Source organism: Jaculus jaculus, chromosome 5 (assembly GCF_020740685.1).
Source record: "Jaculus jaculus isolate mJacJac1 chromosome 5, mJacJac1.mat.Y.cur, whole genome shotgun sequence".
NCBI lineage: Eukaryota > Metazoa > Chordata > Mammalia > Rodentia > Dipodidae > Jaculus > Jaculus jaculus.
The window spans coordinates 80,690,460-81,146,671 of record NC_059106.1 but is presented as its reverse complement, the minus strand read 5'-3'; the positions used below and the strand labels follow the sequence as shown (position 1 = coordinate 81,146,671).

The 456,212-nt window shown below is 45.7% G+C and overlaps 3 protein-coding genes, 2 non-coding genes and 2 pseudogenes across 10 annotated transcripts; 2 read left to right on the top strand and 5 right to left on the bottom strand.

The window, feature by feature from the left end:
• The first annotated feature begins 72,593 nt into the window (after positions 1-72,593).
• Rnf220 (ring finger protein 220) lies at positions 72,594-358,315 on the top strand. Of its 6 annotated transcripts, none has more exons than XM_004670516.2 (15): positions 72,594-72,684; positions 79,193-79,934; positions 312,401-312,533; positions 322,261-322,306; positions 325,799-325,900; positions 335,271-335,313; positions 339,232-339,353; positions 339,706-339,838; positions 348,219-348,315; positions 348,515-348,601; positions 348,723-348,778; positions 348,912-348,990; positions 356,320-356,428; positions 356,562-356,636; positions 357,341-358,315. In XM_004670516.2, the coding sequence occupies exons 2-15, from the start codon at positions 79,310-79,312 to the stop codon at positions 357,410-357,412; spliced, it is 1,779 nt and encodes a 592-aa protein (XP_004670573.2). In that variant the 5' UTR covers positions 72,594-72,684; positions 79,193-79,309; the 3' UTR covers positions 357,413-358,315. The 6 variants fall into 6 exon arrangements, with proteins under 6 accessions (XP_004670573.2, XP_004670571.2, XP_045005902.1 ...); XM_004670514.2 differs by having other exon boundaries at positions 72,597-72,684; positions 339,232-339,275; XM_045149967.1 differs by lacking the exons at positions 72,594-72,684; positions 79,193-79,934; positions 312,401-312,533; positions 322,261-322,306; positions 325,799-325,900 and adding an exon at positions 335,031-335,123 and having other exon boundaries at positions 339,232-339,275.
• LOC123461301 lies at positions 112,613-112,682 on the bottom strand. Its single transcript, XR_006637590.1, has one exon. It is a non-coding gene; the product is annotated as a small nucleolar RNA Z40 (small nucleolar RNA).
• Positions 358,316-363,674: 5,359 nt separating the features above from the next.
• On the bottom strand, positions 363,675-386,884 carry Tmem53 (transmembrane protein 53). The gene is made up of 3 exons (XM_004670513.3): positions 386,744-386,884; positions 368,282-368,403; positions 363,675-364,372 (listed from the first exon to the last, which is right to left on the bottom strand). Exons 1-3 carry the CDS (start codon positions 386,802-386,804, stop codon positions 363,719-363,721), a joined length of 837 nt encoding a protein of 278 aa, XP_004670570.1. The 5' UTR covers positions 386,805-386,884; the 3' UTR covers positions 363,675-363,718.
• A 359-nt stretch (positions 386,885-387,243) lies between these two features.
• LOC101615508 lies at positions 387,244-414,731 on the bottom strand (annotated as a pseudogene).
• On the top strand, positions 410,886-453,464 carry Armh1 (armadillo like helical domain containing 1). The gene is made up of 12 exons (XM_012951672.2): positions 410,886-410,920; positions 415,358-415,600; positions 422,544-422,612; positions 425,317-425,483; positions 428,102-428,298; positions 433,307-433,391; positions 451,323-451,445; positions 451,522-451,594; positions 451,694-451,823; positions 451,907-451,984; positions 452,279-452,360; positions 452,445-453,464. Exons 2-12 carry the CDS (start codon positions 415,395-415,397, stop codon positions 452,546-452,548), a joined length of 1,314 nt encoding a protein of 437 aa, XP_012807126.2. The 5' UTR covers positions 410,886-410,920; positions 415,358-415,394; the 3' UTR covers positions 452,549-453,464.
• LOC123461355 lies at positions 413,032-413,165 on the bottom strand (annotated as a pseudogene).
• On the bottom strand, positions 453,257-453,372 carry LOC123461047. Its single transcript, XR_006637366.1, has one exon. It is a non-coding gene; the product is annotated as a U5 spliceosomal RNA (small nuclear RNA).
• Positions 453,465-456,212: the final 2,748 nt, after the last annotated feature.

Genomic DNA, 456,212 nt, shown 5'->3' with positions numbered 1-456,212 from the left:
AAAAGAAAATTCATTGGAGCTGGAGAGATAGCTTAGTGGTTAAGGCCTTTGCCTGCAAAGGCAAAGGATCCTGGTTCAATTCTCCAGGATCTTCGTAAGCCAGATGCACAAGGAGGTACGTGCATCTGGACTTTGTTTGCAGTGGCTGGAGGCCCTGGCATGCCCATTCTCTCTCTCCCTCTTTCTCTCAAATAAATAAAATGTATTTTTTAATTTTTTAATTTTTTATTTATTTGAGATAGACAGACACAGAGAGAAAGGCAGATAGAGGGAGAGAGAGAATGGGCGCGCCAGGGCTTCCAGCCTCTGCAAACGAACTCCAGACGCGTGCGCCCCCTTGTGCATCTGGCTAATGTGAGACCTGGGGAACCGAGCCTCGAACTGGGGTCCTTAGGCTTCACAGGCAAGCGCTTAACCGCTAAGCCATCTCTTTAGCCCAATAAAATGTATTTTTTAAAAAATAAAATTCGGGTGGGGAGGGAATTACCATGGGATATTTTTTTATAATCATGGAAAATGCTAATAAAAATTTTAAAAAAACAATAAATAAATAAAATAAAATTCATTTAATATTTTTTATATCTTATTTGAGAGAGAGAGAGAGAAAGAAGCAGTAGAGAGGGAGAGAGATAATGGGTATACCAAGTCCTCTAGCCACTGCAATGAACTCCAGACACATGTGCCACCTGTGCATCTAGCTTATGTGGGTACTGGGGAATTGAACCTGGGTCCTTAGGCTTTGTAGCAAGCATCTTAACTGCAAAGCCATCTCTCCAGCTCTAATAATTTTTTTAATGGAACTCAAGTCAGCAGCTCAAACAACAATTTTTGTTTGTTTTTCAAGGTAGTGTTTCATTCTATTCCAGCTGGCCTAGAATTCACTGTGTAGTCTTAGGCTGACCTTGAATTCACAGAGATCATCCTACCTCTGCCAACCAAGTGTTAAGATTAAAGACTTGCACCACAACAACCAGCATCAAATAGCAATTTTAAAAAAAATATTTTTAATTTAATTTATTTGAGAAAGAGAAAGAGGCAGAGAGAAAGAGAGAATGGGTGCACCAGGGCCTTCAGCCACTACAAACAAACTCCAAACTCATGCGCCACCTTATGCGTCTGGCTTATGTGGGTCCTAGAGAATTAAACCCGGGTCCTTTCATTGTGCAGGAAAGCACCTTAACTGCTAAGCCATATCTCCAGCCCCAAACAGAAATTTTTAGTTAATTAATTAATTTTTATTAATTAGTTTTGCACTCAGTGCATACAGTCAAGTTGGTACCATTGTTAGCCTTCTCCCTGCCCTCCCCCAGCCACCAAATTTTTATTATTATTAACTATATATTTTATATGAATGCATCATGTGTTGGTACCCGCTTTTCCCTCGTTCCTGCCCCCATTTCCCTAGCGACTCTTCTCAGTGGAGTTGCAGGTATTTCCCGTGGGATTGTGGGCTATGTGTTGTGGAAGCAGCAGTCAGTTTTTTGGGGGAGGGAATGCCTCTGGGCATGATGTTTCAACCTGTGTCTCTTACAGTCTTTCTGCCCCCTCTTCCCCAAAATTTCCTGAGCTGTGGTGGGTGTGTTTCAAGTCTACTGCAGTGATGAGCTCTTAGAAGCCTCTGGATCTCTGCTTTGGTGAGTGTTGCGTATCTTCAGGGTCTGTCTCCTTCACTCTGGCACTGATTGTCATGTTCACCATGCAAGTAGCACTCTTCATAGTCTCCCCAATTCCTCTGTGGTTTCAGCTGTGCCTTGGCTGAAGCGCAAGGGGTAGTTTATCTCTTCGGGTCTCACTACCTTCTGAAAATGAAAAACAGATTCTCCAATGGAGACTGAAGTCAATTTCTTTAAAAAAATTATTCATTTATTTGAGAGAGAGAGAGAGAGAGAAAGAAGCTGAGAGAGAGGGGCCAGAGAATGGGTGTTCTAGGGCCTCCAACCACTGCAGACACATTCACCACCTTATGCATCTGGCTTTACATAGGTACTGAGGAATCAACCTTTGGTCCTTAGGCTTTGTAGGCAAGTGCCTTAACTGCTGAGCCGTCTTTATGGCCTCAAACAGCAATTTTTATTTATTTATTTTTAATACTTTATTCATTTATTTATTTGAGAGTGACAGACAGAGAGTGAAAGGCAGAGAGAGAAAGAGAGAGAGAGAATGGGCATGCCAGGGCCTCCAGCCACTACAAACAAACTCCAGGTGTGTGCACCCCCTTGTGCATCTGGCTAACATGGGTCCTGGGTAATCAAGCCTCGAACCAGGGTCCTTAGGCTCCACAGGCAAGCCCTTAACTGCTAAGCCATCTCTCCAGCCCTCAAACAGCAATTTTTAAACTCATTCTAATACAATGCAACCTAAAGATATACTTATTTGATACTTACATGTTGAGGAGTGATGATAGGAAAGTAATAATAGTCTTTGTTTTCCATAATTAAACCATTATGTTTCTATAATAGAAAATTTTGTATGGTCAGTACAATGTGGTGGTTTGAATCAGATGTCCCCTATAAACTATTGTATTCTGAATGCTTAGCCTCCAGCTGGTGGCAATTTTGGGAGGTGGAGACTTGCTGGAAGAGGTGTGCTATTGGGGGCAGGCTTAGGGGTGTAATAGCCAGCACTGTCCTGCCAGAACTCAGCTCACTCTTGTGTTGCTGTTTTCCACCTGCTATGACAGAGGTGATGTCCAGCCTTTGCTCATCATGAAGCTCCCCTCTAGACTGTAAGCCCAAATAAACAACTTTCCTCTATCAGCTGCTTTTGGTCAAGAGCATGGTCTCAGCAATGAGAAGGTAACTACAACATTCAGTGAAAACACTGCAATTCACAACACGGTAGTCTTGAATCTGTGCTAAGGCGTTTGTTGGCATCACACAGTGCAACATCATACAACGTGCAAAGCAGGTATGTTATATGTTCAAGACCATTGAAGATGCACAATGCAACATGGTCAAACACTACCAGAAATACCTCAGATTCATTACATATTTGATTTTGAATTAGTTGTTTTTTGTTTTTTGAGGTAGAATCTTGCTCTAGCCCAGGCTGACTTGGGCACTCATTAGTCCCAGGATAGCCTCAAACTCTCAGTGATCCTTCAACCTCAGCATCCCAAGTGCTGGGATTAAAGGCATGTGTCACCACGCCTGGCTTGAATTAGCTTTTTTTTTAAAAAAAAAATATTTATTACTTGTGAGAGAGAAGGGGAGGGAGAGAGAGAGAGATTATGGGCACACCTGGGCCTCCTGCCACTGCAAATGAACTCCAGACACATGTGCCATGTCATGCATCTGGCCTAATGTGGGTACTGGGGAGTCAAACCCTGAGCCAACAGGTTTTACAGGCAAGCACCTTTAACTGTTGAGCTATCTCCCCAACCCTGAATCCATTATCAGTCATTCCACTTTCCAGAAACTTTTATTGTTGCCAGATTTTTGTGATTACCCACATTCAGTTGCATCACATCATGTGGGTTTGCAACCCACAGTTTAAGTACCTGAGACCCTAGAAAACAGAACCTGAGAGAAATCTTATAGGCTTAAACTTAATTGGAAGTGCAAGCCCAAGGGAGCAAGAGTAAGGAGGAAAAGTCAAGAAGTCAGGGAAGGACTAGAGAGATGGCTTAGCAGATAAGACACTTGCTGACAAAATGAAAGGACCCAGGTTCAAATCCCCAGGACCGACATAAGCCAGATAAACTAGGTGGCACATGCATCTGGAGTTTGCTTACAGTGGCTGGGAGCCGTGGCATGCCCATTCTCATTCCCCCCCCCCCGCTTTCTCTCTCTCTCTCGCAAATAAAATAAAAATAAAAAGAAGCCAGGTAAGGAGGGAATGAAAATAGCAGTATATTACCAAGTTGGTCAAAGTATCAAAGAAAGCACAGCTAGCTTCCCTGTCATACACACTGGGGCCATGTAATGAACACATCTCAGATAGGGAGAAAGGAAGAGCTGGTACCCCACCATTGCAGTATAGCTAATCAGGGCTGTCAGAGCTCACACTCTGAGGAGCAGTGGTTCATCTGAGACTAGAAATCATGGGAAGAGTTCAAGCTTCTGGTTTGATCACTTGAGCTCACTGCAGTCTTAATATGCAGTCTTAATACAATGGGCACAGTGGAGGCTGTGTCAAACCCTAACCCTCACTCTCAAGGAAGGCTAACATAGCCAAATGAAGAGTGGCAGCTGGTGGCTTGGTGGGTAAAGTGCTTGCTGCACAAGCATGAGGACCTGCCTTCAGATTCCTAGCACCTATGTATAAAATGTCAGGCATGTTGGTGCACATTTGTAATCCCACCACTGGAGAGATAGAGACAAGGAATCCCGGGTGAGCTCTAGATTCAGTGAGAGACTCTGTCTTGAAGAATAAGGTGGAGGGCTATTGAAGAAAACACCAGACATCAACCTCTGGCTTCTACATATGCTCATACACATGCACACATACCACATATATATTTAACTGAAAAGAGTAACAGGACTGGGAGATGACTCAATAGTTAAAGGTACTTGCTTACAAAGCCTGCCAGTGCCAGACTGAGTTTAATTCCCCAGTACCCATGTTGAGCCAGATGCACAAAGTGGCACATGAATCTGGAGTTCATTTCCAGTGGCAAGAGGCCCTAATGTGCCCATTCATTCACTCTGCTTGCAAATAAAACATGTGTATCTATCTATCTGTCTGTCTATCTATATATCTATCTATCTATCTGTCTATCTATCTATCTATCTATCTATCTATCTATCTATCTATCTATCTATCTATCTATATATGTACATATGTATATGACAAGGGCTGGAGAGATGGCTTAGCAGTTAAGGTGTTTTCTTGCAAAGCCAACGGACTCTGGTTCAATTCCCCAGGACCCACGTAAGCCAGATGCACAAGGGAGCACATGCACCTGAAGTTCATTTGCAGTGGCTGGAGGCCATGGAGCACCCATTCTTTCTCTCCCTCTGTCTGCCTCTTTCTCTCTCTCTCTCTCAAGTAAATAAATAAATAATTAGTAAAAGAAAGCAAGCAGCCAGGGCTCTGGGTGCAGGTATAATTGGAGCAGGTAAATTATTATTTTTTTGTTCTGTTCTGTCTTGTTTATTGAGGTAGGGTCTCACTGTAGCTCAGGCTGTCCTGGAATTCACTATGTAGTGTCATGGTGGCTTTGAACTCACAGTGATCCTCCTACCTCTGCCTCCCTAGTGCTGGGATTAAAGGTATGTGTCAAAATGCCCAGATTCTTATTTTATTTTTTTGAGAGAGAAAAGAGAGAGACTGTGGGCGCATCAGGGCCTCTTAATATTGCAAACTCCAAACACATGTGCTACTTTGTGCATTTGGATTTAGCTTTTTTATGCATCTGGCTTTGCATGGGTACTAGGGAATTAAACCTGGGTGGGTAAACTTTAGAAGCCAGCACCTTTAATGGCTGAGCCATCTTGCCAGCCCAGGGGACATTTGAATTTGAAGAGGCAGAAGAAGTAAGTCTAGTACACAGATTCATGTACACCCTGCATAGACTTCTGGCTCCTGGATTAAGTAATTTACTCAAGTGAACACTGAGAGTAGAATCCAGGGCAGGGTCACATTGACTCAACTACCCTTCAAGATGCCAGGAGAAACAGCAAGGTGGACATCAAAAGTTGGAGCTTGGGCTGGAGAGGTGGCTTAATAGTTAAGGCACTTGCCTGCAAAGCCTAAGAATGCATGTTCAAATCCCCAGGTCCCATGTAGACAGACTTATAGTGACACAAGCGTGCAAGGTCGCACATGCACACAAGGGAGCACACGCGTGTGGAGTTCATTCACAGCAGCTGAAAGGCCCTGGCTCACCCATTCTCTCTCTCTCTCAAAAATAAAATAATATTAATTTTTTTAAGTTGGAGCTTTAGCCAAGTATGGTGGCACATGCCTTTAATCCTAGCACTTGGGAGGCAGAGGTAAGAGGATCACCATGAGTTCGAGGCCAGCCTGAGACTACATAGAGAATTCCAGGTCAGCCTGGGCTAGAGCGAGACCCTACCTTGAAAAATAAAATAAGGTTGGAGTTTTGTATGGTTGTTTCCTCCAGCGTGGGCATGATTATTGCTGTCTTGAATTGGAGTAGCTGGCCACCTGCAAGAGACTCACAGGCTTGGACTTATTATTAACATTGTGGGAGGTATGAAGGCTCACCTGGCTCTGCCCCTTTCCAGGCTATATATAAGTGGTAAACAATTTCCCTGAGGAGGAGATTCTGAGATTGTAGCTTCCCTTAAGTTGCTTGTTTGGTACTGAAGTGTTGGCAGCTTTCATAAGTTGTCAGTCCTACTGAGGCAGGGTATTTTGGTGACACAGTTGCTAAAGAGTCACCCAGGTTCCTGTAAGAATCCCCAATAAACTCAGTGGTTCATCAAGTAGGTCTTGGTTGGAATTGTTTCTTTAATCTGTGGTTATCATCTCTATCTGGGGTGACTAGAAATAGATACCATAGGAAAAGTCACAGAACAAACCTTAACCAACAATTGAAGGACAGGGAATACAGAACTCAAGGACAGTACATGGTAGCCTCCAATTGGCACAGCTGGGAGAATTCAGGCTGATCTGAAATCATTTTATCCAAATACTGGAAAAGCTGTTGTTGCCATCTAGTCCTTGTAACTTCATAGAGCAACATAATGAAGTTATGAGGAACAAGGGCTCCTAGTGACCCAGGGTCTGAGTGCTCACTCTATCCATGACCGTAGACAAATCATGTATGTCTCTGAGTTTCAGTATCTTTGTCACTAGAGTGAAGCATAATGCTTGTTGTTAGACTTAAATTCAAAGTGCTTGGCACAGTTCTTGGCATAAAAAGTTTGGCAAAAGGGCTGAGAGTTTTGTTTGGTGGTAGTGTACTTGCCTAGTACACACAAGGCCCTGGGTATGATCCTTGGCTCTGCAAAATATAAGTAAATAAAAAAAAATATTTGCAGGCTGGAGAGATGACTTAGCAGTTAACACACTTGCCTGCAAAACCAAAGAGTCCAGGCTCAATTCTCCAGGACCCACGTATGCCAGATGCACAGGTGCCACATGCATCTGGCGTTCGTCTGCAGTGGTTGGAGGCTCTGGTGCATCCATTCTCTCTGTGTGTCTCTCTCTGTCTTTCTCTCAGCCTCTTTCTCTCTCTCTTTCTCAAATAAATAAAAAACAAATTAAAAAAAAAAACAATCTTTGGAGCCAGACATGGTGGCACATACCTTTAATCCCAGCACTCAAGAGGCAGAGGTAGGAGGATCACTGTGAGTTTAAGGCCACCCTGAGACTACACAGTGAATTCCAGGTCAGCCTGGGCTAGAGCGAGACCCTACCTCAAGAAACAAAACAAAAATAATTGGGGAGATGGGAAAATGGCTCAATGGTTCAAGCACTTGCTACACAAGCATGCAGACCTAAGTTTGGGTTCCCAGCACCCATGTCAATGCTAGACAGGCATGATGGCTCACCTGTAATCTCAGTTCCCCAGGAGGTGGAGATGGGATCCCCGGCAAGCTGGCTAGTTAGATTAGCCAGGTCTATGAACTCTGGATTCAAGCTAGTGACCCTGTCTCCATAAATAAGGTAGAGAGTAATTGAGGAAGACAGACACCTAACACCAGCCTCTGGCTCCACACACAGGTGCGTGCGCGCACACACACACACACACCCACGTGACCACATGCACACAGACATGCATATTGCACATGCAAGAAAAAGTGATGGATTTCACTCTTCTTTCCCTTCCCACCCCACTCCCTAATGCCTCTTCCTGCTATGACCCTTACCTTCTTTCCCTGGAAGCCTTCTGTCGCACAGAGAACAGTGGGCCTGAATCTGGCCCTGCCGTCTTCTCCCAGGGCTATTCCCCACCAGCTTGAGCCATTCATCTCCCTGGTGACCTGGATCTGAACTAAGAGACGGATGCAGGGTGGCAGAGGCCAGGGTGGTAATGTGCTCCCTTATCTCTGTGCCCCTCACTGGGGCCTAGTTAATTTTCTCTTTGATTTTAATATAGATTTATTGAAAGTTTCAGTTATCAAAACAAACTGCAGCAGCAAATTGGTGTTCTTTGCAGGCCTACAAATGCCTATAAAGCTGCCATGTTTGGGAACGAATGGCGCTCTCTGGGAGGTCAGTCATGGCAACAGGAAGTCCCTGGGGACAAACACACTGCAGTTTAATATTTTTCTTATTAGCCTTTTTTCTTCTTGGCTATCTAAGCCTCCCCCTTTAAATCGGAAATCAAATGGAACCACCTGCCCAGGGAGCCTCTGCCCCTGAGCTGCCCCACTCTCCATTCACTCTCTGGCTCGGCTTCCTTGTCTCAGACACTCTGACTTCACGCTGCCTGGCCCACACAGACTCATGATGCCCTAGATATGACTTACAAATGGCATCAATCCCACTGCCCTGTCCCACCTGTACCTGGGCTACCGGGCCACTCGTCAGAGGCAAAGATTCCCTAGAAAAGTCTGAGGCTTCCTCCAGATCTGGCATTCAGTAGGGAAGAAAAAGTCTGAAAGCAAAAATGAGTAGCTTTAAAAAGGGAATCCTTGGGCTGGAGAGATGGCTTAGCGGTTAAGCGCTTGCCTGTGAAGCCTAAGGGCCCCGGTTCGAGGCTCAGTTCCCCAGGTCCCACGTTAGCCAGATGCACAAGGGGGCGCACGCGTCTGGAGTTCGTTTGCAGAGGCTGGAAGCCCTGGCGCGCCCATTCTCTCTCTCTCCCTCTATCTGTCTTTCTCTCTGTGTCTGTCGCTCTCAAATAAATAAATAAATAATTTAAAAAAAAAAAGGGAATCCTCTATGAGATACTGGATGCCACAGAAGCAGTAAGGAGATGATAATCTGGAGAATGGCAAGTTCTCCTATAGCCCAAGATTTCATTTTCTTTTTTTTTCAAATTTTTCTTAACAACTTCCATGATTATCAAAAATATCCCATGGTAATACCCTCCCTCCCCCCACTTCCTCCTTTGAAACTCCATTCTCCATCATATCCATGATTTCATTTTCGTATCTTCATAATCATTTCCAATATAGCCTCTCCTGTTAGTCTCAGCTTAATTTTTTAAAGATATTTTATTTATTTATGTGTTTATTTATTTACTTACTTGTGAGAGTGAAAGAAAAAGGCACATAAGAGAGACACTGGGGGCACCAGAACCTCTAGCCACTGTAAACAAACTCTAGACACATGAGCCACCTCATGCATCTGTCTTTACATGGGTCCTGGGGAATCAAACCTGGGTCCTTAGGCTTTTCAGAGTAGTGTTTTAACTGCTAAGCCATCTCTCCAGCCCTCAGTTTGATATTTGAGACTTCACTCTCTTTTTTTTTTCTTTTAATTTTTTATTTATTTGAGAGCGTCAGACACAGAGAGAAAGACAGATAGAGGGAGAGAGAGACAATGGGCGCGTCAGGGCTTCCAGCCTCTGCAAACGAACTCCAGACGCGTGCGCCCCCTTGTGCATCTGGCTAACGTGGGACCTGGGGAACCGAGCCTCGAACCAGGGTTTTTAGGCTTCACAGGCAAGCGCTTAACTGCTAAGCCATCTCTCCAGCCCGAGACTTCACTCTCTTTCACAGTCTGTCTCTCTAAAGACTAGTTCTTGGCTGGAGAGCTGGCTCAGTGGTTAAAGGCACTTGCTTGCCTGACAGGCCCAGTTCAATCCCCCAGTACTGGCATAAAGCCAAATGCACTAAGTGGTGCATGCATCTGGAATTCATTTTCAGTGGTAGGCAGCCCTGGCACAACCATACTCACTTGCTCTCTTTCCCCATCTCTCTCTCTCTTAAACAAATATATAAATAAAAATATATTTTAAAAAAGACTAGTTATTTTGTAGGCCTCATAACTCAAAGCACTCACTGCTCTAGCTATACAGCATTGATTTAATACTGACAGTGATATGGTGGCACCCACCTTTAATCTGAGCACTCAAGAGGCTGCAGTAGGAGAGTTGCCGAGAGTTCAAGGCCAGCCTGAAACTACATAGTGAATTCCAGATCAGCCTGAGCTAGAGCAAGACCCTACCTCAAAAAAACAAAAAGAAAAAGAAGAAAGAAAGAAAAGAAAGCAGAGATGGCCAATAAGAGGACACTTGCCATTTTCCTCTGGTCTTTGCACATGCCCGCTGGAATGTACCTTTAAGTATGTGCACACACGTGTGCGCACACACACACGTACATACACGTACACACACCATACCTCACATGCTTCCCACAAGGAAATGGAGAAAGCAAGCTGAGTGAGTATGGTCATTCAGTTCTCTCTGCTCCTTGACTGCAGACTGAATGTGACTAGCTCCTGCCACCATGATGTGTTGTGTTCCATTGAACAGTAAGCCAGAATGAACCCCCTCCTTAAATTGCTCTTGTCAGGTACTTTGTTTCAGCAATGAGAAAGGTAACTAACACCCCGGGGCTCACCTGTCCATTTCGAGTAGTGCTGGCTTCTCTCCTCCAGGCCAGACTCCTTCATGTTTCCAAATGCATTCATGAGCCTCTGCCTCCTAGTGGCTCTGCTTCTAGTAAAAGTCCAGTTCCTTAAGGTGCCTTGTATATCATCCACAGCAATGCAGGTGTTCCCAGGCTTACCATCTATACTGGCTTGTAGTACAAATGAGTATGTTGCCAGTTACACACCAGTCTTTCTAATTTTGGCTTCCGCCTTGTCACAGGAAACTTCTCCCCTGGGGAGATGCAGACACATGTCTTCACTCCAAATAGGGTTCAGATGACAGACCAAAGTACCAATACCAGTTCGGTGAACCAATGAGTTTATTGGAGGGTCACTTACAAAACGTAAAGAAAGGTTACTTATAGGAACTTGGGTACCCCAAAGCAGCCACTTCGGTGGAGATTCCTACATCAAAATTACTCCTTGGATGTTCCTCCCTCAGCCTCAGGGCGAGGGCTTACTCACAGAGCATGGGGACCCCAGAGCAGTGGCACCACGGAGAAGTCTTATTCCACCCTGAATGACAACGTCCCCATGGCCACTTCCAGATGTTCCCTATCCCTGTCCAGGAGTATGAGACCGCCGAGCAGCACTTCAGTGGGGCTTATTATATCAGGGTTACCCCCACGGATGCTCCTTCCTCAGCCTCAGACTGAGGGCTCACTTACAGAGCATGGAGACACCAAAGAAGTCACGATGTGGAGCTCACTCTATGGGGATTACCCCTGCAGATGCCCTTCTCTCAGTCTTGGGGTGAGGACTTACTGATAGAGTGTGGAGACTCCAGAGACACCACTCAGTGGAGCATCCTGTTCCTAGATCTTTCCCTCTCTATATTACATATATATATATATACATATATATTTGCCCATTATTTATTTATTTATTTGAGAGCAACAGACACAGAAAGAAAGACAGATAGAGGGAGAGAGAGAGAGAATGGGCATGCCAGGGCTTCCAGCCACTGCAAACAAACTCCAGACGCGTGCACCCCCTTGTGCATCTGGCTAAGGTGGGACCTGGGGAACCGAGCCTCGAACAGGGGTCCTTAGGCTTCACAGGAAAGCACTTAACCGCTAAGCCATCTCTCCAGCCCCCTCTCTATATTCTTTGTCTCCCCACCCTCAGGTCATGTGATCTTGTGCATCATTATATACAGCTGGCACTGGGGGCACCTAAATCTCAGGTGGGGGGTGGTCTGATGACCCTTCCCACACCATCTCTTGAGTTGGCCTAGCTGCTTTTGATAAAGCCAGCAATAGCTGTTTACATCTCTCAAGGAGGAGGAAATTTGCCATACAACATACTTACTCCTCAAGAAATGCCAACCCCTGACTACAATGCCCCACAGTCTCAAATGTGCCCATCAGTCCAAGCTGACTTCTATCTCCAAGTGCATGAATGCTGACTGTGGCAGTCAGGTTCACATTGCTGGCAGAAATCATCCAACCAAGAGCAGCTTTTGGGAAAAATAGTTTATTTTGGTTTATAGACTCCAGGGGAAGCTCCATGATAACAGGGGAAAATGATGGCATGAGCAGAGGGTAGACATCACCTGCTCGCCAACATAAGGTGGACAACAGCAACAGGAGAATGTGCCAAACACTGGCAAAGGGGACACTGGCTATAATATCCATAAGCCCACCCCCAACAATACACTGCCTCCAGGAGGTATTAGTTCCCAAATCTCCATCAGCTGGGAACCTAGCATTCAGAACACCTAAGTTTATGGGGGACACCTGAATCCAACTGGCATACTGCCCCTGAACCTTCTTGGTGTGATCAGTTCTTATAGTACTACAAGAGCATGGCACCCTCCTGGAAAGTGCAAAGATGACTCCATCCATTTTCTATTCAGTTATGGGAACATGGTGTCCATAACAGTGTTGCTTGAGCCATTTCTACTTATTTAAACAGCACTTTTTCATCTTGTCCTGCACATCTACCACCCCCAGAATATCCAGGGTTTACCCAGGAGCCATCACGCTCATGCTGAACCAGAGGCATGCTCCCCGCAACCTTCAGGGCAATTGCAGCAGCTGCCTTACTCTGCCAGCCTCCTTCCTCCTGTATCTTCATTCTCTCTTTCGAGCTCTGCTGGCCTTTTTGGACATGGTGTCCATTGGGTCGGCAAACATCCTTACTCAGAACATGCCTGATGTAGACACTTGGTCAAAGTATGGACTTGTTGGGCTGGAGAGATGGCTTTGTGGTTGAGGTGCTTACCTGCAAAGCCGAAGGACCCAGAATCTATTCCCGGGTACCCATGTAAGCCAGATGCACAAGGTGGTGCATGCACCTAGAGTTTGTTTGCAGTTACTAGAGGTCCTGGTATGCCCATTCTCTCTCTCTCTCACTCACTCTCACTCTCTCTCTCTCAAATAAATACATTGCATTTTTAAAAGTATGCGGGGGTGGGGAGGGAGGGAATTACCATGGGATATGTTTTATAATCATGGAAAATGTTAATAAAAATTTTAAAAAAAGAAAAGATAACACGGTGCAAAACAAATGCACTAAATTCCATCTTTTGTATTAAAAAGGAGAGTAAGACTAGAGAGATGGCTTAGTACTTAAGGCACTTGCCTGCAAGGCCAAAGGATCTAGGTTCAATTCCCCGGTACCCATGTAAGGCCAGATGCCCAAGGTGGCACATTCATCTAGAGTTTGTTTGCAGTGGCTAGAGACCCTGGTGCCCCACTCTCTGCTTCTTTCCCTGCCCCCTCCCGCCCCATCTCTCTCTCTCTCTCAAATAAAAATTAATTAAATATTTTAAAAATAAAAAAGGAGAGTAACATAAAAAATGAGTTGTATAGGCCTGGAGAGATGGCTTAGCAGTTAAGGTGCTTGCCTGCAAAGCCAAAGGGCTCAAGTTTGATTACCCAGTACCCATGCAAACCCAAATGCACGAGGTGGTGCATGCATCTGGAGTTTGTTTGCAGTGGCTAGAGGTCCTGGTGTGTCCAATCTCTTTCTGTCTGCCTCTTTCTCTATCTCTTGCTCAAATAAATAAATAAAAGTAAAAATTTTTTTTTAAAAAAGTATGGGATCATTATACATCATCACATGTATTTTCACAAAGCATTCCTAAGATACAATTCAAGTTTTAGCCCTCATGTGAATCAATAGATTGAAATAGATATTTGGGTTAGGAGATGTTGCCTAATTTTCCCACCAAGATCTTCACTATACCATATTATCCCTGCACTTCCCTCCAATCACAAACCCCTTTCTCCACTAGCAGGGCTGCCTCTTTATACTGAATCTCTTGTGATCTCTTAGCTCCTTCCTAAGTGGGTTTCATGTGACGTTCAAGGGTCAGTACTCCAGCTTCAGCCTATGCTCCCAGTGCGGTGCTGGGGACCTAACCCGCAGGCGCATGTGCTGGGCAAGTGTGCTATCATTGTGCTACGTCCCTAGCTTTACTTTTTACATTTTTGAGATAGAGTCTCTCTAAGTTGTCCAGGCTGTCCTTGAACTCCTTTTGTAATCAGCCAGGCCTAGAGTTTATGATCCTCCTGCCTCAGCCTCCCAAGTAGTTGGGATCGTAGGCCTGAGCCATCGTGCCTAGCTCAGCCTTCTTTTTGTTTCTTGAGTGTATCCTCTCTTCTAGTTGAGAGACAAGTTGCTATTCACTGAGGTGCTTTGCCCTACCTCTAAGCTGCTGGTGGTCATGGTCTGTCTTTACGTGAGAGAGACCATCATCCGGGAAGCCCCCAAACCCTACCCGCCTACCCTTCCCTGTGCAGTACTCTCTGTGCCACAAGGCAAGGGTTCGCTCAGCAGTCTTGACTCTAAGCAATGCCTATTGTGAAGCTCTAGGACCTGAGCGTGCTGAGGGATTTCAGGAAGGCACCCAAAGCCTAGAGATCATCTTCTCGAAGAACTCCGGCACTCTTTTCCTTTTCCTAGGTCCTATCTGTAAATATAGACTCCAAGAGTGTACATATTCTTTTCTCGTTTTTTTAAGGTAGGCTCTCACTCTAACACAGGTTGACTCACTCTGTGGCTCCAAACTGAACTTACAGCAATCCTCTTACCTCTGCCTTCAGAGTGCAGGGATGCTCATATTCGTTTCTTTTCTGTCATTTTTGAAAAATTCTTTTAAATTTATTTGCATGATTTTCTGCATCTGCTCTATGTGGGGTCTGGGAAATTGAACCTGGACTGGCAGGCTTTGCAAGCAGGCATCTTTAACTATTGAACCATTTCCTCAATGTCTTGTTTTACTATGATTTGTTTTTCGAGGTAGGGTCTCCCTCTAGCCCAGGCTGGCCTGGAATTCACTATGTAGTCTCAGGGTGGCCATGAACTCACAGTGATCTTCCCACCTCTGCCTCCTGAGTGCTAGGATTTAAGGTGTGCATGACCAGGCCCAGCTAACAGAAATATTTTTTTTAAAATATTTATTTATTTATTTATTTGAAAGAGAGAGAATGGGCACGCCAGGGGCTCCAACCACTGCAAATGAATTCCAGATGCATGTGCCACTTTGTGCATCTGGCTTACATGAGTCCTGGGGAATTGAACCTGGATCCTTTGGTTTTGCAGGTAAGTGCCTTAACTGCTAAGCCATTCCTCCAGCCCCCCCCCCCCAGTTTTTTTAAAAAAGGCCACACATGGTGGTACACGCCTTTAGTCCCAGCACTTGGGAGACAGAAGTAGGAGGATTACCATGAGTTCAAGGCCACCCTGAAACTACATAGTGAATTCCAGAGCAGCCTGAGCTAGAGCTAGATCCTACCTTGAAAAAACAAATTTGTTTTTTGTTTATTTACTTGGAAGAGAGACAGAGGGAGAGAGAATGGGCACACCAGGGCCTCCAGCTGCTACAAACTCCAGATGCAAGCACCACTTTGTGCATCTTAATATGGGTACTGGGGAATCAAACCAGGGTTGTTAGGAACTTCTGGCAAGTGCCTTAACCACTGAGCTCTCTCTCCAGCCTCTAAAAGAAAAAAAAATTTTTTTTTTTTTTGGTTTTTTGAAGGAGAGTCTTGCTCTAGCTCAGGCTGACCTGAAATTAGTCCCAGGTTAGCTTCAAACTCCCAGTGATCCTCCTACCTCAGCCTCCCAAGTGCTGGGATTTAAAAGAGTGTGCCACCACACCCCTTAAAAGTAAATTTTAAAAAGAAAGAGAGAGAGAGAGAATAGGGCTGGGGAAATGGCTCAGAAGTAAAGGCACTTGCTTGTAATGTAACAGACTGGGTTTGATTCCCCAGTACCCATGTAAAGCCAGATGCACAAAGTAGCACATGCATCTGGGGCTTATTTGTAGTAACAAGATGCTCCATCGTGCCCATTCCTTCTCTGTGTCATTCTCTTTCTCTTTTGCTCTCTCTTTCTGCAAATGAATAAATATAGTTATTTTAAAAAAAAAGAGAGAGAGAGAGAGAGGCACCTCTCTCTCTCCCTCTCTCTGTCTGTAATATTTTTTTTAAAAAAAAAGGCTGGAGAGATAACTTAGTGGTTAAGGCGCCTATCTGTGAAGCCTAAGGAACCAGGTTCGATTCTCCAGCTCCCACGTAAGCCAGATGTACATGGTGGCACATGTGTCTGGAGTTCATTTGCAGTGGCTAGAGGCCCTGGAGCACCCATTCTCACTCTCTCTTTCTCTCTCCCTCCCTCTTTCTGTCTCAAATAAATGAATAAAAATAAAGAAGAGAGAGAGAATAACATAAGCAAAGGCACTAGACAAAGAAAAGGCCCATGTGGGAATGACAAGAAACAGCATCATTGGAGTAGAGTGTAGCGCAAGTGGTGAAAGATGAATGTAATTCTATAGGCAAGCTTTAAATAAAGCACACATAGTTTTACAAAGCCTTCTTGTTTAATATTTTTATTTATCTATTTGACAGAGAAAGATGGAAAGAGAGAGAGAGAGAATGGGCACCCCAGGGGCTCCAGCCACTGCAGACAAACTCCAAATGCGTGCGCCCCCTTGTGCATCTGGCTAACACGGGTCCTGGGGAATCACACTTAGGTCCTTTGGCTTTGCAGGCAAACACCTTAATCACTAAGCCATCCTCCAGCCCTACAAAGCCTCTTTATTTACTTTTTTAAATTTTGACTCAGGGTCTTGCTGTATTACCCAGGCTGTCTTCCAACTCCTGACTCCTGGACTCATGTGATCTTCCTACCACTCCCTTTGCTACAGCTGGGACTACAGGAGAACAGCATCTTATAAAGCCTTCTTAAAGTATTTGGATGTGATAGAAGGCCATTGAGGTTTAAAGATGGCAGTGACTAGGTCAGTTCTGTATTAGAACAATGCTCTTCAAACTTTAATGGTATTTCAATCACCTTGTAAGAATGCAATTGTTATGTATCATTTACTTGTTTGCAAGGAGAGGAGGGGAGAGAGAGAATGAGAGGAAAAATGGGTGGACCAGGACCTCTTGTCACTGTAAATAAACTCCAGATGCATGCACCACTTTTTTGTGCATCTGGCTTTATGTGTGTACTGAGGAATCAAACCCCATGCCATGTGGCTTTGCTAGCGAGTGCCTTTAACTGCTGAGCCACCTCCCCGGCCTCTAGAATGCAATTGTTAAAATGTGAAGGGCGAATCTGGAAAAAGCCTCAGATCCTGCATTTCTGACAAGGTCCCTGGAGAAGCTAGGGCCTCAGCTTCTCAGTCCACACCGGAGGAGCAAGGTTTAGCTGGTGCCATGACTGAAGCCCCTCTTCCCCAACTGTGTCCACTCACAGCAGCAGGAACCAAGCAGTTTTCTTTCTACCCAGTGTGGTCCAAGGCTGCTGTGGTTCTCTACCTTTATTTAGCATCTAGATTTAAAAGCTGTTTCTTGGATATTCCTCATGTCCTGCAAAGTGCCAGGTAAGGGGTGGGAGCTGGAGGAAGACAAAATACATTTTCCTGCCCAAGAGTGGTGTCATCTAAAATGGGACAGCTTTTCCTGAGCTGCCCTCTGCCAGACCTGTCATAAACATGCTAAATGAGGCCTGTCTCAGCCGTGTTCCCTGGGGCCCACCCGCTTCTGCAGCCCTATCCAGAGATGAGCCCCTTTATCCCTCACTGTTGTCTCTGACCTCTAAATCAATTCCCTGTCGGATTCAAAACCTCAGTCCTCCCCTACCCTCCTCTCAATTCCAAGCTAGGTCAATTTGTAAAACTAGAGGCAGTGAACTATAATAGGGTTATGAGCACAAGTTCTGAAATCAGACCGCCTGGGTTTGTAGACCAACTAATAACTTATTCATTGGTTGACCTTGAGCAAGTGGTGTAACTTCTCTAAGCTTCAGTTTTCTTATCTATAAATTGGGGATAATAATTTGGCCACTAGTCAGGCGTGGTGGCGCACACCTTTAATCCCAGCACTTGGGAAGCAGAGGTAGGAGGATTGTTGAGAGTTCGAGGCCACCCTGAGACTACATAGTGAATTCCAGGTCAGTCTGAGCTAGTGTGAGACCCTACCTCAAAAAACTAATAAATAAATAAATAATAATAATAATTTGGCCACTATCTTGGAGGTGTTGTGAGGACCAGATATGACAACACACACAATATTTTTATTTTGTTTTGAGACAGTGACTTGTTGCATAGCCAAGGCTGACCTGAAACTCATGATCCCTGCCTCAGCTTTCCAAGTGCTGGGATCACAGGTCTGTGCCACCACACCTAACTTGCATATAATATTAAACAGTCGTTGAGGGACGTGAATATCCAATAATGTCATATATTGGTTTGATAAATAAGAAAAGCTATGTGTATGAAATTCTTTAGGAAGCCTGTCGGGCTGGAGAGATGGCTCAGCAGTTAAGGTGCCCAACCTGCAAAGCCTAAGGACCCAGGTTCAATTCCCCAGGCCCCACATAAGGCAGGTGCACAAGGTGGCACTTGCTCCTGAAGTTCGTTTGCGGTGGCTGGAGGCCCTGACATGGCCATTCATTCCCCCCTCCCTCTCTTTCTCTCTCTCTCAAATAAATAAATTTAAACTTGAATTATAAAAAGTACTGTCATCACTTATACGACTATAGAATTTCTTGCTTGCATCACGCCAGGGCAGCAGACCGTTGATGCTTACTGCAGAGAAACCTGCTGCATAAGGCAGCATTCAGGGAGCTCCGGAGAGCAGCTTGCAGCCTACCAGGGCTGAGGCTCCACATTGGAGGGGGATGCTTCATGAATCCACTTCCACCCTCAACCTCATCCCCACCGTGTCCCCTCTGTCCAGGGTCACTGGGCTGCCCCTCCTTCCTGCTATAGCAAGAGGCAGCCTCAATCATTCATCTTAATGTCTCTATTAAGCAGGGTTATGACCAGGACGAGACAAGAAACAAGGTCTTTTAGTGTAAAAACACGGCTCCTAAGGCTCAGCCCCAGGGGACACCTCCTTAGCCTGACTGCTTACTCCACGACTACTGCAGCTCGAAGGGACTGAGAGTCTAGATTGGGCAAGATGGTTCTGCCCTGAGTTCTCTCTTCTCACTCCAAGCCTTCTAAGGGCTTTTATTTCCACCACGAAGAGTGACTCTGCATTTAACAGCAGCCCCAGGGGCTGAGGCTGTCTGTGTGAGGCCGGCACTGAGACTTGGTATCACTTAGGCTCTCCACAGTCTCATATCTTTTTTTTTTTATTTTATTCTATTTTATGAGCAAGCAAGGGGGGCGGGGGGGACTTGGCATGCCAGGCCCTCTAGCCATTGCAATCAAGCTCCAGATGCATGTGCCACCATGTGTGCATGTGTGACCTTGTGTATCTGGCTTATGTGGGTTCTGGGGAGTCGAACCTGGGTCCTTAGACTTCTCAGGCAAGTGCCTTAACCACTAAGCCATCTCTCCAGCCCTCCTGTCTTTTAAAATATATATATATTTGTAGCCCAGTATGGTGGCCCATGCCTTTAATCCCAACACTCAAGCAGCAGAAGTAGGAGGATCACCATGATTTCAAGGCCACCCTGAGACTACATAGTGAATTCCAGGTCAGCCTGAGGTAGAGTGAAACCCTACCTCGAGAAGAGAGAGCATGCACCAAAGAAGAATCTTAACCAGACCATACCATAAACCCCCATCCTCCAGACCACCAGCATGTGTCCAGACCCAGACCTAGTCCGTAAGGCAGCAGCCATTGACTCAGAGGCTCATGTGGGCTGATGCTCACCTGCCTCCCAGCATGGTGAGGTTTGTGGGTAGCAGCAGGGCCAGCCTCCTCACCTGGAGAGATGGAACTGTGGCTTCTGGAGGACCGGAAGCAAAAGGTAATGGCTCAGAATACATCTGGAAGACATCAAAAAGGATCCTGTGCGCTGGCTTGTCCCTCAGAGGCATGGAAATAGTGCCAGGATAACCATTTCTAAGTGTCAGGAAGGTCACCATTAGAGCCTGAACCTTCTAGCTAACTGGTATAGGAGGAGAACATTGCACAGGAGATAGAGGCACAGATAGAAGGGAGGAGCAGGTCACGCAACACAGTTTGCTGACCAGTCCTGGTCATCCTCAGGTCACTGCCTTCTACCTATTCTCCGCCGTGCTGCTGGCCCTGTTTGCTCCCTTTGTCTCAAGGGTTACCATAGTGGCAGGGCATGGTGGGCCATGCCTAGAATCTCAGCATGGAAAGCTGAGGCAGGGTTCCACGCCAGCTGGACCACATAGCAAGACTTTGTCTCAAAACAAAGCAGCATGCCTTTAATCCCAGCACTCGGGAGGCAGAGGTAGGAGGATTGCCATGAGTTCGAGGCCACCCTGAGACTATGTAGTAAATTCCAGGTCAGGCTGGGCTAGAGCAAGACCCTACCTAGAAAAATAAAAAAAAAAATAAAAAAAAAATAAAAAACTTATCTTAGTCATGTTGTCTTCCATACTGGCTTCCCTGAGGTGAGCTGGCATGAAGGAATGCCCAAGCTGTGGAGCCAGACACAACTGGGTTCACATTCTGACTATACCTCTTCTAGGCAAAATGATCCTAGGCAAGTCATGGCTGCTTCCTTAGCCCCAGTTTCATCAAGGTCTTAAGGACGGCCATGTGTCAGCTAACTACAGGACCTCAGGACACACTGGAAGGAGGAGAGAACTGGGAGTCCCAGTTCACCACAAGCATGGGAAGAAAACCTCTACACCTCGAGTGCATAAGGTATTCCCTACTGTCCCTGCAGGCTGAGCATGGAGGGCCTTGACTCAGAAGAGCTGTCAGAGAAGGGGGCCGTGGAGGGAACGCCAGAGCAGCTGAGGGCAGCACAAAGTCAGGGTGAGTCAGTACTGGTCCCAGGGGCTGCGTGAGCAAGGCAGGCTTTTACACAGATATCCAGGGAATAAGAAATAGCAGCAAGGAGGTTGCCCCATTAATAAATAAGCAGGTAGGAAATTAATGATTGTCTGAAAATGGCTGAGCTACTGAACTCCTTCTTTAAATCTGTCTTTAACAAGAAAAAGAAGAGATTTGGCCAATTAGGAGGTAATGAAAACATTGTAGAAACAGTATGTGACAAAAGCACACTTGGGGGGCTGATGAGCATCCAATGGCCTTGGTCACCCCAGAGACAGAGGGTGCCAGTCAGTGCAAGGGGCTCCTCAGACAAGCAGAGGTAGTGGAGGATCATCAAAGGCCTGAGCTGAGACAGAGAAGAAACAAGGATGGGAGATTCCAATTGATGTAAGTCAGTGGACAGAGTACATGCGTAGCATGTACAAAACTCTGGGTTGAATCCCCAGGACCACATAAACAGTGGTACACACCTGAAATCCAGCATTCAGGAGATCAGAAATTCAAGTTCATCCTCAGCTACATAGCGAATTCAAGGCTAGCCTGTGTATCATGAAACCCTTTTTTGAAGAAAAGCCTGTTATGAATGAGGCACAATACTCTACCTCTAACATTGTCTACAGGGGAGGCGGGGAATGAAGGTAAAAAATAAGGGGAGAGGTTGGGGAGATGGCTCAGGAGTTAAAGGCACTGCTTACAAAGCTTGAGGCCCAGGTTCAATGCCTCACTGCCCATGTAAAGCCACAAAGTGGCACATACATCTGGCATTCATTTGCTGTACACACATGCACATACACACACATGCAATAAATAAAAAAATATTTTTCAAAAAGAGTAAGGAGCTAGGCGTGGTGGTTCACACCTTTAATCCCAGCACTTAGAAGGCAGAAGTAGGAGGATTGCTGTGAGTTCAAGGCCACCCTGAGACAACATAGTGAATTCCAGGTCAGCCTGAACTAGAAGAGACTCTGCCTTGAGCCCCACCCCACCCCACCGTACCCCCTCTGGAAAAAAAAAAGAATAAGGAAAAAGCTAGAATGAGTGATGGTTGGGAGCGCAGAGAGAAGAGATAGCCAAGGGAAAGAAACAACAGAAGGCCCTGCTCAGAGCTACAAAAGGCTAGGCCTTTGACATATTTGAGTGGCCCCTTCTAGGGAGTTTATACCTAAGTAAAAATAAGAAGGCTGGAAAGATGACTTAGCGGTTAAGATACTTGCCTGCAAAGCCAAAGACCCAGGTTTGATTCCCCAAGACCCACGTAAGCCAGATGCACAAGGTTGTGCTTGCATCTGGAGTTCCTTTGCAGCAGCTAACGGCCCTGGCATGCCCATTCTCTCTCTGCCTCTTTCCCTCTCTCTTTCTCTCAAATATGTAAATAGAAATAAAGTATTTTCATTAATAAGAACAGGACACATGAGAGGAAAAAAAAAAAAAGGAAGAGGACCTGAGGCCTATAGGAAAGGAAGACAGGAAAGAAAGAAAGTTAGATGATGTTTAGGTGGGTCTTAGAGAAGGAACAGGACTAGAGGGTAGGAAAGAAAGGGCTAGTGTGCAAAGTTCCAGGAAAGCCACACAGTCCCCGCAACCCCTAAGGCTCCATCCACCCATGGAGCAGAAGTGTAGCCTCAGAGAGATCTTGAGGAACACCGAAGGAAACTAAAGTGCAAAGCCTATCTAACCTGCCCCCTCACCAGTTTACATACCAGTGAACCTAACTCTGGCTGGGAAGGAGCCCTGCACTCTGTTAGCTCTCCCCAGCCTGTCCCAGGCCAGGGCTTAAGATCACCTGCAGCCTCTGGATACTATCTTAAGGCCACTGTGTAAGAACCCCAAGGCTCACAGACCACCAGGCACAGAGGTGGTCTCACCCATGAAACTCACCAGCACCAGGGACTGTCCTCAAGTGTGCTTCCAGGATGCAATCCAAAGTGGCTGGACTATAATAACACTGGCGCTGTGTGTGGAGCATGGGGGTGCAGGAGAAGGAGAGGGCAGCCAGTGATGAATAGGGGCAGCCAGAGCCTTGTTAGAGGGGATGTGGAGAGGAGGGCTTCTCGCAAGGACCGGCCCTGGGCCTGATTTATCACCTTCAGAGCTGATCTGAACGAGAGGGGTTAAGTAGCGAGTTAATGAAATCCCCGGATGCTGCTAAATGGGAGAGAGCTGAGAGAGCGTCAAAGCTGAAGGAGGCACCGGGCAGGAGGCAGGTGGCGGTCCACCACGAACGAAAAAGTCATCTAGACAGGATATCCACATATTCTAGCTGAGGAAAATTCTGTCTTGGTCTCTGGAGCCCAGTTTTGAGGAGGCAGAGAGAAGAAAGGATAGACAGACAGCAAGGACACCTAGAGAGAGCCAAGGTCCCACCGCAGGGATGTCCCTCAGCCCCTACCCCAATCCCAGCGGCTTTCCACAAACACTGGCAGCTCCTGAGCCCCAGAGACAAGGAGAGAATGAGATCAAGCCCCTGTGTCTCTTCTCCCAGGCCGAGTATCCAAACAAGCCGCTGCAGCTCTGCGCGGTAAGTGCTGTTGAGCAACTCAAAGGAGGGAGCAATTAACTTTGACAGGGAGAGCAGGGAGGTCAGCATGACATTAAAATGAAGCTTGGAAAGTACAGATTTTACCAGGCAGAAAGGGGGAGTGGAGATTCTGGGTAGAAGGAACAGCATGTGCCAAGGCCACAAAAGCTCAAGAGAAAGAGGAGGGCTGCAAAGATGGCTTAGCAGTTCAGGTGCTTGCCTAGGAAGCCTAAGGACCCAGGTTCAATTTCCCAGTAGTATCCACAGAAGCCAAATGCACATGGTAGTGCATGTGTCTGGAGTTCATTTGCCATGGCTAAAGGCCCTGGTGTGCTTATTCTCTCCCTTCCTCACTCTCTCAATAACAATATTTTTTTTTTCTGGGCATGGTGGTACATGCTTTTAATCCCAGCACTCAGAAGGCAGAGGTAGGAGGATCACTGTGAGTCCAAGGCCACCTAGAGACTACATAGTGAATTCCATGTCAGCCTGGGCTAGAGCGAGACCATACCTCAAAAAAAAAAAAAAATTAATTAATTAAAAAGAGAGAAGCCAGGCATGGTGGCACACGCCTTTAATCCCAGCACAAGGGAGGCAGAGGTAGGAGGATCACTGTGAGTTCGAGGCCACCCTGAGACTACATAGTGAATTCCAAGTCAGCATGGGCAGAGTGAAACCCTACCTTGAAAAGCCAAAAACAAAGAGAGAAACAGCAAAGTGAGAAAGCCAACCTGGTGGGGATTCCTTTTCTGGGTAGGCAATGGGAAAGGAGAAACTGAATCAAGCAAAAACTAGACAGGCCAGAGTAGCAGGTGTGCATCTGAAAGAACACTAGAGGGGCAAGGCAGGAAGGGAAATGGTGAATCCTCTCCAAAGAGCTGCTTCCGCATGCCAGCTGTATCTTCTAGCTCAAGTAGTGGGCCAGGGATCTGTTTTTCTCCGTGAGGATTAAAGAAGAAACTCATCCCTGGGGCAGGGGTGATAGCTCAGTTGGTAAAGTTAAAGTACTTGCCTTGCAAACATGACAACCTGAGTTTGATCTCCAGAAACTATATTTTTTTTAAGAAAAGCCAAGAGTGGATGGCACATGCTTGTGATCCCAGTGCTAAGGAGGCAGAGATCTCTGAGGCCCACTGGCCAGCTAGCCTAATTAGGTGAGTTCCAGGCCACTCAGAGACCCTGTATCGGGCTGGGCATGGTGACGCACACCTTTAATCCCAGCACTCGGAAGGCAGAAGCAGGAGGATCGCAGTGAGTTCAAGGTCACACTAAGACTACCTAGTGAATTCCAGATCAGCCTGAGCTAGAGTGAGACCCTACCTCAAAAAAGCAAACAGAGCTGGGCATGGTGGCACACACCTTTAATCCCAGCACTTGGGAGGCAGAGGTAGGAGGATTGCTGTGAGTTTGAGGACAGCCTGAGACTTTGTAGTGAATTCCAGGTAAGCCTGGGCTAGAGTGGGAACCTACCTTGAAAAACCACACTCACACACACAAAAAAAAACTATAATTTTTTTTTTTTTTGAAAAAGAAAAGTCTCTCCCACTCCCTGTCCTATACACACTTCTTTCCTCATTCTAGTTCCTAGAAGCTGCCATGAAGAAAATGGATAATAGTGTGGCTATTTAAACAACAGGCCTCTGAGTCCCATGATTGAGATCTAAACTCCATGCTCCTCAAGATATTACCTAACCTCTTTAAGTCTTCGTTTCTCCTTCTGTATAAGGAGGGTATGATAATAATTCCTCTTTAATAGCTCATGTGGATTAAATCAATAATACATGTAAAGGGCTTAGAACGGTGCCTGGTACACAGAAAGTAATTGCTATGCAAATTGAACAGGATTCAATAACATTAAAACAGGCTGGGGAGACAGCTCAGTCAGTAAAGCACTTGCCTTACAAACACAAGAACTGAGTTTGATGCCAGGTACTCACATGAAGTGCCTGATATCGCAGCACTGGGAAGAGAGGACAGGTTCCCTAGGGCTCGCTGGGCAGCCAGTGTGGCCTAATTGGTGAGCTTCAGGCCAGTGAGAAACCCTGCTGTAAAAAGAGGTGAGTGATGCACCTGAGAACAAGAGCCAAGTTTGTCTTCTGGCCTCCACACATAGACGTACATGTGGACATATGCACACACATACACACATGCACATACACACATGTGAAAGAAAAAAGTTAAATTATTTTATTATTTATTTATTTGAGAGAATGGGTGCACCAGGGCCTCCAACCACTGCAGACTCCAGACACATGCGCCATCATGTGCATTTACGTGGGTACTGGAGGATTGAACCTGGATTCCTAGGCTTCGTAGACAAGCACCTTAATAGCTAAGCCATTCCTCTAGCACACCCCCCAAAAAAATTAAAACAGAAGACGTCTTAATTCTCTCCTTATCCCACTGTGTTCCCTTAAACCTCTATTCTGAGTTTTGGGGAAGATTCTTTATTATTTCTTTTTAGTTTTTCAAGGTAGGGTCTTGCTCTAGCTTAGCCTGACCTGGAATTCACTATGTAGTTTCAGGGCAGTCTCAAACTCACAGCGATTCTTCTACCTCTGCCTCCCAATTGCTGGCATTAAAGATGTGCACCACCATGGCTACAGAGAGAATGAGCAGACCTCTAGCTGTTACAAACAGACTCCAGGTGCATGTGCATCTGGCTTTACATGGGTACTGGGGAATTGAACCCAGTTATTAGGCTTTGTAGGCAAGCACCTTAACCATTGAGCAATCTCTCCAGCCCAGGGCAGATTCTCTAATTTTTTTTTCTTTAATTAAAGGCTGGCTGGGCATAGTGGTGCCCACCTTTAATCTCAGCACTCGGGAGGTAGAGTGGCAGGAGGACTGCCATGAGTTTTGAGGCCACCCTGAGACTACAAAGTGAATTCTAGGTCAACCTCAGCTACAGCAATACCTTGAAAAAACAAAGCAAAAAAAAAAAAAAATGCTGGATTCTTGGGACTGGAGTGGTGGTTTCATGGGTAAGGCGCTTGCCTGCAAAGCTTAAAGGCTCAGGTTCCATTCCCCCTTACCCACATAAGCCAGATGCATAAGGGGCACATGAGTCTGGAGTTTGTTTGCAGTAGCAGAAGGCCCTGATGCACCCATTCTGACTCTCTCTATTTGCTTCTCTGTCTCTCTCTCTCTCTCTGTCTCTCTATCTCTCTCAAATAAATAAGTACTTTTTTTTTTTGGTTTGTTTTGTTTTTCAAGGTAGGGTCTCACTCTAGCTCAGGCTGACCTGGAATTCACTATGTAGTGTCAGGGTGGCCTCGAACTCACAGCGTTCCTCCTACCTCTGCCTCCCGAGTTCTGGGATTAAAGGCGTGCACCACCATGCCCAGCTAATAAATACATTTTTTTAAATTTTTTGTGTTTATTATTTTTATTTATTTATTTGAGAGTGACAGACAGAGAGAGAAAGAGGTAGATATATATAGAGAGAGAATGGGCGCGCCAGGGCCTCCAGCCACTGCAGACGAACTCCAGATGCATGCGCCCCCAGGACGTGGGTCCTGGGGAATCAAGCCTCGATCCAGGGTCCTTAGGCTTCACAGGCAAGCGCTTAACCACTAAGCCATCTCTCCAGCCCATAAATACATTTTTAAGAAATTTTTAAAATATTTATTTATCTATTTGAGAGAGAGAAAATGGGTGTGTCAGACCTCCAGCCACTGCAAACAAATTCCAGACACATATGCCCCTTGTGCATTTAGCTTACGTAGGTACTGGGAAATCAAACCTGGGTCCTTATGCTTCACCTTAACCACTAAGCCATCTTTCCAACCCATAAAAAAATATTTTTTAGATATATACATTTTTTTATTTTTTTTTTTTGAGGTAGGGTCTCACTCTGGTCCAGGCTGACTTGGAATTAACTCTGTAGTCTCAGGGTGGTCTTGAACTCACAGCGATCCTCTTACCTCTGCCTTCCAAGTGCTGGGATTACAGGTGTGTGCCACCACGCCTGGCAAGATATATATTTTATTTATTTATTTGAGAGAGAGAGAAAGAGGCAGAGAGAGCAAGAATGAGCATGTTAGGGCCTCTAGCCACTGCAAATGAACTCCAGATGCCTGCACCCCCTTGTGCATCTGGCTTAAACGGGGATCCTCTGGTTTTGCAGGCATATGCCTTAACCGCTAAGCCATCTCTCCAGCCCCATTTTTAAAAAAGCTAGATTCTTGGCTCTCTCACATCATAAAGGTGGACACAAGCTCAATAACTACCCAACCTGTTCTCAGAGAGACACAGGTGACACTGGGCCTGAGGGACTAGAGGCAAAGCAAGCTGCAGGGCAGGTCTGCCTGGTCCTCGTGCCATCAGCCACTGTGGCACCAGTGTCTCTCCTCTGCTCTCACCTGGCAGCTGCACTTAAAAACAGCAGTGAGCCAGGCGTGGTGGGAGAGGTAGGAGGATCGCCGTGAGTTCAAGGCCACCCTGAGACTACAGAGTTAATTCCAGGTCAGCCTGCACCAGAGTGAGACCCTACCTCGAAAAAAAAAAAAAAAGAAAAAGAAAACCCAGCAGTGAGGAGAAATCTCACATGGTGCAGAACACTGGTCGTCGTCTTTATGTGGGATATGTTTCCAGGTTGTAAGTAAGGCACTGGTGGGCAGTGGTTGATGACGGAGCTGAATGTTGCTTTTAGAACACGACTGGAAGGCCAGGGATAAGGAGATCAGGTCAGTGACAGGTGAATGGACAAATGAATATGGGCACAGTGTGAAGGTCTTTGAATCTCATGTTAATGTCCACCAAAGAGACAGAGCCATCATTGCAAGCAAAATGACTCAGCCAGTTGACATCAACCAACTCTCTGTCAGGTACCCTGATGCTGGCATAGTGAAGGTAGCAGATGAATTAACCACCAACCCTGGATTTAAAAAAAAAATTTTATTTTTATTTATTTACTTATTTGACAGAGAAAGAGGGAGAGATTGGGGGTGAGAGAGAGGGAGAGCGAGAGAATGGGCATGCCAGGGCCTCCAGCCACTGCAAAGGAACTCCAGATGTGTGCGCCCCCTTGTGCATCTGGCTAACGTGGGACCTGGGGAATCAAACCTGGATCCTTTGGCTTTGCAGGCAAATGCCTTAATTACTAAGCCATCCCTCCAGCCCTGTTTTTTTGAAGTAGAGTCTTGCTCCAGCCTGACTGAATTCACTATGTAGTCTCAGGGTGGCCTTGAACTCACAGCGGTCCTCCTACCTCTGCCTCCCAAGTACAAAGATTAAAGGCGTGCACCACCACACCTGGCTAGAATAATTTCTTTTTATTGTCATGACTAAGAGTGGGGCAAGGTGGTGAGGGGCGAGGTAGTACTGCTGTTGTCTGGGAAGCAGCTGCTAGGGAGGTACATTCCACACAGGACACCGCCACACTGCAATAAGAACTTACCCAGCCCCAAATGGCCATAGTGCTAAAGTTAAGTTAAACCATTTTTGGAACATAATCTGCACTTTAGATCCAACACATTTTTATCTACACCTGTATCCTCAGTTGGGTCTGGGAGCCAGCAGGGGGGTGGGGCATAGGTAAAAATCAGAGGCAACTCCAGTGACTCTTAACTCCCAGTGATCCACTTGTGAAAGTTGCAGGACTCTGAGCTCTGCAAATTTGCAAATGTCTCCCAAAGGGGAAACAAGTTCTACTGGAAGTCACAGACACAGCCCCACAGATCCACGACAGGCTGCCGCCTGTTTCTTTAGGTTCTTTATGCTAAGGGACCAACAAGCAAGAAGACAAATCCCAGGCTGGGGAGATGTCTCAGTGGTTAAAGGCATTTGTGTACAAATCCTGTTGTCAGCCTGGATTTGATTCCCCTATACCCACGTAAAGCCAAATGCACAAAGTGGCACTTGCATCTGGAGTTCGTTTGCAACAGCTGGAGACCCTGGTGTGCCCATTCTCTCTATCTTTCTGATTGCAAATAAGTAAATAAAATATTTTTTAAAAATAGTGGGGGCTGGTCATGGTAGTGCATGCCTTTAATCCCAGCACTCAGGAGGCAGAGGTAGAAGGATGGCCATGAGTTCAAGGCCACCCTGAGATAGAGAGTAAATTACAGGTCAGCCTGGGCTAGAATGAGACCTTATCTCAAAAAGCAAAAACAAACAAACAAACAAAAAAGGGGGTTCTGTAGTTCATCCTGGAAGTCATTCTCTTCTAAATTCCCCCCCAGGGAGAGATCCCCTCCTCGCTGAAGAGAGACTCTCAGAGCCTATATGAAAACATGAATCTAAATGGTACCAGACACTGTTAGTCTTGCTGGAGGCTGCTAAAGCATAAGGAAATATTTTTTGGCAGGGGTCCTTTCTCCCTTTGGGGCAGTCCACATCCAGTGGCTGATCACCACTGGGATCTGAAGATCCAGCTCTTTCCCTCCTGATAGAACTGCCTGAGGTCTTTGTTGGGATCACATTGGAGCCCACTGCCACCTCCTCCAGCATTCATTCCGCTCTCCTGGCTCCCATTACAGCTGTGCTCTGGAGAAAGAGAGGTGATGAGCAAGAAGCAATAGGGCAGAGAGAAGATGGTGGACCCCAACAGCCAGGCCGAGAATAAGGAGAGTGCCACTGTATTTTGCATCGTGGACGGGAGCACAGCTTCCCTGCTAGAGGTAACATGGCAAGTTCTGAGGTAAGATGGCTGGTCCCCCCCACACCCCACTACCCCCAGCTGCTCTGCTGCTAAGGAGCCTTCTACCCTGCCTGCTCTCAGGAGTACCAGGCAGCTGCACTAGTTCCTGCTTCTGCGCACAGCACCTGGGGGCTCTGAGGCACTGGTGTCCAGGGAAACGTTTGCATCTAGGAGACCAATTTTGTCTTTGCCCCTCTTGACTCTATGAGGAGGAAATAATAGTGCCTCAGGCACCACCAGGGGGCACCAGGACCTGTAGGCACCAGGGGCCAAGGAAAAAGAAATCCCCCAGCCTGGGAAACGTTAAGTCTAGGTGGAGGTCTGAGCTCCCTCCAGCAAGGCCTGGGTATGGCAGAGCAGAGAGAGCACACTGCTGGCTTTTCTAACAAGAAATGAGAAGACTGGGCCAAAAAGCCCTATTTCTGTCCAGCTCTACACTACCTGCCATAAAATTAAATGATCACAATGAGTACATTAATTACCTGACACGAATGCTTTAACATAACAAAATTATTAGCCATTCTAGATTTACTGTTTGTACAGCACTTTATATTTGCAAGGGTGTTGCAATAACTTACCGTGTTAAGGGCGTATCTCAGGCCCTCAACGACATCCGGAAGGGTTTCTTCTGGCCAGCCAGCTGTCTGGCCCCTGCCACAGCTGTCCTCCACCCCTTCTTGCCTGCATAGACTGCTTGTCTTCTGCTGTAGCTGCCGCCTGCCGCCTCCTCCTGGAACACCTTTACCCGCTCACCGAATCCCTTTTTCTCTCTTGCCTTTCTCTCTCTGTGTCCAGGTTATCAACTGGATCCTGCAGCAGGTTGCACAGCCTCAAGGGTATTGCCCAGGGTGGGGCTGATGCTGGGGCCCAGCAAGTATCTCTCCTGTACTGTGACACCAAGTATGGACAGATGACGGGCCCTCCCTGTAGAAAGAGCTCCCAGGACAGAGCCTGATGCTCCCCAGACTCCACAGGGATTGACTGTCCGTTCTGCTGAGATGCTTACAGAACGTATTGTATACTGCACCGAAACAGGTCCCCTGGGCCCTTGGTGTGCGTGGCATTGACGGGTCTCACCACTGTGCACATTCCGTTCCAGGCTGCATAAGGTAGCATAGGAAACCTCCCTAGTAAAATTTGTTGCAGTTGGCTTGGGTGTGAAATCTGCTTCCCGGGCAGAAAGATCAAAAGCTCGGTTGATGGATGTGTGTGTACCCAGCTCTCCTTGCTTGCTTTCATCTTCCTTCCAGAAAGAGGAGTAAACATTCAGCTAGCAAGCGCTGCAGGTGTCCCCTTAAGGAGTGTGAACAAATATCATTGAAAGCAGACAAGACCACCAATGAAGGTGTCCATGGGGGACCCGAGGGCCTCAAGCAGGATCAAAATGAAGGGAGTTTAAAGTAGCGGTTTCAGAGCTTCTATGGAGGAAGGTCTTTGGGCCAGTAGCTATTTGAGTGGAAGACAGATGGGGAGAAAGTAGCTTCATTTGTATGATATGGACCAATAAAATTTCCCAACTTGCTTTTAGTCGTGCTTTATGACAATTGAGAAATCAATTTCCATATAGTTTATCAGTGTGTAATAATTAAGAGCAGAGTTCTAAAGCAAGGCTGCCTGGATTCAAATGCCAGTTTCACCAACAACCAGGTGACTTCTTTACACAAGTATCTCAGACTGTGATCTTAAAAAAATTTTTTTAAATCTTTATTTATTTGAGAAAAGGAAAACAGAGAGAATGGATGCACCAGAATGTGGCCTCTTGCTATTGCAAATGAACTCCAGGTTCATGGGTCACTTTTGAACATCTGGCTTTACATGGGTACTAGGGAAGTGAACCTGGGCCAAGCTTTGCAAACAAGCACTTTAATCACTGAGCAATCTTCTCATCACTCAGACTGTGATCTTAGATAAGGACATTAGCTTCTCATGATTCAGTTTCCGTATATTTTAGAGAGATGAGGGGGTGTTTTTGGTGCCCACCCTGGGCATTTGGGTAGTAAATTTTCAAGCTATTCAAAGTAAGGAAAATAGAGATTTAAGGTTTTTTAGGTTAGGAGTGGTATATGGTGTGCAGTTGAGGTTCCTGGCCAAATCCAGACAACTCTGCCTCCACAGGGGTCATGAAGGGGAACAGTTGACTTCCAAGTGATAAAAGGCCCTTAATCTTGGCTGGCATGGTGGTGAACATCTACAATCTCAGAACTTGTGAAGTAGAAGCAAGAGGATCAGGAGTTCAAAGCCATCCTTGGCTACATGGCATGTTTCAGTCCAGCCTACGCTACAGCAACAAAAGGCTCTCAGGCTTTTGTTGTGCATTGACTTGGGGATGGGGAGGGCCTAATATGCCTTTTTAAATATTTTATTGGGCTGGAGAGATGGCTTAGTGGTTAAGTGCTTGCCTATGAAGCCTAAGGACCCCGGTTTGAGGCTTGATACTCCAGGACCCATGTTAGCCAGATGCACAAGGGGGCGCACGCATCTGGAGTTCGTTTGCAGAGGCTGGAAGCCCTGGCCTGCCCATTCTCTCTCTCTCTCTCTTTCTCTCTGTCTCTCTTTCTCTATCTGCCTCTTTCTGCCTCTGTCACTCTCAAATAAATGAAAAATGAACAACAAAAAAATTAAATATTTTATTTATTTACTTATAAGAGAGCATGGGCATGCCAGGGCCTCTAGCCACTGCATACTAACTCCAGACACATGTGCCCCCTTGAGCATCTGGCTTATGTGGGTCCTGGGGAATCAAACCTTGGTCCTTAGGCTTCGCAGGCAAGTGCTGTAACCACTAAGCAATTTCCCCAGTCCCCCAATATGTCTTTTGTTTTTGTCTTTGTTTTGGTTTTCTGAGGTAGAGTCCCACTCTAGGTCAAACTAAACTGGAATTCACTCTGTAGTCTCAGGGTGGCCTTAAACTCATGGTTATCCTCCTACCTCCTCCTCCCAAGTGCTGGGATTAAAGGCGTGCACCACCACGCCCAGCCTAATATGTCTTTTGATGGGAGCAGACTTTATATCTAAGGATGGGGGGAGGAAGTGTGGCTATTTCTCTTGCTTTTCCAAACAGTATGGGACACCTGTGGAAGGGGGTTACTTGTGAAGGAAAGGGGCAAGCTATCAGTATGGTGGGAGTACAGCCTTGTATTCCTGTGCTCACTTGGGCCTAGGTTCCTCAGCAACATTCCTTTGAGCCAAGATGCTTTAGACAAATCTGCTGGCCCCCGGGCTTGGATCCCTTCAGTATCCTAGATGCCCCAAGCAGTGGGCACATCAGGGGAGAGAACATCCAAGTGTCGTCCCTGACCCAGAGAGGTAATAGGGCAAAGATGAGTAAGGCATGTGAGAAAACTCAGTCCCTGGTTGGATCTGGATAAGTCATGGGCCCTCAGGCTCCTAATTCAATGAAACAAGGTATCTTCTGAACTCTTGTTCCATGAATGTTAACAAGTGAGAGCTGTCTCCTCTTGAGGTGCTCACCAGGAAAACTAGTGAGCAAATCTGAGTTCCAGGCCTTAAAACTGAGAAAGACATGGGGCTGGAGAGATTGTTCAGTGGTTAAAAGCACTTGCTTGCAAAGCCTGAGTTAAGTTCCCCAGTATCCATGTAAAACCAGATGCACAAAATGGTGCCTGTGTCTGGAGTTTGCAGTGGCAGGAGGCCCTGCATGCCTATTCTCTTTCTCTTCTCTCTGTCTCTCTCTGCATGAAAATAGCTATATAAGTAAATAAATGCATATTTAAAAAAAAACAGAGATAGCCGGGTGTGGTGGCACATGCCTTTAATCTCAGAACTCGGGAGGCAGAGGTAGGAGGATTGCTGTGGGTTCGAGGCGACCCTGAGACTATATAGTGAATTCCAGGTCAGCCTGAGCTAGAGTGAGACCTCCACTCTGCTCCATATCCAGAGCAGGTTCACTCACCATACCAGTGAGCACAAAGACCCAGAAGTCATGCCCAGCCAGAGATGAGCATCCTTCTTACTTGGAGCAGCATCTCCAGGAAGATTCTTAGTTAAGGAGTATGTCAGCTAGAACCATGTATTTGAGGCAATACTCTAGTCTAGGGGTCCTCAAAGAGGATTCCTTAGATAAGAAAAAAATTCTGGCTAGAACTCCAATTTTTCAGGCTGGGGAGATGGCTCAGCAATTAAAAGTGCTTGCTTGGGGCTGGAGTGATGGCTTAGTGGCTAAGGTGCTTCTCTACAAAGCCTAAGGACCCAGGTTTGATTCCCCAGTACCCACTTAAAGCCAGATGCACAAGGTGGCACATGCATTTGGGTTTCATTTGCAATAGCCAGGGGCCCTAGCATGCCTATTCTCTTCTCCTCTCCTCTATATCTCTTCTTTTCTCTCTATCTCCTAAATAAATAAATAAACAAACAAGTGCTTGCTTGCAAAGCCTGCTGGCCCAATTTTCCATCAAGCCAAGTAAAGCCAGATGCAAAAGGGGTGCAAGTATCTGGCTGTTCCTTTACAACTGCAAAAGACCCTCTTGCACACAAGTCCACACACGCACATGCATACACACACACACACACACACACACACACACAAGCAAATAAATTTAAAAAAAATTTTTTTTTTTTTCCCAAGGTAGGGTTTCACTCTAGCTCAGGCTGACCTGGAATTCACTATGTAGTCTCAAGGTGGCCTCAAACTCATGGCAATCCTATCTCTGCCTCCAAAATGTTGGGATTAAAGCCATGCACCACCATGCCCAGCTAAAAATATTTTTTAAATTGGAAGTGGTGGTGCATTCCTTTAATCCCAGCACTTGGGAGGCAGAGGTAGGAGGCCACCCCAAGACTACATAGTGAATTCCAGATCAGCCTGGGCTACAGAAAGACTCTTCCTTGAAAAACCTATAGACAGATATAAATATAGATATAGATATTTATAGATAGATATAGATATAAATTCACTTGGCCTCATCTGCTGAGAGAATTAAGACCATTGTCAGCAATCAGGCTGTCAGCATTCCAGAAAATGTTGACATCATGCTGCAGGTATGCTCAGTTATTGTGAAGAGCCCCAGAGAAACCCTCCAACGGGACTTTAATCCTATCCATGTGGAGCTTAGTCTCCTTGGAAAGAAAAAGAAGAGGCTTGGAGTTAACAAATGGTGGATCAATAGAAAGGAAGTGGCGACTATCTGGAGTCATGTTCAGAGCATGAGCAAGGATGCTACACCAGGATTTCACTACAAGATGAGGTCCAGCTATGCTCACTTCCATGTCAACTTTCTTATTCAAGAGAATGGGTTTCTTGTTGAAATCTGAAATATCTTGGGTGAACAATACATCCACAGGTTCAGATGAGAATAGGTTTTGTCTGCTCTGTGTCTTAGTCCCTGAAGGATGAGTTGATCCTTAAAAAGGAAACAATATTGAGGGTTGAAGAGATGGCTTAGTGGTTAAGGCACTTGCCTGCAAAGCCCAAGGGCCAGAGTTCTATTCCCCAGCACCCACATAAGGCCAGATGCACAAGGTGGAGCATGAGTTTGGAGTTTGCTTGCAGTGGCTAGGGGCCTTGGCATGGCCATACTCTCTCTCTCTTTCTATTGACCCCCCCCCCTTTCAAATAAATAAATTATGTAGTCTCAGGCTGGCCTTGAACTCCCAGAGATCCTCCTCCCCCTGCCTCCCAAAAGCTGGAATTAAAGGTGTAACAGTCTTTTAAAAAGAACTACAGCCAGGCGTGTTGGCACATGCAGAAGTAGGAGGATCTCCATGAGTTCAAGGCCTTCCTGAGACTACAGAGTGAATTCCAGGTCAGGCTGGACCAGAGTGAAACCCTACCTTGAAAAGCCAGGACAAAAAAAAAAGAACTACATGTATTCCTAATGTAAAAAGGAGAAACTGGGTTTTCCTGATTAATATACACATTGAGATAAGCACTCTTACTTGGATGCCTGCCATGTGGAGACATGATACATTCTGAGGGGAGAAGGGGATGCAGGGAAATATAAAATTTCCCAATAAAAGTTTCATTAATCTGTTGAAACAATCTGACAGTAGGCAGATGAACAGGAGGGAACGCACACACATGCATAGGTTCCTGAGAGTCGTACAGAACATAAAACTCAGAGAGTTAGTAGGTTGAGGCCTAAATGTCCTCTAGAGGGGTAGTAAATGATTTTTTTAGGGTGGGAGAGTGTAAGCCCAGAGAAGAGGCAATGCCCTGGGAGAGAGTTTCTTTGGGCTTTGGATTTTCCAGGCTCTTCTCCTGTGAGAGGAGTTGTAATCTTCCTTAGTTCATGAACTTTCAGTAAGGGTATCTGAAGGTGCAACACTTGGTGAAACTGGTCATTAGGTAGATGAAGGAATTTCTGGGAAAGCCCTTTCCTGCTTTTGCTGCTCGCTGGGTACTTTTCGTTGGAGGCCTAAGGTGACACTTTTTTGTTGTTTTTGTTTTTCGAGGTAGGGTTTCACTCTACCTCAGCCTGACCCAGAATTCACTGACCTGCAATTCATTATGTAGTCTCAGGGTAACCTCGGACTCACAGTGATCCACCTACTGCTGCCTCCCAAGTGCTGGGATTAAAGGCGTGTGCCACCTCGCCTGGCTTCCCAAGAATCTTTTTAAACCGTCTGTTCTTCTGCCTATTCCATGAAGTTATTTAGCTAAAATGAATTAGTATGGTCAGCAAATCACTTCTTTGGCACCTATGACCTGCAAAACACGCTAAGCTCCATGCCAGCCCTTATATTGTTGAGGTATTACTCCAAAATGTACCACTTTAAAGCCGGGCACGGTGGAGCATGCCTTTAATCCCAGCACTTGGGAGGCAAAAGTAGGAGGATCACTGTGAGTTCGAGGCCACCCTGAGACTACATAGTGAATTCCAGGTCAACCTGAGCTACAGTGAGACCCTACTTCGGAAAAAAAAAAAAAGAGTTTTATTTATTTGCAAGTAGAGAGTGATAGGGAGAAGAGAGACAGAGAGAATGGGCACCCCAGGGTCTTCAACCACTACAAACAAACTCCAGATGTATGTACCACTTTGTGCATCTGGCTTTACATGGGTACTGGGGGAATCAAACCTGGGTTGTTAGGCTTTGCAGGCAAGCGCCTTAACTGGTGAGCCATCTCCCCAGCCCCATTTCTCTTAATTCATGTTATGTTATTTAGGGACTGGGCTTTCATTTTTTTTTAAGAGGGAGGGAGGGAGAAACAGAGAGATGAGAATGGTGCACCAGGGCCTCCAGCCACTGCAAACAAACTCCAGATGTGTGCACCCCTTTGTGCTTCTGGCTAACATGGGTCTTGGGAAATCAAATCTGGGTCCTTCGGCTTTGCAGGCAAATGCCTTAACCACTGAGCCATCCCTCCAAGCCCTCATTTTCTATCTATGAAAATGTGAATGTGTCTTAAAACTTTCTAACCTTGTTTTGCTTATGTATAGATCATCAGAATCATTATAAGGATTATGTTAAAATGTTTAGGACTGGAGAGATGACTCAGAATTTAAGGGCTTGCCTGTGAAGCCTATGAATCCAAATTTGATTCCCCAGTACCCACGTAAAGCCAGATGCACAAGAAGGCACATGCGTCTGGAGTTCATTTGCAGTGGCTAGAGGCCCCGGGATGCCCATTTTTTTCTCTCCCAAATAAAATATTAAAACTTTTAAATATCTGCCATATTGTGGGGCCTCAATCAATGGTTATATTACTACCAAGGAAAATATTGCTGAGCCAAATTAATAGGATGAATACTTCAGCAAAATAAGCAATATTTTAACACCAAAAGTTGAGCCTCTGGAAGTACCAATTCATTTGAAAATTGCTATGCTGGTTGAAATGAACCACTTAACATCCCTCCAGCACTGTTTGCCGTGTGTTAGGCTGAGCGCTGAGGATGGAAAGGGAAAATTATTATCGATGCTGCAACTGGAATCTGGAGCTCGCCTTGTCTGGATTATTGTCACCACTTCCTGCCTTCGTTGTTACTCACTGTTCCTGGGCTCCAGCTTCCACCAGCACGTGACTGACAAAGCCATCCCCCATACCTTTCGTCACTCATTTCCAGGCCTGCAAGCCTTCAGTAACTCTTTGTACTATCAATGTTTCATCTGTTCCATACTGTCTTGTCTTGTTTGATAATTTGTTTCAAGTCTGTCTTACTTGCTCAGATGAAACTGTTGTTGTTAGCACGTATAATTCACCAATATGGTTGTCCTGGAGAGCATTTCACTTAATGAACAAGTGATGAAAGGAACCCCAAGTCTCTTAGGCCTAGGGGACTGCTACTTGACTACGGATCAGAAGTAATGACACATCTAAAGAAAGAATTCTTCTGCACTGTCTGCAGGGAACCTGGAATAGGGAAAGCCAAAGAGATCGCCTTTAGCTGCGGTGGTCCTGTCCATGGGAGAAAGACATGGGAATTAGGGACTGTGAGGATTTCAATCCTGGGTCTCTAATGCTCTTTATTTCCTCTGACTGATGACGGGATATCCTATCTCATGTGAGTTATACTTCTCTAGTTAAGACAGCAGCATTCTCCTCATATTTGATCTGGATAGAATACTCTTTTTTTCTTTTGGCCGGTGTGGGTGGGGTGGTGGTGGTGGTGGTGGTTAGGGTCTCACTCTAGCCCAGGCTGACCTGGAATTCACTCTGTAGTCTCAGGTGGCCTCAAATTTATTGTAATCCTCTTATCTTTGCCTCCCGGGTCCTGGGATTAAAGGCATATGTGGCTCTTCTCTTTTTAGTACTGGTTCTGAGAACACTATCAGAGGACTGGTTTATTAATCTCAGTCTAAAAAAAAAATTTCAAAAAACCTGTTTAAAAAAATATGAGCCGGGCGTGGTGCCACACACCTTTAATCCCAGCACTCAGGAGGCAGAGGTAGGAGCATCGCTGAGAGTTCAAGGCCACCCTGAGACTACAGAGTGGATTCCAGGTCAGCCTGAGCTAGAGTGAGACCTTTCCCGAAAAACAAAAACAAACAAAAAACCCCAAAACAAACAAACTATATATATATATATAAATTTGGTCATGTTCCCATTCCTTTATTCTTTTATTTATTTATTTATCATTATTATTATTATATTTTTGGTTTTTTGAGGTAGGGTCTTGCTCTACAATTCACTCTGTAGTTTCAGGGTGGCCTTGAACTCACAGCCATCCTCCTACCTCTGTCTCCCGAGTGCTGGGATTAATGGCCACTATGCCTAGCTTCCTCTCTCCTTTTTAAAAAATATTACGTATTTATTTATTTATTTGAGACACACACTCATAGAGAATGAGCACACTAGGGCTTCTAGCCTTTGCAAATGGCCTTCAGACACATGTGCTACCACCTTGTGCATCTGTCTTATGTGGGTCCTAGGGAATTGAACCTGGGTCCTTTGGCTTTGCAGACAAGTGCCTTAACCACTAAGCTATCCCTCCAGCCCTCCTTTATCCTTTTAATTGCCCTTTCTCTCCCATCTCCCCAGGACTCTCCTCTTTCACGGTAGCCCTCGCTTTGTTTTGTCTCTTTCCTTTTGTCCTCCTCAGTCTTTCATGTTAAAGCATTGTTGAGCTCAGAATGGTGCTGGGCTTGTGGGGGTATCCATAAACACTGTGGAGTCATGAATATACCAGTCAGTTCATGTCCAGAGGACAGCACCCCAATGTATACCTCAGCACCATGTGGCTCTTTTATTCTTTCCACCCTCTTTTCTACAATATTCCCTGAGCCTGGGAGGACATGATAGGAATCTCCTTTAGTGTTTAGCTTCATTTTTTATGATTTCTTTTTTATTTTTTGGTTTTTCAAAGTAGGATCTTGCTCTAGCCCAAGCCGACCTGGAATTAGTCTCAGGGTGGCCTCAAACTCACAGCAATCCTCCTACCTCAGCCTCCCTAGTGCTGGGATTAAAGGCATGTACCACCACGCCCAAATGGATTCTTTTTCTTTTTTCTTTTTCTTTTTTTTTTTTTTTTTCGAGATAAGGTTTCATTAGCTCAGCCTGACCTGGAATTCACTATGTAGTCTCAGGGTGGCTTCCAACTCATGGCAACCCTCCTACCTCTGCCTCCCAAATTCTGGGATTAAAGGCCACCACTCCCAGCTGGTTTCCTTTTTTTTTTTTTTTTTTTTTTTTGCAAAGCACTCCTCCCCTTCTTTTTTTTTTTTTTAATTTTTTTGGTTTATTTTTATTTATTTATTTGAGAGTGACAGACAGAGAAAGAGGCAGAGAGAGAGAGAGACAGAGAGACAGAGAGAGAGAATGGGCGCACCAGGGCTTCCAGCCACTGCAGACGATTTCCAGATGCGTGTGCCCCCTTGTGCATCTGGCTAACGTGGGTCCTGGGGAATTGAGCCTCGAACTGGGGTCTTAGGCTTCACAGGCAAGCGCTTAACTGCTAAGCCATCTCTCCAGCCTGACTCTTCCCCTTCTTTTGGCTCTTAAATTCTTTCTACCACCTCTTTTTCAATGGTCCCTGAGCCTTGGAGGATGTGATAGAGATGTCTCATTTGTGCTGAACATTGCAGTCTCCTTAGCACTTCAATGTGTTTTGAGTCTCCTCAGTAGTCACCACCATCTGAAAAGAGAGCTTCTTTAGCCAAAAGTGACAGTAGCAGTAACACATGGTCATATACATAAGTATTTGCAGGGCAATTTGTGCGCAGAAGCCATAGATAGTTACAAGAAGATTTCAGCCGGGCGTGGTGGCGCACGCCTTTAATCCCAGTGCTCGGAAGGCAGAGGTACGAGGATTGCCGTGAGTTTGAGACCACCCTGAGACGCCATAGTGAATTACGGGTCAGCCTGGACCAGAGTGAGACCCTACCTCGAAAAACCAAAAAAAAGAAGCAAAATAAAATATTTAAAAAAAGAAAGAAAGAAAATTTCAGTGCCAGAGGTAAGATACCTTCCAGTGAGTTGTTGGTTAGAGAGGCCCTTAATGCCTCTAAAGCATTACAGGCTATTTTACTAAGACTTTTGGTTGCCCACCAGAACTTAGTGGCTTTGTGCATGTTAAGGATGCACTCTGCCAACTGAGTTGTATCCTCAACCTGCAAAAGGAATTAAGTTAAAATAAACTCAAGATAGTTTCAGAGATAAGAATGAGTGTCTCAGTTTATGCTGTCATAAAAGCTAGGCATGGTGACACATACCTGTAATCCTACCACTTGGGAAATTGAAGCAAGAGAATCAGGAATGTGAGGCCAGCCTGAGGTACACAGAGTTCAAGGATAAGCTGAAGACCTAGGTAACAACAAACCTGCCCCACTGCCATAACAAAGCATCATAGATTGAGATATATAAAAAATAAAAATTCATTTCTCACTGGGCGTGGTGGCGCACGCCTTTAATCCCAGCACTCGGGAGGCAGAGGTAGGAGGATCACCGAGAGTTCCAGGCCACCCTGGGACTACATAGTGAATTCCAGGTCAGCCTGGGCTAGAGTGAGATCTTACCTCGGAAAACCAAAACAAACAAAAAAATTATTTCTCACAGTTTGTTAAACTGTCTCTTTGAGGTGAGATTGTAGCCCTGTTGAGTTTGGGTTGGGGGCTTGCAGGGAACAGAATTGCTGCCAGTCAGCTCTTGCAGGCTGTAGACACCCACAAAATGTAAAAGGGGACAAGGAAGCTCTAGGATCTCTTTTGTAAGAGACTTAATTACCTCCCAGAGGCTCCACCTCCCAATACTATCTAATTGAGAGTTTGAATTGCAATATATGGTGGGCGGGGACTGGGAAGGAAAGAGCTGACAGAAATATCCAGCACAAAAGGTCTTGCCACTGCAATTTCACTGAAAAACCAACCTGTTCTTAATGTCCTTTGTTAATGGGATATACATTATCAGCACAGCTTCTTTTAGAGAATAAGTTACAAGTGTTTATTTTTTATTTTTTTTAAGTTAATTCTTTGCATTTAATCATAAATTTTATAAAATGTCCCAATTAGTAAAAGTTGGCTTATTTTAATAGCCTTAAACATTGGTCACTATTTAAACAAGACATTCTAAAAAAAATCAATCACATAATAGTTCATAGGTAATTTACAAGTGGATGGTACACATCTAGATACAGAGGTAGAAATTCACTTTTACAATGTTTCACTAATACAACAAGCGTTTATTTTTATGTCTCTTGTCAGGCGGACACCTCTAATCCCAGCACTCAGGAGGCAGAGGTAGGAGGATTGCAGTGAGTTCGAGGCCGCCCTGAGACTCCATAGTGAGTTCCAGGTCAGCCTGGGCTAGAGTAAGACCCTACCTTGAAAAACCAAAGAAAAAAAAAGAAGTCTCTTGCTCAGGTTCCTGAGTTTCATTTTCTTCCCCTCAGGGTCTCAAAGCCATTGCTCATTGTTTTTCTGAGGCTGAGTTCCTCTGCCTCCCAAGTGCTGCCACCGTGCGCTTCATCCTTGAACGCGATCTTTTATTTTATTTTATTTTATTTTTTTGATTTTTTGAGGTAGGGTCTCACTCTGACCCAGGCTGACCTGGAATTCACTGTGGAGTCTCAGGGTGGCCTTGAACTCACGGTGATCCACCTACCTCTGCCTCCCGAGTGCTGGGATTAAAGGTGTGCATCACCCAGCTTGCCCCAGTATCTTAATTTATCATTGGTTTGATTTTATCTCAAGACTCCCCTTCAGGAAGGGAACATGTTTTCTTGATTTTCTAAGTTCTTGCTTGTTTGAGAATATTTTCCTTGGCTTCTATACATAAATGACCACTTAACCAGATACCACATTCTTTCTTTAGTATGATCAGAAGACTATTTTATTTGAAATTGGGGTTAACAGCCTAAGTCTAAGCACACCCTTATACTTACCATATATCCTCAGGTTACAGATATACAAAAGACTTCCTAATCCACTCTCAAACTATAGCTTGTAGGAAAACCTAACCCCATTTTACATGGCCTCATCTAAGACAGGCTCTCTCTGGTTGCCCTATCTAAAGGTTACTGCTCTGGTTACTCACCATTTCAGAGTATACCTTTGCTTAGTTAATTTCTCTGACTCCGGGAATGTAACTCCATGAAAGAAAACTCCTTGTCTTTTGGTCTCTATGCTTTTCTTTTATTCCCAGCATTAAGAATAGGGTTGTTTTGCAACTGGTACAATTGTGACATGTCTGTTATGGGGGAACTAACTACTCTCTGATTGGACTTGAGGCTGCTCTGATTGGATTGGAGGGAATTCCTGCCTGGTACTGAACCAAAAGCCTGTGGCTCAGGAGATCATGAGTTCTTGGGGTGGAGGGAAACTCCTACTGTTCTCTGATTACATGGGTGGGTATATTATGCCCACCAAACTCCCCTCTAAGCAATTATGGTTGTGTCTGTATATTAATACTACTCTCATTTTTGATTAAAGAATCCTTTTTTTTTCAGATGGTGGTGACCACTGGGGTGATTCAGAACTTACCAAAGTGCTGAGAAGTGCTATTGGAGTGCTCAGCTCTAAGTGTGACATCTCTGTCACACCCTCCAAGGCTCAGGGACCATTGTGGAAGAGGTAGTGGAAAGGATGCAAGGGTGAAAAGAAGGAGAGGAGTGCTTTGCATACTGTCTTCTAGACAGAGTGGCTGTGGTATTTATGACCCACAGTGGCTGATTCTACCTACATGAGACCTACATAGCAGAAGGGAAAAAACGAGATGACATCAAAATGGTGCACAGACTAGGTGAAAAGAAGAAGGGATTCAGTGGACAGAGAATAGAGGAGGGGTGTCAAAAGAGTGTGGTAAGAGGAAATTATGATCATGGATTATTGTGTATATGGTATATGTATGAAGATCGTCAATAAAAAGTTTTTTTAAAAAAACAAATAAGGGGTCTGGAGAGATGGCTTAGCGGTTAAGTGCTTGCCTGAGAAGCCTAAGGACCCCAGTTCGAGGCTCGATTTCCCAGAACCCATGTTAGCCAGATGCACAAGGGGGCGCACGAGTCTGGAGTTCTTTTGCAGTGGCTGGAGGCCCTCACACGCCCATTCTCTGTCTCTCTCTATCTGCCTCTTTCTCTGTGTCCGTTGCTCTCAAATAAATAAAAATAAACAACAACAAAAAAGAATAAGGTTGTTTTGGTAAATTTTGTTTTGAAACAAAGTCTCATGTACCTCAAGAGACTTTGAATTCACTATGTAGCTGAGGGTCACCTTGAACTCTTTTTTCCTTCACCTTGAACTCTTGATCCTCTGCCTCTACCTCCCAAGTGCTGAGATTACATGTGTGAGCCACCATGCCCAGCCAGTGTTTTGGTAAATATTTATTTCTAATTTTATTATAAATTATGCAGTGAATATTCCTGGCATGTATCTATCTTGAATTATTTAAATGATTGTAGAGTAAAATTCTGGAAGTAAGATTACTATACTAAGAAGCACACACATTTTATATCATGTTATTCATTGTCAATCTGTTTCCAGAAAGACAATTCAAATTTATAGTACCACCCAAAGTTCAGGTGAGTACCATTTTCCTTACCTACCATGAGCATAGTCAATTTTCTCAATTTTTCCAAACTATATGTTAAACATACTCAATAGCTCATTGTTTTATTTATATTTTTCCTATATTATTTGTGGATGTTTCTATTAGCCACTTACAGTTTATACTTTGAGAACTGTCTATTCTGGCACTTTGAATTTTCCTATTGGTCATTACCCTTGTTGACCTATGAGAGCTAGTTACATATTGGTTATTAGCTCTTTTCAATTAAACATCATAAAGATTTTCTCTATTTGTTGTCTTTTGGAACAATTTATGGCCTTTTTACTATGCAAGATGTTTACATTTATGTATAGGTTTCCCTTTATGCTTTCTGGTTTTACGGACATGTTGTGAAAGGCCTCTAAAATTATACAATATATACACATATTTTATTCAAGACTTTTTATGATCTTATTTTTGGTCCTTTGAGTTTAAGGAGTGAGGTAGGGATAGAGCTTTATTTATTTATTTTTTATGACTGGCCGGTTATTCCAGATCAATTGCTGAATTATTCAGTGTTTCTCCATTGATTTACATTTAGTGACTATCATGTGCCTGGTTCTTTCTTTCTTCTCTTTTCCTTTCTTTTTATTTTTTGTTTGTTTGTTTTTTGGAGGTAGGGTCTCACTCTAGCCCAGGCTGACCTGGAATTCACTATGTAGTCTCAGGGTGGCCTTGAACTCACAGTGATCCTCCTACCTCTGCCTCCCAAGTGCTGGGATTAAAGATGTGTGCTACCATGCCTGGCCTTTTCTGTTTTTATTTATTTTTATTTTTATTTATTTATTTGCAAGCACAGAGAACTAGAAAGAAGAGAAACAGAGAGAACAGAGGCTTCAACTACTGCAAACAAACTCCAGATGCAGGTGCCACCTTGTGCTCTGGTTGCAGGGATATTGGTGAATCAAACCTGAGTGGTTAGGCTTTGCAAGTAAGGGTCTTAACCACTGAGCAGTCACTCCAGCCTGTGACTGGCCCTTTCCTTAATCAAGTTTAATCCTTATATGAAGTGACAACAGCATCAGATTTGCGTTTTACTTCACACAAGGCAGACAGACAGACACAGGGAAACTATCATCCATGCTGAAAATAGATTGGCAGGGTATATTGGGTTCTCCAGAGAAACATAGAACATGTATATAGATATATAAGAGGAACTTATTCTGGAGATGGGTTCACATGATTATGAAGGTCAGGAAGTTCTAGGTACACTGTCTGCAATCTGGACAATTGGGAGGGTGTAATTCAGTGTGCCTCTCAGGCCCAAGGACTAGAAGACCCAATGGTATATGTCCTAGAGTCCTAAATCCTGCAATCCTGGAATTCTGGGGTCTGAAGGCAAGAGAAGATGGAGGTCTCGTATCAAAGGGCAAAAGGGAAATTTCCCCATCCTCTACTTTTTTGTTCCACCCAGGCCCTCTGTGAGTTGTGTGCTACCCCCCTGCATTGGTGAGGATGTGCCTTCTGACTCGGTGTGTCAGTTAGCTTTCTGGTACTATGACCAATACCTGGGATAAATAAACTTAGAAGGAGGAAAGGTTTACTTTAGCTCACAGTGTCAGAAATTTCAGAAATGGTTGGTTTGCCTGCAACCAGAACCATGTCATGCTTGCAAACTGTGGTGGACAAAGCCCGCCACCTCAATGCACTGGGTGAGAGGAAGACAGGAAGTGGCTGAGGTCCCATTATCTCCCTCACAGGTACACCCGAACTTCCTTTCATTAGACCCACCTCTTAAAGAATCCTCAACCTTTTACTCATGTCAAGCTGGAGACCCAACCTTTAACACATGGACCAAGGCTTAGGGGATATCTCAAATCCAAACTGTATGTTAATGTCTTCCAGAAATATCTTCAAACTTAATGTTTTACCAGGCATCTAAGAATTTCTTAGGCCAGTCAGGCTGATATATAAAATTTTCCATCACAGTAGGAGAAAGAATGCTTATAGAGAGACCAGTTACTTGTTTCTTGGTTTTAATTTAAATTGATTTTTCTGTCTTCTAAAAAATTGTTTTTATCTATTTATTTACAAGCAGAGACAGAGCTAGAAAAGAGACAGACAGGGCTGGAGATATGGCTTAGCAGTTAAAACGTTTGGCTGCAAAGCCAAAGGACCTAGGTTTGATTCTCCAGGACCCAAGTTAGCCAGACGTACAAGGTGGCACATGAATCTGGAGTTTGTTTGCAGTGGCTGGAGGCCCTGGCATTCCCATTCTGTCTTTCTTTCTTTCTCTCTCTCTCCTTCTCCCTCTGTCTCTGTCAAATAAATAAATAAAAATGCAAAAAAAAAAAAAAAAGGAAAGAAAAGAGACAGAGACAGAGAAAATGGGCACATCAGGGCCTCCATCTACTGCAAACCAACTCCAGATGCATGCACCACTTTGTGCATTTGGCTTTACGTGGGTATATGCAACTGACTTTATGTGGGTGCTGGGGTCATTCGTCTCTGCAGGTAGGTACCTTAACCACTGAACCATGTCTCCAGCCCCTTTTCTGTCTTTTTTGGAAACATGGTCTCATGGAGTCCAGGCGAACCTATGCATGAGTACTAGGGAATCGAAGACAAACCAGCACCTGGAACTGTAAGCCGTCCCCCAGCCCTCGCTCTCCTTACTCCTGTGTCCACTGATCTTCTAGGTTCCTTTGGAACTATGCCCAGCAGGCTTCATTTCTATTTTCACACAAGCATTTTCTCTCTTCCTATGTTTGTTTTCTGAAGAACTATCACATCTAAAATGTTCCGTATTTCTTTAAGCCTATCCAGTCCCTCCCTTCGCTCTCTGCCAAAAGCTCCCTTTTCTCTTTGGAACTCCATTCTCTGTTCTCTGTGCCCCCCCCCCCCCAAACACTTCCGTGAGTGTTCCCTGCCCTCTGGCCTTATCTAAACCTGGCTCTATCTCCACCACTTTCTCTTAGCTCACTCAAGAGAAGCCCGCCCATATTCTCATACCTGTGTAGAATCAGGTTGAGTACACACCCCAAGGCTGCTTGGAGTCCACTGCCTCCCCATTCTTTTGTAAAACCCCCTGCTTCCTTCTCCCTGATAAATCACTGTGCTCTAACTACCTCTTCTTTGCTCCACCGTCCTACAAAAGACATTGGACTTTCTGTCTCCTCGGGTGCCCCAAGTCCTCCCTCTCATCACCCTAAGTGTCTTCAGAGTCAGCATGAAGGTCCTACCTTTTCTCCAATGCTCTGGATTTCCACTCAGCTACCTCCATCACAGCCACTTCCAGGATCTTGTCATTGGGAACTAACAGCTCTCTATCTCTGGGCTGGAAAGATGGCTTAGTGGTTAAGGTGCTGGCCTGCAAAGCCAAAGGACCCATGTTTAATTCCCCAGTATCCACGCAAAGCCAGATGCGTGCGTTTCGAGTTCCTCTGCAGTGGCTACGGGCCCTGGTGCACCCATTTTCTCTCTCTCTCTCCTTCTTTCTTTCTCTCTCTCGCTCTCAAATTAATAAATAAAGTATTTGAAAACAGTTTTCTACTTCTAAAATCATGAATTCAAGCATTCTATTTTCTGACCATCATCAGCTATCCTTCCAGCTTGCTTATTAAACTTGTTTGCCTACAAACTCTTCACTTGAATATCGGAGCATTGACCCTTTCACTTTCTTCTATTACTTCCTCTCTGCTTCATTTCCCTATTATGTAGCTTGGACATTGGCCATCATTTTATCTACTCTCATAGAATTACTCTGAATTCTTTCTTTTCTCTCTCTTTCTCTCCCTCTCTCTCTCTCTCTCTTTTTTCTTTCAAGGTATGGTCTTACTATAACCCAGGCTGACCTGGAATTCACTGTGTAGTTTCAGGGTGGCCTTGAACTCATAGCAACCTGCCTACCTCTGTCTCCCAAGTGCTGAGATAAAGGTATGTGCCATGATGCCTTGCTTTTTTTCACTTTTTATTATTTTTATTTTTTAAAATTTTACTTATTTGAGAGTGTGAGAGAGAGGGAGGGAGAGAAAGAGGCAGATAGAGAGACACAATGGCTATGCCAGGTCCTCTAACCACTTCAAACAAACTCCAGATATGTACATCACCCTGTGCATCTGACTTTACATGGGTACTGGGGAATTGAACCTGGATCCTTTGGCTTTGCTGGCAAGCTCCTTGACCACTAAGCAATCTCTCTAGCTTTCTCTTTATTTTAAAATAAATTTTTCTTTAAAAAAATATTTTAAGCCAGGCGTGGTGGTGCACACCTTTAATCCCAGCACTCAGGAGGCAGAGGTAGGAGAATCACCGTGAGTTTGAGGCCACCCTGAGTTAATAGTTAATTCCAGGTCAGGCTGGACCAGAGTGAGACCCTACCTTGAAAAACCAAGGATAAATAAATAACACACACACACACACACACACACACACACACACACACACACATATACATATACACACATATATATACATATGTGTGTGTGTGTATATGTATACACTGCAAATGAACTCCAGATGCATGCTCCCCCTTGTGTATCTGGCTAACGTGGGTCCTGGGGAATTGAGCCTCAAACTGGTGTTCATAGGCTTCACAGGCAAACCCTTAACTGCTAAGCCATCTCTCCAGCCCCATTATACTTTTATTTAACAAATTTCATTCAACAACCTGGTCCAAGGGACTAGGATTTTTCATTTCATCCAATACCTACTATGAGCCATGAACTGTAAAATTCTAGAATGCAGGGCTGGGGAGATGACTATAGCAGTTAAGAGCCCTTGCCACTTAAACATGAGGGTCTCTCAAGCCAGAGACCACCAAAAAGCCCACATAAAAACCTGGGCATGGCCACATACACATCTGCTATCCCAGTTGGGGCATGGAAACTAGGGAATCTCGGAGGCTCAATGATGGGCAACAGCTCTGAATTGAGGGAGCAACGCCATGTCAAGGAAATATGCAAACAAGCCAAAAAAAAAAAAAAACCACGCCCGGCTTTTTAAAAATTATTTTTGCTTATTTTTATTTATTTGAGAACCACAGACAGACAGAGAGAGAAAGAGGCAGAGAGAGAGAGAGAGAGAGAATAGGCGTGCCAGGGCCTCTAGCCACTGCAAATGAACTCCAGATGCATATGCCACCTTGTGCATATGGCTTACATGGGTCCTGGGGAATCAAGCCTCAAGCCAGGGCCCTTAGGCTTCACAGGCAAGTGCTTAACTGCTAAGCCATCTCTCCAGCCCTGGGTTCCTGACTTTTTCCTCTGGTCTCCATACACATACACCTGGGACACATACACATCTATCTTCTCTCTCTCTCACTCTCCCTCTCTCTGTCTGTCTGCCCCCACACACACACACACTATTCCAAAGGGTAATTTGTCTCAGCTGGGCATGGTGGCACATTCCTGTAATTCATCAGCTGGGAAGTATAGACAGGAGTGTCAGGATAAGCTATCCTTATCCTAACCCAAGCATGGCACATGTGTCTGGAGTTTGTTTGCACTGGCAAGAGGCGCTGACGCACCCATTCTTTCTCTGTGATAAATAAATAAATAAATAAATTCCTCAGTGGTTAAGGTGCCCATCTACAAAGACTAATGATCTGAGTTCGATCCCCCAGTACCTGCGTAAAGCCAGATGCACAAAGTGGCCCATGCATCTGGAGTACATTTATAGTGGCTAGAGGCCTGGCACATGTATTCACTGGGTCTGGGAAAATGGCTCAGTGGATAAATCTCTTGCTTCTCAACTTTGAGTATCTGCGTTTGGATTCCAAGCCCTCATCTAAAAATCAGACACCATGCTGGAGAGATGGATCAGTGGTTAAGTGATGGCTTGTGCTCAATTCCCCAGGACCCATGAAAAGTCAGATGCACAAAGTGGAACATATGTCTAGAGTTATTTACTGAACCAGAAGGCCCTGGTGTGTCCATTCTCTCCTTTCTCTTTTTCTCTCTCTCCTTCAAATAAATATATATTTTTTTAAAAAAAGGAAGCCAGAAGATGTGGTGGGGTTCTGTAATACTAGTATTCCTACAGTGAAAAGAAAGAAGATGGGAGAAATTTCTGGAAGCTCACAAATAGAGCAGTGAACAAGAGGACCCACCTCAAATGGTGTGGAAGGCTAGGACTGACTCAAAAGTTGTCCTCTCAAGCTGGGCATGGTGGCGCACGCCTTCAATCCCAGCACTCAGGAGTCAGAGGTAGGAGGATCGCCATAAATTCAAGGTCATCCAGAGATTACATAGTGAATTCCAGGTCAATCTGGGCTAGAGTGAAGCCCTGCCTCGAAAAACTGAAAAAAAAAAAAAAAATTAAACAATTGAGGCATTTCTCCCAAACTTTATTCTTTTTTTATATGCTGTATTTATTTTTTTGTTTTTGTTTTTGTTTTTGTTTTTTTTGAGGTAGGGTCCCACTCTAGCTTAGGCTGACCTGGAATTTACTCTGTATTCGGAGGGTGGCCTTGAACTCAGCCATCCTCCTACCTCTGCCTCCCAAGTGCTGGAATTAAAGGAGTGCACCACCACGCTTGGCTTTTATTTATTTTTATTTATTTATTTGAGAGATAGAAAGAAAGATCACAGAGAGAGGGAGAGAGAAAATGGGCACACCAGGGCCTCCTGCCACTGCAAATGAACTCCAGATGCATGCACCATTTTCTGCATATGGGAAATCAAACCCAGGTCATCAGGCTTTGCAAGCCAGTGCCTTTAACTGCTGAACTATCTCTCCAGCCCCATGAGCTTACTTTTTAACTTAAGTAATTAGTTTTTTTTTGAAACGCGTTCTCCCTATGTAGCCCAGGCTGGCCTCAAATTTGAAATCCTCCTTCCTTAGCCTCCTGGAGTACTGAGATTGGAGGTTTTATCACCACAATTGTCAAGGCAAGTGGTTGTTTCTATTAAGCTAAATTTCAACACACAAAATGGTTTTAGATTGTTATAAAGATGGAATTCAGAAGTCACAACAAAACTGAAAGTTGTTATACTTAGGGAGAAAGGATAAAGCTTTGTTTAATTTGTGTTTTCCTTTGAGCATCTTATAGAATCAATAGAAACTGCATTAGGAGAAGCAGACCAGTATTATATATACACAGCAGACTTCCATCATGACCCTGAACTCCCTGGAACTTCTTGCTCCACTGAATTTCTGAGAACCTTTTTGTCTCAACCACTTCTGTGTTTTTTTGTTTTTTTTGTTTTTTGTTTTGAGGTAGGTTCTCACTCTAGCCCAGGCTGACCTGGAATTCACTTGGTAGTCTCAGGGTGGCCTCGAACTCACAGCAATCCTCCTATCTCTGCTTCCCGAGTACTGGGATTAAAGGCGTGCACCACCATGCCCAGCTCATTCTTTGGTACTTCTTATGAATATATTCCACTATAGAAGCGCTTTATGTTTTTACCTACATAAAATCACTTCTAAGGAGCATTAATGTGCATACATCTTAGCAGCTGTAAGATTGAGATGTTCCTGTAATCAAAATTGTCTTTAATTTGATAAAATACTTCATTTTAGTTCTTTACACAGCCTAGCATAGTTTTTTTTGTTGTTGTTGTTTGTTTGTTTGTTTGTTTGTTTGTTTTGTTTTCTCCCTTTGGTTTTTTTGAGATAGGGTTTCACTGTAGTTCAGGCTAACCTGGAACTCACTATGTAGTCTCAGGGTGGCCTCGAACTCATGGGGATCCTCCTACCTTTGACTCCAGGAGTGCTGGGATCAAAGGCATGCACCACCACACCCAGCTTCCTAGCATAATTTTGGACAAAGTAAAAAATGAACAAATGCTCGTTTATTGATTGACTAGTTTGCAAGTTAAGAAGAGGCCCCAACTCAAATGGTTACTTAAATGCAAGCTTTTGACTTTGTTTGAGACAGGATCTCATGTAGCCTGGGCTGGCCTTACTACGTAGCTGTGTATAACCTTGAACTTCTGATCCTTCTGCTTCTATTTCACAAGGGCTGGGATTACAGGTCTATATCACCACACCCAAATTTTAACTTTTTTTTTTTTATTATTGAGGTAGGATCTTCCTCTTGCCCAGGCTGACCTGGAATTCACTATGTAGTCTCAGGGTGACCTTGAACTAACAGCGATCCTCCTACCTCTGCCTCCTGAGTGCTGGGATTAAAGGTGTGCACCACCATGCCCGACTTAAAATTTCTTTTGACCTGTAGATCTTCAAATTCTTAAGCTTCATAAATTTTTACTCAATAAAATGTTAGAGTATTATGTCAAAACAGGGAAAAGGGGCTGTGCATGGTGGCAAATGTGTTGTAAAGGAACAAAACCAGGCACGATGGCGCATGCTTTTAGTCCCAGCATTTAGGAGGCAGAAGTAGGAGGTCACTGTGAGTTCAAGGCCACCCTGAAACTATCTAATGAATTCCAGGTCAGCCTGGGCTAGAGCTAAACTCTAGCTTGAAAACCCAAAAAAGTAAAAAGGGAAAAATAAGGAAATTTATTTGCCCTCTTTTGTAATTCAAAATAGATTTAACTGAGCATGTTGGTGCACATCTTTAATCCCAGCACCTGGGAGGCTGAGGTAGGATGATGGCTGTGAGTTCGAGGCCAGCTTGAATCTAATTCCAGGATAGCCTGGGCTAGAGCAAGACCCTACCTCAAAAAAAAAAAAAAAAGTTTAAAGGTAGGGATGTAGCTCAGAAGTGTCACACTTGCCTAGCATAAACAGATCCCTGAATTCAAGCCCTAGCAAGCAAAATAATAAACAGTAACAGTCAAAAGGCATTTCTTAGTAATACCAATTTTACTTTTAAAAATTTTTTATTACTTGCATGTATGTATGTGGAGGTGTGTATGCGTGCATGCGTGTGAAGGTCAGAGGAGTTGTCAGTGGGCCACCACCTTTGAGAAAGGGTCTCCTGCTGATGTAAGTGAGTCAGCCTCGTGAATTTTGGGTTCTCCTGGCTTTGCATCCCACTGTCATAGGGACCCTGGGATCACAGAGCATGCCCCACTTTACTTCAGCTTTACGTGGTCTCTGGGAAACTGAACCCTGGGCTGGCAGACTTTGCAAGCAAAAAGCAAGCATCTTTAATTATTGAGCCACCTTCCCAGCCCCCCAATTTTACTTTTATGTAGAATTTGTCACCAAAATCTATTGTAATATAGGTGACAAAATTACTGTAAGAATAATGTAGGGTTGGAGAGATGGCTAAGTGGTTAAGGCACTTGCCTGCAAAGCCAAAGAACTCAGGGTTAATTCCCCAGGACCCACAAAAACCAGATGCACAAAGTAACACATGCATCTAGAGTTCCTTTGCAGCAGACGAAGGCCCTGGTGAGCCCATTCTTTCTCTCTCTCACTCTCTCTGCCTCTCTTTCTCTCCCCCCTCTCAAATAAATAAATAAATAATGTTAAAAAAAATTTTTTTACCCGGGCATGGTGGTGCTCGCCTTTAATCCCAGCATTCTGGAGGCAGAAGTAGAAGGATTGCTGTGAGTTCAAGATGAACCATGAGACTACATAGTGAATTCCAGGTCAGCCTGAGCTAGAGTGAGACCCTACCTTGAAAATCCAAAAAAAAAAAAAAAAAAAAAAAATGAAAGAAATAAAGAAGAGAAGAGAAGAGAAGAGAAGAGGAAAGGAAAGGAAAGGAAAGGAAAGGAAAGGAAAGGAAAGGAAAGGAAAGGAAAGGAAAGGAAAGGAAAGGAAAGGAAAGGAAAGGAAAGGAAAGGAAAGGAAAGGAAAGGAAAGGAAAGGAAAGGAAAGGAAAGGAAAAGAGAGAGAGAATGGGGTAAGCACCGGAGCCTCTTGCAAATGCACTCCAGGGACACGTGCCACTTTGTGCATCAGGCTTTACATGGGAACTGGGAATTGAACCAGGGCCATCAGGCTTTGCAAGTAAACTGTTGAGCCATCTCTCTAGCCCCTCACTTTTTTTTTTTTAAGCACTACTGGGGATTGAACCTAGGGTTTGACACAAAGTGCTCTATCACTGACCTATATGACCAGCCCTGGAGCTCTTCTTTTTTTTTTTTTTTTTTAATTTATTTATTTGAGAGCGACAGACACAGAGAGAAAGACAGATAGAGGGAGAGAGAGAGAATGCGCGCGCCAGGGCTTCCAGCCTCTGCAAACGAACTCCAGATGCGTGCGCCCCCTTGTGCATCTGGCTAACGTGGGACCTGGGGAACCGAGCCTCGAACCGGGGTCCTTAGGCTTCACAGGCAAGCGCTTAACCGCTAAGCCATCTCTCCAGCCCCTGGACCTCTTCTTACTGAGCTATCTTTTCCCACGGAAAGATAGATGTACCAAAGGTGTTCATAAATGTCCGCTTCAGCAAAGTGTTTCTTAAAAACTGATTGCTATGAAGGGAGGTTCTCAGCACACATGTACTACCACATTTATCTCATCTTCAGAAGAAAAGGAGGGAAGGATGCAGCAGAGCCGGAGTATAATTGCTTATTAGGCTGCGTTCAAGGATGGAGGCAATAATGCAGGAGACCACTATCATTGCATAGTAAAGAGACCTTATTTAGCTCTTGGGAAAGATTGGAGGATATTTACTGCAATTTTCACTCACTTTGAAGGAATCATCACAAGTCAACCCATTTTCCAACTTGCAACCTTTAAGTCACTCCCACGCCATGATTGGAGTAACTTTCACTTCCATATGTGGATGTTGGGGCTATCTTCAGGTTAGCCCTCTCCTGCCTGTTCTTTGATGGCAACAGTATTTGTCCAGCATTCATTATAACCATGATTAATTTCCTTTGGCCACTGAATATTTGATTTTCTCCATTATGAGTTTGCTTTGAAGCCAAATATCCTAATAGAGGAGGGTTTACTTTCCATTTTGCTGATGTTACTTAACTGAAGTTCCTTCTCTTTTGGGAAAGAACGATGGCTCTTAGTAAAGATTAGTACTCCAGGAAAGACAGGCACTGGTCTTATAAGTGATGGTGAAGGGTTTGATAGTGATGTCTGCCTACATTATGAGAAAGGTGCCATATTGATGCTTATCTCTTATGTCTTCTTCATACACAAGATGCTTTGCAAGTGTCAGAGATGGGATCTCTCAGTGGCTTCTAGATGTTCCCTCTCCCCAACACATCTTTCTTCAGTGATTAATTTGTACCTTGTTAGTTTTATGCTTTATATTTTATTTATTTATTTGAGAGAGAGAGTCAGATAAAGAGAAAGAATGGGCACACTAGAGCCTCTAGCCACTGCAAACGAACTCCAGATGCATGCACCACCTTGTATATTTGGCTTATGTGGGTATTGGGGAATCGAACCTGGGTTCTTAGGCTTCATAGGCAAGTGTCTTAGTTGCTGAGCCATCTCCCCAGCCCTAGTTTTACTTTATAAGCTATGTTTCCTGAGCAGGTTATTTGATCTGAGCTTCAATTATTTTATCTGTAAAATATGGATAAAATTGCATATCAGGGCTTTTTGTTTTCTTTCTTTATTTTGAAACAGGATCTCAGTGTGTAGCTCAGGCTAATCTCAAACTTGCATAAATTCTCTTGCCTCAGCCACCCAAGTAATGAGATTACAGTTGTGTGCCCCTATTTTAAAAAAATTATTTATTTATTTGCATGTGTGGGAGATAGCGGTGGGCACCCCAGGGTTTCTTGTTGCTTTACATGGGTTGCTGGGGAATTTAACTCAGGCTGGGGAGCTTTGCAAGTAAGCACTTTTAAGCACTAAGTCATCTCCCTAACCCCTCTATTTTTTATTTTTATTTATTTATTTAGTTAGTTACTTAGTTAGTTTTGAGACAAGTTCTCATTCTGTAGCCTCATAACTCACCATACAGTCCAGGCTGAACTTAAACCACCTGCCTCAGTCTCCTGAGTGCTAGGATTGCAGAAGTGAGCACCATCTGGCTTTGTATCAGGGTTTTTGTTATTTACTTATTGATAATGAATGATGTGATACCACTTACAACTGATTCTAGTTTCATTTCATAATTAGGTTAAAATATCACTCAGCATCACTTTCAACTTGGATCACTAATTCCTTGCTTTCTTCTTGTTTTAATTATTTTCTTTTTGCTCTTAAGTCATTTAACTCTTCCAAATTCGTATAATCCTTGGGTAGGCTGACCTTGCAACTTATTTAGACACTTGTGAGGGAGTAAGGAGGCAAGCCCCATCAATAATTATGTTAGGACAACAGGTGTTAACTGGCAGTGTCATGGGGTCAATTAGAATGCCTCTGTCAGTCATCCTTTCCCAGCTCCAACAGACTGGGTCATTGTACTGCTGACTTCCTCACTATGTCACCACTACCATCAATTCCTATGCTTGGAACTACTTATATTCGCATTTTTTGTGTGTGTGGGGGGGTTTCAAGGTAGGGTCACTCTAGCCCAGGCCGACCTGGAAATCAATTCACTGTGTAGTCTCAGGCTGGCCTTCTTGAACTAGTGGGAATCCTCCTACCTCTGTCTCCCAACTGCTGGGATTAAAGGGGTTTGCCACCACACTCGGCTTTATATCTGCTTTTTTTTTTTTTTTTGGTTTTTCAAGGTAGGGTCTCACTCTGGTCCAGGCTGACCTGGAATTAACTCTGTCATCTCAGGGTGACCTTGAACTCATGGCAATCCTCCTACCTCTGCCTCCCGAGTGCTGGGATTAAAGGTGTGCGCCACCACGCCCGGCTATATCTGCTTTTTAAATCACCTCTTTTATTAACTTCTCCTTATTATCAAAGGCTAGACCACACTGGGTGTGGTGCACATGCCTTTAATCCCAGTACTCAGGAGACAGAGATAGGAGGATTTCTTTGACTACAGAATGATGAGTTCCAGGTTAGCCTGGGCTAGAGTGAGACCTTACCTCAAAAAAGAAAAACAGTGAGATAAAACCTGATATACTTCTTGGGAGGCAGAGGCAGGAGGATCACTGAGAGTTTGAGGCTACCCTGAAACTACATATTGAATTGAATTCCAGGTCAGCCTGGGCTCCAGTGAAACTCTACCTTAAAAAACAAAAACAATAACAACAAACCTGATCTACAAGGTCACATTTTTAGGTGGGAATTTAACCAATTTAAATATGGGGGCAGATAATTGACATACAATGTATTAAACTCAAAAATGGTCTTTGGTATAGTGTTGTGAGCATGGAGGCTGTCAACTCTGCTTGGTTTCAGGAAGACTTTGCAGAAATAAAGATGAAGTAAACCTGCAGCTGATTGTATAAATTAATTCAAAAATATTTATTACCTGCAATTTGCCAGACACTATGCTATGCACCAGGAATGCATTGATTAGCAAGACAGGAATGGCCCCTGTCCTCTTGGAGTTTATAGACTATTAGGGAAGGCAGACAGTATACAAGCAGGGAGTGTTATGAAGGAGAAGAAAGAATGGGGCTTTATGTGAACATATAAATGGGGAATGAATCAACTCTACTTCCTATTCCAGAACACTGAAGGTGAACCCAAAAAGAATAGAAGCAGGTAGTTGGTGGGCAGCAATTTAAAGGAGAAAGAAAGAAGAAGACCTTGAGGGTAGAGAGAATCTGAGGCACGTTGAAGGGCTAAGAAGAGACCACACACTCTTCTGGAGAAGAGAGAAGAAGTAGGACATGGGACAGAGCTGGAGATGTAGGCATAGGTCAGAACATGTAAGACTTTGGTAGACCAGATTAAGGATTTGGGACTTTATCCCAAGTCCATGGACAGCCATAATGTAGCCACTGAGAGTCATGTAAACAGATCTGTAGTTTTTGAAAGAAGGACTGTTGTAAGACAAGAGATGATATTAGCAACAATGGAGAAAAAATGGTTTTAAACAATTATTTTTATTTATAGCCGGGTGGGGTGGCACATGCTTTTAATTCCAGCACTTGGGAGGCAGAGGTAGGAGGATTGCCATGAGTTCGAGGCCACTCTGAGACTACAGAGTGAATTCCAGGTCAGTCTGAGCTAGAGTGAGATCCTACCTTGGAAAACAAAACAAAACAAAATTAGTTTTATTTATCGCAAGCAGAAAGAGGTAGAGAGAAGAGAGAGAGAAAATGGGTGTACCTCCAGCCACTACAAATGAACTCCAGATGCATGTGCCACTTTGGCATTTGGCTTTACGTGAGTACTAGGGAATTGAACCCATGTTGTTAGGCTTTGCAGGCAAGCACCTTAACTGCTAAGCCATTTCCCCAGCCCAGAAAAGATGTCTTTGAAAATAGAATAGAAGTATAAGGACAAAATTAGTCATTGATTTGTAATGGGTGATAAAGATGGAATGGTCAAGGATAATCCTAAGATTTGTCTTGAGCCCATGGTGAGCTGGCGTTGTGAGTTCCTGAGTCGAGGAACACAAGAGGAAGAACTTCGGAGATAAAGAAGATGCATTGATATTTGGGCAGGCAGAGCTTGAGGACCAATGAAGCCTGCCAGTGGAGAGGTTACATGAGCAGTTGTGTCTATAAGATTGGAGGTGTAGTCTTGCGAGTCGAGTTATCAGTGCCATGGGGAGTAATTGCACTTATATTACCAAAAGCCCACATGGGAAGAGAAACAAGTATTAGGACAGACATTTATGTTTGTTTTTATAATTGATTTATTTATTTATGTGTGTGTGAGAGAGAAAAAGAGGCAGATAAAGTATGGGTGCCGGAAGCTGGTACATGGTGGTGCATGCCTTTAATCCTAGCACTTGGGAGGCAGAGGTAGGAGGATCACCATGAGTTCGAAGTGACCCTGAGACTATATAGTGCACTTCAGGTCAGCCTGGGCTACAGTGAAACCCTACCTCAAAAAAACAAAAATTGAAGCCGGGCGTGGTGGCACACGCCTTTAATCCCAGCACTCGGGAGGCAGAGGTAGGAGGATTGCCATGAGTTTGAGGCTACCCTGAGATGACAGAGTTAATTCCAGGTCAGCCTGGACTAGAGTGAGACCTTACCTCAAAAACCCAAAAAATAAATAAATAAATAAATAATAAAAGAATGGGTGCCAGGTTCTCTAGTGTGAACAAACTCCAGATGCATATGCCACCTTGTGCTTCTGGCTTTACGTGGGTATGAGAGAGTTGAACCCCGGTTATTAGGCTTTGCAGGCATGTACCTTAACCACTGAACCATCTCTTCAGCCCCGCACCAGTTGCATTTGGTCAGGCGCTTTATCCCAGCAATGTAAAGGTAACTACAACAGCCACCAGAACAATGGTTAAGGGAACAGAGGTTAAGGGAAGACAAGCACTGCAGGGAGGGACTGTCCAAGTCAAATGAGAAATAAGAATTAGTAAATTGGTGACCTTAGGAATGGAGATGTAGCTCAGGTACTTGCCTGCCATGTGCCCGCCCTGAGTTTTGTTCCTAGCACTACCTACACAGAAAAGAATCGACGACTTCAAGTCCTTGTTGACAAATGGCAGACACAAAAGAGTGTGGGTGCTAAAGGACATGGCTAGACTATGAAAAATGTTCTCTTCTCTTTATTTTATTTTTTTCTTTTTTACAGACATTTCAGAATGCTCACTAGAAAGGATAGGGTGGAATATTTGGCTTTTACTAGACCACTACTGCAGTGTTGGTTTTTTTGGTTTTTTTGTTAAGCAGAGACAGAAAAGAGATGGGGTGTGGGGAGGGAGAGAGAATGGGAGTGCCAGGGCTTCCAGCCACTACAAACAAACTCCAGATGCATGTGCCAACAATATATCTGGCTTTACATGGGAACTGGTGAACTGAACCCAGGTCATTAGGCTTTGCAGGCAAGTGCCTTAACCACTGAGAAATCTCTCGAGCCCCATTGGTTTGGTTTTAATATGCTGAGGGAGGCTTTTTTTTTTTAATTTAAAAATATTTTATTTTTATTGATTTATTTGAGAGAGAGAAAGAGGCAGATAAAGAGAGAGAGAGAATGGGTATGCCAGGGCCTCCAACTGCTGCAAAGGAACTCCAAATGCATGTGCCACCTTGTGCATCTAGTTGATGTGGGTCCTGGGGATTCAAACCTGGATCTTTTGGCTAAGCCATCTCTCTAGCCCCTGAGGGTGTTTTTTGGGGGGCGGGGTTTTCAAGGTAGCATATTACTCTAACCCAGACTGACCTGGAAATCACTTTGCAGTCTCAGGGTGGCCTCAAACTCAAGGCGATCCTCCTACCTCAGCTTCCTTCATGCTAGGATTAAAGGCATGTACCACCACACCCAGCACCTGAGTGAAGTTTTATTATGATAAAATGCTGAAGGTTTAATATGGGGTCTTGCACATCCCAGGCAGGTGCCCTGCCACTGGGCCACACCTCACTCTACTCCCCCTTTTCAGCTCATTAAGAGGAAGGCTTCTTCCTTCTCTGCAGCAAGAGAGAATAAGGTAAGAGACACAGGTGCAAGTAAAGGTGAGAGGCTGAAGCAATTTTCTCCTGATGGCTTGATTTTCCAAAATTAGGTGCTCAAAAAATATTTGTTGATTCTAGCAACAGGGAGGCTAGGGCAGGAGAATTGTGAGTTCAAGGCCAGCCTGGCTACATAGCAAGACCCTATCTTAAGAAACAAGCAGGGGTCTGGAGAGATGGCTTAGCGGTTAAGCATTTGCCTGTGAAGCCTAAGGACCCCGGTTCAAGGCTCAATTCCCCAGGACCCACGTTAGCCAGATGCACAAGGGGGCGCACATGTCTGGAGTTCGTTTGCAGTGGTTGGAAGCCCTGGTGTACTCTCTTTCTCTCTCTGTCTGTCGCTCTCAAATAAATAAATAAAAATAAACAACAACAAAAGAAACAAGCAGGTAGATATATAGTGTACATCTTTAATCCCAGTACTTGGGAGGCTGAAGTAGGAGGACACCATGTGTTCAAGGTCAGCCTGGGCTACAGAGTGAGTTCCAGGTTAGCTTAGGCTAGAGTGAGACCTTGCTTCAAAAACCAAAAATAAGCTGAGTGTGGTGGCGCATGTCTTTAATCCCAGCACTTGGGAGGCAGAGGGAGGAGGATCACCCTGAGACTACATAGTAAATTTCAGGTCAGCCTGGGCCAGAGTGAGACCCTACCTCAAAAAACAAACAAACAAACAAACAAATAAATAAAAAAAATCTACTGAATCAATGAAAGAGTGAATAAATAAATAAAAGATGCAAGTAAAATCTGAAATTTTCACAGACTTATTTCCCATTCTGTGGTCAAAAAAATTGCCTAAACTAGAGTGAGACCCTACCTTGAAAAACTTAAAAAAAAAAAAAAAAAAACCAAGGAGCCAGGAAAACTGCTCTGTGGTTAAAGGAGCTTATTTGCAAAGCCTGCTGGCCCAGGTTCAATTCCTCAGCAACCACACAAGGCTGGATGCAAAGTGACACATCTGACTCATGCTTGTTTGCAGCAGCAAGAGATCCTAGCACACACACACAAATAAATGTTTAGAAGTACAAAAACACTTGACAGTGGTAGGAAGTGAGATGCAAAGTCATTTCAGGAAGAGAAAGAGCAAGAATTCAAAATCAAGCAATAAGGGTGTCAAACTATTACTTCAGATGGAAGTCCCAGGCAGTCTCTGCTGCGAGGGATGGAATGAGAACAAAAGGGTTGGTATCTGTCTGTATAGAGGTCTGCTCAAGTCTATACTTCTTAAGTCAAAACAATTCTTTTTCAATCCCTAAATGTTTAAAGCCACAACACTGCATTTGGAGGGGGCAGCCTGGAACTACTGCCTATGGAATGTTTATGATTTTCCAAGAACCATAGCGAGCACCTTTCATTTAATCCTCCTCACCTTATGAAGCAGGTGTGTTGATATTGTCTTTGTTATGAGATTGTGGAAAATGAGCTTCAGAGAAGTTAAATGTGTGAAAGTCACTCAACCAATAAGTATCTGAGACAAGATTCAAACCCAGACCAGTAAGCTCCAGTGATTCTGCCGAACTCAGCACTGAGCTTTCAGGCATGTATGGCTACACCGGCTTCTTACATGGGCGCCGGGGAATGAGCTCAGGTCCTCATGCTTGGGCAGCAAGCCCCTTTGCCTGGAGAGCCATTTCCCAGTCCTGCCTTTGGGTGCTGTAGAGCATGTCACATTTTAACAACTCTCATTGCAAATTCGTTCTCCCCAGGATGCCAGCCTTGAGTAAGTCATTCCTTGGGCATTATACTTGTGACCCTTGCACTTTCCAATATTGAAATCTCGTCTCCTTTAACACTCTACTTAAGTCTTACCTTGCTCTAAAACAATGGTGGTCAAACCATGGTGGTCTCTGGATGGTCTCTGTGGCCTTTGGAACCTTCAACAGTTTGTATTGATCACCAGATATAGTTTATCTGTAGCATAACTAAGTTGGTTTTATTTAACTTTTCTTGTGATTATGAGTTAACACCATACACCCATAAGTTTTTTAGAGCACAGAGAGTCTAGCTTGTGTCTTTTTCAGTAGAGTGGGCATTTTCTTTTTCCTTTTCCCTTTTAGGTTTTTCAAGGTAGGGTCTCACTGTAGCCCAGGCTGACCTGGAATTCACTACGTAGTCTCAGGGTGGCCTCGAACAGTGATCCTCCTACGTCTGCCTCCTGAGTGCTGGGACTAAAGGCGTGAGCCGTACAGTGAGCATTTTCTATTGCTTCTTCCCAGTGCCTTGCTCATACAGTCAGTAAATATTTGTCGTTCAGTCTGTGGATTGTCAGTCTTGGTGTTTGTATTAGCAGGATATCTCTGAGAGCTGTCTGCAGCTATACTTGAGAAAATTTCATGTTGGTGCCAATCTGGAAAATGGAATATCTAGTATACCTGCTGTGAATTTATTTTTGCTTTTGGGGTTGTTATACTGGAAATCTCAAAAAAAAAAAAAAAGCCCCAGAAGAACTATGGTTATGTGTATAGAGGAGATTCTTTTTGAAAGACAGTGTGAAAAAGCAGACCTTTTATTTTGTTAAAGGATTTTTTTTTTGAAGCTTACAAGTTCTCATAAAAAAAGTCCAAATTGGCTGAACTTGAAGTTCCCCTCCTCCTTTTTCCTCCTTCAGAGCCTTTTTCTAAACCTACTTCCCTTAAAATGACTTTTATTGATTTTCACTCAATGAGAGTTATTCTTCAGAATGAGGATGGAGGGGTCAGAGAGAGAAATTTACCCTGTGTTACCTGTGGAATAGGTGTTCCTCCGGATCCAGTCTTGTTTTATTTGTTCTGTTTTCTGTATCCAGAAACCTGCACGCTGGGGATCATTAGGTCCTCTGTGTCTTGGTCGGAGCCTGAGTACAGTATACTAATAGATCAATGTATGTGTTCATTCATTCAGCAAACATTTATTGAGCAGGCATGTCCTAGGCATTGGAGATACTAAGATGAATAAGACGTAGCCACTGGCCTCAGTGACCTCCAGATGTACACGAACGCACCAGCCTGGAGGAGGTAAGAGAAAGGTTTTCTGAACAAGATAACTACATCACCATCATCAGGGAATCTTCAGAGAATAAAATCAGCCTTGTAAAATTAATATAAACACCTAATTGCTGGGTGTGGTAGCACATGCCTTTAATCCCAGCTCATGGGAGGCAGAGGTAGGAGGATCACCCTGAGTTTGAGGGCCACACTGAAACGACATAGTGAATTCCAGGTCAGCCTGAGCTAGATAGAGTGAGACCCTACCTCAAAAGCCAAAAACAAACAAAATTAATATAAACACCTAATCATATTGGATAAGAAAAGATAGTCTTACTCAGATGTCTCATATTGGGGAGGTAAGTTTTCCCTCTTCAGTATTATCCCTCTCTGTCTACATGTAACACTGCCCACAAAGCTATTTTTCTAAATCCTGATCTGGTCGTGTCATTCCAGTCTTGAGAATTTTTTTACTAGCAGCTCACTCATTAATGTTACAGATTTCTCATTCGCTTACTGTGGTGTTTTAGATGAGTGTTAAGGATTTGGGATGCAATGATGAGCAAGCAGTCTCTCTCTTTAGGGTACTTAGAGTTTAGACCAGATCATACTTACTGAATCTTGACCTCATATTTAAATCAGTTCATTCTAATAGATACCAGTATCTGTAATATCTGTTTTAAGCAAATTTAGACAGGTTTCTGCTGTTTTAAAAATATTTTATATATTTGATGGCTGGAGAGGTGGCTTAGCAGTTAAGAGCTTGCCTGTGAAGCCTAAGGACCTTGGTTCAAGGCTCAATTCCCCAGGACCCACATTAGCCAGATGCACAAGGGGGTGCATGCGTCTGAAGTTCATTTGCAGTGGCTCATGGCCCTGACATGCCCATTCTCTCTCTCTCTCTGCCTCTTTCTCTCTGTCTGTCGCTCTCAAATAAATTTTAAAAAATTTAAAAACTATTTTATATATTTGAGAGTGAGAGAGAGAAAGAGAGAAAGAATGGACATACCAAGGTCTCTACCCATTGCAAGTGAATTCCAGGTGCATGGGACACCTTAGTATCTGGCTTTATGTGGGTATTGGGTAATAGAACTCTGATCCTTAGGTTTTGCAGGCAGGCACCTTAACCACTGAACCATCTCTCCAGCCCAAGACAGGTTTCTGATTTTTATGTTTTTATTTACTTATTTGTTTGTTTGACAGAGAGAGAGAGAGAGAGAGAAAGAGAGAGAGAGAGAGAGAGAGAGAGAGAGAGAGAGAGAGAATGGGTGTGCCAGAGCATCCAGCCATTGCAAACGAACTCCAGACACATGTGCCCCCTTGTGCATCTGGCTAACATGGGTCCTGGGGAATTGAACTTGGGTCCTTTGGCTTTGCAGGCAAATGCCTTAACCGCTAAGCCATCCTTTCAGCCCCAGGTTTCTGTTTTTAAGCAGATCAAAGTCTAGTAAAGAACCTGCTAAGTGTAATCCACCATTCCGACACCATGTGGTTAAGTGGATAGCTATGGATGCTATGACAGTAAGGTTGAAAAGAAAGAACTGCTGGATAAGATAGCTTCCTCCTTCGCAATCCATTGACATACTTTCCTAGTCTTTATTCTATTTTTATTTTATTTTTATTTATTTTTTTAATTTTATTTATTTATTTGAGAGCAACAGAGAGAGAGAGAAAGAGGCAGAGAGAGAGAGAATGGGGGCGCCAGGGCCTCCAGCCACTGCAAACAAACTCCAGATGCATGCGCCCCCTTGTGCATCTGGCTAACATGGGTCCTGGGGAATCAAGCCTTGAACAAGGGTCCTTAGGCTTCACAGGCAAACACTTAACCGCTAAGCTACCTCTCCAGCCCCTATTTTTATTTTTAAAAATATGTTTTAAAATTTATTTGCAAGCAGAGAGATAGAAAAGAGTCAGAAAGAATGGGTACAGTAGGGCCTCCATCCACTGCAAACAAACTCTAGATGTTTGCATCACTTTGTGCATATGGCTTTATGTGGGTACTGGGAAATTGAACCTAGGTTTTTGTCTTTGAAGGCAAGTGCTTTAACTACTGAGACATCTCTCGGGCCCCTTTTCCAGTCTTTTAAATACCTTTGTTTTTCAAATTAGGAACAAGTTTCTCTATAATATGTGTGTGTGTGTGTGTGTGTGTGTGTGTGTGTGTGTGTGTGTGTGGCTATGCATATGAAAGTACTAGATAAGTGTGGTGCATTCTGGGACATCAGTTGTGCCAAATGGCTTGGTATTAAAGCCTAGTTACATATTTTTCAACATAAAAATGATACATATGAGCCAGGTGTGGTGGTGCATACCTTTAATCCCAGCACTTGGGAGGTAGAGGTAGGAGGATTGCCATGAGTTTGAGGCCACCCTGAGACTACAGAGTGATTTCCAGTTCAGCCTGAGCTAGAGATCCTACCTCAAAAAATAAAAACAAAACAAAACAAAACAAACAAACAAACAACAACAACAAAAAAAACATTTCCAAGCTAGTGGCAAGAGTGAAATGGTTAGATACCACCTTAGACACCATCACCCACCATCCCTTGGGGCAAGAAAAGTTTGAAGTGTATGGTCTGAAATGTGCCAAGAAATATATCTCTGTGACTTTGTATATGCTGTTCGTCCTCATCCTGGAGTGCTCTTCCATTTCTGCCCTTTGGTAAACTCCATTTATTTTTCCAAGCCCAACTAAAGTGTCATCCCACACAATGGTCATTTTTAACCAAGCATAAATGTTTTCCCATAGTTGTTTTTGATCACTCACATATGTTGACCGCTCCTTCCTAAGGGTTCCAGGAAGAGTTAGCAGCTCACATAATGCCATATGCACTTGTTCTCTTATCCATCTCTAGGGCAAGGGCTGTCTTTTAATTTATTTTTGTATTCTTAGTGACTGGCAGTTGGTAGACACTTAGTAAATGTTTGTTGAATGTTGAATTTATGGATGGTTCTTTACTCACTCTCACTGCTGTTATACAAAGCAACGTCTTTGCCGGGCACAGTGATGCATGCCTGTAATCCCAGCCCTCGGGAGGCAACAAACCCAACAACAAAAGTGAGATCTTTACTTCTTCCCTTCAGGGGCTGATGCTCAGGTGCTCGGTAACAGTAGATTTTCCAAACAACTGAAATTTACTTCCTAAAGTATCAAATCATCTGGATATAAGTTTCTCTTTCTAAGTGTTTAAACACTTGCTTGTCCTCATAAGTAAAATATACTAAGCATAATGTGTTCTATGGTGACTTATCCCTGAAAATATCAGGGTTAGGCTGGGTTGAAATTCATGATGCCCTCTAAATTACTGATGTCATGTCTTTAAAACAATATTTTATTTATTTATTTGCAAGTAGAAAGAGCAAGAGAGAAAGACAGAGAGAGAAAGGGAGCAAATAGGTGAGCCAAGGCCTCCACAACACTGCAAACAAACTCCAGATGCATGGGCCACTTTGTTCATCTGGCTTTAAGTAGGTACTGGGGAATTGAACCCTGCTCATTAGGCTTTGCAGGCACCTTAACTGCTGAGCCACCTCTCCAGACTGATGTCTTTTTAAAAAAATATTTTATTTATTTATGAGAGAGAAAAAAGTATGGGCATGTCAGGACCTCTTGCTGCAAATGAACTCCAGACATACGCCACATCGTGCATGCAGCTGGCTTTATGTGAGTACTGGGGAATTGAACCTGGGCTGACAGGAATAAGTCTTTTTGCTTTTACATAGAAAAACTCCACTTAAAAAAAAAAATTCTGCTTGCACATTACAGCTTGGTCACACTTTTCAGTCAGTGTACGTGTTCTAACACTACTTTTTGCTTCTTTTATGTGCCTTGTGAAGAATATTCAAATTACCAAACTAGTACATGTTCAATGGAAACAGAAATGTATGAAGTAAAAAATCAGAGTCATCTCTTCATTCCTGCCTCCTCTCCAATACACACTCACACCCACTTTCCTATTTCTAGGCACAATCATTGTTAACAGTTTCATGTATGTCTTTCCAGGACTTTGTCCACCGATGGGTGTGCATACATGTGTGAATACAGATAGAAAATCATGCTGCTCTTCTCTGGCTTGCTTTCATGCCCACTTGACGGTATATCATAGGCCTCCTTCATGTCAGTACTTTCAAGTCTATCTCATTCTTTTTAATGGCTGCCCCCTTTTAATTTGACAATCTTAATCGTCTGTAAATGGGAAAGCCAAATAATCAAGCTTATTAGAATTGTACCTAAGAAAGAGTGAATCACTCTGAGTGAAAGCTTGTGGAATTCTCCTAGGAGCAAAATGTGTTAACTTTAGTGCATGGACTTTGTAATGTTTATTTTGGCTATTCTGGGACTCTTTTTGCTTATTTCCTGCCTCATTGTGTTTTGGAGAGCTGAGGTTGCTGGACATGTGACCTGTGAATTAGTGCATTTCAGATTTTCATTAGCTGGCCCTTATAGACAGTGACTAGTCTACTTGCTATATATTTTTGCATCATTGCAGAACATTACAGATGATGGCAGTTTTTTAAAAAAAAGCCTGGTTTCATGGCTGAGGTAGGGCTTTTTTTTTTTTTTTTCCTATAGCATCTACCTGTAAGATTGTGCTCTGACTATGGGAACTCTGAAAGTTGATCTGAAGGAGCTTTTTTACTACTGATGAACACTAAAGTATAATGAAAAAAGCTGGGCCTAATCACAGAATTTGAGAGGCTGAGGCAGGAGGATACCTAGGAGTTGGATACAACCCACCTGAACTATAGTGAGAGATCTTATCTCAACAAACATGCCAGACAGGGTGGAGAGAGATGGCTTAGAGGATAAAACACAAGCATTAGGACCTGAGTTTGGATCTCTAGCACCCATGTTAGGAGTGATGCCATCACCTACAAACCCCAGCACTGGGGAGGAAGAGACAGGAGGAGCCAAGAGTTTGCTAGCTAGCTTGTGTAGCTGAATTAGTAAAGTCTGGGTTGAGTGAGAGACTTTGTCTCATGAAAATAAGGTGAGGGCTGGAGAGATGGCTTAGTGGTTAAGGCACTTGCCTGTGAAGCCTAACAACCCAGGTTCAATTCTCCAGGTCCCATGTAAGCCAGATGCACATGGTGGCAAATGCATCTGGAGTTTGTTTGCAGTGGCTAGAGGTCCTGGCACACCCATTCTCACTCTCTCTCTCTTTCCCCCTCTCTCTGTCTCTAATAAATAAATAAATAAAAATAAAATCTTTAAAGAAAATAGGGTGAAAGACCTGGGGAGATGGTTCAGTGGATAAAGCACTTGCTGTACAAGAGTGAGGACCTGAGTTTGGATTCCCAGGACCCACGTAGAACCAGACAGCATGGCCGGGCATCTGTACTCCCAGTGTTCTGATAGCAAGATGGGAGGTGGAGACAGGAGAAGCCCTAGTTCTCCAGCCAGCTAGCCTGGCTTATACAGCTGCAAACAGCCAGAGACCCTGCCTCAAATAAAGTAGAAGGCCAGGACTGACATCCAAGTTACCCCCTGACCTCCACACTCATGCCCACACTCACATACACTAACACACATGCACATCACATTCACACACAAAGATTAAAAAAATAAAGTGAAATTAATATAGGAAAGCACTCCATGCTAATTTCTGGCTTCCATATACATTTGGACACATGTGTCCCAATGCGTGCGTGTACACACACACACACACACACACACACACACACACACAGACAGACAACATATTCTGCTATAAATAATAAAATCTGGCTTAGGATTTGTGTAAGATTTTTCTTCTGCCATTATATATCACAGTAAAGTGGTTAAATCCAGTTGATTCTGCCTTTGAGATGTCCCTGTGATGTGTTCTTGTCTCTCCATTGCTTCTGCCCCAGTATCTTGATTTAGGTATTTATTTCTCAACTTTCACCTGTAACAGACTTTTTAGTTCCTGTGTCTTGCTTACCTCTATTCAGCCCACCCAGCAACTAGGGCTTAATTTAAAATAAAATGTTACATACCTAAAAGAAAAATCCGCTGGGGGTTTCTCATCATCTCCAGGATAAAGCCCTCACTCCTTATCTTAGGATATAAAGCTTACTTCGATTTGGCCCACTTCTGCCTATCTCTTCATGCTTACTGCTTCATGCTTTAATTTGTAGGGAAATCAGGTGGCCCATAGTTCCTTCAGCACATCACAGGGGAGGCCTCAATAAATTCTTGTTAAATTAATCAACAAAACACTTTGTGTTCCTAGGGTGGCCATTCAACCTTCCTGGCCCAAGATGATCCCTGCTCACACCTGTCATCCCAGCCTAATTAGTAATCGTGGCCCTTTTATGACCAAACTTTTTTCACTTAGACCAATAAATTATATGGTCACCTTCATTACTGCAGTCATGAAATTGATTTCCAACTCTTTGTCTCCTCTCCTAGATGGTGAGCTCTTCAGAGATAGGATTTTGTTTTGTTTTGTTTTGTATTTTTCGAGGTAGGGTCTCATTCTGGCCCAGGCTGACCTGGAATTCACTATGTAGTCTAAGGGTGGCCTCAAACTCATGGTGAACCTCCTACTGCTGCCTCCCGAGTGCTGGGATTAAAGACAGGCGCCACCACGCCTGGCTTCAGAGACAGGACTTTTATGTGAGGATTTGCTGTTGTTTATTTTGTTTTTGTTTTTGCATTGCTGAGCATTTAACTCAGGGCTTTGTACTTGGTAGGCATGTTTATTCATTTTTATAATTTTTTTCTTTTTCTTTATTTATTTGAGAGAGAGAGAGAGAAAGAGAAAGAGAAATAGGCAGGGAGGGAGAGAGAGAGAGAGAGAGAGAGAGAGAGAATGAATATAGATGTGCCAGGGCTTCCAGCCACTGCAAACGAACTCTAGATGCATGCATACCCTTGTACCTTTGGCTTATTTGGGTCCTGGGGAATTGAACCTAGGTCCTTTGGCTTTGCAGGCAAGCGCCTTAACCACTAAGCCATTTCTCCAGCCCATGTTTATTCATTTTTATTATTTTTGGTTTATTGAGGTAGGGCCTCACTCTGGCCCACGCTGACCTGGAATTCACTATGGAATCTCAGGGTGGCCTTGAACTCATGGCAATCCTCCTACCTGTGCCTCCTGAGTGCTGGGATTAAAGGTGTGCACCACCACACCCACCCTTGTTTATTCATTTTTAGATCCTCACTTCTTTATTGACATTTTTAAGTACCAAGGATATAATCTTGAATAAAATATAGTTCCTGCCTACATGATGTTTCCAACCTAACAGGAAAGGACAGTCTAGTAAAAAGAACAGTGCCTGATTGGAGAGATGGCTTAGTGGTTAAGGCATATGCTTATGAAGCCTAAGGACCTAGGTTCTATTCCCCAGGTCCCATGTAAGCCAGATGCACATGGTGGCACATGCATCTAGAGTTTGTTTGCAGTGGCTAGAGGCCCTGGTGTGTCCATTCTCTCTTTCTCTTTCTCCCTTTCTCTGTCTCTAATAAATAAATAAAATTAAAATAAAAAAAAAGAACAGTGCCTAATATAATAAATGCCAGTGTATGAGTGGCTACATGTCAATAAAGACTTAGAATTTCCTAAATAAGCAGCCCATTGAGTTAGAGAGACAGAAATAATCATAAACATATAGAGTTCTAGGTGCCCCAGTGGACCATTCATCTAAAGACTTGCTAATGCTAATGAAAGCCGGGCGGGTGGGGTGCTCACCTTTAATACCAACACTTAGGAGGCAGGCCAACCTGGGACTACAGAGTGAATTCCAGGTCAGCCTGGGGCTTCAGTGAGACCCTGCCTCGATGCCAAATATTTAAGACACTACTTTGCTGTGAAACATGAGCAAAGGACTGTGAAATAATAGTCAGAATGTAATGTTGGGTCTTATTCTATTTTAGAAGGTTGGAATCCTACATGGTTCTTGGCAGGAGGGATTACCTTTATGTACTCCTAAAGGAAAGAAAAGTTTTCTCCAGACCAGAAATCCGAAGGCTTAGAAACTGAGCCACCACAAAACAAAGGCATGACTTCTAAAACCCGGATTAGATTTTGGTTGGGCTTTGCTTTCTGAGCTGGGACTACCTGCTCTCCTCTGCAATGTGCTGTGTTCTTAGAGGCAAATCACAAAACCCCTCAACCTCAGTTTCTTCTTTTAGAAACTGATGAGTCTATCTCTAGAATAAATCTAAGGATTAAATGAGATTATGTAAAAGGAATTTAGTCCCATAACCTGGCTCCCAGAAGGCTCTCAACAATGTTGTTTTTGTCCATTCGCCCTACTTATCTTTCCGTAAAATTAAACAATTTGAAGAGAAAGAACTATATTATGAATATCAATGACACCTGTGAGAATTCTTATTTTGCAAGTGTGATTGTTCAACTAGGCCCTTCCACTCATTCCAAAAGTGATAGTTTTATTCATATTTAACTCCAGCACTCCAGCAGGCAGAGGTAGGAGGATTGCTGTGAGTTCGAGGGCTGAAGTGAGACCCTACCTGGGGGGCGGGGGAAGAACTAATTAGCATTAAGACTTTCTTGGGCAAGGGGAAGGTTATGGTGGAGCCAAGAGTTAGTAGTCATTTAGCAGCCCTGGTGTCAGTCTTGAACGATTTACCCATTTACTCTTGTTCATTTTTGGTTCGAGAAAGAAAGGTGTATCAGCGAGGCGAGGAGGGGAGATGTAAACAAAAGCAAAAGATCTCTGTAGTTTCCTCTAGGGCCGGAGACCTCGGACGGTTCCCGAGCCCTTTTGTGAAGGGGTGGGCAGGTCTGTTCTCCAGGAGTGCCCCGGGGTCTGGACTCCATTTCCCAGAGTCCCTTAGTGCCCTAATGTATTCAGTGCTCCCAGTGCCTGTATGTGTGTGAGTGTGAGAGAATGTGTGTGCGCGTGTGTATGTGTGTGTGCGTGTGTGTGTGTGTGCGCGCGCGCGCGTGTGTCCGCCTCCGCGTCCCTGGGAGAGTGGAGGCTCATTCACTGATTAGAGCCAGCGCTGAGAGGCAGCACTGCTCCTTCTCTCACGCCATCCGAGTGTCTTGATCTGTACATGCAATCCCAGGCAGCTCGCGAGCACAAACCCGGGGCCAGCCGCCTGCTGCCGCTGCCGCTGCCGCCGCCGCCGCCGCCGCCGCCTCCGCCGGCCCCGCGCGCCCGGGACCTTTCATGCGCCACACTCCCCGCCGTCCTCCCTCGCTGTCCTGAAAAGTGCCACCGCTTTCCCCGGGAATTTCCACGGCAAGTACGGAGCTCCAGAGAGGGGTGTGGATGTGGTGTGTGTGTGTGTGTGTGTCTGTGTGTGTGTGTGCGCGCGCGTCCACCCAGCGGGGCTGGGCTGCGAGGGCGACCGTTGCCGAGGAACCTGGCTAACTTTCCGGGTCCCGTCTCCCAGGGATTCGGGCGGCTCCCCCGCGACGGGGACGGGGACCGAGGGGCTGGGGACCTTGCACGCTTGCATCTTCCACCGAGCTTTGCGGGCGTCCGTACCGGGCGCGCTCCGTGCGCTGCCTCGCTCAAAACTTTCCGTCTGGAGTTTCCTAATGCGTTTTATTTGGGGGGTGTGAGGGGGAGGGACCAGTCGCTGGAATTGGACAAGTAGGGAGGGTGAGGGGACAGCCAAGAGAAGCCAGCAGGACTTCTTTTCTCCATCTTTTAGCCCCCCCCCCATTTCCACTTTGTTTGGGTCGATGTGAGTGTGCCCTCTTGCCTGGCTCCCCTGGGGGCATCCCGCGGTGGCTTCCCGGCTGGGTGGTACCCAGTGGGGAACCCAGAGGCGGCGGATGGGATGGGCAAAGGGGCGAGCCGCCCCCATTCTACATGTTGCCGACCCGGCGGGACCGGAGGGGAGACTCGGGAGCCTTGGGGGTCCTGGGAGGCTGGCTTGACTTCTTCCTCTTGGGGGCGGGTGCAGAGGGTGTGGAAGGAGGGCCGTGGGGGTGGGGTGGGGTGTGATGGGGAAATACTCTCCCTGCACGAGGCGGGCAGGTGCTGCCGCCACCTAGGTGAACCGTTCCGAGTGTCATGGGTCAACTCCCAGCTCCTCTGGGCTGAACCGGCCTGGCCGTGGAGCAGCCGGATACGAGCGGGTCTCCTGGGATTTGGGGGCTCGGGATCCCCTCTTCCAGGAGGTTCCAAGAATCCAGGCGGGAGGACGCTCCTGCCGAGCTGGCGCATTGGTCTTTTTGGGGTGTAAAAATTTTTTTTTAAATCTTCTATCTGCCTTCAACTGAGTAACAATTTCTCTTCTTCCGACTTGAGAACAAAACTTTTCAGCGAGCACGCCGGTCGCTGCATTCCTGCGGCCACCGCCGCCCAGCGCTTGTCAGCCCCGGGCCTAGCGACCTTCCTCTCCGCCCGTCCGCCCGCTCGGAGCCCGGCCCGGCCACCGCGCTCCGGAGCCTCCGGCCGCCCCCACCCCCCAACCCGGGGCTTTTCAGGGCTCGGCCTGGGCGTTTCGCCTTTGTGCTTTGTAAGAGAAAGCCTTTTCTTCCAGGGCACAACAAACTTGGGCGGAGAGCTTCCGTATGGCCCTCCCGGGCGAGGCCGCCCACGGTGGTGAGGCCATCCGAGGGATGTCGGGCTCGTCCAGCGCTCGAGGCCCGGGTGACCGAGGCCGGCCAGGGCGCGCGGGAGCCCCGAGGTGCCAGGAAGCAGCGGGTACACTCTGGCTTCCCATTAGAAAGCGCTGCTTTCTCGGGTTCTGGACACACCGTTCCAGGCTAAGGCCTGGGGCCTGGGTCCCCCAGCCGGACGCACCTCGGGCCTCGGGGTTGCCCGGGGCCAGGGCCATCCGGATGGGGCGCGGCCCAGTTGGACCGCCCCGAGTCCTCTAGGGTCTCCAGCCTGTTCCCTGCCCTTGCCCTCCGGGAATAGCTGAAAGGGAAAACAGGCGCTCTCTGCCCACCGTGCCCAGCAGCCAGGACTTGTCCCCCTCCCTCCCTCTCCCACGTCGCCTCCGCTCCGGACTCAGCTAGAGAGGCGACGGGGAAAGAAAGGAAAAAAATCTAGAGAAAGAAGGACTGGCAAGGAGGAGGCAGCGAGTAGGAATTGGGGCAGCAGGGCGGGCAGGGGCCCTGCCGCCTCGCCCGGCCTCCTCCACTGTGGGTCTCCCGGGCTCTTCCCGCAAAAGAGGGGGACAGGCTATGAGAGCGTTGAGGGAAAAAGCTCTGCGGGCATCTCCCGTTCGAATCCCTGGCCGGACACCCGGCCAGGGTGGCGTGAGTCGTCTCCCTGAGCTGCCGGGCGAGGTGGGGGGAGGCCAAGGACCCGCCGCTGGTGACCGACGGGGCTGAGCGCAGACAGCAAGGACACACACCTGTTCTGCACCCGCGCGAGCACACCGCCGAGCCCTGCCTCCTGCACCCCGGTGTCCCCCCAGCCACAGAACCCCAAGGGTCAGTGCAACTCCGCAGCCGCCCGCCTGTGCTACAGAGCCGAGTTGCAAGGGAAGGCCCACGGCTGGCCGCCCAAGGGCTGCGCGGCCACCGCACCCGGTGACCGGCGGGGCGGGGCGGGGCTGTTGCGGGGACTCGAGGTCCTGGGACTTTGGTGGCCGGCAGGCGGGCCGCTTGCAGCCGCTGCCCAGGGCTCTGCGCGCTCGCGGACCCGGGGCCCCTGGGGCTGGTCGGCTTTTCCCGGACTGGCACATTGGTTGCCCAAAGTTAAAGCAATTTAGGGGCCGATATTGTTAGGATCTAAAGTTCTCTTTGTGCAAAGGCGACCGAGAGCCAGACAACAGGTCAGACCGCGGAGTGGGGATGTGGGTTTCGCCTTCACCTCTTCTTTCTCCGTTTCCCCTAAAAGAGTCCCCTCTTGCTCCCCGGGTGGAGACTTCCTGGATGAATTCTGCACCCGCTCACTTAGCATCCTCCCGGCCGCGTGCTCTCGCATCCGCCCGGCAGGCGCGGATTCGCACCCGATGGCCAAGCAGGACCTGGAGTTAGCTCCTAATGTGGGACGGATACCCGGCCACGTCTGAACCACAGGCGTCGGCCCCAGCCTGGGAACCGTATTAGCTTTATGCTCCCTGAGCCTTCGCATATGGTGATAAAATTTCTGTTAGGGCGGTGTTTTCAAATACCCCCTGGGCATTTGGTGTGCGGGAATTCTCTTCAAGCGAAGTCTGTGAACTTAAAAAAAAAATTCTTTCCTCCTTTTTTCACAACCCCCTGCTATTCTGCCCTCATTTCCCATTGTTCTCTGCTTTTTAAGTTGCCTGTTAATTTTTTAAAAGTTTATTTATGCAAAGGAAAAATATCGTTTAATTTGTTCTATTATTTTAAGTCATGGCTTTTGGAAACGGTTCAGAGACCACAAAAATGTCACCTGTTGTAATAAGCCGAGGAGCGTAGTGTGTGCATTTTAATTGCCAGCAGAGTCCTAGTTTGGTGAGCGCCCTGAGCTCGGCTCGGGAAGGAGCTGGCTTTGTGGCAGGCGTTTGCTAGTGGGTTTGGCTCCCAGCGGCCCAGCACCGCTTCCTTCCACGACTGTCCTGGGCGCGGGCGAGGAGGCCCCGACCCTGACAAGAGTGGGAAGCGGGAGGTCGCCCACTCTCCAGGAGTTTTTCTCTGGCTTTTTTTTTTTTTTCTTTCTCCCTGTAGGAGAGTGACTGACTCGTTTTCACCGGAGAACGCGGAGCTCTGCACAGTATCCCAGCCTCAGATAATTCACGTTCTAAACCACCAGCCTCTTCATTTGTCTTGGTTGTGGCATGTTTAACCACGCAATTAGTAATCTCACTAATTATGCAGCTAGCTGGCGTTTTGTAATCACTTTAAACCAGGGTCGGGCGGATGATATCCGAAACGAACTCCCCCACACATACTGAACTGAGACAAACCCATCACTTCAAGGATTTGAAAATTAAAAAAAAAAAAAAAAAAAAAAAAAGCTCAATAGTCGTTGGTCCCTCTGTCCAACCTCACTCCCCGCCAGACAATTTATTTAGCCTCGTGGATTGATCCCTCCTCCTTGTTTAGTTAATTCAACAAAGACTTTTTGCAATCTGTTTGGAGTTTGTCTGATGCCGTGGAAAAGTAGCTGATGATTTATTTGGTTGCTTTTCGATTTCTGTCTTCAGCCCTTCTTTCTCCTCCTTTCAGCGGGGATGTCAGCTGTTATTACTTCCTATTGATCCCTTTGCAAAGTGAGAAGTGAACTAAAATTAATGTCAATTCCACTGCTCGGATCAATAGCTGGAGTTATTTTAATCTGGATTTGCACGAAGTGCTAAATTAAAAAAAATCAGCATAGAGGCAGAAAAGTAACAGTTACTTACTTTCCCTTGGCCCGGTTCTTTACAGTCACCCAAATGCTCCATCAAGCTGATTATCTTACAATCCATATTTTTTTAATTAAGAGGGTCAGTTAGTTTTCTTATTTTGGGTTCTGTGTTTAAACCCATGACATTTTGACATTGGGAGTGTATTAACTATAGATTTTCATAATGACTGTGGTCTGCTGAAGTCTCATTTATACAAGTTGTTAATGTGAGGAGGGGGAGAGAAAGAAAAGAGAGAAATAAAAGCACCCTTCCTCCCCCCCCCAAGAAACCAACGCCCACTCAGTGGAGTAAAAAAGATGTGGCCTGGAAAAATATTGTTGATTTATTTTCAGTATAATGAAGTTTTCAAATGAATAAGCAGGTTTGAGTGATTCACTGTGTTGTGGTGGAGTGTCCGGTGCTGCCACCAGATTACTAATTTATGAAACTCATTTAGCATAATGAGGTGATCTAGAAAGTTAAAATAGAAAGTGAATCCTAGGGGGAGTTATTTTGGGAGAAAAACATTCCCTCACCCCTAGGATATTAACGTCTGTCCTTCCCTCTAGCCAGCCTCATGTAAGGTGTAATAGACACACAGTTACTTACTTCTGTTCTGAAGATCTGCTCAGAACCCTTGGAACAGCCCTAGACCCACTTTCCGAGCATCCATGTTGTGTGACCATTAATCTGACTTGAAAACAGCCAAGAACAGGATTCCCAGACTTGTCAGGCTAACTGGCTGTCCTTGGCAGATCATTCCATGCACTGCTGTAACTTGACAGGAAAGTTATTTAAAATTTGGAAGAGAGAAAACTCCGTTAATGTGAGATACATAATCTGGTAATTTCGCAATGATGTCTATAAGGAAAGATGCCAAGTGAGGAAGCAGTCTGATGGTGTCCGCTCATCTTCCCAATTAATAACAGTCATCTACACGTCTGCCACAGGATGGAAGTAGGAACTACTCTCTCTCTTTGCACTGCATTAAGCTGGGAGAACTCATCTGTAGTTTAACTGAGGATGCTGTAGTTGAGGGAATACCAATGATACTCCATTATGGAGGTAGGCTTTTAAAGGGAGGGGGCCACTTTTATTTTTGATAAGACTCTCAATTCATAGGTTATAATATGTAGCAAATGGTGATTTGGGGTTATATTGTAAGCTTCATTCAGTTTCTTCTGAGTGCATAGATTTGAATCTAATAAGTCCTAGTATCTGTCTTATATTCTCTTAGCTATTTATTTATTTATTTTTAGGTAGGGTCTTGCTCTAGCCCAGGCTGACCTGGAATTCACTGTGTAGTCTCAGGCTGGCTTTGAACTCACAGTGATCCTCCTACCTCTGTCTCTTGAGTGCACCACCACACCCTGCTTTTTTCTCTTGGCTTTTGATATATAGCTCTCTCCCATCCCCCACTCAATTTATTTGATTCTGAATCAGTGTCTATGAAAATGTACAACCTAAATTTACAAGGGAAGCTGAAAGAAGTCTCTCTGAACTCTACTTTGTTCTGGGGCCTTTATTAGATATCAACTCTGCCTGGGCCAATAAGCAGAACAAAATAAGTCAGAAATTTTGTTAACATTTTGTTCTAAATGTTAATGGCAAATCTGAGATGGTTTACAAATCTACTTAAGAGTGAGTGCATTAGTAACTAAAATTACCGATCCGTTCTTTGCTGCTCCTGGAAGACAGACGCTTCTAGAGAGCATATGCCAAAGGCACCCATTATGTTTTTAAATATTGTCAGAGGCGCCAGGCATTTTATTGATGAAGGTTTTGTTCCTTCTCAGAAAAAGAGAAATAGGAAGCCTGGGTGATTTGAGAGGGGTGTGCATCAGAAATAATGTAGCTGCTGTTCACAGAGCACTTCTTTCTGAACACAGTCTCAGATGATACTTGACGATGTATGTTTATGTATTTGGCAATGAGTGTGATTTAGCCACATCTACAATTTGTACCAACTGATAGGCACAGATGTTTGTGGTCTAGATGAGTGTGATAGAGGGATTTTCCAGTATGGGGATGAAGAGAGGATGCAAATACAGGGAATCAAATAGGTAGAACTTGGTCCCTGAACATCAGGCCTGCCATAAGTGGTGGAAGCCCTTTAAAATATAGACCCCCACCTAATCTACTGGGTGACTTGGCCTTCCAAAGCTCATTTGCTCAGGGAATATTGTATTTGGAGGTTTTATGATTTTTTTCTTTGCTGGGCTCAGGCGCATTTCACCCGGAACGTGTAGGGACCAAAGTCAGCTACGCGTACATCACAGTAAGTTGTCTATTGATTTTCCTGAATGAAAATGGTCTGCTGCTGCTGCCCACTGGCTCCTAAAGCCTGTGGTGTCTCTTGCCCGAGCATCTGTAAGCCAGAAGGATGGTGTTTCAATCATTTAGGGTTTTCCTTTTTCTTTTTTAAAACCTCCCTCTGATTTTCCTACTCTCTCTCTTTTTTCCCCCTCTTTGCTGTTTCTGCAGGTCTTCAAAGGGCATGATTCCCCAGTAATATTCCCCACCCTGATCCAAGGTGCAGGTTGGCCTCCCATCCAGGGGAGACTGCTTCTTGTGTGACACCAGCCACTGAAAGAGACTCCGATGGACTTACACCGGGCAGCCTTCAAGATGGAGAACTCATCCTACCTTCCCAACCCACTAGCATCCCCAGCACTGATGGTCCTGGCATCCACAGCAGAAGCCAGCCGTGATGCCTCCATCCCTTGCCAGCAGCCACGACCCTTTGGCGTACCTGTCTCAGTAGACAAGGATGTGCATATTCCATTCACCAATGGCTCCTACACCTTTGCCTCTATGTACCATCGGCAAGGTGGGGTGCCAGGCACTTTTGCCAATCGTGATTTCCCCCCTTCCTTACTACACCTCCACCCTCAGTTTGCTCCCCCAAATCTAGATTGCACCCCAATTAGTATGCTGAACCATAGTGGTGTGGGTGCCTTCCGTCCCTTTGCATCCACTGAGGACCGGGAGAGCTATCAGTCGGCCTTTACACCGGCCAAGAGACTTAAGAACTGCCATGACCCGGAGTCTCCCCACCTGCGTTTCTCTGATGCAGATGGTAAGGAATATGACTTTGGGACTCAGCTACCATCTAGCTCCCCTGGTTCACTTAAGGTTGATGACACTGGAAAGAAGATCTTTGCTGTCTCTGGTCTCATCTCTGACCGGGAAGCCTCCTCGAGCCCAGAGGATCGCAATGACAGATGTAAGTACTTTGGTTGGAGCCCTCCCTAACCCCCACCCCCAAACCCTGCCTTGCTAATGTTCAACAGGTCTGGGTACTATATACACTCCTAGTGATGGGAGTGGCCAAGTACATCCCTTGTGTTAGCTGTGGGTCGCTAACACTCTTGTCTCTTATCAATGAGCACCGATATAGCTGTTGCAGGAAATGTTTTTCTGAAACAGAGGCAAGTTGTTGTCTGCCTTGGACATGGCTAGTTGCTCCTTTGGGGACTATGGAGGGAAGGGGGGGGCATATATACACTAAAGTGAGGGTCATGTCATTAAAAAGTGTAGGTTCCTAGGGAATTTGGGGAGCCTGAGGAAACTTGTCTATCCCTCCTTTCCTTACAGTATTATTGTTTTAGGTTTTCCATTGTACCACAGCCAGCAGACTCCACGTGACTTTATTTTCACAACTCTCAGCCCTTGTCCACATCAGACTATTTTTCAGAGAGGGACAAAGGTGTTGTCAGTCACCATAAAGCATTTCAAACAGCTGTGTTTTCCTTGCAATTGCAAGGCTAGAAAGCGGGCTTCTCTTGGGATTTATCAGATTTGCTGGATGCTTGTCCTGGGGCACACTTGTAGGACTAGACATGGTTGACCTGTGTGGCTGCGCCATAGCTGATGTTCACAACTGTTATTAATTTCTGCTTATGAAATGGCTTTTCTCATGCTCTCCAAGTGCCTTGTTGGGCTCCGGCTATGCTCACTCTCATTGGAACTTAACCTTTATTTGGAACTTGTAGACTAGAAGTGCTGAACCCTGCAATCTTCTGCTCTGATATAAAAAGGAAATAATTGTGTTTTGAAGTGTTTGAGCTGTGGGTAGACAGAGCAGTTTTCTTCAGGCCTGGTGAGAATTTATGAACTGGGGGTGTTTTTCCATCCAACCCTTTGTTCTAAGATTTGCTCCATATTATTTTCTTAAGAAAACTACATCTGAGGTTTGCTTTCCCCTCTTCTCTTATTTTATTTATTTATTTTTGTGCTCCCATCCTCTCTATAACCACCAACAGGAATACCATTTTTTTTTTCTCTTCTCTTTATGATGCCGAGGAGAGTAATAGAGACATTGCAGCTCTCTCCCCTGTCGGCACTGCTTCCTCAGGCTGTCTCCTTGAATTAGGCACTGTGTTAACTTTCCTGCGCTAAAAGGCATCTGCCTAAACCCAGCGTACCTTTTCAATAAAAGTCATCATAAAATCAACCTGCCTTGTAAATCCATCGCTCTTTGGTTTTGAAATATGTTGCAAGTGTGTCTTTTATGTCAGCATCTGTAAGCCAGAGACCTCCCCACTTAAGGAAGAAGGCTACAGCATGACAGCAGAACTGAGATGTGGCTCTCACACTTCAGCTCTCGCCCTTCCATCACTTTTCACCCTCTGTTGACACATATGTCATGATCCTGCAACTTGGGTATACCTGCTGCTCAGGTGTTGGCATTGTGGTGAACTGTTTTTGTTTTTTCTGTTGTTGTTTTAGTTTTCATTGAGTGAGTGATGCACACGTGATAAAGCCTCGCTGTAACTGACCTCTGAAAAGAACCTGCCCTGGGTCAGGGTGTAACTGATTCTTCCTCTTTTTCCTCCAAGCACAAGTTGAAAATGAAATCTTCACAAAACTAATGTGTCACAAAGTAACGTCTAGAGATCAAGATTCCTTTTTTCTTACCTAACACATCTAGCTTGTCTCCATTTTGCTATTATGTTAGCCCAAACTGGTATCAGACTCCCAGAGCAGGCCAAAGCTTGTTAGTCAAGTCAGAACTCATAGCTGTGGCTATCCATTCCCCTCTGAGTGCCAGAGCCATAACTCTTCTGTGTGCCTGGTTTGCATTGTGTGGTGGTGCCGTCCCCCATAGAGATGGATCCCTCACACAGGAATACGCCTGGGTGGAGAAAAATTAAATGAGTCTGTCTCCCAAAGTGAAATGGAATTCTGACCTTGAAATTAATGGGATTCTGATCAGAAGGGTGGGGAAACTTCTTTATTTCAAATTGTCATGTTACATAAATTGGAACCCTTTTCCTTTTGTTTAAAATATTCTTCCTGTCTAGAGTACTTTGTGTTCTTCTTTTTCTTGAACATGAACAACAAACCGAGAGGACAGCCTGGGAGTAGAGGATGTCTGTACACACATTATTATAGTTGTATGAAACAAAGGTGCTGAGTGAAGGGGAGACTGTCACCCTACTGTGGTAGCCCTGGATTTGTGCTTCTTTCTCCCTCCTTTGCCTCAGGTGGTGTAGCTGCCTTTTGCAGGGCTGGACTAGGCAACATCTATGCCTTGATTTTGAGTTTTTGGAAGGCAGGAGCAACATTTGCTGCAAGGAAGGGTTGAAGAAGCACTATGACAAAGTCAGTAGCAGCTTTCTTGGCTCCTGTCATATGCCGACGTGTGTCAGAATATTTATGGTCTGTTTTATGTAAATACATATTTAAGGGCTGTTAGAAGGCCTGATTATTCCCACTAGATGCCTTTGGGGTCCTCCCTACAGAACCGTTTTGAAATAAGTAATATTTCTCAGATAATCGAGTGACAGTATACAAGACTGCTTCCAAAGGGAGAGAGAGCTTAGGGGCAGATGGGGCCATGATGGGGGGTGGGGAGAGGAGAGCAAGTGTTCAGAAGAGCCAGGAGATAGGATGCAGCGCTTTTGCCCACACTGCCAAATTGAACCATGTATATTTTAGGCCTTTAAATTATTAAAATTTAGAATTAATTTCTGCTATGGTTGACTCATTTTTTCAGTTCTTTTCATACAAATATTTTTCATGAACTATAAAAGAAATTCAAGCAAATACAATAGTAAAACTCCCCAACAATTACTTAGCTTTATAACATTTACAGTTTTGTTGGTAGGTGGGGTGGAGAAGAGGAGGAAGGGGGTATACATGTCCCTTACTCAGAGAAGTTTTATGACTGAATTTTAGGTCATTGAAAATCAGTTTTATGATGGAAACACTGACAGTTTTTACTGTGGCAGCCAGCCCCTGTTCACACACTGCATCCACATGCATATATGTCCATATGCCTCTGAAAGAGGGGCCTGCAGACACGGTGTAATGCACATGTTCGGTCCTTAATTCTGGGTGCTGATAGGCAGAATTTCTTTTGTGATAAAATATGCTTTCTAAAAAAAAAAAAAAAAAAAACAAGTATAGCTATGCGGGTAAAGTGTCCTCTCTCCTAGTAGATGATTCCAGTTTGCTTGCCTGTCCATCCACCTGGTGTCACAGGTGATCCGGAGGTAGGTGTTGTGCTCTGTGGAACAAGGAAGCCTTTGCTCTGCAGGAACTGACTTACTTGCTCTGGAAAATGGGAGAAGTGTTTTTTGTGAAAAGCCATTCGTGGAGGATGCATAATTCCCCAGGAAGGGGACTAAGGTAATTCCTGTTTATTGTCACTCCCTGAATCAGTCCCCAAGGCTCCTTGTCCAAGGAAATGATGCTAAAATTTATAGACCAATTACGAATAGCCCATGTTGTGTCTTACATAGGAGGTGTCTATAGATATGTTTCCCAGGGCGTTTAAAATAAACATTTCTCATTAAGGAAATGTGAAAACAAAAGGAAAGGTAAGTTCTGTGCACTGCCTGGTGTTCTCAGCACTCTGGCTGCTCCTATCATGTGTATCCTGGTGGTTCTCTATGGCTCTCCCTCTGCCCAGACTCCTGCCTGGGTGACAGAGTGTTTGGCTAGCTAGTCTGCCTGTCTAACCCCAAACTGGAGTTGGCATGCATGCTTACCCTTGGACTGAGGGGGCTCAGAACTGCCTCTATCGAGCAGTGACTGGCCCAGTCTTCTGGCTCACTCCAGGAATGGGCACTGGGCACTGACCATCAGTAGCTTTGCTTGGCCCTCTTCCCTTGGCCTTTTTCTGTGTCAGGCACATTCACATTTAAGCAGGAAACCCCGGGATTCACAGCAGTTCTTGCATGTTATTGCTTTACTCTCACCTTGTATTTGAAAAGTCATCTTCAGATCCTAAAAGATCCAAGTAGGAGATTTTGTTGTTGTTGTTGTTGTTTTGTTTTGTCTTGCTTTTTTTGAATCAGGGTCTCACTAGAACAGGTTGACCTGGAACTCACTCTGTAGCCTAGGTTGACCTAGAACTCATGGTGATTTTCCTACCTCAGCCTCCTGAGTGCTGGGTTTACAGGCATGAGCCACCACACCTAGCTTAAGAGGAGATGGTATTTTGCACCCAGACGTGTCTTTATAAAGGCACGTGTCACTGAAGAACTTGTGTCCTAAGAACCAGCCTGAAATGAAGGCCCGTTGACATGGGGGCTGGAGACACTTCCAAGGACTCTGGGACTGGAACGGTCAGGGGCATTAGCCTGGGCTGGAGGGAGGGGATCAGTTCCCAGGGTTCACCTCTGGATTGCAGCTGGAGCAGATGACCAGTGTGAGGGGTCAGCAAATGACCAGAAAGAGGGGTCAGAGGACTGCCCCCGTCCTGACTGCCTAGATGTAACTGCTTTTTTCTCTCCCCCCACACCCTCCACCGCCACCCCTTTCTCCCGCGGGGCAAGAACTCCTGTGATGTGTGCGGTTGTTTCTGGTTGTTCACTCCCAACACAGTCATGGATACTCCCTTTCATGCTGCCGGGTTTAATTGTCTTGTTGGGATAAAGAAATGTTTGCACAGCTAAAGTGGGGCCGGGGCTGGACGGGGAGCGGTCCCCTGATGGCTGCACCGCCATCTGGCCTGGCTTGGCTCGGCTCGCCGGGCGGCGGGCGCCGGGGCTCGCTCTGGCTCCCCGCGCTTCCCCGGGCCCTGGCCGCGCCGCTGCTCGTCTTGCGGGCGGCGGCCTCCCTCGCACGGCCGGAATGCCTAATCACCATGGTGAGAAAACGGACACCGCGGCCGTCCTCCCTCCCCCGCTCTCTCCCTCCCTGCCATCATCAATTGTCATGCAGAAGCGATCCCGGCTGCCGTGTCCTCGCGGCCGCCAGCCAGCCTCCTCCTCCGGGCCGCTCCCGGCAGCAGGGTGGCTGGTCATTGATCGCTGTGGGGGAGGGCGCGAGGACGGGCCGGGGACGAAGGCCACACCGTGCCAAGGACCCCCCCGCCCACCCGGCCGCCGCCCGCCGAGGGCTGCTCTCGATGCTTTCAGAAATGCCGGTGGCCTCGCCTGGCCCGGCGGGACGCGGACGCCGCGGGGGTGAAGTGCGCCCGGGGTGGGGGGCGGGGAAGCGCCACCCCCAGGCCCCGGGAGAGGCGCGCTCCGCCACCCGCCGGGGACCCTCCGCCCGGCCCTCCACCGCCCCAAGCCGTCCTGAGACCCCAGCCCGGGGTCGGCTTCCCGCGCGTCGTCTCATCAGAGAGGGGCGGGGGGCAGACGAGGGGAGGGGCGCCCACGCGGATGTCCGGGTGACAGGGGCCTGGAGGGAGGTGCAGGTGGGTGCGTGACCCCGGGAGCGCGGACCCGGCGCGGACGGCGCTCCGAGCTGAGAGGGGGGGACAGCCGGCGCGGAGACCGGAGGATGGACGAGTGCACGCGCACACGCACACACACGCACTTGCACGCCTCTGCACCAGCCTTCCCCGGGGGCACCTCGACTTTGAGGTTTCAGGGTTCCCCCCCTTCCCGCGCTTGCTGTGGAGAGTGTTCGGGAGCTTGTGTCCCCAAGTCCAGTCGGGGTGAAAGGCAGGCAGCGTGGCAGGGATCGGGGCGAGGCGAGCCGCGGTGGCCTCCGACGGTGGGAGGCTCCAGCCAGCACAGCCCGGGCTGTGGTCAAGTCCCGCCAGGCTCTGGAACTCTTCCCAGGGCAAGTTTTCCTGGGACTGCCTTCCGGTCAGCGGCCCCAGGTTGATTATTTGGTGGCCCTCTTTTTGTTTGTTTGTTTGAAAACAAAACAAAACACTACACTACACATTGTATCCAAATAACTAAAGTTCCTCTTTTCCCCACCCTCGTTCCTTACTGGGCAGGGAAGAGGGATCTGAAAAATAGAATTATATTTTTTTATTGATTTTTCTTAGTTTTAACCCTTATTAACTATTGCCATCTGGTTAATAAATATTAGCACACATTGAAATGTCGTCTTTGTAAATACTTAGGATTTGTAGTGACAATGCATTTAATAGAGTTATATTTTTTAATGGTTTTTCTTGTTAACTCATTAACCACATCCATCTGGTTAATAAATATCAGAGCACACGTTGAAACTACTCTTTACAAATACTTAAGATTTGGAGTGATGGCACATTTCATTGTAAACTTCACATGACCTTAACATCATCAAAATAATAATTTTTAGGCTTGAATATAACACTTTAGCAATATTCCTCAGCACCATTTTTCTCCCTCTTAAAGATCAACTTCAGACTTAAGAATAATTTATTGCTATACAGCTCCTACATCGCCTTAAAAATTTAAGAAGTATCATTTCAGTTACACATTTGTGGTCCAACAGAATGTGTTTTCATCTTCAAAGTGTGTGGGAATTTATAACTATCTCTTTCTTTGGAGCAAGGAGGAGGATTTTCTACAAAAGAACTTTGTTATGCTTTTGCCAGTACAGGGTTCTGAGTTGGCACTATGGGTTTGGGCCTAGAGAAGTGATGGACTGTGATGTGACTGGGCAGAGTCTGGTAGACAGTAGGTAAACAGTAGTAGTCATCCCATGCCAGCCTTACCCACAGCATTAGACTTTTCTATTATCTCAACCACAGTTTAGCTCTAGTGTTTAAAAAAAGATTCATTTTGCATTGGTGCCAAGCATATGAAAGGGTTTAGTACGTTTTAGCTGAGGATTGGATACATTGAGGGTGGTAGTTATAGTCTACACTTAAGTCTTCATCAATCTGCCAGTCCAGCGCTTTAGACTCTGCTAATTCCAAAGGCTCTGAGGTTTAAGAAGAGAGGAAGGGTTTGCTTAGACCTTGAGTTTCAATGATGAAAAGGTAGGGAGTTTTTCAGGAAATAATGTGAAATCCCCTTTCTCCAATATGGACTCACTTTGTTGATTACTTTGGGTACTAAAAATCTTTCATAACTTAAAAAAAAAAAAGAAAATTACTTTTTTCCTCCTAGCCCTCTAAGAACCCAATAATGGAGTATATCCCTTTCCCAAATGTTTTCCTACAGCATTACACCCCCTATGGTGGAGTCCATAAATACTGAACTGCTTCTGGCATGCATTTTAGAAAAAAAAAAAAAAAAAACTTTCTGCCTCTATCCTAGTGGAAGCTGGAAATAGTCAAGTGATGGGGGGGGGGTAGACACATAGAACCATCTGGCAATTCAGATATTTGACTGTCAGTTTTCTCTGTGGAATGTGTCCTGACTGCGGATGACCTAAAGGAAATGAACGCTGTGTTTTTAAGGAGAGACCCAGTGCTGCTCTCTGTACCTTTCCTTAGCAGATCTGGAGCTTTCATGAGTCTGGAGCCAAGGGCAAAGAAGGCGCCTTTGGGCCCAGTCTCATGAGAAATCAAGTCCAGTAAGCCTAGTGTGACTCACCAGATGAGAGGTGGCTTTTCCACAGAATTTCATTTGCAGGCTGAGACTTATGGCTTTGCATCCATCTTAGAGCAGCAGAGACAGAACTCTGTAGGGAGGGGGCAAGGGCCAGCCCTAGAAAGGCCTTCACTTTATTTTCAGGTATATGATTCCCATTTAGGTGCCAGCTAATCCTATATTGCTCTCATTTGACCTTGCTTTTTGGAGTTTGATTTAAACCAAGTGAGAGCAGCCTAGCATAATAAATACCTGTTAGAGGAATAAAAGCTGTGTTTGCCCCTTTGAGCTTCAACGTGAACGTGTTTCACATCAAAGGTGGGAAGGCAATATAACATCGTCACAACGAGTGTAGCCTGTGGAGTTTAATGCTGACCCGTTCACTTACTTCTTGCGTGACTCTCGACAAATTACTTCATCTGTCTGGGCCTTTGTATTCTCACCTGCAAAATGGGAATTGCAGAAGCTAAAAGTGTTGTTGTGAAGCCCTGAAGGATAAGAGAAAACACACAGAGTGTGCTCAGAACAGTTCCTCATACATACTGAGTGTTCCATACTTAATGCCTGCTATTATTTCCAGAAGAATGTGGTGGTTTAATCTTCCTTGTTAGAAACACTGATGTAGCCAAACACAGGGTCATTAACAACCAGCATGTCCGCAGGATCCTTTCATACACACTCATGCCTTATGGCAGTGTGCAAAGAGGGAGGGAAGGAGGGAGGGAGAGAGGCTCGAAAGCCCTTTTCTGTGATGACCAGCTGCTTCGCTGCCCTTCATTATCATCCGGCCACCAAGATTAGCCTTGGGTTTATTTAGAAGCAAGTTAATATTAGAGTTAGAGAGACTGAGAGTCCTAGTCCAGAAGCGACTTGACTAGGTTAGAGTCTAGGCAGCCGCCCAGGCCAGAGAATCTGGACCTCATGTTTCCTTCTTCTAGAGTTTTCTATTATCAAATAGTGTTTGAAATAAATGGCTTATTAGAATTTGTGAGTGATAGAGATTTGGGCCATATCTAATCTGATTTGCTATAATGGTATTTGACTAGTATTAGAATGCCAAGTCCCAGAATTTCTAGTGTAACCTTAGATTTTAAGTTACCCAGACACTTTTTCACCTCTTGCCTGTGTGAGACAAATCTGCGAACCTTCCCCCATCTGTGTGTGTCACAGTCCCACAGCATGATGGATTGTCTGTGCTTGGGGGAGGCTTAGGACAGGGCTTGACGGGGCCTTGCAGGTCAGGAGAGAAATACAGCAGCAGGGCTGAGGTGGGGAGGGGGACTGCTGGGGAGGGATTAGCAGGGGAGGGAGGGCAGGGCTGGGCGGGGACAGACTTCCCTCCTGGTGTCTGTGTTCATCCTCAGAGGAGTAAAAGAGCTCTGTCCATTACTCCCGCGCACAAATAAACTCAGTGTTTTTCTCTTTGTAGAAAGAAGGCCCAGTGGGACTTGGGGACACTAGAGAATGACTCAGCGTGTCAGTGGGAGAAGAGAGGAGTGGGAGAGGCTGACTCTGTCTACCTTGGAGTTAAGTCTGTTTCAGAGAATGGCTCGTGTTGGGAAAGACTTTTGCTTATGCAGATACCATGTAACAGAAATAGCCACTGATGACAGCATTCATCCATAAGTTCTTCAGGGCTCCCTTTAAGGAAGTAGTTCATTTCTGTTGTGGACACCATGTCTTTGCAGATATGGAACACCCAATTCTGCCCCTCTCTGTCACCAGTCCCTTCACATAAGTAGGCATGAAGGTGTGCAAGTGGCAAGAAAGAAAATGCTGAGCATTCTTAATTTTAATTAATTTTACTAAAAAAAAATATTTTTAGGGCTGGAGAGATGGCTTAGCGGTTAAGCGCTTGCCTGTGAAGCCTAAGGACCCCGGTTCGAGGCTCGGTTCCCCAGGTCCCACGTTAGCCAGATGCACAATGTGGCACATGTGTCTGGAATTCATTTGTAGTGGCTGGAGGCCCAGGTGCACCCATTGTCTTTCTCTCTGTGTCTCTAATAAATAACAATAAATATTTTTTTAAAAAAAGAAAGAGGCATATAGAGGGAGAGAGAGAGAATGGGCACACCAGGGCCTCCAGCCACTGCAAACGAACTCCAGACACATGCACCACCCTGTGCATCTGGCTTATGTGGGTCTTGGGAAATAGAACCTGGGTCCTTAGGCTTCGCAGGCAAGCGCCTTAACCACTAAGCCATCTCTTCAGCCATGATTTTTAGTTTTTAAAGAAAGTGGTTAGAGTTTGAGATTGAAGTCCAAATGCTGGAATGTTAGTTAAGAAGGGCTGGTGGGGAGGTGAGAGGGGAGTCTAGGTGGCTTTAGAGGTAAGGGCAGTGGCACATGCTGGGGGAAGGAATCAGCAGGACTACAGTTAGGGCCTAGGCTTTGGCTTCCTTCCTGAGCAGTAAAATTAAAAAAAAAAATCCTTAGAACAACAAAAGTCTGGACGCATGGGCTTCCTTCCTGACAGGCCAACCTGGTAGGGCTTCATCGCCCTGAGCAGCAGTCAAAGCTGATTTACGGTACAAGAACCCAGACATGTGCGATTAACCCTTTCTGAACCACGGGATGCCTCAGTGCAAATGCTGCCTCCTTCCAACTACCTGCTGAAGTTGTTATGGCTTTTATTGTCATTTCCTCATCAAGCCAGGTGCTGCAGTGTTCAAAACCACCCTCTTCATGAAAAAGCTGAGTCTAGGGGAAGCTGAGTAACTTGAAGGAGACCTTACTAGCAAGCCAGTGACAGATCTGGCATTGGGACTTATGGCTAGTATAGCTCTTGTTATGTTGAGTTTGGAGCATTGAACCCATCTTTGATAATGGCAAGTGCCTCCTAGAGTCGGCACTGGGGTGATTCTAGGAGCTCTAGTTCTGTCCCCATTCGATATTGATGCTGGAGAAAGGATGAGACTGCTTTGCCTTGGCTGTTTATTGGTTGATACTCAATAAACTATGGTGGAGCCCATCACTGGTAGAGTTTGACGCATTCATTCAGCCGTGTTTACTGACCTCTTACATGTTTCCAGGCTCAATACTCAGTGCTGGGGACAAAATGGATGAGCAGGATAGATGATAGTTCATGCCTTACTGGAGAGAGAGAGAGAGAAAGAGAGAGGAAGAATATGGGTGCACTAGGGCCTCTAGCCACTGCAAATTAACTCCAGATGGGTGGGCCACTTTGTGCATGTGGCTTTGTGTGGGTACTGAGGAATTGAACCCTGGGTCATTAGACTTTGCAGGCAAGCACCTTAACTGCTAAACTATCTCTCCAGCCCTATTTATTTTAAATATATGTATATATTTTAGCTTATTTTCTAGCTGAGAGAGAAAGGGAGCCAGAGAGATAGTGTGGGCAGGTCAGGGCCTCTTGTCACTGCAAACAAATTCCAAATGCATACACTACTTTGTGCATCTGATTTACATGAGTACTGGGGAATTGAACCCAGGCCAGCAGGCTTTGCAAGCAAGGACCTTTAACCACTGAGCCATCTTCCCAGCACAGGAACTTAAATTTTGTTTAGCAAATGCAGGGTGTTGTGGAAAATGCTATTATTGGAGAAGTATAAAATGCCACAGGATTAGAAGTGGGAGAGTATCTGATCTTCTCTTAAGAGTCAGGGAGCAAACAAACAGCCTTTAATATCCAAAAACCAAGAAGAGGTTATTTATTCAAAGGAGCTAGGTACAACAATTTGAGTTTTTAGACAAAGTATTGCACCTGCAGGTGAAAAAAGAAAAAAGAACTCCAGAGCCAGTATGGATTGCTCACATTCAAGTGAAGTTAGCATTTCTCTTTACTAGGATCTGAGACATAGCCTCTGATGGTGACAGCACTTCACCCATAGCCACACTTTCTTGGCAGTGCCCATGTGGTAACGTGTGATTCTGAGGCCCAACATCAGAGAGGGTCTGGCTTTTAAAGTAGCATTCAAAGATAAGTCACTATAAAATCATTTCTGATGACATACGGCATACATCTTAACATTAGAAGACCCATGGCACAGAGTAGATGCTCAGGAGCTGTTTGCTGGAAGAAGTCATTACCCTGCCAGTGTTTAGTGACGTGGATTAGGATTCTTGTCTTTTTTACTGACATTCCTAGTCATGTCTGTGCTTTGCCCTATACAGAGATAGAGACCTAATAGGTCTCAGGACCTAGAATGCTCATGCGACCTTAACTAAGCCACAAAGCACCCAGATTCCTGGCACAGTTTCTTGGCAGAGATTCCTATGGGAGGTACATTGCTCCGATTTGACATTCATGGGGTAGGTTTAGCATGTAGTGCCAAGACTATTGAAAAAGTAGAGAAGAAAAGAAAGAAAGAAAGAAAGAAAGAAAGAAAGAAAGAAAGAAAGAAAGAAAGAAAGAAAGAAGGAAAGAAAGAGAGAAAGAAAGAGAAAGAAAGTGAGTGAGTGAGCAAGCAAAGTAAACCGTTGTTCTAGCTTGGCACACTCAGGCACACTAAAACCAGTGTTTTGCAGCGGGGCCTCCGCACTCTGCCATCCCGCTGTGGTTTCCTTCCTGGCCTCTTATCTTTAGCATCTCTCTACATCCACTGCATTTCCTGAGTTTCTGTGTACAGAGCGTTTTGCCCAGTGCCGTCCACAGGGCAATCAGAGAAGTGGGAGATCACACTTCCTCTTCTTGGGGGTCTCATGGTCAAGGTGAGTAGTGAGGCTGTATACATGAAAAAGAAGTGATCATATGAGCTATAGGGCAGCAAGGGTTTGAAGATTTGAGGAGAGGGAGACAATCTAACCAAGGTGATTTCCAGACTGCTGCTTCAGATCAGCTGTGGTGGTGGGGAAGGAGGAAGAGGGCGGCGTTAGGACTACTGGTAGAAAACTATCAATAATGGAGATTCCCAGTGCCCACAGCGGACCTGCTTACCACCCTCCCCAGAGCACTGTGTGTTTAGAAGGAGCTGCCTTGAGTTATTTGTGTGTTCCTTGAGGTTTACAAATCATTTATCAGGGTGAAAGGTCGGAGAAGGTGTTGAAGAGGAGTTTGGTCTTAAAGGAAGGGGAGTTGGGACCAGATAAGCAGAGAGGATGAATGGCATTCCACCGAGGAGTCCAGGAGCGCACCATCTTAACAGCGTCCGGCCGTGGGGAGCGTCTGTCCAGCTGCGTCTGGTCCAGCCCTCCCTGCCTCTTCGCTTTGGCTCCCCTTCCTGCTGTTTCCCTTTGCCTCTCTTATTGCTGATCAGCTGACTGCGTGTGCTCTGATCTCCCCTTCTTGGTGCAATATTGTCATTATGAGGCGGCCCAGCAGAGGGGCGAGAGGTGCTTAGCCAGATGTGCAGGGGGCCAGTGCGTCTTGGGCTCCGGCCAGCAGCTGCCTGTTTGCCCTGTCCTGCTGCCAAGGAGGGGCTGCAGAGGGGTTACTTTGCCTGAAGCTGTTATTTTGCTTTTGTTTTTGTTCGCCTCATCTCCTCTTCCCCAACCGCAAGCTTTCAAATGCTTGTTTGTATAGAAATAATGAGGGGAAGGGAGATAACAGGAATCTTTCAGTGGCAGAATTGGTCACCATACCCTGCACAGGCTGGCTTTTTGCTTGGGGACAGTTGCTGGTGGGTGGAAAGTTAAATGGGCCATGAACTGTCTGTGACCCGGGTGGCTTCAGATACCTGTGGACTAGTCGTGGGCCTGTTCAACCTTGCTTCTGGAGTTGGGGATAGAATTTTTCACCAGCACAGTCCCTCCCCTTTTAACACCCATCATGTTACATTGTAATCATTTGCTTAATTGTCCCTCTCTCGTGGACTCATTGATATCCTGGTGTAACTCTACCCAGTGTGTCCCCTTCATGTAGCATTTGGTCTCATAAATATTTGGTATGAGAATAAATGAATGTAGGACCACTGCTGTCTCTATTCATTTCGGTTGAGGCTGCCAACCTACTTTGACCTAGACTTAAGGCCTACCCAGGGCCCAGTTCAGGGCTGGGCACCTCCTGGTTTGTTACACATGAGAGGTGGTAATGGATCATGATGTTCAGTAACAGGCAAGTGCATGGAGTCAGCACTCTGAATGGACATGTCCTAGCTGTATGGCTCTGGGTAGATCACTCTGTTTCCCTGAACCTCGGCTCCTCACATATGAAATGGAGGTGGGGAGGTGGAGAATGATCCTTGTCCTACCTTACAGGGCTGCTGAGTCAGAAAAGATCACAGAGGTATATTTCTTTTACAGGTTGTTTTTTGTTTGTTTGTTTGTTTTTCGAGGTAGGGTCTCACTCTAGCCCACTGACCTGGGATTCACTATGTAGTCTCAGAGTGGCCTTGAACTCACGGCCATCCTCCTACCTCAGCCTCCCGAGTGCTGGGATTAAAAGCATGTGCCATCATGCCCGGCACACAGGTATATTTCATAATCTAAAACAACAGTATTGCTGAGTGTGGTGACACATGCCTTTAAATCTCAGCACTTGGGAGGCAGAGTTTGAGCTAGCCTGAATTCCAGGTCAGCCTGGGCTACAATGAGACCCTACCTTGAAAAAAGAAAAGTATAAATACACAAACACCCTTCTTAGAGTCTCTGTCCAAAAAGCAAAATGGTCTTAGGGCACCAAAATAGTGAATGTAGTACCCAAATATTCAGCATAGGCTCAGCCTCTGCTGTGCCCTTCCAGCCTTGAAGCTGGGGTGCAAAAAGGAGTTCAGTGCCTGGAATCAGCTGAACTGATATTTTCTTTGGCATCTGGGGGAAAAAAACATTGCCCAACTTCTGTCAACTTTCTGTGAAGGTAAATTGGCAGGCCCCTTTCCATACAGATGTGAGACGTCTCAGATGAGTTTATTTTGCCAGAGTCCCAGTGAATGAAACTCACCCTTTGCCTTTCTTCTCAGCAAAGTTCAGAGTGCCTCTGTGTTTTCGCTTCCAAGGCCTTTTCCTTATTTTTTGTGTGTGTGGTGGAGGGGGGATATTTTATTTTGACTCAGTGGCATAGTGCTGTGCCTTGAGAAATGGTGGCAATAAGTGACACGGAGGAGGCTTTCTGTCCTTTCCTAGGCTGTAAGAATAGCCTTGCTACACCGACCAGCATGGCCACACCAAGAGGGCTGCATCAGGTTGGGAAGGTGAGGAAAGGGCTTGGCCTTCGGGGACACCTGTGGAAGTCAGAGCTGGGGCCGGAGGACTGGAGAGAACAAGCATTTGAAAAGAACTTGACTCACTGAGGTAAACTTCATTGTGCGATTATTTAATAGACCATTAACAAGCAGATTCATTAACAAGATCTTAATTAACAAGTTCCAGGGTTATTCCTCCCACTTCCCAGGGGAACTGTTCTCCTTCTATTTAGTCCCAGAGACTTCCTATCCCTTAAACTAACCGTACCAGATGCATTTAAATTCCGTCTTTTTATTGCAAGCGAGACGACTGTGAGTAAAGGCGGGAGCACAGTGTTCACCCTAACAAGAGTAGCTAGCCCGTCTTGAGCCCTTCCTATGTGTCAGGCACCATTTGGAATACTTTTCAGGTAACAATTCACAATTCCCAGGTAATAATTTCATTCTCATAAAATCCCTACGAGGGCTGAGGAGATGGCTTAGTGGTTAAGGGCACTTGCCTGCAAAGCCAAAGGACTCAGCTTCGATTCCCCAGTACCCACGTAAAGCCAAATGTACAAAGTGATATGTGCATCTAGAGGCCCTGGCCTCTTCTCTCTCCCTCCCTCCTCCTCCTCCTTCTTCTTTCTCCCTCTTTCTCAAATAAATAAATAAATAAGATATTTTTTAAAATCCCTATGAAACCTGGTATTGATCTCCATTTACAGATGAGGAAACTGAAGTATAGAAAGCTTTGACACACAAAAGAGAAGTAGCAAAAATGGAATTCAAGGCTGGGGAGATGGCTCAGCAGTTAAGGCTCTTGCCTACAAAGCCTAAGGACTAGAGTTTGATTCCTCAGTACCCATGAAAGCCAGATGCACAATGCAGCACACGTATCTGGAGTTCATTTGCAAAGGCTAGAGGTTCTGATGTTTCCATTCTCCCTCTCTCTTTCCTTGCAACTATGTATGTTTGTATGTATATATATGACATTGGCACTAGTATAAATATAAATATAACTATAAATATATAAATGGGAGTCAAACCTGGGCAGTCTGGCTCCAGGAACAGGAGACATATGGATTAGGTTTAGGAGCTAAGAATAAGACAGCTGAGGGTGTAGCTCAGTGGTAAGGCATTTGCCTAAGTGTGCACAGGCCCTGGGTTTAATCCCCAGCCTAAACAAACACACAAAACTGCTCTGTGTGGGTCAGGTTCTACTCAGGATACTTTGTGTCTTTATGGCAGGCCTTGTAATGGAAGACATGGTAGGTGCCACTGCCTAGGCACACTCTGCTCAGTCACAGCCTTTGTTATCCTTACCACAGTATAGAGGTATGGACTATAGGCAGTCTAGGGACTACACATTGTAGGTAGGGACTATGCCTATTTGCAGTACTACTGCAGTGCCTGAAACTTACTTTTTTCTTTTTGTGAGGTAGGGTCTCGCTCTAGTCCAGGCTGACCTGGATTTAACTGCGTAGTCTCAGGGTGGCCTTGAACTCAAGGTGATCTCCTACCTCTGCCTCCTGAGTGCTGGGATTAAAGGGGTGTGCCACCACACCCGGCTTACTACTTATGATCTCAAAGAAAGTTTGTCACATTTGCCCCTGGACAGGATGGGTGTGGTGATGTTTAGTATCTGTTAACTCCTAATTTAGCACTGTGATGACTGCCTCTGGGATACTCAAAGCCTTTCACAGCGATATTCCATTAAGATGAGCCAGTTCAGAAGTGAGACAATTGCATCCATTCTTTCTGTCTCTGTGTCCTCAGGGTAAAGTGAAACCAACACCAGTGCCAATCTCAGAGTGGCTATAAGGATTAAATTAGTTAATACAAAATAAAGTCCTAATAACAGTGTCTAGCTTGCAGTAAGCATGCAATAAATGTTAGTTCTAACTAATATTACAAGGGCTTGGGGAGATTTGAAACATCCTGAACCAGGCTCCCTCCCTTACCTTTATTCCCAAACACATTATAGGGAGAGTGACTCTGGAAAACCGTGATCTCTCATAGGTTTGTGCAAGTTGTGACAGTCCTTTTTTTTATGTGGAGGGGAAATGAGACAAGTTTTCATGTAGTCCATGCTGACATTGAACTAACTAACTTTTCTTTCGTTCTTTCTTTCTTTCTTGTTTTCTTTTTCTTTTTCTTTTTTTTTTTTTTTTTGAGGTGTGCTCTTTCTCTAGCCTAGGGTGACCACTCACTGCGATCCTCCTACCTCTGCCTCTCAAGTGCTGGGATTAAAGGTGTGCACCACCAGACCAGGCAGGCCTTGTACTTTCTATGTAGCCGAGGATGACCTTAAACTAATGATTGATCTTCCTGCCTCTACCTCCAAAGTGTTGGGTTGCAGCGTGTGCCATCATGCCTGGCTGGCTTGTGACAGTCTTTTGAAAGTTGGATAAGCTGGTACCTATAGTGTCGTGTTTTTCCTGACTCTGGTTACACGTGGGCGGGAGTAAGGATGACTTCAGATGACCATCTTTCTTGAGCTTCCCTGGAAGGCAGAGGGTGAAAATAACAGAATTCTATACTTAGCTCCTAACTGGGAAAGGATAGTAAGTCTTAAGGACTTTTTCTGATGCAAAAGGGTTTGATTAGCCACGTATTGTTTTGGCCAGCCACTCAGATAGCAAGCAACTTCTGGAAAGAAGACAGGAAAGGGACAGAACACTTGCATCACTGGGAGGGAGAGAAGAGCTGGGGAAGAACTGTTCCAGGTGGCTTTATTTGTCTTATTAGTATCATGTTACTTGAGAGAGAGGCACAGAAACAAAGACGGAGAGAGAGAATGGGTGTGCCAAGGCCTCCAGCCACTACAAACGAACTCTAGATGCATGTGCCACCCACCTTGTGTATCTGGCTTACGTCAGTCGTGGGAAATCGAACCTGGGTCCTTTGGCTTTACAGGCAAGTGCCTTAACCACTAAGCCATCTCTCCAGCCCTAGTTGTCTTATTTTTGAATTACTATACTTATGCAAAGTTCAAGGCTACATTTTCCCAGTCATCCTAAGAAATAAATTGTTTTTAACCTATCAAAATTATTCTAGAACTGCTGTGCTCCTAAATCACATGTTGGTGGAAAGACTTACAGGAGCAGTTATTTTCACAGCTAGTGACTTGCTCCTCTCCACAACACCTCCCCCGCCCCATCCTCATTAGTTGATCATAGGTGCTCATACACCCCCAAACTGGCCTCCCTCTCCCTCACACTGCATCCCCTGTGTTCTTTCATTTTTTAAATATTTTATTTATTTATTTATTTTTGAGAGAGAGAGAGAGAGAGAGAAAGAGGCAGAAGAGAGAGAATGGGCATGGCAGGGCCTCCAGCTACTGCAAACCAACTCCAGACACATACACCCTTTTGTGCAGCTGGCTTACATGGGTCCTGGAGAATTGAACCGGGATCCTTTGGCTTTTCAGGCAAGCGCCTTAACCACTAAGCAATCTCTCCAGCCCACCCCCCGACCCTCGTGTTCTTTCTAAGTAGCTTGGCCATAATATTACTTTCTTTAGCAGCATTCTAACTTCTAAGAGGCTTAATAAGCAAGGAGATTGTGGGGTCTCTGGCTGTTCCTGAGTCTTAGCCCTAAGTGGTTTATTCTATTAAGCTGATTCTTGGAGGTGGAGAGAGCTTTGCTGGGTAAGAAGTTGGGAGGAGGTGGCAGTAAGAATAAGAAACTTTTACTTCCTTTCTACCATGCCCCACCCTCCAACCTAGCCCTGACTGATGGGTCTGTTTTTAAAGCTCTGGAATGAAGGGAGTGGTGGTGAAACCAGGCACAGAACTTTTCTTAAAAGCCGTAAGAAGTTGGCTTTTCCCCCTAAGCTGCCTTTTGCCTCTTTAGCTCTACCCTCTCTGCTATTTGTTCTTACTCTTCCTTCCGCCGCTTCTAGATATTTTCCTATACCCCTACTTTTGCATCTCGAACGTTGGAGCAATACATGAAGAAGTCATGAATGGGAACTATGAGCTATTGATTCAGAGAGGAGCCCTATCCAGATGTGGAATACACGGGGAAAATAAGAGATTCAAGTTTAGCCAAGGCAACAGTGCAGAATTTTCCTAATTGCTGTTTTTCCCAGGTGACCTCAAGGTGAGTGTATGTATCCCTGCTGATATTTTGACCCAGATTAAGGATTTCAGGCTTCTTCCTTAGCAGTCTGTCAGGGTTCAGGGAAGCAGCAGTTTGGGAGAACAGGAGACCCCTGTCTGGCTTTTGTTCACTCATGTTGAGCTCCCGAGAAATTTGTGAATAGGGAAAATGAAGTTGCTGGAGGCAAAGGTAGGCAGCTTGCCATGAGTTCGAGGCCACCCTGAGATGACACGGTAGATTGCAGGTCAGCCTGGGCTAGAGCCAGACCCTGCCTCAACAAACTACAAACAAAACAACAAAAAATGAGGTTGCTGGAGAAGTGAGGGAAGGGAATCAAGAGTACAAGTATAGGGGAAAAAATATAGGACATCCCCACCCCACCCCTAAGAAAACTGGAAGTGACCAGGTTGCTAAACAAAAGCAAAGAAAACTTCCAGCCGGGGTGAGAGGAAGATGGAAGGTGAGAAGCATGCCTGGGAAGTCTGAGCGACCTGTTTGATAGCATGTCCCCGCTGATGCGGGCCTGAGCCAAGAGCCTCCCTCACACCCCTGATGGAAATGTAAAGCAGGGCAGTCTGGTGGGGTGGGGGGGCACTTTCGCAATATCTAGCTATGAAAATGAAGTGCAGATATCTTTGGATGGGAGTCAATTATAAGAATTTATTGTACATATATTTGGTCAAGTACATAATGATAAATGTTCTTCATAGTATTGATTATAATGTGCAAAAAAAAAAAAAAAAAAAGGAAAGAAACCTAAATGTCCATCACAGGAACTGGTTAAATCAATTATGATACATTCATATAATAAAATGCTATCTGGTGGGTTTAAAAAAATGAGCTGTGGAGCTGGGATGATGGTTTAGTGGGTAGAGGTGCCTGCTCTGTAGACCTACCAGCCACAGCTCAGCTCTCCAGCCCCCTGCGAAGCTGGACGTGCAGTGGTGCACATGTCGGCAATCCCAGCATGCCTACAGTCATGGGAGGGGAGTCAGCAGAATCCACTCACAGCCAGCTGGTCTGACCTTCCCGGTGGGGAACCACAGCCAGTCCCAAACAAAGTGGAAGGAGAGGACCAACACTTAAGGATGTCCTCTGACCTCCACATGTGCACTGTGGTATGCATGTATGCATACACATACATACATATATGCATACACAGCACATATACATACACACACAAATAATTAATCATTTTAAAAAGTGAGTTAGGGCTCCCAGGTACAGAAGAAACAAGAAAATACACATTCATCTTTATGTATGTATGTATGCATATATATGTGTGTCTATGTGTGTGTGCATACATATACATATATATATTCTGAGATACATATATATATATGTATATATATATATGTATATGTATATGTATGTATGTATCTCAGAAGGACATATAAGGAACTGTTAACAGTGCTTTTCCCTGAGTAATATGACTGGGACAGAAAAAAGGAGTGATACTATTTTATTTTATTATTTTATTTTATAAGCTTCTGTTATATTTGAATAGGTAGCATGTGCTTGTGTTATTTTCTTTTTCTTTTTTTTAAATTTTCATTGATTTATTTGAGAGTGACAGACAGAGAAAGAGGCAGAGAGAGAGAATGGGTGCTCCAGGGCCTCTAGCCACTGCAAACAAACTCCAGACATGTGTGCCCCTTGTGCATCTGGCTAACGTGGGTCCTGGGGACTCGAGCCTCAAACTGGGGTCCTTAGGCTTCACAGGCAAGTGCTTAACCACTAAGCCATGTCTCCAGCCCCATGTGTTATTCTTATAATTTAAAAAATGTATGATTTTTAGAAAGATAATTGGGGATGTCAGCCCAGAAGGAACCTCGGATAGAACCTAAGGAAGTGTGCATAGAGCATGGACCTTAGTTCATAATGCTGTTATCAGTATTGGTTCATTCACTGTGACAAATGCATTCTGTTAATATTACATGTTAATAATAAGGGGAAGTGAGTGTGGGATAAATGGGAATTCTATTTTTTGCATTATTTGTAAATTTAATAGCTGTTTTAAAATAAGAGTTTAGTTTAAAAAGTAATTTGGAAGACAGTAGCATGAGACAGACTCAAACCACAAGGTGAGAATAAGATGGAAAACACTTAGAAATTAAATCTTTTAAAAAAATTATTTACTTAAGACAGGGAGAAGGGGATCAAACCCAGGCCAACAGGTTTATAAGCAAGTACCTTTAACCACTGACTCATCTTCCCAGCCTAAAGATATTCTTTCAAAATTGTTTATTACTCCTATTAAAACAAAAGAATTAATCAAGATAACAGTTATTATTGGGACTGAAGATATAGCTCAATTATAGAATGCTTGCCTAGCTTGCTCAAGGCCCTGGTTTCCATCCCCTGGACTACAGAAACCAGGCATGGCAGCACACATCATTCACCTCAGCCCTCCCCTCCGGAGGTGGAAGCAGAAGGATTGCTGTGAATTCAAGGTCAGGCTGGGACTGCAGAGAGTCCCAGGACAGCCTGGGCTACAGTGTGACTCTACCTCAGGAAAAAAAAAAAAAAATGAATGAATGAATAAAAGAAAATAGATGAATGTTTATTTTCTTAAAAATTATTTTATTTTTTTTTAAAAATTTTATTTATTTATTTATTTATTTATTTATTTGAGAGTGACAGATACAGAGAGAAAGACAGGTAGAGGGAGAGAGAGAGAATGGGCGTGCCAGGGCTTCCAGCCTCTGCAAATGAACTCCAGACACGTGCGCCCCCTTGTGCATCTGGCTAACGTGGGACCTGGGGAACCGAGCCTCGAACCAGGGTCCTTAGGCTTCACAGGCAAGCGCTTAACCGCTACGCCATCTCTCCAGCCCAAAAAATTATTTTATTTTATTTTATTTATTTATTGAGAGAGAGAAAAAGGGTGCACTAGGGCCTCTAGCCACTGCAAATGAATTATAGACGCATGTGCCACCATGTGCATCTGGCTTACATGGGTTCTAGGGAATTGAACCTAGGTCCTTAGGCTTTGCAAGCAAGATCCTTAACCACTAGGTTACCTCTCTAGCCTGATAAATGATTCTTACATGATTATTTGTCATTTAAAAATGGACCACAAGCCGGGCATGGTGGCGCATGCCTTTAATCCCAGCACTCGGGAGGCAGAGGTAGGAGGATCGCTGTGAGTTCGAGGCCACCCTGAGACTCCATAGTGAATTCCAGGTCAGCCGGGGCTAGAGTGAAACCCTACCTCGAAAAACCAAAAAAAATAAAAAAATTAAAAAATTAAAAAAAAAATAAAAATGGACCACAAAATAAACGGGAAAAGTGTGTGGCAGGGGACTGTCAGATCTGCCTGGCTCACCATTGGAAGTAACATTTGAATTGTAACAAGAACAGTGAGCAGGAGGCAGCAGTGTAGGGTTTGGGAAGAGGAATTTAGGACTCATGTAGGAGCAAAGAGAGGCCTGGAAGCCAGCACACTGTTAATATGGGGACTAGAGCAGCAGATGAAAAGGAACTAGATTTCTATCAATCTTTTAGACCACAAAGAGTCTAGATTCTATTCTAGATGCATAGGGAGCCTCAGAGTGTCTTAAGCAGGAAGAAGTAGCCTGTTGTGATTTATCACTTGCAAAGATGACTCTAGCGGTGGTACGAATAGCGGATCGAAGCAGGGAAAGTTGGTAACAGAAGACTTGTAAAACGGCCATTGCAGTAGTCACAGTGAGGGACAAGAAAGGGATAATGTCTTATGCTTGTTAAAATATCCACAGTTCTCTTGCCATAGTAGATACTCAATAAGTCAATAAAACACGAAACAAACAAATCCAGTAATAACAATGAACCTATAATAGACCAAGTGCTGAGCAACACTGGTGCTCAGTCACGAGCACTGACTTTAGAACGTGGGGCTGTCACTGAAGCTCTGGCACCTCCTGGCTGTGTTGCCGTGAGGCTAGTGATTTAAACTCTTCGAACCTCAGTTTCCTCATCTGCACAATGGAAATGAAATAACACTTTTTGTTTCACTAGACAAATTAAACAGGAGAATGTTTTTGTCACATAACTTGAGATCACAGTCAGTGGAACTTCAATGTGATTCCAGCCATGGGAACAGATCCTTGAAACCTTAGGCACAAGGAATACTTTAGACTATCTCATATTTGCATTCCATCTTCTAAATCAACTTTTGCTGACATTCGAGTAATTGGGTTTTCAAATCTAAAGGGGAAACACTAAAGGAAGAGAGCTTTGAAATCGAAAGGACAAGAGTCTTGGATCGCAGCTCAGCAGTTCCACCTGATTTTAGGAGGAGTTAGGCCCTACTTGCTTCCGAGTCGAAGGCTCTCATCCCATCTAAGGTTGGTGCTATTCCCCTGAAGCCAGTTTCTAGTTTGCTCTGCAAATGCTCCCTGGAGTCCAGAGAGCTCTTGTCTTGTACCTAGTTAAATGCCTCAATTAAGGATGTAATCATAGTTGTTTTGGCCCTGTAAATCATTTGACCTCACCTAGCACAGCCAGGGCCTCTGGGAGTCCCAGCAGTGACCATTCTGCATCTTCCAGAAGAGGGTGGAGCTGGAGACAACTGTTCTCCTAAGTGAAGAAGTTACCACTTCTTTGGGGTGATATTTTTTTCTAGAGTTTTTTGTTAAATGTGTGTATGTATGTGTGTGCGCACGCATGTGTGTGCGTGCAAGAGTGAATACAGAAAAACAAAAAACAGGCCCAATGGTATTCAGATGCTGTTAGCACAGAAGCCAAGGGAGGGACTTGGAAGGGAAGACAAGGAAGTGATTTTTCCCAGTTTAAATCCCACTTGAACCATGTGGTTTCTGAGTCCTGGACCTTTTGAGGTTCAAGTTGAGTGCACTCTTGACAAAACGTGATTTTCTGGTTCACATCAAAAAGGCTTTAAAAGACTTGGAAGTCTTTTTCTTGGGACATCAAACAGTCTTCAACAAAGCAGGGTGCTGATGAGATGCGTGCAAATGCGCAGATTAGATGCTCCCGTGAGGATTAGATGCTCCTTGAGAAGTATGAGGAGCTGGGAGACGGGGCTATGCCAACACACACGCACCCTAGGAACTCTGGGGGGTTCTGGGTTGGGCCTGAGCCCTCAGAGCCTCCCTGGGCCTGCTGCATCACCTTATTTGTCATAGGGGTCATCAGAAGTACCCAAGGAATTCGAAACTGAAAGGAACTTTCCTGCATTCTCTCTTGCCTCTGGCCACATTTATGTCCCCCGATAAAAGGTGAAAATTAACTCAGAAAGATAGGTCATTTCTTTGAAAAATGATTAGTTGTTTGGGTGGTTTAGAGCACAGTTTTGCTTACTGAGCTCATCTCAGTCTTTGCTTAGGTGACTGCTGCCTTGTGGCAAATGGAACGGCTCCCTTTGGGATTGGTAAAGCAACAGCCGACGTAGGAGAATTTCCATTGCCTAGCCGGTAGCTAAAGCTCATATCGACGGCATGGATGGTCTGAGGTTGGGTCAGCTACATGGGCTCAGTTTCTGAGCCAAGAAGCTAAAATATTAACGATCAGGAGGCACATCTCCGATGGAGCCCCACACCCATTAGAAACCATAATTAGCAATTAAAATATATTTAAAATTCTTCCAACCAGCAGCTTCTAAATAAATAATTGTTGCTGCTGATTGAACTTGTTTTATTTCTGTGTTTTTTTTCTTATCTTTCTCTCCCCCTTCTGCATAACTTACAACCCTGTAAATGTTCAGTAGCTGTTAATATGATTCTGTCAATACGTTTACCATGGTGACTTGGGCTGTATTTGGCGAGCATTTGAAGAAATCAGTCACTGGTTGGAGGGAGGAAAGACAAGCTGTCGATATCCAGGGAGAAATGCTAATAACCCTGGTGACAAATCGTCCTCTGGATTCTCCAAGGGTTAAGAAAAAGCACCTCTCAGACCTGGGAGCTCAGGGCCAAGGGATGGTGACTTGTTAGCTGTCATGCTCCTGCTGTGTCCTTTTCATTGTCTGGCTTTGAATCTCTCAGAGACACCCTTGAGTTTTGGAGGCAAACAGGCCTGGATTTGAATCCTGATTCCCCTCCCCGGTAAACTGTGTGACCTTGAGCAACCACCCAACCTTCCTCCTCTCATCTGTGAGTTGCAGATGGTGCTTCCTCGTCCCATTAGAGGGTGAGGAAGGCCTTTTACAAAGACATCATTCTCCTCAGCTCAAACTCTTCTGAGAAAGTACACAAGCAGAAAAGGAAATAAACTTCTGATTGCCACAGTGGGTAGAAAATATGAAATATTTGCAAGTCTCATAGAATCATAAATTTTTGTGAATTTGAGGTTTACTTTAGTAAAAATATTTAAAAATATGCTTATCAAGTAAAATTGATGCTGCGATAGGAGTCATTGACAATTGTTTACTGAATGCCTACCATGTGCCAGGCAATTCTAGGCAATCAGAATACAGCAGTGAGTTAGACAGGTTTGGTCTGGGCTCCCAGTGAGTTTATAGCTGCCATCAGCCAGGGAGCCTGATATTAGATGTTTCTTGGGTCCCCTGGGGCCCATCTGAGGGGATAAAGATCCCGTGGAGGACCTGCCACTGGCTATGTGCCCTGATTTTAAGTGGAGAAGAACGAGATGCCTCTGCAGACCAGATAGTTAATGTTTTGGTATGCGTTCTTCCCGATTCTTTCTTAGGTATAAGCAGACACATAGATTGATACATTGTTATAGAGGCAGGATCTTACTAATATGCTACTTTGGGACTTGCTTTTTCTTTTTCATTTTCGCTAGTCCATGCCAAGAGACACAGATTTACATTGCCACTCTCAGTAGCTAGGGTTCCATTGCAGGATGTCGCATGTTTTATTTAACCAATAATTAGGACGTTTCCAACTCTTCAGTGCTATAAACAATGCTATAGAGAATATCTTTGTAAATTTATCTTTGTCAAGTGTCTATCATTTTCTTAAGATATATTCCCCAAAGCAGATTTTTTTTTTTTTGATAAAATGTAGCTGTACTAAAGTTTTTTTGAATGCCTGCTTCTTTATGCTCTTAACAGCACATTATAATAACTCATTTTACTTTTGCCAACTTACTAGGTATATTGTTTATTTGATCTGCATTTCTTCTTTTCTTTTTCTCTTTTCTTTCTTTCTTTCTTTTTTTCTTTTTTTCTTTTCTTTTCTTTTTTTTTTTTTTTTTGAGGTATTGTCTCACTCTAGCCCAGGCTGACCTGGAATTCACTCCGTAGTCTCAGGGTGGCCTTGAACTCACAGCAGTCCTCCTACCTCTGCCTCCTGAGTGATGGGATTAAAGGCTAAAGGTATGCCACCACCCCGGCTGCATATCTTTAATTACTAGTAAAGTTAAACTTTTAAAATGCTTATTTATATTGGTTTATCTTTTTAAATTTTTATTTATTTATTTGTAAGCAGAAAGAGGAACTGGCAGATAAAGAGAGAGAGAGAGAGAGAGAGAGGGACGGAGGGAGGGAGGGAGTATGGGTGTGCCACGGCTTCTAGCTATTGTAAATGAGCTCCAGGTCATTAGGCTTTGAGGCAACTGCCTTAACTGCTGAGCCATCTTTCCAGCTCTTTTTTTTTTTTTAATTTTATTTATTTATTTGAGAGCGACAGACACAGAGAGAAAGACAGATAGAGGGAGAGAGAGAGAATGGGTGCGCCAGGGCCTCCAGCCTCTGCAAATGAACTCCAGATGTGTGTGCGCCCCCTTGTGCATCTGGCTAACGTGGGACCTGGGGAACCGAGCCTTGAACCGGGGTCCTTAGGCTTCACAGGCAAGCGCTTAACCGCTAAGCCATCTGTCCAGCCCCAGCTCTTTTTTTAAAGCAGAGTCTTACTCTAGCCCAGGTTGCCCTGAAACTCACTATATTCCAGGTTGGTCTCAAACTCATGGCAGTCCTCCTGCCTCAGCCTCCTGAGTGCTAGGACTCTAAGACTGAAGGCATGATCCACCAGGCCCAGCTCTTTCTCTCCCTCTCCTTTTCTCTCTCTCTCTTTTCAGTTTTTGTGGTTTTTTTTTTTTTTTTTGGAGGTAGGACCTCACTCTAGCCCAAGCTGACTTGGAACTCACTATGTAGTTCCAGGCTGCCCTTGAACTCACAGTGATCCTTCTACCTCTGCCTCCTGAATGCTGGGATTAAATGCATGTGCCACTATGCCTGGTTCTCTCCCTTTTTTAAAAAATTACCTGTTCATGTCCTTTATCTATGATATATCTATCTTATTTTATTGCTATTTATTTTATCTATTTATTTATGAGAAAGAGAGAAGATAGAGAGTATGGGCATCTGACATTTGAACCATGTATAGCTAGTTAGTGGCTGAGCCAGGATCAGAGACAGAACTGGTGCCAAAAGCCTGTACAGTTTCCCTTGGCTCCAGAAAGTTCTACTTATTCCTTAGATAAGGAAGAAAGAAATTCTGACTTAGAACAGATTCCTCAACTTGGTACTTTTTCTGTTGGGGAGAGCTGACATGGTCTGGATCTACAAGAGTGAGCCTGCAGGCAGAGCTTTCTTTGGAGCTGGGTGCTTCCGGTTCCCTGACAAATTGTCAAATGCAAGGGAGAGCTCTTGCACAGGGGCCGAATTAGACTGCATCTCCAAAGAGAGCTGTTGGCCAAAGGCTCCCATCTGAAGCTTGTCGGGAAAACTCACACGTACCAGAATATCTGCTTTAACTCATCCCAGACAGAGAATCTGCTGTGATGGCCACTTCCAAGACAGGGTCGTTGGAAAAAGAGGCCTGCCCCAGGTAAAAGGGGAAGCCCTGGCCCTAGGGTAATCCCATCGTGTTTGGTAGTTGAGTAGAGTTGTTTTAGGCCGTGGCTATTCCTGCCCTCAGCAGTCTGAGGCTTTTAATTTGCTGTCGCAGATCCAGGCCTTTTTTTTTTTTTTTCCTGAGCTGGTGAAAGTCATGCCTGGCAGGATATTAAAAAGAAAATTACCATCAGAATGTGAATTCTGGATTAGTCCGTTTCCCTACATCTAAGAGTTAGTAGAATATGGTGCCTTCACGTTTTCTGAGCTGGCATGAAATGAATGAATGCATGAAAGGCTAGGAAGATAAACCACATTGTCATATAGACCAGGGACAAAAAGGATGCTCGTGTTAGTCAGTGTTCCATCTCTGTGACAAAATACCTGAGATAAACAACTTAAAAGGCTTTATTTTGGCTCGTGGTTTCAGTCCATGGCTGCTTGGCAAGGAAGAACCTCATGCCACAGGCATGGCATGGGAAACGGCTCTCCTCGTGGCAGCTTGGCATGAAAGAGAAAGGGGAGAGTCACGGTTTTCTTCTTTCTCAAGGGCATGTCCTAAAAGCACAGATATTCCTTCTAGGCTCTAACTCCAAATTATGCCACAGACTGGCCAGCACCCCTTCAATACATGGCCTGAGGGGAACATTTAAATTAATCCAAATCAAACCAATGAACATCTGAAGAAGTTGAAAAACAACTGCTGTCAGAGTGGAAGGTGGAAGGATTGGCCTTAGAGATGAGCAATAGCTCTCAGAAGAGTGAAAGAGAGCTTTCCAGTGGCTGAGGAGGAAGATGCCGCTGACTGGACTTTTTAAACAGGGAACACAATGTTTTGTGGAGAGCTGTGAGCAAAGGAAACAGTATGTGGAGGCTTGTGACTGTTGAATATACTGCAGGGAACACTCATGATACAATCACAGGGCGAACGAGCGACATTTCACTACCGTCCTTCCTGTATATTTATTGAGTGCCTGTGATATGCTGGGAATCATTTGGTCATAAGAATGCAATGCAAAGCCAGGCGTGGTGGTGCACGCCTTTAATCCCAACACTCGGGAGGCAGAGGTAGGAGGATTGCCATGAGTTCGAGGCCACCCTGAGACTGCATAGTGAGTTCCAGGTCAGCCTGGGCTATAGTGAGACCCTAAAAAAAGAATGCAATGCAAACAAGACCCAGCTTACACTTCTTGTGATAACACAGGTCTGAAAACAGCCAGAAACATGACACTGGGAGTATTTTAAAAGGAGTATCTGTAAAGCGTAATTAACACAAGTAACCCCCAATCTAGAATTAGGTCAGAGAATCCTTAAATTCTACCTTTAATACTAATGGAAGCCCAAATTATAACTATAATCCATCATGCCATCCCTCTAAACTCTGTACTTTATTTAACCACAGTTGCCAACAAGATATCTCCAGTTTTATATCTAAAAGATGTTTCGTGCATCATAAAAAGGGCTGAGCATGGTGGTACATGCCTTTAATCCCAGCACTTAGAAGGCAAAGGTAGAAGGATCACCATGAATTCAAGGCCAGCCTGGGCTAAAATGAGACCCTGCCTCAAAAAAAAAAAAAAAGTATAAAAAGAAGCTATTAATTTTTTCCCTCCTTTTAAAGACAAAGAAAACCAAAAATATATTTACTTTTTCACTAGTTTTTTCATCTTAGGTAATGCACCTCCATTTATATGGATGCTTTGCCCCTAAGTTCAGAGTCTTCCTCGTCTCCTCTCCTAGCCTCAAACCCCTCAAACCCAAGTATCCTCTTATTCCACCCACACTTAATATAAGTGAGACTTCTCAAATTGACAGTGATCCAGACCATATTGATCCACTTAATATTTTTGAAATCTAGTGGTTTTTTTGTGGGGGTGGCTTGAGACAGGACCTCACTCTGTGTAGCCTAGGCTACACATTATATAAACCATTCATTTTTTTTTACATTATGTAAACCAGGCTGGACTTGAACTCATGGTGATCTGCCTGCCTCAGCCTCCTGATTGCTGGGATTATAGGAGTGAGCCACCATGCCCAACGAGACCTAAATTTTATTTTATTTTAAATATTTTTATTTACTTATTTGAAGAGAGAGAGAGAAATGGGGATGGGAATGAATGGGCATGCCAGAGCCTCTTGATGCTGCATGCACCACTTTGAGTATCTGGCTTTACATGGGTACTGGGGAATTGAACCTGGGCTAGGAGGTTTTGCAAGCAAGCACCTTTAACCACCACGGCATTTCCCTAGCCTGAGACCGAAATTTAAAATCCAGGTTCCAGACCATACATTAGAGCTGCTGCTGAGCTTCCTACATGTTGATCTAGTAATCTTCTAGACGTTTGCTATAGGGTTTCTTAAAGCACTTCCAACTCGTCAAGACCAACGTGAACCTATATCTTCTCCCAGGGAACCTATTTCTCCTTCTATTTACCTGTTGTTGTTGTTGTTGCTTAATGTATTTATTAGAAGTACAGAGACAGAGAGAGAGAGAGAGAAAGGGGGGGAGGGAATGGGCACACCAGGGCCTCTAGCCACTGCAAATGAACTCCAGACACATGCGCCACCTTGTGCATCTGGCTTACATGGAACCTGGAGAATGAAACCTGGGTCCTTAGGCTTTGCAGGCAAGTGCCTTAACTGCTAAGCCATTTCTCCAGCCCCATTTACTTGTTTTTATCTATGATGCCATTAGGATTTAAATGTGAACTGCTTTTTTCTGAGGTAGGGTCTCACTCTAGCTCAGGATGACCTGGAAATTCACTCTGTAGTCTCAGGATGGCCTTGAACTCATAGCAATCCTCCTACCTCTGCCTCCCGAACGCTGGCACTAAAGGCGTGCACCCAAAACCTGTTTTGACAGGTTTAATTGTTTGAATTTGGTTCCCAGTTCGTGGTGCTGATTTAGGAGGTTGTGGAGCCTTCAGGATGTGGGGCTGAGCTGGAAGAAGTGAGTGGCTGGAGGATGGGTGTTGCCCGCTTTCTAAGTGCTATCCGCTTCCCCATCCACTGGGATGCAGTTAGCCTCCCCACCACCTCCCTCCACCACGGGTGAAGCCTGCCACTGTGCCTTCCCTGCCTCGATGAACTGTATCCCCCAAACCGTGAACCAAACAAATCCTTCCTCCCTCAAGTGGCTTCTGTTAGACATTTGGTCACAATGACAGGAAAAGCAACTAATATGCATGCTAACAATTATTCAAACTAGATGCAGAGGATCACTCCATTACCTTACCTCACATCTAATCAATTTCCATGGCCTGACAATTCTTAAGAAATATCACCATCTGTCCCAAGGTCATGTTCTTTCTCCCTAGTTCACACTCTCATGCTTTGGCACCAAACAGTGCCAACATCACCTGACATTAGTGCCATCTCTTTTCAGTACAGTGTGTGTGTCCACACCTTGCTGAGAAGGATTTTATACCATGCAAATTCTGCTTATTCTTCTTTCCTATCCTAAAAAGAAACACTCCTCAGCTTCCCTCTCCAGGCTCTTTTCTCGTCATCTAACTCATCACCACTCTCCGATTAGTCTCTGTTCTGTCACACTTTAAACATTTTTAATATTTAAAAAGATTTTAAAACTATATTTAATTAATTTATTTGAGAGAGAGAAAGAGGCAGACAGAGAGAAAGAGAGAGGGAGAGAATGGGGGCACCAGGGCCTCCAGCCACTGCAAAGGAACTCCAGATGCATGTGTCTCCTTGTGCATCTGGCTTACATGGGTCCTGGAGAATCGAACAGGGATCCTTTGGCTTTGCAGGCAAATGCATTAACCACTAAGCCATCTCTCCAGCATTAAAAATATTTTTATTGAGTCAGGTGTGGTGGCACATGCCTTTAAACCCAGCACTCAGGAGGCAGAGGTAGGAGGATCACCATGAGTTCGAGGCCACCCTGAGACTACATAGTGAATTCCAGGTCAGCCTGGGCTACAGAGTGAGACCCTACCTTGAAAAACCAAAAAAAAAAAAAAAAAAATTATTTCTGAAAGAGAAAGCGTGTGTGTGAGAGTGTGAGCGCATCAGGGCCTGTTGCCCCTGCAAGTGAGCTCCAGATGCATGTGCCACTTTGCGCATCTGGCTTGGGTACTGGGGAACGGAACCCAGGCTGTTAGGTTTTGCAAACAAGCTTTTTTTTTTTGTTTTTAATTTGTTTTGTTTTTGTTTATTGAGGTAGGGTCTTGCCATAGCCCAGGCCGACCTGGAATTCACTTGGCAGTCTCAGGGTGGCTTTGAACTCATGGCAGTCCTCCTACTTTTGCTTTCCAAATGCTGGGATTAAAGGCATGTGCCACCACACTCGGCTGTTTTTGTTGTTTGTTTTTTGAGGTAGGGTCTCATTCTAGTCCAGGCTGACTTGGAATTCACTATGTAGTCTCAGAGTGGCCTCAAACACACAGTGATCCTCTTACCTCTGCCTCCCGAGTGGTGGGATTAAAGGCGTGCGCTTCCACACCCAGCTGCAAGCAAGCTTTTAACTGCTGACCCATCCCTAACCCTTAATATACTTTTTGCTTTCTTCCAGAGTACATTGTTTTCCTTTAATATTACAAAATATAACATGCATACAGAAAAGTACCTAAATTGCATGTGCATTAAAAAATAAAAAAACAAACCAGGCATGGTAGTGCACACCTTTAATCCCAGCACTCAGTTGGCAGAGGTAGGAGGATTGCCATGAGTTTGAGGCCACCCTGAGACTACATAGTGTATTCCAGGTCAGCCTGCGTTAGAGTGAGACCCTATCTCAAAAAACAAACAAAACAACAAAAAAACCCAAAAACAAACAAACACCATATGGTGACCACTGATGAAACCACACCCTGCTCAAGAAATGGGACATCCCCAGCATGTCATATGCTATGCCCCTTCTTTGTTTATTTATTTTTTTAAAAATATCTTTATTTATTTGAGAGAGAGAAAGAGGCAGAGAGAGTGAGAGAGAGAGAGACAGAGAATGGGCTTGCCAGGGCCTCCAGCCATGGCAAATGAACTCCAGATGCATGTGCCACCTTGTGCATCTGGCTTACATGGGTCCTGGGGAATCGAACTGAGGTTCTTTGGCTTTGCAGGCAAGTGCCTTAACCACCAAGCCATCTCTTCAGCTCTATTTTTTGATTTTTCAAGATAGGGTTTCACTCTAGTCCAGGCTGACCTGGAACTCACTATGTAGTCCCAGGCTGGCTTCAAACTCACAGCAGTCCTCCTACCTCTGCCTCCCAAGTACTGGGATTAAAAGTGTGTACCCCTATACTGGCTTTTTTCCCCCCAATGTGGTTGTTTAGAAAGGCTAGTTTCATATAGTCAGTTCAGAGCAGTTGAACGTTTTGCCCATCATCACATCGTCTTTTTTGCCTTTTGATCACAGCCCACCCTCCTTACTTGAGGAGTCACTGTCTTGACTTTCATGATTATTTTCTTTTTTTTTTTTTTTTTTGGTTTCTCGAGGTAGGGTCTCACTCTGGTCCAGGCTGACCTGGAATTAACTCTGTAGTCTCAGGGTGGCCTTGAACTCATGGCGATCCTCCTACCTCTGCCTCCCGAGTGCTGGGATTAAAGGTGTGCGCCACCACGCCCGGCCCTCATGATTATTTTCTTGTTTTTTTCCTTATTTTATTACCTATGCATGCATTCCTAATAATAGTGTTTAGTTCAGCATTTGACAACATTTCTGTTTGTTTGTTTTTATATTTATAAACAAGAAAAGAGAGAGAGTAAGAGAGAATGGTTATACCAGGGCCTCTAGCCACTGCAAATGAACTCCAGATGCATGCGTCTGTCTTTACGTGGGTACTGGGGAATTGAACCCATGTTGTTAGGCTTTGCAAGCAAGTGCCTTAACCTCTGAGCCATCTCTCCAGCCTCTGACATTTCTATTAGAGAAATTATGGGGGTTTGTGTTATTTGTAATTTGTTTTCTACTCATCATTAAGGTTGTGGGGCTCATTCATAATATTACACGTAGCTAGAATTCATTCATTTTTGTTGCTTTGCAGTAATAGACCATTGGATAAATATACTGATTCATGTGTCCATTCTTTTTTTTTAATTTTTATTAACATTTTCCATGATTACAAAAGATATCCCATGGTAATTCCCTCCCTCCCCACCCCCACATTTTCCCATTTGAAATTCCATTCTCCATCATATTGCCTCCCCATTACAATCATTGTAATTACATATATACAATATCAACCTATTAAGTATCCTCCCCTCTTCCTTTCTCTTCCCTTTATGTCTCCTTTTTACCTTACTGGCCTCTGCTACTAAGTATTTTCATTCTCATGCAGAAGCCCAGTCATCTGTAGCTAGGATCCACATATGAGAGAGAACATTTGGCGCTTGGCTTTCTGGGCCTGGGTTACCTGACTTAGTATAATACTTTCCAGGTCCATCCATTTTTCTGCAAATTTCATAACTTCATTTTTCTTTACCGCTGAGTAGCACTCCATTGTATAAATGTGCCACATCTTCATTATCCCATGTGTCCATTCTAATGGTGTTACACACTTGATTTATTTCCACCTTTTGGTTACTATGAACAATGCTGCTATAACAATTTTTTTTTTTTCTATCCTGATCTAAAGGGCACAAATTCCTTAGGACAGAGTCAAGGATTTACCGTTTTGTCAACTTTACTGGCTGGTTCCAAACTGCAGTCAAAAGAAGTTCTACCAATTATTTTTTTCATTTTCACTTTATATAACATTTAACAAGTGATGGAGAGTATATATTTTTAAAGTTTTCTTTTAAACTAGTTTTCCGCCAATACCTTTTCCTCATTTATTTTTATTAGTGTATGTTAATTATATAATAATGGGTTTTTATGACATTCCGTGAGTGTGTACAATATGTGAGGTATGGGGCTAGAGAGGTGGCTCAGAGGTTAAAGGCTCTTGCCTAAAGTATGTGAGATATGATATATCATGTATGATGTCTGCATGTGTGTGTATAGATGCATGAGCACTGTGCACCTGTGTGTGGAGGCCAAAGGGGAACTTTGGGTCTCTATTGCTCATCCACATACTTCCTTGAGCTAGGGTCTCTTTGTTAGTGAGTCCTAGTGATTCTCTAGTCTTTGCCTCCCACAGAATGGTTACAAATGTGCATGGCTCATCCAGCTTTTTTATGTGGATTCCAGGGAGTTAACCTTGGGTGGTCTCAGGCCCTCCTAGGCCCACTTAAGCAGCAAGCACTCTTAACTGCTGAGCCATTTCCCTAGTCCTCTCTTTAGGACATTTTCATACATGTATGTCCTTCCTGTCCTCTCCCTCGGGTTCCCTTCCTCTACCCAAATAACCCCTCTTCTACTATCATGTCTCTTCTTTCAATATGTACCTTCTATATATGAGGAAAAACCCCACATATAATATTGGCATTCTAAGGCTGGTTTCTTTCACTTAACATCATGATCTCAAGTCCCATCCACTTTCCTGCAAATGCATCATTCTTCCTTATGGCTAAATAAGGCTCCACTGTATATGTACACATTTTCTTCATCCACACAGCTATTGATGTTGATGGGCATCTTGGTGGATTCCATAACTTGGCTATCATGAATACTGGTGATGTAAACATTCTATCATTTTTTTTTCTACATCTAACAGTATACAAGAATTTTTGTTGTCCCACCTGGTATTGTCAAGTCTTTTAGTTGCTTCAGCTTTGTGAATATATAATGATTTACCAACTTGGTTTTGTTATACATTTCTCTGGCTACCAATAAGGTAGAGTATCTTTCCATATACTTATTGGCCATTTGAATTTTCTTTTTTGTGAAGTGCTTGGTTGGAGGTTTTGTTCATTTTCCCATTAGGTTTTCCTTCTTTAAAAATTTTTTTTTTTCTTTTTCTAAAGCCAGGCGTGGTGGTACATGCCTTTAATCCCAGCACTCAGGAGGCAGAGGTCGGAGGATGGCCACCCTGAGACTACATAGTGAATTCCAGGTCAGCCTGAGCTAGAGTGAGGCCCTACCTCAAAAAGAAAAAAAAAAAAAAAACTTTCAAAAACTATTTTTATTTGACAGAGAACAAGGGAGGGATGGAGGGAAAGAGAGAGAGAGAGCATGGGCACCCCAGGGCCTCCAGCCACTGCAAATGAACTCCAGATGCATGCACCCCATTGTGCATCTGGCTAACATGGGTCCTAGGGAACTGAACCCGGGTCCTTTGGCTTTGTGAGCAAATGCCTTAACTGCTAAGCCATTCCTCCAGCCCTAAAAAATAATGTTATTTATTGTAAGCAGAGAGAGATAGAAGAGAGAGAATGGGTGCACCAGGGCCAATAGTTTCTTCAAATGGACTCCAGATGCACACACCACTTTGTGTATCTAGCTCTATGTGAGTACCAGAGAATCAAATTCTGGTCATTAGGCTCTGCAGACAAGCGCCTTAACTGCTGAGCCCTCTCTCCAGCCCCTCCCCCAATTAAGTTTTCTATTTCCTAGTTTCTTCACGTGTTCTTAGTATTCCTCTTTGTAATTAACTACTGCACCTTATAAATCTGTCCTATACATATTCATACAGTCTGGCTGATCTCCATATCTCTTATCTCAAACCCTTTTATTCCATCCTCTTTATAGCTACCCAAATCAAGCAAAGTTCCTTCTTTTAACTCCCAGACTTCCATGACCTTCTGGACAGCATAGGACTCACGCCATCCACTCCCTTTTCTCTGCTCAGTACTCTTCATCTCTTGCTGAAACAACCCTTAGTCCTTTCCATATATGCATGTTTATCATATTGTATATTATGTTCATATATAAATAAAATGATAAGTCATATATATGTATATATACACATGTATATATATATATATACATATATATGTATGTATGTATTGCTGTAAATTCCTTCTCTACTCAACTGCTTGCAGCTCCTTAAATGCACAAAATTGCTCACACTTGCCTTTGCCAGGATTATTCTTTGTCCTTAATTTGAAGAATGCTCATACTTTTTTCAAAGATTAATTTTATAATTTTCATTGTGTATATTCACTGTACATGATACTATATTCCCTAAAGGCATGTTCCTACAAATATATAATGTACATGAGGCATACTCTTTCCATACCCCCACCTTCTCTTTTCTTCTCCCCTCCCTTTGTTCCCCTAGACAGTTGACCTTTTTTTTTTTTTTTTTTTTTTTTGAGGTAGTCTCGCTCTAGCCCAGGCTGACCTGAACTTCACTATGTAGTCTTAGGCTGGCCTCAAACTCACAGCACTCCACCTACCTCTGCCTCCCAAATGCTGGGCTTAAAGGCGTGCGCCACCATGCCCATCTCACTTTTACTTTTATGTCATATATACATACATGATTTTATGTATATGAAATCTATGAATCACAAATTAGAATAAAAACATATATTTGTTTCACTAATTCACTTAATATGATTATCTCCAGTTACATCTCATATTTCTGCAAATGATATAACTTCATTCTTCTTCATGGCCAAAATAATTTCTATTGTTGAGCTGGGGAGATGGTTCAGCAGTTAAAAGTGCTTGCTTGCAAAGCCTGTTGGCCTGGATGCAATTCCCCAGTACCCATGTAAAACCAGAAGCAAAAAGTGGTGCATGTGTCAAGAAGTTTTTTGCAGTGACAAGAGGCCATGACATGCTCATATTCTCTCTCTCTTTCTTGTGTGCTAATATATAATACATAAAAATATTTTTTAAAATTTCCATTGTGTATGTAAACATTTTCTTTATCCATTCCTCTGTTGTTGGAGACCTAGGTTGGTTCCATAAATGGCCATTTTGAATATTGCAGCCAACACTGATGTGCAAATATCTCTGTGCTATGTTGACTTGGATTGCTCCTGGTAAATACCCAGGAGTGATATAGCTGGATTGTATGATAGACCTATTTCTATTTCTAGGTTTGTTTGTTTTTTTTTTTTGAGGAACCTCCATATTGATTTCCATAGGGGATGGACTAGTTTATATTCTCACCAGCAGGATATAAGAGTTCCCTTTTGTCCACATCCTTACCAGAACTTGTTTGTTTTCTTAGTGACTGCTGTTCTGACTGGTGTTTTATGGAGTCTCAATTTAGTTTTAGGTTGCACTTCTTTGAGGCCTAGTGAGGTCTGAACATTTTTAACTGTATTCATTGGCCATTTTTACTTCATTTTTAAAGAACTGGCTATTCACTTCATTAGCCCATATTTGTTTATTTATTTATTTTGGTTTTTGAGGTAGGGTCTCGCTCTAACCCAGGCTGACCTGGAATTCACTTTGTAGTCACAAGCTGGCCTCAAACTCATAGTGATCCTTCTTCCTCAGCCTCCTCAGTGCCGGGATTAAAGGTGTGCACCACCATGCCCAGCTGCTTGCCTGTGTCTTATCTTGAAGTGTTTCCCCTACTTTTTCCTCTAAGCTTCAGATCTTCCATTAAGGTCTTAGGTCCATTTGAGTTAATTGTGTGCAGGGTGAGAGATACAGATCAAGTCTCTTCCTTCTACATGTAGATATTCAGTTTTCCCAGAACCAATTGTTGAAGATGTTGCTTTTTCTCTAATAAACATTTTTGGCATCTTTGTCAAAAATCAGGTAATTGTTGTTGTATGGGCAATTGGGTCCTCTTTTCTATTCCATTGATCTACATATTTGTTTTTGTACCCATAGTATGCTATTTTTTTTACTTAGGTCTGTAGTATAACTTAAAATCAGATTGATGATACTTCTATCATTATTATTATCATTGTTGTTATTGTTATTGCTTTGGCTATCCAGGGTCTTTTGCACTTCCATATAAATTTTAAGGTTTTTTTTCCTATTTATGTGAAGAATGGCATTGACATTTTGATGATAACTGCATTGATTCTGTAGATTGTTTTTGGTAGTATAGCTAGTTTTGAAATATTCTTCTAATCCATGAGCATAGGAAAGTCCTGCCATCTGCTAGTGTCTCCTATTTCTTTCTTCAGTGTCTTAAAGTTTTTATTATAAAGGACCTTCACTTCCTTGGTTAGGTGTATGATAAGGATTTTTACTTTTTTTTACTTTTTGGTGTGTGTGTGTGTGTGTGTGTGTGTGTGTGTGTGCATATGAAGACCAGAGGCTGATGTTGAGTGACCTCCTCAGTTACTCTCCACCTTATTCTTTGAAACAAGGTCTCTCCCTGAACCTGGAACTCACCCATTTGAGTAGACAAGCTAGCCAGCAAGCTCTAGGGATCTGCCTGTCTCTGCACTGGGATTATAGGTCCACACCACCACACCTGATATTTTATACGGGTTCTTGGGATCCAAAGTCAGGTCTTCATGTTTGTACCATCACACCCAGCCTCAGATATTTGAAGGGAAGCAAAACTGATTTACCACCATCTAGTGAGATTGAAATATTAGGCTCAAATTATTCAAAGCAAAATTTTAAAAGAAGAAATGTAAAGTTTGGGTGAAACAGTAAGATAGAAAAGTAAAGGTCAAGAAGTTCATATGGAAGATAAAGCCAAATTTCTTGGGCGATATTATCCTTCACCTAAAAATGTATGTTTTGGGGGGGCTGAAGAGAAGGGCTAAGTGGTAAGAGCACTTGCTGCACAAGCATGAGGGCCTGAGACTGCCCAAGTTAGATTCCCCATCACCCACATAGAAAGCTGGGCATGGCCGTGAACGTCTGTAACTCCAGTCATGTAGGAGGGCAGAGACTGGAGAATCACTGGAACTTTATGACCTTAAAAAAAAAAGATGGTCCCTCCAGGTGTGGTGGCGCATGCCTTTAATCCCGGCATTTTGGAGGCAGAGATAGGAGGATCATCATGAGTTTAAGGCCACCACGAGACTACATAGGGAATTCCAGGTTAGCCTGGGATAGAGTGAGACCCCATCTCAAAAAAAAAAAAAAAAAAGGGATGAAAATAGCGGTTCTGGGTTGAGTGAGATAATCTGTCTCAAGGAAACAGGTGGATGAGCAAAATGAGGAGGACACCTAACTTTTTTAATTAAGTTTTTGGAGCTGGAGAGATAGCTTAGCAGTTAAGGTACTTGTCTGCAAAACCTAAGGATCCAGATTCTATTCATTAGAACTCACATAAGCCAGATAGATGCACATGATGGTGCGTGCATCAGGAGTTTGTTTACAGTGGCTAAAGGCCTTTTTGAACCCATTCTCTTTCTTCCTCTCTCTCTCTCTCTCTCTCTCTCTCTCTCTCCATCTAATAAATCAATTAAAATTTTAAAAAATTAAGTTTTTGTACAGGATTGTTTGTATGTGTGAATGTGACCAGGAAAATGAAGTTATAAGGAGCACAGTACAGGCAGATTAGCCTTTGGAGCACCAATGTCTGCTGTTTCAAGAGCTCCCTTGCTTGCTCAAAAAACTGCCCATGTGTTGAAGTTTCCATTCTTAAAATGTTTCCCGCAAGACACAAGGGGCAAAGCTCATGTGCTTAGCTGGGTATGGTGGCTCACACCTGTCATTTCAGCACTTGAGAAACTGGCAAGATGATTGCCCAAGTTCAAAGCCAGCTTGGGGCACATAGTGAGTTCTAGGCTACTGTCTCAAAGCAACAGCAACAGTAAAGTGCATGTGTTTGATGTGCTCTCATGGACAAACCTATAAGGAGTGTAATTTCTGCTCTGAAATCTGCCTCTACCTCTCTCCCTTTTTAAGACAGTACATCATAATGGAAGTGAAAAACGGTGACATTGTTTACTAAAGTGATAAGTTTGGTCTGCTCCAAGTTCTATTTTCTAAAAGCAAATAATTTCTCTAAACTTCAGTGCTTTGTTAGTGGTAATAAATTGCTATATTCCTCACAGTTGACATCTTGGTTGAGATCCAAGATATATACCATGGTTTTTTTTGTTTGAAAAAAAAGAGAGAAAGAGAGGCTTTGGAGCCCTACCAACTATGATTCACAGTTATATTACAGTTCAGCCATTGCCCTGTGGTCCTGAGTTAGATGCTTAATGTCTGACTTTTATCTGAAAAGGGATATCTACTTTACAAATTGCTGTTGGTGGTGCTCGGGTTATGGCTCAGTGATAGAACACTTCCTCACATGGGCAAAGCCTTGGGTTTGACCCTAATTTCCACACAGAAAAAAAATGCTATTGGGATTATAAATAATTTTGTAAAGCATCCTATATACCTCTTTCCCTTTTGATATAGTGAAATTTCCTTTCCTTTCTTTTCTTTATATGCATGCTTATTTTTTATTTTTTTAATATTTTTTGTTCATTTTTATTTATTTATTTGAGAGTGACAGAGAGAGAGAGTAAGAGAATGGGTGTGCCAGGGCTTCCAGCCACTGCAAAGGAACTCCAGATGCATGCGTCCCCTTGTGCATCTAGCTAACATGGGTCCTGGGAACTGAGCCTTGATCTGGGGTCCTTAGGCTTCACAGGCAAGTGTTTAACCACTAAGCCATCTCTCCAGCCCCCATGTTTATTTTTTATTTTTTATTTGTTTTTATTTATTTATTTACTTATTTATTTATTTGAGAGTGACAGACACAGAGAGAAGGACAGATAGAGGGAGAGAGAGAGAATGGGCGCGCCAGGGCTTCCAGCCTCTGCAAACGAACTCCAGACGCGTGCGCCCCCTTGTGCATCTGGCTAACGTGGGACCTGGGGAACTGAGCCTCGAACCGGGGTCCTTAGGCTTCACAGGCAAGCGTTCAACCGCTAAGCCATCTCTCCAGCCCCCATGTTTATTTTTTAAAAGATCTATTTTTATTTATTTATGGGAGAGAGAGAGAGGGAGGGAGAATGGGCATGCCAGGGCTTCCAGCCACTGCAAACAAACTCCAGACACAGGGGCCACCATGTGCATCTGGCTTATGTGGGACCTGGAAAATTGAGCCTGGATCCTTAGGGTTCACAGGCATGTGCCTTAACCACTAAGGCATCTCCCCAACCCAATTTTTTCTTTTGTTAAAGGGAGAGAGAGCAAGGGAGAATGAGAATGGTTGCACCAGGGCCTTTAGCCATTGCAAACAAACTCCAGACATATGTGCCATCTGTGCATCTGGCTTATGTGGGACCTGGAGAATTGAACCTGGGTCCTTACACTTCCCAGGCAAGTGCCTTAATCATCAAGCCATCATCTCTTCAGCCCCCACTTTTTTCTTTTATTGCTTGTGAGGTAGGGTATCACTCTATCCCAAACTGACCTGGAACTCACTGTGTAGTCTCAGGGTAGCCTTAAACTCATGGCAATCCTCTTACCTCTGCCCCCCAAGTGCTGGGATTATAGGCATGAGCCACCACACCTGGTTGCGTGTTCATTTTTGTATGGTGCACATGTGTGTGAACATGTGTGCACATGCATGTGGAGGCCCGAAGTTAACATTGAGTGTCTTCCTCAGTTTTTCCCCACCTTGTGTTTTTGAAACAGGAACCTGGAACTTGCTGATTAATCTAGACTAGCTGGCCAGTGTGTTCCTGGGAATCCTTCTGTCTCCATCTCCTCTGTTTTGGCATTACAGACTCATGCACCCACACTGGCTTTTCTGTGAGTGCCTGAAATCCAAACTTGGTCTTCACACTTGTATAGAAAGCACTTTCCCAACTGAGCCCTCTCCCTAGCCCCGACAGCCCTATTTTTTTTTTTTTTTTTTGAGGTGAGCCCAACAGACTGGCCTCTTTTATGAGAAAGAAAGAGAACTGGCACACCAGGGCCTCTAGCCACTGTAATCAAACTCCAGATGCATGTGCCACCTTGTGCCTATGCGCAATCTTGCATGCTTGCATCACCTTGTGCATCTGGCTTATGTGGGGTCTAGAGAGTCAAACATGGATCCTTAGGCTTCACAGGCAAGCACCTTAACCACTAAGCCTTATCTCTAGCCCCTACAGCCCTATTTTTAAGCCACTAGCATCTATGTTTTTAATAATCCAGCAGCCTTCTAACTGGTATTTTACATTCAATCTAGCTCACTTGTTCAGAGCAAAGAATATTCTTAAGGGTGACTTGAGCCCATAACGCATGCTTTCTCAGACTAGAGATGGATGTGTAGCTGCCATTTACTGAGTGACTGTCATATGAGAGGGACTGGTTTAACATTTGATGTAGTCTCTCATTTAATCCTTGCAGTAAGCCTATGAAGGGTCATCATTCTAGCATTTTAAATACTAGAGCTTGGCACTGTTGAGTGGCCGCCCATAGCCATCTGCTAGGACATGAAAATGCTCTCTGGTGTGTGGGTGCATCTGGTTCAGGGGCCACTGCTCTGCTCTTGTCTCGTTCTGCCTGTGTACCCAGTTGTCAGAGCCTGGTGCCATTCAACATCCTCATCCTCTTGTTCACTGAGCGGTACAGATGCTGGTCCACCATCCGACCTTCTAGGGATTTGCTTTGCACTTCACTCGGCTGCAGGAAGACAAGGTTGGATATGAATATCTGATCTGTCCAGCATCACATTCCTTTGTGCATGTCACTAAACCAACACTTAGTTGTGTACGTCTGTTCTTTATGGCTTCATATCCATGGACAAGCCTCCCTAGGCTTAGTTCTGACTGGATTGAGTTTCTAGACTAGCAAGGCTGAGGGCCAGACTCCAGATGTTGATCAGTGTGTTAAGGGAAGTGACACTTGGGATAAGCCTCAGACAGCCAGTTTGCTGTATCAAACTACAAGCTTCGGATGCTGGCAATTAACCTTGATGACAGTGATGAAAAATGTCATTTGAGGTGAAGGCGGTTTTCACAGGGTTTTAGATAGTAACAGAAATGAACGCTCTGTCTGCACTGGGCTTCCTGAGACATGGGTTAGTCTGTTTATAATTACTCATTTCTTACTGTTTTCTCGAACATTCAGTCAACAACAAACAAGTCCTGAGCCCTGTAATAAGAGAAATATGAAGAAATTTAATATTCTGTCCTTTCCTTCAAGATACTTACAACGTAATTGGGAATAGTAGACATTTTAACAAGGCCAACAATTGAAAATACCGAGTAGATCAGGTTGCAGAGATTGCTCAGTGGTCAAAGGCGCTTGTTTTCAGGCGTACTGGCCCAAGTTCAGTTGCCTCACACCCTCCCTCCCACCTACAGCTGGATGCCAAGCAGCACGTGTCATTGATCCAAAGGAGCCTATGACAATGGGAGGCAAAGACAGGAGACTCTGAAACCCACAGGCCAGCTAGCCTAACAATCATTCGCAGTGCCAAGAGACCCTTTCTCAAAGAAGGTGGAGCACAGACACCTCAAACTTGTCCTTTGACTTCCAATGCACAATGTGGCACACACACACAAATAAATAAATATTAAAAAAAGAAAATACCAACTCCCAGGAGTTTCATAAATAAACATCCTACGACTGGCATGAAATGACTATTTGACGTAACATGTGTCTGCCCTTTATATGTGAGTTCAGCAAGTATTTTGTTGGATGATTATCACTTGGCCTCCCAGACACCACTCTCTGAAAGACATCCACCCTCTAGCCCTGACTACTATGAGAAGCTGCAAGCTCGTGACATCCAACCACCCCCTGTACACCCCCACCTCAATGACTCTCTCATGAGAACCTCAAACTCAGCATATCCAAGTATATTCCATGGACTTCCTGCATTTGGAGTGGGAGTGTGATCTCAAGGTCAAGAGCATGGTGGAGGAGGGGGGCTAGGGAGATAGCTCAGCCATAAGGCTCTTGCTTCTAAAGTCTAATGCCTGAGTTCAATTTCCCCGACCATTCACAGAAAGCCCAATGGGTACTCAAAGCACCAAGAGGCCCTGACACGCCCACCCTTGAATACTCACACACACACTTAGAAAGTTAAAAATTTTAAAACAGCATGGAGTCTGGGATGACAGCAAGTCTCCTGCAGCCCCTCCGTGGTATGAGGGAGTTTAAACTTGTCCTGAGGACTAGATGAAATAATGGACTCAATACGCTGCCCGTACGTAGTCAGTGATCATTAAATGTTAGCTGTGATCCATAATTTCCCCCAAGTGCTTCTTTTCTTTATTTGGCAGTGGTGCCATTCTCCACTCTAACTCTCTTCCTCTCCCCACGTCATTTAGCCAGTTACCCAAATAGTATGTTCATTCTTGCTGTCCCTCTGATTCTGACTCATTCCGCATATACTTAAACAATTTCAAATATTATTTACTTATTTGCAAAAACAGAGAGAGAGAGATTGAGAGAATGGGTGGCATGCTGGGGCCTTTTTGCCACTGCAAATGAACTCTAGATATGTGCATTATGTGCACCACTTTGTACATCTGGCTTTACATGGGTACTGGGGAATCAAACCTTGGTCATCAGGCTTTGCAAGCAAGTACCTCTAATGGCTAAGCCATCTCTCCAGTCCTCCCCCCCAATGTTTTTTATTTATTTATTTGTGTGTGTGTGTGTGTGTGTGTGTGTGTGTGCGTGTGGATATGCCAGGGCCTCTTGCCACTGCAGAGAATGCTTTTTGTATCTGTTTTACTTGGGTGGCTAGGGAATTGAACTCTGTGCCAGCAGGCTTTACAAGCAAGTGCTTTCAACCACTGAGCCATCTCCCAGCCTCTGCACATATATGTGTGCATATCTACTGAAATACTGAACATGTTCTCAGCACCAAAGACACAGACATAAACTCCGTGTCTGTGGAAGCAGACACATAGTTAGCTGCAGCCTTCTTTTCTTTTTATTGATTTAGAAAATGTGTAGGTGAAACATAGTATATACCCTTTGCAAAACATTAAATTACAGACATAATTTAAAAAGAAAAAGTTAGGTCTGGAGAGGTTACTCAGTGATTGAAGGTGTTTGCTTACAAAGCCTGATGACCCAAGTTCAACTCCACAATACCCAAGCAAAGCCAGATGCATCTAGTGGAGCATGCATCTGGAGTTGGTTTACAGTAGCAAGAGACCCTGACATTCCCATTCTCTCTCTCTCTCTGCAGATGAATAAATTACAATATTTAAAGAAAAAGTCTCCGGCTGGGGATGTAGTTCAGTGATAGGGCTTGGATAGTATATACCAAGACCTGAACTCAATCCCAAGCATTGCAAAATAATTTCTTTTAATTTAAAAATGAATTTTTATTTTATTTATTTATCTGCAAGCAGAGAGAGAGAGAAAGAGAGACAGAGAGAGAATGGGCACACCAGGGCCTCCAGCTACTGCAAATGAACTCCAGACACAGGCGCCCCTTGTGCATCTGGCCTATGTGGGTCCTGGGGAGTTAAACCTGGGTCCTTTGACTTTGCAGGCATATGCCTTAACCACTAAGCCATCTCTCCAGCCCCAAACATGCATTTTTTCATTCTATTTCACTTTAGCCCAGGCTAAACTGGAACTCACTCTATAGTCCAGGCTGGTCTTGAACTCATGATGATTTTCCTACCTAAACCTTTTGAGGTTTACTAAAGTGAGAATCTGCCTCAAAAAACCAAAGGGGGAAGCTGGGTGTGGTGGCACATGATTTTAATCCCAGCACTTGGGAGGCAGAGGTAGTGAATCACCATGAGTTAGAGATCACCCTGAGATTACATAGTGAATTCCAGGTCAGCCTGGGTTAAGTGAGACCCTATCTCCAAAAACAAAACAAAACAAAACAAAAAATCAAAGGGGGAAATACATAAAAGAATTATTTTTAACTCCTATATAGTATTCCATATTTTAACTATCATAATTTCGCTAGTTAGTTCCCTGTTAGAGACCTGTAAGTTCCCATCTAGTTTGCAGTACTAGGGTCAATTGTACAGCAAGCCTCTTGTTGCACATATCTTTTTGCAGACATATGCAATTTTTTCTGCAATGAGTTTCTAGAAGTGAAAGTACTGCATTAAAAGGTATGAGAACTTAAATTCCTGTTAAACTGTGTTAACTTACCTACATTTACACTCCTATCCAACAGTGAATGAAAATATTCACTTACATACTGAAATCACTACACATGACACGAGCATTAGCCTTCTGATTCTTACAAATCCTCTGAGTAAGGCAATGCTCTTTCGTTCTTTTTTTTTTTTTAAGTATTTTTTGTTCATTTTTAAAATTTATTTATTTGAGAATGACAGACACAGACAGAAAGACAGATAGAGGGGGAGAGAGAGAATGGGCGAGCCAGGGCTTCCAGCCACTGCAAACGAACTCCAGACGCATGCGCCCCCTTGTGCATCTGGCTTACGTGGGTACCGGGGAACCGAGCCTCAAACCGGGGTCCTTAGGCTTCACAGGCAAGAGCTTAACCGCTAAGCCATCTCTCCAGCCCCACTTTCGTTCTTGTACACACTTGTATTTCTAGTTTGGTGACTGGTGGTTTTTCTTAGGTGATTGCTTGCATTGCCCACTTCTTGATTAAATTGTCTTTTTGTTTTGCAGCTTTTCTCCATTATATTATAACATTGACTTTGAAATTTTATTTATTTATTTAAGCTACAGACCATGAGGAAAAGACAGACAGAGGGAGAGAGTATACAGGCACGCCAAGGTATCCTACCACTGCAAATGAACTCCAGAAGCATGTGCCACATTGTCCACATTGTGCATCTGCCTTTAAATGGGCACGGAGACATGGGACCCAGGCAGTCAGGCTTTGAAAACAGGTGCCTTTAACCACTGAGCCATCTCTCCAGTCCACATTGTCTTTTTTTGTTTGTTTGTTTTTTGTTTGTTTGTTTGTTTGAGGTAGGGTCTCACTCTAGCCCAGGCTGACCTAGAATTCACTATGTAGTATCAGGGTGGCCTTGAACTCATGGTGATCATCCTACCTCTGCCTCCCTAGTGCTGGGATTAAAGGCATGTGCCACTACACCCAGCTAACATTAAGTCTTTATTATATGTATTAGAAATGGTTTTTTCCTAGCCTTTATTCACATTGTCGTATCACCTAGGTTTTAGTTCACATGTCATCAGATCTATCAGTCTTTTCTTTGATGGCTTCTGGAATTTGTGTTTTGTTGAGTAAGGACATTCCTCGCCAAGCTCCCCCAAGAAGACTTTACATATTGAGGTTTTTCCTTTCAATACTTCAGTAGTTTATTTTCCAAGACTGATCTTTGTCACACATTTCTGGAACCTAAGAAGTCCAAGCATATGGCAAGGGAGTTTATTTGTTTATTTATTTTTATTCCCTCCTTCCCTTTTTCCTTTCCTTCCTTCCTTCCCTTCATTACTGAGGATGGAACTCATGGCCTTACACATGTTGTACAAGCACTATACCACAGGCTATTGCCCTGGCCCAAGACTGAGGTTTGGTACAACTCAAATGTATCCTTCTAGGGTATTAAGTCTATAAATTTACTTTCTAATAGAATTTTGAATTATCCCAACAAATGCCAGATTGTATATGGTCCTATTTCTACACTCAGTTCTTTCCCCTTAATTTTTTTGGTCCATTTTTGTGCAAACATTATGCAGTTTTAATTACTGTAGCATCATAGGCCAAAGTCTGAAAATTCTACTTTTAAAATTTTCTTTTTTCTTTTTCATACTGTTTGTCTTTCTCATAATTTTCTCAACTGCTTTTGCATACTTATTTTTCCAAGTGAACCTTAAAATAAATTTTCTCAGCTCTATAAAATAACCTATAAGTATTTTTTATTAGAATTTCATCAAATTTTGTTTGAGTCTCATCCAGAAATATAATGTATATTTCATTTTGTAAAATATTTTATTTATATTTATTTATTTGAGAGAAACAGAGTCAGACAGAAGGAGAGAGAGAATGGGTGTGCCAGGCCCTCCAGCCACTGCAAACGAACTCCAGACACAGGGGCCATCTTGTGCATCTGGCTTCCAAGGGTCCTAGGGAATTAAACCTAGGTCCTTTGGCTTTTCAAGCAAGTGCCTTAACCGCTAAGCCATCTCTCCAGCCCTGTATATTTCATTTATTGGTATCTTCTTTTAATGTCATTTAATACAGTTTACAATTTCTTTTTTTTTTTTTTTTTTTTTTTTTTGGTTTTTCGAGGTAGGGTCTCACACTAGTCCAGGCTGACCTGGAATTCACTCTGTCATCTCAGGGTGGCCTTGAACTCACAGCGATCCTACTACCTCTGCATCCCAAGTGCTGGGATTAAAGGCGTGTGCCACCACACCCGACTACAATTTCTTCATATAAAGCATGGGCATATTTCTGAGTTTGTTACAAGTATTTTATAGTTTGCATGCTATTGTTATTGAGACTATAGTTGGGAATAGGAAAATAATTGATTTTTGTTATTAATCTTTTATCAAGGCTTAAATAGAATACAGTATTAATTTTGAAATTTATATATCTATATTTATTTATTTATTTATTTGCAAGCATGGAGAGAGGGAGAGACAGACAGGGACATAATGGGCACACCAGGGCCTCCAGTCACTGCAAACAAACTCCAGTGCATGTGCTGCTTTGTGTTCTGGGGTACCCTGGTTGTTAGGCTTTGAAGGCAAGTCCCTTAACTGCTGAGCCATTTCTCCAACCCGGATATTGAACTTTTACTTAGTAATTTCGTCAGTTGTCTAAGCTGAAATTTAAATTGCTTATAAGTAGTAATAGTGGTACGTCTTCCTTTATGATAGTCCTATTTCTTTTTCTTGTCTTACTGCCCTTGCTAAGACCTCTGGTATCATGTTTGGTAGCTGTGATGATGACAATGAAAACAGTTATCTTTTTCTGATTTATTTTGTATGTGTGTGAGGTAGGGTCTCACTGTGGCCCAGGCTGACCTGGAATTCACTATGGAGACTCAGGGTGTTCTTGAACTCATGGTGATCCTCCTACCTCTGCCTTGCCAGTGCTAGGATTGAAGGCAGGTGCCATCACGCCCAGCAATCTTTTTCTGATTTTAATAGAAATGGTGGATATCCTTCCTGAAATTAAAGTTTCTCTTATTACTGGTTTACTAAAAATTTAAATTTTGTTTTAGCTCTTTAAATTTGTTTGTTTACATACTTCTTAAACCATGCATATGTATTAAAATTTTCACTTAAGTGATTTTTGGTGTGTTCATGAAGTTTTCCTCCTTTATTAATGAAATAGGCTATATTTATACACTTCAAATATACATATATATATATATATCAAATGTAAGAATTAGTTCTTAATTTGAGAATAAATCTTATCTAGCTATGAAAGCTACTCTTAAAGATTAATTGAGTAAAATATGTGTGTTATTTCTTAATTAGGGGAATATTATTTGTTCTTAGACTACTTTCTGTTTCTATAACAAAGCATTGGAAAAAATTGATTAATTTTAGCTTAAATTAATTCTGAGGGCAAGGAAGTCCAATCTCTGTACAGTGCCAACATCTGTGAAGCTGTTGATGAAGGTATTGTGCAACTTCAAATCATGTACAAAGTGGAAGGGATGTAAGTGTGCACAGACAAAAGAGAAAGCCACAAGAAGTGGAGGGAAGTATGTGTGCACAGACAGAAGAGATAACCACAAGAAGTGGAGGGGGGCTGGAGAGATGGCTTAATGGTTAGGCGCTTGCCTGTGAAGCCTAAGGACCCCGGTTCGAGGTCGGTTCCCCAGATCCCACGTTAGCCAGATGCACAAAGGGGCACACGCGTCTGGAGTTTGTTAGCAGAGGCTGGAAGCCCTGGCGCGCCCATTCTCTCTCCCTCTATCAGTCTTTCTTTCGGTATCTGTCACTCTCAAATAAATAAATAAATAAATAAATAAAAATACTTTAAAAAAAAAGAACTGGAGGGGAAGTAGGTGTGCACAGACAGAAAAGAAAGCCAAAAGGAGTGGAGGGGAAATAGGTGTGCACAGACAGAAGAAAAAGCCACAAGAAGTGGAGGGAAGTAGATGTGCACGGACAGAAGAGAAAACCACAAGTACTGGAGGGAAGTAGGTGTGCACAGACAGAAGAGAAAGCCACAAGAAGTGGAGGGAAGTAGGTGTGCACGGACAGAAGAGAAAGTCACAAGAAGTGGAGGGAAGTAGGTGTGCACGGACAGAAGAGAAAGCCACAAGAAGTGGAGGGAAGTAGGTGTGCACAGACAGAAGAGAAAGCCACAAGAAGTGGAGGGAAGTAGGTGTGCACGGACAGAAGAGAAAACCACAAGAAGTGGAGGGAAGTAGGTGTGCACGGACAGAAGAGAAAACCACAAGGAGTGGAGGGAAGTAGGTGTGCACAGAAAGAAGAGAAAACCACGAGGAGTGGAGGGAAGTAGGTGTGCACGGACAGAAGAGAAAGCCACAAGAAGTGGAGGGAAGTAGGTGTGCACAGACAGGAGAGAAAGTCACAAGAAGTGGAGGGGAAGTGGGTGTGCACAGACAGAAGAGAAAGCCACAAGAATTGGAGGGAAGTAGGTGTGCACGGACAGGAGAGAAAGTCACAAGGAGTGGAGGGGAAGTAGGTGTGCACAGACAGAAGAGAAAGCCACAAGAAGTGGAGGGAAGTAGGTGTGCATGGACAGAAGAGAAAGTCACAAGAAGTGGAGGGAAGTAGGTGTGCACAGATAGAAGAGAAAGCCACAAGAAGTGGATGGGAAGTAGGTGTGCACAGACAGAAGAGAAAGCCACAAGAAGTGGAGGGAAGTAGGTGTGCACAGACAGGAGAGAAAGTCACAAGAAGTGGAGGGAAGTAGGTGTGCATGGACAGAAGAGAAAGTCACAAGAAGTGGAGGGAAGTAGGTGTGCACAGACAGAAGAGAAAGCCACAAGAAGTGGATGGGAAGTAGGTGTGCACAGACAGAAGAGAAAGCCACAAGAAGTGGAGGGAAGTAGGTGTGCACAGACAGAAGAGAAAGCCACAAGAAGTGGAGGGAAGTAGGTGTGCACAGACAGGAGAGAAAGTCACAAGAAGTGGAGGGAAGTAGGTGTGCATGGACAGAAGAGAAAGTCACAAGAAGTGGAGGGAAGTAGGTGTGCACAGATAGAAGAGAAAGCCACAAGAAGTGGATGGGAAGTAGGTGTGCACAGACAGAAGAGAAAGCCACAAGAAGTGGAGGGAAGTAGGTGTGCACAGACAGAAGAGAAAGCCACAAGAAGTGGAGGGAAGTAGGTGTGCATGGACAGAAGAGAAAGTCACAAGAAGTGGAGGGAAGTAGGTGTGCACAGACAGAAGAGAAAGCCACAAGAAGTGGATGGGAAGTAGGTGTGCACAGACAGAAGAGAAAGCCACAAGAAGTGGAGGGAAGTAGGTGTGCACAGACAGGAGAGAAAGTCACAAGGAGTGGAGGGGAAGTAGGTGTGCACAGACAGGAGAGAAAGCCACATGAAGTGGAGGGAAGTAGGTGTGCACAGACAGGAGAGAAAGTCACAAGAAGTGGAGGGGAAGTAGGTGTGCACAGACAGAAGATAAAACCACAAGTAGTGGAGGTGAAGTACGTGTGACAGACAGAAGAGAAAACCACAAGGAGTGGAGGGGAAGTAGGTGTGCACAGACAGAAGAGAAAACCACAAGGAATGGAGGGAAGTAGGTGTGCACAGACAGGAGAGAAAACCACAAGGAGTGGAGGGAAGTAGGTGTGCACAGACAGAAGAGAAAGCCACAAGAAGTGGATTGCCTCTCTCAATAACAAACCCAGTCCACAACCCTGAGAATTTACTCACCTGATCCGTTAATAATCCATTCATCAGAACTCCAGTCATATGACCCTAGCATCCCTCACTAGAGCCCACCTGCCCAACTGCCAACACTGCCAACACTGCCACACTGAGGTTAGATTCCTACACATGAACTTTTGGAGCACACACTCAAGCAATAGCAGCTATTGTCTATATTTCCTATTGGAGCAACATTGGGATATTAGTTTTGATGGATCTCAGGATTTATTTTCCTTCTTATGAATTAATTGTTATACTCAGAGGACTTTACTTATAATAATCAAACTTGAAATGGAGAGATCATTAAACACTAATATGTATTTCTTTAGTTGCTAGAGCAATGATGTCATCACATGGTAACTCACTAACTCTGGAAAACTCTATTGTACACTTGTGATAATATGAGAGTAAGAAATATCAAAACATCCTAGTATTGTGATCAAAATAATTTTGCCTTGTGGCCTTCCAGAAGGGAAAAAAAAGAAAAGAAGCTGAGGGATCACTAGGCCATACCTTGAGGACTGACATATTCTGGCAAAACATGCAGCCAGCTTCCCTGTGTTCTAGTTTAAATAACATAGAAATTCTATGTCTTAATGGTATAACTGACTCATCTGTGATTTAGGAATTGTTGGTTTTGAGGATGTCTTGATTTTTTTTTGTACTTTTTATTGACAACTTCCATAACTATAGACAGTAAGTCATAATTTCCTCACACCACCATATTTCCCCCTCCCAAATCCACCCTCCATTGAATTCCTTCTTTCCTATTAGTCTCCTATTTTGATGTTATCATTTTTTCCTTCTATTATGCAGGTCTTACATAGGTTTGTAAGCCACTGTGAGGTCATGAATATCAAGGCTACTTTGTGTCTGGAAGGCAGCATTATAAACAGTATCACCCCTCTGCTAACTCTTACTTTCTTTCCACCACCTCTTCCTCAATGGAGCCTGAGCCTTGGAGGGTGTGATAGCGATGTCTTACTTGGTCCCGAACACTCCACTGTCACTTCTTCTCAGCACTATAGTGAGTTTTGAGTCACCCCAGTGGTTACCACCATCTGGAAAGAGAAGCTTTTCTAACCAAAAAGAGTAGCATTAATATATGGGTATAAACATAAGTGTTTAGAGGGCAGTTTGGTGGGCATAATATATGCATTTAGTCAGACAACAGTAGTCATTGCTCCCCTAGAGCTTATGACCTCTCTAGCCATAGGCTTTTGACGAGGTTTTCAGTACCAGGCATGTGTTCATTCCCTCCCATGAAGTAGGCCTCCAGTCCAATCAGAGAGCAGTTGATTTCCCCCAAAAGCAGACATGCTACTATTGTACCAGTTGGTACGTTTGGCCTGGCTGGCCAGCTGTAGTGCTTACAGGATCTGCTGCTGGATAACACACTTGATAACTTCTCTCTACCCCAAGGGCTCAGGCCGCATAGCTCATTCCAGCATTCGGACAGCTAGTCAACAGGGACGAGGTTTCCACCTCAGCTCCAGCTTGACTTCTCGGTGGCCAGCAACCCTAGCATGTGAAGTCTTCAGCAAAAGCATCCAAGGGAATGGTGTATTTTTGCCCATTATTTCAGTTTACCCTATGGTTATTGATCTGCTCAGGTTTTATGTCTCTTCTTGGGCCAGTTTGTTCTATTTTGAGATAGGGTCTCATTACTTGAACTCCTCAGGTCAAGTGATCCTCCCACTTTAGCCACCCAAGTAGCTGGAAGAAAGGAGTATTGCTAAGGGGTCTCAAGCTTTGTGTTGAGGGCAGGGAATAGAGCAAATGATCCTGAATAACTCCCTAACTTTAGAACTTACTGTTTTAGTAAAAGTACTGTTGGAGTGTCATATTTCCCAAATGAAGTTTCTTTGATTTGTTGAAAGATCTTGGGACCTTCAGTAGGAAAGATCACATGAAGGCCATGGGGTAATCCAAATCAAGACAATGGCCACTGGCCTCTGGGGTTGGTGTTTAGAAAAGAATGGAGTTCTTTTCACCACAAGACATGTGGACTGATTTGTTAGCAAGGGCCCAATGCTTCTACAGTGAGGAAGGTTGTACATGATGCAGGAGAAGAAACAGTCCAAGGGCAGGACAAACATCCCCCTCCTGCAGAAGGTATAGATTTTTGTTTTTGCTTTTGTTTTGTTTAGTTTTGGGGGGATGTCTTTGGGGGTGTTGCTTTTGGGGGGGTTCGAGGTAGGGTCTCACTCTAGCCCAGGCTGACCTGGAATTCACTGTGTAGTCTCAGGGTAGCCTCGAACTGATGGCAATCTGCTTACCTCTGCCTACTGAGGGCTGGGATTAAAGGCATGCGCCACCACGCCCAGCTCAAAGGTATGGGTTTTTTCACAGACTTGACAGTGCGTTGACTATGACTCTAGTCCTCTCCTCACTCAAAGGATTGCCCACCTCCTACAGCTGTATAAGGAAGTGGAACAAGAAGCAATATCATAAAGGTGCATTGTTTAAATAACACTTATTAGGCTTATTTTTATTTTTTATTTTATTAGGCCTCTTTTTTTGTTATTGTCATTATTATTTGAGACAGTATCCCAGGTTGGCCTGGAATCCAGGTTGACCTCAAACTCGTGATAATCCTCCTCCTTGAGCCTCCCAAGCACTAGGATTACAGATGTGAGCCACCACCTGTGGCCTTCAACATTTACTAAGAGGCAACTATGTGCTGAGAGTTGTCTTTGACACTGAGGATACAGCAGTGAGTAAAACAGACCAAGTCACTGCCTATAGTGGGCATTGGGAGAAAGCATAACTCTGTCTTCGATGGAGGAAGGCTGAGAGGAGCATCTCTGGCCATGCTTCCAGTCCATCTGCACATATGTATTTATGTGTATTATAATCATTATTCACACTATAGGCACCCAGAATTGTTTCCTGAATAAATGAAGAGGTAAAATTCTGAATCAGATTTCTCCAGAAGGGACTAAAGATAATTCCAGGCAAAGAAAAGGACATAGGCAAAGATGCCAAGTATGAATAAGCCTGGAGTAATTGTCAAATGACTAGAAATATGGACAAAGAGATTGGCTCCCTCACCATGAGACTGTGAGGGTAGGCAGGATCCTGCCTGTCACTTTGGATTTCTTTCTGGTTAAGAGTCAGGGTGAGTAGTAGAAATCAAAAGGGTTTTTTTGTTTGTTTGTTTTTTGTTTTTTGTTTTTCAAGGTAGAATCTCACTCTAGCCCAGGCTGACCTGGCATTCACTATGTTTGCTCAGGGTGACCTCGAACTCATGGCAATCCTCCTACCTCTGCCACCCAGGTGCTGGGATTAAAGGCGTGTGCCACCACACTGGGCCTTGTTTCTTAGTTTTTAATAAAACAAGAAACCTCAGTGCTCTTGTGAAGCAGCCTCAGTACCCACTCCATTGGTAGTGTTTTTTCAGGTTTCGAGCATAACAGTTAAGAGCACCACTGCTCAGGCCAGAGCAAGTGGCTTTGGATCCTGGGTGCACCATTTCCTAATGTGGGTGAGTTGCTTACTGCTTCAGGCCTCTGTCTCTTAGTACACACGTCAGAGAGTTTTTGTGAGACTCAAACACTTTATGTAAGGCTAACATAGTGCCGAACACATAGTAAACATTCAGTATATTAATTGCTCTCCACTTATTTCACCCATATTCAATTCGAGAGCATTTTTTAGGTATATATGTGTGGGTCACATGCATATGTGTGTGCATGTTCATAGGTGTATGCAAGTGCACATGTGTGTGAAGACCAGAGGTCAATGTCAGGTGTTTTCCTCAATCAGCCTCCACATCTTTAAAAATATTTATTATTATTATTACTAACATATTTCATATGGATACATCATGTGTTAGTACCCTTTTTTCCCTCGTCTCTGCCCATATTCCACAGGGGACCCTCCTCAGTGGGGTTGCAGGTATTCCCTATGGGGCTGTGGGTTATGCATTGTGGGAACAACAGACAGTCATTTTGCGGGGAGGGAATGCCTCTCGGCATGAGGTCTCAATCTGTGACTCTGACAATCTTTCCACCCCATAAAAACTTCTCCCCCACTTTTTTTGGTTTCTCAAAGTAGGATATCCCTCTAGCCTAGGCTGACCTGGAATTCACTATGTAGTCTCAGGATGGCCTCAAACTCACAGTAATCCTACCTCTGCCTCCCCAATGATGAGATTAACAGTGTGCACCACCCCACCCAGTTCCACATTATTTTTTGACAGGGCCTCTCACTGAACCTAAAGTTCACAGATTTGGTTAGAATAGCTAGCCAGTGAGCTCCAGGAACTCTTCTGTCTGCCTCCCCATCACTGGGATTATAGGCTCAAGATACCTGGCCAGGGTTTTACATGGGTGCTTGGGATTTGAACTCAGTTCTTCATGCTTGCACGGGAAGCCCTTTACCCACTGAGGCATTTCCCCAACCCCTCATCAGCATTTTATAGGTTTTCTTTTGTTAAGTTTTCCAAAGCATTTGAATTAGTGTTCTTAAAAAATGACAATTCTCTTACTTTTTTCATTCATAAATTAAATCTTATTAGAAACATAATATTTATGATTAATAAGTATCAGTTATAGTGGTTTTCATGGTACAGTGACAGAATTGAACAGTTATAACCAAATGGCCTGAAAAACCTAAACTATTGCTTTCTTTTCTTTTGTTTTGTTTGTTTTTTGTTTTTCGAGGTAGGGTCTCCCTCTAGCTCAGGCTGATTTGGAATTCACTATGGAGTCTCAGGGTGTCCTCGAACTCACGGTGATCCTCCTACCCCTGCCTCCCAAGTGCTGGGATAAAAGGCGTGCGCCACCACACCTGGCTACTTTTTTTGAAATTTTGTTTATTTTTATTTATTTATTTGAGACTGACAGACAGAGAGAGAAAGGCAGAGAGAGAGGGAGAGAGAGAGAGAGAGAGAGAGAGAGAGAGAGACAGACAGAATGGGCATGCCAGGGCCTCCAGCCACTGCAAATGAACTCCAGATGCATGCGCCCCCTTGTGCATCTGGCTAACGTGGGTCCTGGGGAATGGAGCCTCGAACCGGGGTCCTTAGGCTTCATAGGCAAGTGCTTAACTGCTAAGCCATCTCTCCAGCCCTATTTTTTTAATTTATTGATTTTTTTAATAAAAAGGTTGCACATATAGACCTTGGTTTACATAATACTGAGTAATGTAAATGCAATACTTGCATACAGATACTCAAAATTTGGAATAATCACAATGACTCATATTCAATTTATGGATAGATTATGTAGTTATGTAAGAGAGAGTCCCAGCAGCCAGAAATATTCCAGGTGCTGTGGGCACTAAGCAGTATGTGTTAAAATGAATGGCAATGTACAGTTTCATTTAGCCCAGTATGTCAGCGCAGAAGAGGCAGGTCAGAAGAGCTGTACTCTTGGACAGCCTGTTTCCAGCTTCCTCTCCCTCTGTTCCCATTACAGCTACACTTTAATCTCATCAGCTTCTACGCCCATGCCAGACCTTTAAACTCCCTGAGCACAAAAGGAGAATGTTCCTTCATGTAATTAAAATAAAAAATAATACCAACTTGTAAAATAAGTGTAAGGCAGCGCAATAAAGTTCTGGCTTTTCAAAGGTGATTATATCATTACTTTTTTTAAAATTTCATAATTGAGCCAGGCGTGGTCCCAGCACTCTGGAGGCAGAGGTAGGAGGATCGCCGTGAGTTCAAGGCCACCCTCACATGACATAATGAATTCCAGATCAGCCTGGGCTAGAGCGAGACCTTACCTCGAAACCCCAACCCCCCAAAAATCATTCTTGAGGCTGGAGAGATAGCTTAGCAGTTAAGGTGCTTGCTTGTGAAGACTAAGTACCCAAGTTCAATTTCCCAGGAGCCACAGAAGCCAGATGCACAAGGTGGCACATGCATCTGGATTTCATTTGCAGTGGTTATAGGCCCTGGTGCACCCATTTTCTCTCTCTCTCATAAATTAGCTTTTTTTTTTTTTTTAATCACTCTTTAAAAAAATATTTGTGGTGATCACTTGGCTTCTACTGAGCAACCCAGTGCTGCCCTTGACTCCTCTTTCCCCCATAATCTCAGCTTTCTCCCAGATCTGCTTCCTGCCCCATTGAGCCTCCATCTATTTATCTATCTTATGATCCACTATTCTCATGTGCTCTCTTGCCAATACTACCCATTTCCTTACCTACTTGTCCTTGTCCATAATCCATCCAACAAACTCCCAAACATGAGTTATAGTCAGTTTGAAGTGGCTTTGCAGATTGGTAGAAATGTTCAATAAGTAGCAATAAAAGTAGGTGAGAAGACTTGGGGACCTTGAACATATAAGTAAGGTTTCATTCATTGCAAGTCCCATCGCCCAAGAGAGCTGTAGAGCACGGATTGAGCAATGGCTGAGCAGAGAACTTGGCGCTGTGTAAAAGCAGGTGACATTGCAGCTGTGGAAGAAAGCGGGAGCATCCACATACCAGAAGCTGGGTTCCAAGAAGGAACACTGCAATAAGGAGAGTTTCAGCATCACATGAAACCAAGAGGCAAGGAAAAATGAGACACTGGCTGGCATCTAGGCAGTGCTCCATGCTTATGTGTAACTGACCAGTGTATTAGTGAGAAGTCAGTGGTGATCTTGGTGTGGACTTTGGATTTTCTTTAAGGCAGACTCTGAGATAATGATTAGTTATTTGAAAGATAAAAGGAGGGCTGGCGAGATGGCTCAGAGGTCAAGGTGCTTGTCTGCAAAGCCTAATGACTTGGGTTTGATTCTCCAGTACCCACACAAGCCAGATGCACAAAGTAGCACATGCATCTGGAGTTCATTTGCAGTGGCTAGAGGTCCTGGCATTCCCATACTATCTCTCTCTCTCTCTTCACTCTTTCTCTATTCTCTCTCTCTCTCTCCCTCTCTCTGTATCTCTCTATTTGCAAATAAATTAAAAAATATTAAAAAGAAAGAGGGAAGGGCTGGAGAGATGGCTTATCGGTTAAGCGCTTGCCTGTGAAGCCTAAGGACCCCGGTTCGAGGCTCGGTTCCCCAGGTCTCACGTTAGCCAGATGCATAAGGGGGCGCACGCGTCTGGAGTTCGTTTGCAGAGGCTGGAAGCCCTGGCGCGCCCATTCTCTCTCTCCCTCTATCTGTCTTTCTCTCTGTGTCGCTCTCAAATAAATAAATAAATAAAATAAAAATTTAAAAAAAAAAAGAAAGAGGGAAGAACACGGGAGTGTGTGTTGGAGTGAGAGGTTAAATGGGGAGACAGAGTAGCCAATGAAGGATGAATCAGGCCAGCAGCCACTGTGGACAATTAGAATTTCATCTCATTGCCAAAATTGGGTAATCAGTGCAGAAAACTCACCTCATCATTACCCCTGCCAAAGGGTTAGTGGCAGGCGTATTTATATACCAGTTCTTTTTTTTTAATTTATTTTTATTTTATTTATTTATTTTATTTTTAATTTTTATTAGCATTTTCCATGATTTAAAAAAAATCCCATGGTAATTCTCTCCCTCCCCCCTCCCACACTTTCCCCTTTGAAATTCCATTCTCCATCATATTTCCTCCCCATCACAATCATTGTACTTACATATATACAATATCAACTTATTAAGTACCCTCCTCCCTTCCTTTCTATAAACCAGTTCTTTTGGGTAATTTGTTGAGGGCTGTTCTTAGAAGGCATTAATTCACTGATATTTTCAGCCCAGTGATTTGGGTGGCAAGGCAGACCATGGCTTCAAGAGAAAGCCTCGGGGTCAATGAAGACAGACGCAGGCCCCTGGAAGGGTGGGGCTCACGGAGGTATTAAGGGTAGAAGCGTGAGCAGCACTTCCGCCTCTGAAACTTGCTATCCACTGTTGTCAGCGGCAGAAGTCAGAAGCCAGGGATTGATAGTAAATTGGAAGTAAGAAGCGGAGAAAATGGGTACAGACATCTATTCCAAGATGTTTGGCTAAAGAAGAGGTTTAGATAAGGTAATAGGCTGACCTGTAGGATAAGAAAGAAGGGAAGGGTCTAATGGGGTATCACCCCTTCATGGCGGCCCCCACTGAGGGAAGTGGCACTTTCCAGCTTACGGTTACAGTGACAAGTAGTTTGCTTCACTACTGACTCTGGGATCTTACTTACCCTTGGACCAGCGCCCATAGTTCTCCAGCTGAGGAAGTCCTACTGAGCTAACCTGCCCCAGCCTCACATATCCAGCAGTTATGAGCCAGAGGAAGAAATTGCAGACAGGAGCACAGCAGCTAGATCCTGGACCCTAGGAGAGCCACAGAGCCGGAGAATACTAGAGGGTTTTTTGTTTTTGTTTTTGTTTTTGCATTCCTGGCCTCCGCTGTCATTAGACCAAGCCCCAATAATTGGTTTGGTTTAGAAATGAGAGGAGTAACCCTCAAAGTAACCTTCCTGTGACATTCACTCATCTGAAGAGTGGCTCTTAATTTGACTAATGTCTTTTCTTTTAGCTATAGCATTAGCTCATGAAGGTCAGAGACTGTGTTCATTTCAGCACTAGCCTTAGCACCTGGTACCTAGTCAACAGTCAACAAGTATTTGCTTAACGTGGCAAAACCTCAAACAGATAATGTGTCCTGACAATGGTGCTTCAACTGAGCAAATGATGAAGGTGGAAATGTTCCTGTCCCTAGAAGTGAGCTGTATGTGAAGCTAATGAAATTTAAAGTAAAGACTCCTTCCTTGCATTCACTCCTTTTAAGGCCTCAGGAGAAGTCTTAGCAATTAACTTATTTCTTGGGAGAAGGGTTCACTTGGCAGCCCATGCGGGCCTGGAACTCTCCACGCAGCCCAGGCTGAATTCCAACTCCAGCAGTTCTGCTTCATCCCATTGGGAGCCACCTGGCTCAGCAACAGTCTATACATGGTATCATTTTTTTTTTTTTTTTGGTCATATCTTTTGTTTTGTTTTGTTTTATCAAGGTAGGGTTTTACTCTAGCCTAGGCTGACCTGGAGTTCACTATGTAGTCTCAGGATGGCCTCAAACTCACAGCAATCCTCCTATCTCTGCCTCCCAAACTGAGATTAAAGGCATGCACCACCATGCCTGGCTTTATCATATCTTTTCAATGTACAAAAGTAAAATACCTTCATCAAAATTAAGACCATTGCTTGCATTCTGACTTGATGTTTCCCCATTCTGGAGTGGCTTTGGAGCAGACATAGGAGTTTTGAGGATCTGGTTTGTGGAAACTTAAGTTGGGAATGTATTTCTTTTGTTTAAATTGAATGGATCCACTTATGTGGCTCTCAGTGTGCTGCTGGTCTACACGTGACTCTCAGGACAGCGGCTTTCTCCCTCTGTGCTAACCCTGTGGATGTGAGGGCCTGAGGTGCCCAGGCAGAGCTCCTAAGAAGGCCTGAATGGGTCCTGTGGCACCCTTCAGTGGAAGAGAAACAAGCTTCAACACCTATGGACCCAACCAGGCATGGTGACTTTTCTCTGTAATCCTAGCACTTGAAAGGCTGAAGCCAGAGGATTATGAACTGGAGAACAGTCTGAGCTAACTAGAGAGAACCTGTCTCAAAAACAAAAGTATAGGGCTGAGGAGATGGCTTAGAGGTAGAGGCGCTTACCTGTGAAGCCAAAGTACCCAGGCTTGATTCCCCAGAACCCCCATAAGCCAGACGCACAAGGTGGTGCATGTGCCTGGAGTTTGCTTACAATGACCAGAGGCCCTGGCATGCATGCCCATTCTCTTTCTCTCTCTCTTTCTTTTTTTTTTTTAATTTTATTTTTATTTATTTGTTTGAGAAAGAGAAAAAGGCAGAGAGTGGGAGAGAGAGTGGGCATGCCAGGGCCTCTAGCAACCGCAAATGAACTTCAGACACATGCGCCTTCTTGCGCATCTGGTTTATGTGGGTCCTGGGAAATGAAACCAAAATCCTTTGGCTTTGCAGGCAAACACCTTAACTGCTAAGCCATCTCTCCATCCCTCTCTCTCTCTTTCAAATAAATTAATTAATTAAATATTTTTTAAAAGAATGGCCTGGAAGTTCAGTCATCTCACATATAAAGTTGTAAGTGGGAATATTGGTTCTCATTGATGCCTGGTTAAAATGAAGCATCTCGCCTATCTGAAATATTCATGAAGTATATGAAATTATAAATGTAGCCTATATTTCCCCCTCTTTAAAGGGACTTGCATGAAATAGGATGTTTTAAATTCCTTTACTTACTGGGCATAAATATGTAGCAATGCTACTAGTAATGACTGCATTTTTTTTTTTTTTTTTCTTGAGGTAGGGTTTCACTCTAGCCCAGGTTGACCTGGAATTCACTATGTAGTTTCAGAGTGGCCTTGAACTCACATCAATACACCTACCTTTGCCTCCTGAGTGCTGGGATTAAAGGCATGCACCACCATGCCCAGCCATTCTTTATTTGAGACTGGAGAGATGACTTAGTGGTTAAAGTGCTTGCCTATAAAGCCAAAGGACCCAGGTTCAATTCCCCAGTACCCATGTAAGCTAGATGCACAAGATGGTGCATGCGTCTGGAGTTCGTTTGCAGCAGCTGGAGGCCCTGACGTGCCCATTCTCTCAATCTCTCTCTCTCCCCCTCCCTCTTTCTCTCTCTGTCTCTGTCTCTCTCTCTCTCTCTCAAGTAAATAAAAAAATAATATTTTTATTTTTATTATTTACTTATAAGCAGAGAGAGACACACAGAAAAATTAGGCCTCTCTTTAAAAGCAAAGTGCTTTCTTGCAAAGCTTGATGGCCCAGGTTCAAATCCCCAGAAGCCACATAAGGCCAAATGCACCTAGTGGCACATGCATCTGGAGTTTGCAATGGTGGGAGGCTCTGGAAGACTCAGTCTCAGTCTCTCTCTCTGGCTCACTCTCTCTCTCTCTCTCTCTCTTTCCTTGCAAATAAATAATAAAAATAATTTTTTTAATGCCAAAAAAGTAGCTGGGCATGGTGGCACACACTTTTTTTAAAATCTTTTTTTTTTTACATTTTTTGCTTATTCTTATTTATTTATTCGAAAGTGACAGGCAGACAGAGAAAAAGAGAGAGAGAGAGAGGGAGAGAATGGGTGTGCCAGGGCCTCCAGCCACTGCAAACGAACTCCAGATTCATGTGTCCCCTTATGCATCTGGCTTACATGGGTCCTGGGGAATCAAGCCTGGGGTTCTTAGGCTTCACAGGCAAGCGCTTAACCACTAAGCCATCTCTCTAGACCCTGGAACATGCTTTTAGTCCCAGCACTGAAGAAGCAGAGGTAGAATTTCTGTGAATTCAAGGCCACACTGAAACTACAGAGTGAATTCCAGGTCAGCCTGGGCTAAAGTGAGACCCTGCCACGAAAAACAAAAACAACAACATCAACAAAAAGAATAAATAAACCTACTCAAAACCTAGTGGGTTTTTGTTTCTTGATGGATTTTGGTTCCTTGTGCACAAAGACATGTGGGTCACCTGAGATGCAGCTCATGTAGACCAAGCTCAGATGAGTAGGGCTTCAAGCTGAGGTTAGCTAACATCACGTTATCTCTATGTGCCCTTTGCTGTTCTTGAACCAGCAGCTACTGGAGCCATATTTCCTCATGCTAGCTGGTAGAAGCCCAGGAGGCAATGCCAAACTTGCATGCACACTTCAAGCCTCTACTTGCATTATGTCTGTTAACATTCTACCAGCTGAAGGAGTTCATTGTCCAAGTCCAAAGTCAAGGTGGAGAAGAGTCATTGTGTCTAGCTTTGATAGCAAAGCAAGTCAGGTAGACAAGATATACCAGAGGGGCAGGGAAGTGGGAGGGAGGTAGAGGGAGTGGATGTTAGATGAACAACCATCTAATATGCTACAGGAGCTGTCAAAATAGAAGCAGCTCTCCTCACCTACCTCACAGTTGCATCTTCAACCCGCTTCAGTCTATGCCCATTCTACCCCCTTACCAAAACCACTGTCTTGAGTCTGATTTCTCCACTTCGTTCTCTCTGAACAGCTTGCCTATGACGCTGCTACAGTCTTCTAACTGCTCTCCTTGTCTCTGGCCTCATCCGTTCCCAACTTATCATGCACAGAGCTGCCAACTATTATCAGTATCTCATCAGCGCCCACATCATCATTATTGTTATCTGTTTTGCATTACACTTACTGCTTTATGTGCCTGGCTCCTTCATTATACTGCGAGCTTCTGGATGGCAGGAACTATAGGGTTTTTAATCTTTGAATCTCCAGCCTCTTGTACAGGGTCTGACACATAGTAAAATTTCAATAAGTTAATATGAAAAGAAGAAGAAAAAGAAAGATGGCATTCCAATTTTAGTCTGCATGACATTAGAGCCCATATTCTTTCTACACTCCCCTAATACATCCTGGAAGGCAGCTGTGCTCACCGCTCTATGATGACCTAATGTATCTTGAAACACAGACGTGTGACTGAGAAAAACAAGATGAACGTTTATACCCACTCATTGCTATACCAGTGGGAAACCAGGTTACTAGACTAACTAAAGATTCTTTCTCCCGTAATCACAGTAATCCTTCTTAATCCTAATTCTTCTAAAATGGAAAGGTCTAGAAGCCATAAACATTTTTAAATGGTCATAAGCTTGGTAAATCTTATGATAGGATATCCAATTTTATTCTTACAGAATTGTATGTGACTATTGATTTATGTATTTAGCCTATAAAGTTGGTACAGATCAAAAAGGGTTTTAAAGGGCTAGAGAGATGGCTCGGCAGTAAAAGGCACTTCCTGTGCAAGCATGAGGGCTTGAAGAGGCCTGAGAGACCGCTCAAGTTCTGTCCCCAAGACCCACATAACCCACTGGGTGTGGCACGTACCTCGGTAACCCCAGCCCTTAGTGGGAGCAGAGACCAGAAAATCAGGAGCTCACAAAAAAAAAAAAAAAAAAAAAAATCCGCAAGTTCCAGGATCAGTAAAGACTCCAGCTCATGAGAGGAACACCTGACTTGCCGGTCCAGCTACCCCAGTCAAGTGCACCCCATCACAGGTCAGTGTATAAGGTCCCACAAGGGCACATACACATGCATACACACAAAACATACCACATTATACACACAAGCCCCCGCAAACAAGTTTTAACATTGTAATGGTGGAAGGTATGCTGACATTCACCTGTACTACTGACGGGGTGACAGAGTGTAAGTTGCTCATCCTCAATGGGGGACCTTTTGGCAATATCCAACAACTCTTTACATAATGATGTAGAGAGGTGTCTTGTGCTGTAAGTGAAAAGGTAAGCTGTAAAGTGGATTGCAGTGTTACGTGTGTGTGTGTATGTGTGTGTACATTTTGTAGGCAGATAGCTAGATATACATATGTGTTGTTGCTTAGATAAGCTCAGGAAAGATATACAAAAAGTTAGTAATCACCCTTGCCTGTGGAGAATTGAGCCTGAGAAGAAGGGTGGAAGGAAGACTTATTTTTCATTACATTTTTTTTAATTTAAAAATTTAGTTCTATATAAAATAGAATTATATAGATTTTTCCCTTTGTAAAATAAATTTTAAAAAAACATATGGTCATCAGGCATGATGGCTTACACCTATTATCCTGGCACTTGGGAGACTAAGGTAAGACAGTCACCATAAGTTTGAGGCCAGCCTGGGCTACAGAAGAGTATGAGGTCAGCCTTGACTAGAGTGAGGGCCTGTCTAGATTTCAGAAATAATTTCAGAAGATCACAAAAACTGGAAGACATATTTGCAATATATTATGACAAAGGACTATTTCCCTTAATCTACAGAGTGTTCATAAATCAGCTTCTGACCCCGGTTCGAGGCTCAGTTCCCCAGGTCCCACGTTAGCCAGATGCACAAGGGGGCGCACACGTCTGGAATTCGTTTGCAGAGGCTGGAAGCCCTGGCGCACCCATTCTCTCTCTCTCCCTCTATCTGTCTTTCTCTCTGTGTCTGTCACTCTCAAATAAATAAATAAATAATTTTAAAAAATTAAACAAGGAGCCGGGTGTGGTGGCGCATGCCTTTAATCCCAGCACTCGGGAGGCAGAGGTAGGAGGATTGCCATGAGTTCGAGGCCACCCTGAGACTCCATAGTGAATTCCAGGTCAGCCTGGGCTAGAGTGAGACCCTACCTTGAAAAACCAAAAAAAAAAAAAAAAAAAAAAAAATTAAACAAGGAGGGCTGGAGAGATGGCATTTACCTGCAAAGCCAAAGGACCCAGGTTCGATTCCCCAGGATCCACGTAAACCAGATGCACAAGATGGCACGTGCATCTGGAGTTCATTTATGGTGGCTGGAAGCCCTGGTATGCACCCATTTTCTTTCTCTCTCTCCCTCTCTCTCTCTCTCTCTCTTTCTCTCAAATAAATAAAACTTAAAAATAAAAGGGAACCTAGAGGGAATGAATGTTTTAGAAACCTGAATCCTTCTATTAGATGTGTTTATGTAGAGAACCAATGGTTCATGTTGATGGGGTTTCTGTCTGGTAATGGAAAGGTTTCCAGCATCTGAGGATGCTGATCCATTGCAGTCTTTAGGGTCTTCAGTGGCCATGTGTAGACCAAGCTCAGCAGCCCAGCCACAGGGAAGCAGGAAAGGAGAGTGATAGAAGTTCTCTTCCGAAGCCTTAAAATCTCGGAAATGGAAGGATACTTGAAGCTCATTTCTCAAACCTCCCGCCTACTACCTCCCCTCTAGGGACACCATCCCAGACCTGCCACTTAACAACATTGAGTAAGTTCATTAATACATCATTCTTTCAATCAGTCAATATTTAATGAGTTCCTTCTGTGTGTCAGGCACAGCCCATCCTCATGGAAACACACATTAATCAAATATTTTTTTCCAGACAAATGTAAAATTACAACTGTGGCAGGTTCTATTGAAGAGGCTTATGCAGATTATGTAATGAGTACCTAGGAGCATATGATGGAGGGGTGGGGCGGGAAGGCAACAGAGCTGGGACAAAGCTCAGCTGGTAGAGTGATTGACTGACATGCACAAAGCTTGGGTTTGACTCTCAGCACCACATAAACTGGGCATGGTGCCACACGTCTATAATCTCAGCTCTTGCAGGTGGATGAAGGAGAATTGGAAATTTAAGTTCATCCTTGGTTATATAGCCAGTTCAAGGATAGCCTGTCTCAAAAATCTAAATTAAAAGCATATGAGAAGACAGGAATTTTAGGAAGGTTGCACTGAGTAGAATGAGTGGGGATTTAGGTCAGGAGGACAAGTGCATGCCAAGAGGAAGCAATGGCAGAGGTCCTATCATTAACTGAAGATTCTTTCTCTCATAGTCCCAATAATTCTCCTAAACCCTAATTATTCTAAAACTGAAAGATCTAGAGCCCCCCCTACACACACACACAAACAAAAAAAAAAATGTATTGGTTTTTTGAAGTAGGGTTTCACTGTAGTCCAGGCTGACCTGGAATTCACTATGTAGTCTCAGGGTGGCCTCAAACTCACAGCGATCCTCCTACCTCTGCTTCCCAAGTGCTGGGATTAAAGGTGTATACCAACCACGCCTGGCTTAACTCTCATTTTCTTTAAAAAAAAATATATATATATATATATTTTTTTTTTTTGCAAGCAGGAGTATGGGGAGAAAGAAAGAGAATGAGAATGGGCACGCCAGGGCCTAGTACCACTGCATGCAAATTCCAGACACATGCACCACTTGGTGCATCTGGTTGCATAGATCCTGTTGGGAGGCTGGCCATCTCCACTTCCTTCCCGCTCAGCTCAGTGCAGCCTAGTGTTGACCTCTGCCGCACCACCTATGCTGCCCAGCCTCATATTGAGCAAACCTAGTGGATATGTCCAGCTCTTCTACCAGATCTTTCTTTAATATTGCTGGCATTGTTGACTATTCCTTCCCTTTCAAACTCTGTATTTCCTTGAATTCTGAATTTTCACTTTTTAAATATTTTTATTTATTTATTTATTTGCAAATAGAGAGAGATAGAAGAGAGACAGAGAAAGAGAGATAATTGGCACACCAGGGCCTCCAGCTGCTGCAAACAAACTCCAGACACATGCGTTCTCTTGTGCATCTGGCTAACGTGGGTCCTGGGGAATTGAACCTGTGTCATTAGGCTTTGCAGGCAGCACCTTCACTGCTGAGCCATTTCTCCAGCCCCTGAATTTTTTTTTAATTTCTTCCATTCTTTTCATAATGCATATAATGTAGTTTGATCTTATTTTCCCCAATTATTCTCTCATTCATATTCTTCTTTTCCATTAATCCTCATTTTACTTTCATGGTTTTTTTTTTTTTTTTAACCCATTGAGTTAAATTAAGGCGGTTGCATGATCGTGGTTGGGGATTACTTAACTGTGGAATGGGCAACTTGCCATTGGCCACACCACCAATGAACCTGACTTCCCCCTCCCAGCAACTATTAATTTCCATTGGCTACTCTGGGAGGTGTGGGGTCTCATGGACCCTGCTCCCATCAGTGAAGAAATGTGCAGGAAACCACAGCTGCTCTGAGTTCATGAGGGTAACCGTCATGTCTGTGCTGAATTATCTTTCTGATTCCTTTTTTAAAACTCTTTTTCAAAGACTCATAATCATCAAAGATTTAGCCTTCCTTACCTCTCCTCTACACATTTTCCCTCAACAATCCCATCCTGTTTCTGTCGTGAATTCCTAATTGTCTATTTTCAGCTTGGAACTCAACCAAACTCCAAAAAATACATTTCCAGCTGCCTACTGGCCATTTCCACTAGAGCAAAGTAGATATTCATTCATTATTGGTTGGACCAATGAGTGAAACATTTTGTAAGCATCCCATAGTTGGTTCCCAAAATACTCTCTCCCTTGTAACCTACTTCTTACTTTCTGTCCCCTATTCTGATTAATAGTAGCATCGCCCATTTAGGCACTTACCAGATTCTTGTTGGAGTTTCCTTTCTCATTTCTCATTATAGCTCCCCTTGATCATATCAGTAGGTGTCTAAACTCATCTTCCTAGCCTTTCTCCTTGTTCCTGATGAGTCTCCCCCCCCCCCCAAGGAAGGGTCTCACTTTAGCTCAGGCTGACCTTGAATTCACAATGTAGTCTCAGGGTAGCCTCAAACTCACAGTGCTCCTCCTACCTCTGCCTCCCAAGTGCTGGGATTGAAGGCGTGTGGTGCCATGCCCAGCTGATGAGTTATTTTTAATATAGTAAAAATACTTGTACAAATGTCACAACTCAATTCCATCTGCCTTAAAAAAAAAAAAAAAAAAAAAACTTTGGCCAAGCCTGGTAGCACACACCTTGAATCCCAGCATTATGACTTTGAGGCCAACCTGAGACTGAATAGTGAATTCCAGGTCAGCCTGAGCTAGAGTAAGACCTACCTTGAAAAACAAAGCCCTGTGCTTCCCAATTCTCCATTTCCCCATCTCCTGGCATCTCCTACTTCTGTGAATCTGCCTAGTCTAGACAGTGTACGTAAATAGAATAATACAACATGTGGCCTCTGTGCCTGGCCTCTTTCACTTGTGATGTTTTAAGTTTTAACCATTAACGAGGCATCTTTCTTTCTTTTTATTTAAAAAAATTATTTATTTATTTGAGAGAGAGAGAGAGAATAGACATGCCAGGGCTTCCAGTCACTGCAAATGAACTCCAGACACATGCACCACCTTGTGCATCTGGCTGACATGGGAACTGGGGAATTGAACCTGGGTCCTTAGGGTTTGCAGGCAATATGCCTTAACCACTAAGCCATCTCTCCAGCCCATTCATCCCATTTCTGTGGCTGAATTATAGTCTATTATATGAATATATCACATTTTGCTTATTCATCCATCCACTTATGGATGTTTAAGTTGTTTTTACTTTTTAAAAATATTTTTTAGGGCTGGAAAGATGGCTTGGTGGTTAAGCACATGCCTGTGAAGCCTAAGGACCCCGGTTTGAGGCTTGATTCCCCAGGACCCGCGTTAGCCAGATGCACAAGGGGGTGCATGCATCTGGAGTTTGTTTGCAGTGGCTGGAGGCCCTGACACGCCAATTCTCTCTCTCTCTCTCTCTCTCTCTCTCTCTCCCCCCCCCTCTCTCTCTGTGGGTGTGTCACTCTCAAATAAATAAATAAAGATGTATTTTTAAAAAGTTAAAAAAATATAAAATAAAAATATTTTTGAATTTATTTATTTGGCAGAGAAAGAGAGAGAGAGAATGGGTACACCAGGGCCTCCAGCCACTGCATACGAACTCCAGACATGTGTGCCCCCTTGTGCATCTGGCTAACATGGGTCCTGGGGAATAGAACCTGGGATCTTTGGCTTTGCAGGCAAATGCCTTAACCGCTAAGCCATCCCTCTAGCCCTGTTTTTGCTTTTCAGCTATGGTGAATAACCCTACAATGAAAATTAGCATACAAGGGTTTATATGAACAATTCCCTTGGTATATACCTAAAAGTAGAACTGCTGGGTCACAGGGAAACTGTGTAACATTGTGTTTGTGTGTGTGTATGTGCTGTGTGTGTGTTTGTGTAAATAGTATGGGTGCAGGCACATCGCTGCGCATGTGTGGAAGGTAGAGAACCTCTCCTTCCACCTTGTTAGAAATAGGGTCTCTCTTGTTTGCTGCTGTGAATGCCAGACTAGCTGGCCTGTGAGCTGTGGGATTCTCCCAATTCTGCCTCCCACTGTCATAGGCACTTTGGGATAACAGATGCATGCACTACTTTTCATGAGTCCTGGGGATACGGACTCTGGTCTTCAGGCTTGTGGATTGCATGCTTTCAACGCTGAGTCATCTCCCCAGCTCTGTGTTCCACACTCTGAAGAGCTGCCAAGCCGCTTGCCAGCGATGCTGCGCCAGGAGCGCCATTCTCGCCAGCTGCGTGAGACGCTTCCACTCCTCCACGTCCTCAGCAGCACTTACTGTTTCCTGTTTTTTTTAAGTTTAAAATATTTTATTTTTTTTTATTTATTGAAAGAGGCAGATAGATAGATAGAATGGGTGCACCAAGGCCTCCAGCCACTGCAAACAAACTTCAGATGCGTGTGCCACCTTGTGCAGCTGGCTTATATGGGTCCTGGGGAACTGAACCTGGGTCCTTTGGCTTTCAGGCAAGTGCCTTAACCACTAAGCCATCTCTATAGCCCCTTTTTGGTTTTACTTATTTATTTATTTAGAGCAAGCAAGAGAGAGTTTGCACGCCAGGGCCTCAGCCCCTGCAACTGAACTCCAGATGCTTCTGCACTGCCTAGTGCACATGTGCAACCTTGCGCTGCGTCACCTCCGTGTGTCTGGCTTACGTGGGATCCAGAGCGAGATCGAACATGGGTCCTTAGGCTTTGCAGGCAAGCACCTTAACTGCTAAGCCATCTCTCCAGCACCACCACCCCTCTAGTTTTTTATAGCCATCCAGTGGGTATGAAGTAGCATCTTACTGTGGTTTTGACTTTCATTCCATGGTAACTAATAACCTTGAGCATCTTTTCCATTTTTGACTACTTGCATATCATCTTTGGATGTTGGGTCGCTTCAATACTCAAGCTTTTATATTTAAGTTGCCCATATTGCCTAGATAATAAATTTAAAACTTCCTATTGTAACATACAAAGCTCTCCAAGATCTTGCCTCAGCCTTTCTGTCCAGCACCTTTTGTCAGTCTTTCCCTCCCCCCACTCCATGTTTTAGTCATATTGAGCCATGGAGTAGTAGGAAGGATTGTATTTTCTTAAAAATATTTTTATTTAGCTGGGCATGGTGGTGCACACCTATAATTCCAGCACTTGGGAGGCAGGAGGATTACCATGAGTTCAAGGCCACCCTGAGACTACACAGTGAATTCCGGGTCAGCCTGAGCTACAGTGAGACCCTACCTCGAAAAACCAAAAAAAAAAAAACAATAAATAAATTATTTGTTTACCTGCAAGCAGAGAGATAGAAGAGAAACAGAGAGAATGGGTATGTCAGGGCCTCCAACCCACTGCAAATGAACTCAAGATGCATGTGCCACTTTGTGCATCTGGCTTTACATGGATACTGGGGAATCGAACCCAGGTCACTAGGCTTTGCAGGCAAGCACCTTAACCACTGAGAAATCTCTCCAGGCCCAAGATTTGTATTTTTATTTCCTTCTTTTTTGCCAGCCCAGTTCCCAGCATGGGGAAACAAGCCACCTAAACAACTGAGCAAGGAGGTGGGTTCTGAACATGCTGCTTGTCTTTCGCACTCTTACCTTCCTTGCTTCACTTCCTGGAGCCACTTCTTTTGTTCTACCCAGACTGCACAAGTCCTGCAAGGATGTGTGCGTGGCTCTAGGCCTCATGGACAGGTCTTCCTGGCTGTAAGCGGTGTGTTTCCTTGTATTCTGTTCCTTTCCTGGGACTATAGTAAGCAGTGCTCCTACTCCTGGAGGAGGCAGGTGGGCAGAGATAGAGCCTGCAGTTTGTTCTATAGGCCCTTCCCCTCTCCAGTCTTGACTGCAAAGGGCTTGAAAGTCAGCTTCTATTGTGATTAAGTTATAATTTAAGGCAGTGAACATGTGCTCTGCTGGCGGCTATAAAGATTCAAATCATAAAGTTTTACAGTGGAACGGTTTCTGTAAAAGCATCGTTAGGAAGTGGGAACCATGCCTTTAATTCTTATGACATATGGGACTGCCTGGTTTGTTTTGGTTTCAGTGGAGTTTAGTAGGGTGATGGGCTGGCTAATTAAAGTCAGGCCTCCTCCTCCTTCTTCTCCTCCTCCGTAAGCTGTGCCCCATCAGAGGACATCGTTGGAAGGTGGAAGTCTTCTCCCCACTTCTGTTCCTATGTCAGCTTTGCAGGGACAAGGAGCTCTCAGAGGTCAAGAGTAAGCCTTCAAAGCTCAATATCTTAGGATTTCTTAAAAGTAGGTGTTGTCTCTTGGGCAGTCCATATCTTCTTCTGCCCCTTGCTGGCCCCGGGGCAAACTTAAACAGTGAACCAAGCCTAATTGGAAGATAATTTCACTCAGGGGATCTGCTAAGAAGAGAGTAGGGCCCGTAACTAGGTCAGTGGTAGAAATGAAAAGAAAACTGATGCAGCAGTTTTCCTAACCAACTTCTGCTTGCCAGGCTGACACTCCCTGTGCCCTGTATAAAACATGTGAACTGATGCCCACAGTGGGCTCTTGGCTCACCATCATTCCCTTTTGTTTTGTACTTTTTTTTAAGATTTATTTTTATTTATTTATTAGAGATAGGCAGAGGGAGGGAGAGACAGAGGGAGAGACAGTGAGAATGGGCACGCCAGGGCCTCTAGCCACTGCTCCAGACACATGTGCCACCATGTGCATCTGGCTTACGTGGGACCTGGAGAATCGAACCTGGTCCTTAAGCTTCGCAGGCAAGCACCTTAACTGCTGAGCCATCTCTCCAGCCCTGTTTTTTTACATTTTTATTGACAACTTCCATAAATATAAACAGTATACCATGATCATAATCTACCATCTTCCCCCCCGCCCCACTGAATCCCTTCTTGTTGCCAACTAGTCTCTCTTCTATTTTTTTTTTTTTAATAAATTTTTTATTTATTTATTTGAGAGCGACAGACACAGAGAGAAAGACAGATAGAGGGAGAGAGAGAGAATGGGCGCGCCAGGGCTTCCAGCCTCTGCAAAGAAATTCCAGACGCGTGCGCCCCCTTGTGCATCTGGCTAACGTGGGACCTGGGGAACCGAGCCTCGAACCGGGGTCCTTAGGCTTCACAGGCAAGCGCTTAACCGCTAAGCCATCTCTCCAGCCCTCTCTTCTATTTTGATGTCATCATTTTTTCCCCTCCTACTAAGCAGCTCTTGTGTAGGTAGCATTAGCTCCTGTAAGGTCCATGAATATCAAGGCCACTTTGTGTCTGGAAAGCAGTATTGTAAGCACTCCTCCCCTTTCTTTGGCTCTTACATTCTTTCCACCACCTCTTCTGCAATGGACCCTGAGCCTTGGAGAATATGATAGAGATGTCTCATTTAGTGAACACTCCACTATCACTTCTCAGCACTTTGGTGAGTTTTGAGTCACTCCAGTGGTCACCACCATCTGAAAAGAGAAGCTTCTCTAACCAGAAGTGAGAGTAGCATTAATAATCACCACCTGTCTTGATTTTTCTGTTAGATTGTATGGCCACTCACTGCTACTTTTACTTGACTTTTGTGCCTACAAGAACCCAGCCATACTTGCTACTAGCCCTCTTTAAACCAGTAGTTGTCATTTTAATTGCTTAATTTCATTATATATTTTGTAAACTCAACAATATAAAGATGGGAAGATTTTTTTCTATAAAAGTCACCATGAAGATTATAGTTAATGTGTAAAACAATTGATAAAAGATATGAAAGACTGAGGAAAACTTATCACCACAGTCCAGGAACCTAGTATACTCTGATTTCTTTACATTTTTATTCTACTAAAAACTAAAAGTGCATTGTAGACAATGTATTGTGGGTGTAATATATGCAGGAAAGATGTGAAAAACTAGTCAGTAGGCACATGCCTTGGAATAGCATAAAAACGGAAGAATAAATCTATGTTCATGTATTTTAAATTAAAATAAAATGTGCAAGGTAAGTATATTTCCCTTTTTCATGACATTCTACTTTATGGGACTTTTCTGATTAACTAACCAATTCATTGAATAAGAAAGTTTTCCTGTAATAGGATTTATCATTTATTGGCTGTCATTATTGAGTGTATTAAGTCTTTACAGAGAAAAGAATTACTATCCCCATTTTATAAGTAAGGAAACTGAGGTGTAGAGTGGCTAAACTTGTCCCTGCTCACACAGAGATTATGGTCTTCCCAATTCTGTTAGCTAGAGAACCTAGAAGAAAAAGCCTAATGTAGAATTCATGAGCAAATGATACAAGGGAAGAGGAATTAGTGTTTGATTTTAACAGTAATGATGGGACCAGGTAGGTTGCTAGGACTATAAATCCCTTTGGAAAACAGCATTATCTTTGCGTATTCAATCAATAAACTATTGGGCTCCCTGCTGTATCCCAGCAGTGATGTTGATTAAGGGGATATGGCAATGGACAACATAGATTTTTGTTTGTTTGTTTGTTTGTTTGTTTGTTTTTCGAGGTAGGGTCTCACTCTAGCCCAGGCTGACCTGGAATTCCCTATGTAGTCTCAGGGTGGCCTTGAACTCATGGTGATCCTCCTACCTCTGCCTCCCGAGTGCTGGGATTAAAGGTGTGCGCCACCACACCAGGATCCAAAATGGAGTTTTTAAAAATCTCTGACCTCATGAATTGTACTTTACATTCTCTTATGTCTGATCATGTATACACCCAGTGATTTAGCAGCTACATACTTAGGTATATTCGCTAAAGAAACATACTCTTTTTTGTTGTTGTTGTTGTTGTTGTTGTTTTATTTTTTTGAGCTAGGGTCTCACTTTAGCCCAGGCTGACCTGGAATTCACTATGGAGTCTCAGGGTGGCCTTGAGCTCACAGAGATTCTCCTACCTCTGCCTCCCGAGTGCTGGGATTAAAGGCGTGTGCCACCACACCTGGCTAAGAAACATACTCTTAAGAAATGTGTATACAAGAATGGTCACAATAGTATTGTTCATGGTGACAACAAAACATACAATCCAATACTAGGCATGCCTTTAATCCCAGCACTTAGGAGGCAGAGGTAGGAGGATTGCTGCAAGTTCAAGGCCACCCTGAGACTCCATAGTGAATTCTAACTCAGCCTAGGCTAGAGAGAGACCCTACCTCAAAAAAACAAAACAAAGCAAAACATACAAATCATCTGAATGATCATGAATGGGGGATGATTGGTAAACAGATTTTGGTATATTCTTATGAGTAAATAAAATAATGCAATGAAAATTAAAGCACTATAGTGCTATGAATGTGTACAAGAACTCTTAGAATCATAAGATTAAGTGAAAAAGGCATTAGCAGAAGAATACATACTCTCATAAAATTACTAAACAAGCAAAACTCATTAGTGGGGGCTGGGGAAATGACTCAGCCATTTAAGGCACTTTCTTGCAAAGCCTTCCAAGCCAGAGTTCCATTTCCTAATACCCACCTAAATCCACAGGTGCAAAGCAACACATGCATCTGGAGTTCATTTGTAGTGGCAAAGGCCCTGGTATGTCCATTTTTTTCTTTCTCTTTCTGTCTATCTATCTATTTGTCTATCTGTCTGTCTGTCTGTCTAATCTATCTCTAACTCTGTCTCTCCTCCCCTCGTAAATAAATTTTTTAAAAACTCAACAATGGATTGTATGAGGATGCACGTTATAGAGCAAAGCAAGGTTGAGGTAAAGTAGTGCGGCGCCGCGGTCCCGTGTGTGAGGTGGGGGTCAGGATCCCGGGTCTAGAAGGAACGTGCAAGAAGCACCAGCTATGAGTGAGTGGTTCTGTTCTGTTTCTTCAGTTAGTGATTCACAGAGGTCCATTTTATCACGATGCTTCATCTCTTTCGTGTAACTCAAAACTTTCAGTACAAGTTGGACGCTTGAAGAAGGAAAGAATAATAGAAAAATAGTGTGATTAAAGTCAAAGATCTTGACTTGAAGAAAGCTAGAGTTAGAAAAGCCAGAAGATCAATCCTTCAATTAGCTTAACTTGTTAGCTTGCACCAGAATCCATGCCCCGATCTTACTTTCGGCCCCTTTCATGTGAGAGGGTCTCCATTCTCTTTAGTCCCTCTTTTTCTCACAGTGTGGACTGTGGATTCAGAAACATTGTTAAGACTAACATAGGGACATTGTAGCTGGGGCACCACATGCTATAGGAAGGAAGCTTGACATAGCTTAAAGATGGTCTGTGGCTTGGAATTGTCAGGTAGAAGATGTCCTTGAGCTTCAGGTTCCTGCCATAGCCTAAAGTCAGCTCTGTGTATGCATATGACTTTGTGAGTATACTTGCATTTTTGGAGTAGAGAGACTATACCAACTGAGCATAATGAAAAGTTTGCTCTGGCTGAGGTAGACAGACGGCTTGTGTTGCATCTTTGACCCAGAGATACCATGTTCATTCAGAAGCAATCAGGCAATGTATGGTCCAAAATATCTAAGTTTACTCATTCCAAAAATTCCCTTATTCTGGAGCCAGGGAAAAGGCTCAGTGGTTCAAAGCACTTCCTTGCAAAGCCTTCCAGCCCAGGATTTAATTCCCTAGTACCCATATAAGGCCAGACACACAAAGTGGCACATGCATCTGGAGTTTGTTTGCAGTAGAAAAAAAAAGGCCCTGGTGTGCTCATACTCATTCTGTCTCTTTCTCCCTCTCTCACTCCCTCTTTCCCTGTTGCAAATAAATATATACAATTTTGGGGAGGGGGTTTATTTATTTATTTTTTTCAAGGTAGGGTCTTGCTCTAGCCCAGGCTGACCTAGAATTCACAATGTAGTCTCAGGGTGGCCTCAAATTCAAGGTGATTCTCCTACCTCTACCCCCCGAGTGCTGGGATTAAAGGTATGTGCCATCACGCCTGGCTAATATACAAATATTTTTAAATCCCTTTATTCAATAAATATTTCCTGACAATCTACTATGTACAAATCTTGAGCCAAGACTTTGGGACTGCATTGGTAAATAAATGAATGTGGTTTCTTCTTTATAAGGTTTTGTCCAGTGGGGAAAACAAACAAGTCAACCAAAACTATTTATTGTTACAAATGGGGATGAGAACTATGAAATAAATGGCACAACTATATAGAATAATAAGGAAATCTATCAAAGGTAGTCTCAGAAGAAATGCATTTAAATTAAAATCTGAGGTTAAAACCTGCAATGTGCAAGGGCATGATCAAAAGAAGGAACAGGTTATTTCAACAGTCCTGAGTCAGTGAAGTGCTTGTTGCATTTGAAGAATGAGAAAGAACCAGCCAGCTCTTGCCAAATAACCACATAAATTTCCTTGTATAAAACAGCAGCACCTTTTATGCACCTAAATACAGTGGCCAGGCATCCCTGCACCTTGTGGTAGGTTCTCTAGTCCAATCCATGTAGGTTCATGTTGCAGCCTCAGCTATCTGAGGAGAGTTCATCCACCTCAGGAATGCCAGCCGCACAAGTATTTTTCAAGTCATGCTTACATCATTTTTGCTAATGTACCCTTGGCCAAAACAAACACATAATTAAACCAAAAGTTAAGGATCAGGGAAGTAAACTTCTCCATGAGGGCCTGGAGAGCTAACTCAGTGGTTAAATTCACTTGCTTGCAAAGCCTAACGACCTGGGTTCAATTCCCCTGGGGTAAAAAGTGACACATGCATCTGTAGTTTGTCTATAATATGGGCCCTGGCATGCCCATATACATATTCATTTTCTTTCTCTCTCGCTCTATGTTTATAAGTAAACTTTTCCATAAAGATAGCAAGGGAGTAAATATTTAGGGACAGTAATTAACCTGGCACTGTCCACCTCTTATTCATGAATATTCAGTTGTCTCGCCTGCAAAATATATTCAGGCAGAATGCCAAGACGTTCTCAGATTATATGTAGCCAGGCATGGTGGTTCACACCTATAACCCCAGTACTTGGTAGCCCAAGTCCAATCTGGGTTACATAAGAGACATAATAAATAATTCAACCATGGCATAAATTTAGAGTCCAAGATCTTATAATCTTGATATAGGCCTAAATATGATTTCTTTTGAACTGAAAATGCTACGTGATTATGGTTCACCACCACCTATCAGACAGTAGTAGAATAGGCAAAGGATATAGGAAAAAAAAAATTGTTCTATTCGAAAGGGGAAGATGGGCATGGTGGCGCATGCCTTTAATCCCAGCACTTGGGATGCAGAGGTGGTAGAATCATTGTCAGTTCAAGGTCAGCCTCGGACTATGGAGTAAATTCTAGGTTAGCCTTGGCTAAGACCCTATGTCAAAAATAAATAAACAAAAATAAACAAAACAAAAAAATGGGGGTTGAGCCTGGCGTGGTGGTGCACGCCTTTAATCCCAGCACTCAAGAGGCAGAGGTAGGAGGACCACAGTGAGTTCAAGGCCACTCTGAGACTACATAGTGTATTATAGGTCAACCTGGGCTAGAGTGAGACCCTAACTTGGGGGGTGGGGGGGGAGAACCAAAGGCACCAATCTCCAGTCCATTGTAGTTTTAAAATACTTCTAGGCAAATATTGACAAGTCCCAGCATTGCAGAGGCTGGAGTGTTCTCTGGTTAGGCCGCTATTCCATTTGCAAGGCTCACACCTCCACAGCATAGCTCACGCACATAGCTCTCGGGTCAGGACTCTAGGAGTCCTTCATTTTCCATCGCACTTGGACACTTCTGGAAAGGGCATAAAGTGGCACAGAGTCATGTGTGGCTAAGCAGCTTTTTCAGCCCTCTGCATGCTTGTAGAAATTTGAGGACCCCAAAAATCGTCTTTTTTTTTTAAATTTTTATTTATTTATTTATTTGAGAGAGACAGACACAGAGAGAAAGACAGATAGAGGGAGAGAGAGAATGGGCGCGCCAGGGCTTCCAGCCTCTGCAAACGAACTCCAGACGTGTGCGCCCCCTTGTGCATCTGGCTAACGTGGGACCTGGGGAACCAAGCCTCGAACCGGGGTTCTTAGGCTTCACAGGCAAGTGCTTAACCGCTAAGCCATCTCTCCAGCCCCCAAAAATCGTCTTCTATCTCACCCGATCTCGGTCCTTTTAGTTAGCACTGTGGGAACTTCTGCTAGTCCAGCTCTCTCACAAACTTGGTAGATTTGTACATATTCTATACTAACTGATTCTACATCCACCAGTCATATACACAGTTTTGAACAGACAGAACCCACGCAGACTTCATCACTGGTGCTTTCAGTGTGCCAGGCTGGTGTAAGCTTCTCAGGAGCCTCATTTCTGGATGCTTGGGCCTAGTAGATGTCACCTCTTCCTCCAGAGCTCCATGAGGGCTCCTGATCTTGACTTCGCCTGGAAGGATGTCTTTTGGGCGGCACCTTGGATTTGGTCCTTAGCCTCAGGATTTACCTAAATTTGAAAATCTTTGTTTTAAAATATTTTTATTATTTATTTTCAACAGAGATAAAAAGAGCAAGTGAGAATATGACATGCCAGAGTCTCTTGCCACATGTAGCTTTACATGAGTACTGGGAAATCAAACCCAGGCTGACAAGCTTCAACCACTGAGCAATCTCCTTAGCCCTGAAAATCTCTTATTGGAGAATGGAATAAGAAAGTTTTACTTCCCAAGCCAGCAAGTTCTCTGGGTTCTCTGTATTACGATTCAGGCCATGTGTACACACTATCGGTTCTTTCCTGTCTTCGTCTTTCTTGTTAGTGCCATGTCAAATGTAGCTACAAGTAGCTAGCTTGAGCTTTTAATACATTTCCTTAGACTTCCTTCTCCAATTCCAGTGTTCCAAAATACATTTTCTGCCTTCCAGATTGCTGTAGTTTAAATAAATGTTTGCCGCCAAATAATACAGGTTGTGATTATTTTAGCCTTTTATTCTCGCTTCCTTCCTGCCTACTGCCTGATCCCAAAGCTAATGTCAAATATTTTAGGTGCTTTGTTGTTTTTATTATAACAGTACCTATTTAAAGGAATTGCAAATAGATGAAGTTACCAGGATGAATCGTTTGAAAAGGAGAAAATATAAGGGCACAGATTGAAGCCCTGGGCAATTCTAACATTTAAAAGTCTAACAGAGGACAGGAAGAGAGAAGTCTGAGAAAGAGTGAATAAGATAGTAAAACCACGGAACAGAAGACGAGAATGCTTTATAAATGAAAAACTCGTGGGGTGGGTGTGTAGCACCATTGGTAGAGGGCTTGCCTAAAGCGCTGGAATTGGTTCCCAGTGGGTGTGGGGTGTACTCCACCAATCCCAGCACTCAGGAAGGAGAGGCAAGGGATCAGAAGTTCAAGATAGTCCTCCTCTGTTACACAGTGAGTGTGAGGCCAGTCTGGGCTACCTGAGACCCGAGAAAAGAGAGAGAGAGAGAGAGAGAAAGGGAGGGAAGAACAAATGGTGAACTGTATCCAATTCTGGGCGATCAAGAACAGGGAAGTGTCCTCAGGACTTGATGATGTGATAAGCCACTGGAAACCTTGAGAGTCATGTTAGTGGAGTGACAGGCAAATTCAAATTAATATGAATTAAAGACTTAATGGGAGATGAGAAAAAAGCAAACAGAAGATGTAGACCATACCCTAAGACACTGGTCACACCGAAGGGAAGAAAACTATTATGGTAGATAAAGAGGCACAGGGTCAAGTGAGTTTTTTTTTTTTTTTTTAATAGAAGACACTAGGGCATGCATATATATGATGGAAATCTAATCAAAGAAAAAGCCTGACAGCACAAGAAAGATATGATGATTAAAGAAATATTTTTAAAGAATATTCTATTTATTTATTTATTTAGAGATACAGACTGAGAAAATGAGTATGGGTGTACCAGGCCCTCCAGCCACTGCAAAGGAACTCCAGATGCATGTGCCACTTTGTGCATCTGGCTTTACATGGGTACTGAACTGAACCCAGGTTGTTAGGTTTTGCAAGCAAGGGCCATAACTGGTGAGTCATCTCTCCAACCCAGGAAACACTTTGTAAAAGACAAAAAAGAGATGGAATCCAGGACATGCATAGGGGATTAGCCATCAACAAGAGTCATTTTCTTAGCTGTTACAGGAAAGAGCAAAAGAAGATAGATGGTGCCGGGCCTGGTGATGCACGCCTTTAATCCCAGCACTCAGGAGGCAGAGGTAGGAGGATCACTGAGAGTTGGAGGCCACCCTGAGCACCCTGAGACAGGTCAGCCTGAGCCAGAATGAGACCCTACCTTGAAACTCCCCCCGCCCCTCCAAAAAACATGGATATTAATTCAGCAGGAAAGAAAAATGATAGCTAACACATTGTGTATGCCTATATGTGTCCAATGTTGTCCCAAAAGCTCTCTGCATGCATTTCAGACCTGTGAGTTTCATTTCATTTTATTCCCATGTTACAGATGAAATAACAGAGACTTCAAGAAGTTAAGTAATTTTCTGAAGTTCTTTCAGCTTAGAAGTTTCAAAATTGGGATTTAAGCCCAATCATCCTGACTCTTTGTTTATACTTTTAATATCTACTCCAAACTGACCTGACTCATTTTTCCCTAGAGGAGTAATGTTCAAAAACACAAGACAGGGGGCTGGAGAGATGGCCTAGTGGTTAAGCACTTGCCTGTGAAGCCTAAGGACTCCTGTTTGAGGCTCGATTCCCCAGACTTCACATTAGCCAGATGTATAAGGGGGCGCACGCATCTGGAGTTTGTTGGCAGTGGCTGGAGGCCCTGGCACATCCATTCTCTCTCTCCCCTTCTTTCTCTGTCACTCTCAAATAAATAAATAAAAATAAACAAAAAAAAAAAAAAAAAAAAAAACAGGACAGGGCTGGAGAGATGACTTAGCCGTTAAGGCACTTGCCTGCAAAGCCTAATAACCCAGGTTTGATTCCCCAGTACCCACATAAAGCTAGATGCACAAAGTAGCACATACATCTGAAGTTCATTTTTAGTGGCTGGAGCCCTGGTGTGCCCATTCATTCTCTCTCTCTCTCTCTCTCTCTCTCTCTCTCTCTCTCTCTCTGCAACTAAATAAATAAGGGCTGGAGGGATGGCTTAGCGGCTAAGGCATTTGCCTGCAAAGCCAAAGGTCCCAGGTTCGATTCCCCAGGACCCGCACCCATTTTCTCTCTCTCTCTCTCTCTCTCTCTCTCTCTCTCTCTCTCTTTCTCTCTCTCTCTCTCTCTTTCCCTCTTTCGCTATCAAATAAATAAATAAATAAATAAATAAAAATAAAATATTTTAAAAATAAATAAATAAAAATATTTTTTAATGCAGGACAGAACTAAGAATTTGCTGTATGTAGAGCAGAACTAGTCCACTCTAGATCCTTGTCAAGTGACCAGGAGATTGCAGCCAAGGTGGTAGAAGGAGAAAGAGACAGGGTGGATGTGAAGGCTGACCTGTTCCTCTTTCATATATAGTTCGGAATATTTTTCGAAGTATTTGCACATTCTTTCCTGGTGAGGAAAAGGAACTATTTTCTAGTTATCATGAGATATTTGAATTCTGCAGATTTGAAATGGGATTCTTAGAGCCGAGTGTGGTGGCACACTCTAATCCCAGCACTTAGGAGACAGAGGTAGGAAGATCACTGTGAGTTTGAGGCCTTACTGAGACTACATAGTAGATTCCAGATCAGGCTGGGCTAGAGCAAGACCATGCCTTGATAAAAAAAGAAAGAAAAGGAAAAAAAAAAAGAAAGAAATGGGATTCTTCAGTGTTGCCCTTGGGTGTAGCCTATGGCTAATTCAAGTAAAATGTTCCTATAGATCTTTCTAGGCCATGAAGTCCATCTGCCCCTGACCAATTGGCTCTGTTCTGCCCTGTTCAATGCCAAAATCCCAGTTTTCAAATACTTGCTCTTCCTCTCTCTCCCTCTCTCTCTCTGTCCCTCCCTTTCTCTCTCTCTCTCTCTCTCTCTCTCTCTCTCTCTCTCTCTCTCTCTCTCTCTCTCTCTCGAGGTCAGAGGACAACTTCAGCAGTCAGTCTTCATCTTCTACCTTGTTTAAGATTCTTGTCACCGGCTGAAGAGATAGCTTAGTGGTTAAGCACTTGCCTGTGAAGCCTAAGGACCCAGGTTCGAGGCTCAATTCTTCAGGACCCATGTTAGCCAGATGCACAAGGTGGCGCAGTTGTTTGGAGTTTGTTTGCAGTCGCTGGAAGCCTTGGCGTGCCTATTCGCCCATTTTCTCTCTCTCTCTCTCTCTATCTATCTATCTTTCTCTCTCTCTCTGTCACTCTCAAATACATAAATAAAAATAAACAAAAAAAAAATGCTTGTCACTTACTGGCCCACAAGCTTCCAGGAGATTCTCCTAACTCTGCCTACCATCTCATCATAGTGGTACAGGGATTACAGATGCCTACTGGCATTAAATGTGGGTTCTGGGGATCCAGACTCAGACAGTCATGCATGTGCAATAAGCACTTTATCCCCTGAGCCATGTCCCCAGCCCTCAAGTACCTGCATCTGGTCAGACGAAATTAAATGAAAGCATGTGGAGGCGCTGGTTCCAGTCTAACAGCTCTGGTTTAGAAAGCATCTCGACATGGAGAGGAAGGAGTTGCAGGAGTATTGTGCCTAGAAAACGCGCTGGGTTCTAAAGTGTACAACGCTTTGTGCTCCTTCATTTAGCAGATACTGAGCTGGCGCCAGTTTCCTGGCTCAGAGCTGGCTGAAGGGGTGTAGAGATTTGTGAGGCTCTTCTAACCTTAAAAAACTCCAGAACAAGCCGGGCGTGGTGGTGCACTCCTTTAATCCCAGTCAGTACTCAGGAGGCAGAGGTAGCAGGATCACCATGAGTTCGAGGCCACCCTGAGAATACATAGTTAATTCCAGGTCATCCTGGGCCAGAGTGAGACCCTACCTCAAAAAAACAAAAATAACACAACAACAACAACAACAACAACCTCCAGAGCTGGTGGGCAAGCAGACTTCTACTCTAATTATGAGAATACAGCAGTAGCAGGGCTAGACCAGAGACGGTGAAGAAATAAGCAGAGATGCAGTCTTTTCCTTTGCTCCCCTGTACCCACTTGTAGTTTTCTTTGAATTACATGTTTGTGGCTTTCCCCTTATGTTGCCTTCCAAAAGTATCTCAGAATGAAACTTGCCAATCTAGGAAGAACCCCCCGAGCTGTGCGTTACCTTTCCCAGGAGTCTGAGCCCAGAGCCAGTCTTGCTCTCCCAAGCCCCTAATGCATGCTCGTCCTACGTAAGCAGCAGCATGGCTCTGGGATCTGGAAACAGTTGCTGTTTCCCAGCCTCGGGTTTTCAGTTCTCCCTCCTTCCTGCCCTGTTCTTCACAGGTGTTTATGGGGCAATCTCATAGTGGGGACTTTGAGTTTCAGATTTAACCATCCTCTGGCAAGTGTGGCCAATCTTTTGACATTGTGACATGATAATAACATTGTCATCTACAGAGTGCACAAACAAGACACACATAATTGAGTTACCAAGTTAAAAAACAAAAGATTTTTAATGTCACATTTTAAGTACGTTTACAATTTGTGTTGGCGTACAGTCAAAGCTGCCCTTGACTGCTTGCAGCCCAAGGGCTGTGGGTTGGACATAACTACTATAGTTTAGGTTCTTTTGCTGGATGTACTAACTGACTTTTAAGAACAAAAAAGAAGAAGAGCTGGGCGTGGTGATGCACACCTTTATCCCAGCACTGGGGAGGCAGAGGTAGGAGGATTACCTTGAGTTCAAGGCTGCCCTGAGACTACATAGTGAATTCCAGGTCAGCCTGGACTAGAGTGAGACCCTACCTCAAAAAAATCAAATAAATTTTAAAAAGAAGAAGAAGAATCCCAGCACTCGGGAGGCAGAGGTAGGAGGATCGCCCTGAGTTCAAGGCCACCCTGAGATGACAGAGTTAATTCCAGGTCAGCCTGGACCAGAGTGAGACCCTACCTCGAAAAACAAAAAAAAAAAAAAAAAAAAGAAGAAGAAATGAAGGAACAAGTGGATTTTTATTGGCCCAGAGGAAATGGCATTTATCACTTTTACATATGACTAGGATTCAGTCAGGCCTTCTTCTCAGCAAGGGAGGAGGGGAGAAATGCAGCCCAGCTCTGTGTGGAGGAGGAAGAGGGGGTAGATTTCACTAAACACACAGACACTGCACAGTAGGTGAACTTGCAGAAGGGGGGAACCACCATGCTCCAGTGAGAGTGACAGGACAACAGGATCCCCCAGGGTCCAAGTGTGGAGATACAGCGTTTCTACGCCGGGTCTTAGGTAGGATGGCCGGGAAGCACTGCATACCTCATACCCATGCATGAGGACATGGGGGAGAACAGGACGGGCACTGACTCATGTTCGGAGGAGAACCCTCTGACAATGGCTGCAACTAAGCCAGCCTGATGCTCTCTCTTCAGCCTTTTTCAACCAGGTAACATGTGTGGCTCTAAGATGGCCCTCACATGTAGTGAGGGAACCTCTTTCCCATGCACCTAGAATAGCTACTCAGAAGTCGTAACTCCGGCATTTTCTCTGTATGGTCTACTTGAGGAACCACGGCAAGAAACACTCCTGAGGAGAGGGAAACCACATCTCCTATTTGAGGCAAATCGTCTAGCTTGTCTTCTCCCTCCCCAGCCTCCTGCCCCCCAAGGAAACAGACTGATGTCATGAGGAATTCCTTTCTAATAACAAAAATAAATGGGAGGTCTCTGGGGACTGCTTCCATGGAGAGACAGTGGTTGGTTAAGAATGAGAAAATAGTGACTTCTGCTTAGAGTTCTGGTGAGGTATCCGTAGAATTTTTCCAACATCATTTTGAATCGAGAGAGGTGCTGAAATCACTTTAGTAAAATCTTTGAGTGGGAAAAAATGTAAAGAAAACAAAATCCAACTCCAGCTGCTCTCCCTAGGCAAGGCATTAGTCAGGCAGCCGCTGGAGCCAGCCACCTCTCAAGAGCCTGTTTTTCAGTGTCACCGCGGTGACTCTCCATGCTCTGGGTTTTAATTCTAGCCTCTAATCTCAGTTGCTTCTGTGATAAATTAATTGTAATGATAGAGGCCCCAGTTACGAGGTCTGTACCGTTTGCTTGTAATGTGAGCGACAGGTTTAGGGCCTGCTTTATTTAAGATGCCGGGGTAATTACATGGGAGTTAGCATATGCAGGCAGAGATATGATTCATTCTTCCAGCCACAAGCATGACACAGCTGTTTGCGGGATAAAATAGGGGAACCGTGTTGTTACAAAATGTTCCCCTTATTATACCTCATTAAAAACAAGGCTGCGATAAGTCAGGGCTGGCAATGAAGAAAATCTATTGCCCCTCTGTAAAACCTGATAGGAGAAGAGCTTAGAGCTGTGCTGGGTCATTTTATATTTTATTTATTTTTATTCTTTTTTTTTTTTTTTTTTTTTTGTCCTTTCTCTGACTCTTTGCTCCCTGTTATTCAGCAACTCACCGGCTACTTGGGGAAAGAACAGCCTTCCAGACTCTCTCCTTTTCTTCTTATGAAATAGAAACTGCCCTTCTCTTGCTTAGCTAAACCTGAAGATTTTCAGAAAGAGAGAGCAGTTACTGAGAACAAAGCAAGGAGGGCTCTTTGGTGACCTGTCCCAATTTGTCTTCACCTTCAATGGGAGCACACAGTCTGAGAGAGCTCGGAGGCTCCGGCACGGCCAGAGCTTCAAAGCCGGCGAGAATCGTGGGCAAGAGACAGAAGAGCGGTCCTTTCAGGAGACAGACATGCCTCTCTGCCCCCATCATCTTTCTTTTTAAAAATAACTTTTAAAATGAGAATAAATTTTGGCCTGGTTTTCCTTCTTTTCTCTGTCCAAGGGAACCAGGGAGACTTTAAGCCAACATGTAGATTACCATTGAATTACAGATCTAAGACCAGGTGTCAGCCACTCGGGGTCATTACCAAAGAGTTATTCCATGAGGCATCCTGGGTCTGCTTGACAACAGAGCCCCCTTGGAAAGCCATCCATCTTCACAGTTACAAGCATGGGTTTCAGGGGTTCCAACCTTAGCTCTACTGCTTGCTAACTATGTAGCCTTGGGTAATGGAGTCTGTAACCCCGGCTCTCCATCTTCGCCATCTATGAACTTAAATTAGCAGTGGTATTACCTGCCTCTGGAATACCGAGATAATCCACAATTCAGACAATACCTGGCAAACAGCAAGTGCTCAATAAATGTTATCTATTACTATAAGCAACATCTTTAACAGCAACAAACTGCTGTGGGTTAAGCTGTGTGACAGATTTTAACAGAGTGATTAAAAAACTGTGGGCAGAGCCAGGCGTGGTGGCACACACCTTTAATCCCAGCAGAGGTAGGAAGATCACTGTGAGTTCAAGGCCACCCTGAGACTACATATTCATTCTCTCTATCTCTCTCTCTCCCCCCTCCCTCTCTCTGCCAAGAGTGATGGTGCATGCCTTTGATCCCAGCACTTGGGAGGGGAGGCCATGGTAGGATCATTATGAGTTTGAGGCCAGCCTGAGACTACATAGTGATTTCCAGGTCAGCCTGGACTAGAGCAAGACCAAAAAAAAAAAAAAAAAAACATAAAAAATCCTGCAGCTGTGGGCTAGAGAGATGGCTCGGCTCAGTGGGTCAAGCACCTGCTGTGCAAGTGTGAGGACTTGAGTTCAGATACACAGAACCCACATGAAGCCAGAGGTGATGGCATGTGCGTGAAACCCCAGCATACCTACAGAGATGGGAGGGTGTAGGCAGGAGAATCCCCAGAAGCCCAGGGCTGGCTAGTCGGGTGTACATAGCAGTGGAAACAGTAGACCTTGCCTCAAAAAACAAGGTGAAAGGTGAAGACAGGCACCCAGGGTTGTCCTCTGACCTCCACATGTGCGCCATGGCACACATGTTCCCCCCCTACACACACACACACACACACACACACACACACACACACGTACAGATAAATGCGTAGTCATTGGGCTGGAGAGATGGCTTAGCGGTTAAGCGCTTGCCTGTGAAGCCAAAGGACCCCAGTTCGAGGCTCGATTCCCCAGGACCCACGTTAGCCAGATGCACAAGAGGGCACACACGTCTGGAGTTCATTTGCAGTGGCTGGAAGCCCTGGAGTGCCCATTCTTTCTCTCTCTGTATCTGACTCTTTCTCTCTCTGTCACTCTCAAATAAATAAAAATGAACAAAAAAAATTTTTTAAGAAATGCATAGTCATGGGCTAGGCACATAGCTCAGGGATAGGCCCCTTTGTCTAGCATGTACAAAGAGCTGGGTTCAATTTCTAGTACCAGAAAAAAAAATGTAGTCATTATATTAAAACTAAAGACTATAACTTGATTTATGACCCTTTTCAGAGGTTAGGCTTGGGGACAAAGTCTTAAGATTTAAGTGGGAGATGCAGGTAGAGAAGTACACATGTACAAGTGTGTTGCACTTGGTTGTTCTCTGGTAGTGCATGCTGTGTCGAGCTGAGGTATCCTGACCCCGTAGAGGAGAGGGAGCCCAAGAAAGTGAGCATATCATATTCAGGATACAACAAGTTTTAAAATACTTTTGGAGCCATAAAAATGAAGACTGAAGGGGTAGGCAAGGAGCCATGTGATATAAAATTTTATATATGATGCAAGTGAGTAAATCAGACAAGCACTGGATAGTAAGAAAAGAGATAATGCAGATTATAGATTACTATAAAACGAGAAGGCCTAAATACCATAAGGAAACTTGTGATAAGTCATAGAGTTCAGAGCAGGAGGTAATGGCCTTCAGCTGGGAGCTCCTGGTACTTCTCAGGATTCGGTCGTTCTTCCCTTCCTTTGTTCCATGACTCCTTACTAAACTCCCACTGTGAGCCCGCTCTCCCTGGGCTGTCAGCCATCTCCTTGGTTTCAATTCCATGAGGATAAATGGATTTTCATCCGCCTTTGGGATATTTTTCAGCATGAAAAAAGCAGAAGCATTTTCTCAGAATCAAGTCTAGTCACCAAAGGTCCACTGCATCCCTTTGGTTTTGACTTGTACCCATTCCTGACCCATCACTGACAACTAGGATGCATGAAGCTCTGATTATTTATGTATGTGCCATACCCATGTTTCTTACAGGGTGTAGCCAAAGCAGAGCTCTCAGGAAAGTTATGGCTATAAGCATTGTTTTTTAAAATTAATTAATTTATTTACTTAAGAGAGAGGGAGACTAGGCATGCCAGAATAGGCTACTGCCAATACACTGTAAATACGTGTCACTTTGTGCTTTTGGCTTTACATGGGTGCTGGAGAGTCAAACCTGGTCCAGCAGGCTTTGCAAGCAAGTGTCTTTAACTGCTGAACCATCTCCCCAGCCCATAAACACTGATATTTTATTTTATTTTATTTTGGTTTTTCAAGGTAGGTTCTCCCCAAACACTGATATTTTAAAAAGAAAGTTTTACATTGCTAACCTCATCTTCCAAGTGAAGTAACTGGGGTGGGAGTAGGCACAGAGAGGACGAAGTGAGCCAGTTCAAGCAAAAGCAGGAGACAACAAAGACTAACTATATACAGCGCAAACAAATTAACTACGGACTAGAAAAACAAAGGAGGAAAACAAAACCCAGAGTTACTTCTTTGAAAGCAGCACAACAAACTGACACACCTTATTGCTAGACTGAACAAGAAAGAGAAAGAGAGCTGAACACGGCGACACACACCTTTAATCCCAGCACTTGAGAGGCCCAGGTAGGAAGCTCGCCATGAGTGTGAAGCCAACCTGAGACTACATACTGAATTCTAGGTCAGCCTGGGCCAGAGTGAGACCCTACCTTGAAAAACCAAAAATAAATAAACAAATAAAAGAAAGGGCTTGTCACCAAACACCAAACTCGGAACTAAATGAGACATTGCTACCATGCTTGAAGAAATCAAAACCATTCTTACCATCTTTTTCTCTCTCTCCTATCTCTTTCTGTAGTCTCTCATAGATAAATAAATAGGGGCTGGAGAGATGGCTTAATAGTTAAGGTGCTTGCCTGCGAAACCTAAGGACCCAGGTTTGATTCCTCGGTACCCACATAAGCCAAATGCACAAGGTGGCGCATGGGTCTGGAGTTTGTTTGCAGTGGCTGGAGGCCCTGGTATTCCCATTTTCACTCTCTCTATCTGCTTCTTTCTCTCTCTCAAATACATAAATAAAATATTTTAAAATAAATAAACATTATTAAAAAATCATGAAAGCCAGGAGGTAGTGGTAGGAGGAGGATCGCCATGATTTCGAGGCCCCCCTGAGACTACGTAGTGAATTCCAGGTCAGCCTGGGCTAGAGTGAGACCCCATCTCAAAAAACAAAACAAAACAAAAAATATGGACAGTGGTATATACCCCACAAAATTTGATAACTTAGACAAAATACACCAATTTCTAGAAAACACATAATACCAAAACAAGAAAGAAACCCCAAACAGACCATTTAGTGACAGTAAAGAAACTGGATTGGTAATTTTAAAACTTCCCACAAAGAAAAGCCTATCCCAGATGGTTTCACTAGTGAATTCTGCCCAAAACTCAAACACGCAATCAATACAAATTCCTCACAAATTGTTCCAAAATATAAAAAGAGGAAATATTTCTCAAAATCATTGTAGGAATCCAGAATTACTCTGATGTAACATTATGAGAAATGAAACTATAGGCCAATAACCCTTACACAAAGTTCCTCAACAAATTCAACATATAAGAAGAATTATGCAGCATGAATCATTGAAATATACTCCAAGAATGCAAAATTGGTTTAGCACACACCTGTAATCCCAGAACACAGGAGGCTGAGGCAGAAGGGTTATGAGTTTATGGCCAGCCTAAGTGATAGAGCAAGACTCTATAAATAAATAAATACAGCGATATAGTATAGTATGTTAATGGAAGACAGGAGAAAAACTCCATGACTCCTTGTAGAAAAAAAAAAAAAGAAAAGAAAGAAAGGAAGGAAGAAAGAGTAGCCTGGCATGGTGGGGCATGCCTTTAATCTCAGCACTCCGGAGGCAGAGGTAGGAGGATTGCCATGAGTTTAAGGCCACCCTGAGACTACATAGTGAATTCCAGGTCAGCCTGGGCTACCCTACCTTGAGAAATAAAACAAAGCAAAAAAAAAAAAAAAAAAAAAAAAAAGCATTTGGCAAAATTCAGTGTCACTTCATGACAAAAATACTCAATAAGCTAGGGATAAATGGAGACTTGTTTTTTCTTTGAAGCAGGGTCTCACTCTAGTTTTATTTAGTTTCTTTCTGTTGCCTAGGCTGGCCTCGAATTCATGATGACTCTTCTACCTCAGACTCAAGTCACCATACCCAGCTGATGGAGACTACTTCTAAATGATGAAACACTGTATGATTTCCCTTAAGATCAAGAACAAGGCAAGGATATTCCCTATCACCACTTCAGTGTTGTGCTGGAGGTTCTAGATATTAAGAAAATAAAAGTCATCAGTTGGTAAAGAAAGAAAACTAAAAAATTAAGACAAAACTTACCCTGAGACTACCGACTGAATTCCAAGTCAGCCTGGGCTAGAGCAAGACCGTACCTTGAAAAACAAAATGATAATAATAATAATAAATAATGGCACAGTTTTAAAATGGACCAAGAATCTGAACAGATAGTTCTACAAATACATGACTACTCCGTAGCACATGAAAAAATAGATACGCAATGCCATTAGTCTCCAGGGAGTACAAATCAAATCTCCACTGAGATTCTGCTTCTCCTCTATCAGGTTGCATGAACAAAAAGTCATATTATGAAAGTGTTGGTTAGGGGGCTGGAGAGATGGCTCAGTGGTTAAGGTGCTTGCTAGCAAGTCCTGATGGCCTGGGTTCAAGTCTCCAGTGCCCACATAAAGCCAAATGCACAGAGTGGCTCATACATCTGAAGTTTGTTTGCAAGTAGCAGGAGGTCCTAGCGCACCCATACTCACTCTCTGTCTCTGTATATTTCTCCCTTTCTTCCTCTCTCAAATAAATAAATAAATAAATGAAATATTTTTATGGGCTGGAGAGATGGCTTAGCAGTTAAGGTGCCTGCCTACAAAGCCAAATGACTCAGGTTCCATTCTCCAGAACCCACGTAAGCCAGATGCACAAGGTGGTGCATGTGTCTGAAGTTCATTTGTAGCAGTTGAAGGTGCTGGCGTACTTATTCTCTCTTGCGTGCATGCGCTCTCTTTCCATCTCTCTCTCTCTAAATAAATAAATAAAATAAAAAAGATTCCCCTAATCTTGCCAGGTGTAGTGGCACACACCTTTAATTCCAGCACTTGGGAGGCAGAGGTAGGAGGATTGCTGTGAGTTCAAGGCCAACCAAGATCTATAGAGTGAGTTCTGGGTCAGCATGGGCCATAGTGAGATCCTACCTTGGAAAGCAAAACAACCAAAAAAAATATTTTTATAAGTGTTGGTTAAAGATGTAAGGAAATTAGAACACTATACAGCACTGGTGGGAATGTAAAATGGTGATGCCACTTTAGAAAAGAGTCTGGCAGTTCCTCAAAAAGTTAAGCACAGTGTGTATACACTATATGTACACACCACATACACACACACCACACTACACATACTACACACACAGTCACATGCACACCAAAAAAAAAAAGTTAATCACATATATAACCATTTGACCCAGCAATTCCACTCCTAGGTACAGTGGTCTCCCATTATTTGTGGAGAATTCATTCCAAGAACCCCAGTGAATGCCTGAAACTGTGAGTGATCCCAAGCCTTATATTACAATGATTTTTCCTATACATGCATGCCAATGATAAAATAGAATTTGTAGGGCTGGAGAGATGGCTTAGCAGTTAAGCGCTTGCCTGTGAAGCCTAAGGACCCCGGTTCAAGGCTCAATTCCCCAGGACCCACGTTAGCCAGATGCACAAGGGGGAGCACACGCATCTGGAGTTCGTTCACAGTGGCTGGAGGCCTTGGCGTGCCCATTCTTTCTGTTTCTTTCTTTTTTTTTTGTTTTTTGTTTTTTGTTTTTTGATTTTTCGAGGTAGGGTCTCACTCTAGCCCAGGCTGACCTGAAATTCACTATGTAGTCTCAGGGTGCCTTGAACTCATGGCGATCCTCCTACCTCTGCCTCCCGAGTGCTGGGATTAAAGGCGTGCGCCACCACGCCCGGCTTCTTTCTGTTTCTTTCTCTCTCTGTCTGTTGCTGTCAAATAAATAAATAAATAAATAATTTTTTTAAAAAAAATAGAATTTATAAATTAGGTACAGAAATTGACAATCTCTAATAATAAAATGGAAAATTGTAACAATATAACATAATGAAGTTATATGACTATGGCCTCTGTCTCTCTCTCTCATTCTCTCCTTTCTTCCCTCAAAATATTGCACTGTGCTCACTCTCCTTATGGTGATGTGAGATGATACAATGCCTGTGTGAAGAGATGACATGAGGTGAATGACGCAGGCATTGTAACACAGCATTATTAAGCTGCTATTGACCTTCCAAGGAGGATCATTGAGCCATGACAAGGCTAGCCAATGTGGGTAACTGAAAATGAAGGGAGGAAGCCTGCAGATAGGGAGGGGCCATTCTACACTTCAAATTAAAATATATATCAATTTAAAATTTGTACACTAATAGTTATATTAACATTACTTATTACATCCGAACAGTAGGACCAACTCAAGTATTCATCACCTGATCAATGGAGATGTGAAATGTGACTTACTCATATAATGGTGTATTTCAGTCATTAAAAAAAAAAATTAGAAGCTGGGCGTGGTGGCTCACGCCTTTAATCCCAGCACTCGGGAGGCAGAGGTAGGAGGATTGCCATGAGTTCGAGGCCACCCTGAGACTCCATAGTGAATTCCAGGTCAGGCTGGGCTAGTGTGAGACCCTACCTCGAAAAACCAAAAAAAAAAAAAAAAAAAAAGTAAATAAAAAGTTTTAGCCAGGAGTGGTGGCACACACCTTTAATCCCAGCACTCCGGAAGCAGAGGTAGTTGGATTGCCACGAGTTTGAGGCCACCCTGAGACTCCATAGTCAGCCTGAGCTAGTGTGAGACCCTACCTTGAAAAGCAAAAAAAAAAAGGTGGGCTGATGAGATGGCTTAGCAGTTAAGGCACTTGCCTGTGAAGCCTAAGGATCCAGGTTCAACTCTCCAGAACCGACAAAAGCCAGAAACACAAGGTGACACGTGCACACAAGGTGGTGAGGTGTCTGGAGTTCAATTGCAGTCGCCAAAGGCCCTGGCGTGCCAATTTTCTCTCCCTCATAAAATAAATAATAATAATTGTTTTAAAAGCAACGAGGTGCTGATATATGCTGTAACATGTAAGAACTTTAAATGTATTGTGTTAAATTAAGACACTAGGTACAAGAAGCCAAGTATTGTGAGATTCTGTTTATAAGAAATGTCCAGAATAGTTAAATCTTAGAGACAGAAGATAGATTAGTAGCTCCTAGGACTAGAGGAACAAGAGGATTTCGAAGTATGATTGGGGGGAAAGGCAGTGATGAAAACATCTTAAAATTGCAATGATGGTGGAAGAGCTCCTAAAAATACTAAAATCATTGGATTTTATACCTGAAATGGGTGTCTCATATGGTATGTGAATTCTATCTTTATAGATATGTCTTTTTAAAGGGAAAAGAAATTCTGACAACTTGAACTTGGATAGTAATAGTGGGTTGGAGAAAGGGGATAAACTAAAGAGAGTATAGAGCTAGAGAATCTATTAGACTTAGCAAAAATATGATTTATGCACAAATGAGAAGCCAGCTCATGATGAAATTTCTAAGGTAGGTGCCTGAGAATAACATATTAAATAATACTATAAGAACAGGAAATATAAAAGAGACAGTGAGAAAGTTTGAATCAAAAGATAAACATTTTTAGACTACCACAGAGTGCCTGGCACAGAGCAGGTGATAATTCAAAACCTGATTAGGGGCTGGAGAGATGGCTTAGTGGTTAAAGCACTTGCCTGCAAAGCCTAAGGACCCAGGTTCAATTCTCCAGGTCCCATGTAAGCCATATGCATAAGGTGGCACACATATATGGAGTTTGCTTGCAGAAGCTAGAGGTCCCAACATGCTCATTTTCTCCCTCTCTCTCTCAAATAAATAAATAAAAATAATTTTTAAAAATATTTTAAATTATTATTATTATTATTTTAAATTTTTAAATTTTAATTTAAAAAATTATTTTATTTATTTATTTATTTGAGACAGAGAGAGAGAGAGAGAGAGAGAGAGAGAATGGGTGTACCAGGGCCTCTAGCTACTGCAAATGAACTCCAGATGCATGTGCCACCTTGTGCATATGGCTTACATGGGATCTGGAGAATCAAACCTGGGTCCTTAGGCTTTGCAGGCAAGCACCTTAATTAACCACTCAGCCATTTCTCTAGCCCAAATAAAAATATTTTTAGCTGAGCATGGTGGCGCACGCCTTTAATCCCAGCACTCGGGAGGCAGAGGTAGGAGGATCGCCATGAGTTCAAGGCCACTCTGAGACTGCAGAGTTAATTCCAGGTCAGCCTGGACCAGAGTGAGACCCTACCTCGAAAAACCAAAAATAAAATAAAATAAAAATAAAAATATTTTTAAAAACCTAACTAGAACTAATTGGAAAGAAGGAGAACAAGGAAGTGGGAAGGGCCAAAAAAGGGATTGAAAAAGCCAGGTGTGGTGGCGCACGCCTTTAATCCCAGCACTTGGGTGGCAGAGGTAAGAGGATCACTGTGAGTTTGAGGCTACCCTGAGACTACATAGTGAATTCGTGATCAGTCTGGGCTAGAGTGAAACCCTACCTCTGAAAAAAACAAAAAGGTATTGAGAAGGGGGGTTATGCTCAAAACACATTATGTACATGTATGAAAATTGTCAATAAAAAAGTTGTTTTGTGGTGGCGCACATCTTTAATCACAGTACTCAGGAGGCTGAGGTCAGAGGATTGCTGTGAGTTCGAGGCCATCCTGAGACTCCATGAATTCCAGGTCAGCCTGAGGTAGAGTGAAACCCTACCTCGGAAAAAAAAAAAGGTTGTTTTCAAAAAAAAACCTAGCAGTTAAGGTGCTTGTCTGCGAAGCCCAAGGACCCAAGTTTGATTCCCCAGTACCTACGTAAGCCAGATGCACATGGTAGTACATGTGTCTGGAGTTTATTTGCAATGGTTAGATGCCCTGGCACTGCCATTCTCTATCTGCCTCTTCTTCTCTCTCTCTCTCAAATAAATAAATAAGATATTTAAAAAAACATAGAGCTTGGGGAGGCGCTCAGTGGTGGAGCATTTATATGAGTTTGATCCCCAGCTCTGTAGAGTTTATGCATATACACATATCTAGAATTCAATGATCAAGACACTGAGGATATGTACAAGATGATACCAAAAACTGCCTTCAAGGGACTGGGGAAATGGCTTAGCAGTTACAGCATTTGCCTGCAAAGCCTAAGGACCTGGGTTTGATTCCCCAGGACCCACATAAGCCAGATGCACAAGGGGGCACATGTGTCTGGAGTTCATATGCAGTGACTAGAGGCCCTGGCATGCCCATTCTCTCTTTCTCTCTATCTCTCTAATAAATAAATAAATAAATAAAATATATTTTTTAAAAAATGCCTTCAGGGCTGGAGAGATAGCTTAACAGTTAAGGCACTTGCCTGCAAAGCCTAAGAACTCATGTTCAAATCTCCAGGTCCCACATAAGCCAGATGCACAGTGACGCAAGTGAACAGTGTTGCACATGTGCACAAGGGGGTGCATGTGTTTGCAGTTTGTTCACGGTGGCTGAAGGCTCTGGCATCCCCATTTCTCTCTGCCTCTTTCTCTAGCTCTCAAATAAATAAAAACTGCCTTCAGGGCTGGAGAGATGGCTTAGTAGTTAAGGTGCTTGCCTGCAAAACCTAAGGACCCAGGTTTGATTCCCCAGTACCCACTTAAGCCAGATGCACAAGGTGGTGCACATGTCTGGAGTTTGTATAGAGTGGCTAGAAGACCTGGTGCACCCATTCTCTCTCTAGCTGCCTATTTTCCTCTTTCTCAAATAAATAAATAAATATTTTAAAGACTGTTTTCAAAAATGTATACTTGAGGGCTGGGAAGATTGTTCAGCAGTTAAAGGTGCTTGCTTGCAAAGTCTAACAGCCAAGTTTCAATTCCCAAGCAGCCCACAGCAACATGATGTAAAAACGTGGCGAAGCAAGCATTTGTTTGCAGAGGCAAGAGGCCATGGCGCACGTGCATGTGTGTATGTGTGCACATGCACACATGCAAATAAAAATAAATTTTAACCTGGAAAGGATTATACTAAGTGAGGTAACCCAGGCCCAGAAAGCCAAGCGCCACATGTTCTCTCTCATATGTGGATCCTAGCTACAGATGACTGGGCTTCTGCGTGAGAAGGAAAATACTTGGTAGCAGAGGCCAGTAAGTTAAAAAGGGAAGAGAAAGGAAGGGAGGAGGATACTTAATAGGTTGATATTGTATATATGTAAGTACAATGATTGTAATGGGGAGGTAATATGATGGAGAATGGAATTTCAAATGGGAAAGTGTGGGGGTGGGGAGGGAGGGAATTACCATGGGATATTTTTTTATAATCATGGAAAATGTTAATAAAATTTTAAAAATTAAAAAAAAAAAGAAATACATTTTAAAGAAATGCATACTAGGGGCTAGGTATGGTAGTGCATGCCTGCAATGCCAGCACTGGAGGGTGGAGGCAGGACAAGTTTATGGCCAGCCTGAACTACTGAGACTTTGCCTCAAAAAAAAAAAAAAGGATCCAGGGTGTTGATTCATGTTTATAGTCCCAGCACTAGGGAGGCTGAGGAGGATTGCCACGAGTTCAAGAGTTCCAGGTCAGTTTAGGCTAGAGAGTGAGACCCTGCCTCAATGAAATGTATTCTGGGGAGTGGAAGACATTTTCCTCAGTGGTGTAGCCACTAGTGACTTACCCATGCTCTAGTAAATAATCCCTCACCCATGGAAGTAGAAAGGGGCTGGAGAGTTGGTTCAGTGGTTAGAAGCGCTATTGTACAAGCCTGAGGACTGGATTGGATTCCCAGAACCCACATAAAGCCAGATGCAATGGTACACACATCTATAATCCCAGCCTGTTTGCAGCAATGGAACCCTAAAGCCCACAAGCCAGCTGGTCTGGTATTGGAAGTAGCAAATAGCAAGAGGGGCCCTGTCGCAAACAAGGTGGAAGCTGAGGACTGACATTCTGAGAGTGTTCTCTGACCTACACATGCGTGCACACACACACAAACACACACATGCATACACGCACACGAAGTAGCTCCACAAGACGGGCTGAGAGTTTTGGTGGGGGTAGTACAAGTTACTTTGAAAGATGGTTGGGAGTGGGAAAAGTCAGCTTTGGTGGCGTGCGCTTATAATCCCAGCACTGTCGTGGTGGAGACAGGTAGACTCCTGGAGAGTCTGGAGCACGAGGCAACCTGAATGGTGAGTAGTAATGGCTAGGCGAGGCATAGGGCTAGGCAGGAATTTGGTTGAGGGAGAATAACAAGCTTTCTAAGCAGGAGTAACTGTGCATATTGGTTCAGAGGAAAGACAGGAACAAAAACAGACGAGAATAACTAACACTCTGTTTTGTTCACTACTGGATCCCAGCATTTAGAATAGTGTCCAGCAAGCTGTAAGCACTCAGTGGATGGATGGATGGATGGATGGATGGATGGATGGATGGATGGATGGATGGATGGATGAACGGACAGATTTAACAGTGGCAAGCAATGATTCTAGAGAGGTAGACCAGAACAGGTTCGTGTGGGGCTTTGATAAGCCTTGTTTGGGCTGGCGATGTAGCTTAGTTGGTAGAGTACTTGCCTAGCATGCGGGACGCTCTAAGTTCAACCCCCAGCACCACTTAACCCAGGCATAGTGGTATACACCAGTAATTCCAGCACTTGGAAGGTAGAGGATCAGAAGTTCAGTCATTTTTTGGCTACATAGTGAATTTGAGGTCAACTTGAGCTACATGAGCCTGTGTTAAAAAAAAGAAAGAACAGTGACTGAGGTATTCATGACCCCACAGAGAACACCAATAACCCCATTGTGGAGGATTGGGGACAGGGAAGAAAAGATATAAGAGTATAAGTCAATGGTAATATGACCAACACCCTATAGGTTCATACAGTAAAATTCATAATCAATAAAAAATTAAAGGTTGGTTAAAAAAAGAAAGGAGGGATGAAGGAAGGAAAGAAAGAAAGAGAGAGAGAGAGAAAGGTGAAGTCCAAAGCCTTATTAAGAACCTTGAAGCACGCCTTTAATCCCAGCATTTAGGAGGCTGAGGTAGGAGGATTGCCATTAGCTCAAGGCCAGCCTGGGGTTATAAAGTGAGTTCCAGGAGAGTCTGGGCTAGAGGGAGACCCTACCTCAAAAACAGCAAAGAAAAGGAAGGAGAAGGGAGAAGAAGAAGAGGAAGAAGCTTAGACCAAATCCTAAAAAGGAAACGCCACTGAAGAGGGGCAGAGAGCAGCGGGCTTCCAAAGAGTAGCTGGGGTCTCCTGGGTGGGGGGGGGGGGGGTGTGTGCTGAATGCCGGCTCCATCCACTGACACGGAGGGGCAAGCCTGAAAGCAGGAAAGAATGAAAGCTGCTCTGGGCACATTGAATCTGAGGCACCGTGGGCAGTGCTGGTGAGGAAGTTGGCAGACCCACAGTTCAGCACCAGAGTGAAAATCAGAAGACAGCTACAGCTGGTGGTAGAGATTTGGTCATTAATATTGATGTGGTCATTGATGCTGTGGGGGTAAGTGAGATCGCTCTGGAAGAAACACATGTACTCAAGAGAACGCATGAATGAATGAAGGTGAAGAAATGAATGAAATGCAAAGCCCTGGTCAGAACAGTTTTGGCTAGGACGCTTCAGGATGATGAATGCTGAGGAGAAAGGGAAGGCTGGAAGTAATGAAGCAGTGCTCCCTCGCAACCCAGCCGGGCAGAGCCTGAGCCTGAGGGAAGAGCGCCGTGTGCCCGGAGTAGACAAGGGTGGGTGGCCGCATCAGCATCCCTACTTTTCACCCTCACCTGTGCCACCAGCACAGCGGCGTGGCTTTCGGGTCCAGCATGGTGCTCCTGGGTAATAGATTTGTGTGAGGTGGTTGATGGTCCAGAGCACAGCTCTTAGACTGGTCGTTCCCTCCCCCCGCAGTGAAGCACCACCCCCCTCCCCCCCACACACAGATACACACGCACCATTCACCTATCAAGTTGTTAAAATTAAAACTTAATCAAGCATGGTCGCTTGGGGATGCTAAGTAATTTTGCAGCCTGCCTTAGAAAGCAGGGAGCTGCTGGCCAGACAATTGCAGTGCCAGAGCCGCAAGAGGTGCCTTCATCTTCCTGTACTCCTTCTCCAAACTTCCTGCCTGCTGACCTGGCTAATGACTCAAACATGAAGTGTCCTATCCAGTACTGTCTCCTCTGTGACACTGGGCTAGGGATAGGGCAGAGCCACTCAGCCAATTTCTCTATTTGCTTAGTAAAATTTTAAGACTTAGGGTATCAAACTCCTAGGTATCTTTAGGGTTCTAACAAAATAATATTGTTTTAACCCACCTTTTTTTTTTTTTTTTTTTTCCAAGATAGGGTCTCTCCAGCCCAGGCTGATCTGGAATTAACTATGGAGTCTCAGGGTGGCCTCGAACTCACGATGATCCTCCTACATCTGCCTCCCAAGTGCTAGGATTAAAGACATGTGCCACCCTGCCCAGCTTTGACAGACATTTTTTTAAAATATTTTATTTTTATTTATTTATTAGAGAGAGAGAGAGATAATGGGCATACCAGGACCTCCAGACCTGTAAACGAACTCCAAATGCATGTGCCCCCTTGTGCATCTGGCTTACGTGGGTTCTGGGGAATTGAACCGAGGTCCTTGGTTTTGCAGGCAAGTGCCTTAACAGCTAAGCCATCTCTCCAGCCCCAGACATTTTTTAATATTCTTTTTTTTTCTTTTTTTCTTTCTGGTTTTTTGGGGTGGGGGTCTCACTCTAGTCCAGGCTGTACTGGAATTCACTTTGTAATCTCAGGGTCTCAGGGTAGCCTCGAAGTCACGGTGATCTTTCTACCTCTGCCTCCCAAGTGCTGGGATTAAAGTCATCTGCCGCCACACCTGGCTCTTTTTTGTTTGTTTCTTTGTTTTTACTTATCTCTGTGTGAGTAAGAGACAAGAGAGAGAGGAAGTATGGGTATGATTGGGCCTCTTGCCACTGCAAACAAACTACAGACACATGTTCCAGTTCATGCATCTAGACTTTATGTGGATACTAGGGAATTGAACCTGGGCCATCAGACTTCACAAGCAAACAACTTTAACCACTGAGCATTCTCCCCAGCCCTTAACAGACATATTTGCTTGTCTCATCCTTTTGGATTGAGCTAGCCTTGCCCAAAGTCCAGATATTTTCTTTTTTTTAAATAATATTTTATTTTTGTTTATTTATTTGAAAGAGGGAAAGAGGCAGAATGAGAGAGAGAAAATGGGTGCACCAGGGCTTCCAACCACTGCAAACGAACTCCAGATGCATATACCACCTTGTGCATCTGGCCTATGTGGGTCCTGGAGAATCATACTTTGATCCTTCGGCTTCGCAGGCAAGTACCTTAACTGCTAAGCCGCCTCTCCAGCCCCCGGATACTTTCTTAAGGGTTTTGTTGGCTTTTGGTTCAAACTGATAAGCACACATGCATTTGGCAATTGTCTCCTACACACAAACAAGTATCACTTCCTGTGCTTGGAGTCTGGTTCCTCCTATATAAACTCCCCTACTCTTTGTGTCTGTAGCAGACAGCTTCAGGTTCGCTGAGATGAACTTCCAGACCAGGCACAGTTATGGAGGAAGGGATTTATTGAAGCTTACAGATCCAGGGGACGTACCATAATGGCAGAAGAAACTGGCCTGCTTCACAGGACCAAGCAGAGAGAGGGAAGTACAAGCCTAAAAGCCAAAAGCCACAGCACACACACTTCAGGCACTCCAGCTAGGCACACTTTGCCTACCTTTAGATTGAAATCTGAAACCCACCACCACACCTTAAGATCCTCCCAGTGACACCGCCTCCAGCCAGGTGTCTGCAGATGCAAACTACAAACTACTAAAACACTGAATGTATCGGGGGCCATCTATTCAAACCACCAGTGTCATTATCCAGTTGTGTGGTGCAATCTCCTAGGGCCTTGAGTGGATTTCATACCAGCTCTCATCAGAGGATGACTAGACTCCAGTCTGACCCAGTGTATGGCCTTTCCACTCACCCACCTGGGTGATAGTCTCCTGTTGTCCCACCAGCTCCAAATGATAATCTGTGTCATTTTTCTTAGTGTTATTTTATTATATTATACGAGATAATCTTTCACCAGTCAAGTCGTCCTGCATAAAGGCCAGGCCTGATATTATGCCTCCCTTTCCTTACTACGTGATCATTACTCCATTCCTTCATGTTCAGCACTTCCCCTCGGTCCTACATTTATTACCCACACGTTGTACTGCTCCCAGGACGTTGCTTTCTTATGTGCCCTTTTCTTCTGCCAGAAATGAGTTTCTAAATTCCTAGGATAAACATTTCTCCACAGTTAATGATGTTTCTTCTCTCTGAATGCCCAGGGGATCGGGACTGTCCCCAAGGGCCAAGATGCTTCAACCATGGGAAGCTGTTTGTGCTTCCACATACAGCAGAAGCCAGTAGGAAGAAAGTCTGGTCTGGCCAAGGAGCTGGCTGGAGGGATGAATTGGCAGTGTCCTGGCTTGACCATGGTAGCTTCCCTAGCCCTGAGCATGCCAGGTGACCACTGTGGATTCTATTTGTTGGTTCTTTCATATCATCTTTCTTTTATGTTCATTTATCCATCCATCTTTACATATCCATCTTTCTAAATTACATTTTCCTGGGTTCCTAGAAGAGAAAAACTCACATGGCAAGTGACTCTACCTCTCCTGGGACCAGCCTCTTGGTGCTGCTTGTTTCACTCACCACCAGAGCTCCCTGACTCCCAGGAAGCTTTGGATATCACCTGGACTGTCCTTCCTCTAGGGCTCTGTATACCCCAGAATCTCATGGTTCTCAACCTTGCCTGATGTTGGACTCACTGAACAAACTTAAAAATACTGTGGTGATCAGGATGGGGAGATGACTCAGTGGGTATGAGCACTTTCTACAAGCATGAGGGCCTGGGACTGCCTAGGTCCAATGCCATAGCACCCACATGAAGAGCTGGACACAGCCACACATGTCTGTAACACCAGTCCTGTGGGGAGCAAAGATCAAAGGATCACTGGGACTTGTGAAAGCTACAGCTCCACATTCAGAGAGACTCTGTCTCAAGGAAATATGCCGATGAGCAATAGAGGAAGGACACCTGGTGTTCTCCTCTGGACTCTGCATGTGCACAATACCCATGGATACCCCACATTCACAGCGCACCACACACACCACTACACATGCAACAAAATGTACACAATACCCATGGATACCCCACATTCACACACACCACACATGCCACTACACATGCAACAAAATGTACACAATACCCACAGATACCCCACGTTCACAGCACACCACACACGTCACTACACATGCAACAAAATGTACACAATACCCATGGATACCCCACATTCACAGCGCACCACACATGCAACAAAAAATATGCTTGTCATCCTTAAGGCTGTCCTCTGTGCAACACTAAGATTTCATCCATTCTAAAGCACAGCCTCAAACGTGGGATTTTTTTAAATTGAATGTTCTTTTTTCAATGTGAATATTTTTTGTTTGTTTGTTTGTTTTGTTTTGTTTTTTGTTTTGTTTTTGTTTTTTTGAGGTAAAGTCTTACTTTAGCCCAGGCTGACCTGGAATTCACTTCACAGTCTCAGGGTGGCCTTGAACTCAGAACGATCCTCCTACCTTGCCTCCTGAGTGCTGGGATTAAAGGAGTTCACCACCACACCTGGCTTCAATGTTTAATTTTTCCAGTAGCATTTTATAAATTATTACAATTAAAAATTTAAAACATGGGGGCTGGAGAGATGGCTTAGCGGTTAAGCGCTTGCCTGTGAAGCCTAAGGACCCCGTTTGAGGCTCGACTCCCCAGGACCCACGTTAGCCAGATGTACAAGGGGGCACACGTGTCTGGAGTTCGTTTGCAGTGGCTGGAGGCCCTGGCACGCCCATTCTCTCTCTCTCTCTCTCTCTCTCTCTCTCAAATAAATAAAATTAAACAACAACAAAAAAAAATTTAAGCCGGGCGTGGTGTCGCACGCCTTTAATCCCAGCACTCGGGAGGCAGAGGTAGGAGGATCGCCGAGAGTTCAAGGCCACCCTGAGACTACATAGTGAATTCCAGGTCAGCCTGAGCCAGAGTGAGACCCTACCTCGAAAAACAAAACAAACAAACAAACAAAAAAAAAATTTTAAACATGGGCTGGAGAGATGGCTTAGCGGTTAAATGCTTGCCTGTGAAGCCTAAGGACCCCAGTTCGAGGCTCAGTTCCCCAGGACCCACGTTAGCCAGATGCACAAGGGGGCGCATGCGTCTGGAGTTTGTTTGCAGTGGCTGGAGGCCCTGGCACGCCCATTCTCTCTCTCTCTCTCTCTCTCTGTCATTCTCAAATAAATAGATAAAAATGAACAAAAAATTATTAAAAATAATTTAAAATATCTTTAAAATTAAAAATATAATTTAAAAATTAGCCAATGGCAGAGAGATGGCACAGTGGTTAAAGACACTTGCTTACAAAGCCTAATGGCCTCAGTCTGATTCCCCAGGACCCACATGAAGCCAGTGGAGCACATGTCTGGAGTTTGTAGTAGTACTAGGCTATAGCATGCCTATATGATTCTATCACTCTCTCTCTCTGCTTGCAAGTAAATAGACTCAAAAAATATTTTTAATTAGCCATAAATATATGTTTCTTTTTTTCTTTTTCTTTCTTTTTGTTGTTGTTTTTCGAGGTAGGGCCTCACTGTAGCCCAGGATAACCTGGAATTCACTATGTAGTCTCAGGCTGACCTTGAATTCACAGTAATCCTTCTACCTCTGCCTCCCAAATGCTGGGATTAAAGACATGCACCCGCCATTATATCCAGCCCAACTATGGTATTTTCCTTTTATTTTTTTTTTCAGGTAGGATTTCACTGTAGCCCAGGCTAACCTGGAATTCACTATGTAGTCTCAGGGTGTCCTCAAACTCAGAAATCCTCTTACCTCTGCCTTCTGAGTGCTGGGATTAAAGGCATGCACCACCATGCCTGGCCCAAATATGGTATTTTTAAATTTAGAACTTTAATATATGAACATACAGTAACTTGATCATGTCCCTATCCCTTTATACTCTTTTTTTTTTTTTTTTTTTTAGGTTACCTTTCCCCAAACTCCCATCCTCTGAGGACCCTCCCCTTTCCTTTCTAGGTAGTCCTGTTTTGTTGTCTTTTTCTTTTGTCCACCTCCATCCTCCATGTCAAAACATTGATGGGCTCAGTACCATGCTGGTCTTATGGGGGTATTAGTAACCACTGTGGAGTCAGTAATGCACCAGTCAGTTCATGTCAGGAGAACAGCACCCCAAACTATACCGTCCCACCCTGTAGCTCTTACATGTTTTCCATCTCCTCTTCTGCAATGCTGCCTGAGCCCCAGAGGGTGTGGTAGAAATCTCCATTAGTGTTTGGCCTTTGACAGCCTCTTATTTTCTACTTTGATGAGCTTTGAGTCTCCTCAGTGTCTACCGCCGTCTTCATAGAGAAGGTTCTCTGGCTAGCAGTGAGAGCAGCACTCATTCTTTCCAAGACCGCCTCTGCAGAACGCTGGGCCCTGGCAGGTGTGACAGAAATGACTCGCCCAGTGCTAAGCTCTGGGTTTGCTCTTCTTCTTGTCATTTTGATGAGTTGTTTTACCTGGTATTTAGCCCCCATCTGTAAAAAGAAGATTCTCTAACCAAAAGTGAAAACAGTATTATTAGAAGGCTTTCTGATGGACTTTACATCTTTATTTAGCCAAAGAACAGCAGACACTTTCCTTTACTGTCTATGACCTGCCAAGCCAAGGGCTGTTGACTTGGTTCTCAGCACTCTCCCACTGAGTGGGCCTCATATCTCCTCACAGAGCAGGTGGTTAACCCCGTAACCCACTGTTGCACCCATGGGTACTTCTTGCCTGGCTGATTGATTTCATAGCTTATAGGATCCAATTTGTTCAGTCTGTAGGTGACTTTTCTGCCCCAGCAACTCGCACAACACCTTTCAGCATTATGATACCTATCCAGTAGGGAGATGTCTTCCATCTCAATAGCTAGGATTTTTGCTGTTGTTGTTGTTTTGAGGTAAGGTCTCACTCTAGCCCAGGCTGACCTGGAATTCACTATGTAGTCTCAGGGTGGCCTCAAACTCACAGCGATCCTCCTACCTCTGCCTCCCGAGTGCTGGGATTAAAGGCATGCGCCACCACGCCCAGCTAATAGCTGGGATTTTTAAAGTTCTGATTCTAATGTGAAGCCATGGGGGGAACCAGTGCCCTAAACTGACCCCATCTCTTACTTCTCAATCCTCAAAACCCCCTACACAGGTGATTCTCAAACTTCAACATTATCATATTATTCAAGAGAATATGTTAAAAGATAGACTCCTGGACCTCACCCCAGAGTTCCTGATTCTGTAGACTGAAATGCCTCTGAGCATCTATATCTTGAACAAGTGTTGCTCATGCTGCTAGCCCAACAACACACTTAGAGAAGCACTTCCAATCTCCTACTCTCCAAGTCCCTTGAGTTTCTCCAGTGACTTGTCCTTCTAACCAAGTCATGGACTCTGACACTTATCCCTAGCCCTTGATTCTCAATAATTACCACACCCCTTTGCCCCTTTGTAATATCCTGCCCCAACTTTCTCACTCCCGGAGTGCTTCAATGGCAATCCCAGTGGGACTCCACTCTATGGGACCTACTGCTTCTTACTGTCTCTCCCCCAACACTCTAGCTTCTCTCTTAACCTAGTTTAGGTTCTATATCCCACTATTTCTGTTCCCTCATGCTCCCAGTGAATTCCTTGCCCTTCTTTCTTTTATTATACCCTCTTAGCAAAACTCCCCAGTTAAGCCCACTTCTTGTACCTTGTTTCATTTAATTCAGTGAATAGGGACAATTAGAAAACCACTTCTGGGGCTGGAGAGATGGCTCAGCAGTTAATCCCTTGCCTGTGAAGCCTAAGGACCCCGGTTCGAGGCTCGGTTCCCCAGGACCCACCTTAGCCAGATGCACAAGGGGCGCACGTATCTGGAGTTCATTTGCAGTGGCTGGAAGCCCTGGCGTACCCATTCTCTCTCTCTCTCTCTATCTGCCTCTTCCTTTTTTTTTTAAATTATTTATTTATTTATTTATTTGAGAGCGACAGAGGCAGAGAGAAAGACAGATAGAGGGAGAGAGAGAGAGAATGGGTGCACCAGGGCTTCCAGCCTCTGCAAACGAACTCCAGACGCGAGCGCCCCCTTGTGCATCTGGCTAACGTGGGACCTGGGGAACCGAGCCTTGAACCGGGGTCCTTAGGCTTCACAGGCAAGCGCTTAACCGCTAAGCCATCTCTCCAGCCCTCTATCTGCCTCTTTCTGTCTCCCTCTCTGTCACTCTCAAATAAATAAATAAAAATGAACAACAACAAAAAAGAAAAACACTTATATCTGGTGCCACAACCTCATATGCCAACCCCTCTGTGCCTGTCCCTGTTACTGTAAGTGGCTTGTCACACAAAAGTTAGCTTCGTAACTTACATGCTAGATCCCACTCCCTCTTACTTGTTTTTGTTTGGTTTGGTTTTAGTTTTTGAGGTACAGTCTCACTCTAGCTCAGGCTGACTTGTAATTCACTATATAGTCTCAGGCTGGCCTCGAACTCACGGTGAGCCTCCTACCTCAGCCTCCCAAGTGTTGGGTGCTGGAATGAAAGGCATGTGCCACCATGCCCAGCAGAGAGAGAGAAAGAGAGAATGGGTGTGCCAGGGCCTCCAGCTGCTGCAAATGAACTCCAGATACATGTGCCACCAAGCTTCTGGCTTTATGTGGGTACTGTGCAATCAAACTGGGGTCATTAGACTTCATGGGCAAACGCCTAAACTGCTGAGCCATCTCTTCAGCCCCCTTCTCTCTTCTTTAAAGACATGATTCCTCTTCATCTCATCACCCAATTTTCTTTCCATGAGCTCATTTCTGTCAGCATACAAACACACAATAATATTCACTAGCCTTCCATGGGCTCTGATTTCCCTACAACTTCTTCATTTTTCTCTTCTCCATTGATTTTCACTTAAACACCCTCTAGTCACATTTCCCCTTTCTTTCCCTGAGTTTTTGTCAGATCAACATCCAGCAGTCAGTGCTCAGTGTGTATCATGCTCCACCAGTCATTGGCTCCTTCTTTTTTTTTTTTTTAAATTATTTATTTATTTATTTAAGAGTGACAGCCATAGAGAGAAAGACAGATAGAGGGAGAGAGAGAGAATGGGCACGCCAGGACTTCCAGCCTCTGCAAACAAACTCCAGATGCGTGTGCCCCCTTGTGCATCTGGCTAACATGGGACCTGGGGAACTGAGCCTTGAACCGGGGTTCTTAGACTTCACAGGCAAGCGCTTAACCGCTAAGCCATCTCTCCAGCCCTGGCTCCTTCTAAAAAACACTTTTCACCTGGCTTCTTGGACGCCTCTCACTCTCTTGGCTCTGTTTTACCTTGCTGCTTGCTCCCTTTAGCTGGTTCTTCCTCCTTGCTCTGACCTCTGAGCTATGTAATGCCCTTGAACTTGGTTCTTAGATTGCCTCTCTTTTCTGTCTGCTATCCTGCTCAGGTGATCTCACCCGGACTCAGGGCTTCAACACCAGTTCTATGCTGGTGACTTACAAATTCAAATCTCCAGTTCTGGCTTCTTCCTGAACTTCAAACTCACATACTGGTGGCCTACTGGACATCTCCATCTGGCAGCTCATATGCCTAAGTCCAGAACCCAACTCCTGAGTCTTCTAACTGCAGAATCCCAAGCAGCCACCTCTCTATCTCTGGTATAGCAATAAATGGCTACAGTTAGTCTTCCATTTGGATAAGGTCCCCAAACCTTGAAACCATCCTTGTCTCCTTTCTCTTACATCTTTCGTACAATCAATCAGCAAGTCCTGCTGGTTCTACCATCAACATATGCCCTAAATCTGACTGTGCCCCTCTCCATCTCGACCACATCACACTGGCCCATCCCACCACCAGATAAAACAATCCACTCTTGCCTAGGACCTTTCCATATGTGACTAAGATTCTGAGATTTCCTCTTACTCGCCCCTCAATCAGAAAACACGTAAACCCCTAATAAAGATGTAAGAGAGGCTCGCCTCCCTGCTCCCCTGCGATCTCACACTGGGCTCTCCCCTTCAGTTGCTTAATCAACACCGCAGGCCCCGTGCTCTTGCTATTCCTTTAGGCTGGAATTCTCTTTCCCAGACCTTCCCTCATTTTCTGTCTCTGTGTAAATACCCACTTACACGTCCCCCAACCACCCACTCCCATCGAGCATACTCCCTAGTGATCTTCTCTAGCACATGTATTTACTTCTTTGTCTGGTTTTTGTTGTTGCTGTTTGTTTGTTAGTGAGACAAGGTCTCACTCCATAGCCCAGGCTGGCCTGGAATTTACAATGTAGCCCAGGTTCGCCTTGAGCTTTAGCAATCCTCCTGCCTGCTTCTGCCTCCCACCTGCTCCCCACCTGGCTTCTAGTCCTCTTTTTTTTTTTTTTTTTTTTGGTTTTTCGAGGTAGGGTCTCACTTTAGCTCAGGCTGACCTGGAATTCACTATGTAGTCTCAGGGTGGCCTTGAACTCATGGTGATCCTCCTACCTCTGCCTCCCGAGTGCTGGGAGTAAGGCTTGCACCACCATGCCCAGCCTCTTGCTTTTTCTATGCAGACTTTTACCTGGGATGTTATGTATTGATCTATCTCTCTCACCCACTTAGAACGTAAGTTCTGTGAGGATGTTATCTTATTTTCCACTCCCTTCCCAATGAACCTGTGATAGATGCTCAATAAATACTTGTTGAATTAATTCATTAATTGAAAAGCATTTCCATCTTTCCTACCCAGTGGCTTCAGCCCCTTATAAGGAGGTGTGCCCAGGCTGCTTTCTCCATTTTCTAATAGCCTCCTGACCACCACCTGGGCCCCCTCCCCTCCCCGGAGCCTGCCAGGGCCTTCTAATTGCTCCTGGAGCAGAGGGAGGGAGCTGGTCTCTAAAGAGAGAGGAGGGAGGAGCTCCATCTGGTGTCCAGGAAGATGCGGCACAGTGCTGGGCCCACCCTTGAGTTCACAAAGGGCAGTGGAGTCAGCCTCGGGACCAGGGCCCCTTCAGGTAGACCAGCTCTGGGCTCTTCATTGCTGTCAGCATGATGGGCTCAGAGGCTCCAACTTCTCTTGGTTTGGCCAAGGAGGCCAGGCTGGACCCCGCACCCAGGCCCCTAGGCTGCAGAGGGCAGGGGGTGGGGTGGCGGGACAATGGACAGCTCAGAGCCAGGACTTCTTTTGCACCAGTGTGAAGTGATACAATGATACAAAGGAAGAGTCTTGTGCTTGCTGGGAAGGGGGTGGGGAGAGGCCTTTGTCCCACTATTTTATCCATTGCTGGGGTGGGGGGGGAGCTGACTGGAGGGTGGGATGGAGGGGCTGTCAATATGGGGAGGAGGAGAGTGTAGTGCAGAGGCCCTGGAAAGTTTTTGAATTTCAATCAGGTTGGCTTTGAAAGAGTTTGGCTTTTGTTGAAAGAAAAAGAAAGGTTAATGCTAAAGTTGAGGGGGAGGGAGCCGGTGCTGGAGATAGAGTCCTGTTTTGCAGGCAGGCGGTCAGCGGCGGGACCCCCAAGTTGGCTGAAAGGCTGGGATGGAAGAGCAGAAGAGGAATGGGCTCCCATCTCCCTTGACAGGACCAGGCTGAAGAGGGCGGTCTGAGTTCTGGGTGGCCAGAGGAGGCAATCGAGGGCCAAGCGGGACAATTTCTTCCTGCTGCTTGCCTTATAGAGTCTTTGACTTTTTAAGCCTTCGAAGAATGAGGTTCCCTCCCTCTCTCCTCCTTCCTCACTCCACCCAACCACAGCCAGCAAAGTATTTGCTGGGACTGACTTTGTGACCAGTGCAGCTGGGGCTGGGGGGGGGGGGGGGCGCTGGTGGTTCGGAGGTGGAGGAGGGAAGAAAGGTGGCTAGGGACCTCCCTTGCTGCCACCGCCTCTAACCCATGGGGACTCCTATGTACTCTACCTCCTCCAAAAAGAAAGCAGAAAAGCCTAAAGCTAGTGTAGCTACATATCCCTTCCTCTAAATTGGGAGGAAAAGAGAAAGAATGGGGAACAATAGTCATGCAACAGACTAGAGATCTGTACTTGTGTATGGACTTCACAGCTCCATTCTTTCCCTTTCCTGAATTTGTCGCACATGTACACCCACACGTGTACACACATTGACTGTGACTAAACTGCAGCATGAACCCATGTTCTGGGAATCCAAGTAAAAACAGGAAAATCCTGCTGGGGGTGGGTCTCAAGTCTTTAGGTGGTACATGATATGTTCTTTAATTCATGGTTATAGATATGCCAGTGAGAACCCCAGGACCGACCCCTACACTCCAGCCTGAAGACAATTGAAAGAAAGTTGGGTATAGTGCTTATACCTATAATCCCATCACTCAGGAGGCTGAGGCAGGAGGATTGCCATGAGTTTGAAATCAGCCTGAACTGCAGACTAAGACTTGGTCTCAAAAAATTAAATTAAAAAATAAAAGCCAAGAGTGGTGGCAGGCATACACCTTTAATTCCAGCACTTGGGAGGCAGAGGTAGGAGGATCTCCATGAGGTCTAGGCTACCCTGAGACTACATAATTAATTCAGCCTGGACCAGAGTGAGACCCTACCACAAAAAACCAAAAAAAAAAAAAAAAAAATTTTTTAAAAGGGCTGGAGAAGTTGGCTTAGCGATTAAGGTGTTGCCTACAAAGCTGAAGCACCCTGGTTCAATTCCCCAGTACCCACTTAAGCCAGATGCACAAAGTGGCTCATGTGTCTGGAGTTCATTTACAGTAGCTGGAGGCCCTGGCACACCCATTCTCTCTCTCTCCAAATAAATAAAATATATTTTTAGAAAATTGGGGGAAAAAAAAAAAAGAGGACCTGGGAAGATGGCTCAGCTGTTAAAGGTGCCTGCAAAGTGTGGCCCAGGTGCAGTTCTCAAGCCACCGTGTAAAGCCCGACACAAAAGGTGGCAAAAGTGTCTGGTGTTTGTATGCAGCAGCAAGAGGCCCCGGGCGCGCGCGCACGCACGCACACACACACACACACACACACACGTATGTATAAATAAATTTTTAAAATTTTTATAAAGAAAGACAGGCGTAGCTGGGCGTGGTGGCACACGCCTTTAATCCCAGCACTCGGGAGACAGAGGTAGGAGGATCGCTGTGAGTTCAAGGCCACCCTGAGACTCCATAGTGAATTCCAGGTCAGCCTGGGCTAGAGTGAGACCCTACCTCAAAAAAGAAAGAAAGAAAGAAAGAAAGAAAGAAAGAAAGAAAGAAAGAAAGAAAGAAAGAAAGAAAGAAAGAAAGAAAGGGAGAGAAAGAAAGAAAGCCAAGCATGGTGGCACACTCATTTAATCCCAGCACTCGGGAGGCAGAAGTAGGAGGGTAGCCATGAGTTCAAAAGTACCCTGAGACTACTTAGTGAATTCCAGGTCAGCCTGGGCTAGAGTGGGAACCTACCTCAAAAAGCAAACAAACAAACAAAAATGGATGAAGTCAGGCTGGGCACTAGCTCAGTGGGTAAAACACTTGCTGGGCAAGTGTGAGGACCTGAGTTCCAATTCCCAGAACCCATACAAAGCTGGACATGGTAGCAGCATTCACGGCCACACCCAGCTTTTTTACATGGATACTGGGAATCAAACCCAGGACCTCATGCTTTCACAACAAGCACTCTTCCTCACTAAGCCATCTCTCCGGCCCTGTGTGTGTCCATTTTCACATTCTCACACCTGACTGTACTGGAGGATGTTTGTGATTCTACTGCCTCCATCCAGAACCACACTGACAATATGTTGTTGGCTTTGTTCTCCATCTGGCTTGTAGCTAATAATAATAATAATAATAATAATAATAATCCTAAGTCCCATTGTCACCAGAAGAGAGAGAAGAAGAGAGAAAACTATTCCCAGACCTTTCTGTCCATCTTTCAGGGCCAGATCTGAAGGGGAGAGAAGGCATGCCCTGGCCAGTGTTCTCCAAGCCTGGCCCCTGGACCAGTAGCACCAGCATCACCTGGGAGCTTAGAGATACAAGTCCTTCTCTGCCCAGGCTACTACACCGGAAGGACAGAGTGCAGGCTCAGCAATGTTCTCAATATACCTCCCAGTGATTCCAATGCTCTTCAAGCATCTAGCATGCTGATCAACATTGCTACTTTGTTAAACAGTTCTGAAGCTCTCAGAAGTAATGGGCTCTGGGTACAAGGCAGGCCACTTGGGTCTGACCCAGGCCAGTACTAGACTCTGGTTATGGGGACATGAATGGCTGACACACAGAAGCTCAGGGACCAGATTATCCAGAGTACCTAAGGCCCAGTCCTTCTGAGACCCACTGGTCCCCTGCAGTCGCATGCAAAAGTAGAGCCTGGCAGTAGAGCCTCTCTAGGCTAATGGAAGGGCCAGGAGACTGTCCACTAGGGCTGGTCCCTTTGAGATTCCTGTAAGGAACCAGGCTCAGAACAAAGACTCCTGTTCCAGATTTGATTTTTCAGAGTATCTGATATCTCAGGGACAAGCCCACAAGACAGTCCTGGCACCTGTCTGGTTGGCACCAGTATCTTTCTTGGCATAGACTGAGGGTTTCTTTTTGGAAAATCCCTTTGCCAAAGCCACGTGACCATTTCTGTGTCAAGAAGTTGTCATCTGTCCTTTCTGCAGACTCCCTGTTTTCTCTTTCACATTGAAACTTGGGGTGTCCTCCAGACCATTTCAAGCAAGCACCTCTAACCATTGAGCAATCTTCCCAGCCCCTCTCCACACTATTTCACATTGATGTGACCAAACTATTACTTAAGGCTTTAGAACTTCCTTTCAGAGGGAAGATAAATTAACAGAAAGATCTTGTGATTCCTCTCCTCCATCCCCTTAGAAACACCACACACTACTCTTTTCCCATGAAGAAACTACATTTGGGAGTTTGTCACTTGTGCAGGCTCATGTAGCTTTTAAGTACAATCAGGATTTGAACCTAGATCTGGCCTACTGGGTTCTGTATTTGCCCCATTTAACCACATGATTTCTTTTTTTATTATTATTTTACTGCTTGTCTTCAGGGTTTTTGAAATATATATATTTATTATTTGCAAGCAGAGAGTAGGGGAATAAGAGAGAATGGAATGCACGCACCAGGGCCTGTTGCCACTGCAAATGAACTGCGGATACATACATTACTTTGTGCATCTGGCCTTACATGGGTACTGGGGAATTGAACCCAGGCTGTCAGGCATTGCAAACAAGTGCCTTTAGCTACTGGGCCATCTCCCCAGGCCTAACCACATGATTTTGAGAGAGTTCCTCTAGGCTTTGGCTTTCTCCCAAGAAAACCCCAAGGAAACAGACCTCTGGCCAAGTTCATGGGCTTCCTTGGTGCTGACTGGACTCTGCCTCGGTGGGGCAGGTCAGGCCTTACCTGATTTCTCTTAGCCAGCCAAGCTGTCCACCTTCTGACTGTGCAGGCTCCAGGGGAAGGGGCAAAGTGAGGCCCAAGGCTTCTGGACAGGTTGCTGCGAGAGTCCCTTCCATCCAGTGTTAACCCCTGTGGCTGGCCCACAGCAGGGAAGCCTTCTTGCCTGGCTCTGCACAGGACTGCTCGCTTGCCTGAGTTTGCATTATTTATTTAATGTCTTGTACCGTAAATAATGGTAACTTTATGGTTATTAGGAACGGGTTAAGGTACATGCGGGTAGCACCAGGCTGCCTTCAAAAGGAACAGTCCTGGCATAAAATGTTGCGATAATTGCTTTACTGCTGAGTGTTGGTCTTTATTTTGTGTCTGATTTGTCCCTTAAGCCAGCGTAACATTCTCCCCACGGCTGGAGAATGCAGAGAGCAAATTGAAGGGCTGAGCATGAACAATGCGACATGGTGCACTGCTGGGTTTTTCTTTTTTCCTCTTTCTTCGTTTCTCCCTTGACCTCCCTCCAATCCTCTCCGCTCCCCTCCCCCCATGCCATGTCCCCGTCTCCACCCCGGGCTGGTAGGGAGGAGGATTCTCCCCTACCCTGGACATCTTTGGAAGGTCTCCCATCTCATCCCTTTATTTTGAAAATTAGGTTCCTAGAGCACTCCTCCTTACCTCTTCTTCAGGCCACAAACAAAAGAATAATCAAGTAAAAGGAGTCTTTCTTTCAAGAGACCCAGGCATCCAAGCCCAGATGTCCTTGCCCCCGCACCCTCTTGATCCTTATAAGAAAGCCGTGTCCTGGCACTAGCTAGGACCCCAGCTGACTGTCCCGTGCAGCTCTGTGGTGGTGAGAGAGGGCTGGGTGTGCAGGACGATGGGGACTGAGGCCACAGGGACTCCCCTGTCCTCGGCGTCATCTCGTCAAGGTGGGAGACCAGAGGCTCTACCAGCCATTGGCCAAACTCAAGTTTCCCTTATCTGCTGAAGGAGGCCATGGGATAGGACAGAGAGTAGCGCACCAAGGCCCTCTGTGTGGGTTGGCCCTGTGGTAGTCCCAGCAAGGGATTCTCCTGGTTTTGTTTGCCCCCAAGGGTCATTCTCAACCTCCAGTCATACCCTCTCTCCCAGGATGGATGGTCTAAGGAAAGTCAACTCTCTTTCCTATTCATTGTACAGCAGGTCGAGAATCACCCAGCAAGAGTGCCTGGCACATAGAGGACTCCTTTGATGTCCTTGAGTTTAGCCCATTGAGAGGACACTGAAGGCAGGATGCAGCAGCCGTGAGCTCTGGTTTGCTTTCCTTCAAGTTTCCCAGCATAGTAAACCTGTACAGTTCAGGGTTCTTTGGAAACTTTCCATCTCAGTTTCATCTGTAAAATCTAGGTCAAAATACCTGCCCTGTGGGATGCTTGCAAAGAGGAAAAGGAGATGCTGGCTGGTACAGGCTCCAGAAGCAAACATGGTAGGTTTATGGTGAAGTTGGGTATCCCTCCACACTCTCTAGCCAAAGACAAGTGGCCATTTCTGGGTAAAGAGGAGAATGTGGGCATGGGGAAGAGTTGGTGTGGCGCAAAGAGGAGCAAGAGGTGGCAGATAGGGGTGGTCTGGCCGCCACAGCTCTCCCGGTAAGGCAGCCACTGGAGCTGTCCTCCATGGAGGTGGGCATGGAGGCCCAGGCCTGGCCGCACTCTGACTTAGCAGGGTGCTCCTCATCCAACAGCTGGCTTCCGCTAACTCCCCAAGTCCCTACCTCTTGGCTCCCTTGCCTCCCGCCCCTCTTTCTCCGCTGGGGGTCTCCCCTTGGTTGCCACAGAAGGACCAGTAAAGTCCAAGCAAGTTGACAGCCAGAGGCTCCAAGCTCTCAGGCTGAGGGGACGCGTATGTCTCTGCACTTGCCCCACCTCTCCAGAGCCTAGTAACCCATCAATAGCGGAAATTTGAACAAAGTGGAGAACCTGGGATGAAAGGAGAAATTCTGTGGTGATTGGGGTGGGGTGCTGGGGGAAAGGGGATGGCTTTAATTAGGGCTTCTTGGCCTCTTTAGTCCTGGGGCTGGTCGGGGTAATCCAGTTAGAGTCCTAGCCTTTCATCTCAGCTGGCTGGCCTCTCTGGGGCCCTGTCAGAGCCTTTAGGGGGCAACAAGTAGCGGGTAGGCTTGGAGTGGGGTGGGGGCTGGTACTGCACTCACTTCCAGCTGGACGCAGAGGGGGGCGCAGAATGAAGCCCAGCCAGCACAGCAGTTGGTGGTGGGCAGTGAAGTGGCCGGTGTGGGCGGCTTGGGCGCTGGGCGGCTGTCTCCTGACACCAGCAACTCTCCATGAAAGGATCAAGTCGGAGCATTGTTCTCTGGGCCAGGGAACCAAGGGCTCAGAATGCTCTTTTGTGTGGCTCTGCCCCCTCACCTACTCCCCCTTCTTTTTTCTCCCTTTGAGCCACTGCTGGCTGTGCCTCTGCCCCCATACTTGGCAGGGGGTGGAGTGGTGGAGATGGGCTGGGGACAGACAGTCCTGGGGGAGCCATCTGTGCTGGGGTAGGACCCACTGGAGCTGAAAAATTAAACAGCATTTTCAATTAACTTTTCCTCTCTTGTTTGGGGGTGGGCGTGAGGGGGTGGGGCAGGCTGGTTGAATTTAACCTTTGAAAAGCTGCTGGGGAGAGCGCGGAGGGGGGAGTGACTTTTCTCTCCTGAGGCGGGGTGGGGGGTGTGGAATTGTTTCCTTAGGCTGGTCTGGAGACCCTCTCCCGGTAAATATTCCTGGAAGCCCTCCATGTCCTTGGCCCAGGTCCCATCTGGGGAACCATGGAGTCTGCATATGTACCCCAGGGTGCCCATCACAGGATAGATGGGCCAGTGTCATGGGGTGAGCACATGGGTGAAGTCCCCATCCGGTCCTGAGAGGTGAGAACTCTTACCCTTTTTTTTCTCTTCCCATCTTCTCCTCAAGAAGTCCAGCTATTCCGCATCCACTTTAAGCATAGTTGTATCAGAAGATGGAGGAACGTTTGTAGAAAGGATTCTGCTTGAGGTGAGACTTGGTATAGTCAGGCTGTGAAGGCCCTACCGACCCTGCTCCATTGGCAGCATAGAAGTCAGAACCAGAGACCAGTTGGTTCCCTTCTCATGTCCCCAGGACTACATGCCATGGTCTTCCCCACCACCTACCCCATATGGCAAGCACAAGGCCTCCACCTCTTCCTGGGCTGCCGGGAAGGAAGGAAGAACCTGAGGAACACTCTGTAGCTCGAGTCTTCTTTTAATCTGCTGGTAGACACAGACAGGATTAGCTCCTGCTTCCCGGTGAATGCATTGGAGACTCAGGGGTCAGTTCCACAAACTGGGATGTACACAGCCTCATCAAGGGTCTTTTCCAAATCCTCCCTCCCTACCGAGAGAGATCGCAAGGGTTCTCACCCGCTCCCTCTACTTACCTGAAAGGTTCTTTCATGCTAGCAAACACCTTTAACCACTGAGCCATCTCCCCAGCCCCAGGGTTCTTCAATGCAATGGTATCTTTTGTGTTCCCCTTTAGCTTGGGACAGACAGTCCCATTCATGGGTAAGAAAATCAGGAAGGCCACTCAAGTTAGCTGAGGCTAAAGAAGAAATAAGGGTGTGATGGCACACGCCTTTAATCCCAGCACTCGGGAGGCAGAGGTAGGAGGATCACCAAGAGTTCGAGACCACCCTGAGACTACATAGTGAGTTCCAGGTCAGCCTGGTCCAGAGTGAGACCCTCCCTGAGAAAACACAGCAAAAAAAGAGGAAATAAATCTAGTAGTGGCGTGTGACTTTCACAAGCACAGTGGAGCATGCTCTTCCTGCCCCAGGGGCGAGGCTCCTTCTTCCACTTCTTCCTCCTTCTCTCTCTCTCTCTCTCTCCACCCCCCCAAAAGGATGCTGCTCGAACCTCGGCTGGTGTGAAGGGGCTCTCTCCCCTTCCCAGACTATGCTCAGGCGAATGTTTCTCCTTCAGTTCATCAGATGTGGACGGTTTCGTTTTCAGGACTGTCACATATACCTCACCTGACTCTTGCCCATCCCCAAGTCTCAGTGGTCTTTCTGCTCAAAGAGGCTTTCCTTTCTCCCAGGCAAACCTTGTCCCGTGCTTGCACTCCCCTCGGCCCTCTACTTCCTTGAGGCAGCGTGGCATGATTTGCAGTCATATGTTGACTTGGAGAGTATATACGATTAAACTCTGTCCTCCAGAGGCGCAAGTATTAAGAAAGCAAGTATCTAGCTGTTCAGTTCAATACTTCCGTTTCCAGTGCTTGTAAGAGTCACTCAGGGGCTTAACACATGCTAAATGAATGAATGAAAGAAGAAAGGGAAACGTAGTAACTCAGAGAAAATGAAAAACAAGATTTTCTACAGATAAGGTTGAAGATTAGCTATTGCACTGAGATTTGGGACACTTCTCTCTGACTCCAACATGGAGGATGAGGTCGGAGTGCCACAAAGAAGAGTTTTGGTAGCAGGGGCAGGTAGGGTGTGATGGTTGGATTCTTTTTGAAGGGTCAGGGAAGCAGACTTCAGCTTTCTTCTTATATTTCAAAGATGCCAGTCCCTGAGAAGAGTGGGCCAGAGGAAGAGCACACAGAACTCCAGACAGTTCTGAAGAGAAGAGAAGAGAATAGCTTTGGGTGAGAACACACTGGTTTTCTGCAAAAAAAAAAAAAAAAAAAATACAGGAGTCATGAGAGGATAAATTTCAGGATCTAATGGACAAGAGCACACCCCAGGCAGAATGTGAGTTAGTGAAGAGTTAAAAGGGAGTAAACATTAAAAAAAAAAAAAAAAGAATGAAAGAAAAGAAAAGAAAGAAGGAAAAAGGAGTAAATGGGGTTAGTAATAGATTGAGGGTGAGGCGAGGAGGTGAGGAAGACCAGCAAGCATAGAGACCACTAATAAATGAAGAGCAGAGGGAGATTCATCTTACCTCCTACAGGGCAGAGATATGCAGCTCATTTTTTAGATCAGTCTTTAAGAAGAAAAATGACAAAAAGGAATTTGGATAATTAGGAAGTAAATGCAGACTGTGCAAAAATCGTTCCTGACAGAAAGCAGGTAGGAGAATACTCAGAGAATGTAAAGGCTTCACAAATCAGCAAGCCAGGATGACATCCATCACGAGGTATTAAGGCTAGTGTTCTGGGAACATGCTAAGCAGGGTGCTGATTGAACTACTTATAATTATGTCTGGAAAATCATAGAAAGTAAAAGGAGCCATCAAGAGCCTGGAGAAGTGAAACGGATGTGACTCTTGTCTTCTAAAAGTGGCACAACAGTCCTAAAACATCCTCACCAGTCAGTTCAAAAGTACATACAGTGAAAGGAGAGAAACATTTGTCATCCTTGGGAGGAAAATAAAATAGTAAGCTCTGTGTGTGTGTATGTGTGTGTGTATGTGCGCGCACGCACACACACTCACGAGCCTAAGGGCCAAGCCACACCAAACAGAGTAACACTAAGTGATCAAATTGGAAACAGAAAAACAGATGTGTTATAATGGGTGTGCCACAAGTGGCTGTTGTTAAAACAGGTTCAGGTTTTGTTGCTGGTGTAGGTATGCAGATAAAAAAAACTGCACAAAAAGGAAAATTCAGTAGTAGAGAACCCATTCAGGAAGAGGGGGTGCCTTCCTGATGATCATTTATGGTCTCCTCTTGGAGGAGAGAAGCCTGCATGCAACCAGAGAAGCTGATGGGTAGGTGTGGCTGAGGAGAAATGCGGCATCCCCAGAGGTCACAGAGGGGAACTCCTAATTATGGGAGGAGCAGCAGGTTGGAACAAACGAGCATGTTTAGGGGGGGGGCATCTTCCTGTTCATTGGAGAGAACCATTGGAAGATGACTTGCTGTAGGTGCTATATACTCAAGATTTGGGTGTACAGCTCTTGGGGCTAGAAGGGAGATGACATACTGGGGTAGCTTCAAAAGATGTAGGGGAAGGCCCCAAAGAGGCCTTCTGAAAGGAGTGGCTCCTCCTGGTAATGATGCTAACGGGTTGCATAGCCCCAGCACCCTCCACGCTTTTACAAGGTTAAAGCAACAGCTTGAACCTGTATGGGGTGAGCATTTGTTTCCTTTCCAGATTGCCAGCTAATGAGGAAAGATTAAAGAGGCTAAATCTGTTTAGCTTGGCTAAGTGATGACTGAGGCGACGGGAGGGGAGAGGCATGCTGCGCCTGCCCTGCGGAGCCAGGGTGTGATAAGTGTCTGCAGATTTCAGGAGGGTGTGACGTCAGCAAGAGCGGTCCTCTCAGGTGGTGCAAGGAGCCTAGGCCTTCAGCAATGGGAAGAAAGGGTGAGAGCATCTTTCAGTACAGGGCTCAGCCACTCAGAGCCGCCAGGTGACCCTCAGAGCGGCATGCAGACTTGAGATCGTCCTGGTTGAGCCAAGGAGAGGACTAAGCCAAGCAAACCAACCAATCAGCATTGTCTCAACAGGCCACTCTCATTTACCTCCTGCTAGCAGCATCTTTGGCATTCCTGAGGGTCTTCTCTGGCCCATTGCCCCCATCACAGTGCCTTAGGGGGGAACCACTTGTGAGCCAGCGACAGACATTGTTGGTTGCTAGCTTGACAATTCATAGCCAAGTTGTTCTTTCATGATCCCTTCAGAGAGATTCTTCCAGCCCAGGAGAAGACTTCTATGGGCAGAAAGAACTTCCCTCCCAAGCGGGAGCGAGCAGCAAGGCCTGGCCCAGGATTCGTATCCAAAAGATCCCCAAGCCTGGGCCCTTGGGTGAGCAAGACGGCTTCCCTCATACATCCTGTTGGCAATCTCATGGTTAAGCACTTAAACAATCTTTCTTTCTCCCTTTTTCTCTCTCCCCCTCTCTCTTTTTCTCTCTCTTCTTTTCAGAGTTGACAGGGGCCAAATAAAGACCCTTTTAAAAAAAACACACACACACAAAACAATTTTGTTCCTTCTGAAAGTGATGGAGTGAGAGTGAGTACAGATTATAGGCCTGCGAGGCGAGGGCCTTCCAAGCGGGGGGAGAAGCGGTGACATGATGGCAACCTAATGGCAGTAATTGGCCCTGGCTTTGACAGGACCCATATCACAGCTCAGGAAAAGAGAGATGTTTAAAGTAAAAATTTACACAAAATTATATGTTTTCGGGGTGAAAAAGACTGTTTGGATTTCATTTTTTTTCTTCCTCTTCTTCCCCCTAGGGCAGTTTCATGGGTCATCCTCTACTCTCTGTGTGTGTGAGAGAGAGTGTGTCATGTGCAGATGCAGGCATATGTGTGCATGGATGTGTTTGTGTACACATGTATGCACACGCACGTGCATCTGCCCAGGGATATGTGTGTTCTGCACCTGCATCATGTATGCCTTTCCCTTTCTCCCTTCCTCAAATAGAGGCATAGATTAGCTCTGGAAGGTTCTCTTTGAGAAGCAGAAAGAGCCTCCGAGAAGGAGGAAGAAAGAACCACTCAAGTCAATACATTAAGCCACCCTTCATGGTTTCACACAGCAGAGATTGTTAACACTCAATACAGCTGCATGCCATCTTGTATTTATCCTCCAAGCACTTAGTCCTGAATATAACTAAGCAACAGATTGGGTAATTACATTTGCTTAGTGTCTGACTCCCACTCCAGGCTGAAGCCGTGAGTGCACAACGCTGTTCATCTTGCTCAGTGTCATAATCCCAGCACTCGGCCCAGCACCCTGGCACACTGCAGGCTTTCAGTATTGTTCAATGAGGAGCCTAAAATAAAGAGTTAGGTCAGGACAGCAGCTATGTTAGAGGATCATGACTTTCTGAGGCTAAGTTGCCAATAAGTCAGACTTAAAAATATATATTTTATTTATTTATTCATCTATGAGAGAGAAAGAGGTAGGTATATAGAGAGAGATTGGGCACACAAGGGCCTCCAGCCACTGCAAACAAACTCTAGATATATGTGCCACCTAGTGCATCTGGCTTATGTGGGTACTAGGGAATCAAACCTGGATCCTTGGGCTTCACAGGCAAGTGCCTTAACTGCTAAGCCATTCCTCCAGTCCTAAGTCAGACTTTCATCAGTAATATTAGAAGATCCAGATAATTGATTCTTCATTGTTTACTGGAATGTGGCCTGGTGGATGTATTTCAGAGGTAACAGTGAAGAAACTAGGATATGAGGTGAAATTCCCAGGTTCAAAGGGGGAGGACTCTCCATAGCAAATGTGGACAGATGGGCTACAACCAAATAGATGCTCATGGCCATTTCTGGTAGAGAAGCCATGGCCACAGGGCTCTCTAGATGTATAGCACTCCCTCTCCTACTAGGGATTTGGGCATCATATATGGACTAAACTGAGAACCAGCTCACTACCAGTGTACCTTTCAGATTTAAAATAAAATGCCACTTGGCTAATGTAATAAATAGACCCTGAATGAGACTAAATTAAACATTTCTTCACATGAGCTTAAGGGGAGACAGCAGAATCAGAGCCTCTGATTGCCCAGTGGTATTGGAAGTTCTAAAGTCCATCCTGTAGTAGTCCCATGAATAACCTTGGCAATAACTTCTCCTGCTTCGATTGTGAAGGTTAGCAAGTCTAGTAAGTGCAGTGGAGTTCAAAGTCAAGAATAAGAGGGAGGACCTGAGCACATCAGAGTCAGTCCTCAGGAATGGGTCAGCTGTGAAAGATAAGCACAGAAAGAGCAAGACAAAGTGCCAGGGTGTTTCTGTGAAAGCGGAAGTAAATTCTGGAAGGACAGTGAAGGAGGCTGATGTAGAATGGGGATGTGTAAGAGACAACAACAGGTGTCCTGCCCAGTGGTCTATGTCTTTTCCATTTTGCTTCAGTGTGGGAAGAAAATCACAGCCTAGCTAAACCAGGCAGCTCCAAGACCACCAAGGGAATTCAGAACACTGAGCAGATATGGCTGAGGTGGGAGGTGGGCTGCAGTGTATAGAATCAAATGGAAATGATGCTTTAGAGCTGGAGAACTTGCTAAGGTCAACTAATGGGAAGTCAGTACAATTCAGTAGGTGGTTCTCAAATAACACTGGTGTAGTCACATGCTAAGTACTGTGCCAGATACAAGAATAACAAACAAAGTTTTAAATAAAGTTGGCAAAGCAGAGGAGCAGAGAGGAAGAAGTCAGCATTTATGGTCAGAAGACAACCTTAAAGAAAAAGTGAACATTTGGGAATTTGGCACTTTTTATTGGTGCTGATATTGATGGGATCCTACTCTATTCTAGGCTCCATCTTGGTCAAGGCCCTTCTGACCTCTGTTTAATTTGTAACACCTCTCTCCCTCTCTCTCTCTTTTCTCTTTATGTGCTGAGTTGAGAGGGTGAGTAAAGAAAAGAACATGGCTGGCAGTTGACCTACAAAAACCACACAATGTGAGAAGACTCACTTGGCAATCTCGTGGTTCTCCAGCTTTGTAGGCGCTCCAGGTGTCTAGGGAAATAGCTGCAGCCTATAGAGCTTTCCTTCCTTGCCGTTTAGCCCATTGATGGGACTCTTGTCATCTGAGTAGAAATATTAAAGTTGTAAGTTACAGGCAGTTTCCTAAAATACAGTCCTTTCATAGCGATCTGGAATATGCCTCTGGGTATCACTTGGCTTCCAAGTGATCTGAAGGTGGGTCTGAAGATGAGACGCTAGAACCTCCACCTCTGCCTTCTGTGATCTCAAGGGCAGTGGATGCTGCTTGTTTGCTTTCCACTTATTTCAATGATTTTGTGTAAAATTATAGAATCTCAGCACCTTAGAGTATCTCAGAGTGCCTGTTTTACACAGCCTGCCTAGTCCAAGTTAAGTGCTGCAGATACACAAGTTTAAAAATAGTTCCTGTTGTCAAAGGAATTCATAGTCTACTGAGGAAACTGGCTAAAGAGATTATTTTGCTATGTTGTGACAAGGGCTAAGATGTACATACAGCTTTCCTCAAAGAAGCAAGAAGCTCATTCAGCTAGAGACCTCAGGGTAGGTTTCCAGAACTGCCAAAGCTTGAAAAGAACCTTCAGGAAGCAGTCTGTTGCACAGTGAGAACCAAGGTTGGGGTCCCAAGCAGGGGCACCTCATGATAGCAAAATGTATGAATTTTGAATCAGCTAATCCTAGCCCTTCATTCCATAGTGTGTCTAGCAGCTTTGAAGAAAGTGATTCTCTTCATCTTTGGGACAACTCTATGCAGTGTAAGTGCTTGTGGAACCTCTAAGTAAAAGGGGACAAAGTCCAAGGAAGAAGAGAAAAGAAAGGAAACCAGTATTTACCAAGTGTCTGTGTGTGTCAGGTTGTTTACAGGTTCTTGTTTAATGTTACTGCCATTTTAAAAAATAAAAAGGGGCTGAAGGGATGGCTTAGCAGTTAAGGCATTTGCCTGCCAAGACAAGGAAGGAATCCTGGTTCGACTCTCCAGGACCCACATAAGCCAGATGCACAAGGTAGTGCATGTGTCTGGAGTGTGCAGTGGCTGGAGGCCCTGGCGTGCCTGTTCTCCCTGCGCTCCCCCCACCCACGATTCTCTCGCTCTCCCTTAAATAAAAATTTTGAAAATATATATGGTTTGGAGGCTCAGTGGTGGAAGAGGCTTACTCCACAAGTTTCCCAACCTTAGTTCCATCCCTAGCACCCACACAAAGGGGTGGTGAGGTAGGAGGATCACTGTGAGTTCAAAGCCAGGCTAGGCTAGAGTGAGACCTTGCTTCAAAAGCAGAACAAAACAAAACAAAAATCACACACTCACACAACTCTGAACCAACACCTCGAGGTCCTCTGGCATCCACGTGTGTGTGTGTGTGTGTGTGTGTGTGTGTGTGTGTGTGTGTGGTGCACACGCATGCGTGCACACATGCATGGGCACACACACACATACACGCATGCACATGCAATGTGATTCAAAAGGATGAATGAATTTATCTCCCTAACGTCCCCGTTTGTCCTTTCCTGTGTACCAATTCCACCATGACTCTACCCTAGCGCTCTACTTAAAGTGACTGGTACCTGTTTACCACTGGCTCTGAGGACTCCAACACATACTCTGACCTAACCAGCTCAAATGCTGCGAAGGCCTTTCTGTCGTCAACCTGTTCCTTCCCCACTTTCCCACGGCGCCTCCCCTCCTCTGGCTCAAGTCAAAGCTGAGAATCACACTTTGACCTCTCTCGCGCTTTTCCTCAGCCCCACGCCATGCACCACGCACTGCCGCCATGCTGCTGCTGCAGCACATCTGATGTCTTCCCATCCTCATCTGCCATCCGACATCGCTGCTGGAATCTCCGATGTGATTCCTCTCTTCCCTCCATTATTGCCATCTCTTTCGTTCTAGCCCCTCCACCTGGAAGCCCAGGAATCTTTAAGATGTATGACCTCTAGAGTTAAATCCATAATCCTTAATCCAGCAAAGATCTGCTCTCTGCTTCCCCTGATCCTCACCTCATTGGCAGCTTGCATTCAGTGCAGTTCATGCTCCCTCACCTCCTCTCGGGTTCCTCCTCAGCTGTCAGATCTTAGCTTAAATGCCAGTTCCATAGAGAACACTTCTCAGTTGAAAAAGGATTTCTCTTGGTTTCAGATTTCTTATCTTTAAAGTATTTGCAGAAGCCGGGCGTGGTGGCGCAAGCCTTTAATCCCAGCACTCGGGAGGCAGAGGTAGGAGGATCACCGAGAGTTCAAGGCCACACTGAGACTCCATGGCGAATTCCAGGTCAGCCTGAGCCAGAGTGAGACCCTACCTCAAAAAAGAAAAAAAAAGAAAGAAAGAAAAAAAAAGTATTTGTAGAGGTAATTCACATTTTTATTTATTTATTTATTTGAGAGAGAGAGAGAGAAAGAAAGAAGGAGAAAGGCAGGTAGAGAGAGAGAATGGTTGTACCAAGGCCTCCAGCCACTGCAAACTCCGGGTGCATGCACCACTTTGGGCATCTGGCTTACGTGGGTACTGGGGAATTGAACTTGGGTCCTTAGGCTTCACATGGAAGCACCTTAGCCATTAAGTCATTTCTCCAGTCCATTCTGTGTGTCTCAAATAAATAAATAAATAAAAACTTGAAAAATTAGCCAGGCATGGTGGCACACGCCTTTAATCCCAGCATTTGGGAGGCTGAGGTAGGAGAATTATCATGCGTTCAAGGCCACCCTGAGAATACATAGTGAATTCCAGGTCAGCCTGGGCTAGAGTGAGACCCTACTTCAAGAAATGAAAAAACAGAAAAAAATATTTTAATTAAAATATTTATGACAAACTTTAGTGGACATTATTTGTACGTGTTTAGTGTCTGTTTTTTCCACTAAGCTCTGTAAGGACAAGACTGTACTCAGCCCTCAAGAATAGGGGTCCACATCTGCAAACTCAACCAATTACAGAAAAAAAAAATCACTTTTAAAGATTTTCATTTTTATTTATTTGAGACAAAGAGAGAGAGTGTATGTGCGTGTGTGAGAATGGGTGCACCAGGGGCCTCTAGCCACCACAAACAAATTCCAGACACGTGCCACCAGGTGCATCTGGCGCACATCCATGGGACCTGGAGAATTGAACCTGGATCTTTAGGCTTCACAGGCATGCACCTTAACCACTAAGCCATCTCTCCGGCCCCCAAAATATTTTTATTTACTTACTTAAGAGAAAGAGAGGTAGAGAGAGAGAGAGAATGGGCATGCCAGGGCCTCCAGCCACAACAATCAAACTCCAGATGTATGTGGCCCCTTGTGCATCTGGCTTAAGTGGGTCTTGGAGAGCCAAACCAGAATCCTTTGGCTTTGCAGGCAAACAACCGCTAAGCCATCTCTCCAGCCCCCAAAATATTTTTTAAAACTTGAACCACCTAGGGCTAGAGAGATGGTTTGGCAGTTAAGCTGTTTGCCTGTGAAGCCAAAGGACACAGGTTCAATTCCCCAGGATCCATATAAGCCAGATAAACAAGGTGGTGTATGCATCTGGAATTCTTTTACAGTGGCTGAAGGCTCTGGCATGCCCATTCTCTCTCTGTATCTCTCTCCTCTCCCTCCCTCCCTCTTTCTATCTCTCAAATAAATAAAATAAAATAAAAACTTGCACCTATTCTGAATAATCACAGACTATATATATTTTGCGTCAGTATTCCCTGTATTGTATTGTGTTGTGTTATATTGCATGCAATACAGTATAGCAACTATTTAGATAGAATTTACACTGTAGTATAAGTAATCTTAAAATAATTTAAGGTGCAGCAAGATATGCATAGGATGTATGCAAATCCAACCTCATTTTGAATGAGGAACTTGAGCATCTGCAGAATTTTGGTACACCCAAGGGGTCCTGGTACCAGTTCTCAAAGGATACAGAGACAATTTGATGGCTCTTATTCCCTACTGAATCATCAACCCCTTATACAGCACCAAGTATTCATACATTGAATTTTGGCACATTATGTATTTTTGTCAGAAAAGAACACTAAATGAAATGTGTTTAGTATAAAGATGATTTGGGGTTTAAACCCATCTTCTTCTGATGTCAAACCCCATCCTTTCCTCTTCACCAGACTTCCAGTAGGTAAAATGTTGTGGGCCATCACGCAGTGCCTGGCATTTCTAGAGCTTGTTTCAGAAAAAGGATAGAGAACCTCCAAAAATGTAATCCTGATTAGAAAGTGAACTCTGAAGCTTGGGATCGTGCCCTTATTGTTCAGTAAAGTGCCTGGCACAGGGTGGGTGCTCAGTAAATGATGAATGCACAAATGAACTATGAGAAAGTCTCAGGTTTCTAATACAAAGCAACAGTCAGAAGCAGCATTTACTGGGGACAAGGGAAGGAAGAGCAGATATGTTGGCAACATGGGGAGGGTTGGAGAAAAATGAAGAAAGGCTTTAGTTTTGGAATGACATGCAGAGAAACACACAGTCATTAATACGCCTGTTGTGTTTTGAAAACAATGAGAAGTTTGTTCCTCTCATCATTTATTTGTTTAATTGTTTATTTAATTAGCAAATAGCTATTTAAGGCTTAGTCTATGTCAAGTACCATGTTAGGCCCTGAACATATGATAACCCACCAAACAAAGGGCAAGAAAGGAAAATGCTATGACAGATATTAAATTGCAGGGTGCCATTATCAAAGTGGGGACAGGGCACTGTGGAACCTTAGAAGTAGAGGCAGCTGGGGCACCTGTGACCCCAGCATTAGGATGTCTGAGGAAGGCCAACCAAGGCTACATGGCCAGTTCAAGGCTAATCTGAGTTACATAGCAAAACTACCTTAACATGCCAAAGGCTGGAAAGGTAGCTCAGTGGTAGAGTGCTGGCCTCGTATATGCACAGTCCTGGGTTTGATCCCCAGCACCACAGGCTGCGGAAAGCAGAAAAGGCAACAAGACTTCTTGCAGAAAGCAACAGCTGTTCAATTACACCCCTTCGGAATGGAGAAAGTAAGTGCTAGCCTGACTAAAAGCCAGAGAAAGGGTGTTCCAAGCAGAGGAATTAGCTTGTGCAAAAGGCCAGCAAGAAAAAGCATTTAGAGAACTGCAAATAGCCCAGCCTTTATTGCTTTCCGCAGCCTGTGGTGCTGGGGATCAAACCCAGGACTGTGCGTATACGAGGCCAGCACTCTACCACTGAGCTACCTTTCCAGCCTTTGGCATGTTAAGGTAGTTTTGCTGTGTAACTCAGATTAGCCTTGAACTGGCCCAGCATGGTGGGAATGGTAGTGCTGGGTGCACAGTACTTCGTGGAGAGGGCTAAGAGATCCCAGTCAGGAAGGCTCCTCCCTCCCCTCTATGTCTCCATTCAGAGACTAGATCACTTCAAAGCCAGCCCCAGGGGCCAGTTAGTCATGTTGGCTCACTGATGCATGAGGGGAAAGTGACAAAATGGAACCATTACCTGGGGACCTAGTTGTTGAGATAGTTGTTTGGCAGATTACAGTGTGATTTCTGGGGGCAGCTGGCAAGCATGGAGGGCTTTTCACTGGGAAGAGCCATGGTGGTGACATGGTCAGGTTCATAGATTAGACACAACTCATGACCTGCCTGAAAAACAGGGTTATTTGAGACATGACCAGAAGATGCCAAAAAAGATAGTCTTCAGACGACAAAAAGAATGGGATAGCAAGAAAATATCAAAGTCGAATACTGTGTGTGTGTGTGTGTGTGTACATGTGTGTAGGAACTTATTACATTAGTCCCAATTCTGACCTCTATTGGTTGTCTAACACTCCTTACCCCTCCTCCCTTGCATGCTTCTTTACACCGACAAGTTCAAGCCCTCCCTGCCTCTTGTTCTTAGTACAGTTAAGCTAAACTCAAGCCCACTCTTCTCCCGCCAGGTAGATTTAATGGTTCTCTTCTCTGGGCAACCACACCCCTCTGGATACATCTGCACTGTAATGCTGTTTTTTCCATCTGCTTCCCAAACTAGACCACACACTCCTTGGGGTCCCAGGCTGTTCAAGCTTTCCAATATCCCCAACACCAATTTCAGATCGTGGTAACCAGTAGTTACTTCATAAATAATAGAGAGATTAGAAATTATTAAAGTACAAATAAACTGAAATGATATAATGAAGTGGGGTGTAATTAATGTAAATTCTTATACTTGAACCCAAAACTTCAAATGTGCCAGTACAGAATAAGAAATGAAAACAATCTATTCAGCATACACTTCTTAAATATCAAATACATGCCAGGTACTGTCTTGACCTTGACACCGTAATAAGTCAGAGAACTAGGGAAACACATTCTTTGTCCTCATGGAGTTTTGGGTTTTTTGTTTGGTTGGTTTTTCAGGGTAGGGTCTCACTCTAGCCCAGGCTGACCTGGAATTCACTCTGTAGTCTCAGGGTGGCCTCAAATCATGGCCATCCTCCTGCCTCTGCCTCCCAAGTGCTGATATTAAAAGCGTGTCACCACGTCTGGCCTGTTTTTTGTTTGTTTGTTTTCTTTTCTTTCATGTTACAAAAAACTAACTTTAATTTTTTTTTTTTTTTTTGAGTCAAGCCCAACAGACTGGCCTTTTTTTTAAGTGAGAAGGAAAGAGAAAGAGGGAATGGGTGCACCAGGGCCTCCAGCCACTGCAATTGAACTCCAGATGTGTGTGCCACCTTGTGCACATGTGAGACCTTGTGTACTTGCATCACCTTGTGCGTCTGGCTTACGTGGGACCTGGAGAGTCAAAATTTGGTGCTTAGGCTTCACAGGCAAGCACCTTAACCACTAAGCCATCTCTCCAGCCCGAAGTTTGGTTTTACTTTTTAAAATATTCTATTTATCCAGGTGTGGTAGTGCATGCCTTTAGTCCCAGCACTTAGGAGGCAGAGGTAGGAGGATCATCATGCGTTCAAGGCCACCCTGACCTGCATAGTGAATTCCAGGTCAGCCTGGGCTAGAGTGAGACCCTACCTCGAAAAAAAAAAAAAGAAGAAGAAAAAGAAAAACATCTATTTATTTGAGAGAGAAAATGGACACAGCAGGGCCTCTAGCCACTACAGACAAACTCCAGACACATGCACCACAGATACACACATCTGGCTTTATTTGTATACTGGGGAGTCAAACCTGAGTCCTTTGGCTTTGCTGGCAAGCATGTTAACCACTAAGCCATCTTTCCAGCCCCTCATGGAGTTTTTAGCTTACTGGAATGACAAACTTTAAACAAGTAACTAAATGAAAATGAAACACTCTGAAGAAAAGCCAGGAGTGTAATAGAGACCTAATTTAATCTAGACCTTCAAGGAAGAAGTGACATCTAAGCCTACCTGAATAGTTACTGATTTTTTTTTCTTCTAGACAAAAGTCAATAGTTGCAGGTCTGGGGTGAAAGTTGGGTGGGAGATGTGTTCCTCAGCAAATCTCAGCTGTATCGTTAATTCCGTAGGCCAGTCTTCTCTGACTTATCTCTGTCATTTCTCTTGTAGCAACATGGATGGCCCTTGCAGAGCCTGTCTCTGTTGCAGACTCCTATTTATTTTGGTCACTACTCCATTAATGCCACCACCCCTGCTAGGCTGCGCATGCAGCCTGTGTTCCTCAGGGTCTTCCCACTGCCTATCAAGTAGCTGACATGTGATAGGCTCTTGGCTCATGTCTGCTGAATGAGGAGAAGAATAAATGAATGGATAAATAGGAAGTGGGATATTCCAGGTACAGGGAATAAATACCAAAGATCCTTCTTTTTGGGAACACAGTGAAGAGGAGTCATTAGGGTCTGAGAAAATCTGAATATTTGGTTAATCATCAGCTAAGTATAAAATCATAGAGAAAGAAGGCTTAGATCCTAAGCTTAGGGTTTTGTCTTCTTTCCTTGAGGTCACACTTAAGAAGAGGCTGTGACAAATGTTTGTAAATATTTCCATGTGGGAAACTCCATCTCATAACGGAATGTTCATGGGATTTCTGAGTTAGCTTGACATAATTTAAATTCCAGCTCTACCGTTTGCTACCTGAACTGGAGAGTCACTTAATTCAGAACTTCTTCTCTAATCCAGAAAATAGGAACAGTAAGATCCAGAGTTCTAATAACCAAATAAAACAGGCAAATACCTAAGATGATCAGCCTGGCACACAGTAGGCATTTAGTGATTGCCAATCCTACATGGATTTGAAGAAATGGACCTCTGGCCAATTTAAGGAAAACAAATCCCTCATGGAGTGAAACTTGAGCTGGTTACTTAAGGACCTAGAATCCCATTTTATTGAAAAGGGAGAGATCCTGATTGAGAGAACTGAGCAATAACCAAAGACATCACTATACTGAGTCCTGTGTGTGGACACAGTCTGTCTGGTCCCAGCTCCAGTCCAAGAATTTCCCTCCTGGGGCAGGAACCTTCTATGCCTAATCTCAGCTTCTCAGCAGAAACATGCCAGGGAACCATTTCTGGCTAGTGTACCTATTTGGGAAAGGAGGGACTCTCCTTACTCCCAAACATAGCCTCTGAAAGCATTCTTGGACTTCGGGTGGCATGTACACCAGTCATGAAGGTTTAGGCAAGTTAGAGTATGCATGAGCTCATGGGTGCCTGCATGCACACACTTAAGTACTCAGCAAAGCCCAAACAAAGCCTATTACCCATGCTGGCTTGGAAACTTAGCAGCAACAACCATAGCAACCCATCCATAGGGTAGCCTTGGGTATAAAAGGACCAGGAAGGGAGAAGGAAGGCAAGGGATGGAGAAGAACATATGTTCAAAAGTAAACACTGCCTCTTGCTAAATGACCTAGAAAGCATCTGTAAGAGGGGCTCTTGGCGGTGGGGTTTCCAAGGATGGTTAGTGCGGGAATGTTTTGTCTGTAGAGTTGGGGCTGGGGGCTTCCACATCCTGCCCACTGCCACATCTGGGGAAGCCATCTGTGTTGGGCTGATGGCTCCCTGAGCTCTCCTGCTTTAATGGCTCGTGGTGCCGCAAGAAGTGGCCCTGTAATGGCCATTCCAGGCAACTCTGGGGAAGGGTTTGGGGCAGGCCCCAAGCAGCCTATTTGCTTTTCCCCACCTGGGACCATGTACCACCTTTCACCCCTGTCTGTCTAGGTGAGCAGCCTATGTAGTTGGGAGCCTCCAACTTGGGGAGGGAGGGCCGGACCGAGGACCCTGATGTTGGCAATGAGGAAATGACTTGGTCCCGCTGTTCCTTCCCGGTCTTCTTCCTAAACCCGGCTCTGTGTCCATCATCATTGGGTTTCTTCTTCCTCTAATGAAGCTCTGTCTCGTCTCTTTGCAAAAAGAATGAGGTTCGAGGTGATGGGGTCACTTCCAAGACCAAGTGGTGCAGAAAGGGCAGGCGCAGCACGTTTGGAAAGAAGTGCCTTGTCCTTGAAGCATGGTATTAGAAAGAGATGTGAGAGGAGAAAGCCAAGATGTACTGGGGGGAGGGGGGGAGGCAGGCTGATAGCTCCGCCCCCAAGGCCCAAGAGAACCCATTTGGAATTTCGACCCTAAGAAGCCCACGCCTCCATCACCTCCATCCTAGACAGCCTCAGGGTCTGAGTCTGAGCCTGGTACCTGCAGGTGCAAGACAGACCTGTCCCCACTGCACTCTGTAGAGGTTATTGTAACGATGGCTCGGGGCCCCTCGCCTTGCCCATAGTCCTGGAGAATGACTCAGGGAACAAGCCAGCAGGAGGCCTGAGACCCCACCCCGTCATGGTGTCCCAGCGGTAGCCAGGCTGGAGAGAGGACCCCGAAGAGCGCGGGGAGAAGCCGGAGGAGGGGGGGGGGGCTTGCCCCGGCTGCTCGCTCGGCCAGGGCTCGTAAAGCTGCAGGTGTGAGATGTTGTTATTTAGTCTAGAGCCTGGTATGTGACAGCCTGAGCCCTCTCTCCTGCGAACTGCCGCCGCCCGCCTCTGCTGGCCAGATAATTAGTCCATTACGACTCTCCCACCTCGGGTGGGTGGGGGCAGGGTGAGAGCCCACCCTCAGTCTCCTTGTAATTCAACTTCCTGTGTTTTATGGAAGCAGGCTGTTGGGGGGCAGAGAGTGAAAGGCCCGTCCCTAGGCTGGGCCAGCCCCTTCCTCAGCCCCCACCACGCCACACATCTTTGGTTGCTGTGGTGACCAAATGTCATTTCCCAGCTTCATAGTCCAACTAATTTGTTAAAAAAAAAAGTTTGTTACACCTCTTACCTGCCTAAAAACATGAGAATGCTGGTTGCCTATATGTCTTCCCATGTCTTGCTAGGCCGTCTCTTCCTCCGCAACTCTCCTCTGTCTCTCTCTATTTTTATTACACGCTTATCGCCTTTTTCCCTCCTGCTTTTGAAATTGATTTCCTTTCCTTTCTCCCCCTATTCAGGACCTAAACGCTGAATGTTCGATATTTCATTTGAGACCGCTAATCGCATTACTGCCCTTGACGTTTTACAGATATCATATTATGGGCGCAAATTTGGCAAATTATTAGCGCTGTAATGTATAGCTTGTCAGAGGTATTTAAGACGCTAAGAGCCCAAGGCTTATCGGGGTTAGCAGAGAGCCCTCGTTGAGCTTTTGAAATGCAGAGAGCCAGTTATAAAACACACTGTGACTCTCTCTTCAGCTGGTGGGGGAAAAAAAAAAAGAAAAGAAAAAGAGACAGAAAAAGAAAAAAAAAATGTCACCCGTCTATCAGAGGCTTCCAGGGCTGATAACAAGCAAAATTCTTCTCTGTGGGTTTCACTAGAAATGTGAGAAGCTTTTAAAACATTTCTCAAGCTGTCTGGAAAAGAAAAAAAAAAATCTTTATTGAAAGGATGTAGCAATCTTTTTTACTGTGGCCTATTTATCTCTGGGGAAAAAGCTGTAACAAGAAGATCCCCTACTGGTCATCTGCCGGTGTCAGGGCCTGCCTGGCTTTGGTGACAGGACTTTGGTGTGGAAAGCTTGCTGAGAGGGAGTGGGGCCACCTTTGGCAAAACGGGGAAAGCCTGTAAGCCTGGGGCATAACAGTGGGAGCAGCATCCTGCACACCTAGGTAGGGGGTTCAGGGCACCTCAGACACATCACATGCGCTGTTTGAATGAGAGGTTGATTGAACCAACCAACAAACAAAGTAACTTAACACAGGCTTGAAGCCGTTGCCACACCTTGGCTGGCCTGACTGTGTCCCACACCTGTTCATCCCCCCCGGTGCCCTAAGAAGTTGCCTCTGCTGACACGCCTGTGTGTCCACACAGGTGTGCTCTCACCCCTAAGCCCGGAGCTCTTTTGAAGCTATATGAAGCTGCCCACCTTCCACTCACGATCATCTCCTGACATTGCCCCTCTGTTCAGCGTGAACATTGGTACTTGGCTCAGTGGTTCACTGCTGGCCTCAATTCCTGCCTTCATCCTGAGAATTTCAACACCCATACGAACCATTCAAATCCTGGAACCCTCCCTCCAGCGTCCTTCAAGTCTAGCGGAAGTCCCTGAGAACACAGCCCCTCTCCCGGTCTAAGCATCTTCTCCACCTTTGAAATTAGGAACGTGGAAATTCCTCTTTCTAACCACAGCCGTCTATCCTTACATTGCCCTACTTCCTCACGCCCACTCAATCTATTTTTTTTGTCCTCATTTAGACCTTCAATCCCTGGACTATTCCTAATTTAACAAGCCCATCATTCTCCTCCTAGTTCCACTTCCTCACCTACCCAAACTTGCCCCTTTGATCTGCCTCTTTAAAGAATGACTTCATGCAATGTTGTTCACCTTTCTGTCCCACCTATTTGCCTCCCTCACGTCCCAAGTCCACATAAGCATCTGCTTTCTCCTCAACCCCGGCCCTGGATGCGTGGCTGAGAAATCACATCACTGTTCCCACCGTGTCCATGTGACCCGGGGCCTGAGTGCCTTTTTTTTTCTCTCTTCCCGTTTCCTGTCACAACTCTCTTGCTTCTGTTTACCTCATTTTCCACGGACAACTTGATTTCCTACATTGCAGAGTGAATAGAGATCAACAGTCAACTCTGCTCACCTCCTAACCTTACCCTTGACCCTGGCAATCATTCTTAATGACTTATGACCTGGACAGTCCGGATTTTTACAACTTTTCTTCTTCCTCTTTCAGTGCTTGGGATCGAACTAGGTAGGACTTCACACATGCAAGGCAACCACTCTGCCAGTGAACTATACCCCGGTCACCCATCACTCCTTGAAACCTTGGCCACCATCTTTTCTCTCCCATTTCAAGTTTCCCTCATTCAGTCAACCAATGCCTGGCCTTCTGCTGCAGCTCTTCCTTTTTTTAGTCTTCATTTTTTCTTTTTTGGTTTTTCGAGGTAGGGTCTCACTCTAGCCCAGGCTGACCTCTGCGTCCCAAGTGCTGGGATTAAAGGCGTGCGCCACCACGGCCAGCTTTAATCTTCATCTTTATCCTTACTGATGCACTTGTGCAACCAGAACAAGCAGTCTCATTCTGGTTGCCTCCACGTCCCCACCTGCCAGTCCATTGAACTATTTTAACCTGTTCCATCACACAACACCACTGCCATTTTGATCACTTGTCCTCTATTTTCCTTAGCATTTCTGACTCAGTTCTGGGGATCTGCTCCACTCCTTTTCACTCCTATTCCCAGCTTTCCCCTCAATGTTGCTGCTGCCCTGAGTACCAGGATTCACTCCTCTGCTTCTCCTCCAGGGAGTCCATCCTTGCCTGTGGTCCCACTTGCCATGGAAACACTGATGACTACCCTGTCCATTGCTCCAGACCCAGCCTCTCTCCTGAGCTTCCTGCCTGTATTTCTCCCCCTCGTGGTCTTCCCTTGAATCCTTACAGAGCACTTTAGACTGAACATATCCAAAACATCATTGTATTTTTCAATCATCTTGAAGCACCATCCCACCAAACACACAAACAGAAACCTGGTTCAACCCAGATTCCACTTTATCTGTCCCTGTTCACCGAAAAAATAGAATCAATAAAATATCCTCTCTTTCTCAAATAAATAAAATAAAATAAGATTTTAAAAAAAATCAATAAAGCAAAATCTTGGGAAGTGGGGGAAGAAAAGTCCCTCGCCTTACAGCTTATATCAAAATGAATTTCAGATTTATGAAAAAGTTAACTACAAGGCTGGAGAGATTTCTCAGCAGTTAAAGGTGCTTGCTCGCAAAGCCTGTCAGCTCAGATTCAATTCCCCAGCACTCACATGAAGCCAGATGCAAAGTTGCTCCTGTATGTGCAATGCCAACCAGCTACAACAACGGGAGGCAGAGCCAGGAGCAGCCAGCTAGTCCAAAGTTCCTTTGAGTCTGGCACGTGAGTTGCAGTTACAAGAGACCATGTCTCAAAGAAGGTGGAGCATAGACACCTTGAAGTTGTCTTTTGATCTCCACACACACGCACACACACATATAAATTAATTAATTAAATTTTTTTAAGTCAAATATGGGACCAGGCATAGCGACACATACCCCAGCACTCGGGAGGCAGAAGTAGGAGGATTGCCATGAGTTCAAGGCCAGCCTGAGACTACTTAGTAAATTCTAGGTCAGCCTGAGCTAGAGTAAAACCCTACCTTTAAAAAAAAAAAAAAAAGGCTGGAGAGATGGCTCAGCAGAAGGTGCTTGCCTGCAAAGTTCAAGGACCAAGGTTCTATTCCCTAGTACCCACTTAAGCCAAATGTACAAAGTGGCGCATGTGTCTGGAGTTCATTTGCAGTGGCTAGAGGCCCTGGTGCGCTTGTTTTCTCTCTCTCTCTGCCTCTCTCTCAAATAAATAAAATGTTTTTTGAAAAAGTTAAATACAAGACATAAAGCCATAGACACAAAAGAAGTCACCCAAAATTTTTAATTACTATACAGAAATAATGAGAGCCCCATAATTAGGAAAAAGTGACAGCAAATACCACCTTAGAAAGAGTTGCATAAACATAGCAGAACATTTGACATCCTTAATATGCAAAGAGCTCTCACAAATCAATAGAAATGACTAATCATAATGTAAATTGGACTAAGGCATAACAAGCAGTTCATAAAAGAAATATGAAAATCTTCAACTTAATATGGTAATAAATTAAATAAATGAGATAATATTTTTGTCTATACCAATTGATAACTTCTTAAATCATAAAAGTCAATGGGAATTGGGGTAGAATTAGACAGATATTCTTATATACTGTTGATAAAAAGCATATATTCGTAAAACCTTTCTAGAAGCAATTTTACAACATGTCACAAAAGGTTTAAAATATTCCTGTCCCTTATTTCAGTAATTCCCTTCTTAGAATCTATTCTAAAAGCAATAATTGGAAACATGGTCAAAGATTTATGCATAGGATATTCATTTCAGTATTATTTATGACAGTAACTATCTAAAAACAGCCTAAATGTTCAAAGAAGGAAATGGTTAGAAAATTTATAGTATAACCATATGATAAAATACTGAATAGCCATTCAAAATAATGATTTTAAGTTGGGCACAGTGGTGTGCATTTGTAATCTAGCATTTGGGAGGCTGAGGCAGAAGTGTCTCTTCAGTCCAGGAGTTCGAGACCAACATGCACAACATAGCATATATATTAATTAATATAAGATAATAATAACCCAACTAAGTAAATTAAATGCTTTTGAAAACTATTCTAACAGAGATTCTAAAGTAAAATTAAGAAAACATTATGGAGGCTAGGGAGATAGTTTAATTGCCAAAGTGCTTGGCTTTTAAAAGTATGAGGACCTGCCGGGTGTGGTGGCGCATGCCTTTAAATCCCAGCTCTTGGGAGGCAGAGGTAGGAGGATCACTGTGAGTTTGAGGCCACCCTGAGCCTATATAGTGAATTCCAGGTCAGCCTGAACTAGAGTGAAACCCTACCTCGAAAAACAAAAAACAACAACAAAAAAAGTATGAGGACCTGCCAGGTGTGATGGCACACACCTTTAATCCCAGAACTCAGGAGGCAGAGGTAGGAGGATCGCCATGAGTTCAAGGCCACCCTGAGACTACATAGTGAATTCCAGATCAGCCTGGAATTATCTAGCCTGGGCTAGAGTGAGACCCTACCTCAATCCCCCCACAACAAAAAAATGAAGACCTGAGTCTGGATGCCCAGTGCCCATGTAAAAGTGGGTGTGGCAGCTGGCTCCTATAATCCCAGTGCTGGGGGTGCACAGACCTGAGGATCACTCAGGCTTGTTGGCCATAGTTGAATTGGTGAGCTCCAGGTTCAGTGAGAGACTTGTCTCAAAAATTAAGATGGAGAGTGACTGAGGAAGACATTTGACATTGATCTCTAGCATAGACACATGCACCTGCACATACATGTGTACCTGCACACACATATGTACCTACACATAATACAAACATGCATACACACACACACACACACACACACACAAATTGTGCAGTGGAAAAAATAAAAGGGGACTGGGAATATAGCTCAGTTGATAGAATGCTTACCTAGCATGCATGAATCCCTGGATTTCCTTTCCAGCATTACGTAAAGCCAGGTGTAGTGATGCATGCTTATCTTCTCAGCACTGGGGAGGTAGATTCAAGAAGATCAGGAGTTCAAAGTCATCCTTGATTACATAGAAAGCTCAAGGCCAGTCTGAAATACATGAGACCCTGACTCAAAAAAGAGAGCAAGTAGGGGCTGGAGAAATGATTTAGTTGTTAAGGCTCTTGTCTGTGAAGCCTAAGGACCTAGGTTTGATTCCCCAGGACCCACATAAGCCAGATGCACAATGTGGCACATGTATCTGGAGTTCCTTTGCAGTGGCTGGAGGCCCTGATGTGCCCATTCTCTCTCTTTCTCTGTCTCTCTCTCAAATACATAAAATATTTAAAAAGGGAGAGCGGGGCTGGAGAGATGGTTTGGCGGTTAAGCGCTTGCCTGTGAAGCCTAAGGACCCCGGTTCGAGGCTCAGTTCCCCAGGTCCCACGTTAGCCAGATGCACAAGGGGGCGCACGCGTCTGGAGTTCGTTTGCAGAGGCTGGAAGCCCTGGCGCGCCCATTCTCTCTCTCTCCCTCTCTCTGTCTTTCTCTCTGTGTCTGTCGCTCATAAATAAAAAAAAAAAAAAAAATTTTAAAAAAAAAGGGAGAGCGGAGAGGAAAGGGGGTAGAGGATCATTAGCTAAAGCTGAGGACATAAAAGAATCACATGGAAATCTACTACTTTGTAAACTAATTAAAAACATAATTTAAAACACAAAAAGGAAGGAAGAAAGGAAACAAGACATTTGCTAATATAGTAATAGTGGTAGGATCATAATCACTTTTTTATTTTTTTTGAGGTAGGGTCTCACTCTAGCCCAGGCTGACCTGGAATTCACTATGTAGTCTCAGGGTGGCCTTGAACTCACAGTGATCCCCCTAAGTGGGATTAAAGGCATGCGCCACCACGCCCAGCTCTATTTTTCTTATTTAGAAAGAAAAGGAGAGGGGGAAGGATATAGCGAGGGAAAGAAATTACATTTACATACATATATTAAGTGAGTGATGAGATTATAATCTCTTATTGTTCTATTTAGAGTTCTCTTTTCTAAATTATCTATAATTGGCTTGGACTACTGAACAAGCTGAACAAAACATTGTTTAGGAAAACTGCCCATCACAGTCTCCACTCATCAGCACTCTTCTGCGGCTCGCTCCCTTCTCTTTACACTCCTATCCTATCTTCCAGCCCTTGTCAATCATCTTTACAGACAGAGATGTGACCATGCGGCTCTTCTGAGATCCCTCCCATGCTTCCTGGAACCATCAAAGTAAACTCAGAGTCGGGTTCTCACGGAAGAGCCCCCAGTTCTTCGTCCAGCCTTCCTGCCCAGATACCTCATCTTTTCCAAAGCATGTCCTGTTCTTACAGGATTGCAGGGCTCGCCACAACCTCAACCCTTTCGCCTGGTGCCCTCTTGATACTCTTCCCCAGCAAGTCAGAGAAGTCCCTGAAGCCCAGCTTGGGGGCTGTCTCCCTGGTGAGACTCACCCTCCTACAAACTGTTGTTCTTTCTGATGTGACCCAAAGAACTCAGCAGACCTCCATCATTGCAGATAACCTCAGAAAACTCAGAGGCCACTCTTCTATTTATTCATTTGTTTATTTATTTATTTTTCCAGACAGGATTTTGCAACGTGGACCAGGCTGGCCTTGAACTTTCAATCCTTTTCCTCCTCCTTTTTTCTCAGCACCTAGTATAATTCCTAGCATGCAACTGATGTTTAGAATACCAGATGAATAATGAACTTGAGAATTTCAAACTCCTCTGCTCCTGTATGTTGACAGAGAGCATAGTGAGAGAGCCATGACATTTCAGGATCAGAAAGACTCTTAAAGATTATCTATAGGCTTGGGAGCAGCTCCGTGATATAGCACTTGCCTAGCATGGGAGGCCCTGGGTTCAATCGTCACTAGTGGAAAAGTTATCTAATCCCATCCTCCATGTTTGAATTTTCTTTTTTCTTTCTTTCTTTCTTTTTCTTTTTAAATTGTTTTTGTTCGTTTTTATTTGTTTATGAGAGTGACAGACAGAGAAAGAAAGAGGCAGATAGAGAGAATGGGTGCACCAGGGCTTCCAACCACTGCAAACGAACACCAGACACATGCGCCCCCTTGTGCATCTGGCTAACGTGGGACCTGGGGAACCGAGCCTTGAGCTGGGGTCCTTAGGCTTCACAGGCAATTGCTTAACTGCTAAGCCATCTCTCCAGCCATTTTTTTTTTTTGGTTTATTTTTATTTATTTTTTTGATAGAGAGAGAGAATGTGCGCAGGGCCTCCAGCCACTGCAAACCAACTCCAGATGCATGTCCCCCCCCCCCTTTGTGCATCTGGCTTACTTGGGGCCTGGAGAATGGAGCCTCTAACAGGGTCCTTAAGCTTCACAGGCAAGCACTTAAATCTGTAAGCCATCTCTACAGTCCTTTTTCTTTTCTTTCTTTCTTTCTTTTTTTTTTTTTTTTTGGTTTTGGTTTTGGTTTTTTGAAGTAGAGTCTCACTGTAGCCCAGGCTGACCTAGAACTCATAGAATTCATTCTGTAGTTTCAGGGTGACCTTGAACTCTCGGTGGTCCTCCTACCTCTGCCTCCCAATTGCTGGGATTGAAGGCATGCACCACCACGCCTGGATCATGTTTGAATTTGCTTTTTTTCTTTTAATATTTTATTTATTTATTTAGAGAGGAAGAGGCAGATAGAAAGAGAGAAAGAATGGGTGGACCAGGGCCTCTAGCCACTGCAAACGAACTCGAGATGCATGCACCACCTTGTGCATATGGCTTACATGGGTACTGAGGAATCAAACCTGTGTCCTTTGGTTTCATGGGCAAGTGCCTTAACCACTAAACCATCTCTCCAGTCCCTCATTTCTGAATTTTCTAATTTCTAATCCTTTTAGGATTGATTACTAGCTAGTCTTTTTTTTTTTTTTTCTTCAAGGTAGGGTCTCACTCTGGTCCAGGCTGACCTGGAATTCACTATGTAGTCTTGGGTGGCCTCGAACTCATGGTGATCCTCCCACCTCTGCCTCCTGAGTGCTGGGATTAAAGGCATACGCCACCACGTGCGGCTTATTTTTTTTTATTTTTTATTTTTTTTAGGTAGGGTCTCACTCTAGCCTAAACTGACCCGGAATTCACTATGTGGTCTCAAACTGGCCTCGAACTCACAGTGATCCTCCTACCTCTGCTTCCTGAGTGTTGGGCTTAAAGGCATGCCTCACCATGCCTGGCATTATCTAGTCCTTGAATATCTCTAATGAGGGGGAAATTCATTACTATTCAAAACAGCCCTTGTTTAGACATCTTCTAATGTATGAAAAATACTTTCATACAATTAGTCTAATTCTTCTTCCCCCCACCCACCCCCAGGTAGGGTCTCTCTCTAGCCCAGGCTGACCTGGAATTCACAATATGGTCTCAGGGTGGCCTCGAACTCATGGTGATCCTCCTTCCTGGGCCTTCTGAGTGCTGGGATAAAAGGCGTGTGCCACCATGCCTGGCTTAGTCCAATTCTTATAATGAGCCCAGATTAGTTTCAATTTCACCACTGTTCTTTGTTTTCCTCGTGGGAAACAAAGGAGTTGCACCCTCTGCCTTTACCAGCTCTTCAAAAGCCTATCTGAGGCATGGCTGACTCTCCCCTTGGGTCAGTGCAGATGAGCTCTGATAGGCTGATTATTAGGCTGATTGTGATTTATAATCATTTTTTAATTTATAATATTTTTTCAAACATCTCCAGTGATGTCTTTTTAAAATTGCATTTATTTATTTATTTATTTATTTATTTGCATTCTTTATTTACTTATTTATTTACATGTGGGGCATGCACCTCTCCTACCCCTGTAAACTAACACTAGATGTATGCACTAGTTTGCATTCAGCCTTATGTGGGTGCTAGGAAGTCAAACCCAAGCTGGGAGACTCTGTAAGCAAGTGCTTTTAACCCCTGAGTCATCTCCCCAGCCCCATAATAATTTTGAACTTGTAAAAGCTCTGTAGTTGAGTTGGAGAGATGCGTCAGTGGTTAGGGCAACTGCCTGCAAAGCCTGAGGACCCAGGTTCAACTCCCCAGTACCCACGTAAGCCAGATGCACGAGGTGGCACATGTGTCTGGAGTGTATTTGTGGTGGCTAAAGGCTGTGGCTCACCCTCTCTCTCTCTCTCTCAAATAAATAAATACATTAAATATTCTTTTTTAAAACTCTCTGTGGCTGACAATGGGCTTTCACAGATGCTCTGCATTGGTGAAGAATGGTGCCAAGCAGAACCTACCTAAGGTGGCTGCTCCAGGGCAACATAACAGAACAAGCCTGTCCTTCCTTTTGTTGTGAATATGAGCCTCTCTGAGGGTGCAGCAGCTGCTGACCCATAGACCCTAGTTCTGTCTTTCCACTGCTGGGCCATGACTCGTTCTTACACTGTTAGGTTTTTATAGCCAAATTCAGATCTTCATGTTTCCTATTTTCATCTACTGTTTATCAAGTCCCTACTATGTATGGGTGGTAGACACCAGATATATTCCTATCTTGACATCTTTTTTTTTTAATTTTTTGTTGTTTATTTATTTATTTGAGAGCAACAGACAGAGAGAGAAAGAGGCAGACAGACAGAGAGAGAGAGAATGGGAGCGCCAGGGCCTCCAGCCACTGCAAGCGAACTCCAGACGCGTGCGCCCCCTTGTGCATCTGGCTAACGTGGGTCTGGGGAGTTGAGCCTCGAACTGGGGTCCTTAGGCTTCACAGGCAAGCGCTTAACCGCTAAGCCATCTCTCCAGCCCTTGACATCTTTTAACATGTATTTTATTCCTTGATAAAACTATAGGTACAAAAAAAGAGAGAGAGAAAGAAAGAAGGGAAGGAAGGGGGAAAAAAGCTGGGCGTGGTGGCGCACACCTTTAATCCCAGCACTTGGGAGGCAGAGGTAGGAGGATCACCATGAGTTCGAGGCCATCCTAAGAGTACATAGTGAATTTCAGGTCAGCCTGAGCTAGAGTGAGACCCTACCTCAAAAAAAAAAAAAAAAAAAAAAAAAAAAAAACTGTAGGTGGACATTGCTATTTTTGTTTTGTAGTTAGGAAAACTGCAGCTAGATATATAAGCAAGTTTCCCAATTTGAATAGCTTATAAGAGGCAGAATTGTTTCCCTTCTTCAAAGCCATGCTTTTCTCTTTTCTTCTTTTCTTTTAATTATAAGAATGAGCTTTTCAAAGGGGGCTAGGAAATAGAACAGTAAAAGTTAAGAGCTTGTTGCACAACAGAGGCAGTGTTAAGAGCTATGCTCCTCATTCCAGCTGCCCCACCACAGTCCTGTGCAAGGTGCCACTCCTTCCCTGCTGTTGGCCTGTGGGTCCTGCTGCTGGGGCCAGCCCAAAGCAGAGGGACTGCTGAGGCTCTCTGCGGACTGGCTTCTGGACACTGGGGACAGTCAGTCATAGGGAGCCAGAGAAGAGTTCCATCTTCCAGGGACAAGGGTAAGGCAGATGCCAGCTCCATAGAGCCACAGCCCTAGGGCATGGTCAGTCTCTATTTGCTCCCTTAAGGACAAGCTAAAAGAAAGAAGAAAACAAGCGACAACCAAACAAGAGGATTTCAATGTCCCAAACATAGAAGTTGCCCCTTTCCTCTGGTCTTAAAAAAGGACTGCCTGGCTTTGAGTGCCTAAAAGATGGGGGCCTGTTAGTCAGCTTTCCATTACTGTAGCAAATACCCAAGATAAACAGCATATAATGAGAAAAGGTTTGCTTCGGCTCACGGTTTTGGAAGTGTTAAGTCCATGATCACTTAGCCATGTTGCACTTGGGTCTGTGATAAGGCAGCAGATTATGGCAGAAAGGGATGAGCAGCTGAGCAAAGTTGCTCACCTTATGGTCAGGGAGTAAAAAAGTAGAAGAGGTTGGGGAGGGCGTCCCATGGTCCTCTTCAGGGCACATCCCAATGACCAGGAGCTTCACCTCGCCAAGTTTTCATAACCTTCCAATAGTCAACTAAGCCTCACACACCAGCCTTTGGAGGAGATTCCAGATGCAAGCTCAAACAGTGCCTAAAGGGGCTTTAGGTCACCAAGTTGCAAATTGGTGCTCCCAAATTGGGCAAAAAATCAAGTCATTTGGTATTTGGTACTTGCCCTAGGCCAGGCTTTCTGAGAGCAGGTAGGTCTACAAGGAACGAAGAGGCTCAGAAGATACTGACACCCAGACCGACATGTGTGCAAGGCGCTTTGGGCAGATAAAGAGTATTCTAGAACATACTAGAGGTGTCAGAAAGCCCTCTGCAGGAGGTCGTGCCCAGCCCAGGTTAGGAAGAGGTGACAGTGGACGAAGCAGATATCCACTCCGGGCAACAGCATCAACAAGAGAAAGCGCAGAAATGTGAAGAAGCACTCTCATTAAAAAGAAGCCAGACATGGGGCACCTGCCTTCAATCCCAGCCCAGAGAAGGCAGAGGTAGGAGGATCGTCATGAGTTCTAGGCCACCCTGAGACTCCATAGTGAATTCCAGGTCAACCTGAGCTAGAGTGAGACCCTACCTCAAAAAAAAAAAAAAAAAAAAAAGGAATTATTCAAAATGGGGCTGGGAAAATGCTTGCCACCAAAGTAAGAGAGCCTACGAGGGGCTGATTTGCCATAAGTTCAATTCCCCAGCACCCTTGTAAACCCCTGGGTGTGGCCCATACACCTGTAACCCTAGTCTCATGGGAAGCAGACACCAGAGACTCTCCTGGCCAGTCTGACCAAAAAATACAGCAACTGTGGGTTCAGTGAGAGACCTCATCTCAAGAAAACACACAGAGGAGTGATCAGGAGGTCACTCAGGGCTCTCCTCCAGCCTTGGTCCGTACGTGCACAGGGTCCCGGCATCAGCAGGTGCATACCCTCCCCCCACTCCCAACACACATGAATTATCCAAAGGAGAGGAAAGTGAACTAACTATTGGGTTGAGCAGAAAGAACAATGCTTGCTGGTTCCAGGAACAATAAGGTGGAGGTGTAGAGGTGACAGCGTCTGTCCACTCTCCTGGGTACGCCACCCTGGAGGATGCAGATCCTCTCTGGATCACTAAAGGAGGTATGGCTGTGGGAGGGAAATGACCAGCCTGTAGGGTTAACCTGCATTTCTGGACATCTGGGTATCTCCTTTCTTGCCCCATCACAGCACAGAAATTGACTGTGGCAGCCCCAGTGACCACTAACAAGGAGGTCTACTTGCTGGTATGGGAGGTGCATGGGGCCTGGGTGAGGCTTGGGATCAGGCAGCAACCCTTTAAGACCTGGCTTCTTTCACCTGAAGGTGGGACTGGGAGGGCTGGTGATAGTCCATGAGTGTGCGCAGCTCAAACAGCCTTTCCCAGTAGGCCAATGGAAGTTCTCGTAGATTCTCCTGCAGCCCCACAGCAGTGAAACAGGACCAAGAAGTCTTGATGGAACCTCTTCCTACTGTCGATGCTGAATGTGGGTGCTCTTACTCTCGAATGCAAGAAAGCTCGGGGGGTGTACTGTTCGGTTTCCCTGCCCCATGGCCAGTCTTCTATTTGCTGGTGAGGGTGGAGCGAGGCAGCCTCAGGAGGGTGGACAGCAGGGAAAGTCAGGCCCTCCTTCACTTGCTGTTAGCATCTCCACAGCTTTTTGGGGGCAGCTGCTGTGTCTGGATTGTGAGGACATGCTGAGGGCCAAAGATCTTGGGGGTGGGGAAGTAGAACCACTGATTTCTTTTTTTTTTTTTTTAATTTAATTTAATTGAGAGAGAGAGAGATAGAAAGGAGGAGAGAGAGAGAGAGAGAATGGGCACACCAGGGCCTTCAGCCACTGCAGATGAACTCCGGACACATGTGCCACCTTGTACATCTGGCTTATGGGGGTCCTGGGGAATTAAACCTGGGTCCTTTGGCTTCTCAGGCAAACACCTTAACCGCTAAGCCATCTCTCCAGCCCTAAGCACTGATTTCTGGGCATCTTCCGGGATGGAGCCCTCTGTAGGGAACACTAAAGGAAAGCACCTTGGACCCAGGCCATGGGGTCCAAGCACTGCTTTGAACCAGGTTCCCTGTCAGGAGCCTTTGGCACATTGGAGCGAGTAGCACAACTTTGTAAGACCCACTGCACGGTCCACAGGCTGGACACAGGCCTCCACACCTGAGCCACCCCGAGGCGGTGGGCCTCCCGCCCTCCTGGACCCTCCCCTGCTGCCTTCCTCCTGAGCTGCAGAGATGGAGAAGGACTGATCTCGTTGCTTCACTCTCATGAAATGGCGCATCAGTAAGTGCTACTTAAGAAAACACATGGTCTGCCCCTCGAAAAGGCCCCCCTCTGCTGCCGTCGCCACCAACACCTTTCTTTATTCCGCCCAAACCTCACCAAGGGGAATTCGAAACAACTGTGGTGATAAATCCGCCTGCAGATAATTGGCAAGAAAACAACACTTGTGCAGTATATAACGTTTTATGGTTGTTTCATGTACTTTATTATAATACTAATGAGCAGTTATATATCAGGAGCTAACTGCACGCCGGATTAGCTTGTTAGCATGATATGAAATGGCAGAGCAAACAGTCCAGGCCCCTCGCTCCCTGCATGTCTCCCTCACCCTCCCTCCCTACCCCTCGGTCCCATTTGCACTCAGTAATTAGTATGCAAATTAGGCCCCGGGACCACACAAGTTCTAGTATATTACAAGGGCTTTATTATGCTCTTGTGAGTACATGATGGAAACGGCCCATGACAGTGTTTATCTCACTAGCTCTGTCTTGCTTTCCCTTTATCTTTTTCTCCCATCTACCCCTCTGAACATGAACACGAATACACACCCCTTCCTATGGGACTGTCTTCCCGCTTGGATTGGACATACCCAGTGATGGGAAGCTGGATCCTTCTAGAAACCATGGTTCCATTCCAGTCACCATACAGAAAGATAATCCCCCCTTATTCTATGTGTTTATGTGTGAGCGACACTCCTGTAAGAATTTGTTGAAAGTCATGAACCCAGTTCAGAAAGAAAAAAAAAATGTTCCCATATACACAACTTATGCTCAGTTTTAGGTATTCTGAATCCATATATGGGAGGGAGATACAGACTTCTTACTTCATATTCAGCCAAAATTTGCCTTTCTTTAATTCTCATCGTGGGATTACTAGTTAAGCCCTTTGAATCTCTTCAGAGGGAAGCTATTCTCTTTACTACATAAGCTGGCAAATACTTAGGTGGGAAATTTCAAAATATTCTTTCCCAAAATTCCCTAGTAAATGATCATAAGTCATGTTTTCAGGATATCTTTTTATCCTGACCTTGAACAAGATGAAACTCAAATCCCAAAAAATGACACTCTCTGTTTGTGGTGTGACCAGTCTTCCTTTGTTTTGTACACAGCCTCTCCTAATGTGGTCAAAGCCTTAACAAGTCTTTGGACACCACACATCCACACCGAGCTCTCGGGTGTACTTCCCATCAATTCTCAAGGCATTGCTCCAGTGTACATTTCTGGAATTTATATATATATTTTTAGTCAATATGTAGAACCTTTGCTTTCTATGTTAAATTTCATTTGTGTTCCAATTTGTGGAAATGATTTTTGAATCTCAACTCAGTATTCCATCTTGTCAGCACCTAGCCGTATCTCACTTTAAACATGTTTAACTATGTTGTTCGTGGCTTTAAGTTGTTGGTAAAATAGCTGAGCAAAGCAAAGGACAAAGCCCATCACATGTCACTAGAGACCTTTTCTTCAAACACTGATCAATATTCTTTGGGCATGGTTACACAGCCAGGAGCTATCTAACTTGCTTTCTCCTGTACCTTCTTACAAATTCTCTTTTCTCTGTCTGCTTTACCTACAGATGCTCCTTTAACTTGTGTCCATCAGCTTTCTGCCACTGTGACAAAATACTTGAGAGAAATTAACTTGCAAAATGAAAGGTTTATTTTGGTTCACAGTTTCAGAAATATTAGTGGAAAGTCAGGTGGCTCCAGTGCTTTGGACCCGAGGCAAGGTAGAATATCATGGGATAGAGGAGCAGGGGACCAAGAGGGGGAGGGGCTGGATACAAGATACACTGTTCAGAGTCACATCCCAGTGATCTATTTCCTCCAACTAGATTTCACACACCTCATAACCCACTCAGCTAGGAACTCATCACTGGGTTAATCTATTAATGAAGTTAACACCTTTATGATTCAATCGTCTCTTCATAGCTCTGTGTAGCTTAGAGAGGTCTCTACTGAGTTGAGTACCAAGCCTTCAACCTGTGAGCTTTGGGGTGGAGGGAATACTACATATCTGAACCATAATACCACCCCCTCCCTGAAAACATTTCATCTTGAACCTATACTTTCATTTAAACGACTCTTGTTTTCCTTTCTTTAAAAAAAGTATTTATTTGTTTACGGAGGGAAGAGAGAAAGGATGAAAGAAGGGCATAATGGGCTTGCCAGGGCCTCCAGCCACTGCAAACTCCAGATGCCACTTTGTGCATCTGGCTTTATGTGGGTACTAGGGAATCAAACCCAGGCCATCAGGCTTTGCAAGTGAGTACCTTTAACCAGTGATTCATCTCCCCAGCCTCATTTTTCTTATCTGCTTCTTATCTTCACTCTGAAGCACCCATCTACACCTGCTCACATCTCATCCAAAAGTGAGCTGGCTGGTCAGGCTTCTATTCTCACCACTCCAATGAACTACTCTCACAAACATCAGTAACAACTATAGAATCCCCAAATCTTGAGAATTTTTGTCTCCTTTTTTACCTATTTTATTTCATTTTTGCATTTGGCACTAGAAATCTCTTCTCTAAAAGCTCCATTCTAGTGACTTGCCATGAAGCCCAGGGCCACTCTCATAAGTCTTGGCTGACTTGAGTATTCCTACCCACTCTCCTTACGTGGCTCTTACTTCTAAAGTCCTCAGCTCTTCACCCATAGTTCTGTCTTCCTTTTTTTTATCCAATCCATTGTACGTTTACTTATTCAAAAGAAGTGCTGTGAGGGTTGAGGAGTTGGCTCAGTAGTTAAAGGTGCTTATTTGCAAAGGTTTACAGGCCAGGGTTCAATTCCCCAGTATTCATGTAAAGCCAGATGAACAAGGTGGCACATGCATCTGAAGTTCATTTGCAATGGCAAAAGGCCCTAGTGCACCCATATACTGTGTGTGTGTGTGTGTGTGTGTGTGTGTGTGTGTGTGTGTTTCTCATTCTCTCAAATAAATAAACAAAAATATTGAAAATAAGTGCTGGGCTGGAGAGATGGCTTAGTGGTTAAGCGCGTGCCTGTGAAGCCTAAGGACCCCGGTTCGAGGCTCGGTTCCCCAGGTCCCACGTTAGCCAGATGCACAAGGGGGCGCACGCGTCTGGAGTTTGTTTGCAGAGACTGGAGGCCCTGGCGCGCCCATTCTCTCTCTCTCCCTCTATCTGTCTTTCTCTCTGTGTCTGTCGCTCTCAAATAAATAAATAAATAATTTAAAAAATAAATAAATAAAATAAAAATGGATCTTATAAAAGCCAAGAGAAATGAGTGATCTGACCTGCAGAGAGTAAGTGAGATGTTTTGTGGGAAATAACACTGATATCGACTTAGACAACGAATAGGGATTCACTGACGTCCCAAAGTCTCTGGTCTCTGAGTCTACTGCCTTCGCGCTGTGTGCATGACTGACAAGCCAGGTTCTGTCAGCTCCCGCCTCCCACCTCCTGCCTCTTACCTGCTTTCCGTTCTGTTCATACTGAGCATGCAAGAAAGCCTTCCCAAATTACTAATTTTGTTCTTTTGGGTTGTTTTGTTTTTAATATTTTATTATTTATTTACTTATGAAAGAGAGAGAGAACAGGCACACCAGGGCCTCTAGCTACTGCCAATGAACTCTGGAAGCATGCACCACCATGTGCATCTGGCTTAGGTGAGTTCTGGAGAATTGAACCTGGGTCCTTAGGCTTTGCAGGTGCCCTGACCACTGAGCGATCTTTCCAGCCCTTGTTTTTGATTTGTTTTGTTTTGTTTTTTTAAGACAAGACCTTGATGGGTAGCCCAGGATGGTCTGCAATTTAGCATCCTCCATCCCCAGCCTCCTGAGAGCTGGGATTACAGATGAAAACCTTACCACACCCAGCAAGACCTTATTCTTTGTAAAATTTTGGATGACTCTTACCTCCAGCCAAGATAAACTCCTAACTCTTGAGCATGGCATATCCGATCCGTTTCACTCATCCTCTGTCTAGCTAGCCTGTCTATTGCCTGGCTGGTGGTCTTACCCACCATGCTAGGGGCTGTCCATTGGTCAAAAGCAATCCAGCACATAAAAGGTATTCTTCCACACTGGCCTCTGTTGAACTTTGAACAATGCTTCTCCTCCTCATCCGAGATCAAAGTCTGTACCTGATGGCTTCCCAAGGATCCCTCTGAGCAGCCTTCCTCTCCCACCGCCCACATCTCTTCCCCAGGCTGCAGCAAGGCCCCACAGCATCCACAGACAGAGACCAGGATGCAGGCTGTCCACAGGAGAAGATCAGAAAGGAAGAATCTATAAAGCAAGCACATGGAATAATGGGCTTCATGAATACTTAGCATAAGGAAGAGAGGGAAAAAAATCTGTGTAGCAGGCAGTTTTTGTAAAGCGTTGAACTGTACCACACATCACCCCCTGACAGGCCCTGATGTTAGCTCCTGGAATGGATCACAAGAGACTCATTAGAAAAAACAAATATTATCGCACGCTGAAATGATTTATGGAGAAAAATGAAAAATTTTGTGTGGTTGCGTTCCCTCTCACTCACACCCCCTCTCCTCTGCCTTCTTATGGGGAAGTTATTTATGGCTCCAGACCCTTAACAAGAGAACAGCAAAGCTCCGAGCTGATCACTCCTGCAAACTGCCTACATTTGATTTTTATTAGTGACTTAAAGCTTCCTTTTTTTCCTTTATTGTCCTGGGTGAACCAAAATGCATTTTAATGCCTGCTATTCAGGCCAGACAAGAAATGTGTATATGCCTTCCACATAAGCCAGCCACTCTGGTGTCTGTGTCCAGGACGAAAGGAGTTGCAAGAAGAAAGGAAAAAGACTAAACTCTTGGGAGAAAGCAAGCCAGGTGTCAGGAACAGGGACACCAATGGCATGCCTGCCTGGTGTGGAGGCCTCCGGCTACAACAAACTGGTTTGCACCTTGAAGCAGAGACTGCACTTAGTAAGTTTTAGATAAGGAAAGGGGATGGTAATTAATACTTATTGCTATGTTTGCAATATGCCAGGTTTTATTCTAGGTGTTTCTCTTAGATTATTTCTCTTAATCTTCCTAATAACTGGGAGTTAGGTATCCTGATGTTCATAGTATGGAAGAGGAAACTGAACCTCAGAAAAGTCAAGTGACTTAATCACACATACAGCTAGTAGTCAACTGAGCAGGGATTCAAATCCAGGCACATCCCATGACATCCACCCCCGTGCACATCATCTCCTGGGTAGGATCATGGTATCTCTAGAATTATAACTCACTGGAAGATTCCTCAGAGACCTGCTATGTAGCTCCATCTTCTTGTAGGTCATCCCTTGCTGGGGGTTCTGCTTTTCAAACCTCTCAGTAGAAAATTGGTGATGACATGCCAGGAAATGGAACTGTGATGGTTCCAGGCACTTCACAACCGAACAGGCTGACTCCAGGTGAGTCAGGTGTGACTCCCCCCCTTCTTGTCACTTTACTCCAGATCAATACAACCCTCAATATCCCTCTTACCATATGTCTCCTGTGCATTTTTTAATACAGTTTAATCTTTAGGGGCTGGGGAAATGGCTCAGTGCATGAAGTGTTTATTGCATAAGCTGAAGACCTAAATTTGGAGTCCCAGTACCACCTACATAAAAAGCTAGTGGTGGACTGGAGAGATGGGTTAGTGGTTAAGGCATTTGCCTGCAAAACCTAAGGACCCAGGTTTCATTCCTCAGGACCAACACAAGCCAGATGCACAAGGTGGCACATGCAGTTGAAGTTCCTGTGCAGTGGCTGGAAGCCCTGGTGTGCCCATTCCCCCCCCCACACACACACACACCTCTCTCTCTCAAATAAGTAAGTAAGTAGGTAAATTCTTTTTTTTTTTTTTTTTTTCAAAGAAAAGCTAAGTGTGGTGCCTTGCATCTATAGTCCCAGCACTTGGGAGGCAGAGACAGGAGAGTTCCTGGGGTTTGCTGGATAGCTAGTCTCGTCAAATAAGTGAGTTCTGGGTTGAGTGAGAGACGCTGTCTCAAAAAATAAGGTGACCAGGTATAATGATGCATGCCTTAATGCCAGCACTCAGGAGGCTGAGGTAGGAGGATCACTGTGTGTTCAAGGCCACCCTGAGTGAGACTACAGAGTGAATTTCAGACCAGCCTGAGCTAGAACCAGACACTACCTTGAAAAACCAAAATAATAATAATAAATGATAAATAAAGTGGAGAATGATTGGGGAAGACATCCAAAAGTCAGCCTCTGGCCTCCACATACATGAACACACACGTGCATACACACCTACACACACATGTGCACCCAAACACAAATATACACAAACCACACATATACACATGCAAAAAAAAAGTAATCTTGAGAAATTCCTCTTAAGAACAATTGCAACTTTTGAAGTTCCTTATGCTACGAGAGGCCTACCTGGCCTGTGTGGTCATGCACCTCTGTCCTGTGTTCCAATCTGCTAGGCTCTCTGGTCTCTCCAGCTGCTTCTCATACACATAATGCCAGCACTGCCCATGAAGAGTGGGCACCAGTTCAGGCCCCAGGGCACCCTCAAGGAAGTCTTAGTGTCATCATTTTTCCTTTTTCTAGATGTTTCTATCCTGATTTCTTCTGTCAATCAGACAGTTAACAAAGATGCACAAGAAATCTCAGCAGGGGCCAACAAACTTTCCTCTGCAACTGGATACCTCTAATCCATGGATGTGACCTCCCTGAGGACATTAGTGGAGGTCACACATTCAGCCTTGAGTGAGGAACCTTGAAAAATGCCCTGCTAACTCCCACTACACTTAAAATTGTCCTGCAACAGAGAGAATGTCAAGAGTGAAGCGGTCACCAGAAAGTAAGGTGATTTAGGAGTGATGGCTTGGGTTAGTGATCTCAGATAATCCTAATCTCCATAATTTGTCCTAAAGAGAAGCTAGGGTCCCAGCAAGAAATAATGGTGTTATTAACCAGAAGGACAAGGTCTGAGAGGACAGGCTGTGCAGGCCGCAACTCCCTGTGACTCACAACTCATTCTGCAATCTCAGCTGAGGAAGGGCTGCTGAGGAAAGAGCCACCCATTCTCCCTCCCCTCCCCACAGAGAACGGGGAGCATCCCTAGCCCCCCACCACCTGCCTTAGAGTACTGCCAACAGCTCCTCCAAAACCCCTCGCTTCTCCTTCACCACACTGGGCCTGGAGAGGAGAGAGCAAGGAAGAACTAGAGAACAGAGCACCCCAGGGTTCTGGAGGCTGGAAGACCAGAGCCTTCCTTCCCTCCCTGCCCCAGCTTCAGCCCCTCCCTGGCCTGCTCCAGAGCCAGCCCAGCTAAGCCTCATTCCTGGAGGGTTCGTCTCTCAGCAGGGTTGCTAGGTGCGGTGGGGCGCCTGCCACCGGCTGGCCAAGGCTCTGCCTGGAGACCTTTGGGGAGGCTGGGAAGAAGGAGCTGCATTATTTGGTTGATCCCTCCCTCCCTCCCTCCCCCAGCCCCAGCACAGTGAGCTTTCCGGAGGGATGGTTATGAGCCAGCCCATCCCCAGGCCTTCCTCTTTGTGCAGAGACCTCACCATCAGACCCCCCACCTTTGCTGGCGTCCCCCCTCCCCCTTCCCTCCGGTTCAGCAGAGTCAGAGTTAAGCCCGGGGTTAATGCCCAGTGACACCTGCAGGTTGGCTAGTGTTGTTGACATGGGGGTGGGGGCTGGGGAGGGGCGATGGGGGAGATCGTTGGTGGCTTTATTATGGAGAACTCAGCAGGCCTGGGGCCTTCTATTGTCCAAGTGGCAAATAAATAAATAGGAGAAAGTAAGTCTTCCCCATGGCTTACCGACGGGAGGTTAACAGCTGGACATGACATGACAAATTGGGCATTTTTCTTTGGGGACTGATCCTTACAGCAGCTAGCAGGGAGAATGAGAGAGAGAGAGAAAGAGAAGGAGGGGGCGTTGAGAGAGAGAAAAAAAAGCTAGCCAGGAGCCCTGAGCGGGTTAGTCACAGAGGCCGATGTTGAAGTCCTGTGTGCATGGACGTGAGTACGTGACTGGGGTGTTCGGAGAACATAGCATCATATTTTGGGACTTTAAAGAAGTGAAAACGAGCATTTTGTGTGCCTGCCTTAGACCTAAAGCCCACAGCCCTGGCAGCTGAGTATAAGGCTGTCTGGGGTGATACCCCTGGGATCTGTCACCTTGGACTCCTCCCCTCCTGCCAAATGGAAAACCAAAAGGTAGATACCAGCTCCATCCTAAAGAATCTCCTCCCTCCAGCTGGGTGGTGTCACCGGGCAGCAGAAGGTGATGGGAAGGGAGTAAGAGCTGTGCCACCCATGCCCCATTGGCTGCAATGGTCCCCACTGGACAGCAGGGACTTTCGTTTGCCTTTGTAGGTGGGGTCAGGAAGTAGCAGCCCTCACTGCCCCTGGCCAACCTCCCTCTTCCCCAGGGAGTGTCCAGCAGCAAATCTGGAGGAGGACCAGATGAGCATCTGCCACCTCTGGCCTGTGCTCTGCCTGGAGATCATTGAGGGAGGCTGGCACTCAAACAGTGACCTGAGTTACTGGTGTGGGGGTGGTGGAAGGCTTGATCTCAACTGAGCCCCAGCACTAGTTAAGCCAAGGACTGAGGGCCACTGGCTATCACCTTTATCTGAAGCAGTGGGCTGATGTAGTCAGTAGCTTTTGCTCTGGAGTGAGATAGATTTGAGTTGGGTCCTGTTCCTCTTCTTCTTGGTCCTGTGATCATGCATGCTATTTCATCTCTCTAAACCTCAGCTTCCTTTAGGTGAAACGGGCATAGTTCTAGTATCTTCTGCCCTGGCCTCTGTGAGGTCTAAATGAGTTAATGCATGTGTACTGAGTGCAATCTGACCCCTGAGAAATCTTTTATGAAAGCTCCTTAGTACTGCTCTGAGGCTGACCAGCCTGTTCCTTCTTCTTGTTGCCCTTAAAATTTGACTAGGCAGGCCGGGCATGGTGGCACATGCCTTTAATCCCAGCACTCGGGAGGCAGAGGTGGGAGGATCATCGAGAGTTCGAGGCCATCCTGAGACTACATAGTTAATTCCAGGTCAGCCTGGACCAGAGTGAGACACTACCACAAAAACTCAAAAAAAAAAAAAAAAATTGACTAGGCAGACCTATGGAACTGTCTTCTGGTGAGGGAAGGAAGCCCAATGCAATCCACATTCACAGGAGTTGTGTCTCCATGATCTCTAAAGACCACGTGTTAATTAGCCCAGAGCCCTTGTGGAAACTGCCTGCAAAAAAATCGCTTTCTGAGCTGGGCGTGGTGGCACATGCCTTTAATCCCAGCACTTGGGAGGCAGAGGTAGGAGGATCGCTGTGAGTTTGAGGCCACCTTGAGATAACATAGTGAATTCCAGGTCAGCCTGGACTAGAGTGAAACCCTACATCAAAAACAAAAAAAAAAAAAAAAAAATTTACCTCTTTCCAGGCCAACAGCAGGCTGCAAGGCAATGTCTTGCTGGCAGTGGTTCTGCCCATGCCCACTGTATGGGGAAGCCTAGCCAGTATTCGAAGGGCATCCAGGGGCAAGAGCCAGCTCATGCTTTTCAATAGCAGTGGCTGTGTGTTCTTTTGGAAAGAAAACTCTCCATTCTCCCTCTGGACCAAAGTAAAACCACAGGAAAATAGGGGGAAAGGCTGGGTTAATTAATTCATCTAAGAAATGTTTGTTGAATGGGTGCCAAGCATCAACACAGCTCTCCGCGCTCCCTGTACACAAAGCAGGCAAGAAGCCCTGCCCTCGTGGAGTGTACGCTAGGATTCTTCAGGGAGGCAAATGGGCACCCAGAGGTGCTCCTGCCCCGTACATGTACTTCTCAGCATGGTCATGGTCTTCATGATGCTTTTAACAGTATTTTTCATTTTTATTTCTTAGAGAGAGAGAGAGAATAGACACACCAGGGCCCCAAGCTGCTGCAAACAATCTCTAGACACATGTGCCACTTTGCATATCTGGCTTACATGGGTCCTGGTGAATCGAACCTAGGTCCTTTGGTTGTGCAGGCAATCACCTTAACAGCTAAGCCATCTTTTTAGCCTGCTCTTTTGTGATTTTTTTATCTCATCTTGTTGGATTCCAGTTAGTTCTGTATAAGAGATTGCAAAGGAGCCTGGGAGACACTCAGGACAAGAGTGGTGTTCTGTTGGGAAGGAGGGGGCTTCTGGGAAAGCTTTGCTGGAGGCATCAAGAAAGGGGCAGGAGTGTGGAGAAGGATGACTCCACATATTGTGTGCTTATCCCATGCCCAAACTCTCCGCCACCGTGCATAAATTGTCTAACCCCATCTGTGTAGACAGACAATGAGTTTCAGAGGAAGAAGGGACTTTCCCAAGGTTCATAGCTAGGAAATGATGGGAACTGAGTTTGAATCCAGAGCCTTTGTTCTTTCTTCTCCCCATAGTCCCTCATACTGCTATGCCAGAAAGGCAGAATCTGGGAAAGCTGGCCAGAGCACAGAAGAGCTTAAAGGGTAGAGGACAAAGGACAAGAGAAATCTAGAGGGCCTGGAGATGGGGGAGAACTCTGAGCTTCCCTAAAACCACACGGGTGTTTAGAATGACCTCTTCATTAAAACGCCTTTCTAGGCCAGGGAGATAACTTGCCTTATAAGCATGAGGACCTGAGTTCAATCCCCAGAACCTCATCAGAATGCCGGGCATAGTGGTGCACTTGTAATCCCAACACCAGGGAAGTAGAGACAGGAAGTTCCCTAGAGCTCACTGACCAACCAGTCTAACCTAACTGCTGGCCTCGAGCCCATGAGAGATCCTGTTCCAAAAGGATGTGACCAGCATACCTGAGGAGCCCACCCAAGGTCCTCCGGCCTCCACACATATATGCGTACACATGCATGTTCATCCCCACAACACACACACACATGGACCCACACATGTATGAACACTCACACACACACACAAAAGATGGGGGGGAAAGCACCTTTCTGTGTGGTTCCCCATTTCCTGGCAAATCCTTCTGCACAAAGGAAGGGGCACTCTGAACCTAAGAGACAGTGGCTAATTCTCTGAAGATCATTACAAGGCCTCAGGACCAAAGTGGGGGGAGGTCTGGAAGCTATAGGGTCTTCACATCTGACAAAGGCAATTGCTACTCATGGGCAGATGAGGTCATGGGAAAACTGGGTAGCTCTCCCTCAGCTTTGGCTGCTCTGACCACTACCCACCCACGGCTAATACCAAATCCCTGTCCTTCTGCCCAAGCCCGGAGCTTTGCCTTAGTGACCCCCAGGCCCCACCTAAGAGTCCCCATGCCAGGACTTCTACCTGAAGACTCACCTGCACCTTAAAGGTCTGAGAGCAAAAGCCACGTAGGAGCTTTCTCCTTCCAGGAAGTCCCTTCCCCCAGCCCTCTGCTGCTCACACCCCTATACAATATTCCACGTTAGAGCTCATAAATGCTGCTGCGGGTCCCCAGCCTGATTGAATTTGGAAGCCATTGTTTACAGACGTCTGGCTGTACAGGGGGATTTATTGAATTTTCCATGAAATGTTGCTCCCCTAATGCTGTAAAAGGCAAGCAGCCCACATCAGAGGAGCCCTGCGTTACAGGATCATGTTACCCCGAGATGGAGCGCTTGCTTCACGGTCATCAATGCACCAACCTCTGACTCTGCGCAGGCAAGAGAGGCCTCGGGATCACACCTGACCCCTTCCTGGCACCTCAAAGATGGCACTTCAGAGCCAGCCTCTGGCCTTCCCTTCCTCTCACCCCACTTCCAGTTAGTTGAAAGCCCCAGAGACTCCATCTCAAACCTGTCTTCCCCCATCCACCCTCCTCTCCATCCCACCTGCTGTAGCCCTCGTTCAAAGTCCTGCTCTAACAGCAGTAGCTAATCCTCTCCTTCCTGCAGTCCTTCCTTGCCTGACCTAAGCCCTGAATCACATCCATCAATGCAGGTGCCACATAGCAGGTGTTCAGTAGAGGAAGAAAGAGGGCTGGAGAGATGGCTCGGTGGTCAAGAGCACTTCCCATACAAGGATGACTGCTTGAGCTTCATCCCCAGGACTCATAAGCAGCTGGGTGTGGCCACACACATCTGTAACCTGAGTTGGAGCACAGATCCAAGAATCTCTGGAACACACACACACACACACACACACACACACACACACAGCAAGCTGCAGTCCTAGAAAGATGACCTGCAAAGCCAAAGGACCCAGGTTCGATTCCCCAGTACCCATGTAAGCCAGATGCACAAAGTGGCTTATGCATCTGGTGTTAATTTGCAGTGGCTGGAGGCCCTAGCATGCCCATTCTCATTCTTTCTCTCTCTTTCAAATAAAAAATAATAATAATAAATATTTTTTAAAATGGCAAGCTCTGGGATGGGTAAGAAACTCCAGCTTAAATAGGAACAGGCTGAAGAGCAATGGAGAGGGACACCTTACAACTGCCTGCTCTGGCCACCTCAGGCAAGCACAAAGAATGCCATATGAGTACATAACCAGTGCATATAGCACCCACCCACCCACCCCACATCACTCATGCTTACAAAAAAAAAAAAAAAAGATGGGCTGGCAAGATGGCTTAGCAGGTAAAGCACTTGCCTGTGAAACCTAAGGACCCAGGTTCAATTCCCCAGTATCCACATAAGCCAGATGTATAAGGTGGTGAATGTATCTAGAATTCGTTTGCAGTGGCTAGAGACCCTGGTGCACCCATTCTCTCCCTCCCCCTCACTCTTTCTCTCCCTCTCTCTCTCTCTCTCTCTCTCACACACACAAACACACTCAAATAAATAAATAGAAATTTTTTTTTTTTTAAAAAAAAGAGAGAGCCAGGCATGGTGGCACATGCCTTTAATCCCAGCACTCAGGAGGCAGAGGTAGGAGGATCTCTGTGAGTTCATGGCAACCTTGAGACTACATAGTGAATTCCAGGTCAGCCTGAGCTAGAGTGAGACCCTACTTTGAAAAACCAAAGAGAGAGAGAGAGAGAAGCTGGGGCTGAAGAGATGGCTCAGCAGTTAAGGAACTTGCCTAGCAACTTGGGTTCAATTCCCCAGTACCCATGTAAAGCCAGATGCACAAGGCGGCACATACATCTGGAGTTCGTTTACAGTGGCTGAAGGTCATGTTGTGCCTAGTGCCTAGTGTCTGTCTGTCTGTCTGTCTGTCTCTCTCTCTCTCTCTCTCTCTCATAAAAAAAAAAAAATTAAAAAGAGAGGCTATGGAGATGGCAGCGGTTAAAGGCACTGCTAGCAACACCTGCTGGCCCAGGTTCAAATCCTCAAACATCCACTTAAAGCCAGACAGACAGTTATTTGCCCTGCTGTGCCTGTGGCACATATATATGTGCACACACAAGTAAAAAATTCTTTTTTGTGTGTGTGTTTGGTTTTTCAAGGTAGGGTCTCACTCTAGTCCACGCGGACCTGGAATTCACTTGTCTTAGGCTGGCCTTGGACTCACAGCAATCCTCCTACCTGACCTCCTGAGTCTTGGGATTAATGGCATGCGCCACTACGCTTGGCTAAAAAAAAAAAAAAAAAGAAATTAAAAAAAGAAAAGAAAGGAAGAAGGAAAAGAAAAAGAATGTGGCAAAGCAGAAAGAAGGGAGGACAGAGCCGCGGTGTCTAGGAGTGCCGCAGGTTGTGAGAGGCCCTTCCTCCTCCAGGGCAGCTGGCATGCACGACACTAGACGCTGTGGCACGAGAGGCCACCCAGGCCAGCAGCCCGGGAGAGCTCACGTGGAGCTGTCCCTGTGTATACGACAGGCTTTCCCTATATTAAAAACCACATTCTTTAAACCCTCATCACTCCTTGAGTTTCTGTCCCCTTCACCGCCTCACTGCCCAGAGGTTTATTTCTCTTTAACCACCTCCACTTCTCACCGATGGCTCATTTCTGCCACCATCCTTACTCCTTATTGAATCTGCTCTCCAGAAGGTCATTAATCCGAATCCCAAGTCCAATTCCCACCCTTCTGAGCATCTCTAACCCCGCTTGCCACCCCCCCGAAAGCCTTTTTTTCTGCCTCTGCCTCTCTCCGACCAAGCCCCTGCCTCTCCTCGCCTATAGCTCCTTCGTCCTCGCTCTTTATCTTCCCACCCTAAATAAAAGGAGGTGTTCCCCAGTGTTGTCTTTGACCCTCTTCCTCTCGGTGCACTTTAACCTGATGAGCTCATCGTTCCTGCACTCAGCTATCATCTTAATTTAGAAGACTCCTACATATAAAGTTGCAAATCTGGCCTCTTGCTGCTCCGCTCCCATTTTTCCAACTGCCTGCTGAATGTCCTTGGTGCTGCATCCCACAGACAACTCAAAATTGAATCCATCCCTTCGCCCCCACCCCCTTGATAATGCACCTTCAGTGGGCCTTATTTCTGTTGAGGACATTACCCTCTCAATTACTCAGTCATGAAATCCTGAAGCGGCCTTCCGTAGAGATTCTCTAGACCTACACACCAACTGCACGCTGATTACCTCCACCTGGGCTCTGAACAGAGCCATTATTACCCTCGACACACACGCATGAGCACACAACTTGATCTCTTTCCTTTATTTCCTCGTTACCATGAACAGCACCGCTGAACTTTCATGTAGCTAAGCCAGAAACCTAGGTAATCCTGCATCTTGTATCCTGGCTCCACATCTCCCATGTCCCATCACCCCAATTCCATCCTGTAGATTCCTTACTGTCTCCTTATCTCTGGTCTTTTATCCCAAGCTCCCGGGTCTGACTTCGCGTGGGTCCTCACTGTAGTGTGCCTCACTCGCATTGTCTAAAAACCCTCCCGGCTTGGGTCTACCACCCAGTCTCTCCCTGCCATACGCCCTTCCTGCTGCTGCTGGCTTAATCTTGCTCAAATATCACTGTAAGACTCGCTGCCCCCAACTTCATACCCAAGCTCTCTAATGCCTCTTAGCATCTTCAGGTGCTGTTCCCTTTAGCTGGAATACTCACCTGCCCCCAAGCTTTCCAGCCTGACTCCTTCATCCCACCTCTACTTGGGACTCTCATGACCGTTCTTGAAGACCAAGTGTAGAAGTGCCACCCTTTATGAAGTAGCCCGTCAGCTGCAAGCGGGCCTTTCCTCCAAAGCAGCTCGTGCTCTTTCTCCAGGCTCTATCGGAGCAGATGGGGTGTAGCATCACAGTGCTGTATGTCCGTGGCCAGCTTCCACAACTAGACAGAATTGAACGATCTCAATTGTCCCCACTATCTAGGACAAGGTCTCACGGGTCGGAGACTTTAAGGCCAAATTTAAGCAAGAGTTAGGAGTTAAGGAACATCCATCTGCAAGTGGGATTTCCATCTCTTCATCTTTTCTAATATATACATACATATATATATATATATATACATATATATATATATATATATATATGGAGAGAGAGAGAGAGAGAGAGAGGGAGAGAGAGGCAGATAGAGAGTGAGTATTAGTATGCCAAGGCCTCCTGTCACTACATATAAACTCCAGACACATGCACCACTTTGTGCATCTGGCTTTACATGGGTACTGGGGAATCATACCAGGCCTGTTGGGCTTTGCAAGCAAGCCACCTTTAACCACTGAGCCATCTCTCCAGCCATCTCTTCACCTTTCCTATGTTCTCAGACAGGGTAGATTCTGAGACATGGTCTCTGTCTTGCAACACACTGTTCTTAGATGGAGTCCCAGTGTTTCCAGGGGGATGAGGTTTGTCACCAGCCACAACTTCCTGAAGTCTTGGAAATCTCTCTTGACCAACTTGATGTCTCTTCCCTCCCAGTTCTGTCCCCCATTGGAGTGACCTATCCCTCCCCTTCTTCCATCTGTCTCTTGACTGGGGACTCCAGTGGGACTGAAGGGCCTCAGAGGAAAAACAATGATGTTCTGGAGAGAGCATGTGTTCCCCACTTAGGCAAACATGCCACACTGCAGGGGTTCCTGAGGAAGGGGTCTGCAGCCAGACTTTGGGAGAGTACCCACACAAGTCTCTTAGCTGGCAGAACAACCCCCTCACCCTGAGATGGGGGTAGGCAGTAACTCCAAAGAGAAATAGTGGGATGTTGTTTTCTCAGATTTCACTGGTTTATTTATCCTATGCCTGGGCACCATCTGTCCAACTTCCAAAAAGAGAAACATCCAGGCCTATAAGCCACCATAGGAACCTTGTCTTCAGCCAGCAACTCGGCAAGGCCCTGGAAGCAAGCTACGCTTGGAGTTTGTCTCCTGCACAGCAAAAGCCTAGGAAGGCCTCAGGCCGTATGGTTCAGTTTCCCAAGGAGATAAGAAGAGAGTATAGGCATAGGCCTGGGCCCTCCTAACCCCCACCAGGTATCTCTCCCCAGTCCCCTGAGTGAGGCTGGGAGGCCCAAGGGGTCTTGGAGAAGTGGGCCAAGGCCAAACCAGTGCAGAAACTGAGAGGAGCAAGGCTGGCCCTCCCACTGCAGTCAAGAGAGGCAGGAGATATTTGGGATGATGGAAAGATCATCTCAGGGGAGCCCACTTGTGTACCAGTCTCATGATGCACATTAGCTGGAAGGGTTCTGAGTGCTATACAGTGAAGTGGGCAGCCTTCAGTTCGCTGAACTCAGACACAATGGACAAAACTCTTACACCAGGGCTGAAGAGATGGCTTAGCGGTTAAGGCACTTGCCTGCAAAGCCAAAGGACCCAGATTCAATTTCCCAGGACCCATGTAAGCCAGATGCACAAGGTGGTGCATGCTTCTGGAGTTCATTTGCAGTGGCTGGAGGCCCTGGTGCACCCATTCTCTCTCTCTCTCCCTCTCTCTCCCTACCTATTTCTGTATCTCTCTTTCTCTCTAATAAATAAATAAAATTTAAATTTAAAAAAAAAACTTACACCAGGTGCATGGGAGACTCAGAACTTCTCATCCATGATGGGCTAATGGGAGGAGGAAAAAAATAGGGAAAATGAAAAAGGAAAAAAATAGGAAAAATGAATGGCAAAAGATGGGCAAAGGTGGCTTTCTGTCTATCCTCAGTAGGAGGAACTTTTCAGGCAACAAAATCCTGGCTGCCCAAGTCTCCTGCAGAACCATGCCTTACCTTGTCCCTGCCCCAAGGGTGGGCCCCGGGAGCATCATTCATAGCACAATTTATAATCAGGCTATGAACAGTGGGCTCTTCCAAGCAAGCCTTTCAGTCCTGAGCCGACATGTGGCTTTGGAAGCAACTCAGAGGAGCAGAGCAGGAGGCCTTGGGCCTTTGCTTCCTCGCCATGCTGCTCTGTGGTCAGGTTGGACCCTTGTTCACCTCATCCCGCACTCCGTGTCCCCCCCACATGTTTGTGCTCTACCTAGTATCACATGAGCCATGCCCCATGGAAGCAGGACTCAAGCCCCTCCTTCCAGAGCCCAGGCCCATTGCTCAGGCAGTTCATGACATCTTGACTTTCCCAGCACCTCCACTGCTGCCGAGCAGAAACTCAAGTCACTGTACTCCCAGAGCCCCTGCCAAAAGTGACCCTCTCCTGCCTCTGTGCTTCAGAGTGAGGCCCTTCCTGTCTCTCACCAAGGTAGGACGGAGAGTCCTGTCCATTCTTTCTCTTCTCCTTTCTCCTCCCACTGATTCCAGCTCCAAATATACCCCTAGTAACTGTTTCATACTTAATCTCCATTTATTTGTTTACTTATTTATGCCATAGGATCTCAAGCTAGCCTCAAACTTGCTGTGTAGCCGAGAATTACTTTGAACTTTTGATCCTTCCTTCTGTTTTGACTTCCTGAGGGCTGGGATCACAGATGTGTGCCCCGCACTCCCAGGTTATGTGGTGTTGGGGATCCCAACCCAGAGCTTCTTGCATGCTAGGCAAACACTAACGTACCTACATCTCCACCCCTTTGATTTCCCTTTTCTTTTCTTTTCTTTTTTTTTTTTAGTTTTCAAGGTAGGGTCTCACTCTGGCCCACGCTGACCTGGAATGCACTCTGTAGTCCCAGGGTGACCTCAAGCTCACAGATCCTCCTACCTCTGCCTCCGAGTGCTGGGATTAAAGGTGTGCACCACCATGCCTGGTTCTGATTTCCCTTTTCAATGCAAAATGAAAAAGCACAGGCCTGAGAACCAGGAATACCTAAGTGTGATTTCAGTCCCTACCACTTTGAAGCTGTTTGACTTGGAACCCATCTTGTTGCCCATCTGTTAAGTGGGCCATCATACTATTTCATGGGGCAGGAAAGGGTTCAAAACAATATGAGTGGGCTGGAGAAATGGCTTAGTGCTTACGCCCTTGCCTGTGAAGCTTAAGGACCCTGGTTCAAGCCTCGATTCCCCAGGACCCACGTTAGCCAGATGCATAAGGGAGCTCACGCATCTGGATTTCATTTGCAGTGAGTGGCTGGAGGCCCTGGCATGCCCATTCTCTCTCTCTCTCTCTCTCTATCTGCCTCTTTCTCTCTCTGTCACTCTCATATAAATAAATAAAAATAAAAAAAAATATGAGTGAAGGAAGGTGCTCAGTGCAATGCCTGATGTGTAGTAAGGCTCAAGAGTCACTATCTACAAATTCTTTTTAAATGTTCTATTTTTATTTATTTATTTGAGAGAGAAGGAGAGTAAGGCTCAAGAGTCACTAGCTACAAGGTTTCTTAACATTTTAGTTTTATTTATTTATTTGATAGATAGGAGGAGAGAGAAAGAGGGAAAGAATGGCACACTATGGCCTCCAGCCGCTGCAAACAACCTCTTGATGCATGTGCCACCTTGAGCCTCTGGCTTATGTGGGTACTGAGGAATCAAACCTCAGTTAAGACAAGTGCCTTAGCTGCTAAGCCATCTCTCCAGCCCACTAGCTACAAAGTTATAGAAACATTACAAAGACTGTACAGAGAGGTTTCTCTGCAGGCCTCTAACCCAACTTTACCATGTGATTACCTTACATTGCCATGGTACCTTTAACAATTTCTTAGTTGTTGGTTATGGTGGCCTATACTTTCATCTCAACATTCAGGAGTCTGAGAACAGCCTGAGATACAGAATGAGACTTTTATAAAAATGTGGGCTAAGTGTGGTGGTGCACGCCTCTAATCCCAGCACTTGGAAGGCAGAGATAAGAAAATCACCATGAGGGCTGGAGAGATGGATTAGCGGTTAAGCGCTTGCCTGTGAAGCCTAAGGAACCCGGTTCGAGGCTCGGTTCCCCAGGTCCCACGTTAGCCAGATGCACAAGGGGGTGCACGAGTCTGGAGTTCGTTTGCAGAGGCTGGAAGCCCTGGCGCGCCCATTCTCTCTCTCTCCCTCTATCTGTCTTTCTCTCTGTGTCTGTCGCTCATAAATAAATAAATAAAAATTTAAAGAGAATCACCATGAGTTTGAGGCTACCCTGAGAATAGATAGTGAATTCCAGGTCTGGAATTCTAGCTCCTGGACTAGAGTGAGGCCCTACCTTGAAAAACAAAAACAAACAAAAAGATGTGGGGGCTGGAGAGATGGCTAAGTGGTTAAGGTGCTTGCCTGCAAAGCCTAACCACCTGGGTTCAATTCCCCAGTACGCATGTAAGCCAGATGCACAAAGTGGCGCATGTGTCTGGAGTTCCTTTGCAGCAGCTGAAGGCCCTGGCGTGCCCATTCTCTCTCTCTTTCTGTCTTTTTCTTTCTGTGTCTATCTCTCTGCTTGAAAATAAAAATAAAATACGAATATTTTAAAAATAAATAAAAAGGAATTAAGAAAAAAATTGATGTGGGTGTGCTGCGATGTGTACGGCAGAACACTTGCCTAATGTGTGCAAGTCCCTGGGTTTGCTCCCAACACACCAGCTGCTAATACAACTGATGGACACCTTCTAGGAAAGTTACATCAATTCACAATCTCAGCAGGGAATGAGTATACTCTTCCCTCAAACACATCCATATTACCAGTTTTTAAATCTCTACTAATTAGACTAGACAAAAAAAAAAAAAAAAAACTTTTCTGGCTCTGGCCACTTGGGAACTACCAACTGTGGATGACTTCTCCCTCAGCAGAGGCAGCCCAGGCCCAGCCGGCTTGAGCCCAGGGGAGGGTCCCCGAGCCCTCACCCTCCACTCGGGTTCTTTAGCCCCTCCAGCTCCCACATGGCAGAGCTCCTTGAACTTTCTTTTCTCTCTTTTATTGCCATGATTTTTCCAGTCTTCCATGTGGGGTCTCTAGCCACTAGCCATGTGGGTGCCTTTCCTTGGCTCTGTCATCCTCCAATAAATATAATAATTTAACAATTATTAAAAAAAACCTTTCTGCATTATTATAGCAACTTCTCACTGGTCTCCCTAATGCCACTTTACCTTGCCCATCCCCACCAGGTTATGCACCCTAAAACCCGGTTTGGCCACATTACTTCTCTCCTCAGTCCTGCCCCACCACTGGCCTGCTTACTGACTCTTCTTCCCATGGGCACTCTGACAAACCAAGCCTGAAGTCTCCTCTCCTATCACATGCTTCCATTTGAATCTCTTCCTGGGAGCTGTCTGGCGGAGGGAGCTGCACTGGTCTGACGACTGTCCCTGAAAGCCACCGCCCCTCCGGTGCTGGGGAGAAGCCATCAAAGCACAGGCCGCAGGCTACAGCAGAAGCACGGAGGCTGCTTGGTTGGGGTGTTCACAGACAGGAGCTCCAGGAGCTCAGAACGAGGGACTGTAGGAACTCCAGGTCTTGTCACTGGCTTTGCTCGGGTTCAGATGCATCCGTTGTCTCAGACCCTAATGCGTGAAAATGAACCTCTCTTATCTTTCACCTCGGGCCAGACCTGCTCCTCCTGCTCTTCACTGACGTCCCCGTCTCTCTAGTGACCAAAGTGGGAATGGAGCAGTGCCCAGCTTTTCCATCTTCACTTCTCCCCGGCATCATACTGCTCACCAGCCTGTGTCCTGGCAAGCCCTGCTGTTGTTGCCAAGCTCAGGGTACTGTGCCAGCCTCTGAATCATCACCCCCTTTGCTGCCTGTCTCCTCCAATCCCATCTCCAGTTGCAGCCAGCCACTTCAACGCAAATCTGACCCTTTCCTGCTTAAAACCCTCCTTGTGCCAGGTGTGGTGGTGCAGGCCTTCAGTCTCAGCACTAGACAAGGGAGGAAAAGAGGAAGGAAGGGAGGGAGGGAGGGAGGGAGGGAGGGAGGGAGGGAGGGAGGGAGGGAGGGAAGGAGGGAAGGAGGGAAGGAGGGAAGGGAGAGAGGGAGGGAGGGAGGGGGGAGGGAGGAAAGAAACAACAACAAAAAACAGACATTGCTTGCAGAGAAGTCTAGAATACCATCTTTCCATGCACCTAGAAGGCCATGTCAGAGCTGGTCTCTACTGCTTTTCTAGCCTTGTCTCCTCACCAGCGAGTTCCATGCTGAACTTTTCTTGCCCAGAACATTAGTTTGAACTGCTTATCTTTGTTTGGTTTTGGTTTTTGGGTCTCTCTCTAGTCTGGGCTGACCTGGAATTCACTATGTAGTCTCAGCGTGGCCTCAGACTCACAGCGATCCTCCTGCCTCTGCCTCCCTCAGCCCTCGCGCTATCACTCTGGCCCTCTCTCCCTCGCTCCTCACTCCTGATCACGCCAGACATGCTTCCGACCTTACCTACGCTCACTTCCTCTGGGAAGCCTTCACTTTCCACCTCCACAATCAGGACTGCAGCTCTCTGTATATTTACACACCGCCCCATGTTCACTCCTCTAATAAGGCTATTTAATTATAATTGCTTGGTTAATCAACTGTTTCTTTAACAAAATTGTGTGCTTAGTGAGAACAGGATTATATTTTGTTTACTGCTTATTGTAACCACTGGCAAAAGATCTTGAACGTGGTTAAGTGTTCCACAAATATTTGCTGACTATAAGAGTGAATAAATGTTTCAAGTAATCCAGCCTCACAGACCTGACATTTTGAGTCTCACTTTCTCTCTCACTAAGACTGAAGTGAACGTATTTTTAGTCATTATACTTTCCACAAAGCTGTGAACAAACCAGTAGGTAGAGCTATGAGAAACTGTCTAGGCCAAATTACGTTTTTCTTTGGTTTCTCTATAGTCTACCCATCAACCCAGCAGACAGAGACACATCTTGTACAATATTGAAGACCCATGGTAAACAATGTACGGTAGAACTGAAGAGGACTTTTTGAAACAAAAAATAGTCATATCTCTGAGGATTCCTGCTGAAGAAAAGGTTAAGAAGCAGAGTCCCACAAATGGGGTGCCTGAGGAAAGTTTAATGAAGGAACTATTTACCAAGAAGGTGAAGTATTCCAGGGTTTGCAACAGCAGAGGCCCTTTTACCACCTCAAGGGCTGAAGAGGAATGGGCCAGATCCCAGCAAGAGCTATGGCCACGGCTGTAGAAAGAGCCATGAGCCTACGTAGAGTGCTAACCCACGGCCAGCAGAGGAGCTAGGGTAACATTGACCCCAGTGGTTTCCTTCCTCGGGCTCTCCAAGGAGATGCTGATGCATGGGTCTGGAGGAGCGCAGGCCTCCAGCCAGCTCGTGCCCTGGAACAGGGGAGGATGTAGATGAGAAGGGATGGCACCCCATGCCTATCTGGGCTTTTGCCCATTCAAAGAACAAAGCTATTGAAGAACAAAGCGCAAAATCTGGGCAGCCAGCAACCTGGTGGGCAATGAGCAGGGACTTGGGCAAGTCATTCTCACCACCCTACTCCTCAGCTACTTCACTGCCCCTAGCATAAGCCAGTCCCAAACTACCACAGAGGAGAAGCCGCACAGGCATTTCAAGATTGCGCTTCCAAAGCTACTCATCCTCAACAAAGCTCTCTGACCTGAGAACCTACCATAGCTTCTTTGGTACATATGCACCAACCAACTCCAACATCAGACCCAACGTAGGGAAAGCTGGGCTCCAGGGCTAGAACCAGCTGGGAAGAGAACAGAGAGGCAGGAAGATCTGTCTTTCCCCCAGAAATCATCGAAGCCAAAGCTCTGAGGGCCAGGGGCCACTGCCCTGCAACAGAACAGTTCCCAGGATGTGGCTGGCCAGGAGGGCAGACTGGGTCCCAGTTGGAACTGTAGGAAAACAATGGCTTTCTCCCACATCTTTACCATCCACCTCTGAGCTCTCTTTTGATCTCTTCTCCTTTCTCCTCACTGCTTCCATCGTGCTATCTCAGACATGTCCTCATCCTTCCTGTGAGATTTCTTTTTTTTTCTTTTTTTTGGTTTTTTCGAGGTAGGGTCTCACTCTAGCTCAGGCTGACCTAGAATTCACTATGTAGTATCAGGGTGGCCTCAAACTCATGGTAATCCTTTTACCTCTGCCTCCCAAGTGCTGGGATTAAAGGTGTGCATCACCACACCCGGGCTTCCTGTGAGATTTCTGCAATCACATCCCAACTGTGTTGCTGCCGATGGTTCTGCCTTGGATTCTTCCACCACACTGTTTTGAGAATGATACTTCCAAACCCCACAGCTAATCATGCCTCCCTCCTTCCTTCATAACATCCAATGGCTCTTTCTTTCTTTCTTTCTTTTTCCATATAAGACAAAAGGTCCAGGCTCCTTAGCTTAGCATTCAAAGTTCTTTATGATCTGACCCTATTGTATACCCTCACTTCCAAACACTTGAAAGTACTTCGCCAGAAGGTACCTACTTATGTCTATCTTTGTGCCTTTGCATATCACTCTACCTGAATCTGGAATGCCTACCATCCCTTCATACCTGTTGAACCCCTCTTACTCATCTTTCAAGACCTAGCTCCCCAAAACCATTGACCCAACCTCCCCAAAACCCTGCCTGATGATACTGATTCTTCCCTCCTTTATGCCTCTGCTCAGGATGTATTTTTATCACTATACTATTATCTAATTATCTCTCTACATGTCTTGCTCTCCTACCTTTTTAAAAATATATTTTATTTTTATTTATTTATTTGATGTGAAAGAGGGAGAGTGAGAGAGAATGGGTGAGCCAGGGCCTCCAGCCCCTGCAGATGAACTCCAGATGTGTGCATGTGAATTGAACCTGGGGGCCTTTGGCTTTGCAGGCAAACGCCTTAACCACTAACTAAGCCATCCTCCAGCCCTCCCCTACCTTTTTAAAGAAAGGTACTGTATTGCCTTAGATCCAGCATGCTCCATAAATTGTCAGTTAATGGGCAAATGATCCCTTCTCTCTGTCCCAAGTTCTGGCTAGACCCATGTTAGATAGCCCCCTTCCTCTCTTGTCTCTTCCTGGCTGCTCTAGCATTAATTTTTTTTTTTATTTTTATTTTTTTATTTGAGAGCGACAGACACAGAGAGAAAGACAGATAGAGGGAGAGAGAGAGAATGGGCGCGCCAGGGCTTCCAGCCTCTGCAAACGAACTCCAGACGCGTGCGCCCCCTTGTGCATCTGGCTAACGTGGGACCTGGGGAGCCAAGCCTCGAACCGGGGTCCTTAGGCTTCATAGGCAAGCGCTTAACCGCTAAGCCATCTCTCCAGCCCTCTAGCATTAATTTTTAACCAAAGTCCTCCTCTGCACAAATATCATTGGATTCCAGGAAGTACCCAAGCTCACTCCATGACTGAGCTGAATGGCCTTGTCCTCTGAGAACCCCAGGAGGCCAGATATGTCAAAGACAATGCATATGCTAATGGAGGACCATGGGGCTCTCATTCTGCGGCTCTCTAGGGGTTCAACTGAAGGAGCTTCTTCCTGCTAGGTTCTGCAATCTAGCAGCTAATATGAGCCTCAAATTTGAGAGCTATGAAAAGCTGTCTGCCTCTTTCCTTCTCAAGACTCAATCTGTCACAGGGTCATGAGGCTCTTGCCTTGGGAATTCTGACCCGCTCTATGGGTAGACCTCATTTCTCTTTGCTACCTACCTAACACTACTGATTTCCTTCACTCTGTCTTCCTTCTCTTCTTCCTCCTCCTCTTCCCTTTCCTTTTTCTCCTTCTCCTCCTTCTCTCCCCTCCCCACTGTATCTACACCTAAACATATCCACTACTTTTGCATATACACACATTCCAAATCTTGGAACGTGTCATCCTTTCTTTCTGGGCTGCCTTCATTGCCTTTTCTATCTACTAAAAACCATCTTGTTCTTCAAGACTGGTTTCAAACATCAGCTTCTTCTAAACTTCATGGACTCACTCCCCTCTTGGAGTGCCCAAAGTCTCCTATGTTTACAGCCGTTACTGTGTCTACCCCATGTCGACAGTGTCCTCTCTAATCCCCTTATAAAAGTGTAACTTCTGGACAGCAACTGTTCCGCTTTACATCCTGCACAATGCTTTGCACACAGTAGGCACCGCATGAATATTTATTGCACTGAATTGAAATACCTTGAAAACCCAGGTCATCCATATTCATTTATTCCTTCACTGAACAAATCCTGATTCAGGGATATCTGGGACTGGGCCTTTTATTGCCTTGTCCAAATACTTTTCAATTCATTTATGCTTTCTGCTACATCCACCACTTGGGATAATGAGTTTAAGTTCACTGGCCACTGCATAAAACAGCAACCACTCTTATTCATTCCACATGTGCTCAAGTTCCCAAAACAAACCCAGTTTGCCTACAGTGTAGGGGTTCTGTGAATGAGCCTCTGGTCACCTTCTCTACACCTGTGGGATATCCTTCCTTCGTGTCCCAGCAGCCTTCCCATGTCCAGGCTTGAAAGTGGGCCATTCAGTCTTCCCTGCAAAAGAGAGCTTTGCACCCCCAAGTCTCCTCAGAACAGGGGACTACAACGCAGCTGAGCCCTGCCGGTGTGCCTGTCCAGCTGGATGTCTCAAGAAATATGTGTTCCTTCTTGGTGTCTAATTCTCAGTTCTTTTAGCTTCTTGGCCAACAGCCTTTGGAACTGTCTAAATGAAGAAGGATTTCTAGGTTCTTTGCCAGAACCGTGGCTGACCATGCAGAGTTGAGCTCTGGGGAGGGAGTGTGATGTGTTTATCACAAAAGGCATTGCCTTGCACTTGTCCACATTTAATTGAGTCTGTGCCCTTTTGCCCTGAAATTTCCCTGCCAACTAGATCCAGAAGGAAGCTGGAGACAAGCCTCCCTGGCCCGTTCCCCCAGCATACAGACAATACACACTAAGGACTCCGCTTGGGCTGGTACCTGGCTCTTTGCTGGCACCATATGAAATATTGACCTCCTCCATTGCTCCCAGTCTGCCTGATAAGAAACAAAATGTGTAAGACTCTGTCTAAGCTTCCTAGGGCCTCGTCAAAGGCCTGAAGAAAGAGATCAATACATACATCAGTGCTAGTAGTGGGAACATCTACTGCTTATTAGACATGACCTAGATGCCAGGTACACTTGATATGTTTTTTGTGCTGAGTATTGACTTTCATCTTTACAGCAACCCTGCAAAGTATGGAACCCCTTTTAACAAACATATGAAAGCACAGAGTGGTTAAATAACTTCTCCAAGATCACACAGCTAGTAAGTTCACAGAGCTAGAATTCAGCCTCAGGTGAGTCTTATTCCAAAGCCTGCATCCTTTGTCATAACAGTACATGGTCTCCAACATTATATATATATATATATATATATATATATATATATATATATATATATATATATATGTACGTACGTATGTGTATGTATGTATGTGTATGTATGTATGTGTATGTATACACACACACACACACACACATATATAAATTTATTATTTATCTGAGAGAAAGGGAGGGAAAGAAATAGAGAGGAAGAGGTAGCAGAGACAGAATGGACACACTACAGGTTCCAGCCACAGCAGACGAACTCCAGACGCATGTGTCACCTTGTGCACCTGCTTTATGTGGGTACTGGGGAATTCAACCTGGGTTCTTGGGCTTCGCAGGCAAGTGCCTTAACCACTAAGCCATCTCTCCAGCACAGGCTGACCTGGAATTCACTCTGTAGTCTCAGGGTGGCCTTGAACTCATCATGATCCACCTACCTCTGACTCCCAAGTGCTGGGATTAAAGGTGTGCACCACCACGCCTGGCTTTGTTTTGTTTTTGTTTTTGTTTTTTAAGGTGGGATCTGTCTCTAGCCCAGGTTAACCTGGAATTCACTATGTACTCTCAGGCTGGCCTCAAATTCACAGTAATACTCCTACCTCTGCCTCCTGAGTGCTGGGATTAAAGGCAAGTGCCACCACTCTTGGCTTCAACATAATATTTAGCACAACATGTAATAGCCCTGGTGCAAGTGATCTATTACTGGACTAGTTTGGTCTTTCTCAGGTTACCTATCAGCTATCTCTACCATATCTTATCATATCTTGATTTAAGATTCATATCATACCTCAAAAGATAATTGGAACTTTCCCTAGCTCCAATTACTCATCTCCATAACACCTGTCTTGCCTCTTTGAGGCATTATGTAGGTAGGTGTGCAATGTTTTCTTTTTCTTTCTTTCTTTTTTTTTTTTTTTTTTTGGTTTTTTGAGGTAGGGTCTCACTCTAACTCAGGCTGACCTGGAATTCACTCTGTAGTCTTAGGGTGGCCTCGAACTCACTGTGATCCTCCTACCTCTGCCTCCCAAGTGCTGGGATTAAAGTCATGCACCACCACGCCCGGCTCTCTTTCGTTGTTTTTTTTTTTTTTAAAAAAAGCTTTATTTATTTATAACCAGAGAAATGTAGAAAGAAGAGAGAATGGGTGTACCAGGGCCTATAGCCACTACATACAAGCACCAGACACATGCACCATCTTGTGCATCTGGCTTTACGTGGGTACTGGGGAATCGAACCTAGGCCCTTTGGCTTTACAGGCAAGCACCTTAACTGCTAAATCATCTCTCCAACCCTGTGCAATGTTTTCTTTTCCTATTGGAAGTTCATGGGGACAAAGAGGAGGTGCTTTAGTCACCATTTTCATTCCAACCTGGTGTGTGGCCATACAGTAGATGCTCACTAAACCTGTCTTTTACAGAATTCTGCCCCACCAAGCTTCACTTATCCTCCCTGTAGTAGGGCACCACAGGCCAGCTGGCTCCTGCCATCGCCACATGCCTTCAGCAGTGACGGCTCCAACACAGCGTAGCCTCAGCGCTCAGGCCCCCGGTCTCCTGGATGTGCCAGGGGCTTGACCCGCACTTCCGTATCTGCGGGAAAAGGACTTCCCCCGGCCCAGCAGGGCAGGTGCTGACAGGAGCAGCCCATAGCCAGGACGCCAGGTTTCCCACTGCTGAGCTTCTTCCTGGGGATGATTTAAGGCCCTGAACAGATAAGGGAAGAGCAAACCCGCAATGAAGTCAGCACTCTGCTTATTAAGTGGAAAACGCTGTGCTCGGCTTACTGAGCTGTTCATTAGACAGATATATAGCGATGCGAAAGCGGTGACGGGGCCACAGCACCGCGACATCACAGAGTCCCGGGGGGCCAGGCGGGGGTGTCTCCCGGGAGTTTTCAGACTAGCCCGGAGGGAGGGGGTGCTGGAGCAGGTATGCGCTGACTGTTGGGAAGAGCAGACTCTTGGAAGAGCAGAAGGGAGAATGGCCCTTGGGGAACAAGACTAGTGGAGGCTTGTTGGCTCATGTGGCAGTGGGTAGAGTATATTTTTGCCCTGTGGAGTTTGGGTCTTGGCCCACTTTAGCAAGGCCTACTTCTCAAATCACAGTCACTCTTTTTTTTTTTTTTTTTTTTTTTAAGGTAGGGTCTCACTTTAGTCCAGGCTGACCTGGAATTCACTATGTAGTCTCAGGGTGGCCTCGAACCTCTCCGCGATCCTCCTACCTGTGCCTCCCAAGTGCTGGGATTAAAGGCATGTGCCACCACGCCCGGCACACAGTCATTCTTTTTGTCCTAGGAGGATAACTTCTGAAAAACTGTGACCTGTTTTGTTTACCTACTGAGAAGGTCAGAGAGCACTCTATACTCTCTTAGGAAGAAATGAGCTGTATTAAGAAATGAGGCGAAGCCATCACTGCCACTCTGGGATGTTTTCTGTCTGGCAGCACCCTGTCCCTGCCTGAAGCTCTGTGAGCTCCAAGCTCCCTCCAGGATGGGCTTTTCCCAAAGTGGGAGCTGTGGCTTGGAGGGCCCACTCAGCCTATACAGTACAGCACCCCCCAGACCCAGGATCCCTCTAGAGCCCTGGCATCTGTCCCCCTCAGTGTTCACCCAGATGGCCCCAGCAGAGTCCAGAGCTTCAGAGCCAGGTGGCCTTTGAATGCTGTAGCCACTGAATGATGTTATCGCTGTTCCTGGTGAGTGGGTTACACAGAGCCCGATTCCCTAAAGGGCTTCTCATAGGTAAGGTTTAGTTAGTGGCTGATTGAATGAGTGGAGATTCTGTAACCCCCTCCATCAAATATTGGAAGTGGGGTGGATCACAGCGTGGCTGGAGGGATAGGCACTGTTTCTCAAACAGGAAAAACAGCCTCAAGATCGAGCAATATCTTCAGTCTTTCTAGCTTCATCAGTTGAGCTCCCGGAGGGTAGCGGTAGTGGCAGCTAAATGGATAAAAAAAAAGGCTGCTGGTAGAAAACATGTGTGAACAGAGCAATAAAAATAACAGCTTTTGAGTTTCAGAATGTTTTCACACTCAGCAATCTCATTTCATCCTCATTGATTTGCTCACCCAAATAGTTGTTGGGTCCCTGTTATCTGTCACACACTAGACAAGCACTGGGGTCACTCACTGTCCTTACTCTTGCCCTAGCCCTGTGGAATGTAAACTTCATAACAATTCTTCACTAGTCCTTTTGTTCATCAAATAATGATGCCAAACTTGACTCGTGGGGAAGGAGTGAGGACTCAGACATGAATCCTGCCCTAGAGGAGTTTACAGTCCCAGAGGCAGTATGCCAGTAAACAGGTGATTGCAAAGCAGTACGGCTAATGCACTCACTGAGCCAACCCAGCGTGAGAAGTAGCAGTCTTCCTAAGGATGTTTGAGTGAGTCCCTAAAGAAGAACATGGTGGGCTGGACAGAGAGTACAGCAGTTAAAGGCACTTGCTTGCAAAGCCTCACATCTTGGGTTCAATTCCCCAATACCCAGGTGAAGCCAAATGCATAAAGTGGCCCATGGGTTTAGAGTTCATTGATAGTAGCAGGAGGCTCTGGTGTGCCCTTACTCACTTCTGCCTCCCTCTCTCTCTCTCTCTCTCTCTCTCTCCAACAAATAGATAAAAATATTTAGGATGTGCCGGGCGTGGTGGCACATGCCTTTAATCCCAGCACTCGGGAGAGGTAGGAGGAGCACCATGAGTTCGAGGCCACCCTGAGACTACATAGTGAATTCCAGGTCAGCCTGGGCTAGAGAGCAAGATCCTACCTCAAAAAAAAAAAAAAAAAAAGGTGGAGCCTGGTCCTTGGGTATATTGCCATAGAAAGCCATCACTGCTGGTCTTGTGAACTTGACCCAACTTGACATTTAACCAGAGTGAATTATCATCAAGCAGCCCCATCCTATGGGCTTGTTCTCTTCTGCACATGGCCCTTTCCCTTTCCCTTTGTACACTAGGTTGTAACACGGTCCGGGGCCAGTCTTCATGATGTTCCAACCTTCCAACCACCAAAACTGTGAGCTAGAACATCCTTTCTCTCTCTCTCTTTTCAAATAAAGCAACTAACCTAATTTGTTACTGCAACAGGAAACAGGCTAATACAGTGGTGAATGGTCTGTGGGAGAGATAATGCCATCTGACTAAGCCCATGGCAGTTAAGAAGACAGGGCCAAAAGGGATCAGATAGTTCAGAATGGCTTGATGATAGGCTAGATACAGGAAACAAAGGAGGAGCTACTGACTTCACTAGTTGGGGAGAGGCACAGGAAGGTCTGATCCTGGTGGAGCCAGAGCTGTGGGTGAGGTCCAGGGCCTTCAACCCACCAGGCAGCCCCTGGCTCTGATGCTGAGGAGGCTGACACCTACCTGCTCCCAGGCCTCGATGACTCCATTTCCATCCCCCTCCCTCTGCCTCACTGACTTTGGAGGTGATTAGTAATAAAACTTTAACAAGCATCCATAGGTGCGTCTCCCTGTCACTTTTATGAGGCCATTTCCTGAGCAAAGATATAGAAGCGCCTTCAGCCTCTCCCGGCCACGTTGTTGCTCCCACTGCACCCGGCTCAGCTGAAGAGACCTGCAGGGGCTAAGCGGGACTGCATGGAAGAGACGAGAACATGCTCAGTTCCAAGAAATCCAAAAAGGCAAACACAATCCTGTTTGTCCCCACAAGTGCTCTTTGGAAGTTATCACTGGGAAACTGGGGAGATAGCTCAGTGGAAAAAAAGAGCTTTCCACACATGCATGAGGACCAGAGTTCAGATTCCCAACATCCAAATAAATAGCAAGTGGGCATGGCAACCCATGCCTGAAATTCCAGCACTCAGAAGGTGGAGACAGGGGATTCTCTGGAGTAAGTTGGCTTGCTAGACTAGCAGAACTGGCAAGCTCTGGGCCAAGTAACAGACTGGTATCAATACGTAAGGTGGAGAGTGATCAAGGAGGACACCAGATGTCAACCTCTGCTTGCATATATACGCACACACGCAAAAGAAAAAAGAAAAGGAAATTGTCACGGGAAGTTTGCAGACATTTGCACTGTCATTATAAACCTTGGGGGCGGGACGGTCATGTCTTCTGGTTTCTCCTCTTCTGTGCTTCTCATCCTCTTCCAGCCTCCTCTTAGAGTTGCTGTCCTGATCCATTTGTTCAGTATGTACTTGTCCAGTGCCATCCAGAGAATGCTGGGGATCCAGTCAAGACTTCTTGCTCTCTTCCTTTAGGGAGCTAGTGACCTGTATGGGGCTAGGAGTAACAGATACCCATCAAGTAAACAAAACACCTTGTGACCCAGTTCTCATAAGCATGAATGGAGTGCTGCGGTGGGGCAGTGGAGCCCTCCATGAGGCTGGGGTGTGAAGAGAAGATGAGGAGTTTGTTTTTGGTTTTTCGAGGTAGGGTCTCACTCTAGCCCAGGCTGACCTGGAATTCACTCTGTAGTCTCAGGGTGGCCTCAAACTCATGGTGATCCTCCTACCTCTGCCTCTCAAGTGCTGGGATTAAAGGCATGCGCCACCATGCCCAGCAATAAGAACAAATTTTATGAGCTGGCTTGGAAGGAAGGTAGAGAGCCTTTTTTTTTTTTTTTTTTTGTCCCGAGGTAGGGTCTCACTCTAACCCAGGCTGACCTGGAATTCGCTATGTATTCTCAAGGTGGCCTCGAACTCACAGTGATCCTCCTAACTCTGCTTCCCAAGAGCCAGGATTAAAGGCGTGCGCCACCACGCCCAGCTAGACAGCCTTTTCTTTCCTAAGGTCCCGCGTCCTCTAGGGAAAGGTCAGGCTGGGCTGGGCTCCCCTAACTTGGCACTGTGGAGGCTGACCTGTCAGGAGGTGGCTGAAGTGGCACTGTGATTCTGACAAGGCAAGGACTCAGGGTACAAAGCTTTCCTCCCCTGGCCTTGGTGATGGCCTGGAAACAGGCCATCAGGGGAAGTGGTGCCAGGTGAACAGGAAGAGGGGGGCTGCTGCATTCAACACTGCTGGCTCCTCCCTCATTCTTGAAATTCTCTGGGACTCTGTTGTTTCCTGTAGGATGACATAATGCAAAGGCAGCTTAGAGTTGCACAGACATGGTTTCGAAGTTACCCTCTCTGAACCCATTTCTCTATCTGAAAACCAGTGATAATATGACCCACTTCCAAAAGTTATTATGTAGCTTGTGTGAGACAGCTGTGAGGTTCAGGGACATACTCAACATAAGCCCTCTGTGGTGATTTGATTCAGGTGTCCCCATAAACTTAGGTGTTCTAAATGCTGGGTTCCCAGCAGATGGACATTTGGGAATTAACTACTCCTGGAGGCAGTGTATTGTCAGGGGCGGGCTTATGGGTGTTATAGTCAATTTCCCCTTGCTAGTGTTTGGCACACTCGCCTGTTGCTATTGTCCACCTTATGTTGGCCAGGGGGTGATGTCCACCCTCTGCTCAGGCCATCATTTCTCCCTGCCATCATGGAGCTTCCCCTCAAGTCTGTAAGCCAAAATAAACCTTTTTTCCCCACAAGCTGCTCTTGGTCGGGTGATTTCTGCCAGCAATGCGAACCTGGCTGCAGCAGCCTCACTTGAGCGCCTTTCTCCTCCACTCCTCCCTTTCCTAACCTCTCGGGCTGCTCATTCTAGCTTTTTTTTTTTTTTTTAATTTTTATTTATTTATTTGAGAGCAATAGACACAGAGAGAGGGAGAGAGAGAGAATGGGCGCGCCAGGGCTTCCAGCCTCTGCAAACGAACTCCAGACGCATGCGCCCCCTTGTGCATCTGGCTAACGTGGGACCTGGGGAACCGAGCCTCGAACCGGGGTCCTTAGGCTTCACAGGCAAGCGCTTATCCACTAAGCCATCTCTCCAGCCCTCATTCTAGCTTTGTTCTGGTGCTTCTTTTCTTCCACAAGCCCGCAGTGTCCTCAGGGCTAGCGTCACCCACATCTGTTGTCTTCTTTGAAGCTGCACATCCACGACTGCCCAGCAGATTCCATCCAGCTCAACATTTATCAGCTGTTCTCCTTGTGCAGCGCTACTGGACCCTGTGGATTCAGAACATACAAAGTTTTACCTGCTAGCCTCAGTTTCGTCTGTTCCATTATAATTGAGGTAATCTGCCAAAAGTTGGGGGAGTAAGAGATAAAATGTTGTGAAAAACAATTATAAGAGAAGTGGTTCTCGATTCTTCTCTCCCTGGCACCCTTTTTGCTGCTCACAGTCACTGCTTTCTTGGACCACTGCATTAGTCTCACTCGGGTTTGCAACTTCAGCTGATCATTGGACTTTTCCAACTAGGGAGGGCTTTACAAGAAACCTGATGCTTGGATCTCTGGCCAGAGGTTCTATTTTAATCGACCTGTGGTCTGAGCATCTGCATTTTAAAGCTCCCTATTGTACAACCAAGGTTGAGATCTGCTATTTTCTTTTCTTGCCTCTGTTCTCATGCTCACTAACCTGTTACACACCACACCTGTGGCCAAGATGAATTGAGAAAACACAGTTCTGAATGAGGCCTGTTGGTTTACACCATAATCCCAGCACTCAGGAGGCTGAGGCAGGAGGACTTCCAGCTGAGTCCCCCTCCCCGCCCCCCAGCCTGAGGTACAGTCAGAATCTTCAAGGAAGGGAGAGGAGGGAGAAAGGAAGGGATTGGGGAGATGGTTCAGTGGATAAAGCACTTGTACAAGCATGAGTACCTGAGTTTGGATCCCCAGACCCTCCAAGTCAGAAGCAGGGGCTGGCTTCTGTAATTTCAGCAGGTCTGTAAGGAGCTGGGAGGTAGAGAGAGAACTTCTGAACGCTCATGGATCAGCCAGCCTGGCAAACCGCAGAGAACAAGAGGCTCCTCCTCAAACAAGGGGGAAAGCAAGGACTGACACTTGAAAAGTTGTCCTCTGACCTTCACATATGTGCCATGGTATGCACATGCCCTCATTCATATACATAAATGCCCACATGAACACCCATGCACGCAGACACACACCAAAAAACGAAAAACAAAAAAAAACAAAAAAAAAAAAGGAAGGAAGAAAGGAAGAAGGGAGGGAGGGAGGGAAGGAAGGAAGGAAGGAAGAAAAATAACTTCAGCATGTTGTTCTTTTTTTTTTCTTATTTTGTTTCCTTATTTATTTGACAGTGACAGACAGAGAGAGAAAGAGGCAGAGGGAGAGAGAGAATGGGTGTGCCGGGGCTTCCAACCACTGCAAACGAACTCCAGATGCGTGCGCCCCCTTGTGTATCTGGCTAAAGTGGGACCTGGGGAATCGAGCCTCGAACCAGGGTCCTTAGGCTTCATAGGCAAGCACTTAACCACTAAGCCATCTCTCCAGCCCCATGTTGTTCCTTTTCTTATCTGTTTCTTGGGTTGTAAATTCCTGTAGAACAAGGACTGTGGGGTATGGACCCTGTATCCCCAGTATGGGGCTTGGTCTGTATAAAGTGCTCTATCAGCATCCCATAAATGAATTAATCAGCCAGTAATCCTCCAACTAACAAGTGCATAGTGGTTTTGTGCCCAGGACTATGTTGGTAAATGACAACATTTTACTATGACTAGTTGGTACAAATCTAGAAGTCTGGAAAGCAAGCAGGGTCGCCGGGAAGGTGGTAAGGAGGGAGTGGGCAAGGAGAACAGAGAGAGGTCAGAAAGGCAGAGTTGCCTAAGAGGTGAATTATCAGAGGGACCACCATGGGTCGGGCAAGCACCTCAGCCCAGAGTAATGGAGTTAGAGAGGAAGGCCCAGGCAGAGCTGGGGAGAGCAATGGAAGCCGCTTAATCTGCCCCCAGGAAGTGCAGGCTGTGGACAAGCAGGCAGGAGGCAGCAGGCCCATTCCTCAGCAGCTAATGCCCCCAGTCTAACACAATTACCCCGTCCTTCTCCCTCAGCCCAGGCAAGGGGGAGGTTGTGTGGAGGGCAAGCATGCCCCGCGGCTGGGGAGCTAAGAGGGCAGCGGCTGGAAATCCAATGAGGAGTTAGTTCCACTTCCGTATTAGCAGGAGCTGCCCTTCTTAGCTGGAGGGGCTTGCAAAGAGGCTGAGCTGGGACTGGGAAAGAGAAGCTTCTGGGAGAACTGTGCTGTCCACATGGGCTGCCTTCCTGGGATGCCAATGGGACTTGACCTGGGACCTTGCCCTCCTCACCCTGTGACCCCATCCTTCTGGCCTTACCTCTTCTGTGGGGCCAATATGCTAGACTCAATTCCACCCGGGGCTAGCCCCCACTGCTGCTCCACACTGCCCACCTCACGGCCTCTTACCCTCCCTCTCTGCTCACATTGATATAAGTGGAGGCTTTGGCCGCCTTTAAATAGTACGATCTATCAGAGGGGCGCGTGCTGCCCATAAATCTGCCCGGGTTGATGGCTCCCTAAGTGGACTGATAGGAGCTATTTCCGGCAAGGTGTTCAGTTACTCTGCCCTTCCCTCCCCTCCCCCTAGCTTGCCCGTCCCTAGAGGCAGGGACCCTTTCTGTCATCTGGTAATTGGCATTTTTTCACTTGTACTTGGTCCTATCCACGGAGCTCAGTGCCCAGCCAGCCCCTAACCAGATTAGCATTGGCTTTCAGAGAAGGCCCCGCTGGAGTCGACCTTCAGTTCAAGAGATCAAGATCGAGCTGTTGGCTCAACAAGGAAGACGGCCAAAGTGGAAGGCTTGTACTCAGGGGAGCCAAGACTAAGTGCCGAGGGAGGGGTGTGCGGCACCTCAACCCCTCTCTGGCTAATCCAGCCTGTTTCCAAAGCTCCAGCCTGTGGGGCACAGAAGGGACCAGAAGTTAGGCTCAAGAGTTGGGAGACTGCCTTCAGAGTTCATTTCCCTCTCCTCAGGGCTGCCTTGAGCCGTTCCTTTTCTAGAAATGACCTGGTATTGACTGGGGGACAAGAGTCTGAGATGGGATTTCTCAGACAAGCAATGTCGATCTAAAAGAAAACTGGAAGGGACTAGAGAGAGATGGCTCAGTGCTGAAAGTGCTTTTAGGCAAAGCTGGAGAAACTTCAGGCAGCCATGATCTGTGGGGGACCTGGTCAGACATTACCCTAATTTGGGGGGCATCTGTTAATGGATAGACTTCCTTGAGGGAGAGGGAAAAGGCCTGTGGAGGTTGAGCCCAGCTTGAGGAGACACAGAGATGCCCTTGGGGGTCAACTCCAGTGACCTCTGGTCAGGAAGTTCACTGTGGCCACTTACAGGCCATCATGAACATAGCTCTGTGTCTTTCATTTCCTTTTGTTTTCAGAGGACAGAAAACTGAGCCAGGGTACATAAACCCAAGCCCTTGCCCCTGCCAAGATCTTCCAGAATATTCCACTTTAAGGTTCTTGTATCTAAAGAGAAGGAAAAGCTAGAAATGGAGAGAGACTGGGAAGAGTGAACTGCTGCTGAATGTGACCATCAAGTACTTGTCGGCCTTCTTTCCTGAAGTCCAGGCCCCTGGCATGGAGGATGGGTGGGTGATGGGATGTTCTTGCTTATATATTCTGTGTGGGAACCAGAAAGAGTCCAAGCAGAAGGCTTGGAAGAGGGCTATTTTGAGCAAAACAGGGCTTGCATGTTGCAATAACTCCCCTGAAAGAAATGGATAGGAGGAGATTCTTAGCTGTGTGTGATCCTGAGACAGGGACAAGAGTTGGCCATATAACTCCCAGCCAGAGGCTTAGAATTGAAGGGGATCTTCTCTCCTGCTCCAGAAAAGGGCCAAGCACTTACAGCAATAACAAACCAAGAGGCCTTGTCATTTAGACATGAGGAGAGCCCAAAACCATACAGGTTATCAAGGTCATCATAATAGCCTTTCTCAAGTGATCTTTGAGGAGACTTAGGGAGAGCCTACCTTTTCTGGGTTTGAGGAAAATGGCTTTTTAAAAAATATTTTATTTACGAGAGAGGGAGAGAGAATGCCAGGATCTCTAGCCACTGCAAACTCCAGATGTATGTGCCACCTTGGGCATCTGGCTTTATGTGGGTCCTGGGGTCCTGGCTTTGTAGGCAAGTGCCTTAACCGCTGAGCCATCCCTCCGCCTGAGAATGGTTTTTATTTAGAAGCTATCCTGAGATTCTGAGGCAGCTTCCAAAACTCAGGGATAGCTTCACAGAGCATAAACAGTTGCTGTCAGTGTGCAGGCATACTCTAACTGTCATGCCTTGTGCTGTGGCAAGGAGACTGGAAGCATAACCTGCCCCGTCTCCACCCTCAAACTCACAGTTCAAACCAAGAAGCAAACTATGAACAGATAATGAAACCACACATGGTGGCACATGCCTTTAATCCTAGCACTCCAGAGGCAGAGTTAGAAGGATCGCCATGAGTTAGAGGCCACCCTGAGACTATATAGTGAATTCCAGGTCAGCCTGGGCTAGAGTGAGACCCTACCTCGAAAAACCAAACAAACAAAACAGATAATGAAACCCAGAGTGGGAGGGCCCATAGGTCACTGCCATAAACCAGCCTGGGTGCCCACTCCCATCCTGAAGCCCAGACTCCACCTGTACTCCTGGGTATTCCCAGCAGTCTGGCCTTCCGACTCCACACCTGATTTTGGCATCGTGTCTCGGAGTCTGTTTCTTCTTCACTGTTACTCAGTGAGTGACTGGCACCACAGAGGACTGGCATTGTCCCAGGAGAGCTGGATGCTCGTTCCCCCTCAACCTCCACTAGCAATCCCACTAGTGAGCCATCAGAGAATCCCTTCTAACAGACACCATGCCACACTCCCCTGAGAATCCTTAGTGACCATTCCTTCCAGTTTGAAAAGCTAGCCACATGTTCCTGAAGACCTGTCTCCCTCAAATCTCTCTGCTGTTATTCCCACTCTGGCCGGCCCTCACTCTGCTCAGCCACGGGGCCACACAGCAGTTCCTCAAATGTTCCAGTAAAAATAACAAACAAGCCAGGCCAGGGTGGACACGCCTATAATTCTAGCACTAGGGAGACTGAAGCTGGAGGAATGCAAGTTTGAAGGTAACTTGGAGTTTGGAGAGGTGGATCAACGGTTAGGAGTGCTTGCTTGCAAGCAAGGCCTGGCAGCCTGGGTTCAAGTCCCCCATACCCACGTAAATCCAGGTGGCACACAGTAGCATATACATCTGGAGTTCAGTTGCAATGACAGGAGGCCCTAGTGTGGCCATTTCTCTCTCCCTCTCTCTTGTTCCCTCTGTGTTTTCTTTGTTCCTCTCTCTCTCTCTCCCAAAAATAAAAGCAAAATGAAAAGTAAATGTACAACCTAGGCTACATAGTGAGACATTTTTTCTGAAAAGAAAAAGCCAGAAAGGACAAAATAATAACACATATTCAGTGAAATAAGCATGTGTTGTTTACATATATTGTTTCATATAAATACTTGTGCACCTCTCCTTATTTTCCACCTATCATCTTAAGAACCCTGAATTTATTTTCATCCTTGTTAGATAAATTCATCTTGATAACCCATGTCTAGTACAGTGCCTGACTCATAGTAGATGTTTGTTTAATGTCTGCAAAACAAGTGAATTGGCAGATACCAAGTGGGATATCCTTGGACAAAGAAAAACCCTGGAGAAATGTGCTCATCTGACGCCGGTACAGAATTTACCAGGCAGTTGTCTGTAGTCCTTGCCCTCTTAAAGTGCCACCTAGACCTGTAACAAGCTGCGACAGAAAGAAGCTAAGGTCACATGTCAAAGAACAATGAGCTATGTGCCCACCACTCAAAGTTGCCCCAGCCTTTGGGCTTGAGGTGACAGATGTTGGCACCCAAGCTAGGGCAGCAAGGATGAAGTGTTAAGGTGGGACAGTAGTACCTGTCATGGAGAGGCGTGGAGGCAGCCCAACTTGGAGACTTACAGAAGGCCACTGGGCTGAGTCCCAGCTCTCCCATAGACACACAGAGTGGCTCCAAATAACTCATCTCCCCTCTGCCCTTTCATCTTTCATCTGTGGGATAGGAGGAGTGTTCCAGAGAAAGGTTTATGAAGGCCATTTCTTCCTGAGCATCCCAGGGTGCTATGCAGACAGCGGGGGTCCACACTGCCCAGGTCTGGAAGCTCAGCAGAGAAGGCTACTTTGGTGTTGCTGGCAGTGCTGCTTCTAACCAGAAAAGTTTGGCTTCAGAACTTAGCAATGAATTAGTGGCAAAAACTTCCTTCCAGCCCTCCAAACAGACCTTGAGGCTTCTGGAAAATTGATGAAGAACAAAGGCTTCATTTGTGGGCAGACTGAGGTGTGCAGAGCTAAAGAGAGGTTGGCCACGGCAAAGGCATCATCTTCCCAAGGGAGACTCCGGAAAGGTGCTTTTGTCTGTTTTTAGACTAGCCAGTCTCCCCGCCCCACTATCCCCAAAAATTATTATAAAGAATTATTGCCATTAGTACGTCTTTTCTACTGAAAGGAGAAAATCGCCTCATTCATAATTTATATCCTCAATTACTATTAATAAAGAAATATTTCAGCAGAAAATCGCCTGGGAAAATTACACGTAACATTGCATTAACATTCTATTTGAACATTTTCATCACATTTGTTATAGAGTTAATAAGAGGGATACGGTCCCCTGACTTCTTCATGAAATTATGGGCTGACGATGATAGTTTAATCTTTTAGACTTTATATAATATATTCACTTTACTAATTGAGCTATCCAAGGAGCAGTTAGAGATGTTCTTAAACGTGGAGACAGAGGAATCAGGGCCATGACTTTCCTGCCAGAGACACCGCCTGCTGGGGCGGGGCTGAGGGCCAAGGAAACCCACTGACTAAGGCCCTGGCTAGCAGGACCCCACCCTGCAGGGCCCAGGATCTTTGCACTGCCCGCTGAGGCAGCAGCTGCAGGGACCTGCTCGAAAGAGGCATGGTGCCCCTGAGAGAAAAGGGGAGAAGGGATAAAGACCATCGGGAGATGAGAAAAGAAGACAAAAGGGCATTCCTTTCTAAACCACTCCTTCAGTACCCCCTAAACTGTCTTGCACTTTTGGTGTTCTATGCCCCAAGGGAAGTTTATAGTCTTAAAGGAGTAGCTGTCCCTTGATGGTTCAAAGGATTGCCCTTGACACTGGCTCTAGAGTTTCTGGAAGATCTAGATCTTGGGGATAATCCTGTGAAGACCCCTGGAGACAAGAGGTGGCAAACGTGGTGCCCCCAGGGCCTTCCTAGTACAAAGGAAGGAGGTACTATTTTTTTTCCATAATAAAAATGATGAGATTATTTTGGGTCTTGGGGAAGAGGGTAGCACAAAGTTGAGACAATCATTTGTCACTGCTTCTCCATCTGTTGTCTCGATGATACCCAGCAATGCTGGGGAGGCAGACCTAAGACCTGACTCACCTCAAGTACCACCCGCACAGGGGCTTTTCTTGCTCATCCAGTGTTACCCCTTCTCTCTGCCCCCACCCTTTGTTTTTTTGAGTGCTGGGATTAAAGGCAGGCATGCACCACCATGCCCAGAGCTGTGAATCACAATCTTTTTTTTTCTTTTGAGGTAGGTTCTGACTCTAGCTCAGGCTGACCTGGAATTCACTATGTAGTCTCAGGGTGGCCTTGAATTCACAGCAATCCTCCTACCTCTGCCTCCCGAGTGCTGGGATTAAAGGCGTGTGTCCCTATGCCCGGCTATCACTTTCTATGATAATACCATGGTGTATTCTTTCCTTTTTTTTTTTTTTTGCATGTGTGTGGTATGAATATGTGCATTACACATATGTTTGCATTCATGTGGGCACATATGTGTGCATGTGCATGTAGAGGCCAGAGGGTAACATCTTCCTTCATTGCTCCCTAATTATTTTTTGAGACAGGTTATAGATTCAGCTAGGCTAGGCAATAAGCCCCCAAATTCTCCTGCCTTCACCTTTCCCCTGCCCCTCCCAGTGCTAGGAGTATAGACATGCACTGCCACACCTGGCTTTTATATGGGCTCCAGGATTCAAACTGAGGTCCCCATGCTTGTTTGACAAGCATTTTACCCACTGAGCCATCTATCTCTCAGCCCCCGATGGATTCTTTTTGTAACATTTATCACTTCTTAAAATTGCTTGTTTTGGGCTGGAGAGATGGCTTAGCGGTTAAGCGCTTGCCTGTGAAGCCTAAGGACCCCAGTTCGAGGCTCGTTCCCCAGGTCCCACGTTAGCCAGATGCACAAGGGGGCGCACACGTCTGGAGTTCGTTTGCAGAGGCTGGAAGCCCTGGCGGCCCATTCTTTCTCTCTCCCTCTATCTGTCTTTCTCTCTGTGTCTGTCACTCTCAAATAAATTTTTTAAAAAATTGCTTGTTTTAAGGCTAGGAGTATTGTTCCGTGGCTGGGTGCTTGCCTAGCGTGCAAAAAGAAAGATGGGACTAGAAGGATTGAAGCTGTCTGTTGGTCCCAATCAACACTGACCACCCAGCAGTTAGGCAGGGCCTGTAACACAGGAGACTCTCCATGTATATTAGTTTGCTCAATGGGAGTGAAGGACAGAGCAATTAGGTAATGTTTTTGTGACCATGGTTACATAGGACAGAGACTCAAGCTGAAGACTTCCTTTCGAACTCACCTCTGGGTCACGCCTCCTATTTGACCTTAGTGACCTGATATGTCAGCAAATGGAAGGTGTTCAGAGTTTTCAACACCTTCCTTGCTTAAATGGTGATGCAGCCCACCAGCATCCATGCTGGAAAGTGTCCCTGCTTCTTTTCCTGCCCTCTGGTCGCCACACAGAAATCGCAATTACCCTTGACTATATTAAAGAAATTCTGTAGTTTCCCTGATGCAAATCTTTTCCCAGACATTCTTCCTACTGCATATAAAATAAAACCCACTGTCCTAACCTTGACCTACAACATGCCACAATCTAGTTCCTAGCTTCCTACCCTCTTGCCCCATACCCCACCTCTCTCATATCCCTGTGCCTTGCCTGCTGCAGCCACATTAGCCTTGCTACTCCTTGAATGCATGGGCTGTTGAACATACTTACTCTGCTTGAAACACTCTCGTGCTTCCCACGATTCTCTCTCCCGCCTTCATTCACTCCTCCCTTACCACCTAACTGTCCCTCTCAGCACCTCCTCGCCCTGCATCAGTGTTCTTCATTGCACTTATCCCCTTCTCTGAAATACTCGGACTGTACATCTGTTGTTTTGTTTTGGTTATCTGCCTCCATCAGGAGATGGTGAAGTTTCATGTTCACTGATATTGCCAGCACCTGAAATAGTCTTTGGAGCGCAATAGATGCTCAGTAAATGCATTGGATAACTGGATGTGTTTTTGCTCCACGTTTCTCAGCACCTACTGCTCCTGAGTAACCTCATCCTCTCCTGTGTAAATGCCACCACAATATGCCAGTGACTTCTTTTCTTAATATTTTATTTTTTATTTATTTTATTTGAGGGGGAAGGGAGAGAGAGAACTAGGCAGATAGAGAATGGGCACGTCCAGACCTCCAGCCACTGCAAAGGAACTCCAGATGCATGCCCCACCTTGTACATCTGGCTGACATGGGTCCTTGGGAATCCAAGTGTCTTAACCACTAAGCCATCTCTCCTGCCCTGCCAATGACTTCTGAACCAGCCAAACTCCTGAGCTTCCAGCCACTTTGAAACCACACATACAGCTATCTAAAATGCAAAGGATATAGCACTTGAGCTAGGAGTGGTGGCACACGCCTTTAATCCCAGCACTCGAGAGGCAGAGGTAGCAGGATGGCCGTGAGTTCGTGGCCACCCTCAGACTACATAGTGAATTCCAGGCCAGACTGGGCTAGAGGTAGACCCTTCCTTGAAAAAAGAATACAGCACTTGACTCCCTCCTTTAGTTTCTATTTCATGAAATTACGCCACAACCTCAGATACCCAAACAGAAGCCTGAAGTTATTTTTAACTCCTCTTTCTTTCTCGATCTCCACATCTAGTCAATCTCAAAATTCTGTTAATCTTAGCCTTCTTCAGTGCTCAGATCAATCCAACCCCTCTGCACTTGGAGGGTTCCTGCCTAATCCCAGCCACTGTCATCCCATCTCACCAAATTACTTATTGCGGGGCCTCTGGCTGGTCTTCCTGCCTCCAGCCTCCTTCCCCCTAGCCCATCCTCTACCGGATGTTTTATGGTTTGTCTAAAACATAAATCTTGGCGTCATAGATAATATCCAGGCTTCTAGCTTGAGGAATTAGATGATAATGACTCCTATCACATTAAATGGAAGAGGAGCCAGTCTGGGGACATGTGACATTTGACTGCCTTTGTGGCATTTTAAAACATTGCGTTCTCCTCCCACTAGGTGGCAGAAATCATCTCGTTCCTCCTCATATCCTCTGTGTCTTCAGCACCAAGCACAGTGCCTGGCACAGAGAGGTGTCTTTGACTGCGCATCGCATGTGGTTGCCCTCTGAAATTCAGTAAGGAAGAGATTATCACTGAAATCCATGCCTCGATGCCACCTCCACCACCTTTATCAAGCAGCACTGTGTGTCTCACTTCTCACTACATAATGTGTCCCTCTTCCACAGCTAAATCATTAGTTTGAGAGGGTTGCGCAATTTGTTAGAGACTTGAACTTATTCTTGATACATTGCAGCATCCGCTATCTAGTCCTCTTCCTTTCTCCTAACCTCTCTCTTGCACAGCAGTAAGACCAGCTGTTCTTCCAGGCAGATCTTCTCTGGACCAGCCACTTGTCAGGACTCTTGCCTCAAGGGTAGTTTTCCATCTCTACCATCAGCAGCTTCCTGTAAGGATCTGGGTCACCCCCCCACCCCCCCGCCACACACACACACACAATCCTGAATCCACTGCCACCTAAGAGAAATGCTTTTCTCTAGAACGTTGCACTGCTTGGGAAGAGATGCCCAAGAGGCAGGATGAGAAGAGTTCAGAAGGTGGAGGCAAGGCTACCACAGATGGAAGTCATGTTAGGGGAAGGACAGGAAGATTTAGAGGAGATATCTAGGCCCTCAAGGAAGGAAGTAGGAAGAAGAAAGCATGAAAGGAACCCAGAGAAAAAAGATGGGTACCTCAACATAGTATGGGAGGAGTTTATAATTGTATTATGATATAAATTATATAATTATATAACATGTAATGACTATTATTAATTATTATAACATGTAATGACTCAATGTTTCAAGTGCTTTTCATGCATTGTTTCATTTAGCCTTCTTTCTAACGCCATGAATTAGGTGTTAGGAGTATGAACTTCATCTTGTTTATGTGGAATTCAATGGGAACCATTGAAGCATTGGAAGGAAGTGAGTTGTGAGTTGCAAGGTCGGGTTTGCCTAGGGCTTTCACATGGAATGCTCATCAGAAATGGGAAGTGTCAGAACAACTGAGGGGTTATTTCAGAGCCACCAGTTGTGGGGACATCAGGTCAGGAAAGAGAAGAGACAGAAATCTATAGGATTCTAAAAGTGGCTATTATGAAAAAATATATGAACCAGGATCAGGAACAAGTCTAGAAGGAGGTTGGGGGAGTTTATATTGGATAGTTGGCATTTGGAGATTATGCATCCATTGACAATGTATAGAAGAGCCTGGTAGTCCCAAGAGAGCTCAAGGGTAGAGACGCAAAGCTTGGAATCAACAGACTATAGATGACAGATGATTCCATGAGGAAGTCCCCACCCCACCTTTAGGCCAAATAGGCTTCCTCAGCCCATCATTTAACTCTTGCTTGCCTCTCTGGAATCATGCCTCAGTGCCCCTCTGAACTGCTCTGTCCTGTAGTCACACTGGAATGCCCAGATCCTCAAGCTAGGTCATGTTCTCTCTCCTTTGAAGCATTGCCTGCACCTCCACCCTGTTTAGAATTTCCTTGCCTTGCCTCACTCCACTTGACTGACTCCCACGTAGTCCCCAGATTGTGTTTAAAAACCAAGCTTTCTCTGGGCATGGTCGTCCACGCCTTTAATCCCAGCAGAGGTACAAGGATCACCATGAGTTCGAAACCACCCTGAGACTCCATAGTGAATTCCAGGTCAGCCTGGGCTAGAGGAAGACCCTACCTTGAAAAAAAAAAAAAAAAAAAAAAAAAAACAAGCTTTCATTTCTTGCTTTTGAGATGCTTCTTGCAGCCCACAAGTACACACGTCACAACCCTTTGTGGGTCAGCTCAAAAAGACCTGGGTAGGGTACATGCCTGTAATTCCAGCATTCAGAATGCTAATAATACAGAAGGGTGATAAGTTCAAGCAAACACCTTTAACTGCTGAGCCATCTCTCCAGCCCCAAGGACTATACATTCAAAGCCAGCCTGGACCACATAGCAATACTCTGGGAATAAAAGAACAAAACTAACAAAATAAATAAATAAATTTTAAAAAGAAAGAACAAAAAAAAGCCCGGCTTGGTGGTGCACGCCTTTCATCCCAGTACTTGGGAGGCAGAGGTAAGAGAATCACTGTGAGTTTGAGGCCACCCTGAGACTCCATAGTGACTTCCAGGTCAGCAAGACCCTACATCAAAAAAGAAAAAGAAGGAGGAGAACAGAGAGGAAGGGAGGGAAGGAGGAAGGAAGGAAGGAAAGGAGAAAGAGAAGTGAGGAAAGAGAAAGAAGGAAGGAGGAAAGGAGAGAGAAGAGAAAGAATGAAAGAGGACTAGAGACATAGCTCAGCTGGTAGAGTGCTAGCATGCATGAAGACCAGGATTTAATCCCTAACATCACATAAACAAGGTATGGCACACACCTGCAATCCCAGTACTTGGGAGGTAGAGGCAGTGGGATCAGAAGTTCAAGGCCATACTCCGCTACATAGGGACATTGAGGCCTGACCCTTCAGTACTGTGAAGAACCCGGGAAGAAGAAAACACCCAGGTCTGCATAGCCCTGCACTGCCGTTAGAGATTCTGTACATTCATTCTTCCTTCACTGAGGAAGCACATGGGTTTGCTGCATCTCAGATGTCCCTGCTTCTGGGAAGCCTTCCCTGACCTGGAGCCAGGTGAGGGGCCTCCCCCGTGCTTATGTAGCCTCCTGGGCAAACACCCCCTGGGAACTCTCTCCAATCCTCCGTCAGCTTCTTGAGAAACATTGCTTTAATCAATGAGGTCAGTGTGCCCCACGGTGTACCATGCTCTCTTTGGGCCCTAGATCTACCAAGTGACTGGGATATGGGCCTTGAATAACTATCAGCCTAGGTACTTGATCCTCATCCCTGGAGATGGGCTGCTTCACTCTGTTGAATTACTATAGATCACTTCGTTAGAGTAACATATGCTTTTCCAGTCTTTGCATATACAACATTTCCTCTGATCTTCATAATGGCTTTGAGGAGCCAGGAGATAAGGCTGGAACTAGTTCCCAGACCTTAGCCACCAGGAAGAATGGGGTGGAGGGAGCTGCCATCTTTGTTATCACAAGTTCACCACTCGAAAGAACTGACACACTGGCCATGGGAATTCAGAAGGAGTTTTGTTTGTTTCTGGGGCTCTTTTGAATGACATTTGGCTGCGAGGCTACGGCATGTACCATCTTCTCTCCATTTTGCATGTGGGGCTTCGCTGGCCTTCGGCTTATAGGATCCCCCCCTGCGCCCCAGCCCTATCACACTCCAGTTTAAGATTGGAGAAACCCTGAGCTAGAAGAGGCTCAGCCAGGCAGGATGAGCCCCAGTGTAAACCGGATTCACCTTGCAGGCAGCTGAGCAGCTGGGCTCCATCTTGGCAGGGGACCCCCAGCAACAACCCAGCAGGGCAGCCCCAGCCCAGCAGGGCCTTGTCCAAAGAAAAAACTCAGGGGGAAAAAAGCTGAGTAAACAAAGGAGGAAGTCCAATCTTTTAGTCTGTGACTTGTTATTTCAGCCGGGCAGTTGCTGTGCTGACTGCGGGGTCGGCCTGGGCTGGGCCAGTCTAGTTTAGTTCAACTGAAGGGACTGAAGTCTCGACCAGCTTCCTTTCCGCGCCTCACCTCAGCTCACTTTGCCTTTCTGCTCTCTGCACAGGGCCTAAAGTGAGGACTTCTGGCAAGTTCCATAAACTAACGGGAGGGTAAGGAATTGGGAGCTGCCAGGTTTCTGTGTGTATGTAGAGACAGCCAAAGGCTGTGAGAACGCACAGCCGAGGGTGATATGGTAGATCAAATAGTCAAAACAGTTGAACAACATTGTCTTAGACGTCCCATCCCCACTGTGACTCTCCAAAGAAGGCCATTCAAATCTTCCAATAATCTTGCTCCCAAGTCCTATTTGGAACTTGCAGACCGTCATTCCTATCAGACTTCCCATCCCAGTCATTCTTGGTCGTTGTCCAAATACAAGTCCCCCCCCCCACCCCCTCCTGCAGTATTCTCACCCCCAACCACTGTGCACTCCTGCCAGGTTTTCCCTTCTGCCATCAGGAGCTACACGTAGATCCCCTTTAGACTCAAGGTCTGGCCGCCTAGTCCCTCTACTTACCAACGTAACTGAACTTCAGCCCCCTGCAAAGTTCTCTGACTCATCTGCAGCTCTCTGTTGTGGAGGCCACTCGTGCTCCCAAGAACCCAGCTTCATTCTCTCTTACGTTTCTTCTAGCCTGGCACTATTCAACCCTCATGTAATAAGAAAATTGTGAGCCGGGCGTGGAGGTGCACGCCTTTAATCCCAGCACACGGGAGGCAGAGGTAGGAGGATTGCTGTGTATTCAAGGCCACCCTGAGACTACATAGTGAATTCCAGGTCAGTATAGGCTACAGCGAGACCCTACCTTGAAAAGAAAAGAAAGAAAGGAAGAAAGAAAGAAAGAAAGAAAGAAAGAAAGAAAGAAAGAAAGAAAGAAAGAAAGAAAGAGAGAAATAAAGAAAGAGAGAGAGAGAGAGAGAGGGAAGGAAGGAAGGAAGGAAGGAAGGAAGGAAGGAAGGAAGGAAGGAAGGAAGGAACGGAAGGAAGGAAGGACGAAAGAAGAGAAAATTGTGAGCTGGGAAAATGGTTCCATGGTTAAAAGTGCTTGCTGAGCAAGAGCCTGGTGACCAGAGTTCAGATTCCCAGGAGCCACATAAAGCCAAACACAATTAGCACACGCATCTGTAATCTCACTGCGCCTAAGCAATGGGAGGATGAGAGAGGAAAATCCCGATGCTCACAGACCAGCTAGCCTGGCACTCGCAGCTACAAGCAAGACAGACACCATTTCAAACAATATGGAAGGTAAGGACTAACACTCCGAGGTTGTCCTCTGACCCGCCTCCACATGCACACACCCATATATGCACACACACCATACACAAATACACACACATGCACACAAGATCACTTTTCCCTTCGATCAACTGCCCGTTCGGTTAGACCATCATTTACTACCTGCTGTCTTGGTCACCTGCTGGTCTCTTGATCACTCCCCAGGGCGCATGTCTGTATCAGTCTTCTCTACCCTGTTTCCTTCTACAACTTAGGGGACTTCAGGGCTAATGAGATGATGACCTCTCCGGTTTGCTCAATTCTCTGGTCTCGATCCCCCCAACTTCAGTAGCCCTTGTCATCACTATTTTATTTGTCTACACCGAATACTATGACTTTCATCCATTTAACACATAAGCACCTCCCCTGTTCTCTGCACTGGAGATAAAGTGATGAGTAAAACTTTTAGCAAGGATTTTGTAATAGAGATAGGAAACAGACATGAAAAAAGTGCAATCTCACCAGGTGCGGTGTCATATGCCTTTAATCCCAGCACTGGGGAGGCAGAGGTAGGAGGATCACCATGAGTTTGAGGCCACCCTGAGAATATATAGTGAATTCCGGGTTAGCCTGGGCTACAGCGAGACCATACCTTGAAGAAGAAAAAAAGTGCCATCTCCCATGCAAACTCCAATCTCACACCCACACTCCTTCCTTGCTTCCTATTGCCCAGCAGAGGGAACAGTGACAGCATGCGTCAGGTTTTGCCCCTGTCTCCCTAGCCTTGGTTAGTTTCAGTGAATGTTGTTTCCATGAGGGTATAAATAATCAAATCCATTCATCTAGGGCTAACTCAGAACTTCATTCTAACATTTTCTCCCATGATATCAACACATCCAGCTCACTTATTTCTTTACCCAGACTCAACCCCCTCATTGTGCCCCAGGACTATTTTCTCCAGTCTCTCCATGGAGCGCAGCCTAGCTCTTGAGCATTGCTATAATCCACCTCGGTGGCCACAGCTGAGAGATGTTGGACAAAGTCACATGATGTCTCAGCGTCTTCTTCTATCCCTTCACTCTCATTTCCTACTTTATCTAGAAAACCAGGACTCATCGCACCCCTCAACTTTGAGCTGTTCCCTTCAGCTCCATAAGCCCTTCCTCCCCACCTTCTCTTTCCTAGAGGCCTATCTCCTCTTGTTAAGGGCCAAGCTTCTCTACCTGCATTGGCATCCTGGTACGATCTGATCTCTGTCTCACCATCCTCATTTCTTTGCTCTGTGTCTTGGTCTTCATCAACACTACACCATGCTTCACTGACTCACGTTCCCACCAAAAATCAGGGTTCCAGCTTGCCTACACCCTCACTCATGTTTGTTATTGTCTGGTTATAGGCACTCATGTCTGTATAAAGTGTTCTGACAAATGTTCTTTTAAACTAAATATTAACCCAGTATTTCTCAAAGAAGACTGGCATTGGAATTAGGTCTTGAAGGATGAGTTCAAATTGGTCCAGCAGACAAGACCAAGACAGCTGTCTGCCAGAGAGACTATGTGTTTTCTTTCCATTGGCTCTAAGCAGGGAATTTTCACAAATGACTTAGAACTTTGTTGATGAGACCTGCAGATACACAATGAAAAGCAGAAAAACAACAGAATCAGAACATCAAAGAATCCTGATTGACTCAAACAATTGGTGGAATCTTCCATCCAGATGAAATACAACCTGTATAGATACTGAATCTGAGTTCCTGCAGGGAAAAGGAAATAGCTAAAGAGAAACTCCAGGGATTATTATGGTAACTTCCTAAGAAGCCAGTAATTGCTGTGGCTACTCCCTTGTAGCTTGCGTCATGCAGGTCACAAAGCAGCTCAGGGGGAAAGTACTTCCACTTACTTTGGCACTGATCAGACTAATAGTCAATCCACCTAGAAGACTAAACCAGACATGGCAGCTCATGCCTGTAATCCCAGGATGCAGGAGGCAGAAGCAAGGGATTCTGAGTTCCAGGACAGCCTTGTGAACCCAGTGAAACATTGTCTCAAAAGAGAAAATAAAATCCCGTGTGGTGGTGCACACCTTTAACTCCAGCATTTGGGAGGCAGAGGTAGGAGGATTGCTCTGAGTTTGAGGCCAGCCAACTCAGCCTGGGTTAGAGTGAGACCCTATTTCAAAAAAAACAAATTAAATTATATTAAGTAAACTGGATATGGTGGTGTATGCCTTTAATTCAAGCACTCTAGAGGCAGAGGTAGGAGGATCATTATGAATTCGAGGGCAACCTAAGACTACATAGTGAATTCCAGGAATAAAATAAATACCTAGAGAACTATTGTCCTATCTGGGATAGTAGGAACTGATCAACAACTCTAGTCACTTCCACAGATGAGCCTTGATAGTTTGCCAAGAATGACACATTCCTACTTAACACCCATGACCTTCACAATTGTCCTCGAAGTGGTATAATAACAATAGCTAATATTTATTGTTTACTGTGTACCCAATATTCTTTGTTCTAAGTGTTTTATGTGTGTAAAATCATAGAATCCAGGCTGGGGAGATGACTCATTGTTTAAAGGTGCTTGCTTGCACAGCCTGACAACCCAAGTTCAATTCCTCAGTACCCAGGTAAAACCAGATGCACAAAGTGGTGCATGCATCTCAAGTTAATTTGCAACATCAAGAGGCCATGGCACACCTATACTCTCACTCTCTCCCCTTGAAAATAAATAAATAATTAAATTAAAAATAATCTCAAAAAGGCAATTAATTAGGGATGGAAAAAATGGCCTAACAATTAAGGCACTTGCCTGCAAAGCCAAAGGACCCAGGTTCAGGTTCAATTCCCCAGGACCCATATAAACTAGATGCAGAAGGTGACATATGCTTCTGGAGTTCATTTGCAACAGCTAGAGTCCCTGGTGCATCCCATGCTATATCTCTATCTGCCTCTCTCTCTCTCTCTCTCTCTTTCTCTTTCTCAAATAAGCAAAAATTAATATAAATATTTTTAAAAGGTAAATAATTACAATTCTTCACATGGCTATTTAAAAATGAGTTGGGGGCTGGAGAGATGGCTTAGCAGTTAAGCGCTTGCCTATGAAGCCTAAGGACCCTGGTTCAAGGCTCGACTCCCCAGGACCCACGTTAGCCAGATGCACAAGGGGGCGCATGCGTCTGGAGTTCATTTGCAGTGGCTGGAAGCCCTGGCACGCCCATTCTCTCTCTTCTCTCTCTGTCTCCCTCTCTCTCTGCTTGCAAATAAATAAATTTTAAAAAATAAAAAATAAAAATGAGTTGGGATTTTTTCCTTTAGACTCTGGCTTCAGATACTGTCTGCATCTTTCCCTCTATGACAATAGAAATGGGCGTTATGCTCCCAGTGGAACAGACCTTGGTGCCTATGGGTCAAAATATTAGAAACCAGGTCATACTGGGACGTGTTGGAAGGAATAGAAATGGTCAGGGAATGTTAACACAGTCTTCAGCTTCCCAAAAGACTGATGAATGGAACTGAGACCACATCATGTCTGTGTGAGCACAGCGGATTAAACACAGGCCAGTGGGTAGAACTTCCAGGAAAATGGGCTTTAGCTGTGTGAGACCTTTCTGACCAGTCAAAGCTCTCTGGAGCAGTGAGGCCAGCTGGGGAGACAGGTTGCATCATGAGACTTTTCAAGATCATCCACAGGGCAGTCTGAGGTTTTAGGATCCATAATAGTTTGAAAGTAAAATGTCCTCCATAGCCTCACATGTTTGTGATGGAACCTCAAGCGTAATCCCCAGGTGGTGGTGAGGGCCTGCCGTGGGATAGTATAGCCCAGGCTGGCTTGCTGCACTCAGCTCACTCCTGCTGCTGTGGAGATTAACACCCAGCTGCCTGCGCCTGCCATGCTTTCCCCGCCACAGTGAGACTTCTCATAACTGCGACTCGGCAGTGACCCTGTCCTTCCATAAGTTGTTTCTGGTTGGGCGTTTTGTCCCAGCAACGAGAAGTAACGGATACAGGCTCCAAGGCCAGTTTCTCTGTGCTTTCAGAACGCTGCTACCCTCTGAGTTCCAGTCCCTGCCACTTGTCCCACTGTCTGTGGTGATGTACTTCCTTCCCAAAGTGTCCTCCAGCTTCTCTGGGAGAGTGGCGTAGCTTGGAACCTATGACTAGCAGGCTTTTTGTTTGTTGAGTAACTGTCTTCTCCAGATCTTGCTTTGCGCTTGATGTTGAGAAGCCCTTCTTAGAGCAGGGAGTAGAGTCAGGGCCCTGGGAGAAAGGCAAGCTAAAGTCTAGAGCCAAAGCCTAGCCGGGCAGGGGAGCACGCCCAAGGAGTGCCTGTCTAGTGCTGAGAAGCGAAGGTTCATGTGATGACATCTTCATTAGGATTTTCCTCTCGTCATACAGACTGTGTCCCACATGCACACACATATATAACTATTGGAAAAATGATTTTAATACCCATGGCACATTGTCCTTGTGTGATATAAAATCCAATGACATGTGGCATTTGGAAAAGGTCACTTCTCCCATCAGGATTCATTAGCCTGTTTCAGCCTCTATGCCTGCAGGACGGGTCCCAGCTGCTTGTCCCCTACAGTAAGGCCAGCTGAACAGGTGGAGCCCACAGGGACTCTCCCTAGAGATAAAAGGGTCTCCTCTTAAGGGTTCTTGCAAAGAGCCTCTGCTTGGGCCAAGCTCTTCCCCATACATACTTGAGAGGCTGGCTGGGGTAAAATCCTCAGAAAATAAGGCCCTAGCCAGGCAACCATGGCTTTCAGGTCAGAGAGCACAGAAAGGGAACAATCAAACTGCAGCCTGGGTGTTTATCCTGATGTCATTCTCTGGACAGAGAGAGGGAGCTCTGGAACTCTGGAGGTCAAGGATGTGAGGGAGACAGAGGGAGGCCGGGCTGGCCACCATGGCAAGTCCAGGGCCTGCCTTGGGAGTTCTGAGTCAGTTTGGGCACTTGACTTATCCTCTGGCAAAGCTGAGGCCCAAACTTGGTCTTCTTGCTACACTCACGGTCTTTAGGAACTTAGATTTTACCCCTAGGTGGAAAGTCGTTACACCTGCTAACTGCGTGGTTGTAGGCTTCTCTGCTGTTGTTGGTATTGGCTAGCCAAGGAGTAAGCCGGCCAGCGCCAGAATCCATCTCTCCTCCCACTCCAGCCTGTGAGGCACGGCTATCTGTATGAAACATCCGGCACTCACTTTGGGGTGTCTCCTACTTACCAGCTAAACCCCAGCTGCTTCTCCAAGTCCTGGGACTCTTGCCTTGTTGGATGATAGTCACCAATAAGTCACAGAAGAATTCTGACTCTGGAGTACAAGAACCGAGACAGAGTGAGATGACCTTGCAAAGACTAGAGGTGGGGAGCAGGAACACAGTGAGCTTCAGAAGAAGGAAGCAAGAAAAAGATGTGCTGTGAGCTCAGAAGCAAGCAGCCTGCATGTGCAGAAGGGATCCTGGTTCTGAGTTCCAGTGCTGAGGCCACACCATCCACTTTCCTACACTCTCTTACATGTCTGTTTTTGTTTTTTTTCAGGGAGGGGGGCATTGTTTTTTGAGACAGGGTCTCGCTCTAGCCCAGGCTGACCTGGAATTCACTATGTATTCTTACGATGACCTCGAACTCATGGCAATCCTCCTACCTCTGCCTAGACTAAAGACCTCTGCTAGACTAAAGGCGTGCATCCCCACGCCTGGCCACATATCTTCTTACAGTGGGAGGAGAGACCAAGTATGAGGAAGAAATGCAGTGAGAAAGGAGGAAGCAGGAAGGTGGCATGTGCCCAAAGCCAAGTGAAATAAAGGTTCAAGAAGAACTAAAATTGCTGCCAATATTGTTAAGAGGATTTCTGAGACTTCTCCATCAGAACTGGCAAAATGGAAGTCATTGGCAATCCTGGCAAGAGCACTTTCAAGAGAGAGCAGGGGCTGGGCTTGGTGGGCACGCCTTTAATCCCAGCACTTGGAAGACAGAGGTAGGAGGATCCCTGTGAGTTCAAGACCACCCTGGGCTAACACAGTGAATTCCAGGTCACCCTGGGCTAGAGCAAGACCCAACCTCGAAAAACAAAGAGAGAGAGAAAGAGAGAGAACAGGAGGGCTGGAGAGATGGCTCAGCCATCAAGGCCCTTGCCTGCAAAGCCTATGGACCTGGGTTCAATTCCCCAGTACCCACATAAAGCTGGGTGCACAAAATAGTGCATGCATCTGGCATACATTTGCAGTGACTAGAGGCCCTGGTGCATCCACTCTGTTCACGGTTCTCCCCCCTCCCAACCCCAGTTGTAAATAAATAAATAAATAAATGTTTTTTAAGTGAGAACAGGAAGAAAGAGAAAATGATGAATATTGATGTCTCTTTTGTGGAATTTTGCTCTCAAAAGCAGAGCCATTTATTCATTTGAGAAACATTTCTTGAAGCCCTATTCTCTGTGAGACTCTGTACCAAGCACTGTCTACCCAAAGTAAATGGTGTGGGTTTTGCCTTTGGCACCTTGCAAAGTGATCTGTGAATAAATGAGATGAAGTTTTGCCCACCACCGCTGATTTCACTTCATTTTCATGAATGTTCAGACAGAAAAGCCCTGCCCTCTCTGTTCATGGAACCCAGACTGCCCCAAATCTTCTAAACCTTGCCAGTTCCAAACATTCTGACCTTTCATAGTAAATAGTCATCATAGTACAAATTTTAAATATCTTTTTATTTTTATTGTATTCATTTGAGAGAGAGACAGAATGGGTGCACAAGGACCTTCAGCCACTGCAAACGAACTTCAGATGCATGCGTCAACTTGAGCATCTGGCTTACGTGGGTCCTGGGGAGTCAAACCTGGGACCTTTGTCTTTGCAGGCAAGCACCTTAACCACTAAGCCATCTCTCCAGTCCAAATATTAATTTTTTATTTGCCTGTGAAACCAGGGAGGAGGGAGCACATGTCAGGGACTCTTGATGCTGCACACAAACACCAGATGCTTGCACCACTTTTTGGTCCACTTTACATGGATGGCTTGGGAATTAAACTCAGGCTGGCAGGTTTTGAAGCAAGCACCTTTAACCATTAACCACTCAGCTATCTTCTCAGCCGGAGTCTAATTTTCAATTTGTTTTGTTTGAAATGGAGTTTTATTAAGTACCTCTGGCTGGTCTCAAACTCACCATGCCCCTGCTTCAGCTTTCCAAGTACTAAGCTTACAAGTATGAACTTCCAAACCCAGCCTGGGTTCTAATTTCGGGAAGCTGAAGGCTTTTGTTTATTTGGCTATTTTTGTTTTCTTTAGACAGTCTTGGGCTGGAGAGATGGCTTAGCGGTTAAGCGCTTGCCTGTGAAGCCTGAGGACCCTGGTTTGAGGCTGGATTCTCCAGGACCCACATTAGCCAGATGCATAAGGGGGCGCACGCGTCTGGAGTTCGTTTGCAGTGGCTGAAGGTCCTGGCGTGCCCATTCTCTCTCTCTGTCTGCCTCTTTCTCTCTCTGTGTTGCTCTCAAATAAGTAAAAATAAACAAAAAAATTAATAAAAAAAAAAGACAGAGTCTTACTATGTAGCCCAGGCTGGCCTGCCTCAGCTTGAGTTCTAATTTTCAAATTAGGAAATTGTGGTCATTGACGGATGAAACTCCTGAACATTTTCTGTAGCCTATAAGCATCCTGTCAGTGCTAGGCTTTATGTAAAGTCCTTAGAGGGGCGGCTTAGCCATTCCTCCTCTGTGCTTTCAGGGTAACTTGTCCATCCCGCCTTCTCATTTTAATATGTGTACCTCAATCCAGATCGTGTCTGGCACAGGACCTGGCATGCAGTCTAATTTCTCAATAAAGATTTATTGAATTTCTGAATGGCTAGATAAATGGTAGGGTCGTAGACAAGCAAATAGCAAATTATGATTTATGACTGAATGAAATGACAATTATTATCACTGTCACTAACTATATTTAAAACCCAATGGTAATTTTTACATCCATTTATCTCACATCTTTCTCACAGCTACACTAGATGGTAGACAATATCACCTGTCCTTTGCAGATGAGGAGACCAATGTTCAGAGAAGTCACTAGACACAGAACCCTGGAGGTTCTGAAATGGGTTCTGCCCTTTGGCCCTTGGATGGCTCTTGTCATCCGCTCCGTTCTGAACCCAGATAATTAGGCATGAGCCCACAACTAAACCCTTCTCTCCTTCACCAGGGCAACCAAGCCAGGCCAATCCCAGTGGTTCTTGCTGAAGGAGCTGAGAGTGGTTCATTCCTCTTTTACAACCCTTGTCAAATTCCAAAGCAAGTTGTAAATTCATTAACCTCGTAGGGATTAAGCTGCACAGCTTACTTAGCACCATAAACAAGATCATTGGGATGTTGATTTTCCCTTTTTATTGCTTCTCTCCAGGAAAGGTTAGCCAGCTTCAGCCCTGGAAACAGGAGCTGGCTCCCCTAGCTTGCCCCCTGAATGCTGGGAGACCCCCACTGGAGTGGTACAGGCAGGCCTGGGGCTGCTTCGGGTTACACTTAGTCTCGAATCGCTGCCCTTGGCTTGTTTTGGCATAGTCAGAAGTAGTATTTTTATTATTATTTGACAGAGAAAGAGGGAGAGAGAAAGAGAGAATGGGCACACCAGGGCCTCCAGTCACTGCAAATGAACTCCAGACACATGCGCCCCCTTGTGCATCTGGCTAACGTGGGTCCTGGGGAATCGAACCTAGGTCCTTTGGCTTTGCAGTCAAACACCTTAACCGCTAAGCCATCCCTCCAGCTCCAGAAGTAGTATTTTTAATGCAGTCTCCAAACTCCTCCTCGGAAGCTGGCACTGGATGGGCATCTTGGGGAGATGCAGAGAAAATCTCAAATGCCTATCCTGCAGGTCTCCTGCTTTCCTGACAAGGGCTGTCTTCAGGTGGCTTTATGGTTCTTTCTTCTGGCTCCCCCTCCCCCATTTGAGGGTTTCCTCCAGTTTAGATTAGCCACTGGCCATGTACCATCTCTGTCTTTGGACAGACAGGACAGGCGTCTCCGAGGCTTGGGGTCCATTGTCCATGTCTTCTTGAAGCCTGGCTTCTGCAGGGATCTTTTCTCCAGGAACACCAGAGCTCTTCTATACCCAAAATGGAAACCACCTCTTGCCTAGCATTCAGAACTGGGAAAAACAAATCCTGGAGTCACCCAACTCCTGTGCTCCCCTAGCCAACCACAACCCTCTCTCCTCCCTTCAAGTTCTGCCACGGGCACCTGCCCACATGCTAGTCTCCCTCTCAACTCCGAAGCCAGTGCAGCTGTCCCAGAGTCTCTATGGAATCCATGACGCTGTTTTTGCCAAGGTCAGCAACAACTCTTCCAGTCGTGGCACTTTAGTCACTTATTCAATGGGCTCCTAGATGCTGATAACACAACAGTAAGCGAAAGAGAACAAAATTGAGATCTGACAAAAGCATACTCTGCCAGCACCCTTGGGTGCTTACCTTGGCTCTGTCACAAACTAAGGTAAGGTGACCTTACCTAGGCAAGTTCCTTACCCTCTGTCTGGTTTCCTGATCCCTAAGATGGAATAGTTGTAGCACTGTGAAGGCAGCCGCGAGAAGAAAGTGAATGGTTAGGTCAATACATATGAAAGTGCCTGAGAACTCTGATGGTATTTACTTCAAGTAACAACACAGCTAGCAAGCAGCACAGCCAGTGGAGACCCAGAGCTATCTGCTCCACAGCTGACACTCTCTGGAGGTGTCATGCTACCTCCCTGTTCCTCCTGCCCTCCCCCCACCCTTCCATCCCCACTGTCCTGGGCTCTGTGGGCTTTGCAAATGGTACTTACGTGACTGGGGTTGTGCCTCAGTGGTAGAGCTCTTGCCTAGCTAGCGTGTGCTAGATTCTGCATTTAACATTCCAGAACTGGAAAACATTTACTCAATATATTAATCAGTGGCTCTGTGTTTGGGAAGGCTATACAACTATACCAGTAAATATTTAATGGATAGAGAAGACAGCGGCTTACAATTTCAGTATGTTTCATTTGAGGGGAGGATGGAGTACCCGAATGCATCATCCTTTGAGATGTGGACAAAACAGGATGGGAGTTCGACAGCAACACCCACTCCAAGGCAGATTTGAGAGTTGTGAGGTGGGGCTAGGCATAGTGATGCACATTTTAATCCCAGAACTCTGGAGGTCCAGGTAGGATCGCTGTGCGTTCAAGGCCAGCCTAAACTACAGAGTAAATTCCAAGTCAGCCTGGAATAAAGTGAGACCCTGACTCAAAAAAAAAAAGTTGTGGAAAGTTGAAATCTAAGGAGCTAAGCAGATGAATTCACGGAAAGCAAAGAACACAGCCTTCAGCAGAGGAGCGGTGACGAAGGAGCAGGACAGACCGCGGCGTGAATTAGGAGCCCTGGGGGGGGCTGCAGACGCTGGGAAGAGACCATGGTTTTCATAGGCTCCACGGGCAACCCACAGGAATGACCACCCCTCACCCCCAGTGAAAGCTCCATCTGGGAAGATGAGGAGGAGATGAGGAAACAGGTGCAGGCCCTTGTTCCAATATGCAGATTAGAAGACAGAAGAAAAGGAGGGATGAGGTCCAGAAAGGAACAAGGTCAAGAGAGAGAAAAGTTACATACAGCTTTGAAGAGAAAGCAAAAACCTCCAAAAGAAAAGAATAATCCCAAGGGTGGGGTCACTGGGGGTGGGGGAGAAGGAACTGACTCTAGAGAACCCGTGTGCACCAGGGCAGAGGACACAGACACATGTATGTGTTCGAATGACAAACTGCCTGAGACCTCATGTGCTTCCTTTTCTATAAAATGAGGAATACTGACCTCACAGGATCAGCGCTAAGGATTAGACAAATGCTTGTATGACATCTCAGACCCAGCGCTCGCTTCGCAAAGGGCACTCTCTTTACTGAATGTGTGTCGGATAGCTCCTGGGCATGAATGTGCATTTGCGTCTCTGTAAAGCTGTGTGTGTGTACCTGTGTGTGCACGAGAGTTATGTGTGGGCTGGGAATGGGACACCCTGTGAGTCAGCTATTGTGTGTGTGTCATTGCCTACAGCTGACCCTGGGGCTGTAAATCCTGCCTCTATGCCCGCTAGAGTGAGCACTTTATAGCTCAAGGTCAGGCCCATGAATCATGAGAGGAGCTGGCAGGAAGCAATCAGGCAACGCTGGGTGGAGCTGGGCAGAAGGCGGTCCCAGTATTTGGACCTCTTGGAGAGGAGTCCTAGCTCTGACCTCAGGGAGCCTGGCTGGTGGCCCTGCCTTTCCAGGACAGGCCTCTCCTGTATTCTGGGTGTTGGCTCAGCTGGTGGGGGAGCTGAGCTATTTCAAGCACTTTTCTCTTGGAGGACGCAGGACCTGAGCCCAGAGCCCACAGCCGCGTGGACATGCAGCAGCTGCCCTCTGAGCCTGATGCTTTTATTTCTTCTTTGCCTTTCCAATCTGTCTTAGGGAAAGTGGCCCCAATAAGGCAGCCCTTTCACTCTGAAACCTTTTTATGACTCCAGCCATAATTAACTCGAGTAATAAAATTTTTCAAATCCAAATAGATATAATTAACATTTAATGCCCCTGGTTGGTGCTGGTGGCTGGGCCCATTAAGAGCACAGTATTGATTGAGAAGGTGAGCCAGCTGGGCTTGCTGCTGGGCCAAGGGGCAGAAATGGCTGAAGCCAGGGCTGCCTATGAGCAGGGCCCCAGCCCAGGTGTGAGGAGAGTGGCAGGTGGCCAATGCCTCCACCCCCACCTGGGGAATCAGACAGGGCTAGCCAGGCCCGGGTGGGCTCCCCCCGCCCCCTCCCCCCACCCCCTCCGCCATTGGTTCTTGGCAATCCCTGGTAGCTCTACTGCATTTAGACTCTGGTTTCAGGCCTCCCTTACCTCCAAGCACCTTTCTCCCACCCTCTCACTGCCTTTCCCATGTCTGAGGCCCATCTTTTCCCCCTCCCCCACCCTCTGAACTTCTCAGGCTTCTTAGAACAAGGCTCTGCCTTCTCCCTGAGGGGCCCTAGGCTGTGGGCATGCCTCCTGCCATTCCTGGCTCACTTTGCTCCACTGGGTGGTTTGGGTGGAGCACTAAACCCTAACAGCCAAAGGAGAAGCCTTATCTATGTCCCAGATATGGCTTAACACTTCCCAGTCACTTAACTTCCCCCAGGGAGCTGCAAAGCACCGTAGTGCAGGGAACATTCATTTCAACTCCAACCCCACCACTTCCTCAGTGTGCGCCCTTAAGCCAGTCAACTAACTTCTCTGAGCCCCAGGGTCCTTTTCTGTGAAACAGGGACACAAGCACATCCACCTCCAACGTGGAGAAGTATCAGTCTTAACCCCATGTATGCATCACATGCTTACGAGCCCAAACTCCCTTCCATGTCTTATATTCCTAGATCTCTCCTAATAGTTAAATTTATTATATATTTGTAAATAACACTTAGGCTGGGGGCTATCTAGGGAACATCTTCCAGGAAATAGGTGATTCTAAAACCAGGTGTCTGTACTTAGGAAACTCCTGGTCTGAAGGGTACAAGGCAGGGAAAGGAATATACTCACCACTGGTTTAAGGCTACATGAAGAAGGTGGGTAGGCTATGGGTCCTAGTGAAAAATAAAATGAAAAATGTTATGGGAGAAATATGTGGCCATTCACATCTCTACTCCCAGCCCTCAGGAGGCAGAAGTAGGAGGGTCACTGAGTTTGAGGCCATCCTGAGGCTACAAAGTGAATTCCAGGTCATCCTGGACTATAGCTGTCCCTGCCTTGAAAAACAAAACAAAACAAAAAGAAAGAGCTGGGTGGGGTGGCATACACCTTTAATCCCAGCATTTGGGAGGCAGAGGTAGGAGGATTACCATGAGTTCAAGGCCACCCTGAGACTACAGAATGATTTCCAGGTCAGCCTGAGCTAGAGTGAGACCCTACCTTGAAAAATCAAAAAAAGAAACAAAGAAACGAAGGGAGGAAGGAAGGAAAGAAGGGAGGGAGGGAGGGAATAGGTGAAGGCCCCAAGGCAAAGCTAAATATGAGGACAAAGGTGCTACAGGGATGCATAGGGCCCACTGGAGCTTGTGTGTGTGTGTGTGTGTGTGTGTGTGTGTGTGTGTGTCTCTGAGGCAATAGGGGTGCTGGCCCAGGTATGGCTCTCAGAAAAAGCACTTTCTTTTTTAAAAAATATTTTTAAGTTTTTATCTTTATTTATTTATTAGTAACACAGAGAAAGGGAGGGAGAGAGAGAGAGCGTGCGGGAGAGAATGGGAATGCCAGGGCCTCTAGCCACTACAAACGAACTCCAGATACATGTGCATCTGCCTTACATGGAACCTGGAGAATTGAATCTGTGTCCTTAGGCTTCGCAGGCAAGTGCCTTAACTGCTAAGCCATCTCTCCAGCCCAGAAAATGCACTTTCTGCGGTAAGTGAGATCTAGAGAGCCAGCCAGAACTCACGTGTATGGTTCATGGCATACCATTTTATCCAGTCAGCATGTCAGAAGGGCCAAGCTCCTGGCAGTTCCCCACAGAAGGGCCTTTGGTGGCCAAGCACTATGAGGCAGGCAGGGAAGGCAAAGCAGTGGCTGGATTCCTTCTTCTGCCCACTTTGCCTCTATCATGTCTCCTTTGTCCTAAACTTAGAGTCTTCTGCTCTCTATGAAGCTCAGCATTCCTTGTCCTCCAAGGGGCTTCCCTTTGATGACATTTTCCACCTTTAAGAGCCCCATTCTTCCTCCAAAACTGTCACAGACCAACAGTGACTTTCCATGCAGCGTCCTGAACATGTCCTGCTTTAGGTCAGGTCTTGCATTGAACTTAAACTTGAATGAGTCTCTGCTTTGACCAGTGCTTGTTCCTGGCAGGACCAAGTCCATCTCTGTTCTTTGAGTCTAGTGCTCCCCTAGGACTGCTTATTCAAGACGTACTTGGGGGCATGATACTGCTGCCACCAGAGCTGGTGATTGAGACAACTCACCCCCCACTGGATTATTCACTGGATACCACTCCCTGGCCCTGTTGAAGGAGAGTACCCAAGGAAGTGTACTTACAATTAGTAGGGCTTGGGAACACTGGCTAAAAGGCTCAGATAGACTGCTTCTAAAAGAGTGAAGATGGAAACTGAACTGTGAAAGACAGCTGTCCAAATAGAGGAAAAGGCCTATTTAAAGGCCCAAAGGTGAGAAAAAAAATAGCCCACTTGAGAAGCTGAAAGAATTCAGTAGGACCAGAACAGAGATGTGCAGAGCATGAAATGGTCAAAGCCAAAAGTCAGCTCAGCAGGGTCCATCCCAGACAGCGGCCTTGCTAAAGAAACAGGCCCTTTGAGTCTGAGTCTCGGCGTGCATGTGCTGATGCTGGGATTGAGGCATCTCATCTGACTTCTCTGAGTCTAGGTTTCCTCCTCAGTAAAAGGGGGTGATAATCCCAGCTGCCTTGCGCCATGCCCACGCTAGGCCAGTGCCTGGTTTATTAGGGTATGCTGATAGACTTGTCCAGGACATGTCTTCTGCAAAGGACTATTGCAATCCTAACCTCAATCCTCTGTCTAAATATTAAGGGGACTCAACAGTGTGGTCGATGCATCCTCCCAGCTCTGAAATGCCCGCAAAACGAAGGCCTAGGGGAAATCCCCACTGACCTCTCCAGCAAGGACCCCTTGTTCTTTCTACCCTTCCCCTATTCAGCTGCACGGACCACCTCTCAGAACCTTTCAGCCGTTGTCTTGCTTATTGTTCTCTCCTCTCTTCTAGTCCATTCTGTCACCCACACTTCTGCTGATGCCTCCTCCTGGATGCTCGGCCCATTTCCGTACCCTTAGCCCTTCTCGCTTCGGTTTCTTGTAGGCCCAGCCAGCCCTACCTATGGGCCTCTGAGCCTCACTCCTCCCCAACTCCAGGGGTGTATCCCCAAACGTTGAGGTGTTCTGGGGGTCTAGCATGGATCATGATAAAATGGAAGGATGCAGAAGACACAGATCGATTGGAGGAAAAGCCTTCCCTACGGCAGACCCCCAGTCTGCGGCCTGCCTCCTTCCCACAGCCCCGCTCTGAGCCGAGAACAGAGAGAATCCCGGGCAGCTGCTGCTACTGCTGCTGCTGCTGAGCTGTTCAGCCAGGGGGAGCTGCTGGTGACTGACAAGTCCATTGCACAGCTAGTGACAGGCTGTGCCTGGCCAGGCATTCTAGCAGCCTCTGTCTTGGGCTCTCTTTGCCCACAACCTCCAGCCCGACCCCCCACACAGCTGCCGTCCTCACGACACAGGCCTGTGTTATCCTGTTGACCACTGACCACTATGCCAGGGGAAGGGCTGGGCCTGCCCAGGTTGCCAGCCCTGTCAGCCTGCACACACAGGCAACAGCAGCTCTGTCGTTTCTCCCACCGGGCAGCAAGGCATGCTAACACACCCGTAGTGTGCAAGTCCGCAGGCTTCATTGATTTGTGCAAGCACCAGAAGGCCAATAACTATTGTCCCGAGCTACCAGGTGAGGGAAAGACCCGATGGCATGGATAGCAATGCTAAAGATGGCTTCAAGACCAGATCTGCCTGATACCAAAATCCACATTCCACCTTTGTAGGCTTTTTGCCCAACTTCTGTTGCTATTTCAGCTCAGCCTCGGCCCTGGGATTCTGCCTATGCTCCAGCACAGAATGCGGGAGTGGGGCAGGGGCAATGCCAAAGTAGAGAGAAGCAAGAGGACACAAGTTAGGGAGAAGAGGAAAATGTCCGCAGTGGAGGCCTTGAGCCCAGACCTGCTGTGGTATCATGCTAACTCTCTCTTGGTCATGAAAGCCCAGCAGTCAACCCCAGAACAGATCCAGGGACAGAATCCTGCCAGATCTCCTCTCCCAACACAGGCCCCAACATGGACCAGCCCACAGGGACCCATAGCCTGCCTTGGATTCAACTAGGGAAGAGAGGCTCTCTTCCCTATTCCCTCCCATATCTCAGACCCAGCAGAGGGCAGGGGAAGATTAGACTAGCCCTCATGCCCAGTTGGACACTGCTTCCCGATGACAATGTCTTTGGCCACATGTGTTTAGAACATGGCACTGGACTATTCTTACCAATAAGTTTTTGCTGTTGTTGTTTTGGTTTTTCGAGGTAGGGTCTCACTCTAGCTCAGGCTAACCTGTAACTCACTATGTAGTCTCAGTATGGCCTCTAACTCATGATGATCCTCCTACCTCTGCCTCCCAAGTATTAAAGGTATGCGCCACCACGCACAGCCCACCAATAAGTTTATTTTCAATTTTTTTTCCAAATTTTTATTAACAACTTCATGATTATAAAAAATACCCTGTGGTAATACCCTCCCTCCCCTCTACCACCAATAAGTTTTTATCTTACCCATCTAAAGAAACTTTTCCTACCCAAAGTGTTACGTATCCCAGCATATTAGTAATAATAGCAATAATAGTAGCCAGCACTTAATGTAAAGGACTTAGGTAAGCCGAGCACTATTTGAATGACTTTCTTTTGTTTTTGTCTTAGTATTTCTGTTTTTTTCAAGGTAGGGTCTTCTTCTAACCCAGGCTGACCTGGAACTCACTCTGAAGTCCCAGGCTGACCCTGAACTCATGGAGACCTTCTTACTACTTCTACCTCCTGAGTGCTGAGATTAAAGGTGTGCGCCACTGGCCTGAATGACTTTTCATATTGTCTTATAAAGCAAGGACTTTTACTCTTTCTACTCTGCAAATGAGGCACAGAAAAGCTAAGTAACTTCAAGATATTAAAAAAAAATTGGGGTCTCATTCTAGCCAGGGTGACTTCACTATAAGTCTCAGGCTAGCCTCGAACTCACAGCAATCCTCCTACCTCTGCTGAGATTAAAGGTGTGAACCACCATGCCCGGCTCAAAAAGTTGTTTTTTTTTTTTTCCATGGACGATGAGAAAGCAATAAAGAATGCTTTATTAACAATACAGGTAGTTTTTCCAAGTTTTCTGGGGGGTTGGAGGGAAAGGTTGAAATGCGGTTTTATTATGTAGCTCAGTCTGGCCTGGTACTTGCTTTCTGTATGACCTAGGGTAGCCTTGAACTCACAGCAAACCTCTGCCATTCTAGATTTGAGCCACTAGGCCTGGATCAAGTAGATATTTATAAATGGGGAGGTAGCTGGTCCTTTTGAATTCATGCACAAGCATTTTAACCATGGAGTCCCTCGTGGTATAAGAGACAGCTGTTCCCTGACTGGCCTCAGCTTCCTGCTTCCTGCGTTAGTAGTGGACCACAGAGGGTAGCCCTCCAGGGCAAGGCCAAATTGCGCCTGCTTAAAATTACATTCCAAAAAAAACCCCACATTTAGTTATTTACTTGTATTCCTGCTTAAAAATCACTGAATGGAGCCGGGCGTGGTGGTGCATGCCTTTAATCCCAGCACTCGGGAGACAGAGATAGGAGGACCACTGTGAGTTCGAGGCCACCCTGAGACTCCATAGTGAATTCCAGGTCAGCCTGGGCTAGAGTGAGACCCTACCTCGAAAAACCAAAAAAAAAAAAAAAAAAAAAAAATCACTGAATGGCTGCTAATGTGGTGACAGCACTCCCAGCATTTGCACTAGGGAGGCAGAGGTAGGAGGATCACTGTGAGTTCAAGGCCACCCTGAGGCTACATAGTGAATGCCAGGTCAGCCTGGGGCTAGAGTAAAACCCTACCTGGGGGGCGGGGGGAGTCACTGAATGGCAGACTTGGAAAGGATAAACATTCATGGGCCAGCTCATAATCTGTTTTCCCCAAGGAATAGCCGCTTTACTATACAGGGCCACACTGTGGACAAGATTAGGAAGGAGGATGACCCCTCAGGGAAATGTGGATTTGGAAAGAAAACCTCCAGATAGGGCTTTGCCCGCCCCCTTCCCACAGAGCTTCTCAGCCTCCCTCATCACCAGCAGCCAGAGCTTGGACCAATAGATGACTCCTCCTTGCCTTCCCACATCCCAGAGCAGAAGGTCAAGGATAGACTGTCCTCCATCCCCCAACAGAAAGGTCTGGGGCAAGCTTTAGGCTGCCAGATTCTTTTTATCTTCTGCCTGCTGCAAGGCTGGACTCCTGTGCTGAGTCCAGAGAGAGCCTGACCAGGTATGTGACCCCAGACCCTACTGCCCATTGCTCCGGCCCAGGAAGTCATCCACAGAAAAGTGTGGCAGAGGATCAGGAAGACTGAAGGGAGCCGGAGGGGACATCCAGACTTGGGATGGGGCCAAACAATGGGTAACCCATTAGGAAATGGAACTAATTGGGAGATAAGATTAGATATAATTTTATGACTTGGGTAAGGAGGTCAGGCTGGGTTGGCTTAGAGAACTCAAGTTACTTTTTAGTCCAATGTTCTTCTAACCACGGCATGAGTCATATTGGTCTAGCTTAGTCCATCTCCAAAAAGAGTAGATTTCCATAGCTGCCATTGACCTTTGATTTTGTCTACTTTATTTTTATTTATTTATTTATTTATTTAGGTTTTTCGAGGTAGGGTCTTGCTCTAGCACAGACTGACCTGGAATTCACTATGGAGTCTCAGGGTGGCCTTGAACTCACAGAGATCCTCCTACCTCTGCCTCCCGAGTGCTGGGATTAAAGACAAGCGCCACCATGCCCAGCTTGATTTTGTCTACTTTAAAGAACCAGGAGTGAGGGTGGGATTGCCTTGGAGGACAGCAGAGTTGGTGACTCCCCAATGAGGAACTGCCTGGTCCACACCCTTGCTGCTCAAAGGGCCACCAAGGGCAAGAGGCATGGGTGTCACCTAGGAGCTTGTCACAAATGCCATCCTGGGCCCTATTACAGAGCTGCTGAATCAAAGTCACATCTCACCCTGAACCCCCAAGTGTCCAGTACACTGAAAGCTTGAGAAGCCTGAGTAAAAGCATTCTTTGAAGCAAGCCTGTGACAGTCAGAAAGCCAAGGGGCACCAACACCTCAGCTGGCTCCAGGGCCCCTGCCTAACGCCCCTCCCTGTGCTGGAGCCACAGCGACACCTACTGGTCATGGGCACCTAAACACCCTCTTCCAGAACTGGTTGACAGTATGGTGTATCCATCCCTGCCTGGCCTACACCCTAAAGAGCTGACATTGCTGAGTTCTGGGAATTTGGCTCCCCAATGAGCCAGGAGCAACTGTAGGTGGGCCTGAGGTCAGTGAGGAGAAGGACAGTGTGGAGGATGGGGCCATTTGGCTTTGATGAAAAGAAGAAGGTAGGCAAGCAAGCAAGCAGGTGTCGTAGGTACACAATGCTCAGGACGCATCCCAGGCCTGGCATTCTCTCAGACTAGGCACGTGCTTGTCGGCCGTCTTCATGCATATCCACAGACAGATGGACAGGGTGGAGAGTCCCATCAACCTAGATCAGCTGATGCCCTATGAGGAGCTATGATTTGGGCCAATGTTCAAGTGCTTGGAAGTGGACTTTCACGTGGAGGACCAGTTACAGAAAGGGACATAAGCAGGATGGTGTCAGGACACTTCTATGACAGAATTCTAAGTCAAAGGGGAGACAGAGGCCAAAGAGGAGAAAAGTATAAAGATAGGAGCTGGGCATGGTGGCGCATGCTTTTGATCCCAGCACTGGGGAGACAGATGTAGGAGGATTGCCATGAGTTCAAGGCCACCCTGAGACTACATAAGGTAGGGAGGAAAACCAACCTATTTACAAGACAAGCCTCAGCTGACCTGCCCTAAGGGACCTGGCTCAACCAGGGCTACCAGGGAGAAAAGGACTTCTTTCTGGGCAGAAGCGACCACCCCTGTTGTTTCCAAGTCCCAAATGTTGCTAGCTCTCCTCCCTCCTGCCTGCTTTCTGCTGAGAAGGGGTTTGCTTGCCTGAGAACTAAATGAATGTGATTGCCCACCAGTGCCTGCCATTAGTGGTGATTAGTTAAAACATCAGAGTCTAAACAGTCAATTGGTTCTAATAATTAATACTATGGCTCAACTGTGATTGAGAAAGGGAGGGAGAGACAAGAAGAGAGAAAGGGAACTAGAATTGACAGACAAGGACTAGCTCTGCAGCTACCACGTCTTGACCTGCATCCGGATGCTAGGCAAGGGTGCTTCTGTCCCGAACTCTGTGCTCTCATGAGACGCTTTACATAAATCACACCTCTGAGTCATCACAACCTCGCTCTTAGGCAATATCATTATTAGCTCTGTTCTCTAGGTTACAAAAAATGAGGCATCTGAAGGGGAAAGCTGCTTCATGTTGAGTAACAGCTTGTGGAGCGAGCGACTAAATAAATGTGTGCAGTAGTCGGGACTGAACTTGAAGGCCCGCTTAGCCTGACCAAAACATCTGGAGTGGGGGGGCGGGGACAGGAGAATTTGAAGAGGCAGCAGGGGAGTCTCTGTCTCAACATACCTCTCTCTCACACACACACACACAAAGTGCCGATCACACCCCTTTTCATGGTGTGCCCATTCACCCAGCTACACCTCTCACACTCTTCACATGCAATAGCCCCTTGTGTCTTTCTCCTGACTGCATTTTATACACCTACTCTCATGCACACCAAGTCACACAACTATCTCTCAAACAGCTCTCCTACACAGCCTTCCTCCCTCTCTCCTGCATCTCCCATAGCTTCCCCTCCCTCTCACCCTTACACCCATTCACACCTCCCTCTCCACCACCCTTCTTTCTCTTTCTCACACCCTCTTTGCCTCACATTCACCCTTCCTCTCTTTAAGGCTCCATCCGCAGTTCCTAGGATGCTGTTGGCCCATAGAACAACTCAAAGGAGTGTTGGGGAAATGTAAGAAACACACCTCTCCACCTCCTGTACCAGCTCCGCGCCCTCGCCCTTATTCCAGGGTCATGCCTCAACAGCTGAGCTTGCTGACCTTTAACTGCGCCCACATCTACAGGGCCTTGTGGACTTGCTGGTCAGGTGGGGTGCCGGGGAGGGGGCTCCGCCCTGCAGTCCTCAGTCCCCTGGAGCAGGCTCAGCCGCTCCCCACCCCCTCCCAGGTCAGGAGCAGCCGCAGGAGCGCAGCAAGCTGGATGGCTGTGTGTGCATTGCTATTAATCACCCCTCCTGGTCCGCTAACGAGGCTAATGCGGTAAGTGACAATAGCCCATCTTGGTTCCTGATTTAGGGGCTCGGGACGGAAGCTGGGCTCCTGGGAGTGAAGACGTGAATTCTCCACGACACTAAACCTTCAAATAAATCTCCCCCAGTCAGAGAAGCCCAGGGCACTAAATCCCACGCGCCGGTAATTGAAACCCTTAGAGCTTTCTTGGGTAGGGAAATTGCTGAGAGACAGCGCACAGCCCAGAGGTTCCGGGTGGGGTGCTGGGCCAACAAGGAGCTGGCAGAGGGGTTCTGTGACCAGAGGAGGCTGCCGGGGCCCCTAGCACATGGTTTGTCCTGTGTGGGCATCTGTCACCAGAGGAGGCTGCCGGGGCCCCTAGCACATGGTTTGTCCTGTGTGGGCATCTGTCACCCATGTTTCCAGGCATGAGATTTTCTATCCCGTTCTGCTCATGCAGTAACCTTTCACCCGATTCCCACCAGGTCTAGAACACTTGATTTTAGGGTGATACTCTGTCTTTTCAGGGCTTCCACTATTTGAACCCCTTGAGAACTCTCATTCTCACCATGAACAAGGCTTCATTCAAGCAAAAAAAAAAAAAAATTTCAACATTACCCTAATGGCCTTCCTTCACCTATTGACACCTCTCTTACCCTCATCTCTCTCTTTCTGGACATCTTCCTAGAGGCCCCTCAAATCCTCTCCCATTAATTTGGTCACTGAATTATTTAACAGTTGCTAACACCACTCTATACCAGACCCTAGAATGGATCTCGAATACACCAAGATGAGTCAGATACCGTCCCTGCCCTCAAAGAACTCAGAGCATGGAAGACAGGTGAATAAACACAAAACTGCAATAATGGATATATGCAAAAATAGAGGTATAGAGCATAGAGTGGAAAAAAGAATAATATCAGGGAAGGTATTTTAAAAAAAAGCATTGCCAAGCATGGTGGTGCACACCTTTAATCCCAGCACTCAGGAGAAGAGGTAGGATTGCTATGGGTTCAAGGCCACCCTGAGACTACACAGTGAATTCCAGGTCAGCCTGGGCTAGAGAGAGACCCTACCTTGAAAAACCAAAAAGAAAAAAAAAAAAAAAAAAAAGGAGCACTACCTGAGGGCGGTCTCACAGGATGAACAAGAGTTACAAGTCATACATGGGGCAATAGACGGGGTACGCTTTACTGGTGGTGGGGGTAGTAGAGGAAGAGCTGGAGGGGACAAAAAGGGACATGAGGTTGGAGAGGAATTTATAAGATGAGTTCAAAATTTATGCTGTGGACTTTGAGGGCGAGGGAAGGGTCTTAAGTGGTCGAATAATAGTGATTTTGTTTTAGGAAGTTCCTTCTCTCTATAGAGATGGCAACAGATTAAAGGGGAAGAGAGACCCATTAGAAGACTTAAGAAGATGACTATGTCTAAACTAGGTTAATAGAAAAGATGATTTCAAAAATATTTTTTATTTATTTGAGAGAAAAGGAGGCACATAGAGAGAGAGAATGAGCACACCAGGGCCTCCAGCCACTGCAAACAAACTCCAGACACATATGTTGCCTTATGCATCTGGCTTACATGGGTCCCAGAATTGTACCTGGGTCCTTTGGCTTTGCAGGCAAACTGCTTAACCACTGAGCCATTTCTCTAGCCCAAGAAGATGATTCTTGACAGATGCTTGGGAGGTAAATACAGCTAAGGTCTTGATTTATTGGATGCAGGGGCCTGAGAAAAGAATAAAATCAAGATTGTGAATTTAGGGAAGACTGTGAGTGATGGTTCCATTCACTGAAACAAAGAAATCAAGAGGGAGGCAGGACTAGAGCAAGATGTATCCCATTTCAGACATGCTGAATTTGAAGAAACAAACAGAGAATTTCAGAGTGTTATATATGGGCCAGGATTGGATGTAGAAACTGAAGGAATGAAACTGCATGTATGGAGACAGAGAAGTGAATGAGAATCAGAAGAGTGAGCATCAGAGGCAATAGAGTGGTTGGCAGCATAGACTCTGGTATTCACTGCCTGGGTGGAAGCCCAACATGTATGGCTGGGGGTGCGGTGCATTTGTAAAGTGCTGACCTAGCATTCACAAAGCTCTGGCTTTGATCCTCAGCATCACAAACCTGGCATGGTGGAGTATGCCTCAGGAGTAATCCCAGCATTTCCAGGGTGGAAGCAGGAGAGTCAGAAGTTCAAGGTCATCCTCAGCAACAAGTTACAGGCTAGTCTAGGATACATGACTCTATCTCAAAAGAAAGAAAAAAGCCTGGCATGATGTTACACACCTTTAATCCCCGCACTCAGGCAGCTGAGGTAGGAAGATCACTGTGAATTTGAGGCCAGCCTGATACTACATAGTAAATTCCAGGTCAACCTGGGCTAGAGGGAGACCCTACCTCAAAAAAAAAAAAAAAAAAAGAACTAGGGGAGGAAAGAAAGAAATGAAGGAACAAAGGAAGAGAAAGAAAGAAGGAAAGAGCCAGGCATTGGCTCACACCTTTAATCCCAGCACTCTGGAGGAAGAGGTACAAGGATCACTGTGAGTTCTAGGCCAGCCTTGGACTAGAGTGAGTTCCAGGTCAGCCTGGGCTAGTGTGAGACCCTACATCAAAAAAAAAAAAAGGAAGAATGAAAGAAAGGAGGGAAGAACCAACATATCTACTCATCATGTAGCCACAGGCAAGTCATAGACCTTGTCTTGTCTGTCTCCCCACTTACAGAACAGGATAAGTAATGCAGTGCTCAGCTGAGGATGGGCACACGGCATTGTTCCTTCTCCTCCTCCTTGCTGCTTCAGCTTCTATTAGCCATCACATCTCAACTTGTGTGGGCTCCTCAGGGAAGCCTGTGCAGATTTCCCTGACTAGGAAATATCTCCAAATTATGGGCTCTATAGCACAGTTTTCTTTCTTTGACACAACTGCTATTTTATGACTCTTTGTCTTAAGCATTTTATGTTAGGATGTAAATCTCATTGTACTGCCAGAGTCTGATATAGTGCCTAACACATGGGTAACACAATGCATATTTACTGAATTAACAGATAACTACCTGGAGCATCTATTCTATTTAGCAGATTATGACTAGGACCTGATTAAAACTTCCATAGAATGAAGAGGGATGAGGGGCTGGAGAGATGACTTAGCGGTTAAGCACTTGCCTGTGAAGCCTAAGGACCCCAGTTCAAGGCTCTATTCCCCAGGAGCCACATGCACATGGTGGCACATGCATCTGGAGTTCGTTTGCAGTGGCTGGAGGCTCTGGCATGCCCATTCTCTCTCTCTCTCTCTCTCTCTTTCTCTCTCTCTCTCTCTCTCTGCCTCTTTCTGTCTGTTGCTCTCAAATAAGTAAATAAAAATAAACAAAAAAAATTTTTTTTTAAAAAAAAAGAATGAAGAGGGATGAAATTCAGTGTGGTGAGTTAAGAAGTGGTTAGGAAGCCGGGCATGGTGGAGTACACCTTTAATCCTAGCACTCAGGAGGTTGAGGTAGGAGGATCACTATGCTTTTGAGGCCACCCTGAGACTACATAGAGAATTACAGGTCAGCCTGGGCTAGAGTGAGACCCTACCGCAAGAAAAAAAAAAAAGTAGTTAGGAGATAAGGTATGGACAGCAAGAGAGTCAAGATGAGAAGGGGAGAAAAGGAAAGAACATTCATTACAGAAAAGGACAAATGAAGGTTGATATTGCTGTAATATGGGAGAGACTTGGCTACGCGGGGCTTATGGAGGGAAGCATGGGGAAAGTCAAGGGCAGTCCATAGTGGAGAGGGGAAGTAACAGAGAACAGAAGCAGGCGTGGGGCTGGGATTCCAAGCTCAGGAGAAGCAGCTCAGCTAAGACAGGAAGATGAACACCTCTTCCACTGAAACTGGAGAGAACAAGGAGGTGAGTGGAAGCAAAGCAGTAGGACTAAAGGAATTCACGACTAAGAACTCTCAGTTTTGAACTCAAGTAGGAAGCAGGGCTACAGTCAGGGAAGGCAGGGGGCTCAGGCTCGTAAAATATTCTTGAATTGTGTCCGTGGGCAAGGAGAGACAGAGCTGACCAAAAGCATGTCAAAGGATTATTTGGCAGTGCTAAGATTGGAAACTGTGAATTTTTCTTGGCACATATCTGCATAGTTCTGTGATTTTTTTTTCCCTCAACTGCACTTAGCCACCTGTGTGTATGAGACCGAAAGGACAATAGTTGAACCATGAAGATGGCAAAGGGGGTAAAGAAGTTGAGGATGTTAGCCAGACACTAACATTATGCATTGTGAGGTCCAGGCTTGTGTCCATGAGTCACTGGTGACTTCAGAGTTGGAGATGAGGGTGAAAGCAAGCACGACAGGTACAAGGCCATGAGGTGTCTGGGGCAGGAGTTCTGTCACCGAGCAAATGAGGTTATTGACAAGGTCCACCAGGAAGAAACAGTACAGGAACAAAATAAGAGGAGCTCAGAGGGTCAGAGCAGTGACCTGGTCGAGATGCTTCGTCAGTGATGAATGGGGAGAATGGCAGATCAGGTGGGAAGCGGAGGGGCACTTGAACTCCAAGAGCCCCATAGTGCAGAGAAGCACTGATCTGCAAGATACTGGCCACCCCTCCTGGCCTGAGGAGCACGCAGGCTGGAGAGTAAAAGCCTGTCTGGAGAGATCTGCAAGAAGTGGTGTCTCTGGAGATAGGCCACTGTTCTTGGAACACGATGAGAGGAAGTGAAGGCAATCTCCAGAGCTAGGAGTGGCATGGTACTAGTGGGAAAGTGTTAGCCAGAGCCACCTCCCACTCTGTCCACAGCATCACTACTAGGACTACTAGAACCTTCGTTCGCCAACTTGACGTCTTCCTCTTACACCATCTTATCTACTTTCTACTCTATCCCCCACATACATGTTCTCAACCTCATCCACTCTCCATCCCTCCTCCCACACTCCCTCCTGGTTGTCCCCTCCCTGGACCCGTCCCCTGCCCTGCCCCACCCCAGCCGGCCTGAGTGAGCAGGAACCCCTGCACCTTCATTTCTCAGGTCACTGCTTGGCTAATGGGCTATTAATTTGCTCAATCGTCCCCTGTGAGGCAAACTCAATTTCTGCCAGCCAGTCGTCCCTCCCTGTCGACAGTGTGATTGATTGGAGGAACAGCTGTCACCGCCCGGCTGCCTGCTCCCTGCCTCCTTCCTTCTGAGTCCACCACCCCTCCTTCCTCGGGCCGCCACCCTGCGCCAACAGAGGCAGTGCACCCCTGCCACCTGCCCAAGGATCTGTCGCCAGCAATGAAAAATGACAGAAATATTTAAGGACAAATAAGGTTTCCCAACGCAATTGAAAATGATTACAGGCAGCTACAGATGGGGCCAATCTGATGCGCAGCAGCAAATCAAATCGAATTTCCTTATCGGCGTATTATTTTAGGCGTTATCTGGCACGTTGATGCAGTTATCAATTCAATTTCAGCCGCTGGGCCGCTGTTTACCGTCTCGCCTTTGCTGGGAAAAGGTAAACATGCTCAGCCCAGCAAATTAATTTCTGGCTGAAGCCAGAGGCAGCAAAGGACTGCTCTCCAGGACCCTCAGCCTCCACCTTGGCCCTGGGCTCTCGAAGGCCAGGCTTAGAGCTTGCCCAGGGAGCAGAAGCCCATCTACTGTCCGCCCCTGCCCCAAGCAGGATGCCGGGCCCCTAAGAGGCTGAGGTGACCGTTGTTGGCTCGGCTGCTTCTGCCAGGGAGAGGTGAAGGTCTCCCATTAATTCCCAGCTAAAAATGACAAATTCATCTTGGACGACAATTAAATGAAGTCAGTAATTGATGCTAATTGATCTCCAGATGCAAGGGCTCCCCTCAGCCTTAGCAGCACATGGCTGGCTCCCTCACTCTCCTCACTCCAGTTCTTCTCTTCCTCTACCTCCCTCTGCTGTGCTATCGCATCTCCTCAATGCACAGGTCTGTGAAAGGCAGGCACCCTGGGCTGGACCAGCAGGCAATGCCTGAGGCTAGGCAGCTGGTCCACGGCGAGTCCGGCACTTGCCACCAGTGCCCCGCACTCCACCTATCCGCCTAGAATGCAGGTACACTGCCCTCCTCCACCATTCAGGATTTATTGCCCACAGCTGTGGAGGCTCCCACTTCATTTTTATAAGCCCATAGCCTGAGCCAGCAGGAGGTAAAGCACACTTGAAGTTACTTGACTTGAAACAGTGCAGTCCGAGCATTCGAGCTCCATGACAGGGGAGGCACTGGGAGGGAGGGAAGCGGGGCACACGAGGAGACCATGCAGGAATCTTCATGCTGCACTTGAATATAAGCATACATGTATGTGTCCCGATGTGGAAAACACCCTATGTATGAATACACGTGTCGGTTGAGACATGTGATACAGTGCGTGTGCACTGTCCAGATGTGGGTACTTTTCTTAGTCCTGCTTTTACCTACAGTTTCTAAATCCTAATCTCAGGAAACAATGGGAGGCCCCACTTGTCCCACTCACCAAAGACCCAGCCCAACACAGGAGCTGTCTGGGAGCTACTAGCTTCAGTTATGTTTTGAATAGCCAAGGGCAGGGGTAGGAAATAGCTGTGGACTCAGAAACCATACCAAGCTCTGTACTTGGCTGCAGCAAAGGCCTATTGGGGCCAAGGGCTCATGTCCCACAACCAGGACTCAGTGAGTTAGATTGTGCCTTTAGCTCCAACTTGAGCCTAAATTTATCCACAGGCTGCCCTGCACCTGGCAGCCCTGCAGATGCTTGCTATTGGCCGCCCAGGAGTCATAGCTGGCTCAACTCAGGCCCCCTGGGTGGACGGAGACAGTTCATAGCATCCATCATAATAGGGGTCAGGGCACTGGCCAGACTCTTGTATCTGGAGCTGAAAGGAGACCATGTGGGACAGGCACCACCAACCTGAGCTTCCACAGGCAGAAGAGAGGGAGAAGGAAGAGGGCAAGGGCATGTGGGCATGAGTTGTTACCCCTGTGTATTTGGTCTGGGTAAGAATATCACATGTATGGACCCCAGTGTTCTGCTAAGAGATCTCTGCAAGTCTTGTGGGAAGGAGTAGATAAGGCATGAATAACAGGACATATGACCAGGCTAGACTAGAGTCGAGGTAGGGGCAAGGAGTCAGAGAAAGCCCTTTGTCTCCATGGTAATGTCTATACTTGGGGGGCGGTGGTGAGGTTAATAATCATGTATTTGTTAATTCAAGGAATATTTAGTGATGTCTACTCTATTACTTTTCTCTTATTTTGGCCTATATTCTCTGCTGGATGCTGAGGCTATAACAGTGAACAAGTTAATTTTTTGCCATTAGGAAATTCATAATCCAAAGAAAGTGGAACATAACAGGCAGTATCACGTGACATGTGCTATGAAAAAAATAGCACATGAGGCTGTGAGTACACCAAGGAGGTGCCTAGCATATTCGAGAGGAGTCAGGGCAGGCCTCCTGGAGGAAGGAATTCTAGGCTGAGTCCTAAAGAATGAGTTAAGAGTTAGATGGCTTATGAAAATAGCCCTTGCCACATCTTTTTGGTTGTTTGGCAAGCCCAAAGCAGAGACAAATAGGCCTATTTGGTTCCAAGTGACACTGGAATGGCTGAAAATGTCACCTCTGTCCTTTGAGTGCCAGCTGCTACCCTGGGGTCTGGGCAAGAGGGTGCACAGCTGTTTCCTGGGCATCCCTGGGCACCAGCAGATAAGTATGGGCCACAGCTAAATACACACCTCAGGCTGCCCGCCCTACCCCCACCTCCTCGACCAGGGATGCCTATTAATCCTGACAAATGATGACTTACGAACATGTAATGCAAACTGATTCATCATACATTCAAATCCGCCGCCCCGCCCCAGCGGGAGGCCCCAGCCAGACAAGTGTATTACACGGATAATGTATTTGACGTATTAATAAAACCAGCCGCATTGCTCTGGCGCGGGGACTAGGGAATGCCAATATACGATGACAGATCACATATTGATGAAATCCAGATGTTTGGAATCATAGTCTTGGGGCCTTGTTCATATTGACTGAAGGTAAAAAATGCCGTCTGTCAGCACATTAACTCTTCCTGTCCCACACTCAGCAGAGGCGCCAATCATAGGTTTCTAGGGGGAAAAAAATGAGGAGGAGGAAGGGGATGAGTGGGAGGAGAAAGTGGATGAATAATTAGGTGTTTTGATCCATAATGAATGGGATGAAAAGGCTATATGGCGTACCATGGGTAGGATGGGTGGGTGGGACACTTCTTGATCTTGACCTCTCAGGACCACTTAACTCTATTAATGACATCCCCCTCCTTGGAACTTTCTGTCTTGACTTCAATCATCAAGCTGCCCTGCTTTTCCTGCTTCCTCTCTGTTATCACTTCTCAGACCTGTGTGACTTAAACTTCACCCACCTGTCAGAGTTAACCAGCGTCCTCCTCCAGACTGTTCTGAGTGTGCTCCCTCCCTACCCAACTTCATTTGTTTATCCCTTTGATAAATGTTTCTTTTTTTTTTTTAATTTTTTTTTGGTCCATTATTTATTTATTTATTTATTATTTGAGAGCGACAGACACAGAGAGAAAGACAGATAGAGGGGGAGAGAGAGAATGGGCGCGCCAGGGCTTCCAGCCTCTGCAAAGGAACTCCAGACGCATGCGCCCCCTTGTGCATCTGGCTAACATGGGACCTGGGGAACCGAGCCTTGAACTGGGGTCCTTAGACTTCACAGGCAAGCGCTTAACCGCTAAGCCATCTCTCCAGCCCTGATAAATGTTTCTTGATGACTTACCCTATGGCAGACGTGGTTGCAGGCGCAGAGGCAACAGTGGGGAGCTGCAGGTCTTATCTATGTGTCGGTGTCTCCCAGGCTTGTAATTCAACATGTTTATGGTTCCCTCAAAGTAACTACATCAAAATTGAACTCATTTTCCTCCTGACTGATGTACAAACCAATAAACAGATATATGGGTAAGGACAGACAAGAGAAAGAATTCTACAGGGCCAGGGCCAGAATACCTACCCTCTGAATGGTAGCTGGTCTCAGTCAAAGCAGGAAGAAGAAGGCTGTATCCATGTCAAAACCAGATGGGTCTCTGGATGGAGTAGGATATAGGCACAAACTTATGCAAGTGTCTTACTAAGAACAGTAATGATTCATCGCTTGTATACAGTCCTGATTTAATAAGACCTTCACAAAATTCACAGGAGTTAAATATTATCCCCATTTCACACAAGAAGAAACGAAGCTCAGAATGGTTCGGTGATTTGCCCAAGGTCACACACACACCTGGAAAGTGGCATCTCTGTTGAATTTGGCTTGAAGTTGTACACTGTGTCTCAATCACTAGAAAATGGAAGCCCTTCTACTGAGAGATGGAGTGGTGCAGGGAAGGGCAGAACATACCTGCTTATATCTACTGACGCTTATGTACCTATGTAGTCATAAAAGTCCCACTCACCATGGCTATCTGTTTTTAGGCTCCTCTCATCCTCATTTTAATGTTCCCTAATCCTAGCCAGACACAAGGCAGTCAAACTATGCCTTTTCCCCTTTCTTTCTCTCTTCTCTGTTCTCCCTTCTCCTCCCCTCACCCCCCAAGGTCTCACACTATAGCCTAGACTGGCCTTGAACTCATGGTAATCCTCTTGCCTCAGCCTCCAGAGGGCTGGTATTACAGAGTGAGCCACATGCCCTGTTAAACCATGCCTTTTGTGGACTTCAGAGAAAAGATAGTAAAGCAGGGAATTGCTGCCTGGATGAACAGAGGTGAGAATGGAAACTCAAGGCCACAGAACTTGGGCAAGAGCAAACAAGCCAAGCGCCAGAGAGACAAGGACAGTTTGGGGATCTACAAGGCCAGACATGAGTTAGTGGCCAAATGGGGAGGGCCTTCCCTTGGAATGAGCCTCTTGTTAAAGTGCCCAAGTGTCCCTGCCGAAGATGGCAGAGAAGGGGCAGCCCTTTGGAGATGTTTCAAATGGTCAGGAATTCCCAACAGAGGAGGGCAGCAGAGGGCTGATCTAGACCCCCAGGTACCTGAGGCCTGCTGGAAGGCTGGAGGGATGGGTAGTCTGGAGCACGGCCCAGGCCCAGGCGAGGGCTTCCCCAGTTTGCCCACTTCTCCCTATTCAAGGGACAGTCCGTCTGGGAAGCTTCCAGTTGGAGCTTCAGCGAGCCTTGCTACTGTCTTGGGGTCGGGGCCGGGGGAGGTAGTTAATAGATCAACAAGGGACAGGACCAGCCCGGAGGTTACACAGGTAGGGAGCCTCCAGACTAGAGTTGCCCTGTGTAAGGCTAAGGTCAACCTGCCGTCTCTCTGCCCTGCCCCCTCCTGCCTGGGAGATACCTGCAGCGGGCGTAGAAGTGGAGGTGGCCGGCCCTCCAGTGGCAAGAGGGGCGGGGAGGGAGGCAGTAATGAATGTAGACGGGAGGCGGAATGAGCGATCCATCTTTGCATGGGAGCGGAGGGGGCCGCGGGCGTTCCCCCCACCCCACTCACACACTCAATCAGGTGCTGTCAGACCTCCGGCCGCCTGGCATTTTGGTGAAGAATCTCTCAGCTAAAAATTGTTGTCAGTCCCATTTCCTCGTTATCAGTGCAAGGGCTGAGGCAGCGCCCGGGGATTAGCGAGAGCCGGGAGCGCTTGCGCTCGCCACCCGCTGCCGATAACACTGGGCCTCCCGCCTCACCTCCCCCATTCATCATCTTTAGCACTGACAGCTCAGCCCAGTCCCTGTCCCCATACCCTCGTGCTTCCTGCGGCTCCCCACTTCGCTGTTCAGCCTGTCCCCCCCTGGGAGCTAGGCCTTCTGGCTCCCTATGACAGGACTTAACCTAGGATTGAGTGACCTAGACACCCACCTGTGGCAAAAGGCCTTGCCCAACTTTGGGGGACGGAGCAAGGGATCAAGGGTGGGAGTGAGAAACAATCAAGGGGCCAGCGCTTCCTGACAGCCTGCCTCTTAGGGCTCCAGCTACCTACCAGTGATGCTGTGTGCGGTTTTTAGAGAAGGGAACCCTCCTTAGATGAGCAACCTACTAAGAATTTCCTGGGGCCACTCACCAGCCTGAGATGGACTCCCAGATTCTAGAAACCTTGGAAAGGAAGAGCCAGAGGATGACACCACCTGACCCTAGGACTAGTTAAGAGGGGGGAATTGAGGGCTTCGTTCCCACCCCAGCAAGACCATAGCCTCCTCCTCCTGGCCATCCCCAGCGGTTTTATGGCCCATTTTATGGCCACTGTAATGGTCCAGGTCAAAAGCTTCAGGGAGCTGTATTCTGGGAATTATGCAAACGAGGAGCAGGCCCAGGGCCAGAGTATGGATTTTGTCATTAAACCTGGGCAGGCCATGTCGTTAGTGCAGTAAAATCCACGTCATGACCACAGGTCTCAATATAAAATTATAGGGAACACAGCGGGGGAGGGGAAGCCGGAGGTGCATGGCTGTGCAGACACCTGCCACTCTAACCCCTGAGCAAGTACAAGTGGGATGGAGGACACAGGCTGCAGGCCACTCGTGATGGTCCCTTCCCATGCTGCTGCAAAAGCTGGCAGTCAAGAAAAGGGCCCAATGCCCCATAAGGAAATGGAAGCTAAGTTCAGAAAGCCAAGTGGCAGTAAGGTTACCAAAAAGAATAAGCACACCGGATACAGATATCTGGGCTCCAGTAGGCCCTAGGAGCCAGGCTTGATGGCCAGGCCAAAAGGAACTGAACCCCTGATGTTTCCACTCCAGTTCAGAGTCCATGACCTGGACCCTCCCTTTTTCCATCCTCCTCCTTCAGCATCTCCCCTCTTTACACTGTAGATCCTACTTCAATGATTTGCCCCTCAAACCTTGTCATCTCTTCCTTACATGCCTGCCACTGAGCATCATCTCCCAGGTGGATCCTCTGGCCTCCTCCTGTCTTCCCACAGTCCCCTTCATAGCTCCTGCTTCCCTGGTGGCTCTGACCCACATTGACTGAAGTCACTGGCTTTCTTTATTGTCTTTTGCACTAACTTGTAATCTCCCCGAGACCAAGAATGCATTTTACTTATCTCTGAGCTCCAGTTTCCCCTAGAATAATGCCTGACATCAGACAATTGTCTTATAAATGTTTGCTGAATAAATAAGTGAAGCCATGAGACCAACAGGCAAGTTCAGTGAGTCCAGTTCTAAGCCTCAATTTCTCCATTTTTAGAATAAAGATAAAGGTCTGGAAAACTCCTAGGGTCTCAATCAAGTCTGACATTGGCTGGTTGAATGAAGTGAGGGGCAGAGCTGAGGCCAGAATTCTTCCTTAGCCCCCAGGCCAGGGCTGTCTGCTTCATTTACTTAAAGCTATATTCCAGCTGCTATCCCTTAAACACGTGAGCTACAATCACCTAGGCAGGTGACAGACAGTGGGACTTCTTCCCCTCCTCAGAGATCTAGCCATCTAGGCTGGAGCCACTCATATCTGGCACACACACAACAAAGCCTCCATAACTGACATCCCAGCTCTGTGATAGCTGTGTGGCTTCAAGGACATGTTTTTGGTTAAGGCTTCTCTTTTTTCTACTCCTAGAACATGCACCCAGAATGGATTACTCTTTCCTTTGAGCCTCAGATGGCTCAATCTGGGTGTCCAGGGAAGCCATAATCCTCATCTATGACAGAGGGAGGCAGTTCATAACTCTCAGCCCAATCTTGGAGCTCCATTAGGTATAGCATTACTAGATTTAGCAAATAAAAATACAAGACTTGGGGCTGGAGAGATGGCTTAGCAGTTAAGGCATTTACCTGCAAAGCCAAAGGACCTTGGTTCAATTCCCTGGTACCCAAGTAAGCCAGATGCACAAGATGGTGCATGCATCTGGAGTTCATTTGCAGTAGCTGGGAGCCTTGGCACACCCATTCCCTATCTCTCCCTCTCTGCCTCTTACCCTCTCAAATAAATAAATAAATAAATTTTTTTAAAAATACAAGACATGGGGTCAGAGAGATGGCTTATAAGTTAAAGTGCTTGTCTGCAAAGCCAAAGGACCAAGGTTTGATTCCCCAGGACCCACATAAGCCAGAAGCACAAGGTAGTGCATGTGTTTGTAGTTCATTTGCAGCGGCTAAAGTACCTGGCATGCCAATTTTCTCCCCACTGCCCTCTATCTTCCTCTTCCTTTATCTCTCTCTCTCTCATAAAGAAATAAAAAAATACAAGATAGCCGGGCGTGGTGGCGCAGGCCTTTAATCCCAGCACTCGGGAGGCAGAGGTAGGAGGATTGCTGTGAGTTCAAGGCCACCCTGAGACTGCATAGTGAATTCCAGGTCAGCCTGGGCTAGAGTGAGACCTACCTTGAAAAACCAGTATATATATATATATATATATGACATTCAGGTCACTTTTATTTTAGAAAAACAATAACTTTTAGTATAAATATGTTCATTGCAATATTTGGGTCCTACTTAAAGTGTAAAAAATACTCATTGTACATCTGAAATCAAATTTCACTGGACATCCTATACTTAATCTGGTAACCCCTACTCAGCTGTCCACCCTGGTCATCACTAGCATGGTCTTTATCTCTGTGGAAGCTGACCATAACCTTTCCAGACACCAAGGGGAAGAAGGTCTGGGCTCAAACTAAAGGAGTCTTCACTGCAGGGGTTAGGATGTAGTTTACTGGGAGAGACTTGCCTAGCATGTACAATGCCCTGTGTTCAACTCCTAAGACCACACACACAAGAAAGAATATTTTCTCCCATACAGCCTCCAGGGATATAGCTAGGGATATTTATAGATAAATAGGACTCTCAATCCTATGCCTTTAAGCAGACACTGGGAAGTGGTTTAGGAGTCAGAAGAGAGATGAAACAGGCAACCTCCAGGATCCTCTGAGCACAGTTTGTTCTGATTACCACTAGTCATAGACTAGGAATAGAATTCAGGCTCCCAGAAGCCCCAGTGTGTTGAAGGGTAAGTGGGTGAATTGATTTTATGAGACAGGGTCTCTCAATATAGCCTAGGCTGACCTGGAACTCACTGTGAGGCTCAGGTTGGCCTCAGACCCATAGAAATCTTCCTGCCTCAGGCTCCTAAGTGTTGGAATTTCAGGCATGAGCCATCACACCCAGCCTGAAGGGTAGTCTGAAGAGAGAAAACTCTGAATTAATGTTACTGACATGAGACCAATGAGGTTATCCAATGGAGAAGTAGTGAGACCTAAGTGAAAAGAGAACATGAATGTAAAAATATATGTATATTGTAAAAGGAGAATGGATACGATTTGATAATTAAATGAATGTGAGAGAGGTGGACATGAGAAGGAGCACACAGTAAGACTGAGGTTCTGGCATGAGTGACTCAGTAAAAGATGTCCTTACCAGAAATGGGTACTATTAAAGGAGTCGCAGCTTTGGAAGAGAGGAAGAAGTTGAAGAACTCCAATTTGAATAGTTGAATTTCAGATACATTCAGACATTGGTATCCACTAGGTGTTTGGCTATAGGGGCCTGTAAAATCCAGGGCAGAGGTACAGACAGAACGTGCAGTCACTGGATATGGGTGGGAGTTATAGCTACAGAAGGAGTAAGATCATCCAGCACTCACCTTGCGGAACCGTGAGGGAAGGAGAGAACGCTACACTGGATGTCATCTCCCCACCCCCCCCCTTGTTGGTCTTTCTTTCCTACTTCACTTCCAGAGAAAAAGCTAGATCTGATTTCATTCTGGAACCCCACTGCTCTGCACTAGGCCTGGCTCAGAGGAACATGGGGGAGTGTTTGTTGAATGACTGAAGGAATGTACCCCTTGCCCCTTTTCTCCCTCTCTCGTCTTCCTTCTCCACATCTGGGGAATGTGAAAACAGTGAGGAAAGTACAGACAGAAGGGACACTCAACATTCTGGGTGACAGCATGATTAAACACATGTGAAATGGAGTGCTCAAGGTCTGACTGCAAAGAGTACTGTGTCCCAGAAGATTTCTGAGAGGAACAGCCAGCAGAGAAGACGTCATTTATGGCCACAGCCTCTGGAGCCACAAAAGAAAAAAAAAAAAAAGTGATACTTGTGGGCTCCAAAACTCAAAGGCTCACCTCTCTTCTAGGTCCAGAAGCCCTAGAGGGCAGAAGCAGGCTTGGGCCAAAGGCCTGGGACACTTGAGATTAGCCCAGCTCATGTGTGTCTATTCTCCTTTCCTGCCCAGGTAAGAAGAAAGCAGTAGCGTTGTTTGACAGCCAAGCCCCAATCTGCCCCATCTGCCAAGTCCTGCTGAGGCCCAGTGAGTTGCAGGAACATATGGAGCAGGAACTGGAGCAGCTGGCCCAACTGCCTGCCAGGTAAGCCTCTGGGACGCTACCCACCAGGGGATTCCATTCAGTCTCGTAGTGACTAGGATTTACCCCAGCCTCCAGGGAGAAGTCAGAACCTGCTGCCATTCACTGCTGTTTTCAGCACTCAGCTCCTCCAGCTGAATGGCACTGCCTCTCTCCCTCTCTCCTGCTTTGTTTTGGAGGAGGGGAGGAGAGTGACTCTTCAGGCCCCTGCCTCCGAAGAGCATAAGGGGAGCTGGTTAGGGAGCGAGCCACTGCCACAAGCTCCGCCATTGTGGAGACCTCGGGGAAGGGACAAAAAAGTAAGTGCAGGGCCTGGCAGCTCCATCAGAAGTCCAGACGAGTCCTGGCATGCAGGAGAGTAAGCAGTGCCTTCTCCATGAATGTCAAAGACTGAAAGGTGACAACCTTGAGAATGTGCTCAGACAGGCTCCCACCCCAGCTCATCCCCGGCCCTCCCTCCTCTGTCCCTGCCTGAAGGACTGGACTGAGCCTTCTCAGGGGCCTCGGGGAGGAGCCAGTTAATCCAGGGGAGTAGAAGAAAGGGGCAAAAAACGGCCTCTCGTCGGAGCAGTAGAAGGCAACCATTCCATTATGCTAGCACAGTCCGTAGGGTGGGGAATTCAGAGGACACAGAGGGTAGCTGTGTCTGCTCCAGATGTCTCGGCTCAGCTGGGAAGATGCAGTAGCTGGGAGTCAGAACCATATGGAGGTTGTCTTGTCCTTTACTTACTCATCTGGTGGTTGATGCTGGCTGACAACTGGAACCTCAGATGGGGCTGGATCGAAAGCATCTGCTGGGGACTTCTCCATGCGGACTGGCCTTCCTCACAGCTTGGTAGCCTTGGGGTAATTTCTCTTCTTACCTGGCAGCTTAAGGTTCCAAGAGAAAATGTTCCGGCCAACAAGATGGAACTTCCGAGTGGGGCGGTGGGGATCAAGCCCATGGCCTTGCTCTAGCTCTGCAAGTGCTCTACTGCTGAACTACATCAAGCTTGGGTCACCTGATTATTATTATTATTATTTATTTATTTGCCAGCAGAGAGAGAGAGAGAGAGAATGGGCATGCCAGGACCTCTAGCTGCTGCAAACGAATTCCAGATGCATGTGTCACTTTGTGCATCTGGCTTTACATGGGTACCGGGGAATCGAACCCTGGACATTAGGCCTTACAGGCAAGCATCTTAACCACTGAGCCATCTCTCCAGCCCTCAGTTACCTTTTTTTTTTTTTTTTTTTTTTTTTAAGGTAGGGTTTCACTCTAGCTCAGGCTGACCTGAAATTTACTATGTAGTGTCAGGATGACCTTGAACTAGCGGTGATCCTCCTACCTCTGTCTCCCAAGTGCTAAGATTAAAGGCGTGCACCAACACGCCTGGCCTTTGGTCACCTTTTTTAACTTAGCCTCTGAAGTTATTTTAATGTCATTTCACTGTTCTCCATTAACCCCAGCAGTGTTAGTCCACCCAGATTCCACAGGAAGAAGTGCACACCCTGATTTTGATGGGGAAAGTAACAAGGTCATATTATAGAAGAGCACATGGGGCGAGAGATAAGTCTTCAAGCATGTTTAGAAACTACAGTCTGCCACAAGGGCCACAGCCTGCCCCAGGACTCCAATCCCACCCCTTGTTCAGTTCAAGTCAGCCAAACTGAATAAGGTAGGCTGCGGAGAATCCAAAGTGGCCCCTCTCTTAGGAAGTTCATAGTATGAGAGTATGAGGGTCAGGAACCACAAGCCCTAGGGGTAAGAAACTGCTATGCCAAAAGAACTGGGGCTTTGTGAAGCACAGCAAACCCACAGAGAGCCGAGAAGCCACGCCAGGCGTGGTGGTGCGGGCCTTTAATCCCAGCCCTCGGGAGGCAGAGGTACGAGGATCACTGTGAGTTCAAGGCCACCCTGAGACTACACAGTGAATTCCAGGTCAGCCCGGACAAGAGTGAGACCCTACCTTGAAAAAAACAACAAAAAAAAAAAAAAAAAAGAGAAAAGAAAAGAAAAGAAAGCCAAGAAGGTTTCCTGTGGGAGGGATTTTGTTTTGGTTTTTAAATTTTTATTTATTTATTTAAGAGAGAAAGAGGAAGATAGAGAAAGAGAATGGGCACACCAGGGCTTCTAGCCACCAGAAACAAACTCCAGACGCTAGCACCACCTTGTGCATCTGGCTTTGCATAGGTACTGGAGAATCAAACCTGAGTCCTTTGGCTTTGCAGGCAAGTGCCTTAACTACTAAGCCATCTCTAGCCCCAAAGGGATGAATTTTGAAGGCAGAAGTACTAGTCACCTGTTGCTATGTTACAACTTGCCCTAAGACTTAATGCCTTCAAAGAGTTATTATCTCAATTTCTGAAGGTCATCAGTTTGAGAACAACACACTAGGGTGGTTATGGGTAGTTGTAGCCATTGGTTCACATTCCCTATGAGTCTTCTAAAGTCAAGATGTCACTCGAAGCTACAGCCATCTCACAGTTGGGCTGAGGCTGCAGGCTCTCTTTCTAGGATGGCTCCCTATTGAGTCTGTCTGTGCCTCAACATGTGGGTCTCTCTGAGGGCTTCTTGAGATTCCTTCCAGCATGCCCCTCACTGCGCACCAGCAAGCAACTGAAGAAGGAGAGACTAAGATGGAAGCCACAATGCCTTTCGCTACAGTCACATACCATTGCTTCTCCTTCTATCCTGTTCTATGAGAAACAGGTCAGTGCTCGATGTCTGGGCACGGTGGTGCACATCTGTAATCCTAGCACTCTAGAAGCTCAAGTCTGAGCCAGCTTGGGCATGATGTCTCACACATGTGATCCCAACAGTTAGAAGGTAGAGGCAGGAAAATCGGAAATCCAAGGACAGCCTTGGCTACATAGTGAGTTCCGGGCCATCTTGGGCTTCATGAGATTCTGCCTCAAACAAAACAAAACAAAAAACAGGGGAGATGGCTCAGCAGTTAAAATTGCTTGCTTGAAAAGCCTGTTGTCTCGGGTTCAATTTCCCAGCACCCATGGAGAGCCAGATGCAAAGTAGTGATGATATTTGTGACCCAAATGTAGCCATGATAACAGAAGCAGAGCCACAGAATCCGAAACTCCCAGGCCAGCTAGCGTGAGGTTGGTTTTGCAGGCTGGCAGTTGATTTGAAGCAGCAAGAGAGACCCTGTCTCAAAGAAGGTGGCGCACAGACACCTTGAAGTTGTCCTCTGACCTCCACACACATGCCATGGCACGCGCGCCCTCCCCCACATGAATAAAATGTAAAGTAAATAAATAAGATGAAATAGACACCAAGCCCAGTCCATACTCAAGGAAGGACCTGTAATGCTGTCTTTTGAACAGAGTAGCAGCACGAGAATTTGTGGGCATACTTTAAAAGACAGTACTAGCGGTACTGTCTCAGTGTGTGCCAAGTACTTTATGTCACATTAATTGTTTATTCTTCAGAGGGTTCTCTGAGGTAGGTGACACAGTCCTGTGTTGCTCAATGACTCAGCCACGTTCTGAGAAACGCTTCCCTTTAGGCAATTTTGCTATGTTACACAAACTACAATGTCACTAGGCAATACAACCTCATGGGACGGACCACTGTCTGATATGTAGTGTATTGCTGACCAAAATACTGTTATGAGGGTGCATGGCTGTAGTTGCCCCATTTTACAGATCAGAAAAACGAGGTACAAGTGACTTTTCTAAATAAAGATAAGCTTGGTTCTCAGGCAACCTAACACCAGTGTCCCTGCATCTATCCCACCCCTCACCACTCACGCGCGGGATGGGGGAGGGGATTGACCTGCCAGGGCCAGAAAGTCAAAGAACTGTGCTTCATAACAGAACCATAGGCCACCGGACTGCAGGCACCTCCACACCCTTGCCACCCCGTCCCTTTTCCCACCTCGAGCCCGGGCACCTGCTTGCTCTCTGGCCCAGGTGGCCGTGGGCCGGGGCCCAACATCCCCACGCCCAAGCCGGCCTGCGCATGCACTTGCGCGCCCTGCGCCCCTGGCACGCCCCCTCCCCACCGGGGTGTCTGACAGCCGGACAGCGGGATCTGCACAGCAAGTGAAATTCCCGTCGGATCGATAAAGCCGAAGCGCTGGCGGCGACGGGTCGATGGTTTTATCTGTCTCGGCCCCGCCGCGCCCGGCGCGCTGACAGTCCGACCGGCCGGCAAAGGCGTTCAAGGGCAGCCGCGCCCGCCGCCCCCTCCGCGCGCCCCTCCCCGCGGCCGGCCGCAGCGCCCACCCACCGGACTGCGGGCTGGACCGGCTCGCCAAGCCAAGGCCCTCGTGATTTATCTGGATTTTTAATTGGAAAAAATTTGCGAATTAATTGATTTCAGGAACTTGCCAATTAACATTGTAATTGGGTGCGTGATAAATTCCCAAGGAGCGTGTCAGCTCCCTCCGGGCTGATGGGCCACGCGGGCCAGGACAGGCGGGCGGGCGCGGGGAGGGCCACAACCTGGACTGCCCTTGCCCCGCCTCCGCTGGCTCTGGGGAGGATAGGAGGAGGTTAGAAAAAGATGAGACTCCCAATCTGCAGAGATAATGTCCTATACCTTCAGCATCCTAAACAGAGGGGCCACGGACCAGCCATTTCACAGATGCGAAAACCGAGTCCCACAGAAGGGCAGAAAGCCAAATGGAACCTTTCCCTTTCATGGCCTGTAGCCAAAGCTTCACCTCCTCCCTCCCTTCTGATTCATACTCTTCTCCCTCCTCACCTCCTTCTGTTCCCCTGCTGGCTGGTCTGTTCCGCTCTCCAACTGTCCCATTCCCTCATATTCACCTTCCCTGTGCCTCCATAGCTTTCCCCATCCCTCCCTTAGTCTAGCCCACCCTGAGCCTAATGGGTGCTGCTGCCAAAGTGTCTTGGACAAGTATCCCTCGTGGTTCTGCTTGAGGAACTTTTCTAATAGACCTGTTTGCCTTGTGCTGCCCTCTACCCAACAACCCAGAGCAGGTCACAAGGGCCCGCAAAGACTCAGACCTGCCAGCTCCTAAGCACAGGGGGCTGGTTTCCACAGGCACTGGCTTCACACACAGGTGTACACACGCCCCTATTCCCACACTCCTCAGTAGTGAGCTCACACACATAGCCTGATAAAAACCACCTTCCCACAGCTGACCAAAATCCCGGGAACCACAGGCTCCGGGTCGCCAAACAGCCCGTCACTTGCTCAGCCCTTGCGCTCTTCAGAGCCATGCCCACCCCGTCCCTCCCTCTCCCCTCTCCTGTCTTTTCCCATCTAAGTCCTGCCTAGGGGTTCCCTTAGACCCAGCACTTGGCTATGTACCACAAGGGGATAAAGTTAGGTTAAGGGCCGAGGAAGGAGGGCCTCACGTGCAGGACAGGGTCCCACATGTGTGTACATGGCTGAGAACATGGGATGAGCTGTAGGAGAGTGGCTCTCGCGGCTGGTGTGCAGTGTTGGCTGAATGCAGAAGCAGGTGGGAAAATGAGGAGGTTGGGCAGGGTCCAAGGACAATTGATGGGGTTGCCTTAGGACAAAGGCAACGGTAGTGTGGGGAGAAGGTAGAAGGCTTTCTGGGGTACTTACTAGGTGGAAGCCTTCAGACTAATTTTATGGTTGGAGGTGGTGGTGACAGAGAATCAAGTGTCCACAGGCAGGAGAGGCAACAGGCAGGGCTCTGGGTAAATGGAGCCTAAGATGTCTCTGGGGTGGCGATGGGGCAAGAACAGGATGTGTACCAAGGACTCACAGGGACACCTGATGAGGGCTAAAGATGGAAAGGCAGGTGGCATGGGCTGTCTCCCAGACCTCTGCTCCCAGACGGGAGTTTCCACCCAAAGAGAAGCAGCAGCCTTGGATAGAGAGTGCACAGAGCTGAAAATGGGGCTTAGATTGGTGGGTCCTGAGCTCAGAGATCTTCTCTGGAAGTTCCTGGAGCCACGGCCAGAGCTGGCCTCCAGGCTGGGAAAGCTGCCTCCTCTGAGCAGTGCTTTAAGAGGGCTGGGGAAAAAAAAAAAAAAAAAAAAAAAGCCAAAGGGAGACTGGGTGGCTTTGGAGGAGAGGCGGGGTAGGGAGATGGCAGTGCCCCCACCCCCACTTAAGCCTTATTTAAGGCCGGCCTCGGTGTTTGGTTGGGTAATGAACTAGATAAACAATTCCCCAAATAGATTAAAAGGAAGTGTAACTTACAAAGGCGGCTGGTGATGATGGTTTATTCCCGGGCAGTGCACCATTTCTTTATTTCCAAGGATAATTCAGTGTAAATCACCTTAATTAAAAGTGTCAGCCCAGCCCATGAATATTGTACTTAGGAACGCGTTTCCTGGGTCCCAGTTATAATTTAAAACCCATGGATCACTAGGCAGCGAGTGACTGAGCATGGGAGGAAATTATTGGGGGTGGGCTGTGGACATAGGGAGGGACCAGGAAGCCATTGCTGATGGGCTGGGCGGGAGCCAGGCTGCTCAGGAGCTCAGACCTCTCTTCTCCAAGGCAGACCACTCATCAAGTCCTTGAGCCTCTGAGAAACCCAGAAAACTGGATGGGGAAAGGGTTGGTGGCAGAGAGGAAGGAGGGGGTCAGGGAAGGAGTCAGAGTTGGAATTAAACCTGCGCAAAAAAAAAAGAAAGAAAGGAAAGGAAAGAGGAAGAGCATTGCTAGATAAAGATTCAGAAGGTGGGCTTGGCAAGCCAGCAGCTGGACATCTTGACCCCTAATGACCCACTTCTGCTCACCAACAGAGTAAATGGAGCCCCGGGTCAGTAAGACGCTGCCCAGAGTTTCACGGCAAGGAAAGAAAACTCAGCATTCTGCCCTGGAGCCTAAGCTCTGTGTGTCTTTAGTCAGGCAGCATGGGAAAGTAAAAACCAGCACTTTGGACCTTTGAGATGAATTTAGATTCCAAGCACTGTAGGGGTTGTGTGACTGCAAAGGTGTCATTTAAGCTGAAGTCAACTTGGTAAAGTTTTGCCAATAACTCAGTGGGATAATGCATGCAAAGTTTGTCCCTGTTATATGCAGCAGGGTGTATAAGAATTGTTAGCCGGGTGTGGTGTCGCACGCCTTTAATCCCAGCACTTGGGAGGCAGAGGTAGGAGGATTGCCATGAGTTCAAGGCCACCCTGGGATGACAAAGTTAATTCCAGGTCAGCCTGGATCAGAGTGAGACCCTACCTCAAAAAACCAAAAAAAAAAAAAAACAAAAAAGAATTGTTTATTCCTTCTTTTTCTGTTCTCATCTGATACAACTAGACAACGTGTGCCAGTCCAGGGTGAGGTTTGCCAAGCATAGTGCATACAGTAGATGCCTCACTTTGTCCTTGTTTGCTAAGTGAATGAAGGAATGATAAAAGTCATGAACTTGGGCTGGAGCAATGGCTCAGTGGTTCAATTCCCCAGTACCCACATAAAGCCAGATGCACACGGTGGCACATGTGTCTGGAGTTCACTTGCAATGGCTAGAGGCCCTGGCATGCCTATTCTCTGTCTTTCTCTTTCTCTCCCCCTCTCTCTCATGAATAAATTAAAAAATATTTTTAAAAAGTCATGAACTTGAGCTGGCCATTGTGGCACATGCCTTTAATCCGAGCATTTGGGAGGCAGAGGTTAGGAGGATCGCCATGAATTCAAGGCCCCCCTGAGACTACAAAGTGAATTCCAGGTCAGCCTGGGCGAGAATGAGACCCTACCTCAAAAAAACAAAAACAGACATACAAAAAAGTCATGAACTTACAAACTAATTGCTCCTCAGGAGTAGCTCGCTTTCCCCTTCCACTTTCTCCAGTGCCTCCATCAAGGCTAGGCATAAGCCACTTGAACAAAATGTGATTGAACAGAACCTGTACAGGCTGTCCTTCCTAGTCTATGATGTCCCCACTGTGTGAACAGACTGGTAGACAGCTCTGTTTATCCACTCAGACTCTGGCCTCAGCCTACTGTAGAGCCTGGTGGCTTCTGTGCTGATTGTGTGTGTGTGTCTATGTCCTTAAGTGTCTACATCTATGGATGCTTGTGTCAGTGCCTGTATTGTCTAAATCTGTGCATGTGTTTATGTGCATGAGTGACTCTTCATCCATCGGCTGCTGTGAATTTGACTTTATGACCATGTCTCTGGGAATGACCCTGTGGCCCTGTGCAGCTCTATGCATGTCTGAGTCTCTCGGTGTGACTACATTCGTTGGTGTGCCTGTTGGCAGAATGCTAGTCTGTATATATCTGCCTTAGACCAGGGCTTCCCAACCACAGCACTATTTACATTTGAGTCCGATAATCCTGTCTGTGAGGAGCTGTCTAGGGTACTATAAATTGTTTAACATCATCTCCCCATTAGATGCCAGTAGCAGCCCCCATTTCCCCACCCAAGTTTTAACATCAAAAATATCTCTATGGGCCGGGTACAGTGGTGCACACCTTTAATCCCAATGCTTAGGAGGCCAAGATAGGAGGATTGCTGTGAGTTCGAGGTCACCCTGAAACTACATAGTAAATTCCAGGTCAGCTTGGACTAGAGTGAAACCCTACCTCAAAAAAAAAAAAAAAAAATCTCCAGGGGTTTGGGATATAGCTCAGATGTAGAGCATTTGCCTTACATGTATACTATATTTATATAAAATCTCCAGACATTGCCAAATGTCCCCTGGGTAGGCACAGATCCCTCTTACCATTGAGGGCCACTACATTAGCCACCTCTGGCTATGCTTTTGCTGGTTTATTGGGTGCATCTATGTCTAGCCTGAAGCACATCTGTGGAGAATACACACACACATTCAGGTTATCTGTACATCTGTATGTGCGCCATGTAGTCTGCCTTGAATGTATCTGTCTGTGGGTGTGCCCTACGTCTGTACCTTGTGTGTGTGTGTGCAGGAAGCCTGTGAAAATAGGCTGTGTCTGCCTGATGTATGTATCAGCAGCCCCTCTGGATGCATGTATGTGTGAGTGTGCTTGCACGCATGTGCACAAATGTTTGAGCGCAGATGTGGTGAGCATAGTGGGGGCAGCAGGCAGGCAGGGACAGGAACAGGGATATTAATGTTTCTGAAGTGGATCTGATTTGATACGTCTTGTTCCATTGTCAGCATCTGTTTAGTGGGGATTTGTAATACTTTGTGGCTCTGGATCACTCATGCTTAGCGCGGAATGTGGCCTTGCATACCAATTTTGTTATTAAACACAGTCCTTGCCTCCCCCACAGCCCATCCATCACCTCCCGCCCCAGCCCCCGCCTGCTCTGAGCTACCCACCATATTTCAGGGCCCAGCTCCTGCCTGCCTGCCGCACCCGCCCAATGCCGGAGGGCCTGGGGCTGACAAATTGAATCAGGGGGAGATCATTCCTGGCCTAACACAGTTTGCAGCATGTTGGAGGGAGAATTGACAAGAGCCATGTCAGCCCCATCACCCCAATCCCATAGGAGCTAAGAGCAGGCTGGGAACAGGGCGTGGAAAGAAGGGGGCCTCCAGGACAGATCGAATCTTCAGGGCTGATCTCAGGAGTCAGGTCAATCCCTTTTCTCCAGGTCCCCTAGGGAGGCTACCCTGGCTCGTACCTGTGTCCCATCCCAGGGGCCAATGTGGTCCTTTGCCTTTGACAGAAGCTGAGCTAGGTTCTAGAGCTAGGTTCTAGGCTGGGTTGAATACACTGGTGGAGCTTGGCTGGGCTATGCTATGCTTGTTATACCTTCTCTCCTGGGATCGTCTTGCTGCCACACTATCCTTGCTTGCATGACGTAGGTAGCAAACTGGATGATCACCCTGTTTTCTTCTTTCTTGGCAGCAAGAATTCACTTCTGAAAGATGCCATGGCTCCAGGCACCCCCAAGGTAGGTGACCAGTTGTTTTTCCTCCTGTCTATCCTAACCCAGGCCCATCAAGTATGGTTCTTCTTAAGAGAAAGGCGCTCTCCCTGGATTCGCCAACTGTCTCTAGGATTTGAACATCAGCCTGATGCCTAGGGTTGCTCAGTGTGTTTGAGTGTGTGTGTGTATGAAAGAGAGATAAGGAAACAGAGAGGATGCTGGGACCATGTGAGAATACATCCTCACTGAACAGAAATGATGACAGAAACTTGAATGCATCAGATGGAGAAGGAAAGGGGAACTATGTAGCTGAAAGAAGTTTGACTCTTCTTAGCCCATTGACATAATGAGTATCAGGAATTCCCCATGAAAACCACAGACTTGATGCCTCAAAGGTGGTGATTTTGAAGGGGTGAAGACCTGGAGAGGAAGACTTACCCTCACTTTGCTGAGTATGCCACCCTCTGCATGAGGCTACCCGCTTTCTGAGACATTCTCACAACAACACCCTAGCATGTGTTACGGGGAATGGTGAGTGGGTATTGAAGCTTGGGGAATGGATACATTCAGAGAGGGAGAGTACTTGGGGAGATGAAAGCAAATGGTAAGAATTGACTCTCAGAGGCCACTGCACTTCCGGTCAAGATAAAGTCCAGGAGGCCAGGAAGGAGACAGAAGAAGGATAGTGTAAGAGTAGGAAGGTCACAGGAAAACTTGGTATGCTAACACCCTTTGGAAAAGAAGTTTCAAAGAGCTGGGCGTGGTAGTACATGCCTTTAATCCCAGCACTTGGGAGTTTGAGGCTACACTGAGCCTACATAGTGAATTCCAGGTCAGCCTGGCCTAGAGAGGGACCCTACCTAGAAAAGCCCAAAAAAAGGGAGTTTCAAAATGTATGGGTGGTCAGCAATCGAATAGGAAAAGGCAGGCAAAGGAAACTTGTGTTTGGAGGGTTTAAAGTCACCAGTGACCTCTAAGAGGGCAGTTTTGGAGGAAGGAGCCAAAATGACAAGTATCACTTCCATAGTTTTGACACAATCACCCTGCAGGTCTTAAAGAAGAAAGGAGGTGGGCTGGAGAGATGGCTTAGCGGTTAAGTGCTTGCCTGTGAAGCCTAAGGACCCCGGTTCGAGGCTCAGTTCCCCAGGTCCCACGTTAGCCAGATGCACAAGGGGCGCACGCGTCTGGAGTTCGTTTGCAGAGGCTGGAAGCCCTGGCGTGCCCATTCTCTCTCTCTCTCTCTCTCTCTATCTGTCTTTCTTTCTGTGTCTGTCACTCTCAAATAAAAAAAAAAAAAAAGAAGAAGAAAGGAGGCTGACTTTTTATCCTCATTCACGACTTGCTCTGCTCCTCCCAGATGGGATAACTGGAGCAGAGAACCCAGCCCAGGCTTGGGTGGATGTAGGCCCTGGATAAGGGCCCTAAAGACAAAAGGTGGGGTGAGCCAGGCAGCTAGGGACTGCTGGAAGTTGAGCTCAATGCGGGCCTTGCTTGGCCCAGACTGAAGCATTTAATGGCAAGATAAGTGAAGTTCATGACCAGTCTTCTAGGTTGGCCACTAAGCCATGACACCTGAGCATGGCTGGTAAGGCTGGGAACTTGGATACCAAAAAGACAAACCCTGGCAGACAATCCTCATCCATATCTTGCTTCCCACATATACAGACCCCACAGGTCAGAATGTATGTCCAGGAAGACTGCAGCACGGACACATTCCTACAACTGCAGATACAAGAAATGAAGGTTAAACAGTTTCTGGCCTCTCCTTGGCCTTGACCTCAGCTTTAGGGAAGCAGGTCATCAGGGAAGAGGCGGGAAGTAGAAGATTGAAGCAAGAGTCTGAGAGGACAGGGAGGGGGAGGAAGAGAGGGAGAAGAGGGCGAGGGGGTCTTAGACAAGATTGATGGCCTCGTTGCCATTAAGAAAAAAATTAGCCGGTGGCGGCTATCATATTAAAGGGTGAAGAAGCCGTGAATTATTTTCTTAAAGATCTTATCGCTTACAATGATAATTTTACCTTCCAAAAGGCCACTTTTAATGAGGCGAAGAGCCAGGCAAAAAGTCATGATTTAATGCCAGGATTTTTTTTTTCAAAACACATTTTACTGCTTTTTGGTCCATGTTTAAAAAGCGCCAGTGACCTTTTTTTATTCCGCTTGCCCCAGGTGTAATGCTGAGGCCTCTCAGGGCTTCTAACCTACAGAGAATGAGAGAATTCAGAGGGAAAAGAAAGAAAGAGAGGCAGGTTTTCTTTCATTGTTGGGAGACCCATACATTGTTCTCCCTCCCCGGAACCCCAGAAGGCCATTGCCTGACAACCCCTCCTTTCAGGCCCAGCCATCCAGGCTTGCACTGGGCTTGGGTGTATGAAGAAGGAACTCCGAATCACAGGCAATCCCTTCCCAGGCCCTCGGCCTTCTCCCTCTGCAGCTTCGGGGCCGTAGATGTGTTAGGGAGCCCGGCCAGGCCACAGCTGCCCCTTCCCTTCCCAGGGCCCTTGCTTGAGGATGTGCAGCCAGGCCACCGCATGCGGGTCACATCCTGAGGCTCAGTCAGAGATGAAGGATAAATGGCTGCTCCATCTTTCCCAAATTGCTTTCTTTGGACTGTCACTGGCGATTTGGCATGGTTTTCTATGCTGGGGAGGACTCTTAGGGAATTGTGAGCTTCCGGCTCAGAGCTGTGCAGGCTAGAGAAGGGGGAGGGGGTATGTGGATTGCTTTCAGGCCTCTGGGTCTCCCATTTGCAGCTGAACAGGCCTTGGCAAGAGCTGGCTCTCGGGCTGAACGTGCCATGTGGTATTTAGAATCGTGGTGCTCACACACAATTTAATGCAGACAGTTTATTAATCTAAACTGCAGGCGTATGTAGAAGAGGCCGTGCGGGATTGACATGGGGGGATTAGTTTTGCTGGGGGTTTTGCTGGGGTCATTGCCACAGTGCAGGGATAAATGGGCCCAGCGTACATCCCTAGCTGCACGCTAGAAACTCATACATACTATTTAATTTACTGTCTCCATAGTGGGGCTGCCATCAGCTTGTATTAGGGGCAAGGGGGTGGCAGGTATGTGACTTTACCCCTGACCCTTCATGGGGGTCCCAGAGTGTTGGCTAGACAATCATGTCTAGTTCAGCCTACTGAGAGTGGACCAGGAGCCCCTCCCCACAGATATAGAAGTTAGCAACAAGAATCCAGCTAGGCACAGTGGCACATGCCTATATTCCCAGCACTTGGGAGCCTGAGGCAGGAGGACCGCTGTGAGTTCAAGGCCAGCTTTGGCTACCGAGCGAGTTCCTGGCTTGCCTGGGCTATGAGTGAGACCCTGTCTCAAGCAAGCAAACAAACAAACAAAGACAAATCAGTCATCTTCTCCCATAACCAGACTGCCATGCATGACATATGTCTTCAAAGGAGCTTCTGTCCCTCTGACTTTTCTCAAAAGGAATGGAGAATCCCTGGGGACTAACTGTAGGTCTCACTGGGCCTGGGGCCATGTTTTCTTTTTCTTCTTCCAGTCCCTCCTGTTGTCTGCCTCCATCAAGAGAGAAGGAGAGTCTCCAACAGCATCGCCACACTCATCTGCCACTGACGACCTGCACCATTCAGACAGATACCAGGTGAGGACGTATGGCGGTGGCCCAAGTGGGGCAAGAGCTTCAGGATCATGTATAGTGCTAATCCCCCCCCCCCCCCCCCCCCCCCCGCAAGAGGCCAGTGTGGTAAGTTTGGTTCCCTTGAAGTGTCTAGGGCCCCAAATGAACTTAGAAGGTATGGGTGTCAGAAATGAGCCTTATTGAGTAGATGGATTTTAGGGTGAGATGCAAAGGTCCCTTGGGCTTTACTGGGTTCAGAGCACCTCCAAAGCATCCTATTCATCTGGAAGCATCTTACAGGATTTTGTTTTATGAGGAACCCAAAACCATAGCCCAGAAGAATCACTGAAAATTTCAGACTTCAAAAGCCAGCCATGGTGGTGTACACCTTTAATCCCAGCATTCAGGAGGCAGAGGTAGGATCGCCATGAGTTCAAGGCCACCCTGAGACTACATAGTGAATTCCAGGTCAGCCTGAGCTAGAGTGAGACCCTACTTCAAAAAACAAAACAAAAAACCAAAAAAATCCACCCCCCCCCAAAAAAAACAGGAAGGGAATAGTTACACTATCTTACTGTCTTAAAAGACCAGAGTAAGACAAGAACCTAAAAAGAGCAGGGCAGGAGAAATGACTTCCTCTGGAAGCTTTGCTTTGGGAACCCTCTCAGACGGAAGAAAACAAGGTCCTGCTCCAAAGACCATTTGTCTAAATGGCAACAAGGCTTCCCAGAGAGCCCCAGTGTGAAAGGGAAAATAGTTCTGATCTGATATGGAAAGGCAGAACAGCAGGGACCAGTAAACTGGTTATACAGTCAGGGTTCCTGCTGGCACACATGAAGCCTGGGTCTTCTCGGGCACCCTCTCCTCCCAGCTGACACAGTCTGGCATCAGAGTTTGCAGAGTACAGTGCCAAGTGTGGTTACAGGCTAGGGACATGGCTCACTGACAGAGCACTTGCCTAGCATGTGCAAGGCCCTGGGTTCAACCCCCAAAACTTCTCACTCTCCCCCACACACCAAAAAAAGTCCAAGAGTAGGCTAGACACCAACCTCTGCTGGCACCTTCTCAGAAGACTTTGTATGAGATTCACACTGCACAGTCCAAAGTGCCAGCACTTGGGAGAGATCGATGCTGAACCCTGTTTCAAGAGAGATCACTCAGTGAGCTTCTGGGAGACTCCACCCTGATCCAGATAACCCGGTTGAAGATGGGAAAATGACCCAACTCAAGGGAATTCTGGTCTGAGAGGGAGACAAGGCTCTGTTCGGAGAGTTCCTTTTGAAAGGACTGGCGGAACCTCACCACCTGCTGAACAGGATAAGAACCACCAGTCAGAAATAGTCTCAACTCCCTCACCACATTTCTACCCTCAAAACATGGGGGTTTCTCCCTCCCTTCCCCTTCCTTTCTTCCTTACTATCTTTCTTTCAAACTGGGTTTTATTTTATTTGTTTATTTATAAACAGAGAGATATAGAAAGAGGGAGAAGCAGGGAGGGAAAGAATGGGCATAACAGGGCCTCTAGGCACTACAAATGAACTCAAGACACGTGCACCACTTTGTGCATCTGGCTTTATATGGGTGCAGACAATGCCTTAACTGCTTAGCCACCCTCCCCAGCCTTCTTTCTTTCTTTTTAAAATGGTTTTAGTTTTTAATTTTTTTTTTAATGATTTTATTTATTTGAGAGAGAGACAGACAGACAGGCAGTGAGTATGGGTGTGCCAGGGCCTCTTTCCACTACAAATGAACTCCAGACACACGCACCATTTTGTGCATCTGGCTTTATGTGGGCAAAGGGGAATCAGACTTTGTAAGCAAGCACCATTATAATCACTGAGCAATTTCCCCAGCCCTATTTTTATTTACTTATTTATTTGCAAGGAGGGAGAGAAAGAAAGAATGGGTGTGCCAGGGCCTCTTGCCACTGTAAATGAATTCCAGATGCATGTGCCACTTTGTACATCTAGCTTTATGTTGGGTACTGGGGAATTGAACTTAGGCCATCAGGTTTTTCAAGCACCTTTAACTTCTGAGTCAGCTCGCCAGCCCCTTTAGTTTTTTTTTTTTTTATTAACATTTTCCATGATTATAAAAAATATCCCATGGTAATTCCCTCCCCCTTTAGTTTTAAAAAAAAATATTTTTATTTGTTTGAGAGGAAGAAAGGGAACAAGGGTGCATCAGAGCTTCTACCCCTTCAAATGAACTCCAGACACATAAACCATTTTGTGTGTCTGGCTTTATGTGGGTACTTGGAAATCAAGACTGGGCCATCAGGCTTTGCAAACAAGTGCCTTTAACTGCTGAGCTGTCTCCTCAGCCCTGTGGGGTTTCTTTATCCTCTGTAGACATTTAGGTACCCCTCAGAGGTCTTTTAAGACCCAGACCCCATTCTAGACTCTAAGTATATATAGCTTTTGTTTTTGCCTTTTTTCTTCTTGCTTTTTTTTTTTTCTGGTTTCTCAAGGTAGGGTCTCACTCTAACCCAGGGGCTGACCTGGAATTCTCTATGGAGTCTCAGGGTGGCCTCAAACTCACAGCAATCCTCCTACCTCTGCCTCCCAAGTGCTGGGATTAAAGGTGTGCGCCACCACGCCCGTCTCTTCTTGCTTTTTTAAGATAGGGGTCTTACCATGTAGCAGAGTCTGACCTCAAAATCATGGTGATCCTCCTGTCTCTTCCTCCTAACCGGGATTATAGGCATGTGCCACCATGCTTAACTTTAAATACACATTTCTTTTTTTTTTTTTTTTCCTTTTGAGATAGAGTCTCATACTGTAGCCTAGGCTGGTCTTGAACTTGTGGCAGTCCTCTTGCCTCAGCCTCCTGAATCCTCAGATTTCTAAATACACTTTTTTTTTTTTTTGAAGCAAGCCCAACAGATTGGCCTTTTAATTTTTTTTTTTTTTTTTATGTGAGAGAGCACACGAGAGAAAGAATTGGTGTGCCAGGGCCTCCAGCCACTGCAATCGAGCTCCAGACGCATGCTCCAGCTTGTGCACATGTGCAACCTTGCATGCTTGCATTACCTTGTGTGTCTGGCTTATGTGGGACCTGGAGAGGTGAACATAGGTCCTTAGGCTTCACAACACCTGAACTGCTAAGCTATCTCTCCAACCCCAATATGCTTTAAAAAAAAGTTTATTAATTTATTTGCACAGAGAGAGAGAGAGAGAGAGAGAGAGAGAGAGAGAAACAGACAAATAGAGAGAGAAAGAAAGAGAGATAATAGGTGCACCAGGGCCTCTAGCCACTGATAATGAACTTCAAATGCATGTGCCACTTTGTGCTTCTGGCTTTATGTAGGCACTGGGAAATCAAACCCAGGTCATTAGGCTTTACAGGTAAATGCCTTAGCCAATGAGCCAGCCCAACAAGCTGCTTTTAACAGAACTATTTTACCCCTTGCATAGAATTTCTATTTGACCTTCAACATCTTGCCTAAATACCATCTCTTCCAGGAAGCCTTTCTGGATTATGACCCTTGTATGTCTCTGTTTTGGCAACTGTCATCTTATACTGTTAATATTTTCTTTGGTATATTTCCATTATCTACTAACATAGAACATAGCATCCCGAAGTTTATTAGCTTAGCACAAGCTAATATGTCTTATGATTCTGTGGGCTATCTAGGTGCTCCCTCACATATGCAGTTTATTCACGACTAGCTGAGCTGCAAAGCCCAAAATGTCTGAGAGACTGGAGTGCCCTCGTTCCTTTCCACATACCCTCACACACAGGGTCTTATGTAGTCCAACCCGGCTTCAAACTTCCTATATAGCAGAGAATGACCCTGAATTCATTTTTTGTTTTGTTTTGTTTTGTTTTGTTTTGTTTTGTTTTGTTTTTTTGTTTTTTTGAGGTAGGGTCTCACTCTAGCTCAGGCTGACCTGAAATTTACTATGTAGTCTCAGGGTGGCCTCGAACTCACAGTGATCCTTCTACCTTTGCCTCCCCAGTGCTAGGATTAAAGGCGTGAACAACCAACCTCACCCAGTTTTGACCCTGAATTCTTGATCCTCCTACCTCCACTTCTCAAATGCTAGGATTACAGGCATGAGTCACCCCATCCATTTTATGCACTACTGAGAACTGAACTCAGGGCTTCATTCAACCAACAGAGCTATATCCCCATCTGCCTCTCATCTTTGCCTAGCTGTCTGTAGTGTTCCACCAAAAGGGTGGTGGCCAAAGCTGCAAAGCTTCTTGAGGCTATAATCGAATGTGGAACTTATATAACATCGGTTCCATCTTTCTATTGAGCAAAGCAAGACCCAGAGCCAGTACTTAACCAAGGGACAAGGAAATGCAGTTCTCACAAGAAGCTGCAAAGAACTGTGGCCACATTTAATCTGTCACAATGAATCTGACTCGTCACTAGACTTGGAGCTCCTCCAAGGCAAAAACCTTGTCTTATCCTTACTTTACTCAAACGTTTATCTAGCAGCACTCATGCTTAACCCAGTGCCCTTGCCTTCATTTTGGCCCAGTGTTTTCAATGGGAATATGGAAGGAAGGAGCAATCACAGCGAACTTCACAGAGGATGCAGTAACTGAACAGGGTTTCAGAGATGGAGTAGGAGTTCCCTGGATGGACAAGGAAGAAAAGGTGTTCCAGATAAAGGCACCTATAATCCCAGCTACTCAGAAGGCTGAGGTAGGAGGATCACAAGCTGAGGTCAGCTTATGCTACATAGTGAGATCAAGTCCAGCCTAGCTAAAGCCTGTCTCAAACTAAAATATCAAAAAGGGCTGGAGGGATGGCTTAACGGTTAAGGCATTTGCCTGCAAAGCCAAAGGACCCAGGTTCGATTCCCCATGACCCATGTTAGCCAGATGCACAAGGGACACATGCATCTGGAGTTCGTTTGCAGTGGTTAGAGGCCCTGGCGTGCCCATTCCCTCTCTGTCTGTCTTCTCTCTCTCTTCTCTTTCTGCTTGCAAATAAATAAATAATAAGTTTTTTAAAAGGCTGAGGATGTAGTTCTAAAGTATAGTGTTGGTATGCATGAGGCTTGATTTGGGTTCAATCCTTGGCACTGTAAACAACAAAAATCAAATCATAGAACTAGGGCTTAAAAGCAGAGGGTATTGGGCTGGAGAGATAGCTTAGCAGTTAAGGCATTTGCCTGCAAAGCCAAAAGATCCCAGTTTGATTCTCCAGGACCCACGTAAGCCAGATGCACAAGGTGGTACATGGGTCTGGAGTTCGTTTGCAGTGGCTGGAGACCCTGGTGCACCCATTCTCTATCTCTCTCTCAAATACATAAAATATATTTAAAAATAGAAAAAATATTAAAATAAATAAATATTTTTTTAAAAGCAGAGGGTATTGGGGATGGAGAGATATCTCAATCAGTAAAGTATCCGCCATGAAAGCATGAGGATCTGAGTTCAGATCCCCAGATGTTATGGTATGCATCTGTAATCCCAGTGTTAGAAGGCAGAGACAGAAGATTCCCCAGCGAAACAGGAATCTAGCTGAATCAGTGAGCTCCAGGTTCAGTGAGAGAAACCCTATCTCAAAAAACAAGGCAGCTGGGCATGGTGGCGCACACCTTTTCTCTTCCAAATGATCCTTTTCTCTTCCAAAATTGATCACCTCAGGTATTTGTTACAACAATGGAGAACTAGCTGGGTGTGGTGGTGCACACCTTTAATCCCAGCATTTGTGAGGCAGAGGTAGGAGGATTGCTATGAGTTCGAGGCTTCCCTGAGACTACATAGTGAATTCCAGGGTCAGCCTAGGCTAGAGTGAGACCCTACCTCGGAAAACAAAAAATATATTAATAAGTTTTAAAAATAAGGTGGAGAGAGATTGAAGGAGATGTCTAACATCAGCCTCTAGCTTCCACATGCATGCACATACATGAGCGCCCACTCACATATAAACATACCTACACACACCACACAAAATATACACATGTATATACAACCCTTCCTCGAGAATCCCCAAAAAATTATACACACACACACACACACACACACACACACACACACACACACGGCACACACGCATGCGCATAAAAACAAAACCAAACAATATTGGCTTCTTGTTTGGATTCCTATTTGCTTTGCCCCTGCTAAGTATCTAACCCTCATAATTATCAGTTCACTTCACCATCATGGCAACTACAGTAGGATTCACTGCATTCAACTTATTTCTAAGAAAACAGGCCCAAAGAAGGGGGAAGCAAATTGTCTAAAAAATTATAAGAAACAAGTTAAAATTTGAAATGGTCTGTGTGGCCCTGAATCCTAGATTATTTCTGTTAGTTCTCCATTGTTGTTTTTTTGTTTTGTTTTTTTGTTTTTTGAGGTAGGGTCTCACTCTGGTCCAGGCCGACCTGGAATTCACTATGTGATCTCAGGGTGGCCTTGAACTCACTGTGATCCTCCTACCTCTGCCTCCCCAGTGCTGGGATTAAAGGTGTGCACCACCACACCCAGCTAGTTCTCCATTGTTGTAACAAATACCTGAGGTGATCAACTTTGGAAGAGAAAAGGTTCATTTTTGGCCCATGATTCTTCACATTTCAACCTGTAATTGGTTGGCCTCTTTGCTTTGGGTCTTTGGTGGCACATCATGGTGGGAGTACATGAAGAAACAAGATCAGAAAGGAAAAAGAAGGGATGGGCTGGAGAGATGGCTTAGCTATTAAGGCGCTTGCCCGCAAAGCCTAAGAACTGCAGTTGGAATCTCCAGGTCCCACTTTAGGCAGATGCAGTGATGCAAGTGTGCAATGTCGCATGTGCACACGAGGGGGCGCACATGTCGAGTTCATTTGCAGTGGCTAAAGGCCCTGGTGCACTCATTCTTTCTCTCAAATAGATAATACAATTTTTTTTTAAAACTTAAAAAAATTTTTTTTTGATTTTTTTGAGGTAGGGTCTCACTTTGGGCCAGGCTCACCTGGAATTCACTATGTAGTATTAGGGTGGCCTTGAACTCACAGAGATCCTACCTCTACCTCCTGAGGGCTGGGATTAAAGGCGTGCACCACCATGCCCAGCTAATTTTTTTTTTTTGGTTTTTCGAGGTAGGGTCTCACTCTAGCCCAGGCTCACCTGGAATTCACTAGGAGTCTCAGGGTGGCCTTGAACTCACGGTGATCCTCCTATCTCTGCCTCCCAAGTGCTGGGATTAAAGGCATGCGTCACCATGCCTGGCTAAAAAATTTTTGTTTTAAAGACAGGCATGGTGGTGCACGCTTTTAATCCGCTCAGGAGGCAGAGGTAGGAGGCTCACTGTGAGTTCAAGGCCACCCTGAGACTATGGAGTGAATTCCAGGTCAGCCTGGGCTAGAGTGAAACCCTACCTTGAAAGCAAAACAAAAAAATTTAAAAAACGGAAGGAGGAAGAGTGTGGAGTCATATGACCCCCTTTCGAGGGCCTGCCCCCAATGACCAGAAGACTTACTAGGCCCTATCTCTTAAGGTTTCACCACCTCCCCACAGCACCAAGCTGGAGTCCAAACCTTTAATACATAGGCCTTCAGGGGACACTCTAGATCCCCAGCTCTTCACTGGACTCAGAGCTTTCCTCATAATGTCCTCTTGTACGAAGATCTCTGTCACATTAGAACTATATTTGGTGACTAGATAGAGATGGTCTACCTCCCAAAAAGGGACATAATTTTATTATTTATTTATTTACTTGAGACAGAGACATGCCAAGGTCTCTAGCCACTGCAAACAGACCCCGGACACATGTCCCACCTCATGCATCTGGCTTATGTGGGTTCTGGGGAATTGAACCTGGACCTTTAGGGTTCACAGGCAAATGCCTTAGCTGCTAATCCATCTCTCCAGCCTGAGACAGATATTTAAATAATGAAAATATGCATGACCAGAGGAAAGCCCAGGAACTGAGAAAACTCGGGGACAATAAACACAGTATTGGGGTGGAAAAAATGAAGGCTTGCCAGAGCTCTGAAGGATGAACAGTAGTTCACTAAGCAGAAGATATTACAGGGCATGGAGCTATCTGGCCCAGACTACAGAGCATGGAGTACTCAAAAGAGCTACAAGTAGCTGTGCAGAACTGTCAGGAGAGCTAAGGAAGGGGGGTGGGAATGGTGCAAGACCCTGGAGAAGCAGACACAGCAGGAGGAGGAAAAGTATGTGTCAACTGCAGAAATTCTAGGTGGTAAACCACTGAAAGATTTAAAGAAGAGACAACAGGTTAATTTTGCACAAAAGAAAGCTCATGTGAGGTGCAGTGGATGGCTTGAAGGAAAAGAAAGAGATGAACTGGGAGAAAGCTGTAATAGACGGCTAATGTGAACTAGAACAATGAAAACCAAGGTCACTGAAGGAACCCAGAAGAATGTCTTCCCTATGGCAAGCACCATGTTGGGCTCTGGGTTCACCCCAGTGTCTCTCACTGACCCCAACCCTAGAGTAGTCAGCCCACCAATAAAAACTTATTCAAGCTATGAGGAGGATAAAGATGGATGCAATCTTATGAGAGGGGAAAAGCTCTTTCTGCTAGGGCTGGAAGGTCGAGTAGGATATACGCATTATTAGGTGCTGTTAAGAAAGAAGGTAGATTCCCAGGATCAAGACGAGTCAGTGTGAGGGATGGATGAGAGGGTGGCCTAAAGGGCGGCTCAAGGTAACCGTGTGGGCACACCGAGTAAGAGGGTGAGCTGGGAACCCAGGCGGAAAGAACCGCGATGGGCCCACGGGAGCTGCAGGATGTCGGGCCGACAGTGAACTGTAGGCGCTCCTCCACACAGGGCTGCCACGGGCCCGAGGCTAAGAGGGTTGCGGTCGGGCCAGGCGGGACGGCCCGCGGGAGACCACCGGGGCCAGGCGCTCCTGCGGGGTCACGGGCCCGGGCCGCGCGCCAGGACCCTGCGCCGCGCAAGCCGGACAGTGCCGGGAGGCTGCGGGAGGGCCAGCGGCAGCTTCCGGGCCGTGTCGGGCCAGGCTCCCAGCCCTTCCCGCCCCCGTGAACTTTCACCCCCGGCGCGCGACGGCGGCGGCGGGTCACGTGATCAGGGCCAACATGGCCGCGGCCGCTGCTGGGAGCTGAAGTGCCGCCGCCGCCGGGCAGCCGGGGGGAATCCGTCCGCATCGCCGCCCTCGCCGTCCGGGCGGCCGCGGGGCCCACAGCGCCGGAGGCTGGGGCTGGGACGGCACCGCGCGGCGGCCTCGGGGTCCCGTTAGAGCAGCCCCGGCGGCTATGCCGAGGGCCCGGAGCGGCCGGCGGAGCAGGGGGGCTGGCGGGAGGGAGGAAGTAGGTTTGTTTACGGGCTGCTTGGGGCGGGGCGGGCAAGCCTGGACGGGGGTCGGGGGCCCGGACGCCAGGCCTCGCCTCACGCTCTTCTCTCTTTATTTTTTATTATTTATTTTTTTATTGCATCTGCCGGGGATTTTCTCCCAGACCTTCCTGCGAGTGCGAGCCAACCGGCAAACCCGACTGAATGGTGAGTCCTGCCCGGCCCCTCCCTCCGCTCCACCCCCGGCCTCCTCCTCTCCTCCCTCCCTCGCTGCGCGGCCCGGCCCGGCCCGGCCCGAAGCGCTCTTGGCTTGCCTGGGTCTCTTCGTCGTTTGGGCCCACTGACTTCTTGGCAGTCACAGCATCTGAGTGTTTGCAAACCAAGGCTGCCGCCCTCAGTTTCCCAGTCTGTCTAATGGAGGGTTATGGTTCTCAGCTCGTACCCGAGCCTCTCCAAAGGCCCGGAAGAACCCTGGGGGACAATAAGTGTCGGAAAATGAGGAACAGGCTACACAATTTCCACTCGGGAACACAGCTTTGAATTTGCAAACTGCTGGGACCTCACTATACAAGCCGGCAGGGCGCTGAGAGTATTTTTCTTCTAGTTTTTAATCAGTGCCCAGTGGTATGAATATAGCCTCTCTGCTGAGACTTGACAATGCAGTGAGATCTGGAGTTCCCACGGCAACAGGAACTAACTCATTCCCGGGCTCTTTGAGTTATCAGCCGGCCCACATTTCACAAAGGTGATCAGCATGGGCTCAACAGCTCTTAGAGGCCCTTTCTGAAAGCAGGCCGTGTATGCACTACCTGGCGGTCCCCCGTTTGGATTCAAACCTCTGGAGTATTCCTGTTTGTTGAACACAATTGAATGATCCGTGCTTTTTGCGCTGACTGAGGTATGGTGTAAGTCCGAGTTGCCTGTAAAGGGCTTAGGTCTCTGGGCCAGCTGGTGAGCCAGTGAGACCATGGGTTCAAGATCCCCAGCTCTTACTGCTTGGTTGCTGTTGCCAGGGTCACCCCTAGTATGAAAAATGAAAAGCTTTCTTTGTGGGCTGCCACTCTGTTTGGTACTTTTTATTCATTTATTTTTGTGGCAGGGTCTCACTGTAGCTCAGGCTGACCTGAAACTGTAGGCTCAGGCTGGTCTTAAACTCACATCCATCGATCCTCCTGCCTCAGCCTCAGCCTCCTAAGTGCTGGGACTAAAGGTGTGCACCACCACACCCAGCTAACACCATGTTAAGCACTGTTCTCACAACATGTCTAAAATGAAAACAATGCACATGTGTTTTATGGTAACTAAGACACTGAGAGGTGAAGGTCATTTGTCTAATAAGCACCCAGTTGGGATGTAGCTGAACCATGATTGAAGTAAAGTCTGTTCATCTCCAAAACCTGTGCTTCTCCAACCATCTCCGATGCTTTGGCTCTGACTGACAGGTAGCTTCAGGGAGAGAACTCAACTCCCACTATCTGGTAAGCTTTGTTCAGGACTTAGAAGAACAAGGAAAGAAAAAAAAAGCTTGCCTTGCTTGCCTGAGAATTTCTAGATGAAGCCCACCCAGCCCATCAGGGCAGCTTTGGGGGCTGTAAGAATTCCTCTGCTGGCCTAAGCATCACAGTCAGAGAGTGTCCTGAGCAAAGAGGACACCCAGTATTATACATTCCCTAGGTTTTCTAAATTACATTATTCAGTCATTTACATTTTTTGTTTGTTGTGAGACAGGGTCTCACTCTAGCCCAAGCTGGCCTTGAAGTCACCATATATATAACTCAGGCTGGCCTCAAACTCACAGCAGTCCTGCCTCAGTTTCCCAAGTGCTAGTATTACAAATGTTAAGCCATTACACCCTGCTTCAGTCATTGAATCTTTATGGAATCATTGTCTGTGATCAGCCCTTTCTTCCTCAAGCAGGCAAATGAAGACCGTTTCCACACTGCTCCACACTGGGCTTCTAAGACTCCTAGGAGTCCTTGCTCGACACCTTTCTGATGTCTCGCTTCCTTTCTTCATTCCCCCCTTGGCTCTAGAGTGTTAACACTGCCTGAGTCAAGGGTTAGGTCAGCTGAAGCAAAGGGATCTGGGTCTTTGTCCACAAAGTCAAAGGGCCCCACAATATAATCGTAACGCAATAGTGGAAACAAAATTGAGCGATGGTCTGGGCTACAGACCTAGGTTTCTTAAATTCTGTGCTCAGTTCTGGTGGGCTGGTGGCTTTCCTTTGGTTTGTGTCTTTCTAGGGTCACTGTTCTGGAGTTGGAGGAGCTCCCTGCCTCAGACCTTCAACAGGCAGAGGGCTCGGAGCCCCGGCACAGTCACTGGACTCAATCTTACTGATGCGGCTCAGTTGGGGAAGGTGTGTGGGGGGAGACTCTTGGTGCAGGGGAACATTCTAGGCTGCAGAGTGAAACGTGGTTTCCTATCTTGTCTTGGCCACTTGTTGGCTACTTGACCAGGTGTGTTGATCTTAGCTTTGGGTTTCTTCATCTATTAAAATAGGGGAAGGCAGGGACTGGGGAAATGGCTTAGCGGTTACAGCATTTGCTTGCAAAGACTAAGGTCCTGGTTTCGATTCCCCAGGACCCACGTAAGCCAGATGCACAAGGGGCCATGTGTGTCTGGAGTTCATATGCAGTGGCTAGAGGCCCTGGCATGCATATCTTATCTTTCTGTCTCTTTCTCTCTCATAAATAAATAAAATTTTAAAAAATGTGGGAAGGGGGCTGGAGAGATAGCTTAGCAGTTAAGGCGCTTGCCTGCAGTCAAAGGTCCTAGGTCCGACTCCCAGGACCCATGTAAGCCAGATGTCCAAGAGGGTGCATGCATCTGGAGTTCGTTTCCAGTGGCTGGAGGCCCTGGCATGCCCATTCTCTGTCTTTCTCTCTCTCTCTCAAATACATAAGTAAAAATAAAATATTTTTTAAGATGTGGGACGGTAACCTTTGCTTCAGGGTATATTTGTGAGCCCTTTGTATGAAGTACCTGACTCTGAACCTAACTTACAGTAGAGGCTCTAAATTATAACTTATCCACTGTCACTTGTGTTTCCCTCTAACTGCATTCACTAGCTTCCCTATTAGGTCAATGTCTAAGAAAGTTCTTCCTGGCCCTTCAGTAGAGAGCCTTCCCTTCTTGCCTGGCTCCCTGCCCCTTCCCCATCAATCTGGTCTCAAAGTGGCCATCTTTGATCCTGCTGTTGCATCCTTGGGAGGGGCTAGAGTTCCTTGTTTTGATCCCTCCCTTCCGAAGTGACAGGAGTGCTACAGAGAAGGATTAGTGAGCTAATTAGAAATGATTGCATCTCTCAGCATTAATTAGTGGTGCTATGGGCTTGTGGTGTGCACTTTGGAACTGAGTCCCCTGCGGGACAGCATGGCAGGCAGCCCTCTGCCTCTGGGGCCTGCCAGCCCCTCTGCACTGATTACAGTTGATGGAACAGGTTTGGTTGGCACTGTAAGAGCTACCCTATCAAGGTACCCTGGGCCCTCTGACCTGACTGCCCAAGGGTGTTACCCAGACCCTATATATATCTTTATAACTGGACCTCAGTCTCCTTTTCTATAAAATGGGACCAATGAACATCAGAGAGTCCTCTTGGCATGATATTAGGTAAGATGCTAGGTGTCATACCTCAGGGCTGTTGACCCTGGAACAACAGTCTTACTGGATGAGCAAACAACTGACCATACCAGCCCCTGGGGGCCTGGGATTCTAACTAAAAAAAAAAAAAAAAAAAAGTGTCCTTTAGAGTTGTATTTCCAAACAACAAAGAGTCCAGGGGCTTGGTCTTCTGGGATGTACCTAATGCCACCAAATGCCTCTACCTGCTGTACTCATTGAGCTCTGCAGAGAGGGAGGAAGGGGTTTATTTTGAGCTGTTTTTGGCCAAAGAGCAGTCACTTCCCCTGGCCCAGCACAGCTCTCTTTGCCAGGTGCTCTTGGCAAGGCCTGGTCCTCAAAGGGGCAGGAGACACTGCAAAATGAGGACCAGATCAGTCACTAAACCAAAGGGCTAATGGCTGACAACAGGTCAGGATGTATCAGCTCCACTGGGACTCTGAGCTACAGAGCTACATTGAGTATCTGCTTATTCTGTGCTTTATTTTCTATTTTTTTATGCAGCTCGGATTGGGAAAATGAAACGGAGGAAGCAAGATGAAGGGCAGGTATGTCCCCTGTGCAACCGCCCCCTGGCAGGATCGGAGCAGGAGATGAGTAGGCATGTGGAGCATTGCCTTTCTAAGGTAGAGGGGCTGTTGCCACCCACCTTCCTTCCTCCCTATCCCTGGCACTAGCTGTGACTGCTCCTAAATCTGTGGGCTCCTGGGGTCTCCATGTGGTCTCAGCAGCTTCTTCCCCTCTATTTGCTCTCTTTGTGTTCACTGTCACTCACTCCCTCTTTGGGCTCTTATGGAAAATTATTGGAAGAGACTCAACTCTTTTACCTCTAGGTTGGTTTTTACTTAAAAGGAGTCTGAGAGCTGGGGACCCATGTGGCATTCTGCAACAGGGGCTAGGGTTGTGCCTTCCTTGTAGACTGCAAGGAGTGGATAGGGATGGCTGGCACCCTGCATGATTCTGCTCTGCTCTTCACAGAGAGAAGGCTCCTGCATGGCTGAGGAGGATGCCGTGGACATCGAGCACGAGAACAGCAATCGCTTTGAGGAGTATGAATGGTGTGGGCAGAAGCGGATACGGGCCACAACGCTCCTGGAAGGTGGCTTCCGAGGTACCAGCTACTGACACATAAGCAGTGGTATTCTGGTAGCCAGGCCATGGCTGATAGCTGGTTATTCTCTTACACCACATGGGAACTGCTGCTAGTGGGGCTCCTTTGTGACCGTGCTGCCTGCCTGTGATGTGCATATTAAAATGGATGTATTTGGGTGGGGAAATGGAATTGTGAGGCTTCAAGCTAGGAGTGACGAGGGGGGCTCTCAGCCTCGGGTGATGCATTGAAGGTGACAGCCAAGCCGCGTTAGCACCTGCATAAAATATTAAAGGGACGGTTATGCATTTATCACTCCATCCCTCTTAAGGCTGATAAATGAGAATCCAGCAACCTGCTGTACACCTCCAGCACTGGGGGCCCTGAGGGCTTCCAGGCAAACACATTGGATTTTCCTCCTCCTCCTCAGCCCTATGTCAGGGAAATCAGTTACAGAGGAAAAAGTGAGTTATGGCAAAATTTGACCTCCCATGAGCTTCATTGGTGAATCTAATTTTAGCTCTGATCCCATCCCTTCTCTCTGAACGCCCTCTGCCCTGAAGCAAGAGGTGCCTGGGCCCAGCTGCTCCCTGCTTCCCTTGGGCTCTACCCAGTTGCTGCAGAAGAGTTTGTAGAGCTTTGCCCATCTCCAGAGTCTTCCTAGCTCCTTGGGAGGGACATGGGTTGGGTTAGGACAGACAGCAGAATTGGTTGGGTGCTTAGGGTCAGTGTCCTCTTGTCAAACTCCCTTGCTATGGGCAGAGGAAAGGGACAGCTGCTGCTTAGCTGACAGCTCTTGCCTTTCTCTGTGTTCAAGCACAGCTGGCACTGCAGCTTGTGGTCATTAAGGGAGCCAGTCTGCATTCCATCTGCCTCATGTCTTTGGGCAACACCTTCAGGATTACCACTGTGTAGGCTCCCTGGGGAATCTCACAGCAGCTGGGGAGAAGGTGTTTTCCTTCTTGGGGCTAGGCCACCTGGGCTCATGCTGAGGACTAGTCTCTGCAGTGCTATCTAATGCAGATGGGTCATTATGTCTATGCGCCTCTCTCACATTAACTTCCCAATCTGAAGACAAGCCAAAGCATAAATCAGTAGGGCTACACAAAATCATTTTCCTGAGTCTGAGCTGGACAGCATTAGTTGCCATCACCGTCTGGTTCTGTGCTGGAGCTCTAGTGTGTCTGAAGCATTGGAAGAATGAATAGCAGATACAGGTGTGAGCTGTATACACATGTGGAATGTCAGTCCCTGCAGGGTCAGTTCCAGAATGCTGCTCTTGTTAGCTCTGTTAGCAGCTGCAACTATAACACGTCCTCCACTGCTGTGGTAACTTGGTGGGGTTTCTTGGCTAGGAATTGGACCTGATGGCTTCTGGGCTGCAGACAGTGCCTGAGGGGGTTGTCAAGCACACAGGGCCTGCTGATTCAATGAAGTCTTCCCTACCCAGGGATGCCCTGCCGGTGTGGCATGAGGGGCTCTTAGGCCCTGGGTGGGTATCAGTTTTCTCCAAGTGTTTACACTGTGAGGTTGTTTCTTTCAAGAATCCCTGAGGAGAGTTCAAAGGGTGCTTTTCTTTGAGCGATTTGGAGAGCGAGAATGAGAGTGAGACTTGAAGGGGGAACGGCCGGAGGTGCCTTTATCTGCAGAGAATTGCTCCAGCTTTCCCGATAGAAGCTGCTGCCGTCTCTTAAACAGCTTAGTGCAGTCAAAAGACAGGCCGACTTGAAAGGCTGTTTTACAGTGAGATCAGCAGGGGCCACGAGGCAGAGCGCGGGCACATTGGAGCGGTGGAGGCTGAGCCTCTTCAGTGGGACGGGGCTATCAAAGGGAAGACCTGACTGATCCTTACTGCCTCTGCCCCTGAAACCTGGTCTGCTAGAGCTGGCCATCTGTCAGCCTACCCCTGGCCAGGACCAATAGCCCTCAACTCTTGGGGGGGTTGGGTGTGGCCCCACCAGGCGGGCTAAGTCAGTGCTATGCATTGATCGCCCGCCGGGTGGGCCAGGCCGCAAGCCGGGCAGCGCGTGCTTAATGTGATTGAAAGGCAGTTAAAATGGCGGTGACCTTTTCAGGAGGAATTAGATTGCCTGCCAAGACCGGTTAGAGGGAGTGATAACGCCAGCTGAAGAAGCTGCCCAGCTGACTTCAGAGAGGGAGGCAGAGGCAGGATGAGCAGGCGAGCAGTGAGGCCCATTTAAGCTGTGTTGTGCGTGCTGACAGAACAGAGATTGCTGTCCTTGTTAGATATGAAAGAATTGAAGAATTGCAGATAAGTTCCTGTATCCGATCATCCCGGTCCTCCTCCCAGACTTGGGCCTCTTTGTCACCTCAGCAAAGCTTCCCACCCGGCCCACTGGGAGCTAGTCTGATGGGTCACATCAGTTGCCTTGCATGTAATCTCTTGTGGGAAGCAGTGGGCAAGTGAGAGTCTTGGTGAAGACACTTGGCTAAGGAGAACAGGCCTTGAGCATGGGGACTGGCTGCTGACTGGGAGGCCCAGCTATCTCAGGCTAGCAAGTGCTTGCAGTTGGTGCCTCAGGACAAAATGAGGAGAATGAGAGAATATTCAGGATAGACCTTGCTGCAAATGGTTGTTTGTTGTTTTTTAAAACCCAGGAATATAGATAAAGATTTTTAAAGAGTAGCTGGAAATTTTTGTTATTTCAGAAACATTCTGACCCTCAGAGTTCTTTTTTTTTTTTTGACATAATTTTTTGTTGTTTTTTTTTTCAAGGTAGGGTCTCACTCTAGCCCAGCTGACTAGGAATTCACTATGTAGTCTCAGAGTGGCCTTTTCACAGCAATACTCCTATCTCTGCCTCCTGTGTGCTGGAATTAAAGGCATGCACCACCACACCCAGCTACTTTTTAAATAGTGTATTTATTTGTAAGCAGAGAGAGGAGATAGAAAATGGATATGTCAAGGCTTCTTGCTAGTGCAAATAAACTCCAGCTGCATGCACCACCTTGTGTATCTGGCTTTAGGTGGTTTCTGGGGACTTGAACCTGGGTCATTAGGCATTGTAGGTAAATACCTTACCTGCTGTGCCATCTCTGTAGCTTTGACCCTCACAGTTCTATGAGAGCCTTAGGCCGTATTCTTCAGCTGCTGACTGTTAAAAGCTGAGGGTTTTTAAACTACTAGAACTATTTGCACAGCACTAGTGCCCAGGGCCTAGTGTTTCATCTAAAAGAGATCAGCACTTAGGAGGGAAAAAATGTTTTTCCGGGGTTCCCTGCCAAACCTGGGCAAAGCAGGAGCCTTTCTAGGCTAGAGAAACAGGTCAGAAGGGAAGATGCTAACAGTCCTGTAGATAATCCTGCCTCTAAATCAACAGAGGTTTGTGACCAAGGAGTCATGGTATACCTTTTCTCTCATTTCCTTACCTTCAGCTGTCCCCAGGTCCTGGAAAAGAGCCCTGTGGTGGTGAGCTATGGGCCCGGTACTGGTTGCCAGTGTGAAGTCACCTGAGTAGATTGAGGGAAGCCAGAGCTTATCACATCTAGAAGGTTGGACAGATGACATGGGAAATACTGGTTTCAAATAAGGTAGCAGCACTATGTGATGGACACAAGAATGGTGAGAATGGCATTTTCTAGGAAGACACATGAGAAGTAGTGTCGGCTGTCTACAGCTGTGTCTTTAAACCCTTGAGTTAAGGTAGTGCTGAAATCCAGCATAAAGCCTCCTGTACCAGACAGGTGGAATGGGGGAGAGGGTGCTGAAACCTTCAGTTGTGGAGGGTTTCTGCTGTGCCAGGTCTTGGCTTAGGTACAGCATCTTTCTCCTATTTGTCTTAGAGTTAGACTGGTTCTAAATATCTTGGAATAAAAAATGGGGAGAACAGCAGGCAGAGGTTTGGCACAGCTCTCCCTCTCAGAGTATGGAGCAGAGGGTGAGAGGTATTGTGAGTGAAGGGCTCTGGCACATGTGCTTTTATCCAGCTGCTGTCTCCTTTGGAACTTGGTTCCAAAAGATGGGCACCCATGATGCTTGAAAACTGCTGCTTGGTCCTGTCAGTAATGTGTTGGAATAGCACACTACTGGAAACAGGCTGGAATGGGGGTAAGGGTGGCTGCCTGCTAACTTCCTACCACCTTCGGTTATGATGGTTGCCTGCTGGGAGGAGTAAAGAGACATGGCAAGGAGCAAGGCCTTTTCTGTCCTGTGGCGATGGAAGGGGATTTAATCACCTTTTGGAACACAATTGTTAAGCTTGGACAGAGGGAGTGCAGGCAGAGGAGCAAGTATCAATGGTTTTAAACGGCGTCTGTCTCTCTGCGTCTCTCCTGACGTGAAGCAGTGAAACGCGTTATCGAGAAGGCCCGGAAAGTGGCTAAGTGCGTTTGACACACGCCAACTCCCTGCCTCCACACTGGATAATTGCATTGTCAACTGTTCAGCGAGGTGGCAGGTGACACTGCAGGCCGATTGATTGTCCCGCATCGCAGCTCCCCAGACTGTCAGCTCCCCAATCGATGGCGTTTACACAAGACACCGTAACTGCATCTGTAACTAATTCCAGTGTAAAACTCCCCGGAAGCTGCTGCCCCTGTCCTCCCTGTAGGAGAGCACCGGGCTCTGGAAGGCCCCAAGACTTTGCTTTCTCCCCAGGCTCTGGTTAGGTTGGGAGCAGCAGGTGAGGAAATCGATGGCTCCTTTTCTGTGGTTTCAGGTTCCAGGATGTTACCGCTCCCAGTAAACTGGCATCTCCAGTTTCTCAATCGATCAGCTGATCAATTGATTAAATTAACACTGATTTCCCCCCTCCTTCAGTGACCTAGGAAGAAATGAGTTTATGGGAGAAGAGTCATTTTCATAAAATTTAGACTTACATATCATTTCTGCACTTAACCCTCTCCTCACTCTATTGCCAAGTAATCACTTGAGGAGAATGATTGTCTCTTCTGCCCTTTCACCCAGGGCTGGGCAGCTTTGGCATCTTATCAGCTGGGTGCCATTGACCATCCGTCTTAGTTTACTTATGAGTGGAGATGCAGCTATTTTGTCACTTTCATTTGGGCAGAATGATAGCAAAGGGGCCCACCCTGGTAACTAGAAAAGGTCTTAGGAGCCAGCTTCTCCCTGGACAGCGCCAGCAGGAGTGGCAGCTTGCCTTTTATTCCCAGAGCTACACAGAAAAGGAGCCAGAGACGGGGAAAGGAGTTGTCTGTGCCATCTTGCCTCTGAGTACTGGCTTGGGATATTGCAGCAGCTGAGGACATAAAGACTGTGGAGCCGTCCTCTCCAAGGGGGGCGGGGGTGCAAGCTGGCAGGGTGCTTTCTGCATAAAATGGCTTTATGGCCGTTTCTTTTTATTATGATTCTGCCAGAAGTCAGCAAGTGACATTTCATTAAGAAAATAAAGTTTAATGTGCTGGGAAGGAGGTTGGAGCAGGCCTCCAAAGCACCAAAATGAACTTGGTGGTGGCAGCTTGTTTGGAACACCTGTGGGGATAGGGAGAGGAACCCAACATCTTTCTTAGCTGGCAGATAGGGCCAGGATCACAGTAACCTGCTCAGACCAAAAGCAGAGAGAGCTTTTCTTTAGCTAACAATACATCATGCTCTCCCTCTTGCTTCCCAGTCAGAGGAACAGAAGGTTGCTGCTGAGCCAGGACCTACTTGGGGTGACTATCTGGTGATGATAGGTTTCTCTGGGCCACTAGCTAACCAGGCTTTCCTTCTGATGTAGTACCCCCAAGAGATAGAACAGTGTTGTCAGTGTTTAGCCAGTACTGCTGGGATGTGTTATGTGGCACCTGCTGTGGGCCTAGCCAGCTCTGCTGTATAATGTAGAGCACAGCAGTGAAATAGTCTTGCACTTTCAATCTGGTTAGAGACAGTGGCAATTAATATGACCTTAGAGTTTTCTAAGAGTTGGAGTGGGCATCAAGGAAGGGGAAGTGACATCTACCACACAGAGCACCTGGAGGACAGGGACTAGATCCTGACACTGTTTTTCATAAAGCTACAGGACACCTCTCTTACAGACTGAAAGAATACTGGACACGAGAGATCATTCCTTTAGCAAGCAGAGGTTATAGAGCAGCTACACTGCATAGGCACCGTGAGTTAATGACAGAGGGTACAGTTGAATTGAGTCACATCTGCCAGGTGGGCAGGTATTTGTTTTATAGGCCAGCAGGGAGGAGGCTCTAGGCATGGGGCATGAGGTAGTATAGGACATGAGAGACCACAGTGGCTGCCCCACTGGAACACAAATGTTTGTCTAAGGAGAGCTAGCAATGAGACTGCTGAAGAAAGTACTTCTGGTCATGGGACTACTTTACATGTTGGGACTTCCTGGCAGCTCTCACTGCCCTGGTTTCTGTTTGGCCATAGGAGCCATATTGGGCCAAGGAGTGGTACCAGAGCTGTCAGGTTGCATTTTTGTCTCCCCTCAGGCTGAGCAGAGAGTATGAGGCTGGCTGCTGAGCTGCATGGGAGGGGGTTTGGCAGAGCTTGTGGGGTGCAGGCTATAAATGAACCTGATAGCTACATTCTGATTGATGGTGGAGTTTGTCTCCCAAACTGTCAGAGGGTTTATAGAGGTGCCACTCACCCTCAAGGCAGGAATTGCTTGTCAGGACACCTGGCTGTGAACAGGAGACAGAGCTGTAACTTGGTGTTTTCTCAGCTTAATGACCCTGCTGCTGACCTGCCTGCTGCCTCAAGTGTGTAGGTGTCTCTGGGTAGAGGACAAATGAGGACTGTCAGAGATGGTAGAGCCTAGGCATTGTCCAGCCCATTTTAGTAGTGTTACTTGCCTCTGGGGTGGATGGAATCTGAGCCTTTAAACTGGAGGGGTAAAGGGGTAAAAGGATCAGGAAAAGAGTGCTTTTTCTGGGCTTAAAAGTTGGAAAACATCCCAGATGGTACGAGAAGCAAGTCTTAAGGGATGTCTTTAGCACAGTGAACAGTCTCCATGTCCATGTGCACGGGGCTTCCAGAATGAAGTGAGAACACTCATATATTGACCTTTACCAATCTGGCTGGCTGAAGAGCTTAGATTTGGCAGTGCCTGCAGTGAGGAGCCATAGGTGGTTGTGGAACAGGATTTAAAAGAAGGGTCAAGGGCTGGAGAAATGCCTTGGTGGTTAAGGCACTTGCTGGTAAAGCCAAAGGACCCAGATTCAGTTCCCCAGTACACACTTAAAGCCAGATACACAGGGTGGTGCATACATTGGGAGTTCGTTTGCAACAGCTAGAGGCCCTGGTGCACCTATTCTCTCTCTCTCACTTTCAGTTTCTCTCTTTCAGATAAACAAAAGGGTCAAAACTATGGTAAGCAGGATGAAGCAGTAGAAGTAAGAGGCATAAGGACCCATTATAAGACTGTTAACTTAATGAGAGTGTAAGGATCTAAGAGTGGACAGGAAGACATTTCCAAGATCATTTGGCAGGACTCTGTATTTGGTTTCTGAAGAATGTCTTTGCTGATCCCACTGGCCATAGAGCCCTTCACTTTTTTTCGACTCTGGCCAAGGGTTGTGATTTGAGAACCATAGGAGGAAGAAGAGATGGGGAGTTACTCTGTGGTCCCTGACCTTGGGCTATGATGAAGGGTGGTTCTAAGAGTCAGAGACAGCCTGACAGAAGTGAGCTTGGTGTAGCCTTGATACACCCCTCCACATTAACCAAGAGTTGGCCTAGGTCTATGCCAAATGCCCCTTGGGAGTCAGCTGGCTGCCTGGCCCTTGGCCTGCCAAGCCCAGCCTAGTTGACTTCATGAACTGCTTTTAGACGCAGGTGTGCATGCCGATCCTCTCTTGTCTGTCCTCTTCTAATCCCTTTATAACTACACTTGTCCAGGAATCTGGGCTGTGTGAGGTGGAGATGAATAATTAATGTCAAGCGCTTCAGACACCAAATATTTGAACAGCTGCCTGGTGTTTTTGCTGGCAAGGACCTGGCGGCCAAAATCAGAAAGTTGGCTGGGGGTCCTGCTCTATGCCACTGATTGGCCTTAGCCAGACTTCTCTCCTCTGGTGGACTTGTCAGCCTGGACAGTGGGAGATAGGGAGACTCGGTTTCTGATTGTGGGTAACCTTTTGAGCCTGAGTTTCTCCAACCTCTTTCTGCTCTTCCTGGAACTGGAGGACAGGGCCATAGCAGGCCTGGTGAAGAATGTCTTCTAAAGATCTGGTATAGTGTGTGAATGGGTCAGCTTATGAGCAGAAACAACTTGAGTGGCATGCAGTGGCCGAAGGGTGAGGCACACAGAATGAAGGGTCTGAAACAGAAGTTAGGACCACCAAAGCAGCTGGTTCTATATGTGTCAGGCCCAGCTTTCTATCTGGCCTCAGACCATATGGGGATATAGAGGCAGCAAAGAGGGTACCCTTGGCCTAGTTATCTTGGTCTTTGATCTTTCTCATACCCCACTTCCCACAGGCTCTGGCTTCGTCATGTGCAGTGGCAAAGAGAACCCCGACAGTGATGCTGACTTGGATGTGGATGGGGATGACACTCTGGAGTATGGAAAGCCACAGTATCCTTGATCAGTATGGGACAAGGTGGAACTGGTAGGGCAAGTCAGCAGTAATAAGTAGCTAGTTGTGTCTGGTATTCACCCATACCCATCCTGGGGGCAGAGCCTTGGTTTTTGCTAGAGGGGTGCTTCTGCTGAGGATTCAAGCCCTCATGGCCTACTGCGGTCTTGTGGCCATTGTCCTTGACCACCATGCCAGATACACCGAGGCTGATGTCATCCCTTGCACAGGTGAAGAGCCTGGTGAAGCCAAGGAGAGAGAGGCACTCCGAGGCGCAGTCCTAAAGCAAGTGTGGGCACACATGTGGGCGGGTGCACTGGAGGGCTAAGGCACCTACTAGGCACCATCAGGGCCATTCTGCCAGCCTTCAGGCCTCACTTTATTCTTTCTCCTCCTGTTCTTCTAGTGGTGGGCCTCCCAGCACCCGCATCACACCTGAGTTCTCTAAATGGGCCAGTGATGGTAAGTCTTGACCCAGGTTACTGAGAATGGGGAGGAGCTGGCATCTGTAGATGGTGGTGACTGGCTCAGGCCCAACCCCTCTCCTGTACTGATCGGTCTGGCCTGAGTGTGAACTGACCCTTTGTCCCTACAGAGATGCCATCCACCAGCAATGGTGAAAGCAGCAAGCAGGAGGCCATGCAGAAGACCTGCAAGAACAGTGACATTGAGAAGTGAGTGTAGTTTGCCAGGAGAGGGGCCCTTTGCTAGCAGGAAGGCCTGCTGCCAGGGCTTCTGGCCCTCCTGAGAGCCGCTCAGTCCTACTGCCCTGGGCACATAGCCGGCAGTGGAGCCCAGCTGGTGCTAAGCGTGACTCTGTGAATTGATCACTGGCCACAGCCCTGGGAGCTTTGGTGGAGGGAGGAGCAGTCCGTTTGCCTGCCTGCCTGCCCGCTGTGGCGGCCTCCACCCCGGGGAATGTGATGTATGGCCGCCCAGCCCAGCCGGTGCACTTGATTCATCTCCAGTTTCTGTTTCTTAATCGGGAGCTAAATTGGTTTCATTTTTCTTGTCCCGGGTGGCGCTTGCAGTGGGTTTAAGGCAGGAACATTGGGTCTCATCACTTCCAATAGGAGTTTTTGGCAAGCATTCTCTATCAAGGGAGGGGGATCTATTGGTTCTTTACCCAGGGCTGCTGGTCAGCACCTGGCCTGAATCCCTAGGAGCCATAGCATTTGATATCCACTGGGCATCCTATTGCTATTCTAGAAGCCCGAGCAAGGCCAATTTTGACCCCAAGAGGTGGCAGTCCAGCTCAGTCTGGGTTACTTGGAGCTGTTGCCGTTGGCCATTGCTTATCTCTCTGCAACCCACTCTCTCCCTCCAGCTGGAGGCTAGGTTGCCTGAGGTTAAAAGGCAGCCTCTTCATTCTAGGGCCAGTGTTCCATCTTGCCTTCTGCCAAGAGAGTGGATTGCAGGCTGGTACAGGGCTGGGTCGGTGGCCTGGGGTCACCTCCCATTTGTTTCCCTCCATTTTGTGTTGTCATAAATTCATTCCAGCCCGTTGTGGTTGATCAGTTTATCTCGACCAGGGCCTCGAGTGCTGCTGGCATGATGTATGGGCCGCGGCGCAGGGCCCGGCTGCCCATGAATCACCGCAGCTGCTCTGTGTCAGCGCCGGAGCGGGCCGTACGGATTCGGCGCAACCAGCTTGGGGTGGGGGGGTGACGTATGGATGTTTATTTAATAATTCTCTCCTACTCCAGCTGAGCGGGGCAGGCGGGGCTGTAAGGGGCGCCCACCCTCGTCTGGAGGGGCTGCTCATAAATCAGAAAGACAAGATCATTAATCAGGGATGGCGCCTGAAGGGGGAGGTGGGGGCCAGAGCCAGTGGCCATCCATGAACGTACTACCCACCCCAGGCTGGAGAGAGTTAGTATTTCTGTCCCACCTGTGTGAACAGGAGCTGTAGTGGGTGGGGCCATCTGAGACAAGTTGGGACTGGGTTGCTGCTATGCAGAGCTCTCCATTAGGTCTAGAGTCACCACCAGAATTGGAGCTACCAGTCCCTATATCTTCCTCATCTACAAAATACGGATTCCCACCTTGGGTGCATTTCCCACAGGGAAGAGGCTTCCTCCAGGAACCTGAACATACCATCCATGCCTTGGAGAGGCTCAGAAACAGCCCACAGCCAAGCTATGGCAAACTAGAGACCCTGTATGTGCTGAGCAATTCAAACTAGGTGGGCTCTGGAACTTTATCTTTGGCCCTTGCTCAGGCCTTGTCATTCTCCGAGAGAGTAGGCCTTAGTTTCCCCAGCTTTGAAATTTCCAGTGTGGTCCTTGGAGAGAAAGGAGAGCATGGCTCCCCATCCTTGTTGGGAATTTACCAGCAGCCTAGATGGAGATAGCACACATGGCAATGTGTAAAATGCCAGAGAAGAAGCCAGCTGTGTGGTTACTAATGAGGAAGGAGAGGTGGCTAGAGGCTTTCCAGAGTGGGAGAATTGAGCAAGAGCTCTGGGGAATCAGCCAGTACCAGAAGCAGACAGGATCTTTTCAGTATCCCTGGAGAAAGCAAGTGGTAGATGTAGAGCATCACCAATACAGGGGTACAGTTATTAGGGACTGACACCCTGTGTTGCTGCTGGCTGCCTAAGAAAGGTTAGAGAAGTTTGTTGTTTCACATTGAATATTACCACTACTAGCCAGGCATGGGGTGCATACCTGTGATCCTAACATGCCAGGTTGAGAGTGGAGGATTGTGGGTTTGAAGCTAGCCTAAGCTACAGTGAGTTTGAGACCAATCTTAGGGATTTAATGAGATGCTCTTTCTAAAACAAAACAATGAGCTGGGGAGATGACTCAGCAGTTAAAGGCACTTGCTTGCGAAGTCTGCCTGTCTGGATTCAGTTCCCCAGTACCCACATGTAGTCTGGAGAGTGTGTGTGCAACAGCTGGAGGCCCCTGGTGCCTCCATATGCGTTCTGTCTGTCTCTCATAGGCTTGCACCTGGAAATAATTGTTTTGCTTTGCTTTGCTTTTTTTTTTTTTTTTTTTTTTTGTTTATTTATTTATTTATTTATTTGACAGCGACAGACAGAGGAAAAGGAAGAGGCAGAGAGAGAGAATGGGCGTGCCAGGGCCTCCAGCCACTGCAAACAAACTCCAGACATGTGCGCCCCCTTGTGCATCTGGCTAACATGGATCCTGGAGAATTGAGCCTTGAACCAGGGTTCGTAGGCTTCACAGGCAAGCACTTAACCACTAAGCTATCTCTCCAGCCCTGTTTTGCTTTTTTTAAGAGGCTGTTCTCATTGGCAAGCCTACCTTCTTAAAAAAAAGAAAAAGAAAAAATTAATAAAAAGGGCTGGAAAGATGGCTCAGCAGTTAAAGATGCTTGCTTGCAAAGCCTGATGGCTTGGGTTCTATTCCCGAGTACACATATAAAGCCAGATGAACGAAGTAGTGCTTATGTCTGGTGTGTGATTGCAGTGGCTCAAGGCCCTGGTGTGCCCATTCTCTATCTGCCTTTTTTTCTTTCTTGCTCTCTCAAATAAATATTTTTAAAAATAAAAAGATGAAAAAACACAAATAACAAAAGTTACCACTACGCTTCCCAGATACCATGAACACTTGCACCCAGCAATGGCAGAGCAGGTTAAATGCTTGAGTCCACTATGTCCTTTGTGTTGACAGGATAGCCCCTCCCACCTGAATTCTGTCCATGCCCCATATCCTATCTCAGTCCCATCTTTACTTCCTGGTTGATTGCGTCTTTTAAATCTTAGTTGCTCTGCCATACCCTTCTTTCAGCGTCTTCAGTAACTTACCATTGCCCATGACATTATAACTTCAACTCCTGGATTGAAGCCTTGTTGGACAAGTCTCTCCTTTTCACTTTTGCACTTTCTGATTGCTTTCCAGTCTATTTGGACTGTGGGCCTCCTGGTCTTTGTTTCTACTGTTTCCTTGGCCTGGAGACCCCACTCCTTTGTAGCCACTATGAAGTAATAGTCATAGGTAGTAGTTGATTACAGATTCAGTTTGCCCCCTCTTTCCCCAAATCTGTGTGAACTCTGGGCAGGCTACCTAACTAGTTTCTTCATATACAAAACAGGAGCATTAGAGTCTTCTCCCTGGATTTTTGTGAGGTGTAAAAGCAATTATCCATCCCTTAGTACAATCTTTGGCATTTACTAAGTGCTTTAATAAATTTTAGCAGTTTTATTTGTAGTATTGTCATTATTCCCTAAAGGCCCATCCCCAGCACCATTGTTTCTACTCCTCTGAGAGTTTCTCTCCTTAGAGTGTGCTTCTTAACTTGTTTTAGAGGAGTGGAAGGAATCTTTTAAGATTATCCTAGTTATATCCTTGTTCATCAGTACTGCCAGCCTTAGAAAAGTTGTAGGGACCTTGTGTTACAGGCCTTGGATTACAAGCACAGCATTACCAGCCCTAAGGCAGAGGCCTAGAATAATAAATAAGACCTCACCAGTCCCCACATCTCTTACCCTTTCCCTGGAGGCTGAACTGGCTCTTCATTCAGCAGATGTTTACTCATGTTAATGTCTGAAGTGGAGCTTGCATCCCTAGCAACTGCACTGGGTGAGTGAGCTGTCTGCCTTCAGAACTGAGGAAACAAAACAGTGTTGTAGTTAGACTTTTGGGGTAGATGGAGTTCAGTGCAGGAAACCCTGAAGGCCCCCAGTGGTGATGCAAGTTTCTAGGAGAGGAAATCCAGAGAAAGCAGTCTGAAGAGGCCAGGGGGATGGGAAAGACCCTTAGTGCTAAGGGGAGTGTTTGTATGGATAGCATAATGATGAGCAAGTTGCTGAGGTGTGGGGATGATTAGGCCAATTTATTCAGAGGGGGATAAGTGCTGGAAGTAAAATTATTAATAAGTTAGAGGGCTGGAGAGATGGTTCAGCAGTTAAAGGCACTTGCTTGCAAAGCCTGCTGGCCTGGATTCAATTTCGCAGTACCCCAATAAAGCCAAATGCACAAAGTGGCCCATGCATCTGGAGTTTGTTTACAGTAGCAAGATGTCCAGGAATTCCTATATTCTCATTCCCTTTTCCTTCTCTCCCTTCCTCCCTCCTCACTCTGCTTGTAAATAAATACAAGTTGGCCTTTAGAATGTAAGTTTTGCTAGGTGCAGGGAAGGAGGGGCCCTAGCAGATAACCTATTGTTGAGGTTAGTAAACTGATCCATAGAAACCAGAAGAGCTGAAGCATAGGGGTGTATAGCACAGTTGATGAGAGTGTTTGTATAGTGTGCACAAAGCCCTGGGTGTTAATCCCAGGACTCAGAAAGAGTCAGGATGAAAGAGAAGAGATGCAGCTCAGTGGTAGAGTGCTTAAGACCCTGGAGTCAGTCCTCAGGATCGGGGGGGGGGGGGGAGAAAGAGCTCACCCTTTTTAAAATACCATGATACAACCTAATACTTTGCATTAATTTTTTAAAAATATTTAAAGCTTTTGATTTTATTTTTGACAATTTCAAGCATGTATATAGTGGATGTTGATCATATTTACCGCCCATGACCTTCTCTCTTAGCCTACTCCCACACCAAACCCCTACTTCCTGATTAATCACCCTGCCTACTTTCATGTCATGTGTGTGTGTGTGTGTGTGTGTCTTATGTATGTTATGCCGTGTTGTTGGGTTCTAGTGAGTTAAATTAGGGTTGCTTACAAAAATTCTTTTTTCTTTCTTTTTTTTTTTTTTTTTTTTTGAGGTAGGGTCTCACTCTAGCCCAGGCTGACCTGGAGCTCATTGTGCAGTCTCAGGGTGGCCTTGAACTCATGGTGATCCTCCTACCTCTGCCTCCCGAGTGCTGGGATTAAAGGCGTGCACCACCACACCTGGCTCCCCCTAGAATCTTTATTAAATCTTTCAGAATAATAATTTTGGGCCTGGCGTGGTGGCTCCCCCTAGAATCTTTATTAGATCTTTCAGAATAATATTTTTGGGCCGGGTGTGGTGGCTCCCCCTAGAATCTTTTTTTTTGTTTTGTTTTGTTTTGTTTTTGTTTTTCCGAGGTAGGGTCTCACTCTGGTCCAGGCTGACCTGCAATTAACTCTGTCATCTCAGGGTGGCCTTGAACTCATGGCAATCCTACCTCTGCCTCCCCAGTGCTGGGATTAAAGGCGTGCGCCACCACGCCCGGCCCCCCTAGAATCTTTATTAGATCTTTCAGAATAATATTTTTGGGCCGGGCGTGGTGGTGCACGCCTTTAATCCCAGCACTCAGGAGGCAGAGGTAAGAGGATCACCGTGAGTTCAAGGCCACCCTGAGACTACACAGTGAATTCTAGGTCAGCCTGAGCTAGAGTGAGACCCTACCTCAAAAAAAAAAAAAAAAAAAAAAAAAAAGATTCTAGGGGGCTGGAGAGATGACTTAGTGGTTAAGGAACTTGCCAAGCCAAAGGACCTAGGTTTGATTCCCCAGGACCCACGTAAACTGGATGCAAAAGGTGGAGCATGCATCTGGAGTTTGTTTGCAGTGGCTGGAGGCCCTGGTGCACCCATTCTGTCCTTCTCTCCTTCTCTTTCTCTGCCACTTTCTATCCTTCTCTCTCTCAAATAAAGTCAAAAACAATTTTTTTTAAAGAATTTTAGGAGAGTGGAAAGACAGCTTAGCATTTAAGATGCTTGCCTATGAAGCCTAAGGGACCCAGCTTTGATTCTCCAGAATCCATGTAAGCAAGTTGTACAAGGTGGCGAATATGTCTGGAGTTTGTTTGCAGTGGCTAGAGGCCCTAGTGCACCCATTTTTTTCTTTCTCTCCCTCTCTCTCTTTCAAATAAATAATATTAATTTTTTTTAGGGCTGGGGAGATGGCTCAGAGGTTAAAGGTGCTTGCTTGCAAAGCCTGCTGGCCCAGGTTCAATTCCCCAGTATGTGCATACACACACATACACACACATTTTATTTATTTATTTTATTTATCTGAGAGCGGGAAAGAGGCAGAGAGAGAGAGAGAATGGGCCCCCAGCCACTGCAAACGAACTCCAGATGCATGTGCCACCTGTGCATCTGGCTAACGTAGGTCCTGGGGGATCAAACCGAGGACCTTTGGCTTTGCAGGCAAATACCTTAACTGCTAAGCCATCTATCTATCTATCTATTTTTTTTTTTTTTTTTGAGGTAAGGTCTCATCTCTAGCCCAGGCTGCCCTTGAATACACTATGTAGTCTCATGATGGCCTCAAACTCAGCACTACTCCTACCTCTGCTTCCCAAGTGCTGAGATTAAAGGTGTGTGCCACCATGCCTAGCAATATATTATTTTTAAAAAGGAATTTTAAGACAGGCCTGGTGGTGCATGCCTTTAATCTCAACACTCAGGAGGCAGGGGTAGGGAGATCACTGTGAGTTCAAGGCCAGCCTGGGACTACAGAATTCCAGGTCAGCCTGGATTAGAGTAAAGCCCTACCTCAAAACGAAAAAGAGAGAGAGAGAGTGGAGCAATGGTTTAGCGGTTAAGGTACATTCTGGCAAAGCCAAAGGACCCAGGTTTGATTCCGCAGTACCCACATAAAGCCAGATGCACAGTGTGGTACATGCATATGGAATTTATTTGCAGTGGCTGGAGGCTCTGGCTTGCCCATTCTCTGTCCCTCTATCTCTTCTGCCTTTCTCTCCCTCTTTCCCTCCCTCCCTCCCTCTTGTAAATAAATAAATAAATAAAAAGAATTTCAGAATCAGCCTTGGCTACATAGTGGGCTCAAGGCCAGCCTGGGCCAAGACCCTGTTTCCAGAAAAAAAGAGGGGTGGGAGAGATAGAGAGATTCCAGAGACATAGGAGAGACATGACAGCTTTTGGAGGTGAGGGCAACCTAGAGTATTGGCAATGGTTCTAGTTTCTGGTTTAGAAACTTCACGTGGAGGTGGAAGAACTAAGGGTGAGAGAAGTTTAGTTTTGGAGTACATTGTTTGCAGCTGTGGGATATGGAGAAAGGTAGATATGTCTTAAGATGTTTACAGAATCAAGAGATGTGGGCTGAAAGTTAAGATCAGGGTACCCTGCTACCCACCTGTGCACCCTCTTTACAGAATTACTGAAGATTCAGCTGTAACCACGTTTGAGGCCCTGAAGGCTCGGGTCAGGGAGCTTGAGAGGCAGCTATCCCGGGGGGACCGATACAAATGCCTCATCTGCATGGTGAGTCGGAGAAGCCAAGGTTTGCCACTAGTCAGGCTTCATTCAGTAGGAAGGGAGGGTCTTGGACCTATATATCTGGGCTATCAAGGTGGGGCTGCCTCAGTAACCCCTTCTCTGCCCACCTCCTCTCTAGGACTCATACTCCATGCCCCTAACGTCAATTCAGTGTTGGCACGTGCACTGCGAGGAATGCTGGCTGCGGACCCTGGTGAGATGGCATTGAACTGGGGGAGTGGGTAGCTGTTTTGGGCACTGCCCATGTCTGTGCTTGCTGCTGCTTAAGGGAGGCAAAGAAGAGCGGAAGCATAGAACAGAGCCAGAGTGCTCACTTCCAAGCTTATTACATTCTGTATGCCCTCATTGTGGATTTACTAAATCCTCCTTTCTGTGGGTTCACTACATTCTTCCTTCTCCCCCACCCCCAAAGGCCTGCTATATACTACATGTACTGGTGAGACCCCAGGTCAGGAGGAGGCTTGTGGTGGGTAAGCAGGACCAGGGCCTCTGCCCCTCCCCCTCCCATTACTAAGCTCCTTCTGCTCTTGCCCCTGTTCTTCGCTGTGGAGCAGCCATTAAAATGTCGCCCGGAGACAGCAATAAAAGGCCCGGACGTGGGCTCTGTGTCCTGATCAAAGGCCGCGTGTAATCTCGTTAGGGCCTCGGCAGCCACAGCTGGACCCAGCCTTGTTCTCATTACCGGGGCTCCTGCTGCGGGGCTGGCCAGGCGGTTTGATCCTGATGTCCCCCCAACACGGGAGTGTGTCTGCCTGCTCAGAGGCAGCCTAGGTATCCCTAGTCTGGCTGACAGGACCAAAGTCCCAGCACACACTGGTACAGACATGGCTGCTGGCCCAGGTTCTCAAATGCAGAAACACATGATGTGTGTCTAACCAACCACCCGCTATTTTCCAGGGTGCCAAGAAGCTCTGCCCTCAGTGCAACACGATCACAGCGCCTGGAGACCTGCGGAGGATCTACTTGTGAGCTAGCCACCCAGACAGGCCTTGCCTTGAGCATCCGCACCTGCCCCAACCTCTGTGACAGTGACCTTCTCCCTTTGTACATACTTGCACACAGGTTCCCCGTGTACATACATACATAAACACACACCCACACACATGCGACTCTGGAGCCAGAGTGGAGCAGTCATGCCCGTTGGCTCCCAACTTGGGGACCATGCTTATTCTGGCCTCTGTTTCCAGAGTGGGGCCAGGAGGTGGGGGTGGAGAATAGCAGGGCCAGGTTCTTGAGAACCAGCCCTCAGACGGACGGACATGCAAACACCAGACTGAAGCACATGTAATATAGACTGTGTATGTTTACAATGTTGTGTATAAATGAGACAACTTTGCCCTCCACCCCTTCCCCTTTGGTTGTATGATTTTCTTTCTTTCTTTTTTTCTTTTTCTTTTTTTTTTTTAAAAGGATCCCTGAAAGCAGTGCCCCCTTCAGGGCTGGCTGGGGGCTCGGCCCATCCATGTCTTAGGGTGCCTGCCTTTCCTTCTCCCATGGTGTCCCTTCCCTCTCCCATGTGCTCGGTGTTCAGTGGTGTACATTTCTTCTCCCAGACATGGGGCACATGCCCCAAGGGATAGGATTCTCTCCTTAGTCTTAGCTCATGGGGCTCTTTATAAGGAGCTAGGGGCAGAGCAGGAAATGGGACCGAGCTGAAGCAGAGGCTGAGATCTGGGTGGCTGAAGGTGCTTCTGGCTGCCCAGCCTTCTGTTGAGAAGCATTCCTGGGAGTAGAGCTGCTGTTCCCAGGGGAAAGTGTTGTCTTCTCTTGTGGGCCCCATGGTGTGATGCTGTGTCTGTATATTCTATACAAAGGTACGTGTCCTTTCCCTTTGTAAACTACATTTGACATGGATTAAACCAATGTAAACCAGCCACTTGTGTGTACATGGCATGGTGGGTAAGAGATGGGAAGGGAGCTGAGGCAGTTAAGAGGTTAATTCTGGACAGCACTACAGAGGAAAGGATTTAGCTGTAGGTGTATACAGCCAAGCAGGCTTCTACTTGAGCCCCGGAGCGTTCCGGTGGGGGTGGGGGTGGGGACCTGGGCTCCTGGCTATTGATGGGTAGGGGCCCTAGGTTAATTCCTTATCGATGCAGAATCGTCAGCTCATTAATCACATAAGAGGTCAGAGCTTGGGGTACAGAGGGGTTGCAAGCTGTATCCCCCTACCTATTGCAGAAGCAGCTAGACTTGGATGAAAACACAACCCTGGATCTCTGTCCTTTCCTAGCCCCTGAAATGTGCCAGAGACCGTAACAGGGTCACCAGCTGAGCTTCCTGGGCTTTGTTCTGTTCTCTGTCCACTATGATAGGACTCACTTGGATCCTCAAATAAAAGCAAACCCTTACTATCCAAGACATACCTTCAAGTGAGGTTGTAGCTATTCAGTTGTTACTGTAGGATAGAACACTTTTGTTACTTATCCCTGCAGTTCCCCACTGTCATTAAAGTAGTTTGAAGTCTCACAGGAGAAAATAAGTCTTGAGAAAAGGATTCTGCTGAAATTCAAGGGCCCAGAACCCATGACTCCAAACTCCATCACACATTTTCACAGCCAGACCCACCTCCCATATTCCCAAATCCATTTTAGACACCTACCTCCTCTGCCATGTCCACATTGAATATAACACAATCTCCGTTCAAGTTGTTAGCTCCTGCCTTTGTACCCAGAAGTAGCATGGAGGACAAGACATCTTTGGTTAGGGCCCAGCAAAGGCTCCTTTCTGCCAACATGCTTATCTTGGTGGCACCAAATATTCTGATCACAGAGATCCTAAAGTTTGAGATTATAGACTATCCAGCTTCCATTGTGAGGTAGAGTTTAGTGTTTAGAAGAGGTGAGGGCAGTGGCTGTTAAATGCTTAATTCTGGTCAGGCTGACTTCTCTCATGTCTCTACTCTTCCCCCTTTCCCTGCCTTGGACTCAACAGGTTCATGATGAATGGTTACTGACCCCCATCTCAGGGCGTGGGTATATGCTCTCTAATAGGATACGTGAACTCAAAGTGAGGGCATTCTGCTGAAGCCCTGCTGTGAGCCTTGAGCTGTCCCATAGCACAGGCGGCAGTGCCACCTGTTGGCCATGGCTAGGAATGCAGCAACAGCCTAGGAAGTCACATCAACAGAAGGGAGACTTGAGGTTCATGCTCTGCAGATACAGCTGAGGTCTAGATACAGGGAGAACCCTCACCCTGAAGGATATCAAGGATTAGCTCCTATCAGGAACTTCTTAACTAGTAACTTTGCTGCCTGCCAGACTTTCAAAGCCATTTCCATGAAACCCAAGCATCTTGATCATAAGTTCATTCAGTCAAGTATTTATTAATACCTACTGTGTGCCAATATTGTACATCAGTGATTTGAAGAATGATAGATGGTACAGAAATTAAGGATGAAGCCTCAATAATCTGCTCTGCCTGGAGAGTATTAAATGGGTCTGTCTTCAAGGTATTGAAGGTGTTATTTGAGCCTTACCCTGGTTCTGGTCTTCCAGATGCAAGAGGTAACTCATCCCAACTCCTATTATAGCATGGCTGCCTTTCTGCTCCTCACTCAATCCTCCCCTAAATATATAGCTAGCACATTTCCCTGATTTAGGGGCTCTCTAATGAAGTGTGCTAGTGACCAGGCAGGGTGGCACATGCCTTTAATCCCAGAATTCATAGGGCAGAGGTAGGAGGATTGCTGTGAGTTGGAGGCCATCCTAAGACTACATAGTTAATTCCAGGTCAGCCTGAGCTACAGTGAGATCCTGCCTCAAAAAACAAAAATAAACCTTATGAAGTGTGATAGAGCCAGGCAGGTTCCATATCCTTCCATCCTCAGCACCTAATCCAGTTTCTATTTCAGACTTGTACCATGAAGTCAGAGACAACCTCTCTATAGTAAAGAGGCAAGCAAATAGGATTCACGGGAACCATGCTTTATGTTGATTTATGTTGTGGGTTTTGCCTTTCTGGAACAGAGGTTATAGCACTGATCTCTAGCCAGACCCCTTTCCTCAACCTCCCACAGGGCTCACCTTCCATTTAAGAAATCAGAATTCAAGCCAGATACAGTGACACGTACCTATAACACCCACACCTGACAAGTAGAGGCAGGAGGATCAGGAGTTTAAGGCCAGCCTAAAGTACATGAGATCTTGTCTCCAAAACTAAACAAAACTCCACACTGGTGGTAGTGGCTCATAATCTGTAATCCCAGCACTTTGAAGGCTGAAGCACGAGAGAGTCAAGAGTTTTAAGGCCAACCTGGGCTACATATACATAGTGAGACCTTGTCTCAAAACACAAAGAATGTTGGCAGTGAAAAAAGAAACACAAATCTAAACCCAGCTCTGTCACGAACTGGAAATCTATATGACCTAGTGCCAATGGCTAACAATAGGCATTTTTATATTAGAGAGAGAAAATGCCACACCAGGGCCTTCAGCCACTACAAATGAACTCCAGGCACATGCACTTGTGCATCTGGCTTACATGGGTCCTAGTGAATCAAACCTGGGTCCTTTAGCTTTCACACAAGTGCCTTTAAAACTAAGCCATCTCTCCAGCCCAACAATAGGTGTTTTCTGTTTTAGTTTGGTTTTTTGATGTAGGATCTTGCTGTAGTCCAGGCTGGAATTCACTCTGTAGTCTGAGTAGCCTTGAACAAATGGTGATCCTCATAACTGCCTCCAAAGTGCTGGGATTGAAGGCATGCACCACCACGCCTGGTCCAACAATAGGTTTTAAATTTTGTTTTGTTTTTTAAATTATTTATTAAGAGAGAGAGAAAGGGGCAGATAGAGAAAATGGGTGCACTAGGATTGCTAGCTACTGCAAATGAACGGCAGACACACACTGCCTTGTGCATCTGGCTTACATGGGTGCTGAAGAATTGAACCTAGGTCCTTAGGCTTTGCAGCAAGTGTCTTAACCACTAAGCCATCTCTCCAGCCCCAAGGATAGGAATTTTTAAAATATGTAAAACACATGGAGTTTTGTTAAAATAGATCCCAGGATTCTTACCACAATTTTTATTTATTTATTTTATTGGCTTTTTGAGGTAGCTCAGGCTGACCTGGAATTCACTATGTCTCAGTGTGGCCTTGAACTCATGGTGATCCTCCTACCTCTGCCTCCCAAGTGCTGGGATTTAAAGCCACCACACCTGGCTTTTCTTTTTTATTTATTTATTTATTTATTTTGAGGAAGGGTTTCAGTCTAGTTCAGGATGGTCTGAAATTCACTATGTAGTCTCAGGCTGGCCTTGATCTCAAGATAATCCTCCTACCTCTGTCTCCCAAGAGGTGGGATTAAAGGCATGTACCACCATGCCTGGCTTCACAATTTTTTAAATTTTTATTTTATTTATTTATTTATTTGAGAGAGATACAGAAATGGGCAGGTAGAGAGAGAGAGAATGGGCACACCAGGGCCTCCAGCCACTGCAAATGAACTCCAGATGCATGCGCCCCCTTGTGCATCTGGCTTACGTGGGTCCTGGGGAGTCAAACTTGGGTCCTTTGGCTTTGCAGTTAAGCACCTTAACTGCTAGGCCATCTCTCCAGAACCCCCCCCCCTTTTTTTTTTTTTTTTTTGAGAAAGGCAGATAGAGAGAATGGGCATGCCAGGGCCTCTAGCCACTGCAAACAAACTCCAAACATGTGCCACCGTGTGCATCTGGCTAACGTGGGTCCTGGAAATCGAACCTGAGTTCTTTGGCTTTGCAGGCAAATGCTTTAACCACTAAGCCATCTTTCCAGCCCCACTTTTTTTATTGCTTATTTTTATTCATTTGAGAGGAACAGACAGAGAAAGAGGCAGAGAGAGAGAAAATGGGCATGCCAGGACCTCCAGCCACCAAACGAACTCCACATGCGTGTGCCCCCTTGTGCATCTGGCTAACGTAGGTCTCTAGGGAATCGAGCCTCAAACCAGAGTCCTTAGGCTTCACAAGCAAGCGCTTAACCACTAAGCCATCTCTCCAGCCCACTTTTTTGTTTTTTAAATGAGAGAGACAGAATTGATGTGCCAAGGCCTGTAGTCACTGCAATCAAACTCCAGACACATGCACCACCTTGTGTATCTGGCTTACTTATGTGGGTTCTAGGAAGTTGAACCTGGGTTCCTAGGCTTTGCAGGCAAGCACCTTAACCACTAAACCATCTCTGCAGCCCCTACAAGCTTTTAAATTGTTTGTATGATGTGCATGGGCATGTGTGTGCCACATCATGTGTGGAGGTATGAGAACAACCTCAGGTATTTTTCCTTTTCCTCTACCCTGCTTGAGACAGGGTCTCCCTTGTTTTGTTTTGTTTTGTTTTGTTTTACTTTTTTGGGGGGGGGTTTGGGGTGGAGTGTTGAGGTAGAGTCTTGCTCTAGCCCAGACTGACCTGGAATTAGTCTCAGGCTGGCCTGAAGCTTAAGCTTATAGCAGTCCTACCTCAGCCTCCCAAGTGTACCACCACACCTGCTTTTTACATATTTTCATTTATTATTTGAGAGGGATAGAAAATGGACATGCTAGGCCTCTTGCCACTGCAAACAAATTCCAGACACTTTGTAGGTATGGCTTTTACATGGATACTGGAAAACTGAACCCAGCTGGCAGGTTTTGCAAGCAAGCACCTGAAACAGCTGAGCAATCTCCTCAGCCCTCCGTTGTTGTTTTTTTTCTTGAGGTAGGGTCTCACTCTAGCCCAGGCTGGCCTGGAATTCACTACATATCTCAGGGTGGCCTTGAACTCATGGTGATCCTCCTACCTATGCCTCCCGAGTGCTGGGATTAAAGGTGTGAGCCACCACACCCAGCTTGTTCCATTGTTATTTTTGCCACTTCACTTGATATGTATCAATCCAGTCAGTTTGTGAGCTTCTGGATTCTTCTGGCTCTGTCTCCCATTGTTGTAGGCACATTGGGATCACAGATGCATGTGCTACTTTACACTCAGCTTTATGTGGGTGCTGGGGAGTTGAAATCAGGCCAGCAGGCTTGCAAGCAAGCACCTTTAACTGCTGAGCCATGTCTCCAGTCCTCTTAACGACTTTTCAAAAGCAAGCTTGGGTTCATCTTCTAACCAACACACCCTACCCACAGCTCTTTACAGTTTAAGCACCACAGGAATCAGCAGCTTGATATCGCACTTGTCCGAACAACTGCAAGGCTCCCACAGAAACCTGCCCAGGCACTCCCACCTAAGCTCCTGAAGTGAGCATGAATGCTTGCAGTGTCTCAGGACAGGTGTAGTTTATAGGAAGGTTTCAGGCATTTATTTCTGGAGCCAGACCTTAGCACTGGACACAATTGTGCATGAAGTCAACACACAGGCTTGTATAATAAGTAGGATAGTCACGGAGGTGGCTGACATGTGCAGATGACACAAAGTCCACGGAGCGCACCAGGACCTGGTGGGCCTGGCGGGCTTCAACCATGCGCTCCACATCCTTCGCCAGGACCACCCCGTCGGCCCTTGAGTACAGGTAGAGCTCAGGCCAGCGGGAGCTTGAGTCCTGTAGCCTGTCGTAGAAGTGGGTGTGGAAGAGGGCAGTGAGTGGAGCGAGTAGGATGTGGAACAGGACTACTACCAGGGCAAAGGCCCCCAGGAGCAAAAGGCGCAGTATGGCAGGCCGGTGCTCCAGGATGGTTGCCAGGGCCCGCAGCGCTCCTAGCAGATTGTTATCACCAGGACCACTGTCAAAGATGGTGCCCACCACACGCAGATGGCTGAAGCGCCGATGGGTCTGCAGGAGTTCCAGCATGTAGCGATACAGCATGACGCCGGCATTGCTGAAGACATGGAAGAGCAGGGGTTCCCTCTCAATCTCATAATCAAAGAGGAGCTCAAGCAGCTTCTGAGCCAGCACACGAAGTGAAGGGATGCCCAAGGACTCAGAGAAGAAGACCATGTGCCATGGGGCTGTGTATCGGATCACAATGCAGCCCTGGGGAGAGGAGAGGGGCCAGGTCAGTCCCCAGGGATGTGGTGGGCACAAGCTAAGTCAGGAACCAGGCAACCCCAATTTCCACTGGGCCTGCAAGTCCAGAGTGTTCAGGGCCATGCTTTGGCCTGGACACCATACCTAGCTCACTAATCACAAACATAAGTGCCTTCCAAGAGTAGAAAGGCACACTTGAGGCCCTGCTTCATGCTGGTTGTGCTCCCTCGGACTGGCATGCTATATGAGGCCTGGAGCTGGGATATGTTTTGGAGACATCTGGGCTGACCAGACCAAAGTCTATATCCTCCAGCCCAACCCAACCCTATATCTTGCACATTCAAGTCTTGCTGCTGGGCTACTTCCCAGACCCAGATAGTTCTGCCTGAAACCCAGAGAGCGTATGCAAAACCCAGTCTTGACCACCAGAGGCCACTTCTGAGCCAGATCTAAATAACATAGGTCACTGTCACTTTCCCCGTGCAGGGTTCTAGAAACAATTTATACTGTCTGGGTTCAGTGACCTGAACCCCATATCTCAGTAATTCCTCACACCCTAAAATTTCAAATAAACAGTTGTCCCTCAAATTCTAAACTCTGGGCCCAAACTCACTTTAGACTTCTGTATGCCTCACTGCTTCCATACCCCTCAAGTTTATCCCTAAACCTTAAGACAGGTCCCTTTGTTGGCCTGTTAGAAAAGGCAGCCCAAGCTGCCCTGACCTGTGTCCTAGTCCTCTCTCATGCACTTGTTCTAGAGGCGGGGAAGCTGAGTTGGACAAGCTCTGGGGTCAGACAGGTTTGGGCTTTACTCCCAGTCCTACCACTTACTAACAGTATGAAAAGGATAATTTACTTCTGAGTCTGTCCTCATCTGTTACTGGGACAACGTCTACCTCATAAGGTTATGGTGGGGATTAAATGGGAAAAAATATATCAAATGATCAGAACAGTACCTGGCACAAAATAACTCCTCAACCAACCAGACCAGTGATTATGATGGCAGTGATAACAAGGAGAGAACTGTGTTGGCATGGTTCTCACAGCCAAACAGGAATGGCCAGCCAAGGTCACTCACTGGCAATATAGCCTCTGACCACCTAGCCCTAGAGGCTCATAAGGCTCTGATGGGGATCACATAAGGCCATCCACATTCCCAAGTGATCAAGTCTGATAAAGGCTTTCCAGTCCCCATTGTACTATTGTACTTCTTCCCTGGCAGCCTGTGCAATTACACACTCCTAGAAATATTCCCTTACAGCTCAGTCTCTTCAGTGAGCCAAAAATACGGAACTTTTTCTAATCATGAGAAAAAGGGCTATCCTAGACACAGACCGAAGGAACAACAACAAAAAAAGACACTAGATGTGAGGCTGGAGGGCTGGCTCCATTGTTAAGGCGCCTGTCTCAAAACCTAATGACCGGGTTTGATTCCCCAGTACCCACATACAACCAGATGTGCAAAGTAGTACATGCTTCTGGAGTTTGTTTGCAGCGGCTAGAGGCCTTGGTGCAACCCCTCTGTTTCTTTTCTATCTCCTCTGCTTGAAAATAAATAAAAAATTTTTTTTTACCAAACTAGATATGATTTGTGATCCTGGATTGGGTCCTGGTTTGGCCTATCAGTTGTACAGGATGCTTTGGGACAGGTAATCTGGGCATCTGATCAGGGACTGAAAACTAGATGTGATAAAAATTTATTAGCATGAGAAACCGGAGATTATAATCTGAAAAAAGCAAGCCACAAACAGTATATTCACCAGATCGCATTGTGGCGGAGAGAAAATACCACTAAGGTGTAAGTATAGGCAACCTCTAGGTGGTAGAATATAGTGGGGTTTATTTATTTATTTTTTCAGTGTGTGTGGTACATACGTATGTGTACAGATGTGCCTGTCCTGGGCTCACACACGTGGAGGCCAGAAGAGAATATCAGTCGACATCCTCTAACACCTTATTTCCCGAGATGTCTCCCACTGAAACTGGGGCTCACTTTTTCTGACTTGACTGGCTGACCAGGGAACCCCAACAATCATGCCCACACTTCCCTCAGCATGAGGGTTACAGACACGCGCACCCATGCCCAGCCTTTGTTTTTATGTGGGTGTTAGGGATCAGACTCAGTCCTCATGCTTGTGCAGCAAAGGCTATCACCCACTGATCCATCTTCCCCGCCTATTTTCTTCTCAAAATATATATCAGCTGGGAGTGGTGGCACACTCTTTTAATCCCAGCACTCAGGAGGCAGAGGTAGGACTGCTGTAAGTTTGAGGTCAGCCTGGGCTAGAGTGAACCCTACCTTGAGTTTTAAATTGGATTTTTTTTTCTCTGTGTCCATCCTATCCTCCCTATCATGGATAAAGGTAGCACTTTCCTATTCAAGACTGTTCTGAAACCGCATTCCCTCTGCCTTCTCTGGGACCTTGGCTCCACTTACATTACCCCTTATACTTTCTGCTCATATAACATCCTCACTCCCTCCCCTACAAAGGCTCACTTCTCAAAGCCTCTCTTATGGAGTCTGTCTTCCTGGGTATTCTTGTCAATCTTTGGCCACTCCTCTCTTCCTTGTACAGCTCTCTTCATTTTCTACTCCTTTAAGTTTGGGTTCCTTGGAGTCACCCTAAGCCCTTTTCCTACTCATACTCCTAGAACCTAGAGGTTCTTTTTAATGTTCCTGTCTCAAAAAAAAGGGGGAAGGGGAGCTGGAGAGATGGTTAGCAGCTAAGCGCTTGCCTATAAAGCCTAAGGACCCCGGTTCAAGGCTCCATTCCCCAGGACCCACGTTAGCCAGATGCACAAGGGGGCGCACGCGTCTGGAGTTCGTTTGCAGTGGCTGGAGCTCCTAGCATGCCCATTCTCTCTCTCTATCTGCCTCTTTCTCTGTCTGTCACTCTCAAATAAATAAATAAAAATAAACAAAAAAATTTTAAAAATTCCCTTCACTCAGAAAGTGCCCCAGCCAGAACCTTGCTATGACCCTGAACATCTCCTGATCCCTGTACCCGTTCCTAATCTCCCATTAGAAACTCCTGATCTAGCATCATCCCTCCACCTGCACCACCAGACCCAAGGTTCACACATCCTCTCTCCTGGGACACAGCAATCCTTTCCAAACTCACTTTAGTCTCAGCACCTCCGACTCTTCCCCCACTGTGCAGCGAGGGACTATGTGAATGGCAAATCTTACACCATGTCTCTGTTTAAATCCGAGTACCAGCCTCACCTCTAAACACCTGCACTTTCATTCTCTGCTCTAGTGCCCCTGCTTTGGGAAGACCTGGCCTGAGGAGGGCAGCTCAGAGCCAGATGCCAATGATGTAAAAGGAGCTTCCACAGTATAACCAGGCCCTTTTAGGGCTCTTGCTAGTTACCACATCCTCCATATTCAACTCTTGGTGAGGCTAAAAAAGAAACATGACTCTTCTCTGAGAGCCCCTGTGACTTTGGGAATAATGCGAAATGTCAGTCCTAAAATGGAAACTCACCTAGGCAGAAAGGGAGAAAGCCCTGGAAGTACAAACTACACCCTACACACCCACCCCTGGCTCCTGCCACCCAAAGTGGCATCATCCAGACGTAGGATTTGAAGCCTGGGCTTACTCTACAACCAGGAAGAACATCAAAGTTGCTCACCAGGAGGTTCAGAAAAAGTGTAAGGAAGCAGGCAGGGGACTGAAAAAGCCATACTAAAATGCAAAGGGGAAGGAGTTAATCTTGCCAAAGTCCCCATGAGTCTAGTCATCTTCACAGGCCAGTCTTGGCACAATTCCTAGGCTTGCCACAGAGGCTGTCCAGCTCTCCTTGCAGCCCAAAGGTGGGACAGCCAGAGGCTCAAGTCCTCCCCTTCACCAGAACTCCAATCCCTACCCCCAGAGTGGTCATGCTGGGTATCCACAAGCCTGCAGTACTCACCCTTTTATGGTAGATGGCGCTGTACTTGGCAAGGTTCTTATCCCTGCAGCCACCCCAGCCCAATAGAATCACCACTGGCTGTCGTGTCCGGGCCTCCTTCCCATCTTGGCTGGGGCTGTCCCCTGAAACACAATTACAGATGGATTGTCAGCACCAGAGTCAGAACCACTGTGCCTGTGGCAGGATACCAGCAGGCACTATCCCTGTGCTCCAGTTTCCCATGGGGTCCCTGGCCCTGTCCTGTCCCAACTGCCTTTTTGCAGACATTTTGGGAGGCACCATGGCATCACTGAAAAAAAAAAATGAGAGCACCCTTCTTTAGTAACTCAAAGACAGCTAATATAATAAAGAAAAAACCTTTTCCAGGCAACTTCAGCTATTTCTATGATCTATTAGCTAAAATGCCTTTTTTCTTTTCCAGCTTCAGGACCTCATATGTGCTATGCAAGTGCCTCATCACTGAGCTATACCCCCATCTAGACTTTTTTAGACATTTTTTCATGGTTTAAAGAAATCAAGCCAGGTGAGCTGATACACACCTAAACCAGCACTCAAAAAGCAAAGACAGGAGGACTTGGGAGTTCAAGACCAGCCTGGGCTACATAATGAGATCACCTCATCACAAAAAAATTCAAACGGGGACCGGGTGTGGCACACACCCTTAATCCCAGCACTTGGGAGGTAGAGGTAGGAAGATCACTGTGAGTACAAGGCCACCCTGAGACTACATAGTGAATTCCAGGTCTGCCTGAGCTACAGTGAGAACCTATCTCCAAAAAATAAATAAATAAATAAAAAATCAAAAGGTGGTTGAGAGATGGCTTAGCAGTTAAGGTGCTTGCCAGCAAAGCCTCAAGATACATATTCAACTCTCCAAATCCCATGTAAGCCAGACACACAAGGTGGCAAGCATATACGGTTGCACACATGTGCACAAGGCGGCACATACATCTAGAGTAAGTTGCAGTGACTGTAGGTTCTGATGAGCCAATTTTCTCTCTCTCTCTCTTTCTCATAAAAGAAATCAAATAAGGGCTGAGAGATGGCTCAGAGGTTAAAGAGCTTGCTGCCAAAGCTAAAGGATCCAGGTTCTATTCCCCAGTACCCATGTGAAGCCAGATGCATGAGGTGGCACATGCAGTGGCTAAAAGGCCCTGGCACATTCATTTTCTCTCTATCTGCCTCTGTCTCTCTCTCAAATAAATAAATAAATATAATATTTTTTAAAAATTCAAAAGGGCTGGGCATGGTGGCACATGTCTTTAATCCTAGCACTTAGGAGGCAGAGGTAGGATGATCACCATGAGTTCAAGGCCAGCCTAGGACTACAGAGTAAGTTTCAGGTCAGCCTGTGGCTAGAGTGAGACCCTACCTCAAAAAAAAAAATCAAAAGAATATTTTTGTGACATATGAAAGTTTATATGAGATTTAAATTGTTGTGTCCGTAAATAAAGTCTTACTGGAGGTCTGGAGATGTAGATCACTGCTAAGCAGTTTGTCTAGCATGTGTGAAGCAATGGATTCAATATCCAGGAAAACACCTATGCAGTTATGCAGTTTTGTTGGGGGAGCTGGGAATATAGCTCAATTGGTAGAGTACTTGCCTAGCATGCATGAATCCTAGTGCTGGATAAACTAGGCATGCCTGTAATCATAGCACGTGGGAGGTGGGGGAAGGAGAATGAAAAGTTCAAGGCCATCCTCAGCTACACTGCAAGTTCAAGGCCAGCATGGATGACTTGAGACACTTTTTTAAAAGGCGGGGTGCTGGAGAAATGGCTTAGCAGTTAAGGTGCTTGCCTGCTGTTGCAGTCAGGTTCGCATTGCTGGCAGAAAACATCTGACCAAGAGTAGCTTGTGAGAAAAAAGGTTTATTTTGGCTTACAGACATGAGAGGAAGCTCCATGATGGCAGGGGAAAATGATGGCAGGAGCAGAGGGTAGATAGACATCACCTCCTCACCAACATCTGGTGAACAACAGCAACAGGAGAGTGTGCCAAACACTGGCAAGAGGAAATTGGCTATAAATACCCATAAGCCCGCTCTCCAAAACATACTCCCTCCAGGAGGCATTAATTCCCAAATCTCCATCATCTGGGAACCTAGCATTCAGAACATTTAAGTTTATGGGGGACACCTGAATCAAACCACCACACTTGTGAAGCCTAAGGACCCACGTTTGACTATCCAGGTCTCATGTAAGACAGATGCACAAGGTGATGCAAGCTCACAAGGTCACACATGCACACAAGGTGACACACATATCTGGAGTTTGCTTACTGTGGCTAGAGGCCCTAGTGTACCAATTCTCTCTCTCTCTCCTCTCACTCTCTCTCATAAAAGAAAAAAAAGCCAGTCTGTTGGGCTTGCTTCAAAAAAAAAAAAAAAGTTTTAGGGCTGGAGAGTTGGTTTAGCACTTGTATGCATAGCCAAAGGACCCAGGTTTAATGCCCCAGTACCCACATAAAGCCAGATGCACAAAGTGGCACATGCATCTGGAGTTTGTTTGCAGTGGCTAGAGGCTTTGGCATGCCCATTCTCTCTCTACCTTCCTTTCTCTCTCTCTCTTAAATAAACAAATTATTTTTTAAGAATTTTTGTTGAAATATAGCCACACTCATCCATTCGATCTACATAGTCTTGTAGACTAAAACAGAGGCAAGTAGTTACAAAAAAGATCATAGAGCTCAAAGCCTAAAATATTATTGTTATTGAAAGAAAAAGTTTGTCAGCTTCTGTTCTGAGCAGATAGAGGAGGAAAGTCTTAAGAGAGCTAAGCGACACAGTATAAAGCGGGACGGACTGACTGTGGCCCATATCCCACCTCCCATCCTATCAGAGAACAATACAGCCTGCATTTACTGACTTTCAGCTCACATACTACCACCATGAGGCAGGTACTCTTTCTCACTGCAGATGAGAAAACTGAGGTGGAATGAGGTTAGGTGACTTGCTTCTAATCATACAGTTAGGATGTGCACAGCCAGGAGTCTATCTCCTACCTCCCATTCTAAACTCCTAGATGCCTTCTGTGCCACAGCCCCGTCCACAGCTGGAAGCACGCCTCCTTCATGGTATGCTGACAGGCACTGCCCACTGCCTCCAGCAGGCCTGCTTCTGAAGAGAGCTCTCTGCAACCCTGCCCAAAAACTTCACCTCATTTCCCCTGGGAAGTGAGTGCTACCCCTCTGAGGGACACCTGCACAGCTGTCCTTCCAAAAAGGTTGGTGCATACCCTTCCAAGGACCAAGACACTTGGCTATGCTCAGCTGCCACATGAAATTTATGGATGCCGGTGGTGACCTGGCAACAGTAAATTTCAAGGCTAGTTAAGAGGATGGCAAATATAAATCACTAGCCTTTGGACAAAAGGAAGACAACAATTTCCTGTGGAAATTAATGTGAAAGAAAAGTTCAATGTTCCTGCTCTCTAGTGGTGGTGACTCTGGCCTTCAGAGATTAACTGCCTGCACCCATGGGGCTCCTGGGCTGGTTGCAACTCAGCTTGGAACAGAGGCTGCCTCAGTCCACCACTGATACCTACAAGCTCTCACAGCCTCCAAAAGATGCTGGCCTCAGCCCCTGACCCAACGCTGCCAAACAATGTTACTGCCTTTCTCAGCCTCATATGCCCTTGACTTCGGCTAAGGCAGCTCTTCACCTGCACTGGTTTTCCTGTCTTGGCAGAGCCCAGCCCACCTCAAAGCTCAGGCCACAGAGGCTTTATTGGTTAACCAACAGTTGCTGTTTGCACGTGGTGTTTCTCTGAGGTCAAGCCACAGGATTTCTGAGACTCTTCTCTGGGAGAAGACAAGAAGGAGGTCACATCTGCTGGTGGCTGCAGTATACAAGGCTGATCCCCACAAACACAGAAAGGGCATTCTTAAAAATTATTTATTTATTTATTTGAGAGCGACAGACACAGAGAGAAAGACAGAGGGAGAGAGAGAGAATGGGTGCGCCAGGGCTTCCAGCCTCTGCAAACGAACTCCAGACGCGTGCGCCCCCTTGTTCATCTGGCTAACGTAGGACCTGGGGAACCAAGCCTCGAACCGGGGTCTTTAGGCTTCACAGGCAAGTGCTTAACCGCTAAGCCATCTCTCCAGCCCAGAAAGGGCATTCTTAATTGCTGAAGATTTGATCAGGTGCTGCTGGACCTCCCAAATAGCTTCTTCCCACACTGGGATCTATAGGTCTGTTTAGCTCCCAGGCTGGTTTTGCTGGCATCCTTAGCAAGAATGACTCTCCAGCCGATACGCATCTCCACCGGACATTCTGCCTACTCCGAGCACGCCGCACCACTCTTAAAAGGGAGGAACAGGGCCCTCCATTCTCCAGCCAGGCTCTGGAGTGCTCCTAAACCCCTATGTCCGCTTCAACCTGTGGGTATTTGCCACTCCCCTACACATACTACTCCCACTGCCCAGCTCTCCGCACCCATTCCTCTCCCTGCCCCTTCCATGGTTATCTTTTTATTTTCATGGTGCTGAGGATGGGCCCCAGGGCCTTGTGCATGCCAGACACATGCATTCTACCTCTAATCTATACCCCAGCTGCCCCTTTTAAGTCTATGCATGCAGTACCATAATCCCAGAAAATCCAAGGTGCTCTAGAAACATGGCTGGGAAAATGACAGTGACCAAGAAGTCTTCCACAGGAAGTTATGTCTGCTACAGTGGCCTCAAGGGTCCGGCAGCAGCATGCATGGTAGACAAAGAGCAGAAGCAGGGCAGGGGACTGTGGCGTTGTTGTAAGTCATGGGGACACAGCAAGCAGTCATGGGGGGGAGAGGCAATGGGCAGAAGAGCAGTCAAGAGTACTTGGAGCCTGACTCTGCCTAGAATTAAGTTTTTTGTTTTGTTTTTGTTTTTCAGGGTAAGGTCTCACTATAGCCCTGGCTGACCTGGAATTCACTATGTACTCTCAGGCTGGCCTCGAACTCATGGCGATCCTCCTACCTCTGCCTCCCGACTGCTGGGATTAAAGGTGTGCACCACCGAGCCTGGCTAGAATTGGGGATTTTTAGTTCATAGTATGAAGAGCAATCGAAGATTCTGAAATGGAAAAGTGGCAAGATCCAATCTGTAACTGGTTACTGACTTACACCATTAATTGTTTAAAGTCTTTCTCTCCTCTTAACCAGGATGTTCCATGAAGGCAGGAAACTAGGTGTACTGTGTTTATCTCCACATCCCTAGTAGTGACCAGCATTATGGCTGGCCTGCAGAGGCGCTCAATAGTTCTGTGCTGAAGCAATACAAACATGGTTGTGACATAAAGGACAGATACAAGCAGAAAGAGCTGGCATTCTTGTTCCCACTCCCCTTCCAGAGGAATAAAAGCAACTGTGAAAACAAACAGAAAAAAACGATTGCATTGGCTACTGTTATGTATTGCCACATGTGGACCATGACTCTTCCACACTCTTGTAATACAAACCACGCTCCTCTCTTGCTCACTCCACTGGCTACCTCACCTCTTCCCCTCCTACTGCTGAGTCTGCTGGCAAGGAGAGTGGCCTCTGGCAGCTATCCTGTAGTCACTGAAGATTTGGGCCTCTGGCTCAGTCTCCTACTCTATTCTAAAATCTTGTGTAGTTGAACAAGAACAGCTTGTGCCTAATCCATTATAAATTTCCTTCAATGAAAGAGCTAACACAGGGTAGTAGATGGCAGGCCCTATTCTAAGCACTTTATATACCAATTCACCAGACTGTAAGTTACACACTGAAGGTTTCACAGCTATTAAGAAGTGAAGCTGGGGCTGGAGAGATGGCTTAGCGGTTAAGCACTTGCCTTTGAAGCCTAAGGACCCCGGTTCGAGGCTCAGTTCCCCAGGTCCCACGTTAGCCAGATGCACAAGGGGGCGCACGCGTCTGGAGTTCGTTTGCAGAGGCTGGAAGCCCTGGCGCACCCATTCTCTCTCTCTCCCTCTATCTGTCTTTCTCTCTGTGTCTGTCGCTCTCAAATAAATAAATAAAAAATAAATAAAAAAAAAAAAGAAGTGAAGCTGGAATCCAAACCCAGGTCCAATCAATGGACTAGCTTTTAGGCTCACTACTCTAGGTGACCAAATCCAACCCCAGGTATTAAACTTGCCTTCACTCCAAACCTGCAACATGTAACTGTCTCCTGCCCATCAAACCACCCTCTCCCACTGCCAATTGACTTCATACAATTCTCTTCTTCCTTAGGGACAGGCCACCAGCTAGAACCTCTACATTAACTCCTTATTTAATGATGCAACCATCCTACTATGATTATTCCCGCTTGACAGATGAGAAAACTAACACAGAGGTCAAATCCTTCTCTTCCCAAGCACACACGGCCAGGAAGTAGCAAAGACAGCATCTACTCTGGACCACCACACTATACTGCTGCCACCTCTAAGACCTTACACATGTTCTGTGTTCCCCAGTGCAAAATGCTGACGCCCCACGATCATGCTCTGGTCATACCCACTCCTGCAGATTCAGCCGGCTATTCCTTTCCAGGAGGCGCCTGTGATGATCTCCCCCAACCCCTCACACCACCCGCATCCCAGTCACCACACCAGAGTAGGTGCTCCTGTGTACTGGCACAGCATGCGTCAATACCATGCCACTTCATCGTACTGCGCTGACAGTGTTCATCAGGAACCATTAGGAGGTTTAGTGCAATGGGCAAGATGCTGGAAGAGCTCAACAAGGGCAGTGGGAAAGAAAGGTAGGAAGGGAGATATGACAGGGAGAAGACAGAGCCATGCATCACAAGTGGTGGTAGCCACCTCCAATCCCAGTATTCAGGAGGCAGAATCAAGAGGAGCAAGAGCTCTAGGCCACTGGGCATGGTAGCACATGCCTTTAATCCCAGAACTTGGGGCAGAGGTAGGATCACTGTGAGTTCGAGGCCAGCCTGAGATTACATAGTGAATTTCAGGTCAGCCTGGGGCTAGAGTGAGACCCTACCTCGAAAAGAGTAGTAATTCTAGGCCAACCTGGACTAGAGGGCGAGACTCTGTCTCAAAAAAAAGGCACAGCCACAGTAATTTTGGAGCATGTTTTCAGGGGTGTGAAGTCTCAGTAGAACAGAAACATAAACCTAAAAGCTAAAATTATAAATCTCTTAGAAAGAAAGATCTTTGTGATCTTAATTAGGCAGCAATTTCTTAGATGTGACACCAAAAGTACAAGAAACAAATAAAATAGATAAATTAGAATTTTAACAGTGTTTGCACTTCAAAGCACACTGTTCAAAAAAGTTAAAAAAAAAAACACCCTCCCTGCAGAACAGTCAGTATTTACAAACAATGTATCTGTTAAGGTGTTTGTGCACAGAATATGTGAAAACTTAAGACTTCAACAACAAAACAATAAACAACTGACTTTTAAGATGAGCAAAAGATGTGAACAGACATTTCTCCAAAGATATACAAATGGGGCTGGAAAGATAGCTTAGGGGCTAAAGGCACTTTCTTGCGAAGCCTAGTGGCCCAGGTTCAAATCCCCAGTACCCAAGAAGTCAGCCAGAGTCACAAAGTGGCACATACATCCAGAGTTTGTTTATAGTGGCAGGAAGCCCTGGCATATTCATTCCTTCTCTCGTTCTCTCTCTTCTTGCAAATAATTTTTAAAATTAAAAAAAATAAGCCAGGTGTGGTGGCGCATGCCTTTACTTCCAGCACTGGGGAGGGAGAGGTAGGAGGATCTCTGTGAGTTTTAGACCACCCTGAGAATACAGAGTGAATTCCAGATCAGCCTGGGCTAGAGTGAGACCCTACCTCAAAAAACAAACAAAAGAAATTTTTAAGTAGATATACAAATGGCCAAAAGTACATGAAAAGACATTTGCCATCATAGTCACTGGAATAATTAATGTCAGCTACAATGGTCACCTGATGCCTACAGAATGGTTATAACCACAAAGTTAGATAACAGCCAATACTGAAAAGGAGAAATCAAAACCCTCGTACACTGTTGGTAGAAATGTAAAATGGTATAGCCACTTTGGAAAAGTTCAGCAGTTTCTCAAAAAAAGTGAATATAGAACAATCCCAGCAGGAGGAAAACTTGCAAGTTCAAGGCCAGCATAGACTACCAAACAAGTTTCAAGTCAGCCTGGCTTAGCTAGGAAGACTGTCACAAAAAGAAAAAATAATAATAAGCATGAAGTTAGCATATGACCCAGTAATTCCACTCCTAAATGTATACCAAAAAGAACTAAAAGCATGCATCTACATAAAAACTTATACATTAGCCAGGCATGGTGGTACACACCTTTAATCCAGCACTCAGGAGACAGATTAGAGGAGGATTGCTGTGAGTTCAAGGCCACCCTGAGACTACATAGTGAATTCCAGGTAAGCATGGGCTAAAGCAAGACCCTGCCTCAAAAAAAAAAAAAAAAACTTGTTTAATTTTCATGACAGTATTATTCACACTATGTGAAAGGAAGAATCAATGTATTTACCCAAGAATGGATAAACAAATGTGGTATATCCATAGAATGGAATACTATTCAGTCATAAAAAGATATAAAATACTATTTCAAGTGAAAGAAGGCTGGAAAGGCTACTTATTGTATGATTCCATTTATATAAACTATTCAGAAAAGGCAAATCCATGCAGACAAAAAGTGGTTCCAAACAGCTGGAGGAAGGACTTATTGGGGTGTGACCATCAGTGAGTATAAAGTTTCTCTTTCAGGGATGAAAATGTTTTGGAATTAGATAGTTATTCTCTGGTTATCAATTTGGCAGAACTTAGAATCATCATGGAAACAAACCTTTGGGAACATCTGTAAGGAATTTTCTAGATTAGGTTGAGATGGAAGGGTCCATGCTAACTGTGGGTGGCACCATTCCATGGGCTGGGGTTCCAGACTGAATAAAAAAGAAAAAGCAAGCTGGACACCAGCATTCTTCGCTCCCTGCTTCCTCACTGGGGTTGAATGAGATCAGTCACATCAACTTCTGCCCCTGTGCCTTCTCCGCCATGATGGACTGTAACTTCCCGCTCTACACTAAAATAAGCCCTTCCCTCAAGTGTCACACGATAAGAAAGTTATACAGAAGGTTTCACAATTCTCTGAATATCCTAAAATTCAATTATTGGTACATTTTAAAATTATTTTTATTTATTAGAAAGAAAGAATGGGCATGCCAGGGCCTCCAGCCACTGCAAACAAACTCCAGACCCATGTGCCACCTTGTTTATTTGGCTTATGTGGGTCCTGGGGAATTGAACCTGTGTCCTTTGGCCTTATAGGCAAGCACCTTAACCACTAAACCATCCCGCCATCCCTGTTTGGACATTAAAAAATTATTTTATTTAATTATTTATTAGAGAGAGAGGGGGCAGAGAAAGAACAGGCACACCAGGGCCTCTAGCCCCACAGACAGACACCAGATGCCACCTTGTATTCATGTGTCACCCTGTGCATCTGGCTTATGTGGGTTCTGGGGAGTCGAACCTGGATCCTCAGGCTTTGCAGGCATGTGCCTTAACTGCTAAGCCTTCTCTCCAGCCCAATTTGTACATTTTTAAAAGGTGAATTTTATGATATGTGAATTGTTTTTTTAATGTCATTTAAATAAAAAGTAATGGGTTGGAGAGATTAGTGGTTACTGTAAAGCCAAAGGACCCAGGTTCGATTCCTCAGGACCCACATTATCCAGATGCACAAGGTGGAACATATGTCTAGAATTTATTTGCAGTAGCTAGACGCCCTGGCATGACCATTCTCCCCGACCTCCCCCCCTGCATTTTTCTCTGTGAAATAAATAAAAAATAAATTTAATTACAATTATGGAAGTTGTTTTAAAAAAGGAAAAATGTATACTTAAATAGAAAGTAAAAAGGCAAGTGGCAAAGTACCATCACAAAAGAATAACCTTTACACATATACAAACATTTTGAGACTGAAGAGATGGCTTAACAGTTAAGGTTCTTGCCTGCAAAGCCAAAGGACCCAGGTTCAATTTCCCAGTACCCACATGAAGCCAGATGCGCAAAGTGGTGCATATGTCTGGAGTTTGTCTGCAGTGGCTAGACGCCCTGGTATACCCATTTTCCCTCTGTCTGCCTCTCTATCTATCACTCTCAAATAAATGAAAAAATAAAGTATTAAAAAAAACATTTTATTTTTTTATTTGAGAGTGAGAGATACAGAAATAGGCAGCTAGAGAGAGAGAGAGAGAGAGAGAGAGAGAGGGAGAGGGAGAGAGGGAGAGAATGAGCACACCAGGGCCTCCAGCCACTGCTAACAAACTCCAGATGTGTGCACCCCTTGTGCATCTGGCTTATTTAGGTCCTAGGGAGTCAAACCTGGGTCCTCTGGCTTTGCAGGCAAGCATCTTGACCTCTAAGCCATTTCTCCACCCCAAAACATTTATTTTTTGAATCAGGGTCTTACTTGAGGCCTGGCTAACCTGGAACTCACTCTGTATATAGCCCAAACTGGCCGTAGACTCATAGTGATCCTCCTACCCAAGTGCTGAGATTACAGGCCTAAGCTACCGCACCTGGTTTGCAAACATTTTATGTATAGAAAAAATATGTCAGATATTGAGGTCTCCATAAATTTCCACTAAGTCTGCTGAGTGCCTGAGAGGCCTCCCAATGTGTACTGAAGACCAGCGGGTCTGCAAGAGTCCTCCAGGCCTACATTGCCAGATTAGGACTGCTGAGGAATCCAGCATTACAGACTAAGCAGCTATGGGGTTCTCAGCCTCTCCGGCATGCAGCCAGCCATTGTTGGACTACCCAGCTCATATACCAAGAAGCGTGCCAGTTCCTCTGGGGTATCTTCAGTATCTCTTTCACATTTGGATATAGAGACAACTGTATCTAGCTAGTGGACTCAGATACCTGGGCATCTAAGAGCTCAGCAGAGGTGGCCAAAACCATGCCCACCTCTCTACATGAGTTCTTCCATCTCTTGGGAATCTAGCCTGGGCATTTTGCATCAGGATTGGATCCCAAGAGAGTGAAAAAAGAAGGTGCAAGAGTCTCTTAAGGTCTGGACCTGAACTCATAAAGCATCACTTCTGACATGTTTATTGCTCAAATCAAGTGAGAGACAAGTCTGGATTCATGGGGTGCAAGAATCTACTTCACATCTTTTGGGAAGGTTAATGGCACATGTGCTTATGGATAAGAGAAATCTTTGGTAAAGATTATATAAAGAAAGGCAGTGTAGCCAGGCATAGTGGCACAAGCCTTTAATTCCAGTTTAAACTCAGAGGCAGAAAAAAAAAATAAAAGAAAGCCAGGTGTGATGGTTCCCACCAGTAATCCTAGCACTGGAGAGGTGGTGCAGCAGGAGGATCAGGAGTTCAAGATCATTCTCAGCAACATAGAAAGTTCAAGTCCAACCTGGGATACATGAGATCCCATCTCAAAAAAGGGGGGGGGCTGGAAAGATGGCTCAGCGCTTAAGGCGCTTGCCTGTGAAGCCTGAGGACCCATGTTCAACTCTCCAGATCCCATGTAAGCCAGACGCACAAGGTGACGCAAGCATGCAAGGTCGCACATGCCCACCAGGTGGTGCACGCGTCTGGAGTTCACTGTAGTGGCTGGAGGCCCTGCTCGCTTTTATGAGAGCTCGCTCGCTCTCATAAAAGAAAGTTTTTAAAAGTTTGTATGAACAGGGCTGGAGGGATGGCTTAGAAGTTAAGGCATTTGCCTGAAAAGGCAAAGGACCCAGTTTGATTTCCCAGGACCCATGTTAGCCAGATGCACAAGGGGGTGTATGTGTCTGGAGTTCATTTGCAGTGGCTGAAGGCCCTGGCATGCCCATTCTCTCCCTCTCTCTCTCTCTCTCTCTTTCTACCTCTTTCTTTCTGTCTGTTGCTCTCAAATAAATAAATAATAAAAATGTTAAAATAATTTTTAAAAAAACACCTGAATCTATAGGGGACTTACATTCAAACTGTCACTCTTGGCTTATGGGCATTTTCTTTTTCAGGATTTTCTTTCTTTGTTTATTTTGAGGCAGGGTCTTAACTCTAGCCCAGGCTAATCTGGAACTCACTCTGTAGCCAAGGCTGGCCTCAAAATCCTACCTCATTACTCCTGAGTGCTGTGCTGGGTTTCAAGGCATGTGCCATCATGCCTGGCTGCCTTTTGATTGTTTTTGTTTTTAGAAGTAGGGTCTCTACTCACTCTAGCCCAGACTGACCTGGAATTCACTATATAGTCTCAGGGTGGCCTCGAACTCACATTGATCCTACCTCAGTCTCCCAAGTGCTGGAATTAAAGATGTGCACCACCACACCAGGCCTTTTCTTTATTTTTCTTTATTTTATTATTATTTTTTTTTTTTTTTTGGTTTTTCGAGGTAGGGTCTCACTCTGGTCCAGGCTGACCTGGAATTAACTCTGTAGTATCAGGGTGGCCTTGAACTCATGACGATCCTCCTACCTCTGCCTCCTAAGTGCTGGGATTAAAGGCGTGCGCCACCACGCCCGGCGCTCTTTATTTTTTAACTCAATATGAGATTGAAATATAGGCCAGTGGTAGAGCCCTTGCCTATCACACACGAGGCAAAGGATAGGGGCTGGCTGGGAAGATGGTTCAGCAGTTAAAGGTGCTTGCTTGCAAGTGTGCCAGCCCAGATTCAATTCCCAAGCCACCATATAACAGGACCACAAAAAGTAGTAGCACAAGGCCCCCAACACCTCAGCACTGAAGCAGACCAAAAATGAACCCAACATGGCTCAGGGAAATCTTGCGGAAGAGGGGGCGGAAAGAATGTCAGAGTTACATGTTGGGTCATGATTTGCAGAGACATTTATCATACTAATAACTGGGGGCTAACTCCACAATGCACGACCCATTTTCATTAACAAGGAGGGTCTAATGGGAGGGGGTAGATCACAGATGAGCCTAAATAATGGTACCAAACTGCCTGTATTCACTGAAAAGAAAACTAATAAATTAAATTTAAAAATAAAATAAAATAAAATAAAACTTTAAAAAAAAAAAGTAGTAGCACAAGCAAGCATCCAGTGTTCATTTGCAGTAGCAACAAGCCCAGACACACCCAGACACACTCACACTACACACATACAAATAAACAGAAAAAGTTAAAAAAAAGAATTAGTTAAATTAATAAATGCAAAGAGTAGGGCTAGAGAGATGGCTTAGTGGTTAAGGTACTCATCTACAAAGCCAAAGGACCTTGGTTCAATTCCCCAGGACGCATACAAGCCAGATGCACAAGGTAGTGTATGCATCTGGAGTTCGTTTGCCATGACTGGAGGCCATAGCATGCCCATTCTCTTTCTCTCTCTCTCTCTGCCTCTTTCTCTCTCACTCTCTCAAATAAATAAATAAATAAAAATTTAAATACAAAGAATAAAATAATCCCCATTCTTCTACTTTGCAGAAATCCTTTTTTTTTTTTTTAATCGAGGTGGGGTCTCGCTCTCTAGCCCAAGCTGACATGGCAGTGATCCACCTGCCTCTGCCTCCTGAGTGCTGGGATTAAAGGCGTGCACCACCATACACCTAAGAATCTCTATTATATAAAATCTCTATTATATAAAATCATCATCCTAGTTTTGCCATTTAATGGTTATGAAACAGACCTAGATAGAGCAAGTTCTCCCACCCAAGTCCTAACCAGGCCTAACCAAGATCAGATGAGACTGGGCACATTCAGGGTGGCACAGCTGTACACTACACAAGTTCTCTACGTTTCATGTTCTGTATCTGTGAGATGGGAATAAAATACAAAGAATTCAATAAGATCACGACTGTGGAGAGCTCAGCAAAGTGCCCAGCACAAAGAGTTCAATAAATCGACATTATTATTACTTTACAAGTAATGCATGCTCACTGTAGAAAAAGTAGAAAATGAATATCTAATGAAACAGAAATCATACTGTTTATAATCTGCTTTCTTCCACTTAGCAATATATTGTGACCATCTCTCCCTGTCAGTTTATATATTACTACATCATTATTCTTAGTGCCTCAGAGCAGCTGTACAATGTTTTATAATTTATGGTGACCAATCACCCATTGACATGATTTTGTTTCCAATTTGGGGCTATAATAAAAATCCTTTAGTGGACACCCTTTGTGCATATCCCTCCATATGGCACTAAAAAAGGAGACAAGCCAGGCATGATGGCATACCATGACCCAGCACTTGGGAGCCAGCGGTAGGAGGATAACTGGGTTCAAGGACAGCCTGAGATGACAATGACATAGTGAATTCCAGGTTAGCCTGCATTAGAGTGAAACCCTAAAATGATAATCCAAAAAAAAAAAAAAAAAAAAAGGAAGGCTGCTTGTACCAAACATGGTGGCTCATGCTTGTACTCTCTGCACTTGGGAGGTGGAGGCAAGAGGTTCAGGAGGTCTACAGCAAGTTCCAGGCCAGCCGGGTCTGCATGAAATCCTGTCTCCAAAAAGAGGGGGCAGGTATGGTGGTACACACCTTTAATCCCAGCACTTGGGAGGCAGAGGTAGCAGGACTGCTGTGAGTTCAAGGCCAGACTGGGACTACAATGTGAGTTCCAGGTCAGTCTCAGTTAGAATGAGACCCTACCTCAAAAAAAGGTGGGGGAGTGGGGAGCTAGAGAAATGGCTCAGTGGTTAAAGGCTCTTGCTTGCAAAGTCTGATGGCTTGGATTCAATTCCCCAGTACCCATGCAAAGCCACATACACAAAGTGGTGCATGCATCTGGAGTTCATTTGCCGTGGCAAGAAGACTTGATATGCCCATTCTCATTCTCTCATATTCTGTCTCTCACTCTCTCTCTCTCCCCACTTGCAAATAGATAATTTTAAAAAATTAACAAAGCCTGCTTGTGCTGGAGTGTAGCTCAAAGATAGAACAACTTGCCTAGCATGTGAGAAGGCCTTGTTTCCAACCCTAACACCACACACACACACACACACACACACACACACACACACGCACACACACACAAAGTTGGGACTTAAGTGTGACCTCATGGCCATTTTCCAGATAGCGAGAAGGGTAGCACACCATGGCTTGAGTCAGGACAGCCTGGCTCACAAAGCCCCAGGCTTTGAATGCCCCAGGCGGCAGCTGCCACCCAGCTAACAGAAGCATCAGCACCAGCAGCTCACCTCATTGTCGTCACCCTCCCTGCCGTGATGAGCCCGGTGGCTTTGATTTCAAATACAGGGATGGAGTGGGATTCTAAAAACTTAAAACAAGCCGGGCGTAGTGGCGCACGCCTTTAATCCCAGCACTCGGGAGGTAGAGGTAGGAGGATTGCTGTGAGTTCGAGGCCACCCTGAGACTACATAGTGAATTCCAGGTCAGCCTGGGCTAGAGTGAGACCCTACCTCGAAAAGCCAAATAAATAAATAAATAAATAACTGTGAGGTAATGGGTATCCAGGCCACTTAAAAATAAATGAATAAAAACTAAAAATGATCAACCATCTTTGCACATGTCTCCACTATTTAACATTAGCCTCCAAAGACTGTTGTCACTGTGCAGCCAGGTCAACCTGAAGAGGAACTCTCTGCAGTAGAGAAGCAAATGGAGCCAGAGACCAGTGTCCCCACTTCCTTCTGAAGGTCCTTTGCCCTCCAGCTTAGCCTTGGGGTATGTACTGAGAGAGAAATGAGCATGCTGTCAGGAGGGCAGCAGAGGCAACAGGAACAACTAAAAGCCCTGGTGAAGAGAAGCCAGAAAGCTGCCTCTTGAAAGAGGAAAGGTGAGAACATTCATGTTGTATCCACAACAACTCTTAGCCCAGTAACATCATTTTGAAACTGCCTGTCCATAAGCCCTCCCTCCCTACAGAAAACCACATCTCCTTGAGGGTGCTTGTGCAAAAGAATCACTTCTGAGGTGCTAACAGATAACCTACAGCCAGGACACAGCAAATGTTGAACTGAGGGCAAAAAGACAGGGAGGCTGTGGTTCAAGAGTGAGAAGTGCTTTCTAGCAATCCCAGCTGCCTCCAAAAGGCCAGGAGGAAACATCCTATGAGGGAAGGACCCATAAGCAAAAGAAGGTCCTCATGCCTAAAGAGGTATATAGGATAAAATCTCCCCAACCTTAGAGATGTCTTCCAGTGCTAAGGCCCAGCCTCCTGAAGCAGTACGGAGAGGCCCAGGGGAGGAAGTGTGTGAGCACTGCTCCATTCCAAGAACACACATCCAGCTACTACCCTGTCAGCCCTTGCAAGCGTGTTTGAAAGTAGAGAAATCTGAGCCTTAGCGAGGGGTTAAATAACTTGTCAAAGCCAGACCTGGTGGCACAGGCCCGCAGGCCCAGCTCCTGGAGAGAGGATGAAGCAGGAAGATTGCAAGTTCAAGGCATACCTTGACTATAAAATGAGTTTAAAGCCAGCATAAGCAATATAGTGAGACCCTGTCTCAAAATAAAAAGTAAAAAGTGGGTTGGGTATTATATAGCTTAGTGTTAGAGCAATACCTAGCATATAAGAGGCCCCGGGCTCAATCTCCAGTACAGTAACACTAAATAAATAGCTACTAAGCCATAGAGCTAGCATGAGGTAGAACAGAAATAGAAACCAAAACCATCACAGATCCAGAGAGAAGTCCTGGCCATGCAGAAGACAGCTCCATGGCTGGAGAGAGAGCTAAACCCTTAAAGGCACTTGCTTGCAAAGTCTGGTGGCCTGCATTCAGTTCCCTAGTACCCACATAAAACCAGATGCACAAAGTGGTGCATGCATCTGGAGTTTAGTTTGCAGTGGCACCCATACTCACTCTCTCTGCCTGCCTCCCCCTCCTCTCTCAAATAAAAAAATATTTTAAAAAAGAAAAAGAAGTCAGCACCAGTCCTCTGTAGCTGAAAGCACCAAGGGTAATATTATTAACTGATTTCATCACATGCTGATGCTAAAACTTTTCAAAAGTATTCTCACAGATGTGAGAATACTTAGGGCCCAAGAGCCCTAAACCTAAGATCCAGCTCTAGGGGAAAACAAGCTGATTGGAGACATCTGTTATTTGGGAGCCAAAGGGCTCTGTCCCCTCCTTCAAGATTCCAAAGGAACAGGAACACGCAACGGTGCCAGGGGTCTGGGAAGGCTCTGTGAAGGAGACGGCATCAGAGCTGAAGTTTCAAGATGAGCTGGACAAGGGCAGGGTAGTGTGGGGCAGAAGAAGGGAAAAGCCTTTCTAGTCAAGAGGAAAGAGCAGCAAAGGCAGAGAAGTGACAAGGTGTGTTTAATCACAAGCCATTTGGGGTTGCCAGAATATAATATTCACGTTGAACAGTGGAAGACAGACATCAAAGAAGTTAAGCAGGGGCTGCTAAATGATAAAGAACTTTGAATCCTACACTAAGGAATCAAGACTTGATTAATCCCGACAGCATGAGACACTTGAAGGGATGGATGAAGAGCTGTTAGAAGATCACCATGGGGCTGGACAGATGGCTTAGAGGTTAAGGCGTTTGCCTGCAAAGCCAAAGGACCCAGGTTCAATTCCACAGGACCCACATAAGGCAGATGCATAAGGGGGCGCAAGTGTCTGGAGTTCTTTAACAGTGGCTGGAGGCCCTAGTGCGCCCATTCTTTCTCTCCCTCTTTCTCTGTCGAATAAATAAATAAAAGAAAAATCTTTAAAAAATGAAAAAGATCACCATGTAGCAGTGTAAAAGGCTGGGGCTGGGAGACTGGAGGTATGAAGATAATGCTGGAGTAATGCAGGCCAGAGACTGGGCTCAGGCAGACCTGTACCCGAAGACTCCTCTACCACAATTCCCAAAGGGGACAACTTTCCATCCTCTGCTCAACGACTCCCAACTCATATTACTTTGCAACCTATAAATCCTGTAGGGCTCCTACATTATCTTTCTTCAATGATATACCTATGAGGGAAAACAATGTTCTTTCTATAAATGCCAGTTACGAAACTCACTGTCAGGCTCTGTGCCCGTGTACTTTGCACAAATAATCCCAGTTGTGTAACCAACAAGCCTATGAGGAGTTTACCATAGTTGTCCTCTTTCTGTAGGAGGAAACAAAGTCAGAACAGGTAGTTGACCGAAGGTCATCATCCAACTCCTAAAGAGAGGAGCTAGGGTTTCAACGAGAGTTCCACCTGACCGAACAGAACGGCTCTGCCAACCACTGCCAGGAGGAGCGGCGAGGGGGAGGACAAGACAGGTTCGCCCTGGTTTCTTGGCGGAGCAGAGGTCTCCGTCCCTTCGGGAACACGTATGGTAGGCCTCCATGACAGGTGATGAGGGGCGAGAGGTGGAAAGCTAGCAAAAACAAAAGAGTCAGGCAGGACCGACTCTGCCAACCTCCAGCTACAAAGACAAGGGCCTCAGCCACCCGGGGTTTTATAAGACAGAAAGACAGAGCGAAGGACGCACAGAACGGGGCGGAGCTCGCCGGGGGCGGGGCGCCCGGAGCCCCCCACAGGGCGGGGCCGCGAGGCGGGCGGGGCGACAGCTGCGCTCGAGTCCCACGGGCTGGTTAGGTCACCTCCCCGAACCCTCGTTCCATACTGTGGCTCCAGCACGGATGATCCGGGATCTCGATGGTGTAATCCAGCTCGGCCGAGGCCATGGCGATGGTGCCGGCCCGTCAGCACAGGCCTACCACCGGAACTTCTCTCCCACTCGCTCAACCGCGCCTCGCCCGGACGCCTCCGGGGCTCCGCCCACTCCCCGCCCCCTGCCCGAAACTGTCCAATCCCTGAGCGGCGCTCTGTGACCTCCCCCCGCCTTAGCAACCACCGAGTCTCTCGGAGCCTCGCGCAGCACTTCGCTAACGCGGCCCCAGCAACCATGCCCCGCCCCTTCTGGTCTTCTGCCACCAGCCATTGGCTGACTCTCTTGACCTGAGTCAAGTATTGGTCAGCTGTGGTGCCGCTCAGAGAGAGTCCCCGCCCTCCAGTGAAGGTAAGAGGCACCTGGACAGTTACAGTACTCGGAGGAAGTTGAGGGTCTCTTCGGCTTTCCTCCTGTCTTATTCAGTGAGTGTCCTTGGACTGGCAGAGTCTGCGTCAACCGTCCCCTTCCAGCCGCAGCTCCGAGAGCTGAAGGTAGAAAAACATTTACATCCTCCACCCAGTGACGTCGAGGCATGTCTGGTGGGCTTGCTGGATGGGAAGCGATCTTCAGTTGATGACATGTTTTGTTTGTTTGTTTGCTTGTTTTGGTTTTTGAGGTAGGGTCTCACTCTAGCCCATGCTGACCTGGAATTCACTCTGTATTCTCAGAGTGGCCTCGAACTCACGGCGATCATCCTACCTCTGCCAACCCAGAGCTGGGATTAAAGGTGTGCGCCTCCACACCAGGCTTCTGAATATATGTATATATCTATATCTTTATGTTATTTTATCTTATTTGTTTATTGAATGGGGTGCGATCTTCAGTTGATGACCTTTCATATACATATTTATATATTTATTTTTATTTATTTTATCTTATCTTATTTATTTAAGAAACACAGAGAGAATGTCCAGCCAGGGCCTCCAGGCTCAGGCCACCTTGTGCATCTGGATTTAGGTGGGTCCTGGGGAATTGAACCTGAGGCCTTAGGCTTTGCAAGCAAGCATTTTAACTGCTGAGCCATCTTTCCAGACCCTGATGACTTGTTCTTGAAGAGCTAGGGACTACAGCCTTCTCGCATTTATCCACACATTTAACATTTATGGAGCACCTATTATTACCAGACTGGACTAACTATAGTTCCTTGACTCTGGTGAGAATCAAGCTTTTGGACCTGACTTTTATTAATATTTTCTTTTAATTTTTATTATTAGCTGGATGTGGTGGTTCATGTCTTTAATCCCAACACTTTGGAGGCTGAGGTAGAAGGATCTCTAAGAGTTTGAAGCCAGTCTGGAGCTACAGAGTTCCAGGTCAGCACACACTAAAGTGAAAACCTGCCTTAAAACAAAAACAAAATAGTTGTTATTACTTATTTGGGCCTCCTGCCTCTGGACAAATAGAAACACAGGCACTTCTACCATTTTTTTTTTTCAAGGTAGGGTCTCACTCTGTCTCAGGCTGACCTGGATTTAACTGCATAGTCTCAGGGTGGCCTCAAACTCACAGTGATCCTCCTACCTCTGCCTCCCGGGTGCTGGGATTAAAGGCGTGCACCACCATGCCCGGCTTTTTTTTTTTTAATTTTTTAAAAATTTTTTTATTTTTTCCCCAATGTAGAGCTTCACTCTAGTCCAGGCTGACCTGGAATTCACTCTGTAGTCTCAGGGCAGCCTCGAACTCACCGCAATCCTCCTATACCTTTGCCTCCCCAGTGCTGGGATTAAAGGCGTGCGCCACCACGTCCGGCCACTTCTACCACTTTTTGAATCCTACTAACATGAGCAGCTTGGGAACTGAACCCCAAGGCCGGCAGGCTTTGCACACAATTGCCTTTAGCCAGTGAACCATATTCCCAGCTCCTGACTTCTATAAATCTTTTTTTAAAGATTTTATTTATTTTTATTTATTTATTTATTTGTTAGAGACAGAGAAAAAGAGAGGGTGTGTATGTGAGAATGGGCACGCCAGGGCCTCTAGCCACTGCAAACTCTAGATGCATGTGCCATCTTGTGCATCTGGTTTACGTAGGACCTGGAGAATTGAACCTGGGTCCTTAGGCTTCATAAGCATGTGCCTTAACTGCTAAGTGATCTCTCCAGCCCGACTTCTCTAAATCTTTTTTTTTGTTGTTGTTTTGTTTTGGTTTGGTTTGTTTTTCGAGGTAGGGTCTCACTCTAACTCAGGCTGACCTGGAAATCACTCTGTAGTCTCAGGGTGGCCTTGAAGTCATGGTGATCCTCCTACCTGTTTCCCCAAGTGCTGGGATTAAAGGCATGCGCCACCACGCCTGGCTACCAACTTCTCTAAATCTTAATCAGAGTGGGAGAAGAACCATGCCTCAACAACTCTAATCCTATGCAAAGGAAAAGTACTACAAAAGAGTAAGCATTTGGGGAGTGCATAATTTGAGAAAAGATATAATTATGGCAAAGGGATGGTTGTTGAGCTGAGCCTTGAATGACTTCTTTTGATACAGAGCTAAAAGGACTCGTGGGAGAAGCTTAAAGAAAGGAAAGTTAGGAAAGTCGGACATGGTGGCACACACCTTTAATCCCAGCACTTGGGAGGTAGAGGTAGGAGGATCGCTGTGAGTTTGAGGTCACCCTGAGATATAGAGTGAATTCCTGGTCAGCCTGGGCTAGAGCGAGACCCTACCTTAAAAAGGCAAAACAAAACCAGAAAAGAAAGGAAAGTTGGGGCAGGAGAGATGATTCAGCAGTTGAGGTGCTTACAGTATGGGGTTCACTTCCTGAGTATCCATGTAAAGCCAGATGCACAAAGTGGCACGTGCATCTGGAGTTTGCAGTGGCTGGAGGTTCTGGCGCACCCATATTGATTCATGCATATTCTCTCACACTCTCTCCTCTTTCTCTGCTTTCAAACAAATAGGCATGGTGGCACATGGCCTATAATCCCAGCACTTGGAAGGCAGAGATAGAAGTATCATCCTGAGTTTGAGACCACCCTGGGACTACATAGTGAATTCCAGATCTGCCTGAGCTAAAGTGAGATCCTCCCTCGGGGAAAAAAGAAAAAAACAAAGGAATAAATGGGAAGATGAAAAAGCACTTTAATTCTTTTAAATTTTTATTGTCCATTTTGAGAGAGGAAGAGAGAGAGGATAGATAGAGAGAGAGAATGGGTGTGCCGGGCATCCACCCACTGCAAGCAAATTCCAGATGCATGTGCCACGCTGTTCACCTGGCTTATGTGGGTACTGGGAAATTGAACCTGGGTCCTTGGGTTTCATAAGGAAAATGCCTTAACCACTAAGCCATCTTTCCAGCATGAAGAAAACACTTTTAAGAAGTTTGGCCAAAAAAAAAAAAAAGAAGAAAAAATTTGGCCAAAACTGAGCATGGTGGTGCACACCTTTAATCCCAGGACTTGGGAGGCAGAGGTAAGAAGATCGCTATGAGTTCAAGGCCAGCCTGAGACTACATAGTGAATTCCAGGTCAGCCTGGGCTAGAGCAAGACTCTACCTCGAAATACCAAAAAAAAAAAAAAAGTTTGAGGATGGAGATGTGCCTTAGCAATTAAGGCACTTACCTGCAAAGCCAAAGGATACAGGTCAGTTCCTCAGTACCTACTGTAAAGCCAGATGCATAAAGTGGTGCATGCATCTTGAGTTCATTTGCAATGTCTGGAGGCTCTTGAGCACTCATTCTCTTTCTATCTGCCTTTTTTTTTTTTTTTGAGATTGGGTTTCACTCTAGCTCAGGCTGACCTGGAATTCACTATGTAGTCTCAGGATGGCCTTAAACTCACAGCGATCCTCCTACCTCTGCCTCCCAAGTGCTGGGATTAAAGGCATGCACCACCATGCCTAAGAAATAAAATATTTTTTAAGAAGTTTGGTCACACTTGGAAACTTCCAGCTATGGGTAAGTTTTCCTTCTGCTAGGCCTGGGCTGTCAGGGAGGGCCTCCTAGCCAGTCTCTCCCCATGAGCTCCTTTTTCTTTTCTTCTTCTTTTTTTTTTTTTGGTTTGTCGAGGTAGGGTCTCACTCTAGCCCAGACTGACCTCGAATTCACTATGGAGTGTCAGGGTTGACTGAAACATTCTGCTATCATCCTAACTCTGCCTCCTGAGTGCTGGGATTAAAGGTGCGCACCACCATCCCCAGCTACAAGCAGCTTTTTCCTCTCCAGCTCCCCACATGGCAAGAGCTCCTTGAACTTTCTTTTCTCTTTTCTTCCCATACTTTTTTTCCAGGCCCTCCACATGGGATCTTTAGCCATGTGGGTGCCTTTCATTGGCTTTGTATTTCCCTCAATAAATATAATAATTACCCAAGACTACATAATGAATTCCAGGTTAGCCTGCACTAGAATGAAACCCTACCTCAAAAAACTAAAACTAAAAAAATATATATAACACTTTTAAAAAAAGTTTAGTCACTAACTGGCCACTTAACCAGGCATGGTGGTGCATACCTTTAATCCCAGCACTTGGGAGGGGGAGGTAGGAGAATCATCTTGAGTTTGAGGCCAGCTGGAGACTACATAGATACAGGTCAGCCTGAGCTAGAGTGACACCCTACCTTGAAAAAATAAAACAAAACGAACAAAATAAATAAATAAAACAGGGCTAGGGATACAGCTTGGTGGATACAGTACTTAGTACAAAGCTCTCAGTTTGAATCCCTGCTACTGCATAAACCAGGTGTGCTGGCGAAGTCTGAAATCTCAGTACTCAGGAGGTGGAGGCAGGATGTTGCTGCACTTGCCTTCCAATTGGTGGGACAGCAGCACCTGATGGACTAAAAGGGTTTATTTGTGCTTATAGTTTTAGGGAGAACTTTCATCATGGCAGAGGAAAGCATGGCAGAGCAGGCAACTGGGGTGTCACATCTTGTCACAGCAGCAAAGTGCTCTAACTCAATACCGAATGGGCTAGATCAATAAACCTCAAGGCCTGTCCCCAGTGACACACCTCTTCCAGCAAGGCTTCAACAGCTAGGGATCAAGTGGGGAGCTTAATTACAAAATAATTTATTTATTTGTTAGGGAGAGAGAGAATGGGCACACCGAGGCCTCTAGCCACTGCAAACGAACTCCAGATGCATGTGCCACCATGTGCATCTGGATTTAGTGGGTACTGGGGAATCAAACCTGGGTTGTTAGCCTTCTCAGGCAAGTACCTTAACCACTTAACCACTAAACCATATCTCCAGCCCAAGAGACTTAATTATATTTATATGTTATATATTAATTATATTATAACACTTGAGGCTATGGGGGACATTTAAAAATATTTTATTTCTTTTTATTTATTTGAGAGAGAGAAAAATAGGGCATTAGGGGGAGAGAGAGGATGGGCATGCCAGGGCCTCCAGTAACTGCAAACAAACTCCAGATGCTTGTGCCCACTTGTGCTTCTGGTTTATGTGGGTCCTGGGGATTTGAACCTGGGTCCTTTAGCTTTTCAGGAAAGTGCCTTAACCACTAAACCATTGCTCCAGCCCAACATTTTACATCCAAACTAACACAGAAGGAGCATACATTCAAAGCCAGCCTGAGCTACGCAGTGAATTCAAGGCCATCCTAGATGATATAGCAAGACATACCTAAAAAAAAAAAATTAGTAGAAAAAGTATATAGAAGAGTGAGACCCTACCTCGAAACCTGCCCCCCCCAAAAAAAAACATAAGAAAAAGAATATAGAAAGAATATTTAGCCGGGTGTGGTGGCACATACCTTTAATCCCAGCACTCGAGAGGCAGAGGTAGGAGGATCACCATAAGTTAGAGGCCACCCTGAGACTACATAGAGAATTCCATGTCAGCCTGAGCTAAAGTGAGACCCTACCTCGAAAAAACCAAAAAAAAAAAAAAAAAAAAGGAATATCTAAGTTAGCTTTCTATTGCTGTAACAAATACCTGAGATAATCAACTGTATAAAAAGGGAAGGATGGACTTCCAGTTAAGATAGCGGCGTAGGCACCACGCCAAAGCAGCCTAGGGGGGTAAAAGGACCAAAAAATTCAGCAAAATACACACTTTTACTAAAAAGCGAGTTTAAGAAATTGGAACAGCAGCAGAGAAGTAGAAGAGATCCAGAGCATCCAGAGCCCGCACAGGCCGGCAAAAGTGGCCCCGGCAGATCCGCCGACCGTGGCCGCAGCAGAGCACCAGAAAGCCACCAGGCTCAGCTCCAGCCACAGGAAAAGCCAGGTGAGGGGAGCTTCCACTCACACCGGAGCTCTCCGCAACTCAAGAAACGTGAAGGGAGAGCGGCAGTGAACAACGGAGGAGCAGATCACTAGGTAGAAGAACACGTATAACAGCGAGAGAACTAGAGCAGCATCAGCTCCCTCCCCTCCCCCACCGCCAGCGAACAGAGTAGTGGTCCTGGGACCCGGCCACACCAACTTGAGCCAACAGCAGGACCCAAGCAGGAGCAGAGTCCAGCAGCAACAACAGCAGCTCCAGCACCGGCAACAGTGGCCCCAGCAAAGGCAGATCCAGCAAGCAGCTTCAGCAGCAGCAGAGGTTACAACAGCAGCTTCAGAGGCAGCAGCAGGGGATCCAGCAGTGGCAGCTACAACAGCAACAGCAGCAGCAGTGGATCCAGCAATGGCAGCTTTAGCAGCATTAGCAATGGATCCAGCAGCAGCGGCTTCAGCAGCAGCAACAGTAGCAGTTCCAGGGCTGGAGAGATGGCTTAGCGGTTAAGTGCTTGCCTGTGAAGCCTAAGGACCACGGTTCGAGGCTCGGTTCCCCAGGTCCCACGTTAGCCAGATGCACAAGGGGGCGCATGCGTCTGGAGTTCGTTTGCAGAGGCTGGAAGCCCTGGCGCGCCCATTCTCTCTCTCTCCCTCTATTTGTCTTTCTCTCTATGTCTGTCGCTCTCAAATAACTAAAATAAAAAATGAACAAAAAAATACTAAAAAAAAAAAAAGTAGCAGTTCCAGCAGCAGGGATGCCTATCTGCAGGGCCACAGTTGCCAGGCTCGGTTTGTCCCACAGGAAAGGCCAGTGCCCAGCTCCAGAAATCAGAACAGTGGCCCAATGACCCAGCCAGCAACTTAACTGAGACCAAATTCATCCAAAAAGGTAACTGGGATTGCACCAGACAAGGGTCTCACTTGGTCACAAGCTGACTCAGATGCCTCAACGGACCAGAAATCTTAACCTCTTTGTTGATAGAGGATCTGGTTGTTATAAAACCTACTCTTACATAAATACTTGGTGCTGTTTTTGATTGAATGTATACAGTGTTTAGGTAAATTTTAGTATCTACCTGTATTTTATTCCACTCAGCCTACTTGAATACTCCCTTAGCAGGCAAGCTCAACCCCTAGAAAAACCTTTGTAGATACTTTGAGAGTCTTAAGAGCCACACCTAACACCTTAAGCTCCTACCCTGAAGATACATAACATCAGATCAATTGATACAGCTAAGAATATGCAGCTAGCTAGAAAATCCAATCATTAACTTAATCCAAGATGCAAAAATATGTACATTATAACACAAGAAACACTAAAAAGCAAAACAATATAAATCCGTCTAAAAGTATTAATGCATCAGAAATGACCTTCAGTGAGAAGGAGTTAGAGGAAATGCCTGAGAAAGATTTCAAAAGAATGATTGTAAATATGTTCAAAGAAGTCAAAGAACAAATCAAAGGAGTCAAAGAGGAAATCAAAGGAATCAAAGAAATGCAGGGCACCAATTTAATGAAATAAGGAGGGCAATACAAGACATAAATAAGGAAATAGATATAATAAAGAAAAACCAGGCAGAATTACTAGCAATGAAGAACACAGTCAATGAAATTAAAAAACTCTGTAGAAAATCTCACCAGTAGAATGGATGAAGGAGAGGACAGAATATCTAAGCTAGAAGACCAGGTGGCAGATCTAATACAGTCCAACAAAGAGAAAGACAAACTAATAGAAAAGTATGAATGGGAATTTCAAGATATTTGGGACACTATGAAAAGATCAAATATAAGAATTCAGGGGGCATATTAGAAGGAGAAGAATTTCACTCCAAAGGCATAGTAGGCATCTTCAAAAAAATCATAGAAGAAAACTTCCCACAAATTGGGAAAGAGGTGCCAATGCAGATACAGGAAGCCTTTAGAACCCCAGCCAGACAAAACCTCTCCTCGCCATATTACAATCAAACTACCAAACACACAAACCGAAGAAAAAATATTGAAAGCAATTAGAAAAATCAAGTTACCTACAAAAGCAAACCCATCAGGATTACAGCAGATTATTCAACACAAACTTTAAAAACCAGAAGGGCTTGGAGTGATGTATTTCAAGTTCTGAAAGATCTGTCAACCAAGGTTACTTTATCCTGCAAAGCTATCCATTCAAATACACGGAGAAATAAGGGCATTCCATGAAAAAAGCAGGATAAAGGAGTATTTGAAGACAAAACCAGCTCTACAGAAAATACTTGAAAGAATCCTCCATGCTGAAGAAAAGGAAGAGCACATGTATAAGGAACCTAGCAAAAACAAGCAATACTCCAATACTAGTTAACACAAGAGAGCAAAGGTCGAACCGGGACCACAAAAAAATGGCAAACATAAATACACACCTTTCAATAATATCTCTTAATATCAACGGCCTCAATGCCCCAACCAAAAGACATAGGTTTGCAGACTGGGTTAAAAAGCAGGATCCTTCAATTTGTTGTCTACAAGAAACTCACCTTTCTACAAAGGATAGGCATTATCTTAGGGTGAAAGGTTGGAAAATGGTGTTTCAAGTAAATGGGCCTAGAAAACAAGCAGGGGTTGCTATCCTAATATCTGACAAGTTAGACTTCAGTCCAACATTAGTCAAGAAAGATAAGGATGGACACCTTATATTGATTAAGGGCACACTCCAACAGGAGGACATTATAATCCTAAACATATATACACCTAACATGGGGGCTCCCAAATTCATCAAACAAACACTATTAGAACTAAGGTCGCAGATAACACCAAACACAGTGGTAGTGGGTGACTTTAACACCCCACTCTCATCAATTGACAGGTCATCTCAGGAAAAAATAAATAGAGAGGCATCTAGACTAAATGAGGTCATAGAAAGAATGGACCTAACAGATATATGCAGGACATTTCATCCAAATGTTGCAGAATGTACATTCTTTTCAGCAGCACATGGAACATTCTCTAAAATAGACCATATATTAGGACACAAAGCAAATCTTAACAAATTCAGGAAAATTGAAATAATTCCTTGCATTCTATCTGACCACAATGGAATTAAACTACAAATCAATAGCAAGAAAGGCTATAGAGTATACACACAATCATGGAAACTAAACAATACACTACTAAATGATGAATGGGTCAATGAAGAAATCAAGAAGGAAATAAAAAAAATATATAGAGTCAAATGATAGTGAGAACACAACATACCAAAAGCTCTGGGACACAATGAAGGCAGTTCTAAGAGGTAAATTTATAGCTTTAAGTGCCTATATTAAGAAATTAGAAAGGTCGCAAGTAAACGACCTAATGCTTCACCTTAAAGCCTTGGAAAAAGAAGAACAAGGCAAACCAAAAATTAGTAGACAGGAAGAAATAATAAAGATTAGGGCAGAAATTAATGAAATAGAAACAAAAAAAAAACCAAAAAATTAATGAAACAAAGAGTTGGTTATTTGAAAGGATAAACAAGATTGATAATCCCTTAGCAAATCTGACCAAAAGAAAGAGAGAAGAGACACAAATTAATAAAGTTAGAGATGAAAAAGGTACCATCACAAAAGATTTCAGAGAAATTCAAAAAATCATAGGGACATACTATAAAAGCATATACTCCACAAAGTATGAAAATCTGAAAGAAATGTATGATTTCCTTGATTTATATGACCTACCTAAATTAAATCAAGATGAGATTAATCACTTAAATAGACCTATAACAAGCATGGAGATCCGAACAGTTATCAATAATCTCCCAACTAAAAAAAGCCCAGGCCCAGATGGATTCACTGCTGAATTTTACCAGACCTTCAAGGAAGAGCTAACACCATTGCTTCTTAAGCTTTTCCAGGAAATAGAAAAAGAAGGAATTCTACCAGATTCCTTCTATGAAGCCAGCATCACCCTGATACCAAAACAAGGCAAAGATAGAACAAAAAAAGAAAATTACAGACAAATCTCCCTCATGAACATAGATGCAAAAATTCTCAACAAAATATTGGCAAACAGAATACAAGAATATATCAGAGAGATCATTCACCCTGACCAAGTAGGCTTTATCCCAGAGATGCAGGGATGGCTCAATATATGCAAACCTATAAATGTAATACATTATATAAATGGGTTGAAGGACAAATATCACATGATCATCTCATTAGATGCAGAGAAAGCATTTGACAAAATCCAACGTTCCTGGGGCTGGAGAGATGGCTTAGTGGTTAAGCGCTTGCCTGTGAAGCCTAAGGACACCTGGTTCAAGGCTCGGTTCCCCAGGTCCCACGTTAGCCAGATGCACAAGGGGGCGCGCGCATCTGGAGTTCGTTTGCAGTGGCTGGAAGCCCTGGCTCACCCATTCTCTCTCTCTCCCTCTATCTGTCTTTCTCTCTGTGTCTGTCACTCTCAAATAAATAAATAAATAAATAATGAACAAAAAATATTTTAAAAAATCCAACGTTCCCTACAGAGACTGGGAATAGAAGACATATCTCAATATAATAAAAGCTATTTATGACAAGCCTACAGCCAACATATTACTAAATGGGGAAAAACTGGAAGCTTTTCCAATAAAATCAGGAACAAGACAAGGGTTCCACTATCCCCACTTTTATTTAATATAGTTCTGGAAGTCTTAGCCGTAGCAGTAAGGCAAGAGACACACATAAAAGAGATACAAATAGGAAAGGAAGAGATCAAGTTATCATTTGCAGATGACATGATTCTATACATAAAGGACCCTAAAGACTACCAGCAAACTATTAGAGCTGATCAAAACCTACAGCCATGTAGCAGGATACAAAATAAATACACAGAAATCAGTAGCCTTCATATATGCTAACAACAAACACACAGAAGATGAAATCAGAGAATCACTCCCATTCACAATTGCATCAAAAAAAAAATAAAGTATCTTGGAATAAATCTAATGAAGGAAGTAAAGAATCTCTACAATGAGAACTTTAAAACTCTCAAGCAAGAAATTGCAGAAGACACTAGAAAGTGGAAAAACATCCCTTGTTCCTGGATTGGAAGAATCAATATTGTGAAAATGGCAATCTTACCAAAAGCAATCTACACATTTAATGCAATCCCTATCAAAATCCCAAAAGCATTCTTCATAGAAATAGAAAAAAACAATCCAAAAATTCATTTGGAATCACAAAAAACCTCAAATATCTAAAATAATACTGAGCAACAAAAATAAGGCTGATGGTATCACCATACCTGATTTTTTTTTAAATTATTTATTTATTTATTTGAGAGCGACAGACACAGAGAGAAAGACAGATAGAGGGAGGGAGAGAGAATGGGCGCACCAGGGCTTCCAGCCTCTGCAAACGAACTCCAGACGCGTGCGCCCCCTTGTGCATCTGGCTAACATGGGACCTGGAGAACCGAGCCTCGAACTGGGGTCCTTAGGCTTCACAGGCAAGCACTAACCACTAAGCCATCTCTCCAGCCCACCATACCTGATTTTAACCTATACTACAGAGCCATAGTAACAAAAACAGCATGGCACTGGCACAAAAACAGACATGTAGATCAGTGGAACAGAATAGAGGACCCAGATGTAAGTCCAGGTAGCTATAGCCACCTGATATTCGATAAAAATGTCAAAAACACTCATTGGAGAAAGGACAGCCTCTTCGGCAAATTGTGTTGGGAAAACTGGATACATATCTGTACAAGGATGAAAATAGATTCTTCTCTTTCTCCATGCACAAGAATTAAATCCAAATGGATAAAAGACCTTAATGTCAGACCTGAAACTCTGAAACTGCTAGAGGAAAAAGCAGGGGAAACCTTTCAACATATTGGTCTTGGCAAAGACTTTCTGAATACAACCCCAGTTGCTCAGACAATAAAACCACAGATTAATCACTGGGACCTCATGAAATTACAAAGATTTTGCACCGCAAAGGGCACAGTGAATAAAGCAAAGAGGCAACTTACAGAATGGGAAAAAATCTTCACCAGCTATATATCTGATAGAGGATTAATATCTAGGATATACAAAGAACTCAAAAAGTTAATAAGGAATCAAATAAGCCAATCAAAAAATGGGCTATGGAGCTAAATAGAGCATTCTCAAAGGAAGAAATAAGAATGGCATATAAGCATCTAAAAAACTGTTCTACATCACTAGTCATCAGGGAAATGCAGATTAAAACTACATTGCGGGCTAGAGAGATGGCTTAGGGGTTAAGCGCTTGCCTGTGAAGCCTAAGGACCCTGGTTCGAGGCTCAGTTCCCCAGGACCCACATTAGCCAGATACACAAGGGGGTGCACGTGTCTGGAGTTCGTTTGCAGTGGCTGGAAGCCCTGCCATGCCCATTCTCTCCCTCCCTCTCTCTCTCTCTCTCTCTCTCTCTCTCTCTCTCTCTCTCTTTCTCTCTCTCTCTGCCTCTTTCTTTCTCTGTCTGTCACTGTCAAATAAATAAATAAAAATAAACAAAAAATTTAAAAAAATACATTGAGGTTCCATCTCACTCCTGTCAGATTGGCTACCATCATGAAAACAAATGATCATAAATGTTGGCAGGGATGTGGAAAAAGAGGAACCCTTCTACACTGCTGGTGGGAATGCAATCTGGTCCAGCCATTGTGGAAATCAGTGTGGAGGTTCCTAAAACAGTTAAAGATTGATCTACCATATGACGCAGCTATAGCACTCCTAGGCATATATCCTATATCCTATATCTCATTTCCTTAGAAATACGTGCTCAACCATGTTTATTGCTGCTCAATATATAATAGCTGGGAAATGGAACCAGCCTAGATGTCCCTCAACTGATGAGTGGATAATGAAGATGTGGCACATTTATACAATGGAGTTCTACTCAGTGGTAAAGAAAAATGAAGTTATGAAATTTGCAGGAAGATGGATGGATATGGAAAGGATTATTCTAAGTGAGGTAACCCAGGCCTAGAAAGCCAAGCGCCACATGTTCTCTTTCATATGTGGGTCCTAGCTACAGATGATTGGGCTTCTGCGTGAGAAGGAAAATACTTAGTAGCAGAGGCCAGTAAGTTAAAAAGGAGGTATAAAGGGAAGAGAAAGGAAGGGAGGGGTGTACTTAATATGTTGATATTGTATATATGTAAGTAGAATGATTGAGATGGGGAGGTAATATGATGGAGAATGGAATTTCAAAGGGGAAAGTGCGGGGGGAGGAGGGTATTACCATGGGATAATTTTTATAATCATGGAAAATGTTAATAAATATTGTGAAAAGATAAAAATAAATAAATAAATAAAGCAAGAAAAAGAAAGGGAAGGATGGGCTAGAGAGATGATTCAGTGGTTAAAAGTGCTTGCTTACAAGGCCTGATGGCCTGGGTTTGCCCCAGTACCCATGTAAAGCCAGGTGCACAAAGTCACACATGCGCCTGGAGTTCATTCTTAGTGGCAAGAGGCCCTGTTATGCCAGTTCTCATTCTCTCCCTCTTTCCCTCCCTCTCTCCCTCCCTCTCTCTTTCTCTCTCTCTCTTTTTCCCTCCCTCCCTCCGTCCCTCCCTCTCTGTCACCCCCAATGTGTAACCTTGCAAATAAATAAATAAAAGCATATAAAAGGGAAGGTTAATGGGCTGGAGAGATGGCTTAGCGGTTAAGCGCTTGCCTGTGAAGCCTAAGGACCCTGGTTCGAGGCTCGGTTCCCCAGGTCCCACGTTAGCCAGATGCACAAGGGGGCGCACGCGTTTGGAGTTCGTTTGCAGAGGCTGGAAGCCCTGGCACGCCCATTCTCTCTCTCTCCCTCTATCTGTCTTTCTCTCTGTCTGTCACTCTCAAATAAATAAATAAAAATTGAACAAAAAATATATATAAGAAAGGGAAGGTTAAGCCAGGCATGGTGACTCACACCTGCAACCAAAACACACAGGAGGCCAGATTGATGTGAGTTCAAAGCCAGCGCAGGCTACAGAGTGAGTTTTGGGTCAGTCTGGGTTAAGACCATTTAAAAAAAAAAAAAAAAAAAAAACACTGAGCTGGAGAGATGGCTTAGTGATTAAGGCATTTTCTGGCAAAACTGAAGGATCTTGGTTCAATTCCCCAGGACCCACATAAGCCAGATACACAAGGGGGTGCATGTGTCTGGAATTTGTTTGCAGTGGCTAGAGACCCTGGCAGGCCCATTCTCTATCTCTCTCTCTCTCAAATAAATAAATAAGATATATTTTTTAAAAATCATATGGGCATGGTAGCACGTGCCTTTAATACCAGCACTTGGTAGAAAGAGGTAGGAGGATTGTCGTGAGTTCAAGACCACCCTGAGACTACATAGTGAGTTTCAAGCCAGGCTTGGCTAGAGTGAGACCCTACCTCAACAAACCAAAAAGAAAAGAAGAGAAACAGGTAGCTGGGTGTGGTGGTGCACACCTTTAATCCCAGCACTTGGGAGTCAGAGATAGGAGGATTGCTTTGAGTTTGAGGCCACCCTGAGACTCCATAGTGAATTCCAGGTGAGTCTGGGCTAGAGGGAGACCCTACTTCAAAAGAACAAACAAATAAAGAAAGAAGATGGGGAGGTAATCTGATGGAGAATAGAATTTCAAAGGGGAAAATGTGTGGGGGGGGGGAGGGAGAGAATTACCATGGGATATTTTTGTATAATCTTGGAAAATGATAATAAAAATTTTTAAAAAAGTAAAGTAAAAAGAGGGCTGGAGAGATGGCTTAGCAGTTAAGGTGCTTGCCTGTGAAACCTAAGGACCCATGCCCAACTCTCCAGATCTCATATAAGCCAGGCGCACAAAGGTGAGGCAAGCACAAGGTTGCACATGGCCACTAGGTGGCCCAAGCATCTGGAGTTCAATTGCAGTGATTGAGGCCCTGCCATGCCAATTCTCTCTCTAAAATTAATAAAAAAAAAAAAAATTTTAAAAAAAGGAAGGATTTTAAGCCGGGCGTGGTGGCACAAGCCTTTAATCCCAGCACTCAGGAGGCAGAGGTAGGAGTATTACAGTGAGTTCAAGGCCACCCTGAGACTCCACAGTGAATTCCAGGTCAGCCTGGACTCGAGTGAGACCCTTCCTCAAAAAAAAAAAAAAAGAAAGGAAGGACCAGAAAAAAAAATAATAGACAATTTATTTTTGTTTCATGATTTCAGAGAGTTCGGTTGTTGGTTGGTAGACCCCAGTGCCTTTGGGCAGTTTGGCAGACCATTCTGAAGAGGGTCATGTAGCAGGGAAGCTGCTTACCTCATGGAACCAGGAAGAGGAAAGAGTCTGGAGACCCAGTGTCCCCTTCAACAGCATGTCTGCAGTGACCTAGTTTCCCTCCAGGAGGCTCCATCCCCTAAAGGTTCTGCCATCCCCTATTGGTGTTGGTAACCAGGCTTCTGAGCTATGCACTAACGCTCATTAATGAACTAACTTTGTTCTGTTTATTTTTTGTTTTTGTTTTCTCAAGGTATAGTCTCACTCTAGACCAGGCTGACCTGGAATTCACTATGTAGTCCCAAGGTGGCCTTGAACTCACAGTGATCCTCCTACCTCTGCCTCCCGAGTGCTGGGATTAAAGATGTATGCCACCACATCTGGCCTTTTTTTTTAAAGATGAGTTTTTTTTATTTCTATTTATTTATTTAAGAGAGAGGTTGAATGGCTGCACCAGGGTCTCTAGCCACTGCAAACAAACTGCAGATGCATGCACCAACATGTGTATCTGGCTTATGGCAGTAATGGGAAATTGAACCTGGGTCCTTAGGCTTCTCCGAAAAGTGCTTTAACCACTCAGCCATCTCTCCAGCCCATGATTTTTATTTTATTTTATTTTATTTTATTTTAGACAGAGGGACAGAGAAAGGGAATTGGCATGCTAGGGCTTCAGCTACTGTAATCAAACTCCTGACACTTGTGCCACCTAGTGGGCATGTGCAACCTTGCGCTTGCTTCAGCATTGTGCATCTGGCTTATGTGTGGTCTGGAGAGAGATCAAACCTGGGTCCTTAGATTTGGTAGGCAAGCGCTTTACCCGCTAAGCCATTTTAACAGTCTGATTTTTTTTTTTTTTTGAGGGAGGGTCTAGAATTCACTATGTAGTCTCAGAGCAGCCTCAAACTCATGGCAATCATCCTACCTCTGCCTCCCAAGTGCTGGGATTAAAGGCGTGTGTCACCGTGCCCAACTATATTTTAGTTTAATTTATTGTCTATGTGAGAGAGAAAGAATGAGAGTGCCAGGGCCTCCAGTCACTGCAAATGAATGAACTCCAGACATGCACCACCATGTGCATCTGGTTTATGTGGATTCTGGGGAATCAAACCTGGATGCTTAGACTTCTCAGGCAAGCACTTTAACCACTAAGCCATCTCTCCAGCCCTATCTGTTTGGTTGTTTTTTCTGTTTGTTGTTGTTTGTTTGTTTTTAATTTATTTGAGAGAGAGAGAGTTAGAGGGAGAGAAAGAGAGAGTGTATGCCAGGGTCTCTAGTCACTATAAATGAAATCCAGACACACATACCATCTTGTACAGTCTTTTTTGTTGTTATTGTTGCATCTGTTATGTGGGTGCTGGGGATTGAGCCTGGGTCCTTAGGATTCACAGGCTAGTGCCTTAACCACTAAGCCATCTCTCCATCTTGGGGTTATTTTGTTTTGTTTTTTGATTTTTCAAGGTAGGGCTTTGCTCTAGCCCAGACTGACCAGGAATTCACTATGTAGTCTCTGGCTGGCCTTGAACTTACAGCAAACCTCCTACCTCTGCCTCTCAAGTGCTGGGATTGAAGGTGTGTGCCACGATGCCACGTTTTTGTGACTCTAGACCATACCAACCTAGAACTTACTCTGTAGCCCAAGCTGGCCTCTGATCCTCCTACCTTTGCCTCCCAAGTGCTGGAATTAAAGGCGTGTGCCACCACACCCAGCTGAGACAATGTTTTCTATGTAGCCCTGGTGGTCTAATAGTACCTATATAAACTAGGACACAGTCCTCCTGCCTTGGTCTCTCAAGTGCTGGTATTACCTTCCCTTGCTTGTTAGAGACCTTTGGATCAGCATGGATCTTGATGTTTTGAGATTCTTCTGTGAAGAATCATTTGGCTGCTATAGAAATGATTTATGGATAAGACCTGGTTTATTAATCACCTTGGAAAATTGAGAGGAAATTAAACACGAAGAGTCCATTCTGGACAGAAGACAAAGTAGGTTGGTCATTCTTGCAAAAGACTTTGGTGAGGTTAAAAGGCCAGAAACAAACCAATTTGGACCAAGGTTCCTAATCTGGATTTTAATTTCGTGTGCTATGAATTTTCACACTGTTTTCTCTCCAAGGTAAAATAATGCCTGTTTTAATTGGCTGCCACTTACACAGAGATTCCAACAAGCATGATGGCCTCCATACTTTTTTCCCTGGCATTGCGTGAGCTCTCGTTCTGATAATCAAGCTGGCGAGGCTGACTTTCACTGCATGCTGCATGCCATGATCGGTTGACTGTAAATTCAATCCGCTTTTCCAAAAGCCATTTCCCATTAGCGCTAATTTGTTTGCTTCTCATTTCCACTGATCATTAGAGTCTCTGGTTGTGAACACCAAATTGGAAATAATTTCCTTGACATTTCAAAAAATTTTCTCCCCTTCTTGGATGCCATTTGGCTGCAACTGAAGAACATTATGGTTTTTCAGAAGAACAACTCGCTCCAATTACAATTTAACTGACCGTTCATGGCACTGAATCCTCGTCCTTGGTGTCCAAAGATGACGCCACTGCTGACATGGCCATTCCTGTCATAGCTGTAAAACGCCCCATAGACTTTGCACTGGCCTTTTTGGATGGAGATTCCACCACTCTGCACATGGCAGCCTCGAGAAGTTGGTAGTTTTATGGAACTACATATCACGGACATCCAGATATAACCATCAAAACAAGGGCCAGTAAGGCTCACATTCACCCAGCAGGCATTTATTAAACATCTATTTTAAAGCCGGCATGTTGGTCTACACCTTTAATCCCAGCACTCAGGAGGCAGAGGTAGGAGGATTGTCTTGAGTTGAATAGTGAATTGCAGGTCAGCCTGAGCTAGAGTGAGAGAGAGAGAGAGAGAAGAAAGAAAGAAGAAGAGAAGAAGAAGAAGAAAGAAAGAAAGAAAGAAAGAAAGAAAGAAAGAAAGAGTCTGTTTTAAGCCAAGTCCTGAGCACTGAGAGATAAGGACGACCACCCTCTGCCCTTGAGTAGTAACCACACTCAAGGGGAACAGAAGGTTAGAGGAGAAGGTGGGAGAGGTGGAGCCACAGAACCAGCGCCCAGGGGTTTTGTCAAAGAGTAAGGGCAAGAAGGAAGCTGGCCATTCCTGGTGGCAGAGCAGCTTTGAGAGGCAGAGGGACCTGAAAGGACCTGAAGGATTGAGAAATTGAGGTCAGAGTAGACAGGACTGGAAATAAGGCTTGTTTGGGGCCAAGTATTGAAGGGCCCTGAATGCCACCTTGAATTTACATTTTATCCTGATGGAGAAATTTCAAGATGAAAAAAGAAGATGTAAGCTGGGCGTGGTGGCACACGCCTTTAATCCCAGCACTAGTAGGGAGGCAGAGGTGGGAGGATCGCTGTGAGTTCAAGGCCACCCTGAGACTACATAGTGAATTCCAGGTCAGCCTGAGCTAGAGTGGGACCCTACCTTGAAAAAAAAAAAAGACAATGTAGATTCTTGAGGGACAAGTAATCAAAGGAAGATTTGTTTTCTGTCTTTCTCTTCTGAGACAAGGTCTCATGCAGCTCAGACTGGCCTCAAAGTCACTAAGAAGTAGCCTAGAATGACTTTGAACAACTTCTTTTATTTTAATTTTAGAGAAAATTGGCATGCCAGGGCCTCAGCCACTAAGATCTAACTCCAGATGTTTGTGCCACCTAGTGGGCATGTGCAGTCTTGTGCTTGCCTCACCTTTATGTGCCTGGCTTACATGGGATTAGGATAGTAGAACATGGGTCCTCAGGCTTCACACACAAGCACCTTAACCACTAAGCTATCTCTTCAGCCCAACTTTGAACTTCTGATCTTCCTGCCTCTACCTCTTAAGTGAATTACAGACAGTCACCATCACACTCACATCACAGTTTATGGGGTGCTGGGATTGAACACAGGGCTTCGTGCCTACTAAGCAAGCACTTTATCAGTTGAACTACAACCCCAACCCAAGTGTTAGTTTCTACTGAGTATTTTCTGTACACTGCCAAGTTTATTGAGTCTTATAAGATGTTATTATCACCTCTTTATAAGTAAAGATACTGAAACCTTAGAGAGGTTACTAGGAAATGGGAGATTACACATGTCTAGAATACACAGTCCTAACCATTGTACTATATTGCTTCTACTTAACACTCTTTGTTTTTTCTTTTTAAACAAACTCCAGAGACATGCGCACCTTGTACATCTGGCTTACGTGGGTCCTGGGCAATTGAACCTGGGTCCTTTGCAGGCAAGCGCCTTAACCACTAAGCCATCTCTCCAGCACCTCCCTCCCTACCCAAGAGTTTGTCATGAGAGGTGAAATGGCTCAAAGGCATAGAAATTATTATGGCATCAAGCGTAGCAGAAGCAAAGGGGAGGCTTAGTCTGAGAAGTTTATTTGTAAAATGGAGTTTTACACCCAGTTATTCCAATGTGAAGTCAAAAAAGGTACTTTTGGATTTTACAGGACACACACCTACAAAATGAAAGCTATTAGAGGGAATGTTGCACAGTGAAACTAGATGGTAAATCAGTACACAAAATGGGAAAGGAGGAAGGGATGGAAATGCCTATAACACCGGGGCTCAGGAGGTGGAGACAGGATCCCCAAAGCAAGCATTCTTAGATTGGCTGAATGAGCCCTGGGTTCAACTGAGAAACTCTGTTTCAGTAAAATAGAGAGCCATTGTTGGGGGAATACCCTTGGGGCTGGATAGATATTTCAGTGGTTAAGGTGTTTGCCTGCAAAACCTGAGGACCCAAGTTTGATTCCCCAGTAAGGTGCACAAGTGACACATGCATCAGAAGTTCGTTTGCCATGGCATGAGGCTCTAGCATGCTCTCTCCCTTTCTATCTGCCTCTCTCTTGTTTTCTCTCTCTCCCAAATAAATAAACAAATATTTTAAAAATAGAAATAAACCTTACATCAGCCTGCAGTCTACATACACACATGTATATATGCACACATGCAAACACATATAGTTACAATTTTTTTAAAAAGGAGGGCTGGAGAGATGGCTTAGCCATTAAGCGCTTGCCTGTGAAGCCTAAGGATACTGGTTTGAGGCTTGATTCTCCAGGACCCACATAAGCCAGATGCACAAGGTGGCATATTCATCTGGAGGTCGTTTGCAGTGGCTGGAGGCCCTGGAGCGCCCATTCTCTCTTTATCTATCTGCCTCTTTTTCTCTCTGTTTGTGGCCCTCAAATAAATGAATAAAAATTCAAAATTAAAAAGGAAATGTGGGCTACAACAATGAAGAATGGCAGAAGGAAATCCTAGGCAACATTTGTGAACCAGACTTAGTGAATAATAAATCCCAGCTGAAGTAGAAAGAAAGGGGTCTGTAGAACATAATTCTTTAGGGACTGGTCAGTTATGGGTTGAACATTTATAAAAATCACCATGAACTTGGGCATGGTGGTGCACACCTTTAATCCTAGCACTCGGGACTTTAATCCCAGAGGTGGTAGGATTGCTGCGAGTTTGAGGCCATCCTGAGACTACATAGTGAATTCCAGGTCAGCCTGGATTAGAGTGAACACCCCCCCCCCCCAAATCACATTGACATGTGGAATATTTGTGGGGAATATTGCTCCAGGTAATAAATATATGACTGAAAAAAAAGAAACGATGTTGATTAACTCCAGTTAAAACCAAGTTGTAAGTAATAGTATTTTACTACTTGACTGAAGAGTTTATTTACTTGATCAATAATGTAAACACTATTGATTTAACTGTAAATTGTGGGAAATTATATTGTAAGGATGGAGAAGCAGAAAGGGGGGATGGTGTGGTACAAAAGAGCTAATTCCTCAACTGCCTCAAATATTGCTACAATGGATAAATCAAATAACAGTAGTTTGTTGGGACTGCTGTAACAAAATATTACAGCCTGAGTGTCTTAGGCAACAGGAATTCTCCCCGGTTCTGGGGAGCTGATATCCAAGTGTCACAGAACTGCTTGTCCTTGAGCCTTTCTGCTTGGCTTATAAACGGCCATCTTTTCCCTCTGTTTTCCATGGTCCTCCCTCAGCATTCCTGTGTCCTAATCTCTTCTTATGAAGATACCTCCATGCCCCTAATGACCTCATTTTACCTTAATTGCCTCTTTAAGGACCCTATGTATTCTCATGGCCAGCCGCCTCCCTCTGCCTGAGTGCTGGGATTAAAGGCATGTGCCATCACACCTGGTTTGCATATCCTGGCATACTCATTCTCTCTCCATCTGCCTCTTTCCCCCTCTCCCTCCCTTCTCTCTCTCTCTTTCTCTCTCTCTCTCTCCAATAAATAAATAAAATAGAATATTTTTTAAAGAAGGAGAAAGGCCAGAGAATTAAAAGTAACTGTCTCTATGGAGGAAACCAGAAGGTGGCACAAGGTGTAAGGCAAGTACAATTATTTTGATTTCTTACTGAGTGGCAAATGACAAGCTGGCCCTTGAGCCCAGTCTGATTAAATCTTGGGCTCCTCCACTCTTCACTGTTACCACAGGACTACGCGTTCATCCAGGGCCCTGGCTATGTCATCTGCACCCTTGTGTCTCCCACTTCGTAGTGACCTGATTAACTTCACTCCATAGTTAAGAGTTAGGAGCTGGGTGTTGGGACACACATGATGCTTCCACTACCTGAGAGTCTCTCTCTCTCATACACACACACACACACACACACACACACGGGGTAGGGGGTAGGAGAGAGAGAGTACATGTTAGAGCCACATCACTGTGACCTTGAAAACTGCTGCTTGGTTTTTCTTTTCTGTCTCAAAAGAAGATATGCAAACCGGGCATGGTGGTGCATGCCTTTAATCCTGCACTCGGGAGGCAGAGGGAGGAGGATTGCCATGAGTTCAAGGCCACCTTGAGACTACATAGTGCATTCCAGGTCAGCTTGGGCTAGAGTGAGACCCTACCTTGAAAAGCCAAAAAAAAAAAAAAAAAGACATATATCACACACCTATAATCTCAGCACTCAGAAGGTTGAGGCAAGAGAATCTTGAGTTTGAGGCCACCCAGTGAACACAGTGAAATACTATCTCAAAAAAGAAAAGGAGGTCTGAGGAAATGGCTTAGCGGTTAAGGCATTTGCCTGCGAAGCCAAAGGACCCTGGTTCGATTCCCCAAGACCCACATAAGCCAGATATACAAGGGGACACATGCATCTGGAGTTCGTTTGCAGTGGCTGGAGGCCCTGGTGTTCCCATTCTCTCTCTGTCTCTCACTCTCTCTGCCTCTTTCTTTCTCTCAAATAAATTAATTAATAAAATATTACAAAAACAAAGATTTTAAAAAAAGAAAAAGGGAGCTGGGCATGATGGCTCACACCTTTAATCCCAGCATTTGGGAGGCAGAGGTAGGAGGAGTACCATGAGTTTGAGGATACCCTAAGACTATGTAGTGAAGTCCAAGTCAGCCTGAGCTTGAGTGAGACCCTCAAAAAAAAAAAAAAAAAAAAGTTATGGAAGGTAGACTTTGTAAAGTTAGTATGCTTTGCCTCTCGACTGCATTAATGTGCCACAGGCTCAGACTGTTTTTGTGTAAAGGATGTCAAAGAACGGCACTTTTTCTAAAGAGAAGCTTGATATTTTGTATGCTTATTAAGAAAGTACAGTATTGGAAATTAAAGGTGGAAACTGATAAAAAAAAAAAAAAAAGGCCAGGCATACTGGCACATGCCTTTAATCCCAGCACTCAGGAGGCAGAAGTAGGAGGATCACTGTGAGTTCAAGGCCACCCTTAGACTATGCAGTGAGTTCCAGGTCAGCCTGGACTAGAGTGAGATCCTTACCTAGGAAAAAAATAAAAGGGAAAATAGCCAGGCGTAATGACACATGCCTTTAATCCCAGCACTCAGGAAGCTGAGTGCTGTGAGTTTGAGGCCATCCTGAGACTACAGGTAAGCCTGGGCTAAAGCAAGACGCTACCTGAAAAACAAAAAAATTAAAAAAGGAAAGGAAAAGGAGAGATGATGGGAAGGCTGAAATTCAAGGAACCCTTGAGGATTTGGGCTGCATAGAGTTTACCATTTTGTATTGCAGGGTACATCTCTGATAGCACTTGGAGTTCTGGTCCTAGGAAACATCCATCCTGACAAAACTAATGTTCAACCCTCCTCCATAGAGCCTACAAAGCCACTCATCCCCATCTCCTTTCTAAAGGAAAATTAATTTTTTTAAAAAATTTATTTATTTGAGAGAAAGAAAGAGGCAGATAGAGAGAATGGGTGCACCAGGACCTCCAGCCACTGTAAACAAACTCCAGACACATGTGCCACCTTGTGCATCTGGCTTAAGTGGGTCCTGGGGAATCGAAACTGGTACCTTTGGCTTTGCAGGCAAGCACCTTAACCACTAAGCCATCTCTCCAGCCCCTTATCCCCATCTTCTTGAAGCCAGCTAGTCTGTTAAAAGTGGACACAGCTGCCAGGTGTGGTGGCGCACACCTTTAATCCCAGCACTTGGGAGGCAGAGGTAAGTGGAGTGCTGTGAGTTTGAGGCCACCCGAGACTACGTAGTGAATTCCAGGTCAGCCTCAGCTAGAGTGAGACCCCACCTCAAAAAAAAAAAAAAAAAAAGTGGACACAGCATCAGAAAGATATTATTATAGTAATACATAGTTGATAGCATTGTTCCATGACAGGTTTTGGTCATTTTTGTGTTTAGATTGGTCTATACTTACCCAGCCAGTTCTTGAGGCTGACAGGACCTCGTGGTATCTTCCTTCCTGAAGCTACGTGGACGCCCTTCCTAGGAGCACATAACCAGTGTCCTCTGGGGAGTAGTGGAGGTTGGTAGGTATGTATGTCTGTCTGTCTCAGCTTGCCTCAGATTATTGCTCCCTAATAAAATTCTGATAGCAGGGCCCCATCAATATCTCAAACACATGTGAGGAAACGTTAATTTAGAATCAATTTTAGGATGTTTCAGACTGTAAAGTCCTTTTAACTAGATCTCTGGCGAAGATGTGGAAGCACTTTATGGGACTGTAAATTTCATGTTGAACAGTCTTTGTGAAATACACATCTCCCCACACACAAGCTGTTCTCTCCATATCAATCATGGCCACCGCAAGTAATGTTTCACAAATATTCTGTAAATCACAGAAAACCCCATGATAATGTGAAATATGACTTTCACTTGTCTGTTAGACAAAAGCATTGCGCATGCCTCTGTCCCATCAGCACTAACATTTGTTATGGATAATAACACTTTCAATCACAACTATTTTTGGAAAACGGGTTTATTTTAAACCTTCCCTCCCCCACTAAAAACATTCTCCCAAGGACACAGACTCCTACAAACCACAGCCCATTAATCCAACTAAGGAATAGGAAGTTTTTCTTCTCACTAACTTTGTTCAAAAGTTGAGTGAGTCTAAAAGCCCTAGGTACAAGGTTAAGGAGCACTCTATCTTAGCTGATCAGCAGAAAGGGTGGGGGTAGATCTCTAAAGATCCCAGCCTCCGAGCCTGTATGAAGTAACCTGAGCTTTTAGCACCTTTATCTCCTGCTGGTTGTGTCTTCTAGTTGCTGGCCTTCACAGAGTTACATTCAACTCTTAAAAAGCAGATGTTTAGGGCTGGGGAGATGGCTCAATGGTTAAGGCACGTGCCTACAAAGCCTAATGACCTGGGTTTGATTCCTCACTACTCATGTAAGGCCAGATGCACAAAGTAGCACATGATTTGGAATTCATTTATAATGGCTAGAGGCCCTGACATACCCATATATTTTCTCTTTCTCTCCTTGCAAATAAATAAATAAAAATATACTATATACATATATATATATACATATATGTATGTGTGTGTGTATATATATATATATATACATATATGAGAGAGAGAGAGAGAGAGAGAAGCAAATGTTTAGCCAGCATGCTAGCATATGTCTGCAATCCCAGCATTCAGGCTAAGGAAAGAATCACCACAAGTTCCCAGCCAACCTCGGCAACAGTGTGGGAACCTGTCTCAAAAGAGCAAATCAAGCCGGGCATGGTGGCACACGCCTTTAATCCCAGTACTCAGGAGGCAGAGGTAGGAGGATCACCGTGAGTTCGAGGCCACCCTGAGACTACATAGTGAATTCCAAGTCTGCCTGGGCTAGAGTGACACCCTACCTTGAAAACCAAAAAAAAAAGAAAAAAGAAGAAACCTGTTGCACGTTAACGCCTCTGGCCAGCAGGTCAGTGTTAATCAACGCTCTGCTAGAGCCAGACCGGAACTCCCTCATGACCACGTTGCTTTCCTTTGGCTCCATGTCCCCGTGCACAGCAGAGACCGTGAAGTCCCGGCGCGCATCTTCTCAGTAAGCCAATCCACCTTCCTCCGGGTATCGGTGAAGATCGCTGCCTGGGTGATAGTCAGGGTCTCGTACAAGTCACGCAGTGTGTCAAGCTGCCGCTCCTCTCTTCCACGGTGATGTAAAATTGGCCGATACCCTCTAGGGTCAACTCTTCCTTTTTTACAAGAATCTTAGTGGGGTCTCGTGAATTTCTTGGTCACCTCAAGCACATCAGAAGACAGTGTAGCTGACAACAAAACTACCTGGGTATTGCTGTTGGGCTTTTGGAATATATCATAGATCTGGTCCTTGAATCCACGGCTTAACATTTCATCAGCTTCATCCAGTACGAACATCTTGACATATTTGGCAGACAGGTGTCTCCGGTTAAGCATATCAAACACCCAGCCCGGGGTACCCACAGTGATATGGGGAACTTCCATCTGTAGCTTCTGCACTTCAGCACGCACATTGGTGCCCCCAATGAAGGCATGACGAGAGGCACCCATATAATCTAATACCATGACCACTTTTTATATCTCCTTGAGTCTCAACAATCTGCCTAGTGCTTGATTCTTCCTCCTCCAAAATCCAAGAAAGAATAGAGTAGCAGCAAGATTGTGCCCTGGGCATGAAACAGCTTTGGTCACATCAGGCTAGGCTGAACAAAGGACCTCCATCTGTTCTGCCCCTGACTGATATAAAAACACCACCATCCATGAGGTATTTCTTTGCCCATTGCCAGGGGCATAAAAAAAATTTTTTTAATGTGTGTGTGTGTGTTTTAAAGCAATCCTCCTACCTCTGCCTCTTGAGTCCTGGGATTAAAGATGCACAACACCATGCCCAGATTTGAATGTTTTTAAATGAAAAGGAAAAGCTGTATATACATAGTGGCTCATAGCTGCAATCCTGGCACTCGGGTAGCTAAAGCAAGAAGATTGTTGTGCCTTAAAGGTTAGCCTGCGCTACATTACAAGACCCTTTCTCAAAGAAACAAAACAAAAATGACAAAAAAGTAGATGCTTCACACTTCACCACTTTGGTTTTTTTTTTTTGTTGTTTGTTTGTTTTTTGTTTTTTGTTTTTGGAGGTAGCGTCTCACTCTAGCCCAAGCTGACCTGGAATTCACTCTGTATTCTCAGAGTGGCTTCAAACTCATGGCGATCCTCCTACCTCTGCCTCCCAAGTGCTGGGATTAAAGGCATGTGCCACCACGTCCGGCTTGTTACCTCTTTTTGAAAGGCAGCTATGCTTACCACTATACCACCAACACAACCCAAGTCCAACTCTTTTTTTTTTTTTTTGGTGGGGGGGTTCAAGGTATGGTTTCACTCTAGCTCAGGCTGACCTGGAATTCACTGAGACCTGTAGTCTCAGGGTGGCCTCGAACTCACGGTGATCCTCCTACCTCTGCCTGCCAAGTGCTGGGGTTAAAGACATGTGCCACTACACCCAGCTTTTACTGGAATTTTTTTATTTTTATTAACTTTTTTACAAGCAGAGAGAAAGAAGAGAGACAGACAGGCATGGTGGCACACGCCTTTTAGCCCAGCATTTGGGAGGCAGAGGTAGGCGGATTGCTGTGAGTTCAAGGCCACCCTGAGACTACATAGTGAATTCCAGACTAGCCTGGACTAGAATGAAACTGTACCTTGAAAAACAAACAAAAAAAAAAAGAAAGAGAGAGAGAGAGAGAGACAGAGAAAATGAGCATGCCAGGGCATCTAGCCACTGCAAACAAACTCCAAACACATGCGCTTCCTTGTGCATGTGGCTGGGGAATGGGTCCCAGGTCATTATTAGGCTTTACAGGCAAGTGCCTTAACGACTAAGCCACCTATCCAGCCCTTGACTGACGTGCCATGACTGAAATTTTTATGTAGGTATTGGGGATTGAACTCAGGTTTTCATGCTTATAAAACAAACACACTACTGAATGAGCCATCCTATCAACCCCTACCTTGACTTTTTTTAAAATTTGTTTTATTATGTAGAGAGAGGGAAGGAGAGAATGGGCATGCCAGGGTTTTTAGCCACTGCTAACGAACTCCAGATGCATGCGCCACCTTGCACATCTAGCCTACGTGGATACTGGGGAATCAAGCCTGGGTCCTTTGGCTTTACAGGTCATCCCTCCAGCCCCTACCTTGACTTTTTTTTTTTTTCGAGGTAGGGTCTCACTCTAACCCAGGCTGACCTGGAATTCACTATGGAGTCTCAGGGTGGCCTCTAACTCATAACAATCCTTCTACTTCTGCCTTCCAAGTACTGGGATTAAAGGTGTGTGCCACCACTCCTGGCCTACCTTGACATTTTAACTCCATTAAAATCTAGCTAGAGGGCTGGAGAGGTGGCTTAGCAGTTAAGGTTGTTGCCTGCAAAGCCTAAGGACTCAGGTTCAACTCCCAGATCCCACATAAGCCCGACGCACAAGGTGACGCATGCACACAAGATGGCCCACACATCTGGAGTTCGATTACAGTGGCTGGAGGCCCTGGCGCACCAATTCTCTCTCTCTCTTTCTCTTTTAAAAGAAAAAAGGACCAGTCTGTTGGGCTTGCCTCAAAAAAAAAAATCTAGCTAGAGCCTCCCTGTTCAAATAGTAGATGTCCAGTCCTACTAGAATGGAGTTTTTTGTTTTTTTGAGGTATTAAAGATCAAACTCAGAATCTCAACATGCTAGGCAAGTGCTCCACCTCTGAGCTACATCCCAGCCAGCACGCTGCTGTTCTGTGCAGTGTCAGGAATGGAACCCAGGGTCTCATGTGAGCACTACCACGAGTCTCATCCCCAACCTCCCAGAGGGGATTTGCATGTAATTACACCCCAACAAAATCTCACCCAGCCTCCACGGGATCAGCAGAAGAGCAGAAGCTCGCGAAGTTGTGGGTTTACATGGCTCTAAGTCTAACCATTCTGGTACCTGTCCGCTTTCCTAGCTTTATTGTCAACCTCAGGACTGACTACTGACTGATCATGACTTCTATAAAGGAACAGGCAGCAATTAGCCGGCTCTTAAGTTTTTTGCACCAGTGGGACAATGCTGGCAAAGTTGTAAGAAGTCAAATCCTCAACAATTTCATCGAAAACAACGAAGGCAAAACTGGCCCTGAATTGGAGCAGGAGTTTTCCCAGGGAGCCAGCTTGTTCCTGATACGCTTGACTACCTGGCTTAGAGTCACGTATCCTTTGCTGAATGAGTGGGTGTGGAGGTAGTATCTTCAAAACTGATCATTGTTAAGGGAGCCTCTCTCCCTCTCTCTCTCTCTCTCTCTCTCTCTCTCTCTCTCTCTCTCTCCTTCTTCTTCTTCTTCTTCTTTTTTTTTTTTTTTTTTCCCTCAAGGTAGGGTCTCACTCTAGCCCAAACTGACCTGGAATTCACTATGTAGTCTCAGGCTGGCCTCAAACTCACAGCTCTCCTCCTACCTCTGCCTCCCGAGTGCTGGGATTAAAGGTGTGCACCACCACACCTGTCCTTTTTTCTCTTGATTCTTATACTTTAGAACAGAACATGTGGTAATGAAAATGTTCCAGAAAGGGGCTGGAGGGATGGCTTAGGAGTTAAGGCATTAGCCTGCAAAGCTAAAGGACCCAGGTTCAATCCCCCAGGACCCACGTTAGCCAGATGCAAAAGGGGGTCCATGTGTCTGGAGTTGGTTTGCAGTGGCTGGAGGCCCTGGAACACCCATTCATTCTCTCTCTCTCTTTCCCCCTCTTTCTCTGTCAAATAAATAAATAAATAAAAATAAAATATTTTTAAAAATATTCCAGAAAGGGGCTGGAGAGATAGGTCAGCAGTTAAGGAGCTTGCCTACAAAGTCTAAGGGCCTGAATTTATTTCCCCAGTACCCACATAAAGCCAGATGTGCAAGGTGGCACATGCATCTGGAGTTCATTTGCAGTGAGTGGCTAGAGGCCCTGGTGCACCCATTCTGTCTTCTAGCCTGGCTTAGAATGAGACCTTCTTTTGAAAATAAAAAGAAAGAAAGAAAGAAAGAAAGAAAGAAAGAAAGAAAGAAAGAAAGAAAGAAAGAAAGAAAGAAAGAAAGAAAGAAAGAAGAAAGAAAGAAAGAGAAAGAAAGAAAACAAAAAATTACTTCAGGCAGTAGGGACATACATTTACATTCAAACCACTATACACACGTAACCACACATGGGAAATCATATACATTTGCATGTATACCACGTGCCAAAAAAAAAAATTAAATTAGGGCTGGAGAGATAGCTCAACAGTTAAAGGCACTGCTTGCAAAACCTGATGGCCCAGGTTCATTTCCCTAGTACCCACGTAAAGTCAGATGTACTAAGTGGCACATACATCTGGAGTTCAATTGCAGTGGCAGGAGGCCCTGGGGGTCCCATACGCACTCTCTGTCTCTTTCTGTCTCTCAAATAAATAAAATCATTATTGTTGTTGTTTTGTTTTGTTTAGATAAGGTTTATCTCTAGCCTAGGCTGACCTCAAATTCACTATGTATATTTTCAGTGTAGTCTTGAGTTTACAGCAATCCTCCTACATCTGCTTAAGTGCTGGGATTAAGGTATGCCCCACCATGCCCAGCTAAATAAAATTATTATTTTTTATTTTATTTTATTTTTGGGTTTTCAAGGTAGGGTCTCACTCTCTAGCCCATGCTGACCTGGAATTCATTGTGTAGTCTCAGAGTGGCCTCAAACTCATAGCAATCCACCTACCTCTGCCTTCTGAATGCTGGAATTAAGTTGTGCACCACCACACTCAGCAATAAAATTATTTTTATAAAGTTATATTAGGAGCCGGGCGTGGTAGCTCACACCTTTAATCCCAGCACTCAGGAGGCAGAGGTAAGAGGATCACTGTGAGTTCAAGGCCAGCATGAGACTACAGAGTGAATTCTAGGTCAGCCTGAGCTAGAGTGGGACCCTACCTCAAAAAACCACACAAAAAAAAGTTATATTAGGGGGCTGGAGAGATAGCTTAGCGGTTAAGCGCTTGCCTGTGAAGCCTAAGGATCCCAGTTCAAGGCTCAGTTCCCCAAGACCCATGCACACAAGGTGGCACATGTGTCTAGAGTTCCTTTGCAGTGACTGAAGGCCCTGATGCGCCCATTCTCTCTGTCTCTCTCTCTCTCTCTCTCTCTCTCTCTCTTTCTCTTTCCCTCTTTCTCTCTCTGTCTGTCGTTCTCAAAAATAAATAAATAAATAAAAGTTATGTTAAATCCTGGTCTTGGGCTGGAGAGATGGCTTAGCGGTTAAGCGCTTGCCTGTGAAGCCTAAGGACGCCGGTTCGAGGCTCGGTTCCCCAGGTCCCACGTTAGCCAGATGCACAAGGGGGTGCATGTGTCTGGAGTTCGTTTGCAGAGGCTGGAAGCCCTGGCACGCCCATTCTCTCTCTCTCCCTCTATCTGTCTTTCTCTCTGTGTCTGTCGCTCTCAAATAAAAAAATTAAAAAATTAAAAAAATCCTGGTCTCAAACCTGAATTCCCCCATAAGCTGTCTTAATAGTGAAACTTGTAAAGCAGGTGTTGTCTCTTCCTGTCTCCAGTCCTCTTTGGTTCCTCCTCCACCCACTGCGGTCTAATATCTCTCACCCAGCTCCACCAGTACAAGCCTTGCCAAGGTTACCAGCACCTTTCTAGCTACAAAATCTAGTGACCACATCCTCATTCCTGATACATGACCTCTCAGTGGCATTTGTCAGTTTATTTTCACACTTCTCAAAACACTCTTCCTTTGATTTCCTTGATACCAACTCTCATGGTTGTTTGCGTTTCCTTCTGCCCAGTCCTTTTGTTTGAAGTGTAGATGTCCTTGAACCTCCATCCTATACCCTGTTCTCTGCTCAGTCAGTTCCTTCCTGAGAAATCAAATCCACTGCCATGATGCACGACTCCAGTCACAAGTTCCAAATTCCCGTCTGGAATCCAAGTTCCTTACCTAGACATCTGACTACTGGTTCTGCTCCTATGCTAGGCCATGGCACCTTTCCTATTTTCTCTCTCTCTCTCTCTCTCTGGTTTTTCAAGGTAGGACCTCACTCCAGCCTATGCTAACCTGGAATTCACTACATAATCTCAGGCTAACCTCTACTTCTCAGTAATCTTCCTACCACTGCCTCCTGAGTGCTGGGATTAAAAACATGTGCCACTTTTTTTCTTTTTTGGAGGGCGGGGGAGAGAATTGACAGGGCCTCAGCAACTGCACTTGAACTCCAGGCGCTTGCACCACCTAGTGGTCATGTGAGGCATTGCACTTGTCTCACCTTTGTGTGTTTGGCTAACATGGGATCTGGAGAGTAGAACACGGGTCCTTATGCTTTGCAGGCAAACACCTTAACCACTAAACCATCTCTCCAGCCTGTTTTTCAAATTTTATATAAGGTTTCATGTGTCCCAGGCTAGTCTCAAATTTACCATGTAGCTGAAGATGATCTTGGACTTCTGATCTTCTTTTCTCCACCTCATGAGTGCCGTTATTATAGGCATGTGTCACCATCCCTGGTCCACGTGGTGCTTGGATGGTCCACGTGGTGCTTGGGGATTGAACCCAGGGCTTCACGTATGTGAGGCAGGTACTCTCAACTGAGCTAATCCCCAGACCCTCACTTCCTCTAAAGTAATAGTCATAATATTTTATTGGTATTATCTGTTCAATACCTCTGCCTCCCTCACCCCAATATACTGACTGTAAGCTCTGTGAGGACAGGGGTTGCATATATCTTGCCCATATCTGCATGTTTATTACCTAGCACCCTTCCAAGACTGTTTGCTGAATAAATGAACCAGAACCAGAAAGCCTGCAACTAGGCAAAACTAATGGTTTGGGCTTTTTTTTTTTTTTTTTCAAAGTAACGTTTTGCTCTAGCCCAGGCTGGCCTGGAATTCACTACATACTCTTAGGCTGGCCCTGAACTCACAGCAGTCCTCCTATCTCAGCCTCCCAAGTGCTGGGATTAAAGGCATGCACCACCACACCCAAGCTTAGTGGTTGTTTATATATATTATTTGCAAGGAGAGAGTGAGTGTACCAGGACCTCTTGCCACTGTAAACAAACTCCAGACATATGTGCCACTTTGTGCATCTGGCTTTACATGGGTACTGGGAATCAAACCTGGGCCAGCAAGCTTTGCAAGCAAGCAAGAGCCCTTAACTGCTGAGCCATCTCTCCATCATTTTTGATTGTTTGTTTGTTTGTTTGTTTTCTTTACGTTTTTCAAGGTAGGGTCTCACTCTGGCCCAGGCTGACCTGGAATTAACTATGTAGTCTCAGGGTGGCCTGGAACTCACAGCCATTCCCCTACCTCTGTCTTCCAAGTGCTGGAATTAAATGCATGCACCACCACACCTGGCTCTTGTTTTGTTTTGTTTTGTTTTGTTTTGTTTTGTTTTGGGGGGTCAATGTAGGGTCTTGCTCTAGCCCAGGCTGATCTGGAATTCACTGTGTAGTCTCAGAGTGGCCTTGAACTCAGGGGATCCTGCTACCTCTGCGTCTCTGAGTGCTGGGATTAAAGGTGAGTGCCACCACGCCCGGCTTTGTTTTATTTTTAAGATAGGGTGTCATATTGTATTGTCCAGGCTGGCCTCCAACTTGTTGTGTACCTTGAACTTCTGATCCTCCTGTCTTCACCTCCCAAGTGCTACGATAGCAGACACATTTCACCATGTTCAGTATAGGATGCTGGGAATGAAAGCTCGGGCCTCGTGAGTGCTGGGCAAGCAGTCTACTACCAATTGAGCAGTATCTCCAGCCCTAAAACTAAAGATTTAAGCACAACTTTCTGTTTCTTGCATTTAGATCACTGATAAAATTATTACTCAGACTCTGACTTAAAACGTAAGAGTACTTCAAATACATCTCTAAGTTGATCCTAATGTCCTCAGGTATTGGTGTGCATAAAAGGTTTAAAATGTATATTAGGACTGGATGTGTGGTTCGATGGTAAAACATTTGCCTAGCATACTTGAGGCCCTGGGTTCACTCCTAACACAAAAAGTAAAAATTAAGGACTGTAGAGATGGCTTAGTGGTTAAGGCATTTTGCCTGTGAAGCCAAAGGACCCAGGTTCAATTCTCCAGAACCCATGTAAACCAGATGCACCTGCTGAATTTGGAGTTCACTTGCAGTGGCTAGAGGCCCTGCCACACCCATTCTGTCATCTTTCTCTCTCTTTCTCTGTCACTCATAAATATATAAGTATTTTTTAAAAGTAAGCCAGTAGAGGTTAAGGTGCTTGCCTACGAAGCCTAAGGCCCCAGGTTCGATTCCCCAGTACCCACATAAGCCAGATGCACAAGGTGGCACATGTGTCTGACTTGGAATTCACTATTTACTATGTAGTCTCAAACTGGTCTTGAACTCATCTTCCTTAAAAAACAAAAACAAAAACAAAAAGGATAAGAAAAGAAAGTTGGCTAGAGCTGAGTATGGTGGCACCTGTGTCACTACATGTAATCCCAGCACTCAGGATGATGAGGCAAGAGCACCTTGACTTCCATGTCAGTCTGGGCTCAATAGCAAGACCCTCTCAAAAAGAAGAAAGACACCAGGCATAGTGGTGCACGCCTTTAATCCCAGCACTTGGGAGGCAGAGGCAGGAGGATTGCCATGAGTTCAAGGCCACCCTGGGACTACAGAGTGAGATCCATGTCAGCTGGAGCTACAGTGAGACGCTACCTTGAAAAAAAAAAAAAAAAAACTTTAAAAAAGGGGGGACTGGAGAGATGGCCTAGCAGTTAAGCACTTGCCTATGAAGCCTGGGGACCCCGGTTTGAGGCTCGATTCTCCAGGACCCATTTAAGCCAGATGCAGAAGGTAGCACATGCTACAGGGCAGGGAGGGGACAGTCTAGCAGTGAAGAGGTTATTGCTGTGTAGGCCAAATAGCCTGGTCCCAGCTATGATGGCAGTGGGCAGGGGAGCCTGAGTGCAAAGCAAACACTGCTTTTGCAGTAAAGACACTTTCTAATGAGCCAATCTGTCTCTTCTTCTATTGGCATCCTGGGAATGGGGTGAAATAATTTGCTTCACATCCCCTCCCCAGCCCACCCCCGCAACAAAGCACCATTACCTCCAAGCTATTACATTAGCCTTTATCAGCCTTGGAAGCTCTCAGTCATCCTCCATGGGCTGCAATAATTTCAGCTAATTTCTTAAGTGTTCTAAGAGCCTGTGATGTGTTATGAGCCTAGTAATTGTTGACTGGTTCTCTTTCTGTTGTGGCTTGATTTCATACCTTGTATCTGAGCTGATGCGTGCTCTGGGTGCTTTATTACAATGACGCTTTTTTGCAAAGGCTCACATTAAAAAATAACATTAAATACTGAGGTTGTCTTAAATCAGAGTTTAATTTTTCCTCCATCTCCTGTTATTCTTATTAGGAAACCATGCAATTCTTCATAAGGAGAGTGACCTCCAGTGTAAAACTTTGAGCAAGTACAAAATTGAGAATTAATGATCAAGCTAATTCTTATTAAAGAAGTCTAGGAATGAGGCCTAAAATAATGAGCTACGCTGAGAACCAAGGATATAATGGTCATGGCTCAGAGAGGCTTGGAAAACTGATCCTCTGTTTTCTCCATGTGCTTCGGTTTCTGCAAGCTTTCTTGTTCCCTAGGGAGCTGCCAGAGTCTGGGTGGCTGAACTGCCCTGGAGGAACTCCTTAGAGAATGAGGAACACAGCCAGGAGTGGTGGCGCACGCCTTTAATCCCAGCACTCGGGAGGCAGAGGTAGGAGGATCGCGAGAGTTTGAGGCCACCCTGAAACTACATAGTGAATTCCAGGTCAGCCTGAGCCAGAGTGAGACCCTACCTCGAAAAAACCAAAAAAAAAAAAAAAAAAAAAAAAAAAAAAAAGAATGAGGAACACGTCGCTGCCTCACACACAAATGTAAACACACTGTGTGTGTTGCCCCTCCCCCTTCAGCTGGAGGCTCCGCTCAGGGTACCCAAGCTGGTTCACTGAACCTCAGAGCATGCATCAGCTCGATAAAGGATGGGCATGACTCCACTGTGTGGTTATCCTGAGGGATCTAGCGGCTCCCCTCCAGGTAAAGCCACAATCCAGCTATGTGGCCATCCTGGGTGATACTGGGGATCAGACATGGGATCTGGCTTCTCCCACAAGGCACTCTTTAACTTGCTGTGCAGCTACATGACTGGCTTTGCTTTAGAAAAAATCCTGAGGTCCATTGGCATCTTCTTGTCGGCTGTGAGCAGGTGAGTTACCTTCCCGAGAGACTGTCTCAGTACTTAGTCCTCACTGTAGGTGGGATTGTGGGTTCTAGGTATCAGCAGGTACTCCACAGTTCCTAGGGTAAGCCCAGAGGCAGCATTCCCCGCTGCTTCTGCTCCACTGGCTCCTCCATCTCATGCTTGTCAGTGTCCTCTTGGTTAAGAATAAGAGAAAAGCAACTTAAAGCCAGGCGTGGTGGTGCATGCCTTTAATCCCAGCACTCAGGAGACAGAGGTAGGAGGATGGCCAAGAGTTTGAGGCCATTCTGAGACTACATAGTGAATTCCAGGTCAGCCTGAGCTAGAGTGAGACCCTCCCTACCTTGAAAAACCAAAAGAGCCGGGCATGGTGGCGCACGCCTTTAATCCCAGTACTCGGGAGGCAGAGGTAGGAGGATCGCCATGAGTTCAAGGCCACCCTGAGACTACATAGTTAATTCCAGGTCAGCCTGGACCAGAGTGAGACCCTACCTCAAAAAAACAAAAAAGACGAAAAGAAAAAGAAAAACCAAAAGAAAAAAAAAGAAGAAAGTAAAGCAACTTACCCTGGACTCAGAGAAAGGGTATTTTCTTAAAAGCCCTGCAAGTGGAAGTAAGTATTTCAGGCCTACTTAGACCTGGGCTTAGAATAACACCTCAGTACTTGGTCTGGTTCTGTTCCTCTTTCTTCTTGGTCCATCCTCTGTATTGAGAGAGGGCTCTGTGTGCTGGGGTCCTCAGGCCCTCCAGACACACAACCTTGCAACTCAACCATACCAACCAGAGAGCACATCTTTTCCATGGGACTCCCACTTTTGAGCTTCTGTGAACGAGCCTGGGTCACTTCCCTGGCCCCAACCAAACCAGTTCTTGCAGTTAGCAGGATGCCATACACTGCCATGTGCACCTGCTTGCCTCACCAAGACTGCATGGCCCAGGAGCGGAGGAAGCATGATTCCTCAAGGAACAATTGAAGTATCATTATAAAAAGGAGACGGGGGGGAGGGGGCTGGAGAGATGGCTTAGCGGTTAAGTGCTTGCCTGTGAAGCCTAAGGACCCCAGTTCGAGGCTCGATTCCCCAGGACCCACATTAGCCAAATGCACAAGGGGGCACACACGTCTGGAGTTCATTTGCAGTGGCTGGAGGCCCTAGCGCACCCATTCTCTCTCTCTCTCTCTCTCTGCCTCTTTCTCTGTCTGTCACTCTCAAATAAATAAAAATAAACAAAAAAAATCTAAAAAGGAGACGAGCTGGAGAGATGACTTAGCAGTTAAGACACTTGCCTGCAAAGTCAAAGGACCTTGGTTTGATTCCCCAGTACCCACATAAGCCAGATGTACAAGGGGGCTCATGAATCTGGAGTTCATTTGCAGTGGCTGGAAGCCCTGGTTCACCTATTCTCTCTCTTTCTCTCTTTCTCTGCCTCTTCCCCTCTCTCAAATAAATAATAAATACATAATAAAATATTTTTTAAAGGAGACAAATAAGAAAGATATTGAGGAGAAGAAAGAAAGAAGGAAGGAAGGAAAGAAAAGAGGGGCTAGAGAGATAGCTTAGTGGTCATCTCAGCACTCGAGTGGCAGAGGTAGAAGGATCACTGTGAGTTCAAGGCCAGTCTGGGACTAAAGAGTGAATTCCAGATCAGCCTCAGCTACAGTGAGACTCTGTCTCAAAAAAAAAAAAAAAAAAAAAAAAAAAAAGGAAAACAAGAGGGAGGGAGGGAAGGAAGGAAGGAAAAAAGACTACGTATGGTTCACTTCTCTAATTCCAAGACTCAAGAAGCAGACGTAGGAGGATTACTGCAAGTCTGAGGCCAGCCTGGTCCTGATAGCAGTTCTAAACCAGCTAGAGGTCCTGGCATACCCATTCTCTCTCTCTAAAAGAATACTAAACCAGCCAGGATTACATAGTGAAACCCTGACCCCACTACCCCTCAAGAGGAGGAGCATCAGGAGGAGGAGGAAGAGTGAGGGAACAGAGGCTAGAAAGACAAAAGCAGGCCTGGAGGGATGGCTTAGAGGTTAAGGCACTTGCCTGCAAAGCCAAAGGACACAGGTTCGATTCCACAGGCCCCACGTAAGCCAGATGCACAAGATGGCACATGTGTCTAGAGGTCATTTGCAGCAGCTGAAGGCCCTGGCATGCTTATCCTCCCCCTCTCTCTCTCTCTCTCTCTCTCTCTCTCTCTCTCTCTCTCTCACTCTCTCTCTCCCTTCTTCCCTCCCTCCCAAATAAATAAAATAAAATTTTTTTTTTTTTTGGTGTTTCGAGGTAGGGTCTCACTCTAGCCCAGGCTGACCTGGAATTCACTATGGAGTCTCAGGGTGGCCTCGAACTCACAGCTGTCCTCCTACCTCTGCCTCCCAAGGGCTACTATTAAAGGCATGCGCCACCACGCCCGGCTAAAATAAAACTTTTAAAAAAGACAAAAGCAAGAAATGCCCATTGTATTTGATTCTAACATTTCCTTGGCTGGGCACAGTGACACATGCCTACAATCCCAGCTTCCTAGGACAGCAAGTTTGAGGCAACCTGGCTAGATATAGACTCAAAAAACAAAATTCCAAAATTCCCAAACAATTCTGTTTACCTATGGTTATTTCCTGGGTAGGAGACAAAGTATGTGAAGAAATGACCTTGGTTTTGGGATCCTTTGAAAGGTCAGTACTATGGAATTTAACAAGTGTCCTATCTGTCCCCCTGGACAGCAATCGGTACCTGATAGAATTTCTTGAGATTGGAGGTGTCCTGTCACTCTTGGAAATACTTGGCCTAGAGAAGATCAAGGAGGAGGACAAGAAGGAATCCATCAAACTGCTTCAGATTATCGCAGACGCCGGCAGGAAGTACAAGGAGCTCATTTGTGAAAGCTACGGTGGGTACCAAGCACCCCAAAGTATGGGTTTGCATCTCTCTAGGAGTCTGGGTGAAATGGTGCTGCACCCACACTGCTGAGGAGAAAAGTATCAGAGAGCAGCTGGGTGCACAGGAAGCACTGAACAGTGGACTCACTGAGCTTGGGCCCATGTCACCACCACAAGACTGGGTTAATGGCTTCCCTGGTTCATCTCTTGCTGAAACTTGTCAGTATCAGTAGCAGTTTATTTTACAATACTTTTCCATTTCATTTGTTTCTTCATTAAAAAAATATTTTAAGCCGGGTGTGGTGGCACACGCCTTTAATCCCAGCACTCGGGAGGCAGAGGTAGGAGGATCGCCGTGAGTTCAAGGCCACCCTGAGACTCCATAGTGAATTCCAGGTCAGCCTGGGCTAGAGTGAGACCCTACCTCGAAAAACCAAAAAAAAAAAAAAAAAAAATTTATTTATTGGGCTTTTTTGGGGGGGGGTATGGGTTTTTTGTTTTTTGTTTTTTGTTTTGGTTGGTTGGTTGGTTGGTTGGTTTTTTGAGGTAGGGTCTCACTCTAGCCCAAGATGACCTGGAATTCACTATGTAGTCTCAGGGTGGCCTCAAACTCTCTGTGATCCTCCTACCTGTGCCTTTTGAGTGCTGGATTAAAGGCATGTGCCACCACTCCCGGCTTATTTATTTATTTGCAAGAGAGAGAGGGAATGGGCACATCATGACCTCCTAAACCACTGCACACTAACTCCAGATGTATATGCCACTGGGGACTTGAACCCGGGTCTTTTGGTTTTGCCAGCAAGCACTTTAACTGCTAAACCATCTCTCCAGCCCTTTATTCATTTATTTTGAGGCAAAGTCTCATTGTAGGCCAGGCTGGCCTCAGCTATATAACCAAGGGGATATGATGGAGAATGGAGTTGCAAAGAGAAAGTAGGAGGGCAGGGAATTACTATAGTTGATTGTCTATAATTATGGAAGCTCTCAAAACAAATATGTTTCCTAGCTGGGCATGGTGGCACATGCCTTTAATACCAGCACTCGGGAGGAAGAGATAGGGTCACTAGGAGTTCAAGGCCAACCTGGGACTACAAAGTGAATTCCAGGTCAGCCTGGGTCAGAGTAAGACCCTACCTCAAAAAAAAAAAAAAAAAAAAAAAAAAAAAAAAAAAACTAGAACGTGTTTAACAATGACACAGAAGCACAATGTCACACATGCGCACAAGGCAGTGCACACGTCTGGAGTTCAGTTGCAGTGGCTGGAGGTCCTGGCACTCCAACCCTTCCCCCCCCCACACGCATTAAAAAACAAAAAGGCCAGTCTATTGGGCTTGCCTCCAAACAAGGACAGAATGTGTTTAGGATTGGGAGCGTAGTACAGTGGTAGAGCATGTGTACGGCATGCGCGAAGCCCTGGGTTCAGTCTCCAGCTCAGAAAGAAAAGAAATCCTGTGTTTTATTTTTAATTTTTATTTATTTATTTGGAAGAGGCAGAGAGAGTGAATGAGAGCTTCAGGGCTTCTAGTTGCCAGAAACAAACTCCAGACATATGTGCCACCTTGTGCATGTGGCTAACGTGGGTCCTGGGGGATCAAACCTGGTTCCTTTGGCTTTGCAGGCTAGTGCCTTTTTAACCCCGTCTCTCCAGCCCCCTGTACCTGTGTTTTAAATTTTAAAATGGTCCGGCCAGGTGTGGTAGCGCACGCCTTTAATCTCAGCACTCAGGAGGCAGAGGTAGGAGGATCTCCATGAGTTTGAGGCCACCCTGAGAATTCCAGGTCAGCCTGGGCTAGAGTGAAACCCTACCTCAACCCCCACACCCCAAAAAAGCCTTGCAAAATATGTAAATGAAATACTTCTTATTTCTTTCCTTCCCCTTTTTTCTTTCTTTCTTTCTTTCTTTCTTTCTTTCTTTCTTTCTTTCTTTATTTATTTATTTATTTATTTCTATGCTGGGTAGCAAACTCAGGACATCATGAGTGCTGGGCAAATGTTCTACAACCTCCCACACTTTGCCCTCCAGCCCTTAAAACAGATTTATTTTAAATTTTAATTTTAATGTATTTATTTGAGAGAGAGAGAGAGAGAGGGAGAGGGAGAATTGTGTGCACCAGGCCTCCAGCCACTGCAAACAAACTCCAAAAGCATGAGCCACCTTGTGCATCTGGCTTACATGGGTCCTGGGGAATGGAACCCGGGTCCTTTGGCTTTGTAGGCAAGTACCTTAACCACTAAGCCATCTCTCCAGTTCCAGATTTTTTTTGTTTGTTTAGTTTTGTTTCTTCAGTGTATATGGTATTTCTCTAGGCCAGGTTGACCTGGCATTCACTATGTAATCTCAGGCTGGCCTCAAATTTACATCAGTCCTCCTACCTCTACCTCCCAAGTGCTGGCATTAAAGGAATTCACCTGGGTTTTTAAAACAGATTTTTGATGTACCCACACTGGAAAGAAACTCCTCTGGCTACATAGCTGGAAGTAAACAAGGCAATGATGTAACATGAAAACTGACCGTAAGTTTTGCTTTGATTGAAAAAGCTTGGTTGAAAAGCTTTTAGTGCTATTCATATTATGCAGTCTGGTTTTCATAAATCCCACCCAACTTAGCATTTTTGTCTTCTTCACCCAGGTGTTCGAGCCATAGCAGAATTTCTGGCACAGTCTAAGTCAGAAGAGACTCAGGAGGAAGTGCAGATTCTGTTGGATTCTTTGGTCCACGGTAATCCCAAGTACCAGAATCAAGTCTATAAAGGTCTGATAGCCTTGCTGCCCTGTGCATCCCCCAAAGCTCAGCAGCTGACCCTGCAGACTCTCAGGATGACCCAGGTGAGTCCGGGCCGCGTGCCCCTGGCTTCCGATTCACATGCCTTAGTCTTACAACCACCTTCCGCAGCAGCACTTCCCACAGGCAGAGCGGCGGGGCCCAGCCTCCCACCGCATGTCTGCTGTTCAGTCAGCGTCACTTCCAGAGTTCACGTCGCCCAGCAGAGCGATTTGTGCTGTTTTCTTAAGGATCGGAAAGATGTTGGCAGACTTCAAAGTGATTGAGACAAGCAACAAGGATGATGAGAGGCCTGGAGAAAAGATTAAAGGCATTCATTTGACAGGGAAAGAGCCCCAGTGCTTTTGGGGACAGCGTGTGAGTGAAGAGGTCAGATCACCACCACTGCTTAGAGAAGCGCCCTTTTTTTTGTTGTTGGCTTCTGCCTAGAATGTGCCTGAAGTCAGGCTGGGGGCATGGTGACTATAGTAAGACGTCATGCCTAGTGAGGAGGGAAACAGAGGTCGTTTTCTTCCAACGTATTTGTTTATGGTTTGCTTACATGTATGTACGTGTGCTTGTATATATGTGGGTACACATGTGTGGGTATGCATGTGGGGGGGGGTGCGTGTGGAGGCCAAAGTTTCATGTTGCATGTTTTCCTCTATTACTGTCCACTTTGTTTACTGAGGCACGGTCTCTCATTTGGGCCCAGGGCTCGGTGATTGGAGTAGCTTAGCTAGCCAGCTTGCCCTGCGATCCCCTGTCTCCATCTCCTGGGCACTAAGATTATGGGTGGGTTACCACACCCACACAGCATTTACATGGGTGCTGGGTATCTAAACTCTTGTCTCACACTTGTGCAGCTAATCCTGAGCCATCTGCCAAGCCAGGATTTCTTTAAAGTTTTGTTTTTGTTTTTTTTTATTGACAACTTCCATAATTCTAGACAATAAACCATGGTAATTCCCTCCCTTCCCCCACTTTCCCTTTTGCAGCTCCACTCTCCATCAAACACCTGCCCCCTCTCAATCAGTATCTCTTTTATTTTGATGTCACCATCTTTTCATCCTATTATGAAGGTCTTGTGTAGGCAGTGTCAGGCTCTGTGTGGTCATGGATATCCAGGCCATTTTGTGTCTGGAAGAGTGCATTGTAAGCAGTCCTACCCTTCCTTTGGCTCTTACATTCTTTTCGCCACCTCTTCCACAATGGACCCTGAGCCTTAGAAGGTGTGATAGAAATGTTTCAGTGCTGAGCACTCCTCTGTCACTTCTTCTCAGCACTATGGTACCTTCTGAGTCATCCCAAGGTCACCACCATATGAAAAGAGAAGTTTCTGTAACTAAAAGCAAGAGTAGTACAAATATGTGGGTCTGAACATGAAGAGAAGTGCTTACTGGGTAGTTTGATAAGCATAGTATATACACTTAGCCAGACACCAGCAACCATTACACCCCTAAAGCTCATGACTTCCCCTGTCATAGGTTTTCATTATCAGGCATGTATTCCCTCCCATGGAGTGAGCCTCCAGTCCAATTAGAGAACAGTTAGTTTCCCCCATAACAACATGCCATTATTTCACCCATGGGCTCATTTGGCCTGCAAGCCAGGATTTTGATAAGAACAATCAAAACTCTCGAAACTGGGCTGGAGAAATGGCTCAAAGGAGTTAAGGCACTTGCTTGCAAAGCTTAATGGCCCAGGTTTGATTCTGCAGTACCCACGTAAATCCTGATGCACAAAGTGGCGTATGCATCTAGAGATCATTTGCAATGGCTGGAGGCCCTGGCGTGCCATTTCTCTCTGTCTGTATCTCTTCTATCTTTCTCTCTGTTTACAAATAAATAAAAGCATTTTTCAAAAGCTCTCATGCCGGGCATGGTGGCACACACCTTTAATCCCAGCACTTGGGAGGCAGAGGTAGAAAGATTGCCATGAGTTTGAGGCCACCCTGAGATTGCATAGTGAATTCCAGTTTAGCCTGAGCTAAAGTGAGAACCTACCTCAAAATACAAAAAAAAAAAAAAAAAAAAAAGCTCCTCAGAACTGCTCTAGGGGATAGGCTAGAGGAAGTAAACAATGAAGAGATGAAAATCATAAGGCCTGAATAGTGGCCATGGACATAGAGGTGACCAATATGGATAGATATTTCTGAGATCAAAGGTATGGGACCAAGAAGACATTGAAGATGACATCCAGCTTTAGGCTTTGACAGCAGGGAGAGTTATATACCATAAAGAGAAGGCAGGAATAAAGATGAGAAATCAGGTAACTAGCTATAAGAGGAGTTAGGTTTTAACTTTAAAGATGGGAATGATGGCACATGTCTTGAATCTCAGGAGGCTGAGGTAGGAAGATCATTATGAGTTCAAGACCAGCCTGGGACTACAGAGTGAATTCCAGGTCAGCCTGGACTTGAGTGAGACCCTGCCTCAAAAAGGAGAGGGGAGCTAGGCGTGGTGGCGCACGCCTTTAATCCCAGCACTTCGGAGACAGAGGTAGGAGGATCACCATGAGTTTGAGGCCACCCTGAGACTACATAGTCAATTCCAGGTCAGCCTGGGCTAGAGTGAGACCCTACCTTAAAAAGAAGAGGGGGGCCAGGCGTGGTGGCGCATGCCTTTAATCCCAGCACTCGGGAGGCAGAGGTAGGAGGATTGCCGTGAGTTCGAGGCCACCCTGAGACTACATAGTTAATTCCAGGTCAGCCTGGGCTAGAGTAAGACCCTACCTCGAAAAACCAAAAAAAAAAAAAAAAAAAGAAGAGGGGGCTGGAGAAATAGCTCAGCAGTTAAGACACTTGCCTGCAAAGGCTAAGGACCAGAGTTCAGTTCCCCACCACTAACGTAAAATCGGGTGCACAAGGTGGTGCATGCGACTGAAGTTTGTTTGTCACTACTAGAAGCTCTGGCATGCCCATTCTCTCTCTCTCTCTCTCTCTCTTTCTGTCTGCCTCTTTATCTCTCTCAAATAAGTAAATAAATGGAGAGAGTTGTGTACAGGAATAAAGATGAGAAATCAGACAGATATGGTAGGAGTTAGGTTTTAACTTCAGAGCCAGGCACGGTGGCACATGCCTTTAATCCCAACACTTTGGAGGCTGAAATAGGATGATCACCATGAATTTGAGGCAGCATGGAGCTACAGAGTATGTTCCAACTCAGCCTGGACTTGACAAAGACCTTGCCTCAAAAAAGGAAAATAAAAGTCCAAATACATTTGATGGGACTTGGTGGTTCCCAGGTGTCCATCTAAGGATTAGGTCAACTTGATTGCAGAAGACAGAACTGGGTCATTTTTGTAGAGTCCTGAATCCAGATCCTCCATCCTACAGAATCTTCTAGCTCTCAGGTAGCCCTTGGTAATGCTTTTTTCCTTTTAAACTCCTTTTAAAGTGATTCTGATTCCTAGCTCAGTTGAGGAGCCACTGTCCGGGATGCCTAGGAGATGCCCACTGGGCAGTGGGAAATAAAAAGCTGAAGGTCAAGAGACAGGCCCAAGATGACAATGTCAGTTTAGATTACACAAGTGGAGAACTGACAAGTGAAACAGAAATAAACTCCCGAGGCAGAATGCACCACACCAGCAGAAAAGAGAAGGAAAACCTCCAAGAGAGACGAGCTGAGGGGGGAAGCAGCAAGACAGACTGGTGGAATTAGCACACCCGGTTCGCACCCAGGGCCTCTATGCTCCAGCGGCCGTGGTAGATGCTTGTGTACCTGCGTCATTTAACCTCCTTGGTCAGAGATGGAGGCAGCATGACTCAGGTCTGAACAGGTGGAAATTATTGGTTGGTTGGCTGGAAGATGATGAGGTTCGGGTCGGATGGATTGCTTTGCTTTGCTTTTTTTTTTCCTGGTTTTTCACTCTAGCTCAGGCTGACCCCTGGATTTACTCTGTAATCTCAAGGTGGCCTCGAACTCATGGTGATCCTCCGACCTCTACTTCCTGAGTGCTCAGATTAAAGCCATGTACCACCAGCTGCAGCATGGGTTTTTTGTTTGTTTGTTTTGTTTTTTTGAGGTAGGTTTCACTCTAGTCCAGGCTGACTTGGAATTCACTATGGAGTCTCAGGGTGGCCTCAAACTCATGGCAATTCTCCTATCTCTGCCTCCCCAGTGCTGGGATTGAAGGCATGTGCCACCACGCCCGGCTTTTTTCTTTTTTTAATTTCATTTATTTACTTAAAAGAGAGAAAGGAAAGAGAGGGAGAGTGTGGAAATTCAAGGGCCTCTTGCTCCTGCAAATGAACTCAAAACACACGCGCCACTTTATGCATCTGGCTTTACATGGCTACTAGGGAAACGAACCCAGGCCGGCAGGCTTTGCAAGCAAGTGCCTTTAACTGCTCAGCCATCTCTCTAGCCCTGAGAAAAAAAGGTTTGAAGCTTTCCTCTTCCTTTCATGTCCCTCTCCCCCAGCTGAAGTCACAGGCCTTGTTTCTTCACCTCAAACAGGTGGCGGCTGGCTTTAGCTTAGTGCATCCTGATCTAGATGCTGGCAACCTGTGCAGCTTTGCCACCTTAGCCGCCCACCTCTGTCCCTGCTCCCCATGGTGAGCGCCTAGGCCCAGCCACTAACGACTGCCTTCCTTCCCTCTGCCGTTCACCCCAGTGTCTGGCTGTCTGGAAGTCTGTGTTTCATTTAGAAGAATGAAAATGTATGTAGGATCTAAGGAGTAGGGCTGGCCAGACATGGTGGCACACGCCTTTGATCCCAGCACTCAGGAGGCAGAGGTAGGAGGATCGCTGAGTTTAGGTCAGCCTGAAACTATACAGTGAACTCCAGGTCAGCCTGGGCTAGAAGAGTGAGACCTTAGCTCTGAAAAAAAAAAAAGAGTAGGGGCTGGTGAGATGGCTCAGCAGTTAAAGGCACTTGCTTGCAAAGCCTGATGGCCTAGGTTCAGTTCCCCAGTACCCACATAAAGACAGATGCACAAAGTGGCGCATGTATCTGCAGTTTGTTTGCAGCAGCAAGAAGCTCTGATACTCCTATTCTCTATCTTGAATAAATCTAAAATAAAAACATATTTTAAAAGATCTGAAGAGCAAACCCTCTTTGTCTTGGCAGCCTGTTGTGGGAATGGCACACCCCAGCATCGTGGACTGCGTGCTGAAGGTGCTGGGCACAATGCACCTGGAAGTCCAGTATGAAGGTAAAGAGGCACCAGGTCTTAGGTCTCAGACAGGGGCAGTGGGTGCTGGGTTCGAGAAGGTCTTCTCCATCACAAAGAGCCTGTTATTGAGTATCCTGGGGATATCCTTAACGGATGGACGATGCTGGTGCGGTACCCATCAGCAAGTTCTTCGGAAAATGACAGTCCTGTTTCATGCTCTCAGTCAGCCGCATGCTGTTAGAATCTCCCTAGGGCCAGAGCCGGCGCTGGTGCCCACACTCGTGTGGTTCTTCTCATCTGAACGAGAGTCTACCTGACTGGGTCGGGACTACGTAGTCCAGTGGTACTGTGCTTGTCTAGTAGTGACAAGGCACACCCGCACCGCAAAAGAGAAAAAGGAAAAAGAAAGAAAGAATCCCAGCACGCGAGAGACTGAAGCAAGAGGATCTCAAGTTCCAGGCCAGCCTGAGCTACTCTACTTCTTAGTGGGACACTATCTCAATAATAATAACAGTGGGCTGGAGAGATGGCTTGGTGGCTAAGGCACTTGCCTGCAAAGCCAAAGGACCTAGGTTCGATTCCCCACGACCCACATAAGCCAGATGCACAAGAGGGCACATGCTTCATTTGCAGTGGCTGGAGGCCCTGGCGCCTATTCTCTCTCTCTCTCTCTCTCTCTCTCTCTCTCTCTGCCTTTCTCTCTGTGTCTGTCACTCCCAAATAAATAAATAAAAATGAACAATTTTTTTTTTAAATATTAGGGCTGGAGAGATGGCTTAGTGGTTAAGGCACTTGCCAGCAAAGCCACAGGACCCAGGTTCGATGCCCCAGTATCCAGGGAAAGCCAGTTGCACAGGTGGTGCATGCCTCTGGAATTCATTTGCAGTGGTTGGAGGGCTTGGCACACCCATTCTCTCTCCTCTCTCTCTCTCTCTGCTTCTCTCTCTCTCTCTCTGTCTGTCTCTCTCTCTCAGAGAGAGAGTGAAAGAGATAAAGAGAGAGAGAGAGGCAGAGAGAGAGAGAATGGGTGCTCCAGGGCCTCTAGCTATTGCAGACAAACTCCAGATACATGCACCACCCATGCATCTGGCCCACATGGGTCCTGGGGAATTGAAACTAGGTCCTTTGGCTTTCCATAAGGCAAGTGCCTTAACCTCTAAGCCATCTCTCCAGCCCCATTCTATCTTCTGCCCCTCTGTCTCTCTCCCTCTTACTCTCTCTCTCTCTCTCAAATAATAAAATATTAGCTAGGTGTGGTGTTGCATACCTTTAATCCCAGCACTCCAGAGGCAGAGTTAGGAGGATCACCATGAGTTCAAGGCCAGCCTGAAACTACATAGAGAATTCCAAGTCAGCTTGGGCTACAGCAAGACGCTACCTTGAAGGGAAAAAAAGTGAAAGAGAAAGCAAACGAAAAATTATCCTTTTGAGTTAGCACTTAGAAAAGCTGGCACACTCTGCACAGAGGGAGGGGCTTCTGGGGAGATAGTGTATTATCTCATTGAGGGAATAACTTCCCATAGCTTCCTACTCACCCCTTTAACGTGTAGGTAGCTTCGTGAGGGGTGGTCTCCTAACCAAGTGACTAACTGACAGGCTCCACCTGGAAATGGCTCTTTCCTTTCTGAATCAGTCTTTTTTTTTTTTTTTTAAACCAGGCATTACTGCAGATAAAAATTAAATTAAATTAAATTTTAAAAGACTGCATATATGCCGAGTGTCCACCAGGGGGAACATTTGGCTTGATCAGTACAGGGCTGAAGTCAGAGGAGGGAAAACTTCCTCAGAAACAGAGGGAGGGTCTGATAGGTGCCTTGCTAATAGTAGGGTGGCCAGAAGATCCCAGATGTATTTCTGAAAGCTTGAGGAAACCAAGCAGCAAAAACATGGGGTTGAGAGGAGCCTGTGACCAAGAGAGTCAATGGGTGGTACAGATGAAGAACTTCTAAGAACAGAATAAGGTTTTTGCTTTTTGAACATCTGTTTTTTGTTTGTTTGTTTGTTTGTTTGTTTGTTTTTATTTATTTGAGACTGGCAGACAGAGAGAGAAAGAGGGAGAGAGAAAGAGAGAGAATGGGCATACCAGAGCTTCCAGCCACTGCAAATGAATTCCAGATGCATGCGCCCCCTTGTGTATCTGGCTAACGTGGGTCCTGGGGAATCAAGCCTCGAACCGGGGTTCTTAGGCTTCACAGGCAAGCGCTTAACGGCTAAGCCATGTCTTCATCCTGAACATCTGTTATATGCCAAGAACTATGCCAGGTGCTACGGTTTGGTGTGGTGTTTGTTGGTGTTGAGAAGAGAGACAGCGAAGCTGGGCATTGTGGCTTTTGCCTGTAATCCACGTACTCAAAAGACTGAGGCAGGGCTTAGAGAGATGGCTCAGTCTTTAAGGGCACTTGCTTGCACTACCTGATGGCTAGGGTTCCATTTCAAGTATCCACATAAAACCAAAGTCCTGAGTGGTGCATGCATCTGTGGTTCAGTTACCTGGCACATCCATATTTTCTCTCTCCTCTCCTCTCCCTTTCCCTCCCCTCCCCTCTCCTCCCTTTCTCTGTCTCTCTCTCTCTCTCTCTCTCTCTCTCTCTCTCTCTCTCTCTCTCTCTTTGCTTGCAAATAAATATAAATAAAAATATGTTTTAAGCCAGGTGTGGTGGCACATGCCTTTAATCCCAGCACTTGGGAAGCAGAGGTAGGAGAATCACTGTGAGTTTATCACCAGCCTGAGACTACATAGTGAATTCCAGGTCAGCCTGAGCTAGAATGAGACCCTACCTCGAATTAAAGGGATTAAAGGTGTGCACCACCATGCCTGGCAAAAAAAGTTTAATTAAAAAAAAAAAAAGACTGAGGCATGGAGCTAGAAAGATGGTTTAGTGGTTAAGGCACTTGCCTACAAAGCCAAAGGACCCAGGTTCAACTTCCCAATACCCACATAAGCCAGATGTACATGGTGGCACATGTGTCTGGAGTTCATTTGCAGTGGCTGGAGGCCCTAGTGCACCCATTCTCTCTCTATCTGCCTCTTTCTCTATCAAATAAGTAAATAAATAAAATTGAAGAAAAAAAAAGACTGAGGCTGCTGGGCGTGGTTGCGCACACCTTTTTTTAAAATATTTTTTTGTTCATTTTTTATTTATTTATTTGAGAGCAACAGACACAGAGAGAAAGACAGATAGAGGGAGAGGGAGAGAATGGGCGCTCCAGGGCTTCCAGCCACTGCAAACGAACTCCAGACACGTGCGCCCCCTTGTGCATCTGGCTAACATGGGACCTGGGGAACCGAGCCTCGAACTGGGGTTCTTAGGCTTCACAGGCAAGCGCTTAACCGCTAAGCCATCTCTCCAGCCCGCACACACCTTTAATCCCAGCAATTGGGAGGCAGAGGTAGGAGGATTGCCAAGAGTTCAAGGCCACCCTGAGACTACATAGTGAATTCCAGGTCAGCCTGGGCTAGAGTGAGACCCTACCTCGAAAAACCAAAAAACTAAAATAAAATAAAACAAAATAAAAAACTAGGCGTGGTGGCACACACCTTTAATCCCAACACTCAGGTGGCAAAGGTAGGAGGATCACCGTGAATTTGAAGCCAGCCAGGAGCTAGAGTGAGTTCCAGGACAACCTGGGCGAGAATGAAATCCTACCTCAAAAAAACCTTCTCTTGGGCTGGAGAGATGGCTTAGCGGTTAAGTGCTTGCCTGTGAAGCCTAAGGACCCCGGTTCAAGGCTCGGTTCCCCAGGTCCCACGTTAGCCAGATGCACAAGGGGGCGCACGCGTCTGGAGTTCGTTTGCAGTGGCTGGAAGCCCTGGCGCGCCCATTCTCTCTCTCTCCCTCTACCTGTCTTTCTCTCTGTGTCTGTCGCTCTCAAATAAATAAATTAAAAAAGAAAAAAAAACCTTCTCTTCTTTAGTTACTCTCTCCTTTTTTCTTTCCTTCTCTTTCTTTTTTTAATTTTTTTTATTGAAGTAGAGTTTCACTGTAGCCCAGGCTGTCCTGGAATTCACTATGTAGTCTCAGTGTGGCCTCAAACTCATGGCGATCCTTAAAGGCATGCACCACCACACTGGGCTTCCCTTTTTCTTTAGTGGAGCCATGTCCACTGATGTACAAATAAGATCTGTATCTCCCATTTTTTTTTTTTTTCTTTTAAAGTCCCATTAGGACTAAGGAAGTAGATCAGCAGTTAAATAAACTTTCAGACCAGGCACAGTTAAGGAGCAAGGGATTTATTGAAGCTTAACAGATCCAGGGGACGTTCCATAATGGCAGAAGAAGCTGGCCTACTTACACAGGACCAAACACACAGAGAGAAGCACAAGCCTAGAAGCCAAAAGCCACTCAGCACAGCGCATCTGGCTTATGTGGGACCTGGAGAACTGAGCTTAGGCTTCACAGGCAAGTGCCTCAACTGCTAAGCCAAGCCACCTCTCCAGCCTGAATTTTTCTTTCTTTCTTTTTTCTTTTCCTTCTTTCTTTCTTTCTTTCTTTCTTTCTTTCTTTCTTTCTCTCTCTCTTTCTTTCTTCTTCCTTTCTTCCTTTAAGTTTGCATTTTATTTATTTATTTATTTTTGTTTTTTTGAGGTAGGGTCTCACTCTGGCCCAGACTGACCTGAAAGTCACTAAAGGCATGTGCCACCACACCCAGCAAATGGCGTTTCTTTTAAATCTTATACTGAACCCCCCTGGATAACTTTAAACATCTCACCGTACCAGAATCAAGATTCTGATTTTACTCATTCACTGTATCATGAGTTCAGAAGGTTTTTTAAATTCTTCTGAGATTGTAATGTGCCCTCAGCCATTGAACAGTGAATTTCAGTGTTTGGGGTGAGTGAGCTCTGCATTGCGCCTTTGTGTGCTATTTGGTTTGTACATTGTAGCAGCTCACTTGTTAATATTAGAAAACTGCTTTGCCTGGCTAAAATAAAAGAAACATTTCTTAATATAAATAAAAAAACATGCAGGCTGGAGAGGTGGCTTAGTGGTTAAGCACTTGCCTGTGAAGCCTAAGGATCCCAGTTTGAGGTTCAGTTCCCCAGGACCTATGTAAGGCAGATGCACAAAGTAGCACATGTGTCTGGAGTTCATTTGCAGTGGCTGGAGGCCCTCATGTGCCCATTCTCTCTCAATCTCTCTCTCCCACTCTCAAATAAATAAATAAAAACAAAACAAAACTTTAAAAAAAGAAAGGCAAAATTAAATTACAGTGATCAAGGATACTTGCCTCTTTTTTTAATTTTTAATTTGAGAGAGAGACAGAAACAGAGAGAGTTGGCATGCCAGGGTTTCATCCACTGCAATCAAATTCCAGATGCTTGTGCCACCTAATGAGTGAGAGTTCACCTCACCTTTGTGCATCTGGCTTACATGGGATCTAGAGAGTCAAACCTGAATTCTTAGGCTTTACAGGCAAGAGCTTTAACCACTAAGCCAGCTCTCCAGCCCTTTTTCTCTTTTTTCTTTTTTTTGGGGGGGCGGGTAGGATCTTGCTTTAGCCCAGGCTAACCTGGAATTCACATGTAGTCTTAGGGTGGCTTCAAACTCCCTGTGATCCTCCTACCTCTGCTTCCTGAGTGCTGGGATTAAAGGTGTGTGCTACTTGCCGGTCTTTGACTCCAAATTCCCCTCCATTTTCTTCCTCCTTTGACTTCTCAACTGCTTTTAATCCAATTCTTCTCGTGGCTTCTGTGCCGGGCTCTCTTCCAGTGCCACGCTTGCCTCCCGGCCTTACCATAGCTCCCGCTTCCTTTGCTAGCTTCTCCTGTTCCTCCAGCAGCCTGTGGTGCCCGCAAACTTCTCATCTCTTCACATGCTTTCTCTTTCTCTCTCTCAGAGATTCTGTCTAGAGCCACCGCTTTATACGCCCTACGTAGATATAAATATAGATGAACCTGTCTCTGGCCCAGATCTTCTCCTCAAGTGCCCATATGACTATCCAATAAGTGTCTCGAATTTATGGCCACAGCAGAACTTGTTTTCTTCCCAAACCTGTTCTTCCTCTTGCTTTTCTCTGTCTCATTGAGACCAATACCAGATACTATTTTCTACTCACCTTTAAGACCTCCCATATGACCCAAGTCTTATAGGTACCAGTTCTTGTCGCCTTCTCTGTCCCCACAGTGGTGGCCCAGTCTAATCAACCATCTCTCTCCTCTCTTATCTTTCTGCTTCCATTCTGGCCCCTGTAAACCACTCTGCCTCTGCAATTAGAATAATCATGGGTTTTTTTGTTTGTTTGGCTTGGTTTGGTTTTTTTGAGGTAGGGTCTTGCTCTAGCCCAGGCTGACCTGGAACTCACTCCATAGTCTCAGAATGGCCTCAATCTCATGACAATCCTCCTACCTCTGCCTCCCGAGTGAGTGCTGGGATTAAAGGCATTCGCCACCACTCATGGCCAGAATAATCATTTTAAACATGCAAGTTTGGCAGGAAATATAAGATGTGTGCTTAGCCTATTCAAGGCTCTGGGTTCAATTCCTAGCACCAAATGTGTGTGTGTGTGTGGTGTGTGTGTGTGTGTGTTTGTGTGTGTGTGTATCATTTAGAAACCCAGATGTCTGCATGGCCTTCATAGGACCTTCTTCTCCTGACCCTTAAGTTTATAAACACTTCAAGTATAAACTCAACTGTCACTTTGAGACTTTCCCTAACTCTCTAAAGCTTCTCCCACCCATGTTGGTCTCTCTCCAGATAAGTCTACCCATAGACCTGATGTGTCTTAGTGGCCCTATATTTATTTATTTTTAGAGTTCTTAAGGCCAACTAAGAAGGTATAAAAAAAGGAAAAAGGGCTAGAGAAATGGCTTACTGGTTAAATTGCTTGCCTGTGAAGCCTAAGGACCTAGGTTTGATTCTCCAGGATCCATATAAGCCAGATGCACAAGGTGGTACATACATCTGGAGTTTGTTTACAGTGACTAGAGGCCCTGGCACACCCATTCTCTCCCTCTCTCTCTCTCTCTCTCTCTGTCTCCCTCCCTCTTTTTATCTCTCTCAAATAAGTAAATAAAATATAAACAAAAAATTTTAAAGGTGGAGGGGGGACTGGAGAGATGGCTTAGCAGTTAAAGTGCTTGCCTGCAAAGGCTAAGCACCCAGGTTCAATTTCCCAGTACCCATGTAAGCCAGATGCACAAGGTAGTGCATGTGTCTGGAGTTCATTTGCAGTGACTAGAGGCCCTGGCATGCCCATTCTCCCTCTGTCTTCCTCTTCTCCCTGCACCCCCCCCTCTCAATTAAATGAATAAAATGTTTTTTTTTTCATTTGTTTTTATTTACTTATTTGAAAGCAACAGACAAAGAGGCAGATAGAGTAAGAGAGAATGGGTGCACCAGGATCTCCAGCCACTGTAAATGAACTCCAGACGCATGCACCCCCTTCTGCATCTGGCTAACGTGGGTCTTGAGGAATCCAGCCTCGAACCAGGGTCCTTAGGCTTCACAGGCAAGCGTTTAACCGCTAAGCAATCTCTCCAGCCCTGAATAAAATATTTTTTGAAAAAAGAAGAGTGGCATGCCTTTAATCCTAGCAGTCAAGAGGTAGGAGGGTCACTGTGAGTTCGAGACCAGCCTGGAACTATAGATTGAGTTCCAGGTCAGCCAGGGCTAGAGTGAAACTCTACCTCGAAAAACCCAAAAAACAGCCAGGCATGGTAGCACACGCCTTTAATCCCAGCACTCAGGAGGCAGAGGTAGGAGGATCGCCTTGAGTTTGAGGCCACCCTGAGACTATATAGTGGATCCCAGGTCAGCCTGGGCTAGAGCAAGACCCTACCTCGAAAAAAAAGTTAGAAAAGAATAGCAGAAAATATATAAGATTAATGAGGGGACAGGAGAGACAGCTTAGTGGTTAAGATGCTTACTGGCAAAGTCAAAGGACTCAGGTTTGATTCCTCAGGACCCATGTAAAGCCAGATGTACAGGTGGTGCATGCGTCTAGAGTCTCCCTCCACCCCCCCTGCCTCTTTCTCTTTCACTAAGTAAATAAAATACTTACATCAGATGTAGTGGCGCACGCCTTTAATCCCAGCACTCAGGTGGCAGAGGTAGGAGGATTGCCAAGAGTTGGAGGCCACCCTGAGATGACATAGTAAATTCCAGTTCAGCCTGGGCTAGAGTGAGAACCAACCTCAAAAACCTAAAATAAATAAATAAATAAGTTAAAAAAAAAACTTAAAAAAAAAGATTAATGAAATGTCTCTAATGCTGGGATTAGCACTGTGCTGGTAGTGTGGGTGCAGAGTGGGTTGAAAATTCAGTTTTGCTGGACGTGGTAGCTCATGCTTTTCATCCCAGCACTGAGGTAGGAGGGTCTTTGTGCGTTTGAGGCCAGTCTGAGACTATTTCCAGGTCAGCCTGGACCATAGAGCAAAACTCAGGATCACCATGAGTTCGAGGCCACCCTGAGCTGAGACTCCATAGTGAATTCCAGGTCAGCCTGGGCTAGAGTGAAGCCCTACCTCGAAAAGCCAAAATAATAATAATAATAACTTTGTTTGCTTGGTATGGTGGCAAAGTGCTAGATCAGTTAAGGCACTTGCCTGCAAAGGACCCAGGGTTCCATGCCCCAGTACCCACGTAAGCTAGATGCACAAGGTGGCACGTACATCTGGAGTTCGTTCACAGTGCCTCAAGGCCCTGGAGGGCCCATTCTCTATCTGCCTCTTCCTCTTTTTCTGCCTCTTTCTCTCTCAAATAAATATTTTAAAATTAAAAAAAATAAGTGCTGAATGTGGTGGCACACACCTTTAATCCCAGCACTCAAGAGGCAGAGGAAGGATGACCACCATGAGTTCTAGGCAACCCTACAGGAGTGAATTCCAGGTCAGTCTGAGTTAGAGTGAGACCCTACCATGAAAAACAAACAAAAAAATTTAAAAAACATTTTTAGCCTGGTGTGGTGGTACACACCTTTATCCCCAGCACTCAGGAGGCAGAGGTAGGAGAATTGCCATGAGTTTGAGAGGCAACCCTGAGATTACATAGTAAATTCTAGACCAGCCTGGGCTAGATAGAGCAAGACCCTACCTTGAAAAAAAATCTGGAAGCCTGGTGCAGTGGCACACACCTTTGATCCCAGCACTCAGAAGTAAGAGGATCACCATGAGTTCAAGGCCACCCTGAGACTACATAGTGAATTCCAGATCAGCCTGGACTAGAGTGAAACTCTACCTCGAAAATAACAACAACAAAAAATCTGGGCCTGATAGTGCATGCTTGCAATCCCATCACTCTGAGGTAGGAGGATCACTGCAAGTTTGAGGCTAGTCTGATCTACATAGCAAGTTCCAGGCCAGCAGGACACTGTCTCCAAAAAAAAAAAAGAAAAGAAAAGAAAAGGTTGGTCTTTGAATAGGATGTGGCTAAATAGATAACATAATGCACAAAAATAAAAGAGAAAATAGACTTGGTTAGGAAGATGCCTATTCAGGTTTCTTCTGACAGGAAAGGAGGAAAAACTTGCATGGAAGTGCACTGCTAAAGTATGACCACAAGGTGGCAGTCTTGTCTGGAAGTACCAAGAAAGACCTGGCACCTTGGTTTACAGGCACAGAATTCCTGTAAAGTAATTCTTAGCCATACTGTGACCACTATGGAAATGACTCCGTTTGATATTTCTCACCTATAAAATAAAGAGAGTATAGACAGATTAACACAAATAAAAAGAATGTAATACCTAACACAGAAGCCACACAGGTAGTATGAAGCCCAAAGGAGGAGCCAGAACCCAAGCAGTGGCTTAAAATCTTGCCCTCTGAGGTGATAGGAAATTACTGCATGTTGTAGAAGGTTGAGGGGAGGAGGCACATCGTGAGCAAAGGTTTTCTGATAAAATCCCCAAAACAATTCCTGTCCTGGCATCACATGCCTTTAATACCAGCACATGGGAGGCAGAGGTAGGAGGATCACCATGAGTTCAAGGCCACCTTGAGACTACATAGTAAATTCTGGACCAGCCTGAGCTAGAGCAAAATCCTACCTTGAAAAACAAAACAAAAGAAAAATTAAAGCCAAGCATGGTGGCACATGACTTTAATCCCAGCACTCAGGAGGCAGAGGTATATGGATTACCATGCTTTTAAGGCCACTCTGAAACTACACAGTAAATTCCAGGTCAGCCTGGGCTAGAGTGAGACTTTACCTTGAATTCCCCCCCCCAAAAAAAAAATGAGCTGGAGAAGTGACTTAGTGGTTAAGGCACTTTTACTGTAAGGCCTAAGGACTGGGGTTTGAATTCCCAGAAGCCATGTAAACCAGATGCAAAAAGTGTGCATGCATCTGGAGTTTGTTTTGTTTTTGTTTTTGTTTTTTTGCAGTGGCTAGAGGGCCCAATATGCCCATTCTCTCCATGTACATTTGCTTTTCTCTCTCTCTCTTAAATGCAAATGAACTCCAGATGTATGTGTCACCTTGTACATCTGGCTTATGGGGATTCTAGAGAGTTGAACCTGGTCCTTAGGCTTCCCAGTCAAGTGCATTAACGGCTAAGCCATCTCTCCAGCCCTAGAGATTTTTTTTTGTTTTGTTTTTGTTTTTGTTTTTCGAGGTAGGGTCTCACTCTAGCCCAGGCTGACCTGGAATTCACTATGGAGTCTCAGGGTGGCCTTGAACTCACGGCCATCCTCCTACCTCCGCCTCCCGAGTGCTGGGATTAAAGGCATGCGCCACCACGCCCGGCTCCTAGAGCTTATTTTTGAGAGGAATGTGGACAAATTTGAAACCTTAACCTAAGAGATGCCCTGCAATGCTGTAAGTGCAGCTTGATGGAATATCCTCCTCAGAGTTGAAAGACCTGAGTGCAATAAGAACTATGGACTATGAGGCTTGGCTTATGAGGGTGTCTGGACTGCACTAGAAGCAGTTTGTGTGAGAGGCTTGCTATTATGCATGTGTCCTGAGAACTTGTGCAAAGTTGCATTGCATAGAAATGGATTGGTGTGAGCAGAGGAATATGGCACAGAAAAAAAAAAAGAAATCTTTGGGCCAAAATTGCTGCCCTTTCAGCTGCAATTGTTTGGAAGATTACAACCATTGAGATTGGGCCAGTTGATCTGCATTGGGACAACAGGAAGAATGTATACTCTTCTGAAGAGGCCTGAATGTTGAAGGAGTTCTTATCTTTTTCCCACCCTGGATTAACAAGTTGGTAACCTACCTGGTACTATGGAGTATAAGAAATGCAAGAAAAAGAGGCTTGTTGAATTTGTGACACGGTAGGGTTTTGTTTGTTTATTTCTTTGTTTGTTTGTTTTGTTGTTTTAGAGATGAGAGATGAGGGGGGGGAAGAAAAAAAAAAAAGAATTGGCATACCACCTGCATGCGTAGCCTAAAGACCCAGGTCCGACTCCCCAGGACCCACGTATGCTAGGTACACAAGATGACACACTCCCAGATGGGAATTCATCTGCAGCAGCCAGAGGCCCTGGCACACCCATTCTCTCTATCTGCCTCTCTTCCTCTCTCTCTCAAAATAAATAAATAGAAATAAAATATTTTAAAAAGAAAGAATTGGCATGCCAGGGCCTCAGGTACTACAATCAGACTCCAAACGCTTGCACCATCTGGTGGGCATGTGCACTTGCCTCACCTTTGTGCCTCTGGCTTATGTGGGATCTGGAGAGTCAAACATGGGTCCTTGGACTTCACAGGCAAGTGCATTAACTCCGAAGCCATCTCTCCACCCCAGTTTTGTTTTTTGGAAAAGGCAATGGGCAGTGTGAAGCAGGCTTGTTGAATTTCCTGTGTTGAGGCCTGGTGGAGACGTGAAAATGAACTGTGGGTTATAGTACAGACCCAATATAGGTGCCAGGACTATGGGATGGCTACCAAAGAGAGCTTCCAGCACCCGATGAAGTTTTCCAGGACTGTGAGTAGCCTGGCTGAAGGGGCGGAATTGGAACTCCAGAGTCTCATCACTGGTTAGAATTATTGGACTTGAAGACTTGTCACTGGTTAGTTTTAAATCTTGTATTCAATTTTTCCTTGCTTTGCCCAGTGCCATCTTTTGCAGTGTGAATATTTATTCTGTGCTGTTATGGGTTTTTGTTTTTGGTATTATAGCTCAGTTAAAAGATCCTGGACTATAGGAATATTTGAACATCACTGGGATTAATAAAAACTATGGGGACTTCTATATTTTATTTATTTTTATTTAGTTAGTTAGTTGCGAGTGACAGAGAGAATGGGTGCACTAGGGCCTGCAGCCACTGCAAACAGACTCCAGATACATGTCACCTTGTGCATCTGGCTTACGTGGGTACTGGGGAATCAAGCCTCAAACCGGGGTTCTTAGGCTTCACAGGCAAGCGCTTAACTGCTAAGCCATCTTTCCAGCCCTATGGAGACTTTTAAAGTTGGACTAAATGCACTGTATTTTATATCATATGTGGTTATCAGTTTATGGGGGCCAGGGCCTAATGTTCTGAATGCTAGGTCCTCAGCTGATGGCAGTTTGAGAATTGGAGCCACCTGGAGGCAGTGCATTGTTGATGGCGGGCTAATGGGTGTTATAGCCAGCTTTCCCTTGCCAGTGTTTGGCACAATCTCCTGTTGCTGTGGCCCACCTTATGTTGGCCAGAAGGTGATGTCCGCCCTCTGCTCATGCCATCATTTTCCCCTGCCATTATGGAGCTTCCCCTTGAGTCCGTAAACCAAAATAAACTCTTTTCTCCCATAAGCTGCTCTTGGTTAGGTGTTTTCTACCAGCAACGAGAAGATTACTGCAATACTGTTTCTCTTAATTTTAATTTTTTTGTTTTCTTGAGGTAGGGTCTCACTTCTAGCTCAGGCTGACCTGGAATTCACTGTGTAGTCCCAGGGTGGCCTCAAACTCATGGTGATCCTCCTACTTCTGCCTCTCGAGTGCTGGGATTAATGTGTGCCTCCATGCCTGGCTATTTTTTTAAATTTAATTTTAATTTCATTTTTAAAGATTTATTAATTAAAGCTGAGTGTGGTGGCGCACGCCTTTAATCCCAGCACTCGGGAGGTAGAGGTAGGAGGATTGCCGGGAGTTCGAGGCCACCCTGAGACTCCATAGTGAATTCCAGGTCAGCCTGGGCTAGAGTGAGACCCTACCTCAAAAAAAAAAAAAAAGATTTATTAATTAAGTTATTATTTATTATTTATTTATTTGTGTATGTGTGTGTGCAACCACATGTGCAAGTTAGGGTCTGTTGCTGCTGCAAACAAGTGCCAGGTCAGCTTTAAATGGGTGGCTGGGGACTTGAACCTAGACCAACAGCCTTTGCAAGTATGCATCTTTAACCACTGAGCAATCTTCCTAGCCCCTTAAAGACTTTGTTTTGGTTTGGTTTGGTTTTACAGTGCTGGGAATTGAACTTAGGGCCTTGTGCATGCTAGGCAAACACTTAACCACTGAGCCATACTCTCAGCCCTGTGGTTTATTTTATAAGCAACTCTAAAAAGATCAATGATGGACTGGAGAGATGGCTTAGCAGTTAAGGTGCTTACCTGCAAAGCCTAAGAACCCAAGTTTGATTCCCCAGGACCCACGTAAGCCAGACATAAGTGCCTTTAACTGCTGAGCCATTTCTCCAGCCCAACACTTTTTTCTCTCCACAGATCCCAGGTCCTTCTCTTCTTTTGCTTAATTTTCTGTGATACTGACTCCTAGGGTTCCAGTTACCACCCATCATGATGGAAACAGTAGTATCCAGCCTTATAGAGTACTGCTTCCTGCTAAGTACTGCGGTTACTCACAGAACCCTCCCAACATGCTGATGATTTAGGCAAATCCTTACTCTCATTTTGTGAAGGAAGGACACTGTGGTTGAATGACTGCAGATCAGGTTCCCCTTCTGAACCCCTGACCTATACTGTGAGTGCCCATAGTCAGAACTGGACACCTGATAGTCTGGCTCCAAAGCCTTCTGGAATGGGGGATAAGGGTTCAGGAAAGTCCTTGAATGCCAAACCCTAGGTCTTTGTCTACTTTCCTTTAAAAATCCTTTTATTTATTAATAAGACAGAAAGAGGCAGATAGAGAATGGGCATGCCAGGGCCTTCAGGTGGTGAGCCTTGCCTTCTGACTCAGGTGAGCCAGGGGGATAGATGAATGGTTAGGGCTAGTAGCTATCTCAGGAAGAGGCTAGCCAAGTTCTGGGGTCTAAGCTTGACCAACCACAGTGTTAGGGTTAGATTTAAATCCTAAGAGAAACCTCCCTCCCAAGAGGGGCTCAGGTTTGTGGAAAAACAGGTCTAGGGAATCAGGCAAGAGATAAGTCAGTTCTGCCACAATGGAACTTTACCTGGATCTGTAAGCTTGAAATAAACCCCTTCCTCCCATTAAAAATAAAAGAGGGCTGGAGAAATGGCTTAGCCATTAAGGCAATTGCTTGCAAATCCTAAGGACCCAGATTCAATTCAAGTCCCACGTTAGCCAGGTGCACATTGTGGCACATGCATCTGGAGTTTGTTTGCAGTGGCTAGAGGCCCTGGTGCACCCATTCTCTTTCTCTCTCTCTCTCTCTCCTTCCATCCCTCTGTCTCTAAGAAATAAATAAATAAATAAAAATAATAATAACAAAAAGATAAGTAAGGGCATCCTTTGATCTCTAGCAAGTGTAGACCTTCCTGCCATTTTACTTTCAGGGGTCACCCTAACTGCCTAAAAGAACTACATGATGCCCTCTCACTTCCTTTCCCAAGGTCCCAATTACCTGCCCCCCGTTTGTTTTTTGTTGTTGTTGTTTTGGTTTGGTTTTGGTTTTTCAAGGTAGGGTGTCACTCTAGCTCAGGCTGAACTGGAATTCACTCTGTAGTCTTAGGGTAGTCTCGAACTCGTGGCGATCCTCCTCCTTCTGCCTGCCAAGAGTTAGGATTAAAGGTGTGCACCACCACGCCTATCTAGAACAGGAGTTCTTAAGCTTCGCAGGCAAGCACCTTAACCACTAAGCTATCTCTCCAGTCGCAACTACTGTGAATTTTAATATTTATCTATCTATCTATCTATTTATTGGTGAGGAAAGCAGAATGACTATGGATGCACCAGGGTCTTCTGCCACTACAAATGAACTCCAGATACATGAGTGACTTCATGCATCTGGCTTTATGTGGGTATTGGAATGCCCAGGGAACTGGACCCAGGTCATCAGGCTTTGAAAGCAAGGACCTTTAACAGCTGAGCTCTCTCTCCAGCCCAGTTTTTTGTTGTTTTGTTTTGTTTGTTGTTTTTCAAGGTAGGATCTCATTCTAGCACAGGTTGACCTGGAATTCACTATGTAGTCTCAGGATAGCCTCGAACTCACAGCAATCTTCCTACCTCCTATCTCTGCCTTCCAAGTGCTGGAATTAAAGGCATGTGCCACCATGCCTACCTTGTAATTTATTTATTTTATTTTATTTATTTTTTTTTTGAGGTAGGGCCTCACTGTAGTCTAAGCTGACCTGGAATTCACAATGTAGTCTCAGGGTGGCCTGGAACTCATGATGATCCTCCCTCCTACCTCTGTACTGCAGTTAGTTTCATGTTGCTGGCAGAAAACAACACCCAGCCAAGAGCAACTTGTGGGAAGAGAGGGTTTATTTTGGCTTACAGACTCAAGGGGAAGCTCCATGATAGCAGGGAAAACATGGCATGAGCAGAGGGTGGACATCACCCCCTGGCTGACATCAGATGGACAATAGCAGCAGTAGAGTGTGCCCAACACTGGCAAGGAGAAGCTGGCTATAACACCCATAAGCCCACCCCCAGCAACACACTGCCTCCAGGAGTCTCCAATTCCCAAATTGCCATCAGCTAGGGACCTAGCATTCAGAACACATATCAAATCGCCTCACTCTCCTCTCGAGGGCTGTGATTAAAGGCATGTGCTAGCATGCCTGGCCTCCAGCTGTAAACTTTAAAACTCAATCAGAAATAGTTCTGTGGAAGCCCTGGTGTACCAGTTTTCTTTCTCTTTCTCTTTCTCTTTCTTTCTTTCTTTCTTTCTTTCTTTCTTTCTTTCTTTCTTTCTTTCCCTCTCTCTCTCCCTCTCCCTCTCCCTCTTCCTTTCCCTCTTCCTTTCCCTCTCTCCCTCCCTTTCTTACTCTCACATTAGAAAAAGGGGGGGCTGATGAAATGGCTTAGTGGTTAAGGCATTTGCCTGCAAAGCCAAAGGACCCAGGTTCGATTCCCCAGGACCCACGTATGCCAGATGCACAAGGGGCACATGCATCTGGAGTTTATTTGCAATGACTAGAGACCCTGGTGTGCTCATTCTCTCTATGTCTGTCTCTTCTCTCTCTCTCCCTTTCCCTCTCTCTCTCTCTCTCTCTCTCTCTCTCTCTCTTTCTGCTTGCAAATAAATAAATTTGAAAAATAATCATTAAGCTGGGTGTGGTGGCACTCATGCCTTTAGTCCCAGCACTTGGAAGGCAGGAATAGGAGGATTGCTGTGAGTTCAAGGCCAGCCTGAGACTACATAGTGAATTCCAGGTCAGTCTGGGCTAGAGCAAGACCCTACCTCAAAAAACCAAAACAAACCAACCAAAACAAAACAAAACAAAAAAGCCAGATGTGGTGGCACATGCCTTCAATTCCAGAATCCCAGCACTTGGGAGGCAGAGGTAGGAGGATCGCTGTGAGTTAGAGGCCACCCTGAACTCAGCCTAGGCTAGAATGAGACCCTAACTTGGAAAAACCAAAATAATAATAATAATAATAATAAATAATAATAATAATAATGAAAGGAGGAAGGAAGGAAAGAAACCTGGAAGTATCTGCTATAGTCATGCATCTTTCTTTCTTTCTTTCTTTTTTCTAAATTTTTTTTTGTTCATTTTTTATTTATTTATTTGAGAGCGACAGACATAGAGAGAAAGACAGACGGAGGGAGAGAGAGAGAATGGGCGCGCCAGGGCTTCCAGCCACTGCAAACGAACTCCAGACTCGTGCGCCCCCTTGTGCATCTGGCTAACTGGGACCTGGGGAACCGAGCCTCGAACCGGGGTCCTCAGGCTTCACAGGCAAGTGCTTAACCACTAAGCCATCTCTCCAGCCCTCTTTCTTTCTTTTGAGGTAGAGTTTCACTCTAGTCCAGGCTGACCTAGAATTCACTATGTAGTTTCAAGGTGGCCTCAAACTCATGGTGATCCTGCTACCTCTGCCTCCTGCGTGCTGGGATTAAAGGCATGTACCAGTCCATGCCCAGTTTCTTTCTTTCTTTTTTTTTTCTTTTCTTTTTTCCTTTTTTTTTAGATAGGGTTTCGCTCTAGTCCAGGCCTACCTGGAATTTACTATGTAGTCTCAGACTGGCCTCAAACTCACAAGAATCCTCTTACCTCTGCCTCCCAAGTGATGGGATTAAAGGTGTGCACCACCACATTCAGCTGAAATTTCCAGTGTTTTGAAGTTTTGAAGTTTGTTAAAGATCACCAGTGGTATGATGAAAAACAAACAAAAGAAATACTGGTGGCTGGAGAGATAGCTTAGTGGTTAAGGAGCTTGCCTGCAAAGACTAAGGACCCAGGTTCAATTCCCCAGAACCCATATAAACCAGCTCTCCGCACATGGTGGTGCCATGTGTCTGGAGTTCATCTGCAGTGACTAGAGACTCTGGCATGCCCATTCTCTCTCTCTCTCTCTCTCTCTCCCCAATAAACAAATAATTTAAAACATTCAGGATGGTGGGCGTGTTGGTGCACACATTTTAATCCCAGCACTCGGGAGGCAGAGGTAGGAGGATCGCCGTGAGTTCAAGGCCACCCTGAGACTCCATAGTGAATTCCAGGTCAGCCTGGGCTAGAGTGACACCCTACCTCAAGAAAAAAAAAAAAAAAGACTTAATCCTTTCCTTCTCCATGAAACGTGGATTCTTCTGGGGCTGTCTCTGTAAGCCTATTCCTAGTCGTTCAGACTTTTACCTATGGGTTCCCGAAGGACAGGAGGGCGTCAGGGAAGGGAAAGAGAAGAGGGTTGCGGGACTCTGCCTCGTGCCTCTCCAGCACCGCTGCTCTTCCCCAGCCGTCGAGCTGATCAAGGACTTGGTGTACTATGACGTCCGCTTGCCACTGCTCAAGGGCCTCGTGGCGCTGCTTATTCCGCCTGTCAAGGAGACCTCCAAACTGCAGCCCAAAATCCTCACTGGTAGGACTCCTTAGATGGGGATGCCCAGTCCAGCAGAGGGAAAGGGCTTCCAGCCTCATGGCACCCGTTTCTCTAGACACCTCGATTCTCCAGCTCACCACCCGCGTGCCGGTGTTCTTGCAGCAAGCCGCGGCTGCCAAGACCATTGGGTGAGTGAGCAAAGGCCGTGGGTGGTGGCACAAAGCCAGGCCCGACGTTACTCGGGGCCACGTACTGGGCGTCTCTGGCAACTCAAATCCCCCTCCAAGGATCCTGGCGCGCAGCCAATTGAGCCTCGCCGAGGAGATGCTGCACCTGCGAGTCGTGCACAGCCTGATGGCCGCCATGGGCAACACGGACCACAGCAATAGCCAGAGGCTGGCCAGCCTGACGCTAGAGGTGGGCGGGCTGGAGGAGGGGGCGGGAGACCCTGGTGCCCAGGCAGCCACGGGCATCCCCACAGTCACGCCCGCTGCCTGCAGTTCTTTGTGAAGACGTTCCCAGTGGTGGAGGACCACGTCCGCAAGTCCATGGGGGAGGACCTCTACCAGCTTTTCCAGGTAAGCACTCTTACCGAGGCCCGCGCGCGGTGGCGGCGGGAGTTGTCCAGGACAGAAGCCCCCCCCATACACACACACACACACACACACACACACACACACGACGGGCCTCCCGCCGGGTTTGGGCTCCCCCGCCCACCGCCTCGTGGGCCCCTACTGGTCCTTGCAGTTAAGCTGGAAGCAGCACACCTCCCCGCGCCTGAGCAGCCCTGCCTGCCGTGCCCCTCCCGGCAAGCCCAGTTCTAAGAACACAGTGCCTTGGCACCCAGCCCCAGCTCTAGTTCTTATCCCCAGAGCAACCCGGAGGAGTTGTACACGAAAATAGATAGCATTCAAGCCGACATCTTGGCAGCCAACAAAGTCAACGTTTCCGAAGGTGAGCGGGGAGTGTGAGGAGGCCCGAGCCCCATGGGAGCCAGGCGCAGCCCGCAGCCAAGCTCTCACTCTTTGCTGCCCACAGTGCTTCACCTGTACGGTGTCTCCAGCCGCAATTCCAGACTGTCACTGGACCCTGGTGATAAGAACAAGGAGGACCACCACACACACTCGGAGAACACAGAATGAAAGGGGTACACAGCCCCTGTGGCAAACCTGGAAGGCCACAAGGAAGCCTGCAGAAGGGAGAAGCCCGGAACCAAACTCAGGACTGTCCCAACTTGGCCCTTGGTGGGAAGGCAGGGGTTGGAAATAGTAAAGAGAGAGAGACATTGCCTGGAGGAAGTCCAGTAAAGAGTCTTGGTATCTGTTCACGGTGTATAAGGGGGTGAGGAGATCAAACTGTGGTGATGAGTTGGGGATTGCCACTGCTTACCAGACACACATCCCTAGGGTAGATCTGGAAAGTTTAAGGGTACAGCCTGGCCTGAGTAGAGGGCCCACCTCACCCCCCCCCCAACACACGTCCACTTGGCTCTCTCCTGCCTCTTGTTTGCTTCATTTACATGCATGTTTGCCAATGGAGTGTGGTATGTTACTGTATTGTGACAAATAGGGAAGGGGAGATGAAGAAAAACAAGAAACAACTACAGCAGGCTGATGCCTTCTGTAAGTAATGAATTCTGGTTTTATGGAAACTCTTAACAAAATCAAAGTAAACAGATAATTTGTGTGTGAGAGACAAGCAGGGCTGTAACTCCCTATGGACCAAGCCAAGGACCTTTAGCTTCTTGCCTGCGTGATCCCCACCTCAGCAAAGCAATATTTTATGGCCCACCCAGGTATTAACACCAGGATAGACAGTAGCAAAGTCTGATTTTAACACCACAGTTTGTTAGCCTTGTTAACACAAGGCCTCAAAAAATTAGGTTATGACTCAGAGTTGTTCCTCTCCACGGAAATCTTTAGTAAAAGGCGAAAGATTTATGCGATCTGAAGAGAAACCAGAGTATGAGCTTGTCTTTCTGCGCATACATCTCGACTGAAAATACCTCCTAGAACACCAGTGGTAATTAGTTACCTAAAGTAGGTAGTCTCTTTTACTTTATTGCAGATAAGTCTATGAAGGGTATTGCACTTTAAATAAAATTTAGAAGAAAGAGACGTTTCCCCATTTTAATTTAAGCAATGATGTGTGTGCGCAGTGCATTGTGGGTATGTAAATGAGTCTGGCTCTCCAATTTCGGTTTCCCGGAAACAGTGTAAACACCTAACCAGGGACAGTGCAGAAGCCTTAAAAGGTAGTTTTTGTTTGTTTGTTTGTTTGTTTGTTTGCTTGTTTTGGTTTTTTTGTTGTTGTTTATTCGAGGTAAAGTTTCACACGAGCCCAGGCTGACCTGAAATTCACTATGCAGTCTCAGGGTGGCCTTGAACTCACAGCGATCCTCCTACCTCTATCTCCTGAGTGCTGGGATTAAAGGCCTGCGCCGCCACGCCCGGCTTTTTAAAAATCTTTTAAATTACTTTTATTCGTTCATTTAATTTTATAAGTTAATTTTACTTGAATTATTTAATTTAATTAATTTAAAAATTAACAAAATTAGCCGCGGTGAGTTCAAAAAAAAATTTATTTATTTATTTTTATTTTTTGGTTTTTTGAGGTAGGGTCTCCCTCTGGTCCAGGCTGACCTGGAATTAACTCTGTAGTCTCAGGGTGGCCTTGAACTCATAGCGATCCTCCCACCTCTGCCTCCCCAGTGCTGGGATTAAAGGCATGCGCCACCATGCCTGGCTAATTAATTAATTAAATTAAAACCACTGACACCTGAACAACTGTCATTCCCCTTCAAGGCTAAAGGCTCAACAGTAAAAATAACCTAGGAATCTTCGTGTCATCTTTTCACAGTGTTCTGTCCCATACCCCCAAAAGTTGCCTAAAGCTCTCTGGTGGTTGTTCTAACATTTGGTCACCTTGAATTTCAGAAACAGTAGAATATTAGAGGACAGACCACTTCACCCCCACACCCCCTTCCACTGCCCTATGAGAACAGTTAACCCTTATGGCAAGACGATAATCTATAGCTCCCAAATTCCAATTTCCCCGCAAGCACTAAGGACTTCTTCAAACCACCTTGCAAAACAAGAATGGAGACACCTTGGGGCTGAGGAAATGACTCAGCAGTTAAAGGCACTTGCTTGCAAAGCCTGCTGACTTGAGTTCAAGTCTGCAGTACCCATGAAAGGGCAGCTGCACAAAATAGTGGGTACATGTGTCTGGAGTTCATTTGGAGCAGCAAAAGGCCCTGACACCCATGATTGCTCTTCTTTCTCTCTCTCATCTTTCACATGCAAACACGTACAAATAAAAGAATGGGGATCCCTGGAGGTGAATCTGAAAATGGACCTGAGGTTCCAGCAGGAGAGATGCTCTTTAGGCAGGCCTCGGGAGTGGTGCATACCTTTCCCAGTTGAAGGTACATCTCATCTGCCTTAAAATGGCTGGAACAGCAAAGGCACATGACCCTGTTGGGGCGACTTGGTGCTTTTTTTTTTTTTTGGTTTTTCACAGTAGGGTCTCATGCTGGTCCAGGCTGACATGGAATTAACTATGTATGTAGTCTCAGGGTGGCCTCAAACTCACGGCAATCCTCCTACCTCTGCCTCCTGAGTGCTAGGACTAAAAGTGTGTGCCACCACGCCCGACACTTGGTGCTTTTGACAAGCTGTCTCTTCACTCCCACGCCAACACTCAAGAAAACCAAGAAAGAGAATTTTTAGAATATTCACGTATATTTGGTTGGACCTATGGCCGTATTTTTCAGTGTTTCATATTGAGAGAATGGCCTTATAGTCCTGTTTTGGGCTCTTTTTTTGTTGAATTTTTTAAATTTATTTTAATTATTTCAGAGAGAGAGGAGAAGGGGTATAGCTCAGTGGTAGAGCATTTCACTGCAGAGAGAGAGAGGAGAGAGAGAAAGAATGGGCATGCCAGGCCTTCAGTCACTGTAAATGAACTCCAGACCCAGACACACCTTGTGCATCTGGCTTACATGCCTCCTGGGTAATTAAATCTGGGTCGTTTGGATTAGTAGGCAAATGCCTTAATCACTAGGCCATCTCTTCAGCCCTGCCTTTTTTTTTTTTTTCTTTTGAGGTAGGGTTTCACTCTGGCCCAAGCTGACCTGGAATTCACTATGTAGTCTCAGGGTGGCCTCGAACTCACAAAGATCCTTCTACCTCTGCCTCCCAAATGCTGGGATTAAAGGCGTGCACCACCACGCCCGGCTAATATTTTATTTATTTATTAGAGACAGAGAGAGGGAGAGAAAGAATGGGCACACCAGGGCCTCTAACCACTGCAAACAAACTCCAGATGGATGTGCCACCACATGCATCTGGTTTATGTGGGACTTGGAGAATCAAACCTGGGTCTTTAGTTAGGCATATGACTTAATTGCTAAGCCATCTCTCCAGCTCCACCCCACCTTTTTTTAAGGTAGGGTTTCACTGTAGTCCAGGCTGACCTGGAATTAATTCACTACCTCCTACCTCTGCCTCCCAATTGCTGGAATTAAAGGTGTGCACCATCACACCTGGCTTAATCCTGTATTCTTTATCTAAATTGTAAGTAAATGTGTTTGACACAAGTAAAAGTTATATATGGAATTTAGAACTTGAATTCTGCCAGCTCAAACCTTATGTAAAGAATTCTGAGCCGGATGTGGTGGCACATGCCTTTAATCCCAGCACTCAGGAGGCAGAGGTAGGAGGATCACCATGAGTTCAAGGCCAATCTGAGACTCCATAGTGAATTCTAGGTCAGCCTGGTCTAGAGAACCTACCTCCAAAAATT

Excerpts from the sequence above, each read along its gene's own strand:
- Rnf220 (XM_004670516.2), top strand. The coding sequence starts at position 79,310 with ATGGACTTACACCGGGCAGCCTTCAAGATGGAGAACTCATCCTACCTT. Across the intron at positions 312,534-322,260 it reads CTGGCCCAACTGCCTGCCAG|CAAGAATTCACTTCTGAAAG; the intron begins GTAAGCCTCTGG and ends CTTTCTTGGCAG. Across the intron at positions 356,637-357,340 it reads AATGCTGGCTGCGGACCCTG|GGTGCCAAGAAGCTCTGCCC; the intron begins GTGAGATGGCAT and ends GCTATTTTCCAG.
- Tmem53 (XM_004670513.3), bottom strand. The coding sequence starts at position 386,804 with ATGGCCTCGGCCGAGCTGGATTACACCATCGAGATCCCGGATCATCCG. Across the intron at positions 368,404-386,743 it reads TCATCCGTGCTGGAGCCACA|GGGACAGCCCCAGCCAAGAT; the intron begins GTATGGAACGAG and ends ATTGTGTTTCAG. Across the intron at positions 364,373-368,281 it reads GCGCCATCTACCATAAAAGG|GGCTGCATTGTGATCCGATA; the intron begins GTGAGTACTGCA and ends TCCTCTCCCCAG.
- Armh1 (XM_012951672.2), top strand. The coding sequence starts at position 415,395 with ATGACTTCTATAAAGGAACAGGCAGCAATTAGCCGGCTCTTAAGTTTT. Across the intron at positions 425,484-428,101 it reads GCTCATTTGTGAAAGCTACG|GTGTTCGAGCCATAGCAGAA; the intron begins GTGGGTACCAAG and ends TTCTTCACCCAG. Across the intron at positions 433,392-451,322 it reads CCTGGAAGTCCAGTATGAAG|CCGTCGAGCTGATCAAGGAC; the intron begins GTAAAGAGGCAC and ends GCTCTTCCCCAG.